General features: G+C 41.9%; 2 protein-coding genes and 1 long non-coding RNA gene across 4 annotated transcripts; 1 reads left to right on the plus strand and 2 right to left on the minus strand.

Moving 5' to 3' along the window:
* Positions 1–57575: 57575 nt before the first annotated feature.
* LOC142079184 (uncharacterized) lies at positions 57576–77895 on the minus strand. The gene is made up of 2 exons (XR_012672561.1): positions 77546–77895; positions 57576–59957 (listed from the first exon to the last, which is right to left on the minus strand). It is a non-coding gene; the product is annotated as an uncharacterized LOC142079184 (long non-coding RNA).
* A 140-nt stretch (positions 77896–78035) lies between these two features.
* Positions 78036–385163, plus strand: TPK1 (thiamin pyrophosphokinase 1). Of its 2 annotated transcripts, XM_075142929.1 has the most exons (8): positions 78036–78339; positions 137899–137973; positions 197748–197817; positions 225924–225996; positions 262258–262353; positions 278231–278377; positions 324156–324267; positions 384883–385163. In XM_075142929.1, exons 1-8 carry the CDS (start codon positions 78297–78299, stop codon positions 384999–385001), a joined length of 735 nt encoding a protein of 244 aa, XP_074999030.1. In that variant the 5' UTR covers positions 78036–78296; the 3' UTR covers positions 385002–385163. The 2 variants fall into 2 exon arrangements, with proteins under 2 accessions (XP_074999030.1, XP_074999031.1); XM_075142930.1 differs by lacking the exon at positions 262258–262353 and having other exon boundaries at positions 78256–78339.
* Positions 385164–386530: 1367 nt separating this feature from the next.
* SEC61G (SEC61 translocon subunit gamma) lies at positions 386531–389859 on the minus strand. Its single transcript, XM_075142931.1, has 4 exons — positions 389742–389859; positions 388834–388977; positions 387510–387612; positions 386531–386640 (listed from the first exon to the last, which is right to left on the minus strand). The coding sequence occupies exons 2-4, from the start codon at positions 388925–388927 to the stop codon at positions 386631–386633; spliced, it is 207 nt and encodes a 68-aa protein (XP_074999032.1). The 5' UTR covers positions 388928–388977; positions 389742–389859; the 3' UTR covers positions 386531–386630.
* Positions 389860–576716: the final 186857 nt, after the last annotated feature.

A 576716-nucleotide genomic window follows, 5' to 3' on the forward strand; every position in this document is an offset into this window, starting at 1 on the left:
TAAAGAACCTCAACCTTTTGATGCAAGCTCGGTGGGACGAGCCGGGCCCTTGCATGTGTCGAAAGGTGGATTTGATGGATGAGCGGGCAGAGGGAGGCTAGAGACGGATTCCCTTGGCAGGAGGGCCCCCCGTCCAGGGGGCTTTTAGGAAAAAGACAGTCTTTAAGTAGCAAGGCTTTCAAACTACGTGGAATTTAGAAGCTAAAACCTATGTTTTGAGTTCCGCTTGAAAACGAACTGGTAGCCAGTGCATTTTAAGACCATGCTTTCTTCTTTGCAAAGGGTCCTACAAGGCAAATGCACGTGGCAATAGCACGTCCCGCACTAATTCCCTCTAGCTGTACTGATTGCATTCCCATAGTGGCGGGGATCACAGTTCGGGAATGCAATCCCGTAAGTTGGGCCCCACCATTTAAGAAGGATGTTAAGGGACTCGCATGCGTGCAGAGGAGTGCCACAAAGGCGGGGAAGGGGCTGGAAGGCATGTCCTCTGAGGAGCGGCTGAGGACGCTGGGTTTGACTAGTTTGGAGAGCAGGAGGCTGCGGGGCGACCTCACTGCTCTCTGCAGCTTCCTGAGGAGGGCAAGTGGAGAGGGAGGTGCTGATCTCTTCTCCCTGGTACCCAGTGCCAGGTCGCGTGGGAATGGCTCAAAGCTGCGTCCGTCAGGGGGGGTTCGGACCTCACGTGAGGAAACCTTTCTTTACCGAGAAGGCGGTCAAACCCTGGAACAGGGGGTGGTTGATGCCCCATGCCTGTCAGTGTCTAAGAGGCATTTGGGCAACGCCCTTGATGCCATGCTTGAACTTTTGGTCAGCCCTGCAGTGGTCAGGCAGTTGGACTAGATGGTCATTGTAGGTCCCTTCCAACTCAACTCTTCCATTCCATTCCATTCCATTCCATTCCATCCCATCCCATTCCATCCCATTCTATTTCCTATTCTGTTCTGTTCCCTGCGCTCACGATGAGTCAAATAACCATGAGACTGTTATTTGCCTGAAATGCCAGGGGTTTTTCAGCTCCAAAAGCATTTTCAAAGACACAAATCACAAAGGTTACAAGTGGAAACTGGATTTTATTTTATTTCATTTCATTTTATTTTAAGTGATTTTAAGTTATTTTATTTGATATTAATTTATTTTGTTTTGAATTTTTTTTTCAGTTTAGTTTAGTTTAGTTTAGTTTAGTTTAGTTTAGTTTTCTGAATCTGTTTCAGAGCCGATGCTCACAAGCGTGAACACAATGCACATGTGTAGCCAGGAGCAGGCTGATGCATTCTTGAGTTTAGCTTGAAGAAACATCCCTTGCAGTCTGGCAAAGGAAAGGCATAGAGCCGCAGAAAGTAGCAGCAGGGATGCAGGGCAAGCAGTCCCTGCTTCCTCAAGAGTGAGAACTTGAAGAATGAGGATCAGGAGCAACCACACATAAAAGAAGAAGAAGAAGAAGAGGTGTGTGGTACCGTGGGGTATTTTCCAAAATAGGACACAGGTCGATGACAAGCACACTTCTTGCCTTCCAAAACTTGCTGCGCCGCTGTGCTTCTTGGCCGGTGATGCATGAAAAGCGCTCTGATGCGGGCCCTGCGCTTGTGCTGCAGGCAGGGAGAGCTGCAAAGCGGCAGCTCCGGACGGTGCAGCAAGCCTGCAGCCCTTCCCAGCCCAGGCTGTTTTGCACAAGCAAGAAGCCCTGGGGAAATGGAGCCAAGGGAGGAGCAGAGCTCGCTCCCGCTCCAAACTTGCAACGGGCAAGAGAGCCCGAGAGAGCCAGGGCACGAGCGGTGCCTTGGAGGTGCAAGAGCAGTGGGCAAGAAGCGAGCCGAAAGGGCCCAGAGGAGCCCTGGCAAGGGGCTGTGCTCAATGCTACGGAGGACAAGAAGCAACCCGCGGGGGCCACCCTGGGGGCCCGCCCTGGGAGTCTAGAAAGCTTCCTCCCCCCGGATGCGGGGCACGAGGGCCATCTTCGTGGAGCACGAGCAGCAGGCACCTAGCCCAAGTGGCCCAAAGGAGCCCTGGCAAGGGGCTGTGCTCAGTGCTGCAGAGGCAGGCAAAAACCCCCCGGGGACACTTGCTAGCCCACTGTGGGGGAAAAAAAGCCTTGCTCCCCCCAGCTGCAGGGCACGAGAGGCCATCTTCGTGGTGCATGAGCAGCAGGCAGTAACCTAGCCAAAAGGGACGGGAGGAGCCCTCACAAGTGGTCATGCTCAATGCTGCAGAGGAAGGCAAAAAACCCCCGGGGACCAGTGCCAATCTGCCCCGGGGGAAAATTCCTTCCTGACCCCAGCGCTGGCGATCGGCTACTCCCTGAGCATGTGAGCAAGACCCGCCTCCTCCTCCCACAGGCTGGTCACGCCTCCCAGGAGATGCCCAAGCCCTATTCTCCCTCAAGCTGGAGCCACCTCAGGGGCTTGCGAGAGGGGTGATATGCCCCAGGCCTGATGGACCTTGGGGGCAAGAATCCTTCCCATGCCTGGTAGGACACCAGTGGCTGCTCCAAAGCACTGGGACCCCTGGACACATCTCTGCATCCCATGTCTTACGGCTGCTGCCCCTGGCTGCGCAGGGGATGAGGACGGTGAGCTCTGCAGTGCTCCTCAGGAAGGCATTCCCTTGGTCTTGCCATGGCTACCCTGCTGAAAAGGCTATCCGAACCTGCGGTGAGCTTTGAAGGTGGCCCTGCCGGGAGCTGGCCTTGCAGCGCAGAACCTCCAGCAGCCTCGTCCAGCCTTCGGTCTTCTTCCCTCAGACCCCTCCAAGTAATTCCACCGCCTCCTCAAGGATTTCCTCTCGCATGTCTTCGGGCTGCCCCCAGGCCATCTCTGGCAGCAGGACACGGGAGGATGCTCCCTTTTATCCTGGCCCAGGGCACTGTGACAGCTGCATTGCCCCTCGTCCAGCCTTCGGTCTTCTTCCCTCAGACCCCTCCAAGTAATTCCACCGCCTCCGCAAGGACTTCTTCTCGGATGTCTTCGGGCTGCCCCCAGGCCATCTCTGGCAGCAGGACACGGGAGGATGCTCCCTTTTACCCTGACCCGGGGCACTGTGACTGCTGCGTTGCCGGGCGGTGGCACTGTGACACGGGGGTGACGGGGCCCCCCATGCGCAGCCCCGCCCGCCGCAGCCCCCCCCACCGCCCCTCCGCCCAGCATCCTTCGGAGGAAGGCCTTTGGGGTGCTGGCCCCGAGGCAGTCCCTGTGCCCAGGCGGCCCAGGGGGCTGTCCCTGCCCTTGGTGGCCGTGCACTGGGCACAGCTGCTGGCCGTCCCTGACGTGTCCTCAGCCCCTCAGCTCCCAAGGACAAACCCAGTGCTGTTCCTCTTCTCTCAGGCCATGGCAGAAACCAAGCCTGCAGCCCAGAGACCACCCCTATTAGCCGTCCCCTCTCTGCACCAGACCTGGCGTCCACGAGGCCACGCAGCGAGGAGGACCAGGGACTTGATGTGGCTGGACACAAAGCCAGGCAGTGTGAGGGGCGATGATTTCAGTAGTTGCAGCCTGGAGGAAAGGCAAAGCGTTGGGATGGGATGGTGGGATGGACGGTGCCAGCAGAGTGCCACGGAAAGAAGACGGGCTTTGACAAACAAGGGAGCGGAGGCTGCACTGGTGGGCTGGAAAGCTTGGTCATTTTCAGGCCTAGAACATTTGGAGCCGTGCCCAAAGCACAGCCAGGCAAACGACGACTCTTCCAAACTGGGAAAATAGCCCACTGCTGCTATCGCCGTCACATCCCCTTGTCCCACTGAAACCAAGCTGCGCAGCTCCTCTGTTAAAGACACCCATTGCCCGAGTTTATACGGGATAGCAAACGCCCTGCAGCCCTGGGGTAAAACTTGGGCAGCTCATTTGGGACTTCAACCTTTCTGAGAGTTACTTGCCTCCCTCACTCGGTGGGAAGAGGTTCAGATCTTACCTAAACCCTGGAAAGTCTCTTTTTCCTTTAGGATTTAGTCTTTTGAGTCCTGAAAGAGGAAGGAAGGTGATGTTCTTGTCATTTTGGACATCGGTGCCAAAATTCATCTGTACGTTCGGACTCTGTAAAGAAGGGCATTTATACCGTATACATTCCTTTGGATGTGGGGATGCCAGAGGTGAAAGAAAGGCTTGTGGTTCCCTCTGCATGAACTTTGCAGAGACGTAGAGAGCATGCAGGATTGCCTCACCATTCCTTACCAATGCACCAGGGAGGGACATTTACTACTCTCCTGCTTATGGGGAGGTCGTCTTCTTGGAAAGAAGTCCTGAATGGTTTTGTGTTCTTGACCATCTTTCTCCTGGCACTTGAGTAGCTCTTCTCCTCCTTTGGCCTTCATCCTTGATATCTTTCTTGAAAGCGATGGCAGTCCTCGCAGCCTTTGTCTTCCTCCTGCTGGGCGTCTTCTTCTGTAGGCCCTCCATGCCCCTCATCGGCTGCTTAGTCTTTGTTTGCCTTGATCCCAGATGGAATTTGTCTTTCTTGAACGCGAGGAATGAGAAATGTCCCTAGTGGTGCCGCTGAGTTCTCACCAGGGCTTTGCACAATGCTTGCCTTTCCGATGGAAATAGCTTGCCTGACACACAAGAACGCATTTGCTTCTATGCCATTCGTGGCTCCTAGTCACCCTGTCATCTACTCATGCCTCCAGGAACGTTGGCTTACTCCGATGTTCCCAAACTGGAGCAGAAACGCATGGTGCTCCAGCTGTCGTTGTGTTACCTGCAGTTCTTCACACGCGTGGTTTACTGAGGGAGGGGGCTCTCTCTTCTGGCAGAGCTTCAGCTGGTGTGGAGCATGGGGGCCATAGAAACATACCCTGAGATAGAGCTTTTTCTGGTTCATGGCTGCCATGAAATCCAGAAGACGATGTGGACAAGGAATGTATCTCCTCAGAAGGCAGAAAGCCTACATATCTTGACCGATGGTTTTCTGCAATCTAAAGTCAAAAGACCTGTCCATGAACTTCACTGTTTCATACATTTGATGGCCTCAAAGCATGAAGGGTGGAGCCTGAGAGACGTGTTAATGAGGCTTTCACCCGTCGGTAGCCTGCTGGAGTGCAGCTCCACGCAGTCTCGACCAGCAGATCCAGCCCTCCGCCGGCCGGGTGAGCTAGGGACGGACTGTGTGGGTGGGCTCTGAGCACGAAGCTGGTGGTGTGCGTCTAGTCGCTTTCAAAATGGGTGTCTGCCTCCTAGGAAAGAAAAGAAGCACAGCTGGCGTTACGTGAGCTTCCATTTTGGAGGTTTCATTGGAGAAAGTGCCAAATCAGCCCCGATGCTGAAAAAGCTGCAGGAGATGAAACACGGGTGGGCCAGTGCGATGCGGCTCGTGGTACTGCTGTCTGTGGGGATATGCTTCACTGTGCAGGAGTGTGAATAAAGGTGGCTGAGTTGTTAAATGACCTCTGCAGGCATTTAGTGAAAAGGAAGGTTGTTGCTGGTAGTGCCGATGTGGGTGAGGAGTTGGCTGGCCGGGTGGCCGTCCGACACTAAAAGGCAACTGCCTCTCTCGAAGAGTCCCTGCGTGCCTGGAAGGTAGCTGCGAAGGAGGACTGAAGATTTTGCTTTTTATACACCCCCCTGAGATTACCTTAGCATGTCGGTGTGATGAAATTACTGGTGACGTCATTCAGATACAAAGGTTTGCTTTTTTTAATTAATAAAGGAAACTATGAGAAACCATCTTCTAGCACACACGTGGTAATCCGTTTGCAAAACTGGTGCAATGAGTGCAGAAAGCTGCCAGGCTATGTCTATTCGGTTAAAGAACCTCAACCTTTTGATGCAAGCTCGGTGGGACGAGCCGGGCCCTTGCATGTGTCGAAAGGTGGATTTGATGGATGAGCGGGCAGAGGGAGGCTAGAGACGGATTCCCTTGGCAGGAGGGCCCCCCGTCCAGGGGGCTTTTAGGAAAAAGACAGTCTTTAAGTAGCAAGGCTTTCAAACTACGTGGAATTTAGAAGCTAAAACCTATGTTTTGAGTTCCGCTTGAAAACGAACTGGTAGCCAGTGCATTTTAAGACCATGCTTTCTTCTTTGCAAAGGGCCCTACAAGGCAAATGCACGTGGCAATAGCACGTCCCGCACTAATTCCCTCTAGCTGTACTGATTGCATTCCCATAGTGGCGGGGATCACAGTTCGGGAATGCAATCCCGTAAGTTGGGCCCCACCATTTAAGAAGGATGTTAAGGGACTTGCATGCGTGCAGAGGAGTGCCACAAAGGCGGGGAAGGGGCTGGAAGGCATGTCCTCTGAGGAGCGGCTGAGGACGCTGGGTTTGACTAGTTTGGAGAGCAGGAGGCTGCGGGGCGACCTCACTGCTCTCTGCAGCTTCCTGAGGAGGGCAAGTGGAGAGGGAGGTGCTGATCTCTTCTCCCTGGTACCCAGTGCCAGGTCGCGTGGGAATGGCTCAAAGCTGCGTCCGTCAGGGGGGGTTCGGACCTCACGTGAGGAAACCTTTTTTTACTGAGAAGGGGGTCAAACCCTGGAACAGGGGGTGGTTGATGCCCCATGCCTGTCAGTGTCTAAGAGGCATTTGGGCAACGCCCTTGATGCCATGCTTGAACTTTTGGTCAGCCCTGCAGTGGTCAGGCAGTTGGACTAGATGGTCATTGTAGGTCCCTTCCAACTCAACTCTTCCATTCCATTCCATTCCATTCCATTCCATCCCATCCCATTCCATCCCATTCTATTTCCTATTCTGTTCTGTTCCCTGCGCTCACGATGAGTCAAATAACCATGAGACTGTTATTTGCCTGAAATGCCAGGGGTTTTTCAGCTCCAAAAGCATTTTCAAAGACACAAATCACAAAGGTTACAAGTGGAAACTGGATTTTATTTTATTTCATTTCATTTTATTTTAAGTGATTTTAAGTTATTTTATTTGATATTAATTTATTTTGTTTTGAATTTTTTTTTCAGTTTAGTTTAGTTTAGTTTAGTTTAGTTTAGTTTAGTTTAGTTTAGTTTTCTGAATCTGTTTCAGAGCCGATGCTCACAAGCGTGAACACAATGCACATGTGTAGCCAGGAGCAGGCTGATGCATTCTTGAGTTTAGCTTGAAGAAACATCCCTTGCAGTCTGGCAAAGGAAAGGCATAGAGCCGCAGAAAGTAGCAGCAGGGATGCAGGGCAAGCAGTCCCTGCTTCCTCAAGAGTGAGAACTTGAAGAATGAGGATCAGGAGCAACCACACATAAAAGAAGAAGAAGAAGAAGAGGTGTGTGGTACCGTGGGGTATTTTCCAAAATAGGACACAGGTCGATGACAAGCACACTTCTTGCCTTCCAAAACTTGCTGCGCCGCTGTGCTGCTTGGCCGGTGATGCATGAAAAGCGCTCTGATGCGGGCCCTGCGCTTGTGCTGCAGGCAGGGAGAGCTGCAAAACGGCAGCTCCGGACGGTGCAGCAAGCCTGCAGCCCTTCCCAGCCCAGGCTGTTTTGCACAAGCAAGAAGCCCTGGGGAAATGGAGCCAAGGGAGGAGCAGAGCTCGCTCCCGCTCCAAACTTGCAACGGGCAAGAGAGCCCGAGAGAGCCAGGGCACGAGCGGTGCCTTGGAGGTGCAAGAGCAGTGGGCAAGAAGCGAGCCGAAAGGGCCCAGAGGAGCCCTGGCAAGGGGCTGTGCTCAATGCTACGGAGGACAAGAAGCAACCCGCGGGGGCCACCCTGGGGGCCCGCCCTGGGAGTCTAGAAAGCTTCCTCCCCCCGGATGCGGGGCACGAGGGCCATCTTCGTGGAGCACGAGCAGCAGGCACCTAGCCCAAGTGGCCCAAAGGAGCCCTGGCAAGGGGCTGTGCTCAGTGCTGCAGAGGCAGGCAAAAACCCCCCGGGGACACTTGCTAGCCCACCGTGGGGGAAAAAAAGCCTTGCTCCCCCCAGCTGCAGGGCACGAGAGGCCATCTTCGTGGTGCATGAGCAGCAGGCAGTAACCTAGCCAAAAGGGACGGGAGGAGCCCTCACAAGTGGTCATGCTCAATGCTGCAGAGGAAGGCAAAAAACCCCCGGGGACCAGTGCCAATCTGCCCCGGGGGAAAATTCCTTCCTGACCCCAGCGCTGGCGATCGGCTACTCCCTGAGCATGTGAGCAAGACCCGCCTCCTCCTCCCACAGGCTGGTCACGCCTCCCTCCCAGGAGATGCCCAAGCCCTATTCTCCCTCAAGCTGGAGCCACCTCAGGGGCTTGCGAGAGGGGTGATATGCCCCAGGCCTTGATGGACCTTGGGGGCAAGAATCCTTCCCATGCCTGGTAGGACACCAGTGGCTGCTCCAAAGCACTGGGACCCCTGGACACATCTCTGCATCCCATGTCTTACGGCTGCTGCCCCTGGCTGCGCAGGGGATGAGGATGGTGAGCTCTGCAGTGCTCCTCAGGAAGGCATTCCCTTGGTCTTGCCGTGGCTACCCTGCTGAAAAGGCTATCCGAACCTGCGGTGAGCTTTGAAGGTGGCCCTGCCGGGAGCTGGCCTTGCAGCGCAGAACCTCCAGCAGCCTCGTCCAGCCTTCGGTCTTCTTCCCTCAGACCCCTCCAAGTAATTCCACCGCCTCCTCAAGGATTTCCTCTCGCATGTCTTCGGGCTGCCCCCAGGCCATCTCTGGCAGCAGGACACGGGAGGATGCTCCCTTTTATCCTGGCCCAGGGCACTGTGACAGCTGCATTGCCCCTCGTCCAGCCTTCGGTCTTCTTCCCTCAGACCCCTCCAAGTAATTCCACCGCCTCCGCAAGGACTTCTTCTCGGATGTCTTCGGGCTGCCCCCAGGCCATCTCTGGCAGCAGGACACGGGAGGATGCTCCCTTTTATCCTGACCCGGGGCACTGTGACTGCTGCGTTGCCGGGCGGTGGCACTGTGACACGGGGGTGACGGGGCCCCCCATGCGCAGCCCCGCCCGCCGCAGCCCCCCCCACCGCCCCTCCGCCCAGCATCCTTCGGAGGAAGGCCTTTGGGGTGCTGGCCCCGAGGCAGTCCCTGTGCCCAGGCGGCCCAGGGGGCTGTCCCTGCCCTTGGTGGCCGTGCACTGGGCACAGCTGCTGGCCGTCCCTGACGTGTCCTCAGCCCCTCAGCTCCCAAGGACAAACCCAGTGCTGTTTCTCTTCTCTCAGGCCATGGCAGAAACCAAGCCTGCAGCCCAGAGACCACCCCTATTAGCCGTCCCCTCTCTGCACCAGACCTGGCGTCCACGAGGCCACGCAGCGAGGAGGACCAGGGACTTGATGTGGCTGGACACAAAGCCAGGCAGTGTGAGGGGCGATGATTTCAGTAGTTGCAGCCTGGAGGAAAGGCAAAGCGTTGGGATGGGATGGTGGGATGGACGGTGCCAGCAGAGTGCCACGGAAAGAAGACGGGCTTTGACAAACAAGGGAGCGGAGGCTGCACTGGTGGGCTGGAAAGCTTGGTCATTTTCAGGCCTAGAACATTTGGAGCCGTGCCCAAAGCACAGCCAGGCAAACGACGACTCTCCCAAACTGGGAAAATAGCCCACTGCTGCTATCGCCGTCACATCCCCTTGTCCCACTGAAACCAAGCTGCGCAGCTCCTCTGTTAAAGACACCCATTGCCCGAGTTTATACGGGATAGCAAACGCCCTGCAGCCCTGGGGTAAAACTTTGGCAGCTCATTTGGGACTTCAACCTTTCTGAGAGTTACTTGCCTCCCTCACTCGGTGGGAAGAGGTTCAGATCTTACCTAAACTCTGGAAAGTCTCTTTTTCCTTTAGGATTTAGTCTTTTGAGGCCTGAAAGAGGAAGGAAGGTGATGTTCTTGTCATTTTGGACATCGGTGCCAAAATTCATCTGTATGTTCGGACTCTGTAAAGAAGGGCATTTATACCGTATACATTCCTTTGGATGTGGGGATGCCAGAGGTGAAAGAAAGGCTTGTGGTTCCCTCTGCGTGAACTTTGCAGAGACGTAGAGAGCATGCAGGATTGCCTCACCATTCCTTACCAATGCACCAGGGAGGGACATTTACTACTCTCCTGCTTATGGGGAGGTCGTCTTCTTGGAAAGAAGTCCTGAATGGTTTTGTGTTCTTGACCATCTTTCTCCTGGCACTTGAGTAGCTCTTCTCCTCCTTTGGCCTTCATCCTTGATATCTTTCTTGAAAGCGATGGCAGTCCTCGCAGCCTTTGTCTTCCTCCTGCTGGGCGTCTTCTTCTGTAGGCCCTCCATGCCCCTCATCGGCTGCTTAGTCTTTGTTTGCCTTGATCCCAGATGGAATTTGTCTTTCTTGAACGCGAGGAATGAGAAATGTCCCTAGTGGTGCCGCTGAGTTCTCACCAGGGCTTTGCACAATACTTGCCTTTCCGATGGAAATAGCTTGCCTGACACACAAGAACGCATTTGCTTCTATGCCATTCGTGGCTCCTAGTCACCCTGTCATCTACTCATGCCTCCAGGAACGTTGGCTTACTCCGATGTTCCCAAACTGGAGCAGAAACGCATGGTGCTCCAGCTGTCGTTGTGTTACCTGCAGTTCTTCACACGCGTGGTTTACTGAGGGAGGGGGCTCTCTCTTCTGGCAGAGCTTCAGCTGGTGTGGAGCATGGGGGCCATAGAAACATACCCTGAGATAGAGCTTTTTCTGGTTCATGGCTGCCATGAAATCCAGAAGACGATGTGGACAAGGAATGTATCTCCTCAGAAGGCAGAAAGCCTACATATCTTGACCGATGGTTTTCTGCAATCTAAAGTCAAAAGACCTGTCCATGAACTTCACTGTTTCATACATTTGATGGCCTCAAAGCATGAAGGGTGGAGCCTGAGAGGCGTGTTAATGAGGCTTTCACCCGTCGGTAGCCTGCTGGAGTGCAGCTCCACGCAGTCTCGACCAGCAGATCCAGCCCTCCGCCGGCCGCGTGAGCTAGGGACGGACTGTGTGGGTGGGCTCTGAGCACGAAGCTGGTGGTGTGCGTCTAGTCGCTTTCAAAATGGGTGTCTGCCTCCTGGGAAGGAAAAGAAGCACAGCTGGCGTTAACGTGAGCTTCCATTTTGGAGGTTTCATTGGAGAAAGTGCCAAATCAGCCCCGATGCTGAAAAAGCTGCAGGAGATGAAACACGGGTGGGCCAGTGCGATGCGGCTCGTGGTACTGCTGTCTGTGGGGATATGCTTCACTGTGCAGGAGTGTGAATAAAGGTGGCTGAGCTTTTAAATGACCTCTGCAGGCATTTAGTGAAAAGGAAGGTTGTTGCTGGTAGTGCCGATGTGGGTGAGGAGTTGGCTGGCCGGGTGGCCGTCCGACACTAAAAGGCCTCTCTCGAAGAGTCCCTGCGCACCTGGAAGGTAGCTGCGAAGGAGGACTGAAGATTTTGCTTTTTATACACCCCCCTGAGATTACCTGAGCATGTCAGTGTGATGAAATTACTGGTGACGTCATTCAGATACAAAGGTTTGCTTTTTTTAATTAATAAAGGAAACTATGAGAAACCATCTTCTAGCACACACGTGGTAATCCGTTTGCAAAACTGGTGCAATGAGTGCAGAAAGCTGCCAGGCTATGTCTATTCGGTTAAAGAACCTCAACCTTTTGATGCAAGCTCTGTGGGACGAGCCGGGCCCTTGCATGTGTCGAAAGGTGGATTTGATGGATGAGCGGGCAGAGGGAGGCTAGAGACGGATTCCCTTGGCAGGAGGGCCCCCCGTCCAGGGGGCTTTTAGGAAAAAGACAGTCTTTAAGTAGCAAGGCTTTCAAACTACGTGGAATTTAGAAGCTAAAACCTATGTTTTGAGTTCCGCTTGAAAACGAACTGGTAGCCAGTGCATTTTAAGACCATGCTTTCTTCTTTGCAAAGGGCCCTACAAGGCAAATGCACGTGGCAATAGCACGTCCCGCACTAATTCCCTCTAGCTGTACTGATTGCATTCCCATAGTGGCGGGGATCACAGTTCGGGAATGCAATCCCGTAAGTTGGGCCCCACCATTTAAGAAGGATGTTAAGGGACTTGCATGCGTGCAGAGGAGTGCCACAAAGGCGGGGAAGGGGCTGGAAGGCATGTCCTCTGAGGAGCGGCTGAGGACGCTGGGTTTGACTAGTTTGGAGAGCAGGAGGCTGCGGGGCGACCTCACTGCTCTCTGCAGCTTCCTGAGGAGGGCAAGTGGAGAGGGAGGTGCTGATCTCTTCTCCCTGGTACCCAGTGCCAGGACGCGTGGGAATGGCTCAAAGCTGCGTCCGTCAGGGGGGGTTCGGACCTCACGTGAGGACACCTTTCTTTACCGAGAAGGCGGTCAAATCCTGGAACAGGGGGTGGTTGATGCCCCATGCCTGTCAGTGTCTAAGAGGCATTTGGGCAACGCCCTTGATGCCATGCTTGAACTTTTGGTCAGCCCTGCAGTGGTCAGGCAGTTGGACTAGATGGTCATTGTAGGTCCCTTCCAACTCAACTCTTCCATTCCATTCCATTCCATTCCATTCCATTCCATTCCATCCCATCCCATTCCATCCCATTCTATTTCCTATTCTGTTCTGTTCCCTGCGCTCACGATGAGTCAAATAACCATGAGACTGTTATTTGCCTGAAATGCCAGGGGTTTTTCAGCTCCAAAAGCATTTTCAAAGACACAAATCACAAAGGTTACAAGTGGAAACTGGATTTTATTTTATTTCATTTCATTTTATTTTAAGTGATTTTAAGTTATTTTATTTGATATTAATTTATTTTGTTTTGAATTTTTTTTTCAGTTTAGTTTAGTTTAATTTAGTTTAGTTTAGTTTAGTTTAGTTTTCTGAATCTGTTTCAGAGCCGATGCTCACAAGCGTGAACACAATGCACATGTGTAGCCAGGAGCAGGCTGATGCATTCTTGAGTTTAGCTTGAAGAAACATCCCTTGCAGTCTGGCAAAGGAAAGGCATAGAGCCGCAGAAAGTAGCAGCAGGGATGCAGGGCAAGCAGTCCCTGCTTCCTCAAGAGTGAGAACTTGAAGAATGAGGATCAGGAGCAACCACACATAAAAGAAGAAGAAGAAGAAGAAGAAGAGGTGTGTGGTACCGTGGGGTATTTTCCAAAATAGGACACAGGTCGATGACAAGCACACTTCTTGCCTTCCAAAACTTGCTGCGCCGCTGTGCTTCTTGGCCGGTGATGCATGAAAAGCGCTCTGATGCGGGCCCTGCGCTTGTGCTGCAGGCAGGGAGAGCTGCAAAGCGGCAGCTCCGGACGGTGCAGCAAGCCTGCAGCCCTTCCCAGCCCAGGCTGTTTTGCACAAGCAAGAAGCCCTGGGGAAATGGAGCCAAGGGAGGAGCAGAGCTCGCTCCCGCTCCAAACTTGCAACGGGCAAGAGAGCCCGAGAGAGCCAGGGCACGAGCGGTGCCTTGGAGGTGCAAGAGCAGTGGGCAAGAAGCGAGCCGAAAGGGCCCAGAGGAGCCCTGGCAAGGGGCTGTGCTCAATGCTACGGAGGACAAGAAGCAACCCGCGGGGGCCACCCTGGGGGCCCGCCCTGGGAGTCTAGAAAGCTTCCTCCCCCCGGATGCGGGGCACGAGGGCCATCTTCGTGGAGCACGAGCAGCAGGCACCTAGCCCAAGTGGCCCAAAGGAGCCCTGGCAAGGGGCTGTGCTCAGTGCTGCAGAGGCAGGCAAAAACCCCCCGGGGACACTTGCTAGCCCACCGTGGGGGAAAAAAAGCCTTGCTCCCCCCAGCTGCAGGGCACGAGAGGCCATCTTCGTGGTGCATGAGCAGCAGGCAGTAACCTAGCCAAAAGGGACGGGAGGAGCCCTCACAAGTGGTCATGCTCAATGCTGCAGAGGAAGGCAAAAAACCCCCGGGGACCAGTGCCAATCTGCCCCGGGGGAAAATTCCTTCCTGACCCCAGCGCTGGCGATCGGCTACTCCCTGAGCATGTGAGCAAGACCCGCCTCCTCCTCCCACAGGCTGGTCACGCCTCCCAGGAGATGCCCAAGCCCTATTCTCCCTCAAGCTGGAGCCACCTCAGGGGCTTGCGAGAGGGGTGATATGCCCCAGGCCTTGATGGACCTTGGGGGCAAGAATCCTTCCCATGCCTGGTAGGACACCAGTGGCTGCTCCAAAGCACTGGGACCCCTGGACACATCTCTGCATCCCATGTCTTACGGCTGCTGCCCCTGGCTGCGCAGGGGATGAGGATGGTGAGCTCTGCAGTGCTCCTCAGGAAGGCGTTCCCTTGGTCTTGCCGTGGCTACCCTGCTGAAAAGGCTATCCGAACCTGCGGTGAGCTTTGAAGGTGGCCCTGCCGGGAGCTGGCCTTGCAGCGCAGAACCTCCAGCAGCCTCGTCCAGCCTTCGGTCTTCTTCCCTCAGACCCCTCCAAGTAATTCCACCGCCTCCTCAAGGATTTCCTCTCGCATGTCTTCGGGCTGCCCCCAGGCCATCTCTGGCAGCAGGACACGGGAGGATGCTCCCTTTTATCCTGGCCCAGGGCACTGTGACAGCTGCATTGCCCCTCGTCCAGCCTTCGGTCTTCTTCCCTCAGACCCCTCCAAGTAATTCCACCGCCTCCGCAAGGACTTCTTCTCGGATGTCTTCGGGCTGCCCCCAGGCCATCTCTGGCAGCAGGACACGGGAGGATGCTCCCTTTTATCCTGACCCGGGGCACTGTGACTGCTGCGTTGCCGGGCGGTGGCACTGTGACACGGGGGTGACGGGGCCCCCCATGCGCAGCCCCGCCCGCCGCAGCCCCCCCCACCGCCCCTCCGCCCAGCATCCTTCGGAGGAAGGCCTTTGGGGTGCTGGCCCCGAGGCAGTCCCTGTGCCCAGGCGGCCCAGGGGGCTGTCCCTGCCCTTGGTGGCCGTGCACTGGGCACAGCTGCTGGCCGTCCCTGACGTGTCCTCGGCCCCTCAGCTCCCAAGGACAAACCCAGTGCTGTTCCTCTTCTCTCAGGCCATGGCAGAAACCAAGCCTGCAGCCCAGAGACCACCCCTATTAGCCGTCCCCTCTCTGCACCAGACCTGGCGTCCACGAGGCCACGCAGCGAGGAGGACCAGGGACTTGATGTGGCTGGACACAAAGCCAGGCAGTGTGAGGGGCGATGATTTCAGTAGTTGCAGCCTGGAGGAAAGGCAAAGCGTTGGGATGGGATGGTGGGATGGACGGTGCCAGCAGAGTGCCACGGAAAGAAGACGGGCTTTGACAAACAAGGGAGCGGAGGCTGCACTGGTGGGCTGGAAAGCTTGGTCATTTTCGGGCCTAGAACATTTGGAGCCGTGCCCAAAGCACAGCCAGGCAAACGACGACTCTCCCAAACTGGGAAAATAGCCCACTGCTGCTATCGCCGTCACATCCCCTTGTCCCACTGAAACCAAGCTGCGCAGCTCCTCTGTTAAAGACACCCATTGCCCGAGTTTATACGGGATAGCAAACGCCCTGCAGCCCTGGGGTAAAACTTGGGCAGCTCATTTGGGACTTCAACCTTTCTGAGAGTTACTTGCCTCCCTCACTCGGTGGGAAGAGGTTCAGATCTTACCTAAACCCTGGAAAGTCTCTTTTTCCTTTAGGATTTAGTCTTTTGAGGCCTGAAAGAGGAAGGAAGGTGATGTTCTTGTCATTTTGGACATCGGTGCCAAAATTCATCTGTACGTTCGGACTCTGTAAAGAAGGGCATTTATACCGTATACATTCCTTTGGATGTGGGGATGCCAGAGGTGAAAGAAAGGCTTGTGGTTCCCTCTGCATGAACTTTGCAGAGACGTAGAGAGCATGCAGGATTGCCTCACCATTCCTTACCAATGCACCAGGGAGGGACATTTACTACTCTCCTGCTTATGGGGAGGTCGTCTTCTTGGAAAGAAGTCCTGAATGGTTTTGTGTTCTTGACCATCTTTCTCCTGGCACTTGAGTAGCTCTTCTCCTCCTTTGGCCTTCATCCTTGATATCTTTCTTGAAAGCGATGGCAGTCCTCGCAGCCTTTGTCTTCCTCCTGCTGGGCGTCTTCTTCTGTAGGCCCTCCATGCCCCTCATCGGCTGCTTAGTCTTTGTTTGCCTTGATCCCAGATGGAATTTGTCTTTCTTGAACGCGAGGAATGAGAAATGTCCCTAGTGGTGCCGCTGAGTTCTCACCAGGGCTTTGCACAATGCTTGCCTTTCCGATGGAAATAGCTTGCCTGACACACAAGAACGCATTTGCTTCTATGCCATTCGTGGCTCCTAGTCACCCTGTCATCTACTCATGCCTCCAGGAACGTTGGCTTACTCCGATGTTCCCAAACTGGAGCAGAAACGCATGGTGCTCCAGCTGTCGTTGTGTTACCTGCAGTTCTTCACACGCGTGGTTTACTGAGGGAGGGGGCTCTCTCTTCTGGCAGAGCTTCAGCTGGTGTGGAGCATGGGGGCCATAGAAACATACCCTGAGATAGAGCTTTTTCTGGTTCATGGCTGCCATGAAATCCAGAAGACGATGTGGACAAGGAATGTATCTCCTCAGAAGGCAGAAAGCCTACATATCTTGACCGATGGTTTTCTGCAATCTAAAGTCAAAAGACCTGTCCATGAACTTCACTGTTTCATACATTTGATGGCCTCAAAGCATGAAGGGTGGAGCCTGAGAGACGTGTTAATGAGGCTTTCACCCGTCGGTAGCCTGCTGGAGTGCAGCTCCACGCAGTCTCGACCAGCAGATCCAGCCCTCCGCCGGCCGCGTGAGCTAGGGACGGACTGTGTGGGTGGGCTCTGAGCACGAAGCTGGTGGTGTGCGTCTAGTCGCTTTCAAAATGGGTGTCTGCCTCCTAGGAAAGAAAAGAAGCACAGCTGGCGTTACGTGAGCTTCCATTTTGGAGGTTTCATTGGAGAAAGTGCCAAATCAGCCCCGATGCTGAAAAAGCTGCAGGAGATGAAACACGGGTGGGCCAGTGCGATGCGGCTCGTGGTACTGCTGTCTGTGGGGATATGCTTCACTGTGCAGGAGTGTGAATAAAGGTGGCTGAGTTGTTAAATGACCTCTGCAGGCATTTAGTGAAAAGGAAGGTTGTTGCTGGTAGTGCCGATGTGGGTGAGGAGTTGGCTGGCCGGGTGGCCGTCCGACACTAAAAGGCAACTGCCTCTCTCGAAGAGTCCCTGCGTGCCTGGAAGGTAGCTGCGAAGGAGGACTGAAGATTTTGCTTTTTATACACCCCCCTGAGATTACCTTAGCATGTCGGTGTGATGAAATTACTGGTGACGTCATTCAGATACAAAGGTTTGCTTTTTTTAATTAATAAAGGAAACTATGAGAAACCATCTTCTAGCACACACGTGGTAATCCGTTTGCAAAACTGGTGCAATGAGTGCAGAAAGCTGCCAGGCTATGTCTATTCGGTTAAAGAACCTCAACCTTTTGATGCAAGCTCGGTGGGACGAGCCGGGCCCTTGCATGTGTCGAAAGGTGGATTTGATGGATGAGCGGGCAGAGGGAGGCTAGAGACGGATTCCCTTGGCAGGAGGGCCCCCCGTCCAGGGGGCTTTTAGGAAAAAGACAGTCTTTAAGTAGCAAGGCTTTCAAACTACGTGGAATTTAGAAGCTAAAACCTATGTTTTGAGTTCCGCTTGAAAACGAACTGGTAGCCAGTGCATTTTAAGACCATGCTTTCTTCTTTGCAAAGGGTCCTACAAGGCAAATGCACGTGGCAATAGCACGTCCCGCACTAATTCCCTCTAGCTGTACTGATTGCATTCCCATAGTGGCGGGGATCACAGTTCGGGAATGCAATCCCGTAAGTTGGGCCCCACCATTTAAGAAGGATGTTAAGGGACTTGCATGCGTGCAGAGGAGTGCCACAAAGGCGGGGAAGGGGCTGGAAGGCACGTCCTCTGAGGCGCGGCTGAGGACGCTGGGTTTGACTAGTTTGGAGAGCAGGAGGCTGCGGGGCGACCTCACTGCTCTCTGCAGCTTCCTGAGGAGGGCAAGTGGAGAGGGAGGTGCTGATCTCTTCTCCCTGGTACCCAGTGCCAGGTCGCGTGGGAATGGCTCAAAGCTGCGTCCGTCAGGGGGGGTTCGGACCTCACGTGAGGAAACCTTTTTTTACTGAGAAGGGGGTCAAACCCTGGAACAGGGGGTGGTTGATGCCCCATGCCTGTCAGTGTCTAAGAGGCATTTGGGCAACGCCCTTGATGCCATGCTTGAACTTTTGGTCAGCCCTGCAGTGGTCAGGCAGTTGGACTAGATGGTCATTGTAGGTCCCTTCCAACTCAACTCTTCCATTCCATTCCATTCCATTCCATTCCATCCCATCCCATTCCATCCCATTCTATTTCCTATTCTGTTCTGTTCCCTGCGCTCACGATGAGTCAAATAACCATGAGACTGTTATTTGCCTGAAATGCCAGGGGTTTTTCAGCTCCAAAAGCATTTTCAAAGACACAAATCACAAAGGTTACAAGTGGAAACTGGATTTTATTTTATTTCATTTCATTTTATTTTAAGTGATTTTAAGTTATTTTATTTGATATTAATTTATTTTGTTTTGAATTTTTTTTTCAGTTTAGTTTAGTTTAGTTTAGTTTAGTTTAGTTTAGTTTAGTTTAGTTTTCTGAATCTGTTTCAGAGCCGATGCTCACAAGCGTGAACACAATGCACATGTGTAGCCAGGAGCAGGCTGATGCATTCTTGAGTTTAGCTTGAAGAAACATCCCTTGCAGTCTGGCAAAGGAAAGGCATAGAGCCGCAGAAAGTAGCAGCAGGGATGCAGGGCAAGCAGTCCCTGCTTCCTCAAGAGTGAGAACTTGAAGAATGAGGATCAGGAGCAACCACACATAAAAGAAGAAGAAGAAGAAGAGGTGTGTGGTACCGTGGGGTATTTTCCAAAATAGGACACAGGTCGATGACAAGCACACTTCTTGCCTTCCAAAACTTGCTGCGCCGCTGTGCTGCTTGGCCGGTGATGCATGAAAAGCGCTCTGATGCGGGCCCTGCGCTTGTGCTGCAGGCAGGGAGAGCTGCAAAACGGCAGCTCCGGACGGTGCAGCAAGCCTGCAGCCCTTCCCAGCCCAGGCTGTTTTGCACAAGCAAGAAGCCCTGGGGAAATGGAGCCAAGGGAGGAGCAGAGCTCGCTCCCGCTCCAAACTTGCAACGGGCAAGAGAGCCCGAGAGAGCCAGGGCACGAGCGGTGCCTTGGAGGTGCAAGAGCAGTGGGCAAGAAGCGAGCCGAAAGGGCCCAGAGGAGCCCTGGCAAGGGGCTGTGCTCAATGCTACGGAGGACAAGAAGCAACCCGCGGGGGCCACCCTGGGGGCCCGCCCTGGGAGTCTAGAAAGCTTCCTCCCCCCGGATGCGGGGCACGAGGGCCATCTTCGTGGAGCACGAGCAGCAGGCACCTAGCCCAAGTGGCCCAAAGGAGCCCTGGCAAGGGGCTGTGCTCAGTGCTGCAGAGGCAGGCAAAAACCCCCCGGGGACACTTGCTAGCCCACCGTGGGGGAAAAAAAGCCTTGCTCCCCCCAGCTGCAGGGCACGAGAGGCCATCTTCGTGGTGCATGAGCAGCAGGCAGTAACCTAGCCAAAAGGGACGGGAGGAGCCCTCACAAGTGGTCATGCTCAATGCTGCAGAGGAAGGCAAAAAACCCCCGGGGACCAGTGCCAATCTGCCCCGGGGGAAAATTCCTTCCTGACCCCAGCGCTGGCGATCGGCTACTCCCTGAGCATGTGAGCAAGACCCGCCTCCTCCTCCCACAGGCTGGTCACGCCTCCCTCCCAGGAGATGCCCAAGCCCTATTCTCCCTCAAGCTGGAGCCACCTCAGGGGCTTGCGAGAGGGGTGATATGCCCCAGGCCTTGATGGACCTTGGGGGCAAGAATCCTTCCCATGCCTGGTAGGACACCAGTGGCTGCTCCAAAGCACTGGGACCCCTGGACACATCTCTGCATCCCATGTCTTACGGCTGCTGCCCCTGGCTGCGCAGGGGATGAGGATGGTGAGCTCTGCAGTGCTCCTCAGGAAGGCATTCCCTTGGTCTTGCCGTGGCTACCCTGCTGAAAAGGCTATCCGAACCTGCGGTGAGCTTTGAAGGTGGCCCTGCCGGGAGCTGGCCTTGCAGCGCAGAACCTCCAGCAGCCTCGTCCAGCCTTCGGTCTTCTTCCCTCAGACCCCTCCAAGTAATTCCACCGCCTCCTCAAGGATTTCCTCTCGCATGTCTTCGGGCTGCCCCCAGGCCATCTCTGGCAGCAGGACACGGGAGGATGCTCCCTTTTATCCTGGCCCAGGGCACTGTGACAGCTGCATTGCCCCTCGTCCAGCCTTCGGTCTTCTTCCCTCAGACCCCTCCAAGTAATTCCACCGCCTCCGCAAGGACTTCTTCTCGGATGTCTTCGGGCTGCCCCCAGGCCATCTCTGGCAGCAGGACACGGGAGGATGCTCCCTTTTATCCTGACCCGGGGCACTGTGACTGCTGCGTTGCCGGGCGGTGGCACTGTGACACGGGGGTGACGGGGCCCCCCATGCGCAGCCCCGCCCGCCGCAGCCCCCCCCACCGCCCCTCCGCCCAGCATCCTTCGGAGGAAGGCCTTTGGGGTGCTGGCCCCGAGGCAGTCCCTGTGCCCAGGCGGCCCAGGGGGCTGTCCCTGCCCTTGGTGGCCGTGCACTGGGCACAGCTGCTGGCCGTCCCTGACGTGTCCTCAGCCCCTCAGCTCCCAAGGACAAACCCAGTGCTGTTTCTCTTCTCTCAGGCCATGGCAGAAACCAAGCCTGCAGCCCAGAGACCACCCCTATTAGCCGTCCCCTCTCTGCACCAGACCTGGCGTCCACGAGGCCACGCAGCGAGGAGGACCAGGGACTTGATGTGGCTGGACACAAAGCCAGGCAGTGTGAGGGGCGATGATTTCAGTAGTTGCAGCCTGGAGGAAAGGCAAAGCGTTGGGATGGGATGGTGGGATGGACGGTGCCAGCAGAGTGCCACGGAAAGAAGACGGGCTTTGACAAACAAGGGAGCGGAGGCTGCACTGGTGGGCTGGAAAGCTTGGTCATTTTCAGGCCTAGAACATTTGGAGCCGTGCCCAAAGCACAGCCAGGCAAACGACGACTCTCCCAAACTGGGAAAATAGCCCACTGCTGCTATCGCCGTCACATCCCCTTGTCCCACTGAAACCAAGCTGCGCAGCTCCTCTGTTAAAGACACCCATTGCCCGAGTTTATACGGGATAGCAAACGCCCTGCAGCCCTGGGGTAAAACTTTGGCAGCTCATTTGGGACTTCAACCTTTCTGAGAGTTACTTGCCTCCCTCACTCGGTGGGAAGAGGTTCAGATCTTACCTAAACTCTGGAAAGTCTCTTTTTCCTTTAGGATTTAGTCTTTTGAGGCCTGAAAGAGGAAGGAAGGTGATGTTCTTGTCATTTTGGACATCGGTGCCAAAATTCATCTGTATGTTCGGACTCTGTAAAGAAGGGCATTTATACCGTATACATTCCTTTGGATGTGGGGATGCCAGAGGTGAAAGAAAGGCTTGTGGTTCCCTCTGCGTGAACTTTGCAGAGACGTAGAGAGCATGCAGGATTGCCTCACCATTCCTTACCAATGCACCAGGGAGGGACATTTACTACTCTCCTGCTTATGGGGAGGTCGTCTTCTTGGAAAGAAGTCCTGAATGGTTTTGTGTTCTTGACCATCTTTCTCCTGGCACTTGAGTAGCTCTTCTCCTCCTTTGGCCTTCATCCTTGATATCTTTCTTGAAAGCGATGGCAGTCCTCGCAGCCTTTGTCTTCCTCCTGCTGGGCGTCTTCTTCTGTAGGCCCTCCATGCCCCTCATCGGCTGCTTAGTCTTTGTTTGCCTTGATCCCAGATGGAATTTGTCTTTCTTGAACGCGAGGAATGAGAAATGTCCCTAGTGGTGCCGCTGAGTTCTCACCAGGGCTTTGCACAATACTTGCCTTTCCGATGGAAATAGCTTGCCTGACACACAAGAACGCATTTGCTTCTATGCCATTCGTGGCTCCTAGTCACCCTGTCATCTACTCATGCCTCCAGGAACGTTGGCTTACTCCGATGTTCCCAAACTGGAGCAGAAACGCATGGTGCTCCAGCTGTCGTTGTGTTACCTGCAGTTCTTCACACGCGTGGTTTACTGAGGGAGGGGGCTCTCTCTTCTGGCAGAGCTTCAGCTGGTGTGGAGCATGGGGGCCATAGAAACATACCCTGAGATAGAGCTTTTTCTGGTTCATGGCTGCCATGAAATCCAGAAGACGATGTGGACAAGGAATGTATCTCCTCAGAAGGCAGAAAGCCTACATATCTTGACCGATGGTTTTCTGCAATCTAAAGTCAAAAGACCTGTCCATGAACTTCACTGTTTCATACATTTGATGGCCTCAAAGCATGAAGGGTGGAGCCTGAGAGGCGTGTTAATGAGGCTTTCACCCGTCGGTAGCCTGCTGGAGTGCAGCTCCACGCAGTCTCGACCAGCAGATCCAGCCCTCCGCCGGCCGCGTGAGCTAGGGACGGACTGTGTGGGTGGGCTCTGAGCACGAAGCTGGTGGTGTGCGTCTAGTCGCTTTCAAAATGGGTGTCTGCCTCCTGGGAAGGAAAAGAAGCACAGCTGGCGTTAACGTGAGCTTCCATTTTGGAGGTTTCATTGGAGAAAGTGCCAAATCAGCCCCGATGCTGAAAAAGCTGCAGGAGATGAAACACGGGTGGGCCAGTGCGATGCGGCTCGTGGTACTGCTGTCTGTGGGGATATGCTTCACTGTGCAGGAGTGTGAATAAAGGTGGCTGAGCTTTTAAATGACCTCTGCAGGCATTTAGTGAAAAGGAAGGTTGTTGCTGGTAGTGCCGATGTGGGTGAGGAGTTGGCTGGCCGGGTGGCCGTCCGACACTAAAAGGCAACTGCCTCTCTCGAAGAGTCCCTGCGCACCTGGAAGGTAGCTGCGAAGGAGGACTGAAGATTTTGCTTTTTATACACCCCCCTGAGATTACCTGAGCATGTCAGTGTGATGAAATTACTGGTGACGTCATTCAGATACAAAGGTTTGCTTTTTTTAATTAATAAAGGAAACTATGAGAAACCATCTTCTAGCACACACGTGGTAATCCGTTTGCAAAACTGGTGCAATGAGTGCAGAAAGCTGCCAGGCTATGTCTATTCGGTTAAAGAACCTCAACCTTTTGATGCAAGCTCTGTGGGACGAGCCGGGCCCTTGCATGTGTCGAAAGGTGGATTTGATGGATGAGCGGGCAGAGGGAGGCTAGAGACGGATTCCCTTGGCAGGAGGGCCCCCCGTCCAGGGGGCTTTTAGGAAAAAGACAGTCTTTAAGTAGCAAGGCTTTCAAACTACGTGGAATTTAGAAGCTAAAACCTATGTTTTGAGTTCCGCTTGAAAACGAACTGGTAGCCAGTGCATTTTAAGACCATGCTTTCTTCTTTGCAAAGGGCCCTACAAGGCAAATGCACGTGGCAATAGCACGTCCCGCACTAATTCCCTCTAGCTGTACTGATTGCATTCCCATAGTGGCGGGGATCACAGTTCGGGAATGCAATCCCGTAAGTTGGGCCCCACCATTTAAGAAGGATGTTAAGGGACTTGCATGCGTGCAGAGGAGTGCCACAAAGGCGGGGAAGGGGCTGGAAGGCATGTCCTCTGAGGAGCGGCTGAGGACGCTGGGTTTGACTAGTTTGGAGAGCAGGAGGCTGCGGGGCGACCTCACTGCTCTCTGCAGCTTCCTGAGGAGGGCAAGTGGAGAGGGAGGTGCTGATCTCTTCTCCCTGGTACCCAGTGCCAGGACGCGTGGGAATGGCTCAAAGCTGCGTCCGTCAGGGGGGGTTCGGACCTCACGTGAGGACACCTTTCTTTACCGAGAAGGCGGTCAAATCCTGGAACAGGGGGTGGTTGATGCCCCATGCCTGTCAGTGTCTAAGAGGCATTTGGGCAACGCCCTTGATGCCATGCTTGAACTTTTGGTCAGCCCTGCAGTGGTCAGGCAGTTGGACTAGATGGTCATTGTAGGTCCCTTCCAACTCAACTCTTCCATTCCATTCCATTCCATTCCATTCCATTCCATTCCATCCCATCCCATTCCATCCCATTCTATTTCCTATTCTGTTCTGTTCCCTGCGCTCACGATGAGTCAAATAACCATGAGACTGTTATTTGCCTGAAATGCCAGGGGTTTTTCAGCTCCAAAAGCATTTTCAAAGACACAAATCACAAAGGTTACAAGTGGAAACTGGATTTTATTTTATTTCATTTCATTTTATTTTAAGTGATTTTAAGTTATTTTATTTGATATTAATTTATTTTGTTTTGAATTTTTTTTTCAGTTTAGTTTAGTTTAATTTAGTTTAGTTTAGTTTAGTTTAGTTTTCTGAATCTGTTTCAGAGCCGATGCTCACAAGCGTGAACACAATGCACATGTGTAGCCAGGAGCAGGCTGATGCATTCTTGAGTTTAGCTTGAAGAAACATCCCTTGCAGTCTGGCAAAGGAAAGGCATAGAGCCGCAGAAAGTAGCAGCAGGGATGCAGGGCAAGCAGTCCCTGCTTCCTCAAGAGTGAGAACTTGAAGAATGAGGATCAGGAGCAACCACACATAAAAGAAGAAGAAGAAGAAGAAGAAGAGGTGTGTGGTACCGTGGGGTATTTTCCAAAATAGGACACAGGTCGATGACAAGCACACTTCTTGCCTTCCAAAACTTGCTGCGCCGCTGTGCTTCTTGGCCGGTGATGCATGAAAAGCGCTCTGATGCGGGCCCTGCGCTTGTGCTGCAGGCAGGGAGAGCTGCAAAGCGGCAGCTCCGGACGGTGCAGCAAGCCTGCAGCCCTTCCCAGCCCAGGCTGTTTTGCACAAGCAAGAAGCCCTGGGGAAATGGAGCCAAGGGAGGAGCAGAGCTCGCTCCCGCTCCAAACTTGCAACGGGCAAGAGAGCCCGAGAGAGCCAGGGCACGAGCGGTGCCTTGGAGGTGCAAGAGCAGTGGGCAAGAAGCGAGCCGAAAGGGCCCAGAGGAGCCCTGGCAAGGGGCTGTGCTCAATGCTACGGAGGACAAGAAGCAACCCGCGGGGGCCACCCTGGGGGCCCGCCCTGGGAGTCTAGAAAGCTTCCTCCCCCCGGATGCGGGGCACGAGGGCCATCTTCGTGGAGCACGAGCAGCAGGCACCTAGCCCAAGTGGCCCAAAGGAGCCCTGGCAAGGGGCTGTGCTCAGTGCTGCAGAGGCAGGCAAAAACCCCCCGGGGACACTTGCTAGCCCACCGTGGGGGAAAAAAAGCCTTGCTCCCCCCAGCTGCAGGGCACGAGAGGCCATCTTCGTGGTGCATGAGCAGCAGGCAGTAACCTAGCCAAAAGGGACGGGAGGAGCCCTCACAAGTGGTCATGCTCAATGCTGCAGAGGAAGGCAAAAAACCCCCGGGGACCAGTGCCAATCTGCCCCGGGGGAAAATTCCTTCCTGACCCCAGCGCTGGCGATCGGCTACTCCCTGAGCATGTGAGCAAGACCCGCCTCCTCCTCCCACAGGCTGGTCACGCCTCCCAGGAGATGCCCAAGCCCTATTCTCCCTCAAGCTGGAGCCACCTCAGGGGCTTGCGAGAGGGGTGATATGCCCCAGGCCTTGATGGACCTTGGGGGCAAGAATCCTTCCCATGCCTGGTAGGACACCAGTGGCTGCTCCAAAGCACTGGGACCCCTGGACACATCTCTGCATCCCATGTCTTACGGCTGCTGCCCCTGGCTGCGCAGGGGATGAGGATGGTGAGCTCTGCAGTGCTCCTCAGGAAGGCATTCCCTTGGTCTTGCCGTGGCTACCCTGCTGAAAAGGCTATCCGAACCTGCGGTGAGCTTTGAAGGTGGCCCTGCCGGGAGCTGGCCTTGCAGCGCAGAACCTCCAGCAGCCTCGTCCAGCCTTCGGTCTTCTTCCCTCAGACCCCTCCAAGTAATTCCACCGCCTCCTCAAGGATTTCCTCTCGCATGTCTTCGGGCTGCCCCCAGGCCATCTCTGGCAGCAGGACACGGGAGGATGCTCCCTTTTATCCTGGCCCAGGGCACTGTGACAGCTGCATTGCCCCTCGTCCAGCCTTCGGTCTTCTTCCCTCAGACCCCTCCAAGTAATTCCACCGCCTCCGCAAGGACTTCTTCTCGGATGTCTTCGGGCTGCCCCCAGGCCATCTCTGGCAGCAGGACACGGGAGGATGCTCCCTTTTATCCTGACCCGGGGCACTGTGACTGCTGCGTTGCCGGGCGGTGGCACTGTGACACGGGGGTGACGGGGCCCCCCATGCGCAGCCCCGCCCGCCGCAGCCCCCCCGCCGCCCCTCCGCCCGGCATCCTTCGGAGGAAGGCCTTTGGGGTGCTGGCCCCGAGGCAGTCCCTGTGCCCAGGCGGCCCAGGGGGCTGTCCCTGCCCTTGGTGGCCGTGCACTGGGCACAGCTGCTGGCCGTCCCTGACGTGTCCTCGGCCCCTCAGCTCCCAAGGACAAACCCAGTGCTGTTCCTCTTCTCTCAGGCCATGGCAGAAACCAAGCCTGCAGCCCAGAGACCACCCCTATTAGCCGTCCCCTCTCTGCACCAGACCTGGCGTCCACGAGGCCACGCAGCGAGGAGGACCAGGGACTTGATGTGGCTGGACACAAAGCCAGGCAGTGTGAGGGGCGATGATTTCAGTAGTTGCAGCCTGGAGGAAAGGCAAAGCGTTGGGATGGGATGGTGGGATGGACGGTGCCAGCAGAGTGCCACGGAAAGAAGACGGGCTTTGACAAACAAGGGAGCGGAGGCTGCACTGGTGGGCTGGAAAGCTTGGTCATTTTCAGGCCTAGAACATTTGGAGCCGTGCCCAAAGCACAGCCAGGCAAACGACGACTCTCCCAAACTGGGAAAATAGCCCACTGCTGCTATCGCCGTCACATCCCCTTGTCCCACTGAAACCAAGCTGCGCAGCTCCTCTGTTAAAGACACCCATTGCCCGAGTTTATACGGGATAGCAAACGCCCTGCAGCCCTGGGGTAAAACTTGGGCAGCTCATTTGGGACTTCAACCTTTCTGAGAGTTACTTGCCTCCCTCACTCGGTGGGAAGAGGTTCAGATCTTACCTAAACTCTGGAAAGTCTCTTTTTCCTTTAGGATTTAGTCTTTTGAGGCCTGAAAGAGGAAGGAAGGTGATGTTCTTGTCATTTTGGACATCGGTGCCAAAATTCATCTGTATGTTCGGACTCTGTAAAGAAGGGCATTTATACCGTATACATTCCTTTGGATGTGGGGATGCCAGAGGTGAAAGAAAGGCTTGTGGTTCCCTCTGCATGAACTTTGCAGAGACGTAGAGAGCATGCAGGATTGCCTCACCATTCCTTACCAATGCACCAGGGAGGGACATTTACTACTCTCCTGCTTATGGGGAGGTCGTCTTCTTGGAAAGAAGTCCTGAATGGTTTTGTGTTCTTGACCATCTTTCTCCTGGCACTTGAGTAGCTCTTCTCCTCCTTTGGCCTTCATCCTTGATATCTTTCTTGAAAGCGATGGCAGTCCTCGCAGCCTTTGTCTTCCTCCTGCTGGGCGTCTTCTTCTGTAGGCCCTCCATGCCCCTCATCGGCTGCTTAGTCTTTGTTTGCCTTGATCCCAGATGGAATTTGTCTTTCTTGAACGCGAGGAATGAGAAATGTCCCTAGTGGTGCCGCTGAGTTCTCACCAGGGCTTTGCACAATGCTTGCCTTTCCGATGGAAATAGCTTGCCTGACACACAAGAATGCATTTGCTTCTATGCCATTCGTGGCTCCTAGTCACCCTGTCATCTACTCATGCCTCCAGGAACGTTGGCTTACTCCGATGTTCCCAAACTGGAGCAGAAACGCATGGTGCTCCAGCTGCCGTTGTGTTACCTGCAGTTCTTCACACGCGTGGTTTACTGAGGGAGGGGGCTCTCTCTTCTGGCAGAGCTTCAGCTGGTGTGGAGCATGGGGGCCATAGAAACATACCCTGAGATAGAGCTTTTTCTGGTTCATGGCTGCCATGAAATCCAGAAGACGATGTGGACAAGGAATGTATCTCCTCAGAAGGCAGAAAGCCTACATATCTTGACCGATGGTTTTCTGCAATCTAAAGTCAAAAGACCTGTCCATGAACTTCACTGTTTCATACATTTGATGGCCTCAAAGCATGAAGGGTGGAGCCTGAGAGACGTGTTAATGAGGCTTTCACCTGTCGGTAGCCTGCTGGAGTGCAGCTCCACGCAGTCTCGACCAGCAGATCCAGCCCTCCGCCGGCCGCGTGAGCTAGGGACGGACTGTGTGGGTGGGCTCTGAGCACGAAGCTGGTGGTGTGCGTCTAGTCGCTTTCAAAATGGGTGTCTGCCTCCTGGGAAGGAAAAGAAGCACAGCTGGCGTTAACGTGAGCTTCCATTTTGGAGGTTTCATTGGAGAAAGTGCCAAATCAGCCCCGATGCTGAAAAAGCTGCAGGAGATGAAACACGGGTGGGCCAGTGCGATGCGGCTCGTGGTACTGCTGTCTGTGGGGATATGCTTCACTGTGCAGGAGTGTGAATAAAGGTGGCTGAGCTTTTAAATGACCTCTGCAGGCATTTAGTGAAAAGGAAGGTTGTTGCTGGTAGTGCCGATGTGGGTGAGGAGTTGGCTGGCCGGGTGGCCGTCCGACACTAAAAGGCAACTGCCTCTCTCGAAGAGTCCCTGCGCACCTGGAAGGTAGCTGCGAAGGAGGACTGAAGATTTTGCTTTTTATACACCCCCCTGAGATTACCTGAGCATGTCAGTGTGATGAAATTACTGGTGACGTCATTCAGATACAAAGGTTTGCTTTTTTTAATTAATAAAGGAAACTATGAGAAACCATCTTCTAGCACACACGTGGTAATCCGTTTGCAAAACTGGTGCAATGAGTGCAGAAAGCTGCCAGGCTATGTCTATTCGGTTAAAGAACCTCAACCTTTTGATGCAAGCTCGGTGGGACGAGCCGGGCCCTTGCATGTGTCGAAAGGTGGATTTGATGGATGAGCGGGCAGAGGGAGGCTAGAGACGGATTCCCTTGGCAGGAGGGCCCCCCGTCCAGGGGGCTTTTAGGAAAAAGACAGTCTTTAAGTAGCAAGGCTTTCAAACTACGTGGAATTTAGAAGCTAAAACCTATGTTTTGAGTTCCGCTTGAAAACGAACTGGTAGCCAGTGCATTTTAAGACCATGCTTTCTTCTTTGCAAAGGGTCCTACAAGGCAAATGCACGTGGCAATAGCACGTCCCGCACTAATTCCCTCTAGCTGTACTGATTGCATTCCCATAGTGGCGGGGATCACAGTTCGGGAATGCAATCCCGTAAGTTGGGCCCCACCATTTAAGAAGGATGTTAAGGGACTTGCATGCGTGCAGAGGAGTGCCACAAAGGCGGGGAAGGGGCTGGAAGGCATGTCCTCTGAGGAGCGGCTGAGGACGCTGGGTTTGACTAGTTTGGAGAGCAGGAGGCTGCGGGGCGACCTCACTGCTCTCTGCAGCTTCCTGAGGAGGGCAAGTGGAGAGGGAGGTGCTGATCTCTTCTCCCTGGTACCCAGTGCCAGGTCGCGTGGGAATGGCTCAAAGCTGCGTCCGTCAGGGGGGGTTCGGACCTCACGTGAGGAAACCTTTTTTTACTGAGAAGGGGGTCAAACCCTGGAACAGGGGGTGGTTGATGCCCCATGCCTGTCAGTGTCTAAGAGGCATTTGGGCAACGCCCTTGATGCCATGCTTGAACTTTTGGTCAGCCCTGCAGTGGTCAGGCAGTTGGACTAGATGGTCATTGTAGGTCCCTTCCAACTCAACTCTTCCATTCCATTCCATTCCATTCCATTCCATCCCATCCCATTCCATCCCATTCTATTTCCTATTCTGTTCTGTTCCCTGCGCTCACGATGAGTCAAATAACCATGAGACTGTTATTTGCCTGAAATGCCAGGGGTTTTTCAGCTCCAAAAGCATTTTCAAAGACACAAATCACAAAGGTTACAAGTGGAAACTGGATTTTATTTTATTTCATTTCATTTTATTTTAAGTGATTTTAAGTTATTTTATTTGATATTAATTTATTTTGTTTTGAATTTTTTTTTCAGTTTAGTTTAGTTTAATTTAGTTTAGTTTAGTTTAGTTTAGTTTTCTGAATCTGTTTCAGAGCCGATGCTCACAAGCGTGAACACAATGCACATGTGTAGCCAGGAGCAGGCTGATGCATTCTTGAGTTTAGCTTGAAGAAACATCCCTTGCAGTCTGGCAAAGGAAAGCCATAGAGCCGCAGAAAGTAGCAGCAGGGATGCAGGGCAAGCAGTCCCTGCTTCCTCAAGAGTGAGAACTTGAAGAATGAGGATCAGGAGCAACCACACATAAAAGAAGAAGAAGAAGAAGAAGAAGAGGTGTGTGGTACCGTGGGGTATTTTCCAAAATAGGACACAGGTCGATGACAAGCACACTTCTTGCCTTCCAAAACTTGCTGCGCCGCTGTGCTTCTTGGCCGGTGATGCATGAAAAGCGCTCTGATGCGGGCCCTGCGCTTGTGCTGCAGGCAGGGAGAGCTGCAAAGCGGCAGCTCCGGACGGTGCAGCAAGCCTGCAGCCCTTCCCAGCCCAGGCTGTTTTGCACAAGCAAGAAGCCCTGGGGAAATGGAGCCAAGGGAGGAGCAGAGCTCGCTCCCGCTCCAAACTTGCAACGGGCAAGAGAGCCCGAGAGAGCCAGGGCACGAGCGGTGCCTTGGAGGTGCAAGAGCAGTGGGCAAGAAGCGAGCCGAAAGGGCCCAGAGGAGCCCTGGCAAGGGGCTGTGCTCAATGCTACGGAGGACAAGAAGCAACCCGCGGGGGCCACCCTGGGGGCCCGCCCTGGGAGTCTAGAAAGCTTCCTCCCCCCGGATGCGGGGCACGAGGGCCATCTTCGTGGAGCACGAGCAGCAGGCACCTAGCCCAAGTGGCCCAAAGGAGCCCTGGCAAGGGGCTGTGCTCAGTGCTGCAGAGGCAGGCAAAAACCCCCCGGGGACACTTGCTAGCCCACCGTGGGGGAAAAAAAGCCTTGCTCCCCCCAGCTGCAGGGCACGAGAGGCCATCTTCGTGGTGCATGAGCAGCAGGCAGTAACCTAGCCAAAAGGGACGGGAGGAGCCCTCACAAGTGGTCATGCTCAATGCTGCAGAGGAAGGCAAAAAACCCCCGGGGACCCGTGCCAATCTGCCCCGGGGGAAAATTCCTTCCTGACCCCAGCGCTGGCGATCGGCTACTCCCTGAGCATGTGAGCAAGACCCGCCTCCTCCTCCCACAGGCTGGTCACGCCTCCCTCCCAGGAGATGCCCAAGCCCTATTCTCCCTCAAGCTGGAGCCACCTCAGGGGCTTGCGAGAGGGGTGATATGCCCCAGGCCTTGATGGACCTTGGGGGCAAGAATCCTTCCCATGCCTGGTAGGACACCAGTGGCTGCTCCAAAGCACTGGGACCCCTGGACACATCTCTGCATCCCATGTCTTACGGCTGCTGCCCCTGGCTGCGCAGGGGATGAGGATGGTGAGCTCTGCAGTGCTCCTCAGGAAGGCATTCCCTTGGTCTTGCCGTGGCTACCCTGCTGAAAAGGCTATCCGAACCTGCGGTGAGCTTTGAAGGTGGCCCTGCCGGGAGCTGGCCTTGCAGCGCAGAACCTCCAGCAGCCTCGTCCAGCCTTCGGTCTTCTTCCCTCAGACCCCTCCAAGTAATTCCACCGCCTCCTCAAGGATTTCCTCTCGCATGTCTTCGGGCTGCCCCCAGGCCATCTCTGGCAGCAGGACACGGGAGGATGCTCCCTTTTATCCTGGCCCAGGGCACTGTGACAGCTGCATTGCCCCTCGTCCAGCCTTCGGTCTTCTTCCCTCAGACCCCTCCAAGTAATTCCACCGCCTCCGCAAGGACTTCTTCTCGGATGTCTTCGGGCTGCCCCCAGGCCATCTCTGGCAGCAGGACACGGGAGGATGCTCCCTTTTATCCTGACCCGGGGCACTGTGACTGCTGCGTTGCCGGGCGGTGGCACTGTGACACGGGGGTGACGGGGCCCCCCATGCGCAGCCCCGCCCGCCGCAGCCCCCCCCACCGCCCCTCCGCCCAGCATCCTTCGGAGGAAGGCCTTTGGGGTGCTGGCCCCGAGGCAGTCCCTGTGCCCAGGCGGCCCAGGGGGCTGTCCCTGCCCTTGGTGGCCGTGCACTGGGCACAGCTGCTGGCCGTCCCTGACGTGTCCTCGGCCCCTCAGCTCCCAAGGACAAACCCAGTGCTGTTCCTCTTCTCTCAGGCCATGGCAGAAACCAAGCCTGCAGCCCAGAGACCACCCCTATTAGCCGTCCCCTCTCTGCACCAGACCTGGCGTCCACGAGGCCACGCAGCGAGGAGGACCAGGGACTTGATGTGGCTGGACACAAAGCCAGGCAGTGTGAGGGGCGATGATTTCAGTAGTTGCAGCCTGGAGGAAAGGCAAAGCGTTGGGATGGGATGGTGGGATGGACGGTGCCAGCAGAGTGCCACGGAAAGAAGACGGGCTTTGACAAACAAGGGAGCGGAGGCTGCACTGGTGGGCTGGAAAGCTTGGTCATTTTCGGGCCTAGAACATTTGGAGCCGTGCCCAAAGCACAGCCAGGCAAACGACGACTCTTCCAAACTGGGAAAATAGCCCACTGCTGCTATCGCCGTCACATCCCCTTGTCCCACTGAAACCAAGCTGCGCAGCTCCTCTGTTAAAGACACCCATTGCCCGAGTTTATACGGGATAGCAAACGCCCTGCAGCCCTGGGGTAAAACTTGGGCAGCTCATTTGGGACTTCAACCTTTCTGAGAGTTACTTGCCTCCCTCACTCGGTGGGAAGAGGTTCAGATCTTACCTAAACTCTGGAAAGTCTCTTTTTCCTTTAGGATTTAGTCTTTTGAGGCCTGAAAGAGGAAGGAAGGTGATGTTCTTGTCATTTTGGACATCGGTGCCAAAATTCATCTGTACGTTCGGACTCTGTAAAGAAGGGCATTTATACCGTATACATTCCTTTGGATGTGGGGATGCCAGAGGTGAAAGAAAGGCTTGTGGTTCCCTCTGCGTGAACTTTGCAGAGACGTAGAGAGCATGCAGGATTGCCTCACCATTCCTTACCAATGCACCAGGGAGGGACATTTACTACTCTCCTGCTTATGGGGAGGTCGTCTTCTTGGAAAGAAGTCCTGAATGGTTTTGTGTTCTTGACCATCTTTCTCCTGGCACTTGAGTAGCTCTTCTCCTCCTTTGGCCTTCATCCTTGATATCTTTCTTGAAAGCGATGGCAGTCCTCGCAGCCTTTGTCTTCCTCCTGCTGGGCGTCTTCTTCTGTAGGCCCTCCATGCCCCTCATCGGCTGCTTAGTCTTTGTTTGCCTTGATCCCAGATGGAATTTGTCTTTCTTGAACGCGAGGAATGAGAAATGTCCCTAGTGGTGCCGCTGAGTTCTCACCAGGGCTTTGCACAATGCTTGCCTTTCCGATGGAAATAGCTTGCCTGACACACAAGAATGCATTTGCCTCTATGCCAGTCGTGGCTCCTAGTCACCCTGTCATCTACTCATGCCTCCAGGAACGTTGGCCTACTCCGATGTTCCCAAACTGGAGCAGAAACTCATGGTGCTCCAGCTGCCGTTGTGTTACCTGCAGTTCTTCACACGCGTGGTTTACTGAGAGAGGGGGCTCTCTCTTCTGGCAGAGCTTCAGCTGGTGTGGAGCATGGGGGCCATAGAAACATACCCTGAGATAGAGCTTTTTCTGGTTCATGGCTGCCATGAAATCCAGAAGACGATGTGGACAAGGAATGTATCTCCTCAGAAGGCAGAAAGCCTACATATCTTGACCGATGGTTTTCTGCAATCTAAAGTCAAAAGACCTGTCCATGAACTTCACTGTTTCATACATTTGATGGCCTCAAAGCATGAAGGGTGGAGCCTGAGAGGCGTGTTAATGAGGCTTTCACCCATCGGTAGCCTGCTGGAGTGCAGCTCCACGCAGTCTCGACCAGCAGATCCAGCCCTCCGCCGGCCGCGTGAGCTAGGGACGGACTGTGTGGGTGGGCTCTGAGCACGAAGCTGGTGGTGTGCGTCTAGTCGCTTTCAAAATGGGTGTCTGCCTCCTAGGAAAGAAAAGAAGCACAGCTGGCGTTACGTGAGCTTCCATTTTGGAGGTTTCATTGGAGAAAGTGCCAAATCAGCCCCGATGCTGAAAAAGCTGCAGGAGATGAAACACGGGTGGGCCAGTGCGATGCGGCTCGTGGTACTGCTGTCTGTGGGGATATGCTTCACTGTGCAGGAGTGTGAATAAAGGTGGCTGAGCTTTTAAATGACCTCTGCAGGCATTTAGTGAAAAGGAAGGTTGTTGCTGGTAGTGCCGATGTGGGTGAGGAGTTGGCTGGCCGGGTGGCCGTCCGACACTAAAAGGCAGCTGCCTCTCTCGAAGAGTCCCTGCGCACCTGGAAGGTAGCTGCGAAGGAGGACTGAAGATTTTGCTTTTTATACACCCCCCTGAGATTACCTGAGCATGTCGGTGTGATGAAATTACTGGTGACGTCATTCAGATACAAAGGTTTGCTTTTTTTAATTAATAAACGAAACTATGAGAAACCATCTTCTAGCACACACGTGGTAATTCGTTTGCAAAACTGGTGCAATGAGTGCAGAAAGCTGCCAGGCTATGTCTATTCGGTTAAAGAACCTCAACCTTTTGATGCAAGCTCGGTGGGACGAGCCGGGCCCTTGCATGTGTCGAAAGGTGGATTTGATGGATGAGCGGGCAGAGGGAGGCTAGAGACGGATTCCCTTGGCAGGAGGGCCCCCCGTCCAGGGGGCTTTTAGGAAAAAGACAGTCTTTAAGTAGCAAGGCTTTCAAACTACGTGGAATTTAGAAGCTAAAACCTATGTTTTGAGTTCCGCTTGAAAACGAACTGGTAGCCAGTGCATTTTAAGACCATGCTTTCTTCTTTGCAAAGGGTCCTACAAGGCAAATGCACGTGGCAATAGCACGTCCCGCACTAATTCCCTCTAGCTGTACTGATTGCATTCCCATAGTGGCGGGGATCACAGTTCGGGAATGCAATCCCGTAAGTTGGGCCCCACCATTTAAGAAGGATGTTAAGGGACTCGCATGCGTGCAGAGGAGTGCCACAAAGGCGGGGAAGGGGCTGGAAGGCATGTCCTCTGAGGCGCGGCTGAGGACGCTGGGTTTGACTAGTTTGGAGAGCAGGAGGCTGCGGGGCGACCTCACTGCTCTCTGCAGCTTCCTGAGGAGGGCAAGTGGAGAGGGAGGTGCTGATCTCTTCTCCCTGGTACCCAGTGCCAGGTCGCGTGGGAATGGCTCAAAGCTGCGTCCGTCAGGGGGGGTTCGGACCTCACGTGAGGAAACCTTTCTTTACCGAGAAGGCGGTCAAACCCTGGAACAGGGGGTGGTTGATGCCCCATGCCTGTCAGTGTCTAAGAGGCATTTGGGCAACGCCCTTGATGCCATGCTTGAACTTTTGGTCAGCCCTGCAGTGGTCAGGCAGTTGGACTAGATGGTCATTGTAGGTCCCTTCCAACTCAACTCTTCCATTCCATTCCATTCCATTCCATTCCATCCCATCCCATTCCATCCCATTCTATTTCCTATTCTGTTCTGTTCCCTGCGCTCACGATGAGTCAAATAACCATGAGACTGTTATTTGCCTGAAATGCCAGGGGTTTTTCAGCTCCAAAAGCATTTTCAAAGACACAAATCACAAAGGTTACAAGTGGAAACTGGATTTTATTTTATTTCATTTCATTTTATTTTAAGTGATTTTAAGTTATTTTATTTGATATTAATTTATTTTGTTTTGAATTTTTTTTTCAGTTTAGTTTAGTTTAGTTTAGTTTAGTTTAGTTTAGTTTTCTGAATCTGTTTCAGAGCCGATGCTCACAAGCGTGAACACAATGCACATGTGTAGCCAGGAGCAGGCTGATGCATTCTTGAGTTTAGCTTGAAGAAACATCCCTTGCAGTCTGGCAAAGGAAAGCCATAGAGCCGCAGAAAGTAGCAGCAGGGATGCAGGGCAAGCAGTCCCTGCTTCCTCAAGAGTGAGAACTTGAAGAATGAGGATCAGGAGCAACCACACATAAAAGAAGAAGAAGAAGAAGAGGTGTGTGGTACCGTGGGGTATTTTCCAAAATAGGACACAGGTCGATGACAAGCACACTTCTTGCCTTCCAAAACTTGCTGCGCCGCTGTGCTTCTTGGCCGGTGATGCATGAAAAGCGCTCTGATGCGGGCCCTGCGCTTGTGCTGCAGGCAGGGAGAGCTGCAAAGCGGCAGCTCCGGACGGTGCAGCAAGCCTGCAGCCCTTCCCAGCCCAGGCTGTTTTGCACAAGCAAGAAGCCCTGGGGAAATGGAGCCAAGGGAGGAGCAGAGCTCGCTCCCGCTCCAAACTTGCAACGGGCAAGAGAGCCCGAGAGAGCCAGGGCACGAGCGGTGCCTTGGAGGTGCAAGAGCAGTGGGCAAGAAGCGAGCCGAAAGGGCCCAGAGGAGCCCTGGCAAGGGGCTGTGCTCAATGCTACGGAGGACAAGAAGCAACCCGCGGGGGCCACCCTGGGGGCCCGCCCTGGGAGTCTAGAAAGCTTCCTCCCCCCGGATGCGGGGCACGAGGGCCATCTTCGTGGAGCACGAGCAGCAGGCACCTAGCCCAAGTGGCCCAAAGGAGCCCTGGCAAGGGGCTGTGCTCAGTGCTGCAGAGGCAGGCAAAAACCCCCCGGGGACACTTGCTAGCCCACCGTGGGGGAAAAAAAGCCTTGCTCCCCCCAGCTGCAGGGCACGAGAGGCCATCTTCGTGGTGCATGAGCAGCAGGCAGTAACCTAGCCAAAAGGGACGGGAGGAGCCCTCACAAGTGGTCATGCTCAATGCTGCAGAGGAAGGCAAAAAACCCCCGGGGACCCGTGCCAATCTGCCCCGGGGGAAAATTCCTTCCTGACCCCAGCGCTGGCGATCGGCTACTCCCTGAGCATGTGAGCAAGACCCGCCTCCTCCTCCCACAGGCTGGTCACGCCTCCCTCCCAGGAGATGCCCAAGCCCTATTCTCCCTCAAGCTGGAGCCACCTCAGGGGCTTGCGAGAGGGGTGATATGCCCCAGGCCTTGATGGACCTTGGGGGCAAGAATCCTTCCCATGCCTGGTAGGACACCAGTGGCTGCTCCAAAGCACTGGGACCCCTGGACACATCTCTGCATCCCATGTCTTACGGCTGCTGCCCCTGGCTGCGCAGGGGATGAGGATGGTGAGCTCTGCAGTGCTCCTCAGGAAGGCGTTCCCTTGGTCTTGCCGTGGCTACCCTGCTGAAAAGGCTATCCGAACCTGCGGTGAGCTTTGAAGGTGGCCCTGCCGGGAGCTGGCCTTGCAGCGCAGAACCTCCAGCAGCCTCGTCCAGCCTTCGGTCTTCTTCCCTCAGACCCCTCCAAGTAATTCCACCGCCTCCTCAAGGATTTCCTCTCGCATGTCTTCGGGCTGCCCCCAGGCCATCTCTGGCAGCAGGACACGGGAGGATGCTCCCTTTTATCCTGGCCCAGGGCACTGTGACAGCTGCATTGCCCCTCGTCCAGCCTTCGGTCTTCTTCCCTCAGACCCCTCCAAGTAATTCCACCGCCTCCGCAAGGACTTCTTCTCGGATGTCTTCGGGCTGCCCCCGGGCCATCTCTGGCAGCAGGACACGGGAGGATGCTCCCTTTTATCCTGACCCGGGGCACTGTGACTGCTGCGTTGCCGGGCGGTGGCACTGTGACACGGGGGTGACGGGGCCCCCCATGCGCAGCCCCGCCCGCCGCAGCCCCCCCCACCGCCCCTCCGCCCAGCATCCTTCGGAGGAAGGCCTTTGGGGTGCTGGCCCCGAGGCAGTCCCTGTGCCCAGGCGGCCCAGGGGGCTGTCCCTGCCCTTGGTGGCCGTGCACTGGGCACAGCTGCTGGCCGTCCCTGACGTGTCCTCTGCCCCTCAGCTCCCAAGGACAAACCCAGTGCTGTTCCTCTTCTCTCAGGCCATGGCAGAAACCAAGCCTGCAGCCCAGAGACCACCCCTATTAGCCGTCCCCTCTCTGCACCAGACCTGGCGTCCACGAGGCCACGCAGCGAGGAGGACCAGGGACTTGATGTGGCTGGACACAAAGCCAGGCAGTGTGAGGGGCGATGATTTCAGTAGTTGCAGCCTGGAGGAAAGGCAAAGCGTTGGGATGGGATGGTGGGATGGACGGTGCCAGCAGAGTGCCACGGAAAGAAGACGGGCTTTGACAAACAAGGGAGCGGAGGCTGCACTGGTGGGCTGGAAAGCTTGGTCATTTTCAGGCCTAGAACATTTGGAGCCGTGCCCAAAGCACAGCCAGGCAAACGACGACTCTTCCAAACTGGGAAAATAGCCCACTGCTGCTATCGCCGTCACATCCCCTTGTCCCACTGAAACCAAGCTGCGCAGCTCCTCTGTTAAAGACACCCATTGCCCGAGTTTATACGGGATAGCAAACGCCCTGCAGCCCTGGGGTAAAACTTGGGCAGCTCATTTGGGACTTCAACCTTTCTGAGAGTTACTTGCCTCCCTCACTCGGTGGGAAGAGGTTCAGATCTTACCTAAACCCTGGAAAGTCTCTTTTTCCTTTAGGATTTAGTCTTTTGAGGCCTGAAAGAGGAAGGAAGGTGATGTTCTTGTCATTTTGGACATCGGTGCCAAAATTCATCTGTACGTTCGGACTCTGTAAAGAAGGGCATTTATACCGTATACATTCCTTTGGATGTGGGGATGCCAGAGGTGAAAGAAAGGCTTGTGGTTCCCTCTGCGTGAACTTTGCAGAGACGTAGAGAGCATGTAGGATTGCCTCACCATTCCTTACCAATGCACCAGGGAGGGACATTTACTACTCTCCTGCTTATGGGGAGGTCGTCTTCTTGGAAAGAAGTCCTGAATGGTTTTGTGTTCTTGACCATCTTTCTCCTGGCACTTGAGTAGCTCTTCTCCTCCTTTGGCCTTCATCCTTGATATCTTTCTTGAAAGCGATGGCAGTCCTCGCAGCCTTTGTCTTCCTCCTGCTGGGCGTCTTCTTCTGTAGGCCCTCCATGCCCCTCATCGGCTGCTTAGTCTTTGTTTGCCTTGATCCCAGATGGAATTTGTCTTTCTTGAACGCGAGGAATGAGAAATGTCCCTAGTGGTACAGGTGAGGTCTGGTCTATTCTATTCTATTCTATTCTAGTCTATTCTATTCTATTCTATTCTACCATGCAAGTAAGCCAATACCAGGAATCCTAGGTCATGAGTGTGGACTTGGAAGTAGATCAGTGTTGACATCTAATTTACATGTTGTCTGATTAACATCAGGATGGGAATATGTTTTGGGGGGTTGTTTACATTTTGGTGTGGAGCTGTTGGATTTTGGTTGGTTGGGTTGAGAGGGAGGTTGCTTTTGGAAGTTCTGTTGGTATACTGACCGGTGATCTGATCTAGCAGCTTGCAAGCCCCGTTTACACCTGTGAGTAAAAAACAGCATTCTCCATACCAAAGACTTTACTATCAAAAGAATTGAAACATTACAGCTGTATGTACAGGCAAGTAATTTCATATGTAGCTAGGAGGTCTTATTTTTTTTCTCTTTTGCAACTTGAGCTGCATTTAATAATAAGGGCTGTCTTCCTATTATCTGAAGTCCTATAAATTTTAAATACTAATTCAAATTTTTATTTTTAGCCTAAGATCAAGCTTTGTTTTCTGATGTTTCTTTATCATGAATCAGGTCTTAATATTCAAATTATGTTGTCTGAGTCTCTTGCATGATATTAGGAGTTGTAATTTACATTCTGCTAGTCACCCTTGGCTGCTTTGTCTTCATCTAGGCATGGACCCAGAACTCTCTTACACCAGAGGTGTCTCTGAGGGAGGGTCTGGGATCTGCTAGATATAAATTGTTTTTATTCTCTGCTTTCTAAATGTGAGCTTGGTGAGGGAGGGAGAGAGGGAGGGAGGGAAGAGCTAGAGAAGATGACCAGTGGTCTGTGCAAAGCTGAGAGGCCTGAGACTTAGGTTCAAGTCCCAAGTATGCTACAAAATTCCTTCATGACCTTTCGAAACTGGCTTTAGCTATGCCTACCAGAGATCTTGCAATGCAGTGGAAATGTTCCCAAGCTAGATAGGTACCAAGAAGAAGGCTGCTATTCACACAGCGCTCTATTTAGGCTCCTTAACCTCTAACTGAGAAGCAGGGTATCTTCTAGGCTTGAGTATCCCTCCTCAGTGCTGCACTGTATTTGTAAACATTCCCTGAGGTTCTCCATGCTTCAGCTTTTCTTTATGAAATCCTCCTTCCCTGATCACACATTTTTTGATGACCCGCAGGCAGAGGTGCTATTTCTTATGCTTTGTTTGGATGGCACCTAACAATGGATGTCATAATCTCTAGCCAACAGTGTGATACAAATAAACAGAAGGAGTGATTTGCTATTATTTGCTTGTACTGCTCTATCAGCCAGAGATAGCAAGCCAATTTTACACCCTTCAGAGTGAAAACATAGGTAAGCCTGCGGGTAGAGTGATAAGATTGTAGATTGGATTAATCTTTCAAGAAGGATAGCAGGATCTGTATCACCTATCAGACATCTGAAGCGGTCTGGATGAACCGTCTTGTTCCAGTAGCAAGATAGATTAAAGGCAAAAAACCAAGGAGGAAAACCGGACAGAATATCACTTCCACAGCATAACAGTGACCATCAACAAGTCAAACCCCATGGGCTATAGTTCTCCTTCCCCAGAGCACCTGGCTGGCCTGTAAGTCTTCCCGTTAGCTGTCACGAGGTGGGGCAGGAGCCAGTGGCCCTGCCAGGGGTGCGCCCAAGCAACCTCTGCAGGCTGGCATTTCTTAACAAGGGGAGAAAACAGGCTGCGCTGCCTTCTCAGTGAGTTCTGCCTCCAGAACTACTTGGTCAGTACTTTCCCCACTCTGAAAGCCACCTGGTTCCCTCCATCTCTTTTTAGTGGTCTGCAGTTACTCCTATTTTGTTCTGAAGGACGCACTTTAAGTGAGACAACCTGATGCTGGTTCAGAAACTTGCCTGACAGTCCACCCCAACTATTCTGCCCCTTGTCCTCCCCCACTCTGCTTCGCGGTACTGTCAATCAAGTGTTCAGCTGATACTGAATCACAAACACAACGGCGAATAAAACAGAAGGGGAAGAGATACAGCACTTGCCTTCTCAGCGTTGAGCCACACAGCCTAACCGCTGGTATAGCGTATTCCTAAAAGCCAACCACCCTTCCAGCCATTAATTGCATGGCGCTCTACACCTCGTGTTCTGAGGCATGCTGGGGTTTTATTTACAGGATTTTGATCTTATTTTAGGCTCCTCTGAATTATAACCCAACACTGTTTTTATACTATGGATCTAAAGGTCACAAGGGCATGCTACAATTACGAAAGATTAATGAGATGCTTCATTAACCTTTGCACTTTTGACTACTTGGAAGTATGTCTTCTGTGTTATTTTCAAGAAGAAGAAAAAAAAAGTTTTAGTTAAAGGAAGCAATATACTTTGGTGGTGTTAGAACACTTTTGTGCCAGAAGTTAGCACTGTTTTTACTTTATCTTCTCTGTCTGCTCATACCTTCCACTGCGTTCTCCTTTCCCTGCCTTCTCCTTTCTCTCCAGGCCTGCTCTCGCATCCCTCTGAGAAAAGCAGTGACATTCTCAGTGGTGGAGGGGCATCCCACCAACAGTGTCTCGCCTACAAATCACCCAAAATTCAGATTTTATTCAGGGAAGTTTGTACTTGCATGACTGTGTTTTTAATCTTCTTTTCTTTCATTTTGTGTCAGTTTTCCAACATCTCCCATGATTTAATGGTGATTTTAGAGGCAAGTTTATTGTAGGTAAAAGGAGAAAGGTAACTTCCTATTCATGTAGCTGCTTTATGACTGCTCTAAAGGACTATGAAAACAACTCTAAAATACATATCTAAGAAAGGAAGAGTTTACTTTCTGAGACTTAGTGTTCTGTATGGCAGGACAGTTTTAGACTATGTTAGACATTTGTTTCTGTGCTGGAGTGAAGAAAATGAATAAATGAGAAAAACCACAATAATTATAACTTTAGGCGAGCAGCTATTTCAATGTGTTCAGATTTTGCCTTAGATAACTCACTACCTACTTCTTGATTTGGAATTTTTTTGTCATACTGTACTTTGAATTTTTTATAAGAATGAGAATTCAGTGGATCAAGCATTGTAGACAAAATTTTCCCAAAGTGCTAAATTGCTTTTTTGAATCTCTTAAATCTCATTGAAGCCCAGTAAGCCTCAGATTCCTGAATCATTTAGGTGTTCTGAACACTCTCCTCTAGTTTATCCTCTTTAAGGGTTACAGCCCTACCTCCAAAAGCTAATAGTTTAAAATTAGACATGATAGCAAAATAATTGATGTGAGCCTTATTTCTTGGAGGGGAAAAGTTAAAGACATATTAAAGGAGAAGCTTTCACACATGTCTAAGTGCATCATTAAAAGCTAACTTACATCTTTTCCTGCCCTTCTCCCTTTGTTAACTCAAGGATTGAGTACTTTGTCCATGCCCACCCTTGAATTGGGCAAGAGATGCCAGACCAAGCTCCTGTCGCCAGAGTCGCTGCTGCCATAATCACAAGCCGGTATGCCCCTCCTCTGTAGTCACTTTATTCTCCATGTTAAGGAAACATCCACACAGTGACATTACAGAGTCCACAGCAAGGCTGCGAAGCTCTGTAACCTCTGCAAAACTGGGAGCTTTGCCTTTTTTATTTGCCTATGGGACCCCATGTCCTCATTGGGGTTGTGTCGGTAATATATTGTACTTCCACGAGAGTTGCTCTTTTCCTCCCACAGAAAGAGAATGAAGGAGGAAACGCTGGTGAACTTTGACTCCAGAATATTGCTCTGTGCTCAGAAATGAACATTCTCCTTGATGGAGAGAGATGGGATTTGGAAAATGCTGAGGAACCGCTCCCAGAGGTTCCCTGAACACAACTTCGCACTGGATGGGCGTTGGGTGTAAATCACACTCTCCTTGAACCTCACTCTTGTGACAAGCTCCTGGCCCATCCACCCCAATTCAGCTGAGGCTGAATTGTCACGTCCCAGAGATTTTCTTCGAATTTTAGTTTTTTAATTTGCTTTTGGATGTGGAGTTCTTCACTAATGAAAAACAACTCTTAAGTCTGAGGTACCAGTTGGTGATACCCAGTTAAGCTTGCATAAGTTTCATCAAAGGCTGTGGGTGAAATCCTGGCCTCACTGAAATTAATGCATAAAACTCCCGTGAGGGAGGACAAGTCAGGCTAAGATCTCATCCCATAAGAACAGACACAGGTCAACAGCCTTTAGCAGCCTTTTCATTTGCCAGATGAAGTCCTAAATCTGTAATTTCATTCAAAATTTACATGGATTAGTAATTTAGCTAGTACCTAACACATGCAACATGTATTTGCTATCTGACAAAGGATCATGGAGTCTGGAGAAAGGCTAATGCAGTTGAACATTAACAAATTATTTATAAAGGAGCATCAGGCCTTGTGTTGCCTTGCCATGGCCTGCTCGGAAAGGCCCATCAATCGCCTTTAACTGGTGTGCCTAATCTCCCACTTCAATTCTAGGGCCTTTTTTCATCCTTTTTTTGCTGTAAATATACCTTTTTTCCCCGCTCCTCACACAGGAATTGGTGAAGGTCAAACGTCAGTCCCTCTTTTTATACTGGACAATTTAAAGTCTATAACGATGAATTCTAGATTGAACGCTTGCCTTAGTTCAAGATGTTTCTAACTTGGGCTTTTCACAAACTGTTATTGATCTCCGCCTCCAAAGAAATAAATCCTTTCGTCTAGTAATTCCATAAATACAGCAGAGTTGGGGGGGCTTTGAATCTTCATTTGATCAAAAAGTTCCAAATCTCTGAGATAAATCTATAGCTCTCAGTGTCAGCTTTGCAGGTATTCAATCATCTTTCCTTGGACACTAAATCAAATGCCTTGAGTTTATGCTATATTTTTTGTATGCTTCCATGACACCTGTCCTAAGTATATTGTCCTTAGGTGACTGTCAATTAAATAATGATTTGCATTTATCATTATGAGAAAGAGGTTATCCACTTAATAAATTAAACTAACTCTTTTTCTTCTCTTTTAATTTATGGTCACAGACAGCTATAATTTCAGGAGGATGGAGGGGGTAAAATAATTACCTGAATCTGCCTAATGCCTTCCTGTAAAGTTCTTTAAAAACTGGATTAGTAAAATCTAATCCCTATTTATTAGGACTGTTTATAATAAATCCCAGTAGAATCTTCCTTGAAAACATTTGGATTGGGTGAAATTAGCCCCTTACCGGCACAAAAGGAGGCAGCGCTGGCTAGTAAGTTAGATGCAGGGTCTGAAACTGATTCCCAAGTTCTCTTCTTGGCTCCTTGTTGCTTAGCTGCACGGCAATGTGGGAAAAGTAGCTGCTTCAACATCTTTAGTAGGAGCTGGAGCCAATTCTTAAATTTGGTAATAGATGCCTGGCTGCAATCTGCATATTTTTACTGGTAATACAATTGTCCAGATACCTGGAGCGTGTCCTTTCTTTGCCTCTACAAGGGCTTAGCTGGAAACAATATTATAGAGGTGAAGACAGGTTTTTTTCTGGAGAAATGAACTGTTGTCAGATTCAGAATATCTCTCTTTTTTTGCACATCTTTTTATCATTTGCTACAATAAATGTTCAAAAACACATCATGCAAAATACCTCCTAAAGATAAGCACAAATCAAAAACTCCTGACTCTCTTAGGCATTAAAAACATGGATTCATTAGCGATACTGGTTTTATGGCATTTTATAATTTTCCCTACTTCTGAGGCCTCATCTATATTCCACAAAAAAATACCTTTCTTCTTCTGTCCCACAGAGACAATCTTATGCCTTTCTCTTCTCCGTAGGCACAGTGTCCTAATCTGAAAGATATAATCTGAGTAAAACTCAGAGGAGCTGTTTTCAGTTTGAATTTGACTTTGACGTTTGCTGCTTCTATTTCAGACCTGGAGAAAGGGGATTTGTTCCTGAAAGTTTGTCTTTGTATTCCCATTATTTGTCCAAATCTCTAACCTCTTCCTTCCTCCCTTGGCTTCATTATATCACAGCTACTGCAATACTACTACTGTCAAAAGAAGACAGTAACTGAAGAATGATTTGAAAAAATAAAGTTGCCCTTGCAGGGCCCTAGATTTGCATTGTTTGCCACTCTTTTGGATAAAACCATCACTTTTTTGGCTTCACCTAACTCACTACTGGCCATATGTTTTTCCCTCTGATATTCCTGCAGTCTCCAAAGACTTTCTCTGAATTTAAGAAAGTGGCTCATTGGCCAGATAAAACAAGAAGGCCCCAACTACACTTAGCTAAATCAGGACCTTGTTATGGTTTTGCAATTCCTTTCCCCGCTGCTTTCAATTTTAAAAAAATTCTTCTCAGTTTATCAAACAATCCCTAATTACTCTTTAACATCCAGTGTTTAATGCTTTGTATATTTTGTATTCAAACAAAAATGTTTTGTTGATGATTTATGTTAGTTATGAAGCTCTCTGCTTCTTTTTCCATGCCTCCTTATTCCCAAATGCAAGGTGAATGTAACCAAGTGAGCAAGTAATAAAGCCAGTGGTTATTAAGTAGTGGTCTAACATTTGCATTGGCTTTGTTGCATCCTTAATAAAAATCATGACAAGAAAAGTGCGTAGGAGCCCACAAGAAATGTGGGATAATAGTTCTTCCTTGCAAAGGTTTGCAAATCCCTGCGCTTGATCATAGAGAAACTACTCCACAGCATATCTGCTATGATGCCATGTTGGGTCTGCCAAATGTTCACAATGTTTGAAAACAGTGATCAGTTACTAAAACTTCTTTCAGGCTATGCTTGTGTTTATTAAAAAAAAAATAATCCACCCTCTTTGTGCATTAACTATCCTTCATCCCACCACAAAAAAGTGTGGCTTTTCCCTGTAAACTGAAGTAATCTGAAAAAGTTTTGTTTTTCTACAGTAGCTCCCCAAGTTACTGGAGTACTGCTAGAGTAATCTGTGTGCTGGAGTGAGCCACTGTCATGTTTGTACAGAGGATGAAGGACCAACCCAGTGGCTGAGAAAACGGTGTTTAGTTATTCACAATTCACCTTTGTGTCTTAGGGTTTGGATCACTGAATTACGTACTCATGCACACAATTATTCATTCATATCTATTTATGAATATACATTCACATTTGTATATATTTATATTCATATATGTGTACATATATATACACACACATATATAACTGATATATATAACAGGTATTCAGAACTTCAAATTTAAGTCCTTCAAGCCTGCACAATCTAAGCAGGAAAGGAGCCAGATTGTGCTTTCAAACTTTTTAAGTATGTCATCACATTTGTGAAGTATGGGTTTTGCACCAAGGAGACTAGCAACAGAATTTAAAAGACTCAATCCAAGCAATATAATAAAGGATGATTGGAAGGGCTGCATTTATAGTAAACACAATGCTGTTAAATCAGTAAGTGCCAGTGAACAGTATATGTAACCCCAGCTCTCTAACACTTGGCTTAGATCAAGCAGCCCCACCATGTTAATCTGATGGAGCATGTGCTCTTCAAATCAGAAAACCTGATTCAGATCTCCACGTGCTCTGCGGGCAAACAGCAACTGGCAAAAAAAATTGGATGGAGTGGGTCAAATTCTACATTCATTTGGCAGGCAACAACACCTGCTGTTCATCTGTCTGCATTTAAAGAGTTGGCCAGCTTGCAGATCATCAGCGTTGCTTTTGTTCAGGGTCTACCTTGTGAACAAATGCCTGTGAAGTTCCAGGTGAGTGCCTTCTTCCATTTCTCTTCTTTACAAGGGAAAGGAGAAGCTCAAAATAAACTCGCAAGGGCTGAAAAGTAATTGGGAAATAACACTCCTTCTGAAACACTCTCTTAAAGCCGTGTTAACCAAGCGCACATTTGCACAGTGCTCCACACTACATTCTGCTTACCTAACGTTTATGTGATTTGATTATTTTTTTTTCTCTGCTTATATCTGGGACCTGCTACACAGTGGAAACCCATTAACTCTTCTACAGTAAAGGAACATACACAAAGCACAAAGAGCAAGAAAACATTAAGACCCCTGGGCTGACCTGCGGCTTGGCTCACATGGACCGAGGCAGGGATAGCACCCTGGGAAACTGGTGTCAGCTGTATCCCATCAGAAACTGCACATAAGGCCAAGCAGTAGGTGTACAGATACCAGGAGTAACCTATTGAAGGCAATGGTTTCTCTACGCGGAAACAGGTATGCATTTCAGTTTGGCTATAAACGCACTGCATGTCAAGGTGTTGCTTAAGTCAAGGCACAACTTCCTTGGTTTCAACAAGGGGTGGACCTGTTACACTGGACATTATCTAATAATGTTAAATATCTTGCAGTTAGTTAGTTTTATAATATATGTCCAAACAAAGGGTTTCACTACTGAAGTTGAAGCTGTCCATTTATTACCGTCTCCCATGGAAAACATCACTGACAACAGATGGATTCCTGCAATGTACTTGAATAAAGCGTGCTGGTGCTACAAAACTGCTTTGTCAAAGAGGAAAAAAACCTGCTGTGCTTTGACACTCTTAAGTATTGCTTGGTGGCTTTTGATGCGTGATCACATTAAGACCCCGTGCTTTAAGCCACCGATATCTTTTTCAAAATTCAGGCAGTATGCCTTTCCCTTTTGGACTTTCCTTTCAATGTTAGATGCTGTGAACAGTTTGGGTCTTGCAACTTCGATCTGGCAGCCCTTAAAATTTGCCCTCCTCAAAAATTGTCTTGTCAAGTGTCAGAGATCTAGAGTTAGAAGTAAACAGAGTTGACAGGACCATTAAACTTTTTTTGTTAGGTGATCCTCCTGTAATAATACAAGGATGGCATAAGGAGATGCCAGAATCCATTACCCATTTTCTGTCCTGACATATTTTAGGTAGTTAATATAGGACTGGTTTACTTCTGAAAAAAGCTTTGTGATATTTATGTTAACTTTGTATTTAGTAGGCTGGTTTTCTGTCATCTTCCGCTTCTCCCCTAATATTTTTGAAACTATTTGCCAATTTCAGCTGCACTTTTTTGGATGGGTAGACCCCTCAGAAATACCGAGTCCCTGCAAACTTTGTGGTGATAGGAGACTGGGGAGGAGAAATGAGATAATGGATTTTGTACTGACAGCGAGTCCACATAGAAGCTTATCCATGAATCCATAGAAAACAGGCATTTACTGTTTCTGATGTTGAGAAATAGTTAGGGTTTTTCTTTTCTCATGTCCACGTTCATGACTGCCCTTACAGTTAATCTTTTCCAGGTACATACATGTTATCAAATTGGCTTGTTGCCTCTATGCAATACACACTCAGTTCTCCTAGCAGTCTGCACTGAATGTATTTCTTCAGTCTTTTATCGCTTTAGTTGTCCTCATTGGATTCTTTCTGATTTATTTCATATTTAGGGTTGAAGCTAGTGCTTTTGCACCAGCACCGACTTGATTTACAAAATAAATCTTGGTGTAACAGAAATGAAGGTAACAGCAGCACCAGAGTGGTGTGTACAGCTGCAGACCTGGCCTTGCAGAGTTGATATAAAATAGTGCCATTATTACTCCCTTGATTCCTCAATCGGTAATGCTACATTTATGCATTTCAAAACAGCAATCACCTCTTTTTGGAGCAGTAGCTTCACACTTCATGCTTGTCTGGAGTTAACAGGCTCAGGCTCTATTGGGATCCCTTGATTAAGCTGTGGTATGGTGAAACGCTTCAGGTGTGCTATGTTGGATCACGGCCCCAGCCTGCACAACAGAGCCTCTCTCTTTCGCCAGTGAAGTGCCTTGAGCATATGGTTGGTTTGTTCTAGTGCTTGCTGCAGTTTAGCTACCTCCTTTGCACTTTTAACTGCTCTTCTTAGCATGTCTTAGGCTATTTAGGCCAAACGGCCCAATCTGGTTGTCCACAGTTAGACATTTAAAGCACTAACCAAGCATTAACCAAGTAGACTGACTTTTATTTGAATTTTGTTTTCCCTCAGTTTGTTTAAAATCAGTAGGATTCCTGAGCACTTGAGAAGTCTGAACATCACATCACTTTTTGGGCACATAAAGTTTAAGACTTAAGCTTTGATATTGTCAGCAAGTGGAATTTAGGAAAAAGTAAGCTCCTCAGCTGCACGTCCCAGCTGGGGCAGTGGGAAAAGAGAACCTCAATAAAGCTAAAAACATGGCAAATCCATTCCTGTGCATTTACCGTATGTTACACCACGCCGCTGTAAAAACCTGGGTTCAGAGGCATTGTAACTCAGCTGATTTATAATGGCCAAGGAAGTTGTCACCCATCTGCTGAGATAAGTCTGCAGGCATACATTTAGCCTATGGAAATCACACCCCTCAGACTACTTCATTGCCTCAGTCAAGATAGACTGAGAAAGTGGTACCAGCAGTTACCACAGCTCAGTTACTGGAGTACCAGAGAAGGAAAAAGGCCTTAATTGCTTCCCCAGTTGGACTGATGAGAATTTTCCTACATAATTGATAGGTGATCTCTTACTTCCTGAGCTAAGGATTATGCCTCCAGAAGGATGGCTCCTGCTGGAGCTTGCAGATGTAGCTAATTCAAAGACATCACTCCAAGGTGCAAGTCTGCCAGACTGGAATTCAGCAGTTCAGAAATCTGCTGTCTGACATAGTTACTCCTTAAATGATGTATTATTCATTGCTGTGTCTAATGTAATGACTGTCTGAACTGCATTCTTTATCAAAACTGTCCATATTTATATATGTGTATACATACATACATATACAAACATATGAATTTAACATGTAGCATGCACACACAAAAACTCACTTGTTTTATGGTGTATGTGTGGTCCCGGTGGGAAATTTTGCTTTTTCCTTGAAGGAACAAAAGCAATCTTCCACTACCCCAAATGTTTTTTCTGGAAATTCAAGTGGATGCTTCCCAAGGTCTGCCTTCTCTTTGAAACAGGCTCCCTGTCCAAACTGGATCTCCTATGAAGGGCCACCGTGTCACCTCTTGGTGATTCGCTACAGTGCTTCATGGATGGAATAGCCCGGGTAGAAGATCTAGCCTACGTCTGAAAGAGGACACTAGAGCTACAACTCTCATGTAGCTTAACAGAGCAGAAATCTTCATTTTCTTGAAACATCCATATGTTTTCCATCTTCCAGGTACTGCTCATAACAATATAGCTTTTTGTAGATGAAATGCAAGGGCTGGATAGAACAGAACTCAGGAGAGCCATAAACTAAGTTTTCAGTTATAGGATGCGCTTTTCTAGCACAATGTACCTTACAATCTGCGGTCACTTTTTAAGCAAGTAATTGAGCATTACTGTGAAGTATGTAAGAATAATTATACCCATTTAACAGATGTCTGAATGGAAACAAAGCAAAGCAGTAGCTGGTAGACCCCTGGAGAGCTGGAAGACTGGATTCATTTCTGACTGCTGTATCTTAGTCTCTTTCATAACATAGCATATTCTCTTCCAACTGCAATTTTTACAATTATTCCTCATTAGATCAACTTTCTTTAAACTACAGAATTTGAGCGGATGTTTTAATTCACCCTCATCACCTAACAAGCAAATGCTAGATTAACCTCTTTGTCCTTAGAAACTGCCTCTCTGAAATTGCTATTTTTCCCTCGGACAGTGACCTCAGGAACATCCTGGTGACAATGCGTGGCAGAATGCCTGACTCATGCTCCGTAGGAGAGCCGAATGTTTAGCATCGCTGCATTGATAAAACAAATTGTCTACTCTGGACTGGTGAAGAGGAAACCTTTGAAAAGTACTATTCCTGGTTGCAAGTAACTGTTCTATTATCCAAAGTGCCTAGTTGCTAGGCATTTATTGTGCCTTATTTTGGTCATGGCTCAGATATTTTATAATGCAGTATGCTGCCTTTCAAGAAGGACCAACCTGAATTTTTTTCTTTCGTATTTCTCTACCCTATATTTTACAGTCCAGTTCCACTACACGCATCTGAAAAAGCCTTTCCTTCTGCTGATAAAAATATTTTATTTTTGTTTTTGTAATTTTGTAGTACAGCTATTTCAACATCACACCCATTGTTAGAGGCTTATTTACCCAGAAAAAGAATCGTCATTAATGGTTAGAGCCTCTAACTAGAAGCTGTTCTTATTTGCATTACTGTAACACCCTCAGGTCTCTTAAGAGATCTTGCACTGGCCCTCGTGTTGCACATAGATATTATAGACAAACAGTAAGATGCCATTTACCATTCCTATCCCTGAAGAGCCTTCAACCTTCTTGTTAGTTGCCTGACTCCTATGCTCATTACTTTTTCTTTTTTTCCTCTCATCCATATGCAGTTTATTCTTCTTTCTATTTAGCTATTTTTACTCATAGGATTCATCCTTACTGTGGTAGTGTGTGAAAACAGCACTTATGTTATTCTGGCACTGTACAAATAGTACAGTCCCAACCTGAAGTACTTACAGTTTAAAATACAGGCTTGCTTCTGGGGTGGGTTTATTTAAAGAGGGAATTGTGCCTGAATATGAATTGAAAACAGTAGAGCTAGGCTAGTCTTTTATTAGTTTCACTGAGAAAACAAACTTTCATACTCAATCCTACATCTCTTTTATTTACTTTCTCTTTATAGCTGTGTAATTCCATATACTTTGAGAAAATGAATTATGTCTCATGCTGGCATTAACAATAAGAGAAATAAATGCAAACAACACATTATACAGGTAAACACTACAGGATACGGCCATTAGAGGATACACTAGAATGCAAATTGTATGCTTCAGCTGCTGAAAGAGATTGCAAGGTGTTTGGGTTTGGTTTTTTTCATTCCCCTCAATTTAGTCCAAAGTACCCAAGATGCTTGGTGGGTCTCTTACTCTAAGATTGATTATGCAACGCAATTACTTTAGTAGAGGGAAACACTTGCCTGAAACTATATGGAAGGCATTTTTATGCAATTGAATTTCGATTTCAAAACCAGTCTCCTACACGCAGAACATAAACATCTTCCCTCTCATCTAGGTGGAGGCAGTTAAATGAGACTCCTAATTCACACCGGGTGGTAGGAGGCGTGCTGGAACAGGGACCTGCTGCTGCAGCCTGCGCAGCAGCACTCCGTCTCTGCAAGAGGAGGGAGTCCCAGGAACCTGGGAAAATGGTGCAAAGCTTTTATGGTTAGTACTGCGGGTTTTGTTAATGGCTCCACCGATAATTGTTACATTGGCCAATAAAAGCTGGCTTTGGCTTTGCCTCCTAATTTCGAGATTTTGACTTTATTTTGCTCTTGTTCTTTTATTATTCTTTCCCCTACTCTGGGTTGGGGTTTTTTTGGTTTGTTCTGTTTCTTTCTTTTTTTTTTTATGGTCCTCATCAACCAGCTGTTCCTAGTGTGGGCGCCTGATCACTGCTGCTTCTCATTTGCCATAGTCCCTCCAGGACTCTCATGTCATCAACACCTGTTTCTTATTCTTTCAAGTGGTGACTAAAAGGCACATTAACCAGATCCTTCCATGTCATCTACAGAACAAAATTGCCTATTGCCAAGGCAAACAAAAAAAGACTAAGGCTCTAACTGTGTTATCTTCCTTTTTGCCTCTCTCTCTTCTTTTTTGTTTTTCTTTTTTCTGCCCCTTCCATTGTAGGAGGGCAGAATTCCTGGCGCTTTTTTCCGGTCACTTGTCAGCTGTTACTAATAGTGTCTTCCCTTGCCAACCGATTAGCTGCTCACCCGTCAGCAAGTTAACAGCATGCTTATACCTGCTTCTTTATTAAATATGTGCAAAAGGTTTGTAGTCCTAAACCGAATGTAAATTTAACTTTTTGGCCCTTAATTATCTTTTTTCCTTCCTTGCTGAAATGAAAAGAAATTGACCCTTCCTCTGATTTTGCCAATAATTACAGCCTCCAGTTTTATCTCTGTAAAACTGCATTCTAGTTCGTGAGCCAGATTTAAGTTTTACAGCTCATACTGCATTAGTCATCCTCCTTGAAGTGTCATTTTACTACATGTAAGGAAGTCTTTATTAATGTTATTCTTATTACTATAGTTGTTGGAATGTTTGTTATTCTAGATATAAAATACATTATTGAGACTGGATTCACTCTCAAAGTTTATTTTGGCAGAGCTTTTCTTGGGCGACAGTAAGGAGGACTGAGATTTTTTATGGTTTTGGAAAGCTTTGATAAGACGGTCAAAGAACCTCATGGAAGACAATACTAAATCTAAATCCCTCTATTTCTAATAGGCAAAAAATGCAATTAACCATCTTTCCCTGGAGTAGCAACATAGCAGGCTCCAGCAGGTGTGTTACTATTGCAATATCAAAATAAAAAGTCTAGTCAGCCTTTCACTATAAAAATGAGTGAAATGCAGAGCAGATGTTGTAATAACCATTAATTTACATTCACCAACTATATTTGTTATAAAAGTAGATGAGGACACTGGAAAAACAAGTTATTTTTGGCTCTTCCATGTAATATCACAAGAAAGCTACTGTAATGTGTTTAGCAGAGCAATGAATACATATTGGCCAAATTTATCTCTGCTATAACCCTGCAGAAATGTAGAATGAATTTAGTCCTAAATTCCACTTTGTGGAAGGAAGGATAAAGCTAGAGGTGTTTATTGAACATCACCTGAAGTCTTACCAGATCTGGTACTGAACTAACTTTAAAAAACTTCACAAGGAAAACAGAACAATATGCAGACTTTACCTAATTTTTACTGTTCAGAATCTACAGTTATAAATTCCTATTAGAAACAAATTTTAATGAGTTGTGTAATAACCTATCTCCAGAGGAACTCAAAAGGAAAGTAGCATTTCTTGGGTGCTGATTTCTGCAAGACGTCTCTGCTTAGTGCTGGGCTCTTTGTACTGATTTAATAATATGGCATGCTCCTGCAATACCACAGGTAGACGTGGGCACATGGCTACTGGGTGAAAGGGTCAACAGTATCTTAGATTGTACAGAATCTTTCATCCTGGGGATGCTGAAGTGCTACATATACTATTCATTAAATGAACTTTGCCATAGGTCAGTTTAAGTGTGCTATTTATTTATTTCTAGAGGTGAAAGCAAAAAGCTCAACCAGCCTTGTTGGTTTACTAGAATGGTTGAAAGTCCTCACTCCAAAGCACAGTGTTCAACTCCTGAAATAATTTGTCCTTAAACTCATAGTACTTGTGTCACCTCTGTCTTTGCTGTAATATTTGACAGCCATTTCTACTAATGGCAAAGGATAAGAACAAGAGAAATAATTTCAAAATTATTCCTGGTTTCATTTTTTCATTAAATATTGGTATTAAACCAGAGTTTTGACTTCTCTGCAAAGTTGTCTTTTTATATTTAGACTACAATCTAACAGATCGCGTTCTAGTAAAATCAAGACGTAAGTCCTTTTTCCCTCTGATTGTTACTCACGCAGGTGGGTGCTTATGATATTTTGCCTATATTTGCCTGTATTACAAATCAGATTTTTTTGAAAGCCCTATTATATATCTGCCTCATTTTTGAATGGAAACTTGATTAACGTCTTTTACTGATGGCTCGCTAGACCTGTGAAACACATCAGTGGGAATTGTTTCAGGCTGGCTATTATGGGTTTCCAGCTAAGAGAAAAAAAACACACCAAAAAAAAATTGTCAGAGGTTCACTTTAGTAGACAAATTTGCAGAGGCTTTTGTGCTTTCATTGTTGAAAAGTTTAGACATTTTCCCCCTGATTTTTCAATGAAAACAATTGAGCAAATTTACTACAGATTTGCTGGTAGATTCAGTTCAAGGTGTGCATTTCTCAGAGAGAAAAAACCATTATGCTTGTTATCTTTTTTCCAACTGGAAGGGTTACCATTGTGCTGCGTTGCACCCTTATTTTTTAGTAAAAGAGCTAGTGCTTAAGAGTTTCATGCTGAGCAATTTTGAGCAGGGTGAGATAAGTGGTCAGACAGTGACTTTCGGTGATTGTCCCCCAGCAATCACACAAAGGATGGGGGCGGCGGGGTGGAAAGAAGAGGGGGATTCTCAAATGAAATGAGGGGAGGGATGATGGTTTGAGCTGCTTTGGGAAAGAGAGACACCTATAATAAAGACAGGGCAATAAAGGAAGAGGATGGCATCCATGTACGCGTCACTTTTCGGTGGCCGTGCATGCGTTAGCATGGTTCTGGCTCTAACCCTGGCGTGGAGGGATATTCACTGACTGTGGCGATTTTACATTGCCAGCTGCTTTCCCTGGGCTCCCTCTGTTGGCAGTGGAAGGCAAATACTTCTCTGGGGGGCAATTCAGAAAAGGAGCCTAAATTAGTTATGCAGAATTGGTCTCTGGAGAATCTCTACTTCTCTCCATTGACGACAGAGGGCATCTAAATTTGGGCTTAAAGATAGATGGTTTGAAAACTTCCTTCTCTTTTCCCCAGCTTCCTCAGCGGTTCTGCTCTGATTTTTAAAGGCCCGGAGTAACTGGACCATGTGATGTTTCTTCTCAAGGGCTGTCAGCACTCCAATGCACACAAGGGAATGCATTTTAGAGGCCAGATTTGAAGGGTCTGGATGCTTAGACTCAATGGATTTAAAAGACATGGGATGCAAAAGTTGAATCTCTATTAACCAACTGGTAATGGACTACAAGGAGGATATGGTCACAGGGACTATGACCAGAGTGCAGGATTGATCTTGAGTAGCTACATGGGGTAGAAAGTGGGCAAAAAACACATGCCACATTGTGGACAGCTATTTTATATCCAAATTGCTATCTGGAAAGGAAACTCTAACTTTATTTGCATTGAGCACAAAGCCACAGAACGGTGTTTCCAAGAAAATGACAGTTCAATATGTTATGTCTACATCAACAGGTAATGCGGCGTAAAGCAAGTAGATCTGTGGGATGAGACTTGGCGTTGAGCATCTCACATCCACTGTGCTTGGGTCAGGGTATGAGGTTGTGGGGGGCAAGGAGGGTTGTTCTTTGGAGAAGCATTGGCCTGGTCCTGTGGACTGAACCACTTGAGTGGCTGGGCGCATTTGGTGCTCTCAGCGTACCTGCTGATGTAGCTTTGTCCTAAAGGAATCCGTGTGATGCGCACTGAGGCAACTCCAAGAGGTGCATCGCAGGCCAGTACGTGGCGATGACTGGGAGATGTGCCTCAGAAGTGCTTCCCTGATCCAAATTAAATTGCTAATGTAGGCCTACCCAAAGACTGCTTAAAGGGACAGACATTTCTTTTAAGCTTCCTGAATGCTCTTTGTACGGCTGAGTAGAGTTGCTTGAATTTTTTTGGTCAACTTCGTTAAATTGAAGAAAGTTAATTTCCTTCAGAATACTTCTTTCCTTTTTTTCCTCCAAACCTCCCCTAATTCAGTGAACTTTGCCTGACCTTAAGAACATCAGAGCCTGGTACATCACCATCTTGCGTCCCAATGGTCGGTTGCTGCAGCACACCATAGGGGAGAGATGTTACTCCTCTGATTTAGCTATGTTTTGTATTTCCATTGAGCAGAAACAAGAAAGTACGCAGAGCTGGAAGAAATTTGAGTGATGCACGCATGTCTTCCACAGAATAAGGAACGGAAAAAAGGTGACAACTATTTTTAATAAAGGATCAAGCTTGCTGTATTGTGGCTCGTACCACTGGCAAGCAGAAGAGTGTTACTGTTCTGATAAGCGCTGCAACGCTTGAGTCAGTGATGAGGTGTTTCGTGAACTCTGAACTAAAATCCCAATTCATGCATGCATTAGTTACCTTGAAGGGATGCCAACAGGCAATCTACACGTGGTAGTAAAGAATCCATTTTCTACTTTTGTCATTTTTTTATTATACATTTTTGTCCCTTTTGCCTTTATGTTTTTTCTTTCATTTCTTTTTCTTTTTCCTTACTTTGAGTTATTTTTATCGTTCTTATGAGTTAATAGGACTTCAGAGAAAAACTAGTGTGGCCACATATTGACTCCACTACCCACTGGCCAGCTGAACAATTGCGTCTTGAATGTCCAATGTCCCTAGCTAGTATGAATCATGAAACAAATACTATGAAGCTAAAATGTTTATAGTATGTACTCCCTCTCATCCTGTATGTACAGTACGATAACCTAATGGCACCTATGTGCTTTAAACTTCCCATTAGCTTTATGCATAGCACAAAACAAATATTACCTTACGCTCCAGACAATATAACATATATTGTTATTGTTATATTGTTACACTAACTCCACAAACTCCACAAGAACTTGGCCAGATTTTCAAGTGTGGGTAATTAAAGACCTGCCAACCCTATCTGTGGCACAATTACTACAGCAGCTTTCTCCTGCTGGCCTACTGTTGCTATCCCCTGGAGATCCAGCTTTGGAGGAATAATCATCAACAAATGCCATTCAGGCATTCGCCTCTCTCCTGAGATTCACAAAAGGGTGGTGAGGTGCATGTCTGTGTGCTTTTCAATGTGAACAGCAGGCACCGAATGGTGACCACCCAAAGTATCTGAAAGACAATGAAACACAACCTGCACCTGAAGCAGGAGTGACCTGAAGTGGATGTTTTCAAACCGTGAATTTCCTTCAGAGCTGTTGTGCTCAGGTATGATGCACTTTAATCAGAATTTGGAAAGAGTACAAACAAAAACATGGATAGGAAAGGGAAGTATGGTTTATTGGCCTTGCCTAAAACTGAGAGGTAGCAGAGAGCTTGCCAGAGAAACGCACACTCTTATTACACTTGCTATAGCACACAAATTCCATTTATTAATATTGCAGCAGAGGAAGGTACAACTGTAATAATTTGCGATTTCAATAATTTATATCAATACACAATTCATGAATTCTGTGTTTGCACATTTGGAGAATGCTACAGCTGAAGAGGATCTACTGAAAATGTAAGAGATGAGTATTTCTAATCACTTCCATGTTCTTTTCAGTTCCCTGGAAGAACAAGACAGCTATAAAATGCAAAGATCCAGGTAATTCTTGACATTAAAACTGCTGCAAAATACATGAATGAATGCAGGTCATAAAACAAGAAAAAATTACCCATGAACCTCTGTGTTGAAAACAGTGTGTAAACACTGAATTTTTAGCTCTTGAGTCTGCAGATATGTTTTCCTATAGCGCAAAACCAGCTCCATTCAAATGAAATCAGCAGCTCACTTTTCTTTGGTTTTTGTACTGCAGTACATATGTGTGTGTGTATATATATTTATGTCAGGTGCATAAAATACTTAGCTATCTATCTCTTCAATAGATTCAGTTTCCAAAGCAATGTATATCAAAATGCCATGTGATATGTAGTCCACCACAAAACCTTCCATGGACTCGCAGCAGTTTTGGGGCAATAGGACTTCACCAGTGGATGTGAAGTGAGGCATTCAGACGTGATGACCGGTAACTAGAAGAGTGGGGGAAGTGGGTCATTAACACACTGTAAATCTCAGTCTGAGGTATATAATGGTTCTTGGTATCGTTTGGGGATAGCAATGTCAGTAGCAAGAGACTTTTCTTCTGTTTTTTTTATTTCCATGTTTCAAAATTTGGGATGCTGGGGTGTGTTCTGATGAAAGCCCATTTTTGTGAGCATATAGAGGTGAAACACAGCTGCTTTAAATAAACAGGAAAATACATAAAATAAGAAATTAACTCAGCTGCTAGGCTGTCAGTTCATGGAGCCACTTCTGTCTAGCAAGCACGTAACCTTGTAGGAAAGCAGGGCAGAGTCTCCTCTGCTGGCAGACCAGGTATATTTGAAAAGACAGTGTGTCACCTGTCATGCTCAGTGGCAAGAGAGCTTTCTTTTCTGGACATAAAATGTAATCATTGCCAGAGGTAGGAACTTGGGCTTGGCTCTTTGATTTATTTATTTATGTTATTTGTCATGAAAAAATGACAAATTGAGGCAAACATCTTCAAAAGAAAATGGATGACCAGATGAGAAACAATAGTTGAAACAAGGTGGGGAGACTACAGTGGTTTAGATTTCTTTTGAAGAAAGATCTGGTTACAATTTTCTAGCTGTCAAAATTATTGATGGTTTAATTTGTAATTCTTTTTGTGCCAACTTAATTTTCATTGACAACATGAAAATTTTATGACTCAAAAATTACATTTTATTTTTATAGGTGATTTTAAAGACAATTTTTAAAATAAAACTTCAAAGCTCCTGTTAAACTGAATAATTCCTGCCTCAACTTTAACTAGCGTTTATATTCATATGTTTATGTAGACACTGAAACCAGTTTTAACACAATCAGATAATTCTGGCTGCTGTCATTTGTTATCGGTATATTGCCACAGTTACTCTGAAGAGTAGCAGAGGTGATGCAATTGTAAAAACCCACTACCATGCCTACTTTTGCAGTCACCACAAATGATAGTGCAACCGCAGATGGGAAATTTTCAGAAAGTTTTTATACAAGCATAGCTTGAATGTGTGCTGCTTCAGGAGAAACGGAAATACCCTGCTGAATGTTCTTTCAGTTCTTCTGTTAATAGAGGGTAAGAAAAGCCCCAAGAATTATTTATTGTTTGGGTATGAAAAGTGTCATTCAGAAACACAGCATCACAACGAGGGATTCTAAATTTATGTATATTTTTTCATCCAAAAAGGTAAACTATTCAACTCAGCCATCGAGGAGACAGAATCTGAATGATTAAAGGATCTTCTACTTGCAGAGAAAAAATAATTGACAGTTGCAATTTTTTTGTTTGATACAGCTCTGCCCAAAAAAATTTAGAAAAAAAATCCTGTTAGTATGTGTTGTTGAGAATCCTGTTTTATAATGCAGACACTATAAATTACAAGGAAATAAACAAAAAGATTCTAGTAATGTCCTTATCCAGATGAGCTGTGCTCTTATGATTAATCATGTCACCAGAAACCCATGTAATCTATAGCTGCCTATCTTTTATTTATCTGTTTATTGGGCTATCAAATGTTCCCATTTCATTAAGAGCTTGCTCTCTACTTAGAAGGTACTTAATATTTTGCATCGCTGTGGGCTTTCTTCAGGGCTCCATGCTCCATAGCATAGTAGCCCCATTTAGTTTCCGCTGTCCTCCAGGCAATGCCGTCTGTCAGCAGCTCTCCAGTTCCCACATCAGGGCCTTGTCACCTGTGAGGACAAATTTCTGATTAGAAGGCCTTCATTAGGGGCTATACTCTTTTCATTGTAGGAGCTCTGTACATAAGGGTAGACATTCTCTAAAAACCTGAATGTCCCCTTTCCCCCTGTAGCACCTAGCATGCGCCAACTAACTGACAGTGTGAGGATGTCCCTACCCCAGGGGAAACCTTTCTATCTTGAAAAAAAGGAGAGGATTTCTAAGAGCAATTCAATGTATTTTCCTTCAGGGTATGGTACTTTCCAGAAGGAAGTTCGCAGTCAAAGCCCTAGGCTTGCTCTGTAGGGGAGAGGGATTTCCAGAGGGCAGATCTGAGCCACAGCTAGGCTTACTTGTTCTCTGGAAATGCCTCTGTGTTTCCCCCGACTGTAGTAGGAGCCTAAGATGATCAAAGTTACAGCAGAGGAGCTGAGAAGTGGAGCAACCAAAAGGGTTTAGTTTGGCAGGAGAGCTGCAAGGGGGGGTAGGCAGCAGAGGGGCAGCAGCCTCTGATCAGACGCATTGAGAAGTGACAGGCAGGCGAGTTGTTCTGAGTGTTAAAGGAGAGGAATTCACAACTGGAAATGATTTTTTGAAAACTTTAGTGAACTTTAAAAAATGTGACTTGAAGGATAGAACAAATAGGACAAATACATCCTATGTTCCTACCCTTCATTCTTCCAGGTCACAAATTATTGGTCTCTAATTTTTGTGTATTGTCCTGGTAGCTGACATTTTCAGAGGAAAAATTGCCAATTTGTAAGGAAGGAAAAGGGAAGTCAGGAAGGAAGAACATGGAGCCAAAAATACCGCAGGTGCCAAGAGATATGGAAAGTGAGTAGCGGTAGAGGAAGAGTTGAAAGAGCAGAGGAAAATTATAAAGCTATCAAATTAATTTGATAAAATTTTACCAATTTAATTTTCTTTTCAAACATGAATATGCATAGGATGCATGATATTTGTGTGCACATAAGTAGGATACAATGCATAGGATGCATGACATATGTGTGCACATAAGGAAGATAAAATCAAGGACAATAAAATCTGTCACCTCCCAAGGCTGTGTTAGTTGTGCATAAACCTTTTTTAGTGAGATAACCTGTTCTTAAAAACCCCCATTGATGAAGGACCCCCAGTCTTGCCTGGCAGTGTACTACACTGTTTAACCATCATTATTTGTTTTCCTAATAGCTAATATAAATCTTACTTGCTACAGTTTAAATCTATTCTTTCTTGTCCTATTCATTGTGGAGAAGGAGAAGCAGGACATGCTTCTCTTCTTTGCAACAGCCTGCTACATATTTGAATAGTTACTGTGCTAATTCTAAGCATTCTTTTCTCTAGGCTTTACAACCCTCACTTATTCAGATGTATTTCCTAGGCCACTGTTACGCCCAGCTGTTTTCCATCTTGATTAACGAATGCGCTCAAACTGCCCAGAAAACTCCACTTGAGACCATCTATCTCAGTTTCTGAGTGATGTGAAAATCCGTCCTTATGCTGACAGGCAGCACTCTCGTTTGCATGTCCCAGGGTGATGCCTACCTTATTTGTAATAGGAGACCACTGTTGATTCACCTCTTTAAAATCTACTCTAATACCCAGGTTTTTTTCCATGGTTACGCATATAACTTCCTGTCTTATAGGTGAAACTGACCGTTCCTGGCAAACTGTATCTTGTAATTCTTGTCACGTAATTGCCCTAGTTTTTTCTAATTCTGGTCCCAATCTCTAGTGTGCTTGCAGCTACATCCACCTGGAGCTCATCGGAAAATGTAATAAGCGTATTCTCTATTCCATCATTCTTGGCACCTCTGCAAACTCTGACTGGGCCCAGGACAAACCCCTGTAACACCCCTTGATACGTCTACATCAATAGCCAGCCACTGTAATTACTCTCTGACTATCCTTTTCCAAATATCTGTGTGCCCACCTTCAAGTAGTTACAGCAATGGAAGCTTCCAGGAAGCAATCATGCATCTTACACAATTTTTTCCAGGACGCCCAGTTCAGCTTCAGCTTTCATTTTTGGCTGGACTTCATAATGAACGTTGGTATTTGTACAGCTGCCTTCTATCTTCCTGGTTGGCTGAATAAGGGCCTGATTATTTTCCAACAACTTTTGTAATTACCCTTGAAGAAGTAAATTGCTATCAGTTATGTACAGTACATCTGTCATTATGATAACTGTTCCTCTCTTCATAGTATTTCCATGTGGGCTTTAACTGGCAAGCTTTTGTAGCTTGGCAAAGATTTCATGAACTCCCTGTCTGTGCTCTGAAGAACAAAGAACAAATTTCAAAGACAGGAAGACAACACTAACGAGTATAGCTGCTACTCACTCACTATAAAGGGGTCTCTCACTCGTAACATGCTCTGGATTTATGGTTTGTTTGGTTTTTAAAAGTCTCTTTACTGATGCATGACATTAGCAAAAACAGGGAAAACTGGCTTTTCTAGCATACGCTTTTCTACACACCCACCTTTATTTGGATAAAAAAGGCAGCAGAGAGCTCTCATAAGGCAACTTCATATCCTTTCCTATACAAACTGCGCGTACCTTCAGAGTGCGTTGTTTCAGATGGCTGGCTGGACTGAAAGTTTCTGCTTGTGATGTTAGATGGCTCTCTGTGCCTGCTCCCACCTTGGAATAACTAACTTCTCAGAAAATACATTGCAAAAATGTTATTGAGAACAGTTTAGAAGAAAAATGCCTGGAAGTGTATTAAAGCATAGATAGCACCTTGTAACAAAGAATCCAGGCAAGTAGCCTGGATTTAAAACTCAGGTAGGTTTAAAAGGTAGAGTTGAAGGAAATTATGATCCCATATATGCAGCATTGTACATCATGACTAATATAATTAGAGGTCTTATTTCTCCATAGACTAATCAGATTGTAACAAATCCTTACAGAATGCAACACCTTCCAATCTGATTCTCCAAAGTGTTAATTAAGCTTCCTTAAACTCTTGGGATGTCCTTCTGTTTTGTTGTTGGGTTGTTTGTTTTTTTTTTGTCGGGGGTGGAAGGGGACTGTTGTTTGCTTGTGGTTTGGTTTTGTTTTTTTGTAAACAGAGGTAAAAAGCTTTGCCCAGAATTCTTACATGGCTTTAGAACTATGGATAAAAGAGCTCTGGTATTGTGATCGTTAATATCCAGCTAAATTCATCAGAGTGCATTTCCTTTTTCTGAAGTGGTAGCATTGCATTAATTTGCTTTTTAGTTTACCATAGCAGTAAAAGTGGTAAATACATTATTTTTTGAAGTATGGGAGAGTCTTCATTTCAGAGACCATTTAGGCATTGCTTATTTAGCAATCCATAACTTGCCATTTGCATCTATCTCCATTTATGCTCTGCAACAGAATTAACACTGCCTCGATGCATCCTTGAGATTTAGGTGATGATAGTGGTTCTGGACTATAAGGGCACTCCTCATTCTGAGTCACGGATGAGAACAACAGAAAATGGTAGAGAAAATATATTGTTGTAGGCACCAGCTCTTTGATAAGATATACAGGAGGAATTCTGACTGCTGTTAGGCACTTCTACTGTCACTTTTGAAAAATGCAAGATTATTCTTCCTCATGACCAGGGACTTCAGATCTAATAACTTTATTCTGCATGCAGTTATACTAATCTTTACCTATTTTTTATCTAATTCTTTGGTTTGTTGCTTTTGTTTCTTTGCATCAAGTTGCAAAGTAACTCTGCATATTGTTCCAGATGTGGCTTTATTTTAGTGGTAAATACAATAATGCATAGGTGATTGATCAGTTTTTACAAGGTATTGGAATTTTTTGCATCTAGAACATTTGCTAAAGTTCAGCTGGTGTTTAACAAAACTTTCAATACTCGCTGTTCTTTACTTCTGCGACAAGGGAGATGTGTTCTGAAGAGAGGTAGTTGACTGGGGACTTGGTGGAACCTATTTACATTGATTTGGATGAGTTTTGCCAGTTTTAACAAATACCAAATTGCCTTGTGTTTTCTTGCTCCCACTATTCTCATGGCAACAGAGAACTCTGACTCATGATGCTGATCTGAGGGTCCGCCAATTATTTTAAATGCGAAACAAAGGACCAGATCTACTACTTTCTCATTTTTCTCTTTTTCCTGCAATTGTTGCAGATTTTTTCTCTATGTTAATTTATGCAGTGCTTTCTTGACTTCCCTCCCCTTGAAGCACTTGCCTTAATTTCTCTCAAAAGTAATTACTCTTCCAGAAATGCCACTTGCCCCATCTCTTCCTGCACCAGAATCTCCCTAGGTTTTGAAACTCAGGAAACCTGGTTTTGAAAACACCGGACAAATAACTTCAAAGTTTTTATGAGGAGAAGAAAAAAAAAAGTCATTGGATCACGGAAATACATACACAAAGCTATTTTTGAAACTATTTATTTGTTTGTCCTCCTCCTTGGTGAGGAGAAGGGAGCTATGGTGGTTGCTGACAGAAGAGGTGATGTAATAAAGTTAAGCGTGGAGACCAAACACAAAAGATTAACAGAAGCAAAGCAGAGGACTGAGATAAGTTCTTTAATTACAGCAAATAGATTGTTACACCACAAGTTACTCTCTGCAGAAGCTATGAAGTAATTTCAAATTATAAGTGTACAGGACTATTAAGATTCCCTCTTCTTGACTGAGAGCAAGGAGCTTAACCTTGGTTCCTTCTATTTTTCAAGAAACTCTTACTGAGTTATAGAAAATCCTTTAACAGATGTTTCTTTTTTTTTTTTTTTTGAAGCTGTTAGCATTTTGCCTAAAGCACTTAACAATTCATCAATTCATTGGAGTACAGACAAGAAGCTAGGTCTCCAGCTGAGTACCTTAGTAGGAGGCTTCAGTGTTATTGCGCTACCCAGACCCTCTCCTGAACCAAACTTTGAGTGCAGGCTTAAGGAAGGGGTAAATTCTGTTTGGTTACTGTTGGAAATTTAGAGTTGATTAAACTGAGCTTGCTTTAAATAACCACTGAGATTAGAATCTGGTTCATGATCTGCTCATATAGGAACACGTTTTAAAAGATATTGGGAGGAGGATTAATACCTTCCCAATAGTCTTTGGCAGTGGCATTAGCATTTGTAAGTAAACACTAATAAAATTGAAAATTTAAGCCCACTTTTCATCACTGTATGGACACCACTTGCTGATGAGAAGTCACTGTGGAAATGAATAATAAGCAGGAACTGCCAAAATTTGTCTTCACTTGAATGGTGCCATGGTCCAATTTACACAGCTTCAGTAGTGGGAGACAAATGAGCAGCGATTATCATTTATTCTGTCAGGAGCAATGGTGGTATGAATGGCTCTGTCCAAAATAATCAGAGTGTTGGCTATAAGCCAAAACAAAGGGAAGAGCAACACATGGTGTTTTACAGATTTAGATAGTTGTATAGCTTCTGACCGTGGAAAAATCTGAAATGAATGGATGTGATGGAGAGCGGAGGGGGAAAAGACGTCCTAATACTGTCATTTGAGAAGACGAATAGCTGTGAGATCAGACTTCCTGGTGCATGTATCTTTAAAATACAAACAGCAATATTCTGTCTCTTGTATCCACTTTTTCTATACTCAGGAGAATTACACAGTGCTTTCCAGCCTTTTCTCCATATGAATCAAACACTCCCATTCCTGGACTAAATGGGAGATCTGTCCACTGATCATGTCCTGCTTTTTCCTCATTTCTAAGGTAGCGCTTAAAGCATGAAAGATTGTGTGAAAATATGAAATGCTTTAATCCAGTTTTTTTGTGGTTAGTTGCCTTTCTCTCTTTCTAACCTACCTGTTCTCTTTATCTAAAGGGATTGATACTTGGAAGTTGTCTTGAAGCTCCCACTGGATAGGCAAAGAAATGTTTTCTGATCCTGCAGCACTGGTAGAGTTCCTGCTAGATGGTACTGTTAATACCTGCTCTACATACATTCTGAATTTTCTTCTTGCCATCAGGCACCCAAAAGGAAAAGTTATACTGTGCTCCGCTGGAAGACTGGAAGTGAACACACTGAAATTTGAGCTCTTTGGGAAGGGCTGCAGTCCCATTGGATTGACAGCTATTGCACCCATTTTTGTCAGTTGAGGTGGACTGATTCGGAGGTTTCATTTCTTTTTAACTACCAAAAGAGCTTAGCAAAATAAGCATCACATTTATTATACAGTAATCCAGTACAAGAGTCGTTGATGCCCTATTCTGACAGAGTTCTTTACTTCGTAAGGATAGGAAAATCTTCCAGTAGGAGTGTTCTTCGCCCTATTTTAATTGGCATTGTAAGGAAAGAGTTTCAGCTCCCCAAATCTTCCCCAAATCCAGTGGATTTCTGAATAACCTTGGATTTTACATATTGCAGCCCTCTATGAGCTCCCTTCCATCATCAGAGCTCTACTGAGGATCTTAATTTGTGTAACCATTCTAGGAAAGGCTCTGAGCAAATTTTATCCAGCCTGAGGTGCTACACATTAAACAGTCTTGTGAACCCTGGAACTAATGAAGCCAGATTTCCTACCTCATTAAACGTACAGTTTAGCGAAGTTCTCATTACTATTGTTCATTTTTAAGTTAGTTTGTTAGATTTGTTCTGTCCATCCCTCTACAGAGTTGCAGATGAAGTTACTAAAGGGAGCTGTGTTTGCAACAGAAAAGAAAAAAAACAAATTATGAACTACTTTCTTTGCTTTTAAAATCAAAGTCAGTTGTGACAAGAGACAGACTTCCTGAGCATCACACCCACTGCATTGCAGAGATAATGTGCATGACAGCCATTGTGATATCACCTTGGGGAACAGCTCCAAACAGCCATTCTTTAACAGCCGTCTTATCTTCATACTGGCTGATTTATACATTAATTAATTAAATACGGCATAAATTGTAGCCTAGTAAAAATGATTCAGGCCATTTTAGGACAGGGAATCTGATTTTTCGCAATCACTAATAAAAAGCTACAGCTTTATGTCAACCTGACAGTACAGAGTCTCAGGACTTGACTGGGTTTGCCTTGGCCTGAGCTGGTTGTAGTTTGGTTAACGCTTGCCAGCAGCCACCTGACTGGTGCCTAAGCTGGATGGCTTCAGCTCGGTGAACCTCACGCACAGCAAAGGACTGACGGACCCCGTTGTCCCTGCGTACACAACAGCAACCCTTTGATTAAGTGAGGCTGTTGTGCAACTTTCAAACTTTGGCTGGGATCTGATGAAAAGGAATGAGACTGGGATGAGAACAAAACAAAATTACTCCCAAGCAGACCCAAGACTTAAGAGGAAGAAAATCCTACCATTAAGGTCCTCCCAGCAAGGACTCCAGAATGCTGATGATGTATTGTAACTCCCCACCACCACCGTGAGATGAGGGAGACTGAAATGGTCAACCTTAGGACCCAGATGTACAACAGTGAACACAACACCAGAGAACAGGATTGGTATTAGGCCGTTTTGTATAAAAACATGTAACTGCACCACCAGTGAAGCTTTTCTGTATTAATGAGATCATTCTTGACTGTTGGACTGCTAAAACAGTAACTTGAGTAACAATGAATTCTTAGCTCAATAGATAGATAGTGTGTTAACTTTTGCCCATAACAAGATTTTGATGCTAACAAAAAAACCCAACAGTAAATTCGGTGCACCATATTCTGCTGAATTAACATAGTTGCATTTGCATGTACGGTACCAAAACTGTAAGTTAATTTGTTTGACTATACAAACATATCAAATATACTATAGCAAAGAGACAGGTCTTGCAGCATATCTTGTCTGTCGAAGTGCTGAAGTAATTTTAGTTCCTTCTGGTTAGTTAAAACATGTTCTGATGCTAACAAGCTGATGCACCACAAAGCTTAGTGCCTTGCTCTCCAATTAGCGGAAGCCAGACATTATCCATGTCAAGGGTAAATTATCTTTCTCTATTCCTCGATATTCCTCGTCAACGCTTTAATTTACTAGGCCTCTGCCTTTCAAACCCAAACTCCATTCTCCCTTACTTGTGTGGAGTGCTAAAATCTTCATGCATAGGCAACTTGTGTGATGAGACTGATCGTAAATTCTTAATAAATCTTTTCTCACTTAGAAAGTGAGCTGTCCCAGGAGGATTCTCCAGTGTCTCATAACACTGGATTTTTCCTTCCTTCATCATGGCTTTTATCATAAAACTGGAAGAAACTTACCTGTTTCTCTGTCAGCATTGGTGGAAACTGAGCTGTAAATTCAGAAGTTACTAAGAATACCCAAATTCTCTTTCTTTGTCACCTTTCCACCTGATTTCATGTGTACAGATCCTCATGATTTACTTCACAGAATCTTGAAAAGCATCTTTTCCTTCGCAAAGCAGACTAAAACATCATTTTAACCTATCAAGAAATAGCACTGAGCTTGTTTCTTGTCCACGTATTCTATAAATAGGGTTTCTGAATAACGACAGAGACTTTCTGAAGTGTTTTCATACCGTTCTCTTCATTTGATTTGCTATTGAGTCAACATATTATCCTCTGATGGCAAGCTTGTATTCCAGCATACAGGATGCTTTTAAATTATCATAGGCACTAAAGAATGTAATGACTTATTATGGTCTGTTGTCCGCCTTTTGGTAGTGTATGTGTTATTTACTGTACTCATATTATTTACTTCTTCCTCACATCTGCCATGCTTTCATTGCCTTAATGGTCACAGTAAATACTTTACATTATAGTATGAGTGGTAAAACATATTCCATAGCGAGAATGAAGTAAATAACCCAATACTAGGTCTTTACTCTCTGATTTCTACAGAACTGAGGGATTTTTTGTTTTGTTTTGGTCTTAAATCTCAGGGCATCACTGTTGAAGTAAAATTCACCTCTAATTAAAATTGGCCTACAAGCCTTCTCCCTTTCCTTATAAAATATTCTTGTGTATCCAATTCCTCTACTTGGGGCATGCAAATCTACTACATTATAAAATCAGTTTCTCTAATGATGCAGCTGGCAAAAACAAAAACATAATTCACAGCCTGCAACAATTTGAGAGTGTTTTAACAGCCCTTCAACTTATTCTTTAAAGCAGTTTTAAGGTCATTGCTCCTCTGATAGATTTGCCCTAAAATAACAAACTTGGAGTAAAAGCCCAAGTATGAGGGAATGGGGTGCAAGGGGACAGAAAGGAAATAACTGCACTTTTTATAATTGTGGCCTGCATTAAAATTATACTGAACTGGGCCAGGAGTCATATCCCAGATTAAAAATCTTTAGGAAAGAGTTTCATCGAGAGCCAGCAGTTTTCTCCTCCCCGCAAAGAAGTTTAGCTTTTCTTGGGATTCACCATTTGCAGTCTATAGACTCAAGTGTAACACAGATTTCTTTAGCTTAGCATCTTAAGTAGGTGATATTTGCAAGAGCACTCCCTTCTCCACTTCTTGCCAAGGCAGGAAGTAATATTAATCAGTTTTGCTAAAGTCACTCTGCTTCATTATTTCAGGCAGGACGGCCATTGGGAAGACTCAAGGGCAACTCAACAGAAGGAAGAAAAACTTAGGGAGCAGCAAGGAGGAAAAGAAAGGAATGAGGAAACAAACATTAAAACGAGAGAAAACAAGAATAAAGTAAACACAAGGTACAGAGATACTGACCAGTGGTGATGTTCCGGTAAAGTATTACTTTTAAGCCTTTTAAATCTGAAATACTTTGGAGCATTGAGCGAAAGGAATTGCCTAAATACAAAGTTACACTAGTTTAAATAAAAACTGTCAGGTAGCATGGCCCAATGCTAACTAAACCAGCAAAATTTCATGTTTCAAAATATACTGATTTAAGACCTTGTATTTGTGAATCTATCCCAGTCTACACAACAGATTTCACAGGTAAAATTAATAAGCCAGTATAAGGCAGGCAAAAGTACATGTCATGTCTCCACAAGGCGTGCTTTGGATGTGATAAACCTCGGTTTACAAATTAACATGTGCTAACATCAACCTACAACTAAGTTCACCAGAATTTGGTACTTCTGCCATTGCAAGGCTGCCAAAGCTTGCTATTAGGCTTGGCTTCCCCTTCTGGCTTCGGTCCCACTTGCCACTTTTGCTATACAGAGGGAGAGAACACCCCTGAGCTCTGTGCTAGTAACTTTACCCATCTCTTCCTTTTTCCAGCTGTGCTGTCAACCTCCTGTCTGTCCTTCATGGTTCGTAGGCAGAACCTTGGAACATGAATAATAATGTTGCTTTAGTGATCTTCAGTGATTATACCCCCAAGACTGGGCTGATACATACTGAATCTCAATTTGAAATATCTTCCTCATTGGTATTTGGGTATCATGGTGAGAAACCTCTTAGCAATGTCCCTGATAGAATATTCCTACAGTGAAGCCTGGTCATGACTTGGCACTGTTGGGGAGGGAGTAACTTCAGCGATGGCCGAGGGAATTAAAACATCTGAAATGGCACCAAGCAAATGTGATAGGTATTGTGGCATACTCAGCACAACTTCTTAAAGGGAAGGCAAGGAAAAGCAGAGGTTCTGCAGGAGTAGAAATTTGCTGCATGTTTCATCAAATGCATGAGCAGCCCAGCTGGATGTGATAGTCTGTCTTAAAATGTAGGAGACGGATTTTCTAACGTGACGAGGTGCCAAAGGATGAATGCAATCAACTACAGCAAAAATCTCACAGGGTGCTAATCTGCATTTTAGGCACTTTGAAAATCTGACCCTAAGTCTTCAGTAAATGGCTGTCTGTTTTCTCATGAAGTAGGTAAAAAAACTCCAAACAACTAACTTGGTAAGTTTGTTCAATTCTGAATGCATTTTCTAGAAATTACTTTGTACGTTTGTACATACTGTACTGGTTTTTGTGCATGGAGTAGTTTAATGAACAGAAATACTTTTTGTTTTAAATTTTAGACATTTTTAAGTGAACACTATATGTATAATGCCTTTGCACTTTCTTAGACTGCACATACTCTTTATTAACATATTTAAGGTATATGCAGGATCACAGGTAACAAAACTGATGTAGATATTTTACATTTGATGTGCATACCACCTTAAAATTAAGCTCATTAAAGATAATATAATGATCCATTGGCAGGCCTTCAGCTGCAGACCTAGAGGTGACAGGCTATTTGGTGAACAATTTACTGAGTGTCTCACTCCCCCCTCCTTCTTAACCATGGGCATTGTAAGTTCATTCTATTAACCTTAATAGGTTGGCTTTCAAAGTGTTTTACTCTGAAGATTTAAACGTGAATTCTATCATATGTCAGCCTGCAGCTAACTTAAGCAACTAAACTAAAAGAAGATGCAATATATTTATCTATGTGCATATTTGTATGTATGTCCACAAGGAGTAGCATCTAATGCAGATGAAAAAATGATGTACTGTGTCCTGCATGATGCTCTTCACTGTAGGTGTTTCATTGTTCCATAGGGTCTCTCAGGAATTTTTCTTTCTCTCAATTAAAGAAGCATTAATGGCAGGCATCTCCAGCTAGTGAGTGTCTTTGCATGCACTACCTGAAAAAGGTTGTGGAAGTGAGAAGCTTGTTTTCCTCACGTAACTACTGCAGAAGACATATCTGAGGGCTGCCCTCTGTCCCAGCAGGACGTTCTTTTCTCTCCACCTGGGACCCAACGACAGAATTAGCAAGCAAGCCGTAACGGATTTAGCATTTGAGTTGACGGCAGGCTCAGGCAGCTTTGTTCAGACTAATGGGATAGAATAGCAGCCTTTATCTTTTCTCTATTGCTGCTTTTTAAACTGCTTATCAGGCAGTGCTGCTGCCACTTTTATGGAACCTAACAAAGACACTGAAGCAGCTGGGTGCCTCCCATCATTTCCATCCCAGAGATCCCTCAAAGTGGCTCCCCCTCACCATGACACTATCCCTGACAGATTTAGGTCCTTGAAGGACTCAACATTTCTTCCCTTACTTTGATGAGTTAGAGCAGTGGCTTGGAGAGGTCAATACAGCTGTAAATGTCAGCTACCAATGGCCCCACTTTTCATCACCCTTGCAGTCAGCACCACAGAGAATGCCACACGGGTCTTGGCCAAACTTAGCCCAGCCAAGACAGAAGTGACACTAATGATTCGTGAGCAGGTGCTAGCCCTGTTCTTACCCTGAGACACTATTCACCTTCTGATCTCCGCAGCCTTAGGTTCATGTTGACTGTGGCTGCATGCTCAAATGACTGCAGGTAAAGGTTGCCCTCTACAGTTTTACGAGACCACTTCATTCCCATGGGACAGGGATGAGAACCTGATAGACCACCCTGAGAAGCTACTGCAACTTACTTTCTCTCATTCTGAATGCAGTTACACATGGACATGACCAGAACCACAGGAAAGTATTCATCACACCTCAGCATCCCATGACATCCCATTTGTTCTCGCATCCAGTCCAAATGCACAACAATCATTTCCCAAATGCTGCCCCCTTGTCCCACCTACTGAGAGAGCTATGCCTGCCGGAGTAGTGCGGTTAGCAAGACTCGGGGTAAAGACAACGAGAACTAAAAACACATGCATTTTTTGGTGCTGTGGAATGCACTTACAAGAGAAATTAGACCGTGCTGGATACATGGTCCTGAGAGGAAAATGCGGAGTGATTCTCCATATTGGCTGTCCTGCACACAATGAGAGTCCCTCTACATGCCAGACAAAGTAAGACAATCCTTCCAGGCAGAATAAAATGCAGCATCTCACTGGATTGTTCCTAATTCTTAACTCTTCTTGTGCTGCCAGGAAACCACAGCAAAGGCCTCTTAGAAACTCCTACCCAGGTTGGTCAAACAGCTTGCCTAACACCTCAGCAATCTGCATAGCCTCCTGACTCCACAAAGTCGAGAATATAATCATAGCCATTAGACTGCGCAATCTCTGTTTACCGTTGTCCATAGTGACTTGATAGCAGCTGATCTGATGAAAATTCCTTATTTCTAAAAGTTATCACTTCAATACACAATCCTCTTTCCAAAGTTCACCTTTCATCCATCTTTATGACAGAATATTGTTGATGATCATAATAAATCTTCTTCTCAATTTGTATAGAATTGATTGACAAATAAATGCCATCTGTCTATTCATTAGTAATACAGATTTATTTGTATTTGGCTGTTGATCTCAGGTTGATTTAAAAGTGTGGGCATACCTCATTGATGCCATTATACAGATGAGGAAACAAAGGCATAGAATGCTACAAAACCAGATCTCTCACAGGTATGTTAGTTCCGAAGTCATTATATATACTTGACAATATGGATCCATGTGGTTTGATTCTGTCTACGCACGTCAGTAGCAGAGCATGGATTAAAACTCAGGTCTTCCAAATGCAACGTCCTGCCTGGTGAGCCACAGGATTATTATACCACTATTTTCTTCTGCTTTACTGTGTGACCTAATACAATTCACAAGGTTTATCTCCAGCCTGCTCTACACCACTACAGAAACAGATTGCACTAATATTATATTTTTTTACTGTATTATAATCTCTTCAGGACTTGAAACAAATGTGAAGTTGGCTCTATTAACTGTTCCAGGACCTGGACTTGAAGAGTGTGTGTGTGTTAGATTCTGTCTGCCTGTGCATGCTGGTGACTATTTGCAGGTCTTTTTCTTTTTTTCTTCTTTTCCTGAATGATTGTACCTTTCAAATTGGTGTTTGAGTTTTAAGGAGGTTGTGGGGACTTAAATTGTTGGCACAGGAGAATTGCAAGGATATAATGTCTATAATAAAGCATCCCATTTATCTACTGATGCCTGCATTTTTTGAATTATAAAGCACTTAGGGATGTTCAGACAATCAGACAGCTGAGCTAGCTAAACATCCCAACCTTATTATTCTGCATAAATACTGGAATAGGTACCAGAATGAACCATACCAGCCTGCTAGTTTTAAATCTGGGTTTATTTTAATATAAAGTTAAGCTGTGGAGAGAAGGAGAAAATATTCTTAACATTTACACGTTGCATGAATCCTGATTGCCAGCCTTGTACAGACTGTTCTGGTTTAGCAATAAAATTGGAATAGCAGGAGGAACAAATGTCCCCTACTTTACAAGCAGCTTCTTTCAGACATCACCAAGAGGGACCTCTGAAGGTACTTGGGTAGTTTTGATTCTACATACTTTCCAATCAAAAGGCTTCAGATACACATTGCCAATTACTGAAATCTGCCATAGTTTTTGAACAGTACCCAAAGTGCTTTTCAGTCAAGCGCAGAGGTATGACCCCTATTCTGATGAAGGATGGCAGAAGGGCAGCTGCAAGAAATAAAGCATTAAACGATGATGTCTGCCATTAGCAGACCAATTTGACTTTGGTCTGGGGGAGGGGCATTATGCTGTGAATGCTAGAGACAGGTCCTATCATTTTGTTAACAAAGTCCTTAAATACCTCTAGACCTTTCAGTCTCAACTAGATTGGGCTATTTGAAACAAGGAAAAAAATTCTGAAAGCAACTAATGCTACTATAAGTTAGCCTTGGCCGTATATCTGTACTGGGATATGCAGAGACTGATCATCCTAAGGAAGCACAGCAAACCCTGCAGGTTTTAGCCCTGTTGTATAAATTCCATTTAAATTCCCCTGCAATTCATGTTGACTTCCCCCTTCTTTCTTTGCTAAGTCCCAGATGTTCTGCTGTGATAAAATCTGCTGCCCTCCTAACCACCCTTCAACTCTTCCCATCTGATCAGTCGTGCTGATGTGCAGTGCTAGTCATGTCATAACTGCGCACTACAGAAGCTGCCCAACTGACTGCTTCTCTGAATAGTTTTCCTAAAGAAGAGGAAGCTACCTGGAGTCTTGATAAGAATAATTTTTACATATATAAATATATATATAATAGTATATATAAATTGCAGTTTCTCCATAGACAGACCATCATCAAGTCTGTACAAAATTAACAGAAAATGTATCAAGTGAGAGGCATGACTGGCTGGCTAGTTACCAGAGGAGGTTTAAAAGGTCTGAACACTCCCTCAACCTTTCCTGCCAATCATTCAGAAACTTCCTCGATCAGACAGCCTCATCTGTCACTCAGGAACTACATCTGCTTGCCTGTTTATTTTCTCGCATAGGGTTGAGGTCACCTGCCCTCCTTTTAGCTAATCAGAGGAGACAGCAGTAATCAAAGCACAAGATCAGTGCTCCTGGGATGTCTTTCCTGAATAGCCTCTCTGTATGTTCTTTTGCAAACCTTGCAAAGTAATGTAGGCATATACAACCAGAGAAAAAGAACAGGGGAGAAGGCTTTGGTTTGGTTTGGTTTGAGATCCAGATGAAGGAAAGAAATATTGCTGAATCTTACATGCTACTTGGAAAAAAGCGTAATATTTACTGAGGAATTTCCCCTGCGTGACAGGAAAAAACCGTCGCTAGTTCATTAAATGGTAGCCCTTCACGGGAAAATTCCACTGATGTTCTAGCACAGAGGTAAAGTGCAAAAGGTAGGTGAAAGTGCTTATTTTTCAAAAAAGTAAATCAGCCTCCGGACTGCTTGTTGTCCTTAAGGGACTATCCATAAGAGAACATGCCAGGCTGGGTGGAGTTACCTATTTTGCTTCTCTGAAACTTCCTCTACTAGATACCTTTGTTAGGCTCTGCTACACAGTATTAAATAGTTGTCAGGTCCTGCCTTAGAGATCAGTGCATTTCAGCACCAACTGAAGCTATTCCTGTGGAGTTGACTCTTAAAAAGAGCTTTATACTGTGAATGAGAGGTTTGTACCTGAAAGAAGGGGCAGTGAAAGAAAGCCACAGCTCAGGGAGAGAAAGTGCATCTGACTTGTTCGCCCCTTGCCTGGTTGTGAGCGGGCTGGCAGTTTGCCGTACCTTGCAAACCCTTGTGCATCTTGAAAGGATTTAAAGGATACCAGTGCCAGCCTGCTCTCTCAAGACTGATTTCTCTTTGTAATGCTATTGTTGTGATGAATCATGCATTACTATGATTAGCAAAGAGAGGTACAATTACTTTTTTGCAGCAGTGTCTGGTAAAGGATAGCCTGGAACCCCAGGCCTGACACAGGTGGAAAAAGCATCTTGTCAGATATGAAGAGAATGGATAAATGGAAATTGTTGCATTTACAGAAAAAAAAAATGTTGAAAAGGAGCAGAGGAGCACAGGTGGAGGAAGACTTGTAAGTGAACACTACCAGGAACAGGGCCATGTCTGAGATGGGCCTTCCCTCTGAGCAAGTATGGCTGTTCTCATGCATAAGAAGCCACCGCTGCTTATCAGCAACTACTTGTACCAGATGGTACCCCCCAAAAACAAATTAAAAAAAATGTACAGAGACACTGACAGATACTGAAGAAAAGTAAGCTATCCTGGAGAAGGTTTAATAATTTTGCCTAGCAGTAGGAAAGTGCCTGGCAAAATTGAAAGGGGGAGAAAAAAAAAGACAGAGTGGAAGAGGAGACAGTTAATTAAGAGGAGGAGAGCACAGGCCAACTGCATGGTGGTCCCCCCATGGTCTCCCTTTTTGGGAGGGAGGGCAAGCTGCTTCTTCCTAATGCTGGTTGTTCTTAACCTGCTTAAAGAATGATGCTGAGATGATACCAAAGTCCTAATAGCCTTTGAAATTCAAGTTCTCAGTGGAGAGGGAAGAAAACTTGCAAATGACACAAAAGTGAAACAAAACATTTTCTATTTCGATAGTGTAAACGACTGATCTCTTGATGTCCTTAATATCTTTTCCCTGTTTCCCAATAACCTCTCATTGGGAAGACACGAATGCTACCAATGCTTCTGAATTTCTATCAATCTTTGTAGACAAAAATTACTTGTAGAGTGCAATCTCTTACAGGTGGCAGAGCAGCTTATCTGAAAGGTCCAAAGCAAAGGCTTAGCACTTGCACCATTCAGACCAAAGGTGCACCTACAGCCATTGCAGGCTTGTGTCATCATGCAGGATAAATGTGGCCCAGCCTCGCCTAAACACTTAAGTCACTCAAATCCTGAGCGTGAATCTCAGACTAACAGCGCGGACAGAGTAGCAGGCTGACGTGTTGGTCCCACTTCTCTCCCGTTTGACGGGAAACCTTAACCGAACATTCTCTTTTTTTCCGAACACCTCTAAAACGAGACCTCATCCTCCCGCCTTGCCCCACCCCAGGGTGCCTCAGTGGCGGGCACGCTCCAGAAGGCGACCCAGCGGCTGTGTAAGGGACTCGGCGGACCCTCTCGGCCGCTCGACTGCCGTGTTGCAGGGGTGGCGACGAACGGACCGGCCGGCGCTGGGACAGGGTGGCCGCGGGCTGTGCTCCTCTGCTGCCCTCTGCTGCGGGGCCCCGCAGCAGACCGACACTGTGTAGGTTTGGCAGGGAGAAAATGGCCGCCGCCATCCCGGATAGGGGGTACCTGCACGCAGGGGCCCGAGGTTGGAGCTGCGATTTTCTCTTTTCAGGTTCGACAGGCGGGAAGCTGTTAACGACTTTTGAGTGAACTCTTCCGTACAGGATCTCAAAGCAGAACACTTCTAGCGCGGACAGTGACTTGCCAATTTTGTTTTGCTTTTAAAGAAAGTGTCTATCATTCTTTGCCCTAAGGAACCCCTCCGTACGCTAGATGTAATGTTTAATAAAAAGGAAGTCCTCCGCGGCCGCTTTTTTGTTTAGAAAATTAAAAAGCGAGCACACCACCTCGTTTCCTCGCGTTGTAGCTGCCCTTCGCGGCCTCCCCAAACGCAGCTGTAACGAGGTCGGCGTTGCTCCGGTGCCGGACACGCCTCCGAGAGGCGGTGGGAGCCGCTGGGCCCAGCCCCGGAGGGGCCGGAGGGGAGAGGTAAAATCCCGCACCGCGAGCAGCAGGGCACGGCCGCCCCCCGGCCCGCCTCCCTCCCCTCAGGGTCCGCACAGGCGCGGACGGGGCGGCGCGGGGCTGTCTGTGTCTGTCAGTCCGCCCCCCCGCCCTCAGCAGAGGGCCGAGCGGCCGCGGCGCGGCCAATTAGCGAAGGCGTGGCTCGGCCCGCACCCGGCGGCGCCGCCGCCGCTCCCTCCTGCCCCGCCTTCCCGCTGCTGAACCCATCGCCGAGCAACGGATCGCGGCGGCGATCGATTCTCTCGGCTTGCCTTTCCCCCCCCCCGCCCGCCCGGTTAGACGCACCACCCCGGGGGCGGGTGCCGGGGGAGTGTAGGAGGTGCGCGTGGCGGCCGGTACCCGGGCAGCGCCGCCGCCGCCGCCACTTCCCGCCTGCTCGCCGGCAAGGGCGGACGCAGCCGCTGCGGCTGTGGAGCGGAGAGCGTTCCTCAGGGAGAAGGGAAGAGGGCACCGCTAATCCCCGCGTGTCCACACATCTTCCCCCCGCCCCCCCCCCCGGCCCGGTCCCGCCGCGCTCGGGGCTCTCCGTGTTTTTCCTGTGTGCCTGCCCCACGAGCAGGGCGGCCCGGGGCCATGGAGCGCGCGTTTACGCCGCTGGACTGCCTCCTGCCCGCCGGTACGGTACCACCCGCCCCCGGGCGGCGCGCGCCGCCAACCGCCACCGGCCCGCCGGGAGTGGGGAGGGGGGAGAAGCGGGGCGGGGCAGCCCCGGCGGCGGGCGGCGCCCCCGGGGGCAGCTCCCTTGCCGGGCGGGGGGCGCCGTGCTGTGCCCTGGGAGCAGGGCAGGTGTGCCTCCCGCCCCCGCGGCGCACGGTAACGCCGCCGAGTTCCGCAGCCGCCGCCCCCCCACCCTGTGCGTGCTTGGTTTTAAAAGAGTGCGGTATCAAGAGCGTAGCCCCCGGTCTGCGTGGCCGCCGCCTCTGTCTGAGGAGCTGCCCGGGTCTCTTCAGCAGTGCCAACCCTCCTCTAGGCCGGCCGGCCGGGCACAGGCGTGCCGCGCTTAAGCTGGTTTCTTTTTTAATATACCAATTTACTACCATTTTAACCCCTTTGGAGTTAAAAACTTTAACCCCTTTGGCTTTAAAATTTTAACCCCTTTGGATTTAACCGGTACCTTCGGTTAACTTGCCAGAGTTTTCTCAGGTTGGCAGGGCCGAGTGCTCCAGTGAAGCGTATCCCTTGGCAAGGGGACCCCTGGGCATAGCTTCCTCCATGTGCCTTTGGCCTCGAGGGCTCTGGCCTCACCCGTGGGCCCTCCAGCCTTCGGGCGCTTCCCTGGAGCCCCCACATGCGCCCCACTTGCCTCTTCAGTTCTGCAAGGCAAAGCTTTGGGGCTTGGGATTTTTTTGTTGTTTTCCCAAGCTGTTCTTGAGTGTTCTGTTTTTGTTTATTATTTTTGAGACCTGAGAGGTGAGCGTTATTAATGTATATCATTAACCTCACCATATCTATAAAGGATAGAGCACCTGTAATAAGCACAGAGTCATCTAAGTAGCTTGTACACTGTTTGGAATAGGCACCTCTTCTTCACTACGTGTTTGCAGTATTTAATTCAGTAGGGCCCAATTTGCTATTCAATGATACCATTATAAACAGTAAATATTTTTATCTTTCTATAACGTGATTTTAAAGCTGCATAAAAATCATTTTGGCGTAGCAGCTGTATTCTAACTTACACTGCTCTTTTCTGCTCTGTTCTGGCACTTAAGGTGCCATGGTGAGGTATAAGTTGTTATTTATTTACTAGTAAGATCTGGAGGAAGGGAAGAGTTTAACAGAATGTACACTTTTAACAATTCAATACGTTTTTACAGCTAGCATTTTTAGAGCACGTTTAAACTCTTTCCAGTTTTTTTTTTTTTTAAAATCATGTTTTGCTCTCATTTTTAAAAACTTCTTCAGGGTATGTTCAAAGCTAGTAACAGGTAAAGCTGTACTCAAGGTATTCCTGCCAGAAATGTGTATTTGACTCTGTGCATGTGTGTGTGAGATCATTATTGCCTTGGGTAAAAAGAGGGAATGGGCATGGAGGTGAGGTTTTAATGGGTTAACTTTGATTCATTGCAGTGTGATGTCCTCTTGTATGAAATGAGTAACTGCTTACAAAAAGTATATAGTAAGGTGATACAAAAGCATACCTTAAGAATTTATTCCTGGGGAAGAACAAGCATCGCTATTCATATTCTAAGGTAGTTGCTTTTGATAGACATTTGTATGATATTAGGGCTATCATATGTCCCCAGTTTCCAGGAGTTCTCTCTCTCTCTCTCTCTCTGTCTCCCCGCCCCGCCCCCCCTTCTTTCTTTGGTTATGTCTAGTAGAGTTGAAGATTTGGGATGTTTATTCATAGTTTTCAGATGACCCACTTGTTAGACCAGACCAGAGGCTTCAGCTGGGTGTCAAGAAGCCTGCTTCTTCTAAAGAAATGGCTGCTACAAGTATACAAATCGACTTGGTTATACAGGATAGTGTGCCTATGAAATGCACAGTGGTACTGCGTCTGGATCCTTGTCATCATTACAAACATTCATTACCAGCATTTCAGATTGGTTTAGCTGCTCGAAGTATGCAAGGCTGAGCAGATTTATCTGGCAATTCCACAGTTTAAAATCTGGTATCCCACTTAGGGAACTCAGAAATAAGGTTTTCAAAATTGGGTGGGTGAAATGAGGCTCCTGCATTCTTCTTGAAGAAGTACAAGTAGTTTCTCCATCTGTTTGTTTCAATGGGATATGTATTTAAGTGTCCAAATAATATGAAGCTAACCTGTGTAGAACATGACGCTTCTTAGAGGCTAGACGTGAGGTTACAAAATAAACCCTTGCGAGGACATTGAAGTACTATGGACCTTGTCCCCTTGCCTTCAACAATATAAATGTATAGCAATGTATATAATGTTTTTGGTTGCTTTCTAAAGCCTTCTGCAAACACAGTGGCACATTATGGTAGGGAGAATGTGAAAAATTTATCAGCTATGTTTGGAGGTTATTACTTTTTTTTTTTTTAAGGTGTTCAGAAATTATGCTGATATTTATATGGAATAGAATAAAACAAAACACTTACAGGTTTTGAAACCTTTTATTAGGTACCTGAACTGGCATTTCAGGGCCACGTGTGCCTTGGTAATTTTAGTCAGTGTAGTTAGAGTGAGTTCTTATTTAGATAGTACACTATACGTCTCCCTATATAGCACCTGACTGAGGTCCACGTAGCGGATATTTGAGAGCTGCTGTGCTAAACTAATGTGCTCAGAGACTTCGAACATTATTCAGTCAAACAGCTGGAGCATAGTTGAAAATGACCGTGCGACAGTCAGAAAACTGTGCTGTGTACTTCAGAACTGTGTTGATTTGCTTAACGTAGTTTAGCATGGGTAATGAGGTAGAATTTAAAAGTGGGATTGAGCTCTAAATTTGAGTATTGCATACTGAAACAGATATATTTTTATTTCCTCATGAAATGAAACCATTAAAAAGGCTCATAGAAGTCCTGTATGCTGCTGTGAAAGGGTCAGGCAGAAGCTTCACAGGGTGAAGCTGTGATGCAGCTGTTGTAGAAAGCTCATAATCAGTGATGTCACACTACGGCCTGTGAATCATGACAAGAGTAGCTTGGTTTCTTCTGGAGCATCCTTTGATAGACTAGACATTTCCCTCCTGCTGTTTATACCCTTTTCTTGCACTATCATTGCCTCCTGCTGCTTGTCCCAGACTGTGCTGCAGGTGCTTCTGCGGAGAGGCAAGCGTTTCTAATTTTTTTTTTTAACACCATGAACTTTAGGAGCTGAGTGTGTTATGCTTGTGATACTTGCGGCTGCTTAACAGCGGAAGTACTGCAGCACAGCACAGGTTGCCCCTGAATACCACTTGAGACTTTTAGAAGGGCAGAGTGCCAGTTTACTAAGCTGTGTTTTCTCATAGGGAATGTTTTACATTGTGTGCCATAATGTGGCCTGGATTCTCACTCATTTCCAGATGTGATTAATGATTTTTTTGCCTTGCACAATCCTTGAAATGCAGCTCATTATTGGTTTTATCAAGTGGAGTGATGCAGAAGGAGGATATTTTCCTCAGTTTATAACCCAATACTTCCCATTAGGAGTGTCTTGTCTTGAGGTGGAGGGACTGCAAAGCAAAAGCAAATCTAATCCTTCTGCTCTCTTCTGTGCCTTGCAGGAGGGTTTGTTGGAGCTGAGTTTCCTATGAGTGACAGGAGCCTGTGCTACCAGTGAGGGTTGGTTCCCCCCTCTCCCCACTCCTTCACGCCTGGAGTCCTGTGACCAAATGCACTTGTGAACTATGCTGCATTGAGAGCTAGTGGTTAAGACTCAGTTTGCTGAGAAGAGGGTGTGCTAACTTCATCTCACTGAAGCAAGGTCATCTATATGTCATGAGAGACACAGCCACAACAAATAGGACAAAGACTGCTTCAGAATTATGTGGAAATATATAGTTGTCTCTTTGTGCAAAGGGACTATAAAATTCTGCATTGAATTTAAAGCAAAGAGAACAAGAGGAAGCAACAATACGCTGTGAATGCTCTTCCATCATTCCACAAGCTTGATTGTCTCTTGCTTTACTATGAGCCCCAACATGGGGCTCGAGGGGTTCGAGATAAGGACAGGTTTGATTGGAATGTGCTAGATCGAATGTATAGCTGTTACTGCTGTTTAGCTATTAATTGGCAGGCTCCTGTGCTTGCCATGGGACTTCCTTGCCTTACCATATATTAAGAGTCTAGTGCTCATTAGTGGCTATGAGGATGTATGCTCAGTGGGACCTGAGCATGACGTAAATGGTATGGAATAAGGGGTGGAGGGTGTGCTGGTTTTGACTGGGATAGTTAATTTTCTTCATAGTAGCTGGTATGGGGCTGTGTTTTGGATTTGTGCTGGAAACAGTGTTGATAACACAGAGATGTTTTAGTTGCTGCTGAGCAGTGCCTACACAGAGTGAAGACCTTTTCTGCTCCTCACACCACTCCACCAGCAAGTAGGCTGGAGTGCACGAGAAGCTGGGAGGGGACACATCTGGGACAGCTGACCCCAACTGACCAAAGGGATATACCATACCATATGACGTCACGCTCAGAATATAAAGCTGGGGGAAGAAGAAGGAAGGGGGGGACATTCAGAGTGGTGGCGTTTGTCTTTCCAAGTAACCGTTACGCGTGATGGAGCCCTGCTTTCCTGGAGATGGCTGAACACCTGCCTGCCGATGGGAAGCAGTGAATGAATTCCTTGTTTTGCTTTGCTTGTGCGTGCGGCTTTTGCTTTACCTATTAAACTGCCTTTATCTCAACCCACGAGTTTTCTCACTTTTACTCTTCCAATTCTCTCCTCCATCCTGCTGCGGGGGGAGTGAGCGAGCGGCTGTGTGGTGCTTAGTTGCTGGCTGGGGTTAAACCATGACAGGATTATATCACCGTATTCCTTTTTAAATGCCTGGGGCTTAAACTCCTTCCTTAATGTTCCCTTTTCTCTGACACTAAAAATTGAAAGTTTTTTGTAAAACAGTGACATGTTTGCCATTCACTGAATGACCTCCAGCCTGGCATAAGCATCAATAACCATCTAAACGCCCCTTCGCTAGAGCTCTGCGTGGTCTCTATGATCCATTATCTTGCAGTCTAATATACAAAATTCTGTGGTGGAAATCAAGACAGTCATGGGGTTAGGAAATCAACTGTGTTAGCTGTTAAACATTAAAGGCATGTGGAAAATGGGGTCCCAAACTATTGGATTGCTCGTAATTTTACAGGTTTTGTGCCACTGCTGTTGGGATAGAGTAGTGAAGTTTTTAGGTGAATCAGATCATTCAAAAGCTGTGATTGAGTTCACCAAAGCTGAAAAATTTTGGCAAGGGTGTCAGTCCTTTAGGACTATTTCAGGAGTTCCTCAATGAAATTAGCAAGTACTTCCACTTGGCTGTTATACTGTTCTATCTTTTTAATTTAAAACACTTTATTTTATGTGAATGTTGCTGATCTGTTCCTGCTCTTCATTTCATATAAGTAGTAACACCATTCATTTAGTCGAGTTACCTGGGATGCCTCAGCTTGTTTTTGAGGTAGCTGTAAATATTCAGCCTGGGACCCTGCTGCTTGCTAATTTGCTGTGCTGGGTCAGCAGTTGTTCTGTAAGTATTATTGTATAGATTACTTACAGGTGCACTTACGAGTGAAGTATTACAGATGACATGTAGCAGACAATCATTGTTAACCTCACCACTTTCTGTTACATCTTTGCTTTTGGAGTTCTTTATCTTTTTTTTTTTTTCCAATGCTTTATATGTAGGTGTGTTATTTGGAATGGGGCAGCAAGCCACCTTGAACCATTTGAGCTAAGGAAGATGAATATACATTTACTTATTTCTGTACACACAGACCCCCTTTTGAAATAAGTTCACATCGAAGCTGGTTGCTGTTTGTATGGATTATGGATGATAGATTCTCATCTCATGCAGTGTCAGCGCACTGATAGTTCCATATCTTGCAGTCAGTGATAGAGCACAGCTGGGTTTCTGCTGGATGGGAATATAATGGTGGAGGGGACTGAGGAGACCTTAAAAAAAAACAAAAAACCAACCAAACAAAACCCAAAAAAACCCACAACAAAAAAAAAACCCACCAGAGTGTAAGAGCAATAATGATGTCACTGGAGCTTCTGAGACAAAAACTCACATTTATTACTGCTTGCACAGATAGTAAAACACTCAGATAAATTCCTTTTGGAAGATCTTGTTATTTTCCATCAGTTGAAGCTTTCAAGAGCAGCTTACACCGAGTTCTGTGAGGAGTCACTTAGGTGTAGTAGATTGAGCCTTAAAGCTAGGAAATACACTAGCTGGCCTCTTAATGTATCCTGTAGTCTCTTTTTTTTTTTGCCGCCTTTTTTTTTTTTTCCCCCCTCTCCTATGATTTACATGATAACATCAGATAAGGAGGTGGGAAATACACTTATTCCAGACATCAAAATGTTCATGTTTGTATCCAATTAAATGTGCGCAGGACTGCTGGAAACCATTTAAATTTGTTAGTTTTTAAAGAGCAAAAGATTAATCTTAAGAAGGTACAAGAAATCAAGGAAAATAGTGGACTTTCAGGTTTTGTTTTCTCTTTACTGCATTTTGCTTGCGTGTCTCTGGTCAGCTCTTAAGATATTTTAGCAGTTTCACAGCAGCTTTAACATTACGTTATATCTTAAATCTGTGTGTATGCATATATATATATAAGCTAATTTTACTTTCTGGAAGTGGAAAATAGAAGAGACTTCTTTTTTCCTATTTGCAAAGCTCATCCAAGTCTGATTTATGGATAAATTGAATATGAAGCAAAGAAATGAGGCAGTTTATTTACACAGGAGAAAACATAATACATATAGGTTTCAAGATTATTTCAAGGTTACTTTTCAAGATTCAAAATAACAAATCCCAGGCATACTTGTGGATTTGCTTTAGATTTTAACATCCTGAGACATTAATCAAAGCTTAATTGATGTGCAAAATAGCAGCATCGAGAGTAAAACCTAAAATCAAAGTCTTAAAAGGGAAGAAACTAAATAACCTAAAAAATTCCCAAGCAAACAAACCACCTGAAAACAAGTAAAAGGGCTAGCAGCTTCTCTTCATAAGTCAGTTCTCAGCAGCTTTCACTTCTAGTGAGTTTGCATGTAACCTAAAGGATTAGGACCTTTAAGAACGGTGCTGTTAACTAGTGCTTTGTCCAGGGAAATTACTAGGTAGAAATTGAACAAATTTGTTTCTGTGTGATGTAATAAAAATAATCTATGCTGGTCTCAAAGGGCTCTTGTTGAAAAATGTGGATAAAAGGAGAGGAGGGGGGATGCTTTCCCCCCAAAACAAACAAACAAACAAAAAACAACGTACAAATAAACAGAAAAACCAACAACCCAGTAGCAGATCTTGCACAGTACAAAATAGAGTAAATCAACAGGAGAGACCTCTGATGTATACACCTGTTTGTTGGTATGTTATAGAACATTCCCCATCTCTAATCTCTACAGAGAAAGGGGAATTTGCAGCGTGTCCAGCAAGATTAATTAATCTGATCTATTGCCAAATAATTTAAAGATTGAAAAGAACTGACTGTCAGCTGTCCCTTCCACCAAAGTGACTATACCTGATCACAGCGAAAGATAACCAGTTCTTAAGACTGTTGACTTACATCTTTCTGTAAATTATAGCTGTGCTGAATTACACGTAAGTAATTTATGGAAACAGGTTCTCCTTTCCATTCAACTCTGACCTTAAACATGAGGAATATGATTAACAGTGTTTGTGTAGTACTGCCTTTGCATAATTAAAAAGAGAATTGAGAATTTAAAGTTGCTACAGGAACATTCATTTAGTTAAATTTTATATAGAGAGTACACATAGTAGCTTTTGGATTGCTTTTAAATTAAAGCTATTGCTGAACATCCAGTTGCAGTTGAAGCCGCTGGAAGGCTTTTTCTGTCGTTTCCTAGCTTTGAATTTTATTCTGAATGGCAGTCAAATTTTCTCAGCGCTAGTGCTGATTCTTTGTAGCTTGTATTGATGGATTGTCTGCCAGCCTTCCTCTCTGGCAGGACGGAAGCTGGAGGGACACACGTGTTTATCAAGCCAATTGAAATAAATGGGAAGTTGGCCAGTGAATTCAGTAAGAGAGTAACCTCCCCCTCACAATTAATTTATTTTGTAGTTGTGACTGCTGATGCGGGTTGTGTTTTGTTTTATTTCTTTTTTTTCTTTTACTGTAGCTCCTCTATTCCCTTCTATTCTTTTCCCAAAATTATCCGGTCAACATTGTTCCTGGGCAGCACAGCAATAAGAGAGAAGTTTGGAAATATTTATATGTACAGTTTTTAACCGAATTGCTCAGTGGCTTTGGTCTAAAAGCTGTCTGTGCGTCTGATACAAAGAAGTTAGTTTTTCTGCAAAAGGAAAATACGTTGATGCTACATAGTATTGGGACCTCAAGAGTTCCTCATCTAGAAAAGCTTTGACTTCTGTGACAATGTCAGTAAGGGTGTCTGTGGACCTGCTTGGTGGAGGTACAGCAAAGACTGTCAGGAGAGGCATTCCGTCTTCTTTTTTTTTGTTTTTCTTCCCACTAACATAATTCACAATTATGTATGCTATATAAGCATATATGAAAGAAGATTACCATTCTGCTTCCATAGCAGAAGGGCACTGGTATGTCAATGAAATCTCTGTGTATATATGTGTGAGATTTACTTGCTTTTATGCTTATAGCTGATTTAGCTGCAGCAAGTGAAGCATTGACTTACAAACCAGACCTAAGCATAGGCCAAAGCTCTGTTGCTCAGGATGAGTTAAAAGGATTCTGGGTTGAAACCACACCTAGGCAGTTGTTCAGCAGAAACTTTCCTGAGGTTGACTTGTGTCACAGAGCAGCTGTGCAAATAGAGTCAATCTCCAGGTGCTCCGTTCTGAGACTTTGCACTCTTTATGCGCGTTTCATGTATGGGGGAAATCCTGAAGGGTAAGGCAAGGTTTGTAGTACAGAGTGTGACCTCTGTATCAGTAATGCTTACAGGAGTCAAGGTCTTTGTCTGCTTTAACTACATAACCAAAAGCCTCTAATGCAGATCCTTTAACACAGGCAACACTTTCACTTCTGGAAATGAGTGCTTTGCAAGCTGTGCAGGGTAAAGCACAACCTTGTGAGTGTAGTCTGTGTCCCCATATGGAGCACTTTCCCTGCCCAGTTTACAGTTATATTTAATAACCATCTAAGCAGTTGTTTTGCCATACTGTGAATCCAAAAGAGAAAAAATGTTAAGGAGGGCAGCTTGAGAGTCAAGCAGCTGAAGATTTGCAGCTTGGACACTTGGGCTGCCAAAGGAAGTGGCGCAGTGGCGTAGCTGCTGCAGGTGCAACAAGAATAGCTCGTGGGCAGTATGCGACCATGTCATTCATAATGGGTTGACCTCGGTACACTGGAGATGATTGAGCTCTGCTATGAAAGCATCTCTCTCCATGTTGCCACTTCCTGCTACAAATGGGAAATTTACTTTCAAGTTCCTTAAAGAAGAGCGTCTTCATATTTTTTTTACTTTTTTTTTTTTAAAAAAAAAGAAAGAAAAAAGGGGCAATATTGAGGAAACTTTAGTGTTTAGCTTTCTGGACTTTTAACAGCAGGTCTTGAAAGGTCACTGCTGCAAGACTTTGCTTCAAACAGATATAATGACTTTCACAGGGTTCAAAGTAGAATGAAGGGTGTTATCTGCAATCCTATCTTTTTAGGGTGCTGGCATATTCCTGCTGTTATTGAGAGTGCTTTTCTATTAGCTCTTCTTTCTTTGCCCAGAATCCCAAACTGTGGGAATGACATTTAGTACTGTATGCACAGGCTTTGAGCCTTTCTAATGACTTCGGTAACTGTGAACAGAGGATTTAAATGGTCATTTTGTAACTGTGGGAAATAAAATCACTGATATCAGATGTTCTTCCTTGAACTGACTTGTAGGGTTTTCGCTTGGAAACTCATTTTCCTAGTTCCCTGTGTTTCTATTTAGACTACTGTTCTTATGTATTGGTCAATAGTAATGTTGCTGCTGTATTAACCTGACTCATAGTAAGGAGTTTTGTCACTTGAGCCTGTGGAAGAATTTCTTCTTCTGTCTTGGTCTGCCATCCTGTCATAAGGTTATGTCATGGTTTAACCCCAGCCAGCAAATAAACCCCACGCAGCCGCTCGCTCACACACACCCTCCCCCCCTCCCCCCCCCCCCGATGGGATTCGGGAGAGAATCAGGAGGGCACAAGTAGGAAAGCTCCCGGGTTGAGATAAAAACAGTTTAATAATTGAAATAAAACGAAGTAGAACAGTAATAATAACAATGGGAACAACAACAATAACAGAATATACAAAGCAGGCGATGCACAATGCAACTGCTCGCTGACCGTGTGTCACAAACGGGGGGCGAGCCCCCCCCCCCTCCCCCCCCCCGGTTTTTATACTGAGCATGATGTCACATGGTATAGAATACCCCATTGGCCAGCTGGGTCCACCACCCCGGCTGTGCTCCCCCTCCCCGGTGCAAGCATCACCCAGGAACAGCCAAAGCATCAATGGGCCATCAACGCTCCTTTCACACCGAACCCAAAACACAGCACACCCCCAAGCTACTGGGAAGAAAGTTGACTCTGTCCCAGCCGGAACCAGGACAGGTTATAAGTTAAATTTTTGTGCCAACAAAACTCTTTAAGTCAGTAGGAAACTAGATCTACTATGTAATGTTTTGCTTTGTCTTCTGTGACCATTTTTGTTTTGTTGGTTTTTTTTCCTCACACCCACAGCTGCAACAGTTGTGTTGACAAAGCCCCAAGTGTAAGCCCGAACACAGCAGTTGTCACTTAGGAGGAGCAACAGCAATGCTAGAAGAAAAAAAAGAAATCCCTTCTTTTAGAGTACACTACACCTCCATGAGGAGGGTCTTCTGGCAGGGACATGGGCAGAGAGTGTTGCAACAAGGACATGCTCTGCACGTCTCCTTTTTCCTGCTGATGGAGTGTGAAGCCTGTGTGAAATTATCAGTCAGTGTCTGGCTTCCCCAGAGGGGACGGGGAGTGGCGAGAGTTGGGTTGTGGCCTTGCGGTGCCACTCAGTGGAGATGGCCATATGGCGTGGGAGAGGGCGCTTAAAAGGGGTGTCACAACAGATGTTTGATAGCATACTTGCTGCCAAAAGCTTTAAGTGTCAACTAGCTCCAGTAAGGTACTGTTAGAGCTGTCCCCGGGGTGCAGTTAAGGAGGAATGCTGTTTAGATAACACATAGTGTAATTTATTATTTGCATTGGTATTGCAGTGGCTATGCTTTCAGGCAGACAAAGGCATAACAAGACCCAGATGTTGGACATTGGAGCCACAAAAATTCATACTTGAATTAGGTACAGATTTTTAACATGGAGAGGAATAACCAGCCATTTGAACATTGTACCTAGAGAAAGGTGGATTCTTCATCAGTGTAAATCAGTTGCAAGTCATGCTTCTCTTGAAACAAGAATGAATTTCAGGGTATCCTTTATACAAAAAGCTAAACTAGATTGTCACAGCGATCCTTTCTGACCTCTGAATCTATACATCTGAAACACTTAGTCCACCAAAGGAGAGATTTCTTTTCCTTACTATTTAAGTTGTCAGGATAGACTTGTGGGAAAGAAAGGAACTGGTATACCCTGGGGTACTGCAGCATGGGGTGATTAGTCTCGTGTTGCAAAGGAGGTCTTTGAGAACTGGGAGCAGATTTCAAAGCTCTTGTGATGCGGTTCAGAAATTGAGAACTGTACTTCCTCCTTACGTTTTGAGTACGTTGTATGTTTAAAAAAACAAAACAAACCCCTCAAAAACCCCTGTAGCACTTGGTTATGGTTCCTAGGCAGCAAGAAGAACTTACAGCAGTAAGGCTACTACCACAGAGTGTGCTGAATTTACTGCTAGTTACTGTGAGCTATCAAAAGCTTTAAAATTACTTCCATAGATTCTATGCTTATTTATCTATAAATATTATAATTGTGAATCCCACAAGGAGGAAGAAAAGGCTTGAATTCAGACAGTGGAGTGACTAGTTATGCTGAACTTATACAACATTATGCCCAACTATTCTGTTTCTCACCCAGATTTACATTTGCTGAATACATTTGCTGAAATAATAGCCAGTTTCCTTTGAGAACAAAGTTGGAACTGAATAAATATAAGGCTTCAGAGTACTAACAAAGGGACTGAACTCTAAAATAATGCAGTTATACAGCCCAAATAATGTAAATTAGAACAGCAGAGAGGAAATCTAAATTTAGGAATATATAGGAAGAGCTAGTAATGTTTCGTGAGAGTTTATAAACTTATAGTTTTGTAGTCTGATCCTTTGCTGTTTAATCTTCCCTTTTCTTCTTTTCCCTCAATGGCAAATACATATGGAAAATATGCATCTTACGATTACAACAATAGGTAAAAGGAGTTTTGTTACTTTTCTTGAGTGGAGGAGCCTATCAAAAGAGGAGAATGTGGCAAGGAAAGCCTGCTGTTCTATTCAGTGGAAGAGACTGTCAGCTGCGAAGGTTATCTGCACAGAATTGTCCCACTCACACCTTCCCTAAGAGCATACATAACAGACTTTGGAATTATGCACTGGTTCTGTTACAGTTGGGTAAGAAATGAATTTCAACTGCAGCAAAGACTGAAGTTAGAAAAGTATAGGTAGCAGGCCGAAGCACTGGAATACGTTGTTTGAGAAGATGTAGTCCCTGTCACTGGGAGCCTTTCCATCTTCAGGGGTAGACAAGAGGAATTGTCTAGAGAGGTGATTCTACTTAGGGACAGAGGAATGGACTAGATGATCTTCTGAAGACTTGGATGTACAAGAGCGTAGGAGATTGAGATGTGTATTTACAAATCATATACCTAGAGTCAGAGAGAGCTTTCTATGTGCACATCTGGTGCTGAAGGATAGGCCGTTTCGGTAGACTTTCTCACTCAGGTAATTACACTGGCTTCAGTTGGGCTACTCAAACAAGTAGGACTTACTTTGTGTTTTGAAGCTTTCAGTCTGTAAATTACTAATGCTTTCTTCTGCAGTACAGTAATGAAATTTATCCAAACATGATTTTTAGCAAAATCACAGATGACATCGAAAGTACACAAATGTATGAAAAGGGGTATGAGGAGTGAAGCTCCCTCAGTTCTGAAACAAGGAGTGAAAACTGTGTGAAGCTATTGCTGTGAATTCGCCAGACAGTGAAATCTGTCTCCGTGATTTCATTTCATCAGTTTCCATACTGCTGCTAACTGGCATTTGAATTTCTAGAGATTTCAGAGAGATTACCTAGAAAAAAATCTGGACATTTACAAATTCTCTTATTCTGTTAGTTTTTGCAGATGATCTTTTGTGTTGATAAGAAACAGAAGTGTCTTCTAGAGACTATGACAGGAGTTTTCCAGGAATCTACTTTCTCTTATGTCCAAAAGGGACTTTAGATTATCAAAAAAAAAGCTTCTTTCAGAAAATGGCTCCTAATTTTTTTTTCATAAAGGGTGGAATTTTTTCTAAGGGTAAAAATCAGCAAGAGAGTGCATCTAAAAAGAATTTCTCTATAGTTTAACCCAAACCCACTTTATATTGACAGAATTAATTTATGTCATTTTCATGCATCTCACTATAGAGACAAACCCTGTTGTCAGTGTAATTTATACAGTCGTTACTATCTCCAATGAGAAAACATGCCTCAAATTATAGGATTCCTGGTGACTTGAGGTACAAGAGTTATGGAAGCTGTGTGCAACGTGTTCGTATGCTGCACTGGCAGATGGCTGAGGTGAACATCCACTCTCTTCAGCTTTAAAAATCAGAATTGGTGGCAGGGTTGTCAAAACACGTCAGCACTTGAAGGGTGGTGCAACAAACCACTGGCTCCACAACACATCTTGGCGCACAAGTTGGGGCTTTGAACCAAATTATATTCTTACTTTACAACTTTTTGTTTGGTTGGTTTGGTTTTTTTAGTTGCTATGTACTTAGTTTGAGCTACTAACCTAGAAGACTGTAGCACTTAGGAAAAGGGTATGGCACTGAGATGTTTTCCTTGATATCTCGCATCAAGAAGCAGCTGTGCTTATATTGTGAATTATACTTAACCTTCTGCCTGGAAGTTTATTTTGATGGTCCTGGATAGGCATGTCAAATGCCAGTGCTTGGTAGTTCATGACAACTGCATCATAGAAATAAAATACATCGAGATGGTAAGGGGGAAAGAGGAGGCAGCTGGGGAAGAGTATTTTCTGGACTGCTATATCATAAGTTGCTGAATAGTCTGGAGTAGCAAAAGCTATCGGTGATTTCCCTAGGGAAGGGAATAGCGGTTTTGAATCTAGTATTTTTTCTGCTACCACTCTGACAGTAGGCTATGACTATAGAGGGCGCAAAAGATAATGTCATAAAAGAGGAAAGAAATGGAGCAAGATTCAAGAATAAATGCAGGTAGTCTCTAAATGATACGCTGGCTTGAGTTTACTAGATGGATGCCAAAAGCCATTCTTTTTTATTTAGAGAAGACAACACCCTGCCTGAGAGGACAAAGACGACATTTTGTTCTTTAGGGGCATAAAACTACTTTTCCTAATTATTCCTGACATTTTGCCATTCATGCTATGAGCTTCCTTAGAGGACAGAAGTAAATAGCGAGTCTCCTGTGAGAGTGAAACATGAACTGTGTGAGTTTAAGATTTGAAACGTGCTAGCATCAGCACCAAATCCTAAAATTATGTTGTTGGAGTTCCAGAATAAGACAATGCGGAACAGTGTAAGATTACCTAGGGTATATTACAGAGGCGGACACAGTAAGCTTCTCTGAATATAATATAGAAAAGTCTACATTAGGAAGGCATTTATATGCAGCTTTATACTTCTGAAGTTTAGGTTTAAGTAGAAGGTTGAACTTTGAATGTATTATTACTGTATTATTTTAGCACTCTCAAGTCCTTGCAGGGCATCTGTGGTAGAGGAGGTAGATGACAACATGCTATTCCTGCCTTGAACACTTTAAAGTCTCCTCTTGCACAGAGAAGCCCCCCGGATGAATCTAGCACTTCCATGGAGTCCTACTCAACATGGAGGTGTTCAGAGCCTGTGCAGAGGTATAGCTTACAGCCCGGCAGCCAAAAAAAACAACAGGTAAAAATGCATAGGTATTTGCCAAAGAGGTATTTTGCAGATCATCACATTTACATGGGAATTCAAAGATAGCTAAACACACATTGTTTAGAAAACACTCTGATTCTCTTCTCATGATGTTCTACAAACCTGATTATTCATTTTAGTTTTTGACATCCTAGCGCTTTACAATATTTTGTATGTATTAGGGAGGTTTTGTCCTGACACTCCGGATGTTCATTCAAGTTCATTGTTTCTCAGCTGTTATGTACAAAATTGTAATTTTTTTCTTCATAGCCACTAAATTTATTTTTTCCCTTAAACATTAATATTGCTGGTTATTACACTTCTATGCAGGTGTCTCTGTGAAAGGCTCTTGTGTGCAGTGAAGTACAAATAGTAGCATTTTGTCAGTCTACCCATTTTCAGTTATCGTGAACCTGGATTCTTTTCCCGAGTCCTGTGCTGCATAATGTGGGAAAGCTTTTAACCTTGTTGTGCCTCAGTTCCTCATCAATAAATTATAGACAATGATGCTTTTTAAAATACCTTGTTGAAGAGCTCTAAAGTTTAGCTAGTAGTAATGGTACTGTTTTGTGTTTTTTTTTTTCTTTTAATGTTCATGTTAATTGCAGATTTCAAGATAACACTGTTTGCTTTCTCAGAACCTAAAGAACAGTCCCTGAACCCTTTCAGAAAGGATGTCATTGCTGTTTGTTAGATTGTAGCCTCTGCTTCTGGCAGTTTGAATGCCATCATCAGAAGCAAAGCAAATATAGTTCAACAGATGTGGTATAGAAAAAAATACAGGTCCCACCAAGGTGGGTTTTTTTGTTTGTTTTTCTGAGATAATCTGTTGATCGCATTGTTGATTTGACTGCTGTTTTCAGTTCGTGATACAGCAGACTACAAAATCTGTGACAAAATTGCAGGAAAAAGTATCTTTCAGAAGACAGGATTCAGAATGTTATGGTATTTAGGGACTAAATTAAGAATTCAGTCCTTTTCAGAGGTAAACTGACCATTGTGGAAATGCAGCTGACTATGGATGGGCTGCTGACATTTCATAAAAATGTTTATATAAACCTAGAGCAAGCTCTGCTTTGCTGAGAAAAGCAAAGAGAGGAGACTCCTTTGGTTTGGGGATTCTACCACCACCCCCATGATACCATGCTAAATGTGATGTGACCTTTATTTTAACATTAATCTTTCTTAATCTCTTTGGGGAAGTTATATTATCTGAATCTCTTCCATGTGTGAAAATTTACTTTACCATCCTTTAGCACCTTTTACGCTTTTCAGATAGATATCAATGTTATTACATTAATAATAGCGTTATGAACAGGACTGGCTTTTTGGGCATTTAAAACAACTTTACAATATTAGAAGAGTACATATACCATTTGTGTGATTAAAAATTCTGTCAATCACAAATAAAAATGGGATTGAAGAGGCTGAGATTAGAATTTCTGTATTGAAAGCCACGAGTTTTAAATAATAAGTATTTTTCTTATTAAGGGTTCGGGTGCTGAGAGAAGATGCATGAGCAGCACCTGTAGCATCTTTTGAAGGTTCAGATTCCCAGTCCTTTCAGAATGAGGCAGTATATGTGGAAATAATTGGAAAATAATCTTGAAGGTTTCTGTGCCTATTTGAGTGTGAATGGTTGTATGTCAGACCTAATTAGGTCTACTGAGGAAAACATAAATGTCAATCACTTTTTACCAAATGCATCCATGTACTTTTGAGATTGTGTATGGGGTCCAGTGAGCATACAGCCTGCTTAACGTCACCTTTCTATCTCATGTCTTTTAGTTCTGTCCCCTGTGATGTATGGCATTTGATTTTTCTTGAAAACAAAGTCAAAGAGCTGGAAACTAGGCATTGCCACTCCAATGCTTGCTTAGCTAATGTGTCCAGAAGAGCAGATGTAACTTAACTAATTCAGAACATTTAATGGTGGTTATTTTACCTTCCAGTGGCTTGTAGGGTTTAATCACTTAGATCATGGAGCTCTATTTATTTAATTTGTTGGAAACTTGATGACCTCTTGAGTGCCTTGTCTAACCTATTTTTTTATTCTATAGCTATGACTTTATCAAATTCTATTGGAAGCGTGGAATGCACATCTGTTTTCAACCATGTTTATATGTAAAAGGATCTTTCCTGCTTAGTTACATTTGGGCACACCTATTGTGCATACTTACATCTTCTTTCTTGGTATGTGACGTATTGCTGGCTTTGCAGGGCCATCATGAAATGTACTGTCTTTCAAATCTTTTCTCTCTGGGTGGCTTCTTTAGAAATATTTCTAAACTTCCAGCCGTGTGCTTTTGTGGTTTGTTAGAAATGGGTAAGTTTCCCTGGGGATCCTTTAAGAGCATACTAGGAATAAAAAGGGTATTGTCTAGAAGTAGCATCAGTGAGTCAGTAGAGTCTCTGATTGTGCTGGAGAGACCACAAGAATGCACCTTGCTTTTAAATTTGTTTGGGGGATTTGGAGACAAGTGGCAGTTTGATATTGTTCACATGAGAAAGTTTATTTAAAGGCATGAGCTGCACTGTGTAAGTAAACTTTTACAAATCCCTTTATGGACTGTGTGATGTGAAAGCAGCCACTCAGTTCAACTTAAATGCGTTCCTAAGAAAAAGAACTTAAATAAAACTAACGTAAACCTAGCGCGAGCTGAAACAAGAGCGTCCATGCATCTTTTTGTACAAATATAGTTAAGCTGGTTGAAAATTATACCTTCCAGATACCTATTCAGGATTTTCTTGGAGACAGTCCCTTACTGGCAGTGGAGGGGTGAGAGGCAAGACTTTCAGCTTCCAATGCTAGCATTCATAACATCGAAATCAGTGGAAAAATCATATAAGGTCTCATTTTGGCTCTGATTTGAATAGTGGAGTGAAATTTTGACTACTCTTCACGTCCATGGCTTGTCACTAGCAGACTTAAGATTTGAGAAACTGACTTCCTCCTTTCAGTGTCTCACATTCAAGAGATGAAGAGATCCCTTGAAATACGTTTTGTGCCTTTCAATGCTCAGAAAAGTGCACGTGATTCAACAAAGATGTGGTCAGTGCATGTAGCACCAGATGGTCCTGGATGGTCCTCCATAGATTGTGATTCTGCTCTTAGAGTTTATTGTAAGTTTGCTCAGTTTTAGCCTTATTTTCTTTCAAAGTGAATTTTTTTTTTTAAATTTCAAATAGTCTTTTTGATTAACTCACTGTAAATGTAACAACTTCTTCAATATTTTAATTTCTTCTTATGGAAGCAAAAGAGAGTAGAATCTCCTGCTATATTGCAGTAAAACGGATATGGTCTTTTAAGGGTTTCTTTGCAAGTCTACTTCCAGAGTGCTTGCTAGAGCTACTCGAGCTATTAATGGGTTATTACATTTGCTGGGTTTTAAATGTATGTATAACTCCAATTAAATGTAATGGCATATATGCTTAAAAACATTACGTGTTGTAACGTTGTTATCTTTACAATTGTTATTGTTATTTAGTTGTTAGCATTCGAGTCACCTTAAATTCTGTCTTTGGAAATGCTGACTACAATGCCATGCTGCATTGGAGGAGGACTGTTACATCGGTGCTCTTGGTACAGAGTGGGATGCTAATACAGCAGTACTCCTCTGAGGACCTCATACTGTGTCTTTGTGTATCACTGCTCTGTATTGGGTAGACATTACCAACTGACTCGGAATTCTGCACGTAGTAGTTAGCGTCCTGTTAGGGGAATTGTTGTGATTTGTATGTGATTTAGATTAGCCAGGTAATTGTGACACTTCTGAAGGCTGAGACTTTAACCTATGCAGACCTGGTCATTATAACGTACAGAATAAGTGTATAGGCTGGCTAATCAGAATTAAAAAGCTTATTACTGGGAAAATGCTTATTCCTTTTCTCTTGAGAACACACTGTTCAACAATTCATTATTAAGCAATTATATTTCATACAACATTACAGGTTTGCTTGATGTTATGCAGACAATGCCCCAAGTTGTTCAAAGGCTAAATTAGCAAGGGATGCTTCTAAAAAACGGGAAAGGGTATTGTTATTTCCTTGCGTTGCATGTTCTGCAACTAGGGAACTTTGCTTTCAGGATGTTCTGTTCTTATTTGTCTTCTGTTCTTATTTTTCTTTTTTCTCTCTCCTCATTTCTGGAAATTTTCCTAAGACATTCCACGTTACCTCGTTATATTTTTCTGAGCATGAGGAACACTCACCCTTATATGAATGGTTTCATGTCTATTAAAAACAAAATTAAAACTTTTATGTGCATTGAAATATGTCCTGAAAGTTGAGGCCTCTAGGCTAGTGGAAATTAACATGTAGACCGGTTCTTGTTCAAAATCATTCACATACTAGTTTAAGACAACAGCTAAGATATTTGTAATATAAACTATGAGAAAAGAGAGAAGGGAAGTGCCAAGTAAAGGTGAGATGACTGCGGACAACCCAGTGAATAGTAATCATGGCATGCGAACGGCTTAACTGCCAGTCTGTGTCTATGGTATTGTGGCACCAGGTAAATTTTAAGAGATTTTTAAGGATAATATGTAGTGAGCTTGAAGCTTTTACGAATGTGGGATGGTTTAACAGAAAGCATTGAAAATTCAATTGGCTCACACAGATCTTTTGGGCTGAAATTGTTGCAGGACATCGTGAGCAAAACATGAAAAAGATGTCAATACTGACAGAGAGGAGCCAGCAGCAGAGGGTAAGGGCAGCATCATCTGATAGGCTAGTAATGGGTGGGATGGCTCAGAAACAGTAGGAGGAGAGGGGTAATCAGAGGATCTTCAGATTTTTGGAAGAGGATGAGGAGGAAAGAAATAACAAGAATACTTGGAAAGCAAAAATAAAAAATGGGGAGAGACCCATGAAAGCTGACAAGTGACTGCGTGCCAAAAACATGTTGGCATTGTTAACCAGAGTCTTGAGACCATTCAGTACTCTGGTTCTCTTACAAAAGCCCTTCTGAACCAAGGGGCCTGAAGTGTTCCTGTGCAGTCCCAACTGCATTGAGTGGGAAAGATTGGTTATAGCGTAAAATGTCTTGATGAGTATAAATCCCCCATTGTTTCATCAGGTTATGTGAATTAGACTAGTGGTGTAAGCAGAATTGGATCTGGCACCTGTCATGCTTCGCTAGTGTCAAAAAAGTATTTTGTACAGCAATACAAGCTAATAGCTATAGACTTCACTCGCTCTATTGTTGCATGTGCCTGCAACATGCCTTAGAGAAGAATCTTCCCTTTTAAACGTTACAGATTTTTAGAATGATTACCTAAATGCAAGACACAGCTTACTACTTTTTCAGCACTCACTCTTTGCAATTACACCCTTGCCTGTTAGTTTTTTCTGGTGCCCATAAAATCTCTTTTTATTCTTAAAAAAAGCAGGCCAATCCATGCCCAAAGGAGGATGGATCTTTCAGTTTTAGCATGAAAAAAAAAAACCACCACACAATAAACTACAGTCCATTCAGGTTCTTCATAGGTGCTGCGTGTTTGAACACATTGGTTTGGATTTTGAGTCCGTGAACTCTGGCCTTTTATCTTGTTTGATTTTGTTTTCATATTCGTATCTTAATTTTCATTTCACTTTAATTAGTTTCATTATATTTGATGGCAAAATGTTTGCTTTATCTTCACTGTTAATAGTCTAATTGTTTCTCTTGCCTTAAGTAATATCTCGTTAACTTTATAAGCCATCTTTTCCACATCATCTACAGAATTAATTTCCTGTGCATGTAGTTGTATTGTCTGCAGCATCTTTCCCAAAACTTTCTCAATTAGCATTTTTATTGTTGTATTGGATTTTTTCTGTAAGAATTAAGCTGTGAAGACAGTTGATAAAAAATTAGTAGTATTAGTTGGTGATCTTTTCAGACATCACTAAAAATCTATGTATTCCCTATTGGTGAAGCAGCTTAGCAGTTTAGAAGTGATATAGGTCTTTTTAAGAAAAACACCCCCCCAACCCTCCCTCCCCCCCAAAAAAACAACAACAAAATAAAACCCGAACAACACAAAAAAAAAACCCCAACTACCACGCAATAACTGAGTGCTGTTTTCTAAATCCAAATTAAAATTGTCAATAACTTTTGATGTGCTAACAGATGTGGTTGGTGGTTTTACAGGAGAAGAGGTGCGTGTAGTGATTGTTTCCCCTAGTAAGTATTTTATTGCCATTTTCTGTTGGTTACATTCATCAGAAAGAATTAGGCCTTGTAGACAGCAAACAGATGCTGCGAGCAGGTATGTTGTAGCTCTTGGAATACTATTCAGTGTTCCCTTCCCTTCCTTTCATTGAAATTACGTAGCAGAAATATAATCAAGTAGTCATGACAGACTACCACATCACCTTTGGCCATCTTTCTTTTATAACTTTTATGGAAATATTGCATTCTTTTTTGTGTGTGTGTGTGCAAGGCATATCTTCGATCGTGATGTACTTCTTGGTTTTCAGATTCCAGTCATTTATTTTAGCAGTATGCCACCAAGGTCACTTGTGGATATTGAAAAACCGGAGGCCCTTTTTGGGAGAGGTAGTGCTACTGCAGGGGTTCTAGTTCTGCCAGGAAAGTTATGTTGTTGAGACAACATTTATTCACTACATCTTTAGCTCTTCGTTGCAAGTCAGGTTATTCTGGGAAGGACAAAGCGCTGAAGAGTCATGTTATTAGGATGACGCTTACTATGTACGTGTCATGGATTCAGATGAATTAAAAAAAAAAAGTCCCATCTAAAGTGGTACTTAATGGAACTCTGGTGCTAAAACTATAACATGTTGCATTTTTTTAAAGAAAAAAACCCCAAACAAACCCCTCCCAAAAATGGTGGTTCCCTGTCACTCTGTAGATCCAAAGCAGCGGATTGTCTGCTCCTGTGGAGCTCTTGAAGATCAGCTCTGTTCCCCACTCTAAAAGAGAGCTGCTATACTCACTATGTGTCATTTTCAGAAGAGTAAGATGAAATGAGCCCCTATATTCACAGACACTTTGTGCCTTTACCGTAGGTCTTGGGTTGAGAGATGATTACTCTGTCCTAGAAAATTATGCAGATTATTAAAACATGTCTTTGTCCTAAATTAGGACAAGAAGTTGAATTCTCAGAAAAGTCCCTAAATTTTAGCTAAGATCAACCAAAGCATTTTCATTTAAATTGTCTTAAAACGTTTTATTTCAAATGTGACTGTTGAAGTTCATGCTTTAATAGTGAAAATTCTCGCACAATGAAATATTTCACTTGGAGAATGATGAGTCGGGATGGTTTAACAGCTTCAGAGATTTTTGGAAACAAACATGTTTATCAAACCTCATCTTTCATGTGTTTTACTAATGAGTATTTATTTTGAGACAAAAAGATGTTTTCTCAAAAAATTTCCCAGTTTGCTGTATCTGCTGCATGTTTTTTCCTCTGTAAACTCAGAGCCTGATGCTACATGATAAAATATATGTACTTCTTATAGAAATATTTTCATTCCAACGTGCATTAAATTTGATGTCTGCTTGTATTTCTTTGTAAGACAACAAAAAACCTGACAGTCAAGGAAAGACTACTTGTATAAATAATACAACCCTTATAAGATGACAATAGTTCATACCTATACTTCAAAAAGGAAGATATGACAATGTAAGGTAATTTAGATAGGTATACTTTTCCTATTAGTCTTCATATGTTTGCTGAACAACCCTGGCATACAGAAGATTATTGTGCATTGTAAAAACATGATGGTGAATTATAAGATGGAAGTAATTCTTTCAAACTATGCATAATTAAGCATTGTACATTTTTAACTAAGTAAGATGCATCTGGTGACAGATTCTCAGCTGATACGCCTTGGTATTTCCTCATTAATTTTGATATTGTTGTGCCCATTCATGCTAGCACCAAGTGTGCATTTCCTAGCTTTAAGTCATTTAATCGGTTGTTAAAGAGACTTCAAATAGGTGTGCTGCAGCATGAACATAGTTAAGAGTTTGACTTTAGATTGTTGAACTCGGTGAGAGTTTTATTTGCTACCGGGTTAGATGAAAGCTGGATCAGACCAAATTGACTGTATAGGGGAAACACAGAGTCAATTTTGTACAGCTGGAGTTTAAAAAAAAGTATAGAAATGGGTAATAAGGACTACCAGTGGTATGGAGCGTTTCCATGCAAAGAGACTAAATAGACTAGAACTTCAGCTTGGAAAAGAGATGACTGAGAGAAAATACAGTAGAAGCCTATAAAGTTGTAATTACTACAAAAAAAGGCAAACTGGGAAGAATTACTTTGGTTTTTTTTTTCCAATGCCAGAGCTGAGGGTGTAAAATGAAACTGTTGCATAGAAGGTTTGGAGCAAAAGAAGTAATTTTTGTGCAGAGTGCAATTAAGTTGTACAAGCTCACAGCCACATATACAGGGGAAATTAAAAGTATTAAGAGTTTCAGAGGGATTAGAGAAATTGATGGAGAAATAAATAGCAGTGGCTATTAGAGGCTTGGATGCAGCCTCTGGTTCAGTTCCTAACCACTGGGTGTTAAATGATACAATAAAGGAAGCATCGTTTCACGCATGCCCAGTTTCTGTACTCTTCCCAAAGCATTTAATGCTTGTTATTGTCAGAGTCGGAACAATGGAGTAGACAGACCTTTAATATTTTTTTTTTCCTTTTTCTTCCCCCCCAGTACTTAGTACTTAATTTCTAAAGAACTAAAAGTATAGGTTGCTGTTAACTGGAGAAATAACTGTTCTGGATTAAGACTTTACCCTGCCCTCCCAGTCATACCTTCTGACAGTTTGTCACTGCTGGAGGTTACCCCACCCCAGGTAGCAGGGTGGCAAAGTGAGCGCTCCTGATCTGTTTTGGTTGCAGGGGGCAGGTTAGTTCAGAATGACCCACAGATACTAACGTTTTATCACTGTTTTTGCAGTGATTGTCTGACCACGATGCTAGTCAATTCAACTTAGAGGGAAAAGTGATACTATCAAGGCAAATTCATCCACATTACATTTTGATTACTTTTTCAAAATTGGAGGATAACTCCTGTACCCTTTGAAATCACTGGCAAAACTCTCATCGAGTGAAAGGACAGCAGGTTTTACAGTACTTGTTTAGTTAAATAGGTACAAATCTGTATGCAGAGAATCTTTTAACATTGTGAAAACATAATTGCGGAAAATAGTCTTATCCAGAGTTGAATTTTCTGCTACTTCATTCTGCATAAAGGTTCTTAGTCAGGGGACTATAATTAGTATGGGTAATATAATAAAGTGTTTTGTGCACGTTTTTCCAGTGGGCTTGGGTGTGATTCTCAAAGAATGTGTAGGGGTATAATCCTTCTGACATCAGTAAAATCCTATCAAAACAATTTTCAGTGCAATGAATTGCATTATTTTCTTCTGTTACCAGAGCTGTATCATCACTACTATTTTTTTTTTTTGTCATCAGTAAAAAAAAACAGTATGTGAGATCTTAAAGGGCATTTGACTAGTACAATGTTTCATATGGACTTCATTTCACATGTTAACTATTCCTTATGGAACTAAAGCACATCTCATAGCAAGCTAAAGGATAGAATAGCTTTTCCTCTTTGATGCTTTGTAAAGTGCTTGAGCTCCTTGCATGGAAAACTCTATATAAATGCAATACAATTGTATTAATGATGATTATGGCAAAGTGCTGAGGAAAATGATGCAGGAAAGTGATTAGATCCTTTTCTCCCTTACAAAAAAAAAACTCAAAACAAACTCAATGCTTGAATAGTTCTGTTTTTTATTACTTGAGAGATGAAAGCTGTGTAAAAACAAAGCAAATCTGGCTTGTAGTGTGGGTATTTAACTTTCAGGATTTCAGTATATTTGCAGAGTACCTACTTTATTAGCTGAGCTCAGAAAAACCAAAAAAACTAGCTGCAACACACAGTATTCTAGCTTTATTTAAAAAAAAAAAAAGCTGTAATTACAGATGTGTTAAAAAATAAGAAGCTTATTTTGAGCCATAGAGCATTACAGTTTGTAATACAAACTTCGCATCAGAACAGAGTGATAAAAACCTGTTTGCTAACCAGTCTTCCAGTAAAAACCAAGTAAATATACTCATAACTATGTGTCAACACTATGCGCTGACTATGGAAAAAGCCCTATTGACTGTAGATCTCAAGAGAATTAATGACAGAGCAACATGTCCTCTTTGGTTTAATTGTTGTTCAGAACTTACTGAAATGACAGCTAATGAAGAGGTCACGTGAACCGTGGAATGCAATATTGGACCTTAAGAAAGAAAGAAAATTTGCTTTTGTTTTGTGTCCCTGTAGAGGGACTGCCATTATATAGCTAGTAAATGGTTGTTCTTTTGCTCTCAATTTTAGAAAGTCTCTTGACCTTGTGTTGAAAAGCAGATGGGTTATTGAAGTCTAGCACCTCACAGCACCTCACCAGTCTGCATCGCTGGAACACGGGATTTTACTGAACTGAGTGTTCAGTTTGGATTCAGATTCCCTCCTCATAGTTGTCAGTATGGTGAATATATTCCCAAATGGGAGAAAAAGGAGTTGATCAGCTGTTTTATATTTTCCAGTATTAGATTATATAATGTTATAACTAGATATGGGTTGGGCAGTTTTGTACTTTGCAAAGTACAGTTTTGTACTTGCAAATGCAGTCTGTTTTGGAAACAAAAATCCTGCCAATGAATGTTTTAAATAAGGTATTTCTCTGGATTTGTAGTGAGTGCAACTTTTACTTTCTAGTTTATCAAGTCATTGTAGAGGTAACAAGAATGAAAAAGATTGTCTGGGTCATCTTAATTGATGACAACTTTTATATCACACAATGTAATCCTTTTCTTGCTTTTAACTAGCTCTGTTTTTTAGGTAACAGCAGGGGTGTTTTTTCCTTTACTCTCTCCTATTTGGTTAATATTACAAAACATGATTGTTCTAACATCTAGGAACTGTCTTCTAATTTCCTCTCTCAAGTTCATTTGTGGGTAATTGTCGTGCTTTAACTCCAGCCAGCAACTAAGCACTACACAGCCACTCGCTCACTCTCTCCTGGTGGGATGGGGGAGAGAATTGGAAGGGTAAAAGTGAGAAAACTCATGGATTGAGATAAAGACGCTTTAATAGGTAAAGCAAAAGCTGCGCATGCAAGCAAAGCAAAACAAGGAATTCATTCACTACTTCCCGTCGGCAGGCAGGTGTTCAGCCATCTCCAGGAAAGCAGGGCTCCATCACGTGTAACGGTTACTTGGGAAGACAAACGCCATCACTCCGAACGTGCCCCCCTTCCTTCTTCTTCCCCCAGCTTTATATCCTGAGCGTGACGTCATATGGTATGGAATACCCCACTGGCCAGTTGGGTTAGCTGTCCTGGCTATGCTCCCTCCCAGCTTCTTGTGCACCTGGCAGAGCATGGGAAGCTGAAAAGTCCTTGACTATGTAAGCACTAATTAGCAACAACTAAAACACCAGTGTGTTATCAACATTCTTCTCATACTAAATCCAAAACACAGCACTATACCAGCTACTAAGAAGAAAATTAACTCTATCCCATCCGAAACCAGGACAGTAATTTATATCTATTCATTCATGTGTGACCATTTTCCTTTCAATCCCATTTTCCTACATGGAATCTTCCATAGGAGGTTCTGTATCTTTTACACAAAATTTTGTTGTTCTCTGTTTCTGAATGCGACATTGGATTGCATTTATAATTTTTGCAACTTTGATTTCTTTGTGTGACTTGTAGCAATCTTGTGACCGGTTGGCATACCTACGTACTTCTCATTTTGCATTGGCAGTTGATGAGGTCCTGGCACATTTTTTTAGTTTTAGAGCCCCAAATGCATCTCTCATGCTTTTGGTGCTGTTGAGTTTCATCCTCTTTTTGTTATTTCATGCCTCAAAGCCATGCATTAAATTCCATGAGCTATCCATCACTTTCTTTGTGTTGATAATGTCTTCTGACTTTGTCATTAATGAACTTTGTCATATGCCACAGTTATTAATTAAAATATTAAGACTAGTCCCAGCACTGATCCCCGAGGATCTATGCTAGTAACATTTTCTTCAGTTTTGTACATTTCCTTTTGAAACAACTCGGTATCATTTGCCCATTAGCAAATATCTTGCCCTGTTTAGCCCTCTTCTACTGATCCTTGTTTTCTGTAGTTTAAGTGATAAGATCCTGTGCAGCTTCATGTCATATTCCCTTGCAGTTCCAGATTTTATGGCATATCCCTTCTCCTGAAAAATCAGTAAAGAAAAAAAAAAACCACCCCAAAACATTTAATCTGACATGATTTTCCTTCAGTGAATTCATGTTCACCAAAATACGCTTGAGTTCTTTACTTTATAATGCTGTATTTTCCAAAATAACCGTGGACATCATTGGTATATGCTTTTAAGTCTTCTTTCTGATAATGTGCTATTAGCTGTGCAATTGAACAAGGCAGTAGCCCTCACAGGGTGATTTCTAGCCACACAAATGTAATTCTTTTCTTAATATGTAAATCAGGATTGACTCAATAAAAATCCATGAAGTCGCCCTGTTGTAAATTATATGCAAAACAAGAAGAGATTTTTAAATTCAGCATTGCCTTGTTAAGACAAAATTCTAGTTGAGTAATTTAATATTGCAGAATTGCTGTAAAATGCAATTATCAGTAATAATACATTGTACTTCTCTAGAGTTCTTCAGACTGGAATACTGGAATTTTTACCAACAAAAATATATTACATTTCATTATACCCAACAGAGTGGGTATTAGCTAGAGATAGTAGAGAATTTTTATGTGAAAACAATTTTATAGGAGTGTAGAAATATAAAAAATGTTTGCTGGAAGAGTATTCATATGTTGAGGGTCAAAACTCTTGTCACAACAAGAGAAGTGAGACTCCTGAATAACACGTAGATGAGTAATCCATTAATTTGCAATATTGCTCCAAGGGATTTTTATTTATTTATACCACACAGAACAGCTCCAAGAGACCCACGCCACAGGAATTCACAAGGTTGTGGATAGTGTGCTTAAAAAAAAAAAAGCCTTAGCCATGTTCCTAGCATGAGCGTGCCTGCTGCCTGGGAGGCAGTTGAGCACATGTGAAGTATTAAACATGACTTTGATTTAGCTTTACCTAGCCTGGGTACTGATAGCGGCATGGTGTCTTAAAGATACTGAAGGAAACCATTTATTCCATGTGCTTTTTATCATGTTGCTTACGGTGTTACTAAGGCAACAGACTTTTTCTGTTTCTTCTGAACTTCAGTTCCTGAACATTCATTTCATATCTGCATGTTTTGATCTAAAAGCAGTTTGCTGGGAAGCACTGGGGAAGCCAGCTCATCCATTTACGAATGGATATCTGCTATATATTTCTGAGTGACATGATACCCACAGATTTCTACTAATCTCCTTTTGGATCTGGCTTTTACCCAGTTTTTCCTCTCCAAGCCACTTTCTTTTCTACTGATTTGTATTTCAGTCTTTCCAGTTTCATATGCTTTTCCATGCAGGTGCTTACACTTGAAAGTCTCCTTCTTCATGCCAGTATAGACAGTAAGTTCCTTCATATGACTTCTGAATGTCACTTTTGTTTCAGTCAGTTTACTATTTATGGCATAGCTTCTACTTTCTACCCTCTGTCTTCTCACGTTAGGTATATTTGTTTCTGGCTTTAATTAAGCAGATTTATTAAATGGTTTCTGGCTTAATTTTCTGTGGTTTTTTTTTTTTCTTCCTGCTTGAGCTTTACATTAAGAAATTTGTGTCTGGGATTATATTTTTTGCTTTAATGTCTTATACCAATTGCTATATAAATAACAATAAAATTGAAATAGGAAAAAGTTTGTACATACAGATGCATACAAATATACGCTTAAAGTTAAATTTCAAGAAAACCCTATTGGGGAAAAAGGACACTTAGGAAAAATTATAGGTCCCATCATATTACGGTTGTTTTAATAAGAATGAGAAATTATGAAGCTAGATTATTTTCTGTTGGTTCACTATGAGAAAATGGTACAGAAACAAAAAAGGCGTTTCCAGCTCATTCCTTGAAATGAAAGAGGCTACACCAGTGATCTGTTTAACTGACTAGGCTGAACCTCCTCTAACAGAAGGCCTCTCTGTAGTGCCAAGGTGTCGCATTTTAGTAAGACGCAATATTCGCTTTCATCTGTTTCTATTACACTTTCCCCTGCTAGAGCTGTGGAAACATAGCTCCATTTAAACAAGATTCAATTCTTTGCCATTAGAATGAATAAAACAAAGGGAAGTAATTTTGAATCCACTAAAATTCTCCGAAAGACTTAATAATAGCAGCTTTGCTAATTTTGCAAGAGGAAAAAAGTGTTCTTCAGTAGTAGTTTTGTCAGCTCTTTCCTACTGAGGACTAGGAACTGCCTTTCTCTTCAGTAGAATGTTAACTCAATGCAACTAATAAGGCTATGAATGCACCTTTTCTTTCTAAGCATACCGACTCAGCCTTGCTATGGCTCTTCAGATCACTCTCTGAAGCAAGATTTTCATGAAAGTCTTGGGAAGGATTTGCACTTAATCGCTTCTTTTAATTAAAAGCTTCTCCTCCATCAAGTTCTGTGAGGGATCAATAAATCACAGATTTGTGATATTAAAAAAGGAGTCTTTTGCTGTATTTGTTGCATAGCTATCTAATCTTCATCCAGAATATGAGTCAGTGCTTCGGATCAAAGTCTCTGAAATTGGCCACTCTGTTTTTGTTTGGTTCACTGACTGTTTAAATTTACTTTAATGTGTGTTGTCCATCTGTAGCATTTTCTTCTCCTTTGCTGTGAAGTTCCTCTGACAATAAACGGCCATGTTCTGATTGCATTAACCTGTACACTATTACATGCAGCACTTTTAAAGAAAGACTGTTTTTGTGGGACTGCTTTAGAAGTCTTCCAAGCAGATGTTGGAGGGCACTAAACATAACAGGAGCTGTCATTGTTTCAGATATTTGCTTTTATTTTTTCTTCCTTTTTTCTTTCTCTCTCCACCTGCACCATTTAAAATGGTGCTGGCAGACCCTTACCCTCACACACAGAACTGCTGATGGCAGAGAAGCTCTCAGCACGTACGTGATGGCAGCGCACAGTTGAGACTGCTTCTTCCTTGAAAGAACAGCAACAAAAAATGTGAATTAGTTTTGCTTTCCGGATGTAAATCATAAACAGTAGCGCTGCTTGGGGGAGTGGGTGCCACCTGTAGTAAGAAACAGCAGCCAAATCAGTCCAAAACAGTCCAAAATAAGAAAAGATATGAAAAGTGTCTCGTATGCCAATAGGATGGTAGTTTGGGGCCTGATGTTTCAATCTAATATGTATTGAATAATACATAATAATTAATTATACTAGTATATGTGCATTATTTTCAAAAGTCTTCTATTTCCTTAAAATGTTTCTGCAGTGGTTAGGGTTAAAAGTTTATGTGACTGGCTTTTGAAGTCAACAGGAAGAATATATGCTAAGTGTAAGAGGGATAGCAATTTAAATCTGAAAGTCAATTGGTTTGAAATAAATATATATAAGTCTTAAGATGAGTAATTTAATCTTATTTTATGATGAATCAAGAGTATCCACACAGTCACTTCCGCAAAGTAGATGGGAAGTGTGGTGGTTTGGTTTTTTTTAACTAACGCTATAGAAATCCACTATACCTGGATTTTGTGCCAAAGCCCTCAGATGGCTCTAGCAAAAAATACTTGTATATGCTTGGCCTGAGAACTGTCATAAGAAACTAGGTATCCCAGGGAAGATAGGAAAAGAAACTGTGAACCGCATCCTACCATAAAATTAAGTTGCTAAGTACTTTCACTGGGAGAAAATGGTTATATTTAAGATCAGAATTCAGCCTGAGCTAAGGGAACGCAGCTCCCAGTAACTTCACCTGAAATACTTGCCTGTGTTTTTGGGGCTAAATTTTTTCCCCCAACTGAATAAATAACTTAGAAATTATCTTTTTTTGCATTTTGAGCAAGTAAAAAGAAAAAATGTCTACATACCAGTATGGATCAGTACTGCTGTGAACAGATGTTATTCAAATGCTACTTGCTCCTGGAAAAGTTGGTTGAAATGTGAGGATGTGGTTAATGAATTGGTGCATGTGTTTTCAACTCACACATTCCAGTTTTTAATGACTTGGCACAATCTAAAATGGGGTTCTTTTCCTTCTTACCTGTTTTTATTTTCTTAGTATCAAAAATTTATTGAGGTAAATTAAAAAATGACTTAAATAGAACAGTAAAGAGCACAGGAAAAGGAGCAATTTACAATTGTTATAGGAATATCTATTTTGCACCTTTGGAATGTAGTGTGTTTGAAACTGATTTAAGATTTGCCTACACAATTAGCTAGAGGAATGTCAAAATGACATTTAAACTGCAAGATAATACATTATTTTAGTTTCATCATAACTACAAGAATAAGAGAAATTCCTCTTTTTTTATTTACCATGAGCATTTTATTGCCATGAAAGGTCTCTTATAAATCAAAATTATACATATTTTTGTCATCATTAAAAACCATCACAATAAGAGAATTAACGACTTCACAGAACATGTTAAATGAGCTTGCTGTTGATGATGGTTTCAACTCCTGTAGGTGAGGAGTATGTGTAAGTGTAAGGCTTTATATTGGATGAGTGTATTTACAATTTAAATAAATTTATTTAATGCAATTTTTTTAAATACCCGACAACTAAACACAGTCCGTTGAAGTCAGTGGAAGGATTACAGCTGACTTTTGTGAATTAGGCATAAAGTTCTTAGAGGTCTCTTTCGAAAGAAGCAAATATGCCCCATTCTTTTCAGCATAGCTGTGCAGCACATGCACCTGTCCCACTTAGGCTTGGGGAAGGAGGGAGAACTTAAGCCTGTGTTTAACATTAAGTATGTGCCTTAACTGTTGTTCCCCACTAAAACTGCTTTCCCTTTTCAAGGACCTTAAGTCCTTGAAAATATGTACTGAAGAGGTATTTTATTCTTGTGCCATAGATCTACTGTGGTACGTATTAATCGTACCATTTTAAAGAGATAACGTCTTTCTAAAAGTGTGTTTCATTTGTATCTTTGTATTAAACTGCAGTTGTGCAACCTTATTCTTTATAAATGTTCGTTATCACAATGACTTTCCTGTTCTTTTTTTCCTAAATTTTTCAGTAAAAAAGACTCTTGCTTCATGTTGCATCCACTTATAATACAATTTGCATAATAATTGAAAGCAGGTTGATGACAAAGTGTAAATTGTATTCAGAAAACAAAAAAGTTGACATTTAGTACTATTTTTTCAAGTACAGGGGAAAAAAATACTTTGAGGTGTAAAATATATTGAAAATGAGAAAAAATGCAATTCATTGGAGCTTGCAATGACATGAGTATTCTGTAGTACAAGACTGTGCACTTTTTTCCTCATTAAAAATATCATATAACTTATTTGTTTTAGAACTTGCATTATGCTGCTAATGCACTTCTTCTATTACAAATGTGTATTATTTTTTATAATATTATAGGATAGAGGAAGAAAGGAAAATATGTAGAGAACTAACTGTAAGCAAACAAAATTGATGCTTTTTGAAGGATAAAGGAAAGGTGGTGGAGTTAATTGCGTACAGTTCCAAGTAGCTTCAGAACTAGCAGGAGGAAATTAGCTGTTGTGTGAAAACAGCATGAAATGTAATTCAGAGCAGCTGTCTAATTTATCAGCAAGAACAAACTGCTCACGTTCTTAAACTGTACTCAATTACTCTATCCGACCTTCTTTGACTTGTTCAGCCTGGTAGTGTTTGCTTAAAACTAAAACTAAAGAAAGTTTGCCAACCTTTTAAAATAAACTAAAAGAATCCCATGAGTTTCCTTCGCAATATACTTCCATTAACTTTTGAATTTATATAACTCTGCACTCATCGCTTCTTTGGAAGAGTTATATGGCATTCTTTACTTAACAGTGCAGAGTCAATAAACTTACATTCTTTTGTGACTGATTTCAAAATATTGCTAAACTGATGGTGTATAACACCAGACTAAGGGATTCTTTGCTATAGGAAATGACTGTGAAACCTTGAGATAAAAACTACCCTTTGCTGGTAGCCCATTGGGATTGCTGTTCTATTCTGTGATTGTCATATTTCCTCATGTACTGACCATGGCTCTGTTCATTCTGTTTTTCAGAAAAATCTTTTAAGCTCTATTCCCTCTACATCCTGGTTGGGAATTGAACAAAATATATAAACCAACAACAGAACAGATATTCAACCAGAATAAAACAGTGTAACAACACAAATTTTTAATCACATACTCCAATTTACACTGTCAGTCTTTTCTAAAGCCCCATCAGCTGTTGTTGCAAATGTGAACGTTCTGTTACAGAACAGAAATTACTTTTAACATTTTGAATTTTAATATTACTTCTTTTTTCAGTGTACATAAGATATTTACGTCACAGAACCACAGAAGGGTTGAGGTTGGAAAGGACCACTGGAGGTCAGCTGGTCCAACCCCCCTGCTCAAGCAGGGCCACCTACAGCCAGTGGCCCAGGACTACGATCAGATGGCTTTTGAGTATCTCCAAGGATGGAGACTCCACAATCTCCCTGGGCAATCTATGCCAGTGGCTGGTCACCTTCACAGTGAAAAAGTGTTTCCTGGTGTTCAGATGGCACCTCCTGTGTTTCAGTTTGTGCCCATTGCCTCTGATCGTGTGAGTAGGCACCAGAAAATTCTGTATATAATTCTGGCGAATACTGTTACTGCAGACAAGGGGGAAAAAAAGTATTTTTTTTAAAGCTTCCGTGCTGCTTAGATGATTTAGCAAACCTTGCTTATTATTCCTCTGATGAGCAGGACAATTGCTTCTGTAGAAAACTTGCGTGTCTTTGGTAATACTGATCACAGTGGAGCCTTTTGGTGCTTCACCTAAAAAAACCTTTCAGATGATATAATTTCTGCAACTGAAATGTAAAAATCAGCCTCCAGTCCTTTTTACAATTTTGCTGCTTTCAACTTTTTTCCTCTGTAAATTAAAGATCTCTTTTGCAATAGAGAAAGCAGATAGCAATTCTGTTGAACCCATGTACTTCAGGTATATTTTTATCTGTATTAGTGATGCAACTTAGACCTCTTCAGACATACTTTTGGGTCATTTTTAGGGTCTTAGTAAAACTAACTCAGTTCTAAAAGTATATATGTATATACATATGTTCTGTAAAGTAAACAGAAACAGTCTAAGGTTGTATATATATAAAAAAAACATACCTCAGTAATAGTTACAGACTTAAATCTACAATTAAACCAAATGCTATTGAGAAAGTGCTAGTCACTAGGGGTTTTGGACAAAGGTATTGTCAAGTGAACTAGAGCTTGGATGGAACATTTATAGGAGCAGTGTAATGTTTCAAGGTTCTGCAAGACGTCTTGCAAGGTACTTTTGATTTAGAAACTTTAAGGGTACAAAATTAGCATGGTGTATCTGTATAGGTAAGAGTGACTGTGTGACAGGTCTCAAAATACAGCAATGTACAAGTGCTCCTTGAGAGGTCTTGCAGGGTTTTATACTTGGTTATATTTTGTCTGCAGTGGAACAAAGTGCCAAATCATTACTGGGAGTGATTATGCACACAAAGACTGATGGAGTGGGAAATAAGTAATGAAGAGTACGGTATACAATGGCATCTGGATTTCTGGGTGGACGGCTCATAGGCAGGGTTAAGTGACTGAAATTAAATACAATCCAGCGTAAAAGTCAGGAACAAATGTTTGAGTTCAGAGAAGGAAGACTTTGAAGTGAGAAACAATGGTTCTGAAAGAAAGTGAATCTGAATTCACAGCTAAGTGCCATGGCAGAGCGTATTTCTGTGCAAGGGAACTTCATGCTACCTCTGGTTTTGTCTTCCAGTAGAACTTTTATAAATACCATGTCCAGTTCTGGTGTATAGTAATTGAGAAGAGCAATGAGAAATAAGGTATGGTATGAGAAGTAAGAATCATACTTGTAAAGGAAGACTCAGAGCTGTGTTTGTTTAGCTTTGTAAGAGAAGTTTGTAAGACAACTTGACTGCAGGATATGACAGGAATTCACTTATAGAGAGCACTTCAGTCTAACAGACTAAGGTCTACCAAGATACAGTGTCTGTGTGAAGGACACTAAGGACACTGTGTGGGTGTTAGAAGGGTTCCTTCCCTCCCAGCTGAAGTCGTATTCCATCTTGAAACTTCTAAGTGCCTTCACCTCGCACCAAGCTTGCGTTTCTTGTCAGTGCCTCTGTGACCTTTTCTGACTCAACTCACGTTCCATTGGTTTCCTAAGGACTCACCCACATCACTGAACATTTTTGCATCTGTCTAATCCTTTTTCATGCTTGGAATATCCTTCCTTGCCAAAGCTCCCTCTCTGCCCATTTTTTCCTTTCAAACACAGGTTGTTGCATGGGGACCCACAACATTATAAATTGTAAAGTAGTGTGGAATAAAGCAATGAAACGTCTTCAGGGGAGAACACCATCCATTCTTCTGTGCACTTGAGCTTACTTTAGTCACCCATTTGCTGCTTCTGGTTAATGTTGCACTGAATATTGATTTGTAGCTCACTGTGTATCCCATCGCACTGTTACTTTTTCTGAGGTGCACGTTGAGCATAGCTTTTAGCTCAGCCAAAGGTGATCTTTGGGTACCCTGGTGGAGGTGCTGGGAGGTATCACACAGTCCTGCGGCTTAATGCAGGTGACTGTATTAAGCAAAGATCATCCTTATGTGCTGTCCACATCTATGCATATGGTATGTAGGTGGGCATTTTGAAAGCACTTCGGTATCTTGGCTGGCCTAGACTTGCTAAAACTGTATAGGAATTATGCTTTATAGGAGAAAAAAAGAAAACAAAATCCTAACATCCTACAGTTCCTTAAGACTGCTGTTGCACAATGAGTTGCACAAATGAGCTTGAACAGTTCAGTTCCAAACATGTCTTCCTTACTCATGGTTTGTTGGTTGTTTTGGTTTTTGGTTTTTTCCTTCCAAAACAATAGAGAAGATCTTCCTTGTTTTCAAAGCTTTCCTGGGTCGTGTATTCCAGTGGGGTTATAGGGCATATTTCTGGGGACATGAAGCATTTCTTGTGCCCACTTCTACTTTGCTATAGGGAGAACTTCTGCAAAGTGAGCAATCTGAGGAAGGGGAGCATGATCGGTGGAAAAACAGGAGAAACCTTTCCCTTGAAAATAAGCAGATGAATCTGCATTTACTCATCAATTAATGACATGAGTTGTACTTTTAAATAAAAACATATAGAAAGTAATTGTAAAAAATTGTTTCCATAATCATTTAATGATGAGATATGAGCAGTTTAAAGTCAGAAAAGACTTTTCCTTGCAAATCATTCACAGGTGCAGAGTTTGAAACAAATCTTGATTGTGAACATTACTTAACAGTAACAATTGCATCTCATTTTAACACAGATTTTATGTAAGTGAAAATGACTGAGGAAGGTTTCAAGTCATCCTTGAATCTCAAAAGAGCCTGTTGCTGAAGAGAGAGAGAGCTGATGCCAGATGTATAACCGTTCCCAAGATTTATAGAAGAGAGATGCTTGAGGACTGTAGGGAATCAGAAGGACCACAGTGGAATCGGAATGGCTAATAAATTACAGATGACAGAATTGGCTGCCCGGAGTGGTTGTGAGATCAAATTATCTTTGTCATAGTAGTTCTATTTTTAAGATGCGTGTGATGAGGAAGGGTTGTTGGATTCAACCTTTGCCTATAACAGGTGGTTTATGAGTAAGTCAGGAGTGGTCTGGAAGTAAAAAAAAGTCAGTGTTTTGTTTTGACGAAACAGGCTTGAAAGTCTTCCGTTGGTTAGGGATGTAGTACACTGGTGTACAGTATATTTATTGTAGTCAAAAATTAATCAATTTATCACCAGGACTTCAGGTGCCAGTTCAGTAAGTTCGAGATGTGCCTAAATCTGCATGTGTGTGTAGCTGCGTTGACCTATGTTGTGAGAAAAATGTGGTACCTGCTTCAACATCTTTTTAAGTCAGTTTATAATCCGAAGTGGAAATGGAAGTGAACCCAGGAATAACAAGATCACAGATGTTTTTCTTTTGAATCTGGTTGTTACAACACAACGGGTTTGAGATTATTTCCCTACAGCTTGGTTAGCAGTAGGCTGAACCTCCCCAGCTGATTTTCTCTTAAAAAGAATTGGGAGCCCTCGTATAAACCTGCTCATCTTTGTGTGTTGGCCATAAACTCTGACAAAGGAGCAGATCAGGCAGATAAGGTGAGTATTGTTTCTTAGCATAGCTTTTTGCAGAGTGACTTTGGGTCTGTGCCTTTGTCATTGACATGTTACACATTTGAAAAATTTCACATAACTGAAATGGCAAATAATTGGCATGTCTGCATTGAGGGAGGATAGTCATGATCTTTTATACATCTTAAAACAGTAATAAAAACTGCAATAGTTTATTAAAATACCTGTAAAAGCTTATTTGTTTTTAGTTAGGACTCTCAGTAGAAAAACAAGTGGCAGGAAAATGTTCTTTTTTGTAAGGATAGATATATGTTGGGTAGGTCTGTCATGATGATATTATTAAAAAAGTGGTTTATTCTGATAATAAATGGATTTTTGGTTCCATCACAAAGCTTGCTAAGATCCATCACTATTCCCTTGCTGAGATAAAGAAAGCACAAACAAAAGGTTCTGTTTGGAAAAGAAGAATCCAGCCTGAGAATGGTGACCATTGACAGTAGTTATGGATGTAGCTGAGGCATGATGTTTTGGTGCTTTTAGAAACAGTAGGATCAACATGCACTGCTCAAATCATTACTATGGCTTTCGTGTTCTTGTAACTTTTCTGTGTGCCTGACCAGCTGTTTGAGAAGTATGACATGAGTTTGTCTTGATGGAGTTTCAAGGTTGGACTTCTTTTAATGATCAGGCGATTACTTTTTGTTTCATATCTGTATATGCTGCTAGCATGATCCAAAGTATGTGGCAAGTGGCACTTTGTTCCAGTGACTCGATCTGCATTTCTCCTCTCTCCTTTTGGCAATTAGATCTAGTTAGTAATCAGCTCTTTAAATCCAGAGCACTACTTCTTATCTTCTTGGGCAGTACCATTACAGTGAAGCTCTGATCTTCACTGGAGTCCATAGCTGTTACTCTAAACCCAGTAATAATACAGTATGAATGTGCAAAGAAAGAATAAAAATACGCTGTTTATCTTGTTGTCAAAAGGATGTCCTTTCCTATAATCTTAGAATGCTTTTATTTTTTATATCCAAGTACTTTATTGTACAATCAGCATTCCTGCTTCAAAGAGAGTGACTTGTTAATCATCTCTCTGTCGCTTAAGGGCAAGGGTAACAAGGTCACTGGAGAGAAAAAAATCAGAGTAGAAAGTGTTCCTTGTGTGTATTGTTTTGCTCATTGAAGTCTCTCTCCTTTATAATCTTTATTCTCCATAAATTGTAAATAACATGATTTGACAGAAATATAGATTGCCTTACTACACAGTAATGAATGCTTTAAAAATCATGATCATTTGGGAAACTATGCCAAGAAGCAGAGAATTTTGTCTTCAGTCATCCAAAAATGTGCATTACAGAGCTCATCTTCATCTTTGGCATCTATCAAGCAGCTCGCTGGAAGCAGCGGAGCTAGTAAACAAAGCATGTTGGAGTAAAATGGTCCCCCATGGGGAATAATTTAAAGTCATAGTGAAGTGGTGTTTTTCAAAAGACATCAAATTACATTTCCACTGGAATTTCAGACATATGAAATGCATGTGTGATGGAGAGTTCAGGTTAAAAGAGGCTGCTGCTTCTGCATTCACTGAAAAGCTCAACAACTCACATGTATCTCAATCTCTCACATTCTGGCTCTGTACAAGCCCACAGTACTTCTACCAATTTGTAAGAACATTATTTAAGGCATGACAAGATCTTCCTTTTTTATTTTCTTTTTTATTAGTCCGTTTTATATGTACAAAACCAGAGGCTAATAAGTAGATACTGTTTTATTGTCTCTCCAGCTGGGCTGCTTTTATATTTTCAAACACATACAGTATGTCCATAATATATTGATAGACAGGATACAAGGACCTCTAACAAAGAAACAGGGAATTGAAACCACAACTTTTTAAGGGTGTTTTTTTTTTTTGTTCTGTTTACTTGACAGCTGTCTCTTTTGTTTCATTGCATAGCTGGAGATTGCATTTAGCCCAGGCAGTGAATCGGGTTACCTGAAAGCCAAATTTTTGTCCAGAACCCTCAGTAAGAACTGCTGCATTCTCTAAACCAAACTCCACGAAGAGTTGCAGGTGTACATGCTTGGAAGATGGTTTAGGAAGAGGATGGTGGAGATGGGTCACAGGCCAGATTTTGCACTTCTCTCAAACAAAGATACTATTATATTCTCTCTTCTTGACAATTGTTTAGCAAAAACTAAACTTTGCTATGGTGAGCTGCGATAAACTACTGTGAGCTTTGTGCAAGTACGAACAGGTCTTTGTTTAGGGAATTTTGAAAAATAATGTTTAACAAAATGATCTGTAGATTGAACTGTTTTTCAAGATAGAGACCTGCCAAATCCATCACCCTTTTAGCCACAATTCTAAAGTATCTTACTGTTAGTAAACTCCTAATTACCAGAATTCCCTGTTAATGCCTCACAGACTTCCAAATAGCAAACTGTACTGCAAATCTCACCTACATGTCTTTTAATGTTGACTTTATATGGATAGTCTGCTTTTATTAAGATAATAATATTACTGAGAGTTAGGCTAATAGACTATAGAGACCCAATTCTTTGTGTATGATGTGATATCCATCTTGTGATCTCTGTCATCAAGACCCACATGAAGTTACTTTTCACCCCTCCTTTCTTCTGTATGCTGAATTCCTGCCTGCTTCCCCTTCCAATTACAGCCTCCATGTCAGTGCTGTCTTTTCAGAAGCCGAACCTGCTGATTCGGTGGTAGTTGGCGGCTGATGGGGCAGGGTGAGACGTTAGGCGCCAGGGGCTCTGCTCTTGGAGGGCTGTATGCAGTGAGATGCTCTGGACAGCAGATGAAGTGAAGCCAGGGGTGGGGAACATTTAGCTGGGGAAGGGGCAGGGGACACTCCTACGTGCCGTGGGCCTGGAGGATGTGCCACGTAATGGGTAGGGCCAGGTGTGAAAGTGAAGGCAGTGCCATATGGCATTTGGAAGGAGAGAGGCTGAACGGTGTGGAGCAAGTGCTGCTGAAGCCACAAGAATGCTTCAGCCATTTCCATGCGTTAAGGAGAGATGTTGGGGGAGAGGGGCTGTTTTACATCTGTCCTTGTCCATGGTCATCACGGCGCCGCGTGGCTGGAGGGACTGGAGAGCAGAACGCATGCCTGGGTGTAATTGTGTTGCAGCTATGTCTGACCTGAAACGTTAGGGATGCTGCTGTGCACTGAGATGCAAAGTTATGCGGCTTGGCTGTTGTTCATTTGGGACTTACAAAAGGTACCTGAAAGCCACACGCAGCCCTTACTGTATCTCTGCTTGAAACTGTTCCTTGTGTAAAACCAGCCATCTCAGCCAAGTAATCTCAGTGCATATAGTTAATTTAGTGGGGGATTTTTTTGTTTGGTGGGGTTTGTTTTGAAGATGCAGAGCAGTTGAAGTGATATGCTGCCACACACTCAAAAATACCCTGACCTACTCATTTGGAAAATCACCACCTTTTATGTTATATTCATTTAGCTTATCAGCCTAATTCACTGTGCAAGTGTTGCAGCAAGCTTGCTGCTTGGTTCACTGGTGACTTCGTAAATGCTCCCTCTTCCAGATAGCTGCCTAGTATCAGATTTCCAGTCCCTGTGTGTATCCCTGTGTTTCAGGTGCAACAAAAAAGTGTTAGAGCTTTTGAAAAATATGCTTTAAAGGAGCACTAGCATGTTAGTGTTTTCCAATTTCTGGAGGTCACACCACATTATAAGCAATTTTTGCGTTGTCACTCAAGAATGTTTGGGTAGTTACTCAGTTCAGATCTGCATTATTTTGAAATTCATGGCTTTTAGATTTGAACTAGATATTCAAAAAGTGGAAACACATTTCAGGTTCCTTCATTTGTTTTTATGGTGGTAGCATTTGGTGCCAAATGGGGCATTTTAATCACTTTTTTAATGCTGAAATTACGTGATTTTTTTTTTTTTAGCATTCCACATCAGAGAAGTAAGGTAATTAGAAGAAAAGATTCATTTGTGTGTCTATAGAGGTATACTTAGCAGTCTACTGAATTGTCATTTGAATTTCAAAATGGTTTGAAAAGTACAGGTTTACATTTATTTTAAAAAAAAAAAAAGGCCTCAGCAAGAAATTTTTTGCAGGGCAAGCACCATATGTAGTTTTATTGTGTTGTATATGGTGGTGATTTTAGCTTTCTAAGGAATACAGAGTAAGAAGTAAACCTGCATCTGCACTCTGCCGTTTTATTTTTTCATCACGGAAACTTCATTGATTTAAAAACTACAGGTGTGAAACTTTCCTCATTAAATTGCATACTACAGTTCATAGGGCAAATCCATCTAAACCATTATCTTCTCTCTGGAAAATGAAAAAAAAATCTGAAGTGTTGCTGACCTGTTTTATCTGAGTATCATTGTAGCAAAAAAAGAAATAAGGGAAGGCATGCTCTTAAAATATTTAAGATATAAGAATTTGATGCATCTTTTTAAAAAGTAATATTTAGGGAGACTGAGAAAAAAAGACCTTTGCATTATTTGGTATTAGGTGTTCTTACAAGCCCATCAAATGCAGCTATTGAAAGTAACTGTAGTGTGTGAACACTCTTGTTGGCATTGATTATTCCAGTAAGTTCAAAGATAATAAGACTGCATGCTGGATGGAGTTTTGGGATAGGATAAGCTTAAAAGTCAACATACTGGGTGTGAAGGAAAAGCTGGAAGAAGAACTGCAACATAAGGGCTGCTTTGCTGAAGCTTTAGCTTCTATTTTTGCCTCGCTGAAGGTGAAAACACTTGTGTGTGCACACTTCATATCTAGAATTTCTTTCACTAACTGTTCTCCTAATGATCAAAACAGCCTGGTCTTTTACTGTGTGTCAGGAAAGATGGCACGAGGGTGGAGGGAAGTTAGTTACACAGACTTTCGCAGTCGGCACATGAGGTGAAATGGTGGCCGTTTAGAAAACCAACACGGAACTCCCGCCTGTGGGTACAGGATCTCTGCAGAGGACTCAAACTTAGCAAGTCACACTGTGACAAGTCCTGGGACAGGGCCGGGATTGTCCCCGCTAAGTTTAGGTTTGACAGTGAAATATTTGTCTGGTTACGAGACTGTTTCACCGGTCATGACTGCCAGCTTGTGTATGTCCCAGTGCTTCCCGAGTTTCCACGAGTCATTCTGGTGGTGGCCCGGGCAGCAAAGCCAGTATCGGTGCCAGCGAATGCCACGTGCCAGCTCAGTGCGTGCTTAACCTTGAAAAGTTGCCCCAATTTTTGTAACCCTTATTAATTACTTAATTAGGGCCTCTAAAGATCTGTTTGTGTTTGGCAATTAATTCCTCACTACAGTTAAGAGTGTTTACACTTTTTAATGTTTTTTAAAAGTGTTCTTAAAAGAAAAAGTTAATGGCCCCTCAGTTTAATGTGATTTAAACTGTTTATCATTTTGCTTCTAGGCATACGTGTTTTCTTCCATTAGTACTACTACTGTTTGCCACAGTCAGACTGCCGTAAGTAGGACCCATTGCATTGCAAGTGGTTCCTTTTGGGCGAAGCAGTGTCTGTGATTATTAAAGTTTCTTTTCTTTATTTAAAGGATTTGACTTTTTTATTAGAACTAAAGGCTATTAAGTTTTAAATGCCACTTGTTTTTCATTAAAAAGGCTTTTCTATTTTAAATCCTTGACTTATTTTTATTGGAAAAGTAATATTCAGCTTTTCTTTTCTTTTTTTCTTTTTTTTTTTTTAATTTATTGGTGCTTAATCCATCAGCTAAATACAGAGCTGTAATCCCATATGGCAAAGTATGCCTTGCTGTGTGTGGGTGTGTGCACATGTGTATATGTGCATGGATATTTTTATGCTTCTATAGTTCTTTATTTTTCTCCCTTGACTTCCTCTGCTTCCTCTAAATTTGTCCTGGTGCAGAAATTATGAACCTTGATTAAAGATTTATTTACATTCACATGCAGAACTGGAAAATCAACAGAGTCCTGAAAGGACTAGTGTTCATCCTTCTTTTCTTTCATTCTGTCCATAATTAGAGATGCTCTTTGAATGTGCTTTCTAAAATAAAAACTTTTATTTGATATATTTTCCTCAGTTCATCTACATTTAGTCGCAGTGCTACCCTCCTGTTTCAAAATCAGACAGATGAACCATCTGCTGGAGGCATATGAGCGTTGTAGATGGGATCAAACCTACGATTTATCAGCTGTACCCTTGTTAGGCATTGTCATATCAGTTGATAACGATCTTGGTTGTGGCTTTAGGGAGGAAGTGGGAGGTGGCATAAGAATCCTGAAAGCTGTTAAGCTGAAAGTAATGTGTATTCCCAGTAGATTTGCTCACAGGAAACTTTGTTTTTGTTGTAGTGCAGTGATAGTGGAGCAGAAGCAAAAGCTCTTAACCACAGAAGTATGCTAAAACAACAGATTGCAATTTCTGCAACTTCTTCTCTTTTTTGGTGAATTTTTACGCAGAGTGCAAGGCTGCCCCACCACATCCTCCCCAACCTTACGAGTCCCGTGTAGAGGAGACGCTTCCAGGTGGGAGACCTTGTAGTGCCCTGGCTGGGGAGGGAAAGGGGCTGTCACTGCGATCTCCTTCTTTAAAGATGCACTCGCCATGGTGTGTTGCAGAACTGATCAAGAGATCTTGATGCTGGTGGTCAAACTAAATGCATTTGGTTGATGCATATGACCCAAAGTTTTTGTTCTTGCCTGTCACCATCATTAACATGCATTCGTGTGTTAAAGTTTGACTAACTGTGGTTGTAGTCAAGGAGTGTTAGAGAGAGAACTGTGTAAAGAAGCAGTGTTGCAACCTTCAAAGACACGGCATAGCAGTTACCGCACTGGGCACAAATCAGGATGAATCCATTATGGATTTATGCCTCAACACAAAACTGTATCACAGAGAGAGAGGTGATGCTGTCCTGAAATAAACTACAAAAACCACAGTGGGTTTTTCAGCTGTTGATTTTTTCTGACTAATTTGAAGAGGCTTTTCTGCGCTTGCGGGAAGTGTAAGAGAATGAAAAAATTATTTTGTTATGCAAGTTAAATTATTTAATAGTCCTTTCGACCTTTTGCTTATAAATTACAAAATTTTGCAGGGCTGTCAACCTCTAGCAAAATCTTGAATTATTAGAACTCCACTTTGGCATCTTCTGTTCTTTGTCTGACAGATTGGGCATGGAAAAGTAGTTTGATTTGTCTATTTCATACTCACATTCTGTATAAAATTTACTAAACTATTATTGAATTAAAAACTTTTAAGATTTTTGTTTGTTTTGACAGTTCACTTTTGTTTATGCTTTTCTCCTTTATGTACAAAATTGGTTGTCCATACAATTTTTACATGTACAAGCCATTACAGCTGAGAAGGAGTAAGCAGATTGATTTCAGTGGCAAATACTGCCATTTTTGAAAAAATACCAGTTCTGCAAATACTCAAGGTCTCTATTTATTTAAAGTTAAAAGTCTGCAAACATGTTTTTGGCTTAATCTCCTAGCTGTGGCTGTGTTGGTGTCCTTTCTTGGCCAACTGATATTTGCGGAAAAATTGGAGTAGTTTTGAAGCTGATAAGAGTGTGAGATTCTTTCGATTTTGTAGGCCATCATGGTTTAGGCCTGACCCTGAAAGTAAGCAGCTTTTTGAAGAATAGATAATAGTTTAAAGGTTGCAACCTTGAAAATCTTTTTTTCTACATTGAGCCTTATACGTCTGATTTTTATCATTCCCATAATTCGAAAAAAGAAAAATACTGTACTGCTTCCTCATTTTTAGCCTTTAATCCACTGTGAAATTGGAAATGTTGGTTAAAGTTTAAGCTAAGTGACCAAGTGATATTTGAGAATAAAAGATTCTAAAATGGTTCCAGTTAACAGAGAAGATGTACTCCTAATATTTTCCTGAATCCTTGGACTTATCAAACAGAAGTCCTTTCCATGACAAAATTCAAATCCTATAGGTAAGGTTGCTGCCATGTGCAGAAGCTGTTGTCCAGAGGAGGAATTATATAGAGTAAGAAAAACTGTATTACAGGAAATTGGAGTGAAAGATTTTTTGTCAACAAAAGAGGAGGAAAAAAGTGTGATGACGGTGATGAAGGATTGAACTCCAGACTGTCCGCTGCTATTTATCTTATTATTTCCTTTTTCTTCTGAAAAGGTGCCATTTAATTTCTTCGCATATTTTTGTGTCTGAATACTGTGATGACCTCTCTGTGATGGCCATCTCTCCAGTGGTCCAGAAAAGTGAATTTGAACCGACTAGATCAATGTTAGGCAGAAATTCTTCAGATCTGTGTCACGAGTTTCTGGCCGGGACTCCTATTCCCATGCAGAAACCCACCAATTTCAGACGGACTGTGTCTGGTTTTGCCCCAGTGGGTTTCAGTGTAGACTGAAGTTTACAGCTTAGCTGGGAAGAAAACCCTGGGGAGATAATTTCAGACTCTTAACTTATTCGCTAGAGAACACTGCTTCTCATACAAATTGCTACAAATCTCTGTACTTAGTGAGGCCAACTGTGAAATGAGAATAATAATGCTTATGCACCTTTGTAAAGTGATTTCAAATCTACAAATGGAAATTTAAGTTCAAAGCATTATTATTGAACACATTTTCCAGATAGGGTAATGAAGAGAGAGGCTTAGCTCCTTTTCTTAGTATCTTTTCCCAAAATGTATTAACCCGCTGGTTAGGGTGTATTTTCTGTGCCTCTCTGGATCTGATAAACAGCTGATAAAAGTCTTTTACAGCTAATGTTTAGTCTGCATAAATTATGTTTTTAGATATTCAGCTCTAATTTCCTCTATAAGTTGACCCAAATGTTCCTTAACACATAAAAAAGTGCTCATCAAGATAGAAACCATTTAAGTTTTTAAGGAAACTTTTATTTTAAGGGGGTGGCTGTAGACTGACTATTAGATGATCAGCAGTTCTATAAACTACTCTGTTAGACCATGAAGCAGATAAAGAAAGCCAAAGGCTTCCTCATGCAATCATATTACAAAAATCATTAGATTAAGAAATAGTAATAAATGTGATACTGTTTTAATCACCCTTCTCTTTTTAAGCCTTTAGGATTTGCATTTTCAAGTGTAGCTTCTTTGCTGTAAAGGCCAGAAAATCTGGCCTTTAAATAAATGAAAGTTAATGGTAAGATTGTATGTGGGAGTTTTTTAACACCGAAAATGACGAGATTCCATTGGTTTTAAAATCTGTCAAATACTGTGAGGGTCAAGCCTTTGAAGTGCTGTAAGCAGTTGTCTGTTAAATTTCAGTTTCTTGCTGAAAGTACCAATATGATTCAAGTTGGACTGGGTTTTGTGAATTGGTCTCGTGCTCACTCGGACACTGATTGGCAGAGGTCCTGGTGGAAGAGCTAAGCACTGTTAGAATGGAAGCAAATGTGTAGTTCCCCTGGAATGGGTAAGGTGGCTTTAAGGTTTAAATCTAAGCCTGCACTATGTGTCATTTTGGTGGATTTTTTGGAGTGGGTCACTGGTGTTTCAGACTGGGTGTGTTTCAGATGTGTGGACAGCTGTGCACACTCAAAAGGCAAAGCAACTTTAGAACGAAAATATTAAAAGAAGCTGGAGAGAAATGCAGTTCTCTGCAGAGTTTTTGAAGGATCACAAAAAGATATGGTGAATTTGGACAGAATAGCAGTGTAAGCACTAGAATATACATTGAGGTCCACTTTAAATAGTCAAATAAACCAGAAGACATCAGGATGAAATTATTTTATGTCAGTCTTTATATTCACTGGAGGAGAAGCAATAAAGATATTTACAATACGAAGTTGTGTATAAGGAACCTAAATTAGGTCTCAGAAAGAGATATTGCTTATTTAAAAAGAAATGTTCACTAAGGCAGTCATGTTACTTTTCTGCGTATGGATTTATGGGTTTGAAATGGTTATGCCCCATAACTCTTAATTAAGCTTGACAGTTTTAGTATTGAAATTGAAGGAGCTGGTTGCAAAGACAGTCTGCAAACAAGGGCCTCTCTTAATGGTCCCAGAGCTTGCCTTTGTTTACAGGCTTTACTGTATTGTGGAGGAAGGAAGAAAGTAACAGTTATCTTTAATTATACATGATCTGCAGCATGTCAAAACAAGGGACTATAAACAAACACAAGTGGCTTATAATAAAAGCAGTTATCATAGACTTTGTGTAGTGACCAAACCTTATTTGTGTGACAGGTATCTTATGGGAACAGATTATCATAATGATTTGGTGGCTCTGCTTGTGTAAGTAGTCTGCTTACAGGCATGCTGTGGGGGACCGCCTTTCTTGTGAGTCTGTATGTTTGCTGTGTATGGTATCCTGTTCTACCAGACTACAAAGTGATCCCAATAATATTATCAGACCATTTACTTGCAAAGGGCTTTTTCAATCTTGTTTAAAAGTTAGATGAAGGATGAACAGCTCTCACTCCAAAATTTTCAACATCAAATAATTTTTTATACCTCTGGAGGAAGCATCAATATTCTGGCAGCATTCTACATTTGTTTCTTTATCACCCAGTAGTTTTATTGCAAAATGCAAACGTTGGCCAGTTCCTGATTGTAGTAAGCCCACCAAATAGCTTATCAGAGCTCTTCAGTCCACAGAACTTTGATTTTAGGTCTTATTTTTCTGCCAGATGCAACACAATGACATACTGCAGAATAAAATCTGAAGAGGAACTTCGTCCAGGTTACATAAAAATTCCTTACATGGCTGATAATGTAATGCAATTTTCATTACCTTTGGGTTTTTTTAGCTTTCTTTTTGTTTATTTTAGCTTGTTTTCTCCAGATATAGATTTATCTATTTATAAAATAGATAGAAGTAGGTCTTAAAAATGTTTCGTTAAAAAAAGAAGCCAGTAGTGGATGTAAAGTTATAGAATGTCCTAAAACAGGCAGCAGAACTGAGCTGCCTCCATTAGGTAAAAAATTAACTCTAGAAATAATAAAATGAAGCTCATGAAAACAAAAGACATTATTTTAGAAGTGAAATGTTTGTGTAGGTTGTTGGCAAATTACAGTCAATGCCCTTTCCTTCCTACATCTGTTAAAAGGATTCTCATAATAATAGTGGAAGACGTTCTCCTCATCATCACTCTTCACCAGAACCTCACCCTGGGGGCCTCAACGCCCTCCCACCGCCACCACCAGTTACATCGGCTGTTGTTCTGACTACCATGAAAGCCCCTGTTGCCCTTATGAACCTTCTGGATGGCACTCTGGACCTTGCATCAGATCCACTCCCTTCAAAGTACAGAAGAATCTGCTTTGGGAAAACCGCAAGACTGAAAAAGTGATATGGGCACGAATGTCCTTTCTGGCATCCAGCCTGAAGAGGCAGGAGGTGTTGCAGAACCTATTGTCTCAGCATGGATTTTCATCAAAGCACGTGAGGTGAAATCCTGGGAGTCAATGGGCGTTTTCTCATCCATCTCACCCATTATATCTGAGCAGTAAATAATTGATGGTTGCAGAGATCACTTATAATTCACGCAACTCTTAAACTCAGTGAACCTTCTAAATACAAAAACCAACCAACTCCAAAGTCCATGGTAGCCTGGCTGAATGCTATGTGCAGTTAAATAAGTGCTTAATTAGTACACAAGAGTTCAGGACAGTAGGAGATACTGTATTTCATTGGGATGGCTGAAGGGAAATAGGGAAACAGAAGTTTATAAAGTTGTCCAAACTTTAGCCATCAGAAGCCACCTGTGATTTGTAATGTTTGTTGTAAGATCAGGCCGAGAAGCAGAAAGGAACTTTTGATTTTTAGTATTTGCTCATTTGCTGAGTAGGAGTGTGACCTTCCTTCCACATAATGCCTATTTCCCCTTTTCTGAAAATGGGACGTTACTGTCTGCACTCGCAACATTATACTGGACTTTAGCCCTTGGGCTATTCAGCAAATCCACATATGAGTTTTAGCCACGGTGTACTCATCTTGAGCATGGTAGTTAGACTGTGTATACAGGGCAGAGAGAGAATTTGGTGTATACAAAGAGTACAATCCATCAGAATAAGTGTACTAAGAAGGAGTCAGGCTGAGCTTGTCAGTGAGAATACCATGAGCAGCAGGAAGAACGAAGCATGTAAAATCCTGCTCTGTTGGATTTAGACGTCTTATGCTGTGCTGTAGAAAATGATTTCCTCCTTTTGTGATTCCAAGTGCTGAGTATCTTCTATCTTCTGAAGATAGAGAGAGAACCTGAAAAATACCCTACAAAACCAGAAGTTACGCTTTTCTCTGAACGCACGTCACATGTTAGGAAGGAGGCAACAGGGGGTATAATGTTCTTGTAATACCATGGTGAAGTAATTGGAGGATTTATTCAAGGTGTGAAAGAGAGGTTTGGATAAGTAAACGTTTGAGAACAAACTATCCAGCTCAGTGGACTGCAGAGTTGGACTTCCAACAAAATTATTAAATTTTGTTAATCCAATAGAAAATACCCAAAGATACCTGTTGACCATATAAGATGGCATTATGCCATTTGCAGAGCTGAATGTTTGCTGAGGGTATTGTGCTTTACACCAGTTTGCCCAAAGAGGCTACTGACATCTGCCTTCTCTGCCTTGCGATTCCTTGAAGTCATCTTACTCTTGCAGCGTGCAGATTGAGCTGACGATAACGGCTGAAGTTCTCAAGCCAGACAGAGAGTTGGGATGCCTAGTTGTATCCCTAGAAATAGAGACATCCCAGATAACAAGTATTGTTAGCATGGTGTATTCAGACAATGTGATCCTGTGTTTTTAAAATGCAAGGAGGACCTGGCTATTAATGAGCTAGAAAGTGAGCAATTGTCCTGGGTTTTCTTATAAGATCGGAACTTACTTGACTAGTAATAGTAGTTTTGGGGGCACTGAAGAGGTCGGTCGATGTTTCCTAAAGTTTCTCTAAAGTGAAGGTATTTTAATATCTTTTTGAGGAAAAATGGTTAAAACTAGAAGTTAATGTTTTATAGTTAGTTGTGTTTATTTTTCAGCCTGAAGATAAAATGGAAATTTCATGGATTCTTTCCGCATCTGCTTTCATTTTTGCTTTGATGTAGATTTAAGCTCCAATCCTAATGCTCTGTGCCTAGAAATTTTAAACAGGAAAGTCAAATTTACTATAACACTATCAATGTTTTTATTGCAAGCCTGTATGTCTAATGCTTATCTTTTAAGAGCTTCCAATTGGTATCGAACTTAAAAGGTGTAAAATGGGTACTGTCTCAGAAGATGACTTGCCTGTGAATAACAAAGCAAAGCATTTAGTATATTTTTTTTTAGAAGGTAGTTGCAGCAAAATTCATGCACTTTTAAAGTTTATCTGAAATATGAAAGGTTGTGTCAGATTCTGCAACCTTGGGGACTCGCCATTCTGCAGAAAATTGTCCCTCCTTCTGCTATTTTACTCCCTATTCATCTCTTCAGCCTCAGCTGGCTATTTTTTCTATGCTACAGGATGAAATATATCTGACTAATCTCCTAGACCCTTACTTGTCTGTGCCTGTATCAGAAATCTCTTTCTTTTTTGGATCGCTGGGCAATTTGAGTCCAACCAGTAGTCTTGAAAACTGGAAGAGTATAACCGATTAGGTGATAACAACTCTGCTAAAAAAACCCTGCTGCTTCCAGCTAATTCTGAACTTTGTTGTGCTCAAGTTGAAATGAAAGTCCTATTTGCACAAAGCGCAGAATGATGCATGCATGGTCCAGCAACATCTCTGGAGACAAGCAGCAAGGGTATGAGGTAAATCAAGCCAAAGGCCTTGCAGTAGCAAATGGTGCATATGTCCATGTGTCTCTCCAAGAGCCCATTAGGGTTTATGTACCTTGCTACCTCCCTGAAGTGATTGGTTACTCCAGTGGGTTTATTTTCAATTGAGAGTTGGCAATGGGGCACGAGCATTATTTCCATGTATATAATAGTAAGAAGTGCAATTGTTATGTTTTATATTTAAATAGACAGTTCTCATGATTCAGTTCAGTCGAATGTTGCCCTGGAGAGGTGAATCCTGCCATGAAGTTTACTTGTGATGCTGGACAAGTTATCTAAAACTGAATATTCACTACTGGGAACTGTGTGATCTTACTCTGCTTGACCAGGCTGAGGTGTTTGACACCTAAAGAGCAGAAGTCCCAAGCACTCAGAAATGCAGCTAGGGACTATAGGAGTTTGTATGAAAAGAAGTGTCCCATCACATACTGAGATGAAAAACACAGCCCTCACAGTATCCAGAGGAGCAGAATTAATTAACAAGTTTTCATTGCAAGGCGTAGCACCTTTCTAGGAGCAGTAGTGGTCAATAATGTAGGTGGGTTGTCCCATGTGTATGGCCATGTTTGTGACGTGTTGTGAAAAATCAGTTGTTTTGAATTCATCCACATAAATTCTTATAGAGGGCTCTCCAGAGAGTACCACGTTGCAGCTGTTCAATACAACTGTTTGCACAAATCCCCTTTTCTTCCTACTCCTCTTACTGGAATTTGCCTGGAGAATTAAGAGCTGTAAAATATTTAAAAATCAATAGAATTTACATGAAAAAATTAACACTAAAATGCGTTGACAGGGATAACACTGCCTTTCCACAAAAAGCAGCTGGGTATGCATATTTGATTTATTAATTCAATAAGTTTGAGAACATGTTTGTAAGGTCTGTGATCCTTTTGCATAATTTGTTCTGGTTTATTATTGGAGTTGTCACTCTTATGACGAAAATTAAATGGCTTGTTTGGAGGCTTGGGATTCAGTATGGTAAAATGCAGCTACACAATGTTTTATAAGTAGTGGCTATAATTAATACAATAGTCCAAGCTTAACTGTTTCTCTGAATTAAAGCTGACAACTACCTTGTTAGCAAGAGCACAGACATAGGGAGTGGATTTTACTGACTTGAAAGAAGTTTTTCCATTTTCAAAGGAGCAGTTCTGCAGGAGTTGTGAAACTTTTTAAATGTGAAGCATTTACATTTCAGAGTCTTGATTTGAGCTGCATAAGTTTGAAATGATCCTTTTTTAGATTCCCCAGTATCACAGCAGAGCACTGGGTTTCCCAGTGAAGGGAAGCACTGCTGGGGGAAAATTTAGTTCAAGAAAGAGAACAACAGAATGAGGAGCGTTTTTGTATAAGGTGCACTATTTGTTCAGTACAAAGTGAGGTTTTATTCTGAAACGTAACCTTAAAAAGTAGTATCTTAGGATTTGATGTTAAGTGCTTTTCCAGGAATTTATAGTGCAGATAAGCTCAAGTTTTGGGTTAACGTTCCCCTCCACCTTCCCTACACGACAGATACAAGTGTCAGGTTGCCTCTTAAGTATAACAATGTAAAGTTAGAGCCAAATTGTGATGAGTATAAGATTACAAAAATCTGTTGCTCGCTTAAATTAAGCTGATCTTGTGCCATTGGTCCTCTTGGTAAAGGCATTGTTTAGAAAATAAAAAAATGATAAGCCAAAAGCCATGCGACTATTGGTATAGTCATATTAGCATTTTATTTTGGATCAAGAATATGCTTTTGAAGCAAGTCACCTGATCCTGCCTATTTACTGTGCTTTGCTTTACGTTGCAGAGTGGTTTTGGAATATGTAAGCTAATTTCCTTTTGGATGAAACTAAAAATGTGCTCCAGGAGTGCACATAATGCTTTCTTACTACTAATGGGTATTTAGTCTATAGGACCAGACTAGATGTAACCTGAAGTAGCCTCTCCCCCTCCCTTCCTTCCCAAAACGTGTATAGTGTGAATATCATACCTTCAGCATCAAGAGTTTTGCTCTATAGACCTGATTTTATTGTGCCATGCTACTTGCTAAGGTAGACGTAGATAGTGCTTACAGCCAGTGGGTTGCCAAAGGCATTCATTGATAAAACCAGAATCTTGTCTTGTGCGGCAGAAGTCAACTTTCAAGAATAATTGCTACATCAGCAAGTAAATTGCCTGTTAGGAACTGCATCTGCATGTCAGGTGGGAAACTACAGGTGGTGTTGTTTCAATGTCTAAAAACCAAAAAACAAAGAACCTCAATGAAGAAACCCTTTCAGGAAACGGGGGATGCTCTTTAGTCTGATGGACTCATTCACCCTCATTTTTGTCTATCAAACATTTACTTCGTTTCTGATGGGGAGGCTGTTCCAGTTGAGTATGTTTAGGAAGTGGATGGTAGCTCTTAAAACAAGCCCTGAATGAAGTGGCCCATTTCAATAAGCTGGCAAGTAGTTCTTCCCAGAGCATCGGTTTTGGACTTGACACTTGGGGACAGGTGCTTACTTGGCAGAAAATGATGTAGATTTGGTGTTGATCCCCCAAACTCCTTTATTTTAGTTTTAAAATCCCGCATTCTTTGCATTTAGGTAACAGCTATGTATGTGTTGAGCATCCATATGCTTTTTCATAAAGACAAGGTTAAAAAAGAAAAAGGCAATATATTGCCATTTATTTAATGGAAACTCTGATTCAGTGTTTTGGATTTTTTTTTTTCAGGTGACAGGTGGAACAAATAGCCCATTGGGACTGCACTAAAAATGCTGATGAATGTCAAAGAAAAAGCTAATTGTGGTGCTACAATTAATGCAGCAAAAAGAAAAAAGTTTTATCAAGACACTTTTTGAGGTTGTAGTGAGCAGTTAAAATACTTTTCCTTTCTGTGTATTCAACGCTACAATTATTTTCAGCCATTGGAGGCAGCAAGATACCATTTTAGGGTTCTTTCTCTTTCACTGGAGTAAAACCAGAATACTTCAGGTGTAATCAGTGGCATTTTTCTACATGAGCCTTCATTTAAGCAAGAATGTGGGCTACTTTATTAAAGTAGTATTCTTTAAATAGCTATGTTCCTAATTTAAGGAATATCAGTATTAAAACCTTTTTTCCTTAAGTGTTTGTTAAAATTGTCCACTCCAATTCATTACAATGAATTATTTTTTTTCTTGATGTCATAATTCATACCTTTGTAAGCTCACTTGTTAATTATCCTGTGTTAGTGACATCTGCTTCACCAATAGCAGAAGTTCCCATTCCAGCTTTTGTTTGACTTAGTAATGCTTAGCACTACAGAGGAGCCAAGTTTTTCAATCCACATAGTACATTAAGAAAATTTTTAAAGTAAAACCTATTTTCTGATTTTTTAGATAGATTGTATTTCAATTAAATAGGAGAGTTTAATGTATTAATTAAAAAACAAACAAACAAACACAAAAGCACACCAAAACCAAACCCCAAACCAACAACATAGCAAGTTGCTTCAGTAATTTTGCTTTGGTGATATGTAGCAATAGCCTTATCTATCTTCACTGTAGTTCTGCATGAACATTGCTTTATGTTTGCTAGTTTCATGAACTGCTTTCTTTAGGGTTTATTATGATAGGCTCCCACTAAATATAACTTATGTGGAATTCTTAGAATCACAATTTCAATGCTAATTCTTCTGCAGCAGAAGAAACTTCAACTGCCATAGAAAGAGCTGCCTCAGCCTGTTGCTCTGCTGTCTTTTATCAGTGTCACTGTTTCGGAATTGTGAAAAAATGCCTTGTCCCTTCCCACATACGCTGACATTTAAGTAGGCAGTGACTGTTCATTTAAAAAATGAATCTGTGGGGCAGGAATTTCCAGAATGATGGTATTGGAAACCAAATAACTTTTTTTTTTTTTTTCTTTTTTTATCCTGGAAAGTAGACTGATGTGAGAGCAGCAATGTGAGCAGGAGGAAATTTTCAGTGGGATCATTCAGAGTTTTTCTCTCTCAAAAGCTCATTGTATATTTGGACTCCCATCTGTGTGATCAGGAATATGTGTAACCCAAATCTCTGCAGTATCTTTTCAAGGGATCTTGGTTAGTATCTTGGATATCTAGATGTATTTCTACCAGTACAGAAATTTTCTGAAAATTTATAACCATTTTCCAACTTCCAACTTTCTAGATTAAATTAATGAAATACTTTCCTAATGGTAAACTCCCTCTGCCCCTCTATTACCTGTCTTTTTCCTCCTTCTTCCTCTGTACTAAACCTGCCTCTTTGTGGAAGATGCTTGATATAGATAATGGGAAAGGAAAGGAATGGCTCTTCAGGCAAGCAGTAAAACACAAATACCAAGCAAAAAACCAAACCATGAGTTGCTTAGTGGAAGCCCCTTTCTGTGCTTGAAGCTCTGACTTTGGAGTCATATTTTGTTAGCACCTTGAGGCATGCCGGTATCTTCGCACAGCGTATCCCCCCATTGCGTGCTACCGCTGAGACATTTCACAAAGACTGGGACTAGCAGTGATCTTTCCCAAACGCCCTCTTGTTTGAAGCAATTAAAGCTTTTTTCCTCCTTGGAAAATTCAATAGCCAGGAACCTCACAGTATGGGGAATAACTTCTAGTGGTATTATTCGAACACTGAAAGGAAACAAAGAAGGGGCATATATTATTTTATTGGCTACCAGAGAAAAGGTTGTCTTTAAAAATATATATGCCTTTTGCATATGCTTTGTGACAGACATGCAGCCTGAAGACTGGCATGTGACAAGGGGAAATCAATAAAAAATGCATAATGATATTATAAATATTTATAGAATAGGTAGATGAGTATAATATGACAGCGAGAAGCCAAGACGGCTTTTAGAATAGCAAATGTGTGCTCTAAAATATATTGGAATTCTTTTGAGTGAGTTAAAATGGGGTAAAAAGGCATTGCATAGGCTGTCAGAGATGTTCACAACACTTTTGATTAAAGTCCTTTCTAAGCAACCATGAGAAAAGCTTCGTCAAAGAAGTGCAGCTAAATAAACGTTGGAAAGCAGAGAAGGGAAGAAGTTTTCAGAAGGGATGAGATTATTCACTGATGGTCCCAGTGGGACTTGTAGGGATTATTGATTGATTTGCAACCTAGGAAAGTAAGGAAATGGTTCTCTGTGTTTCCGGCAGGATTAAAATGATCCAGCTTTATCCAAAGACTAGCAATTTTCAAAGTCCGCTAAAAGATTTTTTTTTTAAAACTATAATTTTGCATATAACTGGCTGTTGATGTAGTTGTGCACCTGTTAATACATATGTTGTAAGTTATGCCTGTAAGACTGCAAGGTTTATAAGCAGCAAATAGGAAAACAAGTGGGTAAGACTGGAGATGGGCAAATTTGGTTCTCTAAATGCAAGTAAAAATTTCCTACAGTCATCCTTCTGCCTTCCTGTCCTGTAGAAATTAGGCCTTACTGCACAGCTAATTCCTCTACAAGGAGGACTTACATTGTGGGACTTGGCTCCATTCATTCTCTGTGTTGATGTAAACCTCAAGAATAAGCTGGAGGTTTTGTATGGAGGAATTTATTCTTTTCTGCTTGTGCTGCCGATCGCTGAATTTGCGCAGTCTGAAAAAGCTGCAATAAAAGTACATAATGAAAGAGAGAAGTATACTAAAAATGAAAGACTATGCAAGAGACCAACTTGTTCTGCCTCTAACAAAAGGCCAACAAAAGCTTCTTCAGTGGAGATACCCATATCTGGGGACAGATTATTTTTGCTGCTGAATTCTTGCTTACAGAATTCTCTTTCCTGTTAGTCCAAACAGAGTGCAATTTCGTTAATGGTTGGGTCAGGGTGCTAATTATCTTTGTGAAAAGTGGATGGGCAGACAGTCCAGGAGATAGATGCTTCCTAACTTGTTAAGGACTTTTAAAGATAAATGGCCTTGAAGTAGATTTGTTTTCAAATGAATAGCCAGTAGAGTGCTCGGAGCAGTGGCACAGTGAGCTCTCATCAGTTTTTCTGAGAGTGATGGATGTTGCATATTCTGTCCGTTGACGTGGTCTTTGCCATGAGAAGTCCCAATTTATTAATAGTTTTTAGGGCAATGGTTGTAAATTATTGCAGGCCAATTTTATTACTGTTTTACATCTACCGAGGACTGAGCCCTTTGTGCAGCTTTATATTAACTCAGAGAGCACCATTAAAATATCAACATTTAGGCTCATTTTGGTAGCATTAATCATAGCATCTTATCATGCATTAATTGCAGTGGTTTGAAATGACTGGAACATTCATTTTTCTAAAAGCAGGGGAAACAATAATTTCCATTTCTCTGCCTTTTCAACCCATAACTGTGCTTAAAAAACCAACCAAACAAACAAAAAAACAACCCAAAACACACAAAAACCCCCTCCTAATTGTGTGTGCTGGGGGCATCTACCTCTTTGCTTCTTTGCAACAACTGAACAAGTAAGAGCCAGCAGCTCTTACAGGCCTCACTGGAAGCTCTTGGAAGTGTCACCTCTGAAAATCCTCCTCTGAAGTCTCAGTCTCGGTGTGGACACCTACAGCCAGGACTTGGCTTCAAAAACAGATCTTAATATATAACAAGAGTCCTCCTGATGTGCCAAAAAAAAGCTGAAAATCTACCGCGTTTTCATATACTGATATGGCTTAAGGGTTTAAAACAGACACAGAAATGCCTTTTGTGATTTACCAGCAGGTATAGCTTTACAGCACCCATGTCTATTTGTAGTATCCTATCAGTAAAAGAACCTGTGATGTTTGCTGGCTCTCTTCAGTGGAGGGCACCGCTAGATCATCATGTTTAATATAAGGAGTTGGCAGCCTTTCTCACTTAACCATCATTAGGAGGTCTGCTGCTGAGGTCCCATTTTGTGAGGCAGCTGGAAATTGGCACTTAGTTTGAATGTATTGTTTTCTACCTTTCTCTTAAAGTTCAAGGACAAGGCAAAACTGTTCAGACCACACAAAGAAAAAGGTTTTTCTCACTTTCCTTTGTTTACTTGGTCCTCTGACCTCTCCATTCTTTTCTAAGTAGATTTATTCCCTAAGTAAAGTTATTCCCCTATATATACATCAATTAAATAGAAATGTGGACCATGTCAGCAAAGATGCAAACGGAAGACATGAGGGAAGGTATTTGAAAGCACCACGCAGAAGATAGCTGTGATAAACATGTAGACTTTTTACTGGAGTAAAAATTATCTAGGTCTTCAGAAGTATTTCTCTTGATACTTACAAAGGAGGACAATACTGTTATTTCTGCTTTAGGGAACTGAGGCATAGAACAGGTCAGTGGAGAAACCTTAAATCACCCAAAAGACGAGATGCAGAATAATGATGTGCTGATCTCCTAGCCCTCACTTCATTCTCCTAAGCATACATTTCATTTGTTATTTTAAAAATTGTCCCCTCCCTGCTCCCACTCCAAGATGTTCCTGCACCTTCAGGACTTTCACCACCTGTATTTTTCCTGGTAATGTCATATGGCTTAAGCCACAGCTTCACCTGTAGCCTTCTGCCTCCTGCTATACTGGATCTGCTCAAAAGCCCAAAAGACTTTCTAGTAATAAAGGTTTCCTTTTTTCAGTTACAGTGGCTTCATTAACCTGATTGCCTAAGGATATCAAGCTCCAGGGCAAACTTGTATTCCTATATGATTGGCAAGATAATTAGGAAGTGAAATAATGCAAATCCCACCACAGGCAACCATCATAAGATTTACGTATTTACTCTTTGAAACCAAAGTGTGTCATATCATAAGTCCCTTTATTTTAGAGCTTTTATATTTGTAGGTTTATTATTGACCTTCACAGTGGACATATTGCTAGGGCAGGAGGCTTTAGGAGCCCAATCAAGTTGGATCAGTTCAGGTTGCTGGTAAATCCACTGAAATTTTTAGTCTGCAGTATCACCTAGATAACACAGGCTAAAGTTCGTTTTTGCTTTTACTAGCTTTGATTTTAAGCTCCCTTGGGCATGGCCTTTCATTCTGTATTTGTAAAGTATCTACCAGAGTGGATCTTCCACAGTTAGAGCTTCTACATGATACGAAAACATAGGCACAGAAGCCACTCATGGCAGCAAGAGTTCTGCATCCACCAGGAGAGTGGAGTATTGGACCTAGATTAGAGACAGCTTCATAGGGAGTCAGCTACAGCCTTCCCTGTTAATAGAGGCCAAGACGAAGCTCATATCAGTAAATGCTGCATCCAGGCGGCAGCAGCAACTAGGAGGTTAAATGAGAGCTCTGTATAGATGTGGAGTCCTGTTGAGGATGGCCTTCAGTGACTAAAAGTCACTTATAAATTAAAAGTTTAGCAAAACCCTACCAAGTAAAAGGTGTCTAATGAAGTTCTGGCAGCTTCTCTATCTGAAAATGTTGAGACCTCAGAAGCAAGGAAATTAGTGGAGTTGCTCTGAGGTGGTTGGGACTAAAATTAATATGGCAAAAACAAAATAAAGAGAAAAAAAAAATCAATATTCTTGCTAATAAGAATTAACATTTATCTTACAGGAAACCTGAAGTTTTGCCTTCTGATTCTGAACCAGCCTTTCAACAAAGGTCATTTTCATTGCCTGTGGAGCAAAGGTAATAACAACTTACATACATCTTCATTTGCTTATTTACTTAGCTGCTACACAGCTAATATACTTCATGTCTGTTGAATTGCAATGTGGCAATTTCCTCTTAACTAGAGCAACCTTCTGGTGAGGGTGTGAATCGGCAGAATATGTCCCTTGTTGCTGAATGCAGCAAATGAGCTGATTATGCAAATTCTGTATCTCTGCATTTTGCTTACGTCGGTGGGAACTTTATGGACTGATCTGTGTAAGACTATAGCTTTTCAGAGGCATCTTAGGAATGATCATTGTTTTGCTGACAAAGTGTAGTAGATCAATGGTGCATTTAAGAGTCTGGAAGCAAGCATTCCTTTAAAGGTCATCAGTGAAATGTGTTAATTTTAATCAAAATAAAATGAACCGTGTAGATATTATGTTGTGGAAGCGGTGGGAATTTGCATGCGTGTCAGAAATACGCAAATCAGATTTCACTACCCCTTTGTTTAATATGCACAATGCTAATCATCATCTCTGGTATGATAGCTGCACATTTACTGACATTTTGTGGAGATATATAAATCTTTACAAGCTTGGAGGTATTTAATTCCTCCGGTGCAGAAATGTAGTCCTTCAGAAGCTTTCTGACAAACCACAGGAACTGTCTCTAACTTGTTACCAGGCTGGGAACCTTGCAGAGAGATTCCTCTTAACTGACTGGGGCAGATAGAGCAATTTGATTTCACCATAGGCATAAGGGCTGGCAGGGGGTAGCTGTACGGTTAAAAGGAATTGGAGTAAGGGATGAAGTGAGCAGGATGTATTCATAGGACTTAATTCCAGTAAACCTGAAGTAGGTGCCTGTATAGGCAGAGGAGTGAGAAAAGAAGGGAGAGACTCACACAGGATGATTCAAAGCATCTGAATGAGTACTGTACCCCAAACGGGCTCTCTTTTACTTGCAACATCAGCAAGAAGTGGCAGCGAGAAGTGCTCATTGGAAGGGCTGTCAAGTGCATTTTCTAGATGTGATTCTACATATTTTTTGATTTAAAAAGATACACTGAAAGACATACTCTGTATTAAATAATGAAGGGAAAAAGGGTAAGTATTTTGCTCTTATTTCTTTGTCCCACCTTTCCTGTGTTTTGAGGGTTGAGGTTAAAAAAGAGACAGCAACCAGATATGCTGGTGATACTGCCATACTGAATGGCAGTATTTAGCATCTTGTAGTACCTTGCATGTGTTGCTTTTATGCTGTGTTCTGTGAATCAGACTTTTTTTGTCTGTCCTTTGGAATTTTAAGTCTTCCTCTTGCAATCAAACCTGTGCAGGGTGACCCTTGGGGCATGGAATACTTCTTACTGTAACACTAATGGGCCCTTAACTGTAGTGTTTCAGTGAAGGGTTGGGATAAGAAGCTGAATAAAAACGAGTAGACCACAAAATGTCTTGCTTGAGACTACCTCAGTGGGTTCCTGTCCTCTGAGCATAACTGTTTTGAATGTAGTTACTGGTGCTGTGAATAGTTTTTCAGAGTCTGTGAGAGTTAGGAGCAGCAGTCCTATTTAAGTTAATAAGGCTTCTGCTGGTAGGTTACTTCCAGAAATAGGTGGATATTTTCCATCTAAGTAAAATGACAGAGGAAGGTGGTGACATAGTGAACCTGCAATGTTTTTCTTCAAAACATCTCAGCTTCAGTAAACCTCGATAAATCCAGGACAAGGTTTTGGCAACGCCTGACTGACAATTCTAGTAGACTACTGTAGGTGTCAGCAATCTTGTGCCTCCTGGATCCTGCTTCTGAAGGAGTTTCAGCAGAGAGACTGTTGCAGGACTAGGAGAACCTGAGGTTTTTGGTATGTGAACTGGAAGAAGTTCTGAAGTAATGAAACATCCTTAGAAACAGTGCTTGATGACCAGCTGTATATGCTTGAGATCTCATAAAGGAGTGATGAGAAAGAAACAATAGGGCTATTGATCCACAGAATATTGCCAGCTACAAAAATTGGGGGAAAAAGGGAGAGAAAAATGCAGAGGAAAAAAAAAAGAGATAAAATATTGACCGACTTCTCTAAGTTACAGCAATCTTGGGTGTTACACTGAGTACAGAATGCTGAGACTTAAGTGTTATTTTCAAGTAGGTTGTGTCCTATCAAATAACTTGTTTCATTAGCCCTGTCACCTTACCATCAAGTAAAAATGAAGGTGTGATGTGATATGTCCTGAGTTTGGAAAAAAAAAAAATCACATCGATAAGCGTGGCTATTCTAGGCTAAAATCATCCCAGGTGTAACTCCTCTTGACCTCAAGAAAAAGTGGTTGCAGCTAATTAGCCTTTGTCTTATTACAGACTTGTATGAAATCTATTTTTACTGACATACTTTGAAGAGAACTATTTCAATCTGTAGAAGTTTGCATGAATTTCCTTCCCTGTGCTTTGTGAAGGACACTGAAATCTGATTTCTTCCCTTCCAGGGGACAGCTTTTATCAGTCTTACCATACAGGCTGGATAAGTGACGATAGTGAGGTAGTAATAAGCTAAAGACTACCATGATTTTAGTCTATGATATTCGTTACCGTAGTAAACCAATCTAGAATGTGTTCCCTTTGTGTTAGGTACAGTCATACAGCATTAGTTCTGTCCTAAAGGCGGGAGGGATGAAATGCTGCAGAAGGGATAGCTGCAAAAGCAGGATGAAGAATAATATGGCAGAAAACACTGGTAGTTCACAGAAAGATTTATTGGGTTGGGGATAGTGGGGAGGGGACAAACCAAATGGCAAGAGAAATTGAAGAGAATAGGTCAGTAAAGGGGAATAGGTCAGGGAAAAAGGTCTCACAGTAAGTGAAGCTGATATAAGGGGACTGAATATGGGAAGGCGAGGTGGATGCAGAGGGTTGGGAAAAGACTATGAGTAAGCACAAGGCTGGGAACATCAGTCAAATCCATCAAAAGTGCTTTGACTGTAGCTGTCAATGTAGCCATTTTTACCAGTGGAAGTTGTATGGCTTCCCTTGCAGTTCTTATCCTAATTGTGGAAAATACATGGAAGAGACAGGGCCCTGCTTTTCTCAGAGCTGCACGTTTTTGTGTCTGGGAGGTTCCTATAAGGAAGACTGGATCTGGATCCAGTGGGGCCTTACCTTAATAACCCCTGCTTGTATTTCAGCGATGTTTCTAGCCTCTGGTTTGAATCCTGTTTAACAAAAAAATTGGTAGGGTAAAAATCCAGTTTACATTAGTCTCTAGGGCTACTTTGCAAGCGGTTTCAAATGTAAATATATCTTTAACAGAAATGACTGAGTTGAAAGTCTGAAGCTGTCTCTACCTTAAGTTTGAAAAGTATGGAGGCCCAGGTTTTAGCGGCTGAAAGCAGAAGGGGCTTTCTGGAGAACGAAAGTTCCTGAGAATTTGATTCTGCTCTTTAAAATCTCTTTAATCAGAAATTCAATGACTTATTTATGCCAAGAATTTCAGCAACGTCTAGTGATCGCAAGTGCTTCTGCTTTTTTGATGTCTCCCTAGTGAAAGGGGCAGAATGATTGCAGTGCTAAGAAATCACCTCTATAAAATTGTCTCAAGTTCAGGATCTGAAAATTGTTTATTGTTTCTGAAAACATTGCCCCTACAAGCTATACTACTCAAATGATCCAGAATTTTCTTGGGGTCCTTGCTTGATGGTAGCATGCTAAATGGCTGTGCATTGTAGACTAGTTTCCATTCTTAAATGTTGACAATGACAGCTATAAAGAGCAAGAAGTTATGCTCTGAAAACTAAGATTATTATTTCAAGAATCAGAGTAAAATGGCAACATTCTACAGCAATCTGAGAACTTCACCCATCAGTCCTGTATTTCTGGGAATGGCAGGTTTGTTGTTAAATAGCATCTTCGGATTTGCTTGTGGAGAAAGACATATTACAATAGTTTTTTTCCCGGGGTTCCATTTAACCTCTGGCTGGGTGTTCTTACATCCATGGGTTTACTGATCAATGCAGTTGCAGAATTAAAATATTGGTTAATGCAGTTCTGCTTGGCTGAAGAGGAAGACTATTACATTTGTGCAATTCTTACAACAGTTGTGCTACATTCGCCACTCTGCCTTCCTCAAAAGGATTGTGATCTTTTCCGCAAATGAAGACTTTCCGCGAAAGCTTTTAATCAAACAGAACATGTTGAACTACTTTAAATATTAGCCATTCATACTACAAAACGTCCTTGGCTGATGTACTAGAATAAACTACCAACATCCTTTTGGAACAGACTGACTGAATGCTGACTTGTGGCATGTGTATTTAATGTTGGACAAGCAGATGGGAAGGAGACATCTATGAGACCGGGCTGCAAAAATGTCTGTCCTTCAGGAGTACTTCCCTAAATAGTCTCTTTCATGGACCGTTCTTTTCAGGGAAGGAATTTGGGGTTTAGCTATGTCTCCTTATTATGCTGCCCTACCAGCCACTTCTCTATACACATAGTATATAGGCATTTTATGACACTTTGTAGATCATGAACATAGAGGAACTCCAGAAAGAGGAATGTCGCTCACCCTAGAGATTTCAGCTCTATATTTTTGGGGGTCTGTATACTGAAGCATACATCTACAACAGCAGTGTAATAACTCAAATCCAAACTGTGTTAGGTTGTCTTCATGTAAACAGTATTTTCTTACACTACATCTGTTGCGATTGCTTATCCATAAATTGAATTTTTTCAAGTTTCCATCTCTATCAATACCCATTTTACAACAATCAAAGTGGCTATTGGATTTTAAATAGTATCTTGAATGTGAGGCAACTTTCCTGTCAAGGTCAGCCTACTGTTCAGTGAAAATGCTGCTAATGAATGGATTGTTAGCACCTGGAAGTGACTGCGAATTGCAAAATATCTCCTCTTCCTGAGTAATCACATAAGGAAAGGTGCTAATTTGTGTCATGAATTTCAAAGTCATCTGTCTTTGAACACCACATGCTCCCATGTATTTTATGTTCCATATGCTTTTGTCTGCAATATAATTGGTGGTTGATATTTTGAATGTCTTCTGTTGAGGTCCAAGAGCTGTGTATAAAGGTAAATAAGATATAAATACAAGTGGCGATGCAAAGCTCAGGTAAATATACTGAGGGGAAGGTAACAGATTACTTGGAGCAGTTTGAATGTCTCAGAGCAGAGAAAAGGATATTGTAGTCTAATAACAGGAGGGAAATAACCTGACTTTCCCTGGTGCCATTTTTAATTCTCCATGATTGATACCTTTTCCTCCATTGTCTTTAGTGGTTGAACTCACCTACGCTTCTGGAATTATTGGTATGTACAGCCATTCACTTGCCCTCTTACCTGTCAGCAATGAACTTGCCTTGTTGGCGTATGGTGCGCTTTTTTCTCACCTTTTATTTTCATTTCTAGCTGAACTTACTTGTAATATATCTCAAATTTGTACTAGACCCAGAATTGGCAGCTGGCATAAAACTTGAGTGAATTTAGAGCAGCTACTATTAATAAATAGGAAAATGTTCATAAAAATGGTGATTGGGATGTCGCATGGACTTGTATGCTTTATTGCACTTTCCAGCAGGCATCCAGACTAGCAGTAACTCTTACTGCTGGCCTCAGCTAAACTACTCTCTTCTCCCCTGAGTAATATTAGACTCCTGATAAGTCAACAATGAAGTTCATTTTTCCGCATTTGAATCAAACCAGGAATATAATTTCTAGTTTGTATTTAGTAACTTAAATTTGCTGTTCTGTGCCACTCAATTTAGATTTAAACATTTTCTTACGGTGGTGTGCCTGTTGTTGGACTGCATGCAGTGAGTTAATGTCCTTCAACTACAGGAGTCTGAGAGAAGTTATTTCAAGTGTTCTTAGGGGTAGGGAATCTACGATATACTTTAGGAACAAGAATATCTGGCCCTGATTAGGGCTGGCCAGCACCATGCCTTAAGCTTGGAAACGAAGTAGTGTCTAGATCTTAGGACATGCAGTAGTTTGCACTAGCAGGGATTTTGGGAAGAGTTTTTCTCGACCAAGCTTTGCCCGTGACTCAGTGTATAATCTTGACCTCTACCAGATTTTTAGTGGTGAACTGGAGGTTTACATTTCTCTTCATAAAACCAAGTTTAAAACTCCAGAGATACGGTAAAATTCTCCCATTTGTGACATGTATGCTATTAGTGCCTTTCTGGTTCAGAATCGGGGCTCTTGTGAGGTAGCCTAGGTGTGTGGACATTTTGAAAAGTAGGTCTCATTGATTTTTGTGAATTTTTAGGTAGTTATTGGCAAACTGTAGATGAAGGTCCATCCAGGGGGTTGCCCAGGGCGAGTCAGTCAGCCCCATGCATTATGACTGCCCCCGCTAAGAAAAAAAGGAGGTAACTGTCGTAGGCGATTCCCTTCTGAGGGGGACAGAGGGCCCAATATGCTGACCAGACCCGTCCCACAGGGAAGTCTGCTGCCTCCCTGGGGCCTGGGTTAGAGACATTACTAGGAAACTCCCTGGTCTGCTGCGGCCCTCCAATTACTGCCCGCTACTGGTTATACAGGCTGGCAGTGAGGAGGTTCCAGAGAGAAGTCCAGAAGCGATCAAAAGGGACTTCAGGGCACTGGGGCGACTGGTGGAAGGATTAGAAGCACAGGTAGTCTTTTCCTCAATCCCTTCAGTGGCAGGGAAGAGTACTGAAAGGAGCAGGAAAACACACCGGATCAACACGTGGCTCAGCGGCTGGTGCCATTGGCAGAATTTTGGCTTTTTTGATCATGGGGAGGTTTACACGGCACGGGGCCTGCTGGCGACAGATGGAGTTCAGCTGTCTCACACAGGGAAAAGGATTCTCGCTCATGAGTTGGTGGGGCTCATCGAGAGGACTTTAAACTAGATTCGAAGGGGGAAGGGGATAAAACCAGGCTCACTAGTGTTGGGGGCGAAATCAATAGCCCAGCTCAAGTGCATCTACACCAATGCACGCAGCGTGGGCAGCAAACAGGAGGAGCTGGAAGCCATTGTGCAGCGGGGTAGCTATGACTTAGTTGCCATCACAGAAACATGGTGGAATGACTCTCACGATTGGAGTGCTGCAATGGATGGCTGTAAGCTCTTCAGAAGGGACAGGCGAGGAAGGAGATGCGGTGGAGTAGCCCTGTATGTTAGGGAGTGCTTCGACTGTCTAGAGCTCAATGATTGTAATGATAAGGTCGAGTGCTTATGGGTAAGGATGAGGGGGAAGGCCAACAAGGCAGATATCCTGCTGGGAGTCTGTTACAGACCACCTAACCAGGATGAAGAGGCAGATGAAATACTCTACAAGAGGCTGGCAGAAGTCTCACAATTGCTAGCCCTTGTTCTTGTGGGGGGCTTCAACTTTCCGGATGTCTGCTGGAAATACAACACGGCAGAGAGGAAACAGTCAAGGAGGTTCCTGGAGTGCGTGGAAGATAACTTCCTGGCACAGCTGGTAAGTGAGCCTACCAGGGGAGGTGCCTCGCTTGACCTGCTGTTTACAAACAGAGAAGAACTGGTGGGAGATGTGGTGGTCGGAGGCCGGCTTGGTCTTAGCGACCATGAAATGATAGAATTCTTGATTCTTGGTGAAGTAAGGAGGGGGGCCAGCAAAACCGCTACCATGGACTTCCGGAGGGCGAACTTTGGCCTGCTTAGGACACTGGTTGAGAGAGTCCCTTGGGAGACAGTCCTGAAGGGCAAAAGACTTCAAGAAGGAAGTCTTAAAGGTGCAGGAGCGGGCTGTCCCCCTGTGCCATAAGAAGAACGGGTGGGGAAGACAACCGGCCTGGCTGAATGGGGAGCTCTGGCTGGGACTCAGGAAAAAAAGAAGAGTTTACCACCTTTGGAAGAAGGGGCAGGCAACTCAAGAAGAGTACAGGGATCTCGTTAGGTCGTGCAGAGTGGAAATTAGAAAGGCAAAAGCCCAGCTAGAACTCAACCTGGCCACTGTCATGAGAGACAACAAAAAATATTTTTACAAATATATTAACGACAAAAAGAGCCAAAAAGAATCTCCATCCTTTATTGGATGCGGGGGAGACCAAGGATGCGGATAAGGCTGAGGTACTTAATGCCTTCTTTGCCTCAGTCTTTAATAGTCAGACCAGTTATCCTCAGGGTATTCAGCCCCCTGAGCTGGAAGACAGGGACGGCGAGCAGGATAAACCCCCCATAATCCAAGAGTAAGCAGTTAACGACCTGCTACGCCACCTGGACGCTCACAAATCTATGGGGCCGGATGGGATCCACCCGAGGGTACTGAGGGAGCTGGCGGAGGACCTTGCCAAGCCACTCTCCATCATTTACCAGCAGTCCTGGTTAACTGGGGAGGTCCCGGACGACTAGAGGCTCGCCAATGTGACGCCCATCTACAAGAAGGGCCAGAAGGAGGATCCGGAGTCAGAAGAAGGCCGGTCAGCCTCACCTCAGTGCCAGGGAAGATTATGGAGCGGTTTGTCTTGAGGGCGCTCACAAGCCGTGTCTGGGACAACCAGGGGATCAGGCCCAGCCAACATGGGTTCATGGAAGGCAGGTCCTGCTTGACCAACCTGATCTCCTTCTATGACCAGGTGACCCGCCCCGTGGATGCGGGAAAGGCTGTGGATGTGGTCTGCCTGGACTTCAGGTAAAGCCTTTGACACTGTCTCCCACAGCATTCTCCTAGAGAAGCTGACGGCTCACGGCTTAGACAGGTACACTCTTCGCTGGGTAAAAAACTGGCTGGACGGCCGAGCCCAGAGAGTTGTGGTTGAACAGAATTAAATCCAGTTGGCGGCCGGTCACGAGCGGTGTTCCCCAGGGCTCGGTTTTGCGGCCGGTCCTGTTCAATATCTTTATCAATGATCTGGATGAGGGGATCGAGTGCTCTTCAGTAAGTTTGCAGACGACACCAAGCTGGGCGGGAGTGTTGGTCTGCTCGAGGGTAGGAAGGCTCTGCAGAGGGACCTGGACAGGCTGGATCAATGGGCCGAGGTCAATTGTGTGAGATTCAACAAGGCCAAGTGCCAGGTCCTGCACTTTGGCCACAACAACCCCAGGCAACACTACAGGCTTGGGGAAGAGTGGCTGGAAAGCTGCCTGGTAGAAAAGGACCTGGGAGTGCTGATTGACAGCCGGCTGAGCATGAGCCAGCAGTGTGCCCAGGTGGCCAAGAAGGCCAACGGCATCCTGGCCTGTATCAGAAATAGTGTGGCCAGCAGGAGCAGGGAGGTGATCGTGCCCCTGTGCTCATCACTGGTGAGGCCGCACCTCGAATACTGTGTTCAGTTCTGGGCCCCTCACTACAAGAAGGACATGGAGGTGCTGGAGCGTGTCCAGAGAAGGGCAACGAAGCTGGTGAAGGGCCTGGAGCACAAGTCTTATGGGGAGCAGCTGAGGGAACTGGGACTGTTTAGCCTGGAGAAGAGGAGGCTGAGGGGAGACCTCATCGCGCTCTACAACTACCTGAAAGGAGGTTGTAGCGAGGTGGGTGTTGGTCTCTTCTCCCAAGTAACCAGCGATAGGACGAGAGGAAATGGCCTCAAGTTGTGCCAGGGGAGGTTTAGATTGGACATCAGGAGAAATTTCTTTACTGAAAGAGTGGTCAGGCCTTGGAACAGGCTGCCCAGGGAAGTGGTGGAGTCCCCATCCCTGGAAGTATTTAAAAGACGTGTAGATGAGGCCCTTAGAGACATGGTTTAGTGGGCATGGTGGTGTTGGGTTGATGGTTGGACTCGATGATCTTAGGGGTCTTCTCCAACCTTAATGATTCTGTGATTCTATGATTCTATGATTCTAAAGCTGAGAACAGAGCTGATCTTCCAGGCCTTTTACACACTTCAAGTTCCCTCACCATAGCAGTAGCTGTGATAGAATGAGGTCTTTAGATAAAATCTGAGACATACTAGGCTGCATTTTTTTGTTGATTTGTAATTCTCTGGAAATCCAGCAAGAGGAAGTTCTGAGATCTAAAAGGAATTTATGTTTGTTTAATAGATTTGAGATTTTATTTGAAAAATGAAAAAAAAAGAGTAATTAAGATCCCCCTCTCTGATGCTTTGAAAAGCTAACCCTCGCTGAGCTGAAGTTCAGAGTAACAGAACAATAGAGAATTACTTTGAAGTACTAGTGAAAAGCATAACAGATGATTACAGTACAAGAAAAAAAATGGGAGGTTATTACAGTGCTCTTTTCTATTGAGCTCAGATGCAAATCCCATTAGGGGAGTTCTATTGTCACAAGATTTGCTATATAGAAGCCTTTGATAGCACCGTACTATATATCTGGTTACCATGATGTTTCCCAGAGGACAGCTGAAAGAAGAGCTTTGGAAAATATTTTCAGGAGGATGTTTTAGAACATCCCAAGCAGAAAGGGAAGCATAAGGCAATAGAAAAAAAAGATGATTAATAGTTCATTTTGTTAGTGATTCAACGAGAGGGTCCTGGGAATGAACCCAGGGAGCAGGGGTGAATGCATGAGGTTAGCATAAGTAAGACCTGTGACAGAAAATTCTTAATCCCATAGAAGGAACACTTGGATTTTCACTGCCTCAAGCTACACAGTGAGAAGCGTTTAAAAAGGTTGTTTCTCTGAGAGTCACTACAGGGCAAAAGTATTATTTTCATAGCTAGAGTTTAGCATGAATCCACTACTAGGATGAAGATGTAAGATCTTACAGAAGATGGATGTTATCTAGGGTTGCTGACGTCAGGGTCTCCTCACTGGCTGTGATGGCCTTTGGATCAAACCATTGTGTTATAGCCTTGCTTTTTCTCTTACGCCAGGGTTGCCTTAGGGTAGACAAACTTTTTTTTTTTTTTAAAAAAAAAACCCCATACTGGTACAAACACCTCACCATTAATCTTGGTCTAGTGGTTATTTCAAATAGTGATTGCTTTTTAAAAGTGGATCTCCTCTTTTTAATTTACCTAAATCTAGTTATGTTTCCAGCCTTTGAATTTTAAAAGTTTTGATTACTTTATTACCATGATTGTAATAATGAGAAACTCAGCCAGTGAAGAGTTTAACTCTTCTGTAATAAGTTGAGACTATGCCAGTATTTATTGATTGCTTGGCTGATGAAGTGTGCATCCTTCACTGTATTCAGTGCCTGAAGGGACATCCGTAGTTTGAAAATATGGATGTTGGATTGCTGGTTTTCTCATCTAAATGGTTTACATACTGTCTTGTGCTCACCCATATTATCAAGTATTAAAATTGAACTTTAAATTCATGTAAGTCACAAAATAGCTAGCTTTTCTGCTCTACTCATTATCTCTGCTTTTTTGTACAGGTAGGCTGTTTTGTTAGATTTTAGCATTACATAAATGTGTGACTAAAAATAGTATGTGCATTTACATTTTGAAAACAGCATAGTGAGATTTTTTTTTTAATGTGTAATTGGTTAGATAGCTTACCACACAACATACCATATAAGTTCTAAAATGATTGATGGACTTGTGTAAAAGACAGCTTTCTCTGTGATCCTTTCTGTTTTTGTTAACTACCTTCTATAGCGTCACTACTTCTAAGCTTCTTTAATGTGTTTTGGTGTTATGTTATTCAAAATGTTGTCTGTGTGAGACTCAAGCAGATGTGTTTTGTTTGAGTCAGGGATCATGAGTGTTGTTTATTCCTAGGCCAGAGGTTTTCGAGAGTTAATGGAGGTCTGGGCTCCTCACTTTATCTACCTAGTTGGAGACACAAAGCATTTGAGTAAGAAGAAAATTGTTCTTACTGATACCAAATAAACAGTTAAGCCTGATGACTTCATTGGGATCATTCTTATGCTTTACATACCGAAAGTTAAGTGATCAGGTACTTTGCTGGATTTGGTGTGAACTACATCTTGTTGGGATGAGCCAAAGGAGCTATGTGCGGTGTTAATTATATTGTCTGAGCATGACAAATTAGAAGAATGATTGGAGGACTTTCTGAATTTATTTTTGTTTGTTTCCTCTGCATTACACATGTTAATATATGGGATAGAGCATGGACGTTCAGCTGTTGAACATCCATATTAGTTGAACAGTTCCATATTAGAACTTTGGAGTATTGGTTGGGTTTGTTGTCTTGTTTATTTCTGATTGCACCAAAGATTTGCTTATGTAAATGGACAAAGCTCTGTTGACTTTGATTCAGTTTCACGTATTTACACCAGCCAAAAACTTAGCGCATAAAAATGCAATGAGTATTGTGGTTGTTAATACCCTTTTTTCTCACAAGTTAACAATTCTTTCTCTAATACACTGAGGAGACAATGGTGGCATACAGCAGCCTGACTTCAGTTTCATTGACAGTGAATCACATTTGAGCAGAAAGAAAAAATTGTCATAGGTTTCTTATTCTGGAAAATTCCATTGACCTCAGAAATAGCAGGGACAGCCTATAATTTTTAGAAGTGTTTTATTATCATCTTCCAACTATAAAGTTGGAAGCTTTATGACTAGGAGCCTGATGTAGAGGCTTTTGATATCAATATTCTTTCAGTTACTTAGAATTAATTTGGCTCAGACCTTCATAAAATCCTTTCTTTAGAGAGGGCCTGCTCCTGTTTTAACTGAAATAAGGTTTAACATTAACTCGGATGTCCTGGATAAGGTGTTACCACAAGAATGAATGTTGGTTCAATGTAAGCTGCATTAGCACTGAAGTAATTTGGTGCTGTAGAGTATGAATATTATTCTGTTGGAATTTCTTTTGAAAAATGCCAGCTCCTTCAAACTTCAAACCCTTGCTGCTTATGTTCAGAGCCCAGGGTCTGGTTCCCTGGGACTTCAGTTTCTGGCATTATGAGTTGTTCAGCAGGTAACTTAAGTTTTTGCTTACATCTGAACATGCACTTGTGTTTCAACGTTCGTAATGTTACCTGCACCAAGCACTTTGCATTAGCTCCTAGCTTCCAGTAGTCCATAGTGTTAGCTTGGTGTTTGTGAGGTGTAATAAGCTATGAATAATTGATAATCAGGTTAGATGGGATGGTAAAGTCTAGAACATCACTCTTGAAATGTGTTTCATTCGAGGAGGAACAGAGAAAGAGGGACTTATTTGACTTTGCAAATCTTTGAAGAGGCCCCAAATTGAAGTGAAAGAACTAGAAAGGCTCAGAGTGCATCTAGACAGTGCTACTGGGCAACATAGGTGGCCTAAGAAAGAGCACACATTTGTAACATGCTGTCACAATGACTTAAAATTAATTCGGGGCACTTTAACAATAATCTTAAGATTTTTACAAAGAATTTTGAGTAAGTTATTTAGCCTGTGAAAAGATACGGTTCAACAAAATAACACAACTCATATTTAATACAGGGTTAAAGTGGGTAAAACTGCTTTGAAGTCCATTGAGGTACAAAGCAAAAGTGCTATAACTGCAATATCTGGCCGAGATAATTTCCAAAGAAAGACTTTGATTATCTTTTGATTTTGGATGCCCAAATTGACATCTTAATGGGCTCTGGCTTTAAGGGGACAGCGACCCTCCCTCTAAAATACATTCCAACCTTCCCTTTTACCCACCCAGAACTGGGAGAGAAGCTGAGCACTGAGCCACTGAGGCATGCAGTCATGCAGCATATCTTAACAGCTTGGCCTATGTTTCATCTTGATTTAAAACCACTGAAAACACTGAATGTTTGAACAGTCCACTTACTGTCTTGACAGCTAAACCAAGATAAAGGGAATGAGAATTATACCCTTTATTCCTAGAAGGATAAATATTAAGTCCCTTACTCCTCAGGCAGAGCATGACTACAAACAAATGCTTATAAAGCAGCAGTGCGGTACGCTCTCTCGATCTGTAAAGTCTACAAGGTAAAGAATTTTAGAAGTCAGGAGAAGAATTTTCTAGGTAGGCCCACATCACCAAAGAAGTATTGAAATGATCTCTCTCTAATTTTCATAGTTATTTTTTCCTATCCCAGTTTAAGTAAACATTGCTCCTGTTCTTTCCAGATGATAATGAGGCGAATGATAGAATTGGTGTTAATTTCATAAGGTGTGGAAAATCGTGTCCTCTGTGACAGATGCTGCATTTGAAGAAGTCTCTGTGGTCATTCAGACTTAGATCTTTTCATTGCTAAAAAGATGTGAAGTAATTATAGATCTGGAACATTATTTTTGATGAGGTTTCTAGAGGAAGTGATTAATATCAGCAAAATGTTTTCAAGAAGTCACAACATTTGGTCATTGCCAAATGAGTTGATCTGAGCGTGACATAGATCATGCGTCAACTCTGTTTAGCCAAGTTATGTAATCATTTTGACAAATGTATGCAAGGCTGTTATGTAATATCAAAAGGCATATTTAAATTGCAGGAAAGGCTTTAGACCATCAGAAGAAGCTTCTGCCAGGGATAGTAGTCTCACCAAGAGCTTTGAGCCTGTTGAACCCTCTGAATATCTCACAGAACTGTCTGTTTTGGTTCACTCTACTTACCTGCCTGTTTTTCATAGTCAAAGGAAGTTTGTATCTTGGAGACTGTGCTTCTTGGTTTGTTTTTTTGAAGTTGGATGACTGTTTCAAAAGTTACAGTGGGAATGGAGAGTGAGCAAAGACATGGGCAGAGGGAGAGGAATGTGCCCAAGTACATAGAGCATTACTGTATAATCCATACTTTTTAGGAAATAAGATTAGGTCAGGCAAAGAGGGATTACAACCAATTTTAATTCCTGGGAATATCAACATACTACGGAAGTAGACTGGTTCTTCCAATTTGTCTATACGTTGTCCTTGGTGTTGCTGTTCTATAAATAACTGTGATATTAGCAACTGTTTGGCAAAAGCTACAGTCTCCCTTTTTTTTTGGTGAATCTGTCTTTCACTCTGCTTCCTAAAATAGAAGAGAAAGCCTAAGAGGGTGGATGTGGCATAGCAAATGCCCACTAAACGTCACACTGTCAAGGTTTAAAGTTTCACTTCCCATTTTGCTTAAGTAGTAGTTCACTGGGTCCCCCAGTTATACCTCACTTAACTTGGGACATTTAGCTGGAGTTTGTTAGGTCGGTGCCAGTGTTTTCCTCTTAGTCACTGGACAGAGATCTGAGTTTTCTTCTGGCTCTCTGCAGAAATTTAGATACACCTGCTAGGTACCTAAAATTGAGGAGGTGGGGAGGGCTGAACAGCAGCCCAGATGTAAGGTTGTTTTCTCTTCTGTTTCCTTGTCCAGTTTACTGCAAAAACAAGAGGCAAGTGAATTTTGTGGCAGCTGGTATCTATCGTTAATCTGCTTTATTTAGTCTCTGTTATCTGTCTTCTACCTCAAGTCTTTCCCACTAGCCACCTCAAACCTTCCTTTTCTATTTAGCAACAGGGGAAGGACAATGAGGTTAAGACCCTGGAGACTGCAAAGCTATCATCTAATTTTTAACTTGCCTTGGTTGTCATTTTCCTTGACCACCTCTTTTTTTGTAGGCCTATGCACCTTTGTCATAGGGCAACACTCTCATTAGAACTTTGTAAAACCCAGATACATAGTAACAAGGCATCTGAAGTTGACCTTTTGTCTGGGAGGGAGATTGCTAATGCTCTTGGCAGTGATTTGTGAAGTTTGCTTTCCTCAGTGAATTTAGGATCAGTTTAGTATTTAAGCTTACTTCTAAATCATGCATTTAATTTTATTGCTTTTTCTTTAGATCTATAGATTTGAGTAAGCATTAATGCATCAGTCATATTTCATTCAGTGATTATAGTGCTTGATATCCTTTGTATTCACCTTCTAGAAATGCTTTGGCAGCAGAACTGACTATGCAAAAATGTATAAGAGGGTAGAAATAATAAATGCACTATCAATTTGGCTGACGCAGTTCAACATTTTAAGTTTTGTTTGTGACCCACTGTTCATCTCTGGCAATTTAAATATACATATGAAGTGTCCTTTTTCAAAATGTGCAGGACAATAGGTAGGCTGTAGTGTTATCAGCATAATAAATCTTTACTAAAAGAGGTTTCTCTTACATTGCAAGTGCATGCCTCTGCTGTTCTCATTTAGTTGTTAAATTTAGAGGTGTGCAAAATTTGTTGAAGTTTGCTGCAAGTCTTAGCGATTTTTTTTTTTTTTTTTTTTTGTAAGTGTGCTGTTTTATCCCTTCTGGGACTGCTTAAAATAACATGAATAACTGCACATTGAACCTTTGTCCCTGCTGACGCAGTGGCATCACATTGTCTAGGATACTTCTTTACCAAAGCAGTGCAGGATGCTGTAGTTGATAACCCATCTCACTAGCCATAAAAGGTTGGTAAAAAGGATCTTGAAGACACTTTGGGGCAACAAATTTGATTTACATTTTATGTGTCACGTTTGACTATAGTGAAGAAGTATCAGCTCATTCCCAACTCCAGAAGAATGGCATAATCATTGCTTGCAAACTGAATGCACTGCTAAAAAGAAACTATAAAAGATTTTGTTTGGAATGGTTTGGGGGTGTTTTTAAGCCTGGTAATCTTATTCCTAGTTTATTTGTGATACTTTACCTAGCATTGTATTATAAAAGAAGAGTATCACTATTTCCTGTGAATTAGTGTGGTTGTTTGAAGCAACTCGGGCTTAATGATGTGTTTTTCTTCACAGTTGCTGAGCCTGTAAAAGAGGAACTTGTGTGGACGTTTGTTTTTTCTTACTGAGACTGCAAGACCACTGTAGACGTTCAGGTGGGAGGTAGAAGTGTGTGTTACACGCTAGTAGATAGTGGATATCAGTGGATGCAGTGATTTCATGCTGAAGGCTTCAGAATTACAGAGAATGGTAATAAATAATGCTCTGATTAGAGATAACACCACTCTGATACAGGCTGAAGATTTTTGAGCTTCAGTTTGGGAAAACAAGTGCATTTCCCCTTTTCGCTCTCCTGTGTGGAGAGGTCAGAAGTCATTTCAGTCTCTGCTCCCTTGGGAGTTGCAGTGATTTCTTTTTCTATGATCACTTAGGAGCTATTGACCTTGCCCCAGGGAATCTAGAAAAAGTAGGATATGAAAGTGGGACAGACAGATTTGCATCAGGGCACTAAGTCTTTCCCTGACGTCTCTGTGGAAGAACTTTTCCCCTCAGTCCAAACATGGATGAGTGATTGTCTAGCCACATGTTTCTATAGAAGGTCACTGAAGAGGTTTTTCTAGGTCTAGAGGTGTTTCAGGTTCTCACATCATACCTCATTTTCTGTTTGGGAACCACTACCAGAATCAGAATTGTGTTTGAACTCATACTGCAAGTACATCCCCTGTCTGTGATCTTTCTGAAGTGCTAAATGTTTCCAGACACTGACGGAAACAGTAGAAAGGAGCATCTGGCACCACAGACAAGTTTCAAACATATGTGTTCTGAGCAACCAATACTGTGATAACGTGAATGTTAAACCGTTTCTGGGATATCTTCCAGATCACTCAGTATTTGAAATATAGTGCTGAAATAAACAAATTGTCCCTGGGTTCACCAGGGACTGAGAAGCAACCATTCATTTACTTGTATTAAAACAACTGTTTTTTCAGAATGTTGTTTCATTCTGTTAGTAGTGCTGTAGCGCAGGTTTATTTTGTTTAGGAAGGGCATTCTGCATCCATGCTAGAAGGAGCTGAGAGAGAAGCTGAGTGGGAAGATTGACACACTGTATTTTTATGGGGAATATATGGCATATTTGGGCATTCTGAGAGAAACATTGAAGTAGTAATATACCCAAACATAAATAAGTGTAAAGAATGCTTTTTCAAAGTAGCCTGGAGAAGATGTGCCATTTAAAATTGGTAAGTTTCATCACTTTCAGTTATTTGGAAAATCCTACCCAAATCATGTGAAAATACGTGTTCATCTAACTGAGATTCCCAGACTTTCTTTTCCTCATTTACAAATGAATGTTGGGAAAAGATCCTGTCGTGCTAAGATGTGAGTATCCATGCGGAGCAAGTCATCTTTTTGTGCAGGTAGTTGTTGAGAACTATTCAAGCAATAACGCTAATCATAGTTTATGCTTGCAAGACTTAAGTGGAGACTTTGGGTATGATAAGGCAAGAGGCCAAAAGCCTTCATCAACTGTGAAGGTTGTGTATGGCTATGTGGCAATGCACACCGAAAGCTGTCATCTTCTTTTTTTGTATGATTTATTAATGTTCAGGGAGTAAAGGTGGATAAATCTTCTTTGAGCTCTTGTTGGCAAAACAGTGTAAAGTGTTGAAACCATTGGTTAGCTTTTCTATGACTTCATTAAATTTTGGCTCAGTGCCTGTCTCCTTTAAGTATGATGGACTGTGGGTGATGGGCTGGCATACCATTCTGGATGTCAGTCTGTGTGGGAGAATAAATCACAAACCTACAAGGTAGTAGAGGCTTAGGTTTTAACAAAAAAGCTCAGGGAGACAAACCCCAAACAGCAACACTTTCCCAAGTAACGCTTTCCTTGGATAAGTATTCTTTGGAGGAATGCAGTAAAATTAATCCTGAACGTCAGGAGCCATTTTTCAATCTCAGCTTTTTTTATCTGCCAACTTTCTGTTGGAGTTTAATCTATTACAGTTCCAAATGAGTGTGAATTCCAGTTCATTGCCCACTGATATTATTGAGGCCTTAAGACTGGTGAAATGGATTTTATTGACACGTTTGAAAGTTAACCCTCTCCTATGCTCCTGTGCAGAGGGTAGCCGCTGAAAGCGCAGACTGCCACACTTGTCAAAATCTCTAATGTAAGATCTTTAGAAATCTGAACAAATATTGATGTCTTGGGCTGCAAATAAATTATATTTGTCTCACTCGGAATCTTAATGCTTTTCAGTAGGAAAGTAAGTAATAAACTCATGTATAATACCAAGACACTTACTCAGATGTTTTATATCATTATCTGTTATGTGCAGCCATAGGCACTTAAGACAGAAGTCCTGATCCTACTCATGTCAACAGTAGTTGTTTCCTTGACTTTGGTCAGAGTTTCAGAAAGGAGAAGTGTTATCCTCTACTGCCTTCACCGCCTCTGCTAATAGACCTCATCGCACTCCAGTGCAGTGGAAGTCTAAGCGAGGGTTGCCCTTCCCCAGGAAAAGAAGGGAGAGTTTCCAATAGGATGAGCTGTCCGTACAGAGTTAGTAAGACACTTTCTTCCTTCCCTCCCCCTACCCTCAGAGATGCTATAATGGAAAACAGATATGGACAACTGCTTCAGCTGTTTCACATTCTTTATCTGAAAGTTACATTTTTATAAGTAGCTCATAAAAGAGTAATAAATTCTGATTTGCTAAAAGCCATCTGGTTAATGGATTGCTTCAGAACTATTTATAATAGCAGCTATCTATGTAATTAAGAGTTATAAAACATACTGCTTGTGCCTATAAGATGCATATTACCATTGTTTATTAACCCTTTGTAAGGGATGTATGGCTGCACTCTAAAGTTCAGGACAGATTTTGTTTGAAGAAAGCACAATATTGAGTTAGCAATTTTAAATACCGTTTTTAGCTGTACCGTGTCTCCAGAAATCGTCTCCCTTCACCAGTGTGTGCTGTTCTGGAAGGCTTACACCTTGGCCTTCAACCTGGTGGTTGATATTATCTCTTAAACTCAGAGCTTGGTGAAGGCACATGCAGTGATGTGGCCTGAGTTTGGTCAGCCTGAGCAATGCATTCCTTTCCAGAACATAGGGGTGTAAACCTTCTCTTCCATTCAGTTGAAAGGCCAGACATACTACGGAGAGATCGAGAGAGAGAGAGAGACACACAGCATTTTGTTCTGATGTCTGTATTGACTCCAGATGTGTGGGGCTGAGTTTCAGGTAGAGTTTGGCAGACTTTCACCAAGTCCAGCCTCACCCCTCCTGCTAGTTTTGGAGTTGCAGCTCCTCAGAGACTTGCATGGCACAGCCAACCGCAAATGTAGTACTATTAGGAACTACCATAGAGTCGCCACTGACTGGTAAGTTGAGTGTGAGGAAGTGTCACGCTGTGTCCCGATTCAACTACTAACACACCTCTAGAAACAAAGCAGAAAGGACGTAAAGGTTCCGAGTGTTTTTTATGTCTTTCTCAGTGGTGTTCAAACCTATGTCTAAGAGGTGAAATACCACATATCAGTTCCTTGGGCTGGATCCTCTTTGCGGTGCTCAAAGGTCTCCTTGAGACTATTTTCCTAAGTGTTTCTTTAAAAGTCTCCCAAGGATCCAGCAAAATAAAAATGCTTAGCTGATCTTGTGTGAAAAGAAAAAGAATGCAAGCACACAGCAATTTCAGAGAAGCTGGCAGGAATTTTTAATGTGACTGAAAGTGTCTGAGTGACAAATTAGTAATAAAAATGTCACTAATTAGACTGTAGTAGAATCTTGATAATCAAAACTACTTGGGTGAGACTAAATATATTCAGATGACGGGGAGCCCAGATAATGGGAATCAGCTGAACAGAGAGGCAAGCTGGCAGCTTGTTACAAAGGGAGGCTTAGAGCGATGGTGGGTGTTCTGAATAAACAAGCACCTGACATAATGTACAGAACACAGTCCAAAAGTAGTAATGAAAGGACAACTGGGTCAAGAATTTTAAGTAGTAGGGAAACATCAGCTCCCTTGAATGAAGGAGGACAGAGGCAGTGCTAGAACTTCTCTCTGCGGTTTTATTGAGGCAAGTAAGCCTGGGAAGTCTGGCTTAAACCCTCTGAAGTCTGCTCTGTCCTACCAAACGGATCCTGTGTGCTCAAGGGGCCTCTCGCGTCCCCTGTTCTGCCACCAGCACAAGTTCGTGACGTGGGATGTCAATAGGAATTGGGTCTGCGGCGGGATAAATTACCTCTTTAAGAGGGTTAGGGCTAGCTGATTTCCTCAGGTAACAGGTTAGTTCTTCGGTAGGAACTGGTGACACGTTCTGGAGAAGGGGAGGAGACACTGGAAGGCTTTCTTTATCCTGGAGGCAGCTGGTTAATGAATGCAGTTTAGTAGAAAATTTGCCGAAAATGCTAGAAGTTGCCCTTTGCAGGAAGATGAAAGTTTGAACAAGATGTCCGTAGAGGGAAGGAATAATCCAATGTCAGTACCAACTGTTGTGTGAGGAAGAAAAACCTTCATTCTGACAGGGGAATGTCTTTTGATTCATTGGTTGGTAAGTTGAACCGACTTACAGGGATGCTGTGATCCTTTAAATCATTTTTTCTGCTGGTTCTAATGCTGCATTTATGTCATTCTTCCCATCCCTTCTCAGGTGGGATTGTGGGAGAAGTAGTACATTAAGTACCTAGTTTAGTGTTTTCATGTGTAGCAAGCTTACGGTGGGAGGTGAAAGGGCCTTTGGTATGGAAAAGAAAACAACCCTGGGGAACAGGGTTAAAGAACATGTAGGATAAAATGGCTCTGCTATAGATAAAAAGAAATTGGGTTAAAATAACCTTATTTCTGATTTAAAAAAAAAAAAAAAATTTTTTTCCTTGCTGATCCAGCCCTGTCATGGCATAGACAAAACACTAGTTTAGCTAGACTAAACACAAGTGTGATTCCCTTTGTCTTTTCCGATTTACTGTTGTAATTACTGTAATGCGGAGTCACTGAGCTATCCCTTCTATGTTGCAGTAGGATCATTTGTGATGGTGGCAATCACGAAGCACATTACTGCTACAGAAGCATTGATTTAGCTTGAATTCTTGAAAATACCACTTTTCAGCACCATTTCATTTGAGGCACCTGCATTAGCTAGCCAGGGGTCCTTCACAGTGAAGGGAGAGGCAGAGGCACCTCCAGAAGGTGACTTGGAGTGCCTGCGCTAACATCCTGACCCAGCTCACCCTCTTGAGTCGTCTTCTATCTTGTCCCTATGATCGCTATGCAGAGATTTTTAGGACCAGTTAGGCAGGACGAATCAAGGTGTGCAGGCCTATTTGAACCTTTAGTTCCCTTGATACTTCTAAGCCCATTTTTTTTTACTGCTTGCCTTCCATCTGGCGCATAGAGGCTTGCCAGAGCATCCATTTTCTGACATCTCCTACCTGCCCTGAGCCTGGTTTCTGACAATACAGCTCTTCCTCACATAGGGCCACCGTTTTCTTCACATCCTGCTTCATAAATAGTTAATATCTGGATATTTCAGGCTTCCCCCTGGAGAACGTTGCATTCACTCACCAAGAATTTACTTACAAATTGATACCATGCTTGAGCGATCAAAGGATGTTTACAGCAGAGGTGGCTGTGACTTCTGCTTAAGGTCAGAACCTCATATCTTAATTGATAATTGGAGAACAAGATGTGATTCATATTTAAGTGGACTTACCAGGAATGTAGTCAGCTTTTCAATTAGCTAGTAGCTTCTAAATCACTATGTCAATGTGAGGAGTATTTATTGCAGCGGGTGTGTGTTTTAGTTCCAGCTTTAAGATAATGCTTACACCCTCTGAAAGGAAGCACAGTCTTGCTTCCAAAAATAAACAGGTTTTCCACAGGGAAATCAGGAGTGGACTAATTGGGCTTCTATAGTTATCTCATTGCTGTATATGCAACCATAATTTATGCAACCATAATTATTCACAAATTTGTGTCTGCCTTACCTCCATGATGAAGGAAGAGTGTGTAGGAGATTATTTCTGCACGTGGACTAACTCAGTAAAATATTAAATAAGCTTGTCTGATGCTGATAGATGAAAGTCATTTTATACAGGAAAACAGTGCTGGCGATTATGAAAGACAGGCGGGTTGAGTTAAGGGCTGATCATGCACAAAGACTGCTGTGAGTTAACAGATCAAATTTACACTTCAGTTCCCAGTGTGTAACTAGTGTTGCAATTAAAGAATCAGTTGCAGCTTTTTTGGCAGCTGCTTGGGTGACTTCACCAGCTTGTGAGTGGGAACACTTTTAAGGGAACACCGGCAAGTCAAAGCCTGTGCAGGTATTTAACATAGCACCACATATTACTGCATTTGTAACAAATGTGTCAGTGAAGGATATACACTGGACAGCCCAAACACTTTTCCATATTTCATGATAAAGAGTGCAGTAATTCCCTAGAAAATTTCTAACTTAAAAAATAATTTATCTGCTTACAAAGGCAGTGGTGCTCTGAGTGATCCAGTAGTAAGAAACTATATATTTCCATGGATAGAAATGTACAGTTTCCATCTACGTTTTCTCTTAGATCAGTATTGTGGCAGGGTAGCATGAAGCTCTCTGTGTGCTAGCAGTCCTTATATCCACATGCGTGGGATATCCTTTTACTGAGCAACTTTCTAAAGTGCTTCTTCAGTGTGTCCAAGTAATTTCCATTACTAAGCAGCATATAGCCATGGGAGATTTCTACATAAATATTTAAGCCATCAACAAATAAGAAAACAGGTAAAAATCACACATAAGACAAGAATTACAAGATGCTCCCCTGTAATGATGCTAAGTTCCTCTGACCTGGAAATGCTAATAATTTAGATACTTTTGTTTTGGCTAATGGTTGCTTAATGCCAAAAATAAGTAGTGAAAAGTCACTAGACAATACATTAAAAAGGTTCTTAATAACATCAAATAAAAGTTGCAGTCTAGGGCAGGCTAAAGATAACTGAAATCAAGCAAATGAGCAGGCTGTTAAGGAATCTAGCTGATTTATTTACAGGTGCAGGGCTTTTTCCTTAGTTGATCATACTATTAGTGGATGCCAGTGTGAAATTAGAAGGACGCCTGGCAGCACAGGTATTTTTTTGAATAGTGAGTAACACTCTATGATACATGTCTGTTAAAAAAAATAAAAGAAGATACCCTCACAAAGCTGGCTGCCTGGAAGCATTGCTATTAGGGTGAACAAGAAAGCATTGGATCGTTTTGGTCATGGCACAGTGCAAAGCATTAACTAAAATCTCCCCTTGACCACACCACCGTTCATGCTTTCGCATAAACTCACACCTGAGGTTAGTCAAAGTACGGTATACTTGCATAAGCAAAGGTGCAGTGTACTTATACATGGGAGGGATGTTGCAATTCTTTGTGCCAGCTCGTATTAATTGCTGAGAATTAGAATAGCCTGTCTGTTGCTTCTACATCCATGTAAAGTTATATCACATAAGGGATATGTGATTCTGCTGTCTGTTCTTCTTCCAAAATAAGTTTTGAATTGGCTGACCAATTTTTACATATTTGAGAGAGGGACAGAAGTATCAAAAATAATAACGTGCAGTAAGCTTTGTGAATATAGGTAACTAGTTGAAAGAGAGAGAATAATGTTCCTGCTAGTTCCTGACATAGCTTCTCACTGAAATTATAGCATAAACTTACAACTAGACACCAGAAAACCCACCTTGTGCAAAACACGAAGATTGCAAGACACAGGAAAAGAGATTTTGGAAGTTTTGTTACTTAAGAGAGCTACCAGTGTTGCATGGTTGCCATTTTCCCTCCCCACTCTCCTCTGTAACAGTTAACTACCAGCCCCCGTTTTTTTTTTTCTCAAATGTGATATATGTTCACACCAGTATTGATGAAAGTAAACAAAACAGAGCTGTGATGGCTGACACTCCTTTAAAAAGATGGGATAAAAATCAATGTGTGCTAAGTGCAAGTGGATAGAGAGAGTGGCAGAAGAAAGGAATTGCCTTTTTTTAAGTTACCAAGAAGCATTGCTCTCAGTGCAAAGGTAGAACATAACACCTTTCTTCTTATAATGAAATTTTGTGTAACCTGACTAATGGCAAGAAAAAACCCTAACAATTATGTGCATGTTCTCTTTAGAAGAAAAAGGAGGAAGAGGCTTCCGTTCCAGAGATGGAGTGGAAAGCTCCCTTTTAAAACCTTTCTAATCTAAAAGGAGACTGACCCATCTTTTAGTGAGTCTTGTATACAGTGATTTTTTTATGGTCTCTGACCTCATTAGTGGTTGCTGGAAATAATTAAAACCCATAGCAGAAGATCATAATGGAAGGTAGGACAAAATAATATAATTAAGTACAATAACGTAGGCTTTTAGATATTATTACATATTATTGTACATTATCTGATTTATTCTTCTCCACTGTACAAATGGCTTCCTTAACAAAACCGAACCATGTAGTACAAAAAAAGAAAAGTGACGATACCCCTGATGACTTACTCCTTGTCAACCTAATTCTATGAACAAAAGCGAGAATTAAAGTTAGAGCACAAAGAACGGAGGGCTGAACCCAGTCTTAGCACAGGAAATACCCTAAGATGGTGTGCATTGTTGTGCTTCTGTAGTTTAACTAAAACAAGAGTATGCCTTCCTAGGAGGGGAGTTTGCTTTTCTTTTTCTTAATGAAAAAAAAATTTTTTTTCATCCTATAAAATCTTGAAAGAAGTGTTTTGTTTTAATTTCTTCTACTAGCAAACTATGTAGAAAGCATAGTAGAAAGCATGGGAAGAGCTTACTCTTTGTCTGAGTCTTTTGCACTAGTGTTCATTCTGAGGGCGAAATTTTCTTCTGGGGATCCAGGTGGGATACCAGGGATCATTAGGGGTTTGGCTATGAAAGAGAAGAATGCTTGTGTGATATCTGAAGAACTTTAGTTCAGAGATTTATTAATTGCTTCTCTATATAAAAATCAAGCCAACATAATATGATTCTATGATTCTGTGCATAACGGAGATCATTCCTTTGGTGGCCATTTGATGGGCAGGGCCTTAAAATTTGCTATTGCTCACTGGAGTGTCGCAGATGAGACTTTTTTTTATAACACCTCTTGGCTCACTTTCACTGTCCTCTATTATTTTAAATGTGTTCTAGCACTTCCAATCAGTGGCTGAATTTGGCAGAACTTGTATCAGTGTGCCATCGGATAGTACATTGCACTCGCAAAAGCAAGCGGTTGTGCTCACTTGGACCCCTCAGAGCTATAGAGCAAGAGGGAATGGGACTCTGCCTGGATTTCCTGATGTTCTTGCTTTGAATGAAAAAGGCTTTGTGCGTTCTTATATAAAACCTCAGACACAAAACCAAGAAATTTAACCTCTAAAGGAGTCTTGATTCCCACAGGGTTGGCAAAGCTGTGCATCACTAACAGGTATCATAGACCAGTATGTGTGCTGTAATAAGGCTGTAGCTCCTGAGGGGGTTTTTCTTCTTTAAGAAGACTGAGAAGAGAATAATCCCTTTAATGTGTCCACCTTTTTCTGACAGAGTGGTGTAAGCCAGGCAGCAATGAGGCCGGAATTAAGCAGTGAGTAGCTGATACCATGAGTGAAAGAGCATCATATTAGCCTACTAGTTCTTAAAAAGGTGGTATATCTGCCACCTAATACTAGAAACATTACTGAACCACTGGAAGAAATCATCTGCTTATAGTGACTGTATATATGGTGATACAGAAACTGTCTGGGAAGATGGTAGTAGATGTAGGCTCGTGGAAGGTTCTTCTTAGACTCACTGACTTCATGTCTGCAAAGTTGCAATATAGTAATTTTATCAAAGTTATCAAGATAATAGCACAGCTTTCAGACTCAAAACCATAGGAGAACTCATGAAGGAAAAAAATGGTTTAGATCTTAACTTTCTCCATAGAGAATAAATGGAGTTACTGCAGCATTGTAAATTTTCAGTCAAGAACATTTTTTTTGCATTAAGACTCATCTACAGCATTTTGTCTAGAGTGAAAAGAGGATCTGAAAGTGGGGGTATAAATCAATCAAATGCCTCTTTTCTCTGGCAATGTAGAAGAGGCCTTAGCCAGAGCAGTGAGGAGGATGTTTGTGTAAATGCAACTGCTTTTCAAATACCTTGGTTTAGCTTCTGTACATTCGTAAGTGAACAGGGAATGTATGTTAAGTGTTATCAGTGAATAGACTGAGACTCACAAGAATGACAAGACCTAAATCTGCAATGAATAAGCTCTTTTGAAATAAATCCATGGGTTGAAGGAGAGAAATGGGGGAGGGGAGGGAAGTTGTTGTGTATCTAAACTAAAAAGGCCAAAGTGTAATAGTGCAGGAATTACTAATGCTAATTCTTTCTGCTTGTTCTAGCAACTGAAGTGGCTAGCAGAACATCATATCTGTTGTGCTGATCTTATTTCATTTGGTTTCTTGGTAGCTGTATCATCACAGACACACAATTTTGGTAGCAGTGCAAAACATCTTAGTAATTCTTCACTAACATTATTGAGTGTTGGGGCCTCTTAGTGTTCCTAAAAAAATAGGAGAAACCAGAGCTCAGAAATGGATGCTTGATATACAGAATATCAAAATGTGCATTCATACATAAATTAATCATATTTTGTGCCAAAGGTGGGACTACAGTCTGTCTACTGAACATACATAAAGCTCTCCACTTCTGGTTGTTTTTATCTACCATCACTTTTTGTGGGCCATCTACATAAAGTTGACTAGGAAATACATATTCCACTAATTGCAGTAATACTGACTTCTCTGTGTTTTCTGTGGCTTAAGAAGGTGATTTATGCCTTTGTGGTTTAAGGAGGCTAAATATCTCAGCAGTGCAGTGGATATTTGCGTACATAGTGCCTATTAAAGTTCATGGAAGTTTGCAAACTCATCTTCAGCACATAAATTGATGGAGCGAGTTGTGTGTGCTAATATCCTATTGCTTATGTTGTACTCTTCATGGGAGCATCTTAATGGCTGTACAAAAGGGCTAAATCACAACTAGCTATATAAAAAGCCAATGATGAATAAGTGGGTAAGTAGATTTAATAGAAATGTAGTGAGTGACTCAGCCAATCTGATTTGTGTAGGAAGCAAGCTTAATAGGTTTGAGATAAAATATTTCTGGCTCCCAGATGTGGTATTAACTCAAACGGTCAATTCTGCAGCAAATGCAACATAGAAAAGAGAATATTTTTTAATGTTTCTCACGTGACAAAAGGCAAGTATGCAGATTCTCATTGTAATAGAAGCAAAAGAAGAGAGACCTCTTCATCCCACTCCCAACTTAAGTATATTGGCAGACTGAATTGGTTACCTGATTCTTCATTGATACCATCCACATGATCTCAGTTTATGAATGGCATAAAAAATAGTAACATCAGGAAATATGAGCATTCATGGGAAAACTATGCAATGCAGCCTACAGCAACAAACAAAAAGGAGAGCCTTTCTCTTCTAGAGCTAGTGCCTAAGGTTTTCAGCTAGACACTAAATAAGTAAATCCTACCCAGCTATGTAATAAAATAATAAGTGCAGTGATATAAGGAATAATTAAATCAATTCAAACCTCCGAATTTGTGCCAAGTGTTAAATTTTAATTATAACAACATATGAGTAGTCATAGGGTAAATGGACAGCATGGCAAAATTAAAGCAAACATTTACACTCAGAGAAGGACAGTGCATTTCTTTGTTAATGTCTATTTCCAGGATCAGATCTAGATTCTATAATCCAATTGCTTGAATGCTTTAATTGTAAACTATCTTCCATCTGCTTATATTTTCTGTAGTTCTCTCAGCGGAATCTTCTAGGGTCTTTTGTCACTGCATGATGATGTTTTAAAACAAGATTTGGTCAGAAGCTTTCAGTGGTATTGGAAATATATGGAGAGCGAGCAACAAAAAGGCATATTCCTCCTTGACCCCAAATGGCAATGTTTTAGGAATTTCTGGTGCAAGGAGAGTTCAAATTTGGCAGTGCTGGGAAGATGTTTCAGAGCATACAGAGAACAGTATGTTGGGTTTGGGGGATCGTGCTTTAGCTGAGCTGTATTCCTAAAGAGACATTACTCCAGGAATAGTATGTTTTCTACATGCACAGTAACCAGCATGTCCAGTGCTCTCAATGAAGAGTTAATTCCAAAGGAACCCATGGTTCCATCATAGTGAAGACAACTGGCAATTTCTTGCCTGAAACTGTACATAGGATTGAAATGTGGGAGCATATTGGAGTAACTGCCCTTCTCCCTAATGTCAGGAACACATAAGGAGGTACCCAGTTCTTGGAGTTGACTTTGCCGTTCATCTTTTGGGTACAAGTGTTGCCAACAGGTAGAGGCAAGAAGCAGGACTGTCTATAGTCTGCTGTTACAGATGTTGGCATTGGATGCGTAGCATCTCTGACTATTTCTAAGATGCAAGTGGATGTATGATACTGAGGGAACCTAAAACTTGGTTTCTTCTTTAATGTCTTTTGAGGGGCTATCAAAATGGGTGTATAAAATTATCAGAGAAGAAGGGGTGGGATAAAGGGTAGAAACCATCAGCAGTGAAATTGTGAAAGTAATGGAAACTGTTATTCAAGCCAGCATCTGTCTCTAAGGCAGCTCCAATGCACAAAAATGCTTGTCTTTCGAGGATTTGGATGTTTTTCTCGCAGTACTGAGGACAAAAGCAGAACTCACATGTTCCTGAGTACACACAGCACCTCACACCTTCCCCAAGTCCTCATCAACAGTTTCTATCCTCCAGGACAAAAATAGGGCCAAACATGGAAGAAACACTCTTCTGGAAAAGCTTGCACCTTAAAGGCTGCCTGTCCTTGGATACAAAGAAACATATTTAATGGTAGGAGCAGAAGGCTGTCTGCAGAAAAGAAATTGGGTCTGAGATTAAAGCAGGGACCTGGGGGAATTCACTGTGTTTGAAGAGCAAACAGGCTGCAAAGGTGCATTTGTCTTGTTAAGCACCCATAGACCTTCCACCATGAGGTGCCTTGAGAGCTTGAAATACTGTAGTGTTAGCATGAGGTTTAGCATGAATCTGTATATAATTAGCATTATTGGTACCACTAGTTAACAGTAACAGCTGAATCTTTAGTTGACATCTTGTCTTGTTTTATCCAGCTCGCATATATGTTGTTCTTAAATTACCAGCCTCTGCATTAGTTGTCTTACTGGCTGTCATGGAGTCCTATTGAAAAGAAAAATCTGTTTGGGGTGCAAACATGCTGACTTTTCATGGTTGGTCAGGGGACACTTCAAGCATGACTGCTGCCTTTGGATGTAAAAGCATATATAGCCTGTTGGAAGCTTTTTCTTCAAATTGTTTCTTTCCCCGCCCCCACTAGTAAGAATCCTTGAATGACAGTACCTGCTGTGAAGGTTTGAGCAGTAACTGTTTTCCCCAGCTACTCCCCTTTGTATCTGTCCCTGAATTTCTGCAGCTGAAAGAATTAAAGACAATAAAGTATATGCTGAAGGTGCAAGTCCCACAAAGAATATTTTCTTCATGCTTTTTTATATATCTGTTACCATGTAAACCAATTTTTCTAACTGGACATAGTATAAAAACCGATAGTGCAGTATCGTGTTCTTCAGTTTTGAGCAACAAGAAGACTGGCTGCCCTGTTGCTCTGCAAGAGCATCTTCAGCTTTGGATGCCAGCTCTCTCTTCCTCTTCTTCCTCTCGCCCTTCAGCCTGGCTCAAAATCCATGTCATTCAGCAACTTGGGTTAATACCTCTTGCAAAAAAAAGGCCACCCTGTATTTCATAAAAAGTAAGAAAACAGAATGTGCAACACGCCTGTGGACTACCTTCACTTCAGATATGAAGAATAGGAGGGTGAAAAAATGTCAGTGTCTCGATCAATAATTTAGGTGGATAATATCTTGAAGAATGACAGTGGATACTAAGTGCTTTGACAACTGGGACAGAAGAGCCCCAGCTTTAAGCACCAAATATTAGCTTTCACTTAGGAAACTGTAGGTCTCTGCTACTGTTGATTAGGGAAGATTAGTACCTATCAAGAAACTAATTAAGAGCGAGCTTTGGGTTGAGTGTCATTTAAAAAAAAAATATAGGGGCAAGGGGCAGGTTTCATTAGCAATAAGAGATTATTATAAGCAGCCAGTTTTGAGAAAAAGAGCTTCATTTAACAGGAGTGCCTCAGTGTCTTCTATAATCAGGCTATGTTTGTCTTCTAGTTCCCCACATACTTCTGCTCCCTTATAAATCTAAGTCCCTCCTGAAACTTTCTGCGCATGCTCTTGTTGCTATTATCATATAGCAGAAAAGGAATATATGCTTTTAAAACTTTCTGCCCTATTTTAAAATACTTCTCAAGGACCCAGAGAAATCCTGATAAATCCTTACTCATAGAAATTGTTAATAAATCAGAAGGTAATTGTGGTGGCTATCTGTTGGTGGCTAATATTGTTTTTTAAATCAACTGGCAGAGCTGAATGCTGATTGATTAAGCCTTTTGGTGTGGTGGAAAGACTGTAGTTGTATTTGATGCTCTCTTGCAGAGCAAGCGTAGCTTCGGCTATTAACAAGCTTCTTGGGCTGTAATCTCACACACCCCTGCCAGGTTTCTCCTTTTTCTTCTTTATGCCCATTCTGCAACACTGACAGGAGTCTGATGACTCCTGGTTTCTGCTCTGGATTTCTGTTGTGGATCTGGTGAAGGCACAGGGATTAGAAGCCCTAAGGGCATGGTAGCACAGAAGAAGTATAACTTATTCGTAGTAAGTGGTATATGTCAATTTTATGCTGTCAGGGGATGTGCCTTGGGGGTGATGTGTTTTCCTTCTCATCACTGTGTGAAGTAAAGATATTAATTGCTGAGGCAGTCTCAAGTATCTGTTTTCCTTCCTCCAGCAGAGCTTCATTCATACTGCTGTGGAGCTAGCTGGCCATGTGTGAAGTTTTGCTTTCACTTACAGCTAAGGATGAATTTGTTGGGCTTTTTTTCCTTAAACGTTTGAGATTCAAGTTTTTAAGGTGGAAATAAATATGCATGAAGGCTAGGTGAGTGTGGGGAGAAAAGCCATATCCGTTACTTCTGAAGCTTGGCTGCCCGTTTTTCCTCAATTGACTAAACTTCAAAAGGAGGTTGCACATTTCTGCCACAGCCTTCCTCCCATACTTTTCAGCACTTTGCAAGGAGGTAGTTTTACTAGTATCAAGGCAGTAGGCATTTTACTGAGGAAGATAAATAAAACTGCTTCTACTTTATCTCCCCAGGATTTGTGGGGGTTTTGTTTTGGGGTTTTTTTGTTTGTTTGTTTTTAAAAAGAAGCTGGAAAGCGGCTTGACTGTTGCCATAGGTCCAAGGAGAAAGAAGGACCACCTTTGTGCCTTTGAGAACAGCGGATCTGCAGTGCTATTGCTATGCAATGATCAAAAGGGGGAGAGAGGCAAAAGCAGCTGGAGCAGCAAGAGAAAAATGACTTTTGGATTTCAAAATAAGCTTGTAGCAAATAGGAGGATAGGGTTTTGAATTGAAGGATTTTCAAAATGACAAAAAGATCTTCTAGCTTCTATATTTGCCATTTCTATGGTGTTGGCCTTGAGCAGCTGCATTCCTGGAGCTGCCTGATTACAGCTCAGAGCTGTGCCTGGCTGGATCAGTAAGGCATATCCAATAGTGTCTGAAACCTGCAAGCGAAGCACTTTCACCTTTTCTATATCATGCTTTCTTTTCAGACATGTTATTGTCCACTACTGCAGCATGTCATGAAACTTGAGAGCACACAGGGGTGTGTTGAGAGGCTAAGTTAAACCGTGTTACAACAACGTGTAAAAGCCTGGTGTGAAAACCTCTGGGATTTCTCTCAAGAAGAGAATTTACCAGGTACAGCTGGCATAGAAGGGGATGGGAGTTATAAAAGCAACCTTTTCTCTTTTTGTCTTTGTCTTCCCTCCCACATTCCTCCATTTCCAGAAGGAAACAAGACAAGAGTTGCAGTTCTCTGGGTTTGCAGCTGTGTTTCATTCTCACGTGTCCTGCGCGAGATGGGAAGGAAGGCGTCACAGAACAGCCAGGACTTGGTCTGCTTTGGATAGCTATGGGTTCAGGGACATTGAGGAGGAGGGGGAATAAAATTTTGCAGCCATTTGTCATTCAGATGGTGGGAGGGTGGTAATGCGCGAGGTCTATTCTTGGTTGTCTCAGGAAAAATCGTATTGAACCTTCATGCATCCTCCTGACAAGCCAAACCACAAATTCTCCATGCAGAGTGCCACAAGATGCATAGTCTTGCATATCTGAGGGAGTCAAGGGATGATGAGACTGAATATGGCAGTGGTCCCTCAGTGGCTTTACCTCTCACTTTGAAGACAGGACTAAGCAGGTGTGCAGCGTGTTTTCAGGGTGACATAGCAATGTGGTTTAAGCAGCCACCAGTGTTTTCTTTTGCAGCTGGGGGAGTGTATGGCTGTGGCAGCACAGTCGGTGTATGTGTAGTATGGTATCACTCTAACACAGGAGCAACACTGAAGCTGCTGTGGCTGACAGGTAGAAACCTGAAGTGTGAAAGAAGCAGCTGAATCTCTTCCTCTTCCTGACAGCTGCCTCGGGATACGACAGAATGAAATGAGAACTGGAATCTGTTCATCCCCTTTTCTGTGCTGTGTTTGGTGCGGTGCTAATCCTTCACAAGTTTCTGGCCAATAAGGACTTGCTTATAGCACAGTATATATTAAAGTCTTTTGCGTACGTGTCATTTCAGAGATAATACTACTACATAACAGTGCATAGTAAATAACAATCTTTCAGTTGTTACTACAGTTTAGGATAGCAATTTAAGTACTTTGAATTGGGTGGAGAAGAAAAGGTCAAGGTGTGAAATGACCTCCTTGGAGTCACGCAGGCAACACAGCTGTAGAAGAGCAGAGAGTTGTACCTCACTACTCTCAGTTTCATTCTCATGCTGCAAAAGCAAGCTCATCATTCTTCATCTTCAGATATTTTTTAACAAGTATGGTCTGCCTAGTAGGGCTTTGAGAGAAATGTGTATATTCCCTCTTATGACAGGTTGTGCACACACACACAACCCAGCTCTCACCAGGCTCTGTTTGCACCCGTCTTGTTTGTAATGTATTATTAGATTTCCTTTGAGCCTTACCCTGGTGAAATGGTGAGAATGAAAATAGTGGCTTTGGTTTACATCTTCGCTGTTTTTAATTATTATTATTTCTTAGATAGGTGCTGCTTTTATATTTATTGTGACCAGCAAGATCTGCAAATACTTTTGTTTTGCAGAAGTTCACTGGAGATAGTGAAAATTAATGTCTGCTTTTTCACATCATTGTTTTCCAGAAGGCAAAACTCCCTCTTCTCCGTGGGTCTTCTCCCAACAACAAATGTCATTAATCTTTTATTTATTGTATCTCTTGATTCAGGGTGTTGGTTAAGCATCCACACTTTAAATATAACTGCCTTGGAATTTATGTACTATATATAATGGCAGTGTAGCCACATGATGTTCTGTACCAATAGACTATTTTTAAAACACTTTCTTGAATGATTTCCTATCATCATCTTCCATTTACCTTTGTCTTGGTTACAGCCTGTTAATAATGAAGAGAGCTGATTTGGGTGAAAGTTCACTATTAACTTAATTATCTTTTATTCAGGTCCACTGGATTACTGCAATAAATGCTGATTGCTATCTCAGTCTCTCTCTTACCCTGAGTTCTGCATTTGCACTGCAGATTGTCTACTAAAAAATGTGCCAAGGTTTTTTTGGATTGTTCTAAATATCCTGACTATGGGATTCATGATTGACTGTCGATCCTTTAGAAATTACAATGTGGAGTTGCAATATTGGTAATGGAGCGAGAAAAGGGCTGCAGTTGGATGGACGTTTCTAGCTGAGGTTCCCTACCTCCTGTATTCCTTGTGCATGATCCTTGTGCATGACTTTCACAGGGACCATCATTTTCTGCTGGAATCCCAAAAGGCTCTTGTTTAGAAGCCGAACTAAGTTTTTGGTGCATAGATGAATGGCAGCGTGATTCCTTCTCACCCCGTGGCATTGAGCACCAGTGTGTTACCTGTTTATCTCAGCTTTGACCTCTGTGGACAGAAGGTGCACATACTAAGTCTAAGCTGGTAAGAAAGTACTTCTGTTGCTTTGTGGAAAAAACACCACAGATGTTAATTTTTGCTTTTGTTCAAAATCCTAAATGCCACGCAAAGCCACCTTTCACGTTTTCATCGAAGTCGTGCCACTTTGCCTTCCCATCTCAGCAGGAAGAAGTGGCTTCCTTGACTCACGCTGTGATTTGTACTTGCACTTCTGAGGAGCCTGACCTTACTGTGCTCGAGTGCTTCAGCCTGAAAGATTGACCCGTGACTGAAAGTGGTTGAGAATGATGTATTTATTTATCCTCTCATGCCGTTGTCACAGTTCGCTTTAATTTCTTACATAAAAGTTAACTTGAGGTAAATCGACTGGGTTGTACTGTCTGTGCCATGGCTTACGTTGTACTCATCATAAGAGCAGCCTTCATTCAAATCTGCATCTACGTTGCATGTCCCTGATTTTCAGTGTTACCTGCAGCTATGAAAAAAGAGCGCATCAGGGTATGCCACGAAATGACCTTGGAGAAGGCTTTGGAAATGGCAGCCTGGCACTAAGTTGCTAAACCCATATTTAGGAACTTAAGTACTTACGCTTTGCTAGCAGCGGAGAATACTCTGGGCTCTGTTAGGCTTGGCTGGTTCTCAGAGCAATTCTCCTCTTATACGTTGTTTCAGGTGTGAAATTAATGTTTAATAATATGAGAGTGTTCCTTTAAAACAGTTTTTATTACACCTGTACATATTTTTAGTGTGCAACTCTGAATGTTGCATGACCAACCTTTTTGCTTTTCAAGTGTCTTTTATAAATCATGGCACATTGATATACTGTCACATCAATAAATTAAGTTAAGGGACTAACCTAAACAAATGCCAAAATCATTAGCAGTTAATTAACCTTCTGTACTTCTCTCCAAATTGACTTCGGTTTAATTGACGACGTGGGCTCAGTTCACTTGTTTTGTGCTCATACAAACAAACAAAACGAACATGACACAAAATTGAATGAAGGGGAGAGGGAAGAGAGAAAGCGAGGAAAAGAATGGAAAAGACATGCGAACACAACATCTCCATCACAGAGTACCAGCAGCAAAATATTAACTGTGTGGTTGCAGCAGCAGAACTGGGAAAGAATGGGTGATGCTTAGGACTTTACTGTGCTTCCTTTGCTCCTGGCACTCAGTGAGAATATCCTGTTGGGCTGGGTGGCAAAGGTTTCAGCTTACTAGGGTTTGTTTGGGGGTTTTGGTAGTGGTACTCTTTTTTCTTTTTTTTTTTTTAAATAACCAGTTTCCTAAAAGGCATGATAGCTCATAAAATAATACGTGCTTTTAAGTCAGCAAGAGGCTCTCAGAGCTATGTTCATTCATGTGTTTTTACTGAACTTAATAATAGATGTTCTTATCATTCTTCCTTGTTTCCAAATCACTGACGGGAAGAGCGTAGTTCATCTAAGCCTGCTGGCGAGCATGAAAATGACTTCGTGTTGCCTCTCTGAAAATGGCATGATCTTAATTTAAGAGAGCATTTGTTTGATGTATATGGCGAAGTGTGAAACTAGTTGTGCTTGCTTAGGTAGTGGAGTATTTTGTGCCCTCACCCGGGAACCTGTGTTGGGTACTCGGTCTGTGTGCCCGCACGCTCTGGGCAATGTGTTAGGTTACGGACCACAGAGGAGGTCTGTACTCACATCCCCCCAAGGAGGCTTCCACGAGGCTCTGCGTGTGTGCAAGCGTTACTGGTGTGAATGATTTTCAAAATCTGACCTGAATTTGACTTTGTGGTGGTGGCATATTGTTAATGCTTTACTGCATTTCACTGCCCTTTGGAGCTGTGCACCTTGAACCCAATCCTGCTACCTTGCATCGTGGAGAAATGTCTTCTTTTGGTGAAGCCACAGCACCCTGGTTGTGGCTGCTCTGTGTGGGATGCTCTTCGGACTGATGCATTAAAGTACTGTAAGAACATTAAAAGAAGCTCGATTAGTTTAACCACCCAGCTGAATACATACGATTCAAAAGCATTTATCAGAAACATTGTTGAAAGAGCAGAACTTCACTTGAGAGCTTTTTGCCCCCCTTGTTTTACTGCCTCATAAATAAATATTGCTATACTAATGTTCTTCAAATAGTTTAGCGTATCCTATTACCTTGAATTTTACCACAGTTAATATCAAGTTCCATATACCTAAAATATTAATCAAAATATTTCTGAAACTGCATTTGCTTTTGAAAAGATACTGTGTTGACAATAAATATTGGTTTTCTGTTTCCAAAGGAAGTTTACGTAAATTAAAAAAGTTTTTTCCCTTGTTAGAAAAATGCTAAAAATCTTCTGCATTAACTTGCTAGTGCATATACAATGTTAATACGCATAGAATCAATTTTTATGTACATACATAAATAAAAAATGCAGGGCTTGCTTTGGTGTGGTTTTGTTTGTTTTTTTTTAAGGCAGTCCCCAGAGACTCTAGTATATTCAAAAGACTTATCCTGCCAAAGAAGGGGATATTGGAATGAAAGTAGAGGATCCCAGTATAGACGTTAATAAAATACAATATGGTTTTTGATCTACATGAGCTGTGAAAGAACAATTTCCATTTTCTTTCACTTTGAAAGTAATTTGTGACTGCTAAACTTGTCTTGATTATCCTGTTTCTTTTGGAAAGGGTCTTAGGTAAAGTTCTTCTTGATCTAGTTTTCTTAAAAAATATTTAATATATTTATTTTTTTATTTTCTTCCCTCAGATGCTTTTCTTAAGTTTAATGACTTGGAAGCTGTGGTAGAAATTGTACATTTAAAAACCACAAGAAATAACATGTTAAAGCTGTATATGTAAATCCATAGGAAATAGGCTTGTTCAGTGACTATGCTAACAAGAAAAATTTATGTATTTAAATGTGCACACAGAGCTTCTCCCACTTTATTTATTTCTTCTCGCTTCTTCCCTCATCCCCTTTTCTAAGTTGAGCACTCCTTGAGGGAATTTGCTTTGAATGTACTGCAGGGCTGCTGGGAAGTGGATTTGTGTGTTAATTTCAAACAAGTTTTAAGTTTGCTGGTAACTTTTTCCTTCTGTGATGAGATTTCCTTTTATTAGTTAATGCTGACTGCTGCATTTGGTCTGCATTCTGCATCGCTCTTTATGAATAGCAAAGTTACAGCCACCATAAATGCAGAGAGCATGGAGGAGGAGAAGGTGGAGTAAACAATTTATTTTCATGTGTTTGGGATTAACACATAACTCTCAAATGGCAGAGGAAAGTGAAGTTTCATGGTCACCCTTAAGTTAGAGGGGAAAAAAACCCAAACAAAAATAAAATTATTTACTTAGACTTGCTCTGTGTCTGTATTACTGTCATTCTTGGTTCAGACTAATGATTAAATGATGACTTTTTATTTATTCAGATTTGATTAGTAGGAGAGGGGTTTAAATATGTATTTTCCTTCTACGTTAACAGTAGCTTGGCAAGAGAGAATCAAGGTGAGCTGAACATTAGAGAGTAGAAAGGGAGATTTGGAGACATCCCTGTGAAAACAAGAAGTACAATAGGGTTTACAGATGGGTAATTTGAGGCTTGCAACATATTTGTGTTTGAATGGGGAGGAGGTGGGAACAAATGAATTTGGCGCTTCCTTTATCCAATCATGTCCTGCGACTTGGTCCAAATAAACTCTATATCTTAGCTTATCAAAAGAAATTGGAAATTTTGGTTAAAGTTTGATTCTGGCTGTTTCCCAGATGATGTATGTTTAGCTTTGCACTGAAAATACACTAAGTGTATACTTTAGTCTGTTTTTCATTGCTCAGTTTAAGTTGAAAAGCAAAGCAAATTTTCTCTACGAAATTTAGAAGAGAGATTTTTATTTTCTAATCACTTTCAATGTTATAATAACTTGCTTGTTTTGAAAGTATTTTACTTACCCAACTCTCCTGAACCCAAGGTGAAGTATCGTTATAATGTGGTTTAAAGACTAAAAAGAAATGTCTCAATCTGTAATATCTCAAAAATGCTTGTTCTGAAGCAGTGATTTCTGGTGCTTCTTGACTTCTGGCTCACGAGGCCATTTATGTAGCCTAGTTATGACACCAAATTTAACAGTTCAGCAAGAAAAGCATCTGATTTGAGTTAATATTGAGGAAAAGGAGTATAATGCTTGCTGGGAAGACTAGTGAATGTGTACAGAAGGCGCAGCTGAAGTAATTGATCTCACTTGAACATAAATAACATCAAAACCTTACTAGAGAAGATACCATGGATGATACTAAAGACCACACTTTGACCTTCAAGGGCATAGCAGCTTTTTGATACAGAAGATGTACTCCCACAAATTGAGATGAAAGATTTTTTTAATGTATATTTTAAGATTATTCAGTGAAAACAGAGAAATTGTGGTTCAGTAGCCTCTTGTACCTTGCCCTTCTGCATTTTATTAACATGGCTTTTCAGGTTGGCAGGTATCTCCAGGCTTGGCAGGTATCTTGGAGATACATGTTTATGGACTTTTCAGCTGTCTTTTCACTGTTGGTTCAAGCGTTCTCTCTTTGATAAAACTACATTGGATTTTGGTGCAATAACAGGTGGCTCAAAATTGAGGGCTGACAGCGTACAGTATGAACAACCAGTGCAGTGGGATTTTAAATAGCTGTAACTGTGTGGATTCACATCAGCCAAAGCTGAAACTTTTCTATTCTAATGGTAGGGCACCTTGGAAACTTGATGCAACTTACTTGTAGGAGAATTACATTTAACACAGCACTGCTCACTTTATTATGGAGCTTCAGTCAGGTCAGGACATGAACCATGCTGCTATGAACCATGTCACAGGAACGTTAAAGGTCCATCGGTCACCCACAAGGCACACTTCCTCTATTACGGCAACTGCGGTAACAAAATCTAGTTTCGCTTTTAGGGCTGTTTTGCTGTTTGATAGCTTAAAACTTTAACTGTTTTTAAAACAGTCCATGCAACTAGACAACAGGGGAGAATAAAAATATTTTAAAATGACAAAACTACTAAAAAGACGGGTTTAATGTTGCCACACAATGGTAAATACAGGAAAAAAAACTAGGTGGAAATTTAACATGCTTTAATACTCCAAGCAACAGAAATATTTCAAGTGTACTGAATATATTGAACATTTTGAGCAGTGATCCTTTATTGCACACATTATACTATCCTTTTTTTCTTACATTGTGATTGCATTTCCCTACATTACCACAAACATTTCTTTAAGAAAAGTCATGCTTTTTAAAACAGAAGCATTTGTTTGAAAATGGTTTCTGATTTTACTACTAAATATGTTTTCAAAACAGATTTTCCTGAAACTTGTCTATCACAGGGATATTGCAAGCAATATGTTCCTGTTACGTATACAAAAGCCCATTACTTAAACCCAAGGAAAATCAGATTTTAACAGGCCATGCAATTCTATCATCTTTTTCAAAAAATATGATGACAGTCAAAATCCAATTTTTAAATAAAATTGGTGCCTGTTTGGACTATAATCACTAACTTGATGTTAGGCTTTATGTGAAGTGAAACCTTTTACAACCTTATTCTTCCCTGACTGTGGTCTGCAGGATTTTCTTTCCTCCTGTAAAGCTGCTTCGCAGTGCGGGTATATAAGCTGCTGTCATGCCTCCCCTGGTTCAGGCTGTATTTTCAGAGTTTGGGCTTGACTTCTGCCTCCTACGGTGGATGTAGCAGTGAAGTGTCCCATTCCCCAAGCCTAAGCGTTGTCTGCAGAGCTCCGGCTGTGCTTGCTTGGCCGGAGCCCACCCCCGGTGTGGCTGCACGCCTTCCTCGGGTCACGGACCAAGCACTCCCGGGGAAAGCTACCGCAGGAGTAGACCACCGAGCCTGTCACCTCCTGCCTAGCTGATCAGTCACAGTCACGGGAGGCTGGGTCCAGTCCACAGCGAAGTACATAGTCTTGGCACCTTTTTTTCTGATGGCAGCAGATCACAGCTCAGGAACTTTGCTGAGCTGGTAAACAAGAAGAGGTCTTGCACGCGTAGAGGAACAGAAGGAGATGATGAGTTTCTTCCCCAGAGGTTGTATTTTATTGGATATTGTACAGACATAAGTAAGAGAGAGCCTCTGCATTAGGGACTGGCTTTAGCAACCTGCAGGTTGCTTCCAGTGGGTATTGTGTGTTTTGTAGATATTATGTTATCCATTTTCTCTCTGCTTCGTCTGTCTTGTTTTTATTACGGTAGTGCCTGGAGAGGGCCTACAATGTGCCAGTGACTGTAAGCACAAAAACTCTTAGGCCTGTTCATATTAAATTAAAAAAAAAAAAAAAAAAGAGACTGATGAATGACAAGAGGAAAAGATGTAGTAAGGTACCTTGCTTGCCTGATGCCCCGCAGTGCCCCGATGCACTTGTTTAACTGCCCTGCTTGTTCAGAAGCCGAATCTGCTGTGGCTTCTGGGAAGTCCCCGTGCAAGGGCAAGTGGGCTGCCACAAGTGTATTGAGGTGAGCTTGGCGTTTTGAGGCTGGAAGAAGAAAGCATGTTCAGCTCAGTTGGATGTTTAGAAAATGGGAAAAGGAAGCAGGGAAAACCCGACTGCCCTTAGTTGACAGTTCACTATGTGTTACTGTCATTAACCACCAGCATGGTATGGTGGTATCAGCTCTGGTGGGCAGTGTGAAATAGTAACTCAGTGCCTCGCTGGAGGAGGAGGGACTCTGTGTGTTCATGTTGCTAGTTCTTATACTTCTCCCCACAGTAAAACTATGAGTGTGCTTCAGAGAGGCCAGCATAAAACCTTTGCTGTAGAAATGGCTTCTGTTGGTTAAAGAAACGCCAAAAAATCAAGTATGCTCTACCTGCATCTTTAAGGGGATTCCTTGATGAGAAGCTATTTTACCTTGCTCCTTCCAGGAAATGACTGGACACTGTCCAGGAGAAACCCCCTTTGCTCGCAGTTTGCTCAGGGGTTCTGCTGGTCTGCATCGTCTCTCTGACTGCAAGTGGTGCAGATACTCGGCACGGTCAGGGTTTGCCCCAGTGCCCATTCCAAGTCTCTGCACAACATTTCCTTACTATAATGTAAATCTGCTTTGTAAGTGTTCTTTTTATTTTTTTAAACTAAATGAGCACCTCTAGTAGTAGTTTTTGGTAGTGGTGGTAAGACCACTGACTTTTCTATCCCTGGCTTATAGCCATTAGGGCAAGTCAAGACCTTGTAGGATCTGTTCTTAAGCAGGAACAGCCCTCTTTTCCATCTAAGTAAATCATGGCACCGTTGTTCTAGCAGTCTCTGGACTATAAGTTAGCATTTTTCTAGCCTTGTCATTATTTAAACTACTCACCTTGCCTTGTCAGCCTTTGTAGTAGAAGACTAGTTCTTAATTTCTTTGGCAGTTTCTCTGTAAAATGGCTCAATGCTGTAGCAGAAAATGTCTTTTTTGTGTCAGCGATAACTGAAGGCTAATATTTCAGGCATGAAGGAGTAGAAGGCAGAGACTCCCTGACAGCCGGCTGAAAACCCTCCTGAAAAAACCCTTCTCCTCTCAGGGAGACATCAGCCTCTGCAATTTCCAGGCAGTGTGGAAGGAAACACATTACAGAATCCTAAAGGACCCGGAGCAGGTCAAAAATGATGCTCCTTAATACCAGCCTCTGGCTGAAATGGCACACAAGTGAAGAGCAGAACAAAGAGGCTTTCTGGCCCTTGTTTCGTGATGGGTGTAACCCAGCTGACACTGCTCCCTAGAAGATGCAATACCCATAACCTGGGATGTCTGGACACTAGAGTGACAGGAATTTATGTACGAATTTAGCCCTAAAAGGCCCACTGGAAGAACTTAAAGGCACCATTGGGGTAGTTCCCAGCTGTTCTCAGAGGAATCAACGACGAGCCTTGCTCCAGAGGTGCTTAACTAGGTGCTGCATGGAGTTCTGTTTGCACTGAATAGCAGTAAACTCTTTAATGTGCGGAAGAGGACTGAGCACTCAGTAAGTAAATGGAAAACTACACATAATGAATGTCGTTATGCAAGCTGTTACCTCAATAATAAGAGTTTCCATACTTTTTTTTAAGCAAGTGTATACTAGCAATCTGCTGTTTGATCATGTTTGCAACTAAAACACTTAGCACAAAAAGTGTGCATGGCTACCAGCTGTCAAGAATTTCCATGTTCTTACCACGTACCACAAAGCATCTTTGCCTGCTTCTGTTCTTGTCTGTGTCCCAATAATTTACTAATTGCCATACCTCTGCCTTACAGCGACACCTGCTGCCACGGGCAGATGTGACAGAAAGCTAGTTCTTAGCTCAAAGGTGTAATTTTCTGCACCACAGTTGATTGCTAATAGCTTTTCTAGAACATATTCAAGTTCCCTGTCTTTTTCCTGGATCTGGTGTTATTGCTAAAGAAAGAAAATGCCCCTCAGGCCAGCACTTGGAACCCACATGTTGTAAATAAGCCAGACCCAAACTTGATACCCAATCTGCACCACCTATATGATAATTTAATCTTTCTTTATCGAAGCTACTTTGCTCTGCAGGTGCGGTGTGACTTTGGTGTGAGGAAGTCTGTTGGTCAGCTTCAAGACTGATACGAAATGCACTGTACATTACACATCATTCAGCGATGGCAAATTAGGATGTATGTTTGGAAAATATATGGTTTGAATTGAAGTAATTATGTCGCTAAAATCTGGATTTTGCCGAAGTACGATTATTTGCTAACCATGGTCTTGATCCATTAGTGGGGGGCTTGATCCGTTAGTGAGGGGCTTGATTCCAGGCCTGTCTCTGATAACCTCCCTAATTCATATCTGGAACTGTCTGCAGCTTGTACCAGGGGCAGATTTATTGGATAAGGTAACTCCCCTCTCTTCCGCTCTCCCCGTTAGAGCTCATTTCTTCCATGCCGTGACAAGAAATTGATGGGTTAGGCCAGCTGGAAAAGGTTCAAGGTAACTCACCGGTGTGAAAGGTGAATGGAGACCAGTGATCCCACTGCTTAAACTGAAAAACAAAAGTTAGGATGAGACTGAGTGCTTTAGAAAATTGTGTCAGTAAAGTACAGATGCGTTTGAACGTAAACTCGCTCTGATTCCCCATTTCTCTCTCCCTCCAAGCTGCTTTGGGGCTCACTGTCTTGGGGTGCAGGTAATCAAAGGCAGAGACTGGATCAAGAGAGATCCTGGAAGGGGGACGTTTGAGTTTTGTTCAGAAAGACATAGAGTTTTGTTCAGAAAGTTGCAATCTGTTGTTCTTTCCTCAGGCAGATTTCCCAATAGTTTGGTCAAGGATTGAGGAAGAGTAATTGGACTGGACATGCTAACTTTAGTATATGGGCTCATAGGTATGCCACAAATCAAATGAGTTTGTGCAAAAAAATTAGCAGATTTGCTGCTGGCTAGGAATTGAAAGTGTACCAGAAGAGAAACTTTAGTGATATCCTCTTAGATGACAGATTTTGTTAGTTTATAGTTCAGAGAAATATATTTTCCACTGTCAAAATAGATAACTTATTTCAGTAATAGAAAAATAACATTGTTTTTTCCAGCATGAAAGTAATCCCAGCAGGGATACACATACTGTACCATGCTAATACAATTCTACTTTAATACAAAGTAGAAACTTAATATAATTCCTGAGATGTTACTATTGCATTATCAAAAATGAATTTCAGCAAGAGCGAAATGACTGATGTTCCAAACAACATTATTAAAGTTTGCAGCAGGTCTCTTACAGACTGCAACAATAATTTAAAGGTTAGCTTTAATTATTTGTTTGGGTTTTTTTATTTTTCTGTACAGCTACTTTTAATTATCTCCTCTTATACTAGCTTTTCTTTCTTAGCATCCTTATTTTTAACAGAACAGTGGTTTGGCGGTTCTCTTTTTTGTTTTTATTTTTTCCAAATGCATATTGCGTCATTTTATTGTTGAATGGGTGGTGTCATTCCTCTTTAGAAGAGGAGAGACCGGGAATGACTCAGTGAAATAAGCTGTCTCAGGAAGTAAATGTTTCTTTAAACACTGCTTGTTGTTTTCATTGTGTGTGAGAAAATGTGCCGCTCATGCCTGGGAAGAAAAAAAGGTATAATTCAATTTCCTATCTGGCCCCATTCTTTACTCTCGAAACCAGAAGGATACCTCCTTGGGGGCAGGTGGGTGTCTCTTCCCCCCGCAAAGGCTTTCTCTTTGGTTGGTGGTGGCGGGGAGGTGTGGGGTCAGCGGTGACTTCTCACTGTGACCCCTTTCTGCTGCTAGAAGGAGGCAGCATCTTTGCACCAGGCGGAAGGTAGCGCACAGTTCCCCGCTCTCCAGTCTCTTGAAAGCCCTTCGGACCAGCAGAGCGATAGCAGTGCTGTCTCTGCAGCTCCCTGGGCACGGACCGTCCTCCGCCAAGGCCTGTTTGCCTCCATCCTGTGCCTGCCCGGAGCGTGATACATGTTTTGAGAAACCGCTGGCACGGGAACGGCTTGGCTCGGCAGTCTCATCCTTGGTAGAGTGACAGGACAGTGCATGAGGTTATTGTGTATTGTATAGCATGACCGCTCCCCTTTTATTTTTGCTTCTTTTATGAGAACCTGTTCTCTTTTCTTTGTTTTCTGAATATGTTTGTACAAAACCCTAGAAAGTCCATGCTCTTCTGTTTAGGCTTTCTACTTTGCTCTCACAATTGCTAAATTTTAAGTAAAATGAAATAATTGTGTAGTTCATAAAGCAGACCCTGAAATAGGAGACAACAGAGCTGGGGAGCAGTAGTAGGGGAGAAAGGAGACAGTAGGTGAAGAAGAGGAGATGAGTTTTTTGGTGCATGTGGGAGGCAGAATGAGGCTGACAGAGGGTATTTCTGTCACCATGAGATGATGCATGCATCTGGAAGCTGGAATAGATGAAATGGCAAAGAGGGAGCGATTAGGGATCAAGACAGACAGTGAAGAGAGAAAGAGCAAAGATATATAGCATCGGGGCTCAAACTGTATTCAGACAGAGTGATAAGTATGGTTTGAATCCTGATAGAGCAGAACTCTGCTCAGCACTGGTGGCTTCACTGAAATCAGAGACCTTCTTGGGGGTGAGGACCAGCTATGTACAGAAGCCTCTCAAAATGTGGCTTAAAGCAAATACTATTCTATGCCCCTCCAGATAAGCCTTTTAAAACTGTGGGAATTAAGAGTAGGGTTGGCTACAGGAAGAATTAATCACATGAAGGAAAGTTTAACCTACTTCTGTTGTTCACAGCTATTGATTTTGGTTTGCTAAAAAAGCAACAACATCAAAAGTTTGAGACAGGAAAGCTAGCTGTTAAACCAAATTTCTGAAACTTTTTTCTCTGCTGGGGGGACTATTGATAGGTTGAAGTGTGATTTGATAATACTCAGTTTTACCTGGGTACAAGATAAATGAAAGCACCAGGGTCTCTCGTTCTCTCTCACTCTTTTTTTTTTTTTTTAAGCTTAGTTTAGTTTATAAAGATGTCAGTTTGATCAGCTTTTCATCTTTCTCAGAGAAGTCACTGCATCTTTAAGCAAAAAACCCCCAAATTACAAAAACCATTAGAAGCTCAGTGACTGTTTCAAGCAGGTGGCAAGGCCTTCTGCAAGTTAAGCACAGTGACAGCAGGTCTTTTTCTTCATTGGTGAAACTATGCTTGTTGTGTTTATGGTACAGATGTACCACGTACCGTCTTGTGAATCAAGGATTCAGAGATGTCTTTCTAGGTCTGCATGACAGTGTCACGTGTGAAATTAAGGCATTGCTATTCCTGTTCATTGCTAGGGAAAACAGTCACCCAGTGTTGGGTTTTTCACACTGCAGAGGGACAGCTATCTCCCTTAGGGGCTTAGTCATGTATTATCAGATCAAGAGTAAGAGAAATTGTTTTCCTTTCACTGAAGCTCTTAAGAGGGAGGATCCTGCTCTAAATACCTCTTGCTGAAGTGGGCTGATTGAACTTGACCTCAGGTGTCTTAGCTAATGCATGACCAACATAGACATTTGGAAGTAAACCAGTAAAAAGCAGTGAGGAAATAAATATTTTAGGTGAATTAAATCCTTCCTTACACGCTAATATGTGCTTGTTCTGCTGGGTTTTTTTGTTTTGTTTTGTGGTTGGATTTTTTTTAAAAACCCTCTCTTTAACATTCAACATGTATGGTTCCGGTCTGGGAATTCCCCTGTATAGACCAAGGGGAGCTAGCAGAGGACCTGGTCAAGAACATATGAGCAGAAGGAGAGAGAACTGAGTATCTGGGGAAGACAGGAGTTTTCTTCTTTTAAAACAGGGCAATAAAAGCCAGGTGAAAAGACTGATTTCCGTATAATTCTTGTGCTTCAAAGCCCAATAGCTAATAATACTGTAGGCTCCAAGGGCTTATGAAAGATGAAATCCAGATTAAACAAGTAAAAGGGTTTTTTTAGCATTTTACCAGCTCTTCACTAGCAATACTGATTTAAACCAGGCCAAGTGCAGGAACACACTACTTTAAATGAAAATGTCATGTGTACTAATCTGGAATCTCCAGCACATCTGGTAGATAGGATAGCATGGGATTGGTGCAGTGACGCAAATCACATTTGAATATCCTGTCTTCTAATATTTTCTGTTGCTGATAATGAAGTGTTTATATGGACAGAGCTTGTAAATTAAATAGAATATTGATACTCTTTTTGGCCAACACTTGGCTGATTTAGATAAAGATATATTAGCTATGCTTAGGATAATTTTTTCTCCCACACTTGTAAGCCGTGTTTCTATGGAAAATTTAAAAGGGTGATAATTGCCAATTAAGTAGCAACACTGTAAAGGAACACTTGCTATAATAAGATTCACAGCTATGGTATAGTTCTTTGGGGTTTTTTTTTCACTGAACCAGTTTGAGAACAAAGAGCAACAGTATACAATGCGTAATGTATTAACATTTGAACAAGACTGCGTCTTGGGATTTTGCGTGTTTGTTTCACTGGGAACGTGTTCTTAAAGCAGACTTTCAGAATAAGCTCAGATGTGCTAAATCTAAGGTTTTATTTATTGAATGCACAGGTTTCAACTACAAGGAGAAAATGGCCTCAAAGAAGGGGCCAATATTTTTGTTCAATAAAGATTAAATGGTTTGGCTTACGATCAAGGGATGGCAAAATGCTTCCATATTAGCATTAATTTAAAAGAGGAAATAATGCAGTTAGATAGGATGCAATTTAAACAAAACAAAGAATTCCTACACAGTTTCCATGAATTCACTTCTGAACTTCAGACTTTAATATATGCTTAAATCCAGTCTCTCTTCTTCAAAATGAAAAACATGGACCCAAATGAGAGGAAAAAATGCTTTCGTTTTGCACTTCTAGGGCTATTTATCTTTGTAACACATTGAAACAGAAGGCCTGCAGCAGAAATTCTGTACCATTTTGATAAAAATCACCTGCAATGTACTGGTCATCTCTGTAACTGGAAATGAGCTATGTACAAATCTGCTACTAAAAATAGTTTTTGAAAAATCCAGAAGCTTGCAAGTTTTCCTAAAATACTGAGCAGTCCAAAATTTGGGGACGGAAGTCCACACTGAGACTTTACTTCTCCATTCACTTTAAGTCTTTCTCCCTTTAGGAGGCCTTAGGGAACTGCCCACGATGCTGTTTCAGAGGTAGCGGAGAAGAGCTGTGTCTGCTTAACATGAAGATCTATAAAGGGATTACCTTATATGAGTTACCTGAGGCCAGCAGGTGAACAGCATCCTCTCAATTGCCTTTCCCATGACGCTGTCTTGTGGAAGAACATCAAAACTAAGGTTTTAGCACTGTAGCATTTTCCATGGGAGAGAAAACTGGCTAGAGAGATCTGATGTTTTACTGATATTACATAGGTTACTAAGTGGGTGGCTCTCTAAACCATATCCAAATATCATATTCCCCAAAACATAGTATTAAATTTTTGACTTCCCTGTATCAAAAATCTTCTGAAAGGCTGGATTTACCTCCAAAAAATTTATAATTTTACAGTTTCAATCTTGTGTTTTGCTGCTACCCATTGGGTTTTCAGATCCTCATTAGCTTTGCATAAAACTGCCAACTCATTTAGGCATTGAATTGGGTCCTCATATAGCATGCACACAAAACTTTTGGTTTTGCATCTACTTTTCCTATTTTAGGGATGACTTAGATATGGATCATCGCAGGACTTTGTTGAACTAATGGCATTATATTTCTCAGCTGCACTGTTGTCTGGAAAGCTGTGTTGTGAGTGTGTATCCTCAGGAGAACCCGAATATAAAATTTTCAGTGAAAATTCTCGGCAAAAGGCAGATGGTGGCGGATTTTTTCTTCTCTCAGAGGGAGGAATAGAGGACACCTTGAGCACTGATACAGCCTGGTGTTTTTCCCATGGGCACATCGTGGATGATACACAGATCATGTATTGTAAGTTCAGCCTCTGATTCTGCGTGCAGCCTTGCTATGAGGAGAGCTGTCACACAGAAGCTTATTCCCCTTGAGAACATACTCGGTTTTGTTCAGTAAACTCTAGATTGTCTCCTACAAATATTTTTATTTGGAATTTTATCTCAAGGTTCTCTTATAGCCTCATTAAAGGAAGGTTTTGAAAGCAATGTACGTGTTTTTTCATCACTTTTATGAACTGGGAAACTATTGCTATGCCATCTTCATTCATAACTAGACTGTTTGCATATAGATGCTGATACTTTTTTCAGGGAGAACAGTATTGGTTTTGCATTTGCTCTATGTAAGGGAATTCAGATGAGAAATCGGAATTCAGAATTAGGGTTTCTAGCGTAGTTTGAGGCCAATTCTGCTTGTCCAAATAAACTTTCTTTGTGTCCTGCGATGATTTAATGTATCATTTTATCAAGATAACTAAAAACTTTCAAAAAATTATTGCCATTAGCGATTATTTCTTTTGAAAATGTAAACTCACACCTTTTATATTGGTTTAAAAATGCAAATATCATATTTTATCCTTCATTATGGGTTTTTTCTACTCTTTTATTCAAATATGAATAACAAAAGAAACATTTGTTTGACAAAGCATACCCTAGATCTGATCTGGTGTGTGTATGTGCTAACTTGTACTAGCTGACCTTCTTTCTTGACCATTGGAAAATTTATCAAAGAGTAAGTGCCCTAGCAAGAATATTATTTCAATTTTAGATTTATTTTGAGTAGCAAGAGTTTTGGGATCTGAGATTAGTCCTGGTGCAGGTTGATAAAACTCTTCTCCTGAAAGGAACAATACATTGTAATATCAAAATTGTGTTCAGGTTTCGTCCTTAGAGCTGTATTTAGGTGGCAGCACCAGAGTAACAGCAGTGCAAATCCACTGCTTCCATGAAACCATTCTGGTTTAAATTGGTACAAATGCCAGTGTGTGTGTACTTGTAGCTATTCCAAATGTGAAATAAAGCAGCTAAGATGAAGTCTACCTCATAGCTAATGTTTTATTTCCAGTTTTTTGGGGAAACTTCCCCTGTAGCTCACTGCTACCTAAATCTGAGAGCTAAGAGAACGGAAAAGATGTGGGGGTCAATCAGATACAAAGGGGTGAAACTGTTATAAATGAAGTAATGATATTATCTGCTCCCAGTGTTTTAGACAAGTAATTCCAAGATACTGCCTTAATTTCAGTATTTTAAAACATTCACTTAATTTGGTCTAGTTTCAGAAGATGCGCTTATTTGTCAAATTAAATTGGCTTACGGTGCCTTTAGAGAATGCACCATAAAACCTTTTTATTTGTCCAGATGGAATACTTCCTTTTTTTTTTGTTTGTTTTGACCATTTCTCCTGATGCTGTTTTTAATAGTTTACTATTATGGTTGTTTGCCTGAAAATCTATTGAACAGTTTATCTGTCAAGAGTAGGGGAAATGATCTATACACAAGACTACGTAGCATGAACATAGGGTAGCTGTATATTATCAAGACATTAGAAAATACATTATAAAGAGCAATTCCACATGCATTGGGAAATTGTATTTACCATCTTAATTTCTCCTTCTCTGGTTTCTTGTTTGTCCCTCTTTTTGATACTTATTTCCAAACAACTTTTAGACCAAGATTATTCTTTAATTATTCTTTATTCTTTAAATAATTTTTCAAGAAGGTGTTGGTGCAAGTTTGATTGGTTCAGAAATTTATGCATTGTAATATTCTAGTTGTCTTTTAACAAAATTGGAGTTTCTGACTTTTATGAGTTCTGAAATTTCCTTGACACACAAAAGTTTTTGTTAGACTATGATATAAAATGGTTGTGTGGAAATCTATTCTGGGCTGCTAAGGAACGGTGGGTGTTTTAGTAGCATGAGAATTAATATATTTTGTGCTATTTAAAATAAGTGTGTGATTAAATTTTTGATGAGTTGCAGGCTACTGCAAATCCAATTTAGGCAAACAAAATTTGAAATATAAATGTGTTAGCTGAAAATATTTAATCATAGACATGAATATGAACTTATCATGCTCATTGCTTTACATTTGCAGGTTGGCTTGAATTATTAATGCATATTGTTCAGTGGAAGCAGAAGAGACAATAGCACTGACTCTGGCTGTGATGAGGAACATAGTCTTGCTGGTGGCCAGTAGCAGTAGGAGATTACTTCTTCTTTGCTGTCTTGGCACAGCTGACCACCCTTTTCCGCATATTGCCTTCCCGCCTGCCCCACGTCCTTCTCACTGTGGGGTAGGCAGCGGTGGCTGCACGCAGGCTGCTGCTGCTGGCATTGAATCAGCAATGCCACGTCAAAAAAAAAGAGCTTTTTTTCTCTTTAAAAGTCTGATCCTTTGTGCAGATGTATATGTTTTAATGCTAATAAAGGTGATTTTTTTTTGGTCAGTTTTTTCCATGTAGGAATAGAGTCAGCTTGCTACTAAAGATTGCCCGATAACAACACTGACTGGCAATTAAAATTGCAGGCAGTTGGGGTATTCCATCATGTTTGTAGCTGTTTATCTTCCTTGTGTCAGAAATCAATGTTGCAGCAATGGAAAATATGAAATGAAGGAATAAAAATTTGCATTCAAACCTTGAAGTCAGCGCACATTACACTGAATTATTAAACAATATAATTTAAAAACTTCAGAAATAAAATTGATGTTGAAGCCTCTCCATTTCACTTGATAATCAGGTAATGGATGCAGAAAAAAGCTAGCTACAAACTCTTTCAGTTACTTTGGCTTCAATTATATTTCGATGTGTGTGTTTGTTTTAGGTATAGGACACCGGTAGGCAGGTTATAGTAAAGTTTTGTTAGTGAGGCGCATTGTACTTACGAAGCAATGAAAGAAGATGGTATTTGAAAGACAACCTGGTGGGATGTATTATGAAGGATACCTGGCACAGTGTCTGCAGGGGTTTGACGTTTGAGACTCAGCAGATCCTTCATCAGTGATCGGGGGTTACATAGGCAACGTTTGGATGAGAGGTTTCGGTTACCGATTGCACATCCTCTGGGGAAGAGCCACGGTCCAGGACAAGCTCCAGGGCACCTGCATGTTAGTCTGCAAACCAAGATCCAACCCCTGGCGCGGGGCACTGCGGGAAGGGCTTGCAAATCTCCGGGGAATTCCTGGTGTCAGAGACCAGCCATCAGTAAGATGCAAATATATGACTGTAGGGAGCTTGGATTCCTTCTCACTCTGGAAAAGGCAGGATTTAAGACACAAGTAGGATCTCCCGCCTATGTTTCAGCAGCTTGTTTGATTTGTGAGGATCTTTGGTTTGACAAATTATTCTTTAAAGACATTCAAAACAAATAGTTTATCAGGAAAAAAGTCAGGATTAACATTATGCACTTTAGCGCATTTCCACACCCCCCTTTTTTTTTTTTGGTGTGTGCCCTAATCAGTGTTTTTTTACTGTTACCTGGTAATAATAGATGTGTGCTCAGGGCAAAAAGAAAAGCTGATTAAATGTTACATTATTGCTTTAGCTGTCATTTTTCACACAGAGAGCAAAAAAAGGAGAAAATGAAAAGAATAAACTTCTTCCTGATTCTTCCCCTAGTGGCATCAAGCCATGTAGCCTTGTCATGAAAAGGTCACTTAGATTTTCGCTGAAATGATGGCAAGTACTTTGTTTTATGTTTGGGCTCTTCCCTCCTGGTTTTCACTGTGACACAGCACGGGGCTGCTCCTGCTTGCGGAGCCTGTTACAGCAGCAGGCATAAGGCAGTGCGGCGAGTACCAGAGCTCCCAGGTTTGACAGAAGGGGAGAAGAATGACAGGAAAGAGAAGAGAAAATCATATCCTAAGTGAGGGTTGTAGGAATATTAAATCTAACATCTGACAAGAGATTACTTCAAACCCAGCAGCCTTGAATATGAATCATTGTAATGAACTCTGCGTGGAAGTGTACCTGAAGACAGTCCAGAAACTCAGTCTAGTGAAAAGACAGTTGCTCTCCTGCCTCTGTCTCTGACAGCACATTACTCCTACTATATTTACTGATACTCAGGTTTTTTGCTTGCGGTTGTGTTTTTTGGTACTTAAGAATTTGTGTGTAAAAGGGTTGATCTTTTATTCCTTTTTTTTTTTCACAGTGAGCATTAGGATTTAAAATTTTTTAGGAAATTTTTTTTAAAGTAAGATTTTGTTTTGATGACTGTGTAACTTAGCTTTTGGCTAAAATTCAGGGGAGGTTTTTGTCTGTGAGACAATTGTTTAATTTTCCCTGTGTTTCATTTCTGTGTGAACTTTTTAGAGAGACGTGTTATCCGTGTGGCTTTTGCTCAATATTGAATCAACGCACTGAGAAAAGAATAGTGTTTCCTAATTCATCAGCACATTGGTTCCTTACTTGTAGTCTCATATTTAATTGCTTAATGAATCCTGCCTCTGCTTAGCTGAGATCTCTGTGACGTTTACAGCTCAAAGCAGAGTGATTAGAGAAGCGTAGCAGTTTTGTAGGAAACGTCTAGTTACCTTACTAGATGTACAGTAGTTTTTCATCTGAGATCCATAATCCAGTCCATGTGGAAGCAGGCTGCCAGCTGTGGTGTTGGTGATCCATTTACTTGAGGACTACTGGGCTTCTATGTTCTTCGTGTGATACAGGTGTTATAGAAGTCAGGTATGAGACATTTGTAGCTGATGGGCCTTTCTTGGGTACATAGACGATTTAAGAATAACAACCATTGGTTTTTTTGCAGCACTTGTAAAAATAAAATTTGTTCCTGGGCTGGAAGTATGCATGAAAAATTGCGAATTGCCAGTGGCAGAAAAAAAAGAGAAAAAAAAAAGGAATCTTGGGTAAAATTCCTAAGAACGGGCTTAGTCCTAGAAAGTGCTGGGTACTACTACAGAAGGCTGACGGTTCTTGCTACTGCTGATTATAGCAGCATGAACGTGCATCTATAGCAGCAGCTTAGAAAGCACCTGTGTATATCTCTAATTTCATTTGGACCACAGAATATCCTGAGAGCAGGTGACATTCTTCATCATGCTTATTTAAAGCCCTGTGCACTGCTGCAAATTTAAAATACCGGTGACAGGAGCTAAGCCTTTTCAGACAAATTAAGGATAGACCTATTTTAAATAGTTAAAAAGCCTCTTAGCAAGATCAGTGTCCAACTGCAAGGCAGAAAACTATTATGGACTGACATGCGATTTGCTAAACAGAGCTGCAGATGACCAGGAGAGAGACGTCTGCAGTGCACTGTAGTTGGTATATAATAGCAGTTGCATACAGTCCTGATAACACAGGTAGAAACACATGAGTGGGAAGGAATAGTTTGAGATGCAAATAGATCCCCTAGTTAGCAATCTGCAGCCATACCAAGCCATGGATTTGTTAAATATGTTTTTGCTGTTCCTGCAGAACAAAGGAGAAAAAAGGGAAAGCACATAAATACAGATTATGCATTTTGGTGCTGGTAACTGGTATTTTTTATTAATGCTGAGACAAAAATGTGTTAGCCAAATGTATCAAGCAAACCAAGCAATTCTCTGCATATCTACCATATATTATCACATATATATTACTACCAGCGCTCCAAGTCATTAAGCAGGGTTCTCTTATGTGTAGATTATGCTGGCAGGTTAATTATGGTTACCAGGTTACTGAATCAATAAATGAATGAGGGAAACAGATTGCATACATAGAAGAAGTGTAAAATTAGAAGAGGAACAGAGGGGATATACTAAGGCAGTTTAAGGGGAGATGTCATAAATTTGAATTTAGGCAAAAACATGGATTAATTTCAAGATCTGTTTGAAAAAAAGAAAAAATATTTTAAATGCTAATTGCAAGGAATAATAGAATAGAAATAATAATAGGAATAATAAAGTTATGCTTTTCTTCCCCAGGTATTGGTACTGTGTATAAATGTATTCCCTTTTTATGTGCTCATCTTACTCAGTCTGCAAGAGTTTGCATCTGTTCTGTAGAGTCTTCTTCCCCGCCTGAATTTGCAGGGCTATTGAAGGTGTGGTAAAATAGTTGCTTCTCCTCTGTAAAAAGCTGCAGGACTAGTTAGCTCAGAGCCAAGACCTTCCTTTTTGTGTTTGATATGCTGTTCATATCCTGTCTCACAGTGACAGGAAGTTATTATATTTACCAAAAGAATAAATATATATATAATATAAATAATTTCCATTGTTTTTGTTGTGTTACAATAATTTTTGTAGAAACATATTCACTAATAATCTGCCCTAAAATTGGCCTCTCAACTTGGGTCAATAAAGGAAAACAGTTCACTGGTTCCTAGCAGAAGAGACATCATTTAAAATGAAGGACATTACTCAGAAAGACTTTGGTTTCTTCATTCACATTGCCTATGAGAAACTCTTTCAGAAATATCATGGGCTGATAATATGCTCTTGATGTAACTTTTTCTCAGCATAGGTGGAGCTGAAGGGTATTTACTCTTGCTGTAATTTCAAACACTACTGGACTGAACATATGCAGCTCCCAATAACTTGGATAGCAGTTATTGGCAGTGGCATTGAATTCCCCCTTCTGTACTCTTTCGCTAAGCAGCACAATGGAACAGTTGATTTTTTGGCTATGTCTCCATTCCCTAGTTCACTGAATGACACTGGAGTTATATCAGAAAGGAATTTGACAGATAGAAAAGGTGGTAATTTGGCAGACGGAGCTACTTCTGAGGAGTGGAGCTTAACGCAGAATATTCAGGTTGGAAAGGTTGTAATTTGTGGTAACGCGAAGGAGTGCAGATTCACATACCGAGCTAGCGTTGCAGTGCACTTGCACCCTTGCGTTCTTAGTGTTGTCTCTTGTAATAACAAAAGCATGAAACGGTACCTTGGGGCTCTCCAGCTGAGCAGGGTGACCAAGAGCACGGGTCTCCTCGGCTTCCAGTTGTGCTGGTTGAAAAAGCTACTGCTCCCAAGTGCACATCACAGCGTCTTTGCTGGAGGTGTTGGTCCTCCTGGCCCATCAGAGCTCAGTGAGCTGTGTGGACGACCATTCCTTAGTCTGGCTCAGTTCACAGAAACAGGATTAACGAAAAGCCTTTAGATAATGTCTTTACTGACTTAGTTCTTTCTGACATACATAAGCTGGAGAGTACTTCCATGTGCAGCGCACTTGGCAAATTTGAGGGGTGTCCAATAATGGGATAGTAACCTTCGGGTCAGAAGAGAAGGTGTGTGCAAGACCTTCTGTGTTCTGGCTGACCACTTAAATTATTCTTCCCTCTACACGCCCCACGATCCATTTTGATCGCCCTGGAAGGTAACTTGTCTTTGACCCGTGTGTGACCATTAGCACTTCATCCCTCTGTGTCCCTTTCCACCTCTTCTTTTGTTTTTTTCATCTGTTTAAATTGTAAACTTCTTGGAAGAAGGTCTCTCTGTTTTCATGATGCCAAGCAAAACAAAGTCCCGATCTTGTTCAGGTCCTTCAGTTTCTGCAGAAATAATTAATAAGGTTTTGTGTGAGCTGTTGCAAAGTGCCTAGAGACTGCTAGATTTGCCTACACAGTTGCTGTGCTGCACCTTGGCCAAATTGTTGTTTGTAAAGCAATTTTGTCTTTAATATAAAAGGCACTGTATAAAATCAGTTCCTATTATCTTTTCACAGAGAATTTTCCATCTGAATTGTAAGCTTAGAATTGCTGACTATCTCCTTAAACACTTCCAGATAATAATGATACATGTTCTTCCAGCTAATATATATCATTACTTTTTATCAAGCAAGGCTTGGTTCATAGCTGTAGAAATAATATGATTTACTGGCCTCCAGCCAATCAGTTAATTACCTGCTAGTTACTTAAAGCACCTGGGGCTTTGGTTGATTCCAGTGTAAGTTATTAACTTGGTGGTAAAGGATCAGTACCTCATAAATAGTTTCTCTAAATAACTTTATAATGCTGCTGAAGTTTAATTCTTTTTTTTATTATTTATTCTTACTTATAAGAATAAATATGTGGGGGACAGCTTTAAATTGCAGTTATATAAAGCAACTATTTTGATTTGAGATATCAAATAGTAGCCCCATGCCCATGTGAACGGCATACAAGTGTCATAGACCTGTTACTTACACCTTCAGGTCTTTGGCAGAATCTCAGTAGTTTTACATGTACCAGACTGATTGAAGACTGATTTGTTTTGTAGTACTTAGCTTGTTTTGGTTTTTTGGTCATGTTGTTTTAAAATAATAAAATCAGGTGAAGAGATCTTAGGCCAGGCTTCGCTTGTGGTAATTCCATTGAGATAATTTAGAGTAGTTAAGGCTCTGGCTGTCTTAAAGTAATTGAGACAGATAATAGACTCTTTCATCTCTCTTTTCCTGTATCTCATCTTTTTTTTCCCAGAAGTCATAACCCACTTATTTGTTTAAAATGTGGGAGACTAGATGTAAAAAACACTGTTTTCAGAAGGAAAAAGCTGGGGCTGTCTTTGGCCTGGGAAGCATCCTTTAGGCAGGTTCTGTACCTGAAGTTAGAAAACAATTTTTCTACAGCATTCTTATGGTTTTGGTTATAAAGAGTGTCTCAACTGATGAATTGCTTTTGTAGCTCAAGGGGAAAGAAGAGATTCTGTAAATGCTTAGGTCATAGGCCTTGCTTAGATGCCTTATATCTGCTAAATAAACCAATGGACAGGATAGCTAATTTAAGGACAGGTATTACACACTCTTCTTGCAATGGGCCATTACTAAATTCTGTGTGAGCTGAACTCCCTGAGAGAACTTAACAAATATGCCCAGGTGAAAGGAATTACATTAATCCAGTTTCAGTTGTAACCTTAAGAGAGAGGAGAAGTTAAAAGCTTCCAGTTAAACACAGTGGGCAAAAAAAGGTTGTTCTTTTTGTCTTGTGATGTTTATATTCATCAGGATGGATGAGGAACCTGGCAAGAGCCTGAAGCAGTGAATTGCCATAGTAAGTGGCTGGCCAGCTACCATAATTTAGAAATTATCTCAGCTAATAAGATTTGTCAGGATCAAATCTGCTTGACCTTGGCTTGTTAATATGGGTTTGGATGGTGCCTGGAAGGAATGGGTGAAGTAGGATAAGAAGACACAGAAGAGCATGGTCTGCACAAGAAGGCTGAGAGAGGTAGTGCTTACCATAGTGAGTACTGTAATACTATGGACAAGAAAGAACACAGGTCACTGGAGAAGGAGCAGTGCTAGAAGAGCAGCCTGCATGAAAAAAGCTGCTGTACCGAAAGCTACCTGTGATGAACTGGTAGCTTTTGTGCTGCCCTGCTTTCTTTTTTCCAAAAAGCTTCAGATGAGGTTGCATGGTACTGCGTGATGGATATGCCCATACAGAACATTCCCTGTGGTGGGAGTTCAGCAGCCAAATAAGAAAGAATGGCTTAAAGATGAGAGCAGATATAGAGATGAACTTTGTTGTCCCAATTTGTATAGGCTGGCTAAGTTGATGGCTAAGCTAGGGGGAGAGGCAGATTGCCCACGTAATGAGTGCCAAAAGGAAAAATGTAGGTTTGTATCACTGCTGAGAGGTGGTTCTGACCAAGAAATAAACACCAAAACAAAGCGGCTTTAGCTGAAAATTGGATTCTCAGCAGCAGGAGGTGCCTGATCTGATTGCTTATACCTTTTTTTCCAAAACTTGGGCAGGCTGTTCCTTTTCTTTGTCTCTCCTTTTTTTCCCTTTCCCCTCCTCCCCCCCGATCCTGACTTTCAGTCCTCTCAGGTCTACCAGTCGGTCTCTCTTTGTCTGCAGACCTGGAAGGAACCCTCTGCTCTAGTGTAGAAGCAACAGCTTCTTTTATCTTGCGTGCTGCGGTTATCTGACTTGTGCATCTCAGAGCAAAACTGATAAAGACTGCTAAGACAAGATGGTCATTTTCAATCTTTAATAGCTTATCATATTTAAAAACCCTCATGAAAGAACTGTGTGTTAGTTAAATGATGATTATTAGGGATGCTTATGAATAAAATACACCAATTTATATCTGATTTTGTAATAATAGTGTTAGACTTTTCTCTTTTCTCTGACTTAAGGCTATATAAACAAAGGGATCAAAAGAGAAGAGCGTGTCTCTGCTTGTTTAAATCAATTGGAATTACTGGCACCTGCCCTTTGCGGTCCCCAAGTTATGTGGTAGCACTGAAAATTATTGTGGTTTTGTTCCTTTTGTACCCGGATAGTTCAAGATTTAAAGCCAAGACCTAACCCACCTGCTTTATATCAGATGATTCAAACAGTCTGTGGAACAGTATAGGAACTGTAGTAGAGTTATCATTTTTGTGTCAGAGGAGGGGGAAAAAAGAGAAAACAGGTATTGTCATGCCTAACTATTCTTCCCCGCGCTCCCCTCCTGCCCTCCAGTTTTTATGCAGGTCATTATAGAGCCACCCTTGTGAACTTTTTACCTGGGTGAGAAGATCGTTAGGTTTAAGGTGCAAGTTCCCACTTCTTTAGACAAGTACATGCCCACACATGGAGGATGGGCCCTTTTCAGGTTTTGAATACTTGCCCCCCATGTAGTTTAAGCTGACTGGGCAGCAGGTTAGGATAGACAGAAATAAGCTATTTGGACAGTACAGTGGCACAGTCACATGAAGACTGGCACTAGTCTGATAAAACCAGTTCAAATGTCTACTTAGAGAAACAAGGGAAGTAGTCAAGTATAGGAAGCCAAAAGCCATATGAGATCTCAAGTTTATTCCCTACACTGCAACGAACACTTGAGTTTACACAGAAATGTCAGTAATGGAGTAACTGGTTGTGGTTTTTTGTCTGTAATGCCAATACATTGATGTTCTGTTTCTTCACTTGCAGCTGCACTGAGAGCTTGTGCTGATGGAGGTGCCAATCTTCTCTATCACATCACAGAAGGAAGCCAGGACAGGTATGTTAACAATAAACTTGAAGTCATTGAAGTCATCTCTTCTCAATGAAAGTAAAATATAGAGGAACGGGATCTGTTCAGTTACTGTAGTAGCTGCCTGCTCTGTGCCCGGTACTTTAATGAACTGTGGCAGGTAGTATAATATTTTCTCCACGTTATCTTTAATTTTTAGTCCCAGCTACAATTTTTAAAACACACAGGTAACCTGAAATATCTTCTTTTCCTTAAGCCCACTGGTCTTTTTTCCTCTTGAAAGCTCTTTTCTCGGTCTGCCTTATTTTATGCATCCATCAGAGCTAGGCCTTTGATACAGCCTCTGAAAAAAACCCTAGCAAGGGTTGACTAGAGGAACATCTGATGTCTCTCACCAGGAGCTGAAACAAAGTGTTTCTTCATTCTTCTTGCGAGGCCTTAGAGGAAATCTGTTTGCTTTGTGAAGTGAGATGGGTAATAAAATAGGAAGTCTACTTCTCTTTCTGAATTATTTCTAAATTAGCGTCAGGGCATCATACATGACCAAAGACCAGTACAGAGGTTATCTATAAATGTCTATGCTAGGTGAGGAAATACAACTGAAAGGAGAACATGTTTTTGTTTTCTGTTATGGCATTTAAAATTGTAAAATATCCCAGGTTTCTACCCCAGAAGTGTTGAGCTGGGATTGCAATGCAAAATACTGCATTCCAGTGGTTTCTCATTTTTGTAGTGGAACCATGGAATGCTGTGTAATCTGAGGTTTCTAAGGATCCTTTGTGCTTGTCTTTAGGATTTTCAGTTGTTTTGAGCAAGAATCCCTAAATAAATAGTTTCATGAAAGAAAATAAATAAATAAAGCTGACTCTCAGGGCAAAAGAATGAGACAGGTATTTGGTAGAACTTACAAACTTACGATCAATTTGTTCATACAGCAAAATCTGATACATATTTGTTTTTCCTCTCATGGCAAGTGTATGATGGAGGCCAGGGGAAGCTCAGTTTCCTCCTGTCCTTCAAAGTAAAGACCAGACTTGGAGAGGAAGACTGTAGTCTGAAAAAGTTAACTTAAAATTTCTTCCTTTGTCACCTGTGAGAAGTTTGATGGCTGAGATCTACAACTGCTAAAACCGAGACTGGAGTCTGTCAAGCACCGTTAAGGGTTGTAGAAGGTTACAGAAGGAATACTCCTATTTCTCTTCTACTAGTAGTTGCTCACAGAGCCATGCACAACTTAATCTTGAATTCAAACAGAAATCTGTTTGACTTGCAGCAAGCAGTTCTCTTTGATAACGGTGATGCTTTCCACAGAACATTTTAGAGCTTGCCTTTTACCCTCTCCTGTAACCCATTCATCTCTTCTGCATACTTTTATGTTCATATTAAATAAATATAATTCCGGGGAAAATGGATGATTATACCTTGACTGAATAGTTCTTTCAGTCTTACGTACTTGGCCCTTGGCGTATTCTTTTTGTCTACCTTTCTTCTTATCATCTTAATTGCTCTGGGTAGGTATATTTTGCCTTCAAAATGATTCTTTTGAAACAAAAAAAAGACCTGCATAATTTTTATTTTTGTCTTTAAAGAAATCATTCTGCTGGAAAGAATATTCATTTACTTCTCTGAAGTATTTTCCCTTACATTCCCTGTCCAGTGTTATTAAAGAGCTGTCTGCTCAGACTCTACTGACATGCTAATCATTTTTTTAATGCTGTCTTAACCTTCTGTTTAAAACTCTATTTTATTCAAAGCCCTGATATCTAATTGTGTTGTATCAATAAAATCAATAAAAACTATACTCCTTTAATTCTAGAGAGATTATTATATCCAAGAGATATAAATAAAGAACTTGATTGGTATTTTGGGCTTGACTCTCAGTGACACCAAAGTGTCTTTCTGCTGCTCTGGCAGCGTGAAGAATCTTTTAGAATGGGAATAAATTATAACATTCTGGAAAAAGGACAGCTTGCAATATAGGACTGTTATAGGGGTGTCTTCCTTTGGAGATAAGTGAAGTAGCTGTTGCTATTTTGAAGGGTCCATTTCCAAATCCTAGAAAAATATAGGGCTAGAAATGACCTCAAGACATCCATCCTTCTTTCCCTCTGCTTTAAGGTGAAGACAAACCTACCTGTTCCATTCCTGATGCATAGGATGGTTCTTAAAAAATCTTCAAGTGAGAGCTTCGCCCCTCCCCCATCCAGCTTCCTCTGCTTTAGGCTAAAATATACCCAGCTTGTTTGGTCTTTCTTTATTGGTCATCTTTTCTTATTGCTCTTATTGGCCTCTCTTCAGTTAGTCCATATCTATCCTAAAGTCCTGTGGCTGAAGCCAGGCGAGATGCTCTACAAGAGACTTAGCCAGTGCTGAACAATTTTTTAACTTGCTTCTCGTTTTAAGTCGGGCTATGCCATTGAATGAAAAGCAGCAAGAGAAGATTCAAGGGCCCCCCATTTCCTGCCTCCATCGGTTTCCTGTTTTCTCCATCGGTGTCTTGACTTGTTTCTGTGCTTGAGTGGTTCACCTACTCCCATCAAACAAAGGAAGCTCTCGCCTTCCTCTCTATAGCACTGCGCAGGCTGGCTTAGCAATGGGACTTCAGGTCATGATATTAACGTATGTAAGATCTTATATGTCTTCATCTGTGTTTGTGGTGTCATTTTGATGATGTGTTTGGTTGGTTTTCCCATAAGTTTCTGTAAAAACTAGCTCAACAAATCTGAATTGCAATTATTCTTGTTTAGAAACAAGCAAACAAACAAACCCAAGAAAACCTTCATTTTTGTAACTACTAATGAGGAGAAATCATGCTGTTTTTTTCAATGATGTGTTAAAACAAATTACCTTCTAGAGCAGGAGGGGTAGGAAGAGTAACCAAAAGGGCTGGATAACTTTTCCTTAGAGCTCCTTGGGAGCTGCCGGTGTTGGGGACAGAGGAAAGGCAGGAGGGAAGAAGGGACGGACTCCTGTGCTCTGTTGCTTTTCTCTCTCTGGCTCTACAGCCCAGAAAGGTTATTTTCCTTAGATTATGTTTTTCCTTTGTTAACATCCGTTCCCACTTACAAATAAGGATTACTGCTAAACTATTCTTGATTGCTAAACATTTGCAGCTAATCAGAGTTAAAGGTAAGGTAGTGATCTTTATGTGTTTTTTGCTCTGCCTTATTCCGTCTGCCTTGCCTATCCTGTTGTGTATTTCCTTCAATTGCTATGAAACACTGCTACCTACTTCAGAGTTAGGTTGTTGCTTATCTGCATCACATTACAGCAACTTCTTTCTCAACACTTTCTGATTAAATCTTAAGGCATCGATTAACCTGTGTGTCACTGGCTTTGGGGTATATGAAGGTGAAGATGCATCGAAAACTATCATCGTATTGGCATCTGTAAAAGCAATCATTAGTACTTGTGTCTCAGATGCTATTTTCCAGAGAGATGTCAAGTCCATCGTGTACTCAGGTTTTGCAACATTAAGAGCTTCAGGTCAAAGAGGGGAGCGGTGGGCTCTATAAGAGGAAGGGTAATCCTATCATAAAAAACACTGGCTTTCTGGGGTTCTGTTTAGTATTTCAGTATATCAGACTTACTGTATGACATGAGGTGGGTTGCCTACAATCACTAAGAACATCACTTTTGCTACACATCCAGTTTCTTTCTGTGAACTGTATAAAGTATGAGAGTAGCAGTGAAACTGAAAAATGGTTGTGTATTTTGATGTAGCATTTTCTACATATAAAACACACATGAGGTGAACTTAGGTGATGCATGAAAATGCAGTTGCTACTATATAATTCTTCTCTGAACCGGGCATGCAGGGAGGCAGCTCCAAGAAGCTCTACATGTGTGTTTGAACATTAGGAACAAATTTTGTAAACATTTCCAGTTGATGTAGCTGCTAAATTTCAAGCATGGACCTCAAAAAGTCTTTTTAGAAGCAACTTATATTCAGGAATACAGATTGATACATGAAGTTTGTCTTTCAGTGACACCCCTCCCTCCCCGCCCAAGGATTTAAATAAGCCATTTAGTCAGAATTAATCAAGGGTATTGGTTGTACAAGGTGGTGTTACTTCTTTAACTCGGATTTAACAAACTCTTCTATGTCCTAGGCTTTGTGTTGAAAAGCTAAAGTGGAAAATAGAACTCTTAATTGTACAGCTTTTACAGCTTATACTTACTGAGTTTTGTACTTGTAAGTATCAATGAATAAATTTAGGCATATCACAAACTTTCCAATGCTGACTACTCCTGAGGAGTTTCTTCTCCTTCACGTGCCTGGAAATGGTTTCCAGAATTAGCTGCTCCATCACCTTCCCAGGGACTGAGATGAGCCTGAGCAGCCTGTAGTTCTCTGAGTCCTCCTTCTTGCTCTTATTGAAGTCAGGAGTGACATTTGCTTTCCTCCAGTCTTCGGGCACTTCTGCCAGTCACCATCATTGATCAAAGATTATCAAGAGTGGCCTTGCAATGACATTAGCCAGCTCCTTCAGCACTCATGTTCGCATTCCATCTGGGCGCATGGACTTATATATGTCCACTTTGCTTAAGTATTCCCTGCCTGATCCTCTTCCACCAAGGGTATATCTTCCTTGCTCCAGTCTCCCTGGTCTCTGATGCCTGGGAGTCCTGAAGGCTGGTCTTGCAAGTAAAGACTGAGGCAAAGAAGGCATTCAGGACCTCAGCCTTTTCCATGTTCTGTATGACCAGGTCCCCTGTCTCATTAAGCAACGGACCCACATTTTTGCTAGTCTTCCTTTTGTCACCTATGTACTTCTAGAAGCCCTTCACATTGTCTTTGACATCCCTGGCCAGATTCAATTCCATTTGGGCTTTTGCTTCCCCAACTTCATCCATCCCCAGGCAGAGTTCCATGAACTCCAGCTGCTCTCTCGCATAAAGGGCAACTCCTCCTCCTCATCTTCCCATCCTGTCTTTCCTAAAGAGCCTGCATGCTCTCATTGCAACACTTCATCCATGTTTCCGTGATCCCAAAAGATTGTAGCTCTGCAACTGCACACAGATCTCTAACTCATTATGCTGCATGCATTCTCCAGGGCTTTATTTTGCCTCCAAAGTTTGAAAAGGAAGCAATAGGCTTAACCTTTGAATTAGGGTTAGTGGTGCCAATTCAGCAGCTGTCCTGTCTTCCTTTTGTTGGCTAGTTCAATTGGCTATTTATAACTTACACTGAATTTGCCTAATCTTAGAAACCACTGTCTCCATTGTCAAGATCATAAAAAAAGAAACAGTCGGGCAACAGCTAGCAATACCCATATGTAAAATGACATCTTTTGTCTTGTTTCCTGAATAACCTTCTACTCATAGAAAAGTGGTTCCCTAATAGGATTATAGAGTGAGAAATTCATATATACTTCACTATGTTCCATATTGGATTAGAAATAGGGTACTTATGAAGGTAATTAGCCATTGATGTAGCTTAATGTAGGGTTGAGAGGAATTCTTTGCTTGAACTCTTCAGATTAAACTGGATATTGTTTTTAAGCTATCTTATATTCAGGCAAAATTTAGGCCACTGATGCAGAAAACATTGAATGAGATTTTCTGAGTATAGAGTTATAGTAGAAGAGTGCAATGGTCTTTTCTTGTCTTTAAAATCTATTAATTGTATGTTTTGGGGTGGATGTGAGATAGTTAACATGTGAAGGTTTTTCTTTATTAATGTTGATATAAGGGTATGTTTCAGTAATGTTTTAAAAAAAAATTGGCCTCTGAAACTGTGAGGTCAAAACTATTTGAAATGGCTTTCCTGTTGCTGCTGGTGGTGAAGAGTTCTTTGAATTGAGGGAATACAGTCTGAAAGCCAAGAAAGTTGAAAGCTGAGGCAGTGCTTTGTTTGTCAAATGGCTTAAGGAAATCTTTTACATCAGACATTTTTGCCTGACCTAAAAACTGTAGCAGTGTTTAAAGATCAAAATCAGGATCTTGAGTTTATCCTAATAAATTCTGCAGGAGTGTTCAGAAAACCCATCCCTAGCCACAGTCTGGTCCTTTAGGAAATACCTGACTTGGGATCCATTTTTAAATCCTAGCTTACTTCAGAAAACTGCTGGGCATCAACAAATTCAAAAAAACCAAAGCAACTTATCTCTCAGTGTTTGGAAAGGTGAGTCCATTTGGAGTTACGTAATGTGTTTGTTTCAGGTAGTGCAGATGCGAAATTCTCAAGATACATGAAGATCATCTAGTTCTTGGCTTTTTTCATTTATATCTTCAATTCAATTAGTTTCACTCAAATTACATTTTCACATACGTTTTTATTCCAGTAGCCGTGCACTGTAAATATAATTCAAAGTTTGTTTCAGAAACAATGAAGAGTTGAGATATCAAGAGTTGAATATCAAGAGATATTCATAGATTCAGCCCTCAATTTAAACCAAGATTAGCTTCCTGTATTGGGAGGTGTTTCCTGAAAGCACTAGTGCAATAACATCATTAGGCATATCAGGCTTATTGGGTCTCTGAATCAAATGCTCACAGAAGTGATGAGAGGTGAAAATCATTGGTGCTTTTTTTACTGCTGGATTCCTCTTGATATTAAACAGCAGTATAAAGCCAGACCAGGAGTATGTATTCTTCTGGAGTTATTGACTAAGTCACTGTAGTGCTTTATTTCTATTCAGTTAGACATCACATGCTGCAAAGGAGGAATCTGGGAGTTGCATAGCCAATAGTTTGCATTCACTTGAGAATTTTAGGAGGGGCAGAAGTACTGTGTTTTGCAGATCACACAAAGTGGAGATATATTTTGAGGGAGACATCAGCAACCAGCTGTAAAAGCTGTTTTACACCTAGGTTTACTTGGAGGTGCTTCTCATTGTAGTTACTACTATATTCCATAAACCATAACAGAAAATGGACAAGGGCTTTTCCACCATCTCCTTAACCTGAAAATCCAACAGTGGATTATCACCTGATTTAAAAAAAAAAAAAAGGCACATGGCCTTATAAATATTAGCAGAATTTAGTTGAGATTAAGTTACTCTTTATGTTGCATTTGTTGCTTTTGCTAGTCAAGATGGGAATAGTAGAATAATAGTAATATTTATAACGAATAATGATGGGAGGTGGCAGTGTTGCCCATTGTTGTGATTCCTGAAAGTTAGACCTCTATTAGAAAGAAGGCTTAGTCTCATCATACTCTTACAGAAGCTATCAAATGGCTAGCTTTTCATCCCTGATGTACATATGTGTACATGGATGCATGCATGCCTTGTTTCTTTTATTTTAGGAGGCACTGAAAGTAAGTTACTGCCTTAGTACAGGACCCTGCTTTCTTTACAGGAGAAGAGTAAAAAAGAAAAACAGTCTTAGGTGGAACTTCTGGATATGATTCACAAGTGGCAAAGGTAGATGTACCAGGTTTCATCTAGAGTAAGAGTGACAGTCTACTGGTTAAAATGGAGAACTGGGAATCAAGACCTTTGTTTTGTTCCCAGTTTGCTCAAAGTCATCCAGTGAGTTACCGAATCATCTCAGATTCTCCGTCAGTCACCTTTAAAATGCGGCCATATAGCCCTTAAGAGGGGCTAAAATGCTGTCCTTGTTCATGTAGTCTCATCAGAGTTTCTGATACTTCCTTATTAAAAGCTGAGCCTATAAAAGGGCCAGATACCATTCCTCCTGAAATCAGTATTTAATAAGGAATAGTAGGTCCTAGGTGGAGGCAGACTTGATCTCCATTAGCACTCCAGGTACCTGCACATTTTGGCATAAATCCACGTTTTCTTTTTTTTTTTTTGATACCTCAAGACATTCAAAGGCGGCAGTAGGACCCTGTTGTTTTAGCCACATCAACAAAGTGTGAGACTCTTCTTTTCTAGAATGATCCTAATCTTGTTAGAGAGTAGATGAGAAGGACCAGGACAAAAGTCTGGGGAGAAAGAGTGATGAGCAAATACAAAACAGATGGACAGTTCGACACTGGCTGCCAGTGAGGTGCTCTGCCCATAAAACTGTGCTGTCCCAGTAAGAGCACCATAAGCCAAGTTATAATTGCCAACCAGGAAGATAAAGGGTCACGATTTGTCCAGACCAGTAATTCTGGAAAAAACGGGAAAAAAAGTAGCTGAGGAAAGGAGAATATAGGGACACTTCAGTTAATCCCAGGTCTCTCAATCAGAGGGCTTGTATTGCTTCAGCTTCTTCTTCAAATAGCTGTATCTGTGCCCCTAGTGTACTGTAAGTAGAGGAATGTCATCTCCATCTGGGTGATTTCTGGCTTTATGACATGGTAAAAATCATTTATGGCCACCCCTGTGCTAGAAGTTAGGACTCTGTAGTGATAAAGTATCTGTGCATTGAGTCACCGCTGGAGAAGGCAGCTTGGAAAAGAGTCCTGAGCTGGCCTAAGAGCACTCTGCACTTTATAGTGTTTCAGTTTGTTGTGCCTAAGGAGTAATTCTCAGGATCCAGAGAAAGCTGGCTCTGTGTGTAGTGTTAGGGAGAAATGTATGCCTGTGTTTCTTTTGGATCTCTGAATATCCATAGAAATGAAGGATTAGGCAGGCAATGCTTTCTTTTATGGAGCAATACTTTTTACAAGCGTTTGGCGCGGGCTGGGCGATGGGAGTTTTCCTGTGTTTGAAACAAAGCAAAACGAGAAAGTTCTTACAAGCCTTAAACCAGGATGAGTCTTTGCTGCAATAGTACTTGTCATTTAAAATTTAAAATATGAACTTTATATTGAACATGGCAAAAGCGATCTTAGATTTGAAAGAAGCTCTGATAAGACTGAGAAAAACGCCAAGATCAGCGTTCAGTCTGGGAGCACAGAAATATATGTGCTATCAATGCCTTAAAATGAATGCTAATAAATGACCTTAAAGTTGACTGATCTGCACTGTTGCCCTTCAGAGATTTAGGAAAGGATTACTAGTGCTATAGCACCTATTCACTTTTTTGGCTATTTTTTTTCATAGTCTAGAAAATTCTTGGAGAGAGCTGATATAGTCCCTTCCAGGTGACTTCAAATTACAGAATATTACATAATGGGACTGAACACAAATAACACCCGTAGATAAATTATTCAGATTAGTTTTTGCTGTCTCTAAAATGCTCTTTCAGTAAACTTATTAGTGATTGTTGGAGCGTAAACGTATTCTGGATGTTTATTTCTTGCTTTTCTTTCCTATTCTCTTTCTTCAGTAGACTCTGCTCTCTTTTTATAAATATGTGAAAGCCAGAAGTTCTGACTTTTAACAATTTGCATTCAAATGGGCACCTTTATTTTGAGAACAGATGATTGTATACTTCAAATCTGTTTAAATTTAGTGTTAGTGAAGCCAGTAGCTTGCGAATAGGGGCCTTTATGTATTATAGAATATAATGAGAAGTAAAACTTTAAAATATAAATCCATTTATCTTTAAACTATTTTTCCTAGTTCTTCTGCTAAGATTTGTTTTTTAATCTAATTGTATTCCAAGAGTGTTTCCGTTTTACAAATGGACTCTTTCAGCTTTTCATTTTAAAATGTTTTGTGCCACAGTTGTTTTCACAGAAAATGCTATCAAGAACAAGGAACTGTGTTCTTGAACTATGATCAAGGCTACTTATTACAGTTGATAAATGAGAATAGTTAATAAGTTAACTCTTTAGGGCCAAGTGATGAGTACTTTCTGCCTCTTCTGACAAGGACAAGCCGTGGAGCAAAAGCTGCAGAACCAGTTGCAAAGCCATCCACATGGGTTGAGCATTGATTAATTATTTGGACTAGGTAAGGTTGCCAGGCAGCTCCATCTAATTGAAGACACAAGGATTAATCCTCGGTAAAATGTTAGAGCCCTGAGACATCATAGAGCCAGTTTTGTTCTGCTACTGGAAATAATTTGCTCAAGCAATTGGATAATATGTACACCTCCAAAGCTGCTCTTGGATACATTTATATTTAGAGAAACTCAAATCTTCTTCTTCAACTCATAGTTCATATAAAAATCACACTTTTGGGTGTGCACACTCCTCTGCAAGCAACATACTACCAGCCTTATTTAGGTACCTGTTTGGGCTTTGTTTTTGCAAAATGGGAGGCGGGGGAAGTCTTCTAATGCCTTGATTTAGTTGTATTTTTTAAAAAGAGGTAATTTGCTGTCTCTGTCTTGCATGCAGACTTTACTTTTAAAAAGTTTTAGGCAACGTACCTGAAAACCACAGTGAATGTCAATTATAGAGAAATGTAGAGAATTCTGAGTTTTGAGCAAGGGAAGAAAGATCTCTTTGGATAACAAGTGAAAATACAGGGGGCAGTGATGTTAAAAGATAGTAAAAAGGCAGTTGGAAATGGCATAATCTGTACAGAAGTATCTTGCCTACTGATCCCAAATAATTGAGCAGAATGATGTCTGATCATGTGGCAGGATGTGAAACTGATAAGGTAGATTGGATCCAAGGTTACAGCGTGTCTTAAAATAAATGGAGATGCATGAAGGTCCACTGGGGTTGTCTTATGATGCTTCTCTACCTGTGTGGGATGTTCCATATGAGCAAGTCTAGATTCTATCTGCAAACTGGTTTTGGTGTCTCTGCAGAACTCTGGACCAGTATCAGCACATCATTCAGCTCTGGCTCATTAGCTCTAAGCAATAGAGAGTGTTTGGGCCAAAACATGCACTAAGGTAGTAGGATGGTTTCTGATACCAGAGTGAGCTTGTTCTGTATGCCGTAGGCAATGCCTCTGCTTGCAACCATTTTCCATCTTACTTATCTTTTTGTAAGCACTTGTGTACATATAAGTACCTCAAGAACAGATTAGTGCTGCAAAGATAGGCCTAGAAGAGTGAACTTCAGAGAGGTGAGAGAAGAGAGCTGTAAATGAAGGGCTAGATGACAATTTCAGAATACCACCAAAATACCTGTCTGGTGTGAGGCAGTCTGATCATGAACACATTCAGAATAAACGTACATCTGTCCTGCAGTAATTCTTTTTAGCTCAAATAGGTACATATGCATGTACTGTATAAAGAAAGTACTGAAATGGACTAAGGAAGAGATGCATTCAAGTAAAAAACTCACAGCTTTTATTGGGTTTGGACTGATGTCCTGGTTTATTCCTCTGAGTAGCGATGAATATTGAACTAAATTGACTGCAAAATAAAAAAGGTCAAACAAATAATACTTTAAAATGAATACAGCTCACCATGGTTGAAATTTATGTGTTATTCTAGAGAGAGAAAAAACAAACCAAAACTGACCAGTGACTGTCTCTGTGGGCACACTACATGCAGATTCTGCTAGAAATTAGATTTTGGTTTTGTTTGGGATTTTGAAATGCACTTGGTGAATGACGGAAAACTAAGATTCCATGCAACTTCAGCAGAGGTTTTAAACACAGGTTTTGGGTTGTTTTTTTTTTTAGTGTTACTTAGTTTTTCTTCTTTAATGTAACAACACAGGAATAGATAAGGCCTGTGCTTGCCAAATAGGGACCCAGATCACCTTTTGTATGCATTCAGGATCTCCTATTGACTTGATTGGGAAGGGATTAAGCTCTGGATGTCTAAGCAATTACACCCTCTCCATACATTGCCCTGAATTCTTGCAATGTAATTAATGCTTTACGTGATGCATCACTTCTCCATGGTGACTGCAAGCAGGGAAACTGCCACAGCTGGATCTAATGTTTTCAGCAATTTGGTACTGTTCCAACAGCCTGTGAAACGAATGGAGCAAGAGCGAGACTCTCGCTGCTACTTTGTCAGTAACCAGGTCCTCCAGAGACTGGGACATAATCCATTTTTCTCTCTTGTGCTTTAAAAAAAAAAAAAAAACAAAAACCAAAACAACAAAACCAAAACCAACTTTTAATTGTGTAAATAGTGTTTGAGCATCTATTACTCTGATTTCAGGTTCGAAGCAAGCATTGGCAATAGTTGGAAATTGTTACTGCTTATTGTATTCAGAATTACTTTGTGGTGCCCACACAGTGATCAAAATATTTAGCATAGTCTTTGGAAGTAGTGACACCAGGAATGAAATTCATCCTATAGCAATAAATTGTTCTTGGACTAGTAACTCTTGAGGGATATCCCACCTACACAAGCTGCTTGACTCTCAAACTGCCTGGCTTTCCCTGTTTGTTAAGAAATTCCATCTGGAATAAGTTTCTTTTGACATAAAGCAGAGTGGCCCATTCAAGGTGTCCATGTCATGTGGCTAACGGGAATGTATAGATAAGATGTTTTGGATCAGACAGAGTACACATGTACTTGCAGTTTGCTCCATATTTCCTTCATTGTGTTTTTAAGCATCTTGATCTCTGTGTAAAAGGTGTCTGGCATGTAAAAAAGAATAGAAGCAGGAAATAACCTTACAGCTGTTCTCCTTCATTTATCCATTATAAGCATTTTGTATAAAGAAGAGTGACTGTCTAACTGAAGGCAGTATTAGGGATTTGCAGCTTGAGACTGGATTATCCCATTACTGTGGAGACAGCTAATTGGATGCCAGTGAAGAAGATTGATAAGGATCAGCGGGTTAGAAAAGGTGTATTTTTAGAGTGCCTGATGTACAAAACAATGACACAGTGGGTAGCAATGGCAGTGGATAAAAGGGTGCGCCTTTGGACTTCCTTTGTCTTTTTCTTCGGCATAAAGGAAAGACTGGTATCTGGTATTCAGGTGTAGCTCAAAATATTTAGTATGAGGGTAGTAGGATTTTTAGGTTGGCTTTTTTTTTTTCCTAAGCACGTGAGTGGGTAGTAGAGTGATTTTTTTTTTTCCCTTTTTTTTTTTCCCCCTGCAGTTGGTGTGTGTTAAAGTCCAATGACATTGTTCAGAGTGCTGGTCAGCCAGCTGTGGGCCAGAGCTTTGAGAGCAGTGCCTGTGGTTGTCATCTCCTCTGTGCAGAAGTGGAGTTACTCTGCAAGGGCTTGAAATCCCGTGGTCTTTACGCGCTGATGCAACAGACCTCTGAATGTCTCTGTTTCTTTGTCAGCAGGGCTTTTGCCTCGGTGTTTAGGAGAGCTAAACAGGTTAGGTGACAATTGGCACATGCATAATGTAAAAAAGGCAAAAATTGGAAGAGAGGGAGAAACATAGGGTACAAGGGAAAGGATGGGAAGGGAGTGAAAATTTTTTTTATATTAAAGCTGAAAAGGAGAAAAGTCTCTGGAATAAACGAGGCTAATAACTCCAGTGGAGCAACCATTATTCTGTCACAAGAAAGAAAGAAAGGAAGGCTCTATAGTAGTAAAGACAAAAATGTGATTTGCCTCTGCAAATTCCAGCAGTATCTGTGGGAGGATTGATGTTTTCTAATTTTATAAGCTGCAGCAGGCATGTTAAATGCCGGTGACAGATCAGATTGGAATTGTGTGCATTAAGGTATTTTGAGTGGTGAGAGAAAGACAGACTGTCCCAAAAATACAACTGAAAAAGAGTCAGTGAACAATTCAGTGCCTTTTTTTTTTTGTTAAAACATCATCTGCGAGGTTTGACAACAAATACTTTTAATTAAGAAAGTGACAGATGTGGGTGTCAATATCTCTTCTTTCTGATGCTTTTAATTTTAGGAAAAAAGAAAACTCTGCATAAGGTGATTTTGGGGTGTGTTTGTACAGGAGGGAATGGTGTGAGGAGCATGCATGGATTGATGGGGGTTTTAGCTCTCATAAGGAATTCTCAGGATGATGAAGAATCTGTTCTGAAGAGTTAACATTGCTAGCAAGCGACTTACTGAACCCGTGCCCCCTCTGCAAGCATCCACTCTGATGGGCACCAAGGGGCCAACATTGATCCATCATTCGAAGCTTTGCAGCAAAGCAATGAAAGCAACTGCACAGGCTGTGGTTCTGCCTCTCATCTTGTGAAAAGGTTGCTGCTCTCTGATTTCCTTTTAGAGTCAAAGCGTTTCAAATTGAACAGCAATTTCTGACAAAGACGGGAGCTGGAACTGTGCTACACTGTCATTGGGCTTGGTGGGACACTTAAGCTTCTGCGGGCTTAAACAAATAGGAATTACATAAGCAAATCCCTCTTTGTTTCCGTACTCCCTCCTCTCTGCCCCACAGTGAAAGTAATAGGGAAGAGCTTCCATGATCGTGTTTACTGTAATGAGCCTGTCCTCTGGGGAAACTCTTGCAGCATCTTTTAATGTTAATCTAGTATCGATTTATGATTTTAATTGCTATGCTCTAGCTCTTGTTCATTAAGTGACCACATGCAGGGTTCTCATATTTCATGTGTTCCCCATAAAAACCTGTGCATTTCATTAAATATCAGCATTAAAGGAAGTGTTTCCTGGCAGAGCAATACTCTAACAGCACGTTTCAAGTGTGCAGGAGGGTCCCAAGGTCACAAACTCCTTCCAGAGGTTAATTAAGTCTGAAAGAAAGGTATTCTGTTGTAATTAAATAGTAATGAATGAGAGGCCAGGAATATTTGGTGTATAATGCAGTATCACGAGGCAAAGCCAAAATCATCTGCAAATTTATTATTTTATTTCATATTCTATTATAAAATACCCTTGGGTGTCAGTGTAATTTTTATTCTCCAACTTGCCTATGACAGAAGGGGGATTAAGTGGTCAGCGCTGTCATGCATATATGTGATCGTAATACACCTCGGGAGTGGTTTTGAGAACTCTAATAGCATTCCTGACATGCTGAAGAGGGCTTTCATCAGGAGGGTGATGCCTTCCCCATTCTGCAGGATCTCATTTTTAATCAGAGGGAAAGTGCTTTCTTTGTCACGTTCACACTGGAAAAGCCGTGGCAAGTTTTGACTTCTTTCAGTAGCGCCAGCAGAAATACAATCATATTCATGACCCTGTTTAAGAGCTCATCAAAATTTCCCTTTTAGTCCTTGTGCTTCTGGGGTTTAATATTTCAGCACGTTCAAGTGTATTAGGCAGGATCTTGGCACAGGGCCACAGACAAGTTGTCAATCCAAACGTAGATTTTTTTCCCTTTTTTTTTTTTTTTGCCCAACCATGGTTGTAAATCAGCTGATTCAGACGTTCATACACTGGCTTGCTCCACTCTGTTATCTCTGAAGAGTGAATGATTTTGGTGACTGAACATATTATAGGAATCTGGAGAACAAAAGCATGGGTTACCGGTAGGTTGTAGTTTTAATTCCTTACCTCTGTGTTTTAAAAATAATTTTAATTATTTTAATTTTTTGTTTCATCTGAAAGCTGCATTTGTAAACTGCTTTTCCCACCTTGTGAAAGAAAGGGATGGGGAAAACTGCTCGCACCTACTCATTCTTGGGCTAGACAAAGCCTAGGCATGAATCTAGGAACCTGCATTTTGTAAAATTCTGTAAAAGTTGAGAATCCTTCTACCTTACATCAGCCCTTCCACATACCGACATCAGCCAGGACTACAGCTGAAAAGAAATCGCTCTTCGATTCCACAGCCTGGCCTCTGGAAAAGCTGAGGCTCACTGCTGCTGCAGCCTGCCCGTCTCGGGCCTTGGACCTAGCTGTGGTCCCACAGCTCAGAGAGGAGAGTTTGTGTTCACCACCTCCCTCTCCATCATGGACCTAGGTAAGGGAGGTGGTGTTTAGGAAGTTAGAGAGCTACATTGCCAAAAACACTGGTGATGGGATCCCCAAAACCTGCTGCGGTGTGAACCCCACCAGCCATTGCTACCTTAGAAAGAGAGTAGGTGTGCCGCACCTAGAGCACACAGACCTGAATTTGAAGGTGGGAATGGTCCAAAGTCTTTGTGCCTTTTTATCAGCATGTAAGTACAAATTTCTGTTTGTTACTCGCTGGCTGGCTTTAACCGGCTGGTGCAGGCTTGTTTTGCATCTGAGCTTAAATAGATGCTTAACAACCTAGGATTTAGGTGATGGTTTTGCTTACAATGAAATACAATTCTCTGTTAATCTTCTGGAGGACTTTCCGTTTCTCTCTGACGACAATTTTAAAAGTCACTTCAGTGACAGTGTTTCTGTCATTCCAGTAAAATATGGGTCTCTTTCCTCGTTATCAGGCAGATGAGTCTATTCCTCCCAACTTTGCACATTTTTCAAAAACTTATAAACCTGTGAATTAATGACCTGCCAGTATTAAAATCCGTGGAAAAAAATATTTAGTAGTGAATTTCACACTGAAGGAATGGGCCACACTGTCATCCAGAACCTCACTCTTCTATTAAATGACATCTCTGATGACAGTTACATTACATCATATCACCCGTGGTGGTCTTCGGGCTACTGCTAGAGCTTCTCAATACACACTAATTCAGAGTGTCTGATTCTCAACTCATCTGTGTCCAGTCATTTCCAAAGCATTTCCAATGCTGCATCCGTTCAGAGTTCTCCACTCCCTTCTCCTATGGCAGGGATATCAGACCTCTGAATGTCTTCCCTGACGAACAACTACTATCACTGTATATAAAGGGAATAGCTTTTAATAAGAGCTCATCATTGCATTTGTATTATTTATAGGTAGATCTGTGTCCTTAAGATCTATTTCTGATTCTATGAGAAAAGTTAATTAGTGTCTTGAAATTTAATAAAGGATTAAATGAAAGTGGTAATGACAATAATAGAACTTAGTAAGATAGCAGTTAAGGGTTTTATAAATATTTTTTTAATCATAATAAATTGTGAAGTTTGTATGGGGGGTATTGTTAAAATACAGTAAGCGGGGCATCAACAGCATCAGAGTTTACATTAAAAGATTTTTTCTCAGCTACTCTGCTTGATAGAAAATTACTTGTACAGAGCCCAAGATGAGGGCCCTTCGGACTATGCACTTCTTACCCAGAAGGAGGTATTTTCTGTCTGAGAGTTTTTTTAATCCACATAGACAAAAAGGGGGAAAGGAAAAGGATTGGGGAGGGGGAGAATTGGGAACAGAGAACTCTATAATATCATGTGTACGTTTGTAATGTTTCTAATGCCTCACTCGTGTGCAGTTTTTTCTGTGAATGCCATTTATGAATAAGCACTATATCTATATGTTTACTTGCCTGGATTTGGTATCTGTCAGATAGGTAGTTATCTAAATGCTATCATTTGTGCTCTAAATACTAGTGACAGTAAACTAAATGCTGCAGATACAAACTGGAGGGCTGGCTCAGGTTCTCTTAAAACCTTCCCTCCACAGTACGATTTCCTTGCTTTTGATGAAACATTAATGATGACTGCCAGCTTAAGCAACATACAGTAGGAGTTTGGTAGATAGGTCCCAGCAACAGTCTGGGTATTAAAGACTTAACAGCAAAAGTAGCACATACCTACTTGCTTTACTGAAAACACAATATAGCACCCCAGTTTGACTAATGGATTGAGGGAGGTGGTGGTAGGGGGATGTTTGTTTCTTGAACACAGCTAAGAATGTTATATCTGAAGCTGGTATTGTCCAGGAAACAAGCACAGCATCACAGCAACCATTGCCATTGTAACTACCAGTCTCTGAGCTGTTTTTAAGCTAGCTCAGATTTATACACACTTCAGTCACCCACACTCTCAATGTAGCAATGTAGCCTTGGAGACCCTTCACAGAGCCCTTTTCATTTCTCCTGGTCGTGCTTACACTTTGTTGGGTTTTTTTGTGGTTTTCTTTTTTTTGGTAGCAAAAACTATTTGGAAAATTGTTCCGTTTTAAATCTAGTAAAATACAAGAAATTAATTTTACATCCTCTTCTCATTGTCAAAGTCTGAATTGTGTACTTATAAGCATAAATTTGCTTCTGAACATGAGTTTGTGTTGAACTCCTTGTGGATTCTGACTGGCCAGCTGTTTTGCATGTAGCTGTGCTGATTTCAGGTGGAGCTGGTGCAAGGCTTCCCTCTCCCTGGGGAGGAGAGCTGCTAGTTATGCGTGTGCTGAGCAAGGCTCTACCTGTGCGGGTTTGAAGGATTGGGACCTAGTGAGGATTTTGGCACATGGGTGCAGATTCCTGGTGCTGGTTAGTGGTTTCTGTTGTTAAGACCTTGTAGTGGTAGGTGTCTTCTAACGTGATCTGAAGGAAGCATTATTTGCAGATCTTGATCTCTTGCAGAAATTTGCTGCCTTGATATATTTGCTGTTGGTTCTTTCTCAATAGTTAGGACCGCTAAGTCTGTGCCAGAGATAACAATCACAGGAGTCTGCCCTGGTTTTTATCATAGCCGTTGTATGTTGTGCTTAGGATCAGTCTTTCCTTGGTAAAATTAGTTTAATAAGCTGCAGGTGAAATATCGGTAGGTCAGATGAGTACAGTGTGGCCTAGGTAGCCACTACGCAGGTGTGAGATACATCTGAGAAGAGATGGCCTGCTTCCTGGTATTAGTATTTAGCAGCTGTGGGCTAAATGATGAAAGAATTAATATAAACTAGATCTCAGCTTCTGTAAGTTATCTTGGTTCGATTAGCTGCTGGTGAGTTACTCCAGCGTTAGACAGTAGCTGAAGACTGGAAAAGATTCTACCTTCTGAGTATCTGTGTGACAGCTGGGGCTTTTGGGGGGGCAAAGGAAGCTCTGAGAAACGAGAAGGACTTTGGGATTTGGCACAATGCTTTGGCCAGTGCCAAATTCAGGTTTTTTCCTCCTGAGGAACATTTCCCACCCTTACACTGGATACCATGGCTGTGTAACTGCTCTCTCCCCTTTTCAGGTAGGCTGTCCAGGGAGCTGCAGGGAGCTTCCCTGTGGTGGTGATGGCTAACTTCTTAAAAGCCCTTTTCTTTGGGGAGCACTGGGAGCTGTGCTGCCTGCCAGGAGGAGGGATCTGACTGCAACAAAGCAAAAGGAAGACGTCAACAGCAAGTTTAGCACGTTTCCTTGCACTCGGGAGAGGCGGTCTTTGGGAAAGCAGACAGCCCGTGTAGTGGCCAGGGTGGCACTGCCACAGGTTTCCTTACATGTTACTAGGTTTCCTTACATGTGGGTTTGTTCACTAATGAACAGCAGAAAGAAAGAAAAACTTAGGCCTGGCAAGTCACTGTCAACCAGACATCCTTTTGCGTCCGTTAAGGTGCAGAGCATAGGCATGAACTTATCTGTTTATTTTAGCAGTTTAAACATTTTACAGAAGAAAACAGCAAGAGAGAGATGACTTTTCATTAGTTGAACACATTTTGTCAATCCTTCAGTCTTTGTTCCTTAAAAAACATGGAACAAATAAAACCTTGATAGAAAAATTATTTCAACCAAATACATCAGGTTGTGATCAGAAGGTAAATTTATTCATACAGGAGAGTTGCAGCTTTATTTTGTTTCTTAATTTCATCCATATGTGAGGTAACTATAAAAGAGGGGTTTATTCTTTAATTAGAGCTTTATGAGGGGCATTTAAATTGCTAACCAAAATGATTTTTTGAAATACTTCTAAACTTACTTCAGAAAGAGAGAGCTGCTTATGTGTGTTCACAAATGTAAACCTGTTGGCTTTGCTAACTAAAATATCCATACTGGTACTTTGAGTCTGTAGAGGTGGTGACACTGTGAGGAGGCAAGGATGGTAAGACAGGGATTAAAGTGAGCTGCAGAAGCTTTAAACAGCAGTGATGCTCCAGCCCACTGAAGACAGGGCCACTGCTATATTAAACACTTTTCCACCAGTTCCTTCAGAGCTCTTGAGGCCGACCTTTCACCTTTCCGATTAGTACTAACCTTAAAAGAACTTCTATTAAACTTTGCAGTGTGTTGTTTTCAAAATCACAAGTTCCAGAAAATGAAATAGGGTCATCCATTGAATAGCTAAATTGTGCAGAAATGGGAGAATACTCCCTTGAGTTAATCTGATGAAAGTGAGGGTACTTTTTGGTAAAGGTTACCAAGCATCAGATAGAGCCCGACTCTCATTTTGTATGCGCATTTGTCTTCTGCTATCTCTCTAATTAATGCTTCTGTGCTGTTCTGGGCAAGAGGTGGAGGTAGCTTTTGAAATGCTAATGCTCCGGTGGAATATCCCGGTTCTGAGAAGCTGCAGCAGAGGTCAGCAGCAAAAGGTGTAATAAAACTTCTGCCTCCCACTGACTTACCAAATTTCAGCCATACAGAGACAACAGACTTCAAACAGCTGTCTGCTGTTACGTGTCTTTTCTCCATTCCTTGCTGTGTGGGCTCACATTCCCTAAAAAGATGAAGCGGTATGTTTTGTTCCTCTGTGTAGCCCAAGTGTTGCCAGGATCCTCAGTGCATTGTTTCTCTGCAAAGCGTTATGTAGCTTATGAGTGTAAGGGCTCAAAACCTGAAGAAATTTTATTAATATATTTAAGGTACTCAAGCACATCGTCATCAAAAAAAAAAAAGGGTCAGAAGTTTGCTCAATGGCTGCTCTACAGGCAATCAGAGCCCAGGATAGAAGATATTTTCATTAACCATATGGGATGCCTTTCAGTAGTTGTGTTGTCATCAGAAGTTCTGGTTTCCTGCTTAAGACTTCATGTCTTCTGAGTAGGTGTTTTTAAATAGATTTTTGTGTGGCAATTCGCCTTTTATGGCTCGTCTTCCTGCTTATGGATAAGTGTCAAGATGTCTCTTTTCAGGCCATGAAACAGAAAATTAATCCATAAAATGATTTGTATGTGGAAATCAGAAAAGAAAATGCAAGCCCAAACAGGAGAAGCATAATTAAGACTTTTGAAAACCTGCAGATTTCTCCTTGCCTGCTTGGAACAGGTTGCTCAATAAGGGGATAAATCTCTTCTCATTGCACTCGTGAATCACTGTGTAGAAAGGGCTCTAAAGGATTTCTGTTGCAAGCTACTTGCTGCAGTTTCAAGCCCTGAAGAAGCAAAGGGCTTCTTCAAACTCAACCTCTCCTGCATAGGTCGTCTTCCCTGTTTTTGGAAGTACGTAAACAGATGCTAAACTCAGGGCAGGTATTTAAGGTACTCAGGCGAGAGCAAGTAAATTATGGAAGCAAAGGAATCCCAGTGAAGGTCTTTCACATATAACTGCTTACTGTTTGATTGTGCTTGACTTTTAAGCAGATTCTTACTGGTGTGTAGGTTCACAGAAAGGACATGTAAAGTTAAAATACTAGTCATCAAAGCTGACTTTGAAAATTTGACTTTAAAATTGTATAATGAGATTTCAAGCCACACTGTAGGGGTTGTTAGTAACTATCTAATTAGGAGAAAAAAAAAAATATGCGTATTCCTAGCTCTTCTGGGAAGAAGAGAAATTGTTTATCTTGTCTTAGAAAGTTTGTTCTCACCTTGGAGCAGCAAAATCCAAATTTGGTGGCACTCCATGAAGAAGCCCTGAACTGGCTCTGGCTTCTAGTGCTGCCTTTTTGAGACTAGTTTCTAAATCTCAGTTTGTGTAGTTTTGTGACTATTTCGATCTAAATTTACCAGGTTTTAGATCCCATCCCATCCCTTTGATTCCCCACATGCTGTCTAAAATGTTAATAGTGAACAGTTTACCCTTCTCTAGTGTAGTGGCTAGTTTTCCTCAATTTTTAGGGCAAATTCTGCCATGCTTTGACATGAAAAGAGGGAAAATGGTTTTGGTGTCTTGTCAGCCTCTATCTTCGCAGTTAGTCAGATACCCTCACCTGTCGGAGAAAGTCTTGGTTACATTGCTCATCTTCTCTCCCCTTTTCTTTGTCCTCGGGTCCTAGAAGACTAGAGATTGGCAATTCTGCATAAGTAGTCATGCTTCCCCAGCTTTTGTCCTCGGTGTGGTGGGTTTTTCCTGAATTACCTGTGCTTACCTAAACACAGGCAGGTGTTCAGCACCATGGAAAACAAGTGAGCAGTTCTTAAATCTTGGAGCATCGTTTTATTTTGTGCTGTACTGATTGTAACTGGAGAACAGTTTCAAATATTGGCAATTAAAAAGAAAAATGCATCAGTTGTAGCTATCATTAACACTTTTCTTTGTCACTGAGGAATAAGGTTTCGAGGCAGGGCGTTAGCTGCATGATTTTTGTTAATGACAATGGGAGCTAGTTGGCTGTCCCCTGCAGAAGATGTCCCCCTGATGTGTGCTTTGCATAGCAGTTTGAGCTGAGGGTAATATGTTCTACAATTTATTTCAGATTTTTTTTTTTATTATTTGCAAGGTGACACTGCATACCAGGCAAGCATAAATGAATGCATTATTGCCCTCATATCTTCTCACACTTTTATCTTTTTCTGTAAATCATAGCGTTTGCAAATAAAATAATACTTTTATGCTCTTTAACACTAAGCTCTTTAAAAAGTAAGGAGAAAAGAGGCTGTTCTCCAAGGTTGCCAAATATTACCAAGTACTTTTAACCACAGAGCTACCTGACTGTAATCCACAGATTTGGTAACAATCTGTGCAAAGAATTCTGGCAGGGTCACACATTTCTGCTGTCTGTGTATGGCCTGATGTATGCATATACTTGCTTTCTTTGTTAAATTGGGGTCTGCAGTACTGTCGTTGTCCCCCTCCCCCCTGCCCCCCCCCCGCCTTTTTTTTTTTTTTTTCAAATCTTGTTAAATCTCATCTGGATTTATTGTAATGTACAAAATGTTGTTTGGCAATTATGTTCTGTGTAAGCAATTGCATAATGAACATTAGGGTTTATTAAGGTCTTGGAAGAAGGGATGGGCAACTGGGGTTTTTTGGAGATTTTTTTTCTGAATTCATACAGCAACTAGCACAACATCGTTGTCAGTGCCACCCTAATACAAATATTATATAGTGGTAAGGGAGGCTTTGTGGATCGAAATAACAGTGATGTGAATCATGGAGTCAGAAAAAGTAAGCTAGCTGACTTCAAGAGAGTTTTGATTGGGAAGCAGAGGGTGCTTTAGCTGTTTTTTAAAGGCCTGATGATAACAGTAAGTTATGGAATCCTTAGTGTGATCTGTTCAAGATGAACCAAACAAAATGCTTTTTTATGGTTAGTTTGAAGTTCATTAATTGTATTGGTATTTAGTGTTTGGCTTCTGAGCGTCAGGTGTGACCCTTACTTGTGGTAACCTTGCAGGTAATACCGTGAAGGTATTTATAGGTTGAATAGACATTAATTCTGAATATATCTCGCAATCTGACATTTCTCCTTTCCCCAGGAACTCACCTCTGTACAGCTAGATGGGGCATTTGAGTATTCTGCTTTGAGACAAAATAGAAATGGCATCTACTTGTGCTGTACCTGTCTCTGGGCGTTAAAAAGACACTGTGATCTTGACAGCAGTTAACAGTATACTTTTGACAGATTTAAACAGACTTAACACCTTTTTGATGAGAACAGCCGTCACTCACCCTTCTAGTAAAGACCGACAGTCAGGAGGGCAAGCTGAAAGTGCATCTTAACAGTTAGCAAATGTATATTTGGGGGCATTAATTTTGTTTGTTGGGGTTTTTTGTTAAACTGTGCTTTTAATATTTATCCTGAAGTAATGCTAGAGGGCTTTATCTTCAGTATTCCCAACTACTAGATGCTTATGAAGTCAAAGCTGACTTTAGTGACTTTGCTTCATGTTAAGTCTGCAGCATTTTATCTTCACTGTATTTTTTCTACTGGGAAGTAGCTTGTGTGTGTCTGTTAGATCAGGGTAAAAGGCACCGGTTTTGAAATTTATTTTTAGTAGTGAAAAAAAAGCATAGGGAATCCACTCTGTGCCCTTGAATGGGAAACGTAGGGCTTGTCTGCGTGGGATTTTTTTCTGTGCTGTAACTGAAGGAAGCAAAGGGTACCACAGATACTGCCTTTAAATGTTCATGTCTCTGATGTTAACATTTGTTTAAAAAAGGTTAATTGCAGACAATTATGTGCTAAAGGAGCTACATCACAAGAAAAGTCAATAGTACTAGGAAACTGTAACTTTGAATTAATGATAGGACTGAACAGTTATGCCAGAGCAATTTATTTAAGGAGGCAGCACAGGTTTTTATTATAAACTGCTAAAGTGTGATGTGTTGTTGGTTTTTTTTTTTTCTTTTTCATAACCGTATAAAAAGGCATATTTACCACTCCACACTGAATTCTTAAAGTGAATGAATAAAGAACCAAGTATTCTGACGTTTTAAATTTAACATGCTTTTCATTAGCGTTGAATATTTAAAAATAAAACTGCTTCCTGAATTAAACTGTGTCCATTAGATGGGTTTCTTGAAGGCAAAAGGCACAGTTGTGCTTACTTAGCATGAGAACCTCAGAGTTTAAATAGCTTCTATTTATTTTGTAATCTATGTCTATGGTAAGAGTCAATTACTGTTTTATGGTACTGGTGACTAAAATTTCATTAGTGTATCCTGAAACTATGGCAAACTTTCTGGAGTCTCTTATTTTTTTACTGCTCTCCAGCCCAGCATCCTGGGAGTTTATAAAACTGTTCAGTCAACATTCAGCCTTTATCTGATTTGGATAAATCCCCTAGCTGGGATCCATCTCAAAACTTCTGAGAAATAGTGCTGTTTTTTCTTGGTAAGCTAGCTAAAGGTTTCATATGAAACTCTGTGTTTTTTCAAAAAAAAGTTATATACACGAAACATAAGCAGTCTGCTATGGAAGTGCCTTCAGGTCCTTATCTGAAAGCAATCCTGGCCCTCCTGACTCCATACTCATTTTAGATGGATGCCGTATGGCTCTAAAATACCCTGATGAGAAAAAAAAAACCAAAACAAAAACAACAAAAAGCATCAACCTAAAGCCAAACAAACAAAAAAAAACCCCTCAACCTCCAAAAAAGGAAAGGGAATGAGAAGAGAAAGAAAAATTCCGGCTGGCCCAAAGCCTCTGAGGATTTTTTGTTGCGCAGTGCCTGCTGTTAAGCTGCTTGACAGCTCTAGAAGAGACTTGGTAGACTAGGCTGATCTCACATGAATTTTATACTTTCGGTCCTGTTAGGATTATGGAGTTGGCTCACTCCTGATAAATGTCAGTGTAAAGCAGCAGAGAATCAAGCCAGCTGAGCTGGTCATGACCTTATATGCATAGAGATAATTAATAGCTAATGAGACTGGTAAAACATGGTTCTGAAATGCAGTAGACTGCATCATCTGGACTGTTTAGAAATTAAAATTTTAAATTGCACTTTGCAAAGGAATTAAAGACATCTTTTGCCTTCACTAAAGGATATGTGCCATACATGTCACTGGAACATATGTCATCTTCAATACAGTGATGCTACAGAATAAGAATTATTCATGAATTTGAGGTCAGAGGGTAGGAAACCATGGGTTAGACTAATATAATACCTGATTTTCATCCGTACTTCAAATGAGGGCGGCTGTTTTAAATTTTATGGAGAGGCCTTTCTTGTTACTTTTTTCTGACATAGTTTCTTCCAGTCACGTAATAGTAAGCTTGATACGTGATTCTCCAGAGCCTGTTCTCCTGGAATCTGTACTCTGGAGTAAACACAAAACTATACCAAAGCAAACAAGTGAAAACCAATTATTACAAAATATTCTTAAGTTAATTTAGTATGAGGGTTTTTTTCCATATATCTCTCTCTCAACTATTTCCCCTTTTTCCTTATCAGCTAGTGCTAATCTTCTCTGAGGTTCGTCAGTCTAGCACAACTTTTCACATGATGACTCTTCTTCACTTCTTCACAATTGGAGAAGAGCTTTGACTCAATTCTGCTCACCTGAATCAGGCAATTTGTTCTGCAGAACTCAAAAGGACCAAGTCAAATGCAGCTTTGACTCTTGACTGAACGTTGGCTTGCTTTTGTTGGTTTGCATAGTTAATGAGCTACAAAGAGCAGCCATCCGCTGAAGGTAAAGCTGAAACATTTTATGATGATGTTTGTGAGACAGACAGTGCAAGTTGAGATTTACTCATGATGGTTATTTTTTAAATTCATCAGGAGTGACTTTCTGAATTTTCCTTGTTCCTGGTGTTTCTAAAAGGGAAGGAGAAGAAGAAAGAATTCTTCTCTTCATGTTCATTAATGTAAGGCTTAGACTTTTTGAAATTTTGAAGTTTCCAGCCACAATTCTTTATTCTCTGTTAGTCACTTCTGGCTTTGTGGTGGCTACAATTGAACTATTCAGAGAGGATGTTTCGAAAATGGACGTAGTGCTTCCTGGCAGAGGAGACGCATTCAGGCAGTGTAGCCAGGAGCCCTGGCAGAGCGTGTGGGAGATGCAACCGAGATTCTTGTTTCTTTTGCTTGTAAAAATTCAGAAAGAACTTCAGCTAGCTTTTGTCATGGAAATGGTTTTACTTTGGATGAGAGCAAAAGCTGTGCAGTAGCATTTGATTCTGAGAAGATACTTTTTTTGGCTAATTTTGCTCCCAGTTATGCCTCTTGAAGCACTCAGGAGAAATGGTTGATTATTTAAAAGCACTACAGTCTGTAGTTACTGTAGGAAAAAAAGTGACAAAGACACTTTTGGATTTATCTGCTGCATTTCAGTAAGATGAACAACCTTAAGACATCAGCTTTTTCATCAGAGGGGATGTGTGTGTCATACCAAGTTGGCTTTCAGAGACAACTGGCTGTTGCTCTCCCTGCCCAACCTGCTGGGATGCCTCCAGGGCTTGCATTCGGGGCCACCGCTGTAACGCCTAGAGTGAATTTACTTTTAATGGCTTTGTTTAAATCAGGAAGAAATGAAAGGAAAATAACAAACTGAAAGAGAACACCTGTAGTTTTTTAGTCTTTGTGTATTCAGTAAATATTTCATTGGGAAACTTGTGGAAAGGTAAAAAGGCAGCAATTTAAAATTTAAATTTTGAAAATGTGGTATTTTTTGTATGTTGAAAAGGTCAGTATCACAATGAAGGAGCAAATCTAATTTTCTGTTTAGTTTTTGCTGGTTTTGAGCTATACCAACTTGGGCATATAAAACAGAGCACTGAAGCATTTGCGTTTCTTCTAGTTGGTTTCTGTGTGCTCGATAAAACCCTATGCAGAATGGACTGCCCTTCCCCCCACAGCGAGGTGGAAGCATCACTTTTGGAGAGATTATTTTAGAATATATCCTTTTATAACAGCCTTAGTAATAGCAGAGAGCAGTGAATTTGAAATGCCATAGTTGCACGTGAACTAACAACAATTGTACTTACCAGCTTCTGCTGAAGCAGCTTTCAGTTTCCAAAGAAAATGGTGGCCAGTGACCACGCGTCTCTTTTGAAATTTTTGAACAAAGCCAGAACATGAGATTTTTATAAGTTATACTGATGTGGGGAGTTTGCAGACCCTGCAGCATTCTTCTAATATCATGTGGAAGAAAAATATGTCCGAATATATTTTGCCCAATTCCTCGTGACTCAGCTTGAGCTGTAAACTAATTTGCTGATGAACTCTCATACCTCTCGTAAAGTATAGTAACTTTGAGAAGAGGAGCTGTGTATTTAATTTGTTAGAAAACACTGAAATCACAGCTTTAATTTCAAAACTCAGGTCAACCTTATCTGTTGAAGCAGTGGCAACACTTTCACCTGTCTTCTTAGCTGCTGCTTAAAACTCCAGGAATTGTGTAAGATGGAAAGCTGTATTTCTGTGTTTTTTTTTTTTCCAAAAATATTCTTAAACTGTTCTTTGTGTAGCACAGTTGAAGTTTCATCATGAATTTGATAAGATTTTATACAGTAAATATTTCGAAGCATTCTGCAATTAAAAAATGACAAGAAGCAAGTTGAGATAAATATCACAACATTATTTCTATGTGCTTTGCAGCAATATTACTGTGCAAATGATGGTTAGGATTTGAAATCAAGTTCATACACATTTTGTACATCCAAGATATGACTTAAAAATCACTGAGCATTTGGCTTCCATATTTTGGGGGGAGTATTTTTAATAAGCAAGAAGAGCAGAAACGAGATGACATCAGAAACAACTAAAATACAAATCTTTGGAACATTTGTGGCATACCAGCTGTCCAAGAAGCATCAACATCAGCATCTTCTGACAAACGATATCCTCCGAGGCTTGATGTACAGATATACTTTTTCAAATACTTTGCTGACTGAATGATACATTTGAAAGATATTTGAGAGTTGTCTTTCTAAAACCATGCACATACAAGTCTTGCGTTACTGACCCAGGGAGGTGTATGAGCATCTAAGCGATGTGTAACTCCCTCAGCAAAGAGGAGACACTAGATTTGTTTTACAGTTTGTCCGTTACCTCATTTTGTATCACCTCATATCAACTCTTGTTTTAACGTGCTTTTGACTAACTCCCTTGAGAGATTAATGCTTGTACCCCTTAGTGCTCTTGAGAAAAGAAATATTAAATGTAGTAAGATGGATTAATTTTTCATTTCACTGCTCATTGCTTTCCTTTCAGCTTCTTGCCTGATTACATCAGTGGTGATTTTGATTCCATTCAGCCTGAAGTCAAGGAGTACTACAAGGTCAAGGTAAATTAAATCTCTTTGATGAGTTTGTGTGTGTTAGAGCATTGTAGGATCCAACCCATTAGTGTCCCCATTGGTCATTAAGTGATTCTGTCTCCGTTGGTTTCTTTAAGGCTTCAGTTGTGAAGCACCTTACAAGCTCAGATGTTGCACTCTGCCTGGCACTGTACTAATGCTAAAAGTAAACACCGGAGGTGCGGTACTGCCTGAGTCCTGCGTAGGGTGCAGTTTCATAGCACCAGCTCAAGAAATAGATCGTACGTTGCTGGAGATTATAGCAACTAGAAACTTCCTGAAAAATCTGTGACTTCTTTTGCTCGGTGAGATACAGAGCAATAAAGATTAACCTCCTGTGATTTCCACATGGCTGGCACCCACAGACCTTCTAGAGAGAGTTTCTCTGTGTGACTTTTGCATGATATGACTTTACCTTTTTTTAGCGGGAAGCTGCAGATGGAGACATCTGTCTCTCTCAACACCCACTGAAGCACTGAATTATGCCCCGACTACTTCTGTGCTTCACTAGTGGAGTGCCCTCCTTAATGGGTTTTTGGAAAAATTCCTGCATACATTAATTTATTCCCAATGTAGCCACCGCGTTTCCAGTGAGCAACGTAAATGTAAACTCACATTTCTTAGGTCTTAGGGCTCAAAGTTCTGCCTTTACCTGACTATTTGGCATTTAACGCTTCACCTGCCTGCCTGTATAGGCTGTTGTTCTGAGCGCAGTGCATTACTTTCACATCTTGGGCAGCAGGTTTCTGCAAATTCAGAGTTTGCTTCAGAGCGCCAGCTTGCTTTTGCAGCAGGCTGTACTTGCAAGAGTAGTAAGTGTTTGATCCTTGTGAACGAGCAGTCTTAGAGGTCTCTGATATGTCTGCTGCTAATTCAATGTGTGAGGCTGAAATTTGCCTAAATCTCCTCTAATGGACTCGGGATCAAATGGTTAGAACAAAAAGTTTAAAACTCTGAGGGGAGGGCTGGAGGAGTGTGTAGGACTGGGTTTTAGTCCCTCTCTAAGCACTGTGTGTTTTTTAACATGTTCTATCTCATTGGTTAGAAGGGAGAAGTGTGTGATGGCTGTCCATCCTGGGAGAACAGCTCAAGAAAAATGCTCAGGAATCTTTAGGTTTCATCTTGGGATGTGAAAATAAAATAAAAAGTTTTGGATTAATGCTATTTATTATAGACTGGAAATTCATGATCTATGAGTAAGTGGGGAAATCGCAAAACGCACTGCTCTGTTGGGCATGGACATTGGTATTAATGCTTATATAAACTGCATGTTGGTAGGTAGGTGAGACCTACCAAAGAACGTGGGTTAAGGATTTTTCAACAGAGAGAGAGGAGATGGAAGAGGGTAGGAGGGGGAAGAATACAGTAGGATATGGAAAGGGATAAGCTAAGCTAAACTGGTATTACTCTTTTCACGGGGATTGCTTTTCTGGCCATAGCATGTCTTTTGTCAGCTCTATTGTAGCTGACTGTTGATGTGCAGTTTACATCTTCTCTATGAACATGTAGTGAACCATTCTGCTTCATACAGAGTTTATACACTCATGCAAGTGTTGGACTGTGATAGGGTGTAAAGGAAGCCGTATTTTGTCAGGATTGTGAAGGTGTAATGAAGAGCATAATCTAGCCTGCAAAATCCTTGCCTGGGGTCCTCATACTGAGGAAAAAGCAGTTTGACTTCAGGATTTTAAGCTTGAGTGTACATGGCAGGAAAAATAATTTTTTGCATTTTTAAATTAAACTTCTGTAGTCAGGGAGTTAGAATGGTAAATACTGGGTGGGTGTCTAAGGAGATCTTGAGCAAAAAATATAGTATAACACAAAATTTGGAAAGAGGTGTGTGCTTCTTTTCTTGTAAAGTACCTTGTCCAGTAAAGCACCCTCTGTAGTCCAGGCAATTTCCAAAGTCACTGTCACTTGGAAATGTTGTATATGATGATGATGGTTAAAACAGGCAGCGAGAGAACTTCAGGTGAGTAGACTGGTGTAGCGCCGTTGACTTGAGGGAAGTACGGCGTCACATTGTGAGTTAGGATTGCCTCCCATGCTGTCCTTCCTTCCTCACTGAAGCACACCCTCACCCACATGCAGATTTCACCCAGAGACAGGGTAAGCCGTTATCGTTAGATAGTATATTGTTTCAAGCATTCTCTTCTATCAATTGTTGATGATTATGAATGGGAAAATGGAAGAATTGTTGTAGTGAAGCTTAGACTGATGTGATGTTGCCATTTTCAGTGAGCAAGTGGATGAGAATCCACAGAAAATCCACCTGCTAACTGATCAGTATTTCTCTGTACAAAGAAAAAGCCCTTTCCCATGCTAGCTTTTGATATTCGTGGTCAATTACTTTGACACTGGCATGCTCCTACGGCCTTCCCCTTCCCCAGTCTTGCTTCTAGATACTCACTCTTGCTCAAATGGAAAGCCTGAACCATTCTCATCACACAGAATTACCTGAAAGCACATATATTTGTCGTGCGGTACCACTCCAGTTTCATTTGCCCAGGTTAGTACCAACAATTTCATTAATTAGCTGGACTTCTCTGAAGTTGAGCATGTTACCTTCAGACAATTAAATATTTATTTTTCCTTTGAAATGTGTCTCTAGGTAAACATTTTCAGGGCGTTAGGTCTTCATCACAAAATAACAAGAATATTCTATTGGCATTCCTAATGCTTCTGCTCCCATTTACTGCCAAGCTACCCTTCCCATTCCACCAGGCAGTGGACTGTCCTGCCTGAATTTTCCCAGTCACATGCACCTGTCTTGAGCTGCTGCCAGGCCAAGATTAGTAATGACTTACACTGCAGGTAAAGCTTTAGATTTGTCAAAACTCACACTTTAAGAGTATTTTATACTGTAGTGTAGATTTTCATGTCTTGGTGCCCCCTGCTTTTTTCCATATATACCTAATGTAACTTATTCCCATATATTGCACAAAGGAAAGGTGACACTTTTTGAAGGCACTTACTTGGGGTCTGTCAAGAGCTTTGCTGCCTGGGTGTAACATTGCTGTGACCTGCAAGGAAGTACCCTCCCATTTCCGTTCCTTTGTACATGTATAACCAAGTAATTCATTGTGGCCAGCAGAAAGGAGGAGCTATCACATGCATGAAGAGAATATGAAGGAAAGTGAAGCAAGCAGCAAATACTGAGAGATATTCACCCTCTGCACTCCCATCTGCCTTTAAGTATGATGATGTACAGTGAAAAGTCATGCCAACTTTTCTATCCCTTAAGTCTGACTTGATTGCTGTAGAGTCGTCTTCCAGTTGAAGGGCAAGTGGTGCTGAAGGAGCTGGAGGTTCCTTTGGTATTTCAATTGCAATGATTTAATTTATACCAGGAATTAAAGTGATTTTTTTTTTCCTTTATGTTTATGAAGCTAAAGGTAAGTTTCCCTGTGGTTTTTATAAACATGCTTTATAGTTCTGTTAAGTATTACATTTACAACAGAGTGCCAGTGTGACCTTTTTTTTTTTAAAAGCTATCCATATTGAGAGAAATTCATCATGACTTCCTTTATCTATCAGAAGATAGCACGCCACTCCTTAAGAGGAGTTACTTTTTCATAGTAAAGCTCATGGATGTTAATTATTGAGTTATAAAACATACTCATTTACAAGTGTTTGTGTCAAAGACAGCCTAGTGTAGTGCTGAGTAAGAAGGGGGAGTATTAAATTCCGTGTGTGAAACTAATTATGGTTCTGTAAAGCGTTGTCTATAAGCAGTTGTATCATCATCACGAAACAATGACAGGCCTGGCTGCTCCATCACACCAACTTCACGCCAGGATGCTGCTACTAGACTTGGAAGGTTTTCTAGTTCATTTAAATGATGAAAGCAAGAGCAGATATATGCCATTACAGCAAACATGGCATACAGATTCCTGAAGCCAAAGGGTTTTAATGGAAGGGATATCTTTAAGCCAATTCCTCTGATGTTTTTAGTTGAGCAAGGATTACATGACAAGTGTTTCCATTTTCCCTTAAGGAGGATTATCGCCACTGTGTTGGGGAACCTCGTTTAAATAAAGTTCATAAATGTGAAGCAAATAAATCCATTTTATCTCTGTTAGGTGTGGCATGCCATAGTGAAGAGATCTAAAGGCAAAAGTGCTGTTTTTTCAGTGGTTTTGGAAAGTAATCATATAATAGACTTATGAGTGGGATGCGTAAGTGATGGGTTAGGCTTATTATGCTTTTGGGAGAGAGTAAGTAAGCATGCGTCATAGGTTATTCAGCTTTACTTTTTGTTTTCTGTAGTCTTGGTTTTGCCTCATTGGCTTGTCAAATAGGAACTTGTAGTCCTTTATTCTTTATATTAAAAAATTACTGATGATTTCCCCCATTTCTTAAAGAGTTAATTAATGTTAAAACTGGATAAAACTGCACCACAGCTGGAAATGGAATATCATGTTTAAATTTCCCTTTTTAAATCATATTGCACTAAAAATGAAGGATAAAGAATAACAATTCAGTATTCTTTATTCTGTATATTTTCTGTCATTGTTAAAACAGATATTGAGAAGAGTTTTTGTACTTTCATGATAAATATGCATGTTCATATGATCCCATAATAGATTCACAGGCAATCTTTCTCCATATAGTCTGAAGTGCATTGGAAATTACACTGCACAAAGCAGGGAGGACTTGTGGTGATATTTCTGTCATTGCAGTTTCATCTATTTTTTGCTTTAGCTGAATGTTTCTATTATTGAAACCTTTTAAACATTACTTTGAAGTTAAAGCAGCCATTTGTATTGTTATGCCTCAAACAAGGCTCAGTTTCTGAAGTTTTGAGACCAAAGACATATCTAAAATTATACCAAATCTGTACTTAACACCTAGAAGCAGAAGGTTGAATCCAGTGCCCTTTGAAATCCAGATTATGCTATTTATTAAAAATCTGGTTTGGCTTTTCCACTAAGCAAACTTCATATGCTTTAAAAGACTTCTGTAGACATAGTAGGCTCTGCTTTAGATCTGTAATTAAATGCTGTGAACTTATTTACAAGTCCACTGTTTTTCCTATTCTCTTTCCTTTTTAAGCCCCATAGAGCTGCTTATTTTTGCAGGCAGTTCTGCAGCTGTAGCACTTTCCCCTTCCTTTTGCTATTACATTTCCAGGGTTTAATGGTTATTAGGGCTATAGAAATGCTTAATAGGTATGGTGTGGGTATTGTCTTTTTGTTCTATGATGATGCACCTATAATTAGATTTACAAAATGTATTTGTAGCAGTGAAGCAGTGCTTGTACATCTCTCTAACTCTCAAACTTTCTTGCTAAACTGCATGTTTTAGTATCATATTCCCTGCTTGCTTTCTGAGGCCAAAATTTTTAATAATTTTGGGAAATCACAATGTTAATTGATTTCCCTCAGTTATGTTATTATAATTTAAATTCGTTTAAAAATTTACTTTTTCTGTGACTATTTTAATTTACCTTTTATCCCTAAATGTTAGTATTTTTTCCTAAAATTAATTTTTAATACAGGATAGGACTTTAAATATTAAGAAGTTTGACTCATTTAAAGCATTCTTGTTCTAAGAAAACATAGTTCATTTTAGGGCCTCATTCCTTTGTGAGAGGTTTTAAGGTTTCAGAAGGAGCTGTAAAAGTTGTGCGGGTGGGTCTGAAACAGTTCATTCTTGCTGTTGAACAGGCTACTCCTGCTTGACAATCACCAATTAGGCTTTCAAGCAATCCCTTGTTTAATGTGTTCTGCTGAAGACATCTCTGACAAGTGTAAAAAGTGCTGTGTCTACCTCAGTTCAGCTTCTGATGTATTGAGGGTGCCCAGGGCTGCCTGGACTTATAACCAAGTTGTAAGTTGCAATTTTTTTCTACTGATGTACATTCATTGAAAAAGCCTCAGTGTCTTAATATAGACAGAGGTTCATCAAGTCAAAATGATTTACAGGGGTGGGATGGTCCTGTTATTAATAGTTCAAACGGAATATGACTGTATATGCCAGTTAGGATTTTGGACTAGAAGCTTTCTGTATGTCTTAGTCATGTAATTGTTCAAGGGGAGCTTTCCTAAAATGGTTCCATTCTTGAATAGCATGTCAGAGGTCTTGTCAAGATCGCGTTTCCAAGTGAGTTGCGTGGGTGATTTGGGTTATGTGGATTTCTTATTCATGCCAAACAAAAGTAATATCATAATGTTCCAGAAATGTCATAAATTTGTAAGAGATACTGTGCTCGGTGGCACTTTTGTAAAGGTGAACATGACAGACAGTCACACTAGGTCGGACCAGAGGTTCATTCAGCCAGTGTCTGGTCTCAGCTGGGCCGGTACAGAATACTTTGGAAAGCATATGCATGCACAATGATGCTTCTTTGATACACTTTTTCATCTCCCAGTAATATAAGGCTTAAAGATTTCCTAAGTCTTTGTATTTAATCGTTTCATAGATTGATTTATTTTTTCCCAAAATTAGTCTACACGCTTTTCTTTAAACTATGTAGATGAGACTGTGCAAGTATCCACAAAAAACCTGTGGTGATATATTCCCCAGTTTAAGTGTTTACTGGGGAGAATATCTGTCTTTTGGATTTTATTTTAGTTTTGAGCTTGACTTTTGATAGTCACGTTTGATTCTCCGGAATTTTTCTATTGTGATAAAGAGTGGATGAATGTACTTCAACCACCTTTTCACTCCCGTTCTGATTGTAGTAGTATGATTGTGCCTAGCATTTCTGTAGGTACATAGGGGGGTGTATGTGTGCACAGCTAAACCAATGGAATATTGCATATGCCGTCAAACTTATGGCCTAAAATTATGTACAGCCTGTACAGATGTTTTGTGTTCTCCAAGTTAATATACGTGTAATGGTTGGGAAGTCCTGTTGAAAAGAGTCTTCCGTAAAGCGAAGGATTTCAGGACTCTCGGCTTGTGCAGTGCTGTTCTTATGTGCCGGTGAAAAACAAAACCAAGATAAATCTCTGTCCAGTTCTTAATATCACTTTTTATGCTTTCACCAAGGTAGCCATTTCCAGAAAACAATATATCTGTTTAAATGCAGATGAGGTTTGGGGGGGGTGGGAACCCACCAAATTCAGTTATACAGCCCTGTATCTTTTTAAGTAATGTGTGTTCTTTGTGTTATCTCCTGGAGTTGCACATCACTGCTTTCAAACCTGAAGAAACAGCTAAGTCCTATTTGTGTTGTAATATCCACGTAGTATTACTGAGATTCAGCGAGTTTTGAGGTCATTGAGAGTCCCTGTGTACGTTTATTAGGACCGGAGTCAAGCCCTAATTTATCTAGTACAATAGAGAATGCAATTTGACCAAGTTCTCATTCCTTAAAAAAAGTGCTACTCTATTTTCCTTTGCAGTATTTTTCTGCTTGTTATGTAGCTTTGGGAGACAGTATATAGAAATTAAGAGATCAAACTTTTATTAGAGGCGGTTCGTCTTTCTTTTGCTTAGGTTTGAAATGACAGTTTGCAGGTTACGAGTTGTTTTCTTTCTTCTCACAAATGCCTTAGTGAAGCTCAACCGCCTGAGAGTAGAATATGCAAGAAAACAGTGCACCATATAACAAAAATTATGCTGGTGGTATTTTAGGTCTTGCATCCAATTTCAGTTTAATATTATGTTGCAGTATGAGATTTATTTCTCCCTTTCATTGGTTATGGCCCGAGGAGGGGAAAGGGTAGAATCTATATTGCAATAGATGTTTGAGTTACTTCCAAGAGTTTTAAAAAATTTAATCTGGTGTTAATCTCTGAAAGAAGTCATTACTCTGTTCTGTCAGCCTGTGATGGAGAAAATAACAGAAAAGTTTAAGAAATAGAAATGTATTGAATTAACTTCATTTCCAGTGCAAGGAACAAAAAAGGTGTTTTAAACAATGACAGCTTAATCTGGAGAAGGAAATTGAACAGAGTTATTTTGTGATTAAGCCTCTTCACACAAAAGAGACAGCTTTAATATGGTACTAGTGGTTGAAGACTCAGATGATAGGTCTTTTTAGATGTAAGCAGGATTTATACATCCGTCTTTTCTTTTTAGAGAATTTAAGAGAAAATTGTTCCTGGAGCACAAGGCTCAGTGCCCATGCCTATGGACTGCTAATTAGAACAGTTTATAATGAAGCTGCATAACCCACAACCTCGCGGCTCATCAAATGTTGCTGCAAACTCCAAATTCAGCCCAAATGCTCTGTGGGATTTGTAAGCTTGATTCTGTTGTGGGGGAGCCCATTAGCTAGCCAAAACACAGCTCTGGCCAACAACAGGAACACGAACCTGATCATTAATCAAGAAAAAGATCCCCAAAATCCTGCTGCTGCAATTCTTAAGTATTTTAAGAAGAATCTTGGCAGCCTCTGCGAATGATTCTATTGTGCATCTTGTCAAAGAAGAGGCAGCTCTCATTTCAGAAGCAGAGTGAGAAGATGCAGTCTGTTGCTCATTTCAAAGTAGGAAAGCTTGCTGGTGGGCTGGAGAGGAGGAGGAGGAGGAATGCTTCTGACATGCTTTCAGGGATCTGTAGTGAGCATTTTGGCGAGTGCGTTCCCTTGCTTTAAAAGGAGTGTGTGGACTACTCAGGGTCATTCTCCCTAACCTCCAAACTCTGGAGGCAGATTCACCAGGCCACCATAAACTTTGCTTCTTCATCTCTGACACAACTGTGAACTTAAAAAGACACGATAAATTGGGATACGTGATCCAGGGCTACCACATCTTTACTTAACATAATGTTGCCCTCATGGTGCTTACACTTCACTTACAGCAATACAATTACAAAACATCAAGGATGATAATCCAGATTTGGTCTGTTTGTGTTCATGCAGATAGATGAGTGCTCTACAACCCTTCAAACGGAAAAGAGAAAATGATGTGTGTTGTTCAGGTAGAAAAGTTAAATGCTTTTGTAGCTTGTCAGTGAAACAAAGGATGAGCTAAAGCTGCCAAATTTGAATTTGTCTTTATTTATTAACTTAACTGTGGAAGTGTAAGGTTATTTGGAGTTTTGATACGAACCAAGACAGAGGTGGAGTCTAACAGGAAAATTCAAGTGCAGCTTCTGGAGCACAGTTAGTTATTTTTCCATACCGAATTTTTATTTGGTCAAAACCATGCAAAATACAAGATTTGTTTTTATAGCTGCACTCAGAAATAGTGCAAGATGATAAAAGTTGTGTTCATATATACCAGGAGGAAATTTAACTTAAGATATAATTTTTGAAAGAAGACCATTAATGGCAGAGAAATACTGTTACTGGGGGGTGGAGGAGAATGAAAGAATGCAAGTGCTGGCATCGTTAACTACAGCCAGGTGGGGGAAGCTCTGCAAATTGCAGTTTTACTTATCTTCCTGGTACCTTCTCCTTTTATTTTTCTGTCCTGTATTTCTTGACTGTAATATTGTTTTGGGCTCTTGCTGTTTTCAGTGTCATCAGTAAGCATTTGAAGCTCTGTTTTTCTCTTTCAATTCTGCTGTTTTCCTTGAGTGTGCTCAGTAGAGCCCAGCAAAGAGGAGTTGGATGGAGGTTTGATAAGCTGACTGTGCAGGAAGCTCAGCTGAAATCTGATGAGTCTCAGCACCAGTGTGAGTTAGTTTGTGTTCTGGTGTGCTGTTGAATTCCTTCATTTGAAGAAGCTGTGATGGTCTTTGATTAAAAAATAATAAAAGTTCCTTAAGTCAAATAGATTTGGAGGTATAATTAGAAGTGGAAACAGTGCCCTATGTGATGAAATTGAGTTAAGAGAGAAAAATGAAATGTCAGGGGAGAGGAAAATGAGGAACGGAAACTGGGAAAAAGGCAGATACTCTTTAAAAGGTTAGAAAAAGGTAAGCTTTTTAAGAGAGAAAAATAAAGGTAACATCAGCAGGGGGCAGGAAAGAGAACTGGACAGAAATAGAAAAAATTCCCTGACACATCAGCAGATTAGTTCTGCTGTCATTTTTTGGAGCCATGAAGAAGTGAGTGTGATAAGATAAGCACCCATGAATGGAACCCATATTTTTCTAATCTAAAAGTAAGATTTTAGTTTTTTTAGGAATGAATGCAGGGTTGTCGGAAGTTGTTTTTTTTTACTGTTTTCACATGTTTTTGTTTGAAGTTAAAATAGGAGGACCTATGTTTATTCTGTCCTTGACCAAGCTTTGATGGGAGTTTCATCAGGTGAAGAATAGAAAATCATACAAGGAGCTTAAACCATAAATAACTGTAATGGAAGTTGGAATGTATTTACCGTAAATTTACAGGTGTTAAGACTATTTTGTTCAAATTCTGCAGCAGCTGCTGTGTAGTATATGATGCGTCTAAGCAACTGTTAATCCAATTGAAACGACTAATTTAGTAAGTATTTATTTTGCACTTAGTTGACGATAACCTTTCAAGTAAGGAATTGTTACTTAATATTACCAGATTTTCATTTAATTGATAAAAATGTAGCCTTCAAGAGGAGCCTTCTTTTGAGAGCTGAAAAGACCTTCCTCTTTTTAAGCTCAGCAGCGGGAGGACACCTTTAGAGAACAGAGTAGGGATTAAACGTGGGATATAATTGCTTATTGTGACCCAGCTCCATTTTTTTCTGGCATTTAAAAGCCAGAATCTTTTGACATATGCAGGTACTGTTTGTAAAGCCTTCCATTTGTTTTGTTCACCATCTACAGTTTCAGCATATAGTGAAGTATAGCCGTTATACTTTAGTGGCTTAGATACTTCATATTTTAATTACTTTTGAAATGGTATTTGTTAGAAGAAGTAAAAATTTGAGACATGCTCTATAGAGGCAACAGACTAATAATTGCACTGGATATTACTGTCTTGGCTGGGACACCTATACTTCTAGCATGGGGTTTGTACTAAGCAATTTGCTGTGGACAGAGGGAAGGAATAATGCCTTGTAATGGTCTTTGTGGTCCTATCCCTTTTCTCTGCATCCACTGGCAACTTATTTGGATCCTGCCTCAAAAATACTTCTGAGACGCCTAGACAATTCAATGGGATAATAGTGCTCATGGTGGGGGGGAGGAGGACTGTATCCGTTTCTGTCTTCAAATCAAACATGGGTGTATTTCTTGGGACTTTAAGATACATTTCCTGATGGAAATTTTAACAGGGGACAGTAGTGGAGACTTCTCTTCAGGCATCAGAACATGCTCTGTATCCTGTATTTATCACAGGTTTTTGGAGCAAATAAATGTACTCATCAATACCTAACGGACCTGCAGAGGTGCATTTCTGATCTGGCATCAACAGTTGCTTACACAGCTAAATGTGTGGGAAGGTCTCTAGAGTGACTCAAAAAACTCTTCTTCGGTAAGGTTATGTGCCCAAGATCTTGAGCTCATCCTAGACTGGAAGTGGGGGATGTGCTGGGTGGAAACTGGGAATATCACAGTTCAGCTTCCATTTTATTCTCCCACTGATGGGATAAAACAGGAGGGAGAGTGGAGGGGGTCTGAAACTCCTTGAAGTGTTTTTCCGTGTTAAAAGCTCCATTACTGTTCCAAAAAGTGCTCTGCTCCCACTGGACCTTCAGCAACTGTAGTTTGGTCTGAGCATGTTTGGCAGGGTGTTGTGAGGGGTTTTTTTGTCAACAACAACAGAATCAACTCACATGTGCTCCAGCAGTTGTAGATAAAACATGTCTGGCTTGTTCTTGGAGAGGGGAGGGTGAGAAGTTTTCAAACGTTTTTTGTAATTTGTTGAACGTTTGGACAAGCCAACTCCTCCTGATCCCAAGCAGGTATAGATTCAAGCACGTATCCTGCCTTTAATTACTGAGTTTAGACTGCTCTACATGCTTCAGTCCTTGTGCCGCCCTCAGCGTACTGCCCTGGTTGTGGCTTGCAGCCCCGGGCTGATGGGTAGCGAGCAGCTGCCACAGAGCTGTTCCCATGGTCTGGGAAGAGTTAGAAATAGTCCAGCCAAGGGGGACAGCCCTTCCCTTCAGTTTTACCATTTCTTTGGATTTTCGTGTGGTCTGAATGGATGTGCCCTCAGCAAAGCAACTAGCTGGCTGTGGCAAGACGCAGTTTTTCTCCTTCACCTCCCTTCTGTAGAAGAGCATCCTACTAGCTCTGAGAGGTATTCCTGTGCGTGGCTTTGGAAACCTTCAGAAGTTCAGTGCCCCAAATAGGTACGAATAAAAGCTGTGCCTTAAACATAAAACAAGCTTCTTGCTTCACTGGAAAGTCTTTTTTGAACACTTTTTCAGCAGAAATAACTGGTTTGTTCCAATTGACTGGAGTCTGTGAATAAAGCTTTGATTGTAGACCTCAGCACCAAAGCTTCCAAGGCTTCCAAAGAAAGCATAATGCTGTGCAGCAGGTCTGCAGGAGGCACGGCCGGCCGGTGTCCTGGTGTGAAGTGCTGTCCCCATCCAAGTCAATGGCAGTTCTGCTGATTGCGACAGGGTGTTCAGGATGGGTCCTAACCAAGGCAACCATCTGCAGAGAGAGGCCCAAAATCCATGATAATAGCTCAGTTCATCTCTTAGAGTTAATAAAAGAACGTAACAGATGAATTTGCAAACTTTTCAGTTTATTTAAGGTGATGGCAATGGTGAGGCTTTCAGCATATTGAACAGGGGCATCTTATCGGAGGAAACGGAGATTACAGGGTGTTTAGAGTGCAAGTTGGTGATTCTCCTGGGATTGTGCCCTCCTGTACAGAATACAGGACAGCTCTGTGTAATGTTTTTTGTGTAAATGCTATTCCTAAATGCCTCGCAGACCTGAAGTGCAAGTAGATGCATAGGCAGAGAAGCGAAGTGATATGGGAAAGAGAATAATTGCATTTGACATTTCTTCTTGAACTTGGTTCTATATAGTGTGAAAAATGTAGGTATGGGTTGACAGCTTATAGATGCTGTGGAATAGCTCAGAATTCCCTGCGGCAGAAGGAGAGTGGTAGAGCAGGAGAGAGAGGCCAATGTACAATGAGTGGTTAGATTTGGGAAGGAAGTAGTATAAAAAGTTTAAGGTTCCTTAGAGAGCACTATTTATCACTTACGTGATCTACTTTTTGTGGCAAACTCAAGATGCTTTGAAGGGTTAGGGTAAATCTGATATGATTTGATAAATATCAGAAAATTTTGTAAAGATGAACTGTTCCTAAATCATCTTACTGGTGTTTACGCTGTCTCTCCTTTAGTTAAATTCACTTTCAAAGAAGTTGCACAGAAGGGACGATATAATATAAGGGACGATGCCTTCCTATCCTGTTATCTGTCAATAGATCATTTATTTCTTCCCACAGCAAGCCATACCACTTTCTTATCTCTTTTTTCCTCCCTACTTCCGAATGATTCACTAGTTTAAAATGACTGCGCCTAAGCCTTTCTTGCTGGGAATTTTGTCTGAGTCATGGACAAAGTAAGAGCATTACAGTTGGACCCAAAAATCTGAATTAAGACATGACAGGAGAGCCAGGCTTTGAAATTGCATCTTCAAAAATTCATTAATTAAATATATGCATGTAATAATGAGTTGTGTGGTCACGGAACAGTACACAGACATGCTTTCTAAATGGGTGCCTGTCCTTGAAAGTAATATGATTGATGAGGCTATGCAATCACAGTCATTTCAAGCCCAAATTATGTGCCTGAGTGCAGGAAGCCCATCTTTGGTCTTTGATAATTCAGTGGAAGGGTGTTTAGGATGTAGTTACCTAGGATTGCAGACAACAAGTACAATGAGACAGAAGGCCCCTTCCAGCTGCTGTGTTGGCAGATAATACAGTTTTTGAAGTCTGCTTGTCAGGTACTTCTGTGAGTATCCATTTTAGAAACATATAGTGTCCTCTGCATACCTTTCAGCAGTTAGTGAGTATTTAGCAGCTACCTTTTGTATTGCAGGCACAAATTTAAAAACAAAAAGCCAAAACCTAATTTGAAGGATACAAACACAGGATTTGTATTTCAGTTAATTCATACATTTCTTTTTTAAAAGTAAACCTAATTAAAATGAAAATTGTGACACTTTCTTAACAAATTCCTCAGTTTAGTTTAAAATCATTCAAACTAAATAAAGAAGATTTTAAAAATATGAATGGCTGAAAGTTTAAGGGGAACAGACAGAATAGACCACGTTACTAGCTGAGCATTTGGAGCTAGAGTAAGCTAAAGAAGCTTTTGATAGGGGTCTACTGTAGAGTCAGAGATTTTAAAAATTATTATTACTTTATTGTAGTCATTTGACTTCAGTTCAATGCTTAGGTTTGAAAAGTTTGTTTTCTCTTTCGGTGTATGAATAAAAATGAGGCATGAGTTGATGAGAAGTACTATGCATAAAGTGCAGAAGGGCTTGGTGATGAGAAACGATCAATATTATCTCTAGCTACTGAGTTCAACCACGTGCATCCAGTAAATCAGTTCACTTTTAAATGCAAAATGTGGTTAGATAAGCTTATTTATGTCTCCGTAGCATATAAGATGGCTTTATTTAGTAGAGGATAAAGACACAGCTGGGGGTTAGAGCGTGGAACAGAGGGAAGTACGATTTAATGTGGATTGGAGCAGTAGTTGGACAACATACATAACCCAACTAGAAAATTGGATAAGGTCAGTGAGGAGTAACTGAAATGCTTTGTTGACTAATGTACAAGAAACTCAGCAGCAAAACAGAAGAACTAAAACAATTGTTATTGGTATGCAAATAGATCTTTACAGCTTTACCAGAAATACAGTGAAGTGGCAGGCAAAGATGCAATAGAAATATTACAAGCCATGCACTGATCAGGAATAGTAGAAATGAAAACTAAAGGTTAATGTGAAATAACTTTGTATGTTTATGATGAAACTGCAAACAAAACCAGCTGATTTGGGTTCATGTTTTTGGGCATGAGGGGGAAAAAATGCTGTTTAAGTGGTAAAACCCAGGTATACCTGACTGGTGGATGGCAGATAATTTTTCAGCATACAGTCTCTGAAAAAATAATAAGTTGTGGTATTTTTAGTGTAGTTCTGGTAGACAGTAAAACATCTTCTGGTAGATTTGGGGACCAAAAATGACTTTGGGTAGAATGATCAGAAGTTGACTTGTGAACTGTGGAGATGAACAGAAAGTCTGTGAGGTCTGTGCTCTACTTCAGTTTTGGGTTTTTTATAAATCTTATATAATTGTGTTTCAAAAGGGGAAAGCCTCGAGAAATTGAAAACAGAAGGCCATCTGTATAGGAGCTTATGTACTAAATGAAGAGAAGGCAGACTTCCACCCCTTTTGTCTTAAAGAACTTCTGCCTGGAACTGGTTCGTAAACAAAAGGTGAAAGATAGACAAGAAAGACTTCAAATATAACCATGTGAACCCAGAAAGGAAATTACGAGTAAGTGTGAAGCGTGCAACAGGAGGAGGGCAGGGTGAGGAAAGAGGGCTGATCAGCAAAAATACTGTTTTGAAGGTCAAAATGTGCAAGTGAGTGAGAGCTCCCTTCTGTGAGCTCCACGTGTAGTAATGCATGCTTTAGTTACCCAGAAAATGCAGAAAGATGAAGTGGTCAAACTGAGCCATGAGGACAGCATCGTTATTGAAGATCAGTATCTTACTACACTCCACGGCAAAACGATACCTGTCTTAAGTTTTTGGGAAAGAGGACAGAGTAGAAGTTGGGAAAAGCACAGCGGCTAATGGGAAGAGGCACATGGAAGTGAATATCACTGTTGTTATCAGAAGGTGACAGCTACACACTGGACAACAAGCCTGCTAACCCTCCTGTTAGCATCCTAGTTTGGACATAAAAACAGGGTTAGGGGACTCAACTTCCAAATACCACAGCTCAGGCTCACAATCGCATGTGCAGGAGAAGATACAGTCTTAATGACACTGGAGATGTGTGTACTCCTTTCGCAATATGGCAGCAGCAGGAGCAAAGATGACCCCCTGATGAAGGAGGGATTCACGGGCAGCAGTAGGATCTCTTTTGGTGCCACTGTAGAAGGCTTTGATGCCGCCCCTGGAATACCATGTGCAATTCTGATAACCCATTTCCAAAAAACATGAACCTAAGCCTGAAGCAAACTCAAAAAATGCCTGCTGAAACGAGCAGAGGGCTCAACAGCCTGTTTTATGAGAAAAGGCTAAAAGAGCTTGCCTTGTTTAGCTTAACGAAATTAAAGTAAAATAAATATATAAAGGAGCTAAACACTAGGGTTGGGGAAGATAAAAAATAATATTGATTTAAGATCCATTCGGATAAAATCAAGCTGCAAATTAGAAGTGTGCTGTTACCCATTGGAGGAATGAGCCTTCCAGGAGATTGTAATTGGGGAAGAAGAAGCCTGAGTGATTTTAAAATGGACGCTAAAAAGTTTACGCGAAGAAGTATTTCACGACACATTTCCTGTGGCAGCACTGGATTGAATTTGATGAGACGGGACAATCCTACCTGTCCTAGATTTTAATGAAAATTTTTCATTGCTTTTAAAAATGTGAAATGGTGGCTGTGTGCATTTTAATTTTATTACAATTGCCATCTGAAAGCAGCTTGATTTAAAAAAAAAGGAAAAACACCAAAAACTGATCATGTGGTGAATGAGAGGCATTGTTCACCATTTTCTAGAAAAATAAAAAGATGTATAAAATTAATAGTCTGATGTAAAGCATGTTTAGACAGAGATGTCTGGGAGGGTAAGTGTGTCATACCATGTAAGAGTATCAACAAAACTGTTCTCTGGGTTGAGCTGATCGTGATGACTTACTGAGGAAGAGCCTTTCTTTTAGAAGATAATTTTTTGTTTTCTTTTTTGGATCATCAGTTTAGATGCTTCTGTGACCTTGGTGAAACCAGCTTGACTTTAAAGAACGGAATCCAGGCATATAGTTTTCAAGTTGTAATTCTAATCATTAAACATAAACAGTACAGGTGATTGTTTTGTTTGTTTGTTTGTTTTTTAAACCTGTTTAATCTGCAATAATAAATAGTCCAGAAGCAAAACTAGATTTTACAACCATTGGGTTATTTTTCTTCTGCATGTTTTTAATAGCCAGTTTAATATGACCTGATGTGATTTGCATCTGTTGTGGAGAGAGCATGTATTTCATTTTAATGACTTCATTGGTTAATTTGACAATTGATAGATTAAATCTTGTTAAATAATGTAGGATAAGAATGGGCCTAATTTGAATGTTGATACTAACATTGCTTTTTCAGTATTGGAAAATTAAGTTGATTATTGCCACAAATACTGTTCCAGGACTTTTTCCCCCAAATCTGATAGACCTCTTGATGATTTCTAAGAATACAGCAAAAGCTAGAATTAATAGAGCAAAAGCATATGTCCTAAATTTTTACATCAACATGTATCTGATTCATAGATTCAGATCTTAGGCATTGTTTTTGAACATTCAATAAACTAACAATGTTAAAATGTATGCATTTTTTTTTTAATTAATTGACCTGCATTTTTCTAACTGCTGGTATGTGCATTGTAAGGTGTAACACTGCATTTTTCATGGAGAATAAGAATCTTCATATTTGCAGAGCTGAAGTTCACTTTTCACTTAACTAAATTTACTAATCCAGGAGAGCGACTACTACAGTAAATGTGTGCTTTTCAGTGGAACTTCAAACCTTTGTATCTTTGAACTACAAAAACTACAAACAAAATTTTCAGATTAAATCTCCTGTTTGACCTCCAGACAAATCAGCCACCATGTTTCATGCAAGTTTTAGGTAAGAAATTCAGACAATCCATCATACAGGACAGCCTACAGATACGTTAATCTGATAAGTCTGTATGAGTATCCTGAAAGGATTGTACTCGAAATAAAGTGAAGTGGATATGCATCTTTGCTGTAGACAGATGCAGATTTTTATCTGCTCTCTCGTGTCCTTCTATATCAAGCAGCTTCCACATCAAATGTCCAGTCTGTGGTTATGGAGTGGGTTACAAGCCTGTAGTTGTGATTGATATTTTATTGCTATTTATTATTTGTGTTACCCTTTTGCCAGGTACTGTAGAAATAGAGGGAATGCATTTTCCTCAACTAAGACAGGACATGGTTATAGAGTCGTAGGGAGGATAAGAGAGAGAAAATGAAAGAAATCTTGATTGTTTTTTTGTTTTTGTTTTGTTTTTTTTTTAATTTCTGCCCAATCAAATATAATGTTTCCTTGCCATGCTGGTTCCAGAACCAATTGTCTGTCTGACATCTCTGGCTTCTGATTGTATTGCAGGCTGTCAAGCTTAGTGCTTCTGGCCAAATTCCCTCAAAGTCACTAGTAACATTCCTTGTCTTTTCTCCTTTCTCCTCTTCTTCCCAGCCTCCCCTGCCAGCACGGGCTTTGTTTCCAACTTTGAGGCCAACTTCATTAGGTGTTCCCTGGGATGTCTTTATCCTGATTGACCTGAGTGTGTCTGCAGCATGACCTGCAGTGCTCCTGACCCTGAGAACATGATGCAAAGGTGTCTGCAACAATTTTGCGCGGAGCTGGCATGGAGGGAGCACTGCTTGTGCACTTGGGTTTCACTAGTTGTGTGCTTATAGGTTGTAGGCTGGAAATCATCAATACAGGAAAGCCCTTAACGACTGCCTGAGAAATACACAGAATGTTTAGAATTCAAAGTACTTCCAGAGCATTGCCATGCCCTTGACAATTGGTTACTATATGTAATTATAGCATAATGTAATTATTCCACTAGTCATCTTTATCGTTCTGTAGTATGGGAAGTAATAAAGTCTGCTGTGATTCATTTTTCAGCTGAAAAAGCCATCTCTGTAAGCATACTACTGAGCAAGAAGAGCTACTGTTGTTGATCAATCAAATAGACAGTGTTTACTTTCCCCTCCCCCCTGCCTCCCTAGAGTTTTACTAATAGCTTACTTAAAAACAGGTGTTTGATTTGTCAGTGCTATTTTGCATCTCTGTACAGAAGAAGGATGGCCCAAGATAAATCAATAACAGAGGAGGGGATGGTGTTAGTTTAGGGATAAGGCACAGTTACAGAAAATGGGATAATACAGATTATCACTAGCAATTTGAGTTTATCAGGGATGCCTTGCAAGGAGCCTTTGCCCAACATTGCTAGGCCAATTTATTAACTCATTGATCCATGCCCATATATTTCTGAATACTTTGTTTCCCTTGTCCCTTTTGCTTTATCGATTTCGTTGTACATCCCCGCACTTAATCTAGAAGTCGAATGTACGATGTTTTTTTATCATTTGTGGTGTCACAGTATCTGTGAGCCCCATATGTTTAGGTTGTTCTCTTCACTCTCTCCCGTGTCTCTCCGCCCGTCCCGCACTCTGTTTTGAAAAGAGCAATTCCAGAGGGAGGCTCCCCATCGAACACGAGATGCCTTGTCAGAGGTTTTCAAAAACTGGTCAAGGACTCTTGCCTTCCCTGAATTGTTTCCCCAGGTTGTGGGCTTGCATCGTTCAGTACTTCTTGAGAGTTGATTCACGCATTCATCTCCTTTCACCGTCACTAGGAAAAACTGAGTAAAGGAGATCCTCGGGGGTTAGGCAGGCTAAATGTGTCTGTATGTGTTCTTCCATTTCCCCGTCCTTATACTGTGATGTACAGGTTCAATACTGTACTAATCAGTGTCTGGCTCAGTCTGCTCCATCCAGTTGTTTCTCCTGATAACATCAAGCCAAAGGTTGGAGATGTCTTCCAAGTATTAAAAACGTGGGCTCGTTTCAGAGCTGACTGGGAGGATGAGTGGCTCTTTTGCTGTTGGTGTCAGAGGAAGGTGGCGATGGGAACCCCAGTTACCCTGGTTGCTTGTCAGGCCAGGAGGGGCCAACTCGAAAAGGGACCACTGGAGGGACCACGTTCAGCTGCAAGCCAGGGCAGAGTATGGCTTTCATTGCGGTGATATTTTGTTTTGCTTTGGGATGTGGTTGCCCTACAAAGGGGCTGGCCTTTGCCATGGCTTGGCTGGAGGACTGAGGTACTGACACAGTGGATCCTGTCTGAAGCAGCTTTATGACCAAAAGGTTTGGGCAGAGAAACTAAGTTATGAAGAACAGGAATGGGTCACTAGTGAATAGGGGAGGGCCACTGTTGGGAGCAATGAGTTGCTACTTTCCTCACAATTTGCGTTTTATACTGTCTTTATTTCTGCTTCTGAGCTAGAAATCTAGGAAAGTGGTTAGTGAGTTGAAACATGGGAAATCAAACAATTGAATATTTGGAATGGAAGAGGAAAAAGTGAGAGCTGGGTAGTGCAGCAGGAATATCCTCTCGGATCATAACTTCTATTCGAGTCACTGGAGATTTTCAAGGTGATGGGGGGGGTCAGTATTAAATAGCTGTTAGGTGCACTGCTTTTAAAGAAAAGAAAATTGGGTAAGAGAAGCAGGCAGCACATCAGCCTTCTCAGAGATGGACTGTTCACAACAGAGTGATTGGTAGTGGTTGGCAGTGCTTGCAGGACTCCCATTGAGATGAATGTGGTACGTAAAAAATTATCTGAGGGCAATAATTCATTATTTACTCAAAGCATATGAGATACCATGAAAAATGAAATGGGAGATGAACATGGAATGACGCAAATCTCAGTAGCAAATCCAGCTGTAGTGCTTGGGACTCTGTTACTGCCTTCACACTTTCACAGGTATATCCTCTGCTTTGCCAGCCCTAGGACAGTCTGCGCAGCCATGTCTTCTGGTGTATATTTCTATTGTCTGCCACCCAAATTCTTTATTTATATACACTGTTTCTAATCTTCCATGTCTTCAGAAAGAAACAGCTGAATCCCTTGAAGTATAGTTGTTTGGCCCTCAAGTCTAAGAGGGTCTTTCAATGATTGTGGAAATCTCCTGTTCCCCAGACTAGAAGCTTTGCACCTTACACCAGTGTTGGCCTAACAGCAGCGACAGAACATGACCGGAATTACTGTGGCCCCTTTGCGATGATCTGTAGATAAAGCAATTGTGCTTTGTCAGCTCAAAAAACATGGAGAAAATGGCATATTTTCCTGAAGCAAAGGGAGATCTTGCTCTTAGTTATTCCAGCTCAGCAGGAGGACAAAGCTTAGTTCAATGTTGCATCATGCAAAGTATAGATGTTGGTTGAGTTCTGATTGCAGACACTGGTGATGATGGAAAGTGCTGAGGGTATGGCACAAGATAATTTGTATAGATTTCAAGATGAGTTACAGATTGCTAGAAGTTAAGAGAAGATGTGTCTTGAGGTTGAACTTCACATGACGCAAGTGAAAGAAAACCCTCATCCCTGTTTCTCACCTCAATTTAATTTTTGCAGAGATGCTTTTTTGAGAGTATAAAACAAGAAGTTTGGGGGATGTCAGCCCTATGCAACTACATCAAACATTCTAATGTTGAATAATAACAGCAATCTGTCATACAAACATATAAAAATAATTGGCTGTGCTTCATTGGTAATGTTGATCAGACTGCATGGCAGTACCTTCTGTCACCAAAATGATTTACAGTAAGTGTGCAGATGTTATTTACAGTGACCTACTAATTCTTCTTGAATGAGGGACTCTATTTCTTCTTGCATATGATAATCTTAGCTCCTTTTAAAATGAGCTCTGTTCACTCTCCGCCAAATTATTTGGAACAAATAAGTAGTTAATTAAAATGTCTGGTGCTATACCACTGTTTGAAGTTTAATATTAGCAAAATTTTGGCTGAGCTTCGTAGGAATGAAGGAAAATGCTCCTACTGTCAGAAGAGATGTGTTATGGTCTTTCACAAAACTTACCAAACACAAAGTTTTTCCTTAATGGTGTATTCTTACCTAAGTCTGTGGTAGTTCTCTTCTATTTCCATTCTAACAATCATCTGACCAAATCCTTTACTTGCTTAATAATAATTTGAATGAATTGATCACAGTGGTTTTAGGGTTTTTTTCAGTGAATCCATTAAAAAGAATGTATTTTATATTCCACTAGAATGCATTCTGGTACCAATTTTAGTGTTAGACTGTCACATTCAAAAAACAATCTGATTGAAAGCTGCAGTTTTGAATTTCATTTGCATTACGTGCACAAAAAATTTGGAAAGAGCTGAAGTATCTAGGGGATAAAAGTACTGCACATAAAATATCTGGAAGTGTAACAGCGGTTATTGAAGTTTACATGAAGAAAGCATTAAATAACTATCTTCTTTCACTTAGTAATAATATAATCATAGAATCATAGAATGGTTTGGGTTGGAAAGGACCTTAAAGATCATCTAGTTCCAACTGCCATGGACAGGGACATGTTCCACTAGACCAGGTTGCTCAAAGCCCCATCCAACCTGGCCTTGAACACTTCCAGGGATGGGGCATCCACAACTTCTCTGGGCAACCTGTGCCAGTGCCTCACCACCCTCATAGTGAAGGATTTGATCGGAAAAACAGCTTTTGCTTTAAATCTGCTGCAAAACCATTTCCACTGTGGGTCTCCAATGTGATTCTGATTCATTCAAATGAAAAAATAAGCGAGTTGCATACTTCCTCTGTTGTGGTATTTTTATTTTTACTTGATGCAGCATGTAATTCTAGAGTGCTTAGTTTTTGAATTTCCAAAGAAAGCAAAAGCTTCTATGATGGCTAAAATGGGGATGCAGAACAGATGACGATTGCTACCTTTTTATGCTATCTTCTTTTTTCCTTTAAAAGTCAAGGTGAAGAAATTAAGTATTTCAAGAATTTTAATATAGGAAAAGCACAGATGTTCATGCATGGCTATGTCTTCAAAAATTGTGGAGGAGAGGTAGGCATTAGCTTTAAGCAGTTGTTTATCTGATTAGGATTATGGCTACCTTACATGTCTGTATCATGATGGTTCTTGTTGCCATATAGACTACCTCTTGAATGCTTATTCACTTATTTTCACAGTGCATGCTAGAAGTATTAATTTATTGCACACTTGCAGGACTGAGATGGCGAGAGACCAAGACTAGCAGGACTGAGATGGAGAGAGGCCAAAATCAAAGCCTAACAGCCACAGAAGCTACGAACCACTTAGTGCCTGAACGTGACTGTGGGGCCGTGCACTGACGGCTTGCCCAGATCATGCAAGATTCCCAAGGCAGCATCAGTGGCTGAACCCTTAGTTGTTGAATGTTGTCTCAGTGCCTTGATCGCAAAACAATTTCCTTCTGATTCTTTTGAATGTGGATTGTAAAATGAAGACTGGCAAAGAGACGACTAATTTGCAATGAATAGTAAAAGTAGGGCATTGTCTCCAGATGCCACGGGTGGACAACTGGTAATTAGGCAGACATGGAGTGAAGGGTGTAGGGCGCGTTTTTGCTTGTTTAAGGGAAGGCTGTTAAGTGTCTGGATGTACTGGAATCTGTTGACTTTTAGAATATGATCTGCAGCTTGAAAAGCAAAGCCTCTCAACACAAATAAGTTTTGTGGTCCAATTCAGGCACAGGACTGCCATCCCATTATGTAAGGAAAAGCACAATGAGTTCCTGCAAAAAGGAGAGCAGCTTTAATGCCTCTGTCAGTAGAGGAAGGCTGCTTTGTATGTACCACAGGTATTGCTTCTGTATTGGCTTTACCTTTACGTTTTCTCTGTCTGGATGCTAGGGATTTTGAAACATGGGTTTGAAGAAAGATTAGGAAAGAGAGAAAGTGTAACTGGGCATCGCATGGACTGGGGAGATACACTTCTGTAACACCTACATGCAAGGGGGGGATATGGCTGAATAAAAGACTTTGGTAAATATCAGGAGAAACACCTAGTGGGATCAGTTGTGGTGTGGTACAGCTTTCTGCTGAAAAGAAGCAAAACCTCTGAGGCTTGAAAATTTTTTTAATTAAACTGAACACAACACTTGAGAATGTACTGGAGAAAAACTTTCCCTTTAGAAAGATGGACAGGATAACTGGAAGGGTTAGTTTAATCTCCATGTTTTATCATCCAATTAATTGCCTTCTCACAGCAAATCCAGCCCTGGAAAAAGTTTAGAAAGTGTTTTCTTTGCAACTGTCCTCATACCTTCGGAAATGTCTGACAAATCTTTAACAGACCAGGTTAAAGGGCAATCACTAATGTTCATCGTTGCTTGAAACTGCTTTGCAGGGAGAGGCTTTTGAGTGGTAAAGGTCTGGCATTGATTTGCTCGTAGGGCTGTTCTGCGCCTGCTCAGTGCAGACATAGCTGGCCTAGCTGTGAACTAGGTCGTTGGGAAAACCTGCCTAGCTCTGAGCTAGCTAGTTGGCCTCCCAGGAACAGTGGCAGTATTTAGATCTGTTTAGACTGTAAAACCCACCACAGAAGGTGTTGCCCACTAAAGCTTGGTTAGGTCCACTGCAGTTTGTAATCACAGCTTTGACTACGGTAGACACATAACCATTGTCTGCAAACCCCAGCTGGAAAAGAGACAAATATTCTGAAAACTTCAGAATTTGGGGGAATATGTATCTTCATATCTTGCTATCTCCATGTGGATCTGCTTCAGACTTACAACTCAGGCAAGGTTCAGTCAATAATCAATATGTGTGGAAGACTTGCATGAGCTAAAAGAAATTTAAAACTGCCCCTTCAAAATATGCACATATAGCCCTGCTGAGCTTCTGGTGTCTCTTCTCACAGCTTTTTGAAGCTGTAAGCTTTTCTTTGATCTCTGATCAAAATGCACAAGCAGGTCTTGATATCTTTTTTTCTTTTCTTTCTAACAGCCGTAGTTAAAATAGAGGATGGGTAGAACGAAGGAAAGCAGAAAAGGAGAAGCTCCCAGATGTGATTATGTGTTAGAATAGGGTGTTATGGAAATTTTATATTGTGTCTTACTGTCCTGAGTATTGGTATCAATGAATGTTAGGTCAGGTTCACACAGCAATCATGTTAGCCTGTATAACGGATGGGAAGCTCAAAGCACAGTGGGATGTTACTGAGCCTTATGCTTTGTCTAGGCAGCAGTCAAGGAAATGGCTTGTCTTGCATCCTTGCATGTTCCAGATAATCTGCTAGGCCAGTCTGCCGTCGTGTGTGCACCCAGCTCCTTTTGACACTTGCATTCATATTTTAGTGCAGTATGTAACTCTGCTTCTTTGCTGCAGTCAGTTCCTGCAAACCAGTTACAGCTCTTTGCATAAATGTCTGTGACTTGCATTTTGGATTATGAATGTGCCCTGACTGTTCCATTGCCCTTTGTCAACAACAGATGCACAAGGCCAAATTCTGCCCTCAGTCATGTTGGGGAAGATCATGGGATCTGATCTTTCACACAGATGTCTGTTCAGGGTAATTCACTGAAGGCATACACTACAGCATTAATAGAGATCAGACTAGGACCCCTGCTTTCTGGAGATGGACATATATCCCTTAAAATATAACCTATCCAGTGGACTGTGACTGATCACAGCTCGCACGATGGTTAGTGGAGTGGGTTCTGAACAGACCCTGTTAGAACAAGAAGATGATTGTACAGTGCCTTTCATAACGTCTGCATCTATTATGTTGTGTTAGCTTGCCTTTGCCAGGGACCATAGCTATCTGTAAGGAGAGGTAGAAGTGACACTAGTAGACTTAAGAAATCACAGTTGCTATTTAAAGCAAAGGAATATCCTACTAGGAGAGATCTAGGGTTTACCAATGCAAAATCTCTTATTGCAAAGCTTGCAGAGTCATTGCTGTTAGTTGGCTACACTTTATTTATTTTGTTTAATGTAATATTTGTCACCTGTTCAAAGCTTGAAATATTTCACATGTGCAATGGAAATATTTGCAGTACGGTAACCTGGATATTCTGATATCTAGTTGAACAGTCCCCTGAGTAGTTGTTTATATATCATGTGGAAAAGAGAGATGGGGAGAAGGATGTACAGCCCAATTGCAAGGTGTTCTCTGTTTCTGAACCTGCAACTTCTGCCTATTGAAAAAGCAGGCCTTGAAGTATACCTGGAAGATAAAACTGGTTTCCAGCTTTCCGAGTAATCAGGCACTCTCAGACCTAAAGACTGAATGTTTGTTCAGCAACCTCACATTTCAATTCAGAGTAGTTGAAGCCCTTCACCAATCAAAAATGCAGTAACTGCGTAAATATGATGTGTGACCTTTTATTATTCAAGAATTTACCTCAGTTATGCGGAAATGTAGCAAATATCCTGAATTTCACTTGGAAATGTGTTCGTACTCAGTGGAACACTTGCTAGTGATGAAGTCAGAACTGCTCTGCTGGGCAGTGGTTTAATTTTCCTGAGCTTTCCCTTATGTCTGTCAAAATGTCAGCACGTCAATTACTTTTGTTCATTGCTCCCAGATGGTTTGGTGATCTTTGATAGAAAAGGATTGTAAAGCTAGGTGGTGGTTGTTGCTGTTGTATTATTATTATTATTATTTATTTTCATTGCTGTTAGCTTTGCAGTATCACTTGTTGAAATACAGAACAATTTAATTTTATTTTATTTTGAATTCGGGAAACCTGTTTCCACTGGTCTGCATGAAGATTAGGCATTTGCAAAATCTATTCAGTCTTTATAATCCTTGGACCCATAAAGTTCAGTTCAGTACACAACACTATAGCTAAATAAATAGCAATGTGCCCTTTGACTTTGGCACCCTTTACAACATTGGTACTCCTGACATGAGAATCTGTTGAAGCATGAGATAGGAACTTTCCTCCAATTACTTCCCAAAAGCAACGTCTCTGTTTTGTGTTAATTTTCTGCCTCTAGTTAACATGGAGTATGTATGGTTAACAACAAATATTAAATTCACTCTGCATTACTGTTTCTGGTATCCTGTAAATGTATAAGCAGGATGTAGACCTGGTGTAGCACGCTGGGAGATACCCAGTTTCCAGCGATGTAAACCCGCTGCCTTTCTCAGGCACCAGCACACTGGAAATGTTATATAATCTGCCTGTCTCAGATGATCTGCCTAGAGAAAGCAAAGGAGACGTCTATAAATTTGAATTAGCCATTCCTGTGATAGAGAAGGAGAAATATGACTGGAAAGAAGGTTGCAAAACTGAAGGAGGAAGAAGAGGGGCCAGGCATACCATTTAAAATGTTGAACACAGAAGCTGACCTGAATTGGGCTAAGGATACATATAGTCTAGCATTCTCCTTTTGATCTGTATGAAATGATCCTGAAACGATGGGGTATTCGAGACAATGAATAAACTCCCCCTACAGAAAGTTTCTTCTATTCCTTGTGACATACGTCTCTTACGCTGAGGCTGAGAGGTTTCAGAAACTGTCAGACAGAACAATAACAAGGAAAAAAAAAAGAGTATTATCTAGTCACATACCTAGCCAAGTTAGAACTTAATACACAAATTATAGGCAGCCACCTGTTCATAAGAAAGCTAACAAGCAGTGGGAAGTAATTGGTGACTTTCCTGAAAGATCAGTCTGGGGACTAATCTTGCTGTTTCATTAATACCCCAGTACCAAAAAGAAAAATGAGCTACTGAGTTGTACTGATACCACAAATTTTGGAGTTTTATCCACAGTAGGAGGATATTTTTCTTTTCAATTTGCTGTCTTTAGGTAATCAAAATCTTTGAAGCCCTTTGTACTCATCTTACACATATAGACAGACTTGTGTGAGAAAGTACCTTTTTTTGTGAGCATAGCACACTTTTGGGGCCTGGTCTCAATTAATTCTGTCCAGTGATCGATATCTGAGATGCAGCTGCACTCTCACAATCCAAATTCTTTTCAGATCAATTACGTATCTCTGAAACTAAGGACATACTGGTAGATACTAGCTAAGGAACACGAATCCTCTCACATAAAGCCTGTCTGAATGCAAGAGAGAGAGAGAGACTAGCTGTACTGGTCATATATATTTAAATAAGCTTAATAATTAGAAATGCCTTGCAGGGAATTTTATGCCATCCAGGTTAACATCTCTTTTGCTATTTTCTATGCATTTTTCACGGTCACAGTGCTCTTGGGTCCCTAGGTTGCTGCAAAGGATCATGTTAAGATAGTGTTTAGGATTGGCTAAAATTTGCCAGCCCAAATCCTTGAAAATGCCCCAGTACAAGCCTTGCTGTTTTCTCCTTGTTTTTCTTACCTTGAGATGAATCTTGAGAATTGGCAATCAGTCTGAAAGTCGATTCAAATACAGTGTCTGCTTATTAACTTTAGTTCTTTAGAATGTCTTCATCCTGTATGATAAAAAGCAAAAGCCCTTTTAATTAAAAAAACAACCAACCACCAAAACTCAAAACAAAAACTTGTTTGGTTACTGTGCATAAAGTGTTGTGGGATTTGAAATGCAGATAGCCTCTCTCGCTCCCTCCCACCTCATAAAAGCTACCTCAAATGGTTGAATTACAAGGAATACTGCATGCCCTACTTCTTCAGCTTTGTGAGGCATAGGATTTGTGGTTGGGGCAGCTTTTCTGTTTCCTGCTTTATTTCAGGAGAGTGCTTGACTCTTATTTGCATTGTCATTGGTGCGAGTGCCAAAGATAGTATTAGTTTTAATATGTGTTTAAGTGTAGTTACAGCATTTTAGAAACGATACAGTTCTTCGTCTTGGTTCAAAGTGCATCCAAGTCAACAAAAAAGACTCTCATTGACACGACTGGGTAGTGGCTCACGCCATCTGCAGTCAGTGGCATGTGCTTCCCTTCTGTCAGAGACTGGTGCTATTCCAGCACTCTGATTTCCTTTACATGAGCTACCTCATATCTTCACACGTAAATGCATGCAGATAGAGTAGCAATTCCTGTTTCCAAGTTACTTTCCAAGAAAAGCAAGGTACTGTAATCGGTCCTATCAATAGGTTAGGATCCAAAGGGCCTAATCAGCTCGGTAGACAAAAGCTTTTCACAGTACTGATTACAGAGGGAGCCTGACCATCAATTAAAACTCTCTTCTCTGAACCTTTGTTTTTCAGACAAGGGAAATTTCAGAGAAGATCCAAAAATAGCAGGTGGCTGTCACTGCTGCGCTGTGATCAGTTTTAATCATCAGATTGGAGAACTAACATGTCTCGGTTGCACAGGGATGTACAAATATAGGTCTACTGTTTAAATGCCAGAAACGGGTATGGAAAGATATGGGTTGTATATATGAAACTGCAGCTCCTGACAGACCTTTCTACCTGAGTTTTATCACACAACACACTTACCTTTCTGCTTGGTTATTTAAAAGTTTTAAAAGACATTGGTGGTCTTCTGATAAAGGTGTTGCAATGACATATATTTTACTGCACTTTCTGACCTGTGGGTGAGTATTTAAGATGTTTGCTTTCATTCATCAAACTTAATAAAACAGAAGAATTTGCTCCAGTACAGATAAATACTGAGAATTTATCCAGCACATGGAATGTTAACCTTGCTGTTTGGTGTGTGTTTGTTTGTTTGTTTTAAATTTGTGAGGGTTTTTTGCCTGGGTTTGGTTTCTTAGATTTAGAAACCCTTGGTTTTCTGCTTTTCAATTTGTTACAGGTGGCAAAGAAGGTATGTTGGCTTTCTTTGGTATTGGTCAAATACCAACTAAACAGACTCATATTTTGTTCATTTTAAGTAATTGCCATGATTTCATGAACAATAGACTTTTCTTTTGAAAGGAGGCAACCTAATTAATGCAGAAGAACTCTTTCATTGCTGTTATCTCAACATCAAATGTATGGTATAAAAGAGCTATCCTCCACCAGAAGCCACATGCTGCCTCATTAAAAACAAAAACAGGAAACATTTTATTTACTTTGAAAAAGACCGTATCAAAATAGAAATAGGGGAAGGGAGGAGAGGCTGCAGCTGTTGCAGTCAAAGTTTCAACTACAGAGCTCTTCTGTTTTTTTAACGCTTGTCAAATTTGACAAGTTCACGTAGCTTTCGGTTTGCGGAGGTGTGCATATGTTTACATATATTTACTGGTTTTGTTTCCTGCCACCAGATAGTACTTGTTTAATAAATCAAGTGGTGTTATATAAGGTTAGAAGTGATGGTCAAAACCGAACATTCTTGGTTTGTTTTTTAGTAATGGGGCTTTCACTTGAGTGTGGATTTGAGTTATTTGGCTTCCAGTGCATATGCTTCAACATGATTAATAAATTCTTTTAGTTAATCTGAATGGCAGTGCCACTTAATGTGCAATTGGACGAGGCAAAACATCATCCACCCCAGAACTGAGGGCCAAGCAATCTGTACAGTGTTAGTTTTGTGCTGATGCCAAGCAGTCAGCCAAATTTCAGTCGAAAAACTGAAAGAAAATGCATTTCACTTAATTATGTATTTTTGGCTATTTAAATAGCCAAAATAATTTTCACCAATTACACATATTTGTTTTGTTCTCTACTACAAAAATCAAAAGGCAGTTCGTACAATTAAGCTGATCAGAAGAGAAGCTGTTCAATACTTGTTGTTCAACAGTATTTGAAACTCCCAAAAGAAATCAGTGAACTTAACTGCTTTGCCTTCCATACTTGCATCCTACTCCTAAAATGCAAAAGGATTCAATTCACTGATTTCCTGCTGGTTTGTAATTCACAGAGATAAACCAGCTCCGTGGTTTTGGTGCCATCTTACTACATCAGTCTCCAGTAACTTACAGTTTGTAGGAAATCTATGCAGCTTTATGCCTATCAGTACCTCAAGCTAGATGTTCTTGTTCTGTCTGTCTTTCTCCAGTCCTGTCTCTTTAAATGTTTTCAGAAACCTCATGTGACATTCTAGCCTGCTCCATCTTTATCCTATGCTAGACTTGGAAACACTGGGCCAACAATAAAGATGACCACAGTCTGGGTGACTGCCATCTCTGCAAGAAATGTTTCCTAAACTAGTTTTTTTTCTTTCCGATACTGATTGAATGCTCTGGTCTCACAACACCACCATCCTATTATAGACAAGGTGGGAGAACATAATGTCTGTCATCTGTTAAACTTGTTTGATTATGCATCCACATGTTTATCTTCTTTGCTAGGCTGGTCCAAGACCTGCAGTCAGACCCTGTGGTGCCTTTCTGTTCATCAATGCCTGGTCTAGAGCAGCACTTTGCTTGGACCCATGTGTGCTTTTTCCTACAGTTGTTTTTCAGTATCAGCTGCGCTGAGTCCAATTCAGAGTGTAAATACTTGTCTGCGTATTTGGGTATGAAACTGTTTGGGGGTTCAAAATACTCAGGTGACTGCAGCTAGTATATGAAGAATGGGGAGTTTTGGGGTTATTCTCTGAGCAGACAAAAGTGGAAGAGGATACCAGAGGAGCGAAATGACTGAAATTCCCTGGGGCCAGAAATTTACATTAAAAAGAAGAGAGGACTAGGAACCCTCTAACTCTTTGCTGCTAGTTGACCTCTTCAGGCTCCTTGAGGTGGAAATATTGCATGCCGATATAGCGCAAGTAAGGGAAATGCATGTTAGGGGAGTAGAGCACATGATGCGTGAGAAAAGGCTGAGGGAAACTGGTTTGTTCAGCCTCCAGAAGAAAAGGTGAATGGGGGATCATACTGCTGTCTTCAAGTTCCTAGTGGGAGGGCAGAGAGGAGACAGAACCAGACTCTTCTTTAAGGTGATGTTGTGGTTTAACCTGGCAGGCAGCCAAATACCACGCAGCCGCTCACTCACTCCCCCCACCCCCAGCAGGACGGGGAGAGAATCGGAAGGGTAAGAGTGAGAAAAACTCGTGGGTTGAGATAAAGACAGTTTAATAGAACAGAAAAAGGGAAAATAATAATGATGATAAAATATACAAAATGAGTGATGCACAATGCAATTGCTCACCACCCGTGCTGACTGATAACCAAGTAGCGATCGGTACTTCCTGGATCACGCCTACCCTTCATATACTGAGCATGACGTCACATGGTATGGAATACCCCATTGGCCAGCTGGGCTGGCTGTCCTGATTATGTTCCCTCCCATCTTGTGTACCTAGCTCAGTCAGTAAGCATGGGAGCTGTCCTTGGACTAGGAGGGCACTTAGCAACAACTGAAAACATCTCTGTGTTATCCACATTCTTCTCATACTAAATCCAAAACACAGCACTAGGAAGAAATTTAACCCTATCCCAGCCGAAACCAGGACAGGTGAGCAGGGATAGCAAAAGAAGCAACAACCACAATTTGCAATACAGGAGATCCCAGTTTGACACTGGGAAAGAAAATTTCACCACAAGAGAGGTCAAGCACTGGAAGAGATTGTCCAAAGAAGTTGTGGAGTCTCCATCCTGGGAGATGCTCAACCTAGACTGGAAAGGGCCGTGAGCAACCTGAGCAATCTAACTTACTCTGAGCGAGAGGTTGGACCAAATGACTTTGAAAAGTCCCTTCCGACTGAAATAGTTCTGTGAATCTATAGCTCTTACTCAGTTGGACTGTGAGGTATTGGATTGACTGGGTGCATTACTGTTTGGGCAGCTGAGAGGGCAGGTGAGGTCTAGGGGAAGGAGGGTGTTTAGAAATACCATTTAATTTATATAGGTTCCTTAAACTTTATTTGTCTGTGCTGTGGTTTTGAGAGGCTCTATAAGCTGTCTCCCTTCTTCTCTTTTAGCTTGAGGATATATGGTTTTTCCTGTGTCTGCCATTAACACTACACATAAGTGCATCTGTGTTGAGACTAATACCTCAAAATTGAGCCTCAGTGTAACCGGAATTGTTAAAAGACCGAACTGGACATCACTGGTGCACTCAGTGAGCACAGCCAGCCACAGGCTTCAAAAGATAGACCCGAATGGCTTGCTGTAGGAGGGTCTTGGAGATAGAGTACAAATTAGGATATTTTATGTATTCTGTCCTAATTATATTCTCATGCTCAGAAAGATTAGAGAAAGAACAAACATGACTTTCTTTTAATAAGAGATTAATAAGGCATGGGGGACTGGACACCTGCACACTGCTTTCTTCAAACACACAACATGCTGTGATGCATAATATTTCTAAAAATGGGAGAAATGCTGAGATGTTCAGATTGACATTTCAGTGCCTGTCTGATTTCAGTGTCTGTCTGAAATATAGGGTTCAATAATCCTATTATGTTGTCTGGCACACTCCTCCTTCTTTAGCAATGTGCCTCCCATAACTGCTATAATAAGACAGAACAGCCAAAGCCTAATTCGGTGTGCCTCATCGTATCATTCAGCAAAGCTATATCGTCATCAGATGCAATCTTTTGTTTTCTTTCCTGCTGTGTGGTATTGATTTTTCTAACCTTTCCTAATGTTAAATTCGTTTGGCTTTTTAACTTTCTTACCAAAGGTTAATGTTATTAAGTTGAGCAGGTATCTATAAAACTACAAGCGTTATTGCCTATCTTGCAATTGTTACACTGTCCTTTCATTAAACCCTGGCTGCATTGGAAAGCTTTGTCTTGAAGATTTTTGTCATTTGGGAATAATATGGTGAGGGTTGACAAGAACTGCATTTGAATTGTCATCCAATTCTGTGGTATAAAATATTGGATTTGATATGTCAGGAGCAACAGATTTATCTAAAACTCTCTTACCGTCAGTGAACATGAACTGCATAGACATTAATTCCAGCGAGGCTGTGAAGAGGGTGCAGGAAGATGCGCGTGCTGCTGCCTGTCCTCTTCCCCAGTATGGTCTGACCACACCAGTCTCTTTGCCATTGTGGCAAAAGGAGCAGATCTAAAATCTCTGTCAATTCCAGAACTGGTTATCTGCTTGATGTGGAAAGAGGATGAGAAATCACAGTTTAATTTGAAGGAAGTGGTGGCTTTAATGGTGGCACTCTGTCAACATATGTCAGTATGATCTACAGCAGTACTCGTATAAAGTGTCAAAGGTGCAGTGCAGGCAACTGTTTCAGGATACACTGTTAAGCCAGTTTCTTTTTTAGATATTGCTGCCGCAGTACTCTCTTGGTATCAATATCATGGGTACAGTAACCTGCCTTTAATGAATTGTGCATTTGACATCCCATTTACACATTTAGATTGCATTTCTGTGATGTGTATTTGAGGCCTTTTATTGTGAATATGTGCAAAAGACAGTAGCAGGGCTGAACATAGGATGTCTACTGTGTGTGGTGTATCACGGCTTTCTTCTGGAGCTGCGGTAAATGACCTACTGTGCTCTCCAGCCACCATGCTGACGTTATCTTGCCTTGGTAGTACCTTGTAGATGCTCTGAAATATTTTTCCTATCAAAGAACATCCTGAAAACTAGACAAGATCTAATGTCAAGTGAAATGTTTTTAATAGTAGAAAGCATAAAATAATAAAATAATTTAAGCTGTTGTATATCATCACTTAAAAAAACCCCAAAAAACAAAAAAACAAAACAGACAATTTGGGCTTCCCTGGGTGGAAAGCAGAATTGCAGCCTACCTGCAGCTGCCAAAACCTGACTGTCAAAGGAGGAGATCAGGCTTGTTAGTGACTGCAGGAAGGAGTATTTCAAAGTGCTGGGGGAGAATGGGGGCTAAATCTTTTATTTATAAATCGGTACCTATAAAACACTTCTGCCAGCGCTGTGAAGCCAAAGAATGGCCCTGGCAAAAGATAAAAGACCTTCCTTCTCTTCTGCTAATTTAAGAGCTGGTAACTCAGGTTCTGTCTCTTCTCCCATGCTCAGCAGTAGCTGTCCCTGCCGTTGATTTAGTCCTCATCTGTCACATTCTCATGCTGTTCAAAGGCTGATTGTGAAAGACTGGGGAGGTTCTGTCTATTCACAGTTTCTCACAGCTTGGTCTCTCTTGCCGCTATCAATGCCAATAACTAGACTGTCTGAGAGCACCCTGTTCTTAGTGAATGAGGCATCTTTTCATTTAGAGTGGCTTTGATTAACAAATTCTCTTCAGTAGTTTTCAGATCCAATTGTGAGCTTTCTGGGTGGGCCTGAACATCCCTATAACTTTCTTGGGCTCCCTTGGTGTCTCTGGCTGGCGTTGCACAACTCACATGTTTATTACAGACTCCAGATGGCTTGTGTCCCTTCTCCCCCTGACAATTTTACGTTTCGGCCTTTCCTGGTGAAGAGCGGAGACATGGCAGCTCTTCAAATTATTTGACGCTTAGCACTGAGTCCAGGCTCCAGCTGCATTTTCCCTAGCCTCTTCATGGTGGCAGCAGCATCGCTTCTGTAAGGGAGGTCTTTGATTTTACATGTGCTGTTGCAGCTATATGATGCTTCACCTCGGCGGGTCTGTTATTACTACTTGAAAAGGTGTTTAGAGCAATATCAAGTATCAGAACGGCTACCACGTTTGACCAGGTTTCCTTTCAGAAGCTTTTGAGGAGGGAGAAGAGGTATAATAAAAAGCATACCGTTATCTCCTCCTTAATCTCTTCCACTTCATCCAAATCCCCTACTGCATGATGGTTTTGTTTGGTTTTATATGCATTCTGGCTTTGCGGGGAAGCATTTCAGCAATAGCGTATATCTTCCTCTTGGAGGCTCATTATTTTGTTGCATGCAATCCACTAAACTCCATCCATGCAGTGATCTGGGAAATTTTGTCTTCTGTACCTTTATTTTTACCACTAAGGTAGAGGCAACTTTAACATTTTGGGGTTTTTTTCTGATATAACAAAATAATGTACTTTATACATACAGGCACACATACAAAGATTCTGTAGTATGAATGTTTTTCTCTTATTGGTTGTTATTGTGTATAGCAGAAACATAAAATCTGTCAGATAAAGACAAAGCTAGGAGGCTTTTAAGGGGACCTTGAAGTGGTAGGAGAGGGAACCTCTAAATCCAGTGTGTATGGTTCTTATTTTAATTTATGATGCTGTATTGGGTATTTTGTATCCTTGAAACCTCTTTGAATAGTGACTTTATGTGGTAGATACACTCTACTTTTTCTTACTCAGCTTTTTGTCAGAGGCTTAGGAATTGTTTTAGCTCTCAATTACGAAATCTGAACTCCTGCTCTTTTCCACTTTAACATGCTCTCATCCATATTACCCCACTGCAAGGAAATTGTTGTTGTATCACTGCAAATTAACTAGTACAACTACACTGGTTTTGGGAAGCTTGAACACTTTCGTATGCTTACATTTATACACATTTGAATATATGTAGCAGAAACAGGAACTGTAGCACCAGAGAGGACGCTCGTTTTCCTGGAACCTGATCTTGGAAGTTATGGATTACCCAGGGCTCACTACACGAGAACTTATCCATCCAGCAAAGCATCGTAGAACATGTTATCCAAACTCACAAATGTTCTCAATGGGTTTTGAATATCTATCCCTGTGCCTATCAAACCGCTGTTTCATAATAATTTGTTCACCTGAGACCTACGGTCTTTGGGATCTGTAAGGGTAATAGTCTTTTACTTAATTCTGCATCTCCATGCAGAGACTTTAAGAGTTGTTGACTGCAGTTAATTTCACCAAAGACAGCATTAGTTCTCAAAATTAAAAGATGACTGACTTTTTTTTTTTCCTCTCCGTTTTGCTGCTTCTTCACTAGGGGTGTGAGTTAATTGAGACCATGGATCAGGACCTCACAGATTTCACCAAGTGCCTTCAGATACTCCAGAAAAAGATCGAGAAGAGGGGCCTCCAGGTAAAGGCAACACATCTTTTGTCTCTGGATCTTAGTATTTACTCCTCCTCTCAATGTATTTAGGTTTACGTATTAAGTTTGCACTGAAATGAAACAATATTTTCTGTAGCCTTGCCATTCTGCGGTTTTGCCATAATTTACTGTACACCTTGTAAGCATTGATGCTTCTGCTAAAAGGAATTACACAGCGTGTCAGTGAACAAGTGTTGGGTTTCTTAAAAGGCAGCTTGTATTGATTTCTGTTAATGAACTACCTAAAGCACAGAAGAGCTGTTGTGGCTGGTGTTCAAAGCAAGAGTCCCACTTCAGCATGTAAATATATTTTCAAGTCTTGGCACACCGAGCCTTGATGTTCATCTCCTTCCTCTCCCCTCCCAAAGGTGAGATGGGAGTGGGAATCTTATCCTGCCAACATTACATATGGTAAGCAATACCTCCTTCTGCAAAAGGTTCCCCTGGAATCAAAGGGAACCTTTGCAGAGCAAGCAGTGCACTAAACTTAAAAGGAGCCATATGGAGTTGTCAGCTGCTCATTTCATTGGAAAAGTGAAGGAGGCCAATGTTCCCGCTCCCCTTTCACAGTTTAGTTTCAGAGGCCCACTTGTTTCGTCTCTCTGAGATGTGAAGTTAAAATTTCTTGGGAATTTCCAGCATGATGAGTCAATGGCAGATGTGCTCTTGGGATGGCTGCCCTTTCCTCCCCATGGAGCAGTTGTTCATAAGGGCTGAGCTCTCTCTTCCACTCTGTACCTACGAGTGAAAGGAATTGAGAGGAAACAGCTGCTGCATCCTCTTACCAACAGTGAGGGCAAGACTCATGTAAGAAAATGAAAACAACAGCACAAGGTGGAAGGAGATGTGTAAACCTCCTCTTTTCCCATTTTCATTGTAGCAGGATAGGAAAGTTGCCTGACTTCCTGAGATCACTGTACTCCAACAAAGCAGCAAGCGATCGAAATGCCAATACCACTCCCTCCTTTTTCTCTCCTTACTCCAGGCTGATAAATAATTAACCAGTTTTTACTTAAGCCTATTTTGAAATATTTTGATCTTCTAAAGGAAATATATGTCCATGGGACATTTCAGAGTGCTGTCACACAATGCCCATCTGCAATTGTGTCTCCTCTTGCCGCCCTCAATACATACTGTTGTTCATCAGGTTTTTTTCCCCATCAGTATAGACAGAGATGGGAGGGTTTCTCCATACACTTCTCTTATCTGTTTGGCTATGAGCCAGGAAACTCTTTATATGATAGTTTATGGTTTTTTACCCCTATAATTTATCATCACAAGAGCACAGAGGGGTGTCTTGCCATCTAGGACACGAATGATAATAAGTGCCGTCGAACAGAGGAGCCACCTATGCGTAGGATTTGTTTTGACTTCGGCACGTAAGGTGCTTCCCTCTTAACAGAATTACCCTTAGAATAAAGAACTTGAGTGTTTCCTGGATTTGGTTCATTATAAAATCCCAGCTATTGCTATAGAGGGATTTTTTTTTAAGCTATCACAAGAGGTTTTATAATGAATAATGAATGTGTGGTTAAAATAAGAGCAATGGGAACATGACTACAGATGTGTTTCAACAGTAAGTAGCCTATTTGTAAAACTTTGAATTCTTTGATCACTCTCCTAGGTAAAGCCCTGTTAAGTTGGCTAAAGGATACTGCATTGTAATCCTTGATGATATTTTGCAAAGTACAAGCCAGAGTGTAATTGCAGTAATTGTGTGGAGTTCATGCCAATGCACTAAACCTAAGATTTCAGTTCAGTTATATTTTCATGCTGTTATATGTAAGACATGCTTTAAATACAATCTGAGTTTTTCAGAGGTGAAGAAGTAACACAGATCTGTTTTCTAAAACTGAGTACCATGTTCATTAAATCCTAGCTGCTTCTTGCTTGCAGTGTCTGTTCCATAAAACATAACAAGATGCATTTCTGGTTTTGGTCTTCTGCATTTTCTGACATAAGGAGTTCCAAGAAGTCATTGATTCAACTTAGGCAAATAATATGTGAAACTTAAGCAAATGGAACCCAAAACTGTATCACAACTATATAAATTACCAGTTTGGGTTCCAGTTTGCCCTTTGTTCAGAAGCATTAGGTACAATTCGTTAGTAGGAGGCTTCGTGGTTTTTCTGGATGTCCTGATAACGCAGTGCTTAGCTTGATGCCTGGTCTCCCACTAACATAGAGATTCTGAACACTAGCACCGTATACTGGTCTCAGTTTATGGATGCAACCACTTGGCTCCTCTGAAACTCTAGCCTCTTTAAATACCTAAATTTGCACTTAATTTAGGCATCTTTATGGGTAACATTCTGGCATAAAAAATGTCAAGTGGTGAGAAAACAGACTGTTCAAGCCATAGTTCTAAAATCTTTGAGGAGAATGCAAATTTCTTCAGAGAAGAAAGCTGCCATTGAATTCTGTGGTCACCTGGGAAGTACATACATCTGAGAAGAAAGGAAGGTCCAGGGTCTGAAAAATAGAAGTGGATAGAGAAGGGGTTCTTCATCTGCATTTGCATTTTTGGCCTGAAGTGCAAACTTGCATGTCATAATGTGGGATTTTTTCCTTCTGGAAAAAATATCATAAAAGCTTTCCTTTTAACTGAGAGTATTAACTAGGTGGAATATGTCTTCCTGGTTCCAGGAAAAATATATATGTCTCCAGCTTTGATTTTTACCCACTTTGTCGGGCCTATCCAGAGCACTTGTCAAAGAGGAATATGACAAAGACACTACAAATCTGTTTCCCCATGATTTATAGTTGAAGTTACTCAACAAGGAAAGTATCTCTTTAGTATCTTAAAAAAAATTGATACCACAGTGATGCTGTGTTTGCTGCTCTTTCTGGGTAGCAATATGTTAAGCTAGGAAATTAATTATATTCAATGTATGCCATGGATCCACAATCCTGTGACATAGTTTGTCTGGATGAAATTCAACTGTGAGGAGCTGAGGTATTTGAAACAGAAGTTCCTCCGTTGGTTAGAGAATAAGTTATCATTTATCTGCTATACTGTACGGATAAAATTTCTACTCTGATCTATCAGTCACCTCTATGGAAGTTCTATGTCAAGGAGGTTTTTGAGCTCACATGAACGTGTGGGGGCAATATTTTATTCCAAAGGAATTAAGTTTGTGTAATTTACTTTCCATGTCTCTTCATCTCCATCCTCCTCCTTCTCTTCCTTCCTGCTCACCCAAATAGCTTTTGAACAAATAACTTTTGAACAGAGGAATAGAGTACTGAAAGATAATCATGTTGAACAGCTTTCTTAGGTGTCACCTGAGTGGGAGTGAAGGTGAGATAGACACTCAGTGCACCCACTGGAGAGAAGGCTGCAAAGTTAGTTTAGATTTTACTGGTTGTTGGAGAATTCAGTTTGAGAAGAGGCCTTAGAAATGCCTTTACCACAAGGAAAGATGCATTCGGAGTTGACAGTCAACTGAGGCACAAATCTGGGAGAAAAAACACCTTGCTAGTTCTTGAACTCCTTGTTCAATATAAACAGCAGTAATTCTGTCTTCTAGAATAATCAGCCAAATTCATAACTGCTTTTTCCTTATGTCTCAAATAAGAACTCTTAGAGCAGTTTCTGGATCCTCAGGGTCATTCATTTCTGGTTTACATTGCATATTTTGGTTGCATAGCCAAGTCATGCAGAAAGCAGCATTGAGGTCATTTTGTGACATCTAAGTCACCTAATTTATAATTACATACTGCAGTGAATGTTAGAACAAGCAGTACCCTTTATATGTGCAAGCTAGAATCAGTCTTAATTTTCCCTCTCCACAGCCCTAATTCATTTGTGAATTGCATTGTATTGGATGGGTGAAGCAGTGAAGTACCACCAACAGAATCTGACTCCTGAAGTTTCTTTCCAGCCTAAAGGCTGTTAGATATTTCTCTTTCTCTTTCTGCATGACTGTGAGTATGCATGCACAGACATGCACGTGCATGTATGTATATAAGCACACACATTTTCTGGCAGTATACCTTCCTGGCCCTATGTGATGCTTTTTTAATGTCTTTAATAACTCTATCTTTATTTCTGCCATGTGTTTCTTTTACGTTGTTTATGGTCTGTTGAACACTGAGGTGCGCACATTTTGCTTTACTGCTTTAATCACTATTTTATCCATTCTGTGGTTATGTGAGTACTTTCCTTTCTTCATTACAAGACCTTCAAGTAAACTTATGTACAATAATTTCTGTCTGGTACTACTTTCTGTTCTTAATTTTCTCTCATGTAACACAAGCTATTTCAAGAAACCAACTTAACTGGCAAAATGATAGGCATGCTTACAATATCTCTGATTTAGAGATCAACAGATCTTGCATTAAAAGTGAACATTATTATCTTCAATTTGCAGATCGGAAAGCAGAAGTACAGAAGCAACTTGTCCAACAGTCTCCCAGCGTACTAGTGGGACAGTTGGGGATGATCCTCCAATTCCCAATCTTCATCAAGTGCTCTTTCCATAACAGTGTCCCTGGTTTGACTCACAGGCAGCTCATGGCAGCTCACACCAGTGAGAAGTGGAAGTGTGTTTATCAATTATGCAGCTCCAAGAAGAATCCTCATAATGTAAAGATAGATTTAAGCCATTATCTTTATCTCAGAGTTACAAACTCTGCTTTCTTTAACTGTTTCATCTAAAATACCATTTAGTCTTAAAACTAAGCTCTGGGACTTTTCATTTAACTTTATTATCTTTTCTGCTTAAAAAATGGTAAAGCAGCTCATTTGGTTATATGGGCTGAAGATATAAAAAATGAATTTTATTGAAACCTACAGGCCTTTTAGCGGTTTAATGTTAGTGTGTTTAAATTGATAAAAGCATCAGTGTCAATACGAAAAAGTGAAAAAATTCAAACCAACTCTTCCTAAAAACACTTTGCAGTAAAGGGATACTATCGTAACATTTCCATTTTAAAATTACACTTTAAAGGTTCAATCTGTCAGCAGTCTAGGATATTACTTCTTTCAAGTGAATGCAAGCATTCTTCTCTTTGCCCTTTTAAAGAAAGTGTCAAATCAGTCCACTTTCTTTTCTGTTGAGGGAGGCTAAACTAAACATAATGTTAGTGAAGTCCTGTGTTTATAAAGTGCTGAAGAGAAGACAGTGAAGTGATGTTCATGTACGACCTTCAGCTATGCAGTGTTCAAACAGCTTATTAAGCACTCTCTGGTTTGTCTTTACATGAAGAAAAAGACCCTAAAGGAAAACAGAAAATACTCTTAAAACGAAAATCAGAAAATACTTTAGAAGAGAGTATTTTTTTACATATAGAGCAGTCCCATGTAGAAAGGGTACAATTATTGCAAGTACCGGGCTCTGTTTTGCTTAGCTTTGGTTTTACGATCAGTTGAGGTTATTCCTGATGACGTGACATTTTTGGAACAGTAAATATACCAGCTTCAGTTCCTGACTAAATCGTAATTTTGCTGCTCACATTAGTAGTTGGTAATTTCATGCCGGATCACTACTTGTTTTCATTTCTGAAAACTTTTGGGGACCCAGAACAGTAGCAGGAAAGACTTCTAAAGGAAAGTCTAGGAATGAGGACAGGCCATTACCAGGATTTGGGAACAGGGAAGTAACTAAATATCATAAACAGGGGAAGAGGCAGTCTGGAAGATACCATAGCTGGCATGGAGCTGGAGTGTGAAGCTTTTACAAGGACCCTGAAGTTTGTGGCTCTGTCTCCAAATTCCATATAGGAGGCAGGGCTAAGAATGAACTTGTTCAGTTTTGGTGGCACTGTTTTTCTTCTTAATGCGTCACAGGAGGAGAATAGAAAATGCAAATGAGATATATTTTAGGGGAAGTTAAATACATGTAATGAAAAGGTTTCTATACTGTCAAGTGCTGTATCAAAAGATTTTCATGTGTTATTAATAGTAATCCTCTTCATAAACCTTTCCTGTCAGAAAGAAACAAATGGATCTAAAGTGTTTCCTGTTAATTCCCACTTCTAAAATGTAGAATTTCATAATACCTTTCAACAGGAGTAAATCCCTCCTATAGGGTGTTCAGACATAACCTTGAGTGCTGACTATTTTGACTCTAAGGTCCAAATTCACCTTAAAGGAATGCAGTATCTAACCCATCTTTCCTACTGTTGAATTATTTTAAAGCTTCCCATTGTAAAGGTATGGCAAAGTACATTTCTTGTAATACAGGATATCAGAACTTGCCAGTTCCCAAAGAGAAACACCCTAATTTCATGTGAAGGAAGCAGGCAGTCTGCCTGTTCCACTATAGCTGTGGGCATCAAGACACACCGAATATCTTTGTGTTAGAATAATTTCATGCAAAATGGGTGTCTGCAAGAACACAGTGCATCACAGACTGAGAAATTTTCTTATGTAATCTGTGTATACTCTACTGGGGCTTGTATTTGGTCTATGAAGATAATGTAAAGAAAAAAGGCAGAAGCAGAGTGGGATTTCTGGAGAATGCATTGATTGATTGTTTGTTTAAAAAAGATAAACCCCCAAAACCCCTTTTAATTTGACTTTGTCACTGCTAAGGAGGAGACTCGGGGGATGGTCTCTTGAACTTGCCTAAAGAACCCGTCGAGCTTCCCTTTTAAACAACTGAACAACGAAGCACTGAACAATTAAAGCTCAATATTTTGTGCAAATTAAATGTGAGCATAAAATGTTTACAGCTTCACAAGCGCCTCCAGTTTAAGAAATCATGCTTCATTTCTTTTTAAGTGCATGGCTAAATTTATATGGTCTAGAGGACAGTGTGGAAAAATAAAATAGATTCTGTAATGGGTGTAAGCTGACATTATTCAGGCTAGGTTTAGCTTACCTGCTATAAATACTGAACCTACTCTGAAAAGGAAAATTGGCATCCAAGATCCTAACCTACTTCCTTCAATATAAGAATATGTCCAGCCTCTTAGAAACAAATGTATAAATTCAAGACTTCTTTCTGCAAATCGGCACTCCCATGGAAAAAAGAATTATAATTCTGTACTGCCCAAGTATTCAGTGAAATCACTCAAAAGAGGAACCATTCGCAGAATAGGGCCTGAGAGACACAGGGAAAATTTTCCGTCTTTAGTTTCAGGTCTTGTATCTCTCCCTTGAGTAAAATAGGAGAGGCTATTATCCCCTTGTTCATCATGAAGATTAATGTTCAGACCAGCTGAAAATATTACTGTTCTGTTGGGACCAATGGGGAGATCTTGAGACCTGTGTGAACCCAAGTTTAAACTTTTTAAATAGCAGAGCTAACGTCTCGTCCTAGTTAGGCACAAATGCCTCTTTCGCCATTATCTCCTCTGCGATGCTGCTGCAGGAGAGTGAGGATGCCCTACAGCTCTGCATTATTTGTAGCGTCTTTTATACAGACTTCATTGCTAACTGTTAAGATGCGCAGGGAAAGCGCCTGAACCATTAACTCTTACTCAGATTAAGTAAAAAAAAAAAATAGCATCACCCTTTAATGGAAATGGAGATTTTTTAATTTCCTCTTCTGTATTTTGTACGGAATGTTTTCCCTTAAAAATCTGCGATTCTTTCCTTAAAATTTGATACCTAAATTTAACATGACAGAATGGAAATAAAAATAGGCAGAAAATTAGTTTTAAAGAAAAAACGCTGGTTTAGGAAGTCACAGGAAAAGATCTCACCTCTTATCGGGTTGAAGTCGGCTCTCTCTGTTCATCTGGGTATAAGCGCCTGTGGGCTGCTGGCGGAGCGTTTCATGTAGGGACCCTTGTCTACAGAAAATCTACCCCATTGCCTTAAAATACCACAGGTTTGTTTAGCCTCCTTTGTAGCCTTTCCAAGGGTCCCGGACCAGCATCTGGGCAGGAGCTGAAACAAAACCACACGAAGGTGTGGTGGGAAAGGAAGGGGAGCTTTGTGGCCAAGAGACACATCATATGTTCATCTCAGCCTTCTAGAGAAGCAGAAATAGTAATGAGTTAAGCGGTGAGGGTTATTAGTTAGGCTGAAGTAGGGACTTGTATGGGGTTTGTGTGCTGGGGGGCTGCAGGGGTCTCTGTGAGGAGAAGCCAGGCCGGGGCTGCCCCGTGCCGGACGCAGCCGGTTCCAGCCGGCTCCAGCGGCCCCGCGCAGGGCACAGCCGAGCCCCTCAGCCACGGGCGGGCGCCTCGGGGAAAGCGCAGCTCAGAAAGGGTAGAGGCTGCCCAGCGGTGAGGGGTGAGGGGAAAAGTGTGAGAAACAGCCCTGCGAGCCCCGAGGGGAGAGCGGGAGAGGGGCTTCAGCTGCCCTCCCGCAGAGATTCCCCTGGAGAGCCCCTGCCGGAGCAGGTGGGTATCTCCTGAGGGAGCTGCGGCCTGTGGAGAGCCCACGCTGGGGCAGGTATCCACCCTGCAGCCCATGGAGGACCATGGTGGAGCAGATATCCACACCGCAGCCAGTGGAGGGCCCCATGCCAAAGCAGGTGGATGTTCCCTGAAGGAAGCTGCAGCGTGTGGACAGGAGGCCATGCAGGAGCAGGCTCCTGGCAGGACCTACAGCCTATGGGGGACCCACACTGGAGCAGTTTGTTCCTGAAGGGCTCTACCCCATGGAGAGGACCCCACGCTATAGCAGGGGAACAACATGAGAAGGAAGGAGAGGCAGAGAGGAGCTGGTATGGACTGACCACAGCCCCCCATTCTCCTGCACCACTCGGGGGGCGGGGGAGAGAGAAAGGAGTCGGGAATGAAGGGGTGAAGTTGGGCCCGGGAAAAAGAGGGGCAGTGCAAAGGTGGTTTTAGTTTTGTCTTTTTTGTTCTCTCTAACTTGATTTGTAATTGGCAATAAAGTAAATTAATTTTCCCCAAGTCGAGTCTGTTTTGCCTGTGATGGTAATTGGTAATTAACAATCTCCCTGTCCTTGTCTTGACCCATGAGCTTTTTCATCTTGTTTTCTCCCTCTGTCCTGTTGAGGAGGGCGAGTGAGAGAGCAGCTGGGGTGGGTGCCTGGCTGCCAGCCAAGGTTAACCCACCACAGGACTGTAAAGGAAATCAAAGAGAAGTTGTCAGGGTTCATGGAGGTGTGCAAAGGTGTGCACTCTATCATTGATATGTGTCCTGGGATATATATCCTGTTTGTGGGCTAGCAGGCTGAACTTACAGTGTCTCTGATCCATCAGGTCCCGAGTAGCCAGGGACTTTCCTGAACAAGTGTGCTGCAACAGGAACCATGGTCCAGGCAAGGCTCCCTGATCTGGATTGTGATCTGTATCTCTTTGGGGGAATAACGGAGGCTTTTAGGGAGAGTCTTTGCAGCAAAGAGCCGCTTTCCTGTGCAGTGCCATTCTCACCTGCTGACCCTGCGGGACTGGGTTAACCTTCAGCACAGGCTTCAGGCTGGTTCTTGTTGAGGAGTATGGGATGACAGGCGTCAGTAGGTTGGGTGAGGGTCCTGCTGGCAGGGAAGCAGTTGATTGTAGTTGTCTTGTCCTGCTGATCTTGTGACAACATGGAAACGTGTTGGAGGGAGGGGAAGGAAGGCTACTTCAGTAAAGACTAACAGCCAGAGTTAAGTGAAATGTGAAATACAAAATACAAAACTCACAAGAAACAGGTTCTCCTGAAGAAGATAGGATCACTTTTTTTCCTCCCTTGAGTTGTTCATTGATGGGAGTTTTTAGTTAGTTTGTTTTTCCTTTTTTTACTCCTGGAGGCAGTATACGAAGATATTAAAAACACAGCGTGTGCCAAACACAGCTTTTGGCACTAGATGCAAGTGGATATGAAATTGGTAAAGAGATTTTCTAGACCGTTTTAGCATAATCTTTTGAGGGCCTCTTGCATTGCTGCTAATACAGAGTTTGCTTTCTTAGGGATATGATAGTTTACAGTGATTGGTTTTACATTTCCATGGTGGTGATACTGCAGTATGCACTGTGGATTACAGTGGTTCAGCTGTGGGAACAGAAAGGTTAGCCTGATGCTTGTAAATGTCTTTTCTCATCTTTTAAGACAGAAAGAAACTTCTTTGATTGTTTCAGAAGACACGTGATTGATAGTCCTGGAATCCTTGTTCATGCACAGAATAAATGTGTCGGGGTCAAAACCAGCACAAGTTTTCCTCCAAAACCTCAGTGAACAGATTACTCTAAGAGTTTTACTGCACTTTTGCCTACTCACAACAGCATGGTAACAGTCTGGAGTAGAGACAAGCCCTTCACCCAGAAAATTTGAGGCAATAAGGAATTCCAATGTCCCTCTGCGTGATCTCACATGCAGCACGAATTGTAGAGCTGCGCTCCAGCTGACCAGCAGTAGCAGAGCTGGAGTTATTGCTGTCCCTACTGTATCTGAGGCACAGGGAGTACTGTTTGATCAAGGTCATACAGGAATATTCAGCACAAGAGTAAGCAGTCAAATTCAGATTGGTTGGGGTCCAGCAGTTCACGTGGATTTTGTAGATTAGGTTTCTGTAAGTAAGAAAGAATAAAGTCAATGGTTATGAAGTTTATGTTCCACAAAATTTATGCCAAATGATGTTATATACACCCTCAAATGTTCCATTGACCTGCAGGAGAGAGCAAAGCCAAAGCACTGAAATGAAATCAAGTCATTTGACCGGAAATGTAAACACAAGTCAATAGTAGAACCAAGATTAAAATGTTTCCAGCTACTCAAATCTGTGACGGGATTTTGAGATTATCTTTCCCTTTTCCATCTTACCATCATACATGTTGCTTGTTTTAAGCAGACAAATGCAATCTGTTTGCATGCTTATTGTCATTAGCAGAAAGAATTAACCTCGTATTTGGAATAAAAAGGGTTAGAAATAGAGAAAGCACTTGGGTAAAAACGTAAGAAAATGAACATAGGAAGCAAGAATGCTTTGTGAAGGAGCTGGAATAATATAAAGATTAGTGGAATCAGTGAGGTGATGATGAAGTTGATTGAAGGTTATCATCTCAGGTACACAGACAGGATGGTAACTTTCGGCTAAGAGCTCTTGTTCCCATGAAGAGTCAGATGTCTGAAGCAACGAGCAAATTCCGGCTAGAGTAAAGAGGATTCTACCTGAGCAAAGTTCACATGCTGCTGTGTGGCTGGGCATATCCTTCCCGTAGGAAATGAATGCCATACCTTTTACGTAAAACACTGAGCTAGAAAGCCAGTATAATCAACTAAAATGGACAATATCTTGCTATATTTTCAGCATTGGGTTGTGGGATTTTAATAGTTCATTAAATTTACCTTGCAGTTTTGTGGATGATATAAAAAAATGACTGTGATCTGGCCAGCACAAGAGCTCTAATACAGCTATGGGAGATTGAGCTGAGATCTACTCTGGCTCATTTGTTATCAAGGAAAGTGCTTGTTGTGTTTTAAAGCCTTCAGTACTGAAGCTGATGCAGAGAGCAGAAAGGATATATCTGGATTTTCAAACCATATCCTGAGTTGACAAAATTGCCTTTTGAAGGAAAAAAAAAGCTTTTCTTGTAAACAGGTCAAACTTGATAAAGTGTCAAAGTGATAAAGCAATAATAAATGTAGCATTCACACTACTACTTAATCATTTGCTTTTCAGCACGTAATATACTTCAATATATAAGTATCTCAGCATATAATATACTTCAACATATTATGCCTGTTACTACAATAATTTTATTCTCTGTATCATACTCCAAAATTTTAAATTAAAGGAATAGGTTTATGAATAGTAGGAAGTTAAGAAAAGCTGTGAAAGGTGAAAAGATATCAGTGAAGTGAGAAGCTGATAAAAGAAAGCTATGTTCAAATCAGATACAATATCTGACCTGTAATTGGCATGGAAGTATCATAGGTATTAGCAGCGGATGGTCTCCATGGTCTCGGAGGGAAGTTTATTCATGGCTCCAGAGCTTTTACATCATCTTGATTACTGTTGCCTTCCCTTTTTCCTTTAAGGGAGGTCTTTTTCATAGTTCATTCAGTGCTACTGGTTGTTGTCAGTAAATGTGTTCCCTTTCACCTACCTCCTTCTCTGAGACTGAGGCATGTTTGTTTCCAAGTTGTCTGGCTGAAACTGAGCTAATGTGGAAGAAAGTCCTTTGAGTTGTCTGTCTGGAGCCCTACCCATACCCTCGGGAGAGGACTTCTTATCAGAGATAATGAGCACAGTTTTGAAAAGAATAGGCATCTTTTGCTGTCAGTTCGAGCCTTGGACTTCGCTCTTAGATGTCGTGGCCATGCTGACATTTCAAAGCTAGATATTGCGCTCTTTTCACCCACCCCAGGCAGTTCCCAGCTTCCTGTGTCCTTTCACCCTTCTCCTTAAATACGTGTTTCTCAATCATATAGTGAAAATCTTCTTTGTATTTAACCCATCCATACCAGAAAGAAGAATATCAGGTGGACCAGTTTTCACAGAAAGAGTGTTTAGCAAGCCTGCAAACAGTTTACAGCGAGTTGTCCATTTCAATAGTCTCTGTGAGAGAAGAAGCAGGAACCTGAGCAACTTCATTCTGAGGTGGTGGCAACCTTGGCTCCCCTTGGTTACTGCACCCTCTAAATGACAGCTTAGGGGAGAAGGAAGAAGTACATCCCTGAATTGCCAGTACAAAGTCTTTCTTCATGCTTCTCTTCTCCTTTTAACTGCTCTGCTGTTTGGTAGTGACTCCTAAAATTCTTTTTAGAGTTACTAATGTATAAGTGTATCATTTAAAGATCACTGAATCCCACCCTTAGAACTTCAACTCTTTCTAAATCAAAGCTTGCTTGCCTTTAAAGATGCTGTGCAATATGTTTAAGTCAGGTCATAGATAGTCTAAGAGAACACGGTGCCCTCTACACTGTGCCTGCATTGATCTAAGCTTTTCTTTGTAGTTATTTAGGATTTTTTATCCTTTTTTTCGGGAAATGAATGGCGCTGTGTGAAAACAAATTGTGTAAGGGGACTGGTGACAGGACATTTAAGTGAGGCATGGACATTTCAATTGAAATACAGTGTGTTAGTCAAATGCTACCTGCTGGGCTGATTAGCAGTAACAGTATAATTGCATAGCCTGTGTTATACAGGAAATCATAGTAGAAAAATGAATGGCCTTTCCTGTCTGTAGTATGGGAATATATAAATGTCCTGTGCTTTGATATTCACTTTGTCTTAGGTTCTGGAATGACCAAGAGTCGTGTATGTGCTTTCATGGCACATCCATTTTCTTAAGTGCTTGGCAGAACAAGAGGAGCAGTGATTGCAGGGAAAGAACTGATTGTTTTGTTAGTTTGTGATTTTTGTGTTGTGTTTTTTTAATAGAGGCAATAGCTTTAGGATGAAAAGGCTCTTGAGTTTTTTGTTGGACTTACTTAGCCTCTCTGTTTTTGTTAAATAAACAAAGTGTGTATACCTAGACCTTTAAATAGAGGCTTTAAAAGTCCTACAATGTCTGGATGCCTGTCACTGCTGCCAAGAATATCCAGTGAAAGGCAGGACTGTCAGCCATCACGGAAGTGCAGAATTTTAGCTTTTCTCTCTGCCTGCTCCTCTCATACTCCAGCTGGGTTTGTTTGCGTACCTGTTACATACTTGTATTTTTCATTTTCACAATCCATGCAAACTAAATCCTAAATAATAGCTACATTCCCTTTTCAGATGTCTTTATTAGCCTTTTCCCAACACACTACAACCCCAAACCTCTGTTTTATGAATGCCTTTTCAACAGATCTACTCCATGCTAGATTGGTTTTATTTTCTTACTTTTTGGGCACCAATCCACAAGATTACTACTATTGAATAAAGAGTAGGACTTTGCGATCACTTCTGTCATACTTTAAAATACAGAAATTGTTATGTTTGTCTTCAACTTGCAGTACTCTGGCAATCTCTATCACAAAAAGATGCAGTCAGCGAGCACTTTATTGTTTCAGATAGGTCCTGTACTTCGCGATAAGTACACGTGTGTGAATAACAGCAGGATTTGTCTGACATACTGACAGTTTTACAAGGGAAAGAAGACACATTCAGAATGTTATTGCATCATTTTAATTACAAGTCAGAGGGAACTCGGTGTTTCCTTCATTCTTACCTTTTAAACTGTAGAAAACGTCAAAGCCAAAACAAACAAGTTCATGTATGGTGAGACATACATACTAAGAAACTACACAGTAGTCGCTCAGCTTTTTGAAGACTAGGCTAGGCTAATATTTAAACTTCAGTCCCATTGCTTACAATAAAAGCAATATATATGTGGTTGACTGATCCTTTACAAAGTCAGCTTAACTTCACTGTGGTTCCAGGTTAATGTAGCACATTTTCCCCATGGCCTCCATTGGGATGGAGGGCATTTTTACTGCTAGTTGACTGGTAGGGAACTGTTGTGGATGAGTCTCTTTCAGATAATTGATCTATCTTTTTTAATCATAGTCATCACCAGTCAAACAAAAGCAGTTTGTTTCTACACTGGAATCAATAAAATGGAAAATGTATTATGGCTTAGCCATAAGCTTAGCCATTAGCTTTTTGCTTTTAATGGCAAAAGCCATTAGCTTTTGCTTTTTTGTCTCCTGTTTAAGGATAGGTTTTCCTACTATTCATATTCTATTGGTTGTATGTTAGGTCTGTGGGATGTGTAATCTGCACAGAAAATACCTGCTGTCTGCAGTACAAGAATAGCTTTTTTGTTTCAGTGTTTGCTGCTAATATAAGGTGTCATATTGATCCAGTCTGGCTTCTCGAGTATTTTCCTGATGGTGATGAGAAAGATGGTATAATTCTTCACCAAAAGGAAAAAAGCTTAATTTTCGTGCAAACCAATATTCAACAGAATCATAAAGCCCTAGCCCTAGTAATAAAAATAGAAGCTGATGCTATTAATACATCATTCCAGATACACAGAGCACCATTATGTGGCTCCTGGGTTGAGTAAAACTTCATGTAATCACAGTGGCCATAGACTTGAGCCCTATAAAGTTGGAAACTTCACCAGATGGCCATTGTCAAGGCAGCTTCTAAAGACTCTATTGCTGCAATGTGTTAGGGCTCTAGATATGACTTACTCAGCGGTAGCTTTTTAAAATACAATTACCGAACATAACTGATCCACATTATGGAAGTAATAATAATAATACTTTGCACTCAGTGACCTTTTGTCTGAGGACCCAAAAGCTCTTAACCAAGGCTTTTAAATACTCCCTTTCTGCTTATAGGAAATAAAGTGTTCAGAGGCTTGATGGAGTGTGAGAGAATTGAGCAACAGCAGTCCGACTCTGTGGCCTGTTGCAAGCAGCGCAGCCAGGCGGTGCTCTCTCCTGGGACAGGAGAGCGCTCCTGTTCCTATCCCTGCCCCTGACAGCTGGGAGGTGATGTGCCAGTCGCTTGGGTGGAACCTCCTACTTCAATAGGACTTTTAATCTTGAGTAAAGCCAGCCTGTGAGTGGGATTGCTTGTACATTAAAATGCTGTGTGGCAGGAACGAGGACGACATACAGTGGCCCTAACTTGAAATTTCCTTTATTTGCTCTGCAAACTGTGAGGATAATACTGAAATTATGTTAAGGTCTGGGGATGAAAGATACTAAGGCTGAGATATACCACACTTAGCTGTGGGGCTTAGATGTGGAGTGATATATCTTAGGCTCTGTATATTCAGGGCAGACAGATAGGTACCTGCAAAGACTGGCCTGTATTTTAGGGAGAACAGTTATGTCCTTTTTAAAAGTATCACATATTGGCCATGAATTCACTGAGCTTTAATACTCAGCCTCAAAAATCACATAATGGTATTTATCAGTAATGAGAGTAAATAACTGTATTTGACATTTGCTTTTGTATAGTCAGTAGTTATTTTTTCTTTTTTTTTTCCCCAAAGTGATTTTATTGCTGATTTTCAGGGTCTAGAGATCATGCCTGGAAGTTTTCTTGGTGATTGTTTTTGTTTTATCTTTTAGATCGATGTGATTGTGACTTTGGGTGGACTTGGAGGACGCTTTGACCAAACAATGGCATCAGTGGAAACGCTTTTTCATGCAACAAATATCACTCCTTTTCCAGTGATAGTTATCCAGGAGTGCTCGCTGATTTACCTGCTTCAACCTGTAAGTGTTGTGAAAAGTTACTTCATAATAAAACTGACCTTCCACCTACCCTGACCCTGTAGGTCTTGCACCATTAAATGTTCATTTTCTTAATTGTATTCTGTAGGGTCAGAGTCTAAATATAAAATATATTGCAGGGAAGTGGACAGCAAATGATGGGCTCTGCATTCCTGCCTTGGAAAAGATTGTGTTTAATTTATTCAGGATAGATTTGTTTAAAAGGAACGGAAAACCCATAAGGTATAAAACTGAATTTGGGTAAATGGAGGATTTTGATTATAAATGAAAAAAAACCCAAAAATTAAACTTTTTAATTAGATTCCAGTAAGTTTAAATTTAGCACACAGCCCTTTTGCATGTTGAGTAGCAATAAGGATGTCTGCAGTAAGAGAAACAAAAGAAAGATGTAAGAGGAAGATATGAGGGAGTTCCTGACAAACATGTCAGGCAGAGCTCTTATGTGGTGCAGTTCATTATGATGAGAATCCAGCTAGCAACGAGGGAATTTATTTAAGATGTGTATTTTTGTGGTTTTTCAGGTCTGTTATTCCATTTATTGATTCATAAAGCAACACACATAAAAGATCTTGCTGGGCTTCTGCTTCTAAGATGTAAATTAAAGGCAAATCTAAGCATCAGAGAGTCTTCTCTAACAGTGATTCATTTATTTGTTTGGAAATATCTTTTCCTGATGTCAGGTTTTCTAGAAGCTTAACTAATGTTCCCATTGTATCTTGGAAAGTTTATTTCATTAAAATAAGTAACATTTACAGATAAATTTGACAAAACCCTGCACCACACGTGCTTCATTGTAATTTGAGAAAAGCATTAATAAGGTTCTATGAGATTATAGATTTAAATCCACAGGGGCAGATGCTGTATTAACAATTTTGAAACACTGTGTCTGCAGGAAAGACAGTAGGCACAGGAGCTCATTTGCCAGTGTGACGAGGAATGAGTGTGATCATTAGCTGCACAGCTAAATGGATAGAGGCAGCAGAGTGAGGGGGAAAGAGAGCTAAAGGATAACTGTGGTTAAAATCTGAAAGCGATGAGTAACTCGCTTGTGATTGACCTGTGGGTGCACTACTTCACTGACCACTGTAAATTAATTTTAGGATATTTTTAAGAACATATTGAAAAGCTGAAATAAGATGGAGAATTCCCAATTTAGCTTACAAAACACTTACTTGGACTGGAAAGACTTTTAATTCTTTTCATTCATCTTTTCTATAAGTAGCTTTAAAATTCCATGCCTAAGGTTGCTTTCAGAAGAGTCTTCAGTGAAGAATTAAACTCTTTGCAACTTGAAAAAAAGGTCGCTAATTGTTTGGGCTTGCTGGAAACTTCTTTATGTTTTGTTTTTAATAATGCTGTACAAGAAATATGTCATACTTTTTTGTTGGTGGCGACAGTTCCACAGGATATTTTTTTTTCTGCCGTTCCTGGCTGTCAGTCTGCATTGCCAGTAACTGACTTCTGTAACTTCAGGCTGTTTCCAGCGTTCAGAAATAAAGGGTAGATATAGGGGGCAGGCCATTTAAACAATCTTAATGCTAACTTTGACACAAAATTGCTTTTCATTGTTGGTTTAAACTTGTCACTGTCAGCATGTTCAGTCAACTGTCATGGTACCTCTAGATAATAATATTAATCCTGCATAGTTTAGATAAAAATCGAGTGAGTAGTTTATACACAGAAAGAAACGAGGATCCTAAGCTTGGAAGTACTTTTTTTTTTTGTACAGAGTTCAGCGTGATATTTTTCTCTTGTAAACAGCACAATCATGGCATTCTCTCTTTTTTCCCCTCTCCCCTTTGTAATTTAAAATCAAGGTAGGAGGGAGTTGAACACAGTGGGAGACCCACTGACTTTTTGAAATGCAAGTCTGGAAACTGTGCAACAAATGAAGCAAGGTTTTGAGATTCAAATGCTAATGCAAATGATGAAGTTAAGAGCATGATGCTTTTTCTATAAAATGTAGATCTGAAACCTTTCTCTCTTGGGGAAGAAGAATCTTTATTGGATTCTTTGGATAAAATATATGAGCAAAATATAACCATATTTTTGCTTCAAAATAATATTAGCCCTCTGCTCACTATAGCGGGAGACTAGTATTGGTTCTCTATCGTGTACCTAGGCAGAGGCTAAAATATTTGGATAGAGCAGAGAAACCAGTAATCCCATAAACAACCCAACAGAAGGACACAAAGTGGAATAACAAGTCAAGCTCCTGAATTTTTAGTTAGTAATAAAGAAACTAAGAGGAGGATTGTGTGAGTAGGTATCTAAGTATACCATAAAATCTATTAAGTAATTGCTTTGAAAGAGAGTTATTTCACATTATTACTATATTGATATAGAGGGATACAGGAGAAAAAATACATCAATATTTAACACACCTGTAAAGGTCCACAGTGTGTAGGAAACAGGCTTATAGACTTGCTGAAAGTCTTCAGGGTGATAGAAGAAGACAGCAAGGGCAATGCCTGATTTGGAATCCACTGCAGACTATTAAGCAAGGAGGACCAGGTAAACAAAGCCTTTTTTCATCAGCCAATAGTACTGAATGTAAGGGTAATTGGCATTTTGAGTACTGAGGCCTCTCTTGGGAAATAGATGGATAGACAGTGCAAGTTTTTGAAATATATTGGGAAAAATGTTTTTGCATGGAAAGTGAAGAAAACTACAATGAAGTAAACTCTTTTATATTCATTTCTGACCTGTAAGGATGAACTATGCTGAGAGGTGGAGAAGAGAAAAAAGTTGGGAAGAATTACACCCCATAAATGTCTGTCTCTGTGGACTCTATGAAGAAATAGGGTGGTAGGCTGAGATCTAGGTGTACACTGCAGGTATCTAAATTTAGATAAATGAATTCCAATATAGGTCAAATTACTAAACAAGTATTTAAGAAAAGAAAGCAGGCATGAAATGAGGTGCACCTATAGAAGAGCCCAAGCAGTGAGAACATAGTCTGTAACTACAGAAGTTGTAAGTTGACAGTGAAAGATTTTCTCTCGTCTGAATGGGAAAGGAAAACTGATGACAAACAGCCTAAATTTAATACATCTTTTACTCAGTCTTCACTAAAGCAAGATATTCCTTTGAGCAGATAACCAACACAGTTAATATCAGTGCCAAAGTCCGAAGACTTTAAATTGCTTCAGAGAAAAAGCAAATAAGAGATTGAACTGCCTTTGTTTTTTGCCAACTCCAAGGGTGGTTAGTTTTTGTGTGCCATGCAACACTAATTAGGATAGGAGTCAGAAGTAAGGAGACTGTGTAAGAATTCCAGGAGGTGATGCTTGCTCTGAAGCATTTTCTAATGTGATGAATGGAATTTTAAAACGAAAAAAGAAGGAAAAAAAGGAAGAAAAAGTATCTCTGTACTGAATAGCCATCATATTTCTTTCTGAAGTGGGGGGAGGGAGGAAAGCCTGAATTCTTAATAAGGAGTAATCACTCTTTACAAGCAGGATATTCTATGCAACAGTCCATACATTTTATACTTGAAATTTTGGTAATATCAATTACCATTAGAATGTAGCCTGGCTGAAGAGCAGTAGGCCCTTAGAGTCATGTTTCTCATGCTAGCCATGCTCAGTATGAATGGCTTAAGGTTTCACATACATACTTTCTCATTTTCTGGTAGTGTGCTTCTCAGGAGTACAGAAACATTAGCTTCTGTACACTGAGTATAAATTATCTTTTATCTGTGAGTTTTATGGCAGTTTGTAATACAAGGTAATAGGATTTATGACCAAGAAATGAGAAGATGTCCAAGAGTTAATGAGGCCTGTCTTTTACATTATACTGAGGAGTTCAGTGTTCCCCATGCAGGATTCCAGCCCTGGGATGTAGGGGAGAAGAATTGCTACCTACACATGAAAATGTGTTACAGCAGCATATTTTTGTCAGTTAGCTAACTCTTTTGAAAGAGTGTGTTGATACATAGAAAACCCTTTTTCTTGCACGCAGCTTTTCTTGTGAGTGCATGCCTGCCTTCCCTGTGAGAAATGAATAATAATTTAACATCATAGATAGTGGTCCAGCAGCTAAATATGAGCAATAAGAATCAGGAGTCCCATTCCTTATTCTTGGCTCTCTACTACTGTTTCATTGAAAAGAAGTAAATTGTACAGGCTTTTGGTCTCACAGTCTCCTAGTTTGTAAATTGGATAAAACCCACATCCTTCTCTGAAAGGGTACTCTGAGGCTCGTTTAGTTTTTTACAAAACACCGTTACATTCTCAGCTCTGCACCGAGGTGGAACATAGTATTATGGTAATAGTAACAGTATTAATAAGGCCCTAAATTAACATAAATATTGCCATAGGGTAGGCTGTGCAGCTAATTAGTTAGCATGGTCCCAAGCACAGTTTTAGTGGGAGCCAGCTACCGTTCTCGCAGACAGTGCCTGGGCACAGTTTGGGGTTAGCACACTGCTAATAAGTAACTGCTTATTAAGCGTTTGGAGGGTACCACCTTGTCTTGGAGACAGGAGAGAACAGCATGTGCATTTGAGCAGTGCTGTGCCAGCTGGCTTGAGGTCCAGAGAGTATTACCTGAACCGTTTTACAGATGCAGACAGATGCATGGAGATCTGCTTCTAGATGGGGACACTGCAATAGATACAAGTGAGGGAAGGTACAAGACTGGAAACCTTACTGGAGTTTGTTCCTGCAATTCTCTATGCCAGTGTTAATTGGTTTGCTTTGTGTCCATGCTTGTAAAGTTTGATGGGAAGTTCAGGGTATGTACCTTCAACTTCTGAGTTTTCTTCTGGCAGCCAGTTCCTTGAATTTCACAGGAACTTCAAGAATGAGTTATCAGATCAGTTTGGTACCGCCTCATATGTGTAAGGAGCAGATCTGGCTTGCACTGGCACTTGGTGGAGAAAATCCTTAGTGAGTGTGCCTCTTCTGGGGGATAACTTTGGAATTTGGAAATTTGGCGATAACCTTTAATGTCTCCTTTTCCTGTATTATTAGTACATTTTGTGGGTAGATTCAGTTGCAGAAAGGTCCCAATTGCCAAGGAAGGAGTTTAAACATATATTTAATATTTGAACAAAATATTTAAACATATATTTAGTACTTAAAATATTTATTGTCCTGAAAGACTGTCTTTCCTGTTTGGTATCTGCTCTCAAAGAGCACTGTTGAAACTTAATCTAGTTGACAAAGCAGTGAGTCTCTGTGCCTTGAGCTCCTGTAGGTCACTTGAATGAGCATCTATGGAATTTGCAAATATACAACTTCTTGTTCTTCAATAAATACATCTTTTTGTGACGTTTTCTATGAGAAAGCCAGCCGTTCAGCTGGACAGAAACACTGCCAACATAAAAAATAATAGCAGTGGAAAAGTCTTACTCAAGCCCTTCTCTGGGAGCCTGACTCCTTTACAGAAAACCCTGCAGAAAGGGTTTTTGTGCTTCCAGAGCTTCAGTAGCACATTTAAATGGCTTCTAAGAAAAAAAGTTGCTATGTTGGTAGTTTAGCTACCTTAGTTTCCTTCTTTGGTAAGAAACTTTGAGGATTTGGTTACAGCTCGACTTCTGTTCTTAAAATAAGACTGTTAAGAGTTAGAGCCTGTGTTTTTCTTCTTCCTTGGGAAAATCCGGCTGGGCTAATGATCATTCAGTCATTTTTATCATGTGTTTGTGTAGTGGGCCTGTGTAAATGGGACCTTCAAAAGACTCCAGGTCCAAGTGACTCAGGTTTATTTCATGGTAATTTATGGCTATGAAGTAGTGTTACTTCATGTTTACCACAGGATTTCTGTGTTTTAGAGAGGATGTCAGTGATCCAAATTTAATTCATTTTTGTCAATTATATCTTGACCTGGGGAAGATTTACTTGCTATCTTGCTTCTCACTGTTACAAAAGGAAAATTTTAGTGGGATTTTCTCTTAACAGCTAAATTCTTTATAACTTAGTTCTATTCCAGCATCAGCAAATGTGTAGTATGAAATATACAAAGCTTATATAGTATCTTAGAATTAATAATTAGCTTTTGAAACACTCATATCCTTTCAAGCAGTTAATTTAGCATCATTAAAAGTGCAATCTGCATCAACTTTGTGAAATATTCAGAATTATGTGGATTTTTCATGGACTTTCTTGCAGAGGATGACATCTAATAGTTATGGATTACTTCTGTATAATGAAGACATATGCACAATCTTTTTTTATAAGTCTCATCCTACAACCTTTGCTTAGACAAACAGATTACAACAAATTCATAAGTCAATTTGTTAGCTTGCAGGTAACCACTTTAAAAAAAAAATACTTACCTTTCAGAGAGGAAAGGAAAATACCAAACCATCATTGCCAAGTGAAAAAGAATAGTCTTTACTACATGAAATTTTCATCTGCTCAAAATTCTTAAGAAACAAGTAATACTCTATAGCAGGGTATGTTAATCACACAGCTGTTTTTAAATTCACATCTTAATGGTTGTCTGCAAGAGAAGATGATGTAAGGAGTCTAATCAGATTACTTATGTATTTCTAAATTCTGGAGTCATTCAGTTTGATTCTGAATCAATATCTGGTGTTTGGTAAGTTTCAACGGTTCTGCTCTCAAAATTTTTCAGTCTTTGTCCAGATTTTTAATTAGTTACTACAGCAGCTGATGGATGATCATCTAACAGAATCTTGACCCTAAATAAAGCTCTTCCAATGAGGTTCCTGCTCTCTGTTGTTGCTGCTAGCTGTTGTGATATGATCTTGTTGATATGATAATATCTTTTCTGCTGCTTTATGGAAACCACGAGACGTTTTCTGTTACAAAGCTAATTTTCTTAGAGCTGGGTTTTTCCCTAGTCGATTACTTGTGTTTCCTTTGAAGTCTTAATCCTTCTTTTCATCCCCACCCTTAACAAACTTCTTTCTGCAGTGCTCTGATACTTTGGTTCTTTGAGTGCAATGTAGTATTAATAATTTACTGTACTGTAAAACAGTTCTTCTGCTGCACAAGTTGCCTGCTTTATGTTAAATGACCAGCAGCAAAACATATAACGTTTGTCTTTGATATTTGCTTGTTGGTAGGAGCTGATGCTTAAACTGAGATCAGTGGGAAGCTGGTAAAACTTTCTCCTGTTTTGGTGATAGTGGTAAGCTGAGGAAGACCACAGCAGTATTTTCACTTGCTGTGTGTTCATTTAATCTTTCTTCTGTAACTAAACAGGACAAAGCTGGAGTGTGCGTGCATGTGTGTGTTCAGTCTAGTTTTGTTTGGATTTTTTTCCAGGTAGGACTTTGATCCTATATGGCGATTTTGTAGCAAGCTAAAGAATTCCCAAGCCTTTTGTGAATAGATTTTTGACAAAAAAAAAAAAAAGAAAACATTTTAAAAGACACTTAATATGGATTCCAAATTTGATCAACAAATTAAATACTTTGTACATAATTTAATAAGCTTTCTACAAGGTGCCATATTTTTGTACTTTAAAAAAGAAAAATGATTCAAAGGCTTGTCTGTATGAGGGTCTCATAGACTGGTACTTTACAGATCGATTTTGTAGTATTTTTATGATTATCGCTGTGGTTTAAAATACTTGTCTACCACTTGACACCTAGAGTGAGTAATACAATGTTTTGAAGTTTCAAGGTTAATCATTAGACATAAAGGACTAAGGGAACTTAGAGGGATAATTATGAAAACTTTCTGTGACTTGCCTGATCAGAGGCTACTCCCCTTACTAATTAATTATCATACAGCAAGATCTTATTTTCTCTTTCTAATCTTGTTTCTTCTTCTTTCCTTTTTTTTTTCGCTCTGGATTTTTCTTGGATCCCATCAACCATCTTTTTTTGGCACATCATGATATCTTAATTTTTTAGTTTAGTTTTGTAAAAAATATTCTTGCTTTAACTTAAGCAGCCACTGCTGCCCTGAAGATTTTTCCCAGGTTTCGTCTCCTCCCAGCAGTTACAGTTCTATGCTATGAAACATTAATTCATCGATGCCCTTTTGTCATTCTGGCTTCCATGTGTTCCTCTTGCGTCTTGCAGTATTTCCTCTCGATTCTGCAGTTGTACCAATGACCAAAGTGGCCTCGTCTGTGTAGTATTGGAAGCTATTGGGGTGATGTCTACTGCAGCATGCCTATGCATCACCCTTAAATTATTGCCGAGTTATAACTCTTCGTTCAGCTTTATTGTGTTTCCCCAAATTTCTCAAGTCCTAGGGTTCTGTGCTACCCACTAAGTGACACTGTCTCTCTGAAGGCATCTTACTGCCTTGCTTGCGGTGAATTTTTCCAAAGTTTTGTAGTAAGAGCTTTCGTCTTTGAGTATTAAATGGATTTCAGTGATAATTTGGGGGTCACTCCCTCCCTGGAATTACAGGAAACTAACAGGTGTCAGAAGTCTGTAATCTGTGACAGAGCCTCCTCTGGAAAGAAAATTAATGTCTGGAAGATATTTTATTGCATACAATTAAATATGGCAGGGAAAATCAATATTATTGTTCCTAGACTGAATGTAAATGACAGTAAAAATTGAAGTGATAATAGGTGATAAATTATTATCTACTACAAAAGCAAAAAAAATCAGAATGCTGAATACTTAATGGTTGACCAAGCCTGAAGGGTTGATAGATTCCTTTAGAGGAAAACTTAAAAATGGTCCTTTCTGCTCACATCTCAGTACTGTCATTAGTTGAAGTTGCAGAAAGTGAGCATCCATATTCTGGCATCAGTTATATTTGAAAATATGTTATCTCTTAAATTCAATCCCTTTATGAAATCGCTTAGGCTTTTCCAGTCCCTTACAGTGTCACTGTTAATTCTGTATCTGCCAGGGCAGTGGTGTCAACTGTATGGATTTTCTATGTTTACACTTATTGTTAAAAAACGATCAGTGCAGAAGAATGATAATATTTAGTAATATCTGAGGTTCTAGGGAAAATGCCGTACTACCCTGATAAACAAGATTTAGCTAGAACTATTCAGCTTTGCCATGGGAAGTGATTTATTTTGCAATCTGAATTTTCTTCATGTTGGTAACAACCGGTTACATTACTTCAGCACTCACTCTCTTCTGTAACGGAACATCCCAAGAGGAGACAGTGATCAGGGATTGAGTTCTTCAATGTCTTTTAAGACTGTAATGTGTCTTTCACTCTCACGTCAACTGCAATCAAAAATACTTGCCAACAGTGCAGTTGGGCCCAATGACCTTCATGGGAGCGCAGGCTTCCTACTCCTAATCCTAAAATCAAGATATTTTGAGGGATTGTGTTCCTGTTAAAAGCAAGAAAAGGAGTCTGGAAGCTTGTGACTTGGCAGCAGAAGACAGGCTCCTTCTCCATCCTCAGATCTAAATTTACAGAATTGGTACAGTACCCTAACAGCCAATGAAAGGGAACAAGCTCCTTCTGGGAGAACCATCTGAGCGTTAGCAGCAGGTGGAAGCAGCAGGTAACAGTGACTGGAGATACCCTTCTGCAGGAGACGAAGGCACCCATCTGCTGACCAGACATGTTTTCACACGAGTTGTGTTACTTGGCAAGGGCCTGGATCCAGGATGTTGTGGCGAGACTGCTAAGGTTCGTCTGGCCCTTGGACTGTTAACCTCTTGCTGCTCATCTACGTGGACACCAGTGACACTGCCAAGGGAAATCTGAAGTAAATCAAGACAGACTGCAGAGCTCTTTAGGCAAAGGTGAGCCTACGTGCAAGCCTAGGTAGAGTCTTCCTCAATCCTGCGGATGATGGGGAAATGCTCAGGTAGGTGCAGACACAACCTGTGAGTTAACGGCTGGCTATGTAGCCGGTGTCACAAGAAGTGCTTTGGCTTTTATGATCATGGGTTCCTCTGAGGAATGAGAACTGCTAGTGAGAGACAGGATCCATTTGACAAAGCAAGGAAAGAACATCTTTGCCAGCAGGCTGGCCAACCTGATGAGAAGGCTTTTAAACTGGGTTATATCGGAGAATGGTGATGACAGCTTATAGTTAAGTGAAGGAGTAGCGGTTAGGGGTGATAAGTTCAAGGGGCAGAGGAATGGAGTGAGAGCGCCCTCAGGAAAGATAAAACAAGTCAAAAGAGAACCCATCTCAAGTGCCTGTACACAAATGCGTGCAGCCTAGGAAACAAACAGGAGGAGCTAGAGCTCCATGTATGGACACAGAACTCTGAAATCATTGGAATAACTGAGAAGTGGTGGGATAGCTCTTATGGCTGGAGATCTGTGATAGGGAGATAGCAGCTCTTTGGGAAACACAGACAAGGAAGAGGAGGAGAGTGGTGGCCCTTTTTGGGAATGAGCAGTTCACAGTAGAAGGGATCCTGTGGGAGGCAGCTCTGAATGTCAAAGCAGCAGGTTCAGTGGAGGGTCACCAAGATGGTTGGGGGCTGGAGCACATGCCCAATGAGAAGAAGCTGAGGACACTGGGCTTCTTCAGCCTGGAGAACAGAAATCTGTGAGGAGGTTATCAAGAAGACAAAACCAGGCTTACTCCTGAGGTGCACAGCAGAAGAATGAGAGACAGTGGTCCTAAACTGAAACGGGAGATTCTGGGTACCTATAAGGAAAAATTTCTACTATGAAGATAATTACATGCAGGAGTAGGTTGCCAGAGAATCTCCGGCCCTGGCAGTGTTCAAAACCGGATTGGAAGGCTGCACTCAATGACCCCTTCCCACCTAAGTGATTTGGGACACTTGTGGAGACGCAGGTAGATTGAACAGGGGTGTTAGAGCCATGGTACAAGTATCTGTTGGGAAGAATCTGGAATCTCCTGATACAGAAGACTGTGTGGCCATGTTCAGAAATAGTAGTTCTGTCCACTCTGATCTGTGTTCATGTGTTTGTTACCTTACAAGGGGAGATTTGTTTTAGTCTCTTGTAACCTCTCAGAAAAAGTACTGAAAGGAGAAATGATTGTTGTCTCTAAAAGCACTGAAGAAATAAATGCCAGGGAGATAAACAGTCTGTTTAAGCTCAAGGCCAATGTTAGAATAAGAGTAAATTGCTTTAAACCAGTGATGGATAAATTTCCATTGCAAATTAGGAAAAAAGTCCCTAATCATTGGTCTGATGATATTCCGCAACAGCTTTCCAAAAGGGAATAACAGGGAGGAGAGCGACAGTTAGAAACAGAGCTCACTATGTTGATTTTATATTCCCAGCTGTATTCCCAAAAAAAGTGAACATAAGACTTTCAAAAGTTGCCAACATACGACCTTATGTAGGCATTGTGTTTCCAACTGTCCTTCATTTCCTGCTTTTTGAACTTGAAGCCTGGCAGTCACGTTAAGTCATTTTGAACCATGAGTTACCTGAGCCGTGGTGGTCTGTGGCCAGCCTTTCAACAGTGCCGGTTTGCAAACAGTTAGCATTAGTTCCAGCCCCAGCCATGGAGTCTGTTTTACAATTTCGCATTTTATTTACTACATCTGGAAATCTAGGCATCGCTTTTGTGTATGCCATAAGAAATCACAGATATCCAAAGGTGGTTTAGCAATCAGGGAAGTTTTACTAGTGTGAAAGTGTGTACCTTTTGGCTAGTAATGGTACAAGTACAGAATAAATTTAAGCATATGGCAAAGCAGATTAATGAAATCAAAGCATGCGCTTAAGCACTTCATTGAATTGTGGTCCGCAGATCTGGTGTATAATTCCAAGTTAAGATGTCTCTGCATTTTCCCATCCACATGACAGCCAGTGATGCTTCACAGGAAGTATCTGCCTTTCTGTGGCATCAGTATCTGTTTCTGAATGGTTAATTTTCATTAAAAGTTCCCATCCATTGTTAATTGAATTATGGCCTTCAATTTCAGTAATCTGAGGTAGAAGAAGGAGCTACACCCAGAGGGGAATCCTTTTATTCTGATCAAAGTATAAATTATCAGATTGAATAATAATTAGCTTGCAGAATTCTCTACTAGTAACCACAGTGTTGGCAATGAAATGTGCCCTTGCATTATGAGTTTGAGGTCTTCCTACCTCACAGCAACTTAAAGATTTTTAGATATATGCATCTAAAAGCTGCATTGCAGCAGGTATCTCTCCTTAGGCTCTTAATAATGAGGTCACCTTGTTCAGCCCTTTCTCAGCTATCACGTTCCTTTTGGGGCAGGGAAAAGAGGAAGCCTTTCTGGTGAAAAAAGATACATTTTTCTCCTCTTTGAAACCACCAGCAGTTTTTCCTCAGCTGGGGGAGGTACTTCAGATTGAAGTGAGAGCAGTTGAAGATCTGGAATTAGTCTTCTGTGGCAATGATGCCACAGGCAGAGAGTCTCATTAACTGAGAGCTTGGTGAATTTCTTTAAGGAGGAGCTGTCTGTCTCCTTTATGTTAGAGGAACCTGGGAACTGGGAATAAAATTGATAAGGTATTCACTGTGGCCAGGGTATCAGCTGAAATTTTAAAGCAATTAAAAGAGCACCAAGGGAGGACTCAGTAGGTCTCTGAGGGGCCAGTATGTCTCTGCATGAAGTCCCAGACCCTCCTGTCCATTCAGGATTGCATGGGAGTTATTTCCGTGTGTTGTAGATATGCAAGCTACTGCATGCAGCCTTAACCCACCCATGCTCCCTGGTTCTTGAAATCCCATGGGGAATGTGGAGAGTCTGGTGTAGTCCCATTGTGCAAGATGAGTGGCCACAGGCAGAACTCTTGAGCAGCAGCCTGAGTTATCATAAACAAATCCAGCTACTCCGTTGTGCCAGGTGATGTATGCCACAAATGAAGGTGTACTTCAGGACCTATGCAGTTAAAGGAAGTATCTCACCATCTCTTCTACATGTATTTTACCAATTTTCTGTAAGCTCATGATATCAACTGAATTAATAATGCCATTCAGCCTGTGTCGCTTCTTGGTCTTTCATGTGTCTAACTTATGGATCTTCTTTCTTACCTGTTCACAAGCCATGCAGAAGTATCAGGGCAACATTGAATCTCCATTATAATTTATTAATAGTAATGCCCTTCATGAAAGTCTCTCTTTTTTTTCTCTTCTGTACTTAAACCTAGTTCCAGATTACTGTACTAAATGCGTTCTGTGTCTCCTTGGGGAGGTATTATGAAGCTGTTGATTTAGAAAACAGGTTTTCCAACAATAGTCTAGGAAGTTTTTAAGTGCTTCCAGTGTTGAAGCACATTGAACTGTCAAACATAGCCCTAGAAAACTCTAAGGAGATAAAATACTTAAGCATTCATTTTTTTTATTCCAAGTCACCTGGGGAAGTGCATCAGTTTTAGCTATTTAGTGTAGTCTGTTAAAAGGCACTAAATGGTCAGAAATAACTGTCAGCACTATGTTAAGCTGACTGACATCGATAATACAATTCAAATGTGCAGCTGAGATGTTCCTCCTCCTAATTTATGCTCTTTTGGGGCAAGGACAGCAACGTGCTCAAGCATCAGCCCGAGCCATGGTCTTCTGATAATGAAGCGAATGTAATTGCTCATTTCTGTAGTACTTGGAAACCCATGCATAATGATGTTCACATCTCTCATCTTGAAAGACAGTAGGAGCTCATGATTCTGAGGCAGGCTGAGACAACCCCTGCAGTTTAGTGAAACTGACACCCTGTTGGTGTCTCCTTCTGGCAACCCAGAGGCATCTCCTGCCAAGAGCCTGCATCTGGTTGCTCCCATGCAAACTTCACTTTCAGCTCAGGGAGTGAGAACAAGATCTTCTCACCTCAAATTTTGGCAGTGTTTCTCCATGGGACTCTGGAAATGCAGGGTGGTTTTAAGGCCACTGTTTTATAATTGGACGTATTTTCCCCTCTGAGGGATAAAAATCCAAAGGGGAGTCAGCTAGAGCTTACCTGAAGATGCTTTCTCTTGCCTGATTGTTTCGATAATTCCTCCTTTGTAATCATCTTGGAGAGGGGGAAATGGTGGTGAAGTAAATCTGAAAATAAGCCTAGTATTTAGACATGCTTGGTACTGGTCTGTACAGTTTTATACTAGAGTGTGGTACTGCAGCAGCATGATTTCTTTCCTTCAGATTATATATCTTAAATCAGATTATAGGGCTATGTGTATTCTCAAAATTTTTGATCATGAGGGGCAGCTGACATACAAAGTGTTTGGTGGAAATAGTTATTTTTAGAAGAATCCATAAGACAAGGAATAATAACATACCTCGCTTTTCATATAGGCTCTGATCCTCCATTAGTGAATCTCAAACTACATCTCATGTCACGCTCTTTAGCTAGATCTCAAGGTATATTTCTCGTATATTACAGGGAGAGAGAGAGACACAAAGGCATGAGGAAGTGAAATGATTTGCCCAGGTACCCAGGGAGTCAAGACCATATTGAAAATTGAATCCAGTTTTCCAGGTTTCTATCTCCAGTGACCTGTCAGCTGGGACCTTTTGTCCCACTTCTTGGTGCTTGTGACTTGATTAGGAGTGACCTTTAGAGATGATGGAGGTTTTTACTGAAAGCGCTTAATCCTCTCAGAAAAATCACAAAAGCTTACTTTTCTATAGTAATCAAAAATTCATTCTAACTTCCTTAGGAGAAATTGTGAAAAAGGTGGATATGTATAAATTAATTAATCCCAGTTCTTAAGAAGCATGAGAAAAATATCTCATGTCTGAATCTGAGAATGTCATGGCTTAGATTGGCCAAATGTATATATGCCAATTATAACAACAGCTGATTGTTTCTAATGAAGAATATATCCAGGAACAAAAAGAAAAGAAGAGCTTGTCAGGGTGTGGCAGACAATTAGTAGGAATCTACATCTTTTAGCTTTCTGCCCCTGTGTATGAGCATTGAGCGTTGTGCCATCCGATAAAACATTTTTCTTCTCATCAGAATATTACAAGTTCTATTTTGATTGTCAGAACAAAAAACAGTTCACAGGAGACATTAGAGGATGGATGTTTGTTCCCTCCTGCCTTTTTTAATGCGTTAGAGATGTGTATGTTAGAAATGCAGAAGGAAAAATGACTATAGCTATCAGTCTTTCATAGGCGACTGAGCAAAAGAAAATTCTAGGATATCACATAACAGACCTTACAGCAAGATTTGTTCTCATTGTGTGAGGTTTCTAGGAAATTCATATATCATGTCCCAGTCCAATGAGCTGTCATGAACATAGCCTATTCAAGCATAGCAGTATGTTGCTGCTCCTTTAGTATGTAGTCAGATAAACTTTTGTGGTTGGATGGACAGGCACATTTCCCCCCTTTCTTATTTGAACTAATCTCTAACTGTAGATGTTGTATAAATCCCTAAGCAAGGAATTGATCCTTTCCTTTCTCAGAGGAGCTGCTGACCTATGTTTTTAAAGAGAGGCCAAATTTCTTGAAATCAGTTTAAAAATACAGAATTTGGATGCTCATTTACCACAGTTGTATAGAACAAGCATACATTTCTTTCTCTTCCCCCTCCCCCCCCGAAATTAAGATACCTCACAAGTATGTGTCAAAGTATTTTAAGAGTAGTGTTCAGCACGGAGGAAGAGACTGAATACACTATGAGAAAATCAGAGTCACGTCTGTCCTTTCGTAGGGGGAAGGCAGAGGAGGTTTTTAAGTGTTGGGTTAGTCTGTAATCTAGTTAGACCATAGCTTTGGAAGTGGAGGGAAAAACATTTGCACTTAATGCTCTGCAGGACTGAAATTGGTGAAAAGATGCAAAGAGAAGAGAGAGGCAACGTAGATCTTGCAAATTGTATATGGACTGGAGAGGAGAGTGCTACAGACTTTAGACAGGCCAGAGAAGGAGAGGATGCAATAAATGACATGAAGAACTAACAGAGTATGGATATGGTAATTATCTACTGGGATAAAAACATGAAGGGTTTCTTGTCCTGTTGTATTGTTTAGGAACAATGTTAAGAGATGCTCATAATCTGGATCCATGGTAGATTGAAAAGGAGATTGAAGTGAACTCTAAGGTCATAGCAGAAGTTTCTGTTGAAAGTCTCATCTGTGTCTGATCTTCAGAGGATCCAAGTTGTTCCTTGCACTCTACAGTTGTGGACTTCAGCAGAAGCTGCAGTAACTCCTGAGGTGACCACTGGGGTCTCAGCCATCCCAGTTGATAACTCCAGAGAAATATTGCTCAATCAGTGTCTGCATCACAAAGCAATGAGTTTCCCAAATCGAACACAAACGAACTACCATTACCAAGGACAGAGGAGGTCATGCAAGGCACACCAGTCTTTGCAAAATGGGCTCTAACTGGCACTAGCCAGAGCCTTAATATTCATTACCTGCAATTGAGTAGCACTCAAAAAGTCTGACTTCTTTTCTCCTAAGAAATATTGAAAGGAAATAAACAGAATTGCTTCCAGTCTGTTCCTCACAATTTAATGGCCCTGGTCGAAATAAGTGAGGACCAAACAAAGCCAGGGTAAAAGATAGAGCTTCTCGGAACTAATTTCTTTTCTGGGTAGCTGATGTGATTTCTGTGAAGAACTATCATTTAAACATGATATATCACGTAATACATAATGAGGATAGTTTGTTTTAAAGATTGTAGGTCTGTGTGTGTAACTATAAATATATCACAATGATAAAATTAGCCATGTGTGAAAAGTAAGATTCTCTGACTGTAGGACCTTTCCCCTTCCAAAACTCCTCAGAATTTTTTTCTGCTGTGTGGGTATGTTCTTACAATAGCTGGAGAAAATTACATAGTTCTAAAAATTGAGTGTTAACCAATAAAGAACATTTTGCTGAGTTTCATTATAGACCCATGATACATTCTCAAAAATGGAACATGATTTTTGAAGAGGAAGTTATTAACCATGGTGTTATAACTGTTATGCTCCCAGGAATATGATGGATGGAAAGAATATGCGTATAAGTCATTTGGGGACAGTGTTTTGTGCCACTTTTTTTATTGTTACAGGGGAGAAAAAGCAATATAATGATATCTATTGGAAATTACTTGAAGGCTACTCCATTTGTACTGAAGGATGTTTCTGCTCGTTAAAAAGGGTGTTTCCATTTTATGATATTAAGACAAATTAGATAAAAACTGAATAAGTGTTTTAAAATACCGCTTTCATGTAGACAGAAGTGCAAAGACGGGTCTGTTCTTGTAAACTATAAAGTAACAGACCTAAAACACTCTCAGAGTCTTCTCCAAATGTCTACCTCCAAATGTCTATGTGTTTTCTAAAAGGAAAAGTGAATATAACATTTGCTTTACAACAGGAATATCCCACAGACATCTGTCCTAGAAATATATGCACAAGTTCAGGATTGTATGTGCTGCCATTTACTTCAGTAGAATTTTAAAAAGATTTCGTTGTGCAGTGTTTAATGCTTTTTGGATCTAAAACATTGCTCAGTCTGACAGACAAGTTTTATGCATCAGCAGGAAAGTGCATGTGTTTGTGAGACAGCTACTTGGAAAGAGGAAGGAGAATATTTAGCACTATCCGAACTTTTCTGTCCATGTGGATGAGAAATCTTACACTTCTCTAAGACACTTGTCTAATAGTGCTGACCAGAAGAATGCAGTTCTCTGCAGGGTGACAAGACCTCATTTGCAGGAGTTAATTTTTAAAAAGGCTACCTGAGCCCTCCTATCAAACATGGGTTCTGACCCCTCTTTGGTTTAATTTACTCTGTTAGAAATGCTAGAAATAAGCACCTGCATTTCTGTATGTGTGAGTATTGAATGGTGAAATTGAGATTACTGCAATTTTTGAGAATGGATGAGGGTAAAGTTTCTCTCCTGATTGGTATTTATGATGGGTAGGAAATATGGATGTATTTGTGTACACAGGTAATAAAACCACATGGACTTTTATAATAAAGAATTGAGTTTAAGAGCATTTGTGAGTTCATTAGATTATCCAGCCACATTTTGGGAGGTTACAGGCAGAACACATTCTGATAGAAGAACATCCTATTAGGCAGGAAACACACACTGTATATGTCGTGCATTCTTATTATTACTTCCATATTCATTAAAGTTTAAGGCCTTAAAAGACTTGTCAAAATGTTATGCCAAGCTGAGAAACATTGCCTTGACGTGCCTTAGCTTAGCAAGTCTTATTGGCATTGCTAGCACTCTGAGGAGTCAAGGAAAAAACCTACATTTTTCAAGTCACTTGTGTGTTTGTCCCCAATATGCACTTCTCGTTTTTCTTCATTTTATATTTTTCAGAATTTTATATCTTTCTTACATAACTCTTGTCTAAAATGTGATGGGGTTTACTTGTACGTATATATGGTCCTGATTAGGGAAGGTCAAGTTAGATCTGAACTTTCTCCAAGTTCTGGGGAGGTCAGATTGGAAGCTTAGTCCAAAGCCATCCCTACTGTTCTTTTATTTATGAATAAGAGGACTTTGTCTAGGCTTGAATCCATATGCTTACTGCAGTATGAATAGCTAAATTCAAGCATGGTTTAACTCATGTTGCTCTCAGGACGTTCTACTTGATGTAGAGGATAAATAGAAAAATATTCAGAGGATGAAGAAAGTAAAAATAGAATGGGGAGTGAACAGAGTAAAAAAAAAAAGAAATGAAGGCAGAAAAGAGACAATAAAGGTGTTGGAAATCTATGCTCTGTGTGCTTGTGTATAAATTATATGCCCGGTAGGATTTGACAGCAGTGCTTAGGAATTTGGGATGCTTTATACATATGGTACATTGTAAGTAAGCACCTGCTTCTAGCAAATGAACAGTTCGATTGTGGCAGTTTCTTTGTTTCTAAAAAATATAAAGAAACTCTTAAAGGAATTTTGATAGGCTTGAGTCTGGGGTAGAAATGGATGGGGAAGGAGTTTTACAGACAAGATAGTGTATCATGCCTTTATGTAAATATCCTGTATGTGTAACATTACAATACAAAAATTCTGTTGGAGTCTAAAGGTCACTGTTCTTATAGCTGTCTACAAATAATTGTGTCGGACCAAATGGGAAATGAATGGTTTAGGCAGTTGGTCAATACATCTGAAATAAGAAAAAAAAAAAACATGGGGGAAAGGTGGGAATATTGGCATTAGAAAAATGAATGCTTCTATTTTTAAACAATGTTGTATGTGTAAGTCATTGTTAACATTTTTTCAGAAAATGTCCAGTGTGACTTACCTGAGCTCCCACTGGACCCCAGGGAATTTGATGGTGATGTTACTGAGAGGAGAGGCAGATGAGTACAGAGTGCTTGAAAACACCCCTTTGAAATTTCACTGATGTGCAGGAGAAACGCTACAGGAGCATGACCTACAACAGACTTTATTTCCAGTGACAGCTCTGGTCTGTAAGATACGGAAAAGGGAGCCTTTTGTAATAAGAGCCCCTCCCTCAAGAAAAGTCTTTTTTGTCTGTTCTCTGAAGCATCTTAGACCTAAAATAAATATCAGAACAGTTGGGCATCTTTACACTCCGGTTAGTAAAACTTAATTTAAAAGTAAAAGCTATTTTTACCAGACCCACTGGTGTCAGTGACTTAGGAGTGCTCAAACAAATTTTTATTATTCTGAAAACAAACTAAAAGCATTAAGTTTTGTTTTGTGCTTGTCTCTGCCTAAAGCAAATTTTTATGGTCTAGGTAGGTTCTCCTGAAAACAGGCTTTTATAAGTAAATACTCATGGATGATTAACTGCCCTGAAATAAAACTGTTGTTTAAATGTGTGGTGCATGAGGGAGAAGGTATGTCTATGTTGACTTGAAAGCCAGTTTCCACATGTCAGCACATCTGCAGTGGTTAGTAAAACTGGGGCACCTACAGATGTACTTCCAAGGACTTGAGCTTGGGGAAAGTGTGTCGTCTTAATTTAATTGGTTCTAGTGTTTGGGAGCGAAAACAAAACCTGTGGCATGATGAAGTGGTTTCCTAACTTTTCCAGTGTAAAGGAAGGATGTCTTAATCAAAGTAGATCTTTCAAGACCAAGACTATTTTTAGAAAGTTTAAGTGGAACAGACATCAACTGAAGAAATGTCACATGAAGAAACATGGAGAAAAACCTGTAAATGAGTCTACAGGAAATATTTTTATGTGTTCTTTTACTGTACCCATCAATAAAATACCAATATGCTGCTGGCTGGTTACTTGTCACTATAAGAAAAAACAATTGGATTTTGGAAATTGATTTTCTTAGAAAGGCATGCAGAAATCTTAGTTTCAGATAAGTATTTCACACACTAATTTGGCTTTTCTCATTCATTCTTATTTCAGGCATAATTTGTACAGCAGTATACAGTCTGTAATTAATGCAGTGGACTCGGTTGAATAACTTTGTAACTGACAAGAGACGGTCCTTTTTGACCTTCATTTTAATATTGCAAAATTAGGCAAAATGAAACAACTTCTGCAAAAAAATGAATAAAAGATGGCTTGGAAGATGTCCTTTTTCAATAAAATAAAATATTCTGTTTGATGATCCATTAGTCGCTGATAGCTGGTCTAAGTTTTGGTGGGAAAATCGAATCATTTTTTGTGACCTTTCATTTCTGCTTGACTTGTAAGAGAATCTGAATTTTTTTATTACTTCTATCTTCTTTAGAAATATTAGATCTCGCTCAGGAAGATGTAAGAGTTCTAATTGCAAACTTCCCCCCCCCCCTTATATATCCCAATTTCATGAGCCTTCATTTTTTTTGCTTGGGAGTAACATGAAAGCATGGACATCTGGGGTGTGGTGAGAGCTGGGGCTCCCTGTGCATGTGGAGTTCTGGGGGCCCCATGCAGGCAGGGCCTGGTAGCCCAACCCGTCCCACCACCCCAGGTGGGTGGCAGCCCCAACCCTGAGTATCGTGCACCTCCCTGGGGATGGGGACAGGACAGGAGGTGGGCCCGGGAGAGCAGGGCTATGGGGACCTGGTGACGCTGGGGCAGGGGCTGACAGCCCCAGGTCCTGACATGGGGTCCTGGGCTGCAGGCAGGGTGGGGGGAGCCCCAGGGAGCTGGACAGGAACAGTCAGGGCTGGCAGTGCCTTAGGGCCCCAACAGGGTGATGGGAAGGGGATTTGGTGTTTAAAATCAGTGATGTGTTTATCAGTGAGTTCACCTGAGGGGGAGCTCTAGGTGCTTTTAGTTACTGCGTGAGTCAGGCGCTCCCCTCTGCATACACAGCTTTTCCATAAAGACCCCCATCCTAGGGTCTGCTTGTTACTGCTGTGTGCTGGTAAAATTACACCTAGCTCCTTTACTCAGCCTTTCTGGGCTCTGGAGGACAGACGAAGTGTTGCATGAGAGGCGGATGTAATATGCAAAGCTACATGACTGCTGGTGAGAGATGTTGCATTGCCTTGACAACAAGAACATTTTAAGTCTGCTGATTGACACTTTACTCACTTCCCTTGCTTATAGTTTTATGAAACCTGCTGGTTTTCAGACAATAGAAAGAGATTTCCTCAGGAATGTGAGCCCTGGTTCAAAAGAGTTATTTACACAAGGGAGAAAAACTGAACAGACCCATGCGCTGCATGGAAGCGTAAGGTTCATCAGTGGCAGCGTGTTCATGACGTGCAGAGGCAATTATCAATAATCTTGTTTGAATATGAAATTGAATAGAGTCATTCATGTTGCTCAGGGTAGGTTTGGGGTTTTTCTTTCTCATTTTCCAACGGGTGAGGGACCTCTCCCCATCAGGCAGGTATTGTGGAGCTGATCTTTAGACAGCTACAGAAGTATCCTGTGGTGCCTTTCTCTGTCTCTGGTTAATAATAGCTAATCTGAAAGCAGGAAGGGATTGAATGGGTTACTCACATACCTGTCGTGCTTGCCGGCTAACTTTCTCATTTATACAGGTATCCCTATGAGAATTTTCCAAGGGTGGGAAATTTGTATTTTAAATTAAAAACAATGAGCAACTGTCCTTTGGGTTACGCACGGACCGCCAGAAGTAGAAATGTAAATGCCTTGTAAGGATCTAGGATGCATTGATTTCCTCATTCTCCTTTCAAGTCTCGAGTTTGCTGAAGCCTCTGCAGCGTATTTCGGTAGTGATTCAAATCCATGATTGTTGGATGAATCTGTGGAAAAAAAAAAATTAAAATCCCATCTTGCAGTCATTGAAATTTATGGTAAAACATTGCCTTGCAATGAAACTAAGATTTGGCCTGTAACCTGCTGGGTTTTAGTTGTGCTGCATAATTACATGCAGTACTGTTCACGCAAACTGGGACTGACTGCATGCCAGTAATTTGCAGAAGTCATTAACGAGGTTTTTGGGGAGATGGTGAAAATTAAACATTATCAGCTGGCTGGCTAATGGGCATTTACTGTGTACAATGCTAGTCACTGAAACATAGGATCTTTCATTCACAAAGTCAGAACAGATTTGTTCATTTTGTTCTGGCTCTACAGATGGCAGTGTTAAGAGATTATGCATTTTTGGAAATGTCTTGAAATATTTTTGCATGATGATGTGAAGGCAGCAGTGAAGAAGAAATTCTTGAGATGGAATATGAGGATTCTGTTTACCTGTGAAGCAGAAAGTACTTGAACATTTTGGGCATGCTTATCTTTAGTAAATCCTCATGGTGAACTCTATCTTTGGCTGCTGTCCAGCTTCTCAGTCGTAGAGTCACCCAATCTTTTTTTAACGAAAGTCAGAAGCCTTTGTCATGAAAGCAAAAGAGATGGACCCTATTTCTCTCTTGCTGTATGAATAAGTGCCTACAGCAAATAGTTTTTCATCTCTCAGCTGTGTAGATGTGATCAGTTAGCGGCCTGATTTAGGAACAGTATTATCCTCCTGTACTTCACATTACATATCCCTAGTATATATCCCGTGTTTACTGTATAGCCCACATCTGTGTTCAGATTAAGCTTCAATGTACAGTGAACCAGTTCAAGCTGTAACCAGAATTTCCTTTTCTTACACAGCGTAGCAGCTTATCTTTAACTTAGAACACATTATAATTTATCTTTCTAAATAAGGATTTTTTCTTTTCATCATGGGAATAGTATTTAAAAATGTGCGTGGTGTGAATAGGATTATAGATATATAGCTATGTAGGGATCTGTGTCATACAGTCAGAGGCTTAAGGGCTTTACATTCCATAAGAATCTCAAATCACATTCTAGAGATCTTTAAATGTTTAAAATTGCAGGTTAACAGTATTTGCAATTAAAAAATAATCAAAATATATGTGTGGGTAGTGTACCATTTATCACATGTGTCCTTTTCTGAATGTAGATGAAAATGCAGTCTCTGACTGCATGTTGTGGAAGAGTTGTACTAGAAACCTTCACCTTTGGTTTTAAACTACACCCAGTTTATAGAATGGGCTGTTGAATGTTCAAAACTGTAGAATCACATTTAAAAAAACTTACTTCAATGGATTATAGAGATTTATGCTAATAAACATATGTGGTAACAGTTCAGTATGCCATATCTTTATACACTGTGGAGGTTATTCACCAAAAATGCAATATAATTTCAGGTAATACATTGCACTAGATGTATTTACCTCTGATCTTGGTATATGGGGAAAGAGGGTAATTGTTCACAAAACCTTTCTGCTTTTGGGCAGAGGCAAAAGGTGTGTAGTTCATGATTGCTCGTGTACACAAACTTTCCAGTAGAAAACGCATTGCTATTTGTCCAGAGGTTTTATATATAAACTGACTTCCAGACTTGCATTACTTTCAGTGATACTTGGAATAGCTCCTAAGAATATACGATAGGCAAATACTTACTTGGAGCTCTTTCTGATTCTTCTGATTTTAAAAATAAGTTTTGGCTGCTTAGACATTTCATTGAACATGCAAATGAGATATATGAAGTCTGAAAACATTTAAATTTTACCTATACATATTGTGTCTACTGACACAAAGTACACAAGTACAAAAAAAGAAAAAGAGTAGGCATCAAAGGAGTGCCCCAAAGTGCTTGGTATTTAAAACAAAACCTCCAAAGTTAGAGTGGATTTAAGGCTACCTCAGCTGCAGACACCAGGAAACACAATGGCATTTTTAACTTTACCCGTTAGTAGTTTAAGATGCAATATCCTGAAAGCAAGCTTGCTACTTTGATCATGAAACTTTAACTACTGACACATTTCTTTTGGATGTAGCTGTGGTAACTCTAGGGTAGGGGTAATAACTCAAGTTTAATTTTTGTTAGGTCTTGCTCTTTCTTTGTTTTCCTGGATAAAAAAGTGAAAAATCTCTGGAGTTTTTAAAATTCTTTGAGAAAATCACTAGCTGCTTTGATGAAAACTGCCTACCGATTACACATTGTGAAGCAAAATTTAAGGATTACACAGTCGATAGCTGCAAAGACAGCAGATGGAAAAGAAAAAGGGCATAAGCAATGAAGCAGCTAGTAATTTTGACATTAAGAAAAGACGTATGGAAAATTAACCCCTTTGCAAAACAGAACCGCCACTAAATTTATAGTTGGAATTCCCATATGCCGATGGGCCCTCAAAGACAGAGCTGTCTGTTATGAGTGACATCTAGACTGAAGACAATCCAGCATCTCAGGAAATTGCTGGGCAGTCTGTGTAATACAGGTCTTGTTTCAATTTCAGCAGCTACAGCTCTTTAAAAAATGAAAGGAATATTCATGCATCCAGCAGATAGGCAAAAAGACTATATGGAAGGAATAAGACAAAAATGTATATTTTGTTTTTGTGCACAAGAATCTGGAACGCTGAAATTTTCCTACTTTGTTTCTGTTATATTCATTTACTCTAGAACTAAAATAGATGTACATGTCTTCGACAGATATTTCTCCTGTGCCGGTCTGAGAGCAGGTTTCTGTGATGAGTCACATTTTGCAGTAATATGCAGTAGTAGAAAACCTAAACTCCGTATCTTAGCATTGAAAGTTTGGGGAAAGCTTGGATTTAAGGTTGGATCTGAACTTTCTGATTGTTCCGTATCTGAATTTGTCTTCCCTTACACATGGATGTAATCACGTGAGAAAAATGCGTTTCTTTCCAGAACAATGCAAGTCAGTACCATGCACACTCTGGTTTGAAATGAAGAAACATATATGGTTATAATTCAGGAGGAAAGGGAAGGGAAGAGGCTTAGTAAACAGGAAGTATTTATTTATTCTTTGATCTGATTATTTTTTAATTCCTTAGTTAAAGTTGAAGTGTAGGGCAGTGTAAAACCATAGTAGTTTTATTATTTAAATCTATATACACACTTGTAGGTATGACTATAATGGTTATTTTTTGCAATATGTCCTAGTAGCCATGCCCAGCTTTAGTAATAATTTTGAGAAGAACCACCTTGCGCAGTGGAGAGATTGCAGATCTATCCATGTGCCACTATTGTTTTTTCCCTGTGTCAGTATTTTTTTATTTTTCTTTTTTACTTTATTTTATAGCAAGAAAGAAGTTTACATAGAGAGGATGAGAAAAGATCAAATGGAGCAGAAGTACAATGTTTGAATTGTGTTCATTAACTTATAAGCAGGTCAGAAAATATTGCGTTTTATAAATTTGGTGTTGAGAAGGTTAAATTTCAGTTAAATTGGTGGCGGAAGCAGGGGGGTATCAGCTCAGTTGCAATTACTCCTTAAACTAGGTGTAGGCTTCCTGGAAATAAGTCAGGACTAGCTTCTTGTCTTGTGTACTGTAGAGCCAGCAGATCCAAGCAGCAGTTGGGTCGAGTCAGGGCTAGCAGATCCAGTGCTGTTGTGCACCTGTGATTCCTCCTTTCAGGAGTCTGTGAGCTGCAGTCAGTATAATGATCAGACACTCTCCTTAAACCAACCTGCTGTGTATTTTAACATTAAAACCAAAACACTTAAGGAAGTTGGTATGCAGACTGTTTGCTGCTTCTAGTTCTGTCAAATGGTTAGCCTTAATCTTCCCTGGTGATGGCAGACGTATATTTTCTAATACCCTCAGCAGGTTCCTTAACCAACAGCTTCTCCAAAGTGGCCGTCCTCCTTGCCAGAGAGTGGCAGGTCCTTCCATACAACCATAACCAAACTGTTTGGATCCAGAATTTATTCTGGCATCCTCTGAACCAATATTTTTTGTCTAGAGTTAAAAAGTAAAATCTTCAGAGTTGTTCATTTCTCCATTATATTGCAACAGTCCCAAACTAACTATTCAAGAGGAATTTTTCCTAAGCTGGTGTTTTGTTGCCTGCCTGTTTTCTGTAAAATGTACTATCGAAGATAAGCCACAGTATTCATAGACTGTATCATGCCACTGTCACAGCATTTACGAATTGTTGCAAAGGACATGACAAAATTGTTTCAAGACATCAAGAATTTGCCTTCCTAAATTTTGCTGAATGTAATCGTTTGCCACTTTCTGTGAAGGCAGATGATGTTGCCCTCTAACTATTATCACTTTTCTGTTAGAACTCCTTCATCTCCAGACTCTGTGGAGATGAAGCAAGCAGTGCAGACCAGTAGAAGGAGGTTCTTAGGACTGAAACACTTCATGGTGGCTGATGCCCACACTGCACACATTTCGGGGTGTTTTATTTCAGATTAGTCCTAGTCTGGGTCTGTGACTCTGTGAATGCCCGTTAGTGGGTGGAGTGCTTTAGGTGCTCTTCTGAAGAACATCTTCCAGTTTAGCTTTGATCGGAAGGAATTTGCTCTGTGTGCTGCAGCTCACTGTGAATCAAAGCACAGTATGTGGAGACAGTCAAGAGGTTTGATTTAAAACTGCCCCCCCCCCCCCCAAAAAAAAACCCCAAAAACCACCCTCCCTGATCTGAAATAAAATATTAATGTAAACACACTATGAATTGCCAATAGTAAAAGCCTACTAGTATGTATGTTTTACAGCTTTAAGCCCTTTAAGTTTTCTCTCATTTTATATGTAGGTATACTTTTATTTAAATCCCTTATCACCCCTGGGTGGATTTTTTTTTTCCTTTATGGAAATTAATTCTGTGATTTCAGCTTGCACCTCCTTCATTTCAACTCTAATTTTTTGTCTTGTCCTCCACTACCGGATTCAAAGTTACCTTTATGTTGCTGATGTCCCTGGCAGATGTCTTTGTCTGACCTGAGTGCTCCTTAGCACCTGTCAGCTTTTCTTCTCACTCTTATTTAAATTCTCAAAAGCTTTGTCTTTTTTGTTTGCCAGCAGTTTCACTCCAGTTTGATAAAAGTTCTGCTGCCCAAAAACTTTTGATGCCCCAAAAAAACTTTGCTTTTAATTCTTTAGTCTTACTTAACACAGTCAAATTGACATTTCTGCTGTCTAGCTATGTTTGCATTTGCAATGAGAAGCATTTTAGACATCTGAATTCTTCATTCTTCTCTTTTTTTCTGCTTAAATCTAAGTGCAAGCTTCCGAGTAGACAGACATGAAGCAGATGGGGGAAACAACTGCATCTCCAGTTTGATCACTGAAAGATAATTTATCTAAAATTGAAGATTTGTGACTTTTACTTAAATTCTAGCATGGCACTTAAGGCCCAGATGTGGCAACAGGAAATCCTGATGCAGTTAAACATGTATTTTGATGGACTTTTACAGTGTCTTTACCAACAGGCAAGGGAAGGATTTGAGTGACAGAGAATGAAACCCCCGCTGGTTTTTGACACCCTCTTGGCATTCTCAGAACCTGTGGGGAATCCTAGGCTGGTGGCTGAAAGCAACGAAACAGATGAAATGGTGTCCTCACTAGTGATAAAACAGTGATGACTCACTTTCGTCAGAAGTAATTTTTTCTTGAAGCTAACAGAAAACACTCATCTCAAGAATTTATTGGTCTTTGAGGCTGATAAGATGCTGTCCTGAAACTATCCTAAGAAAAGCAAAGGGGAGAAGGAGAAATGGAGAAAAACAGGCTGTATGAATTTAGAAGGCAGACCTGAATTTTTTTCTTCCTTGTCTCCCAGAAAGACAAGTTACAATCCTTTGGTCTAAAGGGGGGATGGAGGCCAAGAATACTCATTACATTATGTACAAGTTGTTGACATTTGAACGTAGTCACAAATAATTCATCTCCAAGCCTCATTCTATCTGAGAGCTAAGACAAGCACATATTATTTTATTGTTGAGACACAAGCAAAATTAATAATGACATATTTCATCGTATATGTCATCTCAGATTTAACTTCTGGTGAACTTCATTTGAAGGAAAAAATGCTGAGACATTAATCTCTCATGTTAATTAGTTGAAATGACACAATTTGGGGGTCTTAACAAGATACACTTTCTAAATTAAGCTGAAATATTAAAAGTAATTTAGATTAGTAACATATTGTAGAATATATAGAAGTCTGCAGCACTAGCTGAATGAAAGAACATATTACCCAACTATTTTGGCATTATCCATGCTAAAGCATAACCAAATGAACTTACCTTATTTATTACTTAAATATTCTTCCTCTAAGTGACCATACAAAACCTTCTGCTGCATTTCAGCCAATCTAGATATGCACCAATTATCTAGGCAAGTGCTTCTCAAGTAGCTAACAAGGGTGTTGTGACTATTTAAAATAAAATAAAACCTATAAATTGAATTAATGTTATTGTGGACAAGTGTTTATCATTAGAGTGACACCAGATTAGAGAGGGATCTTCTACCATTCCCTTCAAAAGAAATCTGGAGTTCCTGTTTTATCGTCTGATAACAAAAACATACTATTTTTCCCTGTCAAGGTGAATGATGTTTTAAAATAGCGTACATTTCTCTGTTTTTTTCCTCGCATTTTTAAAATCTGATGTGCTTAATATTTCTTGGCCATATTGACTAACCAACATACTCTTGACCAAAGTTTGAAACTCTGTATTTGCTTTCCATTTGGTTTCTTTCTAAAAACTTCCAAAAAACCCCAGAAGAAATGGATGATTTGTCTCCAGAGATTCTGTTAATACATTAAGCTATTTGTCTGGGGTTTCATCCTGCCACCATGCTTGGCCCTGTAGCCAGAACACATGTGGCTAATTATATGTTCAGCCCTCCTAAAGGGCCACAAAGGGATTTGAGCTAAATGGTTTTCTGGATACCTTTCCTATGAAGAAAGGCTGAGAGAGTTGGGGTTGTTCAGCCTGGAGAAGAGAAGGCTCTGGGGAGACTTTGTTGCAGCATTTTCGATATATAAAGGGGGCTTATAACAAAAATGGAGAGAGAATTCTTACCAAGGCCTGTAGTGACAGGACAAGGGGCAATAGTTTTAAACTGAAAGACGATAGATTTAGATTGGACATACAGAAGAACTTTTTTACAATGAGGGTGATGAACACTGGAACAGATTGCCCAGAGAAGTTGTGGATTCCCATCCCTGGACGTGTTCAAGGTCAGGTTGGACGAGGCTTCAAGCAACCTGATCTAGTGAAAGACGTCCCTGCCCATGGCAGGGGGATTGGACTAGATAATCTTTAAGGGTCCCTTCCAACCCAAATCATTCTGTGATTCTGTGATATATGTAGGTAAGGGTTTCCTATTAAAGCATTTAGTAGCCCGTTTCAGTGCTGATTAAAAAGTCCTCTCCTGTTCTGTCCTCTGTGGTATTTCATGTTTCAGAGTTTCCAGACTGGGGGTGAGGGGTGGAACCAAAAAGGCATACTGTACTGGCTTAAAATTTATAAAAAACCCAAAACAAAACAAAAAGAAAACCCTGCTTTGCACTAATGTCATCTCACCTACGCTCCATGCCAGGAGGTCTGTGGTCTCTACGTTCACTGCCATTTCCACAGGGATGCTGGTGGGGAGGAGAGGAGCACTGCAGAAAAGCCTGCTGCTGACTGCAGGGTCAGACGAGGCATTCAAAAGTGCTGATGCTGACCAAGGGGACATAGCGGCACAGCCCAACCAGCAGCCACAGAATGTCTCTAACACCTGCAGCTATAAATACAAGGCTTTGGTATTAGAAAGCTGGACCACTTAGCTTGCTAAGAAGTGATGAAAATAAATGACAGCCACCTTTCCCCCCGCCCAGTTCCCAGGACACTAGCTAGTTCTTTTAAAACCTAAAAAAGGTGCAAAAATGCACCTTCATATTCCTTTTTTGCACCATGTGTAGGCCTTAGAAATTTATTGGAAGACAATGTATTTTCTATTAGCAGAAAAGTTCTGGTCTGCAAATTTCCACGGCCTTGTTGCTGGTAATGTTTTAAGGCAAGCAATAGCGTTTTCATTCTGAAATCTTAGATGGCTTGAACGCAGTTCTCTCCTAGTACTAGCCCAAAAGCATCTCGCTTCATGGAGCAGAAGCAGCAATGAAATCATGTGAATGCTTTCCAAGAGGGAGACATAACTAGAGAAGATTAGGAAAGAAGGAAAACTAGTATTCAAGAGTAATGCACCTAATTGCATAACCGATCCTGGATTATGTACCATTTAATGAGAGGCATCAATTTGTAGTTCTCCTGAACTTTGTTAATACTTTAAATAGCTTGAAATTAATTGTTTAGCTTTTAGATTTTTCAAGGATTTGGCCATATGTTTTCTTTCTAGCTTGTCTTTATTTTTCTTTTTTGATACTTCTGTGATGGAAGAACATAATTTGATTCTTCTATTTCATTAATACAGGCTGCAAATAGATTTGAGACCTAGCAAGTTTCTGTTTTATAGGAGGGTTCAGCTCCTTTTCCAGAAGATAGGTTCTGACTTGCTATTGTGTGAAATGGATTGAAAATGTTTATATACAGGAAATTCAATATGTACGAGGCAAAGGGCCTAAATACTCAGTACTACCCATTCCAGCCTTTCTGCATTTGGCAGGGTGATCTGTGTATTGTTGTTAAAGCAATCTGTCATTCTGCTGACCCTTATTTTATGTTTTTAAGTCAGGGTTTTTCTTTTTGCATTATATTAGTCTGTATTTGGTATAGCCTTACTTGTTCTACAGTGGTCCCCTGTTTCATGAGTTCAAATTCTATTTTATTCCCAAACAGTAAATAGAAAGGATTTCATAGAATAGAATAGAATAGTTCAGTTGGAAGAGACCTACAACAATCATCTAGTCCAACTGCCTGACCACTTCAGGGCTCACCAAAAGTTAAAGCATATTAAGCACACATTCAACGGCCTGTCTGTTCACACTGAGCTTGCATCAAAAAGTTGAGATTCTTTAAATGAATAGAAATAGTCTGGAGACATGAGTAGACCACAGGCTGACTAGGACCCACAAATGGCATAGAGGCAAATGCATTCTTGTGTGTCAGGCAAGCTATTTCCATCGGAAAGGCAAGCATTGTGCAAAGCCCTGGTGAGAACTCACCAGCACCTCTAGGGACATTTCTCATTCCTCGGGTTCAAGAAAGACAAATTCCATCTGGGATCAAGGCAAACAAAGACTAAGCAGCCGATGAGGGGCATGGAGGGCCTACAGAAGAAGACGCCCAGCAGGAGGAAGACAAAGGCTGCGAGGACTGCCATCCCTTTCAAGAAAGATATCAAGGATGGAGGCCAAAGGAGGAGAAGAGCTACTCAAGTGCCAGGAGAAAGATGGTCAAGAACACAAAACCATTCAGGACTTCTTTCCAAGAAGACGACCTCCCCATAAGCAGGGGAGTAGCAAATGTCCCTCCCTGGTGCATTGGTAAGGAATGGTGAGGAAATCCTGCATGCTCTCTACGTCTCTGCAAAGTTCACACAGAGGGAACCACAAGCCTTTCTTTCACCTCTGGCATCCCCACATCCAAAGGAATGTATATGGTATAAATGCCCTTATTTACAGAGTCCAAACATACAGATGAATTTTGGCACCGATGTCCAAAATGACAAGAATATCACCTTCCTTCCTCTTTCAGGACTCAAAAGACTAAATCCTAAAGGAAAAAGAGACTTTCCAGAGTTTAGGTAAGATCTGAACCTCTTCCCACCGAGTGAGGGAGGCAAGTAACTCTCAGAAAGGTTGAAGTCCCAAATGAGCTGCCAAAGTTTTACCCCAGGGCTGCAGGGCGTTTGCTATCCCGTATAAACTCGGGCAATGGGTGTCTTTAACAGAGGAGCTGCGCAGCTTGGTTTCAGTGGGACAAGGGGATGTGACGGCGATAGCAGCAGTGGGCTATTTTCCCAGTTTGGAAGAGTCGTCGTTTGCCTGGCTGTGCTTTGGGCACGGCTCCAAATGTTCTAGGCCTGAAAATGACCAAGCTTTCCAGCCCACCAGTGTAGCCTCCGCTCCCTTGTTTGTCAAAGCCCGTCTTCTTTCCGTGGCACTCTGCTGGCACCGTCCATCCCACCATCCCATCCCAACGCTTTGCCTTTCCTCCAGGCTGCAACTACTGAAATCATCGCCCCTCACACTGCCTGGCTTTGTGTCCAGCCACATCAAGTCCCTGGTCCTCCTCGCTGCGTGGCCTCGTGGACACTAGGTCTGGTGCAGAGAGGGGACGGCTAATAGGGGTGGTCTCTGGGCTGCAGGCTTGGTTTCTGCCATGGCCTGAGAGAAGAGGAACAGCACTGGGTTTGTCCTTGGGAGCTGAGGGGCCGAGGACACGTCAGGGACGGCCAGCAGCTGTGCCCAGTGCACGGCCACCAAGGGCAGGGACAGCCCCCTGGGCCGCCTGGGCACAGGGACTGCCTCGGGGCCAGCCCCCCAAAGGCCTTCCTCCGAAGGATGCCGGGCGGAGGGGCAGCAGGCGGGGCTGTGGCGGGCGGGGCTGCGCGTGGGGGGCCCCGTCACCCCCATGTCACAGTGCCACCGCCCGGCAACGCAGCAGTCACAGTGCCCCGGGCCAGGATAAAAGGGAGCATCCTCCCGTGTCCTGCTGCCAGAGATGGCCTGGGGGCAGCCCGAAGACATGCGAGAGGAAATCCTTGCGGAGGCGGTGGAATTCCTTGGAGGGGGCTGAGGGAGGAAGACCGCAGGACGCTGGACGAGGCTGCTGAAGATGAGAAGAACCACCAAGCCCTGGAGGTGCCTGAAGCTATCAGGCCTTTTCAGCTGGAGAAGCAGTGGCAAGCCCAAGGGAATGTCTTCTTGAGGAGCACTGCAGAGCTCACCATCCTCATCCCCTGTGGAGCCATAAGGGGATGCAGCCGTAAGAAATGGGATGCCGAGATGTGCCCAGGGGTCCCAGAGCTTTGGAGCATCTGCTGGAGCATCCTGCCAGGCGTGGGAAGGGTTCTTGCCCCCAAGGTCAATCAGGCCGGGGGCATGTGGCCACTCTCAGAAGCCCCTGAGGTGGCTCCAGGTTGAGGGAGAATAGGGCTTGGGCATCTCCTGGGAGGGAGGCGTGACCAGCCTGTGGGAGGAGGAGGCGGGTCTTGCTCACATGCTCAGGGAGTAGCCGATCGCCAGCGCTGGGGTCAGGAAGGAATTTTCCCCCGGGGCAGATTGGCACTGGTCCCCGGGGGTTTTTTGCCTTCCTCTGCAGCATTGAGCATGACCACTTGTGAGGGCTCCTCCCGTCCCTTTTGGCTAGGTTACTGCCTGCTGCTCATGCACCACGAAGATGGCCTCTCGTGCCCTGCAGCTGGGGGGAGCAAGGCTTTTTTTCCCCCACGGTGGGCTAGCAAGTGTCCCCGGGGGGTTTTTGCCTGCCTCTGCAGCACTGAGCACAGCCCCTTGCCAGGGCTCCTTTGGGCCACTTGGGCTAGGTGCCTGCTGCTCGTGCTCCACGAAGATGGCCCTCGTGCCCCGCATCCGGGGGGAGGAAGCTTTCTAGACTCCCAGGGCGGGCCCCCACGGTGGCCCCCGCGGGTTGCTTCTTGTCCTCCGTAGCATTGAGCACAGCCCCTTGCCAGGGCTCCTCTGGGCCCTTTTGGCTCCCTTCTTGCCCGCTGCTCTTGCACCTCCAAGGCACCGCTCGTGCCCTGGCTCTCTCGGGCTCTCTTGCCCGTTGCAGGTTTGGAGCGGGAGCGAGCTCTGCTCCTCCCTTGGCTCCATTTCCCCAGGGATTCTCGCTTCTGCAAAACAGCCTGGGCTGGGAAGGGCTGCAGGCTTGCTGCACCGTCCGGAGCTGCCGCTTTGCAGCTCTCCCTGCCTGCAGCACAAGCGCAGGGCCGGCACCAGAGCGCTTTTCATGCATCACCGGCCAAGAAGCACAGCGGCGCAGCAAGTTTTGGAAGGCAAGAAGTGTGCTTGTCATCGCTATTATGTGTCCTACTTTGGAAAATACCCCACGGTACCACACACCTCTTCTTCTTCTTCTTTTGTGTGTGGTCGGTCCTGATCCTCATTCTTCAAGTTCTCACTCTTCAGGAAGCAGGGACTGCTTGGCCTGCATCCCTGCTGCTACTTTCTGCGGCTCTACGGCTTTCCTTTGCCAGACTGCAAGGGATGTTTCTTCAAGCTAAACTCAAGAATGCATCAGCCTGCTCCTGGCTACACATGTGCATTGTGTTCACGCTTGTGAGCATCGGCTCTGAAATGGATTCAGAAAAATCAAATCAAATCAAATAATATAAAATAACATAAAATAACATAAAATAAAATAAAATAGTAAAAATTAAATTAAAATAAAATAAAATAACTTAAAATAACTTAAAATAAAATAAAATAAAATAAAATAAAATAAAATAAAATCCTTTTTCCACTTGTAACCTTTATGATTTGTGTCCTTGAAAGTTTTTTTGGAGCTGAAAAACCTCTGGCATAGTGAGCACAGGGAATAGCATAGCATAGCATAGCATAGTTATGCTAGGTTATGCCTAGAGTTCTGCACGAGAAGCTCTGACCTAGGCCTGAGGGGTCCACCCAGGAGAGCAGCTCTCTGCAGTGCAGGTCCCAGGCCCAGCCAGGAGACAGGGGCAGAGACGGACACACCTACAACATGGCTCAGGCAGGGACTGAAGGCCCCAGCCTGAGCTCAGACACGTCCCCCGGGGCCTGGGCCGGAGACGGCATGGGTGGGGGTCGCAGGGGAGGCCGGTCCCAGCCACTGAGGCCTATGAGCACCCCCAGGACCCCGGCAGAAGTAGACTGGCACTGCTCGTATGCTCTCCTTTACACATTGGTGGTCGGCCACTTTGGAGACAAGAGTCTTGGGCCAGACGGACCTTCGCTCTGAGGGAGTTACTGTTGTCCTCAGGCTCTTGTGTTTTTCCAAGGCAAACAGCTCAGGCATTTCTGAAAATGAGTCCAAGGAGAAAAAAAAATCCACAGGGAAATGAACAGGTATTGCTCACCTCAAAAAGATTTGCAACCATTTAGTTTAGGAGCACATCCTGCTTCAGACTGAGGGCTTGATCTTTGCGCCTCGCTAGCGTCAGAGATGTGGGGTTTTGCCATCCTGTGGAAACCCAGCTAAACTGGAGGAACGTAGCAGACTTTCAAAAACCGCACTTCACACACGCTTTCTGCAAATTTGTTCAGATGGTCAAATGATCTCGAGACGATCCACAGCTCTCACCCCCATCAGAAGGTACATGCCTCCTTCCCACAATGTGACAGAGCCAACGCCTAGGATGGGACATGACTGCCCATTCAATCCCTTCTGCTAGTGCAGGGCTGGGAAGAAATGTCATCAGAGATTTCCTCAGCATGTACTGTTAGGGAAAGAAGGCGGTAGGAAGGAGAAAAGAGAAAGGAAGGAAAGGGAGGGGAAGAATTGAGTTGGAAGGGACCTACAGCGACCATCTAGTCTGACTACCTGACTACTGCAGGGCTGACCAAAAGTTAAAGCATGGTATTAGGACATTGTCCAAATGCCTCTTAAAGGCAAGGGGCATCGGCCATCTTTCCAGAAAGCCTTTTCCAGGGTTTGACCACCTTCTTAATAAAGAAATGTTTCCTCACGTCAAGTCCAAACCCCCCCTGACGGACGCAGCTTTGAGCCATTCCCACGCGTCCTGGCACTGGGTACCAGGGAGAAGAGATCAGCACCTCCCTCTCCACTTGCCCTCCTCAGGAAGCTGCAGAGAGCAGTGAGGTCGCCCCTCAGCCTCCTGCTCTCCAAACTAGTCAAACCCAGCGTCCTCAGCCGCTCCTCAGAGGACATGCCTTCCAGCCCCTTCCCACCTTTCTTTCCCTTCTCGGGGACCTTAACATCGTTTCTAAATGGTGGGGCCCAGAGGTGCACACAATAGTCAAGGTGAGGCTGCACCAACGCTAAATACAGCGGGATAATCACCTCTTTTGACCGGCTGGTTTTGCTGTGTTTGATGCACCCCAGGATGCGGTTTGCCCTCTTGGCTGCCAGGGCACACTGCTGACTCTTGTTGAGCCTACTGTCAACCAGCACCCCCAGACCCCTTCCTGCAGGGCTGCTCCCCAGCCACTCCTCTCCCAATTTAGACTTACTCCGGGCATTACTCTGTCCCAGGTGCAGAATCCAGCATTTGTTCTTGTTCAATTTCATGCCACTGATGATTGCCCAATGCTCCAATCTATCCAGATCCCTCTGCAAGGCATCTTGTCTCTCAAGAGAGTCAAGGCCACCTCCCAGTTTAGTCTCATCAGCAAACTTACTAACTGTGCATTCAACTCCTCATTGACAAAAATATTGACCAGAACTGGCCCTAGAATTGAGCCCTGAGGAACACCGCTGGTGACTGGTCACCAGCCAGATGTAGCTCCATTCACTACAACCCTTTGAGCCCTGCTGTTCAGCCAGTTCTTCACCCTTTGCACCATGTACCTGCTCACAGTTGGACAACTTGTCCAGAAGAATACTGTGAGGGACAGTATCAAAGACGTTACTAAAATCCAGGAAAACTACATCCCCCGCCTTCCCTTCACTCACTGGGCGGGTGATCATAGAAGGATACCAAATTAGACAGGACTTTCCCTTTCTTAACCCATGTTGACTCGGCCTGATGATTGCCTTGTCCTTTAAGCCCAGTAGCCCCCAGTATCATCTTCTCCATAATTCTTCCAGGTACTGAGGTTAGACTAATGGGTCTATAGTTTCCTGGGGCTTCCCTCAAGCCCTTAATATAAATTGGTATAGCATTGGCTAGCTTTCAGTCAGCGGGGACCTCCCCAGGCTCCCAAGACCTTTGGTAGATGATTGAGAGGGGTCCCGCTGTAACATCCACTAGCTCCTTCAGTACTCTGGGATGAATCTCATGTGGCCCTATGGATTTATGGACATAAAACTGATACAACTGGTCCCTTATGGTGTCAGTGTCCACAAATGGAAAATCACTGTTTCTACAGTCGTGGCCCTCGAACTCAGAGGACCAGGCAGGCCAAGGTCTATAAATATTATTAAAGACTGGGGCAAAAAAAGCATTGAATGCCTCCGGTTTTTCTTCATCCCTGTTTGTCAAGTGATCATTTTCAACAAGTATCGGTCCAATTTTTTCCTTAGACCTCCTCTTGCTGTTAACATACTGAAAAAAGCCGTTCTTGTTGTCTGACTCAACAGTGGCCAGTTTCAGCTCTGGTTGAGCTTTGTATCTTCTTACTGCATGTGCAAACCACAGCTCTGTAAGCTTCCTGTGAAGCCTGACCTCGCTTCCAGAGATCATACAATTTCTTTTTCCTCCTGAGTTCCAAGAGGAGTTCCCTGTTCAGCCACGCCGGTCTTCTGCCCCACTTGGTGACTTCCAATACAATGGGATTACTTGCTCCTGGACTTTTAAAAACTGACCAGCCCTCATGGACCCCTGAGCCCTCAAAAGCAGATTCCCACGAGACACTGCTAGTAGCTTCTTGAGTAGCTTAAAGTTTGCTCTCTTGAAATCCAGGGTAGCAACTCTGCTGAACTTTTTTGTCATTACACCAAAAAATTTAGACTCCACCATGTCATGCTCAGGCTGAGTATGCTATCAGCATGTTGATAATTTTGAATACTCATTTGGGGGATATAAGAGGTCATCCACGTAGGTCTAAGGAAGGCAGAAGGTAAATGCCACATGGGGATTTTGTTCTTTCATTGTCTGCTACACAATACAATTTCTTCTACCTTTTGGTGGTATTTTAAATATGTCAATATAATTCTTTTGGGATGCTCCCTCAGAATTATAACTGTGATGACAAGTGGGGTGCTGGAAAGATCATTCAGCTTTCAGAGCTTCAAAGTCTTGTGAGAAAAGATGCCAGGCTGACTGTATTTGTTTCTGGTAAGAAATCACTGTCAAAGATTTAGGACTCAGGTTGGCCTACTTTGAATGATTTTAGTGTGCTTGTGAATATTTCTCTGTATTCTGAGGACCAAATCTGTCACTGATGACACTGATGATGTGTGTGCAGTTCCCACTGAAATACAAGGGAACTGAAGCTATATCCATTATAAAAAGGCCTTTGCAAATAAACTTCACAGTCCTATCCAAGAGGGATTCATAAAGGAGGAAAACAGAGTTCAGGGTAGTACAGTATTCTGTTTCCCCATGACGTGCTCCAAGAAAATAATGGATTTTTGTGTGGACTGTGGTCTCCAACTGACTACTTAGCTATACAAGAAAATGGGAAGAAGGTGGAAGAAAGAGGAGAAGAAATTATATGTTTGAATGGCCAGCTTGAAGTTTCTTTAATTATATTTGTTCTTCCTGACCTGAGCAACAGGTCCTTGAATTTCACGGGTGTAGAGAGAAGCAGTCGGTCATTGCTAGCAGGAGATCTGGGGCGTAACACTTCTTCAAAGCCTGCTATAAAGCAGAAACTATTTCCCTGTCTACTGAAAATAGATATGGTTTCTTATCCTAGGTCAATGAATAACTTTATAATAACAGCAACTTATTCCTTCCTGTAACAGAGATCAAGAAGGGATGCTGAAAATTGTCTCAAAAGTTCATTCTTCACTACTTCAAGCCTCTGTCTTCCCTAGAGGTATGTGAAAGTAACAGTCAGAAATGAAAGGGAGAAAAGAGCATTTGTGAGATTCCCCCACTCAATGCAAAGAACTCTGTCCATCAGTTTGTTTGCACTGAAGAAATTATAGAGGCCAGGCTTTTATGAAGCCCCTAATCCTGATATGAAGCCGCCAAATATGAAGCCAGTTCTACTAAAAGGATGGTGGTATATAAGAGGATTTGTGGGCTCATGATTTGCTGCATCATGTAACACATAACAAAGCAAGGGCATCACATGGATGTAGGTTGAGGAGTACAAGAAACTATAAGAAGATGTTGACCAGCAGCCTGTTGATCATTCTTCTTACTTACGTAGTAGAGAAGATTTCCAAGTGAGATTTTGGAGGAGGAGAGCTACAGAGATTTGCCAGTATGTCTGGGAAGACTTATGAGAACAGATAAACAGATTTGAATCTTAGGGTAAGTCACAAAGGCACCTGCTACAACAGCCAGCCAAGATTCAGATTGTCAGTAGTTGATGAAAGGAAAAATTAATCAATTAATCTTTTTTCCACTAAATAGGACGTGGTAGGCTCCATCACAGGATGGACGGTAAAGAACTATGTGAAAGGGAAGACAGTTTAGCTGTAACAGGGAAGAGAAAGCAAGACACAGAGAGAAAGCAACCTGATCAGAGCAACCCAGACAAGAAAAAAAGTGTATCAGATATTATTGTATAGCATATGTTAGTAAACACTGATACGCATTAGGCTTATAACCACACTTTTTCTCTTGCATAGCAATAGAGCCTAAGCACTTTCAAAAAAACAAAACAAAAAAAGCCTGGCACTGTATACTCACACAAAAATTCCGTGTATTCTTACATAGCATAAAGGTGCCTTCCAGCAATACTTAGTAATTCAGTGCTATGAAGAATAAATTGTTTCTTGCCACAAGTTAGGTGAACAATATCCTGCCTTTTAATTTAACTCCCAGGTTTCTCTAATACCAAGGAAAATAGGAGAATGTGGTCTAGATCCTCTGGATTCTTCCCCTGTAGAAATGCACAAAAAAGAATGGGCAGTGACCCTAAAGGTATTATGAACTGGTGGATGGTGAGAAAGATTATGCTGTAATTGTCATTACTTAGGAATTATAGAATATTAGTGCCTTTAGTAAAGGCCCCTCTAGATTGACATTTAACTGCAACATTGCATAATAATTATACAGGCAATATGAAATCTTCAGTAGCTTGTCTACTTTTCACTCTTATCTGCAATCTATTATACTCCATAGTCTCATAAATGGATATAAAGAAAATGGTTCTGATTTTTTTAAGGCATCACTAAAAATGCTAATTAAACCTATAATGATGGGCCTGCTGAGGATAGGGCATGAAATGCACAAGCTCAAGGATAAAATGTCACACTGCGCCAGTGTAAGGCTTGCTTGAATTTAGAGAAGGACCAGCCAGTTCTTGGTTATCATAGTTTCACGCTGCCTTTGTGGTGTGTTTTGCATTGATTTATGATAGACTGAAGAAGTTGTTGTGGAATTCCATTTGCAAGTGGGAAGTTTCAGCAGAATGTGTTTTTCTTTAGGGTAATATTCAGAGCAGAACAAGAATTAGTATTTATGGCATTTGTCAATCTTTAAGATATGTCCGTGAAAAGAAATTAAACCACCCAAACTCCCTTTTAAAGTAGCTTTTGTATTCCCAGATGTCTTATTTGCTTGATAAAGTGTTTTCATCACTTCATTTGTGTGCATGTTAGCAGTGTCTACTCTGCTGGCAGTTTTAACTGCCTGCAGTCTCCAGAGTGAAATACACTTTTGCATTTTTTGCACCTATGATCGCTGTTTTCTTGTCAGTCGTATAGGCTTGACTGCAGAAGATAGAGAGTTGTTTTACTTGCTTATGCTGCAACAGGTATGGGCAAACACGGGATGCACCTACTGTGCTCAGTAAAACATGTCATTGATATTACGTGAGAAGTGTACTCTCAGGAGGGTTTTACTAGGCCTATAGAAAAAGTTCATGTACGAATGTGTGAAACTCTGGGATCATTTGCTTTTTGTGGATAACTTGAACATTAGATATACAGTAGCAACCACTTAAATGTATAACCTCAGGGTATAGTAAATCTTCTCGTTTTAGTGGCATTTACCTCCACAGGGATTTCTTTCTATACCGTTGTCATAAATTGGTTTGAAGCAGATGTGTTCATTAATTGGGTCTAATAATGATTATAATTTATTCTCTCTCTGCTGCCTGGGATTTTCTTCACTATAGAGTCATCATTTTATGAAGTGCTCCTCTTGAAGGGTAGGCTTGGTGGGGCTCTGTCTTGCAAATGACTGATATACTGAAGTCTATCCATTTCAGTACAGGAGCACTACTAACATTTGATAGTAAGGATTGACAGGATTGGGTCCAACATTTTTTAATATTGTTTTGAAGTACAATAAATTTACTGGGTTTTCCGAATGAGTTTAAGCAGTTATTGATAGATTATACATGAGCTTTTAGACTTCTGAGTTTTGGAACTGTGGATACTTTTATTTTCAACAGCCAATATTTTGGCTCAGATAACATTCTATGAATAACATTCATGTAATAGCAACTTGGCACTATGTATATTTGTTTGAAAAGACGATATTTTAAGTTTATAACAAAAGAGCTCTTCTTAAATACATCCTTTTAGAAAAATTGGCTGTATTTATCATGCACAGAATCTCACCCTAAAAGCTTTTATTATTGTTAAGTCAAGCTCTTACCCAACTAATGGTTAGTAGAAATATTTTGGAACTTTGTTTTTACTTTATTGCCAATCATATTTGATTTTAAACATAAACGTTCCCAGCTTGGTTTCATCCTTGTTCCTTTCCTCCTCCTCTCTGCTGCAGTCTTTGGTGATGGTGTTGGTTTCCACCCATTCCCTGAGTCTTTTATCTATATACCATTTTCTGCACCCAGATGTTTATGTACTAAAACAGATTGTGGTTTTTGCCTTTTCCCTGGGTAATGCTATTACATCTGTATTTAGTTTTTTGCTGCTGTTGTTGTTTTCAAGTGTGTGCTGCCATCTATGGAGTAATCGTTGAAATAAAGCTGATGATAGTAAAAGATGTTTTATCAAAAGATTATGGAAAACAAGATCTAGCTAGTGGAGGAGGTATAATAGGGCAGATGGCCAGATCTCAAGAAATCCCATTTCTCTGGGGTTGCAGATCTCACAGCAAGCACAGGTGAAAGTAAACCGTTTAGAAAATCAGCAACTTCTAAGAGTTAAGTTATTCAGTAGATTTATTTATACTGGACAAACTATCAGGACAGCCTGAAAATTAGAATAGGGTTGCTTTGTCCTGTAATCCTGTAAGTCGTTGCTTTTCCTTCCCTGTTACCTTTCACATGTCCTAGTCCTTCAGCAGTTTCCAAGTTCTGTTTATTATATCTTTCTTCATTTATTTTTTAAAGCTTATTTTTAATTCCTTATTATTCCCCAGCATCTTATTAACTGGCTTCATGCCTCTCCCCTGCGTCCAGTTTCAACCTGCCAGGTGCCAGGTTTCCCTCCTTCAGGTCCCTTCAGAATGCAGTACTGAAGATCAGTCCCCATTCTTTCTCTCTTCCATAACATTCTGTTGCTTGGTATCTATTTAGAGTGTACATTTATTGCAATACATTTATTCAAGTTGGTCTGGAAAGCACTTGGAGAAGTAATTTTCTCTGTGCTTTTATGAAGTGCCCATGGGGTATGCATAGAAGCTATCAGCTTTTGTCTTGATACTGTTCATAGGCTTTTCAGCTTGCAAATTTTTGCCTAAGATTGTAGCGCCTTACAGCCTTGGGTAGGGTTAGGTATATCAGTTCCTGGCAATCAGATTTCTATTCATTTGAGTTAGGAGATGTGACAGAGAACAACTATGTCTTCAGGTCTTTCTTTGGCAACAACAGTGTTGGAGTCGGGGTATATTTAACCACTACTGCATAAATGCTTTCTTATAACACAAGACATCAGAATCAAAAGGAAAAGTTTAACCTATATGGATGAAGCATTCTTAAAAATATCTTCTGACATTTTCCTCTTATTGCTGAACTTAGAAATTGATCTTATTTCTCAGCATCAGAGACAAAATGAAGAAAAAAAAATCAATGCAGAAGATTGATCAATGTTTTTCAAAACTGACTTAATAAGATAAAAATCAATGCAGCTGTATTCCTTGCCATTATTTAATCACCAGTATCATTCAAACATGGTAATATTTGATTCTTAAGTTAAATGTGAAAATATTTCAGTTACCTCCTACAGAGGCAAAAAAAACTTGAGGAGGAGGGATTTATTTAGTCAAACTTCGGTTTTCTTTTTAATCCTAATTTTGGGATTTTGAATTCGACAGAAACTGAAAACAGTTTCATATTTTAAGTGCCAGTATATAATTGTTCCTTTAATCACAGAGATTTAAATAGAACAAATTATTACTCGTATTTGCAAATTACAAGCTCTGATCCTCCTTTCCTCCTGCAAATAGCAGCTCCATCTTGCTTGGTTGAAAGATCTGTACTCAAAGACTTGAATATAAGCTTGGGTACCTAATTTCCTCTGTGGCAGACTCCCAGTGCTTTGACGTCAGAGCCTTACTGTACAAATGCATTGGCTGATTAATCTTTTTTGGCAAAAATAAGCAGGTCTTTGGGGTCTTTTGTTTGTTTTTTTTTCCCCCCAATTACCATTTCCCTTTTCTATTCCCACTGTCCCCAATAATATTAAGATCCCTTACTGATTTATGTAAAGAAAAGTCTTAAAAACTGTCTTGTGTAATATCAGTGAAACAATCTCTAAGCCGTGAGTTTGGCTTAACAGTTGAGAGGTTTTTTAAAAAATAATTTGCATTTTAATATCTCAATTCCTGTTTACTTGCTGTCTTGGGTTTAGCCCTTTGGGCTCCTAGTTTGAAATTTCTCTTAACAACTGAGGGCTAGAAGATGTCCTTTTAGGGAAGAAAGTCAAGATTCTCACATAATCACTGGGAAGTATGAACTGAGATTTTTAGGGAAGTATCAGACAGTGAAAGACTCCTGATAAAATCCTAGATATTGGTGAGGGTCTGGTAATGACGTCTTTTGTTTTAAAGATTTATTTCATGAGAACAGAAAGACAGATTTCTGCATAAATGTCTTATTGAATTGAATCCCTATCTGTAAGCTGGGCCAGAATGTCACAAAATAGGAAATGCAAACCTAATAGTAGGTAGACACAGTCTTTGAGAATACAGGATTTAATGAGGTTCTCTGGTGGGCCAGTTACTTTTACCTTTCTTTTTCATATTCCTTAACGGGTTGGTAAATGTAGTGAGTTTGCAACTCTCCTCGAGTAGCTCTGAGCAGCGATATGTACAGTCATTGGGAACACAGTCCCACCGCTTCATTCCCTCCTCCATAATAAACTTCATTATAGACAATATCTGTGATCACATAACGAGAGAGCTTGTACTTGTTTCTCTCCTCTCTCTTTCCTCATTCCTCCATACTGCGAGAGAGAAGTAGCATGGCATATTGCATAGCTAAAAGGTTATCAAGCCTGAATTTGTTACACCTCTGAATTTGGCAGGCAAGCGTTCACAACCACTATAGAAATACATGGCTTATCACCACATGAAGCTGGACACCCTGAGAAGATAGATGATATTGGATTGGTTTTCTTGTTGCTCTGCAAACAATCAAACAGGCTTAAGCTATGCAATCTGATACTCCCTAATTGACAGCTTTTCCAAGGTTCATTTGTTAACTGAGAGCATGACATGTATTGAAATTGTTTCTTCATAATGCATTTGGCATTAACAGGAGAAGCTGTCGAATGCCTCAGACATCAACATCTCAGCAATAAGATACTTCGCCTCCAGTTTTCACTTTCTAACTAGTGACTTTATATTTGCAAGGGCATTTGGAATGAGTATACAAGAGGACAGGACATCAGAAAAAAGCTTAAATACATTCCCCAAAAGGAAATCTGTGAGAAAGTATTTTTGCTGCTTGGGACATTTACCTGAGTTTTATGGTTCAACTGTTCTTTTTTCTTTTGGTATAAAACCTTGGTGTCTCGCTTAACAAAGTGCTTGCTGAATACTCATTGGGTTTCCGAGGGTTCTTTTATTTTGGTAGATTAATAAATAGGCTTATCTGATTTTATTTATAGTGATGAAGAATTTCTGTGTAAAAGACATGCTCAAGGGTTTAACTTGCTTGTGCGTCCACAAGAGAAAAAAGTAAAACCCCAAAGAAACCTCTATTTCAAAGAATCCTAACCTTCCCCCAGATGAAGCCCATGTTTGTTTGAAAGAATAAACTACCTGTGTAGAAGAGACCAGAGGATGATTTCTCCACTGATCTTGTCACTGTTTTGCATTTGCTGTTTTCTTGTAGCTCGTTTCATAAACACTTTCTTAGTTTCTTAGAACAAATTGTGCCAGAACTCTAACATTCAGTTTGGTTTTTTTTTATTCTGTAAGAGATTTCCACTATCTACTCTTCCTGCAACTGTTCATATGCTGATACCTGGCAAGATGTTCACACAGGGTCTGTAAATACTAATTAAGAGCTTGGTCACAAATCCATCATCATTAATAGCTGCTGCTTCTTCTGCATCCCACGAACTTGATAGTTACAAGATAAATTTATCTCAGATGTACAAAAAATGTGTTTTAATTTCACTTTGTTGTCCTTACTTGGTGTAAGCATGTAATTCTAAACATTTAGGTTAATTTCTCTAGCACCTACTTAAGTTTCTGCACGTATTCTTCCTTCTGGGAAGAGTACATGCCTGAAGAAGTACATGAAATTTTACAGGTGTTGTCAAAATAATGAAGGAGTTTCAGTGGTGCTTTGACTAGCATTATTTGGGAAGTGAAACACAGCTGTTCAGATGAGGAAAAAATGAATGAATGGGTCAGGACGCCTTCATTTCACAGGAATAAAGAGCCTAGCTTTGACAGAAGTGCCTCTTCAAAAAATGCCAGGGAAGAATGAGCAAAGCCAGATTCTGCTCAGAAAAGCCCAGAAACAAACTTTTTGAAAGCCCTGAGGTCTGGAACCTAAGCAGACGTCTTTCCTCCCTCTGTAAACATCAACAACCTGAATTCCTGCAGCCAAATATTCCTGAGCCTCTGGGGGACATTCTGGACCTGTCTCCATCGAAGTACTTTCTGTTTTATTTGTGGTCTGTTGGCAAATGCCGTCTGGGTCCCTGGCTCCTGAGCACTGACTCCAGAGGCTTGTCTGCCTCTGTCTGACACTTGTCTGACACTGTCTTGCAGGGCAAGCACAAGCTGCGTGTGGACACGGGACTGGAAGGCGACTGGTGTGGCCTCATCCCCATCGGGAACTCCTGCGAGAGCGTGACCACGACGGGCCTCAGGTGGAACCTCAGTAAGTCAGACGCCTCCGGGACGGTGGGTTTGACGTTATCCTAACCGCACATTTACACCAGCCTTACCGGTGCTGAAGGGCCTTACGTGTTCGAAGGTGGAACATGGCATTGAATCCCTGTCAGGCCATTTTTTTCTAGAAATGAAGTTTTTTTAAAAAAAAAAAAAGATAAATACTTTTAAACCTGAGATATCGCAGGCGGAAACATGTTTGCCATTTGGGAGTCATTGTGCTGTTTAAATAGAACATTTGTTGAGGTCATGATACATTACCATCTTGATACATTGCCCTCCAGGGAGGGGAAGCTGCGAGTGCCTAAACTCCTGGTTATAAGCCATAAAGTTACAACAGACAAATAATAATGTGATACAGATTATTAAAGCTACCTCACTTCCCCTGAACTGCTTCATGTATATTGTCTGTTTGTCAACTCTGAATGAATAGATATTTTTTCTTATTTTAAAGTGGGAAAAGGTGCATTTGATCTAGAACAGGGACATTTATCTGCAGAGAAAGGAGGTTTCTTGACCAGAAAAAATTGAAACAGTCGTCATCCTCCTGCCCCCTCATCCCACACTGAGTCATTCAGGATGTGTTTACTCAGGAAAATAATGGGATATTTTAGATGAAGATTCATTAAAACTTAAGGGAAGCAAAGCAATAATGGAGAGGCTCTGGTCTTGCAGTCTGATTTACACGGCCAGACTTTAGAGCCATCCCACGTAGAAAAGGCATGTGGTTCTCACAGTTTGCAGTGCAGTGCCCTCGCTAGCTAATAATTAATCTGAGGTTGACCCACTGTGCCAGCCAGCAGCTCATGTACTCGTCTAGGGAGTGTCTTGTTCCACTGAGGGTTTGAGCATGTGCAGTTAAGGAGGTGGTAGGCATTAGTAGCTTGCTAAGGATAAAAGATATAAATATGGCATTAATTTCAAGACTTGTCAGGTGAAGAGCTGTCTGGCTGGTCATGTTTTCATCATTTTAAACTGGATTGTAAGAACTGAATGTGTTGTGTAAGGGACGTTCTCTTAATTTGAAAGAGTCAAATATTTTCATTTGTTCTGGTAAGTACAGTTGACAAGTAAGGTGCTGAATCTTCATCTGCTCATCTCCTGTTGTGCAATGAATGCTGTGGCCTGTTGTACTGAGAGACTACTCATTTCTCCATAAACCTTCTGTCCTCCAGAGTGAGGTGAAAGAAGCTCAAAGCAGCCCCACGTTAATGAAGGGAGCATCTCTGAAGCCTGTGTCGCTTTGCAAAAGGCTCCTGTGTGGATCAAAATGTGGTAGATGCTGTAAGGTTGCAGTCCTTTCTTGTGGTTTTGATTATTAGTTTAAAAAACAAGTTATTTTTCAGATGCATTTTTCAGAATTTTTTTTGAGTTTAATGACATAAATTTCATCAGATTTACAAGGTGCTCATTAGAAAGATGGTAATTTTAAAGGTGGTCTGTCTGCTCCCACAAATGACATGGCTTTGTTACTACTAAATGATGATTGCCTGATCTGCTAAAGCTAAGGAGAAAGGGGTTACTAGTATAGCTGTGCCAGCTGGAGGGGAACGCAGTGGGAAGTGCAATGGTAACAAATAGTAAGTTTGTATCTAGGATTGGGTTGAGATATCAGTTTCTTTGATGTTTATCATTCTAGTTGTGCTGTAATAAACTTCTTCAGGTTAGTTAGAGGCATAGCTAGATATGGACCTACAAGGATTTTTATTACACTTAATTTGGTCTTTTTTTTCCTTTTTCTGGGAGACAAAAAGGTATTTAAGTGACCGTTTCCTACTTGTTTCATGTTAACATGATACCACCATCTCTGCCTCTCCCAGTCCTTGTTGCTGTCTGTTTCCAAGAGGAAACCTCAGACCTTTACAGTGTTTTCCTTAGTGATGTGTACAGTGCACCCCATTACAGGCTACACTTCCAGTTTCAGTATTCATGTTTCTCACAGGTCGTAGTTCCTTCATTTATTTCTCTGCATTATCATCACAGATATATAAAAACAAAAATGATCTGGTCTTCCTTGAAGATGTTTAATCTATCTGAGACACCAAGGTCATTACAACCTGAAACTGCTCTTGTGCCCAAATGACTAGAACTAACCTTTACTCATCCAAATACAGATTTTGAATCAGGTTATTGTTCAGATACTGATAAAACAAATTAAAGTGTAGTTGCATCCCCCCAAAAGGAAACCAATATCTCAAATACAGCATATGGTTAGTTGTGACTTGGTTGGATTTTTTCCCTAATAAATAAGCCTTACATTCAGAAAACCTAAGTTTGATATTAGCTTTCATTGTGTTCATGACTTCTGTGCTGCCTGTAGTTTTGCAGTTACTTTTAAAAATGTTAGTCCTTCTGTAAATTGTGATGGAGAAGCAAAGGCTCACCTGGGAAGAAAAGGGAATGAGAAGATACTGAAGTGTGACATGGATATCAGCATTGCTGCTGATGGCTGGCACTGGCAGAGCTTTCCCTGTTGGTTTGTTAATGGCACTCTGAGCACACACATTCATAAACGTCAATGAATAAAATGGTTTGGTTATAAATTCATTTTCATATGTAAATCATGAAAGAAATGGCAATTTTAAGCCAAACATGACATGCAAGGCCTTTTTCTCCAGTTTGTTATGGAATTAATTGAATATGACCTAACAAGTTTGATTTAAGGAGTAATTTTTGAGTCCTCAAAATATTTGTTTTAAATGTCTGGATGATAAACTGATTTGAGAATTTTATTTCTGTCTGAACAGTCAAAAATGATGCGTTAGGTGAGAGGGGAGCCCTCATTTTTGCAAACACTAATTTCCAGCAACTCAAAATCCAAATAACACTGCATTACAAGAAAGAGCTGGCTTTGCATCGAGGTTTTTAATGTTTAACACTGATGTCTGTCTGAACATATCTAGATTACTCTGCTAATTAAAATTTGTAAAACCTTCAAGGGGTAGTCAGATGTTGTCTGTGTCTAATCTACAGGTCCTGTCAAGAGACTTCAGAGCCTCTGAATAGAAAAAGGCAAGGATAAATACTTAAGACAGAAGCTGTATTGGGGTTGAGAGTAGGCTACCAAAGGTCTCATTTCAATGGCTGAATCAGATAAACCTGAAGTCTGTAAACTATTCTGCCAGCAGAGAAACAATGATGTCTTGGTTATATTTTTAATATTGCAGAATTCAGTATTTTTTGTGTGTCTGTGTGAAGATGCAACATGTCTGCATGCTTTTATGCATGCTTATCTTACCTTAGTTATTTGCTAGCACTTGGCACAAACAGAACTTTCATTTATTTTAGTTCTCATCTTATGGGTGAAAGAACTTGGCGAAGAAAGTGGAAAATTGATTAGAGAAAATATTTTTTATCCATACTTGCCTATTGTGCAGCACACATTCAGAACACATTATAAACATATTCTTTCCACTCCCAAAGGGATACAGATCTTTTCTCTATTAAAATCTGATTTACAGCACAGGAATCAGATAATGCTTTATCTGATTTGACTCACCTGGCTGCTTGCTAATAACAGCTCCCATGTCTAATAAATAAATAACGAAAAATCCAATAACACCAGAATTACCCAGCATTCTTCATTAGGTCCTCAGTGATGCTTTCATGGAAGGTGAATAAGAATGAAGGTAGAAATCAGCTGCACTATTCATCATAGAAGAGGTTGGAGGGTAGTGGTAGGCTTTTCTAAGTAATGGTTCCTTTTCTAGGACATTACTGTAGAAAATAATCTTGCCAACTAACTTACTCTTCATCCCTATGGCCTTTGATATGCTGTATATCATACCTGTACTGAAAATGCCGGCATATATATTTATATAAACTGTGTATGTATGTGATTGTGCTTTCCAGATAATTTTCATGCAAATTTGCTTCTTTAGGCAGGAAGTTAAGTTGCCGTAAAATGCTACCATTCAAAAGAGTGCCACTGCCATTTCACTTCAAAAGGCAATAGCAGTAACAACAAGAGCAAGACCTTTCTCTAACTGTAGCAACTGTAGCACCCACTGATTACTAACTTCACAGGTAGATAAACAGGATCCAAAATCTTTTTGATGCTGCTTACATTGTTAGTAAAATTGAAAGGTTTACACTGTTTTTTTCACTGTTTTACTTCATTGGAGTTTTTTTTAACATTGTGTTGTGAATGGAACAAAAAGATTACAAAAGCAGTGGGGTTTCATGTCTTAGGAGAAATGCAGAGTCAAAAAGACAAAAGAAAATAAGTAAGTCTCTCCTTAAAAAAAAGTCAGAGAGTGAGAGACTATTCTGGAAAAGGCTGTAAATTAAGATGGACAGGTATCTGTGTGCTAGTGAAGCTGTTTGTATAAGCACTCTGTAACCTGTTTCATAACAAGTATAGTTTATATGGCACTTTTTGCTGCCCCAGTTCATCCTGACTAAGGCAAACTAAGCTGCGCTCCCAGGAGTAGCTGTTTTCAGTGACAGAGTAAAAAGCTTCACAGCTGGATTCCCCTCTCCTCTGCTTTCCTCTCCTTCCCTCCCTTCTCATGTTCTTCACTGGTAGAAGATGCCCAGTCCATCAACTGGAATCTATCTTCAGAGCTTCAGTGATGTATTTTTTCCCTTATTACAGCTCTAAGACCCTGGGTAGGGTGGGGTGACAGAAATGATGCTGCTGCTCCCAAAGCTTCAGGCATTTTTGACCTTTTGTGAGCTATTTGCCTGCAGGAGTGCTGCTGTCTGCCTTCCAGGGTCACGTCATTTATTACAACGTGTGGCCTGCTGAAATACTTTTCCAATAAAGCAGATGTTCTGATGGTGGCAGCCTGGCATCCCACTGGTTTACTGCAAGTCAGCAAAAGCAACAATGAGGGCATTGCTTAGCGTTGCGTGAAATGATTTCAAACCAAAAAGACCATTTGGCTTACGTTAAAGGACTGATGAACACAGAGCTCAGTGGGCCCCTAAAGCTGTATTTGCATTTTTTTCCTGAACAGCAGCTTGAAAACTCAGTCAAACTTTGTGAAGGGGCTTGGAATGGGGATTTGAGGTCACACGTTCAGTCCATCTCCACGTATTTTAATGAATGTTTGGAATTAGTGGGAGGAAGATTTGGTTCCAGTTCTTCTTTAGCAGGGTAGCAGGGTCCTGGCATTCAGTTTGGGAAGGCTGCTTTAAGGTGATAAAGAGATATGCTCTTCCAGATCACACTGTTGGGGCAACATTACTGCTGTAGGACTCCACTTATGGAAAGATTCATGTGAGTACCTTAGTTCTGAACTAGCTCAAACCACTTCCAGCGGTAAGTTTAGCCCAGCTGGATGGCCATCTTTAATGGGACATATAGGGACTGTATATATGATCCCTCCATACAGCAGTAATAGGCAGTAATTGCCAAGAAGGCGTAGAATAAAAAAAACTCAGAGAGACTTCTCCAGCGCAGCTGTGCACAGAGCGGATGGCTCTCCACAACCTAAGTAATACCATCCTGAAGTAAACTGGAAACATTTATGTCTAGCTATATTGCTGTGGCACATTGCAACTATGGAAACTAATTTCATTATTAATATAGAGGTGAGAGGGTTGTCAAGAGAGCAAAATGCTCTTCTTTCCCTTGCATCCCCTCTGTCACTTCAGTCCCTCCTGCTAATGGAAATGTGACCTGGAGCTATAAGGAAATAGGTGCTCTGCTTCAGCCCAGCTTTGGTGCAGATAATCCTCAACTCTCTGGTGGCAGTAGATTGGTGAGAATACTAAAGACGCATGAAAATCTAAAGCAACCTACTGCTGCTGAAGGATATGAGTTGAGACAAAGCACCTTTCTGGGGAAGAGGGAGATCTGCAGGGAGCCAGAGAGCTACCATTTAGATTGGTGGGGGTCCAGAGTAATTCTGTGGATTTCAGCGGTGGCTCTGAATTTTCATCAGTGCGTGCGGGGGCAGAATTTGTCCAAGAAAGAGACCTTTGAGTTTATACTAAAGACATTTAACCCTAAAGGCATTCTCATCAGTCAACCTGCCATATGGATACTGGGAAATCATCTCATTTAGACAATGGCAGACGGAAAGCTGAAACATAATGGTGTACTTGAATGAAAATCAGTGAAAAATTGGCCAGAGTACAAATGCTCGTTTGTCATATCCCTTGCAAATATACTTTAATTGTTTTCATATTTAAATGCCCAGAATCAGCCATAATAAATGTAAATGTCACACTGCCGAGAGATTTCCAAAAACGAGGAAGCTCTCTGAGGCATGTGGTGAGTTATTGCCAGTTCCCAACATCTCTGCAGAACCACAAAAGGGCAAGGACCGGTAGGAGGACAAATCAATCACGTCTGGCTAGAGTCTCCCAGAGTTAAAAAATGAGATGCATTTGTCTGTGGTGACTCAGTTAATGAACAAGTGTGCTGTTTAGATTGTTGGGGGGTTGTTCAAGTAGGTAGGCATTACTGTTAAGAATTGACTCCTCCTTTCCAATTTGTTTACAGACCTTTTGGTTCTGTTTATTTTTAGTACATACTGGTGTATGTGATTGATCTCTTCTCCCCAAAAACGTGACACTGAGGGAAATTATTTCCTCTGCAGTGATCTATTCCTGTACCTTAATGACAAACAGTTGTGGCTATTCCCTCTACAGTGTCTCAATTCTTCATTCGCTGCTCCCTTTGTAAATGTTTTGCACATTGTATCTGAGGGGGCCCTGCTGTCTCCCAGTTTTTGCCTCTAGATGTTTGTGGAAAAGAAGAGGTAGATTTTTCCTTGCTCTTATATGAAGTTCTGGAGAGGACAAAAGTCTGTTGGATGTCATCACTGACTTTTGTTGTATACTTCTAAAAAGTTATGTTTTGGCTGTAAGTTGTTTATGACATCCTGATATGTAATTAATAAGCTTTTAACAACTGACTGTAGTGAGTGTGCTCTGGAACTATTAATTTTAGACGTACATACCAATTACAGGTGAGTTGGAAAATACAAATTTCTGATAGATTAATACATGTCTCGCTGTAGAAGCAGCTATGGCTTTTTTTGGGCAGCAAACACACATGAGGGAGTCAGGGCAACAGCAGGAAGGGGAAGAAAAAAGAGAGACAGAGTGGCAAAACTGGGATGTGAGGAGATCGCATTTGAGATTGAAACATGTTTTGGAGAGAAGAAAGGGCAGATAACATCAAAATGTGGGAAGATATGAAAATACAGATTGAGAAAATCAGAACAGAGGTGTTTTAAGTAGACAGTTGACATCTTCCCTTCTGAAGCACTGAATTGAGACCAAAATTTCTCGGTCTTGTTATTTCTCTGCTGTTAGCAATATCCCTCGTTTTCCACTGCTGTCCAGGTACAACAACCTACTTCTACTGTCAATAAACTGGTCAGCTCAAGTGATGCAGGTCTGCCCACAGGATCTGCCTGGGTATTGATCCAACAGCAGAAGATGGCATTAGACATTTGATTTGAAAACAAGAAGGAAAACTCTTTACTTGCACTCTTATGGCTACCAATTCAAGACTCTGAAATTAGAGAAAACCAGAAACAGAGAAATAAAATTAAGTACTGTTTTTGGATGTAATCGTGCTTATAGATTTAGGATACCGGCATCATTCAGTGTCCCAGGCGTATTCTCTGGGAATGAATCTGGAGCCGTAGTTGAAGATGCAGATGTGTACAACCTCAGCCTCTCCCACTGCAGAAACTGAGATACCTGGGAGGAATAAGGTGAAGTACTGCTGATTTTCTTGTGGTTCAGGCAGTTGATTGTCTGGAGTTTTTACTCTATGCAAGTACTTCAGCTACTTGCAAGTTAGCCGTTCATTTCTCTTAGCACTCGAGCTGAGCTCTCAGCACCCTGACGTTCCTGAGAGCTCTGCCTTGGTCCTGTAAAGCACAGGATACTCCAAAATGAAAGCTGTGGTATCATCTTTAAGATACCCACTTTTGACATTAATGTGTCTGTGCCTTTGCTCTGGAACAGTTTAACAGGTGCAATGGCATTATCAATTCTGTTGTAATGAGCAACATACAGAAGCCTGTGAGGAATTTAATATGCATGCATTCAATGCAGTTTAAATCTATGCAGTAAATAGGGCATAAAGACCTATGATGAATCAGGACTCAAAGTGTGTCAGTTAAGACAATACTGTTTACTGAAAGAGTCTGGCCTGCTTGGTTAATGTGACTGTATAATTAAAGGATGAAAGCTAAAGAACCTGAATTAAAATTTGACAGGCAAACTTTAATTCTAGCATCCAGTCAGCTCTCAAGTCCATGACTTTGCAGCCTTAGCATTTCTTAAGAGTCATCTTCCATATGTATTATGTCCAAATGACTGTGGCTCCATGTACTATTAACAGGTAACTCCATGTAGCATGTCACATTGTATCAATACAAGTCTAGGTCAGTATGTGGTAGCTGAGTTTCCTGTGTTACCTACATTTTGAAGCTTTTCCTTCTTTTTAATAAGAAAATATTGATAAAACCAATGAAATCTTTCAAACAAGTCCAAATATTTTTAGGATATTTTAAGTGAGTGGTGATATATGTCATAAAACCAATAGTAAATCCAAATAAATGGGGGTGGAATGGATGTAAAGAGATCTTACAATCTGTATACCTTTCCTGAAAAACCTAAAAAAAGGTTCCTCTTCATAAGTTTTCAGTGTTGGGGTGTTCCTTCATAACAGCTTCTTCAGAAAGTCTGCTCCAATTAGAATTTTTTTTTCCTTTCTGTATTCTGCGGATACAGTATGTGATAAGTATAGTCTCATTCTGTTAAGCATTAGAACACAGCATTTGTAATCTAATTGCCAATAAGAAATCTCAGAATTGTACGTTTAGGTTTCCCAAGCGTAGGGCGTAACTCTGTCATTTACACAGGCACGAGCAATACCACTGTATCACTGCTGATTGGCATGCCACTTAATGATGCTGTTTATAAGACAATTTTCTAATCAACTGCGTGAACACTCATCAGGAGCTTGCTTCTTGATTTAAAGCAGAGGAGTTGGAGAGAAAGATAGGGTTTGTTTTGCTTATAAAAACAAACCGGGGAAAAAGTTATAAAGAGAAATATCAGGGGTTTTTTTTCCATTCTATAAAGCGTTGGTACAGTAAAAAAAAAAAAAAGGCAAAGCACAAGTATAGAGAGCTTTGATATCATGAATCTGAATTATTCATTTAAAAGCTCAATGCAGAATTAAAAGCTATGGCGTGAATGAGTCAGTATTCTTCATGGCATTTCCTTCATGTATTTTGAAATTGGATGATGATAGCTTAAATGTTAACATTCTGGTTTTTAACAGGTGTTATATTTCCAATCATCGTTTAATAATGATTATGTGATTTGATATTGTAGATAGTCTGTTGGGTCTAGTCAGTTGAAGCTGAAGTATGGTCAGTTTTACATTCGTTTCACATACCAAATTTTAGTTTTCGTCCCAATAAATTTAGCCAACCCTTTCTCCCACTCAAAGAATAATTAATTATTCCTTGCCTTCTTCCTATCTATTTCATTCTTTTGTTCTGTAATAGACAGAAGAGCTTTAATTTCAAAAATGTTATCTAAAACACATGTAAGCTGGGTCAAGCGTGTCCGCCATGGAAACAATTCATGACATGATTTAAGAGGTTTTAACAAGATGAGCTTCAGTTGACCTGCACAATTTATGAATAGCTTTGGTACACACAAATAAAGTGCCTCTTCCAAATTTATCTCCAAGTAATCATTGTAAAACCCTTGTAAACACACCTTGCCATCCTGTGGTCTTTATATCCAATGTATGTTGAAGAACTCACATTTTATGAAAACATTAGAGCTTAATACCAAGCTTGTGGAATTAATGGGAGAATTGCACATTGAGTTTAGTATTAGTATGTTAATCTGAAGGTGCCTCTGTCCCTTCCTTCCCTGAATTAGGGTAACTTAAGCCCCTGATTGATCAGAAGATTTAGGCATCCATGTATTTTCATACATGTGACTAGTTCCGTGGAATATAAAGGAATTATTCAGTGAGTAAAGCTAAACATGTGCAGAAGTACTTACTACAAGTCAAACTCTGCAGCAGGAGATATAACCTTCAAAAATGCCTGAAATGGCTTTTCTGTATGTAAAATAAGGTGGTAGTGACTTTAATCTCAGTCTCCAGGGTTAGCTGTCAGTGCTGGTTCCTATTTGAATATCTCTTCTCACTCACCAATGCTATAAAGCTCCCTTTTCTAGCTCTGCACATTTTTTATATATTGCTGGTTGGCTGTAGTAATTTACATGAATTCCTCCTGATTTTACTGTTGAATGTCTGGGCAAAGTATGAAGACATGCTAAGACAAATGACTTTCAAATATTTCTCGCATCTGGCTTCTTTACCTGTAGTTCAACAGATGTGGTTTCCTGCCAATACAGCTGTCAGGTCCACGCATCAAGTAAATTTTTCATATGAGGATTCTGGAAAAAAAGCTTCTGGATATCTACCAGAATTTTTAAACAATCATAAAATTTTCATTAAAATAGCCCATAGCATTAGAATATGGTACATGTCTGCATAGTTGTAAGATAACAAAATACTCTGGATAGAGTGAATCAAGCACAGTGGATTTGAATTATTTTTTTTACAGTGCTAGAAATTTGCCACACTCTTGTGGCTTTGGCTGCAGTATGTAAATCAAGATTTTCAATCCACATTAAAACCGTGTACGCAGCCAATGCAAGGCACTCACTAGGGAACAGGGAAAATTTTCCACATCATGCTATGGGCTGGAATGTATGAAATACTAAGATCAACATAAATCTTAGTTGTACTAGAATAATTAAGTATTGTTCCTTTTTTATTTTAAAATGTGAAGAGTTGCTGTGTTTACCTTTTAACATTCCAAAAGCCTGCAAACTGTTTTTTGGCAACTGCAAATCAACAAATGCTGGCAATACTCTGAAAGACAGCTTTCTGTTGTGAGCTTACATAGAGATTTATATTGCTCATTTGCAATGTACAGTAGGAAGGTTGGTTGATTCTTCAGAGCTTGTGTGTGCCACTTTCTCTTTGCTGCTGCCTTTTGTTACACTGTGTGTTTATGTTAGTATAGTTCTGGAACAGACCTGAACCATTTAAGACTTGTTTTGGATTTTTGGGAGCTCTCCTGCTGGTAATTAATTTTACATCCCAAATATCTCAAGAAAACATCGTTGTCGGTGAATCTTTAGATTAGCTTGTGTTCCTTTTAATGCCTCCAAAATTACTTCAGTGTCCCAGCTGAAATCACCTCAGAAGAATTTTACTCACTGTTGTGAAATTCGCTTTTTCCAGTTTATGCCATTCTCTAACTTCCTGAGGTAATGACTCCCTAGGTATTTGTCAGTCTTTGTTTTGCATCCATGTTTCCTGAATTTCTCTGTCATTTTTGTGGTCTACCTCCTCTGATGCCATTGTCAACAAATCCTTCAGAAGTTACTAATAATGAAGGCAGTCTTCAAAAAAAAAAAAACCACAAACAAAAAAACCCCAAAAAACTTAATCGTCATCATGGCACAGCACCACTTGCTGACTCGGTGGGTAGCATACCAGGCTGGGGATCCAGCAGTAGGGCTGGAACACATCATTAGCTCTCATTAGTATACCATCTCTCTTCTCCTACTGTTTGTCTTGTTAACTCTTTGGGGCAGGGACTGTCTACTATGCTGGGTCTATGCACCCTGACCTGCCTGGGAGTCACGTACTACAGGCATAAACATAATTAATTGCAACTGGGGGATGACTTCTGGAGTTACAGTTGAAAGTTAATACCATGGAATGATTCCTGATTTTAAATAAATGCATATTCTATATGTGTTAGAGGCTGCATCTGGATTATTATCTTCAGAAACTGTACTGTGGAAAGAGAAGAAAATCATTGTTTGACATACAGTGCCATCTACAGAATAGGTTGTGCAGCCTGCACTTCATACATTATATGGGGTTTTTTGGTTGGTTTGTTTCTTTTTTGTCACAGCACAGTTGACGTTCATGGCTAGGGAGGTATTAGAAGTTTTTAGCAGATGCCTGCAGAATTGGAGGATGAGGATGAGAGTTCAAGAGCCCTGGGGCCTGGCTGAGCTCTTGCTGAAGTGCTGGGGTGCTGTTCCTCCTCTCTCAGCTGCTGCTGCTTGGGAAGTTGATTCTGTCACCCAGGATACCCAAATGGGAGGTGGTTTGTGTGCTCACCCACTTCAGCTGTAATCTGCAATGTCTGTAGGCCAGGCTTCATCAACAACACCCGTTATTAACTTTCTCTTAGAAGCCTAAATTGTTGGGGTTTGTTTTTTTTAATACAACTATTTCTAGAAATGCTGCCACTGCAGCTAACTTTCCTAGCAAGTGCATGACCTACGACAGCGGTCTGACAGGCACAGAGAGGTGGAAAAAGGAGGGAAGGGACCAGAGAGGAAAAAGTCCATCTGGGATCATGTGAACATTAGGTATAGTAAAGCACCCTGTCCTCTCTTAAAAGCCAGGGTGTCCTCCCATGTTGTTACCTAAGCACATGCTGTAGAGAAAACTGTTAAGTAGCGGTTTTGTGTTTGCATGGTTCACTGGTTGGATGACAGTATTGGCATTGCAGGGAGAGTTGGATTTAATCCCCCAAATCCTTAGAGTGCTCTTCAGACAAATGTTAATTTTGGTGCAGAAAGCTGGATATTATAGTATTTTTTAAAAAGACAGAAAAGGTGAAAGAACACAGAAATATCACTCCTTCCACGCTCAGGAATCCATTATTTATGTAATATAGCAAATTAAGTTGTTGTGGTCACTGCAGAACAAACTGTTGTCTGTCCTCTTTTGTCTAGCTTCTGAATGTGGGAAGTTATCTGACCTTTAAGCTGTTACTAGCTCAGGACCCACTGTTTGGCATCTTCAAATTAGCGGGGTTGAAAAAGAGAAATGGGAAGGGAGGGCTGAGAATGAATTCTGACATCCAGGGCAGATAAATAATTTTCTGGCAGGTGATCTTGCAGAGGAAAAGGAGGAGGGAAAAAAAGAGAGGGGTCTTTGGGGTTTTTTTATAGTTAGATGTGAAATTCAATGTATTTAAAGTAGCAGCAGAGAGAGACTAGGAGGCTGAGTGCCTGAGACAGCTGAAGTTGCACGTTAAATAGAGTTTATGACACTACTCTGCCATTTCTCACCTGCACTGTCACAGTCAGTACATGTGACTGTGTAGGTGAGTGGGGGTGTATGTAAATAATAATTCCTCTTTATTTAATATACATTAAACCTGAAAAGGGACAGAAATATGAGTTAGCGGAGTGCTACAATATGTGAAGGTAATTATGTAGCAGTTATTCTCAACATTTCCAGCTTTAAAGTGGTTTTGAACTGCTTAAGTGCAGCAGTTACTGCAGACTGTGATTAGATAAATGGATGCAAATGGTAATTGTAACTGATGAATGATTGATGATGGCTTTATATGTTTATCATTATATACCGTTGTAAACACTTTCTTCCTCAGCAAGGATGGAGCCTGTAGGCAAAATGATGATGTATCGAATATGAATTCAAACTGTAATATTTTAAAGAGTATACAGGGCCAATATTGTAGGCTGGGATAACCACAGAGCTGCTACCTGAGTAACTGGTGAACTTTGCCATTGATATCAATGGGCTGAGCACCAAACTTCTTCAGCGGACATTCAGGGCCTGAATACAAGTGCAGCTGGGAAGGTGAGTTAACAGGAGAGAGCTTGAAAGTGCAGGTGGGGAAGCTGAGCACTTGAATGATGCCTTTGGGTGAGGAAGATCCACTGATCCACTGCTCAGAAGAAGAAGAGGAGAAGCCATTTCTCTTCATTATTCTATTGCTTCTTATGGCTCCTGCTTTTCTTCTCAACTTTCCAGTGTCCAGTCTCCTCAAGTTAAAGTCAACCTTTGTGAATTTCTTCTGCTCTGTAGATCGTTAAGGTCTATGAGACATTTACAATGCAGTATTTGACAGCCACGGGAGTGAATGTCGTACACCCCCCATTATAAGAGCCATTTGGGACAGAACAAGTATGTTTGGATAATTGGAAGTTGATGGGAACAAGGAGACAAAGAAGGATGTCCTTAGAAAAGCAGGGTGGGATAAGACTGTATAATCTGAATGATGCTATAATTCTATTTGATTTGTCACCTGCCATTTGCTAATTATTAATCACAGTAACAACATTTGGTAGTTAGATTAATTTAAAGGGATTTTTATTGCATCAGCTTGAGTTTGATATCAGCTCTTTCTGTATCATACAATGCAAAAAGTAACCTGTGGTAATTAAATTACAGGCCAAGTCTTCGTTCTACATAAATTGTTCTATTCACTGAGGAAAAAATAAGCAGGATATTACCAAAGAAAAGCCCCAGATCATTAGCAGCCTCTGCTCCTTGCTCTGTTCACTCCACCTGCAGTGCTGAAATCTGTCTGTTATTTTTCCTATGGCATTGTAGAACTGACAATGAAGTTGCCGGCTTTTCTGTCATGTGCCTGCCCTTGGGCTTGTATAAAAGAAGTGAATTAGGTTCTGTTTTGTTGACCTTTTAGATGTAAGGGAAATGGTAGTCCTGTTTGCTTACACATCAAATGCTGCCAGGCTATTGTCTGCATTAACCTTTGTGGAGCACCCTGATGTGATTGTTACCCTCGCACCAGCTACACAGATGCCAGAGAGAATTGAGAAGGGATAAATTGGAGGTGCCATGCAAAACAGCTCAGCTAAAGACATTTTTCTCCTGCACTAAAGAAAAGGTATTCTATATGTGTTTAACTACTTAGCTGGTCTGTGAGTTCTGTAATTTGCTTAGCCAAACAGAACTTCAAAACAGATGGTTTCTAAATTTGGGGAAAATAACCGTTTCAGTATTTTTTCCCTGTGCAGTCTGCAGTTATGCTTTAGTACTGAAATTATTTGAAAATTAAACCGGAAAATAAAATTGAGATCTTTACCAACTGAATACCAATTTCAGGAACATACAATTTTTAGTATGTGTTAGGTTTTCATCATTTAGCCTAAGATTTGTTTATGCTCTGATTTAATGTTTCTTGCTGCTTACTTGCATAAACACTACCAAATCAGTCAGTTGGAGTCACCAGCGTATTTAGCTCCCAGCTGCATTTGCTAATAAAAGGAAGAATGACAAGTTCCCTCCTTTGCAGAGGAGGAAGTGGAGAAACATAACTTTGCACTCACATAGCACCTGCCATCAGCAATCTATATAGGCGCTTTACCAAAAGTAAGTGCATTACCTTATCTGGAAAACATTTTTGTTGTGAGAAACTGCTTCATTCCCAATCTCTTCATTGAGGAAACTGAGTCACGGAGCATGTCTGGTCTGAGATTGTAAGTGAAGCTAATCAAAAGGTAGGAATCCTAGTATCCTGGGCTTTGGGATTGTTTTTTAACCTGATAAAAGTAAATTAGGACAAAGGAATTCATTGTTTGATATTTAGTATTTTTTCAAGATCTATTTAATATTATTGTACATAGTTACTATTTCCAAAGTGTATCTAATAAAATTATATTTAGAAATATTGCCTTTCTTTTAGAAGATATGGTCAGCTCTTGGTCATTTTGTATGTGTCTATCCCTGAATGTAAAGAGGTTGTGTAAGTGTGAAAATGGAGTTAAATTCAGTTTCCTAAAAATTCAGACGTAGTATTTGGTCTCCACTTTAACAACCTTTAACCCTTAGTTGTCAGTGTGAGAGCACCTATGTATACTCAGGTAGCCTTTGAGATAATTTATTGCCCAAGAACTGATATTATCTTGGATTGGGGATTACTAGAGGGAATGTTAGGGACATAACTCATTTGATTCAAGTCTTTGCTCCCTCAAGCAAGAGTGCAGCGCAATGCCCGGCCAGACTCCATCGTGCAAGGCAGAACTGGGCTGCGGAACTCATTGCTGCAGGATACTGTGTGGACCACAGATATAAATGGATGCAGGAAAAAACTTGACAAATTAAGGAAGAATGATCCAGTAAACACAGCGATACAGTCTCCACCTCAAGAAATCCCTAAGCTACCGGTCCTTTGAGGAAGGGTATGCTGAGGGAAATACCTCTCCATATTGTCCTGTCTTTAAAGTTCTTTCCTAAATACCCATTATGGACCATTGCCTGAGGTTCCTGTGTCAGTGTCCTACTGAGATAAATCCTTGGAAGGACAGCAGTGGCTGCTTTTGTGCTCTTTTGACCCTTAGAGTCTGTAGTTCTTTTTCCTCCTGAGAGGGAAGTTATAGTCTTCCTTTTGGGCTTCTCTTCCAAACTCTTTTGTCCTCTGCCCAGATTAGGGACTCATCATTTCAGTTTAAATCATCCTTTCTTGGACAGAAGACTAGAACTATATGTCTTTCTTCAGAAAGCATTCCCTTGTACAATGTACCGCCTGTACCATGGCAATAATATGTGTTTATATCTGTTGAAAACATCTAACCTGCCACATCTTTTTTTAACATCTCTAGGCTCTTTCTGCTAGTGCAGTATTGGGCTGCTGTAAAATACAGCCTTCGATTGCTTGCTAAATGGTCAAACTCGGTTGGCAATTGAGAGTCTGCCTCAGCATTTTAATGGGTTTTGGCTGCAAAGGTTTCAGAGGAGGACTTTTGCTCCTTTACTTGAAAACCTGCTTTCTAATTGGGATTTCTAAAGGTGGCATTGTAGATCTGCAGGTGTCAATGGAAGTGGGCTTATGGGCCCAAAGCGCGGAGTCTCAGGCAGAGAACGAGTTGACTTCCCTTCTGACTCTTTCCTGAGTTTTCAGAATTTTTAACAGAGAAAACTGTTTGGGTTGGTTTGTTTGTTGTTTTTTTTTTTTTTAACAGAAAACTGATATGATTGTAGCTTCCCTTCCAGAGGCTGTGAAGTAAATACACATGGTGTAACAGGGTATGCAGCTACAAGAGCGTCTAAAATCTTGAGCTGTAAGAGTAGAGGTATAGGTAACTGAAAGCAATAGCCGTATTATGCCTTAGGAAGTTGATCTTTCATTAAATACTCTTGTTAAGCTGTGGTTGCTGACTACAAGTGCATTCATAGCAGCTCACCTGACAGGTGGAAACTCTTTACTACTTTCCTTAAGCCCTCTTTGAGAAATAATTAAATTGACTTTGAGTTCTCTTCAAATTCATCCCATTTGTATCTTCTCTGATGTATATAATCTCTGCTGGCTCAGAGGGAATGCTTTTGGGCAGGATATATCTGTGAACAAGGCTTCTGTCTAGCCCATGTTGCTTTTAGCGGGAAATCAGTTTTAGGACTGAAACTGCAGATTAGATGTTCCATGGGTACCTTCTTGGCATGTTGCATCACTGGCTTGAAAGGTAAAACTACAGTATAATAGCCACTTGATGGTGCTTTCTAAAGGCTGTAATGTCTCTTTATTTTGCTGCAGATATAGTAGCAGCTGGCAGGAGCATAAGGTTGCAGAATTCTTACCGCAGCCGTTATAACTCTGTGGCTTTTATGCTACTACATAACATTTATATACAGGGTGATGGGAAAGGAAGGTGAGTGAAACGTATTTGCACGTTGTAGTAACAAAATCCAACATTGACAGGTTATATTTTATTCTGGAAGAAATGCCACTTTTGGGGGTTCATCTGATGTTGTAATTTGCAGCTTGATTGGTCGTTCTTGTGTAATAACCAACATTTCAAGAACCTGTTTGTCTTGAACTGCCTTGTCATGAGTTTACATCTAAATCTTTAAAATATTTCAACTTTAAATTTAGCAAGGTAATTGAATTATGCTATAGGAAGCAAAATGTGTTATTTTTCACATCTTTCTAAAAGATCCTGGTATTTTAGCACCTTGCCTCCAAGGAACATCAAGTGGATAATATCCTTTACATCCATATATCTAGCCATCACCATGCAAAAGAAAACCTCTCTTCAGTGTGATTTTTCAATCAGATGCTTTGACTAAAGCATTACAGAGCTAATGTAGAAAGTAATTGAAGTAATATCCAACAAAGGGTTGTGAATTTTCCCATATGCCAAAGAGAAGCATTATGGATGTTAGTTTTACACTTTTTTTTTTTTTTTTTGGTCTCTTGAGTCTGGAACCTGTGCAGCCCATTCTCTACAAAAAAAGACAAAAAGAGAAAGGGGGGTGGGGGTGGGGAGGAAGTCTCCTGTGGGTGGAGGCATGTCTGTCAGTGTAGACAAGACGTATATATGTGGGATAGTGGATTCAGATTGTCAGAGGCACTTCATTGTATGGTAATCAGAGGAATCTACCTTCAGGGAATTAATGTTAAATTTTGTCTTGTAGTTCATACCTTTTTTTTTTTTGCTTGCACTGCCTAACTCTGGCAGAAAGCTTATTCCCCAAAACTAAGCCCCTGAGAGTAAATACCTGATCATCCCAGGTGACCAGTAGAGTGTGATTGACCTTGAGCTGGTACAGTCTCTAGTTCAAAAGTAGTGCTTCTGATGTAACTTTGCGTTTTTGCTGTGTTATTTTGTGTTGCATGAGTTGCACCATCCACATCCCATATTTGCCTGTTCTTTATGCTTCTGTAGCCTAAATTACTCTGTCTCCCCACCATTTAGGTCTAATCATATATTGGAAGAGAAATAGCCCATGACTTGAAAGTTACAAACATGAATGGTTCTCAGTCTCATGTCCTGGGCCTTACAGAAAGGCAGGGAAACAGCGGGTCCTTTGTGGCAAGCAACGGCAGTGCTGTGCCCGGCAGGATAGTGAAAAGTCTTAGATTTCAGGAATCTAATTGCCCCTGTTGGAAGAGTGATGTGTAATGAGTGATGTGAAATAAGTGATTTTTCCCATGTGATAAATTGAAAAGAAATTGATGGGAAGAGATGATGCAGAAGCTCCTGCCCCCTAATCAGTGGTTCAGCTAACATACGGTACTAGCAGGAAATTTCCAAGCTGCTGATTGTATTGCTTCAGAAGAAGAAAAATCATCCCATTGCTTGAAAATGCAGTGTTTTGTCTTGGAAAGAAAAATGCATTAAATCATGGTACTTAGTATTTTAGACCTGCCTTGTCAGATCAAGGTTCGCTGGAGCTAGTAGAGGCTGATTCAAATATACAGTTTCTGCCGTAGCCTGGAGATGACATTTTAGTCTCTGCTGTCACTAATCTGGCTGGGAATGACAATCACAGTGATAATTACATGGGAACTCCAGAGTCTCAGAGGCAAAGCAAAGCCTCTGAGAGAGGCTTTCTCCATAGAGAATTTGCTTCTTGAACAACCAAAAGCGACAAATCAAATCCTTCTGTGTCTAACTGATGGAGGTCGCCTGATACAATCGGATGACGTTTTGTATCAAAGCAAAGCTAATTATTAGTAGAATTGTATTGCCTTGCGTGTTTTAGTTTTGGAACACATGCATATTCATTATTCTGTCTGCTCTTGAAAGATTTAGCAATTGGTTATTACAGTTAGATAATTACTAAATACATCCTGTTCTTCTGGAACTTGGATGAAATGCAGACTCAGGAGCCAGAAGGGAATACTCGGCAAAACTGAACTGTGCTAAATCGAAAACTGATCAGAAAGTGCTGCTTTCTGCAATGCAGTATTTCACTTTGGAGCACATTGGGCTGAGATGATGTTGGGTTTTGTTCAGCGCTGGTTGTGCGTGACTACGCTGTGTTCCTTCAAAGTGAGTGCCTGAGCAGCAGCATGTAATCTTACCCGATTGCCTTGTCCTTGGCTGCATATAACATAATAACATACAACATGTGATGTCCACAACAGGTGCAAACCATCACGAATGCTCCTGATGTGAGGATGGTGGAAGATCTGGAAGAGCAGATAATTTATTAGAGTAGTGGAACCATCCATAGTTAAATTGGAAAGGCACAAACACTTATTGGAACATCTTTTGTGTTTCCATGCATATAGTCAGCCATTAGGGGTTAGGACAATATTTCCCTGGGGAAATACTCTAGCTATTTCAGAACTGCCTAGATTAGGGGCGGTTTGTTCTTGCCCTTGTATTTCGTTGGGAAGTTACCAAAATTACAAACCGTGAAAAAGAGACTTCTGGTGAGATAAGTGTGCCCTTTCCCATAATTACTCCTAGTTCTGGTTTAAGGCTTGTTTGTCTCACAAACCGTTTGTACAGAATGTTACCATCTTTTGGTTGGCTGCGTATTTTTAAGCCCTAAATGAGTAAATGCATGTGCAAACATAGGTGCAGTGAAATGTTGCCTATTGAAAACTGAACTCATAAAAACCTGTTCTAAAAGTAATAGACAATCAGCATCTTCTTTTACAGAGGAAAATAATTTTAAAAAGAAACAACTCTGAATGTAATTAAACATCGTAACTCTGGTTTATATGTGTTTAATAGCTATAATAATACTTACCTACTGTATCTCACAGGAGCCTTTTGAAGCTTAATTAATTAGCGTTTCTAAAAGCACACTGAAATCCTAAGATGAGAAGAAATTCCAAGTACATTGTATTGTTGCTGTTTTATGAGCAATTTTGAGAAAAACCTGGTACTTCCAGAGATCCAGAATGCGTTTTAGCATTCCATCATAATTTTACATTCACACTAAGTTAGCTTCTCGTTGTTTTCCTAAGATCTTCCTCCTCCTAGAATCAACACTTAAGACTGTTGTTTGCCTAAAACCCAAAATATGTATTTAAAGCAACTCTTAATGTTAGGTAAATACCATTTCTTTCCTAGACCTTTTTTGTTTTAATTTTCTTCAGAATTGTCAGTCATAGATCAGAAGTGCTTAAATAACTTACAGCCAATTTCAGCGACAGTATTAACATTAACTCAAACTATGCAGTGTATTCGTATTCAGGGCAACTTCTTAACTAGTGGGAAGACTGTTAAAAGTTTTGTGATAGTTCTCAGTAGTTTATATTTCCTCATTACAGCAAATGAGTCCCATCAGCATGTTGTTTTTCAAAATAAGGAAAGCAGGAAAAATAAGCAAACAAACAGTTACAGAGCCTCAGTCTTCAGTAGGAATGGAAATTTGAGGGGCGAGAGGGGTCCACAGAAAGGATGGCGTCACAGCTGGTTCATTAGGTGTTTTAAAGATGAACTATTAATCAGTTCTGAAATTAGACCACATCTTTAGTTAACTAGAGAACCTAAAACCTTTCTCTCTGTGTGTAGGGGAGAGGGGCAGAGATGTCAGACAGGCTGACCTAGAAGTAGACAAGTGTATTTTCACTTGTGTTGGGTAGATGCTCATTTTTCTTTGGGTTCACATTTGTGACAAAATGTTTTTAAACCCAGGAAATACTTTTTAAGGTATTGAATTTTTTTTTTCCTGCTCTTTATAGCTACATTTAAAAAAGGCAGTTATCTGGATTGAGTTATATTGAAGGTTATTGTTTTATAAGTTAAATCAGCCCTACTTTTTTTTTTTAACTGACATCTCTACCTTTTAATCTGATTTTATTATGATTGCCACTACACAGATAGTTTCATGTACACATCTTCAAAGAAATAACTCCTCTAACTAATGATACTGATGAGTAATTTGTGTTGCAGGTCTACAGTCTGAGGCAGGAGGAAGGACTTACCGCCAGAATTAGCCAATTGAAGGCTTAGGAATTGCTGGATGGCTCTGTCATCTCAGGAAAAGCTCTGATAATTCTTAATATTTATTATGAGTTATGGAGGACCCTTCACTTTTAAGCAGCACTCTCTTCAACACTGTTTTTTCCCCATGCCTCTCGCAGAGTTATGAAATAGAGGAGGACACGGGCTTCATTATGTACAAAGTGTTTAGCACTTCTGTGATTTTTATGATCTGATGTCAACATGAATATCTATTGCCGTGAATATCCACTCTCTGTGTTCTGGATAGTTGTTCCAATATTCTGTCTGGATTTGACCTCATGAGAAAAAGATTTTTTTATTATACTCCATTGAAGGTTTCAATTATATGTTTGATTAGAAACATCATAGAACGGATGGGGAACTGTGCTAGGAATCATTAGACTCTGGCATTTTCTCAGCTTTTGCTGGGTAACCCAGGGCCACTCCAAGCATACTTCTCTGTGCTTCATTTTTCCCCACTTCAGAAACAGGAGTAATGCCACTGACATCCTTTAAGTGCTGCGAAATCTACTGATGAAGATTTCTGCACAAAAGCTAATGGTGCCGGTGTTACTCCTGACTGGGTCACTGGATGCGCTGTGTAACTGCGGCACAGGGCTGCACTCTCCACTGGTTTGCTTCTCTTCCCATCTTCTCACTGTCTTGGTTCCTTTGACTGGTAGTTTTTTCAGGATTGGGATGGTCATATGTTTTTTGTTTGTGCAGTGCCCAGCACAATGAAGTCTGAAGGTATTGACTGCTATCGCACTGGTGGTTAAAACTGAACTTAGTAAGTTGACAGGATGGTTATGTTAACAGCCTGTAAATCCCTCCTGCACAGAACTGGATTGTTCTTAGCTTGCTGAATTCTTGTACCTGTGGCATTTTGATCTTGCAGGTTTTCTCACTGTGTAGAATGCAAACGGTTGATTTTTAGGCAAGTTGGGATACTTTGAGAGAAAACGCAGTAGTCGTCCGTCAGTTTTTGAAGTATATTGGCTCCATTGGTTTCACAAAGCCGGTCTTAGGTATTTGTTTCTCTGTTTGTCTTGCTACATTTACAAGCTCCTTTGCCTTTTCAGGTGAAACTCTTGTAACCAAACCACAGACAGCTGACTTGTTCTTTATTTAATCTATAGTCTTTGCATGGGCTGTAATTCCAATTTAAATTCTGTGGGGAAAAAAAAATTGCCATTGAATATTTTAGGTTGCAGTTTTGGCTTTAGATCTATAAGAAAGAAAGTTTCTGTTCACTCTGTTTAAGCAAGTACTTCAACATATAATGACTTTAAAATGCCTCAGTTCTCATCAGATTTAACAGTAGTGCTGCTGAAAGGCTCTTGCCAGCTCTAGGGATTGGGATTTTAGCAATGCATTTTTAGAAGGGAAAAGATTAAGCCCATGAGATCTTCAGGCAGTAAAACTCTGAACAGACCATCAATCTCCACAGCCTAAAAACTGCTCCTCCGGTCTTCGGCCGGCTCTGCACCTATAGGGCATGCGAAGGAGCCAGCTACGCAGTCCTCACCTGGCCCCGCGTACCCAGGGAGTCGTTGCCCCAGCCGTTTCACTGCAGCAGCGGTCAGTGCTGAGGACAACCTGAGATATTTCAAAGAGGGATCCAAGCAGAGCTGCTGAATGGGTAGAGGGTTTGCCTGTCTCCAGTCTCCACTGCTTTTCCCTCAGTCTTTAAAATTCCTGCGATACCCACAGGTTTTTCTGAGGTGAAATGACCTATAAATATATCAGACTCTTTGAAGATACGTTGTCCTATGCCAATCAAAAGTATAAAGATATACTATCCTTACTATTAAAAATAATTGGAGAGGTGCCAGTGAGGCGCCAATTTAGAGAAATTATTGCAGCGAGACCGATCCCTACATAATTGATATTTGGTATGGACAGATTTATGGAGGTAGCTGTTACAATCCTATTAAATACTTAGCTGAAGCACTTAGCTCTGTCACTTTTATTAGCACAGTTTTGCACACTCTTTCCATGGTAATTTGAGCTGTGTATTTTTTATCCTTTGTGTGACTTCCTGCGTTGCAGAAAGACATCTTTAAAACTCCCAGCGTCTTTCTTTACGCTCATGATAGGCAGATTGCATTGACACGGTCTTCACACAGGAGCAAGCACCTTTTTCTTGTCCTGCCTTTGGCGGTACTTCCTCCCTCCATCTGGACAGATCTGCTGCGGTTTTTTTCCACACTTCATGCGGGAAACATACTGCATATTTAATATATTGTGTTCAAAGAAGCCGAATTTGCTTTTTTAATACAAGCTCTTATCTCTTACCGAGCATAGATCTACAAATACTGTACTATGTCCCCCACAGCTATTCTCTGTTTAGAGATTCTTCATCATGTGTTGGACAGATGGCACAATCAGTGGGTTGTATCAGAGCATTAAAAAAAGAAATTCTTTCTCGCTGCTTCTACCCAGACTGTTTTGAATTCAGTGAGATGCAACAGCTGTAACACAATCTTTCAATGACAACTCTGAACATGGGGGTGTGGGGGGTTGTTTCATTTGAAAGTCAAAAAATACGTCAGAAAAATGGCACTAAAGAAAAAAAACCATAAAGGGCTTTAACAGAGCTATGAAGGTTGCAAGGTTAAGAACCTGACTTGTTGGAGTTGTTTATTCTCTCAGCTGTCTCAGATTACAGGTGGATCTCCATTTGCAGCTGCTGATACAAACAATACAGCACTGTTTTTCCTTCTGTCGAACATTTCTTAAGACTGCTCATTTGTTATAACTAAGGTATCTGGTACTTACAGATACCTTACCAAAGCATCAAAGACGCTAGTATTCTTAGTAAGCATGATAGAAAAAGCAGCATTAATAATACAAGGGTTTGCTGAGGGAACAGCCCTAGGTTTCTGTATTGGGCATCTGTTGTGCCTGACCATTACCAGCTCTGCAGGCATGCAATTTGTTTTTAATATCAAAGAACCTGAAATCTTTGATAACCTTTAAATGATATAAAAAAGAATAGATCTTGTGTTTTAGTCCTCATCCTACACAAGCCATTAGTAGTCTTTTCTACATATGCTTTGTTCCCACCCATCCCTGTCACTCCTGCCCCCAAGAGGAGTGGTCCTAGTGCAGCTCCTGTCAGGGATCCCAGCTTCCCACAAGGAAGAAATTCAGTCAGCGGAAGAAGCAGTGATAAGCTGCCAGCATGCACAGGGTAGTGAGTACGGTCTTGAGAAAAGGTTGGAAGAAAGATGAGGGTCTCTGCAGAGCTGGCAAGGAGCCGAGCTGCGGAGATGAGGGTGGTTGGAGGTGGGAGAAGGGAGGCACTGGAGGGAGCTCCTGCCTTCTGACTGCCAGGTGAGGGGTCTTGGAAGGCCCCCAACTGCTGCTCGTCTTCAGCTTACTCCTGGGGAGAAAGCCTGGCCTGATATTTGTAGAAGCATCATCCTTCCTTTCGTATCTCCAGCTGCACATTTTATACAATATACCATAGGGAGAAGATACATCTTCTCTCTTGCGTCGTTATCCACTTTCTGTAGAACAGCGCTTTTCACTTCATCTTCCTCCAACTTTCATGTTCCCTGGTTATACCACTACAGTCAAACTGCTCCTATAACACTACTTTAGGTGCTTTTATTCCTAGAAACAGCAGCTTTTTAAGCTAATCTTATACCCCTGCTGAGGTAAACTTGAGCTATATGAGAAGGTGCTCTCGGCTAATACAGGGAATTACATAAGCATAACTGTAGCCGTTTAAATTCGTATTCTATTTAAATCTGAATAATTTTTTCACATTAGCGAGTTGTAAAAGAAAGGAAGTTTTTAATTTAATCTTTTAACAGGGGGGAAGACGGGAGTACAGACTAGAAACAGACGTTCCTCCCTTTGTGTCATTGCAATATTCAACTCTCTACCTGGCACTGTGTGGGATGCAGTTTGGATTGTGGGACAGGCTTGATATTTCTGCTAAATGATCAGCAGGTAAATGATTGTGCTGATATTTAATTGTCACCTTTTAGGTTCAATAGTTTAACAAGTCATTGTGACAGATGAGGTGGCTGTGGCATCTGAAAGCTGTTCGGGTAGCATTTACTTTGTCTCACTCAGTGCGCTTCTTCAAAGCTGTCTTCATAACTGTGATGACTAGAGAGGGGAGCAAAAGGAAAGGATTGTGCAGTTGTGGGTGCATCCTGGCAAATGCAAAAAGTCCTGCCAGAGGCTCTTGATGCAGGTTTTGACCACAGAAGTACACACCGTCCTGTGTAGTACTGTGATGTTCTGTGAAGTTAATGCTGCAGCTTACTGAGAGATGGGACTCCAAATCACTGCGAGAAACACCAGCCAGCAGTTTGACAACTCAATGTTCATTGCACTGTCCTTTTTCTATACATACTATTATCATTTTTGCAAGTAATTATTATTGCCCTCCTGGACAGTCAGTTAACTCTCTGTAAAATTCTGCTACAATAGAAGCAGAGGAACTTGCCCTTTTCCAACATGTTCAGCAACACTGACACTGTTTTTATTGGTCTGTGCATTTTATTATACTTCATTCCCCATGACAACACGAAGTGATGAACAGCTGGCCAGCTGCAGAAGTGCTTGTGCAACCAGAGAAGTTGGGAAAGGGAGTGGAGGGAGTCTGGTTGAGAATTGCTTGCCAGCTTTACTGCAGAATGATGATTAAAATGTTTTGTTGAGAGTTTAACATGTGTGCACGTGAGAGTCAGCAAAACAGCTTGGGCTGCCTTCTGTTTCCTTCTCTATTTGTTTAGCATACAATTTCTCAAACGTCACATTTAGTGTAATAACTCTCCTTTCATTCGTATGATGTTAATCTGACTTTTAACTCTTCCTCCTGTTGCACTTTAAATGAGCTGCCAGTGCAACACCAGAGTTGGGGGTTTGACTTACATCTTCCTTTGCTTAGCACTTATCTCATGCCACTTCTTGTGGACTTGTTCTAGGTGGGCAATGGAGTGAACAAATGGAAATGACGGTTCCACTGGAGAAGCCTGAAATTGCTAGTGCAGGAGAAACCAAAGGGCTCTCTGGGAACTGAGGTCACTTTTTTTATTAAGAGTCCATCAATATACAGCTCATAAACCATCAGTAGCTCTTTGGATGGATGTAAATCAGCAGCTGGACTTTATGTTACCCAAAGTATTGCAGGCTGCTTTTGACAATATTTTAGACATTTTCATAATGTGCATATAATCAGATGGAATACCATTGCATTCTTGCCTTCGCGGCAAGGGATCCAGGGATCCACACGTGCACACATAATCCATTACAGACAGTTGTGATGTGGGTACTTCAGACTTATAACAGTTACTGCATTTCTCTCAAATTATAACTAGGAAAATATGTAGGAAATATAACGTTTACAAGGGGAGAAGGACAAGGGATTAAGGGATAAATTGCCTGTCCACAGTAGTGCTGTTAGGAAAATGTAGATACCCATGCTGTGATGCATCTTGCCAAACATTAGAGGTCTGCAGCTAGCTATCCACAGTTGCTCCTTTTATGGTCAGTATATGAGTGGGCAGTTTGAGAGTACCATTTATTTGATTCACTTCAGATGTTTACCTTAGGATGAGTCACAGCCCCTATACAGCTATAGCCCTAGGGCATTGTAGGTATTTGCATTTTCTCAGATGAATCTCAACCCCATTTCCTCTCCCGAGTGAAATATTTTTCAGAAGGAGAAGTACTTTATGAATTGCCATCATTCTTATTTCTGTATATTTTCAGAGGATTTTCATTGTGGGTGCAAAAGTGTGCATTTGTAAGTCCATACTTTATTTAGAGATTTTTCCTCTCCAACATACAAGGTCAAAATGCTTCATCCTCGTGTCCTCTGCAGAATTTGAAACTGGCTGTGTGGGGAATGGTTGCCATCTCATACCTCTGATGATCTCTAAAGATGACCATTACTGTGCTGACAAACACTTCCTTAATGTTTTCTTAAAGCAATTTACTTTTTTCAAAAGTGTTGTGTTAACAATTGGTGCAACTTGGAAAACTGAAAAATGAGTGCAGTTGTGGCATTTTCATGCTAGCAGAGATACAGCACTTGTTTTTCAATGTTTTTACTGGCTGTAAATCAGAACATTTAATCAAGAGCCTTTATAATAAATTTTAAAGGTCACTTTTGCAAAAGCAAAAAAATACCCAACAAGATAATGTGGACTTTATTCCTCTGATTTATTTTTTTTTTTTAGAACAGAAGGCCAATTAATTGCCCAAGCTTAATAGCAGCCCTGCTTGGACTCCCCTCTGTTCTGAAATCAGTGCTGTGGTTTGTGGTTTATTGTTTTGAATAGTTAGTAAAGCTGTCAATCTTCTTGAAATCCATTTCTGAATTCAGAAGACTTGTATGCCCTGAAATCTGTGATAAATGCTGAAAAAATAATTATATAATTTACATGAAAAGAGTGGAGGGGAGTGGTCCTGCTTTTTCCCAACTTCTTTTAACCCCCTTTTCTTCTTTACTATGTGTTGTTGCTCTTTGTTGTAATTTTTTGTCTATATTTTAGGTTCTTTTGTTAATTTTAATCCGGGGCATAACGAGAATGAGCACTAGAACAGGGAATTAAGAATTAACTCAGTAATCTGGCTGTTAGCACCTTCCTCATTTTGAGCTTCGCTGAAAATAATGAACATCATATAGTGCCCTGCTCCACCTCCTTAGGGAGGTGAAGAATAGTCCTCAAAGTTAGTTTAAAGTAAAGGAAGTAATTTGTTCCCCTTCCCTGAAACTCAGTCTCTCTAGCATCTTTATTATTCAAAATGTAAGAGCTGATGTAAGGCATCGTATCCTGGATATTAAACAAGCCTCTCTATTTCCAAACTACCAGTAGTCCTGATAGTGTCAGCTCCTGTCCCTCCTGAGAGCAACTTAGTCTCAATCATGTTTTGGAAAGACCACTTCTATTAACTGGAGTATTTTGGAGAGATTTTTAAAGGCATGACAGAAAAGTACATGAGTCCTGTTGATTCCATGCCTTGGCACATCCTTAAAGTCTTCAGGAGCCTTGGAAATTTTAACATTAGTCATTCACTTTTCCACTGATTTTTCAGCAAGTGCAGTAGTTATGGTTTTGGCTTTCTGAAGTTAACTGGACTGAAAAGAATCCGTACTTTACTTAGGTGTTAGGATGATCATGATTTCTAGCCAGGATTAACAAACGTCATTGTGTTCTTCAACACATAATTTTTTTTTTTCTGTGTTGATTACATGATACCTTGGAAGTTCCCCTTTCTTAAATGCCTGCTTGACAAATCTATGTCCTTAAGATTTCAAGATCCACATTTCTAGTTTTAAATAAAAGTTAAATGTTGTGCACTAAACCTGTCTCTTGACTAAATCTAATTTCTTGAGCATGTCCACTTCCATGGAGGCAGCAGAAACAATGTACTGTGTGTTTCTGCATATGAATGGCAGCAAATATGAAAAGAAACCTTAAAGAGGTTAATGCCGATTTCATGTGTAGCGATAATTTGACAGATTCTAACTTGCTGAATCAGCAGGTTTTCCAAACACAGTGTTTTGGACAAATTTCTTGTTGACTTGTTTTCCCTTAATTCAGAAATTTGGTTTTGAATTCATTTAACCTGCAGGACATCCAACTTCAGCACTTGAAAGTTTCTATTTCTGTTATTATTTTCACTTTCTACATTTTGTCATCATGGTCTTAGGCCACCTAGTTTGGCTGTTCACCCCCATTCTTTATGTTCTCACTTGTGTGTTTCTCTGATGACTACCAGAGCACTCTGTGAATCCATGTACAAATAAAAGAGTTTTTTCCGATGAATCCATGTACAAGTAAAAGAGTTTTTTTTCAAAAAGTATTAACGAACAATTTTTTCAGTAATAATAATGGCCCATAGTTTAGGAGACAATATGTAATAACAGTGATGTTTTGCCTGAGCATCTAGAGTATGTTAAACCTCAGTCAGAGAGCACTGAGATACAAAGTTGATGCAAAGCCTAAAAGTCTCAAGGAGGTAGGGCAGCTATGCTAGCCGGAGAATCGACGCTGCATGTAGAACGAGACTGGTGTGCCAGGAGTTGCTAATGCAATGCACTTCAATATATACATGTGTTGGATGTGAAATGTGACTTTGAAACATGCCATTTACAATGTAAATATTTCCTCAGACAAGGAGGCTGGATAAACTTTCACAGTGGCACGTATTTACAAGGAGTACATAAGCTGTGGGCTACCGAGGTTACTGTATTTTACTTTGCTTTGCTTTAAACTGGTATAAATCATAAATGACTCAGCTTCAGTACAGTACCTTCTGATTTATGTGGTAACTACTAGAAGCCAGGATGAGCTTGATGTTGATTTTATGCACTATTGAGCAAGAGGTAGTGTTTAAACTGCAACATCTCAAGAGTAGCCATGCTGACTTGTATACCCACATGCATCTGATGTGGGAAGACATTCAATGTCTCTGCCCTTCTTTAGATGGAAAGAACTACACTCTCCCGCTTATACATCATGACACAAAGTGGAAACCATCATCTTCCTGTTTATATTGGAAGTTGCGGCATCTGAACGGGTTACAAGAAAGAAGCTAGGCAGTATCCCTCCCACCCTCCCTCCTTCTTCCCTGGGATGTCCCTTTGCATTACAGAGTGCAGTTTTCTTACACTCTCATTAGAGGTGTGATCCCTGTCCAACTCTAGGCCTATAACAGCTGTTCTTCAAATCTCGGTGTGTAAATATTTAATGGGGCTTATTAATGAGACCCTTCCTCATGCAGTTAACTAAAAAAACTCCCCCTTGTTTACACAAACTAGTGTATCCAACTGCAAGTGCACTGTAAAATCAAGGATGGCACTAGAACACAATATCCTGCTTGGAAATCAGTTGCCTACAGTAGTGCTCAAGGACATGGGAATCTGAAGATTTCTGTCTTGGAGGAGGGACTAGGTCTGACTATTTCAGGTTTCATTCAAGGAATCTTAGTTTTTTGCCTGTCAGTACTGTTGCGTGTGAAATAAGGATTTCGCTACTCTTTCACCTGTTCAGGGTAGTATAAAGATTGCTTGACTGTTATGGAAGTGAACTAATTTTTTATAGATGGAAAGAAGATGCCACTGAAAGTTTCCCCATTTACCTTTTTGTGCTGACTTTTGGCCCTACTATATACTTTTGACAGTTCTCAGTATTTGAAATATTATTTGCACATCATTAACAATTTATGCTGCATGTCAAGTTTTAGATAAGCTAATGACAAGTCAGATTATATATGTGCTCATTTGCACACACATAAAAATATCTTGGATAAAGAAGTAGAGTAAACTGCAGAAAAGTTGCCGAATACTTTATGGTTACTTGTGCTTTATTGCTCAATTGACATCTTGAGAATATATTGTCTTATTTTGTAGTAATAAGAAACTTTTCTATATACATCTGCAATGTCTTTTCTCATGGGGAAAAAGTTAAAAGCTATGCAGTCTGTATTTTGGGGTTTTTTTTTAACAACAAAAAGCACTTGCGCAATGCTATGTTCTAGGATCATTTACATTATATAAGTGGATATTTGCATACATAAAAATGCACATTCAGGTGTAAACATCTCTGGGTATAGTGTACATATATGTCTTGGTGGCTAAGAAAGTATGAAAATGTGCTGTCGTCATGCCATCAGGTAGACTTTCAATGAGATGAGACCTGTAGTAATGTCCAAAAAACCTGAGAAAACTATTCCACAACCAATTTCCAAAGCAGTACATTTGTATGAAAAAACAGTGATCCACATTTCTCACCTTGAAGAGGAAAACTGAAGCATCTCTCCCAGACTGGAGCAGTTTAAGTGTTTAATGTAAGAGTGTGTTCACCATCTACTTGACTCTGGTTCGTTATGTTGTTCTCCAAGTTTTCACATGTTTATGCACGTATGCAGAAGGGAGAAAATCCCTGTCCACCTCCCCACGCCTACTAGTGGGCATGTGGCCTTGCAAGGCAGGGGGAGTGAGAAATAGCAGCTTTGGTAAGCACTTGCATGGTTTGGGTGGTCTTGGTGTTACAAGGCAAATTGGTGAGGTTTGACAGGTCGGTAATCCTGTCACAGGTGGCTTTACTTGAAAGAGTTTTATAGCAGGAGTGCACTCTATATTAATAATGTCTAAAGACATAGCTGCCCTTCCGGAGCAGGCAGCATCCCAGGAAAACATTAATCATGTTTTCCTGAAGCAGCTGAATTGATTTTTTGGGAGAAATATTTCTTTGTCTACTCCCCGGCCATTTCTGAACCCATCACCAACTTACAGTGATCTGAGCAGCTAATCAACAAATAATTACTGCCTGTTGATCACCCAGGAGAAAGGGTACAAATATTGCTTTAGGTTCTTAGTGCAAGTAACTTCATTTTTACCAAGGCATAGTGACCATTTTGCTCTATCACCTTTTTTATGTTTGAGGGTTTTTTTTCCTCTTTTGGATCCTTGGGTTACATGGAGGGTAATGTCATATTTACTATGCTAGGAACAGCTTACATTTATTTACGTTAGGTGTTAATATAATGTCTGTTGTAGCAGATATTATTAACTGGAGCTTGTGCATGGGAATTAAGCCTGGCCTGTTTTACAAAGGCACCAAATGCAAATAAGGAAGGAGGAATCTTGGGGTTGTCCTATTGTAATGGATTGACATGGCTGCCCTTAATGTAAATCCTTGCATCGTCCCCTGAGGTCCCTATGTGGTCCTGATGCAGCCTGATGGGAGAGGTGCATCACTACCTCATCCTCCCCCACCAGACTTGCTACTCCGTTAGTCAGAGCAGGGCACGTGGACGCTTCCTGATTTGCTTCAGGCCAGGTTAGCTTTAACAGTTTCAGTTGTTGGGCTGAGCTAACCTGGTTAATTTTTGTGTCCAAAGGAAGTAAGGGACAGTCAATGTAAAGACCTGCCATGCCAAGCAGGTGAAATGAGCGGACTGATTTGGAGACATGGCTGTACCTGAAAGGAGATGTCTGCCTGTGGAGCTCAGATCCAAATGTCAGGGTCTGCCACTACTCAAAGCCTGACCAGTTGAATTTTCATTTTGTATTGATTTTTTTCAGGTTTTGATCAACACAAAATGTTCACATACCAGTTTGAGTTAGCTTAAGACATTCCCTATAAAATCACACCATTTATACCAGACTGCTTTGATTGAGCTTCTGTCTCCACATAGGAGACATGCCCCAGGTGAGCTGGTTATTACAGTCATGATTCACAGCAGTCTCATTTAAACTTCACTTGTGTTTTGGCTGTCTCTTGATTTTTCCACTCCACAGCATCTGCAGGTGAGGTGGCAAGAATGAATATCGGCTGGCATTTCTTACCAAAAGCTATTTAGTGGTCTGCTTCCCCTAGAAATTTGCCCCTGTAGGTGACACCAAACTGAATTCTCTTGAACCTGAGTGAGCTGCAATAGAGAAGAAAATATCCCCCTCTTCACTCCTGGCCTCTCCTTCTGGAGAATACAGGTTTCAGGTCTGTTTAAAAGGCTCACTAGTACTCAATGCATCCAGGATATGAAGAGAATTACTTTACTTTCAAGATGGACACTACAATTATTTACATCTCTCTGCATCACTGCTGTTGGGCCTTCCACTTCCATAGGCTCATGATCCACAATCTCCAAGAAGGTCATGAGCAGTGAATCAGAAATTACTTAGAAGTGTCCTCCAGAAACCTCTTTTAGGGGCATCTTCACCACCAATTTTGAATCCCTTTATGCTTCTAGTTTAGGTATGATTTAGAAGCTCAAAGTCAGGCAACTCAATTCCTCTGTGGTGGAAGGCAATGGTGCAGTTATTCAGTGCAATTCTGCAGTTATTCTTATTTAGACATCAAATTAGATGTCTGAAGAAAATTTTATGAATACTTACTCTTGGGACTATTAGAGGAATGATTTGAATGCATTTCCATTGTGCTTATTTGTGGGGTGATAGCAGGTAATGCAAATAAGACAGAGCTAAAGCAGTATAAAAGAGTTTATCAAAGTTTTAAAAAATATATATTCATCTTTGTCGGTTGACACTGGTTGAAGTCCTGAGGTCCTTACTTTGCTTATCTCCAAATCTTCCTTTGGCTACTTAAAGGGAAGCTGAACCATGAGTCTCAGCGTTTGGAAGTAAATAGCCTGTCATGACTGATGCAAACCATCTTTGAAAATAGATTGCTCTATTAATTATATGTCAATTACAGCAGAAGTTGCAAGTGAGTTAATACTGGCCTAATAAGTGGCTTTATTTATATAGGTCTGTAAACACTCTATTTATACAGGTCTGATTCCATGTGAGAAAGCCTTTGTTCCACTATAAATGGCTTTTTTGTTGTTTCTTTTCCATTATAGCTTGAGTCTTAAGGAAAAGGTTTTTTCCCCTTAATACTGGAAGCGTACCCAATGTGTTACACTGGCATAAATATATTGCCTTAAATTATTTAAGAGGAGGGATCTCTCTTCCGTGCATTTTTCTAGCATTTAGTAGGGTGAAAGGGTTAGATTTGTTGTCGATTTTACTTTGCGGGGACAATTTCTTTCTCTTTTTTTATTTATAACATGCTCATTACATGAGTGTGAGAAGTGCCTTATGGATTTACAAGATAAGTAAACTTGAGGAGTGATACTGTACAAATTTCTCTCTTCTTCATTTCCACCTCTCCACGTTCACATTGTATAGGATTGATTTCCAAAAGACAAGATAAATATGGAAGCCTGACAGCTGAAAACACCATCAACTGGGAACTTGTGTCCTGATTACACTGTGGAGAAAGTGATGTTTGCTTTATTCTGATTTATGAACAGGGCAATGTCTGGCCAGGTGCTGGGCCAGCATCAACTATTTACTTTCCTACATAAAGAGTGATGAAAGGCATCAGAAAGCAGAAGGAGCAAAATTTTTTTTGTATGCCTCGGCTAAGTGGATCACAGTGCTACTCGTGAGCAGCAATCTATCTTTGCTGTTCTGAAGAACATGTTAACCTTTCTGGAGACCGCATCTCACTGTAGGGTTTTGGCCTGAAATTTCTCTTTCCCAATCAAAGTCCTCACCCATAGTGCCCATTCAGTCAGGAGTGAACAAAAGGGCTGAATACCAAGATCAAGCAAGCTCATGCTGTTTCTCACCTTGTGAGATTTCAAAGCTTCTCAGACATCAGGGCTGAATTCAGCATCGCCACAACTTGAGCTGTGCATTGGATGATAGAAACCTTTCAGCGCTGCTGGAATAAACACGGTACCGAGTCAGGTTCAGAATATTCCACAGGCAAAACCACTCACAGAATCTTAATTCAAGGGTCTGATTCAAAACCCCTCGGTATCAAAGAGGCAGGAAGCAGGAGAAAAAATAGCTGCTGAGCAAGTGTTTAAAATTATATCTTAATGGATGAGTACAAAGGAGGCAAATAATTCTTGTGTTCATTGTCAGCATCAGTTGAAAGTGACTAATGATGCAGTTAACAGTGCTTTTGTAATGGTGTTTTTGGTTTTGTGAAATACATCCATATATTGTATGTATGAATGCAAAATCGGTGTGTATGAGGACTGACGTAGGAAAAAATACTTCAGCATTACATTAATGAGTGGCTAATCGTCTCCAACTGATAACATCATATCATTCAAAGCTTTATGAGCAAATTCTTTTCCTCCACCATCTTGAATTATTTTATAACCTAGGCCAAAAAACTTTGAAAACTATCAAAAGATATATTGATATAGCTTTTCTTTGGCTGCCTGGTGGTTTTTTTTTTTTTTTAAGAAATACTTACCCATTTCAGGTTTTCTTTGTTTTAAAGCTAAAATACATTAGTTACAAGCATAAGGGATTCATTACACAGGAACTGATAAATGCTTCTCAGTGTCTGACAGATTATTTTTCATGTACATGAAGAAGGTGAAGGAGTTTTGGCTGATGTGGAAAATAATAGCACAGTACAGTTTTAAATTGCAAAAGGTATTAGGCATTTTTCCCCAACTATGCAGTTTCCATGCTAACATGATGAAAATGTTTACACCCCAAAATTAAGCTCTGTATTAAGTGGCGTGATTTTTCAGAGATACTTAACAAATTCCCTCTGATAACCATGTTTAATAACCATTACAGATAAAAATCTCCAGAAGCCTTGGAAATAAAGACTACTTCTTTCACCCCTTAATCCATCCTTAGTTTGCTTAGGTGTAGCATGGATTACTGCTAACGTTTTTGGAAGTATTTCGTTTCGTACTTCTGAAATCAAACTATATACTTAGATATCTATCCGTATTACGTCTCATGGATCGTATTTCTAAGCTGATGAAATTTGGTTTTTCAGTCATTGCTGTGATGTCTAGAAGCTATAACCAAGGCTTGAAGCAGTAGTGTATGAACATATAGCATATTTACAATCCTTGCCTCAAAAGGCTCTCAATCTTGCAAAAAGACTTACAAAAAGAATTGAATACATCGATAAACAGAGGAAAATAAAGCAAGGAGGATGTTGCAATAGAGGCAAATGGATTTGCATTAACCAGTGGTCACAGCTAGTGCTGTTATCTCCCTATAACCATGCTGTTAGGAAAAGCATTTTCCTTTAAAAAAAAAAATTAAAGATTAATTTTAATTTTTTTAATGAATTTTAATTTTTTAACAGTACTGCTGTTTTCTCCATCTGCCAGCTGACACGTTTCTTTGAAATCCTGGTAAGACATACGGGTCTGTGATGGCCATTTTTGACCGTTAGCTGCATCTGTATATCTGAAGTATGATTCTTCTTACCTAATTGTTTCTCAAGTATGTTTGTGCACATAGGGTACATGGCAGTATCACCTGATTGCCATGTAGGCAGGAAGACATGCCTTTTCTCTACTCAGAAAAGAATTTCAATCCATGGCATATAAATATATCTTTCTTCTCTATTGTTTTTATATTTTTCCAGGACACTAGGACTGTGTGAATTGTATCTTTCACACCGTATGATCTCTTATGCTCCATCTGTTTGGTGAATTAAATGTAATAATTACTATTAACCTTCATTACAGGGTTTCACTGCTTTTTAAGGTGGATATGCATTTTTCACCAACTTTTACAGTACCGATTACAGAAATAGCAACATAAAATACTTGCTACATTTGCTCATCGCTTTTATGGCAGAAATTAATATTTGCTTCCTGATTCTTTTAAGGTTTAACACAGTGTGTAGGAAAAGTTTCATTTCTGTACAAAGAATGAAAAAGGAAAGAAAATTTTAACCGCGTTCTCAATTGTGGTGCATTGGATTCCTGGGGTGGACATGGGATAGGATCTGAGAATAAACTGTGTCCAGTGTTTTGTCCTTACAAAACACTTTTTTGCCAGCTGTGCGTGTTCACAGTAAATGGGCAGTTGCCAGGAAATTCAAATTTAGAACTGAATATGCAGCTATTCAGTGTCAGAGCCTGATCAAACCTGATTTTTTTTGGTTCAGTCATTAGTACCAGCCAGAATAATCTCTTGAGACTGGATAAAATTGGTTTGCATACCAGTGACTACATTAAGTACAAGGCTGAAGGAGGCCAAGGTGAATCAGAACATGCAATCTTAATTTTCCTTTGTTTCAAATATGTCCATGAAGTGTGGAGGCAGTAAGTCATTATTTCACTGGTTGTGTATTAGTATAAAACTCCCATTACACTGGGCCCTGTCCTGGTTTTGTCATCTTCTAGAGCATTTAATATCATGCTGCTTTAAAGTCTTTGTGCAATCTACAGAGCTGACAAAGCGTGAGGCAGACTGTTGTAGAAGACGTTAGGAATGGTAAATGATTTGGAAAGCTGAAACTCCTTCTAAAACAGGCCAGTCTTCAACGTGGTTTGAGCAAACTCCCTTCTCACTTGACAAACTGCAGGTGCTGAGTATTTGGAAAACTCAGGTTGTTATTTTGCTGAGGGAGAAGGCACTTCTTGGAAGGGAGCGTGAGAGGGATACATGTGGTAACTGGGCAAAGGAGGACCATGCCTGCCCATGCACGAGGCAAGGGGGAGAAGACCAAAGGCCGGGTTTGAGAGGGAGGAGGAATGGTCGGAGCACCTCAGGGGCACCACAGTGAGGATGCTGGGGAGCACAGCACCGATGCAGGGAGGCGAGAGAGAGGGTTAGAGACAGCATGCCCATGAATTGAAATGAAGTAACGTGCATTTAAGCATAAACAACATTGGTATCTGCACTTCAATAAATGCGTGTTGTTGACAGTGATTTAGAATGTCCTTCATTTTCTACAAGTGGTATTGTAAAAATAGCGTAAAACCCAGTATCACCCCTCAGGGGTGTTGGGGTGACCTGGCACGCGCTGCAGATGCCCCGTCAGCCTCAGATGCTGAGGGGCAGCATGGAGCTTTATGTCCAGCCCTGCCTCTCTTCAGAAACAGGGAATGGCATTAGTCCCCCATTGCTGCTGGGGACCAGGCTGCTGCAGGGGTGAGGTGAAGCTTCACTGTTCCTTTCTTAGCTTTGTCACCTCAAAATCAGTCCGTGTTCTGCTGCATCCTCTGTGGGGCCACACCTAAGGACACAGCCTGCCTCAGTAGGCATGCTGCTTCCGGGTGGAAGAAAAACAGTGCATCTCATAAAGGTAAAACATCTCAAGACGTGAACTAACATCACTTCTGTGTACATAGAAAGTGTTCAAGATTTTCAAGTCAGATATCTGTGGATCATCCTTAGCTCTACAGAGATGCTTTGCAATCTCTGGTAAGCTTATAAATTCCCTCTCTCTATTGGTAAAAAGCTTACATTAATACTAACTCTACTGAACCGTATACCTATCATGGGTCCAGACCTTACCATTAGATTTTCAAGTCAAGGCACTCGTATAGAAAATCTATTTTAAGTCATTTATAGAGGCTTCTAAAATTTTATTGGTTATAGTCTTTCTCTTTCTCAAATCACTGTATGGTCTCACTGATGGCAGCTGAAGTACCTGGCTTTACAGACTCAGGCTTGCAAGCCATAGCTTCAATAAAATTTTGTTAAACTCCTTTTTATAAATTGGTGCTCCTGCAGTGTGCAGCAAAAACCAGGGATAAGTGTGATAGGAAAGTTTTATTAGCCCTTCTTTAGGATGATCTGCACTACGCACTTACAGCTTTGGCACACATAATTAATGCAGTTAGCCCAAATTAATTGCAAAAATGCCACACCACTCTCTATGCGTTTAATATACTGTGTGTATTTTTGTGTGAGAAGTATACATATTGTTGGATGTAATTACTGTGAACCTCTGCGTGTATATGTACACTACTTTTCTTCATGATCATGACAGAAAAATGAAGATAATTGATGATAATTTTTTTTTAAAATAGTTATCCTGGCTTCTAATTCTGTGACCGCTCTACACAAGGACAAAGCAAGGGCGTTTTCTTTGGGCGTGTGTAACAGTCATTCCCACTACCAAACTACGGTTATCTGAACGTAAAAGGAAAAGCTTTAATAACACAGTAAATTTACACCCTTATCTGTGCTTGACAAAATTCTAGCCATAATTTGGTTTGACCATATATACAATATATGTTTTTATTTAAGTAATAATGACTGAGGCACAGAGCATTTCCTGAAAATTAATGGCTGGCTGAAAAATTTTATAGCCCAAATGCAGCCAAGGGCTATTAATCCCAACTGGTCAATTCTCCATGAAATGCCTTATGTCAGGGGTCATTTGTTACATTCCTGTCCCTCCCACCCACCAATAAAGAAGTAAAATTAAATGTTACTTTCCTCCTATGGCATCACTGAGCCTTGAAGGAGCTGCCAGAAGCCCCTGCTAGAAAGTGTTGCTGTTGCTGCCATAGCAATGAAGGTTTTTAGTGGATGAGAGATGGAGAACCTTTCAAGAATGGTCTTTCACTGCCTATTTACATTTGTTAGTGAATAAAGCTCTTCAGTTTGCTTCTTGGAGCTGACAAGGAGATGAAAAGACTGCTATGTTTCCCTTGTCACTAGAAAAGGTGTGGGGTTAGGAAGGTGGGCAGTTTGCATCCCATGTATATGATGAATCTATGTTATCTACCATGGCTGCCATCCTTCTAGGATTTCATATTTATTCTCTTATATTTAGTGACCAGTATTAAATACTTGCATCTCTAGTTTGTTTTCCCACAATATTTCATTCATCATCATTGGTAAAAATCGGTACATTAGAGGCTTCATTGGGGCCGAGTGATGCTGTTTCAAACTGGAGGGCTAAGGTCTGTGTAGTGGTTATTGAAGAGAATAAATAAGAGATTAATGGGATAACAGAAAAATAATTGCAACAAGCTGTCAAGAAGGTCATTGCTAAACGTTCAGGTTAAAAAAAACCAAACCAACCAACCAAACCAAAAAACCTTCCTTGCATTTTTTACATTCTTCAGAATTAGGTGAAAGAACTCTATTTCCTTCTGCGAATTATAATGAACACCATGTCAGTATATCATTATATGTGGAAAAACTGTCACCAGGATCTGTCTGTCTTACTGAGGAAATCAAGTGTAATGGCAAGGAGTGACAACTCAGGGGACAGGGGCACAAAAAGCCCTCCACCTTTTGGGCTGAACGCTTGGGCAGCTATACCTTAAATCATACCTCTGGCAGTCTTTCACTGTCTCTCCCAGAGTATACTGGGGTTGGCAAATTCACAGCTTTTGTCGCTGCTTTTCAAGAAGGGGAAAGGAAAGCAGTCAGTCACTGCCCATTCATCCTGATCAACCTTTGGAGACATACGTTTTACGTTATATCTATTTATCTGCTTTATTACGAGACTTAGATGGCAGTCTTGGAAGCTAGAGACTTGATTTTAATTTCAGCCCACTGCTTCCTTGTGAAAAGGGGTAAAAGAACTGGGCTTTCATTCTTCCACTCATGAAATGGAACAACAAGCTTTTCCGTAGTTAAAATTTTGACTTAAAATTGGAAAAAGGCATTAGAAATACAAAACTGAACTTACATTATTATTCTGTTTAAGCACTGGAGTTCAAGTGGTTGACTTTGAATGGTCAGTCAGTGTATCTGTATAGAGTGAAGATGTAAAAAGCCTATTATTTCAATTTCAAGTGAAACAAGATTTTCAAGATATCCCAAAACATATTAGTACATGAAAGAAATACTGCTATTAGGTGTCTTGTGGCTGTCCCTGGAAGCCTGCTTTAGGGATCACAGTTTCAGAATATTGGACGATGAAAAGGGTACAGTAAGCCAAGACATGCTTGACTCCATTTCTTTAAGCAAAGGGACTTCGATCATTTGAAACTTGTTCCATATCCCTTATCCAACATATTGTTTGTAGCAGTAATCTAAAAAGCGCGACCAAGTAAAAGTGGATTTAATTCCACATTATTTTTATTAAGATGGATTATTTTTTCAAGTGTTTTGTTGTGCAAACTGTGACTGGGGCCACAGTCTTGCAAATAGTTGCACACAAGTTGTCCCACTGTGCAGTGAGACTACTCGTATGCATGGCTTTGCCTATAGATGCTGCCATTTGCAGGATCACAGCCATTTTCTTTAAAATCATGCGTCATCTTCAAAGCAAATCACTTCTAATGAAATTACACGAGCTTGGTAGCAACAGCACCGCCCAGACTGGATTCGCGATCTGTTTTTTTAATTATGGAATTTAATTATTTTTCTTCTAATATTTACTATTGAATTTAATTTTGATTTTGTTTTTATCACTTAAACATCTTAAATTTCAGGGATTTACTAAAATGTGTCACATCATTATAACCCTTATTATGAATTATAATAATTTCTGAGTTTGGCAAACTTCATTATGAAATTTAAAATACCAGAAAATCTAGTGGTGAGACTGTTTTACTCCTTGGATGTTCTTAAAATAAGTCAGAGTCAACAGATTGCAAAAATATGCAATTACAAAGTTATTAAAATGCAGACTTTTGGCAGGAAGCCACTGTAGTCTCCTGTGTTCACAGCTGTCTATTTACAGGAAAACTGCCCTCAGCAGCCTGTGGTGGCTGCTTTGAGCTATTACAGCTGATTGGGTCAGTGCAGAAGCCTCTCTAAGGACTACATTCAGTAACTTTTTACCTCCCAGGTCATAAACTTCACTTGAAATTATTTTTTTAGGCAGGAGGGATTGACAGTAGACCATCTTTTGTTCCCTGTCATGCTGATGATAAGTCCAGGGTGCCTCTCGTGAGACTGTGTATGTGCCGTACCTACATTTACCCAGATCGTTCTTTGGATGAGAGTGTGGACCACTCGGCTGGCGGGTATAGCAACATAAATTTTGAATTACATTTTTGAGGTCAGTGTGACATGCATTTTGCCCAGTTGGAACTGGCTTTAATCATTGCTGCCTTCACAGCTCTCTGAGAGCAGGGCATACTGGAGTATTCACAAAGTGGCAGATGCTTTGCTTTAATGAAGAAGTAAGCACTGTCATCTTACCTTCACCCTATCCCCCATAATGTCACTGAGTGCCCCAGTTGTTTTTTCTTTCTCTCTGCGCAGTGACTTGGGAACAAAAATTATTACCTACTTAGTGTAAAAAAAAAAACTTTCAAAGTTGGTGCTCAGAGTGTTGTGTGCAGATATTCAACACCATTGCTGGCAGCCAAAAACTGCTTAGTCTATGGTTTAGTGTCCAGGTAGGACCAATATGTGGTGGCTCTTTCTCAGTGCCTTTTTTTGCAAGGTGCTTCCAGTACGGACTTCTGTCATTCTTTTGTGCGGCTTCTCCCAAGAAGCAGAGTAAGTTCTTTTCCCTCCATGAAATTGTGAGACTGGCACAAGCCCTGAAAAGGAGGGGGAAGGTTCTGCAAAATAAGGTGTGTAGCATCTAAACGGCAAGAAACAGCACAATGAGCATCCTTGCTGTGAAACTGGGGTGGTGTTCCCAGAGTGCGGAGAGGCAGAATTTCACATTGTCTACAATAAAGTATAATGGAAGAGCCTTACCTTCTAAAGCTCTAAATGTCTGATGCTGTTGGGGGGTTGCTGGCTCTGTGAAGCAGATGACATTAATATCAATGAGGGTCTGTAATAGTCGCCCACAGGACAAGTGACATTTAGGGATTCAAGACTGAAATAAATGAGAAATAGAACGGGACCATTAGTGAATATATTAGAATTAGTTAGTATTATACTGTCCCATTATATATGGGACTACCTGGTAATACTTTAACTTATTCCTCATGTAAATACCTTTCTTCTCTCTCAATCAAGTCCAGTCTGTGTTGGCCCAAAAAATTCAAAATGCGGCCACTGTCTTCGTAGATTTTCCTAACTGATAATGAAGAGCCTAAAACTTCTAAAACATTAAGTCATCGTTTAAAAGTTGGATGCATCCTGAGAAACTTGTATGGGCAATAATACAGAAGAGCTTACATTGATATCTGGGAAGGAGGAAGATGCAGTGAAAATCCTAACAGAACCCTTAACCTCAGCATTGCCGGTGCATACTGTGTAATACAGGAGGAGGTGTTTTGAGGTTGCCGTGAACAGAGAGAAATACATCTGAAGAGCTTAATTTTGAGGCTTTCCAGAGGTATAAGCACACCAGAGGGCTGCAGAGATGCAAAGCAGCGATGTCATTAAACCACTGAATTGTCCTTCCCTGTGCTGGTGCTGGTGTTCCTGAGCCATCCAGGAGGCCGTCTGGATGCCGGCGTACCATGCAGCAGCTTGGGACTACTCTAGTTTATGCCTATAGGTATGGCCCCCCCACATGCCTATAGGTATGGCCCCCTACATCAGCTGATGTAGGAGTGGCGAAGGACAATGTGCTTTCCTTCTACCCTGACAGACCGTCTCCTCGGCTGCAGAATGAAAGACATACGGTGAAAGAGGAGGAACCCAGCATGGGCACTGCTTTGTTCTTAGTCATTTGCACAGGGGGAACTTCACTGATTTCAGTTCCCAGTCCTGATTTCTGTGTTGGAGGAATGTGCCCCTAAACACAGTGGTGGGCATTCCCTATGCTGCTGGTAATCACAGTTTTCAGAGTCCACATGGGAAGAAATAGCAAAAGCAAAAGTGCTGAAGAACATGAGGCTACTTCCCTCCATAAGTCCCTCTAAGGCACTTTCAGGTATGTTTTTCCTCATGTAGTTTTAAAAGTCCTGAACCAAAAGAACATTATAATCTGGGGCTGAAGGTCTAGGACCATGCAGAGGCTCATCCAGAGGGATTGAGGAATGAGGGGAGAGAAAGTCTTTTCTATCTGCGGTGACGTAGAGACTGAATCTCCACAGGAGAAAAGACAAACGGTCAGAGCCTGCCCACCTTCTCCTGTGCCTTTCCAGAAGTGAGTAGATTCTGATTCCTAGAGAAAACAAAAAGATAGGGAAATGCAAAGGAGGTTGGGTAGGGGATTTGAGGAGCTCTCGGGCAGGTGGGTGATGACACTGGAACCGGTGAAATGGGCTGTGATCAGGGGGAGAAGAGGCCCTGTGCCAGCGTGGATCTTACGGCGTAGGGTGCTTGGGAAGATGTAGGGGCAGACTGATGTTACCAACCCATAGCACGCTCCTTTTGCATCGGTGTTGGTCAATACGGAGTTAACAGCAGCTTTGGCCATTAGACACTTTTTAGGATTAAACCAAGAAAGAAGGAGGCAAGGTTGCTCGGTATTAAGCGGGCTCTTCCCCATTTTCTCTCGAAGTGATCTATTACCACATCTCCAGAGAAAAATGACCCCAATCTAAAGATTAATAGACCGGTGTGTGGACGTTTCCAGTGATGTGTATGAAACTCAATTTTTTTGTCGCTATATGCACTGAGGTGTCCTTTATCAGCAGATCTCTAGATCTTAAAAACTAGGCTGATTATTGAAGAGGGCAGCAGGCAATTTAGGGCACACGGTGTTTTCTTATGACAGAAGCTTTGCTGAGAAGTGCAGTAATTTATGTTGATAAATTGCAGCCGTCAGAATGTCTAGATCGCTTCATAGGATGAAGTCATAGGATGAATAGGTGGGGTAGTGGGGGGTGGGAAAGGGGTATTTGTTTGAGAGATTGGAGGGAAGATAACTCCTGCATGTACCATTTCTTGAAAAGTAGCGCAGGACTTTCACGTGTTCCTGAAATTGGCTCGTTGTCACTAGGGTCAGGTAAAGCCCATTTTGGCTTAACATGACAATTAAAAAAAACTTCCCTCCTCCATAACCAAGCTGCAATGAAAATGGAAAAGACTACATAGTGTCAAGACTGAAGAGTTTTTGAACGCTAGATCTTTCTTAGCAAAGGTTTTTCAGTTTTGGAGTTCTGTGTGCGTGCCAAAATGTGAAGCCAGCTTGACTCAGGCAAGACATATCTAACTGAAGCAAGCCACCTTCATTTAATCAAGATACAAGAAAAATTACCATAATCGTTGTAAGAAAAACTGCTTTGGGGAGAAAAGAAAAGTTTTCATACCATGTTATTATTGATGTGTCTTACTATCATTAAGGTTATAAATAAAGAGATTAATTTAAAAGTAGAAGGGCTTTGCTAGGCTAAGTTTTGTCTTGTTTTGCTTGCTTTTTAAATCAAGAATTAAGGCACTGGTGGGTCTAGATGTTGTTGTGAGAGGTTACAAATTTCTCTGTCCTTTTTCCATCATGTTATATGGTCAGAGGTTTTAAAATGAATCCTTTGGACTTCAATTCAGCACAACACAGGCTGGGTGCTGAGGTTTTTATGATATCAGTGACATGTCTGTGTGGACTTAGCTTAAGTACATGATTTAGTACCTCTCTGTAACTGTAGCCTGCAGAAAAGAACAGCAAACTAGACCGACTAGATAAGGTCCAAATTAGGTATGAATTTACCCTAAAGATGAGCGTGCATATGTCTTGGAATTGCAGTTGTCCCTGAAGATAATAGTGAATGTACTCAAATGGCCTGAAGATTTGTACTGTTCAAACCCAATCTCCCTAAGGAATAGTAGTGAGATCTACTAGGTGTTCTCAAACCCATCTTGACTTGCAGATCTTTTGCAAAGATGACCCTGGATTATAGCCTTCTATAAAGTGTGAGGCATTTGAGTTCCAGGATTTTCAGAGGGGCATACGCTGAAATTAGTCCCATTAGCAATTAAGGGGTTTTGAGGGGAGGGTTTGGTGTTTTAGACCATCACGATTCTATGCAGAACCAGTTAAAATACTGGTGTTAATGCTACATCAAACTGAGCATGCTGTGGTGTATGGTCTGATACTAGTATCTGTAGAAGATCAGAATTTAATCAAAAAAATCCAACATTTGGTTCCTGTTCTGGAGAAGAAGTTTCTGTATTGACAGACAGCCAGCTGCTGTGCATTCATTTCCTAACATTGTCTCCTATGACTTTGTTATACAGAGCTGCATGCACATATGCAACAGAAGGAAAACTGCAGCATAACCTATTTACCACTGATGGTAGTTCCTTTAGGCTGAATGCAAGCATGGCCTATTCTTATGAGACGCTTAGAAAACTTTCATTTCCAAATAGCAGCAATGAGTAGTGGGTTCCAGCATGTCTCCTGGAGCTCTGGAAATGGGTATTTTACTCAGCACTAAGAATAAGAGCCAGTTGGGATTTGTTCAAATAAGCTCTTTCCTCCTTGATGTATTTTACTATCTCCAGTTTTGCCACAAGTGTCTTCAAGTTGGTATCATTTCCCCTTTTGGGTTTTTTTTTCCCAAGACTTCAGCTTTCCATGCTAGTGGTCCAGAACCTAACAGTCTGCTGAAGATAAACTAAAATGGGATGTCTCTTTTGGGCATGTACCATCTCCTAAAGGAAAAAAGTGAGGAACTCCAAATTTTGAGTTACTCATCTTTCTAGTGGAAGGAAGTTTCTCTGGATATTACCTTTTGTTTCAATATGAAAAAGGCTGATGGAATCAATTACAGCTTTTTCTTCTGTTTTCAGACCTGAACTAAGAAAGCACAAAAGCAGCAGTGCACTCTTGCCCAGTATATTGCAATGTAATTGCACCATTCAATAAAAATTACAATTGGTTCTGCAGTACAAGGGAGAAGGGAATGAGAAGCTGACAGGCAAATTCTGGCTCACCTTAAACTTATGCATGAGGAGCATAGTGTGTATCAATGGAAGTGTAGATAGGACTAGGCCCTAGGGGTTATATTCTCATTACATTACCTGTTCACAAAATGTGAAGGGGGAGTAGACTGGCAGACTCCTAAACCTATTAACTATTTTCTATTTGGGGAAGGTTAAGTTTTGAAGAAAAACATCCAGAAAAACATCCATGGGGTACTATTTATATCATCATAAGCTTGTGTCAACTGATTTTAATAATGATTATTATTATAAAAAACAGCAACTCTTATCTCCGCCACTGCACACGTGCTGTGGTAATGAGGAATTTTCCGGTTTTTTTCCTTCTCCCTTCTGCTCCTTCGCACAATACCCTGACTTAACTCATTTTTCCTCTCCTCTTCCCCCCAGCTGTCAATCACTGTCACATTACTTTGCATCATACGCATCAAGAAGAGCAGCTTTTTCCATCAAGTAAGCCAATTCTAAAGCTGCCTTCCCAGAGGCTACACAGATTGTGCAAGCTGGAGGAGCTCAGGAAAGGGTAAACTGGACAATAACAAAGGCTCCCAGAGCTGCTTCTGCCTGCCAATCTCTCATGCATGTATTCACACAGCGCTATATATAGGGCATGCCTCCAGGGCCAGAACCACATCTATCAGCTCCGGGAGCAGACCTCCTATCCACACCATTAATCACAGTAGGAGGAGGGAAACGGCTCATTACGCTACATCAATGGTATTGTCCATTCCGTCTTCTACAAATTACAGGAGTTGTCTCAGTGTTGCGTTCAGCGTCCCCTGACTTTTGAAGTCCATGATCCAAGAAAGGGAACAAAACTTCTTAACAGGAGTGTTTACCTGTGGGCAACAGAGGTTAGCCAGCAAACTGCGTTTAGTGAGTTTAGAGTGCTATAGCAAGGCAAGCTTTCCAACGGATGTTTTTTCTACTGTTAAATCTTCGGTGGTGTTCCTTCCCTCTCCCAAAATGATAGATTTAAGGGACTTTTTCTGTTCTGCAGCATTGTTTTCAAGCCCCTCAGTCCACTTCCAATATAGTTAGCGTGTGTGACATCTGTAAGGCATCCCCTATGGCTGACTGACTTCAGGTATATTTGAGTAAGAGCTTCCTGCAGTATTCTGGCCTTCCTTAAAGGTCCTGTGCTTTGCTGGAGAATCCTATGACAATTTATGGGTAGCCTTTCAAAGCAGCATGCAGAGATTTGTCCACCTGGCTGCTGAAGATGTTAGAAGTCATATAACTATATTTTTGCTCACAGCTTTTAGGCTTGACACTTTGTTGCTCTCTTTTCTGCTTATGCACCTGTAAATGAGCCCTATACTTCAAAATCTGTATCATCGAGGTTTCACTCTCGCATATGACATGACAGGACAAACCTCTTGCCATGCAGCCCCTCATTGCTGCAGGGCTCATGTATATCATTTCTGTACAGACCTTGCAAGGCTCTCCAGCTCTTCCTGGAGATGTTGGTGTTTTACTTGGTGTTTTCTAAACTCACCCTCCAGTAAGGTTTAAGCTCTTATCAGACTTTCTTCCTGGCTGATTTTGAGGATCACTGTAAAGTGCTTCCCTTGGTCTCATGAAGTCTGCATTGTAGTGGGCATGCATGTGATATTATTTTGATGGTTCTTAAAACAAGCCTACCTGTTACTAGAAGAGTAGTGTTGCCTGTTCCATAACAGACGCACCTTCTGATAGGTGACCATGTCTTAAATTACAAAATAGATATAATTGTTCAGTGATCACCAAGCCTGATGTTGGGTCCAAAGCTTGGCGTGAGACATCTCTAGGTTCTGAGGGTTACCTCGGAGATATACTTGCCTGTTCCGTATCACTGGACGTTTTGTAGTGATATGTAGCAATATACTCCTAAAGTCATGATATTAGGAGGGATACGTGCCTATCTCCACATCTTCCAAAAGCTGAAATAGAGTTGTAGGTCTCGCTTGCTTTGAGACTTCGGCATTTGGTTAAATATGAAAAGTGTCTACTCTGATTGGAATATCCCAGGATTAATCTTTAGACATGTCAATATATTCTTGGGTACTTGTGCTTGCTTTCATCAGAGATTTTTTTATTTGGATGTTGTAGAATATTTAGGATAGTAGAGCATAGAAGAATACAAATTAAAGGGTTATAGCTTTATTAAATTTTTCTATGAGCATCAGTCATAGATACATCCATCTTTTAATGCACTATGCAGCAGACTTGTTGAAACTATTGATATGAAACCCCATAGCAGTAGTTAAAGGAATGGTTATAATTTGGAAATACTGTGTGCTTTATTATTGATCTGCCTTATTTGAAAGTAGAAATTAATGTTGTTGGGATTTTTTTCCATTTTAAGCAAGCACACCTAGTTAAAATAAGCTTAGAAACAACATAGGAAAAAAACCCTTACACCTATGATTCTTCCCCCAGGATAAAGAGATACTCACTCATACTCATATATTTTTTAACTGTGCTTATTTCCTTTTCTAACACTTATGCCACAGCTCTAAAAAGTTGCATTAGTCTTGCTGTAGATGGCAGGTTAATCAGAAACCTTTTACAGTGCTATTTTTTTTCATCCTTCAGATACTTTTAAGACGTGAATTCAAGAGGAACTTAAGCTGCTATCAGTGTATCTAGAACTAACAAAAATGTTTTAAAAGTAATTTTTAGCAAAATTTGCTTTTCCTCTGAGATAATTTTGCTTTCAGTAAAATTATCCCTATTTGCAAAATAAAAAAGTATTTCACATCTGATGGTTTTAAACAATTAGTCAGATAGTTAATGTCTGTGAAATTCTGCTAGGTATCATACATTTTGTGAAGTGACTACAAAACAAGAAAGTGTGGAAAACGTCGAGTACACCAAATGGCCAGGATGAGAAAGCAATGTCAAATAAGATCCAATCATATTTAATAAGTCTGATTTTGAGTTCAAAATAAAATTCAGAAAGGTGGCTTCCTTAGCTGTTGATTGGAATGTTTCTCCTATAATACCCCTCAGACACTGATAATTAGTGAGGAACGACAAATATTTGAAGATTACAGTAATTTCAGGTGAGATAAGGAACATCCCAGGCTATAAATCAGATTTACTTTATGGAAGCACCCTATAGCCTAAAAAAAGAGGCTGTTTGAGGATGTATTTCCTTACTTGGCAATTGCAGCCGTCATGGTCTTTTAACCCCAAGTGCTAGAAATTGGTTGGTGTTGGCAGAAGTAGACAAGCTCTAATGTAGTTGGCTTAGTCTTTTATTTTACATGTGACTACTGGATTTGTAATTCCTTCTCCTTCCCATTCCTTGCAGTGTGTTAGGGGTGGTTTATTGGCAGGTTAAGAGCCAATGTCAAGTCCTCCATACAGTAAAACTGAGAGCCCGCTGACATGCATCACCGTGCCACGGCGTGACTGTTGCAATCCATCTTGCCCAATGTGTTTGAAAGTTGAACTACATATAATCAATTGCAGTCTTAAACTTTAATGCCTTTGTACCATGTAGCACTACATTAATTTAGCGGTGCATTCGGCCTGTGCATTTGAGGGTCAAGAGCTTACATCACCTGGCCTGGGCAGTGCCTGACACAGCGCTGCATGATTAATGCAGAAGCCTTTAATTCCACTTGGCCCAGGCAGAAAGCACGGTATAGCCCTGCTAAGGCAGTATTCCCTAGAGGAGAAGCAGCAGGAGAAAACATCCCCCAAACCATTGAATCCTTAACAATCACAGGGCCTGGAAGTGCATGATGTGTTTATGAATCTAGAGGATGAATCGCTAACCAGTTTGCAAAAGGGGAGAGGGAGAGAGGGGGAAAAAAAAAGGCTTTTCAAAGGTCAGGAGGAGGAAACACACCAACACGAAGAGCATTGTTCATATTGGAAATCATTACTCAAAATCAATCGGACTTTTCCAGAGTGCACAACTAACTAAAGGATCCTCAGTAGCTAGTTTTCCACTCGAATAAAGTCTTTTGACAGTCGATGAGACTTTGGACTTGTCTTTAATGATGAATCTCCCTTTTTTAATTTCGAGGACAAACATTATATAGAAGCTGTTTGTATGCGGCAGCATCGACAACAAATCTGAATCTTGCATCCAAAAGAAGACTGTAAAAGCAAAAGACAAAAACTTTAAATGAGCCATATGTACTGACTTACTGATTCATATACATGGTAGATACCACTCCCGTGTCCTTCCTGAAGCAAAGTGCTCTAATGGTGGGTGAAGTGGAAGAAGTGGGTATTACTAGCTAAAATAGGCTTTGCTGTGTCATAAGTTACATTTTTGTTGGAAATTAAAAAAAAAAAGCTGACTCTATAGCTTAGAAAGAAGGAAGATTGCAAAGACTCAGTGGGCAACATGATTTTTAAAAAATCCTTTATTTTTTGGAGGACATGGAGAGCCATCTAATCCAATTGAGTGACTCTGAACGAAAACCAGTGTGGTTTGCAGTCTCCTGTTGAATTTCACGTTCTGTCTCAGGGGTGGCAGCAGATAAACTTTGCTGGATTCCTGTGAGCGAGTTTGGAGGAGCTGCAGCTCCATGAATGACAACAAATGTTGTAAGTTTACCATGCAAGTTTGAAGATAAATGGAATAGAAGTAATAAGCATCAGTAACGGCTTTATAATTGAAATAGTATAGACATTAGAGGTACATAGGGTGCTAGTAATCATATTAATTATTTGTTAACAGAAAGACAAAGTAATAAAATTAAAAATCCAAAAGCTTAGTTGTTCACATCTAGAGGGACATTTTGTAACAGAAATAATTGCTTTTTCTTCATCCTCAGGGTGATATTATCTGTGTCTAATTGTTTTTCCTGAAGAAAGCAGAGCAATCTAAAATTCTAAGTAATGCACAGCAGTTGTAGGGGTGAAAATAACCACACTTTAGAAACCTCTTACAGCATCCCACCCTAACGCAGTGAAAGGAAGCAGTGCTGCTAGGCAGGGTAAAGATAAAAGGAATTAGTTTTCTATTAGAAGTATAATAGACTTTATTAGTTAGTCACCTGTGCTCAGAATAGATCAGCTGTCGGGGAGAGCAAGTAGATGAACATGTACCTTGTGAGCTGTCAGGAGCAGATCAGTGTGGGTTTTTTAAATAATAATTACCCACTTCCAGAGAAATGTTTTAGACAAAAGCACAGCTGCTTTATTGATGATGCCTTTTGTGCATAAGGATGAATATTCTAGTTTGTTCTTTTCATTTTTCCATGTAAATGTAATATCATATTTCCATAAAACTCTTTCAGGAAATGGGGCTGTTCGCTATTAAAGCTTGCATAATAAAATTATTTGTCAGGGATTTAATTTGATCAAAGTGGGTTATTTGTAAAAAAGTGCTAGTAGCTAAGAGGGGCTGCCGCTTGCATTCAAGGCTGGGGATGCCCTTGCCCTCTGCAAGCCACTGTGCAACCAGCTGTCCTGGGATTTGGTGTGGCAGGGCACACAGAAGGTATCATCTTTTTTTGCACCCTGACCAGTGCTACGAGGTGAAGGCAACTGTTCGCCTCCTTGTGGTCAGAGGAGCTCTTTGAGCACCAGATCCACTATTCTGGCACAGTTTAATAGGCTGTCTGGTCTGGCAACTTGATTGACATGAGGTCTGGGAACAAGAAACTCTGCAGCTGGTGGTCAAGAGAGCCCGCGGCACATACGTGGCTCCTGGGGGCCACCCAGGAGTCTGAACGGACCAGCCGGGGACTGGGTCAGTTGTGGTGGGGGCTGGACTTGGGAGGGAAGGGTTTAAATCTGCAATATGTTGAACCCCTCTCAGACTTGAGAAGATCTGCTTTGATCTTCACTATTGTAACATTGCACGTTGTGTATAGCCACCTTTGTTCTGCCACAAATATTGGTTCCAGCCCGCTACTATTCAGCTTCCCCTACAGAATGCGGCAGAAGCTGGAGTTAAGGACTGAGCCTTTGCAGAGCTTTGTCAAATTATATTGAATTTAATTTTGGCACTGTAGCCCAGTGACAGAACAACTTGTGCAGCAGGACAGGGCTCTGGATATGGAGCTGAGCTAGTGCTGGCAGCAGTGATAAGGAGGAGAAACTAGCACGCTTAAGTTTGTTTTTCAGGGCTGGCTAGGGACTGGCTTTACATCAACTCCCTTAGGAAAATCGCATCCCCACCACAGAGAAAGGAAGCAGAGCAGTGCTAAATTTGATGGCAGACTTGACACTGGGGACTCTTCCTACCCAGTGGTAGGCAGTAGAGGAGGTTGACTGGCTGAGACCGTTGTGCAGTGTTATGGCAGTGCTGCTGTTCTCCTCCGTGGAGCGGATGAGCAAGATCCCCATTTAACCCAAGCTGTGTAGGTGTTTACTGAGCAAATATCCATATACCCATATTTCAGCTACAGGCCCAGTTTGGGTGTTACAGGAATAATCATAGTATCTGCACATTTTTGCAAACGATGGGAACAACGATACGATAGAGAAGCTGGAAGATTTGTATTATGCATGTGTGTTTAAAATCCTCTTTTACTGCCTCTTCTTGTGAATTTATGAATCTAAATGTGACAGGATTTATCAGGATTCCAAAGAATAGAAGAGAAAAATTAACAACTATGTGTTCTGGTTAACTAATATCACACTTAAAAACCCATTGAAGGCTAGAGAGGTTTCTGCGAGAGGGTGGTTTTTTTCATCTTTATATGAAGTGCTAGAAAATGACTGTAGCTAGAAGCAAGATGTTGATCAAGGTCAGTCCTGGATCTGGTTGTGTTGAAAAGCTTTCTGGTGCCAAGTTGTTTGAAGCCTGAGTACATGGACGTAGTCTACTAGCCCTGAGATTTGGGCCAGGAAAAGATTGCCTCCCCTTCCTCTTCCACGGTCTCTCTTCCCCATCTCCAACAGCCTGATCACGAGGAGTGTAGGCGGAATTTCACTCCTTTCTGCAGCACTGCGTGTGGTCATTTGCTAGGATCATTTGGGTATCTTCCTCTAACAAATTCAGTGTATTTCACCATTAGATGCATTGTATCAACTTGGCAGCCTAGCAGCTTTCAAAATGGCAAGTATTTTTAGGTTCTTTGCCATCACGTCAAACCAGAGCTTCAGACCTAAATGCCAAGACAGAACGCCATTGTTTTTAGCTAATCTCGGGTTTCAGTGTTGTACCAGATTGCCATCCTCAGCTTTGTGTGACTAAGTCTAAATGTGTGACTAATGTCTCTAAAGCATGGCAGCATAATAGGATGATATGTGCTATGAGGTGTCTTATGGATAAGTTTAGAACTAAGACAATTCATTAGCTGATGCATCTCAGCATTACTCTTGCCCCTTTTTCTCATGAGAATAGTGTTCTTTATCTCACAACATGAAGTAGAGACAGACAAAAATAGCAACAAGTTATTTTGTCTAGATTATATGCAAGATCTCTACAGTGGTGACTGTCAAACTGGAGCTATATTTTATTTCTGCAGCTGTTTCTTCAGTGCTCTAACACTTTTATTAATAGTACCTGTCACTTGTACAGCCCCTCAGAGTTGTAAGTCATTTGATAAACATTATACAAACTTACTGGAAAGCATCAAAAATGAAGTAAACACTCTGCTTCTTACTGGCTAAACTAAATTCTTTAAATTACTTCATAGCCTGGCTTTGCCTTTAGCTTAGTGAAACAATCTTGCAGACCAGCTGGTTCCCTCACTTTCTTCATACTTACATTTGAGGTAAATCACTTCTACTATTGTAGTATTGATACAGCTTTATCATATCTAGACTGGAAAGGCACTACTGAAAATAGTATATACAGTTTCTGTGTCAGACTTTCCGGGCCACTTTAATTAAGTTAAGAGGCTAAAGTGATTTTGAACAAACACTGGAGCACATCTTGTTAGTAGTGCTAAAATGCTGCTAATAGCCATAGAAACTTCCTGCAGTTAATGATTCATGTTGATTTTGGTGAAGCAGTAGTAGCAGCAGAAACGTTAGTCTAGAAAGCGCTCTACTTCTTAGCATCATTTTTATCAGTTTATCATTTTAAATTGCCACCAAGCAGGTGATGTGACAGGAGGAGTTCGAGCTATTCTTACAGTACCACCGTGATTACAAAGCTGGAAAAATATGTGGGAAAAAAATGTGTGCTGGAAATAAATTACATCCATTTGCATTTCTGAAGGCTCACCCAACATGGGTGGTTTCTATCCAGGGTAGAACACACAGTTCTGTTAACATATTTTTCTCTCTTTTTAAATGAAATCGTTAAGCCTTGACAGCCAGTGCTTTTGTTGTCACCTCCTAAATTCCCACCGATGTGAGGCCAGGCAGCCTGTGCTGCAGAGCCCCTGCTTTGCCAGCATCTGAACCGGTGGAATAACCACCTGGCTCTGCCTGCTGGGCCCCCTTCACCCCATAGCCTCTCGATGCTTTCGTGAGCCCGCTTGTACAAATCTATTGAGATCACAAAACCATTGTTCTGTGCCACAAAACAGGTACCAAAAGTTACAATAGTTATAAAAATTGCCCAATGCAATGTCTGCTAATTCAAAACTCACTTTGGCCCTGAGGGGAACTGTGCCATGACAGGCTAGCCTGTCCCCTCCCTGCAGACTTGGCAAGCCTTTATGGTATTTGTGTGTTGTGTCAGTATTGAAAATAGTTCGTGTTTTATTGTAAATTACTGTTATTTGCAATTTCCAGTTTTGCAGTTCCCGCTGCACAGAGATCAAGGACCCAATTTTTCCTTTGTATACATCAGTGTAAATCAAGATTAACTCCAATGAAGTCACTCTATTCACAAGTGTGATTCACTTAACTCCTCACAAAACTAGGAGGAATGAAAGGAAAATCAGGCTAGAAACTCTTTCATTTTTATTTTTAAATAGCAAAATTAATGCTGCTGTTCTGCAGACACAGGGTGACCTGCAAAGTACTAGCTCATGCGTTACTAATGCATCTCCATTTAAATGCAGATTTTTGCTCCTAACACAGAACTTCAGGGAAATCCTCTCCAGATAAACTGTAATAGGATACCAAATGGTAATTCAATATTTCACTTTAACTTGTGTTTCAGGTTATTGATCTTCATTTGCTATCATTTTGATGCAGCATTCGCCTAGGGGGAAGAGGATTACATTCACTATAATAAGGCTTTTAATTAATAATTAATTATTTTGATATTCCAAACATCCATGCCAGCAGCGGCAATCTGCTTGTATTCCTGTACCTATTTCTATTTCCCGTGGTGGAAACCGGCAAGATGTGACTACATATTGCAGGAAGTAACTGAGAGACACGGTTGAGAAAAGGAAGTGTAGTATAGATATCACAGTATCTATGTGGGACATGCTTATCGTGACGGTGATTTGTTCTCAGTCATTTGTGGTCACAGTAGTAAGACCCTGACTTGTTGGTGAAATCCCATGAAGTGGGGACCCTTGTGCTGTGCCGCTGCATTCAAGGGCTTTCCAAAAGGCTTCCATTTGCCTACATGTCTTCGGATAAAGACATGAGGCGTGACTGTTTGGCCATTCTCAGACCAGTATCACTTCCTTCACTAAATCTACTTCTGGTGAGGAAGGACTTGCACCTCGTAAACTCCTCTTTCACCATTAGATACTGCAGTTAAAAGCTTCTCTCTCTCACTGTCCAGATTTCGCTGTGGTTTTGGTAGAGATATAGGAATAACCAGAGGGCCTGCTTGTTCAATCAAGCCTTTCAAATTAATTACATTATTTGCTTTTGCCATATATGGTATTTTAAGGAAACATTTTTTCTCTATATATGCCTCCCTCAAGCCCTGCTTAAGTGCAGCTTATATATAAGCTTGATATAAGCTCTCTTCTGCTGGACGGAACTTCAAATTTAAGTATCCTAAATAGTAAAATGAAGTAAGAGAAATAATGTTTCTAAGTCTACTAGATCACAAATACAGTTATTAAGAGGAGTAACCTGATATTGAGAATTAGTGTTTTTGCATCACCTAACATGATGAGACCCAATCTAGTTATAATTAGTCCACACACTTCCTCAGTTTCCAGGCTGAAAGCCTGCAGCGCAATGGTGAACACACTGCAAGCAAGGCTTGGGTCTCATTTTCAGTACTCTCAACCATGGTGGAGGTATAGATATGGTAAGTGTTTTTAAAATACATTTTTAGGTTTGGGCTTTTTTGTTTGATTTTTTTATACAGCTTGATTACTTACAGGGTGCATTTTGTTAACATTTCCAAATGTTGTTCTGGCAACCATAAGATTCATCAATTTTCAAAATCTTACATCTGAGATTAACATTTTCCACATGGCATCCTTAGAATTGTGTATTTAAAAAAAAAAAGTATCAAAAGATGAGTAATGACATAGTGGAAAGGGGCAGTCTTAGGGTTAATGAGACCTCCTTTGTCATATAATTTGGTCAGCAAAAGGGATGTCTAAGAAATAATGATCTTTGTGATTATGCCCTTTTGGGAAGCTCCTACAAGCCCTCAGATTTCTTCTCTAAATTATTTCCAACATTCACACACCCTGACAGATTCAACCACTTGCTATGTAAAATAAAAACTGCTAGAAAAACGTTCCTCCACTACACATCAAAATAAGCTCTGCCCATGACCGTGGTTAGGTCTGAATTAGTGATATATTGCAATCCATCAGACAGAAATGAGAATCTTTCATTACTGATAAGAACATAGAGCACACCATAAAAACCTGTCTCATAATAGATTTTGTTGTTTGGGTTTTGTTTTTGTTTTGCTTTTTTTTTTTCCAAAAGGCAGGAATAGCATTTGCTTTTAGTTCTGAAGTCCAGAGCTGTCAGACTTGAAAAGCACACCACAGAACTCCTACTGAGTTACCTTCTTGTGTAGCCACTCATGACCCGCACTGCTTTCCTTGGAGGCCTGGCCAGCTAGGCTCAGTGCCACCCAGAGGAGCTGACTTTACAGATGGAGAGTAATGAAAAATAGTATTGCTACATTGGAGGAGCTGGGTAGAGTATTTTTCTCATCAACAGTCTATTTCAGTAAACACAGTTCGATTGGAACCACAGGACTAAGAAAAACTTCACGGGAAAAAATGTCTAACACTGCTGTGGGCATGTCGTTTTCGATGAATCACTTCCGGTTTTATCCAAATCACCTCTTGAAGGTTCTCATGAAAAACAAAAGAATACTATTTGTCTAAAAGAAAATTTTCAGTGATCCAAAATAGAATTTCTTTTAATTAGAGAATTCTAAAAATCCCAGGGTTTTTGAGATTTAGATTTTTTTAAAAAAAATCACAACATGAAATCTTTTATCAAAATCATTTTTGGTACCCATCAAAACTATAAATACTAAATAGTAGAAAATAAAAAGGTTGTTTTCTTTGGAATGCAATTCCGAAAAATAATCTCAATAGCGAGAATGGGGAGGTTTTTTGTAATAGGTTTTTTCCCAAGATAAGCTCTTGCTAGGACTTAACAAATAAGACTGAAAGCCATTTAAAAAAAGGGAATGGATCAGGTATGAACTGATGGAACTTCCCACTTCTTTGACCTTGTAAACTTCACATCATAATGCATGACACAGCAGGAAGTTTTCCTAGCAGCAGTAGGTATGTACATCCTCTTTATTTCCTCTACTGGCTTAAACCTAGTTTTTCACATTAATGACTGTTCATTTATTGAATGGAAAGCATGCATTTTTAATTATGTTAGTTGAAATGTTGGCTGGTTGTGAAACCAAGTACTTGGAATTGGTCCATTTGAGCCACGTGAATTAGCAGTAGTTTTATAGTTTTTGCATTTTTTCACTTCAGCATTTCAAACTGTGATCCTTGCGGAGAAGAAAATCTGGTACAGAAAGATAAAAGGCTCCACCTAGTGGGCAAGAACTTTTTATTAAAGGAAAAAAAAAGCAAGATTTTCACTTAATTTTATGCATGAAGAAATACTGCTTTAGATTTTTTTTCATTAAGCTGCCGTGTTGTTCTTAATTCTTGGCTTCTACAGAGCCTTTATTTCATATGCAGAGCTGAAACATTGAAGAATTATTCTGACAGTCTTGAGCAAGAAGCAATGATAATGAACGAGTGGGTTTATAGAGAAGAGTAAGAGTTGATCCACAAAGTTCTTCCTCCCCCTGCTTCAAGCTTCAATATGTAGTAAACAAAAATGGGTAATTTGCATGTCAACAAATATTTTAAACTATTTACGGTTCTTTCCTACTTAAAACTGACTGGAAACATTCATAACTCGATCATAACACTTAACACGGTATTTTGCTGTATTTTGGGAGTATTTTTACACAGGGAGCTCTGCCTGTGTGTTACCTCATCTTCATTAAATCACCTGCAAAGGGTGAAATCTGGGTTCTCTGGCACCTCAGTCGAGTGCATCAGCTTCTGCCGAGGCATGACCCCATCGGCCTCTGCTGTCTCTTCCACAACAAACACCAAAACTCATTCGTCCTGGCTTTTGTCTAGGAGCCTGCCTAGCATTGTTGTGTGTCCAAAATCATCCTGATAGAATCTAGCACCTTTATTTTAGGTACGTAATTGATCTAGTATAATACCTTTTTTTCTCCTCCTCCTTGCTGAACTTCAGCACTGCATTGCAGTTATGCTTCAAACTCCTGAGAGATTCAAACGGCAGGACTCTTCAATCTAAAGCAGTAGTGAAACTCAGGTGTTATTCTCTCATTCCAACCAAATACGGCTAGCAACTGAAACCTTCTCTTCAGTTCGTTTCAGGCTAATAAGGAGAGTGGGAGCAGGAACAAGTAGCAGCAAGCACAGATTTGGCAGAAGAGACGCTGAACCACATTATGTGTCCTGCCTTTTATCAGACTGTCTCTCATTTCCAAGCCATACAGCCTGGCAAGATCAGTTCCTTCTGTGCAGCTTCCAGCAATGGGTTGACAGGGTAACATGCATTGTAATAATATATTACTACACTCAAGTTTACTATAGCCCATGTTCACATCCACAATTGGAATATTTGTCTCCTGTGCAAATCACAAAATAGAGCTTAATATATTGTTTTGCACACCTCTTGATCACAGGGAGACCTCCATTTGCAGTGGGCCACTTGATAGCAAATCCAGAGGATTCCTCCTCCAGTATTAAGGCACGATTTGGCAATTCTGGCAGGCCACACAGACTTGCTGATCTGCCTGAACAATTCTCCCCAGCTGCAGCTCTCCTCGTATCCTCCATGGAAATGTAACTCTGTGGCGCCAGTAAAAGTTCATTTGGCTTGTTTTACAGACTAAAACAAAGGATAGTCTTAAAGTTCTTACTCTGAACCTTTATATGAGCAAGGACTAATACAGAACTGACCAGTTTTAGAGTGCCTTTGGGGTTATTCATATGTTTGCAAAATGCAAGCAATGCTATATCCAAAAGGGAGGACATGGAAGATAAAAGTTAAACAGCATTTTTTGGTTTGGGGGCAGCTTGTATCTTTGGTCTCAGCTTGTAGCAAGTCTATGTAACCCTTAAAACACGTCAGCTAAAACAATACAGAACGGTTGTTTAAAACTTCACGGATATTTCAAAATTATCATTACAACTGCACTGTTAGCTGTGTTACTCTCCTAAAATTGACATTAGCTATTTGTTAGAGTAATGCCACTTGGTTTCTAATGCATGTGGACACCTACCTCACTAGGCACGCGATAGAAGAAAAGATGCAAGTCACTTACTTCAAAGCAAAAGTTGTTAAATAATACCACTTTTAACTGCTGGCCTTTGCTCTAGAGCTGTTCACATTTTAAGAGATTATAGGCTTGTTGCTGAGGTAAAGCAAATCCCATGTTTGGAACTACAGTAAGATCCTCTGCCTCATTTTACTTTAAATACCTTGTCTAGCGCTGGTACTTGAGCTGATGCTAATGAAATACAAATTTCCAGATGTGAAACTGGGGAACATTCGACAATCTGCTTTTCTAAAGCAGATTGTAAACTCAAAATGCTAATTTGAGGATTAAGTATTAATTTATTCCCTCTACAGGTCATTGGATAGTCTTATACAAGCCTTCTAATTAATATTTAACATAGCTATTTTAGATGTTGTTTATCTGGGTTAGATTTACTCAGCTGTTTTATTCCTTCTTTGCTGGAGCTCCAATCTTCACAACAATAACTGCACATCAATGCATTTTTTTCAAGAGTACCACTAAGTCTTTTACTTACTTTTTTGTAGCTAACCACGTGCTGAAGTTTGGAACACTCGTCAGTACTTCCAATACCTATGACGACTCTGGGATTGTGACCATTGAGACGGACAAGCCTTTGCTGTGGACAATGGCTATCAAAGGATAAGATGAGCTACAGCTGCCTTTTCCAATCTGACTCAACTCAAATTACTGCAAAATTTCACTGAATTAAAACAGTAAAGCGGTTCCGAAAGATATAAGCAGGCACTGATTTTATGTACTGAATGAAAAACAAATCTGAAATAAAAGTCACTTGAGAGCAAATCAAGGTTAGTAGCAATAATCGAGTACTTCATTCTGGTACCTCACACTACTTAACGAGAAGACACATTAGCTGCCACCTAATACAATCACAAACAGAAGTGAATGTAAAGAAACTGCTACTACTTATCTGGTTAGTTCAGACTATTCTTACAAAGTATTTTATGCCAATACTGAACGATTTTTTCCCCTTTTGCCAAAAGGAAATACAGTACACAGTTGTACATAGTGTAACTATAGTAAAAGGTGATAGCACTAAAAGTAGTTAATCTCATTTTTCTGTCCTGGTTTGTAACATATGTAGGTGCTGGTGAAGATTTCTCAAGAAGAGTAATATCTGAACTTTTCTACTTATGAAGCAAGTTTGTGTACTGAAGAAACTTCAGTTTTGCTGTAATACCAATATCAGATTTCCCAGTATTAAGTGCTTTTAAAGTCTGTAATAGAAGTAGCATTGTAACTTCTGCAAGTACCAAATGCTTACAATAAGCAATTTTTGGAGTGAAATATAAATGTCTTTATCTCAATATGAGGAGGAAGAGCATTGTATCTACCAGAGTTTTTGCAGGCTTAGTTTTTAAAAATCAAAATATTCAATCATTTAATGGAAACTTCCAGGTCAACAAATGCAGAGCCCTTTATAATTCTATGTGCAGTTGCCTTACAGAACCAGTATCCAAAATGAGTGTATATCCTATCCAACAGTGTGAGGAAGTTGTTGATTTGCTGAAGGACTGCTTAGTATCTCTGACAACTAAATTAATCTCAAACTGTACATCTTAGTAACCAACTAAGTTTGGCTTTCTTAATTATGCCATCAGAGTAAGGATTGGCCATGCAAGTTCTTTATTTGATGGAATTTTTTTCCAGTCAAGTACATAATGTAACGTAACAGGACTTCCCAATGCAGAAAGGAATTAGGGGTAATGATGGTGATTCCAGAAATAAGTGATGAATTCATGAAGAATTTCAGTTGATAGACCTTTAAATCACCACTTGAGAGGATACAGTAATGCTGTTTCCTTGCTGCCTACTTTTTCTGGAACAATGTTGTTTACTAAGCAGTAAATTAAGCATTGGAATAGCTTCTGAAGAGCGGCTGTGCAGTTGTCACTCTTGGAGGTTTTCATACCCAACTAGACAAAGCCCTAAACAACCTCGTCAGAATGCAACACTGACACAGCTTGGAGCAGGAGGTTGGACTAGAGACCTCCCAAGGTTCCTTCCTACCTGAATGATTCTATTACAGTTGAAAGAAGCAACAAAACAAATGAAACAAAACAAAAAACCCACTCTACTACTACAAAAAAAAAAAGCCTGTAATGTAGACAGGTATGATCGCATACACTTTAAAAGAGGAATAAGATGACAATGTTTGAAAACCCAAACTGAGCTTGTTTAATAGCAAACACATTACAAAGCTGTGAAATCTTTGCAGCAAGTGTCACAATGTCTTGTTCTTCATGACGAATATTCAGCCGCCTCTGTTGAGAGAGCAAAGTAATCAGTTTCAACTAATCAAGTGTGATCAAGTGATCCCATCTGAAGTCTTATTACTCATCCCACCGTTGCCTTGTTAGGACAAACATTACTATCATTACAGCTTATCTCCTATTTTCAAACATTTCTCCTTGCCTCGAGGACCACTCTTAGAGATATAAGCACGCCACATGTCATGGTCACGGAATAGGATTTAACCTGTTCCAGTGCTAGAAAAGGGATTACATCAGCTCTGGAGAACCTGAGGAGTTTTAATTGGTAGTGTTAATACATCATTACCATGGCTGCCGGTCAACTTAAGGGTCAAGTTTTTCATGCTGCAACGTTCATTCCAAACGATATTTTACAGAATGCAGTTACACATAAAACAAAGTTTCAAACGTATCTAACACTCAGTAAATGAAACAAGACCAACTTTGTTCTGTGCCCTGTCATCTTCCAGCACAATCACTCAGTTTTCTCTACCTTACCGTCCATGCATTTACTTTGGATACCCAAATTATAAACTGGAAACAGTAGGAGTATGTAAGATCCAAGTAAGGCAAATAAGGTTTATCTATAGATAAACAGACACTAAGGAACTGGAAATCAAAATATTTGACATTCAGTTTTGAAGCAGAATACTTGAAAAAACCTGAAGAACAATGGATCTAATATTTTGCAGCATGCTAAATTAACAACCTACTTCCTAATCAAGTCCTTTGAATCAAGTAATACCTGCCATATTACACTAACATGTGAAATGCGCAGATACACGTGGATCCTGTAGGGCTCGCTACCATCCTCTATTTAAAACTGAACAGGTAAAAATTAATGTAAAATTTAGTGAAATTGAAGGTCCATATATACTTACACAATGATATTGTTGATTGGGATATGGATCAATTTGACAAAGAAACCAATAAATCCCATTATCGCAAAGCCTATTGCTGTTGCCATGGCAATCTTCTGGAACTCTGCAAAAACAAAAAAAATTTAGTCTAGGAAACCTCGCGTATGATATAGAAGAGATGTGCACTACAGGTACCAAAGGAGAGATCTCTTTTTAGAAAATGGTAATGTTAACACAGGAAGCAGTTCAAAAGCAAACTGCATTGATGTTGAGAAACAAATCCACTTTTTCAGACGACAGATGAGATTTTAAGAGAGAAGATGCTGCTTTCCACAAAGCATGGCCGATCTCAACAATTTTTAATAGTAAGTAGAATTGGAAATACCCACAGTCCATAACAATTGATGGAACATTTATTCCATTATCTTTCCTTTATACCTCTTACAAGTCCTGAAAATAATTCCCAATACAGTATCAAAAACGGAAAAGCTGCATTTATGTTTGTCACAGGAAGATGGCATCTGAAGTCCCTGCAAAAATCGAGTACCTAAGTGATATTCTCAATTATTTTAAGACAGGTACCATGAAGTGAACTAAGAAGGTCAACAGACTCTCACAATCCTGCCAGTCTGACAATGAATGAAGCTCCTCACTGATCTCAAAAAATGTCAGTAAACTCATCCTGAGCATGCGAATAAAGCATCGTAATTACTACCAATAAGGACAACCACTTATATTCTGGTTATAGTTATAGCTTCTCTCTAATGTCTTTGAGAAAGTCCAAAAATCTTCTCTTCTATACTTCCAGCAACGAAGTTCTTTCTGTCCCAATCAGGCAGTCACTGACAACTGTGAAGTACTGAATGGGCACTGCAAAAAGCAGTCCTTGCTCCTTTCGAGTCTCCTAAAATGAAGTGTTCCCTCCAAGGTCATGTAACAAGCAGCTTCCTCAAGAATCTCGCCCAAGTTGACTGCAATCAGACAGACCTGACTGCTGCACTTGTCTTTTCAAAGTGCACACAAGTTCTTCTCAGATCAGTTTACCTAATACATGAAAATTATTACCTGCCTGTCTCAAAATGGCTAATTTCACTACTTAACCTATTTCATAAGGTGAGTTTTAGTCCCACTCTCACACACCTGACTGAGTACATACCAGAAAAGGGCACATTCAAGTTTATTATATCCAGAACCATAAAGCAATTCACAACTGAACAACTGCTCAAGTTTAAATCTCATATTAGAAGCTAAGAAACATTCATGACAAATAAGTCACACATGGAACGATACACAGTAAAATGTAAGATGAAGTGAGGACTGTGTTCGGTTTTATTGTGTGCTTTACCTTTCCTGTCAGGCTTGGTGCATCTTTTAACAAGTCGTATGGAGTCTTTTACAAACTGACGGCTGGGTTCCACGAATTGCATTACCTGATCCATGATTACCTCCAAAGATGAACGGATTTAGTATTGGTGGTGCCACGTATATACTGAAAGAGGTAATTTTTTAATTACAGAAGTAGAAGGAACACTACAAAATTTGTAAAGACTTAAGATAACTTAAAATGCTATATTCCAACCTAACTGGCCTTTAAAAGATACTTCCACTTTGCAGAAAATAAAGACACCGTGTCAATGTATAGACATGATGACTTACCACTACCTAGAAAAAATATGAAAAATTATGCCTTTCAGCATACTAGAAGAAAACAACAGCTCCATCACCGCTTCCTTTCAGCTTATGTCCTGTTACGTTTCTGAGAAAGCTACTGAAGACTTCTAAACAGACAAAAGCCACCCGTTTCGAGAAATCCCCAAGCCAAAAGCTAGTGGAGGCTTGGTGAGCGCTGGCAGGAACACCATGGCCTAACTTCATTCTCGACACAAGCGTCTGCCAGCGTTGCCACCCCACGCAGGACACCGGGATAGAGGGATCTGCGGTCATTACTCAGTACACGCCCTCCGGTGCGAGGGTCCCTCTCCTCTCTCCCTGCTGACGTGCCCCTGGGGCTCCCACTCCTTATCACTGCGGCCGAGGCCGGGCCGCCCTGCTGCCCCAGCCCCCCCACCCCGCCTCGGGACGCGCGGCACGGGCTGGCGGCCTCGCTCCAAGGGGAGCCTCGGTCCCCGAACCCTCCCCCGCCCCGAGGTGGAGGCCGGCCCAGCGGGCCTGGGAGCCGGGCCCGGGGCCCCCCAGCCCCCGTCTCCTCAGGCGGAGGACGGGAAAAACCGGGAACCCCCGCGCCGCCCTTACCACTCGCGCTGCCGGGCTAAGGCCACGTCGCACAGCGGCGGGAGGCGGTGACGTCACCGCGCCGTGCGCGCGGCCCCGCCCCTTCCCGGCGGGGCGGGGCGGGGCGGGGCGGGCTTGTTTTAAGAAGAAAAGGGAGGATTTTGGGGGTGGCTTGGGGCTTCTCTCTCCGGTTCCCCCATCCCCCCCTTCACCCGCCGCCTCACCAGCGGGGCGGCCGCGCGGCGTCAAGGCCCGCCGGAGGCTGGGGCCTGGTGCGGGGAGCGGCGCGGCCTAGCCTGGCGTTTGGGCAGAGGGGCCCCGGCCGGTAGCACCGCCGCCCCGGCCTCTCCCGCCGGCGGGGCGCCCCGGCAGCCCCCGGGGGAGGCCTCAGCGCCCCAGGGCAGGCAGCCGGCGCGCAGCGCGGCGGGAGGCTGCCGGTGGGGCCCGGCGGGAGATGCGGCCCGGGGCGTGCGGGGCGGGGCTGGTTGATCCGCCTGTAAGTTACCTAGGCGTCGCGTCTGCGGACGTTTGACAGTGAATTTGCTTTTCCGTGCGGTTGCAGCCATAGGATCCAAGAGCCTTGTGGCGGGAAATAAAGGGAAGGCAGTACCAATATACCGGTAACAAATGCTGTTCGGTGAAGGGAGGGGGGGGAAAAAAAACACAACACTAAAAGCTTGTTCAGCCTGTGGTTGCCCGTGAGTCAGACATCTATTGATTTGTAGGAGTGCTGAAGCCATTGCGAACTACAGGAGTTCATCACCTTTGAAAACATCGACTCCTGTGGCTTTTTGTATAGAAGAGTGTGCAGCACAGCGCTTAAAAATGGGAAAGCTTTTTACATTTCAGCGCCACAGGCGTAACGTAAAACACTTCCTTGCATGAGGGGGTAAAAGAGGCTGTCACTGCCTAAAGTGAGCCTTTTCTTGCTGTTTTTGAAAGGAAAATCGGGTCCTGTAACAGGTAAGGGAAGAACAAAGATAACATTTAGTGATTTTTATCCTTAATTTGCTTTTGATATTATTAATTTCGGTCTAGAACTCTGTTCCTAGTTGGCTGCCACTTTGAGTGTATATTGAGTACTCAAAGCTTACGTATTATTCATCAGTCAGGCTATGGGGCTTCTGCAGCCAGATTAGGGAAATGCTTTGCTGATCTCACTATTGGATTTAAGTGTGCACAAAAAGCTTAACTTTTTGCTGACAACCTTCATGACGGATGAAGTACCATCACATCACAGCAGGGGGTTGTTGGGTATTCCATGGATTTTTTGACAGCCACCTTCCATGGCTTTGCCCACAGGGCAGGTTGCTCAACATTACTGCTCTCCTTCAAATACGAGCTTTCTCTTTGGCTTTGGAGGGTTATTGTCTTGGACTCCTCTACTCCCCTTTTCTCCAAAGGCCTGGCTTTACATTGCATTTTGCTTTCAATCAGACCTCATCTAGCATTATGCCTCAGATGGGGATGTAATTTTGGTGGCCAGATTCTGCTGGACCTTTTCCATTGGCACACCAGCACGGAAAGATGACAGAATCAGTTAGGCCTCCCGCAACAGATACGTGTATTGTTTGTCTCTTGTTTTTGAGGCCAGTTTGCAATCTGCAAGGATGAGCAGTCTCGCCACTCGGGGAGAGGAAGATCTGTAAGGAAAACAGCTGAGGGTCTGATAGCCATAGTGTGTGCCTGGTGGGGCAGAACAGGTTGCTGGTGCTCTGCATGAGAAGTCAGTACATGGAGGCTGCCTTTGGTGTTTCTTTGTTTTGTTTGTTTGTTTGTTTTTTCCCTTCAGTGTCACAGATAAATGCTAGAGACTTTACCAACAGAGGAAACTCACATTTCCAGCTGTGCAGCATGATGAGCCTTGCTGTGAACCATCACTGCAGAGGAATGGTTTCCATAGCACTAGGTTCCTGTAACCAAATGGCAATGATTTGGAAAAGAAAAATTAACCTGAAACAAGAAGACACACGTGTATGAAACAATTCATGACATGGACTTCTGGTTGGATTAGATTTTGATTTTAAAAAGCATTTACTGAAGTAAAGCTTTGTGTCCCCCTCCCCGAATTTCCTATTTTAGATTGTTTTTCCTGGGCAGGAATGTTCTGGAGAATCATAGTGCATCCTGCCTGGCTTAACAACATGGCTTTGTCATAGATTCATTACTGTGGGTTCTCTGTGATGGGGTAGAAGGTGTTGATTGTCCTCTGTCTCAGCTGTCCCTCACTGTGCTACGATGAGCTCTCTTCTTTTCCTGCCAGGCTGCAAGTTTGAACTTCAGCAGCTTGGGGAGAGGCGGAATCCTTTTTTTGTGCACAGAGAGCATTTGCTGTTCTTCCTCAAACTCTTTTCCAACACTTATTTTTTTAATTGTCCTTGAACTAATACATTGTTACTTAGACTTGGTCTTCAGGGAAACTATACTACTTTTCTGTATATATTTACAGAGAGTCATCTGCATTTACAAAAGATAGGAAAAAGTTTACATTTCCCAGGCATGTGTGGTTTTTTTCATTGAAAACTAGACTATTGCTAGGGTGTTTTGTTTCTACTTCTTTATGGTCCTTGCAAGGTTGGGGAAGAAAGTGGTGTGCTTGCACATGTAAATTCTCATAACAGTTCTACAAGTCTGCATTTATGACTATCTAAGTGGTAAATAATCATTCTCTCAACAGAAAAAGACAGTTGTTCTCTTATATTGTAGTGTGATAATGCTGATTTGCTTCTGGATATTCATTTTGCATAAACTGGATTGACGTCCTTTTTTTTTTTCTCCATCCTATTGTATGCTCCAAGGATGAGAGAATTCTTTTGATGATAATTTTACTTTGCTTATTTACACATTTTGATTTGTAGTTTGTTTCTTGTCCTTTGGTGGACAAGAAAGATAAATATTTGCTTTTAACTATTGGCACATTAGACTATTGTATAACATCCATCCCCCTGGATCTGGATGCTTATGCCCATGCTTAGAAGGAGGAGCGAGATAAATCTCTGCTTCAGCCTCTCCCGTTCCACGCTGCCGGCCTGCCCCGTGGCAGATCCCGCTGCAGCCCGCAGAGCATGGCAGGGTGACTGGGAGCCAGAGAGCTGCAGCAAAGAGCTGCAGAGAGTTGCAGCAAACATAGCGTGGGATCAGCTGGAGAGGGGAAAAGACACAATCTTCAACATGAGAGGAAGCTCAGCCTCTGCATGCTGACATGGCACATGTGCAATCCCTGAGTGGTGCAGGGAGGACAGAGTAGTAACTCTGTCTGAACGGGTCTCCAAGCTTCCCTGCAGGAGGTAACCCAGCTTTCCCTACCCTGCCTCTGCTCCATCCCCAGGCAAACGGGGAGAGTGAAGTACCTGCTCCTGCTCAGGCTTCTGTAAGGCTGGTGCTGCCTGCCCTCAGCAGCAGTTTGATAGTAGGGCAAGTGCTCTTCTCTCTGCATGCCAGAGGGGAGAGACCTGGCAGTCTGATTTTCTTGTGTTAAGGAGTACTGCCTATGTCCTAGAAGAAAATACGTTGGTGTAGTGATCCCGGCAGGTCTCCTGTGGCTGCACAAAAAGGGATGCATTTGGGATATGGGGTCTTGCTGAGCTATCTCCTTCCCACGATGGGCAGCAGGGATCAAGTTGCTTCCCAGTAGGAAGGGCCAGAGGGGTGAGCGGGTAGGCAAGAGACACAGCCAACGCTGTGCCCAGGGTCTCCAAATGCCTTCCTTGTGGCAGGGCATGAGGCAGCATTTGAACTGGAAGGAGGCAAGGCAAAAGGCTGGTCTCTTCCCCCATGGAGTTTTTGGGAGGGATGGATTGTTTTAGCAGAGTAGCCTTTAGAGACAGAATCTGACTTGCCTTCACAAATTTGAGGGGAAAATGGTTATCCTGTGAGGCAGCAAAGGCAAATAAAAAGACTTAAGAAAATTGGGAAGGCGGCAGCTTGTGGACTTACATATGCAAGGAAGACAGGCCACTGGGGACAGTGGGCATCTGGGTATGCTCTGGGATAGAAAACAGACATAGCAGAGAACAAAGACCACACAGCAGCATGAGATTTACAGCCCAAACAAGGGAAGAGTACAGAGAAGGAAGAGCGACAGGCGAAAGCAAGTTGATGGCGTGGGAAAGGTGTTAGGGGACTTCCTTGGACAGAGCAGCCTGTTGAACAGTGCTGCGGGTAGGTGCCTCCTCAGATTTTCAACGGCAGCAGCACAGTAGCCCCATTGACTGCAGTCATGCTAATGATCCATCACTTGACAGTCAGTGTTGGTGGATGACTAAATGACTATAAAATTCAGTCTTCAGAAATTGCTAAGATATATGGGACCTTTTATTTCTTAATTTTACATTATCGTAAATATGTTTGATTAAATTATATCTTGAGAAACCTTTGGAATATCTATGTGCTTCTGACATTTAAAAATTATTTTTGGCTTTTCATTTGCCTAAACGATCCTGAGTCTCTGTTTGGACTTGATAAGCACATCTGCATGATTTACGATGGGAAGAAACATGATTTCCCTCCTCAGTAGCTGTACAGATGCAGGGGAAGAACATAAATGAGGAATTAATGTTAGGGAGGAAATGATAGCTCACATTCAGGGTTCCGAAGGAAATGATGAAGTGTTTGTGGTCCATGTCTTTGGGTTAGCCTCATTAATTATAGAAATGCCACTAGATCAGGCTTTAATGCCATGGTTATGAAAGGGAATGTTGCTAGTCTGAATCAGTCAACAAGCCCCATCCTTTGATTTGTGCTGCTTAATATTCAATGGAGATGAAATGTGGGGATAAGGGAGGAGTGCTATTAAAATGGATTTTTACCAGTGTTAGATTTATTGTGTATAATTTTAAAGATGACCTTTTAAATGAAGTCTGTGTTCAATTTAATTTGGAAGACCTGAAGAGTGAGAGCACTTGGAAGATTTGCGTTTGTATAATGACAGATGCAATATGAGAGAAACAAGGCAGGATACTAAAATGCCATCACTAAATGATACCTCAGACTAAAAAGATAAGGTTTCTAGATAGCAAAAGCAATATGGGGAAGTTAACAGAGGAATAGGTGTGTCTCCATCAGCTGTTTGGGTCTGAGAAGTAAAGAAAAAGCAAATACTTACTACTTTCTCTGATTCAATGCTTGTAATGTTGTTCTGTTTTAGCACAGCTGCCACTGATGGCTGTGATATCTCTTATTTTTAGTCACTTCTCAATTCTTTCTTTGAGGTGTGCTACTTTTTAAGTTCAGGGTTTGTTTTTTTTATGCCAGTTACTATCATTCTCCCATCGTTTCTGGGTTCATCCAACAAAAATAAAGTAATAAGAAAAGTAACTTTGATAAACAACAGGCCAGAAAATGCTTCCTCTAAATCTTGCTCTGGTAAATGGCAGCTGATGATACAGGCCTTGTTCCCACCTTTGCAGTTTCCACCTGAACATTTTTGTGTGTGATAAGAAACAATTTACTTAATTCTTGACAACACTACTATGACAGTAAATACTAATTAACACCTCAGATTAAAAAAAAAAAAAGCCACATTAAAATTGGAAATACTCTTACCCTTGAGATGATTTTTTTCCCCCCTGAGGACAAAGTATTTTATGAGAGTATTTTATGTCAGCAGAAACATTTTTCAGGTGCTTTGTGTGTATTCAGACATTAAAAAAATGGCTTTCACAAATATGCGATGATTGCATGTATTATACATAAGACTCAATCATATAGCGGATACAGAAGTAGCAACAAAAAGTGCAAGCAAGGCATCTTTTCAAGTATATTGAACATGGCCTCTGTCTGCTTCAAGCCAAAATGACAGAGCAACCAATGTGTTCAGAACCATGAACAAGCAGTTCATCATTGCATAACTATAGTGTCAAAACATTAATTAAATGTCCCACTTTTAGGATGAGATCTTGTTTTACCACGACAGGTCTCCTGAATTTTGCCAAGTGCCTGTGCCAAAGCAGACATGTCACTGATTTGCGCAGGAGATGCATGCTTCAAGCACGCTAGCAGCACGTGCTTTCACAAAGGGCGCCTTGGAAACATACGCTAAGTATATAATAACTTGGGCATAAAAGAATCCAGAGGAGTTTGGGTATGTCAGAACTGAAAATCAGCTTTGGAAGGTTTTATGGGGATGGGGATTGTTCTTGAACTTCAGAAGACTAGAATTGCAAAGTTTCTTTTTTTAATGTACCTTTTCCTACTCTTCTGAAGATATTTTTTAATGCCCTGGTTTCCTCCTTTCTGCCTTCACAAATCTTCACTCCATGAGTTACCAAAAAAGAAATTTGAATGGATCTGGGATTTTTGACTATTTCAGTTTCTAGGTGCTCAGTCTGAGGAACCTTGATGGGACCTGCTGTTCAGCGAGCAGAGAGAGAGTGTCTCTGAACTGTAGGTCCTTTAAAGCTGTCTTGAGAACGACCTGAAAATGTTGGTCATTAGAGAAGCAGTTTTGTTTGGTCACTAGTTGAGTGCATACTCCTCCTCACATGCAAGTGGGAGCACTGAGGGAGAAGCTGCTTTTCACGGCAGAAAGAAGCTGTAGATCTTTCTCGCTGTTGTCCGAATCTGCAGCAGTCTTGGTGAGTTTTATTTGATCCTGCACAGGGAATAATAAGGTTCGGTGGATTACTCTGCTTATTTATGTCACTGGTAATGCTCCAAATCTTTATCGGTAAAAAGGATTTGGGGAATCTTCTGTTCAACTGGTACAAATGTATCCAGCAGTTTTTCAACACAAAATTGCTGGTAGTTCCTTAGCCCCATCAGTGATGGTTGCAATTGGAGCAGGTAATGAAATATTTGTAAATCTCATTTCTCTCACTTCCTTTCCCAGTAAGATGAAAATAACTTGCATCACTGGAGAAAAGAACAGAAGCCTGCAAGATGGTGTTGGGTTAAAAAATAAATACCTAATTATCTAGCACTTTCTGGTGCCTTTATTACCCAGATATCACTTCCTCTTAATCATGGAGTTAGTGTTGTAAAACTCTCCAAAATGTTGGAGTAATCAGATTTAGGAAGTTTCAAAAGTGAGTTTTGCTAACACTATGTTAAGTTTGTGTCTGTTCTCCAGCTCCTGAACCAGTCCAAATGCTTTCTTTAATAATTAGATGGAAACATTTCAATGGCAGCATCTCTGCAATTTTGGCAGCAAGTGAGAGCCCCAGGCATTTTTTAATTAGCACCTTTTTGAAATTGTTAGCTAAATTAGTCAAGTATGAAATAATCTTGCCCAAATTATTATCTGCAAATTGCTCTTTGAACCTTGCATCTGTCTTAATGTGTGGACACAGTGCTATCCCGATAATGCTATTAACTGGATTGTGTATCCTGCTTCTAGCAAATTCATGGCGCATAATCTGAATGAAATCAGGTGTACCTTTATAAAATTCATTTTAAGAGCGCCTGGCAGCTGTTTGGTACTGGCATTTATAATATTACAGTTTTCAAGTGTGGTCAACAGCACTTTTCCTTATTATCTGCAACAGAGAACTTGATCTCATATGTATTTCATAAGTATAAATCATTAATTTTCATTATTCTGGGTTTATGCACCTGGCGTAAAGATACTGCATTGGGCATGTAAGAGCTGTAATCCTGATTAGAACCTAATGCTGAGTCAATGCTGATATCACAGGGCATTATTATCTCCCCAGGTTATTTGGATAGCTGAGCTGAAGGAGGTGGTGGATCTTCAGGACCCTAGTCTACCTTGGGTGCAGGGTAAAGATGCCTGGTGGTTAGTATCCCAGTTTTGACTTCGGTATCTATGGTGGTGGTCTGTATGTTTGCAGAGGTTCTCGTTATTCCTTTGGGGTTGCAGTGTGGATAGACCAGTATTTAGACTCCTACAAATAATTTATAGTCATGAACCTGACAAACCAAACATGATGTAATTAATTGTGAGTTAATCATTAAGCTATTAAAATGATATTAAATGCTGGGAAATCTAAGGCTTCTGTCTGCTGTATAGATTTAAGGCTTTTAAGGGCTGACAAATCTTTTTTATCATCAGTTCAGCATTATTGATACCCTCGGCCTTTAAAATATACAGCTTCAGTTACATAAATTAGGGTCTTTTATTACATCAACAGCTTTTTAATTCTAATCTTACTGGCAGTATGTAGCTTGTCATGGATTGAGAGAGGCTAATAAGACTTCCGTTTTTTAAAATAATTGCAAAATATGGTACACAGAAAATATCCAAAGTGCCTTTTTCTGTTCTTTTACCCTAGAGCAGTGTATGGCCTCCCTTCTCAGGGTTGCAGCCTGAGAGAGGGCCAGTGGATATGAATTATCAATTAAATAATCTCTGTGAAGCTTTTCTAGATGGACAAGACTTGAGTAGGTCCAGAGGGCTTGAGAAGACTTGAGTAATATGGGATCTCCTGTAGCAGTCTTAGGCCCTATGTCCTCTCTTGCAGGAGGGATAAGGAACCACAATTGGAGTCACTTGTAGATTTCATGTGGGTAGCGATCTACTCTGGAAATAAATGGCAAACACCAGTTTGTTCCAGTCTTACAACTGTTAAGAAGCAACCACTGATAAATTGTAATATGAGTTGGGCTGGGCTTCCTTTTGGACTGTAAAAGGTTTTATACATTAACTCCCACTTTTTCGCTGAGGTGAGTCTCCTTTACGTAATTTTAAAACATTCGTAATTCTACTCCAAGTGCTTTATCTAAATGTACAGTTGCGCTATAGGTGTACCTATGTACAAGCGCTGAAGCCAGGTAATTTTTTGTTGGCTGTACTAATGAGGTCAGTCCTTTAGGTCTGAAACGTGCACCCACCCAGCATGCAGCTAAAATGGAGGGGAACGGTGTTGCGCTTCTCTGTCATTTCCTCTTGGAGCATTTTTACTTTCTTTTCTTGGAGCTCACAGGTCTCCACCTTATTCCTACGCATTAGATCTTGGCTCAGTCTCTTGTCTGCAGTTAATTAGTCATGTGGCTTTGGCCTGCCTTACTAGTAGTCCTCAAGTGCTGCATTGTGTACTTGTAGATTTTGCTTATCAGATAGCTATTGTTAAATCATTTATAGTATTTTCTGCATTGGTTTCAAACTGTCTGTCGACCCTTGAATGTAGCACTGAATGCAGAGGTTCTTCAGTCTTCTCTGGCTCTTAATTACCTCTGCAAGTTGTTCTGAAGGATGATCTTTACTTGTCCATCCTTAGATTCCTCAGCTTTCTTGGAGCTGCTTGAAATGTTGGCACCCTCATTAAACATCCCCCTCAAGTCCTTGGAACAGTCCATGGAGTGGAAGATAGTTTATTCCATTCCTTAATCTCAAACCTTACTTATAAATGCTACTCTGCTAGACACAGCTAGTGCTGTTTGACAAAATCCAGCTTCTTCTGGCTATCTTCAATGACAGTTGTTTGGTACAGTACTGTCCCAGCCAGCCTCGTGAGCTAGAGCCTCAGAAGGGGACAGACAATCTCAGAGCGTCTGATGGCTCCAAGCTCTGTGAACACATAGGCTATCTAGAGGTTAATTTATCAGCTCCTGGGCACTTTCAAATTGTGCTTCTCTTAATGGGTCCTCAAGGTAGTAAGGCATCTGTAGCTATCTTTCTCTCAGGATTTGTCTCTGAAAATTTAGAGTTTACAAGATATTACTTTTTAAAGGTCATCTAGCAATGGTGACTTCCTTCGTTCTGCTGATAGGTTGCCTGCGCCAAACTAAAACTGTGGTGCTGGGGAAGTTTTGTAGTTGCAGTCTTTTGGCATCTCCAAGTATCAGTGGAGGAGGGTCTGTTTCAGAGTAGAAAGTTAACTAGCATTCATATTCTGTGAAAAGCTCCCCAGCTACCCTCCACTTGGGAGTTTTTTCCATCTGCCAGAGGTGGAGAAAACCTTCTCATTGATCTTATTTAGCACTAGCAAGATCTCGATGACATTTGGCACCATCTCCATCCTATACAACTCAGTGTTGACGTGACTCCAGGGAGAACAGGGCTATTCTGATGGCTACTGACCTCTGGACCCTGCTTCTCTGGCACCAGCCCACGCCTTTGGGGTATGTGAATAGAGCTGCACATTTGGAAAAAGTTCTCATCATTGTCTATCCTGGTGAAGTTTACTTCTAGGAGACTGGCTATCAGTATGCCCCAACGAATGGACATAGCGGCCCAAGGTTTGACCGTCCAGTCTTTGGCCTTCTAATGCTTTCTCCAGTGTCCCTTTCTGATTTTTTTCCAGGGACTCCTTTCAGAAAAGCCCAAGAAGTGAAGGTCTTACTGGAATTTAGGAGACCAAGACAGGTTCTTTTGCTCTAGGTGAGCCATGTTAGAGGACTTCTTGGTACTGAAGGAAACAAAAGGTGGGGAATGAAGATCCATTGCAGACTGTAAGACTCTGTATTTGGAAGTGCACATTTGGGCTAGCATCCCTTATGGAAGTGATTACATTTCTCAAAGTGTTTCACGAGATGTTTCTAAATTTTACGTGTTCGCATTGCAAGAACTGATGCTTTTTCACTGATCAAAGCTATTTTGGAAAGATGCTGGAAAGAACAGTTGGAGACATTTGGCTGCCCCAAGGCAAGCGTGTGTGTTCCTCTTGCCAGCCAGGTCAGGGTGGCTGCTAGCCTGAGTGCTATGCGACATGAGCCCGCGCAGGAGGTGCCTGCAGGTCTGGCTCGGTGTCCCAGGACATCCCTTTCTGGATGTGACTGTCAGTGTGCCAGTGGCAGTTCTGAAGTGACAGAGGTGACCAATCCTAAGGCACTATGTGGAGGGGCACCTGTCTTTCTGTGAATATTAAACGTGAGGACCAGGAATGCCAACATGACATGGAAACAGATGAAAAATACAAACAACACTTGAAAACCTCGAATTTATTCAGACAGACACATAAGAATTACATGTGGAAAACTGAAGCTTTCTGTTCTCGTATGCATCTCATCAATCATTCAACTGATTGATACCCTTATAGATTTTAAAATACTCAGGGTTATTTCAGCTTTATTGCCTTTTATGCCATTGATTGGAAACAATTTTTATTTGTTTACATCTGAGCTTAAAATCGCATTGCAGTACTGCATTTAGCTACGGTAGCAGATGTTGGTGACATTTTATAGAGCATAAATAACAGCTGTGAGTTGTGAAGTCATAATTCTGTCAGGGGATCCTTCTTACAGTTTGTCAAACTAAAAGAGCAAATTTTGAGTGACAAATATATATGTATTTGCCAGAAGTTTATTTCAGGCATTGCTGGGTACCCACTGCTTTCATGGAGCTAAATATCATGGAGTGTAGATGCTTCAACAACAAACTTGAAAGTGTCCTGATACCCAGAGCAATTCATACATCTGAGAAGATGCATCAGCCCTTGCGTGGGAAGAGTCAAGTGTCCGAATGAGCTTCAGAACAGATCTACCATGGTGAACAGGGTATTGCTGTCTCAGGGGAAAACTGGTCAACTCACGTGTTTTAAATCGGGCTCAAAGGAGCCTATTGTTTATTAACCACAAGTAACTGGCAGTCAGTGAACGAAACTTTAAGGATTGGTATGAGCAATGCGATAGATAAACCCCAATACCAGACAAAAGACGTTAATAAATGCCTATAAATTTCTAAGCACTTTTCTGCAGCTCATCCCAAACGCATACATGAACACATATTCGTGGTTACTTGTACCCCGATGGCAGTGTGGGTTACAGGTGCACACCTTGCACCCCCTGCGGGATGGGTGCAGGAGGCGGGATGCTCACGGTGCCGTGGGGGCAACTCGCGGAGGTGGTGGTGCCTATGCAGGACAGCTTCTGGCTGTGCCAACCCCTGCGACCGCTGCTCCGATCCCACTTCTCACAGCTGCCAAACGGCCAGGCTTCTTTTATGCTTCTTTTCAGGCTGACACCTTTTTTCAAAAGTCTCCTGGTTGCTTTTTAATCCACCCGATGATTGTCTCAGGCAAGTTTTGGCACTGCTAACTTGCTCTTAGCGTTACCGGTTTTTCTCCCAGAACAGTTACAGGCATTTTATTCCCCCACACGGTTTATGTTCACATTCCTGCCTTATCACTGTTGTTACCTGGGCCATGTTGCCCAGAGGGATGCGTGCAGGCTCTCCCAGAGCTGAGGAGGGAGGTGAGCCTCGAGCCCTGTTTCTCTGCTGCTGGGGTCAGACATAGAGTCTCGGCACATCTTTACCGTGCTTGCACTTTTTGTTGCTACTTCTGTATCCGCTATATGATTGAGTCTTATGTATAATACATGCATCCCCCCTCTGCGAGTACCCCGCTTACTGTAATTTTGAATTTTTTTAGCCTAATGTAAGCATAAGCTCACCAGTCTGAGCTTTTGGAGCAGATGGGGTCTCAAAAGTGAAAAAAGCAAAGGAACGCACCTGTGTTGTAACTGTACTGGCCTTACATGTTAGCAAGGTGCCAACTGCTCTTCTCCCTGCGCCAACTGTGGTGTTTCTTGTGCTATGACATGCAGCAGTGCAAAGGGGTTATATATAAGAGCAGCATCTGACTTATTTGAGGTCTTTACGGATAATTAAGGCATCTCCACCTCCATTCTTCTTGCAGACATACTCTCTTCTTTTACCTGGACATTTTTGTCTGTGGGGAAGTTGGGGACTTTCAACCTTGGTCTAAGATTTCTTTGGATGTGTTAGCTCAGGAATGTTTGCCTGCATACATAAATGTGTATTTCATATTTTCTTAGATTTCTCAGTGCATGATCATAACATGGATTAAAAAAGGGATTTAATAGGCAGACAGAGTGTCTGCCAGCCTTTCTTGGAGTCAACAAAACAACAGAAACAAAATCAACTTTGAAACCTGTTTTTATCTGATCAATTGTCATTGTAATCAGTTGTCAGATAGCTTTTTAAAGGCAAACCAGTGAAAAATTTAGCGTTTATTGAAAAATATTCCATAAGAAAAAAATCTATTTACATTCATTTTTTAATATATATGTATAATAGGCAAGTCCAGAAAAGATAATAAAATCTTCCCATACAAATGAATATTAAAGTGTTGCTGAAAAAACTGTTAACATCTTGCTTTTTTAAAAAAAAAAGGGGGCCTCATGAGAAGACATTTTATTTCCTGTAGTGCACTTTTCATGCAACCATTTCAATAGATAAATCTAAAATATTCTGTAAAATTGTACCCGTAAGAGAATGTACAAGGACATTGAGCATTTTCTCTCGCTAGATGGCATTATTATCCTCAAAACAGTGACAGCCACAGACTGCTTTTTTCAACGAAAGAGATATACGAAAGAGTAGATTTCGTTTATTTATAATTGTAGAATCATAGAATAGTTTGGGTTGGAAGGGGCCTTTAAAGGTCATTTAGTCCAACCCCCCTGCCGTGGGCAGGGACATCTTCAACTAGATCATGTTAACTGTATTTTGTTGAGTTCTGCAGATGTGGCAGGTTAAACAAATTTCTGTTGAATCAATGCTAATTCTTGAGCCTGTCTGGACTGTTCATTTTTGCCCTGGGTTTGCTGGTTTTTGCTATCCGTACACTGATCAATATTGCAGAGATTGTGCAAACATGTTTTTAAGTTGACTTGTTAGCAAAATTAGAAAGGGTGATTCAAGGACTGAAATACACAAAAGCTATGTAGCCTCAAGTCCACGTGTTTTTTTCAAGTCCGTAAGATACATGGACTTAATATGCAAGCCAGTGGTGTGTGAAGAAAAACATGGATTAAGAAATAGGATTCCAGAACTTGGTGTTTCAGAAAAGGGAAGAAGCACATCAAGAAGATTGGAAGCAAGGGTGAAAGGAAAGAAACAACGACTGAGACCTGGGTGTTCATAGCACGGACGAGATAATAAGCTACTGAAATTGATAGAAGTAAAAAGGTGTTTTTTAGGAACAATGAAAAAAACGAAATTTTTACCTGAAGAGAACCATTAAAAAACTTTGTGAGCTATATGAGAGCAGAGTAGTTGCCTGCCTTTAGCACCATACAGTGCCAGCCCAGCCTGATAGAACCTGTTGGATGCCTTGGAGCCAAATCCACTCTAAGAACAAATATTGGCCAGGGGTAAACTGAAAAGGAGGCTCATTAGCCCCAAATCAGTATGAAAGTTAAGTAAGGATGTTCAAGGACTCAGCTTGAGAATCTTTTCAATAAGTCTAAGATTTTTCTGTGTGTTAAGAAGATTTCTTGGCTCCTCCAGATGCAGTAAATTGTCCCTCCAATGACCTTTGGAGCTCCGAAGATGTTCCTGGGAAGCAAATGTATAGACTTCAGAAAAAGTTAGTTTTACAAAATTTTGGAACATGTCCTAACAAAGGATACCCCATGCAACTGTGCTGCACATTTTTTTTGGTCTTCATATTTGCCATAGGCATGTGTTATTGTCAGGACAAGCTGTTTAGTTTTCATTTTTCATTTGTAAGGGAAAATACTTGATCAAAGCACAAAATTCTTATCCAGCTGTTATTGCCTTCATGTTGGTTGTGGGGCATAAAAAATGTTTTTGTTTAAATGTGAAAACAAATAAATAAACTCTCCAGTCCTGTGTCTGCTCTTTGTAACAGGCATGCACACCTCCAGGTGCACACACGTATCCCTGTGATGCGTAAAATGTGCAATAAATTGAAGAAGAAAGATTACAGGGACCTCTTCCTGTGTGATACGACTTTAAGAAGCCATCTCAGGATTCCAATGATGACACAATATATGAAGTGACAAATTCTATTCTAGTTTTTGAAGTCATTGGGACCCTGTGGCTGGCCTTAACCCCTTAATTAGGTCTAGCAGCAAGACAACAGAAGGAAGAAGAACAGGCAAGCTTGCCATGTATACCTGGCACTAACTTAATAGTCAGAGCTCTCAGTTAAGCCATTTTTCGTCTTATTTTTCTTCCTCTGCTTTCAGTGACAACGAATTCTGTATAATATCATCCTTTTGGGATCTTAGCACCATGCGTTCAAGGAAAATACTGGCAAAATCAGACCCATCTTTTCTAAATTCTGAGAATCATCGCTTTCTCTGGAAATCCATAGAAAGTACAGAAAATTACTTACCATCTGCTTCAAGCAAAACAGATGCAAAGGAGCTAGTTACAGCAGCAGGAAAGTTTCAAGAAGATGAGGGTGAGCATGGTTTGGAAAATGCTACAGAGAAGACAACTGATCCACAAACAGATAATCCACAAAAAAAAAAGAGGGACAGAGTTTAGGGCTATCAGAGGAGGTGATGAAACAGATGATTGTTGAAAAAACAAGAGAGGCCGTTGATTTCTTAGCTAGAAGTGAAAATCAGAAAGCAGTTGATATGCTATCCAGCGTCATCAAGCTGAATCTACAGCTTGCCAGCTCACACATTAACAGAGCCAGTGTCTTTTTGCAGCTGCAAGAACGAACTATGGCCATTAGTTACTGTAACAGAGCTATTAACTCAATCCCAGTTCAGCACAGGCCTATAAATACCGAGGAAAAGCCCTCCAGCTTTTGGGGCGTTTAAAAGAGGCTGCCTGTAACATTTCCTTGGCTTGTAAGTTAGATTCTGAGGCTCAGGCAAAGTTTGAGAGGGAGGAAGAGTCCAGTCAAGAGCTGGGCAGGGATGAGCGTGAGTTGAAGACAGACAACAAAGGGGAGATTGATCCAGAAGAGGATGAACCCCTAAAGATGGGAGATGAGAATTTGGAGGTAACCAGTGATATGACGAAGCAGGCTGATGAAAAGAAAAAGGTGGCTTTTGATGTGTTGGGAAGAGGTGAATTTCAAACTGCTGTTCAGCTCTTCATTGATGCCATCAAACTGAACCCACGGCTTAGTACTTTGTATGTCAACCGAGCCAGTGTGTCTGTACAGTTGCAAAAGCCAAATGCTGCCATCAGAGACTGTGACAAAGCCATAAAAATCAACCTGAATACTGCACAGCCGTACAAGTGGAGAGGGAAAGCATTTTGGCTCCTGGGTCACTGGCAGCAGGCTGCCAAGGACCTTGCACTGGCCTGCCAGCTGGATTACAATGAAGATACCAATAACATGTTGAAGGAGGTTCACAGAAGAGTACAGAAAATTGCCAGGCACTAAAAAAAGTATGAGGAGAAACAAAAGACAAAGCAATCATTGGCTGCATTGCCAATGGTGGGGAAATCCATGGCAGAAGAGGAGAGGGATCAGCTTCCGACTTCTCAAGAAAAGGAAAAATCACAGCTTTGGAATGCTGAAGAGCATGAACAGGTTCACCTTTGGACCTCCCAGGAACCTGATAATGACTGTTTATCTGAAAAGCAAAAGCAATATCCAGAAGAGAATAAGTTTTACATGGAAGGTCCATGTAGGGCTGAGGGGGAGGAAAAGCCCAGTGGAGAATCAAAGACTGAGGACAGTGAACTTGATGCTGAAAATGAAGGATTAGCTGAAGAGGCTGAAGAAGATCATCAGAAAATAGGAGACGACAACCTGAAGATAGCTAACAAGATAATGAAACAGGCCATTGGAAAGGAAAGGGAAGCCTTTCGTGCATTGAGAGCAGGTGAATTTCACAAAACTGTTGAGTTGTCCACTGACACCATCAGTGAACCCACAACTTGCAGTCTTATATGTAAGCCGAGCCAGTGTCTACCTGAAGTTGCTGAAATCAATAGCTGCCATTAGGGACTATGACAAAGCAATAAAAATCGACCCTGGTTCTCCACAACCCTACCACTGGTGAGGTAAGGCATTCCAGCTCCTAGTTGCTGGCACAAAGCTGCCAGAGACCTTGAACCAGCCTGCCAACTGGGTTATAATGAAGACACCAATTCCATGCCCCCAAAGATATGGAAAGAGTTAAGAAAGCAGCTCTGGAGGAACAAAACAGCTGTCAGGAGAAGGACAAATCTTGGGAAGAGGCCATGGAGAAAGAATACAGAAGATATTAGCTCAATATCAAGTCAAGCAGAAGATATTAGCTCAGCAGGAGAACATACCACAGGAGGTGACAGAGCAACAGGAGAGTCTGGAACAAAAAGCATTGCAGGAGGCAGTGTGGTACCTGGAACTTGAGCAACAGTTGATTGCTTTGCAGATGGAAGAGCAGTTTAAAACCCAACAGGTGGGGCTTGAGGAAGAGGAAAAAGCCCCATGGAAAGTTCTGGAGCAACAGGAGAATGCACAGAGGAAGTTGTTGGAAGAAGAGAGAAACCACTTGAAGACTCTTCAGGAACTGGAGAAAGCTCAACAGCAGGCTTTGGTAGGACTGATAAAAAAAACAGAAGGAAGCCAAGGAAGAACATGAGAGAGCTCAGAAGAAACCCCTGAAAGAAAAAGGAGTTGAAAAAGCCCTAGAGGAACTAGCAAGAGCTCAGAAAAAGGCCCTGGAAGAATTGGAGATGGCTCTGGAGGAAAAATGCTCTGGAGGAACTGGAGAAAGCTTATAGAAAGGCCCTATGAGAGCAAGAATGAGCTCAGAGGGCTGCATTAGAAGAACAGAAGAGAGCTCAGAAGACTCTAGAGGAACTGCAGCAATCACAAAGAAAAGCTGTGGAGGAGCAGGTGAGAGCTTAAATAAGGGCTGTCAGAGAACAAGAGAGAGCACAGAAAATCCTGAAAGGACTTGCAAAAACACAGCTACAAGCCTTAGAGAAGGAGAGGGCTAAGAATGAACAAAACAAAGCTAATAAAATCTTGGAAGAACTGGAGAAAGCAAAAAAAAAGGCCCTAGAAGAACTTGAGAGAGCTCAGAAAGAGGTCCTGTGTGAGCAAGAGAAAGCTTAGAAGAAAGCCCTGGAGAAACAGGAGAGGGCTCAGAAAGACCTGGAGAGATCTCAGGAGCAGTGTGTTAGAAAGCAAGGGAACTTTAAGGAGAAAGTCCTTGTGCAATGGGAAAGAGCCAAAAAAAACCTTCCTGAAGAAGAGGTGCAGTTTCAGAAGAATACTGAAGAGTCTGGGCCAGTCTGCAAAATATTCTCTGGAGATCTGGAAACAACTCAGAGGAATGACCTGAAAAAACAAGCAACGTCGTCTTTGCAACGGGGGAGAGACTGGGAGAAAGAAGCAGAAGAACAGTGTCAGTCCGAAAACTGTCCTGGAGGAAGGGCTAAGCCCTGGGGGAAGTACAGACCAACGAGAAAGTTCACTGAGGCCACCCGCAAAGCCCACTTGGGACTCCTCTGAATCGGAGTGGTCCTCAGAGGTGTGATTTGTTGTCTGACCCAATGACAAAACCAAGGGAGAAACGTTTGCTGAAGAGCTGAGCTCAATCTGGAGTCATCTGCGAGTGCTCTTTCCTTTAAAGTAAAATTTCAAAAGCAGGTACATAGAATTGGTACTTCTTTTAAACTTAATTTTTTAAGCAAATATTTGAAGCGTTTCCCATACTGTGTTTTGACCCACATACAAGCTCACATGACCTTCCAGAAAGAGTCCCAGTTGTCGAGGTTCAATTCTTGTGCAGGTTCAGTTTCTTTCTATCTGTGTACACATTTGACACTTAATGGCTCCTTATCCGGGAGAATGAGGGACTTAGGGGTTAAACAAATGGTGGGAATTATTGCTGAAGGGAAGGAGCGGGCATTTAATGGGGAGTTAAAAATGGCAGAGTGAATTTGTGGCATGGAGTCAAAATTAAATGGTGTATTGCTTCTGACATATGGTAGCTTGATGGGATCAACGTCTGAATTGCTTGAGGTCTTGAAAGGAATCCTGCTTGTCCGAGCTGCTCTCTGCAGGGGGGGACATCCTGATGTCAGCAAGTCCCTTTACAAGCGCTGGCTTTCAGCCACCTGGGGTATGCGTATTGTGTCAGAGGCTTGCATCTCAGACTCTAGATTTGCTTCTTAAAGTGTCTATTGCATAGTCAATTGTTGAGGCCTGCAGCTATTTAAAAAAAAAAAAGTCAGGATTTGAGCCTTTAGAGTAAAATAAAACAAAATCATGGGATAGTTGTAAAATAATTAAATTTAAAATGTTTTGAACTTTTGGGCTGTCTTTATTTATTCAAATTCTGAGCTTTTAGTCAAAATGGCTCTTATTTTCAAGCTTTGCAACTGTGAGTGCTGGGAGCATCTAACTTAATTTATTTTGAGGATTATTTTTTTAATCACTTGATTCAAGGGATTAGAAGTATATGATAAACTCCAAGTATTGTAAAAGTTGGCTGAAAATATTTTGGGATGCATTATATATGTAGCAGCCCAAAGTAAAAACCAGGGAATATTCAGACTTACAAATTGACATGGGAGAGCAGAATCCCTGGTGTAATTGCTGCAGTTGCTGCTTCATTGTGGCAGGAGACTCATTCAGGTGATGCTTATTAGCAGGAGGAGGATTTGAAGAGAGAGGAGCTGCTGGGCTGTTTTTAAGTGGAGAGAGGAATTAGAGGTACTTGGGTTGGTCTGAAGTTTCTGAAGCTCTTTGTGTGCTGAAAGAGTGGATGGGAGCTGCTGGAATAACAGGGCGAAGTACTACTGTCAGTTTTATTCAGGGGCACTGTTGGAGGAAATCTTACCTGAGTTTTCTTCTGTTTTTATGAATGGTAAGGAGCTCATTCAGAGTGGGTCTTGTGTTTGTACAGAAAGCTACTCCTATCTTTTTATGCCTCAGTAAGAAAGGGAGTGGAAGGTTTCCTAAAAATAAGGAGAGATATAAAATGTATGGGTGATGCTAAGCAGGCTTGTTTCTGTCTCACCCTCGTGCCTGATAAATGACTCCTATGAGTTCCCGAGTGTGGTCTGCTCTTGTGTTTGAGTGTGGAAGTTGTTTAGTGTTACGATGGCACTTCAAAAACAGCGCTGAGGAAAACAGCTTTAGGAAATGAGTGGTATTGGGCACTGTCTCTCCCCTGCCCAGCGTGTGTCCATTATAATGATAGAGCTTAGAGCTGGTCCTTGTTCAGATCTGGCACTTCCTGGGCAGCAGCAAAAAACAATTTCGGATAAAGGCTAGGGTTTAAAAGAAATAATAACTGTAACATGGCTTGGCTGCAACTGTTGTTGCCTTTATGGTCCCATCTTTTCAAAACAGGGGTTGATCTCCTATTACAGAGTAGTAGCTCAGGGCTGTTCACAATGAGGGAGGACCTGTTCCAGGGTGCCTGCCGTGGCCACGGGAACTCCTGTCACGCTGGGAGACCCATGGCAATTGGGAATTGGGATAGGCACTGGCTGGGCTGCTTGTCCAGGGAATGAATGTCTGGGAAAAGAGCTGCATCCCTTCAGGGGGTGGATTTATAGCATACAGCCCCTGGGGACATCTTAGTGTTGGGCCATTTGTATAAGTGTGCTTTCTCCTCTCTTTTTTTTTTTTTTTTGAGGTCAGGTGATGTCAAGAAAGGAATAAAGAGTTATATGGTGAGGACAAGAAAATGGAAATGAGAGTTTGTCTTAACACAGGGGACATGTACTCAAAAATCTGTGCACGTATGTGTGAGAGAGAGGGGGACAAAGGGAAAGAGGGAGACAGAAAATATCCCAAGCACTGAGGTATTTTATAAAACTTGGGCACAGCTCTCTAGATACTATTTTGAATAAGAAGACAAAAGAGGATCCTCCACAACATGCTGGAAGTAGTTGATTTTGGTGACAGCTGCCAGGAGTTTTGGTACCTACTCTCAGAAGAGGACATCTTTCCCGTGTCCCACCTGCAAGACTTCTGATGCGCTCTGTCCTCTGCATTCCTCATTGCTCTTAAATGTGCCTTGTAAGGTAATATAAATTTCCAAAGTGTCTCTTAGCTGAGGGTACTGGTTTTCGGGGTGTGGATGGGGTGCCTAAGAAATCCTGTATTCAGTTGGGCCTGGGCACTTTAGTGGAAAGGAAGATGAGCAAGTTTGGTGCTCAGGGCCAGAGAGTAACCCCCGTGTTTGGCTTTCCTAAGCAATCATTTCAAGGCAATGAGTCACCATCGCTAGCAGCCTGTGGTCTGTAATCAGTCTAATATGTAGCAGAAGCCATTTATTTTTTCTTCCTCGCGTTTAGTAATAGATGCAGGCTGACATTTATCTTATGATTTTTAAAAGGACTGGAGAAAGCAGATACCTGGGTGAGGACACAGATTCTCCTTGTTCTTATGTATCGTGAAGGAGAGGTAGCTTCCTCGCCGCCTACTCCCTACTTGGGGGTTAACATTTTGCATACCGAAGCTTAAGTGCTTGCTTGGTGGGATGAGGGAGACCATGAGGAAGAGCTGCAGAAGCAGCTTTGCGTGTGGCCAGGGCAGGGGCACATACGTGCCTGTGAGTGGCAGCAGAGGCCAGGGCAGGGCACGTGGCATGCCCGACTGGAGCGGTGCTGCACACGCACAGCCGTGTGCTGCTGCCGTGCTTGCCCTGAGGTGGCTGTAAGGAAAATTTATCGTAGAGTTGCTCCAAAAAATAGTGTGAGTGCCTTTATGTTACTCATTGTTAGTCATGACGCTAAATTCGGTGATGTGGCTATGTGGGGCACGCAGATGGAGTTAGCCACAATGAAAGACCACCTTCAGAGGGAAAAATCCAAAAGTGCTTTTTGGCATTGAGTAGAAATCTGGATTTCTGACATCCTGTGATGAAACCTGTTGTGGTCCGACTTAAAAGAAGAGTGTGTAATATTCACTGCCAAATCATCCTTATTAACATCGTAAGGCACCACTTTTGATTTTACTTTTTGGTTGTTTGGGTGCTATGCCTCTCTCAGGAGAGGAAATGAAGAGGGCTGGAGCAGTGCTGAGTTAGACATTTTGTACGGAAGGAAAGGAAAAAGCAAGATAGCTAGAGGAGTAATACTGCAGTAGTGGCTGTTGCGTAGAGGACAGTAATTTAAATTACTAAGACTATTATTAGAATTATTTAGAATAATAATAATAGCATAGTTATGATGATCACAGGAACTTGTCAGACTGTATGAGGTCCTTTGGCTTCAATCTGAGTTGCTATTACACCAGAAGGAGGGATGATGAGTATGGTCTCTGTGCGCCCCTCCTTCCTGTAGGGGGAAAAAACCCAATTCTCTTGGAGATGCACATCCTGAGAGGCTGCAGGGTGTTTGTTTTCTCAAGTGGCCTTAGGATCCCACCACACCCTGCAAGACCAGTGAACCAGAATGCCCCTGCCTAACTGAGGGCAAAATTTGAGGAACAAGTTAGCCAGGGCACATTTTAAAGACTGCTGTTACTTTTGTAGACCTGATGAGATCGATCATATCTTGGACAGTTTACACTCGAGGCTTCCTAAGAAAGTTTCTCCTTTCTTCCCCCCACTCCCCTTCGTGCTTCCATCAGTGAGCTCTAACTCCTGCTGTTGCTAACAGCTCATCTTGGGGGGAAAACCCCTCGTTGATAAGGACTGCAGCTTTCCACATGTATGGATTTGCAGTGAACCGAATGGGATTTATTTCTTCAGCCTTTTGGGGTCAAATGAAACGGCCGCAGCCAATCCTATCAATGGAGTAGAGGTTTTGCAAGCTTGGGGGCTGTTAAACTGAACTGCTAGGAAGGTGAGCTGGCTGGATATAAACTGCCCCTTTTTAGGTTATAGCTTTGTTTTGGGGGTTGTTATCATTTCTGATAGGTGCTTTGTCCAGTCTCGCAGGCTGAGAGATGCAGGCAGTTGGTAATCTAGCGTCTTAGACTGACAGTAATGTGTCTGTGATGGAAAAATGAACTGTGACCCCTGAGGAAAAGGATTATCCCCTAATACTGCTAAGGTGGTGGAGGGGCTCTGTTAAACCAGCTGCGTTCCTTGGCAGGGATGACTTTTCTGGAGGGTCTGCAGGATGCCTGGCCAGCATCTCTCCCGTGGCACTGCGAAGCCTGGGGCTCAGTACAGATACTGCTGTGAGAACAGAGACCGCACTGCTGAACTTCTAACCATTTTGGCTGACTCTGCTGTTTAGTAGTTATAAAATCACAGTTCCAGCTGTGATGTGTAATCTCAGATGTGGGTGGGATTTATCATGGAAACAATTCAATTTTGGCTGCCTTGCTGGGTAATAGCTCATATCACGAGTGAGAAAGTTGCATCAGAAACCAACGTTAGCTGACCAATGGAAAATATAAACTAATACTGTCAATATAAGAAGTAGAGGACATCACCAAGAAGTTGTGACTTCTATGCGCTGTTGAAGTAGATCTGAATTATTGACTCTCTCTGTCAGCACCCTCAGCAGTTGAAATACTGAATGTAAATAATCTCTTTCCTTACTACAAGAGAGGGGAAATAACTTTTGGATTCTGTGGTATTGTTTCTTCTGATGTTTTTGTCTGTGTGATTTGATGTCTTCTATCTCCTTTCTGTACCAAGACCATAAAAACTTGGGTAGATTAAAATATAAATGGTACTGAATTTTAGTTGTACTCAGTTTAGAACTAATCTCGAATGCTTCTGCCTTTTTGACTTGGACAAGAATGAGTTATTGAGCCAGTCTGTCCAGCCACAGACATGCAAGTTATTTACTCGCACGAGGGTGAGAGGCTGGGAGTGAGAGCGTGCCAAGCAGGCTTTTCTCCCATGAAGTATCTCAGATTTTACAGAGAAAAACTCTGCATGCCAAATGCTTGTCTTTCCCACCTAGTACCTATTCCATGTGCTGTAAATAAGAAAATGATTTTAAGTGGGGAATCTATGAAAGACTGAGTAGAAAGAGAGACCTTTCATGCTCCTTCGCAGGATCCTCAGACAGCAGTTTGGTGCCACCTCTTGGAGAAACTTGTTTTTCCCTTCCACATTTCCTGGGCTTTCAGTCCACTCACCATCCATTTGTACCAGGGAGGATGGAGGACTGGAGTGCCACGTTAAAGGATAATTGAGTAGAGTCCTTTTCTAACTTGTGGGTTCCTCTAGATAATGAAAAAGGAAGTTTTTTTTAAATCTAAAGGATTTTCATGCTAAGAAAGATTAATCGATTTTTAATTTGGACCATGTAATTCTTTGGGAGTTTCTGTGTTAAGGTAGGAAGATCATGGCATGTGTTTCCCAGCTAGCAAAGTGTTGTTCTGCAGATTTTTTTTTTTTTTTCCTTTCAGGCAGTGATAACTGTAATGTATGATAGATTTCAGGGCACTCTGTTCTCTTCATGCTGAATTATTTATATAGCCCTCTTTATCTTCAGAAGGCAGCATCTCTGTATCAAGCAACGCAATATAACTCTGCGTCACAACCTAGGACAATAACGCTGTATTCCCTTGAAAGCAGAAGGGAATGTTAGGTAGGTAGGACATCCTAATCTCTAAACTATAACTGCAGTAGAACAAAGGAATTGGTGTTCCTGCTACAATAGCGGTGGGGTTTTTAATCATAGAATCATTAAGGTTGGAAAAGACTTCTAAGATCATCGTGTCATGTCCGTCATTGTAGTGGCCAGAGTGAGACAGACTTTGGATTAAACAGTAAGGGGGAAAAATGCCTAATAATAAGGGAAATTGATCCCGATCAGTGTGGCCAACATGCTATCAGTAGAGGTATTAAACAGGTTAGATGAAATGTCAGGTGTAATGATGCACTGAGTATGATGTAATCTGATGGGGTGACCCAAGCACTCTCTCTTCATGGTCTCATTACCCAGGGTCCTATTATGGACCAGTGCTTTTACCACATCAGCTGATTTCTTCATTTTGCACAAGGTTTTGTCATTACCATCTGTTATTTGGCGGCTTGGGTATAGCAAAAATGTCACGGGCAAGGACAATCTGTTATATAAAATGTGTGTGCATCGTCTTGCGTGGCCCTAGCAGCGGCAAACCTTTACAGCCCTCAGGGTGAGATACCAGCTGCCCTGTTACGCAGCATCCCTCGGCAAGCTGAAGGGAAGGATCACCTGGGAGAGACCCACAGGCAAGTGGCAGGGGTTCCCCAGGGATCCTGCCCTGCTACTGGGAACAAGAGGCTCTGGGGTTATGCTGATGCCTTCCCTCCTATAGCTGGGGGTGCAGAAACCCCAGCACCTCCTGTGCCAGCACGGGCAGCTAGTGGTGTGGGAGCTCCAGGGTGGGAACTGTGCTTGAGGCACTGGTGGCTTCTGAGGAAACCAACAGTGACCTGCAGTGGCTTTGTTGCGAACCCCTCAAAGGGAACGCTGGTTGTACCACAGCAGCGCTTGAGATATTCTTTTAATTGGAGATAAATGAATGTTAAGGTAGATCCTGAGCATCTACTAAGCTTTCTAAGCCAAGTGTCATTTTGCTGGAAATGCACAAGTCCGTGACAAAATCCCGATGAAAGAGGTGGGTGTCACAGTACAAAGGAACATCTGGAAGGGTGGAAGATGAGACAATCCTGCTTGAGGAGACGTAGCAGCAGGTAGTTTCAGTGGTGTGGAGTGTGTAGGTGAATGCCAGCAAAAGATTTCTGCATGGTCTCTTCAAGAGAAAATGATCAAAGGAACATAAAATTACTGGCTTCAGTTCTGGTTCTACACAGAGAAATTCTCTGGTTTGGGTATTTATTCTGCTTTGGTTCACCTTTACCTAATATTTGAATCATTGGTAAGACTATATAAATTAAATCCTTACTGGATGAGTGAACCCCCTGACATCGGCACCATGTCAGGTTCGGTGGGACCGCTGTCTGCAAATCCAGCTCCCAGTAAATGGTCAGAGGATTTTGACCTCACTGCAGGAACTGGCAGAAAACAAAAGGGAGGTGGAAATTGAGAAAACATCTCATCATGCAGATAGGCAGTTGAGAAAATAACCCCATTGCCATAAATGGCAGCAGACTTTGCTAGGGCTTGGGATGTTTGCATCAGCAACTAGTAGGAACTTGCTGACTTGAGCGGAGTTACACTCTTTACCTTAATATCGAGGTATCTAGCAAATCAAATGATGGAAAAAAAAAAATCCTCCTGACACACGCATGCCGTTTCGGACAACATTTTTCCACACTTGTTATGTTTTTGTCAATCGAAGTCAGTTTTCCTAGGGGTTGCTGGGCTTAGAATTGTTGTCCTTTTATTTATCCAAAGAAGAGATGTATCTTGACAGTAAAAATACAGACTTTTCCACACTGCCCTAACATTGGTTTTTTTAACCATTTTCTGGACAGACCATGTTTTTATTTCTGTAATGCATTAGTCTTTGTTTTATGTGTAGTTTCCAGCTGAAGGGTCAATACCGGTCAGAGCAGTGGCTCTAGTGATGTGGATGTCTGCCCATGGGGAATTGCAATCCATAGTTCATTTAACAGTGGTCACTGAACTTACTTACATGAAAAATATAAACTGCCGAAACAGGAGGTGGTGACAGGAAAACCTGAGAGACGAGCTCTCTCTGAAGACACATTCTTAAAATATCTGAATACATTCAAGTAACCACAAGAAAGAGTGTTGCAAGATTTCTACAGATACTTCCTTGCTCTTTATGGGAAACTTGTTCATTTTAAAACCTGTGAAAAAGATGCATATTTGCTGTGTTCAGCATAATTTCATACTTCTACGTGCAGGAAGGAAGCTAGAGGATTAAATAACTTTGCTGGAGGCAATTAAAACAGAGGAGAGAAAATATCACAAAACCAAAATAAGGAGAAAAATCCTTAAAGTTCCACTGAAGCCAGAAGAGAGTTGGAGAAAGAAATCCCTGTAAACCATGAAATCTGCTTCTGTCCCTGTAGTTTACAGTCAGGCTAGGTTTGTAACACTTAAAGTAGCGCAATGCTTGGGATATTTTGTGTGGCACTTGCCTTGGTGAACGCTGAGAGACGATGGATGCTATTCCTGCGCTATCATTAATTCTCTCTCTAACCTCTTGATCCTGAAGTATGGAAGATGAACATTTTCTCTCTCTGGAAAATGGACAGCTTACAGGAAGACTGTCCTCTAGATGCTTACTACTAGCAGACGGGAGATAACAGCAATGAGCTGGCTGGAGGCAGAGCATTGTCCGGGAGTAGACAACCCGCTCTCCGTTTCAGCACAGCTCTGAGCGGCTTCTGCTCTGCTCTGCTTTGCCCTGAATTCTTTAGCAACACTTGGGCTAGCCATTTGTTTGTCTTGAGAAACATGGGGGATTATTTCTTTAATTTTTTGGCCTCTCCAATGCCTTGTAACTTCCCAGAAAGGGGTTTATAGGTTTATTTGAATTTTGACCACATTTGACTTGAACTGTAATCAATTATTGCATTAGCAATGAAACAAGCCTAAGTTCAAAAGAAAAAAAAAAACCACCTTGTAAGCTTTTATTAAACACTCATTGTCTGCGTCCGACATTCCCACATTGAGTGTGAGCACGCTGGCAGGAAATCTGCCTGCGAGGCTGCTCCTGCCGCAGCTGAGGAATAAACCCAGCGCCTGATCGGGGAGGGAGGCAGAGCCCCATCCGCAGCAGAGGGGGCAAACATCACACGTCGGCTCTCTAAAGGGATCGTGCCCTTTTGTGGGCTCTTTCTACTGAATGCCAAAAAAAGTCATAGCAAATCTGACTGGCCTTTTCTTGGGAACAGGGGATTTCTTTTTTATTTACAGAACTATGCAGTGCTGCAGGCACTAAAAAATAGATTCAACAATTTCTTTGATTTCCTGGTGTCCTGTGTGTTTATTCTGCCCCGTCCAGCAGCTCTAATGTTATTTGCAGGTTCTGTAGGATGCTACTAATCATAAATAATTCACTCATGGTGGCTGTAATATTTTTACATTATTTTTGCAACAGTGCTGTGAAGTATTGAAGACCCAGGATCTGTAAAAAACCATGGTTTTTCCTTTTCAACGTTAGTGAAACTCTGCTTTTCTGTTTCCTATCTTTTTTCCAACTTTGAACTCTGCTGTGCATCCAAAGGGGTATGCCTTTAAGTAGACTTTGAGAATGATCTTGCTTTCTGTGGAAAGTCTGCCTACCCGGTTATGCTTTTGAATTAATTTCTGCATCAAACCTGTAGCAGGATAGCTTCAGTGGGTAACAGTTAGGAAAACTAAGCCTGGGATTTGCTGATCAATATGCTTTGTTTCTGGCTTAGGGCAGTGCAAGTCATACATTTGGAGCTAATTTTCTGAAGTCTAGCAGACTATTTCATAGTTATATTGGTTCAGCCCAGCTTTTATGAGTTACAATGAATAAACATAACAGAATAGCTAGTTATGTTGCTTATTTGTGTACATGAATCAGAAGTCTTATGTGAAAAGGGTGCCACATTTCCAGTCCGTCTTCCGCACGCAAGCAGCGTGGGACTCTGTGGATGGGCCAGTGCCCTATTCCCTCTGCTAGGCAATGCAAATCGGAGCTGCTTCTGTAGGCCTTAAAAGATTAAATGCTATTTCCATATTACGAGTGAGAAAATGCAAACATGCATTAAGAGATTCAGTGTCAGAGCTTCATAATAGGAGTTCTTGGTGGTTTGCTTTGTCATCCTACGTGCCCTTTAGATAAAGGGTAAGGGCTATAAAAGTCAACGTAACCTTTTCCTCCTCCCATCTAGATCTAGATCTGTGCCTGTTTAGGGAGCGTGTGTGTACCTGGAATGAAAACAGTTTACTTCTAGAAAAGCATGTTGTTAAAACTGTGGTGCTAGAGAGGCTCTAAGAAATCTTAAAAACCCAGGCTTGAATCCAATCTGCAGTTTCTCAGGATCCACCAAACTCGCAGCTCGCCAGTAAAACGCAGCAGCTTATGTAAATATGAAAATGTCCCATTGGCAGGTGTTTCAGCTCACAAGTGGATATATATAATCTCTGCTCTTGTACAGACCCCATGAGTCAAATGAGCCCCAAATCTTTAGAACTGTGTTGGTGTCTAATTCTCATGTAGTTGTATAGGAGGTTTTTTGTCTGAATATTTTTTTCACGAGCTGAACCATAGACTGCCTTGCACTTAGTTCCCCAGCTGGACCGCAGGAGCAGAAGAACTTGCCTGCCTCACAAAAAAGGTTGCTGATACCGATACTCTAAGCACCGCCCAGTCTCTATGCATATATGCCGAGGTGGGGGTCTACAGCCACTAGTGGTGGCTGCATAGTAACGTCTAATCTTTCCTCACACATAGTTAGTATGAAACGCAATTCGGCCCACCGATGTCGTTGCCTCAAAGCTTCCCTCTGATATCCGCTGCGGTTTGGTACCTCATCCTTCCCCTACCCCACCAGACGGAGGAATTTCAGTCAATCTGGTTTCCCTCTGAATTAGCACATGCCTGGGGCTGGACTCAGACCTTCAGTTACAGCTACATTTTACGCACACGGCATGCTTTGCTTTTGTTATGCTCTAATCAGTTTGGCAGCATCTCCTAAATAAGAAGTGATCAGCAGCAGCAGGCATGGGTAAGGAGGTTACATCTAGATGGCAGCATTACTTCAGAAGAACATTAAAAGTCTTCCCAGTTCTGCACAGATTGAGCCTGATTGACCTTATTTAGCAGGAGGAGAACATGCCAAGAACTTATATTGTACAACCCGCTAGTAAGCTTCAAGGTTTCTTGAACCTTAGAACAGTCATTTTATGTCTTTTTACAAACCTGTTCCACCTGTCTGCAGGTTGTCAATATTTATCCTGTGGCTTGTTAAATTCCCAGGCCTCATAAAAGGCATTGATCTGTTTTGCTTAAGCATTTCTCTAACTGTTTGTCTCCTAGTGTAAATCATGATGTAATATTAAATTATATGGAAGTCCAAACCCTAGGCTTACAGTAACCCATTCACTATATAAATATATATAGTATTTTCATGCTAGTATCTAAAGGGACCATTTTGTAAACGACAAACGTTACTTCTGTTTAATTTTCACCTCTCTCTAAAGTCTGTGCACTGATGATAAGTATTTCTTGTTCTGAGAGCATATGAATCCCTGCCAAATATTGTCTGCCTTCTGGTTTATGTTTTAAAAGAGCAAGTCTCATATTAGCATCCGGAAAAGTCCCTGTGGTCACAACTGTGTCATGCCATTGATACTCTGCCCAAGCACTGCAGAGCCTTTTAAAGTATTTCAGCAATGTCCTATGTTATTCTAAACCTCTGCAAACTTGGTGCGTACCTAGATTCAGATATGTGGATCTGCCTTTGGGTTTTGAGCCCAGAATATGCCCACTCATGCTTTTAGGATGTGTATGTTGGCTTTATTTTTGGTCCCATTTTCCACCTAAAGCCAAAGCTACCCGACCTTTGTGGTCAGGCTGCTGTTGTTCCACCCCTACCTGCTCTATGTTTTCCTTCAGGTGAGGAGATGAGACAAGCAGATCTCTACACCAAACCATGAAATCCCATTTTTGCGGTACCTAGCCTTGACGTGAATTTCCCAAAAAAGGTCAAATGAAGATACGTGTCTGGCAGAGTAAAAGCTATGATAACACAGGCTGTTATTCAGAGTCGTAAAGATCAGGTAGAGCAGGTTCAGAGACCGTGCATCTGTGTTGTTGTGAGGTGCACGTATAATACAAGGTTGTCCTTTGCTGTGTGTTTTATTGCTGTATTTTCCTTCCCTAGAAGAGGTGCTCTTTATAAAAAGTTTTAAAACCAGCAGTCCCTGCTGTGTCATCCATTCTTGTTGAGGTCAGGAGTTCCCCTCAAACCTGCGATACCTCACATTTGGTCACTTTTCAGGTCTTAATTCCCCCCTGCCACACACACAGAGCTTTTTCTGCCCAAACAGGATTGTTCTCATCGATCATTATTTACTGAGTTTCATAGTTTTTGTTGGTTGTTTCCACTCCCCTATGGAAATTGGGCTTCAGGCTCTTCTTATCTCAGTGGAAAGTTTATCCATGCCTAGCCTACTGCTAGTATTTCAAAAACAGAAATCCTGCTCAGTTGCCTTCTAAAAAGGAAAAATCAAACCCTTGGCAAAAGACTTCTTTCTTTAATCTCAATTTTATGTAACCATTGTTAACTACAAAAATATCTAAAGGTATTTACGGAGATTTATCAAAAGCCTGTGTATCTTGTAGCTGTTTGGCATTCTCTGAAACAACAAAGTTATTTATCAGATCCTATAAGAAAGTATCTTTATATATACATGAATGTGTGTGGTTTTGCTATGTCCTATGTCAAATTCTAATATGTCCTAATGTGTATATTATCTCTGAGTGCAGATAAAATTTTGTTGATCAGCAATGTTTTTCTTTCAAACCTTGTTAAGATCAGGAAATTAAGAGTGACTGCAATGTAAATAGCACTGAAAGTTAGCAGAGTTGTGTTCCCATGGGCCTCATTAGCTTCTTTAGCATGAGGACACAACCCTTTCCTCCTGATCCTTAAAGATAAAGATGTCATACCCCCAGTATGACAACAAAAGAGTTGGGGGTTTTACATAACTCTTTCCCCTTCCATTGACCCTGTGAAGATTATTAAAATAAAACTTGCAAATGGGAAGTCACATATAATGAAAAGAATAACTAATATTCAGGAAGTTTAATTTTCCTTTAAGCATTTACCAGAGTTTGAAACTTTTTTTTTCCCCTCTCAAAACGTTTGTTGTGCCTTCTGAAGTGATTTTGAATAGACCCAGGAAGGCTTCCCCAATTCCTCCTTCCCCCCCCCCCCACCCCACTGGTACTGCAGTTTGCTATCAGCACTTGCCAACTATCAGTAAGAAGGCTCCTAACTTTCTGGAAACACTAAAAAAAAAATACAAGCCGAAATGGGAAATGGACCCTGAGTTTACCAGTTTAACAAAACTAGGGTTTTTTCCAGAACTGCTACTATTATCCGTGTGTCCAAAGTTGGAAAATGTGGACTGCTAGTTTTCACACAGTTTTGAATAAAAATAAGTATTTTACTGGCCATAATAGGCCACAGTCATAGAAGCCTTTTCTAAAGGTGTCTTTTCCAGCATTCACTCACTAGCTTTAGGCAAACCAGAAACTAGCTACGCCCATGGGTTCCCGGTGACATAGACATTTGCCTTCAGGTGTTGCTGGCGTGGATCCCCAGGCTGTACACAGGGCTGCACGCTCCCTGCGTAGCCCCAGGCATTCGGAAAAGCTCAGTCCAGTGCAAGACCTACAGATCAAATTGCAAGTTGAGAAATTCCCCAGGCAAAGTTGTATTTTTTTTTTTAATATATGTATATATATACACACAGACATGATTTTTATTTTTTATATATATATGGCACATAGCCTGAAGGTACTGCAGTGCTAACGCTATATATATATTTAATTTTTATATATAACTTAATATATTTCTATTAATAGTTTTGTTGCATTATTAATATTTATGTATTATATATTTTGTATATATAGCATAGCAGTGCTAACGCTTCCACAACCGAGAGCTGTTTGGGTGCCTAGATTGAGGTTCTGTTAAAGGTTAATGTCTTGGGGGCGGGGTTGGTGGGGGGAAGGAGATGGGGAGGTGTTAGTGTGGGGTTTTTGGGTGGGGATGGGTTTTTTTCCTTTCTTTTACTTCAGAGGGTGACTGAGCAGTGCTGATTCATGCTGCTGGATACAGTTATAAAAATTTTAAAGATCAAGTCTTCAGTCAAACTAGGTTTCTGTGTTTTCATCCCTGTATCAAGAGTGTGAGATACTAATTTTCAATATAAAAAAAATCAAGAGACTGTGGTCTGGTAAAGAAGCTTAACTGATTTTTACTGACAAAGTGAACAAATCATCCAGGAATTCCTGATTAGTGCAACAAATACCTTTCCATCTGCCTCAGCAGATAACATAAAACATAACGTGGCTTTCTGCGTCAGGCTTTGAGATTTGTCCTGTCGGAACACCAAATCCTCGCTTTCTTTGCTACCGGGACGGATCTGGCCGCTATTTCTTTCTCGCCCGTTGTGTCGCAGCTGCAGGTGCCAAGGAGAAGGTTGACACAGTCACCTCCATCCATCTGCAGGGCAATATCATTTGAAGCAATTCAGCAGTCGCCCTCTGTTTATACCCTGAAGCGATGATCTTCAAGCAGCCTTAAGTGCTCATCCGCTTGCCTCTGAGAGGATTGCTGCCCTTCTCACAGCGCCTGTAATTACACCAGCGGCAAAACACCTACTGTCGCAATAAGCGTATCCCAAAAGTGAGCAGGGGGGTGAAGGGGAAGCGTGGTATTCAAAACACCAGCTTGAATGAGACCGTGTGAGCAGAGTCAAACCCGGCCATAGCTAACAAAACTCAGCTCTGCGTTAGCTGCCCGTGGATGGTGTTGGGGGAAACAAATTCTTACTCTGCCCAGAGGCTGGAAAGGATTTCTAACTCTGTTTTACTACTATACTGTGGATGTTGCTTTGATTCGTGTCCTCCTTGAACGTCTTACCTCCGCTAATGACCAGATGAAAAGGATTTATTTGAGCGTGATTCATGATGCCCCAGATAAGGGACTCTCCGAGTTCAGTACCACCAGCTATGTCTGCATCTTTCCAGGTAATGCTGACAGAGGATCTGTTTCTGGAGATGATGGCAGACAATTTCTGTAGTAATTTCTGTGAGCTGTGACTACAGATCTTATGTCAGCCTGCAGGACAGTAAGTGTCCAAAGTCTGCAAATTTTCTCTTTTTGAAAAGCTAATAAAAGCCAGCCTGTGTGTCTTTGCCCCCTCTTTGATAACAATGACTTTTTACTATGCTCACATTAGGCAAATGAGCAGTTCACAAATTAAGGTATTTTAGCACATTTCTTCAGTCCAGTAAAAGGCACCCCATGCTAAGGGTCCTGCACAAAATGTACAGGCTGTTCTAGGCTTGCTTTGCTTTGAGAAGTCTCTTATGGTGCCTTTGTTTGACAGTGCATTGTATGTGATTTGCGGTTTCCTCAGCTGTACTCATTCATCTTGTTTATAGCCCTTTTATTAAGGGTCATTTACCAAACAAATAAAAATTAATTTAGACTTGTTAAACTGTAGAGAACTGCCAGGATGAGACTATTACCTGAACCCTGAAGGAAGAAAAAGTGAGCAGCAATGCATATTTGAAGGTCTTAACAATCCCAGGTATAGCTCTTTTCTTATGTACAGAACAGTGATTTTTAATATCCGATGGCCAGATTCTACTAGGGCAACTGGCATATATTGTGTCCCATCCTTCATTAAATTTCTGGGTAACATCCCTCCCTGCTTTCTCCACCATTCCCACAGTTTTGTGCCCATCTAGATGCACCGTTTCCTCAAGTCCAGCTCATTGCTGTGTGTGGATTTCTCTGGCAGGGCAGCAGTCGTATGGTTGGCTGCACATCATTTTCTATTTATCATTGAAGTGAAGGATGTGGGCACAGCTCAAGCTTTGTTTTCGTTATAGAATCATTAAAGTTGGAAAAGACCTCTAAGATCATCGAGTCCAACCATCAACCCACTACACCATGCCCACTACACCATGTCCCTAAGCGCCTCATCTACACGTCTTTTAAATACTTCCAGGAATGGGGACTCAACCACTTCCCTGGGCAGCCTGTTCCAAGGCCTGACCACTCTTTCAGTAAAGAAATTTCTCCTAATGTCCAGTCTAAACCTCCCTTGGCGCAACTTGAGGCCATTTCCTCTCGTCCTATCGCTGGTTACTTGGGAGAAGAGACCAACACCCACCTCGCTACAACCTCCTTTCAGGTAGTTGTAGAGCGCGATGAGGTTTCCCCTCAGCCTCCTCTTCTCCAGACTAAACAGTCCCAGTTCCCTCAGCCGCTCCTCATAAGACTTGTGCTCCAGGCCCTTCACCAGCTTCGTTGCCCTTCTCTAGACACGCTCCAGCACCTCCATGTCCTTCTTGTAGTGAGGGGCCCAAAACTGAACACAGGATTCGAGGTGCGGCCTCACCAGTGCCGAGTACAGGGGCACGGTCACCTCCCTGCTCCTGCTGGCCACACTATTTCTGATACAGATGGAAAGGTAGAAGGAAACCCATCTTTTCATGACAGCCATGTATATTGGATCTACCCTGGCTTGCAGGAAAAGGGAGAGAAATATTTTAGGCATTCATGAATGGGGAAGCCTGGGAAAACCAGACAAGGCGTCCATATAAACAGAACAGCTTTCTTCCCCGCTGCAAACCTGCGGAGTGTGCCAGCGTAGCCTTCTTCATGTCTGGGTGCGCCAGTGGTTGATGATGTTGTTCTAGCTTCTGTGACACTTGGGCATAGGTATCTATCTGTGAAACACCTGACGAGGAGCTACCCCTTGTTTACTTAAGGAAAAAAAAAAGATAAAATTATGTTCTTGAATAATTAATTTCTAAAAAACGTAAGTATCTTCCGTAGCAGAGAAAAACATCCTGAATCTCCCGTTCCCTTTGACCAGTTAATCCACACCTTTACAGAGAGACTCATCAGGCATGAAAAGTGTGAAGGGCAACATAGGTGCCGGAAAGTAAGAGGGCAGGTAAAACTAACGAAAACAGGGATAAAAAAAGCAGAAGACTTCTGGTGAGGCAGGAAGCGAATCTGGAAAGACAAGTGGGATGAGTTCCTTTTTGGCCTGGAATTTCTTTTTGTGCTTTTCCCCTTTCCTGTACATCTCCTAGGAAGTGTACATTTTCCTGCGCCAAAATGTTCGCACCCTTTTTGACTGAGCGTCAGAGTAACATGTTGCTGTTACCCACCCTCATTTACTCTTCAGCAAATCATCACTACTTATCAAAACACCCCTTTGTGTGCGTGTTTCCTGCTTGGTTTCTTTTCTCACTTTATAGCTGTTATAAGATTTTCCAATCAGTATTCATGACACAACTTTCAAAAGGTGTAAGAACAAATAAGAGATATGAAAAGCTAACAGTATCTTACAATAGAAGAAGACAGCAATAATAGTATCTTGCCTTGAGCAATGGAATAGCTTTTTTTTTTTATCTGAAGAAAAACAATTGAAAGAGTAATTATTTATTATTATTTGTTTGTTTATTAATAAACAGTAATGAGATAAGTGCATGATTATGCTATAATGATGAGGCAGCTGATACTTTCCCCTCAGAGTATTTTTTTTTGCTACTTTTTTTTCCTTTGCTCTGCTGTCCTGGGACTTGCGCTTCAAATAAGTCCAAACAGGAATTTCAGCTTTACAATACCTGGCAGCCTCCATGAAACAAAAGCCGCTTGTGCTGGGAGGCAGCTCCGTCCAGATGGATAGAGGTTCCCGTTCAGGCGTTAAGGGAGTTCATCCAGTGGGTGGGATTTCTATTTTTTTTTTTTTTTAATAACACTGCATTGGTGATAGGGACACAACAGTGGCTTCCTTCCAGAACATCCTGCTGGAGGAAGCATTTCTGGTGGGGATAAAAGGTTAACGTCTTCCCCCGCCTTGTCTCACGTTGTTGACTATCCTTTCACTGCGGTGGATGGTAACTGAAAACACTGCTAAAGCATCACCTTTGGTGATCTGCTCCCCTGTGTGCCACGTTGAAACATTATTTGAATCCAGTAAGTGAGTAAAAAGAGCCATTCAAGTGTGTTGTAACTGTGTCAAGACGCAGGATTTCTGTCCGAAAGGGAGCAGGTCATGGTTGCTGACTGATTTGTTTGTACTTTGTGGAAGGGGGCGAATATGGTTGAAAGTCATGGAACAAACTAAAGGTTTTGGGTTTTTTTGAAGCTATGACTAAGGAAGAAACTTAAGCATAGAGGACAGCTCGTTACAGCTGGTGTTTAAGTCATCAAAGGAGGCAAAGGCAGTGTGAGGAAAGAATATTAATTATGGAGAACAGTGAGGGCTACTATTTAATTTTGTCTGTGTCAGTGTAACCGTAGGAGACATTCCTGCTCCCGGGTGCAGAAGAAAGGGCAGATCTCGTCGTCGCTTCAGTTACGCTTGTTGTGCCGCACTCAACTGCCCATTTTCCCTATAATGGCAGGTCTAAAATAGGTTAACCTCAGAGGTCTGCAGTGCCCTTTTGAAATGATGCCACCCAACCAGCATGCGTAACCCTCGGCGTGCCACTTGCAACGGGGGGAGAAGGCTCTGCTTCATGTTGAAATGAGCCTTCTCGTAAAGATATCATGGGGGCTTGTTCGAAGGAGGTTGGCAAAACTATCATCGTTGGGCAGACTGTGAAACTGAAGCACAGAGCGGTTGAATAATTTGCCACCCAATGTAGTAGATGAGGCCGGTGACAGGGCTGAAAGAATAACTCATCCTAGATCAGAGCCTTGTTGCAAAAGAATTAGGTCTGGTTCCCATTTGTTAGGAAGCACGGGATAAATGCTAGGGGATGAAACAGGTCAGATTCCCATAAAGTTTTGCCTGAGGTAAAATTTGAAGAACGTGATTTGTGTTTTACTTTACTTTTTTTTTCCCCTCCCCCCCTCCTCCCCAACTCACGCATGCGGCTACTTTAGAAGGTGTAGCCAGGCTGCCACGTTACTACGGCAGGTTAAATAACAGGAAATTCTCCTCTTCCAACATTTATTTATATTCTGATTCAAAGTATACACTCCTTTCGTTTGGTTTTTGAAATGCTTTTACTCAAAGTTAGTCTGCATCTACCTGGATGGCCGTGGCCTTTCCCGGGGGCTGCAGCCCTGGTGCTGATCACGCTGCATCAGGGGATGCAACGTTCCTGCTGCAGGTCCCACGGGGCACCGTGGCCAGCACAGGCGAGCAGCAGTCTGACGGGAAATGAAATATTCCTTTTGGATGCTGGAGATTTTTTTTTTTAAAAAAAAAGGGCTGTTTACAAATCCCTGTTTTATTGTTCGCAGCTCTGCTGGGAACGTACCTCCTGCCCCGTGGGTCGCGGCAAGGAGGCTGGACCGCTTGTCAGCCACGTAAAGCCTGTGGTTTTCTAGCGGTGTGGCCATTTTTCTCTGGCGGAGAAGCAGCAGGGGTGTGTGCAGTCAAGGAGCAGAAACACGGGGGAGGAGGTGTACGAATGCAGCCGGGATGGGTAGACATGGGAGAGGCCACTGCTCTGCTCGCCGGAGCTCGAGGGAGGGCAGAGAGCTGGAAGGCAGGTAAATAACAGCGGAGGAAGAGGAGGGTGTTCACTTGTTTCTTGGTTATTCAAGCTGAGGAGTGCCTTTTAATTTGTGTGAGGTGCAAGCTGATGCTGATCCTGTTTGGGGCTTTGTGGTTTTGCCTGTTTGGGGCTTTGAGGTGTTGCTGAAACGCGTGAGGCAGGCAGAGAGAGAAACTCGTGTGCGAGACAGAGGCTTCGGAGAAGGACCGGTCCAGCCTTGGGGCACCCAACCGCTGTTTCTGAGCCCTGGGGGAGAACGACAGAGCTTCAGAAAACACAGGAGATAAATGTACCTGATAAATAACAAATCGTCTTTATCCACAAAGGCTCACTCTGTTCACATTGTTTATCAGTTGTTAGTCAGATATGCGCGAACATGCCATTCACACCGCAGCGAGTGTAAACCAATAAACGCGGGACCAATTTTAATAGGATACCTAGAGGCACAAGCTGTGAGATGCTGAGTATCATTTAGTAGAGTCTGGCTCCAGATGTTTTGGTGAAGTATGACAAAGGAAATATGTGCCTCATAATAACCTTAATTTTCAGATGGAAAATGAGAGAAATGGGTACACTTATTAGCATGCACTAACAAGACTGCTGTTGCCTTTCTAGCCTGTGAAATACTTTTTTTTTTTTTTTTTTTATTGTCCCCCTCCACCCTCCCTCAGGTGACTAGTTTGATCTTGCTTACAAGTTTTAGGTTTGCTTCCAAGTTCTCAGACAGTCTTCTCTAGCTCACGGGTTAATAATTACGTCTCCTGTTTAACATTATCTTTCATGTTGAAGAATTGCAAAGTATTTTGCAGCCCCGTGCCAACATCTGCTCTTTCACCAGGGAGAATGCAGGGTAACTTAAACCCGCGGAGAATCAAGTGAATGGAGAAGTTGGCTCCGCATGTAAAGAGGTCCCTTCACCTATAGCCAAAAGGGAGAGCATGGTGGGTGCTGTGCTCTGCCAAGTCAGCTGCCAGTCTCTGTTGGCAGAACGAAGACAAAGCCTGTTTCTAATGGAAAGCATTTAAATGCTGAGGACTGGGAGGACGAAAGCTGGAAAATGTGCCAGGGCAGCTGCGTTAATACCTTTGTCTTGACAAAACTATTGTACAGTTCTTGATTATAGCTGACATTACTGTAATTTTATGTCATCAGTATTTATTGCTCCCAGATGTAAAAAAACCTGAGGAGTCAGGCTTACATTTGGGATTGGACCTTTTTGCCCTACTGATTTTGAACCTTAGGCATTCCCTTTTCATTTTTTTTTTCCCCTCCCATTTTTTCTTTGTATAGCTATGAGACTGGAAGCTCTTTTCTATCATTTCAAATGAGGGCTGAACTTCTCACATAATCACTCGCCTCCTGGCGCTGAGGTTTTAAGAGAAACATTGACAGTCCATGCACTCCTGAAAAAAAAACCTGCAAAAAATTACAATATTCTCATATCCAAAAGACTGAACTCCTCGTAGCATGTTTCAAAAAGATTGGTACAGACACCAGGTAGAGGTGTCCCACTTCCACTTCCGAGGCTGGAGACGTACATGCTTTCTACACTACTTCCATCTTTCGTATAGTAGGGTTTCCCTTTAGTGTTTATTTTCTTTCTTGGACTGGTTTGCCCTTAATAGAGAGATTGTCTTATGAACCCGATTCCTTTCAGCATCAATGGAGTTGTTTCAGTAGATCATAGAATCATAGAATCATTAAGGTTGGAAAAGACCTCTAAGATCATCGAGTCCAACCATCAACCCAACACCACCATGCCCACTACACCATGTTCCTAAGCACCTCATCTACACATCTTTTAAATACTTCCAGGGATGGGGACTCAACCACTTCCCTGGGCAGCCTGTTCCAAGGCCTGACCACTCTTTCAGTAAAGAAATTTCTCCTAATGTCCAGTCTAAACCTCCCTTGGCGCAACTTGAGGCCATTTCCTCTTGTCCTATCGCTGGTTACTTGGGAGAAGAGACCAACACCCACCTCGCTACAACCTCCCTTCAGGTAGTTGTAGAGCGCGATGAGGTCTCCCCTCAGCCGCCTCTTCTCCAGACTAAACAGTCCCAGTTCCCTCAGCCGCTCCTCATAAGACTTGTGCTCCAGGCCCTTCACCATCTTCGTTGTCCTCCTCTGACACGCTCCAGCACCTCCATGTCCTTCTTGTAGTGAGGGGCCCAAAACTGAACACAGTATTCGAGGTGCGGCCTCACCAGTGCCGAGTACAGGGGCACGATCACCTCCCTGCTCCTGCTGGCCACACTATTTCTGATACAGATGCGATTAGAAGCCCCACATCTTTAATTAGCAAGCTGTATTTGTAACAATAACCTTTGCACATCACTGTAGCCGATGTTTTCCCAGCTTTGACGTTTCTGTAGGAAGGAAATTACTCCACTCACTCCACACTTTTAACTCCACGTTTTGATAACAGGATCTGGGAAAGGAATTAGCTCTGCAAGTGCAGAGCTCTGCCGTTAGCGCTGCTACATCTAGCAAAGCATTGCTCAGCTCCTCACTTTGACGGTGGTATAGTTCACTTATCCGAGGAAGGCCTTGGGGCTATGAAGTATCTGAGGGGTTATCATGAGGATATGCAGGTGGGATATTTAGGGTGGGGAGAGTGCATATAACTAGATAATGCAAGGATAAAGATGATCCAAGTATATATAAATGGTTAAAAGAATTAGAAATCTGAGAAGGCTGGACCCCATACTCCTTAAATAAAAACCCAGTTAACTAGCAGACCTGGTTAGATAGTGTCCTGGAGTGCACTTCTGCACATTTTTGAAAGTTGATTTTCTGTGGTCATTACTCAAGCTCTAGATTTCTCCCAAGTGCCATAAAGCTTTGTTTATTTAAAATGAAAATGGGAAAAAAAAAAAAGTAAATAAATGCATTGTCTTTGGATTAAAAGACAATTGAGATGCTAAAAAACCAGACTTCAATCAAGCTCAGGCCTGCATGGTTTTTACTGGCACGTTTCCTCCAGGAGTTTAATATCGTACCCAGCACCAAACTTTCGCAAAGGACGAGAAGAGTCCCCTTTGCCCAGTTCCCACACTCTCCCCAGGCAGCATCCAGCCTTTTGGACAGAGCAGGCTGGTTTCCATACCTCTGCACAAAATGCAAAGAGCGTAATCATTTGCTTGCAGGCTCGTTTGTGGGAATCAAACCAGTCCACATCAGAAGGGAAAAGCCTGGACATGTAACAGAAAGATGATCCCAGTTAATAACTGCAGGCAGGGCTGTGCAATGCCTTGGCAGTGGGGGAATGGTTCTTGTAAAACTCCGTGCTCTGGAGTAGAAAGGCAAGTATGTTTTATAATGTTACATGATGGTGTAAAATCATTCGGGACTGGACAGATTTATCCTACACCTGCCAGTTGACAGCCCTGTCCCCAGGACAAGATTTTAAAATCTACTTCAAACTGTGCTGCTGCTCTTTTAAATACAGAAAAGCAAATCATAATCCCAGTGAGCTCAGTCGCATTGTGGATTTCATCTGGATCAGGACTTTTTTCTTGCGGCTGCTTCTGAATATCCAGTGAGCAATGCACCTCACTGGCGTGTGAAAGGCTGAAGGGTTTCTCTGCAATACTGATCACCAGTTCTCTTTCCTTCTCTACCCTCAATGTATCTTACAGGTTTACATGACTACAGCTGCCACACTGATCTAAAGAATACGTCTTTTGCAACACCCCTGTCAACTAGACACATTATCATCATGATGCATTGAGGGAAAATAGATTCAGTGATTTGCTTAAAACCCAGAGTGAATCCATCGCAAAGTGGGCACCCTGTGAGTCTTGAGTCTCAGGCAGCATGCTAACCACTGACTCATCCTCTTCCACTAGATCAGTCTACGAAGAATAAGTATTAGGAAGGACTTCCAAATGTATAAATTATTAAGTTGGAAAAGCAATGGCTCCATTGTGGGAAAGGTAAAGAAAACGTAGTTCCACAAAGTCACCCTCTCCAAATAAATGCTGAGTATTTGAGAAGTGCTTTGTGATCCTTAAGAGCCCTCCTTAGTAATCCCTCAGATAACTTTTGTTATTTGATTGACTTGTCACATCAAGGGTCTTGTTTTTATGAGGCACCTTCCGAGTCTCGTTCTTCTTGAGTTACAGATAGAGTGTAAACAGACCCTAGAGAGTATAATGAAACATTTCAACACTCAGCAAAACTGAACGTGTAGTTACAGTAAGAGATGTGGTCATGCAGTATCATCCCTGCATTTTGGCAGGTGTGATGCCTGGTGGTGTGCCCGAATGCAGGTATTATCATTCACCATACGTAGAGGCTCAGTGTTGCCTCAACATGGCCACAACATGCCCGTCCCATATAAAATCTCCCTGGTAGGGCAGAAGCGTGTTACAGGTGAAGTGCAACGTGCAGCTCAGCTGAACAGTGGAAGCCCTGAGCCTGAAGCAAAGCAAAGACTGTAGTGGGAATCAAAAGAAGATTGGGTGTTTATATGGATGATGAGAGTACCCATCGTTTTATTCCTTATTTATAGGAAGGGTATAAGCTCTCATTCGTTGTGGCATGAGGCAGCTGCCAGCACTTGGAGATTAAAAAGGAACTGGTTTTGTTGTTTTTTAAATGTGGATGTTCCCCCACAAGAATCTGAAAAGAGATTTTTGTTGTGTCTTTCTCCGAATGGTGTGGCATTAGCCACTTTGTGCCAGGAGGCTACGTTAGAAGACCCTCTCCCGCTTTGCCGTTCTGTGATTTCTGTGACTTACTCTGAGTCGCAAAGGAAGTTACATGCTAGTTTACTGAAAAGTCTGGCAAAGATCTTGGGAATTTTTGTTGCCTCATATAATTGCCCGCTCGGTTCCGTTTGGGAGGCAGGTCCCTTAATTTCAGCCCCTCTCCATCTTTCCTTTAATCTCATTGTCCGCACCGTTACTCATCCTGAATGTGTAGTGGCCACTCACAAGCTGGCAGTGCTTCGCCTGTGACTCGCTCCTCAGTCACTTGTCCAGAACTGAAGCTGTCCCAGGGGCTGTGGGAAGGACAGACAGCCCTGGGAGGATGAGTAAACCCCCTCTGCTGAACTTTCTCCCTTGTGACTGGTGTGATGTGTACTTATGGGCTGGCTTTATGGGATAACAAAAAAAAAAAAAAAAAGAAAAAAGCTCATTAAAGTGCCTATGAGTCAAAGTTGCTGAGGTCTGAGCTGCTTTGCTTACCTTGAGCCTGAGCCCACAGACAGAGATCTGCCAGTTTAACCCGAGAGGAATTGCAGTTCTCCTCCATGTGTTGCTCGGGGCGCTGAGACCTGACTGTAACGATCGTCGTGTTGCAGAACGGCACATGCTCTCACGACTCGTGGGCAAATTCCTGTGCGGTCCGGTGCTCCGCAACAGAGCGGGGAAAGCCTGCTGTCAGTAAAGCCCGGAAGGAGCAGAAGAGCCGTGAGGGATGTTTTCTGAAAGTGCTCGGAGGAGTTTTGTCACTTAAGAGTTGCTCAGTCAAGGCAACTTTCTTTAAAATAAGCAGGGTCATGGATCATGGATCATGGCGTACATCGTGGCAGCTTACTGGCCTGTCGCTGGGGATTTGAGCCATCACGTTTTCTAGATCTGTTCTTCTAAATATCTGCGAATGCCTTCTGGCTGCAGGGATAACCAACATAGTTTTTACAGTGTCTGTAGAGACTAGAAAGGAGATCTAGGAAGTGCTGTCATAGAAACATAATTTCTCGTAGAGACTGTATATTCTTCTTGTTTACCTAATTCATTTAAAAAAAAAAAAAAAAGAAAACGTGCTCGCTTGTTTTTTGAGTATGGAGAATGTTTGACAGAATTTGAATGGAAATGTAGGGGTAAAGGTCAAGGTTATGTAAACCATTTAACTTATTGCATTACTAAAGGAAAACAAATGAAAATAATTAATAGACATCGTGAAAATAAGCAACCCTCAATAGATATACAGAGAATTAAAAGTAGGTCTCATCTTTATAATTTAGGGTTCTTTACTCCAAAGTAAATCATTGAAGATATGAACCTGGGTGTAGTATGAGACGGGTACTCTTAGGAGTAGATGTTTTACAGATTAATAATTGACTGAAGACTGGAAATTCCTCCCCTTGGTTCTTTCCTCCACTGGCGAATTATTTTGTGATATTGAACAGGCACTTAGATCCAGATCCTCAAGGGTATTTTAATGTCTCCATGTGGATGCAGCTCAAATACAGAGCAAGAGGCAGCCCTCGCTCGGAAGAACTTACGGTCTGCCTGCTTAGCACCCTACATAGCACAACGGCAGTTCAGAAATGAGACAGAGAGGTGTCTGGTCTAACGCTGAAGTCTCTGAATCCACTTAATGTGTTTGCAGGCAGAAAGTAATTGAGAACAAAGCCCAGCAACCACGGCTGCTTGCCTACAAAACAAACTGGGAGCTCTATTTGCTTTGTTTTTTATAATTGTCTCATAGTTCGAGCATTTACCTAAGAATGGAGCTATATGCATCACTTCCTATCTCAGGGCAAAGGGATTTAGTCCTGCATCCCACAGATCCTAAAAGACCGCCCTAACCTCCAGGTTGCTTTTGGCCAACGTACAGCGAGGGATGTAAACAGTGGGCTGGAAGGAGAGGGAAATAAACAAAGACCATATGTGCAAAGCCATGTGGTGCTTGCTGCCTCGAACTATCTAGAATAAAACGAGTTAAACACATATAACTGTATGAGGAATGACAGCTCAGACCAGACTCCCTAGGACTCTGCTCCAGCTAAGTGCTCTGACTGCCAGGCTAGCATCAGCCTCCCTTGTAGCTCAGCCTCCTCTGCCCCACAGCTCCTGGCAGCCACGCGACAGCCTGATTTCATCCGGCAGCCTAAGCAGGGTTTGTTCAGCGGGTAGACGGATGAATGCACATGCCTAGGAAATGGGAGAAGTGGTTTGAATCTGTAGCAGAAGGAGGTGAACCTGGGTCCCCTGTTGGGTACTCTAGCTGCTAGGATCTTACAAATAACATTGAGTGGCTGTTTTGTTGCTCAGCTGGACGCTTACCAAGATGGACTTCGTGCTCTGGATCAGGGTTGTACAGAGGATCCTGCATGCCAGAGAGATGACAATCCTGACCTAGCTTCACAGACTTTTAGTAACCAGCTCTCAGGACATACTGTGAGCTTCCTGGACCACCAACAATCTTCTCTGACTCCGTACTGTCTCCGCATTGAATTTAACAGCACTGCTTGGGGCAGGAACGTAGCTGCATGTTGGGGGTAACTACGCTGCCAGCCTTGCTGCCAGCCTTTGCTTTCTCTGCAGTGACTCAGTAACAGCCTGGCTTTATGAAATTCCCTTCCTTCATTTAATCCTCCACAAATAAATCTTTCAACTTCGTATTTCAAATGGCTTGGCAAGTCCAATTTCTTCTGGAAAGGTGGTAAAAAGGTTTATTTTTTTAATCCCTATTTCATGGTGCCAGGACAACGAATGAGCACGTAGATTCATGTCCTTCAATCAGCATAAGAAAAATGCATTTCCTACTGATGTAAACCTTTGCTCGGTTTCACAAGCCCATACATGCAAGCAGTCATTAATTCTCTTTGTCAAGGTTGCAGTTTTCACAGGTTATTATAGTTCTAGCATGGCCAGCATAGAATTAACTTCCATAGCCTCTGGCTTTAATTCAGACATAAAAGGGATTAATATGAAGGAAAAATCTACCAGATATATCACCGCATTTGCTTTCCCAGCTACTGCTGCATCTGTAAGAAGTAATTAATAATAAACTAGACGGGAGCTGATGAGACCAGGTATCATATAGAGGATTGTACTGCTTTATGTGAAAGGATGCGCTGTCCACTTCAGGAAGCTTTTTTAAATAAGATTCTCATGAGCTTATGATTTCAGATCAATATTTCATATTACTTACTTCAGTTTGCTGGAAAAGTATTTCCTTCATGTCTCTTTGCTCTCAATCTCTTTTCAGTGGGCTAATACAATATTTTAGGAAGAAATTCTACCAGTGTTAACTTGTAGAGACTTGCATGTAGTTACACTAAAAACTTCAGTTGTACCTAAAAGAGTGTCAGAAATTCAAATTGTGCAAATACTGCTCCTAACCAGCAAGCACCTTCTTTCCTCTTTTCATGCTACATATTCCAAAGTCCCCACAGTGTTGTAAATGACTATATATATTCTATATGTATTATATTGAAATAGGTGTATTTGCATGGGTAACAGATCCTGTCTTTTCCCAACTGTTGCTCTCAAAAACCAAAGCACAGCCTCTGCATGCGTCTACACTAAAGCCACCAATGATTTGTTTCTTGCTACAGGCAGGGGGCAGGCATTAGGTGAACAAACACTGCAGATGCAGCTCTTCCTTAAGAGCTAAGCACATTTGAGTGTTTATGTAGTTTAAATGTAGGGGTGACACCCACTTCAAGATTTGAGCAGACTGCATAAATCCGAATTACCCTCCAGGCCATAGAGTTGCATAGTGTATAGTAAAGACAGTACTTGAACTCCAAAGGGGTGAAAATAATTTTGCTCAGAACTGTTAGAAAGGATCTGAGGGATGTCCCTTGATTTGTGTCTTCTTGCATCGATTCACACTCAATTTTTGCTCTTCAAATACTTTGTTCATTTTGTGTTGTGATATCAATGTAAGACTTCGTGCAGTCACAGATTAGATAGGATAATAGGAGTGCATCCTACATAAATAAATAAATGGATAAATAAATAAATAAAACGCAAGTGTTCTATCCCAGGCAGGAGATCATGCTGTCCCCATGAAGCCCAATGATCAATAGCAGCCTTTCCTATCTTTCCTTCCCTCTTGCATAGGATAAATATCAGGTTATTTCATGACAGGACACATCAAGTTTATTTCATGCAAGAGCTGCTTTGACATGAAGAAACAATATGACAGATCTAGCCAGTGATAAATTGTTTCTACCTATGGATTTTGGCGCAGAAAAATTGAGGGGTGATGAGAGAACTAATGTGTTGTACCCTTTGAGGGTACAACAGAGATTCATACAATGTAAGCCAAAGCATCCCTTCTCTCTCTGCTTCAAAGTTTAATTTGATATTTATTTTTCCTGAGAGGCCTTTGGGTGGTGCAGTCAGTGTTAACAAGCAAGCAACTGACAATAAGAAAGGTCAGACTATGAAAGTTAAAATACAAGGATTTGTTGAGTAGCTAGAGAAGGTCAAACACAACGAACGGAAGCATCTTGAAAAAGGCAATTTAGACAAAAATTTTTTTTTCTTCTTTAATAAAGGATTGATTTAATGTTTTGTGGGAGGTAGCAGCCGAGAGCTTAGACAGAAGTTTCTTAAACAACACATTGCTATTTGGAAGAGCTTAATGACATTAAATGTATATATTTTACAGTCTTCTACTGCCCTGTTTTAGTCGTATGGACTGGCTGGTGCTGCACCTGCGGCTCTGGAAATTAGCTGTGGTTGAATTGCTTGGGCCCCAATATTGGTCAGGAGATAACAAATCCTATGTGGTGTGGGCTGGGAGAAAATTATTCTTGTCTTCCTTTGGTGTGTGCAGACAAGAGCTTCTGCATTTGTGAAATGAGAAAACTAAATTTATGTTTTCTCTTTCATAGCAACACACTGATACGCTCTCACCATGAGCTTAGCTGCCCTGGGGAAGGAGTGAAAAGGTGGTATTACCATAAGGAAAGCCTGTTTCCATACACCATCTCTTATCAAACACGTGGACTGAAAGCCAAAACACCCTTATGGCATTCTTGCCCCAAAGGTGAATCCTCTGGAGGAAATACAGCAACGTAAAACTGATTGATAGTTAAAGCCGGCTAACCAGTTTCCAACATAAGGCTTTGTATATAAAAGCAGTCTTTAAGGTCTGTGAATAGCCTGAGCCATTTCGGAGCTTCTGTATTGGCATCTCTGGGCCGAAGCTGCGAGGGGAGGGGGGAGCCAGCTCCCTGCCCCCCTGCAGCCCCGCTGCTTGGCCGAGGACCTGCAAACTGCAGACGTGCGCAAGGAGTCACTGAAGGAGAAGGGCAGAGGAGAATCATGCTTGTGAAACAGAGGGCACACGGCTTTTGCAACCCCTGGGTTGCAAATTGCCTTGCTCTTTTTTTCCTGAGAGCTGGCCGTGGTTGCTCAGCTGAGGTGCTCGATAGCATCCTGGCTGTTGTTGCATGTGTCCTATCCTGCGGTTCTGACATGCCCAGCATTGAAATTCGGGTATTTCTAAGACACTAACGATGAGATTTTCCCCTTATTGTTGAATTGATTTCCCACCCAGTCGTATTGCCAAGGACCACGAAATTTTATCTGAGGGCCCAGATATCACGCAGGCAAAGTGGGCTAGCCAGTAGTCAGCTATGGGTCAACAAAAATATTTAGGAAGAAAATGGTGCCTGAGCAAACGCTTGTTTTCAACACGTCCTCAGGTGCTATAATGGCTGTATTATTTGATCTACTTACCTAACATTTGCACTCCTGATATCTTCCTCACCATACATAAGACCTTGCTGAGGGTGTTGACCATCGCGTACTTCTGAAGGCAGCTGACGTGTGACCACACACTCTGCGTGAGTTAATTCTTTCTGCCTCACCAGAATGAATTGCTCCAACTATTCAATGCCTGCTTCTTTACTGCAAGCTAATACATAGGCAAATGCAGAAAATTTTTTCTGTGAAGTTATTCCTTTTCTGCATCCTTAAGTACTTCAACCAGTTTCTGAGAAGACAGGATCTTCCTCTTGAGAGTGTTACCTGATATTTATGCAAGCTGAAGACTTTTTTAAGAATGGGGATACATCCTCAGAAGTAACAAACCAATATAATGATAGACTGGATTTCTGTGTTGCTTTTTAATTTCAGATTCGAGTGACGTGTATCCATTTTAATTTGCATTAAAAATGTTGCCTAGACAAACATGCTCCATCGCTTCTACCTGACGAGTTGCTGTTGTTGCTTGACGAGTGCAGTGCTCTTGGTCTCCACCGGTGATCTCTGGCAGTGCTGTAAGGCTGTGTGCTTGCTCACCACTCGCGTTGTGCCCTGCTCTGGATGAAGAGCAAGGACTCCACAGAAAGCTGGGCTTTCTGTAGCCATGGCCCTCAGGGAACTGGCTCACAACTAAAGAGCAAATGATTGCCAGGCCTGCACAGGAATTCAGTCCTGCTGTTGTTACACTTGGTGATGCTTTTGCTACTGATCTCAGCAAATGCGCGTGTAATCTAGGAGTGAGGCACAACTACTGGTACTTGCTTAAATCTCACATGTCACAGTGGCCTTTTGTGGTTACCCTGTATCTGGCTATTTCCAGGATTATTGTCCCACTAATATACCAAGTTCCAGTGAAAAATGTAAAGAGACATGGGTTGCTAAAAGACATTCATTTACCATAAGCTATATTGTGATTGCCAGTAAATTACTTGCGTTTTCTAGGTAACTAAAAAATGGGTCTTAAAACTTCATTTATTGATTTTTAGTAGGTGACAGATGACAGAGTTTTATGTTCTAGTTTTAAAGATCTGCTGGCTGAATCCTTTGTAAGCTCCTAAAGCGATCAGTACATCTGACCTACAAGTGAGGGGGTACGTGTATCTTCAGTTTAATAGGTACCTTGGAGAGTGGAGGAAGGGAAGGGAGTATTGGAGCTGCAGCTTGGTGGTGCTGTGTGGTACTCAGGTCCACTGCTCTACCGGTGTCTCTTCCCCACAGACTGGCAGTCCATCCGTGTGGCCTTAGGTAGTGTCGTGCCTGAGCCCATCCCCACAAACACGCAGTGAGGCAGGGAGGCACTGCCTGCCACCTTTCTGAAAGGGGGGGCAGAATGTCTGACTAGTCCAAGATCACACAGGGGCTGAAGAGAGGACCAACAAATTGAGTCCAGCTCCTCCTATGCTGCTGAATAATCCCTCTATCAAGCTCACTCTCCATCATCTCCTCTTGTATTTTATGTCGGGGCATGTCCTTTCCCCTTCATCTGTCAGACCTCTTACTGATGTCTTCTTGCTGCAGCGTTTCTGGTCAAGAGCAACAGGGGCAAGGGCTTGTGTCTGTGTTAGCTTAATACAAAGCATGAACGTGGTCCCTGTGCTTGGCCAAGAGCCTGATGTCCTCAATGAAGCAATAGAGTCCTTTGGTTTTGTGCTTTCTTGGATTTTTGCCCTGCTCCTTGAAACCAGTTCAGCAGGACCTTAAGCCAGGCTCTGCCTTGTCCAATGACAACCTTCAAAGGATTGCTGTAAGGTGCTTAATATTGAGCTCCTTGCCTTAACAGCTTGTCTTTCCTTGCAGATGACTATTAAGCTCAGTAATTACTCAGTAATAGCCACAGCAATAATGTGAATACAATTATTCAGGGGAGTTTTGCTGGCTGTAAAAGGGAAATGCATGTACTTCACTGCAAGGGCTCCAGGAGCTCTTGCACCTGCATGCGTGGTCACTGGCTTCAGCCTGTAACCAGCTTAAACCTGGTGTGAATATTCATCAACGGTACATAGACCTTATGAAGAAGTTTGTAACGTTGTTCCTTTTATAGGGCTAAAAATCCTTTGGCTCCTGTGCTGGATGCTCGCTTTTATGTTCAGAACTAGTAGAAAATCTGGCTGTGCCATTGCCACCGACGGTAGGGAGGCCAAGCGTAATGGTGCTTAGGGAGCGGTGTCCTGGCTCTCCCACATGCACTGCCAGAGCTGGGGAGATAGCTAGGCATCATAGGAAGGGTAGGCATCATAGGAAGAGGGAAAGGAGACAGCCACTACAGCTGATTCCGTTATTACTGACTGACCTGTTCAAAGCCAAATCTACCCCACTGTACCCTGTGCTTTCTAAAAAAACACAGGTATTTGAGAGCTCTGCTTCTCTGCTGGGCTTGTTGGGTCTAGGGAGTTTGATTTCTATCATCAGGAGGACCAGGTGGAATGGTGATACATTTCGGTCTCTACCCAGGACCATATAAAGGAATAACTGTACCCCTTCAAAATAAAGCACCAAGCAGAGAAAAGAGGGAGGAAGAGCAACACACATTACCCTTATTTATCTGATTTCAATGACATTGCTATTCAAGATAAGCGTATGTTGTTTTTAATCAAAAGAACTCATAGGGACAACTAATATAACACTCGGGGCTGTAGCTAAGCTTCTGCATGCTGGAGCACTAACAAAGACATGGTTCAACATGTGCTGTATAAAGTAGGCATGTGAAATAACTCAGACGATAATTTACCTCTGTGGCAATAAACTTGATCAAAATAGAAAAGGGCATTGCAATAAACCAATCCAAAAGAGTGATGGAACAGCTTCTCCACAGTATTAGCTCCAGGGAAAGGAAGAGTGCTCTCTAAATGAGTTACAGCTGCATGCAGTATTGTTGCCCATTATGTGTTTGACTACCTTGTAATTACAACCTAAAGAAAGCACTGCCTTTTCAAAGAAGCTAAGATAGTGATTCTCAGGTCATCCCAATAGCATCACTTGTATTTCTAATCAGCCACCCTAAAGAACCTGTAGCGTCAAGTATTTTTCATATACTCACCATACCCACAGCTGAAGGGGAATTGCTATTGTAAAATTGCTGGGAAGAAGGAGGAAGAATGCTGTATCTGTGATTGCAGTATCATCAGGCTGGCAGAGCATTATAACCTAAGCGGATGGGTTAGCTAGTGGGCTGGTGTGGAAGTGAGGAATTAAACTAGACCACAGAGGGACACAGCATCATGAGATCTGCTCGGTCTTTGTCTGATTCTCTTTTTGGCACTCTCTTCAACACTAGAAAGTACTAGAGAGTCTTTATTATTTGGCTACCTAAAACACAGGTGGCTCCAGCTTTTTCATGCTCTCCAGAATTGATTGGAATATGCATGAGGCAGAACAATTAAGCAAGCTGCTTCTCGCGAATTTAAATGGCTTGCTTGAAAATTGAGTTTGGTTTGGGGCTCATGCCCATCTGCCTTCAGAGAAAGAGGCACATGAAAGCAATGCAATATGATTCATGAAAGCTGCATGGACCGACGCGGGGCATATATTCCCAAGAAGTAATTCCCATATTCCCCATGTCCCAGTGCTGTGGGGACATGAGCTCTGTTGCAAATTTGAAATCAGGAGACTATAGGCAAGCATCAAGTTCTGTCAGGTAGCTTCTTTCCTTTAATGTAAAAAGTGGTCTCTAAGGAAAGCAAAAAGCTCACCGAGAACATGATCAAACATTGTACTATCTATAATTTTAACTTTACTACACCCAGTTTTGGTCACTGGAGGAAGAGAACACCACAGACATTGGAAGGGGACAGGAGAAAAGGGTGTCTCTTCTCAGGTCCAGATCTGTTCCCCTTCTTCCAGATGTCTCTTGTAGTTATTTTGTATTGTTTACTTTGATGCTCGGTGTACTGTGTCACTCAAGCATGCCTCTGCAAAAGGCATTTGCCCTGGAGACTTGAAGGCAACACCTCTGCAATACTCCAACCATCCTTAACTTCGGCAAAGCTAAGCAAACTGGAGTCACAAGCCAACTTTGGCCCAGCTGTACATTTATTTTGGCTGCAAGGGTCAACAGCACAAAATTTAATTTGGCTGTGCTGTAAAGGAAAGTAGGTGATGGTGCCAGTCTCTAATCTCATAACTCATGTTTGTTACCTATTCTGCCAGGGAAGCTGCCAGCGAAGCATACAGAAGATTTTATGGTATATCTATTTCTTCATAAGAAAGAAATATGGTAAAGTGTCTACGCTAGCTTGGTGACAGTTCTTCACAACTGTGCTTGTCCTTTACAGAAATTGACATTTTTTTGTGTAATTAGCTTTCAGGGATGATCAATGCACGTGTCATTGCGTGTGTTTGATTTTACCGGCAATGAGTTAACTTCAGATCAGAAGGTTGGCCCCTCTTGGTTGGATTCCCCAAAGCGTAGGTCCCTCTTTGACTTTGTGTACAAGCCCGTGAGGGTGAAAAGAAATAAAAGCTGTAGTTTACAAGAGGTTAATATACTTATTGGAAGGGCAGAAAACAGAATTTAACTTCTCTAGCAAGGAGACTTGTCTGAAGGGTACAGAGAATATCGCACACTACTCAGCAGCAAGTTATTTGGTTATGTCTGGTCTAGAAAATTGAGAGGAGGAAAATGCCAGCACACTGCTGAATGCATCAAAACTAACCACATGATCACCAAAGAAATGGAATAACCTTCCAGAACAAAAAGACTAAAAGGCTCCTGAGTCAGTGGTGAGCCTCTGCTGTGGGAACTATATGAACTCGGAAGAATCAATCAATCAGTATGGTCCACTGGGAGGCTGCTCTTGCATAAAGGCCTGCACCGAGCAAGTTACACATAGGCAACTCTTCCCCAATGAATTTAGAAACAAATTTACTGTTTCGGACAGGATTCTCGCTATTCATTAAATAGGGCTTGTTACTAAAAAAGAAAGAAAATTAAAATCTTAAATGTCAAAATGTGTTTCAGTATTTTCAAAATTGAAGTGTTGAACCATTTGTTTCAAAATTGGCAATTTCAGAAAGGAGATTTAAAAGTTACCCAGAAAAGAAACAAAATATTTCCTTCTAACTCACATCCTAACGCAGGAATTTCTTTTATTTTTTAACATGGAGCAAGACACTGAAAGTAGGCATTAAAATGAAGACTCCATTTATTTACATAGCTTTAGCTGGAGTTACCTTCTGAGTAGAGATCATATCCTACAAGAACTTGAAGATCAGCAACTGGCAAAATCTGTTGCAAATATTATTGGGTGTGGTATTTACAATGAAGTAACCAACATCATAAGGAGGTGTCAACAGCAAGCTATTTTTTTTCCTCCTGAGGAAATGTATGCCCATATTTTCCGATAGGTGTGTATTGTTACTGCTCATAGCAAGGGAGATAGCTCTGATATAAACAAAATCCATGTACTCATCAACAGTATAAATAAGATGCTGACTAAACCTTAGCCAGGCAGCAAAACCTATCTATGCAGGCTTCCAGGTCACAGCTCCTAGGCTGGCAGCTGGGTAAGTCAGTTGAAGAGGTCTTCACACTCTCCCTGCAGAAGAACTAGAGTCCAAGGAAAACTGCTATTTATCCAAGTCTCCCTGCAGAAAGAGAGGCCTGATAATTTGCCAGCACTTGAGTGCAGCAGGTGTGTCTAGGAGTTTGCTGCTTTATTTATCTTGGAATGCAGAGACCCTAAAAGTACCCAAACTTTTATGTGCCTCAGCCAGATTGTGGTGTCGTTCCTCTGGGAAAATGTCTGAGGCTCTCAAGATTTGCTGTAGGCCTGGATTAACTGTGCTGACTCGCCAAGGGCAGTTGGAAAGGAGGAAAGCATGGCTAGATAATACATAAGAAAAAGTAATCATAAGGGCCTGTCTCACCATGTTGTTCTTCTTCAAAAATGCCATTTAGTTCTGATTTTTTTAGAAACTCGAGGTGCTTTTCAGTAGGCTGCTATATCCCAAGATGATTCCACAGGAGCATATTCCTAATTATACTTCCCAGAGTGTAATCCATGTCAATAGGAGAAGTTGGAAGTTGAAAGTCTGGCAAATGACAGACCAATGCTCTATTAAGCAAAAGGAGACATATGGAGGATTGTTTTCCTGTAATTCCATTACTTATTCAGTAATCAAAAAGTGGGATTCTGTTTTCACTCAAAATGTAAAGATTTCCTGATGTTTCCAAAACACAGGATTTCGACAGGAGCACTTAAAAATATTTGTAATGTAAAGGTGTAAGAATTGTAAGCATATTTATTGCAGGTCAGCAATGCTGCTGGCTTTGCATTCTACTTTTCTATTTTAGTTCCTTCTCCCAGAAATGACCAGTCCATTGCAAAAAAGACTTGGAGTGACTCCAGATGTAATATACTTTCTTCAAAATCTGTGCTTACGCAGCTGTGTAAGCCAGGAATATCTGGTGGAGCTTAGCTATCTTACCAAATATGCAACATCTGCGAAATTTACAGCAACACTGGACAAAGTTAGAAAGACTATGGTGATACGGCAACCTTGCATAGCTTCTCCTTCTTGTGGGATAGGAATCAATATATTTAATTAAACTTGAGAATATCTAAGCAACCTTGTGTGTAGTAAATCACAAAAAAGTCCACCCAAAAGTCTCGGGCCCAAGTGGTGCCACTTTTCTATAACCAGAGTTCTTTAAGATGCACGGTCTGTGTCTGGTTTTTGTGTGTGTGTGATTGTGAGTCACGAGGACATAGCTCTTGAGTTGTTCCTTTTCCTTAGCAGTAATGGTTGTGGATTGAGGCTCTTCCCCCCTTATGTGTATACACGTGAGCCAGGAGAGAATTTCCTTGCCTTGAGCTCTTCTGAACGTGCAATCCAAGCAGAAATAGTCAGGAGTAAGGTGAGGGAGGCAGAAAATGAACAAACGTGTAGATACTGTACCTCAAAGAATTCAAGTTACTGGTAACTAGCCATCTTTTCTTCCTCCAGGAGATGATCCACATGTCTGCACATTCTCCAGAGTACTTCAGGCAGAATGCCACTCTCATTATTACCAAGAGGTGAGTTATAAAGACCTTCATGAAAAAATTGAGCTTGACGCAGTTCTACTGATTGAGTACTGTTCCTAAATACCTCTGACTGCCTAATATTGGATGAAGAAACGGAAAAAATCAGCCAGGTGTCAAGGCAAGATAATTTCTCTTGCTAGTGGAAGTAACTTATGCAGACCTTGAGGGTTGGGATGAGAAAACAGCAAATAATCCTCAAGCAGAGCAGTGCTGTGCAGAAAACCTTGGTGATGTTATTAGCCAACTGTAGCCCTGAAGAAGTAGGAATGGGAGCCTCAGATCTGGCCATCCCCCAGTTCACCAAGGCTTATTTACTTGTGACAAATCAAAGGTACTACACTGAGACTGGTGGTGTCAGAGAAGTATGAGCTGACAGCTTCAGCGCCATCCTCTTTGGTACTGAGGTAAGAGCCTGCATGGCTTTCAGCATGCAAGCAGGGTTGTATCGGTGTCCAGGACTTCGTCTCTATTTCATTAACTTCTTAGTATGGCTCACAGTCCTGCGACTGAGACCTACCCCTGTTGTCACGTAGGAGAAGGTGAAGGATAATATGCAAGATCCTTGCAACACTTACCAGAGCCTGACTGCAAGGGAAAAGCTGTGTCTGCAGGAGCTGGTGTATATGCACTGGTGTGCTACCTGAGTACTTTTTGCCAGTTCTTGGTAAGAGATGTTGAGTATTCTGGTGCTGAGATGGGATTGATCCACTGAAAACTGAGTGATAGGCTGCCACGCTCCTTCTAACTTCATTTATGCAAGGATCCTATGATCTCTCTTGACCTTGAGCAGTTGTGGCCACAAAGGCCATGCTGTTTTCTTAGTAACTCTTAAGTAGCGAGTTGATTAGGTGATATTTTCTGGGTTTAGATATCTGCAGAGTAAGGGGCCACCAGCAGATGGACCACAGGTGTTCAATGGGGTGATCTGATGTTCATAGGAACATGGGGCACCAGGTGCAGAAGTGAAACGCCATCATGAGGCTTTCACAGCCTCATGTAGGTAGCAGGAGGAGGATTAGGCCACACACTTTGCTACATATGACAGCCCTGAGAATATCTAAGGTCAGAACCGGGTCAAAATGAAAGAAAAAAATGTCAAGATGAGAAAGGAATGGCAAACTGCAGCTGGTTATTGATTGATGCCAGCTAAAGAAAAGGCTTCTACTCATTCCGTGAGAAGATGTGGAAGGCATGTCTTGACTCATGTGTGTGCCTCATGTTTGGAGCAGGGCTTTGGCCTGCATCTATGAGGTGGCTAATGGAAGAGGAATCCTTGGCTGTAGGCGTTTGTGACTCAAAACAGCTCAGAGTATAAATGGACCTGTGCTCCATTACTTGAAGGAAAAACCATAGGCTGTTTATATGGTTACCTTAAGAGAGATTTTAATTCCATAGTACTGAAAAAGCAGCAGTTGCTTTATTCAAAATATTTCAGATTGATAGTCTGGATTTCTTCTCTCTGAATACAGAGTACACAGTGTTTTTGCTGAGGGCAGCAGTGAGCAATCCCACTCACCTCTGTAGCAGCTGGGGTGGACCTGAGATTCTGAATGGCATCGGCTTTGGCCATCATCAGCTGCTTGCAGCTTGTGAGTCCCTCTGACAACTGCTTGGCTGAGTGCATGGTGGAAAGAAATACTGCTCTGGTTATTTCCTGCTGCATCCTCTCCTCATTCCTCTCCAACCATTTCTAGGTTCAACCTTCTGTTCTTCAGTACATCAACCATGTTTGTGGTAGTTTGCTTTTTGCTCCTGCTTTGCATCAAAGAAAGGTACAAATAAGAAGAATCGGATAGTGGGCTGAATGCACTCAGAAGACTGGATACAGGGAACAAAAGTGTGAGGAGTATAATGTGGAAAAAGAATCAAACGCCCTGGGAACTCTCAGTCTGCAAAGCAACTGTGGAAAGCTTAATGTGCAAATTAAAATAATCGGTTTGACTAAAAGTGACTTTTAGGAGGTAGGGGTGGAACTTTTTGTGAATATTCAGACCTGGCTGGATGCATTTCAATTAGATTTAGAGATGAACCATTTGTCTCAAACTGTAGATTCTCAAATTCCCTTTTTTTTTTTTCTTTTGCTTTTCAAAACAGGTTTAAAATAACAGCTGGAGTGAATCTTAATGGGCTAATTCAACTCTTTACATATAGATGAGTTTGAACCAAACCTTGGAGTCAAACATCTGTGTGCTTTGCTGAACTTCAGGTTCATGCTTTGCAGCTGAAACTCATCTTAGTTTTAAATACATTTTTGTGACAAATGCCAAAACTTCCCATGAGCGATTTCTCCCCCCTTCCCCACCCAAGTCAAACCAGAATATCACTGTGCCTTCATTATGGAGCTTTGCTTTTCTTGATTTTTCTGTATAGTAGCTTATGGCCTTTTATTAAAAGATTGTAATCCAAACTCTTTCTGAATGTAACCTGAGATAATTCCCTTCTCATGCGTCTCCCCTGCTTGAACTGCAAAAGGTAATTAGTGCCTCTTCTGAATTGTTTGTCTTTCCTTTTCCTTCCCTCTGCTTCACCTTACTTGATATGAATTACAGCTGGGTATCTGATCTAAATACTTAGTAATTTAGTTTCTGGCCTGGTGACCGTATATTTAATAGCACGTTGTATAATGGAACCTTATGGAACATGCTGATATAGGTTAATGTGAGGGTCCAGGTGTGCGTGCCTGTTAATCATCTTAAATATCCGTTCAGTATCTCTTGATGCTATTAACATGTTTGTCCTTCATTTAATATGCAGCAGGGAGGAGGACTCAGATAAAAAAAAAGAATTAATAGAGGAAGGCTGAAACCAGTATATAACCCTGGATGTCCCTCACAAACAAGCAATAAAAAAATGAAAATGGCAAAACCACAGAATCTCTCCCAGCTGATTGGATCTGCAGGTTAAATTCAAATCCTATAAATGGATTCTTCTGTGTATGTGTACGTATATACATTTACATATATATGGCATATGTACCGGCCTTTATAAGCCTACATGATTCCAGGAGAACCTTTACAGGAAGTTTGTGCATTGGGGTATAGACAGTTACAGCACTAAGCTGCACATTCAATAGCTCAGTCAATGAGACTGAGTGCTTTTATTAAACCACTCCCAGTTTACCGCTGCGGGGCGGGATCCAGGAGCTTAAACCATCAGGAAGGTAGCAGTACCTGTAACACCAGGGGCAAAAGGATTTCTACTACACATATCATGGTCTGTTGAAGCAGCTCTACGCTAACACGTTTTATGTTAGCTGTAGAGCCTAGCTAAGAACGGGTGGTAACTGGTAATGCTGCTGTAACTTGTGCTCTCATAATCATCTGTATCCGTAACGTAGAAGATAGATAGAGCAGACGTCTGCAAGCATTAGCTGATGGCAGTATCAGACTCATAAGTTGTAAGGAAAGTTGTAGTTACAGAGGCGGCCCCATACCAGCTGCAACCACAGATCTGTTGTCTTTTATTGGTTTGGGATATTTTCTAGGTTATCACATTTTGACCTTTGTATAGGTTTTTCTCCTATCTCTACCTGTGTTGCAAGTTAATATGGCCTCCATCATCCTTGTACCCGAGTGCCTTGCAGTTTGCAATATTTTTATCTTCATGGCCATCCTGTGATGTGAAGAGATGCTTATATTCCCATCTCCCCAAGGATAAGGAGATCTGACACATTGGCTAGGATCGTAGAGAAGATCTTGTTGCTGCCGTTCGTCGTCACTGTTGGCTCCTCTGTTATTTATTTACATCTGTATTTGATCTGAAATCTTCTTGGTTGTTGCCTTTAATCATGTATTCCTATTGTTTACTCTCTTCCTCCTGTTCCCATTTCCAGGGTTTATTACCCTGTTTAAACTTGGCTTCAGCTGAACTACTCTTTGGAGCATGCACTGGGTAACACTCTGAGAGAAAGATTGCCTGTTAAAGAGCTTCAGCAACACCTGGGTCTGTGTATTGGGTGGGATAAAGGGAGGTATTCTTCTAAACTCAGTCACAAGAGGCAGTAAGAGGCATGATTGTTAAATCCAGGACCTCAGGGGGTTTCTAAAAGCATAGTTGTGTCAATTTAATTAAACTGTGATTATCTTTCTTCTTTTTCTTCTTCTCCTCCCTTCACCCCTTACACCAGGCTTAATTAAGACGATGCAAAATTTTTGGTGGGCACTGTCTTGGCTTAAATGAGGCATCTATTGATTCAGCTCTGTCAGTTAGGAACAACAGTTGCTGTCAGCAGACTAACTTACCTACCACTTATTGAGATAATCTTGATCATAGAGATTAATTATTTCATTCTATTTTCGAATATTTGCAAGAAATGTACGTATTTCGTAATTTCTTTTTTTTATTATTTTGCTATTTCTTTCCATCTTTATGGCTTGCTTCTAATAGCAAATATATTTTATTGTCCTCATTGCAAAGGAAATCACCCACTCTGTTTACTTTGGCTCATCTTCTGTAGGATCAATCATGCTGGCGGGATGACATACGATGGCAGTGAAAGTGCAAGACATTTTTTCCAAGCCACTTCTTTGCTGTTTTGGATCTAGTTCCAAACTTCTTAACGCCACAAAGAAAATATTATTAATATATTGTGATTCTTGGCACTTTCTGAACATGCTGTTGGTGCTGAACAAGTGACTTTCTTTCCACATGGCATGTGGAGTTTCAGGGCCAGGTTCCCATTCCTCTATGTACATGTCAGATCAATGTAAATATGATGAAGCCAAACAGTGACATGGTTTTCCGTAGTTTCTCAGGATGAGGTGCTGTATGACTGCAATGAGAAACCAGCTCACAACGTCCGCCTCATCTAACAAATGTTTCCAGTAGCACCAACATAAGAGAACAGGCAGAGAAGTGGCAGCGCTGAGCTCACTGGCAGATCCCTGGCACTACTATGTTTGTGGAGGCTTTGCTTCCTTATCCAGTTCCTGCTACATCTTTAATTTGTTTAGCATACAGCAAGTCTCATTATTCTTAATAGGAGTTGTTGAGAAATGAGTATTTTTGAAAATCTGCCTGTACATGCTTAATGAACATGCTCAAGGGAAATCAAACATTTGGGATTTCTATTGAAATTCCTCATTGAACCCCGAAGACTTTTTTAAGCAGGAAGAACAGTTACTTCATGCAGAAAATATGTTTTCCATGTGCCTTGCTCTTTCTCCCCTGAATCCCTTTCTCAGTTGCTATGTGAGCATGTTTTCACTGTGTTTTTAACATATTTTAACTGTATTTTACTGCCCATGAGCCAGTGATAGAGTAAGAAAATTATATGGTTTTCCATGCCAAATCTGTGTGTGGTGTACGACTGGTGCAACTCATTCGAGTTACTACCATTTGGGAATCCAAGACAGGTGCTGGAAGTACCCATTTAACACCACAGGAAAGTACCTAACTTCTGATACGTGTTCCAGCAACTGACATAGTTTTACACGTTTTTTTGCCATCTAGCATAGATGGCAGGTTTCTTTCTGGTCAGGGCAAAAGGCATCTCAAGTTATAGATTATCTACACTGTGCCACTTTCCATAGAGTCCATATTTTAATTCATTAGGACTCATCATGATTCTGCATGAATTACTGGGAGAAGGGGAAAGGAGGGCATCTTTCTCATTGTGTGTTGTCCTCAGTGAGTTTCCAGTACGATGCCTAGGTAAGCAGCACAGTAGTAGAAAGTCTCCTTTTTCCTGTTGTGACTACTATTGTCCTGAGGAGGTAATCCCAGTCATTTTTCTCTAGTGAAAATTTTGATCACTAGTGGCCACTGATTCTGTGAAGGTATCAAAACAGGTATCACACCTTCTGTTAAGGTATCAAAACATCAACACATCGAAAGTGATGTTGGATGCTATTGTACAAAAGCAGAAATGAGAAATCCTTCCTCTCCCCTCCCCTCCTCAACCAGATTTCAGCCTTGCCTGGCTGGTCTCTGCGCCGCAATCACTGCAATTACCTTGTTTTGACGTGGCCAAAATGATCAGAAGCGTTTCAGCTAGGAAAACGTCTGTCTCCTGGCTTCATGTGTGAACCACTGTCTCTGCATACCTGCCGGCAGCACCTTTCTTCAGGGCTTACCTGTTGTAATGGTGACCTCAGTGGAAGGCATGAGTCACTTCCAGTGTTTGTGAGTCATTAAGCCCAATCCGAAGATTTAGATAACAGCGTTGTGGAAGAATTACGGCATGTAATAGAAAACTCCATAATTCCATTAATTTTAAATCCATTTGTAGGCTATTGTAACAGGGTGCAATTGTCAGTGTGCTCTAGAAATGGCTTTAAGATTCTGCAGAAAAAGTATGGCTATCTATAAAATTCCGTAGACCTTTGATCTCTCTAAAGCCCTAGCGTCATTTGGGGTTGTTTGCCACCTTCTGGAGCAGTCTTTCACAATGAAGAATCATACAAGGATGTTTAAGTTAGACTCCTTCTGACTTAACTTTCAGCTGAGCTCCTCCTTCCTGCTGACTGGTTTACATGATCTTGGGCTGAAGTCATTGAGGGTCTTTGACTTTGATTTAAGCAGAGCTGGATTTTAGCTTCAGACTCTTGCAACTATTTCTGATGAAAACATTGAACTATCTGACATATAACCTCTGAATTTGGCCTACCATTTTAGCTGTTCAAAGGGCTTTTTATTTGCAAAGCCCAGCATATGGGCTCCCTGTTTGTTTTTAATTCAAGCTGGCCTTGAAAAATGATAAATACAGACTGAAATAACAAAGCTACTTCTCTTGTTTTACTTGTAGAGCTGAGAACCGGCTAAGCAAATGTCAGCCAGATTTAATTCAAAAAGAAAAATAGCCTTCTATCTTATGTGCCAAACTTCACTTTGAATAATAATGAACCCCTGAAATTGCTGATAGCTAGACTCTTTAACTGTAAAAAAAAAAAAAAAAGAAAAAAAGAAAAGGGGGAGTAGGGAGCAGGATCGGGAAAAATTATTGTAATTCAGTGATGCAAGACACAATAGGGAGCAGCTCTGCATTGTTAATAGTGAGTGACAAAATTAGATCTCCAAGTCTAGAAAATTAGTTGTATCATTTGTCCTCTCCTGGGAGAAAAGGAGAGCGTGGGATAGATGTGGTGGCTGTCCTGGTTGCCCAGTGGACCCCTTCATTTCGGACATGCAAAGTGTGCTAGCACATCGTGTTTCTGTTTTAGCAGATGAGTGGAAATGACGCACCAGGGTGATGGTGCCAGAAGTATGGTGAAAAAAACCCAAATCCTTTCTAGATAGTACTTTTTAAGCTGCTCTCATGACAGGCATTTAAAAGAGATAAGAGTACAGCCGTGCTTTTCTTCTTTGCTGTTCTTGCCTGAGAAGGTAATCTTTCTCAGGGACAAATGAAGGAAACATTTAATTACATTTCTGAGAAAGGCAGCAGAGGCAAGCAATGAGCTTTCTGCTCTGTGTGTGTGTGCGCGTTTGTGTGTGTGTGAAACACTCTGGGGGGAAAAAAGTCTTCTCAGTTTCCCCAGTTATTCATTACATGTCTGCAGCTTGCCTAATTGAACTCCGAGAGGTTATCAGTTCTAACAAAACAGTCATTAGGGGATACCGATTTTTTTTTTTTTCCCCAATCAGCTTTCCCGGTGGCTCAAAATTGTTAATGTTTATTAACGGAAGAAAGTCAAAGCAGGAGAAGAAAATCAATCTGTGAGCTAACAGGGGGAAAAAAAAGCTGTGACTGCTAGTTCTTGGTATGCTGTTAACTATTCATCAGAAGTATGCTAACAGTCTGTCTGCCTCATTCAGAATAGCTTTTGTGATAAATATGGTGTCCAGAGAAGGTCCAAAGATAACGGTAAAAATAAAGACTGTTTTCTTCCAGCTAATTGCATAGTCTGGGAAACTAGGTTATAACTGTATCTAGTTTAGTGAGACAAATGCATATTTTTTAACTGCCATGTCTAGCTTTACTGCTAGACATGTCAGAGGAAGAGATAAGAGCTATCTTTTGAATATGTTTTAACGGAAAGCCTATGGGTCAGGCTGCATTCATCGCTCAGATTAAATTGCAGTTAAGTGTGTGCGCCCAAATGGCTTTGGTCATCTATGCCAGTGCTGAATTCAGTCTAATGGGATGACTTTGACCTAGTGAGGACTTGAGGACTGGCATGTTTTCAGAGCTTTATATTCTGCTTTAACTGACACATTCCTATCAGTATCAATGGGTGTTGCGCAATTAAAACCAACACCTCTTGATTTGAAATTCGGTTCCTGAGTGTCATGGTAGATTTACAGTTTACTACATATGCCATACCAAAAGTTTATATCCAGGGCATGATGTCCATCTGTATCATCTAGAAACACAGACGCTGGGATTTTTCACAGCTGCAATAACATTACTGTAAGATGTAATGTGTGGGACCACTCATGTCAGCTCCATAGATCATAGATAGTCCCTGGAACAGGATGCCAGATCAGATTCCTAATCCTGTCCCCTTAGGTCTGAATGTGTTCAAACTTTCAGAAACCTCACCCTGGGGAAGTCTGGGGGAGAGGAAGGTTGAAAAATGAGCCTCAAGACACTTGGTCCTCTCCTCTTCTCTTCAATCCTGTCACCTTCATTACTAAGCCTCTCCCGGGAGAGCTGTTGGGTAGAATGATAGAATCATAGAATCATTAAGGTTGGAAAAGACCTCTAAGATCATCGAGTCCAACCGATGTACTGATGTACGTACTGTGTCCCTGTCCTCTTCTTTGTGCCTCAGCTTTGTGCTGTCTTCTGAAAGCTCTCTGCATTTACTTACCTGTCTAGTTTTGGCAATTCCCTACCATCCCATGTGTGATTACAAGTAAAAACAAGTTCAGGAGAAGCTCACTTAATAGGCTTTTGTTTCTGTTTGATGATTAGTTTGTTCTGAACAGAAAAAAAACTAGAATCTGATTTTAAATAACTTTTGCTCCCTATTGGTTTTTAGACAAATAGCAGATTTATGTTATGGGAAAAAGTCACAGGGAAGAAAAATTGCGATTTTCCATTGTGTATGAAAATATTTTGCACAGCTTGTAGAGGAGTGACATAGCATAACAGAAGCTGAGTACCAAGGCCAGTGAAAATGTCTGAACTTGTTTAAACTTGCAGTGCCGGAAGGTCAGGCTGTAAATCAAACACGTGCTGCCCCGTCAGGTCACTCCACAGGAATCCATGCTGCTAATTTTGCTTTAAAATACCTCTGACTGATGTGACTTCTGTGAAATCTGCTTCCTAAAGGTCAAGCTGACATCCATCTCCGAAGTGTTGTATAACGGGATTTCCTGAATTCTGGACTGGGCAAAATATTTCTGGATGGTGAGAAAACACCTCTTTTTACATCTTAAAATGAGGGCTGAATTCTAAACTGAATGCACGGATAAAGCTTTTCCGTAAGTTAGTGGGCCTTACATGTATGTTAGAGCAAAATGTAACCTTCATTTGGAAGTGTCTAAAACACAAAATGTTGTTAAGCATAGTGCTAAGAAACACAGGATTAAGATCCCCGAAGAGTGAAGAGGGGAATGACATTGCACTTATCTCCCTTCACAGTCCTAAATCAATGCCATTTTGCAGAGATTCTGCCACTTTGGCTGTCTGGACTTGACAATTTTGAGGTTTCCTGCTTAGCTGCTCCCTCACACCAGCCATCCTTCCCCATCTCCCCCACTTTCCCCTCGGTGCAATTTGGTTCCTCCAAGCTGGCCAGCAAAGCCATTCGGGAGCTCTGTCAAATCCTGGCACAAATGACCTTCGCAGTCAGCCCTTTGCCTATCAGGAATGAACTCATCATGGGGGTCCCAACACCACCAAGTTTCAAGTATAATTTGCAGCATGAATCCAAACTTGGATGTGGCCTTGACTTCTTTCTCATGAGTATGACGTCTGATTAATTTTATGCACGTGTTGCAAAATACCAATCTTTGCTTGTCTAGAGCCTGATGTATTTAACAGCTTAGAGAATGAAGACAATGCCAGCTACATCTGCTTCTCTTAGCCACGTAGAAGATATGTAACTCTCCAATATAAGCACAGGCATGTATATGTGGAAAATATGTTCTAAATCTCTGCTAAGGAAGTAGCAGTGCCCAAAAGTTAAAGGAAAGATCCTTTTAGCTTAAGCAGTTCTAATCAAAACCATTCAAAGCACCCAAAAGAAACATTATTCAATTGATTTAACTTTTACCTGAGCATTGGCAAGCGTCCACGGACCTGTCCTGAGCCCCACTATGACTGGCTTTTGAATCTGGGAAGCAGTATGTGTTGAAGTGGTGTTTGGATCCGCAATGACAGCACATATTCAGCTGTGTAAGAGCAGAGCTGAAAGGATGAGCAACCTAATACCTGGTTCTCCTTGCACCAGACATGTGGGAAGATATTTTTGTTTAAATTTACCAGTGAGAGGGAGGAAATGTTGCTGAGATTCTGGGAAGCTTCTGCCTGGGACTTGAAAGTGTGACGTTCTCTGATAGACAAAAAGCAGAAACGTCAGCAAGCTCTAAAGGAATTAAATCATCTTGGCTGGGACGAACTGAGGTTTACAGTGCAGATTCACCTCTGCTCGATGTACTCCAGGGGAGCCAAGCTGAGCACATTCCTCAGCTAGCGCAGTGTAGCATCTCACTGCACAGACCAACAGGCAGATAGGGCCAGTCTTGCGCTTCTCACCTGTCTGCCCAAGGTTCAAGTGCATGTCGTTCCAGAGTTTACCGATGGGTGTGTGTTTGTGCATAGGACCCCTCTCAGGCAGCATAATCGTTCTGGGATAGATTCCAGCAGTTTCTCCAACAGTCTCTCCTCCTTTCCATGTTAAACCGCTACATAGGTTGGCTTTTCCTTCCTGTTGCTCCCACCAGTAGCCAAGTTACATGAACTGTTGTGTGACTAAGTTTAAAAAATCCTTTCTGCAGGCGGGAAGGCATTTGTGATTATCTCTGACTTGGCGATATTGCTTCAGTCACTTTTTAGGAGGTCTTGAGAAATCAGGCTGGAATTTCCAAATGTTTGTTGGATAAAGAGTGATGGCCGGTGAGGTTACTGAGGACAAAGATTGCTGCACCAGGGAGCAGCTGAGGACCTAAAGATTAAATCCCCCACTGGCTGTAGAAGACCAAGAATGAAATCCCAACAGCTATATAGTATGCCATCTTTCATAAGACTATTGTGCAAAACAAACCACTTTCACAGCAGGGCATCCTAGACTGCATTCTTCACTGGCAGTCATTTCTGAGCAGGCTCTGGCTCCCTTTCCCCTGTGGAGGTCAGGCTGAGGTTGCTTTACGCCCTCACCTGAAAGTGAGACATCCTTGTATTGCCACAGACTCCGAACCATGCATTATGCTTCTGAAGGTGAGGTAAAACACTAATGCTTTTGACCCAGAGACTAAAATACTCACACTGGGCTATTTGCCATGAGACTTTTAGAGCCCAGCTATAGGCAACTTGCTGGTATGGATTAAATCGTCATTTTTATTAGGAGTCACCCTTTTCAATGGTTTAAGATTTTTCCCTGAAAGGACTGTTTTGATGATACTGTTCCTCCTGCTTTAACTCTGGCCAGGAATTAATGTATGTGGAAAGTTCCAGCAAATATATTCTGATTTTTCTCCAAACTAGCCGAGTGTGAAAGGTCTGCGACAGGGAATGAGTAGCATGCGGTGTCTGGTCAGGGCACTGGACTGAACGCCTCAGACAGGGGAAAGATGACTCCAAAGCAACATTTAATCTTCACAATCCCCAGACTTCTGGGAAACTCAAATTTAAAATCTCTCTGTTGCAACCAACTCCCATGCCTCTCCAGAGTGGGGTCATCCCTGCTCTTGCATATCTAAAGGTCTTGCGATTGCACACTGTTTGGGATATTAACCAGCACAAAATACAGTTCATGGCTTGGTGCCTTTTACAATTTGGTGTGCAGATGGTAGCTTTGAATTTCAATGCTTCTGTGAATATTAAAAAGCCTGATAACATCATTTTGTTAATGTAAGATTGGATGCTGTTGATATCCTATGCTGGAGCATTTTAAAAAGAGCTGGATGCTCATTAGGTTGCTGAGAGTGACGATGTTAAGGTCTTACTCCTGAAGAAGATATTAATCAGCTTTCTAAGGCTGCAGACACATCACAGCCGGCTATGGCCCGATTACCTCCTTCCCAGGTTTAGAGCAAGCCTCAAAATGCCACGGGAGGATTGACTCTGAGGAACTCAGTTTGGGTCCCGTGCGGCGTGCTGGAGCAGACAGCGCACCCTGAGCATGTCGTCTGCCCGCTGGCTGCCCGAGAGCCCCGCCGCCATCTGCCTCCAGCCAAGGAAACGCACCAGGGGAACCGAGGGCTGCGCAGAGCTGGCAGGCTGGCGCAGCCCCAAAACGCTGCGCTCTGCGTCCCTGAAAAGCATTTCCTTTTAAAATCAGTCGGCGAAAGTCATTGTGGGAGAGAGAGAGAGAGCATGAGCGAGCAAGCGAGCACACTCGTCAGAGATGGTGCATAAAGATGAACTACTTGGAAAGGAAACAGTCATGAGTAGCATCTTGATTTAGAAAGATGCAGAGCCTTACCACACACGAGACTTAGATTAACCTCCACAGCGACATTAGTAACTATATTCCTGTTATACATTATAGATTTTTACTTTGGTCTATGAATTTTGTATAATGGCTATGTTGATTATCAAAGGCTGAACTGATTACCCTCTAGCATTGGTATCCCAGTATGGAGTTGATGGCATTTTAGAAATAGCTGGGTGGATCAGATTGACTCGTGGCTGTTGTCCAGCCGTACGCTGGGGTTTTAAATACTGCTGCTCATCTCTGTAGCATCTGTCTGTCTGGTTTTACCTCACTAGCACGAACACAGTCCCTAGTAGACTGGGAGCTCCTAGGATATTTCCATTTGGGGCTGAATTTTCTGTTTAGCAAGACTGTGTAGATGCTGTCAGACTCTGAAGGTAGCGTGGGTTTATCAGTACTCCCTCACTCAGCCTCACATTGAAACAGCTTTTTCAGGTACAAGGGTCCTTCCAGACTAAAACCAGGTACAGCCCAAAGGCTTCTAACTTTAAGTCTATGTTGCTCTAATTACAGCTGAACAATATATTTTACCATCTGCTGGCAGTTCTCTTACAAATTGCTAGAAAAGCTCAACTTCATTCAGAAGCTTGTCATCCAAAGTTTAGTCTAAAAGCAATTTATTTGGAAACAAATGTTTCCAGATGCTTTCCTGAAATGAAGCACCAGCTTTGATTAAAAACAAATAAATAGCTGAAACAACTGAATAAATTCTGGCTTGTGGCTAGTTCATGCCATGATGTTTCTTTCCTCTTCCAAACACCAGCAGAAGTAAACTAAGTGCACAGCTCAGTGTTTATATTGGCACTTCAGGCTTGGAAAGGCCTGTGAGCAGGGTAGCTGGAGATGGCTGGGGTGAGCTGGTAGAGCTGGGCTTGTCAAAGCGTGCACATCACCAGCTGGGCAAATCCCAAAGGGATGCCCGACTTCAGCCCCCGCTGACTGAAGGGAAAGTACCAGGCTGTAAAACATCTTGTTCTGCCTTTAGGCTGTGCTAATGACCATAAGATAGTCACCTACTTTATTGAAAAAGGAAAAAGGTTTTTTTAATGCCCGTTCTGAGCACTTCTGGTTCCCAGTGAACTGACAAGACCAGATAACCACAGTCATCAGACTATGGCCAAGAAAATGCCTTCTTCCATAAATGTGTGTTCTTCCTTGTAGTGACTACCTCAGCTTCCCTGAAAGGAACAGACAGGAAGCTTAGTAGCCAGACATAGCCAGACATGTTTCTGAAGAAGATGCTAGAGCTAATGACTGTTTTAAGAGTACTTTCCATAGTGGGCCCTGCTTAATGCATTAGTTAAATTGCACATGCAATTTGCAACAATGGGATAAAATTCATTAACTCTCTCTTAATTTTTCACATGGCTGGATACGTCCCCACATCAGAACAGGTACCTCAACGTGATTGAAGACGGGTAAAGCCTTTCCTCTTTCCCCCTCCTTTCCCTCTCCTCTCTTCCCCCCCCCCCTGCCCCCCGCTTTCCCACTCCCCCTGGTTGCAGAGTACTCAGATCCGCTTTCCCCTTTCGTGGAAGAAAAGGGCAAAGTTTTAGCCTATGAATTTTGCTGAATGTAAAATGAAAGTCATCCATGTGTGAAGAGCAGCCATATGATATGTAAATCACAAAATCATAGACCATGTAGGGCAGCCTGAATTTGTTGTGGCTTTGGACACGGGAGGAGATTTCGGTAGCTGGGAGGAGAAGAGCAGATGACTGTTGCTCCCAAAAGGAATCTGTGTTACCAGTTTTGGCTAGGGGATGGAGATGGTAGCCAAACTGCAGCAGAGGAGTGGGGGGCAGGCAGGAGTGGATTAAAGATTGTAGAGAAAACCTGGCCAAGTTAAGGTCTTATTAGTCTGTTTTACTGAGGTTCATGGAAGTGGAAGCTCAAGAGCTAACGTGGCAATACCGTGACTAACCCGTTTTCCTATTCTTTCTACGTAGGTTGTGGCTTGGTATTGTAGCATTATAAAGTGTTTGTGTGTTTATGTGGGTAAGGGCTGGCTCAAGAAACATTTCATGTGCGAATGACTGTGATTGCACGCTGCAGGGCGGGACAGAGTGGCAATCCAAGGCAGACATGTTTCCATACCTGGGTACAAATCTCTTGCGTAGGAACACTAATCTCTCTTTAGCCAAGAAGGAAATTTGCACAAGCAAGTGTCCATTTCAGAATGGTACATATTTTTAGGTTAACAAATATTCACAAACTGCAGAATATACGTTTAAGGCACACTTTAATAAGAGGCTTAGTCAAACGCTTGCCATTTGTAAGTTGGGTCCTGGCAAATTGTGTGAGTTGCCAGTGTCTCTAGCCTCACTTGTCATGAGATAACAAGGAATTTCACTGAATTTGGGTCATTAGTACTCTGAAAACAAGCGCCAACAGGTATTCATGCTCTTCACTCCTCCTCTTTCTCTCTTTCTCCTTCTTTCTGAAAACAAACCAAGCCAAAAGCCCTTCTAGACATTTTGTAGCAGTGTTAATGTTTATAGGAAGCTGAGCAAGCCTCAACGTTGCCCATATACTTGGTAAGTGTTGGAGTCTTGGCTACTGTTCGCAAATATTTTATTGCTGCCTTCTAAGTCCCCATAAACGCCCTAATTTTCTGAGGCCCCTGCGCCCCAAGGCTCCAGGCGATGCTGAAAGCAGGTGCGCGCCGCTTTGTATTTCTGAGAAGCGTGACATTTATTCAGGCACCCATTTCTACAGTGGCAGGTATCAGATGAGCTAATTTGTTTAACGCGTTTTAGTCCTCCAAGGTAACAGCAAGGTGACCTAGCTGTGTGGCCACCACCAACTTTGTCCTTGGAAAGGCAGTAAAGGCTGTTATGGCAGTGTGTGGAAAAGCGAGATGAATCGCACGCAGCCAGGCTCCATATTTTGATATCCATCTTAGAGGAGAAAATGGGAATGGAGGCACCATGCCTTGGGCTGCTCAAGTGTTCACAGTCAGGCGCTGCCCATATTGCTTCTACAGGGCCTGCAGAAGAGAGAAGGGGAGGGAAAGGCCCCACATCTAAAATCTGTTTCCATAGATCTGATTGTACAGAGCGACAAGGAAATTACTTCCTCCAAAAATGTGTATCCTTCCTTGTAGTGACCACCTCAGCTTCCCTGAAAGGAAGAGACCTGAGGCTTAGTAGCAAGATATGTTTCTTAAGAAGATGCTAGAGCTAATGGCAGTTTTAAGAGTACTTTCACAGTGGGCCCTGCTTTATGCATTGAATTGCACACAGGGTTGCAGCAGTGGAATAAAATTCATGAGCAGTCTTTCATCTCCCCACCACCACTAGAGACAGGGCCTTCTACGTCTAGGTCCGTTGGTTGGATGTGCAGAAATACTTGTGTATAAAGTAGTGTGGGATCAAATGGAGGGCGGACAGTGAGACCCCTCTGAAAAAAAACAGTCTGTCAGTGATTGGATTTGAGTTGTCTTAAAGCTCCCTGTAACTGTACTGAACAAAGGAAATGTCTCCAAGACATTTTTCGTCCGGCTCCTGATAAGATAGCATGCTGCATGCTATGTTCAAAAGGATAATGTTTTCTCCCGAGTCAGCTTTTACAGAGGGAAATAGTTACTTCCATTTTTTTCTTGGAGCAGCTCAGACGGAAGGAATGAGATTTTGGCAAGTCTGTAGAAAAGGGTGGGGTGTCCTATAGGGGAAGATGCTAAAATGGAAAAATTTACTCCCTTGAATTGAAATGATTCCATTATCATTTGGATATGATATAACTTGGTAAATTCCTTCTGTTTTCATAATCCTGGGAATTGTTAAGTTTCTCACTGTGAAGGAAAGAATTGTAAGACAGAGTTCCCTGAAAAGCCCAGAAAGGTCTTTACAGTAAATGTATGCAAATCACGGCTTTGCGTTTTAAATTCTGACTTTTGTTTGAGGAGGTGAAACATGATCACCCAAGAGGTTTCTCAGCTTTCCACTCTGGAAAAAGCAATTCTTTGGTGGGTCTAATTTTTCTAACACATCAGCTAAAGTAGGAACAATTAGTTCTGTCTTTTTTATACTGACCATTAATGATGATAGTCTCCCTCTTCTGATCATTGCTGCCTTTGTCACCAGAAACCTGTGGATGTGTAAGAAAGAAATTGCAATCCCCATCTATGCATTACCCACCCGGGAGACATGTCTTCCTTTGCAGTGACAGCGGATGGCTGCCACACCTGGTGAAAATGGCTATGAGGCATGCCCATAGCAGGAGCCAAGCAGGAGAAGCTCAATCTATAGAGAAGCCCCCTTCTGCAGACAGTTTCACCTCCCGTGGGTTTGGGGTCAGCTGGCCAGAAGGCAGTGGGACCAAGCTGGCCGTGCATAGTTTTGATCTTCAGCTTCAGGGACTCCTCTGGTAATGCTGGTTTCATCAACAGCATCTCATGCTGACTGCCTCCCTTACTAGTTCTTCCCACTGGGATTTCTGAGACAGGCACTTACACCAAGCTCAAAACAATATAAAAGACTTCAGATTCAATGACAGAATGAATACCATGTACTTCTTTAGGGGCTAAGAGTCTAAGGAGCAATCCTTCACTACTTGATACATAATTATTTTTCATTCTTTTAAAATGCAGTGAAATTCAAATCTTCAGACCAGGAGAATTTTGTAATTAAGCAGTTTTGAAGTGGAGTAGAAATGAGAAGCCAGGGAGCACAAGCATTTCAGTGCAAGCCCACTAATAAAGAACATATGGGCAAATGATAAACTGGTCTAAGACTTCATGTAGCACTTGAATGTGGCTAAGCTCTAAGCATTCTCATAAAATGTTTTTAATGTGCCAATTGGACTATTATAGCTGGCGGGGGGCGGGGGAAGGGAGTGAAAAGTTTTAGTTTTGGCCAATAGTTCCTGATCAGTCCAGAAGAAAATCCAGTTTCTCCTTGTTCTTTGATTAATACTTCGGGTTTACCTGTGTGAATTTTCTTCCACGCAGCAGAAGAAGCAACAGTGGTTCTCACTCTCAGTACATATAAGTAGTGCCAACAATTTCTGTTGCCACTTCTGGCTTCTTTTGTATTGGTATCTGTCTCCTTAAATCAGACACATATTGAGAATCCCAAGCAGTAGTTGCTAACGCAGCCTATTACGCAAAATGCAGAAACAGAGCTTGTAAACAATACGACGGAACGAATTAATGCAAGCAGCCTTCAGTATGAGCCAACATGCGGTCACATGTGCATGCAAACAAGACACCGTTGTGGGGTTCAATCAATGCTGCCATATACAGTGCTTATCTTTGCATCCTATTTATACACAATCTCTAAATGACACAAAAAATAGAAGCTAACTTTCACTTGTGTTATTGTGTCATGGAGGATACGGCTGGTGCAGTACAGAAGAATAGCCAACTAGCTCTCTGACTCTGGAAACTGGCAATGTAGATGTGATTTTCTGCTAATAAAGTGAGGCCTGTGGAATGGTAGAAGCCAAGGAAGAGCTGGCAGAGACAGTATCTCCCCTGGGGGCTCGAGGAGTACAGCTGCCATCGCGTCTTGGGCTTGCAACCTCAGAGCTTTGCTTGATTACCAGTGAGTTAAAGTTATCCCACGGTGTCTCATTGCCTTCTGAAATAGCCCATTCAGCAAACCTGTCACCTCTGGAGGGGTGGAAGAGTTAGACATTTCAGAATCAAATCTCTGAAAACCCAGAGATAACAAAACTCTAGCACATTTCCAGTATTTTGAAGTCTACCACTGCCCTTTCCCTGGAGCCAGTAGTTGCCAATGATAACTTTCTGGCTATGTTCACTGGACTAGCTTGTAGCCGTGATATTAGTTAGAAGAGAACTGTGCTTTTAAGGAAGCACAGTTTAGATACAGTAAGAAAAGATGGACCATGTTTCTGTGCCAGGTGGGACAGCCCTGCTGTATGAACAAATAGCCCTGGGTGCCTGTGAAGCAGCTCCGGCATGCCTCCTTGCTGTGCTGCAGAGCTGAGGTAGTGGTGGTGGTGGCAGCTCTCAGCAAACTTCTTGCCATGGGGAAATGGTTGCAGCAAAATGGGAAATGAGTGTACGTGGCTAAGATACTACTATAGTTAGAAATTGCATTGCTTTGTTTACTTGCTTCTCCTTCTCTACACCCTACCCTTTGACATCAAATGGAGATTATAGTTGTGCTTTGAAGCATTCAGTGTGTGTCACTCGTAACTCACCAGCCGAAAGAATACCCACGGTCCTGGGATGTATCCCCAAAGCCTTGGCCATTTTATTCCAGAGTGGTTACAGAAACCAAAAACATGGGAGAAGTGTGCTCTCCTCCATCAGCTACGACTTCCAATTACCCTCCCCTTGATCCGGCCCATTCATCTAAGCTATTCACAAGTGAGATGCTGTTGATGTCTTCTACTGCAAGCCCAAGTGATAGCACATATTTTTTTAGGTAGCCCAAAATAAGCAGCTTTCAAGACCTAGGCATCTGGCCCCTGCTGTGCTCTGACCTACTGAGCCGTGGCCCTTATCCGTCTGGGGACCTCAGTGGCCTTATTACTCAGGATGTGAATATTCAGGAAATACCTCATCTCTCATAATCTGTACCCCTGACTTGATCATCTCATTCATTTTGTCCTCTTCTTCACTCATCTGCTCTCCCAAAATCTTTCTTGACTCCCATGTACTTTGATCTCCTGCCCCTTCCAGCAAACATCCATATATCTACTTTATTTGTTTCTTAATGGGCTGAGCAACTTCTTTTGCTCTTTTGTCAACCTTAGATCATATTTTTCCAAATAAAACGAAGCAGATGGCAGCACTGTGCTTTTTTTTTATTTGTTTGTTTGTTCCACTTCCTGCCAAGAGTGAGATCTGGAGTGACACAGGTTGGTTGTAGGTCAGGTTCAAGAGGTTCTGCATGTCCCCTTGAGGTACCATCTCACATGCAAAACTGGCAAGATAAATGTTAGCCGTGCAGTTCGTGCACGTGTCAGGTAATCCATCTGTGAGTGTTGAGCGGGTGCCTGTTTAGGGACCTACGCTCTGGGTTCTTTGTTATAAACTCTTAAGTTAATTACTCTTAACAACTTTCTTTCACCAAAAGGAGAGCATGTGACAAGCTTGGGAAGGGGTGTCAAGCCATTAGGACTGTCTGAACAAGTTCAGAGCTGTGGTTTGATCTCAGAAAGGTCTGTTCAAACCTTACAACCTTAAAGAAAGCTCTTCTCTGTTTTGGGGAGAGGGAAGCTGTATGTATATGTGGCTGAAAGACCACATATACAAATCACTCAGCATACACCTCTCATCCCTATCACCCCAGAAGGTAAAGAAGGTTTCAGGACAGTCTGGATAACCGTAGTTTTCAGAGCTCTTGGAGAAGGACCCATGAATATCACAAAACTAGGACTAATTGCAAGAAAACTGCATCACATGAGCCAAAAAATTGTCTCTTATTTTCCAGTAAGTCTGAGTAAAACCCTTCAATTCCCTATCCCTGCTCCCCTGAATGTTACATAGTAGTCGGGTAGGCTTCATACTGGTCTGTGTGGAAGTGTAGAAACTGGAAGAACAGCACTGGGAAGATGATTAACTGAACACTTGTTCAGAAAACTCACTCATTTTTTTAGAGAAGTGTGGGAGATGCTAATTTTAGAAGTGTCAAGAGTTATGCGTGGGCAGCAGAAAACCATGAAGAAAAAATAAACCAACAGAAAAGCATTTGATAAATAACTGACGTAATGCATTGGCAAATAACTTGCAAAATATGTTTAGTTTATGCTTAGTTCTTGTTAATAAAGTGATTATTTTGGTGATTTGGCATCTGATGAATTAGGAGAGCTCACTTGACTAACATCCCAAGCCAAATGGCTGGCAGGTGAGAAAGATGAGATAGGCCTGCCCTCAGCTACAGAGTGACTCTGGATAGAAATAGTATTTGAAATGTATGAAGTTTTATTTGGCTGCTGTGCACAGCCGTGCCTCATCGACTGTACAAACTTGGTTGAGATGGGTGTCTACAGATGGGCAGAATTTCAGAGGTCGTGCTTCCCATTAGAACAAGGCCATTATCTCAATTTCTGGTACAATGCTAAAAACAAATGGTCTAGTAGATGTCAAATGTTAAGTACCTGAGATCAGGAAATGAAGCTCAGCAACAGCTGGAACCGGTTACTTAAAGATGAGAGACCTCCAGGTTGTCTCTCCACCACATTTGTCAAAACGCCCTTACACAAAGCCTAAAGAACGGGTCCTCCTCCAAGCTATTTTAAAATAGTATCTTCTAATTTGACAGAGCTGCTTTCTGTCCCATCCACTGATGAGAAATGCATTTTTCCTGCTACTGACAGTCGGCAGCTCTCTTGCAAACCACCGACTACCAAACTCTAACCAGCTCCATGTGGCAAATCTGCAAAACCAGTGATGGTGCACAAGTTCTTCTGAGGCCACCACTCAGTCTGCAGCACCTCGTGACAGGTGGCCAGACAGAAGGACCTGGCTCTTGGACGACAGTTCAGAGACCTGGCAGCAAGAAGAAAGAGTGCTGCTCGCAAACTTTGTTGTCTCAGAATTACAGTATCCCAGAACTTTATTTTAACGGTCGCTTTTCAACACTGTGGCTTTGTTGCTTCTGGCCTCCATTACCAAGCCTAGTGTTTTGGTTTTGTTTCTTTTTAAGGCATAGAGAGAATGCACCTGCGCTGCCAAGCACTAGGAAGGCTCAAAATATGGTTGGGGAGAGCCCAGCTCGTGTGCATCCATGCATAACCCCCAAATGTAAAAATGATGTACTAGACAGTGTGCGTGAAATACCAGACCTCCCTCCAGGGCTGTCAGTGTGGTTCCAATCCTGTCAATGTCTTCAGAAACCAGAGCCATCACAAATGCCCCATTAGTCAAGGGTTAGCTAGTCCCACAGCTGTCACTGTGAGTACCCTGTCCTGGGCTCGATCTACAGAGGATTCACTTGCCAACACGAGTGTTTCATGGAGAAGGGGACAGTGGGGTGGCAGGACCATCTGCTTAGTTTCAAAGGACCAAATTAGGGCCAGAAAGTAATTACAAGCGTGTTATGGGGAAGATGTAGCACAGGCCCATTTTGCAAACCCCTTAAGAGAGAGTGGACCAAGCTGTGCTTGTCGCTACACTGGAATTAACTGTGAAGAGCTTTATCTTCAGAGATGATACTCTGAGGTTACACTGTCTGAAAAAGGTAGATGTAACTTCAATTTCTACAAGATTCTGTGGTCACATTGAAGATATCCTTTTCTGTATGCATCCATAAATCTATACAAAACCTTCACAACAAAAATCAAATGTTCAAACTTACATTATATAGCCATGGAAATTAAAGCCTGGATATTCAAAACTGGATGTCAAAAATCAGGATCATAAAACAGAAGCCAGACTTTCAAAAATGCTGAGCTACTCACTGAGGTCAGTGGGCAAGCTTCGTACTTTTGCTTCCTCACATACACACTTCTGATTTTTATACTGAAAGACATTTTCCTCAATTTCATCCTAAATCTCAATGGTTTCGAGGGGAATGTGCTCACTCAGTGACACTTAAAATTCTAATTGTATAGCTCATACCCCTCTTGAAGCTATGGGAAACCTGGAATAATAATGCGAACCACGAAATACCGAAGTTTGACTTTTCCCACGGGTGTCATTCTCACAAAAGAAGAGAAGAAAAAAAAGAAGAAAACAAAATTTTAGTGAGTAATTGTTTTGCTAAAGATTTACCTCTCGTTTCTTTGAGAAGGACCTTCCTTTCAAAAACCTAAACATTTTACTTTTTGACAAAAACCATATATATAAGTTTTAAAGACATCTAATTTTAAAAGCTCTAAAAGAAAATTATTCTAGTTTTGCTGAATTCTTCATAGCAAATAAACTTTATGCTCTCATCCACATGTGCCCATTTGCCTGATCTCTATAAAGTACACTTCTATGCTGTACACTAGCGTTCCGGTGCTTAAGTATTTCTGCTATCTCATATAAAATACACAATCAGGTTCTTTTACATAACTTCCTTGATTTTTATTGCTTGTAAGCCTGAACTGAAGACAGTAGACAGGATTTTGTTTTGAGATGCTATAAATTTTGGTATTTGTCTAAGGGGATAATTCATGTAGTGCTGTAGGACTGTTTGAATTCCAGCAGGAAAAATGTCTTGTTTTGAAAGAAAGGCTTGTTTAAAATCACAAATCTCATATGAGAAGCCAGATAATAAAGCCAAAAAAGGGAACAAAAACAATTCTTACAAGGCGGACCTCTAAGCTTTGAATTGCCTGATGTATGAGCTGTCAGAAATCCAAAGTTCACCATGTGCAGAGAAATGTTTTGCAAAATCCCTAAGTTAGGGCTTTCTTGGCAAGATGTATTTCCTGAGCAGCATTTTGAAAAAATTAATTGCTTACAATTGTAAAAAGCTTTCAAAATGGTGCCTTTCTGCAGTAGAAGTAGAAATGCCATGTTAGGGCCTATTTTCAACATTTTGCTTGTGCTGGTGTAATCACTATTTCTTTGCCATTTTTAGAGCTAATAAAGGCATGTATCCTTTTGATTCAGCTGCGATACATGAACTTCCTAAACATTTTTGTGTGTCAAAATTATGGAGTATTTAGGAGATAGAATACAGCATCTGAAACCTTTGGTGGAAGGCCATGCTAGATCCATTGTTAGAGAGGTGGATCATCAGTGCTAATTATTCAGTATAGTAGGCTAACATGAGTGGTGACTGACTTACAGAAATGTGAGAAACAGTTATAGGTTTCAAGGCTCTATGTCCAAATGCACTGAAGACACCTTCAGATTTTGCTAATACCATTTATTTGCGTGGTAGGTTCAGACCAAGCCAGGAAGATAAGTATCAAGCACTAAGAATACTTCAAACCCAATCCTGTGTCTTAAATCAACTTCTGATTAGAGAATTGCTTTAACGGGATCCAGAACATTAATGACATACACCTTTGGTCTGATCATGCTTTTTCTGAACTCCTTATGGTAGTTTCCCAAGCAGGGAAGAGTTGTGGAAGAAAGGGACTTCCAGCCCACCCCAAACCTGCATTTAGATGCAGTGTGGCCAAACCTGATCTCTGAAGATGCTTAACCTATACTTCCCTTCACCTGCTATAAGTCTCACAAGATCACAACCAGCTGTATGCAAATGGAAAATGTGGGGAGCAGGGACTACAAAGAGAAAAGGCTCAGCTGATGCCTTTTTAAGAGGAAGGGAAGAAGAGTGATAGCACAGGAACAGAAGGAGTTAGGAGGAAGACCTGCTGATGAAGGACCTCCCACCCATTGCTCCTCCACTACTACTTCCTCCAAGTATGTTCTGTGAGCTGCTGAGGGTGATCTGCAGCTCCACGGCAGCTTAGCTTAGCTTATGCAAAGATAAAGGTCCACAGCAAAAGCTATCTGATGCCTCTCTGGCAAACAGAAGAGGGACTTGAGCAACGTATCTTGTGGAATCCTGCACTCTCTGAGATGCACATGATATTTCCACTGGATTAAGAAGATTTATGTATTCCAGCTCTCCAGTAAGTGTGAAGCTGGTTGTTAGGAAATGGGGATACAGCTGTAGTGAGTGCAAGTTAGCTCTATGCACATTAGCGCATTAGCCTAATGGCTTACTTTTGTCGCTAGTTTTGTACAAATTCTTTAGTATACCATGGGGCTAGAAGCGATGTCATGACCAGCAACCTCATGGTTGTGTGGGCAGCTATTCCTTCTAATCCGAGGGAATGCTAGATCAAGCTTTGTCTCAAAAATAATTAAACCTTTTGCATTCACTCCTCCCAGTGGCATGACTGCTTCAGATCCTCTCTGCTTGGCTGGTTAGAAACCTTATTTCCCAGCTGAGATGTAGTTATGGCTCATTTATGCTCAGTCTGAATTGAACGTTGAGAGGGGAAATCCAGGACACATGGTATATTCAGTGCCTGAGATGGACTGTAATTACACTGAGGGAGCTGCCAAGGAGCTCTGCTCAATGGATGGAGGCGTTTGGAGAAGGGTGGTGCCCTTGCAGTTGTGAAAGAAATATTTCTCCATATTATCAAAGCATAAGCCTGTAGCTCAGCTTGTCCCAGTGGATGGTGAGGGTAGGAAAGATTTTCATCTTCTAAGCCAAACTTATGAAACTTCCAAACGTCTTTTGCCTCTTGAGCTCAAGTAACAATAGGCTTCGTTTTCTCAGCTTCATCTCTGCTCACTGAAGTGAGAAGTATTGGTTCCCAGGGGGAGATCTGAAGCTAAGTAAAACAAGCTGTGTGCAATTACTGCTTTCTGAAAACCAGGAGGAGCTGGACCAGTACAAATGGTAAGGTTCGGTTCTTGATAAGATTTTTTCAGAGCAGCACTGAAGGGCAAACCCCACAGCCCTAATTCAGCTAAACATCTCCATGTCACATTCTGACCAAAAAAAGACTGAACAATCTGTCTGGGAGCTACAGTTGCTTCTTCAATCCCTTTTCAAAAAAATTCCCTAAAACATAGCATTTTCTACTGCATCTCATTTTGCCATAGCACTACTGGTTGCCAGAGAGGGCTTCACTGAGGATAAATAGCATATAGCAGGTCAGTGGTGTTTGAGGATGAAGCAATGCCCTGCACACACTCGTATTTCTCCCCTCACTTGCACGTTCTTCCAGGTTTGCGAGTTTTGCATCTCTTCCACCATTCCTGCTCCAGCTCCCTGCCCTGTGCTCAAAGACTGAGAACATCCACTTAAGTCTGCTTAGGAGATTGTTATGACGGAGGCGTCAAGAAGTCTTGGCTTGTTGTCCTCCTTATGGATCCGTGTGCATTTCATAAAAGGACAGGTTCTCTGATGGCCTCCTATGTGCTTGCAGTGGCAGTGTTGGAGGCAGTGGTTTCCCATCCTCTCCCCAACCTCTTTTGAACTGCTGTCAATATGATGACTGGCTTCATTGTCCTTCAGGGGCTTGTGCAGCGCTGAAAGGGCAGCAGACAAGCTTCCCGCTGGAGTGGCCCTGCACGTGCCCAGGTGTAGTCATCGCCGGCTGGGCAAATAGTGCTGGCAGGGACACAGGAGCCAGAAGACAGTGCAGATCCTACTCTGAAAGGTATGGCATTGCAAGGCTGAGAGATGTTTGGGGGAGCGGGGGGAGTGCAGTTGTCACCCAAATTGGCTTACGCTTCTGCACATGATGGGGACACGCTATTGTGATGTCAAGTATGCACTTTACCATTTTCCAGGATGGTTCCTAATTTCTGTGTCCTGCTATTCTTCTCTCTTCCCCCTGGGCAGCCGAGACAGCAATAGCAGCTCCCTATATCTCTGTGTAAATGGCAGCTGGGCCAAGAAACAGGCTTTATCTTTCACGGAGGCAAATATACTTGTTTTTCTCATACTGCCCGTCTCTGCAGGTATCATTTCAGGACTTCCAGGCTCTCTGTGAGCTGGGATCCATCTGAGAGACTGTCTGTACTCAGCCTGCCACTGCCACTGTGGTGGAGCTGCCCATTTTGGACATTTGCAAGGTGTTCTCTGCTCTGCTGCCAGCCTTGCTTCATTCTCAGAGAGGCTGTTAGCCCTGGTGGGGCTTTCAGACTTTGAGTGCGAGGTTTAAATCCAGCTGAAAGATGCTCTTGCTCTTGCTCTCCCCTGCTTCTCCCCTTATTCTTCACCTATTCTTACTGTCGATGAGGATGGGTTTTGTTCTGCATTGTCTGGAATGGCTGGATTTTAAGAAGAACAGGGCTGTTTCACTGTGTCTTGAGGCTCTGTGGTTTTAATAATTGCTGCCCAACAACCTTGTACTTTTGAGGAAAAAAGAAAAAAAAAAAGGGAGTGGAGGGGGGGCTCCTTGAAGTACTGTTAGTGTTTGAAGTTAAATCATGCAACTCTATGATTATCAAAACACACATCTGTGTTTACTGAGTGTATCTTACGTCTTTAGTGCAGTTTTTAAAAGGCCTCTTCTTCCAGTCAAGCTGCCAGGGATAATTTCAACACACATTCAGAGTCCTAGGTGAAAATACTGCTGATGAATAATGCCCCTCACAGAGCCTATGACAGCAAGTTAAACTGAGTAGTTAGACTAAACTTTGCATAGTTCAGATGTTCCTGTTCATGACACAGTTTACTGCTTTGTTGCTTGCTTGTGGCATCTTTTTTTCAAAACAAAAACAAAAACAAAACAAAAAAACCTTGTTCGCATAGTTATTAGGCTTTTGAAAATAAATGAAGCAAACTCTGAAAATACAGTAAGAGCTGTCTCACGTGAGGCAAACGCTGACACAGTAACCTAACTGCTTACTCGGTATTCAAAGCACAGCACACATTCACACAAAACCTTGCTGCAGCTTACTGGAGCAGCAGCTTACAAGAGGATGGAATATTTTATAAAAAGGATCTAGAGAAAATGAAAAAAGAGTACATGACCATGCAGTGGTTAGTGATAACTGCTCCCCTCAGCTCCATGCTGAGCTTCAAAGCAAATAGCTAAGCCCTTCCAGCAAAAAGAAGCATGATTGCTGAACAAGTGCATGCCTTGAAGCCCACTGCTCCAGTTACAGCAGGTATCCTTATGTTGTATTATTTCATTGTGAGGCTTAGAGTTGTATGTTTGTTTCTAAGAACTGCAGTAATTGTGGTTTCAGAAATATTTGGTCATTTTTATTAATAATTGCAACAATTATTTCATCTGTCTGATTTACCTCTAGCCCTCTCCAGCAAAGAGGAGAGAGGGACATCCCCCCAAACCTTCTGGTCTGGGTTAAAACATCTCCCTGCATCACCAGGGGAGGTGCAGCCTCACAACTCTTCTGATGGAGAAGGAGCTGAACCTGGTTCTCTCACACGACAGACAAATTCTCAAACAACTGTTGAATTCTGCTTAAAAAGGGACTGGGAACATCACCACCACTCCCACCATCTCCTCTTTTGCCTCTAGCTGTGCTTAGTCAGAGTGAACCACGAGAGGGAGGGGTGCGAGGGTAGTAGGTACGAGGTCTTGGTGGGACGTAAGCGTGAGCAAGGTGTTAGTTGGTTGGTGACATCAGGCACTGGGGTGAGGCAGCTGAGGTGTTTTTCATAGCTAAATGTTTTACCTTCTGTAAGCCGGTCTGGTAACTGATTACCTGCAAAATATGGGGTAAAATGCATAACCTTGTATCTCTTTGCTTTGCCCAGAGGGAAGTGTCCACTGCCAAGACAGAACAACTGAGGATAAACTTCACCAAGCATCTTTCCCCTCACACTTTCAATGGGTTATCCTAAACTTACTTACAGACAAATACTGAAATGAGTCTTATTTGCACATAGCTTCATAAAAATTGACCTTTCATACAGAGGAATTGCTCTTCTCCCATGTCAAGGAATTCCTTTTTTGGATTTGGGATTTTTTAAAATTCTTGCCAATATAATATATACTGTCTATGAATCTGAACCTACAGAATACACCCACGCGAAAGTCAGGACAGTTATCTTTTTATTCCCCATAGTTTATAAAGAAATTTCATGTAACTCAGCAGATCCCAGCTTCCTTTGCTCTGTACTTTAACCACTAAGGCCACAGCTTCCCCCATGCTGCTCCCTGAGTTGCAGGAGTAAAGCTCTTTGTGAGGCCGGGCCATGAACCATATTGTAAATTGATTTTTAAAAAAGGCAGGGGAATGGGGTGGGGGAGAGCAGAAAACCACCCAGCACGACCCACTATTTTTTTGCCTCCTGGAACTACAGAGTTGCGTACTCCTATACAAAGTGAATGTCCCATGGGCAGTAGAGTTGTTTCAATTCAGTGACTTTTTACAACCACCCCAGACTCACTTTGCATAAAGCACAAGAAGAAACCAGGCATTCAAGGAGTGAGGCAACAAAGAATTAGGGAGGAGGTTACAAAATCTGAAATGAAATGTCATTGTGGGAAAATGATCAAAGCATGCACCCAGGGAAGATAGATGTAGACCGCCTAAAACAGCTGTGCAATTCTTTAGGGACTCAGTGGAGTTTTTGCTGGATCTATGTTGCAATTGTTCTCATGGTTCATGCTTTGTAAATCCATAGCTTGCTCTAACTTGTAGTGGTGTGAACTTGATGAACTGCTGCTTGGGTCATTTGATATTTATTTTAGTAATTTAAACTTGGGTTTTCCCCCTCCCGCCCCAATAAAATACAACTGAAAAGCAACACTCCAGACTCTTCTACAATACAAATTTAATCCCATAGATCTAAAGATCAGAACTGAATAACGAACACAGAAAATATACTTGAAGAGATTAAAAGGATTAAATAAATAGCTTTCTATAGAAGTAATTTTTTAAAACCTTGTGGAATGTGATAGAAAACTGAGGTGCAGCAGTGTGTTTGTGACCATCAAAGGAGCGCAGTTTGAAGGGCTTAAGTGCATTCTGGAGGATTTTTTGAATGGGAAATTTGCAGGTCGCCTTCCTCTCAGTGTTGTGGTCTCCTCTGCTTTCTCCTTGTCAGCTGTTGAAGGAGTGGCTCTCGTTCCCAGATCTCTGAATGTGTTTGATTTGGGTCCCTGCTCCAATTTCCCAGCTGTTACTTGAAGGCCGTTTTGAGGTTTGGAGTATCTTCTCTGCCTCACTTGTTGAGCCCACAATGACCTCCAAGAAAACTAGGAGATTTGCCAAAGCATACAGGGTCAGAGGGAGTCCCCAAAACCGTGGCCGCCCTTGCAGAAACAGCAAGCTTGGCAACTGCAGACTGGTAGTCCTGGGAAGCAAAGTCATTTGTTTATCCGGAGAATCAAGAGCAGCACCATGAATCTTTTTTGCATGGGTAGGACTTGCAGCTTGTCTCGCTCGTGTCAGTGGCCCCATCTCTGCAGCCTCCGAATCACTCAGCCTGAAAAATCCCAGGCACGGCATTACACTCGCTGTTGAACTCTCCCTCATTTCTCACAGATCCCGCAATTGCTCCTGTCCCTGCCAGAACGTTGAACATTTATTGGACCAAACAAAATAGAGAAAAACAGCAAGAAGAATGCAGTGATGTTGTTCTGCAATAGGACTTCTGATGTGTTAGACGTCCAAAAACCTCAGTGGATAGGCATGCCATCTTTCAGATGACAGTCTTACAGTGTGTTAGGGTTTGGGAACTTTTTAAGCTAAAGGGTAAAAATAGATGGATTCAAAACAATATGAAAATAGTCACCATTCTCTTCGCATTCAGTCATAGGATTAGTTGAGAAGACACTGAGTGATGTCCAGCAGACGAACAATTGTTGGTCCTGTCCTAGGATCAAACCCTGTGTTAATTATCAGTAGTTAGGCTGTGTTAAATTGTGGTTATAGCAGACGTGTGTGCCATCTGAAGATAGCTGTGCTGTGTCCCATCTTCCAGAGGCTTTTTTGTGATCTGAGAGGTGTTGTTCCTTCCTCCTTTTAGGCAACATTTTAACTTTACCCGCTGCTGTTAGCTGTATCCTATTTTTTTATGTTTACTGACTCCTCCTATAGACCAATTACCCTCTTACTCATCATTTAGCTGCATTATGCATAGATACACGCCTTTTTTTCCCCCCCTAAGCAATACTGCACACCTATTTGATAATTTTGGGTGGGCCTTTTGTGTTTTACAGCATGAGAAAACAGGCCATTTAAATATCGTAGTAATTAGTATTGCAGCATTTCTTACGTAAAAACATGAGTTTGACGCTCACGGGATGGCATGCACCTGGGAGCATTTGTAACTTCAATGCATTAAGATATTTCCTAACTTAAAACCAAAATAAAATCCAGTGCTGACACCAGTTACTTCTAACTTCACTGTATCTAGCCAGACCATACTGAAACAATGCATAAACCTTGTTGTGGAGCCCATGGAAAGGGCGTGAGATCACTGGAAATTCAGCCCAGATTCGGTCAGGACCTGGCCCCAGTTTACTTGGTTGATTCACAAACTCTGGAGACCTGGTTCAAATTGTGGCCGAAAACACGGTGTACTATTATCCACGTATAAATTGCCATGTGAAAGGGCAATTTTTCTCTTCCCTCCATGAAGTTGTTCTTTCTTGAGCTCTGTGGCACCTTTTTTGGACTTCCTCTCATTGTCATTGGTGAAAATGAGGAGAATTGTGTGCAGGAAAGCTAGAAGAGAAATTTTAATGTTTGAGGGCGATCTTAAGATCTGAGTAGAAAGCTTAGGTGGTAAACTGGGAGAAACAAGAAGTGAGCTGTATCACCCAAGCCTCTGGGATTAAATGTCAGGAAGTTACATGTTCTTCTCCTGGCTCTGCCAGCTCAGACCTTTCGTTTGGAAGTAATGTCTGTCTAAACTGTTCCCTGCTGTTGTCGTTGATCCCAGCTCCTGCTTCCCACATTGTCCTTCTTCCCCTCATGTGCACACATTTTTTTTCTCAGTTGTAAACCAGTTGCAACTCAGAGAGGGGCTAGAATAAACCCCTTTTATTCTTTTGCAGTATGGTTCATTGATGCGGTTCCTGATCCCAGCCCATGCATGCTTGAGTTGGGAAGAGTGACAGTATGGAGCAAGGCTGGGAACTCCCTTAGCTGGCACCAACTCCACAGGACAAGGCCCGTGGACTGGTGCTCTGAATTACCACCTACTCGTGGGCATGTTGTTTTATGTTCTGTCCCTACTTTCCCCCTCCCTAAAGCCAGAAGACTTTGCATGTGACCCTCCATCTCTCAGAGATGTTTGGAGGATTAAATAGCTAATACCACTTCAAGCCAAGATTTCTCAAACTGATACTAGTCTTTTAAAATTGACTTGGGCCTAAAGAGTCCCAAAATAAGGCTCTGAATTTTAGAAGTGTAGCATGTTTGACAGTGATTGTATTGAAATAAATAGATTTATGTTCACTTCCAGAAGCCTGAACGTGATTGAAAAAACCTTACATTTCCTGATCATTTGAGCTTTCATGGATGGTATTTACTGTCACTCTTTACCCCCTGTTTCTCAAGTTGTTTAAAGGGATGAAAGAAAAGTAGAAAAAGTATTCTGCGTGAGCTTTTAAACAGAGAAATGTAAGCCTCCTTAAAATGGATTAGCATAATGTATTTAAAATTTCAGAGAAATACAAAGATTTTGGCATGCTATGCAAGAGTGGAATTACTGTTAACACCTTCCATCCAACTCTGAAAAGCATGTTTTGTTATGTGCTGTCTACTGATGCCCAAAACATCCACCTTTAAAAGTGAACTTTTCCACCTCTGATGAAAAAAGTGATCAGAATTGCCGCAGCATTCTCTTGTTCCCATGCTCCTGATTCTTACTGCATCCAAACCAAATAAAGATATTAATGAGGACTAAATCCAAGTCAAGTTAAAATCTCAGTTGTTTCTTCTTAACAATGTGTGGTTGGATTAATTTGTGAGACTATTGTCTTCTCTTTTTCATCCTTATTACACTGTTTATCAGCTGATTGAGCTGTGCTTTTACTTGTGGGCAGAGACCAAGAATGGAAAACATAATCCTCAAGGTGCCTGAGAAATTTAAGATTGCAAGATCATTCCTGTTTTCCACGCAAACCCTACTATAAGACTCATGATCAAACGTCTGGAAGTATTTGCTTTTGACAATGAGGTAAAGATATTTTTCTTTCAAATAATGAAAGAGATAATTAATATTTTGCTTAGCAGAAAAAAGATCTACCTGACTTACCAGGCAGCCGTACAAGCTGTTTACACTTGCAGAGGAAGGGAATATGTAGCTCATGTCTTGCACTTCCATCTGCTGCCTTTACTTTGGTGAAAGGCATGTTTCAGATAAAAAAGTAGTCCAATGTTTGATCTTCCGATTCCTGGAGTGGGGACAGAGTTCAGTGAGGTCTTGTCGAGAGAAGTGGGCATGCATAAAAAGAATGGATAGGCCTTAAATGTATGATTTGTATTTATTTATGTTATCATATTTGGAGCATTTCTGTTACAAATGTAAGCACATCCTGAAGTGGAGCAATTTTATTGAGTGTAAAAAATGAGAGCCAAGTAACTACTTCTAAGCAGTACTGGAGTCATCTTAATGCAGGGCAATAATTTGCATCTTTGGAGTGCAAAAATTGGAGCCTAAAAAAAGGAGAGAAAGTTTTTGTAAAATGTTACCTCTTTGAATTGACTGTCCTTAGTCTTTGCTCTACATCTCCTGAAGAGCAGGAAGACCAGAGGAGTGGGAGATTCGCTAGAGTGATCAGCAGAGGAGAATCAGCTACTGTGGGCTAGGTGAGGTCCCGTGATGTGATGTGACATGACAGTGCTCTGGGGCTTAACACCCTCCAGCTGTAAGATGTTCCTGCATGAGGGGAAGTAGCCAGCTGTCCTAGCCGGTCCTCAGCAGAAAATCAGAGAGGGACGTTCACATGTTTATTGCTATATTTCGGAAAAGGAGCAGCTGGTATTGCACGTTATCTGTTTATCTTCCTCTTATCCTTTTCTGTTGTTTCCTAAAGCATCCTTTGTATATTCTTTGCATATCCTTTGCAAGTGAGAAAGATTAGCTCATCTGAGCACTGAACAGTTTAATTTTCCCAGGTTTCTAGGAAGATGCTGGAGCCAATGGTTATTAGTGACTCCTAACATTTGAATTCATCTCCTGTTACTGCCAGTCAGAGATCAACAGAAAGATTACACAATGAAATAACTCATTTCAAGCGGATTTAAGCTCCTAAATACCTTTTCCAGGCTTCAGCTGTGTCTCAGCTTCTCATTTGCAACAGACATTCCCATCTCAAACAAATTGCAAATCTGTGATAAGTTATGAAACACCTGATTATTGTAGAGGGAAGATGGATCTGAACACAATGCATAACAGGGGTCTTGGAGACACAAGGTTATCTCCTTGTGTGTGTATCTACTTCTTCCTTACAAGGGATCTTGCTAGCTAAAAAAAAAAGAGAGAGAAAATACCATGCCTGGACAGTTCATTATGCCATTAAAGTTACTAGAATTTTTTTGTGACTAACATTTCACAGATTTTATGGAAAAAACAAAGTCTTTGTCATCTCCATGGTTCTGAGAATAATTTGGTGATTTAACTCCTTGGAAATATCTTTTCTTTTTCATCTGCTCATTTCCTCAGTCTTACTTTATGAGAGAGAGTGAGTTTTCAAAAATATTCCAAGAAATGAAGCAATACAGGACAAATGACTGAGTTTTTGGAATGTAGCGATGTATTTCTTTGGGAATCCTTGAAGCAGATGAAGTGATAGACAGAATGTTTCACTGTAGCTTCAGCCTGGAGAATTTGTCATTTCAGAGCAGCTGGAGCATTGGCACAAGCTCCCATGTTATGTTTTTCCTTTAATCCATTCATTATTACCCCCCCAATTATTCCATTCTTTGGCTTAAAATGAAAATAAGTGAATCCACTCCACACCTAGAAAAATATAAAGCTCCGGTCCTTGCCTCATGCAAACATCTATTCACATTCATAAAACTAAACTAATTTGCTCCAACTAAGAATGTAGCCTTTAATCCATTGTCCAACTACTAAAATGGAATAATCAAGATTTATTTATTGCCTAAGGTTCAGATGGACTTAAGTGCAAATGTACCACAAATCCTTTCTCCTTTTTTTTTTTTAAAAAATCCAGCCAGCAGTCTCTCTGTTTCCAAGATTTATAAACTCATCTTGTCTTTGCGGATTAGGGTTGACAAGGAAGTTAGCTTTCCAGCTGGGAGGCATGTTCCATGTTCTCTTCCTAAATATTTTCCATGGTTTTTGGTATATTCTTTATATTCATTTTGTCCAAGTAAAAATAGCATGAAATAGTGTAATCATGCAACCTGTCTGAGCTAGATTAATTTCAGGGATTTCTTGCCCAAACTATGTACTGCAGGTGAGAATCCTTTATCTCAAATGAGGGACCAATCTTCATTTCAATATTTTGCTTTTCATACGTGTTCCCCACTGCTGGTTGAGGATCCAGTAGAAAGCCATGACTTTGGAGGAGACTAGAAGCCTGCCTAAAACAATCAGGACTGAGCTGCTGTTACTCTAAAGTCTGGATCATTTTGTGGGATAGAGTTTAAACAGCATACATTAATACAGCTGAGGCACTGGAATTGAAGAGGAAAAGCATGAAACCATGCTCACCATTGCTCGTTATTAATGATCATGTCTGTGTTGGTGTTTTTTTGCACCTCTGCCAGTTAGCTTTTGAAGTTGAACATGCCTAATGGGCTTATTTGAGGGAGGAAAGATGACAATAAGGTATCAGAGAGAGCAGATCCATGGAAAAATAATGACGATGGAAAACATGGTGAGTGGAAGGAAAGCAATTCATAAGAGAAAGGGATTAGAGACCTTTCCTTTCTTTTCTCTTTTTCCCTCCAGAGGATGGGAGAGAGTGTCCAAATTTTCTGTGCACCACAGTTTTTTTCCATTTCAAGACCAAAAAGGACCATTGCAGTAAGTCAGTTTGATTTTGTCATGGTTTAACTCCAGCCAGCAACTAAGCCCCACGCAGCCGCTTGCTCACTCCTCCCCTGGGGGGATGGGGGAGAGAATCGGAAGAGTAAGAGTGAGAAAACTGGTGCATTGAGATAAAGACAGTTTAATAGGTAAAGCAAAAGCTGCGCACGCAGGCAAAGCAAAACAAGGAATTCATTCACTGCTTCCCATGGGCAGGCAGGTGTTCAGCCATCTCCAGGAAAGCAGGGCTCCATCACGCGTAACGGTTATTTGGGAAGACAAATGCCATCACTCCGAATGTCCCCCCCTTCCTTCTTCTTCCCCCAGCTTTATATGCTGAGCGTGACGTCATATGGTATGGAACATCCCTTTGGTCAGTTGGGGTCAGCTGTCCCAGCTGTGTCCCCTCCCAGCTTCTTGTGCACCCCCAGCCCACTCGCTGGTGGGGTGGGGTGAGGAGCAGCAAAGGCCTTGACTCTGTGTAAGCTCTGCTGAGCAGTAACTAAAACATCCCTGTGTTATCAACACTGTTTCCAGCACAAATCCAAAACACAGCCCCATACCAGCTTCTGTGAAGAAAATTAACTCTAGCCCAGCCAAAACCAGCACAGATTTCCTTTGTAGCATTAGCCACAAAACTTCCCCAAATTAAAGCCTTGATCAAAACCATGTGTGGGGGTGAGGGCAAAAGGAGCCATGCTGTGAAAAATCAGCTGTTCCTTCTAGGCGAAATGTGCGTGCTGCGTGGGGTTGGCACATTCTAATGCTTGAATTTGGTGCAACTGCGGAGCTCTGGCAGGGGAGCTGCCGCTCGGTCAGGACGGTGGCCATGTGCTGAGGCAGTGAGACAGGAGGTGGCAAGGTAAGGGATGGTTGACTGGGGTGCAGCCACCTGAGGCAGGGTTGTCCCTTCTCCTGTATAGATAAAGCCACGCTGTGCTTAGATCTTGGCGGTTGTGTGCGATTCTGGGCCAACCCAACTCAAACAGGCAGCAGAACTGGAATAAATATGGACAAGTGTAACAAGGGTTATCCCAGGTATGAGATGCCTTCAATACAAGGAAGAGTAAATAGTCTAGGACATTTCTGAGGTTTGATAAAAGAGATGATGTGGGGAAACGGGTCTGCGAATTCATGTATGGTGTAGAGAAAATGAATGGTGGATCCCTCAACCATTTACATACTTTAATATTTCTGTATTAAACCAAAAAGCTTGTAGTGAAATTATGGTGCAGCAGCTTTAGACAAAAGTGAAGAATGTCTGGGTTTTTTTTTTTTTGTTCCACAAAACTTATGATAGTATTCCCATAACTCGTTGCTGCAGGACGTATTGGAGTCCAGAACTGTAAATGATTTTTTAAAAAATGGTTTAACAAGTCCATGAAGGGTAGGCCTATTAGTGATTACCAAATGCTGTGGATTGGGATGCAATCTACAGATGCCCCCCTGAAGGACTAACTTGCTAGTAGCTAGGAGGGCATTGTGATCACAATTACTTTGTGACAAATACTTTATATAAATATCTGTTGCATTTCATGGGTCTTTTGCCCTGAGCCTCCACTGTTTGTACTTTTAAAACAGGACACTGGGCTAGACGGATCTTTCGGCTGAGGCAGTATGCCAGATCTTATGTTCCAGGATCTAGGGGAATTACTCCATATACATTTCAGAGCCTTTCCACTGCTTTTCCCCCAAGAAAGAGGTTAATTTTACTAGTTTTATGAAAATAAGGCTGACAATCTCTGGTTTTTCTTCTGCGTTTTCATTTCCTTTCAGTGAATTAATCTGTACAATGTCCTTTATTAAAAAAACAGTACTGACGCTCAGAGACTTCATTCTAAATAATTGCATGAAACTTGCCAGTCCCCAAGGCTTGTTAAATATCTGTTCAAAGTACATTTTTGCAAAGTTAGGAGCATAGTGGCAACTTGCTTTTAAAGATGGGACTTTTCAGCTTTCATAGGAAAGCTTCATGAACCTTTCTTTGTGCTTCCTTTGGTGACCTTAAGGGTTACAGTTAAGAGAGGCCAGGTTTCAGTCCTGGGAAAGCACCATGAACTGTTGAATTTGCAGGGTATTTTGAGATAGCGATGTGCAAATAAAGTTTAAGTGAGGAGAAAAATATGGACTACTTGAATAGATGAAGTACATCTTTTTGGTTGCAGGCATAAACTGTATCTTGGCTTAGACCCCAGCAACTCTGTTGAACCCTCTTATTATATCTATCTGAAAAAATCCAAAGCAATGCCATAAAAATTCAACAGCGAGTCATTCTGATATAATGAGCCACTCTGAAGTTAAGGAGAATTTGGCCCACCAGGTGAAGGTCTCTTTTCAGCGCTCAGCAGCCTGTCCAGTTCTGCTTTTCCCATTTGAGATCAAACAGGATTTTCCCTACCCTTGTTGTAGTTCTTCTTTTAAAGTTCATGAAGTGCGTGCCTGGGAAGCACACAAAAATTGCAGGCATGGACTCAAGTATCACTTTGTAGGAATAAAATCTACATCGAGGTTCCAGCTTCTCTAGCGAGACTGACAGAGCATGCAGAGTGAGAAAATGTGATGCAGAGGTGTGTGCAGTGCCAGCAGCTCATGCAGATTAAATATTCAGTCCCTTTTATTTCACTTTGTGTCAGTGATTTCCTCAGCCAGGCTTCAGTGGTTTTAAAAGTGCAAAGCTGCTGCTTTCTTCATCACTTGCGGGGCCGCTGGGACCTGCACTCAGCATGCTCTATGGGAGTCAGCAGCTGCTTAAATCAGGGAAGGCATGTGGCTGATTGAATCACCTGTCATATTGATTTATGGAGCTCGAAGGTCATTTCTTCGTGGCTTGTAAGTGATTTTCTTTGGATGAAAAATATAAAAGAAAAAATTGTAGATGACCTCTTTATTAAGAAAAATGTAAAAATAATGAATAAAGACAGATTTTTTTTTTATATAATTCCAGTGGAGGAAAAAACCTTTCTCCCATAATGGCATCCATAGATCAAAAAAAAAGAAAGAAAAAGAAATCCTCAGTCACCACTGGTAATATCTTTACAATGTACTGATCTATCTGGTGGTTTCTGACTTGGTGGTTAAGTACATTGCCACTCCTCTTCGGACTGAATTTAGGTACTTGCTCTGCAAGCTCTTGCCATAGGTTAAATCAAAAACTGCTTACAATGCACATGTAGTTGCCTGAGCTTCTTACTCTAGTTCTGGTGTTGCCGTTCACTTAGCTAGCGTACAGGTCTTCATTTCATGCTCATTTTCAGTGTGTAGTTTGTGAAATAAATGCTGTGTAAGACAAAGAAAGAGGAATCTGTTCTGTGAGAATACAGCAGTCATATCTGAGGTGCTACTGCTAAAGATCTATTGCATTTTAATGAGGAATCATTTCTTTGTCTGGAAGAATTTATCTTTTTAAGCTTTTAATTGAAAAAAACAAAGATGAAAGGCTAAATAAAACCTATTTTCATTTATCTTCATTACACTAGTCTGAGTATGTCTGGAGAAGCTTTTTTTCTTCTGGCACACTAGAAGTCACATGCAAGAGCAAAACTTGGCCTATTTGTTTTATTCTTTATAAAGACTTTTCCTCATGCCTTTCATTCCTTTCACCCATCACTCCTGAGTAGGAATGTTGTTGATCGCATGGATAAGACTGAGAGCAAAACTCCATGAAGACCCACGAGTGCTGAGTTTCACCCTTGGTCTCCAGGTATCACATGCATCAAATACCACTTCTATTTTTGTTGAAGCAAAAAGCTTTTCAATAGAGAGGCTCCTGGTCACTGAGTAATATAGAAACCAGGGCAATGCCAAGGGTGTTACCCATCAGGAATCCTTAAAATAACCAGAAATGCCCCATGGGATTATCGGAGCTAAAATAAATTAAAGCTCAAACTATGCAGAACAGATTTCAGAAATTCAAATCACAGTTTGCAGAACTGCAGTTCTGGTATAAAGTCTGTTTTTCTGCTTTTTCACCTCGCTAATGAATCAAACTTCGTTTTCTTGTCACAGACCAGGAAATTTTGTTCCACAGACCTATTCAATTGCTGCCTTAGCAGCTGAGCTTGGTTTCAGATCTGGCAAAGGAACTAGGTGGATCCACGGGGAAGAATTGCAGAAATACAGAATTTATCGAACTGCTTACAGCTCTGCCACAAAACTCTGATAGCTTGAATTAAAAGTAAAGCATGGAATAACTGTATCAGTATATACCATTAATGTAGATTTATTTCTTTACCACTTTGCAATGATAAGTCAAAGCTGATCAAAAAAATGCATCCTTTCAAAAGAGCTGATTGTGAAGCCCTAGTGATTGCTCTGAATGACAGCCTCTGGGACCACAAAGTCAGGCAAGGTGGGTGAACTGACTTAAAATGTATAATAAATTTTACTTTTAGAGACAACTCAATTTTTTCCTTTTTTACTTTCCATAAATGTTCATCATAACTTTTCCATTATGGTATGCCCTTTTGAAATTCTAGGTTCCAGACAGGACGAGAAACAGAAGTGTGGTAATTCTGTGAAAGAAATGGTTGTTCCAGCATTTCTGGCTTCTTGGGAAGGAAATATGTAGTATTATATTTTCCATATAAAAGAATAAACATATGCTTCCAGTTGCAGTGACCTTTCAGATTAAGCGAACAAGACAAGAGCAAAAAGCAATGTCTTTGTGAGAGCGTGGATGGTGTTGGCCTGATTGCTGCTGTCTGGAACCCTGCTAAATAATTTACGCTTGTGAGAAGTGGATGTACAGTGCTACCAGATTGCAGGGGCACATTTACGCTCACAGCACAGGAGTTCAAATGTCAACATAAGGCACCAAACTGAGGGGAGGAAAAAAAAGTGGAAGGAGGGGGAAAAAAGAGAAGAGGCAGACTTTCTTTTTTTTTTTTTAATGGCAGTCAGTGCACCAAATAGTAGCTGCCTCCTGAACTTCTACATATGTAGGGATTCAGGAAAAACAACTTTGGGTTGCTTCTTACACTCCCTGTAATAGTGATAACCTCATAACAGGCAATTGTCTTGGAAAGTTCACAGCCCATTTGCTACAAACCCAAGAGATCTGGATAGTTTGGATAGACCTAGACATCCAGGCGCCTATCTGAAGCAAGGTTGCACTTCAGACTTGAGTTATGTTTTTAAGACTTGTTTCCTTTTTTCCTCTTCCATGCCAGGTGTTGCAAGTGCACTTCTAGGAGGGAGGGAAGGCACCTCTCTCCCTATTGCCCATGGGAGGAGCTCACAAGGCCCTGCTGTGGTGGAAAGGCCACCAGCTGGACCTGCCATTAGAGGCATGTGCCTCCTAGCAGTGTTTTGCCCTAGGAGGAGCCTTGCTCCAAGGCATGTACTACTCTGATACTACTCCAGTTCCTCACTGGAGGTCACCACGTGCCAAGGGTATCTGGTCGACTGGCAGCTGCTCAGCCAGACCTGACGTGTGGGATCTCAAAGCTGAAGAGGTACTGTGATATTTTATCACAAGGGGAAGTACCACTATAGAAGAAGATGAAATGTCAAAGGGATGAGACTCTTGCTCAGCATTCGGTAGATTCTCAGCTTTATCTGTTCCTTTCCAAAATGAGAGGGTGAAAAACAACGAAATGAAGTTTTCCTTGTTTCTTGAGCAAAATCCAAACATCAAATAATTACAATTTTCTTTTGTTTAAATTTAAAAAAAATGAATGCATACTATATTTATATTTATATTTATATTTATATTTATATTTATATATATTTATATTTATATTTATATTTATATTTATATTTATTTTTATATTTATATTTATTTTTATATATACTTTTAGTTGTTACAATTATTTTTGGCTTTTCTCCCAGAGTAGTTTTGCTTTATTGTCAGTAGCTAGCGATGGCTGTTCAGCAGCCTGGGGTGAAGTTCTACATTGATGAGAAGTTACTATTTTCTTTATCTTGCAGATGAAATACAGATGGTGGCACAGGAAGGGTCTTTTTTTTGTTGTTTTTTTGTTTGGCGTTGCTTAGGGAGTTGGTGCAGGGCTGACAGTGACGGTCATGCAAACCGTGCCCAGGAGCTCGCTTCTTCCCAAACGTGGCTGCTGCATTTCAGCAGTGGTTGAAAGCAGAGGAGATTTGCTGCCTCTCTGAGGAAAGTCCTGCAGAGACATCCTTCTGCAGCAGTCTGTGTTAGGGAGAGAAAGGTATTTGTTTAAGGCATTTAAGGTATCAGCACAGAAAACTTACTGGTTGCTTCTTTGTGGTTCATATGAACCTTTAACAGATACAATTTGGTTATGATATTTGCCATTTTGAAGCTTGGCTTTGTAATCAATGACCTTAGTAGACAGCAATACTCTTTTTCTCTGCGTGGCAAGGTTTGAGGAGAGAGAGTTGCTCTGGTTTTTGTCCTGGGAGAGCAGGCATGTCTGCAGCAGACCCAGAAGCATTTTGGAATAAGATCCTTATGGATGACAAGTGCTACGTAAATCAAAGGTAGTGAAGATATGATAAGATAGGAAGTAATAAATCCTGGAAGTAAGCTGGTCCACTTGTATACAAAGTTTGGTTTAGATTTATTGTAGGATTTATGTTGCAGTGTAAAAGAGCTGGACATAAAATCACTTGACAAGCAGTTCTCTGGAGAAGTGGTTTCAGTCTGCGTTTGGCAGAGCCCTCATGGCCCAGGAGCTGCTTCTGAGGGGATCGATGACAGATAAATAAGAAAGCAAGGTACTGTCAATAAAGTGAAATTTCACTGATCAGAAGGCTAAACCACCACTAAGAAAACATTAGGAGGCTGCAAATCAATTTAGTTGAAAATTGTTAACCTGGTGTATTCTGTGCTAGTATAGGTTTGTAGGAGGATAGCAGGTGGTGGGGAAGGTTGAGTGTTTTCAGAGCTAGACCATGGCATTTTTTCTCATCTGAAGTAAATGTAAGGAGCCAGTATCTCATAAAGCCCAAGTACAGTATCTTGCTGCTGGAATTGTTGAACTGGAGAAGAAATGGGTTGGTAATACGCAAAGGTTCCTGTTGTACCAGGATTTGGGACACCTGGATTTTATTTTTAGCACTGTGTAACTTCAGGCAAGTCACCTTATTTTAACAAGCTTTGATTTCTTCCCTATAAAACAGAGATGATATATAGAGACATTGTGGAGCAGGGTCACCTCAAAACAGACTTCTTTCATCCTCCAGCTCAGGAAACCAATCTTATGAAGCACTTATCCCACAGAGAGTAGGAGGAACCCATAGTGCTCTCTTAAATATTTCTTAAATTAGAGATAACGGTGACTGACAATTCTTCATGAGCCATGTTGTCATTCCAGGAGCTGATATAGTAGCTGAGGCTAAGACAGCGAACCAAATCAGCAGAAATGAATTAATGTTTTGTCAGAGCCTTATCTGACATAGTGTTTCCAAGTTTAGCTTCCCATTGCACGACCACTTTCCTGCAATGTTTTGGAGAGGTAACAGGTAGCCTTGAGAATGAGCTCTTCTATAGTGGAGCTTAATTTCTATTTCTGTAGTCATGTAACCTTCTCTGAAACAAAATAAAGCACTGCTGTGGTGTTAAGTGTACTTGATTCTGATCAAAAGGGGAATACTTGTTTGTGTCTGAGGAGAAGAGTCTGAAGAAAATCCATTTAGCTTTGATTGGAAAGAACAGTAATGTGCGTTCGGACTATCATGTATGGATTTATTTTTTTTATTATTATTCCTTGTCTTTAATTATTTTTATTACATTTTTTTCCTTTTTTTTCATGCAGTTCTGCCATTAAGTGTTCAGACACTAATTAATGGAATTTGTACCACAATGTATACCACCAAACTGCCTGGTGGAGCAGTAAACAGCTCATGAGTGAGTTTTCTACAGTAACTGCAGAAACCATAGGTTTTTCCCTGTGTAATTCAGCTATTTGGAGTACCTAAATAGGGATAGGATGGGGCAGACTGGAAAGCACTGTTCTCCCCTTGACAGTCAGATTAGCTGAGCCAAAACCAGTTTTATAATAAATCATTAATTTCGTATTGCAAGAACAGAGGAATGTTGAGTTGCAAGTGTCTCTGCATTGCTGCTTTCTTCCAGGATGTCTTTGCAGTCACAATAAACTCCATGTGCAATATAAGATACTTGTTTTCTATGGATAAAAAATTAGTCTGGATTTCAATGGATGTTCTATGCATAGAAAAAAAAGTACATGTATGCAGGGGTTAAATAAGTCATTATTACCATGTACACTGTAAGGAACTTATGTAGGAAGAAGTGTCAGGTAGTTCTCAATGCAGTGTTTTGCCAGAAAAATTTAAGTGAATTATGGAGTCAATTACAAATTCTTTGATGGCGCTGGCAGCAGGAAAGTCTGACCTGCGAGATACAATGCACCCTTTAAGCTGCAGCCAAAGATCTAATTAATAATATACCCAGCTGCCGCAACCGCAATCTGCCCTTCTGGGCCACGTAGCTTTGTAAGAAGTAACCTGGTAACATAAAAAGTCAATATGTGGTTTCTTTCACACTAATATGCATTTCTCTCAGTCACAGAGCCAATGACCATGGTAGCTAGGATATACGATTCTTCCTCAGTGCAGGAGGAAATGTAGACAGCTTCTTGAGGTGCCTTCCCAACCAACTTTTCCGTGATTTTCTCTCTTTCTATATGACTTCTGAAGTGAGAACAATGTTTTTGCATAACTAGTTGCCCTGTATTCACCCTTGGAAGGTATCTACAGGACTAGAACTTGGCAACAGATATGGTCATCAGTATCTCCTGCATATGCGTCTGCTTGCCAACATTTAGGTGGTGCTTTGGTCATCTGTAGACTTGGCTGTGGATTTCCATCCCTCAAGTAGGAAGCCCATATCCTAATGTGGCATGGACTAAACATTTTACACCTAATTTAGGGAAAACAGAGGATCTCTTTGAGGAGGTAGTAGGCAGGAGTTGTTTTTTTGTCAGTGACTGACATAAAATGCTGCTACCCTTATAGTCTCACATACTGAAATTGCTTTCCATGGTCTGGGATGAGGGATTTCTGTACCGTGTTGTAGATTATCAGTTTTGGTCCTGAAAAATGGACTATAATGGTGTAGCAAGCCTACTAATAATAAATCCAACACAGTCTACAGCTCATAACCAAGTTCTGGAACGACTTGGCCAATTTTTGAATGAATTCTGGTAGATGTCGTGTCAAAAGGGGCCTCATCGCACCTAGTCTGATGTTAATACTGTTGCTTAATACAACAGCAGGGAGCAGAACGTGTGTCCTCACCTGAGCTATCCTAGCTCAAGCTATCCAGGGGGGTCCTCCTTTGCCAGCTGTGCCATGGGACTTGGGCAGAGGGGGTGAAACTGGAGAAAAATCCAAATGTTGCAATCTAAGACATTGCTACTGCCAGTGGTTTTCCAGGCTGAGCACCCTGGCAAGGGCTTCAGCAGCTGGTGTGGCAGAGACAGGGCTGCAGGATGCCACATTAATCAAACTGTTCAGTTATTGACTGAGAGGATGCTGCTGCTTTGAGAGCGTGTTTGGTTTCTATTGCCTCAGGAATGTCTACATAGCCTTGCAGGGGCAGAGCCTTGTGTGGTGCTCAGCGCTCTGGGGTCCCGACTCCCACTAAGCCCCCAGGAGCTTTGGTGAATATTAATAATTAATGACACTTTTGTGATTCTTTTTTTCCCTGCACACGCATCATGCCCCTCCTTCATTGGCTGCTGTAGGCATAACCTCAGCCTCTCCACCTCCAGCTTCCACACAACGGGTCTCTGACATTGCAAAAGGCTTATTCCAGCTGTGAGTAGGGATGAGACTGGACTAAACGTGCTTTTCCACATAGCACAGAGGTTTGTAGGGAGAGTTTTCCAGAGGAAGTGTGTCTCTTTATAAGGAACTGGAGTACACTTCAGTTTCAAGACAGTAATTCTAGACTTACTGCTAAGGTTGCAGTGCTATCCTGGACCTGCTGAAATCTTTTGGTAATCAACTGATCTACTCTGAGAGGTTGGGATTTAACCCTGGAGACATTTGGGATGATTTCACAAACTGTGTTACTTGGAAAGAGGAGGAACTGTGATATGGGGAGCCTATTGCAATGCCTTTGGCTGGCAGCAAAGGGAAAAGGCTGGATTCGGTTTCTGTAGACCTCTAGCAAAGTACTGCCCTGGGCTGTTGCCCAGAAAACTGGCTATTTTTGAATAATAAGTCCTCCTTTTGGAGCAGAGATTACATGAGACCCTGGCTGTTTCTCTCGCGCTGCCTCCCGCATCCCACGCGCACGGCGTGTTGATGTCAAGTCCCACAGCTCCATCGTGGTGTAGCCCGGATTTGGCTGCTTGGAGGGAGCCCTCGCCAAGTGACTGTTAACCCTGCGGCGTGAGGCTGCTCTCCTCCGCTCGCTGCACCCTCTACGAGGTGCTTCAGCTAGCTGCTCCCCATTGCTGTCATTGCCAGGCACTTTTATTCATTGCCTACTCCTGCAAGTTGTTTTCCAATTGCCTTTATTGTGATACGGGTGTCCCGTAGCCCCAGGGACCCACAGATGCTCCTTGCTCTAGCTGTAAGACCAGAGCCTTGCTGCCTATCCCTTGTTCTGGGGTTTCTGTGCCTCCAGGCTATAAGCCTTGAAACTGTGCAGTAGCACGATTCGGCACATTCAGGAGTGGCTGGCTGTTTGACACGTTATTTTGACGACTATAATTTGCTCAGTTTTATGGCATGGCTCCAAGACCTTTCAGACCCCACGGGTTTCTCCTGATCCTCTCCCTTCCCTTCTTCCAGTGGTCCCACCCTTCTTGGTTGCCACTGCTCTGCAGCTTTCGGGAGCAGGACGTCCTTGCTCACTAAACCTCAAGACACCTTCTGCTATTTTTCAGATGGCTTTCCCTGAGATATCCCTTTTTACTTCTTGGCTGCTCTTCCCTCCCCCGCGCTTCACCTCTGTGTGCTGGAGATTCCTCTGCATGCAGAGTAACTTTTGCAGGCTGGGTCCAAACTGTGTCAGTGAAAGCACTGAGGCAATTTTCCCATGTAATAAATACACCTCACGTGATGCTTAAATCAGATTAGAATGATGCCCAAGGTGTGTTTTTAATAAACAGGAGAAGAAAATCCTATCCCACCCTACCACCTTCCCCTGAGGTTATAGAGTATTTCTTTTAAGTTTGTCTTTCAAGACAGCTTAAAAATGGTCTTTTGGCCTGCTGATTCCCTTTCATCAAGTAGCAAGAAAACCACTCCGGTCCTTTCAATCCCGGTGAGCCTCAGCATATCTAGTTGCAAATAAAGAATTTTCCTTTTTTAAAATTTAATCTGACATCCAACATCCAAAGGTTAAATTCGGCCACAATTGAAAGCAAGGCAGATTCTTATTTAATTTCTTGGTTAAACTCTGTTGTGGGAATGGTACACTATTTGCTGTTAGTATTTTGGTACGCTATTTGCTTTGTGTGGTATCCCTGGAAGTGTAAAACGGGTGTGTGGTAGAGGGAAAATGGCAATAAGTGTCTAAAAGACCTCCAGCTGAGAACTTTTATCAGATATCTCTCTGTTTTGTTTTATTTTCTTTCTTCCATGTTAAAACTCATCCGCTGTAAACTGTCATAATTCTGTTTGGGTCATGGCGAGGATTAAAGGAAATATTCTACTTTTTTTCTTACCTATGCAGAGGAGGAGTTTCAAAGCCCTGGCTGCACTTGGCATCCCCGTGTGGCGGGTCCGCCTGAAGGACTTGGAAGGGAAGGCAGAGAGCGGACCCCGGGGAGCGCGGGCAGGGGTAACTCGCTGGCCGGGCTGGCAGCAGGGCGGCGGGAGGATTGAGTCACAGCCCTGCATCCTCTGCCTCCCAGCCGAAAACACCTCCCTCCCCCTCTCTTTAATACAGGGTTTTTTCTGATCCTTCAGTCAGCACAGTGGAACAGCAGTCTAGCCTCAGAGGGAACGTGATGTGCAGCACTTAGGCATTTCTTGCTTGCTATGTTCTTCTATATTTTTTTTTTATTAAGTGCTTTTAGTTTCAAGGAGCGGCTGACAAAATGGAGGGTAACTTAGCTGAGAGGAAGCCTTTGCTGCAAGGAGCAAGGCCCATGCCTACTACAGTCCCAGCTTAAAGGCGTTTGCTTTTGTGAGCTGGCCCATGGAGCAACCCTTGGGGAGGTGATGCTGGTGGCCCTATGCTGGAGGCAGACGTGATGCCTCAGGAAGCATCACCATGCCAGCTTGAGGATTTTGGCAGCGGGCAGCATGCCCTCCGCCTGCCTGGCCTAGCCCTGCGAGGTAGGGCAGGGCTGTGACCCTCCCCACTCTCCAGAGGAGTTTTGCTGGGTGCTAACTTACCCGGGACGTGCACGCTGACCGCCCGAGGACCGCTCGGGTGGCTCCTGCAAAGAGCAGGGGGGAAGGGGGAGGGAGGCTGGTGAGCCATCCCTTCTTCTGCCTTTACCCGCTCTCAGTACCCTTCTTAGAAAAGGTGCCAAGCAGTTGTTGAACTTTTTTTATTTCCCCATTGTTTGTGTAGCTCCAAAAAAATCTGTGGTTCGTGGAGTCTGACGGTCAGGGAAGGAGGATTTGGAAGAAAAATAGGAGCTTAAAAGAGACTTTTCCTATCGCAAAGTGCCGAGGATGCATGGGGGACATCCTGCAGAGATGCCCCGTGATGGCACCAACACCCCTGTGCCCACATGTCTCTGCACTGCTGGGCAGCAGAGAGCTTCCACGGCACCTCCCCATCCCCACCCCGGGCTGGTCACTCACCCCCACGCCCCAGCCCCAGCTGCAAGAGACCCTCTCCATCTCCCTACCCCCAGTGCTCTGCAGGGGCTGCCCTGTCTCCTCTGTTAAGCTGGGGGAAGAAGGGAGAGCCAGTGGAGTCCCTTTCACATTGCCATGAAGTATGGTTTAGGTGAGATACGTGCAGCATAATGCAGGCAAGGAAAACACACTTAATGAGCAGAGGGGAAAGCCCACGCATGATGGGAAGGCAGAAGGGAAGGGAGGAGGGATGAGTTTGGGGCAGGCGCTCCAGCTGAGGATTTCTTGGCTATTTTTATGCTTTAAGTCCCTATACTTAAAAATGACTCAGTTGTTCTTCCTCATATGATATAATGGGCCCCATGAGAAATCTCCTATGTTAACAAAACCTTGCTCTTGCATAACATCGCTTTTTCAATATGTGCTTCTCCCCAGTGAGCAACCCAGCGAGCAGAAAGGTTAAATGTCGCGATTGTCAAAGGACTTGCCTTGATTGAGAAGCCCAAAGAAAACAGACTTTCTGTGTAAAAGTCCTCTGGAGTGCAGCTCAAGACGATACAGAAAGGCAAAGGCTGACTCCGTGTCTTACAACGCTAAAAGCGAGGGTTGGCTCACGTGGGGAGCAGGGAGTGCTTTGCCATGTGCCAGACACTCCTACATCAAAGGAGGGCCTCATCCATGGAAGTCTTCAGGCATTTATTGGATTGGAGCGTACAGCCGCTGGCGGGACCAGGCTGGGTTGTATGTGGACTCTCAGGAGGATGGTAGCCTATGTCATGGTCCTGGATGAGATGAGCAGCCTTGTCTCGAACTCCCTGTCCTGACCACCAAATATATTCTCCCACTGAAATACCGTCAGATAGGGACTACCTGCCTGCACATAGCAGCGATAGCCATCTGCTGCTTTCTCCTGTGGATGGAGACACGGCCTCTCGCTGCAGTAAATGACGCGGGAATTACAAGGTAACTGCAGGGCTAAGCAAGAATGTTTTGTTCAAGAAAAAAAACAGAAAAAGCAATAAAAGGGATAGTCAGGGCTGGCGAAATTGCAGTGTGGGAAGGATGGGAGACAGAATTCAAAGAGCTTTGGGTTCATTAGCAGGCAAACATGCTGTGACAGCTCATTGTGAAACAAATGCTTTTCTCCATATGAAAATGCAGGTGTTTATTTAAAACAAAGGCTGAGGCTGAAATTACTTTCTGTGGCTGGCTGCCTGGGTGTATGTGGCGTCCTCGGTAATCACTGCTTTACCTGTTCACTCAGGAGCAGGGAAATCTAATGCCTATAAATAAATAAATGTATGATCACTCTGTATTTGAGCAGCATGTAGCTCAATGGGAACCTGGGCCTTCTAGGGACTACTGCAGCATAAATAATAACAGGAGGATGAGCACCTTGCTGTGAGCAAGCCTGGTTTGTTTTAAATTAGGTCTTTTATGGGGGTTAGGTGAATCATTTTTTTTTTTAATACATAATTTTGAGTGCATATGTTTCCCCAACTCAAACAGTGCATCTTTTCATTGCTTTTGTCTGCAAAGGGTTGATATATTTCAAGTATTCAGCTAGTCCCAAAATGATATGCAGTATTTCTAGGTATGGTTCCAACTGAACTCCATTGTAAAAGATACCCAGCCACTGATTCATAACCTGGAGCCATGAAACGTGCATCCTGGGCTCTAGTTGTTGTGTAAAGAAACACACAGATCAACTTCTGCGGCATTGTAGAAACTCAGTGGGAATGCTGAAGGTAGGATAGATATCAAGATTTGTTTTGCATGATTAAACCTACAAATAATACTGGCTGGCTGGTTAAAAAAATGCTCAAGAAAAAATGAGATTGGAATCTGTATTTTTTTTAAACTGAAAGTGTTTGTGGGGATTATCTTGATTTTATAGTGTTGAGAAGAGAAAATGTTTAAATGGGGAATTCTTTTTTTTTACTTGGATGGCGTCAATATATTTTGTTCTTTTTTTTTCATTTCTATTGATCTTATGGGGATGAATTTTAATTTACATATTACTATTTTATAATGGTTTATCTGTCAAATTTCTTTGAAATTGATAGGTTTGGGTATAAGAATTAATTCTGGAATGTTCATTTTGCAAAACATTTTCATCTTTTTGCCCCACTTCAAACTGGAAAAATATCAAAATATCAGTATTTTCTGGGAAGTAGAAGTGTGCCATTTCTCATCTCTCAAGTCCCAGGTCCATTATGCAAAGCCCTCAAACATATTTTGAAGTTCAATTCAGGTTATTGGGACTTATGCATGTGTTTAAGAGCTCTTTACGGAGCTATAAAGAGAAAAGAATAGCTTCACACTGTGTCAAAAACATTACCATGGCCCCTTTTCAAGCCCATATATTATTATTGTAACTATAATTTAGAAAATTATTGCAACTGTCCATTAATTATTTTCTTGGCACCGAGAGCAGCCCATATAGATTGGCAGTTTCTCAAATGTTATTCAGTGCTACATACATATACAGATATGCATATGCATATATATATATAAAAATATGTGCATATCTGTAAATACATTTAACGTGTAAATTAGAAGGTATTTTCTTGCACAGGCTTCCAATAGTTAGAATAAACACGTTCATAACAGGGCCGGATAGTTTTATAAAAAAGGTTATACTATACTATTTTTACAGTAGCAGGGAATTCACCTCTGACCCATGATGTGCCTTTCTGTCCTTTTATTGTAGACTTCAGATCCACTGAATGACTGAATATATTTACATTCAAATGAAAATCTATAGTATGATACTATCTGCATGATGCATATTTATAAATTGATGGGTTTAGTCCTTTAAAAAGCTCTAACGTAGGTTCAACAAAAATTCAAGATTGTATTTCAGCATTAAAAAAGGAGTGGAGACTCTACCATGTGAAAAAGTGTGATGCCTGAAAAGCTACAGCTAAAAATTTTATTAAATTTTCCATTATTGTCATAAAATTAAAATTTCACAATAGAAAAGAAGTATGATATTCACCAGAAGTATTTTAAAAATCACATACTGGAAATGAGGCAAAGCTGCAGTTTTGATTTATTAGAAATTGTTCATCTGTGAACAGGAAAAGTAAATGTTATGACCTAATTAACTTTGCATAAATAGATGTAGCCCGTTTTGTGGAGGTCGTTCAGCAAGAAAATGCATTTATTATTACTTTGGTAGGAAAGAATAATATCCTGTTTACAAATGTGTCTACTGAATTAGATATTTTCACATTGTTTGAGATTGCTGCGTTAATTTATAAGGCTCCAAACTTGAAGCTGACGATAGGGCTTTCATATATTTTTTTGAAGAAGGCCAAACTGCAGGAGATAGCTCATAAAACATTTCTTCAGAGAGAAACATTAAAGGCACCGGGAGAAATTATATGATAACTGCAATCCAAATTTTCAGTCCTACCAAATCCTGATGGACTGCCATGGACCTAACCCTGTGAAGGAAGATCTTCTGACAGAAGGCCTTCTGGACTTGTGCAATGATGTATCTAAATAACCAAAACAAGGCAATACCTTAAATACATCTCTGTATTACAGCTCCAGATACCTCAGGCCACCATGGGGAGCTATGTAAAACACTGAAAGTGTTTTTAAATCTTTGTGGCAAGAACAACATTGCTTCAATTTGGAACCATGAAGTAGAAATAATGACTGCATCAAAATGAATGCCTCTATTGGTTAATGAGGGCCATAATTTAGAGAATCTTTATTGTCATGCTCTAGTTAATTTAAAAAAAAAAAGAAAGTGAGGCTCTTCTTTTGGCCAGTGCTGTTGAGCCAGTAAGAGCGTACCCAGGCCCCAGGAAAGTACTCGCACATGTTCATTGAAGATAATGGGGCTACTCAAGTGTTCAAAGTTATGTTAAAGATGATATACATGTGCTTTCAAGTGTATTACTACTTCAGGCCATAGTAACGAAAGAAACAGAATTTCAGGGTAACCTCAATAAAATGAATTAAAATCTTCTGCATGAATTTGAGGGGTCACATCAGTTGGCCTAAATCTCCCCACAAGCCCTCAGTCTAATATTTCTGGCTGTTGGCCACCAGACTGAGTATTAAGACTATTGCAGGCCAGCTCCTGCAAACATGTAGCACGAGAAGGGGCTGTATGCTTTTTATACCTCACAGTCTTTTGAGCTCGAGCTACTTGTGCTAGAGTTTAGACAAGGTCCCCCCTTTTTTTTCCTCCTCCCAAAGTACTCACACTCTCTTTTGAATAGTTCAAATTTTGTCATTCATTATTTGGAATTTTCTTTTAGGAAAGACGCAAGATTTTGGGTTGAAACGTGAGGATTTGGTATCTCTTTTTTACATTGCTCGTTTTTGCCTTGTAGCAACTGGAACATGAGATCTCGAGCGCTGGGTAAATATGTCAAAGCTTCCCAGAGGTGACAGGGGAAAGTTACTTCTGTATGACACTAATTGGCCCAAAACTGAGCTTTCTGGTTATATCCTTGACTGATTTGATCAGACGTAGCCCCCTCTGACTTGAACAGGCACCAGCTGATAGTCCTGTCCTGTGTGCTGACAAAACCGCTTCCAGTTCTGGAGGAAACCAAGACAAGTGGTACTGAGAGTGCCACACACGAGGCAGAGGCTTGCAGGATAATTTCTTATTTTAATTCAGCTTGTTTGGATTCTGATGAGAATCCAACTTTTATTTAATTTTCTGCAGTCAAGCTGGAAGCTCTCCTGGCTTCGCCAGTATTCAAAAACGTTAATCTCTCGGGGTGGTTGCAAGAAGCTTCCAGAGCCCCCTTTCCTACGGCAGAGCCGTTGAGCGTGTGAGCCTTGGAGCCAGAAACCCTCTAGTTTTAGCGGCTCTGGCAGCAGGATGGTAACCCTCGGGCCTCTCTGCTCGGGGGCTGCGGAGCAGATGCACGTGTGAGCTGCTTTGAGGCCAAGGACTTCCAGGATCTGAGGACCACTGGTCTCCGGCAGACTCTCCAAGGACCCATGTGTGGCCCAAAGTCTTGGATTCAGTAAAAGTTCAGAGAAAACAAAGTGTTTGTTCAAAAGCAGTGGTTTTTTTCAAGGAAACGTTGTTTTCTTGTAGGGTTTCCAACCTGCACCACCGAAAAGGCCGTTTATGCCTTGATTTATTATAAATTCTTGGAACCCACATCAAAAGTCTTCATGGATGGAGCTACCGTTTACTTTGAGGAGAATCTGTGTTGTATAACTGATTATATAACTAAATGTAATTACTTCTTCCAAAGTATACACAACAAAATCTCAGCATTTTTTGCCTATCAGTAGATCTTGGTTATTAGAGTTTATATATGAATTTTCATCCATGCCAAGCGTGATGTGACCAGGCCAGATGTTTTCAGACCTACCCCTATTTGAGGAATATAAAATACCACAATTACAGGTCTGTGTTCTGCATAGTGAAAATCAGGCGACAGGAGTATGGGAAAATTTTTTTTTCCTCTCTGGCGTTTCTCTGCAAGAATCCAAGTGCATATGGATTCTTTTATGCCTCTTGAGCTGGGGGAAACTGCAAGAAACGGTATGCAACAGCATTAATTTCAAGACTGGAAAACATTTTTGTCTCTCTTCCCACCCACCTACCACCATGATATGGAAAGTGTAGATGTATGATACAGAATCTTTGTGGTTCTGCTTTGAAAAATGAGTTAGTAACAATAACTCCATCTTCATCAACAGATCTACCCCCTGACATTCTAGATTCATGCTTGGATTGCTCTGATGATAAATACATATTTCTCCTTAACAGGCCCATCTGTTCAGGAAGTAGCAAGAGGTCTGGGCTACAAAAATGCGACCCTTTTGGTGATTCTGCATCACCTGGGGGAGGAACGATGTTCCAGATGCAGGATCATGTCATTCTCCCAAGCACCTGCTCGGGGCGACACGACCTGGTCTGTCCGGTGCTCTTCCTCCTGCGTGCCAAGTGCTTGGAGGTACCGCCATGTTCAAACTGTTACCTGTGGCACGGGAGAGGCAGCTCGCACTGCTGTGATAAGGATTGGGCTCTCGGGACCACAGGCAAGTGACTTGGCTTATTTTTTTAAGGAATAATTTATGATTCAGCTTCGTAATCTGGTCTGAGCCTGCACTGTTGAAGGCCAGCTTTGGAAATGCGGGAGAGGGCTGGCTGCATGTTATTTCGTTGGCCTAAAAGAAACGTCTGACTAGATGTTTGGTGAGAGCTTAGCTTCAGAATACCTAGCAGTGAAATGCTTAGCTTCTTTAAATGACAACCTTTGAATTAGTCTTCATAAACTCAGCCCAAAGTTTGTTTGAAGGTAACTGGTATGTCACGCAAAGCGAGTATGCTGGAATGCAATAATGCGAGCTGAAGCTGGGGAGGCATGTTCATATTTGGAAGGCTGCGAAAACCAGACAGAGAGCAGACGCACTTAGAGAGAATTCATTATAAAGCCGGTGAACAAGGAGTGAACAATACCGCATTGCTCATACAGTCAATCAATCAGGGCTTTCGTTGATATTCATTATTCACTCCTGTGACTCAGAAGGCAAGAACATGCAGTCTCCAATAGAGGCAATGCCCCAAAGTGAATGTGAAGTTCTGGTCATTTCCAGGTTATTTATCAACTTACCCCTTGTCCTTCCCTTCATGAACACACCACACTTCTAGATTTTTCACTTTCATACCCTATGTACAAGTGCAAAACAAAGTGTGTCTAACATAAATATGTATTTCATCTAAAGCATAGCAACATTAAGGCTGAAGAGCAACGGTGTACTTTTTCAGCAAATGCAGATGTTAGACAAAGCTCAAATCCTAATCCAGGCCCTATGCAGAAGCAGAGATGTTCAGACCACCCAAATTTAGCCACCCAACTTGGCTGGTTAAGCTAGCCAGCTAGTCTCTCTAGGTTCCTTCTGGAGTCAATGGAAAAACAGAGGGGGAGAGAGAGACTCACTTCCAGGAGCAATTCTTTAAGCCTATGTCAGGCTCCTATTCTGAATTGCCTCTAGGAGAGCTTCTTTGTTAAGAGAGTTTAAGGAAGCAAGCCAGGTAACTTAACCAGCTAGGCTGGCTGCCTAAATTCAGTGCTCTGAAAATACCTCTTGTGCTGTAGAAAACAGAATCATGTATCTTTATGTATGTACGTGGTATCCCATGAAGCCACAAAAATAGCCCATTTTCCTGCTTTCCTCTAGTTTGTGTGTGTGCTCCCCAGCTTTCCAGAATTGTTTGTCCCTCTTTCCCCTGCGCCCCAAGATGCCCAGAAGTCACCTGCTTAGCAGCCTGGAGGTTATCGTTCACACACAGCCTATGTGCTGTCTAGTAGTAGAGGACGTTGGCCTTTATTCTGTTCCTTGTCTTTATGTCTTTCTACAGAACAGTATCGTGGCATCCCATAATAAAACTATTATAGCTGTAATTATCTGGTATCACGGAGCCATTTGGAAATCTCCCAATTGGACAGCAGTCTGCTGGAAGACGGTGAGTTGGTAAAACTGAAAAGCTCTGTTGAAATAGGTCAATTTTGTTGGTGTTTTTAAGGGAAACCAGGCAAAGCGACTAGCTGCCTGGCTCGTTGGTGGGTCAGCCAGCAGGCAGGCAGGTCCTGAAAGACTTCGTCTGTTTTGCCAGAACCACCACGATGCCAGCTTGTCACCGTGACACTGAACAGAAAGAGTTAGCAACTCCTCAGGATTTATCACAAAGTGAAAAATCTTTTTCTGGTCAGCTCTGAGCTACCTACAGGGTTTTTTCTCTTCCCCCTCCTCCCCCTTTCCTATTACTAGGGAAAACCAGTTCGTCAGAGGCTCCGTTGTTATGGTTTGTTTTGTTTTCCCTCCCCCTTGTTCTAGTGCCTCAATTATTTCCGATCTGCATGTTTATTGTTTGGAAGCAAACTCGCTTTCCTGCTCTTTCACCCGATACTTCCTTCCAGAAGGTCTATCTTTCTGGCACTTGGAGAATGTGATTTCAGCTCCAGCCTTGCCAACAGATGAGCTGCAGGCAGCTGCTGCTAACTCCGCTGCTCTCAGCTTTGCCGTACATACTCAGACACAGCAAGGAAGGAAGGAATCAAGGATAGACCTTGGATATCTTTTCGTACTCCACGAATAATTTTTCAAGGGATTTTATATAAGGCTGAATCAGGTAAGGGAAAGGAGGTGACAGGGGCAGGGTGGTGGAGCAACTGAAGTAGTTGGCTCTGGAGCCAGAGAACCGAGTCTCTGCAGGCACATCCCGCTGGAAAGGGGTACCTGGTCATTTGGGCTGGGGAATCGGAGTCAGCCTGGTGTGATAACAACATCCCTGTCCTGTCTGCTGCTGGCTGTGGAGTTGGTGTGCCCTGGCCACAGTAGCATGATGGAGCCGTAGGGCTCAAGCAGGGCTTTGTCCTGGGCTGGTGTGACTCTGTTGACAACCAAGGCAAGCCATTATGCATTGAATTACAGCTTCCCGTGTAGCCGGGGAGAGGGAAAGCTGGCCAGGATGCCTGTATTTTTCCTGAAATCTCCATAAAATGCGTCACTTGGATATTAAGAACTCTCCAGAGATGAGAGCAGGAGATGTGGTGACATGTTTAGGCCAAAGTATACAAAAGCCCGTATTAGATACCATTTCAGTGGAACAAAATCAGTGTTCCTTATCTGAAGGAAGGCAAACTATTTGCCTATCCTTCTGCCAGGCAGCCCATCTCTCTGGCTGTTGTAAAGTATGAGGAGAACCACCTTTATTAGGAGGATCCCAAGTGTGTTTTGGGGGGCCAAATGGCAAGAACAGCCCCTGGCCTTCTTCATCTCATAATGAAACGATGTAAATGTGTGCAGGAGAAGTGTTGACAGCTCTGTATCTGTTAGGCCTATCTCGACATGCAACTTTATTATCTGTGAGCCATTATTTTTTGATTGTTTTCTCTCTGCCAGGAATTCAAGGCAAGAAAATCCATTTCAATCTGAATAAAATGTCAGGGTACCCCGATTTAGTGGAGATCTCATCAGTTCACCCAGGCAGGCAGCGTTAGAAAATTATATAGGGACAGGAGCCCATAATAAATCAGCTTAGGCTCTGTAGCTTCGATGCATTTATAATGATGACGGTGATATTATATACGTGCAAAGTACTTTTCATCCAAAAGGCTCCCACACTTTGCAAACTATATACAACACATAACATTATATCTGTGCAACATTGAAATACTTGCATTTTTTTATAGCAGCTTTGACCTAGAAGCCTCAAAAACACCAATGGATTCTTGTTTAAACAGGAAACCTTCAAAAAAAAATCCTCTCTGATGCGAGATAAATTCATTGCAATCACATGCTTTCAGAGTTGTGAACCAAACATATTGCAGCCTTCACCCCAGAAAGCACTTAAACTTGGCAAACGCGCATCACCTGGTTGACTGCAGTGCATTAACTTAAGATAAGCATGTGCTTAAAGGCTCCCCAGACTAAGACTAGGAAGCTGTTTCTTGAAGATTCAAACCATCAGCAAAGAGGGAGGAGAGGCAGGGAGTCTGTTCATTGGTTCTCAAATTTAAACCCATTGGCTGCTGCTGTAATTAAAGAAAAATGCAACAAATCTTGGCAGGCAAACCCAAGTTTGCTGTGCTGGCTGGAAATACTAACATTTTCATCCTGAAAAGAAATATTCTGAATGCATTAAGGCTTTTGTGTGTCACCCTGCTTGTGCAATGTGAAATGGAGAGTGTACGCGGAGCTGGGGCTGGCAGCGGGTAGCTTGGTTTAAAACCTCGGGCCATTTCCCTGCCATTTCTCCATCCTTTGTTTTTTGGCGCAATCTGATGCATTCCAAAATCAGATTGATGTTGAGCCCTGAAGGTAAATCGTCTCAGATAGGAATGAGTTAGCAGAAGTGACTTTTAGCGGCCCCATCGTCCTCCAGAGCTTTGCAGACATTACAAACGGCAACGGTCAGGTCTCCTGAAGGAGCTGCATTGTCCCACCGTAAGAGAGAGCCCGTCAGCCAGGTGACAGGCTCCTTGGGACGGGATGCTGCCTTCTCCTCAAGCACGGGGCAGGACTGCTTCTGCTTAGTGAAAATACAGCCTAATTTACCATATGCATGTTAAGAAAGGAGATGGCTTCTTAGCCTGTGTCTGCACCCCGCACCCACGGTGTGATCGCAGCTCATGCAGCCACACAGGAGCTCTTTGAGGTGGCTTAGGCGATGGTAACAGTGAAAGGGTGATGGTGAAGGCGCTTGCCCCCTCCCGCTGCCCGCACCAGTGCGCTTGCTGCTTCCACTGATGAGCAAAACCAATTAGCGCTGACACGCAGCACCACAAGCCGTGCAGGTTAACCTCTATGGGGTGGTGGAGCTGCTGAGGAGATGCCAATAAAGTGAATTTAGCCACTGTTCATTTGAGCAGCTACGTGTTTGCTCGCTTCTCATAAACAGGAACCAGAGGATTTCATTCCCATTTTCAGAGGATGAACCAACCCCCAGATCTTTCCACCTCTGGGAGCAGGATCGAGCAATACGTCACTGAACTGAAACTGCAAGAAACTTTCAGTAAGCAACATGCGATCCCAGCCCAGGGCTTGGCTGGAGCCTCGGCCTGGCCGCCTCCGCTCCCACTGAAGCTGTCATGATCCTGGAGGATGCTCCTTGGCAAGACGCTCGCGTTGCGGGACACCAATCGTGCGCTGGAAGACCGATTCAGCCAACTTAGCACAGCTACTTTTAACGAGAAACTCCCCTCTTCGCAGCGTCCTGCTGGAGCATTCCCCTGTGAAACCTAGCACGTGGCCAGCCTCCCCCCTCGCCGGTTAGTCTTCAAGTATGCCTCCCTTTAAAAAACTTTGGCCCCGTAGTTTAATATTTCTGAGCGTAGGAATGGTTGTAACTTAACAGCTGCACATTTTTAATAGGTTTGGATTTACGGCAAGTAGTTTTATTTGGAGAGAAATACAAAAGTAATTGGTGTTTGGCTGAGGATAGATGCAGTCTAAAGTGACTTGGATTTTATTGTAGCACAAAGCTACCCAACGTAAACAGATCTAAAAAGAGCCCATGAGGAACATGGACTTCTTCAGCACTGAGCTTGTAATTGAACAACAAAGGTGCGCTGATCAGCTTGTGTCACCCGCTGATAATTCAGTCTCACCCAAACACTAATACACACAGATGTAGGAGGCTAAATTTGGAATAGCCTGAGTGCAGTGTTTTAGAGTGCTTCACCAGTGCACGTCAAATAAACACTGTTGCCAGGATGTGAGTCAAGCATCATTTTTAGCAGGCAAGCTGCACTGATCAAATGTCTGAAAAAATCAAACTTGCATAGAATTATTTTATGAAGCTGCATAAGATTAAAACATTAAAGCAAATAATTGGCAAACAGTTAAATCACAAGCAGCGTTTCCTTGGTTCTCAGTGAGTTTGCAACTTTTGTGGCCAAATACATGGTGATATTAAAGGCATTGGTTTTACAGAAACATTTATAGAAAAAGAAAAAAGGAGGGGAAAACAAAAAAAGAATCACAGAGCCTGTACTTGAACCTAGAACATAATGTAGCATCTTGCACGTACCTGTACGAAGTGTTAAATGATGTGTGAGAGCCCCTTAGGCCTCGTTCGCAACAGGCAAGCATTCTCAGAAGCAGAAGGCATCCAAATACCGTTGAAAAATGGAGCCTGTGCTGGATGTGGTCCACCTTGCAGGTAACATGGCCAAGGAGGATGGGTACGCGCCTTTACACTGGGAACTGGCCTTTCTTCCCCCCTTTTGAGTAAGGGTCACTCCACTTTTTTCAGAAACAAGAAATGGGACACAGTAAGTCCAAAAAGCTGTAACTCTCACTAAAGATGTTTAAGATTAACCCTTACATGCCAATAAATGTACATACAGAAGCACTTATGATAGTCTGGGACCCGAGCTTTGCAGGTGTCATCTAGGCAATGGAAAAGCTAACTCTGAAGTTACTGACTAGCTGCAAAAATGCATGCGTAAAAATGTGTATATACTGGTGTATAGGAAGTGTTCACTGATTGGTCACAGATCTACTACTGAATTTGATTTAGTATTAATCTAAATCTAACTAGATGGCTTTAGGAAAAAAAAAAGAATTAAAAACTAAAGAATGCAACTTTTTGGTGAACCCATTTCTCCAGGATATAGTTTAAATTTGTTATTCTAGCTACTTATATATTCCCATTGCTGAGCTAAGACAAACTCACAGAATTAAATCACTGTATTTTTAATGTTCTGTTCAAAAGAATACGGACTATAGAAAGTTGGCTTTTCTTGCGGCTGGTACCAGCACAAAACATTATGGCATCATGCTGATTTAATGAATATCATTGTATTGAATTGTGAGCATCACATGTTCACTGCCAGCAAAATATCCCAAAACATCTGAAAACTTGTTATGGAGAGAATTCTTCCAAAACTGATGGCTTGTACAGATATTCAAAATCTTTCATCACTATTTTTCCTCTTCTCTTTCAAAGGCATTTACAGTTCTCTGGAAGAAGTATGTAGCAGGAAGGGGAAAAAAGTGAATCCTTTCTATGATGGACTGGAGCCCTGTCTTCAGCTCAGGAAATTTTAACGCAACTTGTTATATTATCTACAGTTAGATCAACATCTGCAAGTGTCAAAATGGTTCTGGAGAAGTAGGATTACCTGAGAAGTCTGACGAGGCTTCAAACAGTGTTGTCCACATTGCAAAGGCACGGGGTAACCCTGGCCGTGCAGGAGATCCTTCCTCATTTTCTGCACAGAAAACAGCACTTGCTAACAGAGCTCCAGAGCCTACAGACCGCTAAGTGCCTCCTCTAGTATTCGCAGCAGCATGATCTCCTGTTGAACTGTTATGCCATCCGGAGAACTTGTGGTATGTACGTGGTATCCCTTCCCTGAGAGTTATCTTGCTTTGCTCTCAGGACATGGGAAGATTTTGTAGTGATTTATGGGCTTTATATTTAACACTAAACACGGATGGTATCTTTTACGTTATTTAAATCTTTTATTTATCACTTTGCAGCATGTGCAAAATGTGTTTTCTCTTGTCTCCTGCTTTCTGGGGCAATACAGAATATTTCCCCAAAAGCTATGCAGCCCTGAGCCACCTGCCAGATTCCCATGTATTATAATATTTTCGGCCAGCTGCTGTGGTAGCTGTTCATGCCAAGGGCAAGAATTCCCCTGCTCTGGTTTTAGCTTTCGCGCAGTCCGGAGGCTGCTTTCAGCCGGTGCCGAACTGTGAGTGTAAGGCCTGAGTCAACGAGAGTTAAAATAAAAGGTCAAACTTCCCAGAGCCCGTAACCAGTTGGTGGAGCCCAGGTATCGTGTCCTGTTCTGGGTGTCAGTGCAATGCATCCCCTTTCTCCCCTCTCTAGTGCTCCAGTCCTTTACTGGGGGCCTTCTAGGCAGAATAGCAAATATATAGGCATAATGATCCCAGAGGAGATTTTTGGCAGCAAATACTGACGTGGCTGATGGCTGGGAGCTGGTGTTGTACCTCTGGCTGGGCCACTCTTAACCCCAGCTCTGCCAGGGACACGCTGCTGAACCGGGTGCGTTGGAAGTTTTTCCTCTTTTAAGAGCTAATACTGGCCTTGCCACACTTCTCTTCTTTATTTCTTTTCTTGTTTTTAATTTTTTTACTTTACAATTGGATATCAAATAGGCTTTTATTAATGTTCTTTTCTGGTGCCTAGCATTTCTAAATAGTTTGCAGTTTTCTGGTGGACACATCACTTCCTCGTCAGAGTATTCAGAAATATTTGGGAGGGTTCAGAAAACAGTAGCCTACTTCCAAGTGACCATTTGTTTTGGGTACCCAGTTCAAAACATATGCTGGGTATGGGGTTTTGATTCTTTGGAAATTCCTGACATTCTCCTCTGGAAGTCAGATGTCTCAGATGGGATATTCAAGATCATTGGCTGCTTTTCTGAAAACAAGTCAGGCCACAGTGCTCCAGGAATATATTTAATCTCACTCATGTCCACAACACAGGAGAAACACCAGCGCTACCTAAAGAGCTTGCTTCTGCAAAATGCTGATACAAAGGAAGATCATAATTAATGACTCTTGTAGGCGCTGTCAGAAAGCATCGTAAACACGCACACAGAGAAACTTCCTTCTCAAAACTGGTTTGGATCTGAGCAAAGTCATCTTTTGTGCTGAGCTAACGCAGCTCAGTAATTATTTCCATTTGGGTTCTGATCTCAGAAAAGGTACAACAGTCAAGAAAAAGAGAAATCCAAGTGGATAAGGTAGATTAACAACTCTATGAGGGGGAAAGATAGTCTACGCTAGTGAAAAATATGCTGTTGAAATTGCTGGGCAGAACCTCTCTGAATCCCTGCTCAGGAGGTGCAAAGCCTTATCTCTTACTGCAAGAGAGCCAGAAGAAAAGGTTGCGCTCAGCCACTGAAAAGGTCCAAGTGGCGAAGGGGGGGACACGTGGGAACAAGCGACTTACTGCTGCTTGTAGTGGTGGCTGGAGAGGCTCTGGTGTAGAGCTGGGCTCCCACCAGCACAGCTGGGAGCTGTGGCGAACAAATGCTACAGGGGTAATGCATCCTGGCAGAGTTTTACATACAATTTCTTTAGCATCTCTGAATTTTGGAGGGTGTGAAAGTTCTGAATGAAGCCTGTGTGGGAATCCTGTACATAAAGTTATGAGGAAAAAAATGGCACACCTTATACTTACTGAAAAATTATTTCTGACTGCAGAATTAGAAGATTCATGGTCATAATGCTTCAGTCTTTGATACTGTATGTTGTTTGCTACCACGGGTAGCTCCTGAAGAATAATAGATTTGATAATGAATTACAATTGCATTCCCTCAGACAGCCTTAACTTTTGAGTAGAGGCCTATGCTGCTCTTCAATTGACCTGAAAGCAGTTAGGGAGATACCATCCACAGCTTCACTTGCCTTCTAGGATCTGTACAACAAGGACCTGAGTGGTCAATGCCCGCTGGGGCTGCTCAGCAGCACCTGGACAGCCTTATCTGCCCCAGAGGGGCGATGGGAGCTGTGGGCCAGAGTTGATCCAAGGGCATGTCCAACTGTTCATTCGTCTATTGATTTTTCAAAGCCTGAATGGCCAAGTTTCACATACCACAGCGCTGCGCAACTGCTGCTGGTTGAGGGCCTTCTCAGGGAGCATAGATCGGGATTTTTGCGTGGCAGGAAAATTTTAAATTTGTTTTGACCATGGTGAGCAACCGATTGCAGCAGTGTGTGCAGTCATGGCAAAACTACACAAGAGGAAAGGATGCCTATGAAGTAAAAGGGTTAACGGCCTGTCCCTCTTTAAAGTGGTTGTTGAAATGGGCAACTTCCTGCTTGCTGTTTTGATTTCAGTTGAATTGAATTGTTTTGGTGGCTGATTGACTCAAAGGCTGGCCTCGGGTGCTCTACTGCCAGGCAGAGGAAATTTGGGGCATGTGGCTGTGAGAGCAGGACAGGGCCCCTGTGTCATTCTCCCATTCTTGTTTTTCAGGCCCTTCCCTCTCAGCAGATCTCCCTCAACGTTCTCCAGATTGAGCTGTTTGCCCCATCTACAGTAGCTGTGGAGACATCCTTTCTCAGGAAGCAGTGCAGGGCTAAGGAAGGTTGCGCACTTGGACTGCCAACACAAATGGCGTCTTTTTCTTCCTTGTGGTTATGTTAATCCAAACAACCTATTAAAGAGCTGAGCCAGTTCTCACATATTTAATCGTGTGTCTTATTTGGGTTTTGTTTTGGGTTTTTTCGCTCTGCAAGTCTGAACAACCGGGCCTGCTCATTCTCACCTTTTTCCTGTTTGTGCTGGTCTTGGCTTTTTCCTGTGAAGCATCTCTCCCTTGTGAAGTAAGTGGTGCTTTAAAGGGAATTCTTCAGCAGAAGCGCAAGGGCAAAACCAGTATGATCATTTGTCTTCATATGCAAAAAGAAATTCCAACAGCAATTCTGAAGAAATTCTTCATTTCTGACCACTTTTTCCAAAGCTGGTATTTCCTTGTGTCCTTCCCTTCATACCTCCCCCAACCCAGCTATGATTTATTAAATAAATGCCAAAGCATTGTATTTTTGTTGTACAGCCAAAAAAGCAGTGCATGTCCTAATGATTATCTGCCTCAAATGTGATACTTTAGAATATTATTCGTACTATGTAGGAGCAGAAAACTCTCTCAGAACATCTTTGGAAGTGGGTAAATTTTTCCATCAATTTCCACAGGCTTTGGATCAAACCCAAAAGACGTGTCTCTGCTGCAGTCATGGCTAACAGTCATAACAAACTCATGGCAAACTGGGCTGGCTTCTTTAGGGAAATGTGTTTAGTCACAGAATATATCTGAAAGGTAACACACCTGCTTTCATCTTGCCAACCTCCAAACACAGAGCATGGAGTGGTGCACAAATATGCATAACTGCATTTTAATAGCATAAAGCAAATTTTGGGTTCTGCGGCACCCTTACTCACCTTGAGTACGGTTTTACTCCATCAACAGTCTTGCTGGTTTTGATAGAGCTTTTTGGGTGAGGAGCTAAAGGACATGAGTAGGGCTGAAACACTGGTTCTTCATCTGTGTTTTTGAATGTGTATGGCAGAACCCAAACCTCATGGAAGAAATCATTAGCACAGAATGATTTAAATTGGAACAGACATCTGGAGGTCATCTAGTCCAAAAACAAAAAAAAGACTGAGTAGCATTTTGTTGTTCAGTTTTAACTTTGACTTCATATTATTTTCCCAATTCCTGGAAAAACTCAGGTATCCCATTATTGGGATATACCATGCAAACTATTAAATGAAGACATCTACAAACTGATTAATCAGAGCTTATTCCTACTTGTGTTTGATGATCATTCACAGACCCCACTCATGAGACACCTTAGGTTGGGAACACAACAAAAAAAAAGCAGTTTCTGCCTTGATGAACTGCCTCAAAATATACCTGAGTGGACTGACTGTGATTCCCCTCCACCAGAAAGTAAGTTGAGAGTTGGGGTCCTCTAGGAAATTCCAGGTAAAAAGATAATATTATAATTGCAAAAATTAGTGGCAGTTCTGTTATTGTGTCCCACATGTGATGATAAATAACACAGAGAGCCCATCTCATTTGGAAACAGACAGACTTTTTAGTTGGTATTCTTTAAGTTTTAGTAAGGATGAGCAAAGACTTTTGTTGCACTACTTAGCATGTATAATTAGAAGGCTGTTCTTCGTTACATTGGTGCAACCCAGGGCTGTCATTGGAGTTATACTGATATACCTGAAAGAAGATTGACCTCCGTTTCTTCTCAGACATACATAAAAACACTAAACTTTTCAAATGAGTAGCCCCACATCTCAGACTTCTGTTGGAGTGCTAACTTTTGCTTGCCCACTGCCAGGATTTACTCCTCTGCAGCCCAAACATTCCTGGGCAGGAAGCTTCATGTCTGCCCAGCCTGTGGTTTTTCTGATTTGTATATGAAGTACTAGAGGGACTAACTGGTTTGATGGATGAGAGGTGTCAAAGTTAGACCATATGGCCTGCTTGGTCTCTGCCTGTGTCTGCGAATGCAAGCAAAAATATGCTGGAATTTTTCTCCCTTTGGAGTTTCTTTCAGGGATCCCATTACAGAGTGTGCTTTTGCAGAGCCTATAATAACGGAGAGGCAGTTAAAATAAATCCTTGGGGTTTAAAGTTGGCAGCTAGAGCGTGCCTATACAAAGGGTTGTATGTGAACTAGGCTTTCTTCTTGGGCTCGATGACATGACATCAGCTGAGGACGCAGCTCTTGTAGCCTTCCTCCCACCCCAGATTTCTCCTGACACTCCAGTCTGACCAACTCCAGTTCAACCAATAATGATGTCCTTGATCCCTTAGGTCAGATTTTTTTATCATAGTTAGATCTGTCTGTCTCATGCGGATAGTGCAAGACAGCCAAAGAGTATGTAAAGAAGTTTGTAACTAGCTGTCCAACTTCCAATGCTGATTACCTAATCTGCATCTTTTAAATCAGAACGAGCCTTCCTGAAATACAGCAATGAGCAGCCCTGCCCCTAGACCTTAGGAGAGCTGTGGTGGTAGCAAGCGTGGAGGCACATCCTCAAAGATGAGAGGACAGGCTCTCTGGTAGGATACAACTTCTGCAAGAGACTGAAATCTGTGTATCTAGAAAATGAATGTATGCAAACCCTGATGTGTTTGTTAATATAGTTTTAAGGCTTGGGAGCAATAGAGTAATTTATGTATCAGAAGTTGCCAAACTCTGGCTCACAGTGATCTGACAGTTCCCATGGGATAGTGGCACCTTTTTCTCTGTTCTGATAGTTGTACTAGAGTGAAAGAAAGGAAAACATGTATGTATATATTATTTACTTTAAGTGTTAATTTAGCAGAGACTCAGATGTTTTGATTCTTACGACAAGAACATGTAGTCCTCAAGGGCTGAGGAGATGTTTAGTGTTAATATGAGGAAGGGCCCAGGGACTGAGGCACAGGATGCCTGTTGTGAGATTGAGCTGAGCAGTGCTCTCAGAGGAAGACAGGATATAAAATACCTGCAAGAACACAAGGAAAATTCATCCAAGGCTGTGCCAAATCTCTTCTGCTGTCTCCTGAGGTTGTCTTTGCTCAGACCAGAGATGAGGGGGCCTGCCAGAAGCAGCAGCTGGAGCTGTAGGGCGCACCACTGTGTTGGTGTGTGCTGCCAGTGGGCAGAGAGAATTGGGGAGTCTGCTCCACTTCGTGCTGTGAGAGGGAAGCGTTGGGAAGGGGGTTGCACCTTATCACAGGTGTTTGAATGTCATCTTTGCTGTGTTCCCCTGCCTCCTGCTCACATAGGTGTGCTGCACCTATGACAGCCTCTTCCCAGTGAAGTAAGTGCTCATGCACAGGAGGCATCTCTGGACATCTTCATGAATTTACATAGAAAACCAGATTCTTTTCTACCACAGAAATTCAGCAAGAATATATTTGCACTGGCTATCATCTTCATTAGCCCTACCTGCCTACAACCTGCACACCATCTCCATAGAGGATTGAATTCAAAGAGAGAAAAGGGATATGAAAGAGAATTTCACGTGTGTATATTAATAAGAACTGGTCAAAGTATGGAATAGTTTAGGAGAGAATATCTAATGTTTAACTACCATTTCATGCAAAATAATCCATGTTTCGTCGGCTTTTCTGCACATCCTCAGCAGTGGCTCTGAACTGGCCATTAAAAAGATACCACCTTAATATAATGAATACTGGCCCACAGGATTGTGCTTCTGTGGGGGCAGGCATCATGCTGGGACAGAAGGATTAATTGAGCTCTTTAGAATTCCCTTTGATCTGCACCAGAAATACCCAATATAATACCTCTGACCTGATTATATTTTAAACCTCAGTTCCTCAAGCATTTGGACTCTATACTGGCCTCCCAAAAGGCAAATGCAAGCTCAGTACTTTTTAGGGTTTTGCTTGTATCAGCTCCTTTATTTTAACACCATTTAACTATTACCTGGCCAATTTGGTGCTGCTTAGTGTACCAAAAAGATGGTGTTTTCACTTGGAGAGAATGTAATTTGTGATAACTCCATCCATCACTTTGGCACTTACCCAAAAGATACAATTAAATGTCTATTAAAGCATTGGGACTCTGGAACACTGATCTTTCACAGATCATTTCATCAAAAGGCTCAAATAACTAATTGCTTGTAAAGTGGATGAGCCAAAGCTTCTGGTGGGAATATATGCATGTATATAGAAATGAAGTGTATGGGATTCTCATGCTTTCACAGGAGGTATTTTACAGCTCTTCTGTTGCAAAGGGTTAAACATATAGTTAAGTTCATGTGTGTTTTCGTGCTCTTAGGTGTTCCACTAAAGGAAAAAGGAAAAAAAAAGTCTCAATGGAATATGTTCAGTCAGGTCTAATAATTAAAAAAAAAAATCACTGGCTTTTCAGCTATTCAAGGTTTGCAAGTAGATGTATTCAAATCAATCAGCTTCTGCTACAGGAAACTATGCACAGACTTGGGTAAAATAATTCAAAAAATGTATGTATGGGGAGAAAAGACTTCAACAAGTAAAAAAGGTATCTTCATTTAAACTTTACAGAAATTAAGGAATGGTCCATAAAACATCATTCTTTACCTGTTTTCAAATTCATGTATTTAGAAGCACATCTTCTGTGTTTCTTGCATAAGTAATAGAAAGATCTAAAATGTTACTCTCCATCCCACCGGGCAGGGATTCCTTTGGTACTCTTTGCTACTTTATAAATGTACTTTACTAGTTAGAGTCCAAAGGCAACAAGTGGCCCTAGTGATACTTACTTTTCTATATAAATGAGAAGAGAGATTTCCTCTGCACTTACATGAATGTACTCACGTAGTGGATATGTTCCCTTTCACAGTGCTTGCTTATACAGGACATGCTCTGTGCACGTAAACACATATAGAGGCAGCTGTGCACAAAAGGTGGAAGCGATGTAGAGGATGTTTTTGAGATGCCAACTGTTAGAGCTACAGCCTTTTGGGAACCTGGCAACCCTACGCAACACCTGACTGATCTGTTTTTGTGACAGAAGCTCTGCCCCAGTGCCTGAATGTGAGATTGGTGTCTGCTTTGCATAGACAGCTTGATTATGATCACAAAAACAATGCAATGTATTTACGTGTGTAAGTATGTGCATAATAATGCAATTGAGAACACATACACTGCAATCTTTCTGTAAAGCTCTTGCCACGTGACTGGGAGTTGATATACCTGTCACAGGAATGCACTAGGCATCACAACATACAGTTCCTGAGTACTGCGCTTGGTGACTAATAAATTAAGAAAGAACTAGTCCTGGTCCCATTGTGTTCATAATTAAAGAAATGGTTCTCCTCACTCAGAACAGGAAAATTGCCAGTATCTCCTGTGACTTGTTGCTATTCAAAGGTCTTCTACTCAATGTGGGGTGTCAGAAAAGTAGAAAAGAAGGGAAACTTGGGAAATAATTCCTTTAAATTATTTTTAGAAAACATGGGGCTGACTTGCCAACCTTCATGTCTCTTCATAAGGGAGAAATCTCCAAAGTTGCAGGAAGTGCATCTGCCCTCTGAGAGGAGAGGGAGTCAGAACTGATGAATGCTTGTACCACCTCCATGCAACTTTGCATGTCTTCTTTCCAAAGAAGACATTGTCACTCTGCCTGTTTAAGGGTGGCAAGCCTGCAGGTGCAGATGTAGAGAGACATCCACACTCCTAGTCAGCAGAGCGTAAGCCATTCAGTGCCCTTCTGACTGCAAGCTGTCATTTTTTGTGTTCAGAGTGAATGAACTAATGTGAAGACTTCGTTGTGTTCTACTGAAGCATGTGCAGTAGTACATCTGAGGGCGTTTGTTTCATGCCCTGATAAACGGCATGAGGACATGTAAAAATATTTAAGGGTACAAGACCAGCTGGGATAGTTTGGGAGTGCAGTAGAGAGTGAAAAATCAGTGCAGTCTTATTCATACTGGCTTGTGAGAGAGACCCCTACCCCAAACCTTGGGGATGGTTGATTGCAGTAGACCAAAACAGAGCAAGGACATGACTTAACAAGCCATGACTAAGGGTCTTTTGGTCAGGTTTGCTCCTGGGCCTTCTTATACTTATACTTGTTTCTTAGGAAACATATCTATAGCATCCTCATCAGACCTTGTCCAAGCCACTGTGTCTTAGACATGACACAAGTCGGGGTAATATATCACTGTCTGCACCTCAGAGCGGAGATACACCTTCCGTCAGCCAGCTGCAAAGGCATTTGAGACATAGCATTGTCTGTACTTTGTCTGTTCCTCCATGAGGATGCGCTATGCTTGTGTGTGTGGTCTCCTTGTTCAGGCTACTCTTGTGTCCGGTGTTCTCAATTCTGTGCCTTGGTTCAATTCTCTAACCAAGGTTCAAACTAATTCCTGAGCATACTCATACCTCACTGCACTGAGTATATGCACTGGCTACCTCTTTTAGGACATCTCTGAGACAGGTTAAAGACTTATTTTGAAAGCTTTCCCTTCACACATGGAAGACTATCCACCTTTAAAGCATTTCATGGTGGGCTGACCCAGGGGTAGCAGTTCTCTCTTACATTCTCTTCAGGTCTCACCATAAGTCAGGCAAACTTTAAGATGACTTTTAGACTACTTCTTTTTTGAGAGTCTTGTGTTATTCAGCTTTGCACACTCATTAAGACCGGCCAAACCCAAACCCTTCCCCTGCAAGGCTTTCAGACGTTTTGTTGTTACAGGATTTCTGGTTCATAGAATCATAGAATCATAGCATAGTTTGGGTTGGAAGGGACCTTTAAAGGAGTCCAACCACTCCTGCAAAGTCCAGGGAGTCCATTGCAGGAGTCCAACCACTCCTGCAATGAGCAGGGACATCTTCAACTAGATCAGGTTGCTCAGAGCCCCGTCCAACCTGACCTTGAACGTTCCCAGGGATGCGGCATCTACCACCTCTCTGGGCAACCTGTTCCAGTGTTTCACCAGCCTCATTGTAAAAAATTTCTTCCTTATGTCTAGTCCGAGTCTTCCCTCTTTTAGTTTAAAACCTGTACCCCTTTTCCTATCGCAACAGGCCCTACTAAAAAGTCTGTTCTCCTCTTTCTTATAAGTCCCCTTTAAGTACTGAAAGGCTGCAATAAGGTCTCCCCGGAGCCTTCTGTTCTCCAGGCTGAACAGCCCCAACTCTGTCAGCCTTCCTTCATAGGAGAGGTGTTCCAGCCCTCTGATCATTTTCGTGGCCCTCCTCTGGACCCGCTCCAACAGGTCCATGTCTTTCCTATACTGAGGACTCCAGAGCTGGACACAGTACTCCAGGTGGGGTCTCTCCAGGGCAGAGTACAGGGGCAGAACCACCTCCCTCGACCTGCTGGCCACGCTTCTTTTGATGCAGCCCAGGATATTGTTGACTCTCTGGGCTGCGAGCGCACATTGTCTGTTATTTACTTCCAAACTGAAGAGCTGTCAGTCTCACTGCTGACCCTGGCACCTGAGGTGAGATTTCACCCTTTGTCTTCCCTTGCCCTCTTCCCTGGAGCCACAAATCCTCTCCTTTGCTTAAAAGCTCCACCTACCTTCCCTTCCTGATGTTATGGTAGTCATTAGCAGCCAGCCTGCAGTCCTGCTCCCAAGAGCTATTCTGGCAGTCCCTTTGACTCAGGTGCAAAGGTCCCACAGCACAGAGCTCCCTCTACAGCAGTCTCCAGTCTGTCTTTGCTCCCATTAAGGCCAGACAGTTTCCCTCCTGCAATACGTTTTTTTCCGTAGGATGCTTTGACTCCCTCCCTAATGTGTCTGGTAACTGGCACAAGCCATCTGATTCCCCAAACCACCAAGATCACTTGTAAGGGTATGGGGGAGGATGCTACTAATCCGTCTCAGGAAAGCCTGAGTTTGACTCCCCTTACCCTAATCCTACCCTATATCCTAGGCAGTCTGTTCTGGGTTTTTTGTATTTTTCTGCATTCCAGTTCAAGGAGAGGAAAGAGGCAATGTTTTTCTCTGAAAAGGCTGACAGCCAGTCTCAGGGGCATAGTCCGAAAACACTGTGTACACCAGCAGTTCTATTACTTTTACACTTGATGATTGCACAAAGATTACATGATTTCAGATTTTCTAACCATAACCCTTTCTGGGAATATGGAGCCAAATTTTTGTCTTTGGCAGATCACTAAACCCCCACAAAAGTCAATGAAGTTGTAAATGAGACCAGCATTTGACCTACTTCCTATTTTTTTTAATTTTTTTTAATTTTACTTCCTTTTTTTTGTTAAGAAAGTCACTTCTCAGGTGTTAGGTTCATGTGAATTTCTGTACTTAAATATACATCTAAAGAGCAGAAGAATACAAAAGTAACTTCGGGAAAAACTACTCTTTCTATGCTGCTGCAGATCTGAAGAAACACTGGATCTGTGCCCGGAGATAACTTCAGACTCTCAATCAAAATTGGGTCCTAGAGCTTACGATGTTACTCAAGCTTCCTTAATGAATGATGATTTGCTTACGTGTTCCTTCACAGTGAGCCAACAAGGCTCCATTAAACAAAATGTATATTAATATTGTCCTGTCTAAGTAATGGTCTTTACAGTCCACTGTCATTATGCTGAATTAGCTCTGCAGAGACAACTCGAGGAAACACATGTTCAACAAAGTGGAGTATAATGTGTACATCTTTGGGCCACATATGTATGGTAGATACCTGAAGGGAGAGTCTGTCAGTTCAGTAACATACCCCTGAATAAGAACAGGAAAGTTCTTGGATCTCTAGGGCTCCTACACTGCCATTTATTTTCCATCAGCAGTACATGTCTGTGTAGATCCTGGCACTATGTGTGTGTAAATGAGTGTGTGTGTATCTCAAAGAGAATAAAGTAAAGAAAAGGGGAGTGTGAATCTCCAAAGACCCCCAGGTTTAGAAGGGGCAAATATCTGGTGGTGTGTTTTTGAGTGACCCTTGGGATCTATCACATACCACCCTTCAGGACACGTATTTCCAGTTATTTCTGATCACCCTGTTTGGTAGCTTTCATGTTCTTTCATGCTTTGCCTAAAGGGAAAAGATTATTCAACTATTAGGTCATCTTGTACAACTGCTTTTCTTTCTCAAGAGTCCTCTTTTCCAGAAAGGTACTTCAACCAAAATTGTAGCAGAGATTCCTAAAGGATGAGATAGTGTTGATAAGCTTACAGGCAAAGCCAGCATGACCCAATACTGTGTCACACCATAACAAGAAAAAAAGGCAAATTTCTTCTGCAGTTGCTTTATGTAGCATCTTTATAGAAATTTCCTAACAGATTAAATGGCAAAGTTGTTTTCTCTGCCTTTCCAGTGCTTGCATTCACACAAATATTTTTGTACCATTAGCTAATGTGGCAACAAAGCTCCAACAAAGATGGTAATTCCGAAAAAAAAAAGATGTCCATTTAGATGTATGGTTTTGCCAAACACGGGTCTGAGATAGCAAAGATGTTTTATCATCAAGCGAACATGATATTGCCAAAAGTTAATTCCTGCTCTGCCTTTTAATCTCACAGTAATACCACTTTACCCTATGATAGCTTTAATGTTCAAACACTAAGAAGAATCTTGTGGTGATGCTTCAGGATGTGGGAGGTATTCAGTAGGTGTCATTCCTCACTCTGTGTTGATATGGTATCAAAGCGCAATATGTAAACTTGTTTTCGTGAGAATTTTCTCGCCCTCCTGTTGACTTTGGAGACTGGAGTAGCTGGGCATGTTGTGGTTGGGTATCCATGGTTTGGGGGGCAATACTGGCAATCGAATTTGGTTTATTTCTTGCTGGTTGCTCCATCCTGGTTGTGCTATCTGTCATGGTATAAGCTGGCTCTGTGTGGACTGTGGGTCCTGGGAGCACTGCCTATCTCCCTAGGGTGGGCAGGAGCCCTGGACAGGTCCTGACATTGAGACGCGGCAAGACATGAGTGTCCATGCGTTCTTCCCCCAACTCCCCCTTTCCTCCCATCTACACACTGCTTTCCACTGCAAGATAGCCGGGGTGTGCAGGCTGGCTTGTCTTTGAACTAAAAACCTGATCAATTATCAGGTACTCTTTGCAATGAACGTGCTTTGCTGACCTAGGAACCAAAAAGCATTTCATTTATCAGCTGTGGTTTTGCCTTTGTCCTGCAGGCGGTTTCTAGTGCTGGGTGGTGATCCATCGCCTTTGAATCATTCTTTCCTAACTAGTGTCACTGTCTGTGGCTCCACTCGTCATATCGGTAGTGGCTTTTCCTTGGTGCAGGTGCACACTGTGATTCCTCCATCACATGCTGTTAGTCTTGGACTACAGAAGGTTTTGCGCGGAAGCTACTTTTGAGGGAATAGATAGACAGACAGACAGACAGAGGAAACTGTGTGAGCAGCAATAGATGTTGTCCTGATACCTGACTAGGGGCAAATTTTCAAGCTCTTTTTAGTGCCCTTAGGGCACTAATAGACCTTAATAGCCCAGACCAGCTTCACCTGGGCCCCCACAGGCACCCTCTGCCAATGGGCCCAGGAGCCCTATTTAAGCACAGTCCTGGGCCTTTAGTTCTTGTCTGAACTATGTTGTGGGCATGCTTGCACTCAGTTCTGTCTCTGACCTGGTCTCCTGGATGGACCTCCAACTCTGTCTCCTGCTGCTCATGACTGGACCCTGGAATGTCCCCTGGAGTTGATCCATCAGCTTGCCTGTAGGGGTTTGTCGCTGGAGCCTGTTACCCCCAACCTGTTCATGCCCTGTAGGATGGCACCCTAGTTGGTGAGGGCTCTGCTTGCACTGAGGTCACCCTTGGCTTCTGGCTTATCCTCTCTCATGAAGCAACCCTGCTCTTGCTGTTATCTGACACTCTCATAGATCTTGGCAGGAATATTCATTTGAAATTTTGGTAAGGGATTATCTTGTGTGCTGTTTGGTTATCTAATTTTAGTGTATCTTGTTCAAAAAATGCAAGTTGTGCTTATCATAAGGCAATATTTAATCTCCACTCTTCCCTTGTACAATAGAGATGAGACTCTGGAAGTGGAAGCAAACAATGATGAAGATGATGGTCCACCTAGGTTGGAGGTGTTGCCAAGGTTAAGTGAGTGGCTGAGGTCACTTGGTTTGTTCAGCTTGGAGAAGAGAAGGCTGAGGGGTGACCTCATTGCAGTCTACACCTTCCTCAAGGCAGGCAGTGGAGGGGGAGGTGCTGATCTCCTCCCTCTGGTCACCAGCGATAGGACACGAGGAAATGGAATGAAGCTGCGTCAGGGGAAGTTCAGACTGGACATTAGGAAAAGGTTCTTCACTGAAAGGGTGGTGGGTCACTGGAACTGACTCCCCAGGGAAGTGGTCATGGCACCAAGCCTGTCAGAGTGCAAGGAGCATCTGGATGATGCTCTTAGCCATATGGTTTAGTGTTAGGTAGTCCTGTGAGGAGCAGGGAATGGGACTCAATGAACCTTATGGGTCTCTTCCAACATGAGACGTTCTATGATTCTATGATTTGCAAAGCCCAGGACACTTCCTATTGGCCGTATGGAGGCAATGCTGTTATAGGAACAAGGCATTTCCATGACGAAAATGAACAGTGTAAGGCACATTTGCTGATCTAACTCTAGTCATCACTTTAGAAAGACAGAGCAATTCGCAGCCAGTTGGGTATGAGGAAGCGATGCCGCTTGATGAGTTGGCAGGACTTCTTGCATGCTCTTTTCCCAGCTTTGGCTCCCTGCAGATGGGTCGGCTGTGCTGCTGAACAGCCAACGTGGCCTCTGACCATGGCTGGAGCAGCCCAATAGCACAAGAGAAGGTACGCTGTTGCCAACTGATTAGGGAATTGGAAAAAGGGCATTTCAATATACCGGCTTATGCACAGGGCCTCTGTAAACTTGATAATGTAGCCAATTCCCTGGACTGCAGGACAGAGAAGGGTGAAAGGAGGAGTTGAGTATTGTGCGTGAGCTATCCAGAGACCTAAGCTAATAGTAGCCATCAGCAGCTAAAGCAGACAGGGGTCAATGAGCTTTGCTCTCTCCTCCCCCACCACTGAATCCACAACCACAGCTTGGAACATGTTGTAATTGTCAATCATTGTATAGGTAGCAAATTACTGAGCACCTTAAATAAAGAGGAAAGAAAAGGGCATGTACTATCAGAGGTTAATTTGTAAAGCATGATGGCCCCTTGGGCCTACAGAAGGGCTTCACAGCTTCATTAATACAGGTTATTTGGGGGTGAGTTGCTCTGCAAGGAATTTTCCTTGAATGTTCAGTAGACTTCATTGATGTAAAAATTGGGTTAGGTGTCCCCTGAGCAAGGAACATGGCAGTGGCTATGTCTTGAGAGGCAACCTAAACCTTAACCCATATCTAGGTGATACCCAACTCAACCAAGAGCTGTGGAGGTGATGGAGGCTGGTTTCCTATGATTTTATGTTGCAGTGGTGTCCTCTGCTGTCTAATTAGGTTGTCCAGTTGTTTCCCCAGGACTAGAGAGTTCAGGACATTTCACTCTCTGCATTCAGCCAGGGCGTCCATGCTGTAGCCTTCTCAGTGGAAGAGTTCATGGGGGTTTTCTTCTCACTATCTGCTTGCCTAATTGCCTAGCTGGAGGAAATTAAAATATCTGAGGCTGCCATGTCTTTGTTACATTGGACTGGTTGGCTAGCAGGATCAAAGGTTACTGGGAGGAGACTTACTTAAGTTATGCATACACATAAACATACACACACAGTGTGCGATTACATTAACCTGATTGCCTTAGGAAACTAAGCTACAAGTAGCATGAGATGTAGTAGGATTATATGAAAAATGGTATTTTCCTCACATAGCAAGATAGTCAGTTAAGTTTGGACAAACTTGGTGTTCATCTGAACATATACATACATACACAGAGAGAGAAAACTATCAGCAGAACAAAAGGGGACAAAAGAAACCCACCTTGAAAATATATACAAGTCGCTACCGTATTTTTGAAGTGTGGGTGTACTTGTAACACAACACACACAGGTGTACTGAGCAGTAGGTATAATTTAAGGTATGTTACTTAAAGCAAGTAGAATAATTTTTATTCTCCTTACAGAAATAAAGAACAACATATTCAAGATTTGTGGTGGAATTAAGTTTTTAAAACTACCTTGTGGAGTACTGTCCTGGCTGTAGTGGACAGCAAGTCCATCCGCAATGTTTTCTTTCAAAAGAAAAGGAATCCATTTCAAATGTCCAAAACACAACCGTCTAGTCATGTCCAAGTCGATTTGTCCTAAGCATCCCCTTACGGATGATTATAGGCTACTTTTGGCTCTGCTCCTTGTTTCACATGGAACAAGATGCTGCGGCTGCTCCTCTAACCTATATCCTGTCGTAGTGGTCACAATGTGGTTACAGAGTTTCCCGCTGCTCTGGAGCTGTTGTGTGGATGTTAGATTAGGGCAAGATGCTGTTCCCAATGCTCAAGTTTTACCTCATGCCAAGGCTATTTTTGTGTGAGTTGCTCCTCACAGAATTCCCCCCCCAGCATTCGATATGCTTCGATGTAGGAATTAAGTTAGTTGTCAGCTGAAATCTGCAATCGTGTCTGGTGTAATTGTAAACAACTGAGGTTAAGTTGTAGATGGCAAGAATCAGCTACTTTTAAATTCATCATGACTTGCACAATACTTGGTAGGTAGTAAAATAATAATTCATAAAAGCAAGAATGGCAGCGTTTAGTTCTGAATGATATCTATGGAGCTATTTCCTTTCTTTGAAGTTTAAGCATCGAAAGCAGTAAGTACTTGTTCAGTACTTGAACAGCTGAGTTCATTGTAGACATTTCTAAAAACAGCTATAAATATATTTACCTCTCCAAACTTGAGTAAGCCTCTAGTAAGTGCAAAATATTGTCAAGTCTGTTTTGCACTCTCTCAGTTAATATTTTGATGTCTGTCTTCAGATTTATGCTACCATAGAGTTGGCAAGGTGCAGGCAAAGCATTTTTTCCCAGCTCCCAACCATATCATAAACTCCACAGGCTTATAAGCAGTATTTATTCTGGTGGCATTCTCTAATGCAGCAAGTAGAAAGATGCCTAACAGAGAAAAGAGCTGCATCTCTCAAAGATAAATTTAGTACAAACAATTGCTAATAGAAGAAGAAGTTTTACTGTACTGTGGAAGAAAAGTTTCAAAGGCTAACTGGCCACAGATTGCAATTGTTCTTGTATAAAAGCTGCTTTGAATTGTGCAAGGCAATCTGACTCCCTGCTTGGGACTGCTGGAACTGAGCAATGATCTGGTGATATTCCTCAGGGAACCTTTCTTGGCATACCCTGCGCATCTCCTTGTAGTTGTCCTACAACTCAGTTGAACTTTATGCAGGAGGTGAAGAAGCCTCTGTGTGGAAGATGACAAGAAGCATCCCCAGAGATCCCAGATGATGAGGGACCGCAGTCCCTTTCCCTCCTCCCCCTTCCCCCTGTATCTGTACAGATAAATCTGTATCTGGTATTGCAAGCCACAGACGTTCAAAATTCTGTCACACAGAAATAGTGTGATTGGTTTTAGGAATCATGTCATCTTAATAAATATGGGATCTGCTTCTTTAACTCTTGGTGGTGCATCCACAGATCAGCTTTTCAGGCTTTTTAGGTTTTTTATGTCGAGGGAAAAGGGATTTGCTTCCCTATCTTGTAGTTAGTTAGTTATTTATTTATTTGCAAGTCATTTCAATACTAATTTTTAAAGTTTTCTTGTAGCACTGATGAGCATGGCGTTTTCTTTAAAAATATGTAGATTGGAATTCTCTGTTAAACCAAGGTAGAGGATTTAAGAAAGATACCAAATATCACAGGTTTCATACTAGAACAAGTGTTGTCCAAACTATTATTTATAAACATGGACTAAGTGAAATACGAAGAGTCCAATGAATAGCAAAAGCACAACCTTGATAACATGTATCAGAATCAGACAGGCTTCACAAAAGGATGCCAGACAGCAAGATAGAAATCAAATCATTCCCTTATCAGATGAGAGCATCATAAAAATGCCCTCACAGAAGAGCTTCAGAACCCTGGGGTACTGAACACCTCTGAAAAACTTCAAGGTTGCAAGAAATACAAGGAAGCATTGAAAACAATTGGAGACTGTGCAACCAAGGAGAAAGTAGTTAGGGGATGCTCTAGAGGTCAAAACTTCTTAAAGGAAACTCAGCATAGTCAACTTGCAAAAGCTTGATTAGGAGAATTCTATCTTCGTGTGCTACAGACTCAGCAAACAGACCATCTTAAATCAAGACGTAATTTGTACCCTCTGAAGGTCACTTACCTCAGCTGAACTGTAGTTTTGGATTGAACATGGAAGTTTTAGCAGTTTGTACCATTTAAATGAAGTTTTTTGAATACCCATACAACTGGCAGGTGCTTCTGCAGGATTAAAATCCTGCCGTGGAGAAGAAAGACTCTATTGGGTCTCACGGGCTCTGGTTCAGGCCCCAAAACAACTGGGCACCTCCTTTGCCTGCTGTCCTTCCTCAACTTGGACTTCCAGAAGAAGCCATGATAGGAAAGTATCTCTGTCATCCCAGAGCTGTGCAGCTAAGAGCAAGACCACCAACACTCAACAGATCCGTCCGCCTCACCGCAACCTTTCCAGCAAGAAGCCGGGTAAGGACTAAATTTCCTCGATGGGGTCAGCAAGGCTATCGGCAAGTCCTGCGCAAGAGCCATAAGTGCTCTTTATTCCTGATTCATAAGGTTTGGCTTCTGGGAAGCAAATTATTGATCTGTGCTGGTATGCAATCACCTTTTAATCAAGTGACTGAGTCTGCTTTTTTGTTATTTAAAAATTCAGGCCTGGTAATGAACTATAACAGTTCACTGGGAGCACTTTTCAGGTAAAGGCCTAAAGTAGCATCCTTAAAATTTCACAAAACTCCTGTGAGGTAAGAATTAATGACTGGCTCTACAGATGGGTACATTTTGCTCTGGGAAGGCAAGAGTCCAATTAGAACCCTATATGGCACCCATACACTTTGGCAAACATGGGCCACGATGTTTTGCCCACAGTGGGATGGCTGGTGCTCGGTTGCCCATGTGTTTTGCCTGCTAGCCACATTCTTTAATCATTGGGCTCTTCTGCCTGGAGCGACCGAGTGCTGTGCTCAAGGTGTACTGCAGGCTACTGCATGTTTTGCATAGAGACGGGCTCTGGCTACAAGGCTGCTCGGCTTTTGTTTGCTTCCTCCTTCGGATTGCTTTTTCCCTGGTCTCTAGCTAATACCTAGGAGGTTATAACAACCTAGGCAGTGAACAGAGTAAAATGCAGAACTCCTAATAATAGTCACATTGGACTGAAAAATACTAGCTTGAATCCTTTTTGGGTGGGTGCCTGCATTTTCCAGCATCTATAAAACCTTATTGCTGAAGTATTAAAATACAGCAAATGTCGGTCAAGCATTTCTACAGACTTAAAGCCATGTTTCCGTAACCATCTATTCCTCCTGGAGTGAGAGACTGGGGAATGGTAAAGCTTTCTTGTGTGTTTTACAAAGGCAGTAACCCTCGTGTGAGCTGTTTTAAGAGTGAGCCAAGTTCTCTGTCGAGATGCTTAGCGGGGAAAGCCTCTGTACGCAGAAGGCCAGCCCGCTGCAGGTGCCCGTGCTCTCCTGCAGTCATCCCATCTCTAGGAGTTTGTGGGCTTAGTATTGGATCTGATGTCATTTGGGAATGTTCGTTTCGGTTTTGGCAAGCATGTTTGCTAAGTCCATCTCACTTGACTTCTCGTGAGTTAGTGTGCGTGGATTGTCTACTTGCGTTCTTTGTACCATGTTCACCATCTGATTTCTTCTTATAGTGCGTTAAGCAACTCACCTAGTTATCACATTTGTGCACAGGAATGTTTGAAGGGAGCTTTATTTCTCCAGATACAAATACTAATCCATTAATTAAATGCATTTACAAAAAAACAGGAAATTATTTTGTGCCAAGAAGGTGTGAATATAAGAACTGTTGGTGAATTTGATTACCCCTTTTTTTTTCTTATATTCCTAGATAGAAAAAGTCAATAATATTTCCAGAGCATGTTTAATATTTCTGAAGCAGACTTAACTCTTAGAGGATTCTCCTTTCCTTATCTTTTCCTACGTGCAATGTGATGTGCTCTCTTCAGGCACTGTTCTCGTACGTACAGGTTGAGTCATCCATTCAAGGAATAGAAATCATGTTCCCGTGCTGAGTCACACCGGCCTAATACAGAGTGGCAAGCATCAAAAAATGCAGAGGAGCCTTTGCATCAAAGGGCTTTTGGAAATGGAGCATTTCTTAACGATTACAAACATTTGCTGAGCAATTCTGACAAATCTGTAAAATTCATGGCTATCTTGAGTATAGGAAAAGGAGTAGTTCCAAGAACTATGAACTAATGAAACCTAATTTCCTATAAATTTCTATTTCATTAAAGAAATATGTAGAAATCCTGTAAGAGTTAAATCTATTTAATTGTTCTAGTCTTTGGTGTTTGAAGAGGATGAGAAGTTCAGTGGAAATCTTTTTCATTACTGAACATTTCTATCTCTCTGAGGGCACTTTCTAGTATCTAACAAGACTCTCTTTCTTCTGAGAAACCAGGTTAAAAGGACCTTTTATTTTTGGTAACTAGCAGTCACCAAACTAGATGCGGTGCCTGAAGGGTTAGTAGTAGCAGGGAGGGAGGTGCTGCTGGAGGAGAAACTTAGGAAGATCCTGTGTTGAAAGACAAAGCAATAAAGCAAGTCAGACAGTGATAAAGTTATTTGCCTGCATATGAAATAAACTTTAAGTCTCCTATAAGTCTGCATAGGATTGCATTACCTGATAAAGCAGCAGTTTTATTCAAGGTCAAATGCAACCTGGTAGCTTGCAGAGTAGCTTTCTGTTTGAATATACACAATGAGAAATTAGACTGATTTGTCTGGTAATGGAATAGCGAAAAGCATGTTGAGGTGCTTGAGTTCAGGCATCGATCATTGTTTGGGTGCGTTTGGTTTTGGTTTTGGTTTGATTTTACAGAACTGCTATAAACAGCGTCTGAATAACTTCTGAACTTGAGCCCTGCTTATGAGGTAGGATAGGTCCAAAGTAACACAATACCATTTCTGTTCACAACCAGCACTGTTCACGTGTGGCTGAACTCATATCTGGGCAAAAGTACGGACCAGGCAGACTAAGGGGAGCAAAGTATCGTAAGCCTCTTCCTTCTGGGATGGAATAATATTCAGCTTATGACTCTAACCAGCACACTGCAGGTGCAGTAATTTGACCAGTGCTGTTCAGTCTGTGCTAAGTGGCTTGGCCAGGACGATTTGAAACAACCTGCATCAGATTGGACAGGAACCCTGCATAAAGTTTGGAGGAAGGGCTCAGTTCATAGGGAGCGGGAGTATCACTAGAGCTATTTCTTTTAAAGAAGAACAGTTTAACTTCACAAGTTTATAGGTGATCTAGCAAGCAATACATGAAACAAGACTCAGTTGTGTACCACACGTCAGCTGCTGTAAGACTTGAAGCTGTGCGGTGTCTGTCAGACAGTGAAGGGGTTACTGCTTGGGTGAAGCTCTCAGCAGCGCTAGCTGCAGTGCCATGTACTTAGGATATTATATGCCTGTGAGATTTGTTTCTGATAAAATAATATTAATAACCTGATATCCTGTGGGAGGACTCTGGAAGTGCGAAAATTACAAAGCGTGGGCCCATTTGGAATGAACTATTTTCAGATCGCTTCTAAAATTGCACTTGAAATCATGGAAATCGATATTCTCCACAACCGGTTTTCCTTTTGTTTCCTTTCTCCTCTCAAGGCTTTTCATTTCTCCATTTTCTCCAAACATAGCAATTTAAAACTACGTGGAAGAAGTCAGGCCATTCGCCGCTGTAGAAAGTGTTGAACAAGACATGCGTCTGGAACCTGGCCACCAGCCACACTGCATTTAGTCTAGCAAGGCTCCTGCTAATTACATAAGGGCTTAAAGAAGATAGCAGCTATGATAAATAAGTAAATAAAAATCCCAGCTCTCTAGAAAGTGGGAACTGTTTTCCCTTTTTCTCCGCTGTGACTATAAACCTTCTCCTCTGACGCTAGAGAAGAGCTAGCAGCGCTGCACACCCAGCGCATCCCGGCAGCTGCCAGCTACCCCGAACAGCTCAGCGTGCCCGGGAACATCCACACTAGCCAATGTCGTGCAAAAGGGCTAGCTGGCTGCCTGCACAGACCTGCACAGCTATTCGAGTGTGTGCTCTGCTAATACCGGCAGTACCACCCAGACTTTAGTCGTTAGCCTAAGGTCATCAGTACATTTCTGTGCATGGGAGTGTCTGCATTTTATGTATCACTATGGCTTGTCTGGGTGTGTATGTATTTGTTTGTGTGCTTGCCCTGTAATGATCCAATCTATCTTACATGTATATTTTAAAATATTTTATAAAGTGAGGGTAGATATCATTATCTAAAGGAAAGTGAAGCACAGGGTCAGAGGTTATGCCCTTTGCTGAAGGATGCAGAGCAAGTCATTGGCAGAGATGTGACCGGGACACCCAGTTTCTGACACAAAGCCTGCAGTCCCCACTAAGCCACGTTACTTTTGGTGCCTCTTCTGTTCAGGAAGCATTATGAATTGTAGATTGTCTAACATGCATTCATGCTGTTGTGTTCAGAAAGCCCCATGGCAATGGAGAGAGGAAATTGCATTTCTTTACCTAAGGACCTTTGCCACTACTGCTACTACCGACAACAAGCCTTCAGCAACAATTTACATTATTGACTAAAGCCCGAACGGCAAATAACAGCTAACAAGAGCCCTCGCGTGCATCCTTTAGCAAACGTTTGACAGAGTGACCTGCCAAGTCCAGCTGCATTCATTTCCAGTGACCAAAGCAGGTGGTCATGGACCCAATTACAACCTGGAATGCTAAATCAGAGTCCTGCAGATGACCCGATCTGACAATTAGTTCAGCCCTCTGCTTTGCTGCGGGTTTGTTTACAATGATCGCTCTTTCTTGAAATGATTAGTTTTGGTTAGTATGGCAGAGCTTACTGAAGAGCAAGTTGTTTGGTTGTTTGGCAACTTTCAGGTTTTGAATTTTTTCCTTCAGAACATTTTTTTCCCCAGAATTTTTCAATAGAACAAAAATATAGAAAGAATCACTTCTGGGAGTGACGCATTCTGTCCATAAAATGTTTTCTTTAGGAACAATATTAAAGGAAGTCTAGAAATGAAAATCATTCTTAACCAATAAATTAAAGCATTTCAACTTCAAAATGTGTGAACAGACTGGAAAGAATATTTTGGATTTTTTTTTTAACAAAACACAATTTCTGGAAAAATTGAAACGGCATGCATTATCAGTACAGCCTGTTCTGCGCTTCTCACAGAAAGCTAAAATTTACATGACAAATGTGCCCACCTCCAAAGTAGACTATAAAGTCAGAGAACCAACCAAATAAATCACTTTGCAAGAGACAAATACTTTCCTTTGGTCTTTTTTTAGACTGCAAGCCCCTTAGGGCAGGGATAGTCTTTATTTTATATTATCATCTATTGTGCCAACCCACTGCTGAAACTTAGGAAGTAATAGTTTCTACCAGACTTGATTCACATCATAAAAATCAGCTTGTGCCCTCTTGTTGACATCTCTGCATAGGACAGGAACTGAGCAGATATTCAGACTGGATGTTGTTTCATTTCAAGTGGAGTTAGGGAGATAATATGGTAGACTGCAAAATTTGCTCACTAAAATAACATGATTTTTTTTTATTCGTTTCTCAGCTTGCTTAATCACATTCTCACTGTAGATTATGAACTGCGAGCAATGTATGAAATTAAAGCAGTCAAAGAACATAAGTGTATTTTTGTGATATATTACATGAGTTCATTTCAACGCTTACCTACCTTTAGGCTATGTAGTCATTGAACACCGTTCTGTTACAGCAAAAATAACTAAGAAAGAGGATTTTTCCTCCTGACTCTTTCTTTTTTTTATGTGAAGAAGACAGACAAGCTTGAAACAAACTCAATTCCTTCTCCTTCCCTCTTTGCCTCCTCCCAAAAAACATTTACAAACATAATTCATGAGGCTATAATCTGATGAGTTTGACCTCTTCTTTTGTAGTGGTACCAGCAGACAGGTTGGACCACTGGGCATACCCAACAGCGCAGAGCAGAAAATGTACTTTCTGTCCCGCTATATGCTCTGCTTTTCTATGGGAAAAAAGACATGTCCAGAAGTCTTCACAGATAAATGCTGTCGCCTTTCTTCCTCTGTCGTTGTAAGTTATTTTGGGGAATCTGCTACTTGGGATGAAGGAAGATCAGGCAACAAATGTTAATGGTCCTGAGTATCCTTGTCTTTTGTGAGACTCTGCTAGGATCTGTGGAAGCCATATGTGTACCTATGGAGGCCAGTCTCTTTTCTTAGTGCTGTTCAAAATTGCAGTGCCTCTGCACGTGGATGGACATAGGGACAGGTTCAATAAGCTCTTAGAGGAGCACATTCCTTCTTAAATAATTTGTCAGCATCTTGTTCCTGCAATTTGTTGGAAAATAAGATCAAGAGCTTGTCCTACAGCCGTGTAAATCAACAGGGCTGTGTTAACTTGGGCAAGCTTGAATGTAGACTGAAGTGCTCTGCACTGCTTTCCTTATTTTGCTCTTTGTTATGCAGTGTTTTCCTAATATCATGCATACATTGTAGAAAGCAGAGATTTACATATTCAGTACTGCTGAGATAGTGCTCCACATTAAAGGCCAGATTCCAAAGCCTTTACTCATGGTGAGCAGGTCCCTCCTCCATGAGTAATGCCTTGGAGATCAGGGAAGCTCCTAGTGAAATGAAGCATTACTTAACACTGGGTCAAGCTTTAGAGCCTTTCCCTGTAACATTAGGGACAACTACTGTTTCTTCCCCTCCTGTATCTCTGGGTCAATCCAATCCCACACATACAGATCCTGTAGGTTTGTGTCATGTGGGAGTGATTTACGCAGCCAACAACCAGAAACACGTAGGTGGCAGCTTGGTATCGGAGCCGAATCAGGGGGACTCAGCCCAAATTATCATCCACCTCTAATGGATATCTCAGAGATCTAGCAGTCCCTAGACCCCCGTCACTCCACAAGTATTTTCTGTAGCTGGACAGAGCGTGTGTCCCACTCCATAAGCTCAGGGAAAGAGCAGCTCCTGAGCTGACACGGAGGAAAATCCCTCTCTGCTCTTCAAAACTAGCTCTGGAGGTGGCGGATGAGGGCCGTTCCCTCCCCAGAGGAAGAAGAGCTGTTCTGTGTATGTAAATGCCTGAAGAGCTGGGGAACAGCACCTACGGACTTCCACTTTTGCTTGCCAGTATTAATTCAGTGCAACAGGAGAGCAGCTGTACTGTGTCAAACAAAAATCAATGCTTCCATGATACCTCTCCTTCCCCATCCCACCCCACCCCAATGGCTGCTGCGGTGTTAGACTTTCCCTGAGAGCGATTGCACTTGTGTCTCTGTATTTAACAGCCCGCAATGAACTTGAACTCTTCCATGAATTGCTCACGTATATCTCAACACCCTGCGGTGATGAGCTCCAGGGCAAAGCTGAGGGGAAAAGCGCAACTTTGGTAAAATAATGTTGCTGTCGAGTGTGGGCTGCGGGGCCTGCAGGAGATGGCTGGTGACCTCTGCTCTTCTTGGGCAAGTGTCGGCAGCACAAGTTTCCCAATATCCTGGCGCTGTCCCCAACAAAACTTGTGCCTGTAGCAGCGCTGTCGCTATTTGGATGGGAGGTAGTCATCTGTGTTAGACCCAGATTTATGAAGACATTGAAGTATTTAATTCTTAAACTTAAAGAAAAGATCTGTGCTGTGTTGAATATGATGTCTAATCTGCTGGCTTTGAGTAGAGGCATATTGGTGAAACATTGGAAGAGAGCTTGCAGGACTTGTTATACCTGTTCTGTGAATAAGATGAGGCTTTCTATTTCCCAGACTGTCGTTCTGACAAATTTTACAGGCACTAAAGTAAACAAATGCCTTTCCTAGAGTAATGCTGCTATTCAAAATGCTCAGGCTGGATTTTTTTTTTAAATGGAAAGAAAGCAAATACATCATTCCACTCTGATTACCAACGCCAGTGAATTATTTGTCTGCTTTGGACCTGCCTACAGGCACATACACAACTATTATGCAGCAGAACCCATCCGAGTTCATCGCCCTCTTTCACACTGGGCTCTGAGTAAGCATAAGTGGGCTCCACATCACAGGCTAAAGAGGAGGGTTGCATCATCTGTACCAGCTGAAATCATGGAGTTTGCTGCTCACAGCCTCTGTTCCCCCCACCCACCCCACGCATACAAAGGAAGGGCCTCCCCCAAGCTTTTACTCTGGTTTTAATCCCTCCTAGAAAATGAAGTGTCAGATGTTCATATTAATGTAGTGGTTAACCAGCCTGTGGTAAGAACTCTTTACTGGACTGGCTTGATTTATACAGCACTCGTCACCACATCAGTAATTAAGAGTGAACAGAGCAGCAATGCCAATGTTGTATCTCATCGGCTTTGCCATCTTTCTATTTCAGGGATGAAGCTTTGCTTAAGAAGTGAGAGTGCAGCTGTTCCCTCAAACAGCGAACACCCTCTCGGATATACCATACTAAAATCATGGTGGAAAGTCAAGATTTTAAGAATATTTAGCATTCCTAAAGCCTGCCCTAGCTGTAAAGCACCATCTAGTTATTAAGTTGTTATTCTTAAAAATTATTTAGCTATTTGTGTTACTTGTTATCCCCATTTTACAGCGGGGAGCTTGGGCTCAGACAGACTTACAGCTTACGAAGCCCTGGCTCCTACTTCAGCACCAAATTTTTCAGGCCACATGGAGAAATTTACCTCCTTTGGGAAAGACTTCTTTCCTTCTTGCACTTGTGAGATGCACAGGTGTCCCAGAAAGGCAGCGATGAGCTCTCACTTGTGTTTTTGAGACTTTTTCGTTGTAATTCTTATTTTCCCTTTGCCATCTTCTCTCTACTCGGATAAGCCTGGCGTTCACGTATGGTCAATCTTCTGGTTCTTGAGAAACTGCAAATGAAACGCGACCTCCTTGGTTTCCTTTCCCGAGGGAAGTCCGTGAGAGCCGGCAGCCGACTCTGCAGGGAAGCCCTCTGACTTATGTGTGGGCTTGTTCAAGTAGGTCTGGCTTCTGTTGCACTTTATGTTAGCTTCAGGGGTGAGATGCAGAGATAAAAACAAAGGTCAGGAGCAGATCTGTGAATGACAAATATCAGGATCGTGGAGCACGTATGCCTCTCCCCTTAGCCATAACAACTTCAGTAACCTTGGACCACACAGATGTCCTGATATAGTCTCTTTAAACTTAAAAAAAAAAGCCTCGAGAGAGCGTTCAGACATACTGCAGTGTGCTCCAATTCAAATAAGGTCATGGAGTTGCACTCTCTAAACCTGTCATTATTCCTGAGGCGCTAGCAAGGACATCAAGGGCACGTTTCAACTGTTTCAAGTCAGGCAATCGCAGCTTCTTGCCAACTCCCGATTTTTTAGCCTAGAAGCAAGATTCATGCAGTCACTCCATCTATCGGTCCCCGTCCCTGTTAACTAATTTTAACCAAATTCCAGGGAAGAGCGAGGACCTTGCAAGCCTTGTGAAACCTGGCGGTTGGTAGAGATGAGAGGTTGCAGCCTCAGCAGCTATCTGTTCTGTCGCCATCAGCCCACGTGGCCAATTAACATGCATACATCTCCATATTGGCTGCCTCTAATCCAGCTGGCGTTGGAGGGAACAAGAGGGTATTGCAGATGACAAGCAACAAAGGGAGAAAGCAAAATCATTTGCAGGAATCCAGTCTCCAGTAGTTCCTCTGCTGAGAGGCCCAGACATTTGTTTTCCTTCTGCTGTGACCATAGAGAAAACAGGCAAGATTTTAAACCACTCATCCATTTGCAGGCTCGTCTGCAATTCCCACAAGACCTTCATCTCAAATTAATAGATTAGGTAAGGCGCATAGTGAAAAAGCACTCACTCACCCAAATAAACCAGAAAAGCCAAAGTATCGGTTTGCATGAGCAAGCGCTCACTGGGTGAGCGAGGGCTAGGCAATGTAGCATGAATACACAAAGGAAGAAGATTATTGAAGTTTAAATTGATAAAACCTTGAGGAAGCTTGAGTCATTGATGATAAATTTCTGTCTTCAGAGGAAATTAGTTTTAAAGGAAAAGGAGCTGATTTAAAATATATTTAAAGTATCAAATTGCATGTATTTACGCGAAGTCACTTTCCCACTCCCACAGACTGGGAATAGAAATTGTGGTCCTCGCTTGCCTCTTTGAAAACTGCAGCATCAGTTGTTTTACAGTCAAATAAGCAGTGAGGCCAGGAAGGAAGCCAATCTGGAGAAGTTAAAGCTCTTGCACTGGGTCTCATTTTTTAAATTAATTGGGTCTCTAGTTCTGCAGAAGTGGCTGGGAAAGGAAGTAATGCATAAAATCAAATGACGAGGAGCTTGTAGTTGCGGAGATGCTTATGAAGATGGGATGATGGAGAATGTGAAGTAGCCTACCCAATCTGACCCATTTCAGAAAAAAAAATGGCAGGAGACAGGTTGCTTTATTCTCATGTATCCCTGGGCTGGTTTATGGTATGCTTTTATTATACCAGGATACTCTGTTCTTACCAGCGGTGCAGGATACCACACACCGGTAGCTGGGGGGTCTGATGGAGGTTGGAGTATGTACACGGAATTGATTAGAGGTTCGCATCCTCTCGGCGGCAAGTCACATGGGGATTTTAAGGTCTGAACCTGAGTTTGGAAGAGAGGAAGCTGTGGAGACAGCTATATCTTAATTACCTCTGGAAGGTTTACTGAAATGCTCTGAGAATTGCTCATCCCTCTGAACAGAAAGGGAGTACTGCCATCAAAGCTGCTGGGAGCTCAAGAAGTAAATACCAGGGAGTTGAGATCAAACAGATATTCCGAGGTGTGCTGGGGACCATGTTATAAATAGGAAGGAAGAAAAAGCTCAGGGCATTCAGGTGACCCCTCTCAACCCCTCTTTGCAGCCATGTTTTGACAGCAGCTAAAACGTGATGTCAGCCCTTGATTATCTGGTTTGTGGATTAACTAACTTTCCCTCCATCCAGTAGCAGTACCCAATTCCCAAGGACACAATGGCCAGCCCTGGCTCCTGCCCTGCCTGCTGATGTGTGCCGCTGGACCGGCTCTGCAGAGTTGCTGGTTGTTTTTTGCCAAGGTGGCTGTTTTCAGCCCATACTTTTCATTACAGATCTTGTGTATGTTTTGTATTATCCAGGGTTTTCCTTCATCTAGCTTATCTCGCAGTATCGCTGGATAATAGGGAACGCTTGGCATTCTCATCTCACTGCCATTTTCATATCGAGCGGTTTTCTAGGTAACCCGTGAAAGACTGGGTTTGTTTATATTCTGGGTTTGGGGTCAGCCCAGTCTGGAAACCGCAAAGACTAAAGTTGGGATCCAGGTCCGGTCTTGCTTTCTAAAGATTAAAAATTCTGTAGGAAGTCAAATATTTTATTGTTGTTTCCTTTTTTCTAGAAATAGCAGATTGCATTCAAGGGTACTGGCAAAGAGAAAACAAGAGAAAGGGAAATAAGAGTGTAAACAAATCCCATTTGTAGAAGCATTTTGGTACGGATCAGGATTGTGCTTTTGAAGGTGATTCCCTTTGTGACATGGTCTTGGGGTGCACAAGCTCTGTTTCTTCCAGATGAAGCTAAACTGAAAGACATGCTCCAGGGCCAACATAGCACACTCCAACCAGAAATGGACGTTCAGTCCATAGGATCACACGAGAGGCAGTCTGAACTAAAACATACAGAAACACATGCAGTGAGGATATCAGGACCTCTATACCAGCTGTTTTGCTTTATAGATCCAATCCTCCAGCACCACGTTACTTGCCAAAATCTGAGTTTTAAATATTGCACATGACTACACTGACCAAATTGCCGTAAGGCCCTCCTCAGGGGCATTTACATTGGCTCCTCCTCGTTAGAAAATAAAGATGCCATCGCTGGGAAGTCAGGCACTGTGCAACCTCTCTGGTCGCCAGAACCTGCTCTTCTGCTCAGTCATATTTGGTGACGGTCTCCAACACACTGCAGAAAATATCTACTTGAGAAGGATTTTGGAAGTTTAAGATACGATAAAGGGAAAAAGGCAACTGGCTGCCTGGCCACGTACTATAGGATTTGTTTCAGCACAGTTGCAGTATCTCTGGGATATAAGTTAGATTACTCATACTGAATTGCCCAGCCTTTGCCACATATGTCTTTATTATTTAGCTATGCAGTGCTGAATAAAATGTGATAGATTTTTTTTTTAAGTATTATGACTTACTTTGCTTTGAATAAAAATGACCATCTACTCTGTGGTTAAAATGCTTTGGAGACACAACCTCAACATACATGACAGAAAAATCCTTTTCCCATTCTCTTCAGTGACAACTTTGCTACTGGGCTATGCAAGGTAATGATTTCAATGGCATATCTCTGGAGTCACAGAGAAGCAACAAGCAATGAAGTGTCTATAATCATTAGGGTACTTACTGTCTTACAGGGCTGAGAGAAAAGAACTGATGAGCATCTTTGCTTTTTTTTGGCTAGAAAGGAAAATATGCCTACTGAGATACTCTAGTTATTGAATATGTGCATGTTGACATGAGTAAGAAACGGAACTGCTGACTTTGAAATATTGGGAAATAGGTATGACCATGTCCATATTGGTCAATTATGCAGGGAGTGTTCCCCGCACCTTGTGCTAGATCGTCTGCGCTACTCATTTATACGAACAGTCCCAGGCTAGGCTGGCTAGTATTCTCCCAAACATGGTTTGAGAGTTAGCAGACGCCAAGGATTGCTCCTGGTAAGTAGTTTGGATGCAACCACACCGGTCTGGAGAGTGAGTTTAACATTTTGGTGGACCCAAGCTGCTCTGTGGCAATTCATTTACATGCTGGAGAATGGTCCTGAAAATGTTGAATTAGCTAGTATAGTCAGCCTCTGTGTGTCTTTGTTTAATACGAAAAACATTTAGGAATTGATGTAGAAAAGTGAGTTAAGGCAGAGATACCTCCATAATGCAAAATAAGGAGTGGATATAAGGGAACGCTGACTTCTTTTATATTCGCTAGCCCAAATAAGGACTGGTAGCTGCAGTTGTTTAGGAGAATCACGCTGCTGCAATCTCTTATCATTCCTATCTGTGTCCGCTTTGGATGCAAACAGCAGGAGATGGCTGAATCTGAAGAAACCCCCGTTAGCCGCACCCTTGATGCAACTCACATTCTTTGTGCGTTGACTCAGGGCTATCAGCTTTCCTCACTCTCTCTTTGCCATAGATTTTGCAGCACTACAAACACCTGAGGAGACAGTATTTCGAGCAGTCGTTTGCTGTATTTGCACATGGTATTGAACTTCAGGTGGGAGCTGGGTAGGGGTAGATTAAAGGACTTTACCGGGAAGGGAAGGGATGGGGCAGAGTAAGCACAACCAGCCCCAGCCAACCATCGGCTTCATGGCACTTTTACTCCTCCTAAGGCGAAGTTCAGGGCACGGGCTCGTGCCTTCTTGTCCCTCTCTCTTCGTCACTGTGGACATACGTGGGCTATGGCAGCCTATGCAGTGGGTCAGGAATTAGGTGAGCAAAGGTATAAAGCTTCTTCTTCACTCGTGCAGAACGGACAGTGAGAGTAATGCAATTAGCAGTATTAGTGTTCATAATCAGACAGCTACCATTATTAGTCACCCATCTTGAATAACTATACGGTGTGATCTGGTGACTTCAGCTCTACTTCTACTGACACCCGATTTATTGACAGCATGTTCAAATTGTATTTGCTGCAATCATACAGAGATGTATGAGTTCTGGTTGAGCGAAAAAGTGTATGTAAAATGCGTGTAAGTCACCCTAACAAAGTACAGAAATAAGAGAGAAGCTTGTTTCTATGTAGGAAGCTACTGCACTGTTTAGTAACAAAGATTTTGGATATAACAAACCTCATTCCATCACAGTATCAGTCCTTATGTCCTTACCCATACAAACTGTAAAACTCACTGAGGTGAGAACATAGCAAGAAATGTCTAGCTTCAGGATTTGTTAAACTATGTGAAAAAACAGAGTAGACCCTACCTGATGTTACAAACACCAAAGTGATGGATGCTTTTAAGCAGGAAATGTATTCTACCCTTTGAAATGATCTAGTAGATGGCAATGGAGATGCCATATTCCCCAGCTCAGGAGAGATTTTGCGAGAGGGGAAATAATAACTATATGGGAATTAAAACTGCATACTTTTGTCAATATAGTATAGTTATTGCCATGATACCCCAATAACATTGTTCAGTTTATGTTATGGATCGTAATGTTTATCTTGAATATTGAAAGAATTTGCTATACCCTTTTTTTGTTTCGTGTAATTATTTTAGATGTTAATGAAAATGCACAAAGCAATTTATTTTTTCTTTTCTGCTTTATACTGGACAAAAATTGAGGGTCTTTGCAAAGAGGAGCCGTAATTCAGAGGATAGCTAGCAGTTTCTCCTGTGCAATGGGTGGCATAGCATCTTTGGGTACTAAAACCCACTACAGCCACACAGTTTTTATTTTTATGTTTACTTTTTTGTTGCCTACTTTCATTAGTGAATAAGCTGATGCTGCAAATCCCTATCAGAGTCTAGAACATTTTAAAAGTCTGTTTCTGAGTTAAGTGAAGCTTCCCTGGAAAATGTGACTTTGAACTTGGTGACTGAGAGGACAGATAAAACCTGGACATAAAAAAAATAAAGGAAGTGTAGGAACCCTCCTGAGATAACACCATGGTCACGTGTTGAGATACTGACTGTGCGATTCACTATAATTAAGATTTAATTCCAGCACCCTCGTGCGTGTGTTGGTCTTGTGCTTTCCAAGTGCTGTTACACAAATAAACAAACAGTGTTAAGAGAGAGAGAGAATCTGAGTGTGTAAAATAGATGCATTTTCATCAGGGACACTCTCTAGAAGCGGCATGATCCGAGGAGGTTTAAATACAGTGTTTAGAATAAACAGGTCTCGAGGGATAACCCTAGCTCTGCCACTAACACTCTGCCCAAGGCAAATTATTTTACATCTATAAAATGGCAATGATAGCTCCTAACCTGCTTTACAGGACATTTGCGAAGATAAATTAGTTAATGTTTGTGCTATGTTTTCAACATGCAAAGTGCCATAAACCGCCACGAATTATTACCTCAGTCCTTGCTTTAAAACCTCAGTGAGGAGTCATAGAATACAAACTACAATGCAAACTACAATGTCCACAATCTCAAACACCATGCAAATGAAATCCGAGCAAGCAGGACTGTAAAACCCTGCCAAATTCAGCTCTGCTTCATTTCTTCTCTTCCAGTAAAAAAGCCTGCCCTTTAAAATCACTTTTGCAACACGCAGAGAAGAGCGGCGTTGCCATCGAGGAACGGTTGCTGATGAATTTTTTTGGAGCGGCAAATGCTGACCCACTTCTCCAGGGATAATGGAAACCAATGCATTTTTTGTTTCATTCAAGGAAAGGAACAAGCAGCAAGGATTTCTTTGCTCTTGAAAGGGTTTTGAGTCTATTCTGTTTTGAGCGAATGTGGAACAGACAACAAAAATAATCCTGCGTTTCCACTGCTAGGGAAATCAGTTATTCATCCTCTAATAGCTACTTCTCTCCACGTGTGGCAAAGTAAGCAGCTCAGCGGCGCAGGCAAGCGGTGGTGAGCAATCGCGGTTCAGTTCTGCAATCCAGCAGTATCTTCACACAAAGGAACCACCAGCTTACATGGACTTTACTTCATAGGCCAGCGTGGTTAAGCTTAATATAAAGAAGACAGGAGATATAGGTACTATAAAGTAAGTGAGTCAAAAGGAAGCTGAAGCAAGATGTTGCATTTAGCGTGATATTCTTGGTATGTAGTACTAATTTAAAAATTGGTGGTCGAAAGGTTGGCCTTTGTCCCATGACCTTTGATCCATGCACACATGCAGCTGGTAATAAAAGTTTTGCAATATGAAGGAATATTGCATGCTGATGCCGAAATTCATGTAGTTAAGTTAGCTTCAAAGGAGTAACACCAAAGGCAGCCACCGGGTATGTGACCGGCTCTTTAGGGAAAATGTCATGTTTGAATTCAGACTGTTTCAGCAATTGTTGTGTAAAAAAGGCCTGAAAGCCCTGCCTGTGACCATAAGCGTCTCAAACCTCAGTCTTAGAGCCTCTTTATGTATCTCGTGACCTTGGCAAGTGGAGCACAGATGCCACAAAAGTAACACATTTGTGCTCTCAAAGGTGGGAGGACAGAATTCACGGCAGCTTGCTGCTCAGCCCCTTCAGCGGTACTGCGCTGCCAGCAGCAGATGAGAGTCTCCTGTAGTGGATATCTGCAGTGTGGGAAAGAAAATTTAAAGGGGAATTTGCCGAGTCTTCCCTTGCTTACCATGTCAGGAATGAAGGAGGAGTTTAGTTAGGATCAAATACTTGGTTTTATGTGCATTTATGTAAGGGCAGTACGTGATGGGAGGTGAAGCAAGTATGAAATGTTCCTGCTCGGTGTAGCAGGTAGAATCATAATTGCACGAAAAATTCTGCAAAGCAAGTATTTGTTCCTTAGCGTGTTAGGACAAGACTTGGACAAGTTTCTCCACTGAGTTCATATGCAAACGATGTTTTCTTTTTTTTCCTATTGTTTTTCAATTGTCACTTTGAATCCTTTCTTTTTCTAGATTTTAAAAACTCTTGCTTTCCATAGTGGTAGCTCGATGCTCAATATGCATGTCTAGGGACACATGTTTTTATTTAGTATTTATCTACAGAACTGATTTGAGGTTCATTTCTAGGTTGTCTTAATTGCACTCCCTTTCTCATAATGCAAGCTGCAATCATTAGTGTGTGCTGAGGATGCTTTGCAAATCTTCCCTCCCTAGAAGTTGATCTGTTTTTTTCCTGGGCCTCTCTTTTTTAAAGATCCTCCTATTTGTCTAAATAAATGAAAATGAATAAACATAATCTTTATGAAATTGCACTGTGTGAGCATCTTTGAAGCAAATTGCATTAATATTATATTGTAAGCCTAGATTCTGCCCTCAGTTACAGCCACGAAACCAATCATATGAGTAGAGTTCCTCAGATGTTACTAACGTCTGAGTTTACTTCAAAGTACATCTTTCACATTATTTACAAAATATAATCAAACCAGAATGTCAGTTACAGCACACAAAAGCTGTCTTGTAACCCAATTCATCTTAATAAATGATTACAAGCATGGTGGGATGATACATGGTTAAAGGCATGTGGTCAGGCATGGGGCTTTGTGCTAGGATAAATAAATGGGATGGTGGTTTTTTTTTGCCTAGTTAAGACAGTAACTAGTTAAACTATCAGAAAAAGATCGTACAGAGGAAGTTGACTGGTAGGAGAAAAGCAATGCATCTCAGAGGAAAGTCAAGATACACTCAGTGGCTATTTTGCAATGTCTATTGTGTTCCAGCACCCTGTGATAGACACAGGCATTTAGCACGTAATCTCCCAAACCTTGTGTCATTACGGACTTCGGTTCTGGAGTTCCCAATTAATCATAACAGTTCTAAGGCTTCATATCCTATTGACTGTGTGACCCAAGTCTACACAAGAGCTTTATGAAGAAATTACCACCAGCGTTTAACAAGTTTGAATGTTGAATCATGATTTACTCGGAGAGATCCCAGCCCAGATGAGTGACACTTCTATGTCCTATTAACGTGCCTGAGTGACAAGACGGTGCTTCCTCCCACTTTCCAGAGGAGCAGCCTGTTAAAAAAAAGAGATTGTAACCATAAGCATATTTTATTGAATACTGCACAGCTTGGTTTTGCCTCTCGGGGGGAAAGACGTTGGGGGGGAAGGAGCACCATGCATGTACTCTTTTGCTTAATGTCTGTGGATGTCCCTGGAGCACCTCAAGAACACTGGTATTATTGTGTGTTTATTAAATAACTTGCTACGTGGAGCAAGGAGCACTGTCCCACTATCGGTGCAGGGCAATAGAAACGGTATGCACAGATATGGACCCTGTTATCCTTGTGCTAAAACATGCATAGAAACAGTGTGGTTTTATTTCATGCATACACCTGGCCTTGCAAGCATTGGGGGTAAAATGACCAGAAAAAGAACAGGACTGTTCGCAGAGAAGCCAAGTGGGCTCCGCTGATTTCGGGGGAGCAGAAACGAGGGCCAGAGCCCCGGAGATGCGCCCCTGGGGAGCGGATTTAACCTGCGGAGCGGCTTCGCTGTTGCTGCTGCCCCATAAAACGCCTCAGTCCTTCCTTGCTCGCACTCGTCTCTGGGGGCTGCGAGGCCCCTGGGGAACGGGACGGGACGGGACAGGGTTTCTGCTGCAGAACACCCCGGGGCACCCGCGCTCCCGCACAGCCCCTGCCCCCGCGGGGGCCCGGGCTCCCCCCGGGAGGGAACGGGTGTGTGGGGGGGGAGGCTGTGCCAGGGCCACGCCGCTTTTTTGCGAGCAGGGGCGCAAATACACGCTCCGTGCCCTTGGCAGCTGCCGGGCAGAAGCTGCCAGGAAGCGGGGCATCCCCCCACCCTCCCGAGCAAGGAGGGGCGGCTAAACTCCCTCCTCCCCACGCACCCCTCCCTTCACCCTATATCCCGGGACAGGTGGCGGGTCCGCCCCTTCCCCACCTGGGCGGGGAAGGCGCCGCCGGTTCCTCCTCCCCCCTCCTCCTTGCTCCCGCCCCGTCCTCCTCCTCCTCGGCGTCCCCAGAGGGAGCCCCTGCGCTCCGCGGCCGGGCGGAGAGCGCAGCCGGGCGCGCCCCGTCCCGCAGCCGGCTCCAGCCGCTCCGCAAAGCCCTGCGCACCCGCCGCCGCCTGCAGCAGGAGGAGCGGAGGGAGGAGGAGGAGGAGGAGGAGGAGGAGGAGGAGGAGGAGGAGGAAGGCAGCAGCCCGCCCGCAGCGGGGCACGCACGTGTGCGCGCAGCCCTCGACGGCCGCCCTCCAGCATGCTGCGCGGAGCCGCGCGGGGCAGAGCGGCGGAGAGGAGCTGATCGCGGCCGCGGGAGAAGAGCAGAGCGGAGCAGAGGAGCGGCTCCGCGGAAACCTCCGTGTGTCCATCCCGTCCGACCCCCTCACCCCGTCCGAGGGAGCGGCGGTCCCGCAGCATGGGCGTCCGCAGCCCCCTCGCCGCCGCCGCCGCCGGGCCCCGCGGGGCCGCTGTCCTGGTGCTGCTCCTGGGGCGCGTCGCCCTCTGCTCCGCCGTGGAGGAAAAGAAAGGTAGGGGGGCCGCGGGGGCTGCGCCGGGCCGGGGCGCGGGGGTCCCGCCGCCGCTTTGCCGGCTGCGCCCCGTGGGACCGCGGGAGCCGGGCTGCAGGCGGCGGCGCGCCGCGGCCTCCCGTGGGGAGCGGCGGAGGGAAAGTCCCAACTACTTCTTTCCTTAAAAAAAAAAAACAACAGGGGGAGAGGAGAACGGGAAAAAACCCAAACCTATAGCAGCGATCACGCAGCTCTGACTTCCTGATTCTGGGCTTATTTTCTTTTGTGGGGGTGGAGGAAATAAAAGGGAATAAGCCTTGGCACATCTCGTCGGTTGTGCTCCTCTCCTTTCGTGTTTTGTTTTGGTTTTTTTTTTTTTCCTTCCCTTCTTTCCCCCCCTTCCCGCGTTGCCCAATCGCTCCCCGGGGCGCGCTCCCCGGCCGGGCGGCGGGCTCAGCCCCGCGGCGGCCGCCCGCCCCGCACCGCCGCTGCCGGCAGCCCCGCCGTGCAGGCGCGGAGCGCGGCGGGGGAAAGCGCACAGCCCCCGAGTAAGCGCCGCTCCGGTAACCCCCGGACCTGGACACCTCCGCTTGCCCTGTTAAAAAAAAAAAACAAACTAAAATTAAAAAAAAATATATATAGGGAAGAAGGGGGCGTGGAAGGAGGGGGAAACTTCATGTGGGTTCTGGTTCCCCGGTTATTAAAAATAGGAGCGATTTATCCCCGCCTGACCCAGCGTGGAGAGGCCGTCCCGACTTTGCCGGCGCTGTCACCCCTGCCAGCGACCGCCCGGCACGGCCGCGCGTGGGAACGGCGCGGAGCGGAGCGGGCGCCTCCGGCCCGGGTTGTCTGGTGGGGCGGGTGCTTTGGGGTTTGGTGTTTTGGTTTGGATTTGAGAAGCTGGTTTAGAGGGTGAGAAAACGTTTCTGGCTGGTCAGATCCGTCGCTTTTTCTCTGTGTGCGGTGTTCTCTTTTGTGAGTTTTGAGAGCAGGCCCCGGCTGCTGTTCCAGGCAGAGTGCAGTCCTCTTTATCTTGGAAATCTGCCAGCCAGGAAAAAAATGCAGATTTGAGTGTTGTTTTTTTTCCTCCTGTCTTGCTTTTTAAAGAAAAAGCGGGAGAAGAGAATTAATAGTTTTTAGAAGGGCTGATGCATCACTTAAAGCGACTGAGTTAGTCTTTCGTGACCGTGGACAGTAAAACCGTCCTGAAAGGGAGAAACACCCGTCCAAAAGAACTAGTTGCACAACTTTCAAAAAGTAGAGAGATTCTCTCGTTCCAGAAATCAAGTTCATACCTGTTGTTGATGTAACATGGGCAGTTTTTCTTTCCCGGTTGTCTTTTTCTTTTTTTTTTCCCCTCACCCTTTGAAAATGATGAGAAGCAAGGCGAGTCCGTCTGCTGCGCTTGTGTTAAAACTCTTTTGAGATGCAGTCTCAGGTGCATATGCCCTGTAGGATATATAAAGTGTGAGGAGAAATACCTTGTTTATAGTGTTTAATTCTGTGTCTCATAAACTTATGAGGGTGCCAGTTATTTGAGGATTACTAAATAATCAACGGCTAAGTGATAAACCCAGTAGAGATTATTCTCGGTATGTTCTGTTAGCAAGTAAGTGTTCCTCTGAGGAGAGCTGGAGGCTCAGTGGCAGAGCTGAAGGCAGAAAAATTTCTTCAGGAAGCATGAATCGATTGATTGGTCTTTATTAGTTTCTCCCCACACTTGAGGATAAGCAAGAAAGTAAGTCAGGGGTACAAAATGAAGCGGCATTTGAGAATTGTGAGATACTGGTTGAAGCGACGGGTCTAACAGGTAATAGAGCATCAGTGTATGTCGAAGACCTGCCTCCTTGGTCAAGTGATAGGACCCAGCATCAGAATTCAGAGTAATTCTGGAAGTAAATGTGCTGTAATAAATATATGCAACACTCGAGTTTTAAGACCAAATTTTAGAAGTTCAAATCACAAATGAAATTACACTTTTAAAAATTTCAACCTGATTTGTTCTATTACCAAATAGAGGAGATGTCTCAAAAAGAAAATAGTACCTGGGCAAATGTTGTTTTTGTTAGAAGAATGTCAGAATCAACCTATAAAATCTGATCAACATAATGTTTGAGTCGAAATTTAAATACAATTGTGTCTTTTTGCAAAATTTTAGAATGCGTTCTTTGAATATGGATGAGAGAAAACTGGTATAGTTATAACACTGTAGTCATTAAGATACAACACCCCCCCTAATTGTGCATATTCCAGAACCAAATGGCATTGCTGGAAACTGAAGTACACTCACAGGGATCGATACCTGCCTCTATCTCTATCTACCTGCTCTGATATTGACCCAGATTAACCACAGTGGAACTAATCCGGATTTCCATTTATGTACCCCAGCTGGCCTGTTCGATGGTACCTGAGATAAATACCTGAGACAGCCGGCATGCCACATGCGCAGGATGCATTTGACCCACATCCAGTTTTGTGTGTCAATGCTCGGTGATAGCACTACAGTTAAGCGAACTGCTTTTTGTTGCTATATATTGGTTTCATATCTCTAGTTTTGATCTGTAGCTGCAGCCGTTGTGGGATGGGAGCGTGCTGCTGTATGTCGGGAGCGTGCATGCAAGCATGCTGGGCAGCTCAGTAGCTGCAGAAGTTGGCTGCGATGGCCTTGTGTACCTGATGTCTTACATGGCTTTCCGAAAAACAAAGGAAAACTAAGTTCCTTAAGGATGTTGAAGTATTCATTTTCATGTGAAATGAAAAAGCTCCATCTCATATCCTGTGCAGTGTTTACATGTGGGCTACGTGTGTACTGCTATTATGTATTGCTGCCCTTTACATTGTTTTGTAGGTTCAGCACTGTATATTATTCCGTACTTACTTGCGACAGATGTATACAAGTAGACTAATCTTTGTGGATTGTGTAGGGTTTGATCGGGTTATGCACAGGCATCCAGTGCCTCTTCAGACGCCCTCCGGTGTAACCTGGCCGCTGCTCCGTGGGAGCAGAGATCTTGCCAAATGTGCCTGCCGGTGGGGGCTGTGGTGGGCGCGAGCGCGGGGGCTTCCCCTGAGCAGGCAGCTGCCTGCGCATCTGCAGGGTGGTGAGGAGTCGGCAGTGTCCTCTGCCTGCCTGGTGCCAGGCACCAGGTCGCAGGTGAAGGACGTCTCATGCTCCTGTTAGCATACCAGGAACGCCGGTATGTGTTTTGTCATTCCTGTGTTTGTATTATCACTGATGCAAGTGGAGTGTTCTATGTGGAGACAGCAGCGAGTATGTGTGTGTGTAGGTAATTGTTTATTATCTAAGGTCTTGTCTATGCACCCTTTTTTTTTTTTTCTTCTTCTTGGTAAATGACCAAACTTCTTTGGTTTTGGAAACTAAAATAAATCTGTGCAGCCTCGGCAGCGAAAGCAGTTAGAGATATGGAAATTTAGATACTGGTACAGTCCAATTTGGTGAAATAATATCATTAAATAAGTAGTCTTGAGTATAGACCTGCTCTTACTCCAGTGCCTCGATGTGTGAATGATTAAGAAAAAAACCCAAAGCTCATCGTTAAGGGCAATTTCTGATAAGCAGGGAAGGGAAGGTAAAGTGCCCGCAATCTGCAAAATGCAGTGACTGTGTGCAAAATGCTGCAAAAGAGATTGGTCTCTCGGCGAAGTGTGTGTGCGTGGTGAGCAAACTACACACAGAAGTGATAGTAGTAAATACAAATGTGTTATTTCTTGCATCAAGAGTATATTAAGAGATTTGCAGATAAACAAGAAATCAAGATCAATGCCCTGGAGACTTCACAATCAGAGTAGTCCATTGTAATTCATTTGTTAATTTATAGAGAGAGACTTTCAGGGAGTGTCGCACAATGCCATTATGGTCCTCAGGGCTGACTTTTGCATTCGGGTATCCCTGTATCACTGAAATCACTGGGATATGCTAGCTTTAGCAGCAAGATAGCTGACTAGCCAAACCAGTTCCTTCAGAAGGTGTCCTTATCTTCCTTGAGCACAAACTGCCTTTGCTTAATAGCTCTTCGGAAACAAGCCTAGTGAAAGATTTACTTCATTTTAGGGAGGATGACAGTACCTTCATGGAATGGTTTTGCATAGAAACTGTTGATATTGCCACAAACTCCTGGATTAGTCCAAGTTCGGTAGCATGTGCACATTGAAGGGTACAGTCCCCCTGCGTATGTGAGTGGAACATCCCAGGAAGAATTAACATACGTTCAAAATTAGTAGTCAGCATGTTATGTTATAAGTATTGGCATCTACAGGTACGAGAACTTCTGTCAAATCTCGTCTTAGGCTCGGATCTGTATTGCAAAAGTGCTTGTGTAATGCAAATGTGGTTGTACTGTCAGAGAATGCTTTGACTTGTAGAACTTTAATTGGGGGAGCCAGAATTGGCTGTAGCCACAAAAGCATCCTCTGGCCAGTCCACATTAGGAGCATTTGCTGGGGTGACCTGGCTGGTAAGCCTTTTTAGTTTAGACGATTCAAAACAGGGGCGAGAGGACATCTTATTCTGTCAAAAGACGATGTGCTAGCTACAGCAATTCTTAGTTTAGAAATGTGTGAATTGCATTAGGCATCTTCTGTTTGTGTTTATAATTTCTCAAAACCCCATTCTGCTGTACTGCTCTCCTTGCGCACCTACTAGGGAAAAATGCAATTCTGTCAGTCAGGGCTTAGCTGGCACAGGAATCGCACTCAATCCAGCTAGGATTTTGCTAGTTTTAGCAGAAAGGGAAAGTTATTAGGAAAGGCAGCAGAGCTTTTATTTGCTCCGCAGTGGAAGGCACGTTCTCGCTTTTCGTTTCCCGGATTTGCTCTGTAGCAGTTGCAGAAGGTGTGTAGCCTCTGACGAATACTCAAGCAGCAGTTATTGCTGCGATGGGGATAGTCACCCGCCTTGCTCTTGCCTCGAGGTTAGCTTGAGCAACACGTCTTGCCGTAAGTGCAGTTGGCAAAGTTAGTGCAGAATTTGCTTCTCTGGGTCCTAAGCAGCGCTTCAGCCAACACCTGCCTTGGGGACGATGACTGAGCGGGAGCTGCTGCTTCATGGATCTAAGGTGTACGGCAGGAGAGCGGGAATAATGACCAGGGATTAGCAGACGGGCCCTCACCTCTGGGGTGCACGCTTTGAATGAGGCTGATGCAATGCCACACTGTCCCCGGGTTCGGGTGACAAGGGTGGGATAAAAGCCGCCTTGGATGTGGCTCATCAGAAGTCCTCTGGTCCTGAGGACCATACCTGTCGGCTCTGGAGAGCTTGTGAAATGCGTGAGGACATCAGGAGCCAGCACTACGGATTTATCAGTGTTATGTAGGTGGGGGTAGAAAGTGTTCGGGTGAATTTTTTTGCCAGGAGTGAATGGTACGCAGTGCAGGAATCCACCCCTTGGCATTTTGTGTGGACTCTGACATCGTCGTTCAGCTCGGTACAGTACACGCCGGCCCTGTTAAGTGCATATCGATTTGACCTTCTCCTGTGCCCCTTCACTTCCAGGAATGCTTTATTAGTAGGGGCAGTATGAGATCTAGTATCGTTCCTGCCCATTCCGGTTTTTGATGTGTTACTTCTTGGCTTCCAACTACAGCAAACGGGACTGTAATACTTCTTTTTTTAGGGCTGAATTCTGCTGACCAACAGTATTGAATAAGAGTGTATTTTTTTTTCTTCAGAAATAGTTACAGAACATTTGGCATGAATATGGGCAGCAGAAGTCATTCCTAAAGGAAATGTGGAAAAAAAAAGTTGTACTCCTCTGTACAGAGAAGTTGTACCAAAATAAATGTTTATTCCTGCTGAAGCAAGATGGTTATTTATTGAGAGCTATGGCATGCCTTCGTCGTTTGTCTCATAGGGTCTTGTGCTCTCTGTGCTTAATAATGTTGTTGAGGGTTGCTCACAGGGAAGAAGCGTGAGAAACGTCCTCGTGAGATTGCGCGTTTGAAGAGGAAAACTTTCTGACGATCAGAGTGAAAAGACGAGGCCGTGTGGGGTGGCCATTGAGCTAAGACGTACCCTTGCACATTGCACCTTTTTTTTTTAAGAACAGAAGGCATTGCTAGGAGAGAGCAGCACTGGATTTATGTAGCCTGTAAAGGCGTGTGAGCTTTCGTTTTGAAGTCTTAATGCAAAGTGTTTTGGCTGTTGACAGATCCATGCAAGGTTCCTCCTCCTGCCAGCGTGCCTTCTCCTGCCCAGCACATCTGCGTACATGAAAGTAAACATCTACGTGTTCGCATGCATGTCTTGCTATTAGAGTGCATCAAATCATGGGTGGGTTTTGTTTGTTTCAGCGGTTGACGAAAAAAAACCAAAACCTGGAAAAAAAGAATAACTTCCAGTCAAATTGAAACAAATATGTCAGGGTGGTTCTAGTGAAGTGAAGGGAAAGAAAAAACCAACAACAAAACACCAACCAAAAAAACCTGTTTTAAGATAATCTGGAAGATTAAATTTGACTTGAGACCATTTCTTTTCTTTTTAAGTTGGGTAAGAAGGAAAATGAAATGCCGTTTGAAATGAAAATTTGCAGGTTTATTTTGAAAATACCAGAACACCACTTAATTTTCTTATGCTTCCCTCCCACTCATTTTTTTTGACCAGGGTGTGTTTGCTGAGTTTAGCTCAAATTAATGAACTTACTTCAATTCCCTTCTTCCCCCCTGAAAATTTTGGGAGTGGGGTAAGCCATCATTTATATGCATGTAAAAAGCACTGCTCCGAATGTTAAGGAGAGAGATAAATGCAGTTTGAAATGTTTGTGATCAAATAATAATCAAAATTCATCAAATAATAATAAAAATAATAAAATCACAATTAATATAAAAATAATAATAGAAACAATATGATAATGAGAATTAATAATAAAAATAATAATAAATGAGCATGGTATCCATTACCTCCCTGGCCTCCATATGTTTGGTGCCTTCACCATGCCTTGCTAACCTCCGACCGGAGGAGGAGCTGGAGGCTGGCAGCTCCTTGCTGGAGGCGCACAGGCAGGCGGGCCGGGGCTTTGGGCAGATGGGGTGAAAGCTGCCGAGCAGTAGCGATGCCCCAAGGGCCGGCGGTGCTGCTGTGTGGGTTAAAAGCCTTCTCCTCCGTCTAGCGGTTACCGCTCTGTGGTTCCTTTCTGTTGCAAAGGTGCCGCGTGAAGGGCGGGTAGCCTCTCCGGGTCTACCCTCCAGCTCTCTGGAAAAGCGGTGGGTTTGCCAGCCTGCTCCATCCCAAACGAAGTAAAAAAAAGAACAAATAAAAATATGCAGAACCAGCAAAGGCGGTTTTGCCAGAACCGCTTTGCCAGGGTAGACGGCTCCTCCTGGGCCGTGGGGGCCAGTGGGGCTGGGCGAGTCGGCAGGGACCGCGTCAGGCGGGATGTTTTCCGGGGAAGATGTGGAAGGAAGGAGGAGAGGATATAAACCAGCTGTCTTGATGACAGGATAGTAGTATTTTAGCTCTGGCTTTTATGAGAAGAAAATTATCCGTTTGTGGGAACGGGGTTTGTGTACGTTTGGTAATCAAAATGCGGTGGCATAATCCCTGCCTTCCCGTCGCCAGATTCAACAGTAAATGTGAAGATAACCAGAAGAGCCCTGGAAATCAGCCGCTCTTGGCACTAGGGCACTGTGAGCTCGTGCAGCTCTTCTCCTAGGTAGGGAAAAGTATTATTTTACCTATCGGGAGCCATGGGATCGGAGCCACAGAGGCTTTGAATTGTTGCCTGAGGCAACACAGCTGGCCTCTGGCGAAGTTGCCTGCTAGGATGTTGGCCTCTCGCCCCATGCCCAAGCCAATGATAAACACTGCCTGGAGTTGAAGGTAACCAACATCCTGCTCAGGGCTTATTTGCTAGCTTTGAAACGATGTCTCACACAGAGCATCGTTTCCCCTCTTTCCTGAAGGCCCTTCTGCGTGTCCTTCCCTTCAGCCATGTCCCTTGATGGAGGCTGGCCGTAGCCTGGGATGAGGTGACCTTTGGTGGCATGCATCTGGCTTGGCTCCTTGCGACCGAAGCGTGCTCATCCCACGCCTGTGGTACGGCTCGGCATGCCTGGCCCCTTGCTCCACTGCCCTGGGGGAAGCCCCAGCACCTCCTGAAATAACAGCGGCGTGAGACAGTAGCTGCAAATCAAGGTTGGGTGTAAGCAGATGTAAAGTCTGAATTGTTTCCTAAATTATGCTTTCTACATAGCTGCAGCACTGTTGTGATGGCAGTTTTCATATTTGCAAGGCCTAACTTAAAAAAAAAAAAAAAAAAAAAAACAAAACGACCCAAATCCAACAAAACAAAAAAAACCCCACCACCAACACAACAAAAAAAGGCTATAGCTCCTTCTGTCTGGGGATAGGTATTCACCCCCACATTAAGATCTAAGAGACATACGTGCACTTCTGAAAGTTGAATTGATTCACGTCTGAGGTAGTAAACATTTCTTCTTGAGAGCTGTGTACTTAAATTCTGCAAAGTGCAATTATGGCTGCATGTGCAGTTCCATATTGCTAAGCAATTCTCTGATCTTAGAAATACCAATTTTTTTATTGCATATAATTAATTGAGTCTCTATTTTTAATTTTTTTTTTTTATTCTTAAGTTCAAAATGCTTTTGTAGAACAATCGTGTTTTCTGAAGTTCACTCAGGAGGTAAGACTAAAGAAGGAGGCAGGGTTCAAGGAAGAAGCTTGTTTTAGCAGTTGGATCAGTTATTTCAACAATGCCTTTAGCAAAGAAGTAAGAGGCTGTTTGCACAAATCAGTAACTAGTTCCCATGATTCAGATTGAATCACGTCGTTCAAGTCATTTGAATAAATAAATGACTTCTAGTAAATGAGACAACCTCTGCAATTAGGATGGCATGCTGCATATTTCATGTTATTTATTATGTGGTTTTCAATAGATATGATTAAGTTGGGTTACACTTGGAATGCTAGGTGGCATTTCAACACAAGCCACTTAACCAAAGCTTACATTAAAATGAGATACACATTTGTTTTGTACAGGTGGCATTGTGCTATATCTTCAACACTTAAGTTTTCTTATTAATTTTCCACAAGCAGATACTTAACAGGGAAAAGGAGTCACCTTGCCAAGTGCACCTCTGTCTTCTTTAATTGTAGTGGGGAATTCTCAAGCAGGTGCTTCCCAAACATTTGCAATTTGCTGCAGTCATAGCTTTCCTTCATGTCTTCCTGGGCCATCAACTCCAATGGATGTGCCATAACCAGAGATGCAGAAAACTGCCTTTCTCAGATGCGCTCATGGATTACGCACTATCCCCGGTGTTTCCAAGGGGACGTGCTTCATGGTTCACCTCCGACTTCTGCTGCTGGGTTTGGACTTGCGACGAGAGCATCGTAATTTGTTGTAGAAGACAGGGAAGAAAAGGTCTTCTTGGCCTTTGTTTCCTAATGTTGTTTTGTAGTTTGTCTTAATTTTAAGTAGCTGTATTATGCAATTGAAAAATCCCATGTGGTTTTGGCGTTGTGAAAGTAGTATTTAAAAAAAAATATGGTCACTTTTTACTACTCTGGTTATACCACGTACAAAGCAATCAACATTAAGCTATGAAAGGGAATGAGCAGCTTTGGCTGATGGCACACTCTGGGGATATGGAGAATAGGTGAGATTTGGGGACTTACTGGCCAGATCATCACCTGCTTTATTCAGGAGAAAATTTTGCTACTGTGTTTCTTTCCAACTTTTTCACTTAATGTAACATAAAAGATACGTAAGACGCTAGGGATACCTATTTGATAAAAAAGCCTTTCAAAATAATGAAGATACCAGATCTTCAGTGCCAGATAAAAATACCATTTTGCATATGTGATCATCGTTTCTTCTGCAAGTGGAAGTTACCGGTTCTCCTACCTGAAAGCATTGGTGGTGAACTTTGCACAAACTATGACTTTGGAAGCTGAAAAAAAAATCCTTCTTCATTCCCTTTAATCATTGGGAAGGGAAAGCTGTGGTAAGAGCAGATATGACTAATGTTTGACAAGCTTGCTTCTCATGTGTTAAATCTGGAGGGACAGAGATCATCTACGGGGCACGTGAAGACAAGGAAACCTTCCCTCACAAAAAAGTGTTGGGGAGAGGTCCTCAAGTCCCTGAGTGAGAGCCCGTCACTGGTTGGCACGATGTTGTTGGGAACTGCTGAGCAGAAAGTGCCCTTAGTCAAAAGCTGTTACATGTGTGGAGTGTTTTTTCTCCTCTATTTTTATTGCAGCCTATTTCTCATGAATGGAAACTTGACATTCTCACTTGTTGAACAGGATTCAATTTTTTTTGCTGCTTTTCAGACTAGTTTTGCACCAAGTCCATGCCTTTTTTTTTTTTTCTTCCCCCACCCCTGTTAAAAACAAACAGAAAACCCCAAGCGAAAACCCAATGAAACCAGAACAAAACAAACCAATTTTTTGGAAACAGAAGTGTTAGCTGGCAAAATCCTGACTCTGGAAGCTGCTTTGTCAGAGCTAGACCATAATTTAAGCTGTTGGGTCTCCACATGAACATGGGTTTTGCACCACAGAGCAGCGTGTAGGACGCGGGGCCCTTGGTGTTTGCTGAGAGTTGGGAAGCGGCGGCAGCGTGACTTCGTTTTCAGAGCCAGCCTAAAGGAGAGCAGTCACTCCCCGAAAAACAAGCTGTCAGAAAACCGAGTAACAGCCCCATCTCCCCTCCCTCAGGAGCTGATCCAGGTCTTTCCCAATGGAGACCTGCGGTAATGTGAACAGAAGATGAATTACGCTCAGGAAGAGCGTATTTCCCTCGTCGGGGTCAATATTTGAATTCTGGCTGGTATCTGATCGCTCGCAGTGAGACTGTCCTTGCCGAGGCACAGTAGCTGACGGGGTGTTGATCGCCCCTACAAGCGGACCAGTCAGTGTTTGGCTTTCTAATGAAAACCTCTCTAGCTGGTCCTTGCGTACTCGTACATGTTGGGGAGAGAGTACAGCCTTCCATTTGAAGTTTCACTCGTGGAGCAGAGGACAGCCAACATTAGAATTGAGCTGTCCTCATTAGAATTCTGCAGCAGACAGAATGAAGCGCGTGAGGCTTGCAAGGTGGTATCAGCTCCGCGCCTTGCCTTTGTTGTCGTGGTTGTAGCGTCTAGGTAGATATTGATGCTGTTATCACTTCCCCAAAATGAATGGCAGTTCAGTCTTTGAGAGTGGGAGCAGGGACAGATCCGGAAAGGGAAACATGCAAGTCACCTTTATGTTGTGTGCTCGGCTTCCACCTATCTGTAACGGAAGAAAAGTAGTTAAGTTGCAGCAGTCGTAATTCAGTGTAAAAGGAAAAATGTAATCCCTTCCATTTGTAATTCCTAATTGACCACTTTTAATGAGGATATCTGCAGTAGGAGGTGAAGTCAAAACTTCAGCATCTTCAGTGATCATTTCTTAAAACATCCGTGTTCGGATATGTGTCCAATTACTGGATCAGTTTGATATTTTTCTTTTTGTTTGGGATTTGAAAGGATTATCATTGAAACTCTATCTCATTTCCATCTGGTCTTCAAAAAGTAATTAAGCATCGAGCAATGGTATTGTCAGTCTGTTTCCTACCTAATAAGCTCTGCAAGGTGCTCTTGTTAATGATTTTATTATTTCAGAGCTGCTCTTGTTCTCTCTTTCCCTCCTTAATGAGGCAGATCCTTTAGGCAGCATCACTTTATCACGGTTGTCTATGGTAGATGAACTAATCCAGCACCGTGGAAGTTTGTGTTCATCAGTGTGTAAGATGCTCCCATCAGTATGTGTGGATAATTTTCCCTGACATTTAAAAGATTTGTCAAGCACAAAAAAGGAAGAACAGACCCTTTTTCTAAATGAGGGTCGTCTTGATTTGAACAGCAGCAGTCTGGTTTGCATCAATGAGCACATGGTATTCAGTGAATTAAGAATAAAAATAGCTAATTAACACCTTCTCTGTTTCTTTTGTGTCTGGTCATTAGTTACTATGAACCAAATTAATTCCTGATAGCATAGGGCATGGAAGGTGCCAATGCCAGGCTCAGGTCAAGAACTGAATTCTTTGAGGTTCTGAAGAAAAATGTTCCCTTTTTTATTATATTGCCAGAGCTGCCTCCGCGTATCATGGAATTCCATACATGTGTGCTTGTACGCTCAGCAAACGTCTGTATTTTGTATTTTGTCATATGAAAAGAAAATCTGAATTGGTTATGGGCACTTGAAAGGGACTCAGGCTATTTTCTCCTGATTTAATATGGTACCGACTGGATCCTGTCTATGAACAAAACTCAAATACTGTTTCAAAGACTCGGATCATTTCAGAAGCAGCAAACATATGACTTCTGAGTAAACAGACTGGTTATAATAGACAGGATTAGAAAATGGATTGTTCTGTACTATTGAGAATGATGATATCGTACTGGTAATCGCACTGTTGGGCTTAATGGCCCATAAACTTTGATAAAAGCTTTTGTAAAATTGTCAGCAATAACTCCCTCCATTGTTAGATTGCCAATGAATGTCTTCAGCCCCTGGAATAAATTGCTACTATCAATTGTGTTTATGTAATTATATAAAATAAGACTTTCGCTCTGAAGGTGTAATAACTAAAAAAAAAAAAAAAATACTGTCAGCTGACAATTAATGGGTCTGATCCACAATTGCTGTAACTACCGAGAACTCTCTCACCTGGGTTGGGCCGAGGTAGGTTTACACCTGAAGCTGTAGTCCCGTGCGTGGAGCATAGGCGCCTTTTCATTACCTCTGCCAAGCGCTCGCTAGGTCAGCAGAAATGGGAAACGTCATTGCGGGTTTTGTATTGAAAATTGGAAAACAGTTGAAGTTTACTGCAGTTCTACGCTGTTGTTAGTTTTCTCTGTGTTTTTTTTTAGCATGACAGTTATTAGAACGTGAACATTAAAAAGGCGTAATTACTTGCATAGCCATTAATATGCCATTCTAAAAAAAAATGCAGAAGCACTTAAATTTTGTCCATAATTTACAAGCTGCGTCAACGTATGGTTCCTTTCAAATTGTTTTCACAGCTACTAACTTCCTATCTTTCCTTTTTTCCCCCTTCATCCCTTCCACGTGACTGGTTAAATAACAAATTATCAGTGTGATGCAAAACGGGCTATAATCCAAAGCAGGAAGAGAAGGAAGTTCACTTGCAAGAAAATAAATAGCACGGGGTATTTAACAGTGCATTAAACAACGTAGCTGTTAGACTGCACTCATAACACCGTGATGAGAGCAGGAAAATACTCTGTATGTCATTAGTTTAGTCAAGCAGTGAAATGCTCCGGCTCTGATACTGTTGGTGATATTCAGCATATCTCATGCAGTGGCATTGATAACGCAAAGCGTGATGAAGAGTTGAACATGGACTTTCCACCTCTGCAGCATGGGATGCGAAGGAGGAGCTGCCTTACCTGCCTGTAGGTGGAGTTTCATTTTTATACTCTAGGAAGGAGGGGAACAGAAATGTACCTATCGCTAAATAGAGACAGGGTCTGTCCTCCTTGGGTTATCGCTTGCCCGTGTTTATTTGCTTAATTTTCATTAGGGGGTGGCGGTAGAGGTAGGAACGTATCCTGGGGGAATATATTCTCCAATCTCCACCTATGCAGTAGTGCTTTACCCCAGAAAAATGTAATTCTTAAACTAATGATCTTGACTGGCCCACTAGCTATGATAAAATCGCTTGCTCCATCTCCACCTTCCTGATGTATTTGGCAGCGGGTGGTAAAGTGGAATTCAAGGAGGGCCTCGAATTGAGTCTGGCTCCCCAGCTTCAGAGCGTGCAACTTTGGAGAAAAGCACTGCAGCTGCATGCAGGGGAGTTTATGGAAAAGGTAAAATTACGGAGAGCTGGAGGAGAAAGAAGAAAATCTGGAACTCTTGCTTCTCAATTACAGTAATGCTGCAGCAAGGACACACATCTTCTATTGAGGCTCGATCCAGCAAACCTTAGGCATAATATTCCTTTGAAGTCTATGGATATTTTGCCTGCCAGGACTGCAGGATCAGGTTTTTTTATTACTTTATTTGCCTAAGAAAACTCTTCTCATCTAGTTTAAAGGGAAAAACTGATACAGAATACCACACTGTGTTATACGAAGACTATGCCAAAAAGTAATTCTCCTGAAAGAGAAAGTATTATAATCACATCACAAGGTATTGTGGTATCAGTGTTATAACTTGAAATGAGTCTTTTGACTGGTTATGCTTAAAAGTAAGTCTAGTAAGTACGTGTTCTGGTAATTGTCCTTCCACGTTCTTTTCCTAAAAGGTTGTTTCTAGATATATTGTTGGATGGGATTAAGATGGGTGAATTCTTTAGGTCATGTGAAGTGGTGTGGCTTCAGCATTGATTGCTGCCAGCCAAAGCGGTGGTCTGATGGTTTAGGAAAAAGGAGATATCTCTAAATTTGCTGGAATGAACTTGATTGAGTTGGATGTGTTGGACCCAAAACTTTTTCATGGGATTCTTACGAAGAAGTGTGTGTGTGTATGTGTATACATATCTCCCTCCCTCCCTCTCTCTCTCTCTGAAATAAAATGAATTATTTACTACAGCCCTGAGACGATATGTTAATATGCAATTCTTAGTTTATAGAGGCCTCTGGCACTCTTGCTTTATATTTAAGGAAAAAAATGGTGTTACCACAGCAGCTGCTACACCACCCGGTACTGAAGCAACTCCCGTCTATGTAGCACTTATAAAAGTACATTAGACAGATTTTTAAAGTGCACGTAACTAAAGTGAGAGTAGGAACTTAACACTTGCTGAATGCTGCAGTCGAAGGAGGGCATGAATTTGTTCAGAAGTTGAGAAAAGTGGTTAATGGAAATAATTAGCAATAGCTCTGATTCAGCAAGCTGCTTTGGCAGATGCATTAATTCAAGTCTATGTGCGATCCATTTGAGATCTGTGGAGTTGTGTGTGGGCCTAGAGTTTGCACAAGTTCAGGAGCCTTGTTTTACAGGGGACAAAAATTGTGTTGTTTAAGGGAGTGAGGGCTCAAGTGATGACACTTTTGTAGGGCGTGACTGGCGAGGGCAGATACTTGGCATTTCTCGACAATGAGCCGCTGAAGATGATTGAAATGGAAGTCATGAGTAACTGGAAGTATCAGAAGTTTTGATTTATGGGTGGGAATTTTGGACAAGGTTTCATATTACATTTGTGCATCACCTGTATTTGATAGCAAGGAAACGGTGTTGAGGTGTGTGCGTATAATGATGTTTTGCTGTCTATTAAACCTTAGAGTGGTACATTATAAATGGTTCTGTACAATAAAATGTAATTGTTGTAGGGGACGCAAGAGACCTAGGAAAGACTAGGAAAGGTTTTAAGCTGGTCTGGACCCAGGAAGACTATACCTTATCACTGCAAACCTAGTAGTGTAAGGTCAATATCCTACTTAGAAGTTTTCCTTTTAAGACACTGTGGTATAGGAGGACCTTCTATGCTGATGAATTTACTACGTTTCTTTGTATTCTTAATCCTTATCAACTCTTAGAAAGAGCTGAGTATCTGTGTATTAATAAAACTACGTGCTTAGAAAAAGCATACTTGGGATTATGAGGAATTACTACTCTCAGTAGCACTGTGTTTGCAAGATTATTGTTGATTTCTGTTCTCATGTTGACTTTTCCCCCACAGCTACTGTTTTTATCAGATTGCATAAAACAAAAGCACAAATGCAGTTTTCTAATTCTTGAAATAAAAACCAGAAAACACACTATGCATGTATGCTGGTCCCTTTCCCTCTTGACAGGAATTTCTGGATGGCACCTTTAGTCCTTGAAAGTGTTTTGAAATCACCATATGGACAAAAATCTGCAGAGATGCTAATCCAAGACTGTGTAAAAATGAGTCCTGTGCTTTGCAGCCTGAATTTCAGTCTCCTCTACTAATGTTCACCAGTGAGCTATTGCTAGTTGTGAGATAAATGACGTGTGGGGCTGGAGGGAGCAGCTCTGCTAGTGGTGTCTCTGCTCCTGCAGGGTTACTGTGCTTTCCCTGGTACGCTCCGGGGCTGGTCCTGACGATCCACCTAAGGACAGGCAGCACTGGGGCTCGCATCCTTTCTCTCTCCCCATGAGGGTCCTTAGCTGGATAACTTAGGAGGGAGCATTGCAGAAGTCTCATCTGCTATAGCTAGATGTTCAGAGCTGAACCCAAGCCCTGGTGAAGCCAGGGTGCTGTTAAAATGCCTGTGAAAATTCACAAGTTTTGCGTGAAAGCCATGTTGGGTTGGAAGGCAGCCGGCTCTTTCCCCTCCTAGACTGAGTCAGGTAGGCGTGAACGCTTAAAGATCACTTTTGGATGATTTCTGAACCTCTACTTCTTACACCTTCACTGTGATACAACCTCCAGTGCTCGTGCTGATACTCCTTCTCCGTAATCCCATTCTGATCCTCACAGATACTCTCCCTTGATAAGTATCTTTATTGTGACTTGTACTTTAGGATGGTGGTGCAGGTTTATACTCGATAACCATCCTACAGCCTCGGTGCATTTTGTTCAAACAAATGCCAAAAGCACTTTGAAGTTCACTAAGCTAAAGGCAGCGACAGTGGCTGTATCCTGGGACTGGAAACTTTGCATGGGGCATCTTTGCGGTGCTATCCAAAGGTGGTCCCCGAGAAGTCTCTTCAATAACTCAGTTTAGTTCTGGTACTGATATGCCAGGGGGCTCCAGTGCATGAAAGATTTTCCATGCGTATTGCAGTGCTGTATTAAATGAATAGATTATTAGTGAAGGTGCTCAGACATGTAACATGGATGATAATTTGCCTGAAACATAACGAAAAACGTCATTGTAGTCAAAAGTAGAATTTTCAAGAGACCTTTTGTTGCTTGCATTCTGTGTTTTAAATGCAGTACAGCAATAATTAGGCAGGCAGTGATTTATCTCAGAAACGTATGCAATCTCTGTCTGCCTGATTTCTAATTAATCACTCACCTCTGATGGTAAACTTGATGTTATGTGAGGAATGCTTTCCAGTACTAGCAGGATTTTTAAAAAGCTGCTTTAGTTGCGTATTAAAAATGCTTTCGGAGATAGAGAGACAGAAAAGCTTAGAAGTCTGATGACTCTTTATCTGAAAGGAATTCCCAGTGGCAGAGGAACTGGGTTCCCTGTTCGTAGTGGTTTAACCAGGCAGGGAACTTATTTGGTCATCTGCTCACAGAGACATTGAGGGGATGGTCTATTTTAAAATTCAAAATTAAAGGCAGTGAGATTATTCCAGTACATGAAGTTCAGGAACCCCTGAACTTCAGGGGCTTGAAGTTCAAGCCCGGCTGAAAGGATGCGGTGGTAGCTGGGGTTGGTATCTGAAGACGACGTTTTCTCCATAACTCACAACCTGTGCACAAAGCGAAAGCAAGTGATTGATGTCAGGGGGAGGAAGCTTCCCAAGGCTTAGAAAGTTATTTCATTGGCTCCATATTTCATTGCACCAAACTTGTTTATAATGTTTGGTGCTTCTTGTTTAAAATGCATGTGTTCCCTTGCTGTGTTTCCTGATTGTATGCAATGTGGTATGCTAAAAAGAGAGAGCTTGCTTTAGCTATGAATAAACAGCAGAGGCTTCTGAAAGTTGTGTAAGAAGGTCTTTAGTTTGATATGGTAGTTTCATTTATAGGGAGGAATAGCAAACATTTACCTGTGCAGCAGGCAGCTCTTATCTAAAGCTAACAGTACCTTTACATGCACAGGTATGGAAGGGGAGAGTGTAAATATCTGCAGCATCGTGGTATGAAAACACGAGGTCACATTCTGCCCTCGGGGAAACGTTCGCAGCCCCGCTGAAGTACTGAGGTAGTGTACTTAGGGCTGAAAGCAGACCTGGCTCTACAGCCAGGAAAGCAGTGCTCAAAAGTAGGGATGCAAGTCTTTCAGGTTTGCTCCCGGTCTGTGCTGCCTGGCGCAAAAGGGCTTGTGGCAAAAACAAAAAGAAGTTGTTTGTCCTTTATGAATCCAAGCCCTTGTAGAGAAGTCCTATGCAGTACTCTTTAGATCACTTTTTGATGTTTTGGGTATTTATTTCAGGCCCCTGTAAAACTGTAGTAAAGAATTCTGCATGGAAATCATAATTAATCTGTTTCAGATAAAGCAGGTGATTTTGGTTTTGTGTCTCAGAATACATGTTGGGAGAAGTATGGCCAAGAAAAAAAAATACAGCAAGGAGGAGCTAAAATTACCTGAATTCAAGTATGAAATCTTCAGCAGGTTCTGGATTTTGGGGAGAGGTGGGAGTTGGTTTTGGTTTTGTTTGTGTGGGTTGGACTGGCTGCATAGGGATCAGAATAATGGATTTCCCATGAGATGGTCAAAAGAGGATTATAAAATTAGGGTCTGTGTATTATAACTGTCTGCACTGTTATATAGATTTGATATGGTCTAAAATCCACCCTGCCCCCAACCCCAAGTAATTGTACGTAATCAAGAAATTACGTACTTCGATACAGGGCACACGGGCTAAAGAAATTACATTTTTTTCCTCCGGCATTTACTTCGCCATAAAACAAAGGGCAGGTGAAGCCACAGCAAGATGTAAATGCTGGCGTCTTAAAAAGTGTCTGTGTGTGCATGTGTGGAAATTACTGCGAAATCCAGTGGTTTCGGGAAATGTGTCCTTTGTTAATTGCCTCTGACTTTCCGAGGAGGGAGCAGGCACCAGCCGGGGCCAAGCGCTGCAGGGGGGCTGCCGCTGGGTGGGAGATGTCCCCATGGGACCTCCTTTTCGGGGGTGCCGGGGAGGAAGGGCTCTGCCCGCAGCCAGCCCAGCTGCACCTTCGCTCTTTGGCCCCGGCTTGGCGGCTGGAGCGGTTCGAATCTCCTTGATTAAGCTGGAAGATCGTGTTTGGGTTAGGCGTGATTCACTGGGCTAGGTGAGGGATTGCATAATCTCTTCCTTAGGGTCCTCTTAATTTATCTGTCATCTATAGCGTTTTCTTGCAAAGTCTGTCAGGGTAAGTAAGTTGTGGAGCAATAGAAAACAAAAAGGGGGAAAAAAAAAAAGAAAAGAAGAAAATCTGTTAAGCTTTGAACTACACGTTGTCTACAAACTGCCATTAGCCATGACTGCGTATTTATTAGTTCACAGCTTTGGGATATTCTGCTTTCATTAATATTGAGAATTAATCTGCACTGTGTTTTTCTGCAGCATTAGCAGCAATCCTTCTGCTGAATACAAATTAGATTTTTTGCTGCAGTCCAAATTCAACTATGGGTAAAGGTTTGAAGAGGATATTTATGGGGCATCTGCATGGAGTAGTGGGTTCTGTTTTGGGTGTTTGGGAGGGTGGTATGTGGTTTTTTTGTTGTTGTTTGTTTCTTTTTTAAGTGACACTACTTTCTGCAGCGTGCCAGGATAACAGGTGGGATATTTACATCTCCTTTCTTGCTTTCTTTTTTTAAAGTGTTTGATCCCATAGAGGCTTAGGAGTTCATAGCTTATTTCCATCAAAAGAAAATTCGGTCCTTTTATACATTGGCAAAATCTCAGGACAATAGTCAGTTTGCAGATCTTACATGCTTTCTGAAGACAAAAGTGCTTTGTAAGCAAAAACTAGCCCTGCAATTTCTGGGAAGCCTGCAAAAGGTGCTGAACAACTTCTGCATTAACTAATGTGTTACAAGGATACTTGCAAACTGGCCGGATTGAGCCCTGAAGAAGGGAGGTGGAGACTTCTCCCTGGCCAAGGAACCCAATGCCGATCTTGGGCGTGTTGTGTTTGTTTTATTTTCTCCCAAGCCGAGATAGGCGTATTCCTTTGCCCAGCCACTTGCCCATTGCCCTCGCCAGAAGTTTTCGAGTGGCTGAGCACGCGCAGGGCTGATCCGCGCCTCCGGATGAAGTTCCGTAGGAAGGAAAAGCAGCTTATAGCTGGGTGGTTTGCTCTCCCCCAGGCAGCAGTGCCAGTTAATTCACCACCCCCAGGGTATTTGTACCTGCAGCTTTTTCTTTGGGCTGAGGAATGGAGAAGAGCGCCATGTGATGGCTGTCCATCATGTGATTTGATTCAAAAGGCGCTCCCTCCCTACAATTTTTATTTATTTTTAATTGATTTTTTTTAATTATGTGCACTGGACAGGCAAGACAAAATCCCCTTAATCTTCATAGCATTTTGAAAACGAATGACGGAGAAAATGTTTGTTCTTCAAGCTTCGTTTTGCATCTTGGTCCTGGGCCCCGTTTTATTGGCAATTTAAATCCATTAGAAAGAGAAACAAGTCTCCACAGATCCTGTTATGTACAACAGCTTCCCATCTAAATTTGAAGCGTAATCATGCACAAACATTGACTTGACCAGTATTGCTAGTGGCGTTCATGTTAAGTGGATAGTTAAAGGCTTAATGACCCCTTTGAAACCAAGTGCTTGCTTTCTGTCACGTATTGACGGTACTGTGCGCGGCCAGCAATTGAATTTTTTTTTTCTTCTCGGTGATTTTTAGAAAACATTTCAACTGCTGGCACAGTTTGTCCGCTCCATTTCCTGCACTGGTTAAGATTGAGCTGTTTGGACAGGGCACGTGGCCATGTGCCATCAAAGCCTACCTGGTTCATAGAGCATCCTTGGGGTTTCTTCTGAAATTTGGTGAACGCTCGTTAACTGGCTTTCCCGATCATCGTGGCAAGAAGAGAAGTTGCCAGTTGGATGAGAAATTTGTATGATGCAAAGGAAAATCCCTCAGGCCTGGGACGTAGCATTGAATATTTTCTTTGGTGAACCCAGTCACCAGGAGGTCTGCTTGTGGTGAGGTCTGAGAAGTAAAGGCAGGGAGGCCCTAACACTGAGTGTTCCCCTTGACTTTTTCCATAGTGGGCTTTTTGTCACATGGCTTAAGGGTGGAGAGAGCCAAAATGGCTAAGTACCTGGTTTCTGAGGGACGAATGAAAAAGTAGTGCACAGAGGTCTAAAATGCAACTGATCGAAAAAGTAGCTGGGTTGGAGGTTTGGTAATGGAACAAATTGCTGGAAGCTTTGGGATGAAGTACGTGGGGACGCTCGCTTTTTATGGCACTTAGCAGCAGTTTAACACAGGAGAGTACGGCACAGGCCAGATGCTCCGTGCTTTTTACGTGGGATTGGCGCTTTAATGCTTTTAGTCTCTTGCTCCTACCAGACAAGCGTCTGCATCATCCACTGGCACCGACTGAGGCCTTGGGCTGTTGGGTGAACATCTCCAGCTAAACACCGAGGAACCTGAACAAAAGCAAGTGAAGCTTTCACACCTTGCTATTTGTAGTTTCTCATCCCATTATGAATTAAATTAATTTAATTAAAAAAGGCAGCTGGTAAAACCAAGAACATACTGAACTTGGCATCGGTCCTCTTATGCAAGTCTGGGGCTCATAAAAGACTTGGACATGGGATGAAGCACCTTCAGCGAGAGCCCCTGGCCCCTGCCCAGGACAGCTGCAGGGACGCCGCAGCCTCCTCTGCCAAACAAGGGTGTTGCAATACGCAGCCACTCCTGAGCACAGGGGGTCTTTCCCACTAGCTGCCCTCTTCCATGGAAAAACATACTCCCAAAAGCAGAGATCGAGAGCCATTCTCCTCCCGGGACCAGCCTGGGGGGTCAGATAACATCTTTCGAGATGCCACCCTGCAGCCAAGAGGTTGAATATACATTTAAATATGTCAGTCTGCTCTTTGGGACACTTGACGGTTGCAGCATTCGGTGTTCCCCAAAGTTGTGTGTGCGTAACCAAAGGCAAATGGGCGCTTGTGTAGACAGCAAACCTCTTCTGCAAAATCTCGCTTTGTTCATCCCTCGTGGCGTTAAGGGAAACTGTGCTTCCAGATCAGGCACAGTGCTGCGCTGTGTCTCCAGGAGATCTTTCTGCCTCTCGCCAAAGTGTTTGCATGCCTCTTTTTCTGGAGGAGCTCTAGGGAGAGTTGAAGAAATCCTTAGGAAAGGCGGGGAGAGTTATTGGGGTTTTGGCAAGCCTGTAACCAAGGAGGTTTCTGAATCCCTGGTTCTACCTTTGGAAAGCTTGTTGTCACGTTATGTAGAAGGAGCTCTGCTTACGAAGGAATAACTTGCTGCCCTCAGTTTATGGAAACGTACAGTGGGTTTGTACCTTCGGGTGGTTGATTCTAAGACCAGTAGAGCTACGGTTTCTTTAAAGTCCTAAATGAAAGGGTAACTTTTATTTTTCTTCTTAAGCTGTGCAGTTTGGCTGTTTGCAGTATTCCACAGAGGCAGCAAAATTACTGTTGGCTTTCCCACAATAATCCTTGACCTTCCCCACCATTTAAGCATAAGCAGATTCCCCGCACTGTATATGGGGGTGGAGAAAGGAGCTGTGGAGTTACATGCAGATACTGACACACACACACACACACATGTTTTTTAGTAGCTTCTACCAAGCACTTGGCCTGCAATCTCAAGTCAGTGTTTGGGGTTTTGTTTCCTCCTCTGCACAATACTGGATGTAAAACAGTTATGTTGCAAAACAGTATTTTAGAAATTATGTCAAAACTGTCACTCTATACAACTCGCATCACGTTCAGCTCTCAAGTTCCCTGGGGGAGATGTGTAACATTTGTTGGTGCGCGTCTGTGCATCCTCCTGTGCCCAGCCCAAAGGGCTCTTGTGGTACTTGGCTTCTTCCTTCAAGCTCTCGGTGTTGACGCACTGATCCGTCATCTGGCGACGGTCGCAGAAGTTGAAACCTCATCTGTGCGTGATGCTGATCACCGAGATGTGGTGTGAAAGAGAGCTTTTCCCCCCGTACGTTTCCGTGAGTCTCAGACTTCAGCAGCTTGTGAGCTTTATGTAAGCTGATGGATGCGAAAGGAGCGCTGAGCGCTGCAGGTGTAGGGAGGGGAGAGGGGCAGGGAGGATGGTTTCAGGGCTGCACACATCTGTTACCTCCGTGCCATGCTCGCCACAGAGCAGCGGGGGTTTTTTGACACTTCGGATTTTTTCAGTTGAGTTGCTCAATCCCGGCTTTTGTTTTGTACATTACTGTAGTTTCACATTTCACTCTAAATTATTCACTCGCTGGGCCAGGAACGGGGAGTTTGGAGAAAATACCGAGCCATCCGTGAGCAGGTTAAGGAAAGATGAGCAAATGCTTGTGTTGGAGGTGATTAGCTCTGTGAGTTACGCTCCCGTTCAGACGGAGCAGATGAGCCTTGCGTGGCACGTTGGAGCCAAGCGTGAAAATAACGGGTATGAGTCGCATCCGCGGCAGATCCCACGCCGTTACCTTTGAGAATAAACCAGACAAAACAGCGTCTGTATGCTCCTAATGGCTGAAAGACCTTATAAATTACAGAACATGTTTAAAACAGAGTAAAAAGATACGGTGTATTACAAATCCAGAGAACTATTGCTAGTTACCCGGTTTGCTAGGCTAAGGTTACATTCCGGGATGGAAAATAAGAGGCTCTCCTTAGCCTGCATGTTCTGCAATAACATTTTATCAGCAGGCAAACTCTCATTAAATACACCCCATCGGCTGCGCTCAGGCTGCCAATTTTTGAGTGGAAACATTGTATTAACTTGGCTGTTCCCTGCAGGATATTACTCTTGGAAAATTATAACAAAGTGAACAATCCCCAAATCAGCATTTTTCATTTATAGCAGGCCATAATTTACAGTACGGTATGGATCTACGCCTGCCTGGAGAATTCCCTGTCTGCCGTGGCAGGGAACAGCATAAATTTCTGTATTTGCCGAGAGAAAGCATTTGTCTCTTTACTTAAATGTACACGGCAGTTTGGATCCATGCGTTTTGCTGTATGTTACACCTAACGACTCATTATCAACTGTCTAATCCCAGATTGCACGTCCTTCTTAGGGCTACAGTTTGTCTCCTTCATGTGAATGACACGCACTTCCAGGTGCCAAAAGCAAGGGACATGGTTGTGTCTCTCAACCCATCAGATCCCAGCTGCAATACCTTACCTGAGGTGAAGAATTTAGAAGGGAAAGGAAAAGAAGGTCTTCAAATGCTGAATAAAAATCCAGCGCCAAATGTTTTAAAGAGGAGTTTCAGGGCACTCCAACTAAAAAATCTGTCTCTTTGCACTCTAGAAGTTTCGTACTTGTAGCATCTATAATAGTTTACTTAACTGGATAAAGACAATGCAGTGGTTTCATTTAAATTTTGGAAGCTTTAAGTAAGTAATGTCCTGAACGTCTGTGAAAAAGAGCAGAAAATTTTGCTATTACAGGAAAGGGAGAAGAAACCTTTTTTTTTTTTTTGCCCTGTAAAGTTTTCTTTGTCAAAGTTAAGCGACTTACTGCGTGTTCATAGGTACAGTCCTCCATAGGTACAGTCCTCCGAGTAGTTGTTCCCTTTTGTTTGCATAACAATTTGTATCAGCAAATGAAAACACAGTTCAAGCTATTCACTTTGGCAGTTTCTTTTTAACAGAGGGAATGCAAATACTAAATTGTAGCATGCTGGAAAAGTTCTGAGTCCTGTGGGGGGAACCAACCCCTGGTGTCCACAGAGGTGTGGTTGTTGGTGCATTTCTGTATGTGTTTACTTACATGTATCCACGGAAATGTGTATATATATGTACATTCGTATTTTCACACATCTGCTGCAGAGAAACCTTGATTCTTTAAAAACATTACCCATGGTTTTTTTTTTTCAAGTGGCCCTAGTCTAACTCAATATCAGTGATTTCATGACAATGGGAGGAGAGCTATTCCAGTGCCAGTACTTCTGAGGGCGCCAGCCTTAGATACATAGTCTGTGGATCTTGTTGTATGTTGAAAAATAAAATGAAATAAAATTTATTTGGGGAAGTATAGGTTTTTTCCCATCCAAAACATTTTTTTTTCTTTCTTGCTGGAGCATTTTGCAGAGGCTAGATGGGAAAATATGCTTCCCTTAATAACATTATAGATGGGGAGAAGGGGGCAGATATGGTCTGCATTAGCTTCGTTTGTTCCCATCGACTCCAGTATGGCCTCCCTCTTTCATATTCAATTTCATTTGACTTAATATTCTGCTTCAAAAGAGAGCAATTAAACAAAAGGTCTGCGCTTTGTGCCAGCATCTTTGAAGCCAACCATGAGACTCCATTCCCAGAGGATGAAAGATAATTTCCGAGGAGGCCTAAAATTTCTAGTGCGTAAACAAAGTAAGTGGATGGTTTTACTAAATGGCTGTATTTATTAATAATTGTATAAACTGCCTGTTATGGGTCTACACCTGATTTTTGCATTATTGTTCTGGTAACCAGCTCAGACTTTTCAACACCAGGGAGGTGTGGTGAGTGATGGCTGGTGCTGTTTCTGCCCACCTCGTGCTACTGCCTGGAGAACAGGATGGAAGTGAAGCTGCCAGATCTTTTTTTTTTTCCCCCAATTTTTTCTTAAGAAAGAAGGCAGCAGGAATAGTTAGATCTACCTTGCACCCTAGCAGGGATGAAATTGTATGGAGCAACCTTTTGGGGACACCAGGAAGTCACATTACTTTTATTACTGTCCTGTGGTTGTGCCATTAGAGACAAGGGACCTCTCTGGCTGTTTTATTTTTCTTTTTTTACATTAAAATACATTCACCATTCCAAATTTGTTATTAAGAGTCAGCATATTTGAAGCCTTCGTGGGTGGGCTCATAAAAACCTGATCTTGCTTCATGTTCTTTGCATAATGAAGAAGAAAAAGTAAAAACACCTCTGGGGGATCGTGATAATTGAAACCTAATTCCCAGGTATTTAAGCATATTAATGTCTTTAAAGACAAGGCCAGAAACTGATGGGAACATCCAAGGACTTCATACATATTTGTGGGAGGGGGAAAAAAAGTTCATAGCCTTTAGAATTTTTTTTTTTAATCCAGTCTTCTCATTGTTTCTTGAAAACATAAGGCAAACTGCTGGATTAAATAAGCAGAAGCAGCGTATAAAATATTGATTTTGATTTTCAGCCCTACCACTCACTGCGGGGAAAGTAGACGCTTCTGTGTGATTGCATCTCCGTTGAAATTCTCTTTCAGCTCCGTGGAGTTGAGAAGGAGAGGTGCCTTTCCGTACTTCACAAGTGGAGGTGCAATGACCCGAAAGGCCGACGCCAGAGCTCACCCTCTTAAGCTCACGGGCTGTTCGCAGTTAGGCTCTGCGAAGTTGTTCGTGCCTCTTAAAGATATGTGGGATTACTAAGTGAAGATAAGGCTGGTAACTAGCGCGGTGTAGCCTGTTAGCCCGATTCGAGCCTGCTAGGTAAAGAGAGTAGGAAGCTGAGGGAGGAGGCAGTGATGGGACTAAATGGAAGGTAGATCTTACTTGCCCCTTTTTGGCTTAAAGGTTTCTCTACTTTTCACCTTCCAAAAGAGAAGGTATGTTGTGTTGGATAGTCACTGGGTTCAAAACCTAAGCCTTGGTTGTAATGAAATGTAAAAAAAAAAAAAAAATAATGAGAGAGAACAATTGTTTCCCTAAGGCTAATTTGAGAAGGTTGATTAATCATCTTTCAAACATGCAGTGATACAATGCAAAAGACCCCCCCCAGCAATTTAATACCAGAAATTATTCTATAGTTAGTAGAATATGTATGCAAAATAGAGCAGCTTGCTTGTAGCACCCAATTTTGACCTTTCTGGGGAACTTTTCTCTGCCAATAAAAGTGCTTTATGACATTGAATTTTTTCATATACTCCTTTTCGATCCTAATCCTACATTTGCAACGCAAAGCTCTGCCTCCCTAAGCACCGTTAGGACCAGAGGTCAAGTTCAGACACGCACTTCTGAGTCAGGCTGGACTGATTGAAGGAGCCCCCTCTGCTCAACACTGCCGAGCCCACCAGTGGGTCAGCAGAGGGAAAAGTGCCTCCATTTCTGGAGTATGAATCTAACACCTTTATTTAAATCACCGGTGAGCTAACTCCAAACTGTGTACAACTGGCATCAGTATAATGAAAGTGAGAGCTTGGAAAGCCTAGGAAAGCAATTCAAGTTCTTCAGGATGGAGATGCTCGCTCTCAGCACAGACTCTGAAGTCTTACTGTAGGCTGTGTGAATTGGAAGTGATGGGCAGTGTTGACTTCTGTAGTGTTGACTTACTTCTGTAGTGTTGACTTCTGCAGTGTTGACAGTTGCCTCATGGAATAGCAGTAGGATTAACAGGGCATCAAAGGTATGATTAAGCTGAAATGATCAATCTCTGCAAATAGTCTATGCAACCAACAGTCAGAAAGCGGCGTGCACAAGGGCTTTTGTTTTGATCTGGACGAAATGGCTGTGCTGATATGCAGAATTAGGTTTTAATTAATGAGAAATCAGGATGTGCTGTGTGTAGTGCCACACCTGAAAAGCATAATCTGACTTTTAGAGCTGAACTGAGATTGAGTGGATGATGTTGTAGAGAGTCCGCTTTTATATAAATCTCTGGGGAGTGGCAGGATGGAGGAACTTCTCGTATCCCATCATCATGACTCATGTTTGGACTGGATCTCTATCCTTCGGTTGATGGAGGAGTCATCTGCTGGGCTCACTGGCCCACAGGACTGTGTCTGCTAGCAGCTGTAAAAGCATGTAGGATTCCTGGATCACATAAGTATAGATAGGATTTAAGGTGCTTCATCTTTTCCAGGAGAGAGGCAGAACATTGCAACTGGAGAGCTACTGGACAGTTCCAAATGTGTATTGGCTGCTCTGCCTTTATGCGTCTTCTGGCCCACCCTTTAAAAATGAAAATTGTTTTTATACCCCTGACTTTGAAGTTGTTAATGGTTTCTTGCTGTCCTGGTGAGTTCTTGGGCTTCTCCTGATCTTCTGTGTGGAAGCTGGATGCGTACCAGCTGCACAGGTTGGCGTGAGCCATTCCCACAGGGCTCTGGCTGAAGCATCAGATATGTCAAGGCTGTTCTAACCTGTTGTTGGGATGTCTCCAAGTTCTTGTAGATAACATGGTTGAATTCCATACGTTTGTCTTTGGGGAGAGATTTCTGGGTCCCTTCCCACATTTCAAATTGGTACTTGCCTGCATACGGTTAAATGCCCATGGCCAAGACTACAGACTGTTGAATCCTTTCTGCATAAGATACACAGATGTCTAACACTTAGACCTTGGTTGGGAGAGTAAAGCTGTATGTTCTGCTTGCGTTGTCTCATTCCTCAGCATTTGGAAGAGCAAAGGGTTTTGGGGAGAGGTGTCTTTTTGGTGTTTCTTTTTTTACAATGCTGTTCCATGGGCAGCTGATGTGAATATGGGATCTGTTAGACATCTCTCACACTAGCACTGCTTCTCTATCAGGGAGTTATCTTCAGGTTTTTCAAAATGTCTGCCCTGGGGTCACAGACTCCCTCTAAGGCTGCTTGTGAAGAAAATTACTGTAACCAATCTTTTATGAATGGGAGACAATGAAGTCAGGAGAGAGACTCCTCTGGTGGTCTGGCTTTTCCTTCCTTTCTCTGGAAAGTGTGCCTGTTGTAGAAGAACCATCTGGCCTCTTGTGCTGAGGTGGTAGATCTGATGAGTAACTTGCTACCTGGCAAGATCGTTACGTGCAATTAGGGGCTATAGTGCTACTGAGAGGAATGCTGATTGTTTCGGTTTGTACAGGTAATAGTATCATGTTTTGTATTTCAGCTGAGCATTTTTTTAAGGTATATTATTCCTGCATATCATCCTGTTTCTGCTCCTTTAGTCCTTTCCAGGTGACAGCGTGCTCTGTTTGCATTACTAAGCAAGCATGAACCTTCCGTAGACCAAATCTTTGGCTTAAGCAGGGGGTGCCTGCTTAAATCTTTGGACTTTGTAGTCTGAACTAAAAGCCAGAAAACAAAAAAGGCTGCAGACATTGTGGTGGAGGAACATGTTAGTGGAGACATTTCAGCCCAGCCAGTCATTACTCATCCAAATTCAGTGGTTGCACTTAGCCCATGTGGGAGAGACATTGCAATCCCATACTGTAGAGAGGAAGCACAAATAAGGGATATTGCCCCAGAAAGAAATTTAGATTATTTTCACAGTGAAACTGTGCGTGTGTGCTGTTGGCCCTGTGGCCCTGATACCAGTGGAGGATGCAACTTTGACTGTTAACTTCAGCAGAATTTTGGTTAACAATTCCTGTGCTTAGTTTTAAAATGAAACGATAAAACTGTAAAAGAAGTGTTTCTGCAGCAGCCCCATGTCCTGAAGTCTCTCCTCCTTTTGCCTGCAGAGATCTAACGTCCATTCTGTTTCACCTCCACTTTGCTTTGGGATTTTAAACACTTCTCAGGTTTGTTTAACGTATGTGCTTTCTTGAAGCATTTAAAATAAGATAGTGTATTTTCAAGTGTCTTGAAGGAGGGATGGAAGTTAGAAGTATGAAATTATTATTAGGAGACTGAACAGACCCTTTTACATTGAAGCCATGATGTACCCAGCAAATGGCTACAGGTAGGAATGACAGATTGATTAAAACTAAAATGGAAAAACTTGTATATTATTAAAAAAAAAGAAAAAAAAGAGTAAAAGCTATGATGGACATGTAGAGCAGACACTTCTTTTACTTTTAATGAAGAGCTCAGTTCTGATTAATGTAGAAGGCTGGAGTGACTTTTCATCAGACCTGTACGTGCCAGGCCATGTCTGAGCAGGAATATTTTCTCTCGGCTAATAAACATTTGTTCTTTGCCCGGGGTGCTAAACAACCCTGTTGTTCTGTTCCGCCATGTGGAACACCTCGGTGAGCTTTACAAAGGAGACAAAAAAAATTCAACTTGGCTGAGCAGAGCTCCTCATGTTTATATTAAAAGCTGGAACACGCTCCCCCTCCTCTGCCTTGAACTTCTTGATTGGTGAAACTACTCCCTGCCCTCTCTGAAGAGCTTCAAGTTGAGACAGTTTCTCTGCTGCTGCAGCAGCAGCACCAGCACCAGCACCAGCAGCAGCAGCAGCAGTCCTTGCCGCCAAGGTTTCGGCTCCGGGATCCCCTGCAGGAACGGCGGAGGCAGAAGCCAGCATTCCCTTCGGATGATCTGGTGGCAGAAGGACGAAGTGGCGGGAGTAAAGGGTAGCGCCCACAGCCTCCATTGGGAAGGTCTCCAGAAGGAGTCCCTGGGCTCTCCGACCCCTGTATTTACATTACGCATGGTTGCATCTCGCAAGCAAGCGCTAGCCTTCATGGAAGAGCTGTACCGGTGTAAGCGAAGGGGTGAATGTAAACTGATGTATCAGTGTAACTTCATGTGTGGCCAAATCCACTCCAAAAAGTCAAGGCAGCTTAGGAAAGCGGAAAGCTGTCTGTTTAGTGGCGAGCAGATACTTCTGAAGAACACAATATGTGGGTGGTGGTGTAGCAGAGTAGCAGTGTGTGTGCGCAAAGCTGAGCAAGAATTAACTCTGTATTGAAGCAGCCCTGTCGATTAAAGCCTTCATATTAAAGTATTTATTTCATGGCACTTTGGAAGGGCTGCTTCTGCTGTTGTGAACGTGGCCTTAAGACAGCTGATACCACATACTTTTTATAATCTTTTAGCAGCACAATTTTCTCGCAAAATATTTTCTACTGGAAAGAAAAGAGAAGGAGAAATGATGCTACAAACCCATTACTAATGCACCAACTTTTTTTTTTTCCTAATACACTCGTGCCTTGCATGCTTTTTAAATGCAGCATGCAGTTTAACAGCTGTTGGGGACTTGTATTTATTCATTTTCAGAGAATACAAATTGGTTCACTTTTAATTCAGGAGGAAGGCCTGAAAAATCACTGTTACACAAAACCCAGCCAAAATGGTAAACTTAATGAACTTTACATATGGCACAGGCATAAAAAGGAGAGCTATTCATATGTGTCTAAAAATTAGTGAACCATGTCCACTTAAAGTAAATTGAATTGTATCTTCTGCCCTGGCCTGTGAGTAGCAGAGGTTTAGGACTGCTTTGTTGCAGTAATTCATATTCAGAACATCAGATAACAGCAGATATCGCAGAACAGATAAAACAGTTCACTTGAGGGTTCAACTCCAGTAACACATTGTGTCTACTAAGAGCACCTTAGCTTTGTTAGAATGAATAGCATCCTTTATCTAGGTATTTTTCATGCAAATTATAATAATAATGTACCCTATGCTGAGAAAGATGGTCTGATTTCGCCTCTAATTGTAAGATGGCAATTATTCAAACATTATTCAAGAAAATCTAAGAATGATGCAGTACCGCTTGGATTCTCATCAGACTCAAAAGGCCCAATTCGTTTCCCTGGTAAAGCTCTCAAGCCCCAAATCAGAGTTTCAATCGAAACCGTGTCCACTGCAGGGTGTTAAATGGCTGGTTGAGCCCTCTCTGCCTTTCTTTTGCGGTGTTCAGCAGAGCCGACGTTGCCCTGCCCCGCCTCATCAGCAGCAGTTTTTTAGTGATTCACAGCTTGGAAGAGAATGTCCCCGAGGCTTCCCAGCAGGGTTTGAGAGCTGCATTCCCCAGCCCACAACCATTTCTTGACCCCTCTGGGAGACTCAGTTGCACAGGAATTGGGTAGAAGGTTTGGTGGGTTTTTCGCTTTAGTTTATTTACAGTGCATCTGGAAGCATTTGTAATCTAGCAAGGATTTTCCTGGTTGTGCCCCAAGCTCTCTGGAGCAGGGCAGCAGTGTGGCTGCAGAAAGCTGTTTCAGCCATCAGATGTAAAGTAGTTTTGCAGTGGGAGAAGGATTCCTCCTCCCTCCCATCCTCAGCACTTCCTTAGGAAGTTCACTTTGGGAATTGTGTTACTGAATTTGGCCAAGAGGACCACGCTTATTTTAAAAACATGAGCCTGAAGACGAGACTTACTGAAATTTTATTACTATCTGATACTTCTTTTTTTTATTATTTTATTTAATCTTCATTGCAGCTTCTTCTAAAATAAGATTAAGGTTTAAACTTTTTGCCTTTGCTCCATCCCTGAGTTAAACATCACTAAAGTCCACGAATGTTCAGCCATTAAGAAGAACTTAAGCTAATTGCTGTACTGATTAAACAGCAGTTGTCACCACTCCCCCCAGTGAGTTGCCTGGGAGATATTCTTGTACAGCAATAATACAACAACCTCCGAGAAAGCAGAGGTAAATTGGTATGCATGGGTGTAATTACGAATAGTTATTATGGAATCTGTAACAGGACCACACTTGAATTTGTAATTTTACTAGAGTGTATTTTTCCTTAGTGGAGCTTTTTCAGTATTTTCCTAAAAACACATGAATTTTATTTCTACAAATCAGTTTTGCAAATAGCATGTTTTCTTGTTTGTTTGTTTAAAAGCAGATGAAATGAAACACGTAGCTGGGTATTCACACGTGCAAATGTTTGAACTGAACAAGCCCAGAAGGTGTTTGTTTGCAGTTGCACACATTCCTGAGCTAAAAAATCTGGCCTATGGTTCATAAATACCCCTTGGATCTCTCAGGATAAAAGATACTAGGTAAATAGAATTATTTTTATAATTGCTCTGCAATGTAGCAAAAGTCATTATGTTCTAATCCTAAACAAGGGAATGTACTTAGAAAAGCCCCAGACTATCCCTTTTAAACCTTCTGCTTTCTTCTTTGCTCTGTATCACTGCAGAGCAGCTCCGTGGGCACTCTTGGAGAGCTCTTCTCTCTTCTGGGGAGCTTGAAGCTCTGCCTGAAGAAGCTGTTATTCAGGACTCAAGGTAGTCATCTTCCCTGTAGTTACATGCTCACAACAGCATTAAATTCCTGCTGCTTTTCCACAATTTACTCCTCAGGTCAGAGGAAGTGCCGGCAGAAGTGTGGGCATAGGCTTTGCTCCTCTGCCATCTTTTCCATCCTGGTGTATACAAGACATCCTCCATCACCATTGTGCTTTGAAATGAATTGCTGTGCTGGTCCAAGTAAAAAATCCTCCCTTACCAAGACAAACGGGCTGGTCCCATGCTGCTCCCCAAGGGTTGGGTTGGTGTAGCTGGGAGGAGCACTGCCAGGTGAGGAGCAAGCAGGCTGGCGGAGGTGTGCAACCACTCCTCTAAGCCAACGTTTGCTGCCAGTGCCCCTCTAGTGCAGAGCTAGACCCTTAATAATGTACTATTTGGGGGGGGGGGGGGGGGGGAAGTGGGTAAGGTCTTTACGTGGCATGTGTTGGAAGCGGGTAAGTGCTCTGATGCCCAAACCCCAGGGAGATGTGTCTCCCTACAGCTGTCCCACTGCTGCAGCCTGAGCCAGGGGTGCTGCACTCGGGCCCCTGGGTTTTGCAGTGCTGTGTGGCACCGGGACCGCTGGGTTATGCCTTGTGCTTGCTAAACGCCTGACCTGGCTTTGAGCTCCCTCCCGCCCTGCGAGCACGTGGGGAGCGGGAGGGAGCTACCAGGGACTTGAGGTGCTCACGCAGAAGTATTGCTGCAAAGCTTGTACACGTCTGAGCGTCAGGTCATGTGTCTGACAGACAAACCCTGGTTCGTTAAACCACCTTGAGTGGCAAATGAGAGGTGTCTGTATGTGCATAGGGCTTGCATCAGGGGATAACACTGCAGCTGTAATTCGTGACAACTTTGCTATTCCAGCAGTCTTTGGACAGTGGCTGGTTTTATACAACAGTGATGTGTAGTACCACGTCCAGGGGCAGGGCAGCGAGGTAAGAGCCTGTCTCTTATTTTATTTTATTTTATTTTATTTTATTTTATTTTATTTTATTTTATTTTATTTTATTGTTATGACTAGAGGAAGACAAACTACAGAATATTTTTAAAGACAGTACTCGGAAACCGTAAGCTTTTCCACTGTACTGAGCTTTGTTTCTGAAACAGAACTGTGTATTGGCAGAGGCTTTTGATGCTGAAAGGGGCTCGGGTGACAGGCTTTGAACCAGGAGAGCAAAAGATGTGAATTCTTAGCATTTCGTTAACAGGTCTGTTCCCTTGACCTTCCTTTGATGCCGTCCACCTTGCTGTGGGATCCAAATTCCGCTGAATCCTTCTGTGAATAGGAATGTAACATCTCTTTGAGAGACCTCAGGTTGCCCAAGGCAATAACAAATATTTGGTGCTCTTACAATGTCAAACGTTAGCAAAGAGGCATTCTTCAAACATTTACACACTTGCTTTGCTTTAAGCATGTGAGGAATCCCACTGAAACTGAACTGGCGTCTAAATGTTTGCAGGGCAAGTCCTTTAATCATCCCTCGAGGCATGGCCCTGTGTCACTAATGAGTTTCTTCCTGCAAAAGGGGTCCAGAGACAGGCCCATGCCTTCCCTTTTCAAAGCATACACCAAAGCCTTTAGCTTTCCTATGTTTGCTTTTTCATAAATACCACTGTATTGCAACAGTACATTATAGTCTATGTCATGCATTTGACAGCTGTGTCAAGTTTTATTTAGAATTTTTTTAAAACCCTTGAACTCATTACCACAGTGTTTACAAGGGTTCAGAGAGCAAGCAGTGGAAATTTGTAGACGAAATATCTATCAAGTGCCATTAAAGAAAACTACATCCCCTGGTTCCAGAATTTATTCAGCAGCAGGTTGATGGAAAGACAGAAAACATCATGAGAGAGATCTTTTGTTCTTCACTGCCTTCCTGACTGCTTTCCTTTGCTGCTGCTACTGCTGGAGCAGGGAACAAGATGGA

Source organism: Calonectris borealis, chromosome 2 (assembly GCF_964195595.1).
Source record: "Calonectris borealis chromosome 2, bCalBor7.hap1.2, whole genome shotgun sequence".
Classification (NCBI taxonomy): Eukaryota; Metazoa; Chordata; class Aves; order Procellariiformes; family Procellariidae; genus Calonectris; species Calonectris borealis.

What these genes read in the sequence shown, in the direction of transcription:
- SEC61G (XM_075142931.1), bottom strand. Translation starts at nt 388,927, where the DNA reads ATGGATCAGGTAATGCAATTCGTGGAACCCAGCCGTCAGTTTGTAAAA. An exon ending in CACCAAGCCTGACAGGAAAG is followed by an intron (nt 387,613 to 388,833) that starts GTAAAGCACACA and finishes TTGTTTTTGCAG; the next exon opens with AGTTCCAGAAGATTGCCATG.
- TPK1 (XM_075142929.1), top strand. Translation starts at nt 78,297, where the DNA reads ATGGAGCGCGCGTTTACGCCGCTGGACTGCCTCCTGCCCGCCG. An exon ending in TCATTGCCTGTGGAGCAAAG is followed by an intron (nt 137,974 to 197,747) that starts GTAATAACAACT and finishes CTTCACTTGCAG; the next exon opens with CTGCACTGAGAGCTTGTGCT. An exon ending in AGGAGTACTACAAGGTCAAG is followed by an intron (nt 225,997 to 262,257) that starts GTAAATTAAATC and finishes CTTCTTCACTAG; the next exon opens with GGGTGTGAGTTAATTGAGAC.